Genomic DNA, 576,716 nt, shown 5'->3' on the forward strand with positions numbered 1-576,716 from the left:
CAGAGGCAGAGGCAGAGGGAAAGGGAGAGGGAGAATCCCAAGCAGGCCCTGTGCTTTTATCACAGAGCCTGATGCAGGGTCTCAATCCTTTGAACCGTGAGATCATAACCTGAGCTGAAATCAAGAGTCAGATACTTAACAGACTAAGCTACTCAGGCGCCGCACCCCCCCCCCCACCCCGCCCAGTTTTTTCAAGTAATTTCGAACTAAAAAGGAAAACAAACCAATAGTTTTCTATATTCTCTAAGGGATGGAGGAAATGATCCTAGAAGGGCATTTTAAAAGTATCTCAACCTCCAGGGTGCCTGGATGGCTCAGTTAAGCATTCAATTCTTGATTTTGGGTCAAGTCATGATCTCATGGTTTGCCCTGCACTGACAGCTGACAGGGGATCCTCTCTCTCCCTCTCTCTGCCCCTTCCCCCACTTGTGCATGTACACTTGCTCTCTCAAAAATAAACTAACAAAATATCTCAACTTCCAATCTTCATAATATGGCATCTAGGCAGACCCAGTGGCCCATATTAACAGCCACAGGAAATGCCTGCTACATACTCTTTGTTGCTTACTATAAATCACTTCTGTATTTTCTTTTGCCCTTTTTTTTCCTAGCAAAGAAGATAAAATTTCAACTGATATTAGCTAAATTTGCTTTGAATTTGTCTTGTGTTCAAATTTCCTTACAAACTATAACTATCAACTATCTTCTCCATACTAAATATTGTTCTCTACTTCAGGAAATATGTTGCTAAGTTCCTAAGTGGTTTGCCAAAATAAGTCATAATGCTGAAGGCAAAAAACAAATAATTTTTGGTTCAGTCCTATGGTAACAAGGCTGTATTTTTCCCTATTTGGAAATGCATCTAGGTAGGACTTGTCTGCCAGATTGAATATAACATACCATAAAGGCAAGACCCACTTTTAAGTGCTTTAAGGACATTTCTGATGTTTTACCTCTCACAAAGATAAAAGGAGCAACGTATTGTTCTGTATTAGGCCATTACTTTTTTACATCCCATTTTAAAAGAAAACCTGTAATGGTACAATCAAAGCATCACAGAGCTAAAAAGGACACTCATTCTAGCCCCTTACCTCACTCCAAAGCAAGTCTGAATTTGATAGTATATTTGATTAAAACCTGATATTAGGGGTGCTAATGGGCTTACTCAGTTAAACATCAGACTTCAGCTCAGGTCATGATCTCATGGTTCATGAGTTCGAGCCCCACATTGGGCTCTTTGCTATCAGGGCAGAGCCTGCTTTGGATCCTCTGTTCCCCTCTCTCTCTGCCCCTCCTCCTCTTGCCCTCTCTCTCTCCAAAATAAACATTTAAAACAAAACAAAACAAAACAAAACAAAACAAGACACCTGATCTTAACTTTCCCAGTAATGAATTCTATTATTTTAAAATCTTGGGAACTTACTCTTCAGTAAAATTTAAACTTTGAAAATTATGATTTACTTTTTTTTTTTTAAATGTTTATCGATTTTGAGAGAAAGAGAATGAGCATTGGAGGGGCAGAGAGAGAGAATCCCAAGCAGGATCCGTGCTGTCAGCACAGAGCCCAACGTGGGCCTTGATCCCACGAACCATGAGATCATACCCTGAGCCAAAATCAAAAGTCAGACACTCAACTGACTAAGCCACCCAGGCTTCCTGATTTACTCCTTATTTTCTGCTATCTGGAAAGCAAGACAGAGCAGCAGCCTTCGGACTGATATTTCCATTGCCTCTTCACCTGGCCCAGCTTTGCATCTACTACTAGACAGGGTGGCCCAAACAAATCTGACCATCATTTCCCTTCTTGCAACCTTAAATTACTTACACTAATTTTTTACGTAAAGTGCAAACTGTGACAAATGGAGATGAGACCCTCAGCAGGGGACCCTCCCTACTTCTGCAGACTTCCCACACACCCATTAGGCAACCCCTCCACCTAAACACCAGGCTGTTCCTTGCTGCGGCACATGGAGATCCTATCTTAAACCACCCCATGTCCCCCTCCATTCTCCAGCACTAAGTTGGTCATAATCTTTAAAAGGTAACTGTGGGTTCTCCTCTGAGGGGAGCCCACACTGATCCTCTGGGACTAGCCAAATGCTCTCTGTGCTTCCACCATGCTCCAGACAGAGCTCCGACATGACACTTCACACTGGACAGAAATTGTCACACATACTTCTCCCTACTCCCAAGTCTGCAAAGCATAAAGAGAACGCATTCATTTTTGTTCAAAGTAGTAAGTTTGTGTTGGGTACTAAATATTTATACAATTGTACTGAACTTTTTGTCTTCTTTGAACATGCCATTTCCTCCGGCAAATTTCACCATGTCCTACATCCAGTTTATTTTTATTTTTATTTTTTTAAGTAGGTTTCACGCCCAGCATGGAGCCCATTGTGGGGCTTAAACTCATAACCCTGAGACCAAGACCCAAGCTGAGTCGGTCACTTAACCGACTGAGCCACCCAGATGCCCCTTCTATGTCCAGTTTCAAAGTTGCTTTCTCTGGGATATCACTCACAAATTCTGTAAGAAATTTCTCCAAATACTTGTTATTTACATGATCTTGAAAACATCATTCACCCTCTCTGCAGCTGCTTCCTCCACCATAAAATGGAGTAATATCAACTTGTTATTGTAAGGATTAAATGAGTTAATGTACTAAGAACAGAGTCTGGTACTTGGTGTTCACTATTCCTATTATTCCAAGCGATAATGTTAATGCCTACTTAACCCACATTATTAAGGAAAAATATGTAACATGACTCACTTAACTGCAAATGATATATCCAATTAAGGGGTTAAATTCACAATATATATAGAACTCGTACAACTCAACACCAAAAAAATATAATCATCCAATTAAAAGATGGCAGATGCCTGATGGAAATTTTTCCAAAGAAGACAGTGATTAACAGACACATAAAAAGATGCTCAATTTTCACTAATCATCAGGAAAGTGCAAATCATAACCACAATGGCTGGCTGGATGGCTCAGTTGGTTGAGCATCCAACTCTTGCTCTTGGCTCAGGTCATGATTGCAATCATGTTGTGGGATCAAACCCTACATGGAGCCTGCTTAAGATTCCTTCTCCCTCTGCCCCTCTCTCCCACTTACACTCCCTCTAAAATAAAAAAAACAAAACAACAGAAAAACCTATAGTGAGGTATAGTGAGGTATCACCTCACTTGAGTCACAATGGCTAGTATCAAAAACACAAGAAATGAAAGGTGTTGGTAAGGATGTGGAGAAAAGGGAACTTCTGTTCACTGTTGGTGGGAAAGCAAATTGGTGCAACCAATGTGGAAAACAGTATGAAGATTCCTCAAACAATTAAAAATAGAAATACCATATGACCTAGTAATTCCACTGCTAGGTGTTTAAAGAAACACAAAACCTGTAATTCAAAAAGATATATGCATCCTTATGTTTATTGCATAATTATTTACAATAGCCAAGATATGAAAGCAGCCCAAGTGTCCATTAATAAAGTATGGTATATGTGTGTGTGTGTGTAAAATATACAATATATATACATATGTATATACATATGTATTGTAATATGTATATATTGTAATGTATATTATGTATGTACTAATATATTATGTATTAATATATGTATTGTATTGTAATATGTATATAACTGTATATTATACACACACACACATATATATTATGTATATGTAAAAATAATGAAATACCAATCAGCAATAAGAAAAAAGATCTTGCCTTTTGCAACAATATGGATGGACCTAGAGGGTATTTTGCTAAGTGAAATAAGTCAGAGAAAGGCAAATATTATATGACTTTACTTATACATGGAATCTAAACAAATGAGTAATAATTTTTTTTCAAAAGACTCATAAATAAAGAGCAGAAACTGATGTGGGGTGGTGGGAGAAGCAGGTGAAGGGGATTAAGAGATATAAACTTCCAGTTATAAAGTCATGTGGATGACAAGTACAATGTAGAGAATACAGTATTATGTAATGTACAGAACTGTTGAATAACTATATTGTACGCCTGACACGAATGTAACATTGTCTAGCAACTAGATTTCAATTAAAAAAATTTCTGGCTGAAACATAAAATAAAAAATAAAATGTTGTCACACTGGTTAAAAAAAAAGTGACTCATTTAAATTGGTGTTTGGTACACAGGCTGTAAGGGATAAGCAGTTGTCTTAGTGTACCTAAATTTTTTATCACAAGTAACTAGAACCATTGATCATTCTTTACCACCATTTGGCAGCTGATAAGCATATCAAATAGTATCTGTCTCTACTAGGTCTTAGGTTGAATTCCTGAATAAGCATTCAGTTTTTAAATGCTTTTCCAAGGGGTGCCTGGCTGGCTCAGTTGAGAAGCATGTACTCTTGATCTCATGAGTTTGAGCCCCATGTTGGGTGTAGAAATTACCTAAATAAAACTTAAAAAAAAAAGAAAAGAAAGAAAGAAAGAAAATGGTCTTCCAGCTTCTGCCTTTGCTCCCTTATAGTCAATTCTTCAGTCTGGGTGACTCTTGAAAAACATAATCCAGATCCTTTTCTCAAATTCCTCCAATGGCTCCCCATCTGCTCAAAGATAAAGTCCTTTCACATCAACCCCAGCCCTACAACACACCATGCATGATGTAATGTAAGCTCCAAGCAGCTGGAATTTTTAATGTTTTGTTGAATGCAGCATCACCAGTACCTGGAATCCTAGTAGGACAACGTAAGAAACTCATGTGTATTTAAATAAATGATCTTGCCTCAAGGGTTTTTACACTTGCTGTTCTCTCTGCCAGGAATGCTAATCCCTCAGATACATGACTTCCCACTCAGCCTCTCAGGGCTTTGCTCAAATGTCACCGATCAGTAAGGTTTTACCAACTACCCTACTTAAATCGCATCCCAAATTCTCTATCCCTCCCTCCACTTTGTTTTCCTTCACAGAATTTCCACCACCTCTCCCCCTCTATATGTATTACTCATCTGCATATTGCCTGTCATCTCCCATCCCCACACTTATAAGTTCCATGAGATCAAGAATATTTTATTTTGTTCACTGCCTGAACCCGTAGCATCCAGAGCAGCGCCTTGCACATTGCAAATGCCCCAAGAGTTTGCGTTCCATTAATCTTTTATTAAATTTGAAGGCTAACAGTTAACTTCATGACATTCCCTAGTACAACAGCAACAAATTTCTTTGCTAGAAATACTTGCTCTAAAATCTCCAGTATAAATACTTAGACTTCCATCTGAAGCCACACAAGTAACCTAAAAACTGACATAAATTATGATTAAATGGACAATTCATTCTTCAACATTGCCTAATCACATCCCAGAAGTCTTTTTGTACTTATAGTAAATCTGAAATAATGATCGGAAATAATAATCTGAAGTCAGAAGAGTTCAGAAATTTTGTGCCCCCACTACCTAAAATATGAACAGAAAATAACAAAAAATGTTCAGTATCACTAGATCAGCAGAAAATGTAAATACTTACAGTATTTATTGATCTATTTCAAGATCATTATGCTGAGTGAAAGCCAAACACAATCGAGTACATACTGTATGATTCTGTTTATTTAAATTTTAGAAAATGCAAACCAATCTACATGGAGACTAGAGCTCAGTGGTTGCCTGGGCTGGGCTGTAAGAGAAGGACAGAATACAAACAAGCATGAGGAAACTTACGGAAGTGATGGAAATGTTCTGTCTTAACTGTTGATTTCAAAGTTAGGTGCATCTGTCAAAACTCACCTAACTGTACAATTAAAATTGACTGACAAATAAAATACTTACTGAAGTTAGTTAAGATTATTTGTGTGATCACCCATGACTGGGGAGTTTTTTATTCCCCAAGAATAATCAGAAAGATGAAGGAACCTACATAGATTTCTTCCAATGACAAGAAAAGACCATACATCTCAAATGGGTTTGAAAGGATAAGATAAACAGGTTAAGACTGTACCCATCAAACCATGCTCATCAAAACAAGGACTATACAAATCCTCTCAGGTAATAATAGCATGCCATTTTATAAATGAAAAAAAAACCGGCATAGAGGGTTCAACTTCCCCCAAACCACAGTTTTCAGCTGAAATGAGAATCAAACACAAGCGATTCTCTTAACTCACTTTTCCACCTTAGAATGACTAAAGTTAAAGGTTGGTAATATTCAAGTATTGGTACAGGGCAGGGAAAAAAAGCACTGACATCCAGTTTATGTTGGCACCACCCTTTCAGAAAAACATTTCAGTAATAACAAACTTAAAATAGACACAACTCACAACTCTTTTAAGTAAGCTAATACTCCCTTTCCAGGAAATGACACTATAGAAATCTTTTCAACTATATTTTCAAGAATGCTGCTGTATTAATTACATGACAATAAATTTGTAAGCAATCTTAATGTTAACCAATAAGAAATGGCTAAATAATTTAAGGTGTATCACACCTGGCCATAAAAAAAGAATGAGATCTATACAGATGTCTTGAGTAAAAGCCAAATCCTAGAACTGAGTGTATAACAATTTAAGAAGCAAACACAAAGATTGGGAAGGAATCATCAAAATACTTATCTGGAGACCAGGAAAAGCGTGCTCAGTTGAAGGTAATGACTTTCACTTTTATCCCTATTTCTCATACTGTTAATTTCTTCATTTTTGCAAACATAATTTAATAACAAAGAAACTAAGATATATTTTTAATGACTATCAATGTTAAAGACAAATTCTGAATGAACTGCCAAGTGTTCTGAATTACATTTAAAAAGAAAATTAGACATTTTGGTTGATTTAGGGAAGAACATACAGTGAAAGAGATTCACAGAAACTTAACTAAGCTTTCTTACCTTCTATAAAGAATGACATTTACTACAATCTTTTAGGGGCATTATGCAGGTATTAAAAAGATATTTAGGTAATAAGAAGATAACCAATTAGGCTTTCTTAATCTCTGAAATTCAAGAAGACATACCTGGGAATCTCCTGACCCACTCTTCTGCAACACTCAATGACATTTATATAAAACTATCCACACTGGGCCCAGCTATTAAGAGTAAATACGCTCATGTTTTACAATCTATTATTATTCCTTTGCTACATATTCTCCAGAAAATTATTTCTGCTTTTCTAAAAGGAAAAAGACCCCAAATGTAAACTTAATATAAGAGCTATTAGGCATAGATTCATGAAATGGTTGTAATAAACATATAAATCCTTGGCAATTTCTTAATAAATTCATAAGATTTGTAAGACACATAAATTCATTAAGATTTTTCTTTAGCAGAAGCATATAAATATCAAAGAGAAAAAGGTCCTTGAGTGGGGACAATGCTCTGGGACAACAACACATTTAAATAAAGAAATCAAATGCTGGATAACTCCTTCAAAATACTATTACTTAAACATATTACTCATATCATAAATATAATTGAGGTCTTATTGTAATAAAAAAAATGGAGCTTTACCAAAAACTAAATTAAGCACCTTTTTCACAAAATTAAATAAACCAAAAATGGTTACAACTGAATATATAAAAATACAGCATCAGTAATCCTTTACACTGAGAATGCTTAGGCAAACTACAATTCCCTTTATAGGTTTATAAATAAAAGTACATAACATTATCATAGTATGGTTTAAGCTGACTGCTTCAACCCTACTATTGTTTTATGGACAGAATTCTTCAAAATATGTTACTATAACAAGTACTCACCTATAATACTCTTTCAACAAATCCTTTACAGACTATTTTGTGCCATGTATCATGCTAGGGACTGGCTGTAGCAGAAACACTGGAAACAACTTTATTGTTGTTTGTGTTGTTTATTGTGGTATTGCAATTGTACATTTATTTCCTCTCTCACATTGTGAAAAGCAGTGTGGTATAGTGAAAAGAATACTGATGTAGAAAAAAATGTGGGTTGCAATTCCTGCCCTAACCACTAACAACTCCTTTTTATGTTCAGAGTAATAGAACTATGTGTTATGTACCATGCAAAACTGATTCAGAAAAATCTGATTGGAGTATGTAAATATTTAAACAAATTTTTTTAATTAAAAATAAGAATACAGCATTTCATTACATTTTTAAGGCTCTGAGGCTCATAACCATTGGAAATGACAAAATACTCTAACCTAAAAAGAAAAAAGAATTCTGCATTCTGCAGGCTCTTATTTATATTAAAGCTATAATGTTAGAATTATATAACCTTCTACCAGGTCACAGATTCTTTAAGAATTAAAAAAGAAAAACATGTAAGAAATTTTCTAACAGGGGCGCCTGGGTGGCTCAGTCGGTTAAGCAGCCGACTTTGGCTCAGGTCATGATCTCACGGTCCGTGAGTTCGAGCCCCGCGTCGGGCTCTGTGCTGACAGCTCAGAGCCTGGAGCCTGTTTCGGACTCTGTGTCTCCCTCTCTCTGACCCTCCCTGTTCATGCTCTGTCTCTCTCTGTCTCAAAAATAAATAAAACGTTTAAAAAAAAAAAATTTAAAAAAAATTTTTCTAACAAATTTTATCCTTTTAAGAAATAGTCTCTAATTGTCTAGAAAAATATTTTTAATTTTCAAAATGTACTGTTTCCTCTCTCAAAAACCCACAACATTCAGGGTGCCTGGCTGGCTAAGTCGGGGGAGCATGCAACTCTTGATCTTGGGGTTGTGAGTTCGAGCCCCACATTGGGCATTACTTAAAAACAAAATCTTAAAAAAAAAAATTCAAATAACATATATGACTTAACTACTTTTCTAAAAAAAGACTATGTATGTATATTAGCATCTCTTTGTAGGTCTACAACCCTAGGCCTTCTTTACAGATAAATATCAGTTTTTCATACTGAGAATCTACCTAAACCAAGAATTTGTGTCTGCCTTTTAGAGAACTATGCAGTGGTATTAAAGGCTTAACAACAACAACAAAAGTTTATACAGAAAGCACCCAACTATTTTACAGACTCCAACCATATTTTTCCATTTAAAATTTTATCCGAGTATCTAACACTTCTGCTGATCATATATTATTAAAACAAGAATTCAAATAGCAAACAATAAAAGATGTTTTAAGTAATTGTGGCAAATTCTATCCTTTTAAGAGTACTTGCATATTTAAAACATTTTATTAAGGTGTGAAAGGGAAAAAAGTTTTACAGTCAAAGATTTACTGACATGATTATCAATGCTTTCAATCAGAGTTAAACAAATCTTAAAATACGCATTGAGAGTTAATTATTGTCCATTTTAATTTCCTTTCATCTGAAATTCAGAAGTCATGTGTCCACTTTAGGGAAGATTTATATATGAAAAAGTTTATTAGAAAAATAAACAACTTTAAATTTTACAATATTTTCCACTTCCAAAATTCTTTTATATAGAGCAAATGTGCCTTATGGTTTAAACATAAACTTGACTTACAAAATCTCATTTAGTCCTAAAGATACAAAAACACAAATGGTGAAATTGAGAAATTCAATGTAAAAATTTTTTTTAAAAACACCATTTGTTGCAGATACCTAATATGGCAATATTTACTGAAAAGTATAAACAACTTTCACTGAACTTAATGTACTGGTGTATTACCAAAATTAACATTATCAAATCAAAATGTAGATTAAGTTGTGTGGTTTAGGTTTATTTTTCCAAAAATTTTATCAACTATACCAGGAACTGGCAAATTTTTCCTTAAAAGGTCAGAGAGTAAATATTTTAGGTTTGCAGGCCCTAAGTTCTCACTACCCAACTCTGCTACTACAGGGAGAAAGCAGTCATACTTTCTCCTGAATGGATATACCTGTGGGCTGCACTTTGTCTGCTGCTGAACTAGACAATGGATTTTGAGTAAGAGATTATTTCAGGTGCCATATTACAAATATGTCACATATGGGGGTCAGGAGGAACAATATAAAAGAGTAAACATCACTAAATGAACTATTATAAATTAAAAATTTCACACTTATTTCCCAATCTTAATTGTATGTGTGTATATATACAAGTTACAAAACTATTTCATTTCAATTCCATATTCTTTTTGGTGTGTTAATATAGTATCAGACCAAAGTCAGATAAGCAGCAAAGTACCATCAGAGATTCAGTACTCAGAGGCTAGCTAATCAATAACCATGAAATTAGGTTTTGACATCTATAAATATTTCTACACGAAAAAATTAATTTATTTGCTGTGCCCCTAAAGAAAATGAGATGTATATTTCAGATGTCGTTTTAAAATTCAATTGAATTGTTACAATTTTGAAGCTAAATGTGATTTGCTTTGTTTTATTAGAAAAAATACTCAGGCAAGGTCTACAATCATCGGTCAATTAAGAATGACTTACAAGAACATGAGGCAATAAAATAAAAAATACAGGTACAAACTATATATCTGAAACACTTCTATTTGGCAATTTTATAACAAATCAAAATTTTAAAAGAACAAAGGAGATCGCAGATTACTTTGTAGATACAGAATAAAGCAATTGATGAAGTGCTTAAGCAAAAGAAAACAAAAAAAGTAAAACACACTGCTTTCCTTTTCTTTTTAAAAAATAAATCACATTTGCTACAGATCAAATGGATAATACCCTTATTAAACAACCATTCCAGAATGTCTTATAGTAGCAGTGCTTTTATTTGCACTTCATTTAATTTTATATGACTCATTTCATGTATATAGATAGCTCTTTACCCCACTGTTAACGAATAAAGTCTCCCATAATTTTTATTATTTTAAAAATTTTTTTAAAGTAAATGAGAAATGATTTATGTATCATGGAACCTTTCCCATTTTGGAACCAAAGGCTTAATTCTATATTTTTGTCTATTCTTTTCTTTAAAAAATTTAGTGTAAAAACTGCTGGTTTTTATATCACTGTAGTAAAGTGAAAACTCCTCAATCAGGAGTATTTTTCTGCAGTTTGACTGCATATAACCACATATACTTTACAATATGTCCTTCCAACAGTAAGGAAATAATTGATTTCACGGTCACTGTCAGAAATGAGTGCCATAATTCTATTATGGGTATAGGTCCTCCCTCAAAGACTTTCTGGAAGGATGTTCAATGTGTTTTGTTCTTATAGATATTAACAGTAGTACATAGTCCCTTAAGTCTGCAAAGACATTTATTGTTAAAGAAGGTGCTTTATTAACAATTCCTCTGGCAGCACTAGTGAATTACAATATCCTTCAATATTATTTCTACCCATAATATATACATTTAACTTTCATGCCTCTAGAAAAACATCTACAGTACATTTCATAATATAAAAATATATTACAAATCTGCTGAATTATTTACAAGCAATGTTCTATTATCTCTATGCAACATTTGTTTGATACAATACTAACAAGTTACACATATTTCCATTTCTGTAAGTTAAAAAAAATCCATATGGCTTCTTGCTTACCAAGCAAGAAAGTGATTTTATTTTCCTTTTCAAAACCAACTTTGGTGCATAAAGGATTCAGTTTGAAGATACTTAAAAAAAAAAAAAACAAAAAACAATTTTTCTTATGTTAAGATAAAACAGCTCATAAACCAAATGCTTTCCTCAGAAAAAAAATTAGAGGCTTATATAGGTTAAAATGAAAATATGAGGATTATTCAAATAATTTGAAATAGAGGTTTTTCAAAAACCGTTAACAGATTAGTTATATAGGTAAATATTAACATACTGTACTCCATGAGAAAACCCTAGTCCTGAAAAGGGAGCCACCAGACATACTGCAACACTCTTTAACAGAAATTTTCAGCCCTAATTCGATAGACGAATTTTTAGTTGATTGCAAATGTCGTTCACTGTTTGCTTAAATACAAATTGAACACTTTTCTTATCAGAGTTCTGCAAAAGAACACAAATGGCAACCAATCACATCTATTTATCATAATTATCTCTTGATAATTTTCATTGTCTAAATATTTCCTAATATGACTTCAACTCAACAGACACTGTCAAGACAAATATCCTTACAGTGCTTTTGGTATTTTAAGGGCACATGTTGTAATTGTTTTTCTTTCCAATATAAACTACTGTAATTGCTAAAGGGGGAAAAAAAAGCAGCTTAAAGCAGCAAGCATGCAAAGCCTTTAAGAAGCTGTTCCACTAAGTTGCCAGAAGAGTGTTTGCTCAGTCTCCCACAGTACCATTCCATGAAAATGTGGATATACAGTAATATATTAATATATTCCACAGAAGAGCCTACTTCATTCACAGAATGTTTACACTAAGCATAAATATTATTCTAAATACCGGATTTAAGAAAAAAAAAAAAGGAAGGGGGTTATGACTCTAATGTGCAACTTTTACTAAACCCATTGTCAGTGACTAAGACTGCAGGTGTCCCCGCTTGTTTGCTTTTTATGTATTTATTTATTTTTTACCTCTTCAACCTCTTCTGCGGCATTGTTCTAGAAAGAGAGAAAAAGGAATATTCTTTTATTGGACTGAATCAAAAACACATTAAGTATTTCAAAAGAGACATTAAAAACATTAATAAGATATAGGCAGTGTGATAATCACTGATCATTAAAATTTATTTCCAAAGCATTCATACATTAATGGATGCAAATTTCAGTTATATAATATAGCTTTTTAATAAATCCTTTTTATGTAGGCTAATGTGATTCTAAAAAAGAATATCATGCCTAACACATGCATGTTAGCCAACGAGGTCTTTAAAACTGATGTTTAAACCTTGAATAAATATGTTCTTTTTAGTTTCATTTTGAAGTTAATATATTTTTAGGTTTGTCATGCTTTCATTTTGAGATGTGTATAAGCCACAAAATATTTCTCCTAAAACAAGTTTGAATAATCACTTTATTCTTTTTACTTAATTTCACAAGTTCTCCAAATCAAAATCCAGACCTCGCTCACATGTTACACCACAGCAAATGTAGCCAGTTCTATTAATCTGTACCACTTTAGGAAAGACTCCATTCTAATTCCGGAATAGCAGAATCATGAAAATTTAGAGTCAAAATTAAATGTTAAGACCGGGGCAGGGGGCAGTAATACAGTTAAAGAAAATTAACTCTACAGATGCATTTAATATGTCTTAAGAACACCTTCATTACCCAAGAGTGACATCAATTTAGAATTGCAGACTTAACACTTTTCAGAACATACAATGCAATTCCTATGCTCTTTTGGACAATAGTTCTGCACCCAAATGGTTTTTTTTTTTTTAAGTTACTTTCACTAATATCTAAATTGCTTCCTATATACACAAAATAGCAAAAATAAGCTGTCTGTGAAAAAGGAAGAGCCTCAGAGAGGGAGAAGTAGAATGCAGGGAAGAAACACAAAAGTTAGTCTGAATCTTATAATTAAGATTCATGCCCCTTTGTCAACTCTCTGCCTAAGGGATGTTTACAACCAGTTCTAATAGCAGGGTGGCTCTCCCCAAATATCACTCTTTTAAAATGCTAATTTTAATTACTCCCTTCAAAGAGTAAGCAGAAATAAACCCTAAATTAAGTACCAGTAAATAAAGAATATTCAATTATTTTTCTCAAAAAGAAAAAGGTAAATCATGACTTGCCCGTATTTCTGATAGTGGATTTCCCTCAATCTCTCCTCTAAGGTAATTTCACCGTTTTTTATGCTAGTTAATTTCTCAATAACACAGTTCCATCACACAGAAAACAAGTTTTTATTGTACTTATTATTAGCATCTGCACTAGAAGATCTTTAAAACAATTTGCGGGGTTGGAGTGCCTGGGTAGCTCAGTCGGAAGCATCAAACTTTTCATTTCAGCTCAGGTCATGATCTCACAGTCGTTGGATCGACTCCAAGTTGGGTTCTATGGTGACAATGCAGAGCCTGCTTGGGATTCTCTCTTCCTCTCTCTGCCCTCCCCCTCCAATCAAAATAAATAAACTTAAAAAATAATAATTTGGGGGGAATAGGGAAAACTTAAGAATCTTGGGGTTTCCACAAGGCAAGTCCCATTCACTATGTGAGAATTTCCCTCAGAAGAGATCTTAAATTATAGAAATCCTATTAAACTGAATTACATTCCAGGAAGTTGAGTCATAGAATAAACAGAACCTTCAGAATGTTTAACTGCTACAGGATTTGACATAGGGACAGAGTCTCTTTATGACAGCTAAAATCCATACTTGGGATTATCAATTATACGCTATCTTATTCTTATTCAACCTATTCCTATGCAAAATACATATCAAGTTGAAACTGATTTTTAAAACATAAAAATCTGCTCATAAAGAGTGCCTTTTAAGCATTTTCCCCACTTTCTGAATCACCCTAGTATACATCATTTGGATGGAGGCAGTGTGGAGTTCAGTCATACCCTATCTGTGTAACCTTAGGCAAGCTATTTAAACTCTTGCCTCAGTTTTCCAATCTGTAAAACAGAGATAGTAACACCTACTTCACAGGCTGCTGTGAGGATGAAGTGTATGTAAAGCACCTAGCAAAGTGACTCAGCACATAGTCAGAAATGTTGGTCTCTTCTCCTTCCCCCCCTATACCTTCATAAGCACAGCACACTAAAACAAAGGTCAGATCAGAAAATTATTAGCAATGTGAACACTGAGCTTCCTCTTAAAAACAAACACAACAATATTTAAACTGTTCTAAAGGCTTGGGTAGAGTAGAAGTTTAAAAAATTCATCATTTATGGTATTTTAGGGCATTTGTGGTATAATCCCAGATCCATAAAAGTCTGGTATTGTAAAAAGAATTACGTATGTAAACAAAAGACACTTATTTTCAAAATAGTATGTACATTAGAATCTAAGCTATGTAAGATAAATCTGGAATTAAGTTGGCATATAAACTTTACCAAAATAATTATCTTTCTGGATTCTACAATTTATAAGCTTTTGTGATGTAATTTCCATATACAAAGCTCCAGAAAGCAAGCTATGCTTGGTACTGAAATTCAGTACTTAAAATTAAGTCCTAACCTTATATCCAAAAAGTTTAGGGAAATTTAAGATTATGATTCAAAAATTAAAACATCTAATCAAGAATTAGATTACCTGTATATGTTTGGATCCAAAAGCAAGGCAGTATCTTTGGGTAGCTTTGATAAATGAACTACTTTAGTTTTTAATTGATGTCGTTCACTTTCATTCACCCACACGTCAGGCAGACTATGAATTAAAAAACAAGTCATAAATGAAATAGCATTCATTTTAAACTTACCCTTTATATAACTTCACATTACCCAGACTTTTCCATTAGCGTGACTGAGCCACAGAAATTAACAACCTTCTCAGAAGCCAAAGAAATAGCAACGGGATGCGGAGTCCCAGGTAAAAAATGACAGTGAAATTTCAGGCATGAATTTGGGAATGAATTAGGAATTTTTGGTGGCAAAGCCATATCAAACTTAGAAACACATATTATAGAACACTGCCTTGTCTTTTAGTTCAATGAGTAAATGTCATACTTGAGCTTGACTTGATGGAGTTTTTCTTTTCTTTTTTTTTTTTTTTTTTTTAATTGAAGTACAGTTGACATCCAGTGCTATTTTAGTTTCAGGTATACAACATAGTAATTCGACAATTCCAAAAATTACTCTCTCACCATATCATATTATTATAGTAATATTGACTATATTCCTTATGGTAACACCAAGTTAAGAAATAAGTAAACACGAAGTAGATTAAACTCTACTTTAAAAAAATGCACATGACCAAAATCCTGAATTCAAAGAAATTCAATCCTATCAGGAAATTCAAATAAAAGCAATTTGATTGATATTTATACTGATCAATATCCAAAATACTAAAAATACACAGATATACACAGATATTTGACTATACTTTAAAGAAACTGTTTATAACCTTAACATAAAAAGAGCTCTTACAAATCAGTATGAAACAGGTGAATATTCATCAGGGAAAAAGGAACATGATAGACAAAGGATACAAACCAACAATTCACCAAAGATAAAAACAGTTTAAAAATTATCTTATTTGTAATCAAAGAAATATAAAATGTAAGAATGATAACAGTGTTAATAACTAGAGAAATAAGCTCTCTAATGTAGTGGGTAGGATTATAATTGGCACAAATTTTCAGGAAGGCGATGTGTATTGAAACCCATCAATAATTTGCATAGTTTGTGTACTGGCTGATCTTAATATCTCTTTAACAGCAGAGAAAAACGGGTACCTTTAGTGTTTCAGGAAAAAAAGGAGTTCATTAAATAAGTTTTACACAGCCATTTCAAAATATTTTACAGTAGCATTTCCACAAAACCTGGATGGAGGGGATGTGTGTGGAAAATATGTTCTACGTTAATGGAAGTTTGATAGTCACAGGATTTAAAAAAAGCTAGATTTCTTTACTAATATGCTAGCATGTATTGTAAACTCTCAAATCTATTGAAGAACTCTTAATTCACATCACATTAACATCTCCTTAGAATGAAGTCTGAGAAACAATACTGTAGAAAAATACTGAGTAACAAAAGATAAATGTTAACCACATACTATTAATTTCTGAAAAACCAAGTATACACAATGAGAGTCCATTCATTCATTTATTCTATTCTTGGTATTTATTGATTTTACCCCAAACTTCTATGATTTATATACCTTTATTACCTTTTCTAACAAAAAGAATTTTAATAAAAACATAAAAGGAGGGGCACTTGAGCAGCTTAGTCGGCTAAGCATCCGACTCTTGATTTTGGCTCAGGTCACAATCTCACAGTGCGTGGGTTTGAGCCCTCAATCAGGCTCTGCGCTGACAGTGCTGAGCCTGCTTGGGATTCTCTCTCCCCCTCCTCCTCCTCTTCCTTCTCTGCTCCTCCCCCAACTGTGCTCTCTCTCTCTCCAAAATAAATAAATAAACATTAAAAAAAAAGATAAAAGGAAAATTAAACACAAAAACATGAAAAACCTAAGGATTTTCAGGGCCAGAAAAATATAATGCTTTTGGAAAACAAGCCAAATGATTTTTCTTTATCATTGTGAGCTAGAAAATGTTTAGAACGTTTTTAAATGACTCAAACACAGGCAAAACTAAGGCTGCTTGCGTACTGCCTGAGGGTCATCTAAAAATCATAAAAATAATTACATTCTAAAAATGATTAAAAATTGCTACAACTTTTATTGAAAACAGAAACAGCTAGTTGTAAAGGTTGTAACTTGAGTCAGGTACTATAAGAACTTCCACAGATTCTTTAACCCTGACAGGTCAAAATGTTTTGCAGTCTAATTTCTGTAATTCTTTTATATTCAAACACAGTAACTATTCAAACACAGTAGATATTTGAGTGTAAGATCATAATAAAAATAAGAGAGTCTATGGGGCACCTGAATGGCTCAGTCAGTTATTAAGCATCTGACTTCAGCTCTGCTGTCAGTACAGAGCCACTTCAGATCCTCTGTCCCCTCTCTTTCTGCCCCACCCCCAAAACGTGCACCTGTATACTCACTCTCTCAAAAATAAACATTAAAAAGAAAATAAGAAGGATGCCTGAGTGGCTCAGTCAGTTAAGCGTCTGACATTGGCTCAATCATGATCTCATGGTTTGTGAGTTCGAGCTCCGCACTGGGCTTTGGGCTGACAGCTCAGACCCTGGAACCTGCTTTGCATTCTGTGTCTCCCTCTCTCTCTCTGCCCCTCCACAGCTCGCACTCTCTCTGTCTCTCTCAAAAATAAACATTAAAAAAATTTTTTTAAAGAAAATAAGAGTCTATTAATTATACAGTATTTCAAATACTTACATGTCTTCAGGCATCCAGTGAAGCAAAAGTTTTATCTTTCCAGAATCCTCTTTTCTCTTAGCTATTACCTAGTAATGATATAAGAGATCATAAAAATTATTTGTAAAACATTATTTTAATGCATCAATAAAAAGCAGTTTTGATTCTAATTAAGAATTTTTAAGTATTCATATCCTGGACCAGATATTATCACAGAATTTTGTTCTCACCTGCTTTAATAGCAGCTTCACCTTTTGATCATATATTTTCACAAAAGAAACAGAGAAAAAAGGAGTTGAAAAAATTTTGTATGCCCAAATATTAATACCATATTATCTTTATTAAGGGACTGAAAAATGCTATTTATTTTACTATTAAAGTCTGAAGATTAGCTAGACTGCCAACCAACAATGCATTAGTTGAAAATTTTTTTTTTTAATTTTTTTAATGTTTATTTATTTTTGAGACAGAGAGAGACAGAGTGCAAGTGGAGGAGGGGCAGAGAGAGAGGGAGACACAGAATCTGAAACAGGCTCCAGGCTCTGAGCTGTCAGCACAGAGCCCGACACGGGGCTCGAACCCACGAACCATGAGATCATGACCTGACCCGAAGTCGGACGCTCAACCGACTGAGCCACCCAGGTGCCCCTAGTTGAAATATTTTTAAAGAATAAGATGGTAAAGAAAAAAGAACTGCGGAGATGGGAGAAGTCTATAATTTATGACTAAGATATTTGTTGTTTGCTTGGGTGTTTTTGTTTGCTGGTTGGTTTGTGTTACTTTAAATGAAACAGCCAATCAGTGTTTAGGTTCAATTATAAGGAATCTACAGATCGACCTAAATTAAAAAGACCTACATAACATAAAGTATGAAAAAGGGAATATACTGGGGTGCCCAGTTAAGTGCCCAACTTCAGCTCAGGTCATGATCTCGCGGTCCGTGAGTTCAAGCCCCCCGTAGGGCTCTGTGCTGACAGCGCAGAGCCTGGAGCTGCTTGGAATTCTGTGTCTCCCTCACTCTCTGGCCCTCCCTGGTTCATGCTCTGTCTCTTTCTCAAAAATAAATAAAACATTTTTAACAAAGGGTAATATACTGGTCATTCATTACTAGATTCTGAAAATTAAGATAATGCTTAAATAATAACTGACCAAAATGGTATTTTGTAACTCTTACAACTTCCATATTAGCAAAATTAGCACTGTAGTGTTCTCATAATCGAAGTCTCAGTATTTTCACCAACTTTAAGCTGCAAACAGCCACCTCAAAATATGATGAAGTATTATATTAAAGTAAAAACAGCACTTTATACATCAATAAAACCTATAATTCCCATTACTTAAAAACCAATAGTTAGGTACTCTAATTCTAGACTTGATAATAAGATTAATTTAAAAGACTAAAGACAAATCTGAGGATGCTGAAACAAAACACCTCTACAAAAAATTATAATATAAAAACAATGCAAACCAACTGACTAGTAACTAGGATTCTGCTGACCTCTTCTGGAGAAGGCTCAGAAGAAAATGTTTCAATTAAAGACGACAAATTAGGCAAACTGCATATAGCATAGTACCACCTCACACATATATTTTTCTGCAAAACCGTTTCATTATCTACACAGGTATTTCCTATAAATGCTTATTTGATTACTAAGGAAACTTAAAATTGCAGTTCGTATTGAATATCTGACTGCTAAAAGAAGCGATTCTGTTTAACACATACCACCTCCATCAAAACCTTTCTAGTCATGGAACTTGGGTGAACCTGTCCACCTAACTCCTTTTTCTTTTTTTTTAATTTTTTTACATTTATTTATTTCTGAGAGACGGAGAGATAGAACGTGAGTGGGAGAAGGGCAGAGAGAGAAGGAGACACAGAATCCGAAGCAGGCTCCAGGCTCTGAGCTGTCAGCACAGAGCCCAATGCGGGGCTCGAATTCAAGAGTTGTGAGATCATGACCTGAGCTGAAGTCAGACGCTTAACTGACTGAGCCACCCAGGTGTCCCACTCCTTTCTTTTCTATTATGTCCACGAAGACCTGTTCCCAGATTGATGCCTCTTCCATCCACTTTCCTCAGCAAAAAGCATTCCTCAAGATTACACTCTACTTTTGTGGCTCTTCCTTAGTCAAGGTCCTTCCACAAGGTCACTTGAGATGCAAATCATCCCTACTCCTTAGTTTTTATGGAAAAAAAACTTGTCATACCTTGTATGACAAACATAGGTATGTTCTTAAAATCTCTCAAATGTTTTCTACAGCTAAAAAGCTTATGTTTTCATCTTCATAAATGGTTTTGTCCACGTAAATTAAAAAAGAATTTTTCCAGACTCCTAGTATAATCACCACTATTTTTAGGTCCTTCACTTTTTTGATCATAACTATTCCTCCCATGGTGAACCTAAGGATTTCATCACAAGGGAGATGCTCTAATGAAAGCATGTGAATGTTGATGCTTCATTTCTTAAAACACAACTGTACTCATCATTGTCACCACTATTCCCTAATATGTAGAGATACTTGCTCATTACCAAACCATTATTTCATCAGATTTATTGTCCTTTAAAATCAGTGATAAGCCCAAATCTCACTCCTTAGACTTCTTTATTTATACTTAGTTCCTACATGATTCTATCCAGTCTGATTCCTTTAAATACCACTAATATGCTGAAAACTTACATATTTGTACCTGTTGCCGTACTTCTCTGAGCTCAAACTCTTACATCCATGTGCCTAAGTTAAAGAGGGAGTAGATTCTCTACTGAATGTATCAAAATTATAGATCTTGACACTCCCCTCTCCCCCAGTCTGCTTTCCCCAAAGCCTCTATTAAATAGCAACTCCACTATTTTGCCCAGTTGCCCAGGCCAGAAACACTGTGGGCATCCCTTACTTTCATTACCAAACCTGACATCTGATCCATCATAATTCTGGTTAGTAGTACTTTCAAAAGATATCCAGAATCTAACCATTCTCCACATCTAACCATTCTAAGCATCTCCACCATAACCATTCTGGCCTTTTCTCACCTGAAATAAAAAGGCTGATGTCTCTTTCCCCCACCCTGACCTACATTCTGTCCTCAACACACAAAACAAGTGAGCACATTAAAATCCACATGAATGAGGGGCACCTGGGTGACTCAGTCGGTTAAGCGTCCGACTTCAGCTCAGGTCATGACCTCAGGGTTTGTGAGTTCTAGCCCCATGTCAGGCTCTGTGCCGACAGCTCAGAGCCTGAAGCCTGTTTCAGCTTCTGTGTCTCCCTCTCTCTCTGCCCCTCCCCTGCTTGCGCGCTCTCTGTCTCTCAAAACTAAACATTAAAAAAAAAAATCCATAAGAGAAAAGAGATCAGTGAGTTCACCAGGGTAGGGGATGGAGGCAGAGATGAACTATAAAATTACAGTAGAAAACCTCTGAGTGATGGGAATGTTCTGTATCTTAATTGTGGCGGTGGTAGTGGTTTCACAGGTAAGTACAATTGTCAAAACTCATAGATAACTGTTTAAGTGGGTACAATTTTATTACACCTCAATAAAAATTATTATAAAAAAAAAAAACATCAGACCATGGCTACTCCAATTTCTTCAATGGCTTCCCATCACACAAAGAATAAAAGCCACAGTCTTAGTCAAACAAGGTTCTCCCCACTCTGACTTAACTCTTACTCTCTCTGCTTTCGTGCATACTTGGCCTATTTTCAAACATACTTGGCATATTCCCACTTTGCAATTCTATATTTGATTTTCCCTCTAGTGATGATGTTCATCCCCCTAATAACTGAATGGTTCACACCCTCACTTCCTCTACTATTTCATCTTATCATGTCTCTTCCACTAGACATAGTTTATTGTTTTGTTTTAATCAGTTTTGTTCTCTGCTGTATCATTAGTACAAAGCAGGTGCTCAGTATTTAAGTGAATGGACAAATGAGTACTAATGCCATACTATGGGTCTGGTGACCACAACTTACTTATTGAGCTTTGAAAAGAAGAACAATTATAGACCAAATCATAAGCCTACGTTACCAAACTTCAAAGGAGGACTTCAACCATCACTGCTGAACAAGCCCCTGATCTTGCTGAATCCCAACAAAATTCCCATTACAGCCATTTTAACTTTGGTCTTCACAAACTCTGTTTTTCCTTTCAATACTTTTGTTCTTATTTAGATAACTGTATTTCCAATTTTTTTTATATTTATTTTTGAGAGAGAGAGACAGACAGAAAGACACACACACACACACACACACACACACACACACACACACACACACACACACAGGATCCAAAGCAGGCTCCAGGCTCTGAGCTGTCAGCACAAAGCCTGACGTGGGGGGGCTTGATCTCACGAACCGTGAGATCATGACCTGAGCCAAAGTCAGACACTTAACAGACTGAGTCATCCAAGTGCCCCTCCAATATTTTTTTTAATCCAATTTTTCTTCATAGAGAATATACAGTTTCACCTTTCCTCAAACCCAAACTCACACCTCTCATGTGCTCCAATCTCAGAGCAATGATTCCCTTGCTTTGTGTCTAATCTTCTACATTTGTTGCCTTTAATTCTGGCAATCATAGTCAAAACTGGGAATTTTTCATTGGAAGTATACACAAATGAAAAAGTAAAAATGCAATGCAACAAAACCTCAAGGTTACAGGAGATGGAAAAAACAGATATTCAAACCAGCAGAGAAATTGGTATCAATATGATCTTTTGTATTTTATCCTTGTGTATTCTGATTGATCTAAATACTAAAACCTAAATTTAGTATATTTTATATTTCAAGAGTCAAAACAATCTCTTTCTCCAGAGATTCAAATCAACAAGGTCTGACCTAAAATTTACCTCAGGGTACCTGGGTGACTCAGTTGGTTAACCATCTGACTCTTGATTTCAGCTCAGGTCGTGACCTCACGGTTCACAAAACCAAGCGTGGCCCACGTCGGGCTCCACACTGCATATGGGACCTGCTTGGGATTCTCTTTCTCCCTCTCTTTCTGCTCCTCTCCTCCCCACCCCCACCCCCGCTCTCAAAATAAATAAACATTTTTTAAAAACACTAAAAAAAATAATAAAGATGACTGCATAATAAAACAGCAAAGGGCCTGGGAAAAAAGAACAACTCTGTTACCTCCTAGCTAACCAAAAATAGTTACTGCTTTTTCAAATTTGGTACTTTTCCTATATTGAACAACACAGTCATTCAGCAAATAAACGGACTACTATGTGTCAGGAACAATTACAGAAACTTGGGATACATCAGTAGAATAAATAAATAAAAAATCCCTCCTTCAGGGCACCTGGGTGGCTCAGTCAGTTAAGCATCAGATTCTTGGTTTGGCTCAGGCTGATCTCACAATTTCATGAGTTCAAGCCCCATGGTGGGCTCTGTGCTGGCAGCACAGAGCCTGCTTGGGATTCTCTCTCCCTGCCCCTCCCCCACTCACAATGTCTCCATGTCTCTCTCTCTCAAAATAAATACATAAACTTAAAAAAAAAAAAAATCCCTCTTTCATAAATCTTTAATTTTATGGCCATTATCTTATTTCTTTAGATGTGTTTCTGAGGCTGAAGGAAAAGCATGTAAGCACTCAGGGATAAGACTTAAAAGAAGTCTAATACTCTAACTTTACAAATGAGGAAACCAGAAAAGACACCTAATTATAAGGTCAAAGCCTGATCTGCAAATGCCTACAAGCCCAAATGTCACCCTAATATTCCTAAATAGCTCAAATTAAAGGCTAAAATATTCAATTGAATCATCAAAATGTTGAACTGTGGGGAATACAGTTGACTCTTAAACAACCCAGAGGTTAAGGCTGCCAACCACTCACCCAGTCAAAAACCCACATATAACTTTTGACTCCCCAAGAACTAACAGCCTACTGTTGACCAGAAACCTTACCGAAAACATAAACAGTCGATTAACACATATTTTGTACATTATGTGTATTATATACTATATTCTGACAATAAAGTAAACTAAAAGAAAACACTAAAATCATAAGGAAGAAAAAAGACATTTACAGTACTTTACTATGTTTATTGAAAAAAATCTGTATGTAAGTGGATCTGTGCAGTTTAAACCCATGCTGCTTAAGAGTTAACTGTATTTGCTTTACAACCAACAATACAAGTAATTTTTAAAATACTGATAAAGCAGAACTTTTTGATTTTGTTAAAATATATATTCTAAGGTTTTGAGCAGTTTAGAAATGTGATTGTGAAAGTCAAAATACATGTTCTTGCAGACCTACATAGATAATTAAAAAACAAAAACAAATACTTACAGTACTATGAAAAACAACACTGTGTCCCTTCCCTAAACTTTCTATATGAGCTGAGAGGTTAAAGCATATGGCTCGATGTCTTATCGCATCCAGTGTTTGTGCATCGAAGAAATCATGTGGTCGTGCTAAAAGTCAACACAAAAGAAGTAAAGAATATTTAGAAAAATGTAACAATTTGCCAAACAGCCAAATAGTCCATTTTCTACAAAAATGTAATAAGTAAGGGTTAAAACAATTAACAAGAATCTATCTGGTGTTTAAATAAAAAATTTTATTTTGCTTTCAGAACATGGGTTCTAGCTGACAAGAAGAATATACAAAAGCTAATGAGTGAATGTGGCTTAATTGTGCCGTTTGGTGTGGGAGGTTGTAACCTCAGACCTCATGATTCCACATTTCAGCTATCTTTTCCATGTAATTTCATATTTCACTCCAGCATCTTGCCTGAGCACCAGTCCTGCATTTTCAACAATCTGATGAGTATCTCCATCTATCAACACACTGAGATCTAATTCACCACAGCCAAACATATAACATGTATGTCAGGAATACTCTATATTTATAAACATGTAATCAAAAATTTTCCAAATTTGGGGCACCTGGCTGGCTCAGTGGGAGGAGCATGCGACTCTTGATCTCAGGGTCATGAGTTCAAGCCCCACGCTGGGTGTAGAGATTATCTGAACAAATAAACTTAAAAAAAAATTCCAAATTTGACAAACTGGTAATATTACTTTGGAGTTCTTGACAATTATTTTCTTGACTGTAAATAACTCTTCCAATAACAATCTAAGAAAATTATGAATACATCCTTGAATGCCAATGAGTCCGCCAAAATTCTTTCTAACTCCCAACTCCACCAGTTATTAGCTGTGCAGCTTTAGGCAAACTGCTTAATCTACTTGGCCTGTTTCCTTATTTGTGAAACGGAGGTAACAACAGCTATAGTTTAGGAAAAAGAAATGCATGTGAAAAATGCCTTCATAAGTCACAAAGCAGTTTATATTAATAAGCTTATACTACTTTTAAAAATAAACTCACAAACCTAGAGTAAGCTTTAGTGTAATCACAAAACTATACACTAAAGGTTTAATTTGGTAAGAACATTTTTTAAATTTCTATTTTCATCCCGCTAGTATTATTATAAATTGTGCTATTTTTATTCCTAATAAGAACATTGCTCACAACAAGGAAAATGAATTTATTTTACAATTGCGGAGCTTACTAATACATGTAATTTTTCAAGATCATATGTAATTAAGAATTACATTTTATTGACATTAAAAGAGAGGGCTTGATTTCCTGCTACAGCATATTCTGAATTACACGGATGCTGATTTACCACACTATTCTGATTTACTACTATATGAAGTGGATTTTCCTCTACTAATCATGGAGTTCTCAGAACACCTACACAAATTCACCAGAGCTTTTGTGGGGAAATGTTTCACCAGTTGGCATACTCAATACAACAACCTAAATAGCTTTTTTTTTTTTTTACCGGATCTTTCTTCAAAAGGAAATAAGCAAAACAACATCAAGTAATAAACTAGCAAAACCCACAACACTAGGAATGCAACAGGAAATCAGTAAGAAAAAAATATCTGACATATACGGAATAAAAAAGTCATGATTTTACTTAAACACTGAGAAACAAATTCCCTTCCTGTTAGATTTGTAGCTACTGGGAGGAAAAGAAAGCATACTCTATTCTGTCCATGCTCTCCAAATACACTTTTTCCTGAGCATGATAAGCACTTAGGAAAAATAGAAACTAAAATAATAGTCTCCAAAGCAGGTCTTGTCATGATCCATTAGGGTAAGGGAAGAAAATAGTATCACTACTTTTTTTTTTTTTCCATCTCAATGTTTTTTTCATATATCCTTCTTGGTGATTGTTTTATAACGTGCATCAGCAGCATTACCTGTGTGTACTGTGTAAGTACATGTTGGGAGAGGGTGCCCAAGCATTTTTTTTTGTTTTTCTTTTTAACTGATGAGCTGTACAATCAAAAACTTCTGGAGACCACAAAAATAGAGGCTCTATTTTCCTGTGGTTCAGAATTAAACATACCATCTGATTTCTTTTTTTGCCCTTCAGGTATGGTATTATGGGTATCCTTCCCAAGAACAGTACCATAGTTATGTAAAAGAATATTCTTAGGAGATGCATTCTAAGAATCTATGTTGTAATCAGAACAAAAAAACTACATATATAGGGAGATAAAGCAAATATGGCATATTCTCTAAATGAAGGATACGCAAGTATTTATTGTACTCTTCTTTCCACTTTACTTTGAAGTATGTTAAAACAGAAAAGCTTCGAAATAAATTTTATAAATTGTATCAAAGAGAAAATGACTTAAGCTGCAGTTCTACTGTTCATTGATATACTTCTCTCTCAGTTGAGTGAAAATGACCTTTCTGAATCACATGAGGAAGGCACTAGCAAAGTGATGATTTTACTACACTGCTACAGATAGGCACATTTTTAAAGAAGGAATGGACTGCAACAGCAGCAACCCTGCCATTCAAATCTTAATAGTGACTGCTCACAACGACAGCTCCTGAATCTTTTAAAGCTCATATACTCAGGATTATCTTTATTCTCCCCCCATAAAACAGGAAACAAAAAGACTGTTTTTCCCCACCACTCTCCCTATACAGCCTGTTTTAGTAGTTAATACTGGAAAAAACAACACTCTCAAAAGAGGCCATATACTTAAGCAGGCACCAGTCCCTCCTTCTCTAAGAAAGAACTAGATATTTAACCCATTCTCTTTAAAAGAACTAGCAAATTGCATAGATACTACCAAATAATACGAAAAGTCAGTAAGTTTAAATGATTACTACGTATACACAGAGATGAAAATAGTAATGAGGCTATTGAGTCAAAGAGGCGGGAAAGTGATTCTCAACTTTGAATACCATAATATATATTTAGCAATTTTCTGTGTGATTGCAAGTACCACATCAATATTCAAGTAAAAAAAACCAGATGTAATTTCTGTTTTTCTAAAAGGAAGTCAAAAGGAAAATGGATCCATAACCTAAATTCAATAGCCAACTTTGAAAAATAAACATTTATTTCAAAAATAAGAAACTTAAAAGAGAGCTTAGAAAAGTTTGTCACCCACGGTTTGTTCATTTGTCCACTGTAGCTCTGTAGTAACAAAAAAAAATTGAACATTTTAGAGACAAGCCTTCTAGTCTGGATTAGTGTCTGGAGTCTCTTCTACGTTCTAATCAAATCCCAAGAGAAAAGGTAAGGTACAATCTATTTTTTTTCTATCTAGTTCACCCTTGCAGTGGACTCCCTTTCAATAACAGCTTCAGTCAATTCTCGCTCTCCATTCAGGATGCTCTGAGTCAGCCAGCACACCACAAACCAGGCAGAGTGCTAGGCTGTGGAGCTTCAACATCAATTCCTGCTCCCCACGTATATAAAACTTATCATCTAGACTATATCCTAAATATTGAGGATACATTTCATAATCTGGTAATTAAACATATTAACATATGTGTTACAACACATTTAAGTACAGAGACACACACTACAAATAGTTTTGCTATTCACCCATACCACTGTGCAGCAGATTGGTTACTTTTACTTCATTATTACCTTTAACATGTTCAAATTTTCTAAAATACCAACACCGCCATATTTTAAATTTTCTTGTTTTACAGCAGAATCAAAGGAACCCTCAAACTCTAACTGTATACAGACTTTGTATTCTAAGGCCACATATACTTACCCTCTCTTAACTAGAAAGGTAAGACAAAACATATATCACTGAACTCTCACACTAACACCCAAGGGATCCCATCTGTTTATTACTGTTAACAAAAATACACAGAGTTAAAGAACAGTAAAACCTGAATTTGCATGAAAGCCCAACATAGAAACAAAAGCTATCTACTACATACAGATTTTTAGTGAAAAACTTACGTAATGAACGTCGTCTTTTGTTCTTTAATTTTCTCCTTTTGTTCATTCCAGCTTTAGAAGGAGATTCTTCTTTGGCCTTTGGCTGGCTAGAAACTTTTGAGGAGTTCTGCTGACTGAAGTGTGTGGGTACATGGCGAGCTAGCCCTCCCTGAGAAGCAAAGCTGGCATTGCAGCCACCAACAACACACTAGATAAAGATAAAAAAGGATGTCAGGGATGCTATGCAAGGCACAAGTATATGAAGGAGTGAATATTCTGTTATTTTCAGAAGTAAATGAGTAACACTATAGAACTATTCCAGATAGAAACTACGAGAGATTACTACACCCTTTCTTTTTATAAGGTGCCCCAAATAATACATATTAGGCAGTGGCAGAGCTGGGAAATAAAACTCTAGTGTCACGACTCTCCAGTTTACTGCTCTTCCCACTGTACACAAGACAAAAATAGTGAGATCTTCTTCCCAGAAAAATCAGGTTTTGAATTAATCACTTTGCTAAGAAAAACAGTTAACTTTTTTTAAATCAGAGAATTACATATCCTGACAATTACTTGGGACTCCTAGATTTCTTTTTTAATGTTTATTTATTTATTTGAGAGAGAGAGCACGAGAGCGCGATGAGCATGGGAAGGACAGAGAGAGAGGGAGAGAAAAGAATCCTAAGCAGGCTCCGTGCTGTCAGCACAGAGCCTGACGCGGTGCTCAAACTCATGACACGTGAGATCATGACCTGAGCTAAAATCAAGAGTCGGATGTTTAACTAACTGAGCCACCGAGGCACCTGGGGACTCCTAGATTTCTAAAATTATTTTTATCTTAACCATACATCCTACTTTAATACGTTCAGCAGCCTCCCTACTGTTCTACCCTGTTGTAACAGGGAAGAAATACAGTGATACTGACTTTTAAACAATTAGACCCAGCTACTCCGAGAAAACTTACCCTCAGGGTTGGTTTTACCCAACTCGTTAAGTTCCATTAAATAATACCTCTTTAGCCTTCAGCACTTGCCAAGACTGAGATAACTACCCAAGTCACCTGGCAGATCTGCTACTCCAACAATGAATGCAGAACGTTTAGATATCACTAAAATTATAATAAACAAATTAGCTACAGTACAAAGTGTATGACATCTAACAAGTGAATGTTAGTAATTAAAACAAATGCCATTTACAAAATGATCACCACAGCAAAATTCATAGCTAGATTTCCAGGGGCTCTTCTATTGGTAACTAAGCCAATTTACTTAGATTCTGACTTGACAACCAAACTCCAAGCATCCAAATCCGCCAAATCATGTCAAACACCAAATAAATCTATCACATTGTTCCTAGGTGGTTCAACGTACAATAGAGTTTATCTAGATAATACCACAAAAAAATGTACATGTTTCCAGGCTCTTTCTTTCAATCCAGGCAACTTTACCATTTTAAACTTCAACTCTCTACTAGGGATCATATCTTTATTCACTCTCTCTAAATCTTCCCAACTTAAGAAAAGCTCATCCCTTTGCAACTACATGGATGGAACTTGAGGGTATTATGCTAAGCGAAATTAGAGAAAGACAAATATCATATGACTTCACTCATATGAGGAATTTAAGATACTAAACAGGTGAACATAAGGGAATGGAAGCAAAAATAATATAAAAACGAGGGGGACAAAACCTAAGAGACTCTTAAATATAGAGAACAGAGGGCTGCTGGAGGGGATGTCGAGGGGGGATGGCTAAGTGGGTAAGGGGCATTAAGGAATCTACTCCTGAAATCATTGTTGTACTATATGCTAACTTGGATATAAATTAAATAATAATTAAAAAAAAAAAAGCTCATCCTCCTTTGAAGATACTCTCACACTTTCAGACTGCTTATCTACGTATCGCAATTAATCCTTTCTTCAGGTATTTTGAAGGCAAGAACATACTTTTATGAATATATATACGTATACATATGTGTGTGTGTATCCAGAACCACCTTGCAAATCATAGCTATTTCTAAATATATCTGAAGAACTCAACTATTTATAGATTCTGGTAAAACTGATGCTGGCTGAAACATTTCAGAGCAAGCCCCTCAGGCAGTGTCATTCATAAATATTCTATTTATTCTGTATACAACAGACCTTTTATGGGCTTAATGGCACTCAGCATTGCTAATAAAAACCTCTGCCCATTCTAAGGTGTACACTAAGAGGCAGAGGAATGATTCAAGGTTTTAATTCAAATACTTATTTAAAAAAAAAATTTTTTTTTTTAAGGGCACGGGGCAGGGGGACCAGAGTGGCTCTCAGTCAGTTGAGCATCTGACTCCTGGTATCGGCTCAGGTCATGATCTCAGGGTGGTGGGATCAGGTCTGTGTCAGGCTCAAGCACGGAGCCTATTTGGGGATTCCTCCCCCCCCCCCCATTTGCACACGCGAGCTCTCTCTCCCTCAAAATAAAATAAAAAATATTTACTCTATGTACTGTGCACCATGCAAGATGCTAGAAGTATAAGGATGAATAAGACACAGTACCCCCCTGAAAGAGCTTACAATATGTCAGTAGGCATATGACACCTTAAAGAACTACAGTTAGGCTTAGGGGGCAGAGTGCTATGGGAACCCTGAAAAGGAGCAATTAACCATATCCAGTGCTTGAAAGTATTTCACTCAATTCTTTTAATACTTTTTTAAATGTTTATTTCTGAGAGAAAGAGAGACAGACAGTCGATCAGTTTGAGAAAGTGCACGTAGGGGAGGGTCAGAGAGAGAGGGGGACAGAGGATCCAAAGCAGGTTCTGTGCTGACAGCAGACAGCCCCAAGTGGGGCTCAAATTCAAGAACCACAAGATCATGACCTGAATTGGAGTTGGACAATTAACCAACTGAGCCACCTAGGTGCTCCTCATTCAAGTCTTACAATGACCTTATCAATAGTGTTACCCTCAGCCTATATCAAGAATGTTCAGCTACAGATTCTGGCGATGAAAAGTTTAGCATCTAATGGTTACTGAATTCTTAGAATTAAAAAATTTATATTTAAAAAAATATATATATTTCAAGTGCCAAGAAAAAATAATGCTTTTTAAAAGTTTCCATCTCCTATTGATTACCACACTGCCATAGAACGACACTGTCCACAAAAGCCACTAGCCAAATGTTGCTACTTAACACTTTAAGGCAACTGTAACTAAGAAACAAAATTTTAATTTTATTTAAATTAATTTTTATTTATTGAGGTGAAATTCATGTAACACACTACTTTAAAGTGTATAATGCAGTGGTCTTTAGTGCATTCACAACATTGTATAACCACCAGCTAGCTCCACATCCTTGTCAACACTTGTTATTTTCAGTTTATTTTATTAATCTTTTATTGAGGAGGGCACCTGTTGGGATGAGCACTGGGTATTGTACGGAAACCAATTTGACAATAAATTGCATATTAAAAAAGAATAAATAATAAATAAATAAAATCTTAAAAAAGCAAAAAAAAAAGTAATCTTTTACTATTAACATTCAGGCCAGCCCTTCCATTTTAATTTTCAATTAAATACCTGATACTCAATTTCACTACTGAAAAACTTTTAAATGTATCTGCAATAGCTTGCTACGTGAATCTACCTCTCCAACTACAAATTTTTGAAATCTAAATAAAGATCAAGTATTAAGCATCTGAAATGAGAAGGCTTAAGTAAAATTACCCTCATGGGTTAGTTTTACACTGTCCAATACATTTTAATCATTAGATACCTATAGTACTAAGCACTTGAAATATGGCTCTTCTTAAAAAATATTGTAAGTATAAAATATGCACTGAACTTTGAAGATTTAGTACCCAAAAAAGCAAAAACTTTCATTAATTCTGTATATTGCTAAGATGTTGAATCAATACAAGGAGTTAAGCCAAAGATATTGTTTAAATTATTTTCACCCATTTCAATTATTTTAATGAAACACTGGAGAATTTAAAATTATATATTTGGTTCACACATATTTGTGTTACACAGTACTGCACAAAATAAAGCCACAGAGTATTTATTTTTCTTACTTTTCAATTTTAGAAGATATCATCCTTGTATTTCCTAACATCTACTTTAAAAACATACATTAATTGTCTTTGGTGGCCCATGTGTCAGATACTTTAAGGAATACAATATAAGTAAGATAGTCTTTGCCCTGGAATTCCCAGTTTAATATTGGTTATTCAAACAAATCTGCTGGAAAAACATCACATTTCAAACTTCCGAATAGCTACCTGAATACAATTAAGACAGAGATGACAGTAACAGTTTCAGATCCAAGCCCTCAGGTTTAAATTCAGAAGGATTTTGTGATATAATTCCATCCAGCATTACCCTTAATTATAAGGGTCCCAATACAATAGCAGATACATTTTGTCCCAGAATCCTTCAAGACTGCAACGAATAGGCCCTGAAAGCATCTAGAACTGAGTAAATATCACAAGTGTATTTTAATCAGTGGTGATTCAATGCTCTGGAAATGAATGAGAATTCTAGTAGAAAATAGTTTTATCTTTGCTTTTAATCATTCATCCATCAAGAATCATAAACAAATCTAAAAAAGAAAACCTAAAAGTACAATGAGAATTTAAAATGAGAGAGAGTCCTTTATTAAAAAGAAATACGAGGGGGTGCCTGGGTGGCTCAGTCGGCTGAACGTCCGACTTCGGCTCAGGTCACGATCTCATGGCTTGTGAGTTCGAGCCCCGCGTCAGGCTCTGGGCTGATAGCTCAGAGCCTGGAGCCTGTTTCGGATTCTGTGTCTCCCTCTCTCTGCCCCTCCCCTGTTCACACTCTGTCTCTCTCTCAAAAATTAAATAAAACATTAAAAAAAAAAAAAAAAGAAATACAAGAATCACACACATTTCACTTAAATACAAATTTTACCCTAGAAAATAATTTTAAGCATCATCTAATGAAAATTCCATCCATTATGTATATATCACAGAAAACAAGGTAAGAGACAAATCAGCTATTGCCTCAAGTGGACTTTCATTCCTCTCAACAAGAATATTTCATGGTGAATGTGGTTTTAATGTTCAAAGATTCATTTTTTCCCCAACACATACAATGATCCATGAATTCAAGCCACCACATTGATGTCCTGATTTCAACAATCAGGGGAAAATCTGGTTGTTGGATACCAAATGCTTTAAATGATCTATTTCCCAAATCCACTGAAATACTCTCTATATACTGACTACTGTTGTGGTCAAGCAGCTGTTCTAAAATGTGGAATCACTGTTTTTATTTTTCGCCCCAAACATGTTCAAATGAAGCAATACTAACAATGTCTTTTCTAGTACTAAGACCGCCTTATTCATATATTCCCAGAAGTGCTATGAAAATCTACAAGGGGCTACTGAAACACCAAGGACAAAACATCAGTTTCACAGGAGACATGGTAGTATTTATTAATAAAGTAGGTAATCTAAAGAAAAATAAAAATTCCGGGTGGGTAGAAATGTTGGTTTTTTTAGTTGTGACAAATGTATCACAGTAATATGAATGAGGCAACACTAAGGGAAACAAACTAGGTGAAGGCACATGAATAGTCTGTTATATCTCTGCAGCTTAACTTTTCTGTAAATCTAACATTTTTCCAAAATAAAAAGCTTTTAAAAATTCCAAGTAGAGGGATGCCTAGGTGGCTCAGTCAGTTGAGCATCCAACTCTTGATTTTGGCTCAAGAATCTCATGGTTCCCAAGATCGGCCCCCATGTTGGGCTCTGCACTGACAGTGCAGAACCTGCTTGGGATTCTCTCTTTCTGTCTGTCCCTCTCCACCCCTCCCCTGTTCACATGGGTGCACACACTTGCTGTCTCTCAAACAAACAAACAAACAAAAAATCCAAGTAGAAAGCACAGCCACAATGATTGTGATTCATTTGAGAACTACAAGTAGTTCTTATGGCTGGAACACTACAGTAAGGGAACAAATGAGTCATGAAGCAGATAAATAACAGGTATGAAGATCTTATTATGCATCATGCTAAGAAATAGGGATTTTAATTTGGAAAGAGGAGTTATCATGGATTTCAAACTGAGTGACTAACAGAACCACAGAAGATAAACGGGGGGTAAAAGAGTAGAGTAAGAAGTAGCAGTCATATTCAAAATATATTGAGGATCTGTGCCTGGGTGGCTCAGAGTTAAGCATCTGACTTCGGCTCAGGTCATGACCTTGCGGTTCATGGGTTCCAACCCCGCATCGGGCTCTGTGCTGACAGCTCAGTGCCTGGAGCCTGCTTTGGATTCTGTGTCTCCCCCTCTCTCTGCCTGTCCCCCATTCGTGCTCTGGTCCCTCTCTCAAAAATAAATAAATGTTAAAAAAAATTTTTTTTAATATACAGAGGGTCAAATTGACAGGATTTGCTAATGTATTTACAGGAGTACAGGAAAAGTTAAGAGAGGAATCAAGAATGATACAGGGCTCTTAAAGTGAGAGCCCTTGATCTTACTATTTACCGAGTCTAGAATAGAACCATGTTTGAAATGAAAAACCTCAAGATTTTGTACATGTTAAGTTCAAGATACTCTATTAGACATCCAAGCCAAATATTCCATTCTGGAATCCAAGAGGTAATATTGTTAGGGCTAGAGATAAACATCTGAGAGTAATCAGAATATAAAAAGTATTTACTAGTATTTAAAACCAAAGGACACCTAGGGTAAGAACTTTGAGAGCACTCTCCAACATTTAGAAGTCAGGTATACCGAGCAGAGATCAGCAAAACTGACTAGACAGGAGCAGCAGCCAATGGCTTTGGAAATAGAGGTTGGAGGGATGAAGAATAGGCAAGTGTGGTATAAAAGAGGCCTAGAAAAGAAAGGTTACATCAATAAAAATAAGATCCCAAATGTGACATGCACACAGTACACACAGCATATCTTTTTCCCCCTCAATGCTTTTTCCCCCCCTTTCAAAGACCATTGAACTGGCAGTCACATTTACCATAGAAATGCTGCTTAGTTAGTATAGAGTACCTGGTAAGAGAAATACCTTGTAGAACAGTAATTCTGAAGCCTAGGCACACATCCAAATCACCTAATTTTTTTAAAAAAATGTTAATTTATTGAGAGAGAGGCAGAGCAAGCAGGGAAGGGGGCGGAGAGAGAGGGAGAGAGAGAGTCCCAACCAGGCTCACGCTGTCAGCACGGAGCCCAGTGCAGGGCTCAAACTCACGAACTGTGAGAGTCGGATACTAAACTGAGTGAGTCACCCAGGTGCCCCTCAATTTTTTTAAACATAGCAAAATGCCTGGCTGTGTGCCCCAGATTCTGATTTAACTGGTCCTGGATGCAACTCTAGCACCAGGATTTGGACAGCCAGTAGCACAGTTCATACAGTAAAGGAAGAACTACTTCAGTCTTAACAGCTTTCCAAATAATGAGATCCCTGTCATTGTCCAATGGTGACCAACTCATTTTTCTTTTGGGGGAATAAAGGGAATCATTTTTTGTCTTTTAGAATCATGATGACCAATGCAGTTATTATTCTTTTTTATAGTCAAATAATTCCATGTTTGGTCAGCAGGAGCCTCCTAATAAGCACTGGCTGCCAAGGCTAGGGAGCTTCAAATACAGACATACAAAATGTCAAAGAAGAATTAAAGACAGCAGAACAGGGTATTTAAAGCTTCATATTATTACAGAGAATGTGTCTTAAAAATAAAAAGATTCTTACAAATATATATATTAAAATACATATATATATGAGGTGATGGATGAGTTAACTAGATGGAGAGAATACTTTCACAACTGTATACATGTATCAAATCACCACGATGTATAATTTAAATTTCTTACAATTTTATTTGTCAATTATACCTCAAAAACCTGGGGGAAAAAAGCAAGCGATTTAAAAATTATCAAAATCAACTATCATTACAAAACAGGTCATTAAAGAACATGAGAAGGAAATTATTTCATCATCCACCACAGTGAATACCAGTATCATTCACTATGTAACAAATTACCAGAAACTGCCTGAATGCACAACTGTAAAGTTATCATAGGTTAAATATGGTTTGATAAAAAATTTTTTCTTTATCAAGAATGCAGGCTAGGGGCGCCTGGGTGGCTTGGTCGGTTAAGCTTCCGACTTCAGCTCAGGTCATGATCTCACGGTCTGTGAGTTCGAGCCCTGCGTCGGGCTCTGTGCTGACAGCTCAGAGCCTGGAGCCTGTTTCAGATTCTGTGTTTCCCTCTCTCTCTGCTCCTCCCCCGTTCATGCTCTGTCTCTCTCTGTCTCAAAAATAAAATAAAACGTTAAAAAAAAATTAAAAAAAAAAAAAAAAAGAATGCAGGCTAGCGTTTTGATTCCAAAACACCTAAAAAGAATGACTACTTTATGTATCAAGCTTAAAGAAAATCTGAGTTTTCAAGCACTACTCTAACACAATGAGAAGTTATTCAAATGTGTCAATATTACAAATGGAGTCAATCATGTTGAGCTACAGGACGCTATCTGCTGAGGAAAAGTCACAATAAATAAATTAATCCGAGATAATTAAATAACTATACTCTGTTCAAAGTAAGGAGAAACAGGATGGAGAACTATTTATCATGCTACTGGAAGCCAAAAGAAAGCTGGAGTAGCCATACTTATATCAGACAAACTAGACTTTAAATTAAAGGCTATAACAAGAGATGAAGAAGGGCATTATATAATAATTACAGGGTCTATCCACCAGGAAGAGCTAACAATTATAAATGTCTATGCGCCGAATACCGGAGCCTCCAAATATATAAAACAATTACTCATAAACATAAGCAACCTTATTGATAAGAATGTGGTAATTGCAGGGGACTTTAACACTCCACTTACAAAGTAAGGAGAAACATGTAAGGGAAGCAAAACTACATATCGAGCTTATCTCATAAAAAGTATAACTACATAATTTCAAACAAATACAAATCCATCAAGACAAACCACTGCCCCATTAGCAATAAAGGAAATCAAAAGAATCACCAAACAAGCTGTATATAACTACTTTTTTTTTTCTTCAGTTAGGCAAAATATGTATTTCTAAGTGTGGTGGTATTGAAGCCACTTGACTCTGATAAAGCTTAACACCAGATAACAAGAATCAAATTTAAATTGAAAAGGAAAAAAAAGAAGACCAAGAGAATAGTTTAAAATATTGCCATATTCTACTACTGTGAACACATGTAATGTTTTGTTTGCTTTTAAAGATTTTATGTAATCTCTACACCCAATGTGGGGCTCAAATTTACAACCCCAAGATCAAGAGTCCCACGCTCTACCAACTGAACCAGCCAGGCATTCCAACACATGTAATGTTTTCCAAACCTTTAATAACTAAAATATTTCACTACATTTAACAAAATGGCAGCAGCAACTCCCCTTCCCACAAAGTCTAAATGTATATATAAAGCACAGGTATATATACCTGACAAAGTGAACGTGGGGTGGGGGAATTTTATCTAGGAACAATCCTTGTACTTTAATTATCAAATATAAATATCATAAAAGCCCTTGGCAAAGAAACTGTATTTGCATTTTAAGAGTACATTGATTTTACAAAACTAAAGTTTCATAAGCTAACATGATTATTTTCATATGATACTATATTCTTATCAGACATTAAGTTTAGGAAACATAAAACTAGCCTTAAACCTAATGACACATCCACCACTTTCTTTTATTTCTAATAACAAGTTACTTAGGTCTTAATGACTTTCAGTTTCAAGCCTCTGCCATTGCCAACACTACAATGGAGACTACTACCCTTCAAATATTTAGACAGTTGCCCCAGAAACTACATATATATTCAGATATATATATTCAGATATATATATTCAGATATATTCAATATTTTAAAATCTGATTGGATGAGCATCAAAATAATAATAGTCATGAATTACAAACCAAGGAATAAAACAAGAACACAAGTTAAGGGGCGCCTGGGTGACTCAATCAGTTAAGCATCTTACTTCAGCTCAGGTCATGATCTCATGGTTCGTGGGTTCAAGCCCCAGCTTGGGTTCTGTGCTGACAGCTCAGAGCCTGGAGCCTGCTCCAGATTCTGTCTCCCTCTCTGCCCCTCTTCCACTCACGCTCCATCTCTCTCTCTCTCTCTCTCTCTCAAAAATAAACACTAAGAAAAATTAAAACAAAACAAAAAAAAACCCCACAAGTCCATTCCTAAATAAATGATTAATTGGCAGACAGACATATAAAGAACAAAGAAGGCTCTATAAGTATAATACTTACCAAAAGTTTAGATTGAGAAGCGGAAAACATACTCATTTTGTAATCCTTATATTAATAATTGATTCAGCCAAGAATCACCAATAGAAACTAAAACTAATTCCAATGGGAAACAACTTATTTACGTACGTTCAAAGTATCTCCCCAAAACTTATTATAAAGGGACAAAGAATAAGTTTACAGTGGAGAACTTGGCAAATTCCACCTTCATCAAGTGATCTAGGTAACATTATCTACGATGGAACAAACTGTCATCAAGTATCCCTTGACATAATAGTGAGAATTTTGTTGTATTTTCTCCAAAAATTCATAAACCCAATCTCATCATTACCAACAATCCCAAAACAGGGAATATACTACAAAATAAAAGGTTTATATTCTTCAAAAATATCAGTGCCATGAAAAATACAGAAAGGCTGAGAAAACTTTATGAAAATTAAATGCAATATGAGATCCTCAACTGGATTCTAAGCAGACGGAGAAAAAAAAATTAAAAACAAACAAATAAAACAAAAAAACCAAACAAACAAAAAACCTGCTACAAAAGACATTAGTGGGACAATTAGTGAACTTCAATAACTAATAGCATCAATGTTAAATTTCTGGGTCTTGACAACTATTCTAAGGTTACGTAAATGAATATCCTTGTTCTTAGGAAATGTACACACTGAAGTATTTAGGGATTTTGCTCCTCTCAAATGTTCCAAAAAATGTGTGTGTAGGTAGGTAAGGAAGGAGAAAAAGGGAGAAAGGGAAGGAAGGTAGACAGATGAAGAAACGGATGATGGATAAATATAGAACAAATGTAGTAAAAAGTTAATTGGTGAATCCGGGTTAGGATATATGGAATTTATACATTCATGTGAGAGAGAGAAAATATATGGGAGCTTTTCATCTTCTCTGCAAGTTGAAATTACTTCAAAATTAAGTTTTAAAACTCTGCATTTTAGAAAAAGCACCATAAAAAGTAAAGGAAAAAAAAAGTCAAAATAAGAAAAATATTTAATTCCTATCATAGCAGGGAAATGTTTTTCCTACTTTTAAGCAGATTAACAAGATTTCCAACCTAAAATTACAAAAATAATACAGGAAGAAAGGTAATGAAAATATATAGAAACATATTTACATTGTGTATACACGTATTTACATTTACATTGTGTGTAACTACATGTATATATGTAGAAATGTACAATACCAATATACAGAAGCTTCCAGATGGCAGAACAAACAAAATTTTATGAGAAATGACAAGCTAGACCAAAATATCTGTTACAGCAAACATGTACACTTTATATTAAGCTTTGGGGTTTTTTTTTGAGAGAGAAAGAGGGCGCAAGTGAGCAAGGGGCTGAGAGAGAGAGAGAGAGACAGACAGACAGACAGACAGCCAGACAGACAGGGAAGTGAGAGAGAAGCAGGGCTTGAGTTCACCAGATGGGGGACTCCAGATCAACCAAAGTGGGGCATGAGCTCACCCGATGTGGGACTCAAACTCACAAACCGTGAGATCATGACCTGAGCCGGTCAGATGCTTAATGACTGAGCCACCTAGGGCCCAAAATTAAGGCTTTTATAAATCAGAAAGAAAAAATCCAGGATGCCTGGGTGGCTCAGTTGGTTAAGTGTCCGACTCTTGATTAAGGCTCAGGTCATGCCCCTCCCCCATTCACACAAGCTCTATCTCAAAATAAATAAACTTAAAAAATAACAATAAAAAGCAAGCCTATACATACTCTTTGACCTAGTAACATAGGTTTTAGGATTTATATTAGCTCCCAAAAGCAGTTTATAAGAATGTTAATTACACTGTTCTTTACATTGGGGATAATTGTGCAAAAAACGATCCATCAAGAAAGGACTATTAAATATGATAAACTATCACATAGGAATACTATACAACCATTAAAAAGTAATAAATTTATAAATGTGAAGCAATGTCCAATATAGAAATGAAAAAGTAAGTTACATGTAGGTGCAAAATGATTCCATTTATTTCTTTGCTTTGTACAGGTTAAGAAATCAAATAAGTACTAAAAAATAAACAATGGTTTTCTATAGATGTTAAAGTTATACTATCTTCTTGAAGCTTTTCAGAATTAAAATTCTTTAGTAGTAGCAAGTATTACATTTGTTATACTTATTTCCATGTGACAGAGTGGAAGAGCAAGCAACTACTAGGAATTCAGAAAAAACTTTGCTGGTTGTGAAATTCCAAGGTCTGTCAGAGTCAGGCAAATTTACGTACTATATACTAAGCCCTTCCTTTCCCTATTCTCCATCCCTTTTCTTTATTCAGACTTCATCCTAAAGAATTAAATATTTTTAGCAAAAACAGTACACATTAAAAAAAACCCATATCAATTTTTAAAAACATTTTTATTTTTACTTATGTATGTATTTTTTTCATTTTAATTTTTTTTGAAAGAGAAAGAAAGGGAGTGGCAGACAGAGAGCAAGACAGAAGATCTGAAGCGGGCTCTGTACTGACAGCAGAGAGCACCACACTTCGGGGCTCAAACTCAAGAACCATGAGATCATGACCTGAGCCAAGGTAGGGGCTTATGCTGCTGAGCCACCCAGGTGCCCCAAGGTAATTTAATCAATTATCCACACACAAAGCACAACTGAAGAGCAGCCACACTGTCATTTTTTTAAGGTATGAATAAAACCATTTTTTTTGGTGAATGCTTAAAGCATATTATAAACACAATGAAAAAGGCCAAAATATACAATGCAAACTCCTTAGAATCAAATTCCAAGCTAACAAACAGTGAGAGGTAATAACAGTAATCTAAACACAAATATACAATACATACGTTACACAAAAGCCATTCTGCATTATAAATTACCAGAATACAAATGGTTAAGGACACAGACCCTTGATTTATACTGCCTCTGAAGTCCTGAATCTGCCACTAACTGCCCATGACCTTAGAAAATATTTCATTTCAGGGCGCATGGGTGGCTCAGCTGAGTAAGGGTCTGACTTCCTGGTTTAGGCTCAGGCCATGATCTCACCGTTCTTGAGTTAGAGACTTGCATTGGGCTCGGTGCTGACAGTGTGAAGTCAGCTTGGGATTCTCTCTCTCTGACCCCACCCCTGCATCCCCTCTCTCAAAATAAACCAAAACTTAAAGAAAAAAAAGAAAATATTTCTTCTCTTCCAACATCAATCTCCTCATGTATAAAATGAAGGCAGGCACCTGGGAAGGCTCACTCGGTTAAGCAACAGGCTTTTGATTTTGGAAGGTCATGATCTCACGATTCATAAGATTGACACCAACACGGGACTGCTTAAAACTACTACTGCGGAGCCTGTTTGGGATTTTCTCTCTCCCTCTCTCTCTGCCTTCCCTGCTTGCTTTAAATAAATAAACTTTAAAAAAATAAAATAAGGGGCGCTTGGTTTTCTCGGTAGGTTAAGCGTCCGACTTCACCTCAGCTCATGATCTCACCAGTTCATGGGTCCCAGCCCTGCATTGGGCTCTGTGCTGACAGCTCAGAGCCTGAAGTCTGCTTGTGATTTTGTGTTTCCCTCTCTCTCTCTCTCTCTGCCCCTCCCCCACTCACGCTCTCTGTCTCTCAAAAATAAATAAACCTTTAAAAATAAATAAATAAAATGAGGGCAAAACAGTAATTACTTCACAGAATTGTTTTAAGAGGTAGTTAATAGGTAATACAATAAAATATGTAGGTAATGTGCAAGCCACAAAGTAGTATTAAAGCCTTTGCTAATCATGATTATTTCTGACCCTTACCTTCATCTTGTTCATTATACAACAAATATTCAAACATTCAGTATGAAAAACTTTTTTCTAATGTTTGTTTATTTTTGAGACAGAGAGAGAGAGAGAGAGAGAGACAGAGACAGAGAGAGACAGAGCACAAATGGAGGAGGGGAAAAGAGAGAGTGAGATACAAAATCTGAAGCAGCTCCAAGCTCTGAGCTGTCAGCACAGAACCTGACATGGGGCTTGATCCCACAAGCCACAAGATCATGATCTGAGCCAAAGTCAGACACTCAACTGATTGAGCCACCCAGGCATCCCAATATGAAAAACTTATGAAACCAATTGCTTATACATTTAATTTCTAGATAGTCCAGGCTCACCAGTCTACAGAACTAGGTCTGAAAATATTTCAGGGGTGCCTGGGTGGCTCACTTAGGTTAAGCATCCAACTCTTTTTTTGTTTATTTTTGAGAGAGAGAGAGAGAGAGAGAGAGAGAGAGAGAGAGAGAGAGAGAGAGGGGGAGCGAGAGAAAACACACACACACAAGCAGGTGAAGGGCAAAGAGGAGACATATTCCAAAGGAGACATATTCCATTTCCAAAGCCCTCCAAAGAGGGCTCCACGCTGACAGCAGGGAGCCCGATGTGGGGGTTGTGGGGCTCAAACTCACAAACCATGACATCAAGGCATCCAATTCTTGATATCAGCTTAGGTCATGATCTCATGATTCACAAGATCAAGCCCCATGTCAAGCTCTGCACTGACAGGGTGGAGCCTGCTTGGGATTCTCACTCTTTCAAAACAAATAATTTAAACTTCAAAAATCTTTTTAAGGGGCACCTGGGTGGCTCAGTCAGTTGACTGTCCAACTTTGGCTCAGGTCATGATCTCATGGTTCGTGGGTTCGAGCCCCATGTTGGGCTCTGTGCTGACAGCTCAGCCTGAAGCCTGCTTCGAATTCTATGTCTCCCTCTCTCTCTAGACCCTCCCCTATTTGTGCTCTCCTTCTCCCCCCAAAATAAATAAACTTAAAAAAAAATGTTTTAATATTTCAATTCCCACAATAAAGTACCATCTATATATATGCAACATACTACTCCCTAAATAGTCCACTCATTCTTTTATGTTTCCTTTTCTTTCTCCCAAAGGCACTTCCATCTACAATTAAGTAGTGGTGATGGTTGCAGAACACTATGAATACACTAAAAAAAACTACTAAATTGTACACTTGGGTAAACTTTACAGAATGAAATTTTATTTAAATATATACCTGAAATGATCTTCCTATAACCATAAAATAAAACTCAGCTTTTCTGTAAGAGCCTCCTCATCTTCACACACTAAAGGTAGGCAAAAATTTTTTAAATAATACAAAAGGCACTAACTATAAAAAATAAAAGCTAGAGAACTACAGGCCAATATCCCTGATGAATATGGATGCAAAAATTCTCAATAAGATACTAGCAAATCAAATTCAACAGCATATAAAAAGAATTATTCACCATGATCAAGTGGGATTCATTCCTGGGATGCAGGGCTGGTTCAACATTCGCAAATCAATCAACGTGATACATCACATTAGTAAAAGAAAAGAAAAGAACCATATAATCCTGTCAATCGATGCAGAAAGGCCTTTGACAAAATTCAGCAACCTTTCTTAATAAAAACCCTCGAGAAAGTCGGGATAGAAGGAACATACTTAAACATCATAAAAGCCATTTATGAAAAGCCCACAGCTATCATCATCCTCAATGGGGAAAAACTGAGAGCTTTTTCCCTGAGATCAGGAACACGACAGGGATGTCCACTCTCACCACTGTTGTTTAACATAGTGTTGGAAGTTCTAGCATCAGCAATCAGACAACAAAAGGAAATCAAAGGCATCAAAATTGGCAAAGATGAAGTCAAGCTTTCACTTTTTGCAGATGACATGATATTATACATGGAAAATCCGATAGACTCCATCAGAAGTCTGCTAGAACTGATACATGAATTTAGCAAACTTGCAGGATGCAAAATCAACGTACAGAAATCAGTTGTATTCATACACTAATAATGAAGCAACTAATAATGAAGCAACAGAAAGACAAATAAAGAAACTGATCCCATTCACAATTGCACCAAGAAGCATAAAATACCTAGGAATAAATCTAACCAAAGATGTAAAAGATCTGTATGCTGAAAACTATAGAACGCTTATGAAGGAAATTGAAGAAGATACAAAGAAATGCAAAAACATTCCGTGCTCATGGGTTGGAAGAATAAATATTGTCAAAATGTCAATACTACCCAAAGCTATCTACACATTCAATGCAATCCCAATCAAAATTGCACCAGCATTCTTCTTGAAGCTAGAACAAGCAATCCTAAAATTCATATGGAACCACAAAAGGCCCCGAATAGCCAAAGTAATTTTGAAGAAGAAGACCAAAGCAGGAGGCATCACAATCCCAGACTTTAGCCTCTACTACAAAGCTGTCATCATCAAGACAGCATGGTATTGGCACAAAAACAGACACATAGACCAATGGAATGGAATAGAAACCCCAGAACTAGACCCACAAACATATGGCCAACTAATCTTTGACAAAGCAGGAAAGAATATTCAATGGAAAAAAGACAGTCTCTTTAACAAATGGTGCTGGGAGAACTGGACAGCAACATGCAGAAGATTGAAACTAGACCACTTTCTCACACCATTCACAAAAATAAACTCAAAATGGATAAAGGACCTGAATGTGAGACAGGAAACCATCAAAACCTTAGAGGAGAAAGCAGGAAAAGACCTCTCTGACCTCAGCCGTAGCAATCTCTTACTTGACACATCCCCAAAGGCAAGGGAATTAAAAGCAAAAATGAACTACTGGGACCTTATGAAGATAAAAAGCTTCTGCACAGCAAAGGAAACAACCAACAAAACTAAAAGGCAACCAACGGAATGGGAAAAGATATTTGCAAATGACATATCGGACAAACGGCTAGTATCCAAAATCTATAAAGAGCTCACCAAACTCCACACCTGAAAAACAAATAACGCAGTGAAGAAATGGGCAGAAAACATGAATAGACACTTCTCTAAAGAAGACATCCGGATGGCCAACAGGCACATGAAAAGATGCTCAACGTCGCTCCTCATCAGGGAAATACAAATCAAAACCACATTCAGATATCACCCCATGCCAGTCAGAGTGGCCAAAATGAACAAATCAGGAGACTAGAGATGCTGGAGAGGATGTGGAGAAACAGGAACCCTCTTGCACTGTTGGTGGGAATGCAAATTGGTGCAGCCACTCTGGAAAACAGTGTGGAGGTTCCTCAAAAAATTAAAAATAGACCTACCCTATGACCCAGCAATAGCACTGCTAGGAATTTACCCAAGGGATACAGGAGTACTGATGCATAGGGGCACTTGTACCCCAATGTTTATAGCAGCACTCTCAACAGTAGCCAATTTATGGAAAGAGCCTAAATGTCCATCAACTGATGAATGGATAAAGAAATTGTGGTTTATATACACAATGGAGTACTACGTGGCAATGAGAAAGAACGAAATATGGCCCTTTGTAGCAACGTGGATGGAACTAGAGAGTGTGATGCTAAGTGAAATAAGCCATACAGAGAAAGACAGATACCGTATGTGTTCACTCTTATGTGGATCCTGAGAAACTTAACAGAAACCCATGGGGGAGGGGAAGGAAAAAAAAAAAAAAAGAGGTTAGAGTGGAAGAGAGCCAAAGCATAAGAGACTCTTAAAAACTGAGAACAAACTGAGGGTTGATGGGAGGTGGGAGGGAGGGGAGGGTGGGTGATGGGTATTGAGGAGGGCACCTTTTGGGATGAGCACTAGGTGTTGTAAGGAAACCAATCTGACAATAAACTTCATATATTGAAAAAAAAAGCTGATAGATTTCATTGAAATTTAAAAACCTTTTTCAAAAGATCTCATTAGGAAACCAAACACAGAAGGGATGTGCATATAACTGACAAAGAACTTATATCCAAAATATATAAAAATTTATACAATAGGGGCGCCTGGGTGGCTCAGTCAGTTAAGTCATCTGACTTTGGCTGAGGTCATGATCTCATGGTTTATGGGTTCAAATAGGCACTTCCCCAAAACAGGAAATTCAAATAGCCATAAGCACATGAAAATGTGCTCATCATTATTCACTGGGGAAATAAAAATGAAAGCAAAAATGAGATACCACTTATATATCCACCAGAATAGCTAAAATTAAAAGACATTTGATAATATAAGATAGAGCAACTAAAAACTCTAAGTCACTGCTGGTGGAAATGTAAATAATATGACCAATTTGGAGAAGAGTTTGTCATTTCCAAAGCTAAAAATGCCCTATTCTGGGGTGCCCGTGTAGCTCAGTCGGTTGAGCATCCTTCTCTTGATCTTGGCTCAGGTCGTGATCTCATGGTTCATGGGATCAAGTCCTGTGTCAGGCTCCTCACTGGCAGTGTAGCACCTGCTTGGGATTCTCCACCTCCCTCTCTCTCTCAAAAATAAATAACCATTTAAAATGTAAATAAATAAACTGGTACAGCCAGAACGAAACCAGATGACAGAAATCTAATATGGCCTGAGGAGAATAACAGAGGACAGAATAGACTGGAAAATCATAATATGGCCTGTGGGGAAAAACAGAGGACAGGAGAAGAATAGATTGGAAAGGGTCATTAAAGAAATTCCATTTTATTAAAAAATATTTTTCATCAGGGTGGTGGTGACACAGGTGCATACATCACAGGTACATACACACATATAAAACATATCTTTACACTGTTGAACACTTAAGTATACTTAAGACACTTTATTATACATTATAAGTAAAAACTTTAAAAAAAAAAAAAAGACTCACCTCAAACATCATCACCTCATGACCTTCTTTCTATAGCTGACTCCCACTTACCTTCTACTATTCCTCCACAGTCCCTATTATAGTATTTAATTGATACCTAATCTAAGTTTCCATAGAACCTTTCATACGTCACTATTAAAACACGTAAAACATTTCATTACTTAAATTTAGATCTTATTCACCTTCCTTCCAAAGTGCCTAGCACACTGCCATGTACTATAGATATCAACTTTCTGAATTTAAATGATTCCTATGACTTACAGAACAATGCCTCACTAATTCATACTCCTTAACTTCTGGCTTTTTTTTTTTTTTAATGTTTATTTATTTTGAGAGAGAGAGAGAAAAATATATGTGGTGGGAGGGGTAGAGGGAGAAGGAGACACAGAGTCTGAAGCAAGCTCCAGGCTCTGAGCTGTCAGCACAGAGCCTGAGGTGGGGCTTGAACTCACGAACAGCAAGATCATGACCTGAGCCAAAGTCAGACACTTAACTGACTGAGCCACCCAGGCACCCCAACTTTTATCTTTTAAAGACAACTTCATTCCCCCTCTCCAATGGGAATCTTCTACAGTTTCTAAAAGGAGGATTTGGGAGAAAAAAGCATTTGACAGGCTTTGAAATCAATCTGCACATCACAATCAACCAGGAGGATTGCTGCCTTAAAGAAAAACATATAGAAATACAGTAAAAAAGTAAATGATTCTTTCACTTTAACAACAATAATCTCTTATGTTTATTGGATACATACCGTATGGCTCTATGAGGTAACTATTCTTACTAGCTACATCTTAATGGGAAGTTTAAAAACTGTCCCAGATCATACACTTCCAGAACATACCAGGGGTAGAATCTATAGTAAGACCCCAAGAAAGACTAGGGTGTTAAAGTTATAAGGCCCACATGCCAACAGAAAGGTCAATGAGATCATTTATTTAAAAAAGAATAAAGAGGGGCTCCTGGCTGCCTCAGTCAGTAGAGCATTAGACTCTTGACCTCAGTATCATGAGTTCAAGCCCCATGCTGAGCACAGAGCTTGCTTAATAAAAATTAAAAAAAATTTTTAAAGTAAATAGACAAAATTAAAAAGAAAGAAAAATAAACCCGAATAGTTAAACATAAGAATAGATAACCAGGGGCGCCTGGGTGACTCAGTCGGTTAAGCGTCTGACTTCGTCTCAGGTCATGATCTCACAGCTAGTGGGTTCGAGCCCCACATCGGGCTCTGTGCTGACAGCTCAGAGCCTAGAGCCTGCTTCGCATTCTGTGTCACCCTCTCTCTTTGCCACTATCCTGTTCATCCTCTGTTTCTCTCAAAAATAAACATTAAAAAAGAAAAAAGAAAAAGAAAAAAAGGATACCCAAACTTCCTCATAATTAAAGAGAAGCAAATTAAAACTACATTAGGATGAAAACAAGAAAAAAACCTACACAACGATGGAATTTCTAACCTATTAGATTGGCAAAAATCCAAAATTTTGAGAACACCTTCTTATCCTAGCACAGCTACTGAGAAGGCAGACGTCTAACAATGATGATGAGGACACAAACCCTAAGGAGGGCAATTTGGCAAGATTTATCAAAATCATCAATGCTTATATAGCCTTTGATCCACCCACTCATGTCACTTCGGGGAATTCTTCCTCCCTATATATTTACACATGTACAAAATGACACGTATGTTCCAAGATTTATCACTTCAGCACTATTTATAATAGCCAAAGACTAGAAATAACCCAAGTGTCTATACAAATTTGGTTAAATAAACTGAAAGAATACTCTCTAGGAGCAAATATAGAAAGATCTCTAGAATACAGTAAGTTTAAAAAGCAAGGTACACATACATGCAAGAAAGAGGTTAACAGTGGGAGAAACTTGGCATAGGGTATAAGGGAACTTTATAATCCTTGTAATATTACTGTATATCTAAAACTGCTATAAAATAAAAGGTTGATTAAAGAAAAAAATAATAAGGTATATGGGGTGCCTGGCTGGCACAGTCAGTAGAGCATGCGACTTCTGATTTCAGAGATTTGAGTTTGAGTCCCACACTGGGTATGGAGATTACTTAAAAATAAAATCATTAAAAAAAAAAAAAAAATGACAGGGGTGCCTGGGTAGCTCAGTCGGTTAAGCATCCGACTTAATTTCCGCTCATGTCATGATCTCGCGGTTCCTGAGTTTGAGCCCTGCATACAGCTCTGCACTGACAGTGTAGAGACTGCTTGGGATTCTCTGTCTAACCCTCCCCTGCTTGTGCACGCTCTCTCTCACTCTCTCTCAAAATCAACCAACCAACCAACCAACCAACCAACCAACATTTAAAAAAAGATAGTTAGAAATAAAGTACAGACAGTATATAGTTTACTGGATTTTGTGTAAGAAAGAAGAATGAAACTACATATATTGGTTCATAAAGAAATACTAGAAGAATTCACTAGAAACTAGTAACAGTGGTTACATATTTGAGGAAGAGGGAAGAAGGAAAGAAGAAAAGGGAGCAAGATTTCTCTACGTAAATAATTTCCTTAAAAATTTTTTTTAACTTGGGGCGCCTGGTGGCCCAGTTGGTTGAGAGTCTGACATTAGCTCAGCTCATAATCTCATGGTGCCTGAGTTTGAGCCTCCAACTGGGGTCTGTGCTGACAGCTTAAAGCCTGAAGCCTGCTTCTGATTCTGTGTCTCCTCTCTCTGCCCCTCCCCTGCTGGCACTGTGTGTGTGTGTGTGTGTGTGTGTGTGTGTGTGTCTCTCTCTCTCTCAAAATTAAACATTAAAAATTTTTAAAAAAAATTTTTTTTAACTTGTTAAAGATTGTCTTTTCAAAATAAACTAATTTTTTTAAAAAGCAGCTCCATAAGAATTACCTCCTTCTCTAATGAAACCCAGGGGACGTTTCTGGCACGGTATTTACATACCAGTAAATTATGGGTTTAACAGCTATTAAAGTTTTCTAAACACAAACTTTTAACCTCTATGGTATATGCTTTCCATAATTACAAACCAAAATATTTTGTTTAATTTTTAATGAAGATAAATGGAAAAACGGTTTTTACAGAACTGGTTCTTCATACAATTTTTCAGAATACATCCATTTGACACAGTAATTTACAAGTAAACTCAGTAACATGACCTCAAACCTGAGTGAAAGCAATCAATTCCCTTAACGTTGTACAATTTCACTTTTTGGAATTATTAATAATCAGTGTGGTTTGCTAATAAAAAGGCTGAAACCTATAGCAATGAAAACACACATCACAAGGTATTAAAAGCCACCAATTTTAAAGACATGCATTCAAACAGGTCTGCCCATTAGCTATTCTCAATCCACCCTCCACAGTGACTTTTTTCTGTTCTCCAAATTTTACAAATTGGATTAAATTATCTTTACCTCCATCGCTTTTTTAAATTCCATGTATCTACAGGAATATTTTTAAACATTGCTAGAAGGGCAAAAATATGCCCATTAGGAAATACATCAACCAGGGGCACCTGGGTGGCTCAGTCGGTTAAGCGTCCGACTTCGGCTCAGGTTATGATCTCGCAGTTTGTGAGTTCGAGCCCCGCGTCGGGCTCTGTGCTGACAGCTCAGAGCCTGGAACCTGCTTCAGATTCTGTCTCCCTCTCCCTCTGCCCCTCCCCTGCTCACGCTCTGACTCTCTCTGTCCTTCAATAATAAATAAACGTTTAAAAAAATTTTTTTAAAGAAATACATCAACTAAAAGTTAAAAACAACTCACATATACTTACTTACCTTAAAAGGTTTGTCTCCACTGTGTGTCAGCATATGCCTCTGTAACCAACTCTGACTGGTTGATGGAGTGTTATATACTTTACAACCTTTCCATAAGCAAACAAATACCTGTTAAAAGAAGAGCCATAATAATTTTCATCACTTATTTCAACAGTTTTATTCCTTGTAAGTTCAAATGAACATGCTGCAAGTCTTTAACTGACAGAAAGAGCCATTAATGTAGGAGTCAATCAAAATGCTTAGCATAAACTTCTGAACTTCCAGTATGAAAAGCACAGTGTCAATCCTTTCCCCTTAAGGCTGCTGTCCGATTCCCTCAATGAGGACTGAAAAACCAATCCCAAAGTGTCACTCAGAAGGAAAACTACAAAATATTAACAATATAGCCTTGGAACCAGAACTATACACCATTATTTTGTATTTACTGCATGAGGGAACTAACATGTATTATTTATGACAGGAAAATATAACGGTATAAAGAAATAATGAAAATAAATCAAAATACTCAAATATTAATCTCTGAAGATGAATGTCAGAAAATGAGTATAGTAATTAAATTACTAAGTTAAAATTTTCTGCTCTAGATTCCTTATTCTCATATGCATGCTAATACTTATTTTTATACTATTCTATTCTTTAAAAATTATTTCCCATTATCTTATGAAACAAAATCTAATACAAAATGTTAAATTAATACAGTTGTAAAAGCAATGGGCATAAGCTGTTTATCATAACAGATCCACATTCTTGGATTCAGGTAATTGAGTATGACTGGGTTTGGAAAATACCAGTCTAACAACTAACAATCTAATCTTTATCATCTTCTTACTAGTGACATATCAAGTTTCTAACTGATTGTATTTCCATCAAACTGAACATTTAAAATTGCTTCCCAACACCAGTAAAAGAAGTCTGAATCCACTGTAGTTATAGCCTTCAAAGAGCCACTTATATATAAGCTCTGTTCTTTTCTAAGGGAAGAGTAATTATAAATAGAGCCATACTTTCAAGACTATTACATACTACATGTAGAATAGAATGAAGATACATGCAGAAATGAAGCATCATTAAACAGTTTAAAATAAACTTTTTTTAAAGCCTAGAAAAATCAACAGTCTAAAATAACTGAATTTTTACTCAAAACCAAAGTCATTTTATATTAGATAGGTCTAACAAGGCAATACTGCTATTGCTGTTTGATATGACTGTTTATAGAGTTATCATGTATCCTGATTCCTCTACAGATTGGCTCATTTCTTTCAATTAAACAGACATAGAAATCAAAACATTTCCTCCTTCATATTTAAAATCCTTGACCCTAGTTTGTGTTTATAAAATGATTCCACAAGTTCCCAGAATTCAAAGCTACTTTTTAAAATGAATCCAAAAAAAGGAAAAAATGTTTTCAAAACTACATGAATTGTGTTGTGGAAATTAATTCAATGTTTAATAATCACATGCAGATAATCAGTAGTGCTATCAACTTCCTTACTGACAACTCTGAGTCTTAAATGTTCAAGGAATAAATAGGAATCAGAGATTGATTTAAAATTCTCTCACAAGCCATACCACATAAAGAGAGATGCATTAAAGTAACTTGAAACAAATCTACCATCATTTATGTAATAATTTTTAAAACAGTGAAGAATTCTATCGTCTTAACTCTTAAGCTGAGTTACTCTCAAAGAAACAAGAAGATAAATATTCAAACACTGCCCCTTACATTAGCCAACCACTATATGTGAAAGAAACAACAATCTCTGACTAGCAATTTTTTTTCCTAGAAATAAACACACATATGGAGACAATGGCAGACTGTAATTCCACCAGATAATAGCCTTCAAGATGAGTAGTTATGGTCCAGACTCTAGATGAAATAATGTCTAGTAACACTATTAGAGCAACACCTTCAGGTTCAAAGAAAAACCATAACCTTCAACCTAATGAATTTTATAGGAAATGGAAGTAAGTGTAAAGAGACCAAAGCTAACTATATTTAGCTATACTGGGGTGAAATATTTAGAAAATAATTTTTGGGTTTGGAGAGAGGGGGAGAGGAAGCACTAAACTTGCACAAAGACAAAACAGGCACTAAAACTCCACACCATGGATCCACAAAAATCACAAAACTGTTAAAAGCTGAATTTCTTTCCCTAATCTATGTTAGGACACCCTTTGATAAAGAGTTAAAATCTGACAGAAGGGTCTTTCTTCAAACTTGAGAGTTTTTAGATGCACAATATGTGAAAAACATTCTCATAATCAATTTTTAGAAACTTCTTCATTGTAAAAATTAACTCTGAAAATCAAACACCACAGGAAACTAATCCAAATGTGAAAGGAATTATTCAAGCATAAAATCTGTGATGCTTCCTCTATAATACCTTAAGATGAATTAAGTTCTAAAAAAAAATGAATTAAGATCTAGCTATATTAATCAGAATACTGAGACATATAGGTACATAGTCTAGTCTCTCATAATAGACAGACTTGTATTAGGTTATTAGATGTAACAAAAATAGCACACAGTAAATGACCTGAATTGTATACAGAGCTTTCATACTTTGCAGCTTTGTAATCCTGGAAGAATCACTTCTTTAAGCGTCTATTTCCTTTCTCATCAAACAGACACTACGAGCACTCATTCGCTAACTCCAAAATACAATGAAAATGCAAAATGATACTCTAAACTATTTAACAGAAAAATTGGGTTTATATTAGACACTGGAGGCCCCTTTTCAAAATAACTGCCACCAAATAAATTTTTCTGCCAAACTATCTTTAAAAATCAAATCAAAACACACAGTTATTAAAAGAATATTTGTGGACGTGGCTGGGTGGCTTGGTCAGTTAAGCGATCGACTCCCTGATTTCAACTCAGGGATACCCACATCAGGCTCCATGCTGGGCGTGTAGCCTGTTTTGGATTCTTTCTTTCTTTCTTTCTCCCTCTCGCTCTCTCCCCTCCTTCTCCCCCAACCCCCATCCCTCCCTGGCTCTCTCTCAAACAAAACTAAGTTAAGTTAAATTAAATTAAATTAAATTAAATTAAATTAAATTAAATTAAATTAAATCAGAATATTTTTGGACTACCAAAGAATCTTCAAATTTACAATGACCCAACTAAAGATGTAGAGGTCTAAAATTTCAATTTTATAGGTTTGGGCTTTCTGTTGAGAAGTCCTTTAGAAATCCTCACTCATTCAAACTGTCAACTTTAAGGCAACTCCTCCAAAATGCCCAAAATGAAAAAGACTGGTACAAACCTGAGAACCAAGGGTAGTGTTAAATGTTCTTCACTTTCATCAATTTCTTTGACCAAATGCAGCAACGTAGTTTTCTGAATTTATTCACGGCCTACACCTTTGACAGCTTGTGTGACAGTATAAAGATACTTGTACTTATCTGGTCACTAACATTTCACACTAAAGTGTGCAAATGATCCATTAAAATTTTCTGTAAGTAAATTGTAAAATCTACTGCAAAAAAAATGCAATGTAACCTGACAGAATCTAAGTATGCATAAGGAAAATTCAGTTAGTAGTAAGGTAAATTAAAATCAGCCAAATATATTCTAAATAGAGCCAGAAGGCAATATAATTTACATGCAGGAGTGGGGGAAGGGGCTGGCTTTACTAAGGAATTAGATTCCTTTTGCAGTAAAATGATACAAAAAGATTTTGTATAAAGCAAGAGATAACACCATCTAAAGTCAGGAAGGGATTGGATGATTTTTATGGATCCCTTAAACTTTCATTTCTTTTTTGTTTAATGTTTTATTTTATTTTTGAGGGTGGGGGGCAGAGAGAAAGGGAGACATAGAATCTGAAGAGGGTCTAGGCTCCAAGCTATCAGCACAAGGCCAACACGAGGCTTGAACCCATGAACTGTGAGGTCATGACTTGAGCCGAAGTCGGATGCTTAACTGATTGAGCTACCCAGGCACCCCAAGCTTTAATATTACTTAGAAAAAACCCAGCTCACTCTTTTACAAAATGCGAACAAAAGAGAAATAAAATATTTTTTTACATGTAATTATTGTTTCTAATCAGTTTGTTCTTCCAAGATCTAAAACAACAGCTATCATTTTATATCCTATTATTTTTAGCCACATTAAATGAACATTTTCAATTTTCTCTGCTAAAAGATATTTAATAAAACAGAGGACAAAAATATTTAATAGAACACTCAAATTACAAGAATTAAGTATTTTTCCTTTATTACAAAATCTATGACCAATTTCATGCATGTTTTAGAAGCCATCAGATAGGCAATCAAAACTCAAAGTGACCTCCTAAGATTGATTTCACTTTCTAGTCTCATTCCAATTTAACCCTGAGTGTCATTTTATGTAACGTATAAAGGTAACTGATCTTATTCAAGCCTTTGAATAATACCCTACCATCCCTTCCCCGAAATCTCCTTCAGGCCCTCTGCCCTCAAACACACCAAAGAACATACACAAAAATGAACTTAATAAAATGACACGTGTAAAATAACTCGTGCATCAAGAAACACAAACAGGTTTCTTTCTGGCAAATCTGTTTTTTTTTTTTAATAAGAAATAGTTAAGACGGAAAGAACACAACACTAATGGATATTACTAAACCACAGAAATCCTAGAAGACAAAGTTTCCTGCTTACCAAGACTTCAGTGTATATGAATAGGACACTGGGATTTGAAATGTGATTAATAAAATACCTCATTCTAGTTTTTGAAATCCAATCATGCACAGAAGTATGACCCCAGAACCCGATTCTATTATACCTAACGAAAAAAAGTTTAAAAATGTTTTGCGTCTTTTAGTATTTTAAATAGGAAAAAGTACTTTCATGAGTCTTCCTTAAAAGGCATATTCACTCACGCACGCTCTCTCTCAAAAATAAACATGAAAGAAAGCAAGAAAGCAAGAAAAAAGAAAGAAAGAAAGAAAGAAAGAAAGAAAGAAAGAAAGAAAGAAAGAAAGAAAGAAAAAAATTGGGGTAGCTAGGTGGCTCAGTCAGTTAAGCATACGACTTCAGCTCAGGTCATGATCTTGCAGTTTGTGAGTTTGAACCCCACATCAGGCTCTGTGCTAACAGCTAGGACCCTAGAGCCTGCTTCGGATTCTGTCTCCCTCTCTCTCTGCCCCTCCCCCACTCATGCTGTCTCTCTCTCAAAAATAATAAACATTTTTTTAAAAAGGTATTTTTTAAAAATTAAAAAAAAAAGGTACACTCACAATCTGGTGTTTAAGTGGTTAGCTTAACTTTTGAAATAGAAGAATCTACCCACTTTGATATATGAAAAGGTCAATGAAGACCCAAACTCTACCCAATTTCAGCCTCCAAATATAATTAAAGTCCATGTGACATGGAAACATAAAAAGCTTAAAGGGGGGATGGGGGGAGAGAGAAGTTTCTAAGCTATTATAGGATGGTTTTGTTTTCCCAGGGTGAAGATTAGAGTGGGATGAGAAAAAGAACAGGAATTAATATAATATAGTATTCAGATCTTGCTAACATACTACTCCAATAAAACCATCAACTTTTAATAAGTAGAAGCATAAAGTCCTCTAGAGTTACCAATTTTTTCCTCATTTGCTTCTGTTCCATTAAGACAGTTTAACACTTGGGGTAGAAAGAAGAGATAAGAAATCTAAAAAAAAATTATGTTATGAAAATCAGCTGTTTTCCAGGTGTATGAGGTACCTAGAACAAAGTCATGAAGACAGAAAGTAGAACTGGGGTGCTGAGGAAAGGGAGGAATGGGGAATTATTGTTGAATGGGTACAGATGTCAGTTTGAGATATTAAACAATTCTGGAGATAGACAGTGATGATGGTTGTACAACAATATAAACGTACTTAACGTCAATGAACTCTACACTTAAAAACACTTTTTTTTTAAAGTTCCCTTCAAAGAGGCCATAAAAAAAAAAAAAAAAAAAGATGTCCCAACCAACATCCACTCTATTTTAAGCACAAAACCAGATCAAGATTTCCTGTTACATAGTTGTACAAAGTTTTCAAAGTTTCGTTCATACATCGGTATACAGACTGAAAGCTTGATCTATAGGCCAATGACTGATATGTAAAAATAATCTGAGTGTATTTTCTCTATTCTCTAACATTTGTAGTTTAGCAATTAATGTCCTTCAAAGATCAGGCCTCCTTTCTGTGGTCAAAACAGCATTAAGCTTAAAATTAGCCAGAGAATCCTATTTTTAATAAAGTAATTTTATGAGTAAGTATTTGAGAAATGACACGGGGGGGGGGTCATTTCAACAAGTTTATACTTATTGTAGAAATACCAAGACTTCATGCCTTGCTCTATGACATAAGGTAAATATAGCTGCCGTGACTACATGATAGATTCAGTCTGCACCTCGATTCCTTCTGTAGATCCTTCAAGAGCTGAAAACATTCTCATAAGGCTATGTACCAACTCCTCAATGTGTAAGATCTAAGACTTAGAAATGTGAGATTTTCCCACACCTACTACACGAAGCTCAGTAACCTTCTACATAGTTCATGATCCTATATATAGTTGCTAAATCAAGTGACTAAAAAAGCATCATGCCATGGCTCAAAAGACTTAGTGATATATACCGAATGATATCAAGCACTGGCTCACAAAAAACAACTCTATAATAACTAGGAAACCAACTTGGTTAACATAGCTCACAATAAAAATCTGATATATGTAAGAAAGGAAAAAAGACTGTTACAAAAGTAACCTAACCACTGAGCTGGGTTGGGTTAAGCGGTGAAAATACCATATGATGGGCAAATTTCTTTAATACACTATCTGTTGTCTACCTAGACATCACAAAATTCAAATCTAGTAAGACAAATGTTTACTCATCAAATTTCAATAATCAAAAAATTGCTGATACATTTCAACATACTGTGACAAAGGCAAAGATTTCTTAAAAGATTTCAATGCACAAATACCACTGGTTACAATGTGAGAGATGCTTATATGGTTGCATGTTTTTAAAAAAGATCAATGCAATCTAACTATCAATGCAACCTTGGAAACAGCTACCCACTCACTTAAACCATAATGATCCTAAACCATTTTAGTATCAGTAGATCTCAACAGTGATGGCAAGCTGATAGGAAATATGTGGCCTAAAGATTATCTGTACTTAACAATGTGACATTAATTTCTGGAAAGTGCACTAAAGTGTGGTTAACTATTCAAGACAAACCTAGATAAAATTGAAAAAAGTTGTAAGTAACATTATAATACTTTGATCCATTACACTTTGACTCACCTAATTTGCTTAGCTCTTAAAGCACTATCCAATAAAAATTATATAGACTGACACAATTAAATTTATTCCTAAAAAGGTATAGGTCAATACTCACTAACCAGAACTTCCTATCTAAGCCAGCTCTGTTAAGACCTGGGAAAAGATGATCAATTCTCATTCACAAATAATGACTGCAAGCCGTCATTTAACAGAACTGTTTATACTAATCCTGTAGAAAGTCTAATATTACCGTTGTATTTTAGAAAACTGAATTTCTTCGCACTGTATTTTAGAAAGTCTAATCTCTTCTAAGAGCAAATTAAAATCCAACACATATATTCATTTGATCCTTTCAAGTTATGTGGGAAATAAATGAAAAAAAATTGAAAAAAATAAAGCCTGTGTAAAAACAATCTCAAATTACTTTAAAAAAAAAAAAAAAAACCTAGCTAGCGATTACAAATTAATAAAACTAATAAAAACAGGGAGTGAAAAAAAGAAATGACAAAACCAACCCCTCCTCGCTGACCATCTACATGTATGGAACGGATGTGATCTGCCAGATCTGGACTAGAGTTGAAGCAAGCCTGGCACTGGTCCCAACAACAATTATAGGCAATATTTTTGCTTGAAGAAGTAGTGCTTCCTTGTCCATTCATCATTGCTGGAGTTGAACGCCCACTGGAAATTGTGCTGTCTACATCCATTATAGTACTGCTTATGCTACAAAAGAAGAAAAAAGGCTGTGTTATTCCTAGAAATTCACTAACATGAATATGATCTTATACTTAATTAAGATTACTACTTGACATTCTGCTCCATACAAAGCATACTAAACCATATTTTCTATTAGAAAACAACACTGCTTTGAAATCATTTAGTTGGCAATAAAGTGCAAATCAAGGCAAAAAAAAAAGAAATGCTGGTACCTCAAAACCAGATATGGGATAATTTAAGTAACTTTTGGCAGACATGAACTCAATACTATAACCTACAGAAAGCAAAGCAAAGCAAACACACACACACACACACACACACACACACACACACACACACACACACCCCATACGTATAGCTCCTCAAATTTCAGCCCTTGCATAGCTCTGAGAAGCACAATAAAGTAATAGAGTTATAGTGTCCAGCTATAAATAATTCAGAACCAAGAGTATGTTTACAATTCTGCAAATCACTTGTTAATCCATAATCATTTCCTCTATTCACTAATCTAAGAATACAACTGCTGTCATATCCTACTTCTCTCCAACTCAAAAAAGTTGGGAAATTGTGCAATATTTTCCCTTCTAAATAAACAAGCAGAAGAGAGAAAACTGGGTGCAATAAAAAGTTTCTCCAATTTTACCAAAGTCCAAATAAAATGTCTTTTTCTAGACCTCAATTTTTTTTTTTTTGCTAATCTCTATCCACAAAAAAAGGACTGAAAAAGCCAATCTTTTTTTATTTTTTATTCACTAAACTAAGTATAACATATTAGTGACACTTTTATTTACTAAGAAAATTACATACTAGTAGAAATAAAAGTAAAAAAAAAAAAAAAGAAAGAAATGAAAGTAATAGAATTTTGAATGCTCAAAATTTCTCATCTTAATAAACACTTTTTTGCCTTCCTTTCAAAAGCAATTCATTTAAGGGGACGGCTGGCTGGCATAGTCAGTAGAGCATCTGACTCCTGATCTCAGGGTTGTAGGTTCAAGCCCCATGCTGGATGTAGAGATCACTTAAAAATAAAATCTTTTTGGGGCGCCTGGGTGGCTCAGTCGGTTAAGCATCCTATTTCAGCTCAGGTCATGATCTCAAGGTTCAAAAGTTCAAGCCCTGCATCGGGCTCTGTGCTGACACAGCCCAGAGCCTGAAGCCTGCTTCGGATTCTGTGTCTCCCTCTCTCTGCCCCTCACTCGCTCACACTCTATCTCTCTCTCTCACAAATAAACAAAAAAAAATTTTTAATAAAATAAAAATAAAAATAAAATTTTTAAAAAATTAAAAGCAATTCATTAAAACAATTTTTTTCAGTATCTTCCCAACAGAGACTACAGGAAAGTAGCTTCAACCAGAGGGCTCAACAGTAAGAATGTTTGCACATTAAATCCATCAAAAGCTATTTATTTATCTGCTTGCAATCTAAGTACCAATAAATTATGAAAATTATATTAACTTTTAAGGAGTATGTTCCCGACTCCCAAGTTTTTACTACAGAAAATTTCAAAGACACAGAAAAGTTATATAAATTTGAACTTAATTTACATTTTGGGGACACCTGGCTGGCTCAGTCGGTACAGCCTGCGACTCCTGATCTCAGGGTTGTGAGTTCAAGTGTCATGTTGGGTATAGTGATCACTTACAATAAAATTTTTTTTAAATTTACATTTTGTCCTACTTGCTATATGTAATTTGTTTTTCTCAATCATCTGCAAGTTGCAAACGTGATACTTCAACCACAATCACTTCAGCACACACCACCTAAAAATAAGAACATTTATCTATAATCACAACTTCATTTGCTTATATGTAAGAGTCAAAATAAAGTTTAACTTATTAAAGTAAAAATGATTTGTGTCTGGGAGTAGCTCAATCAGTTGAGCGTCAGACTCCTGATTTCAGCTCAGGTAGTGATCCCGGGGTTATGGGCTTGAGCCCCGCATCAGGCTGCAAGCTGAGCATGGAGCCTACTTGAGATTCTCCATCTCCCTCTGCCCTTCTCCTGCTCGGGCTCTCTCTTGAAATAAATAAATACATAAACTTTAAAAAAAAAAAAGTGTCTAACATCCAATGCACCCATTTAAAAAGAGCTAGCAAAAATGTTTGTTTTTTTTTTAATAGGATGCTTCAGACATGAAAAATGTCTGATTCCCCTTTAAAGAATATTCACATGCTTAAATTCATCTGGCTATCTACCAGTCAATGTAAGTTCTAAATTAGAACTTTAAAACTTCATTCTAAACTTTGTAATCTTGGGGCACCTGGATGGTTCAATCCATAGAACATGCAACTCTTTATCTCAGGGTTGTGAGTTTGAGCCCTACATTGGGTGTAGATATTAAAAAATTTTTCTGTAATCTCTATTAAGTTCTCAAATGCAAATAAGCTTGGTTATCTGAATACTTAGTCATATTTTTTGCAGGAATAAATTGTGAGTATGGCGTTTTTTCTATACAGAAATACATTATTTTTATTTGGGCCCTAGAAATTTCAAGTTTCATGAGGCCCTTAACCCATGAAACAATCACCTATTTTCCTAGATTTCATAGATTTTAAAACATTTTAACTGTAAAGCTCATACTTTTATAAACCATACTAATTAACACCAAAGGCAAATAAAATAGTAATAGTTTTCAGTGGACAACCAACCACACTCAAATTATAAACCATCTTAGGAAAAGAGATTAATCTCAATGATCTATTGCAATGCAATCTCTAAGGTATAGCAAAGTGTAACACACACACACAAACACACAGGGTAGTAATGCTCCAATTTCCATATCCATACCTAGGCCGGGGAGGGAGACAGATATAGACATGGGTGTTCTCTCAAGACAAAACTTTTGTTGTTGTTGTTGTTGTTTTTTTTTTTTAAGGCAAAACTTCCTTTGAAGGATACACAAAACATCGTCCATGTTTTTTTGGAGGGGCAGATGGAGGATCAGAAGGAGAGAAACTTTCACTATAAATACCTTTTTGTATCACTTTTAACCACATACCTGTACTGCTTTTATGGAAAAGTCCAAACTCAGTTGAAAATGAAACCAATTTTCCTTAAATTGGACAAAGGCCAAGAGACTCATAATAAATCCAACTAGCAATATACAGTCTATCTACATAGTGCTTAATGTACTTTTATTAATCTTACCATAGAAGGGGAACCTTGTAACTGCAAACATCCATATACACTGAAGATCATGTAATCAGTCTATGTGCAGTATCACTGAAACACAAGCCTTCATGTGGATACAGATCCTCATAAAAAGACAGTATAATGCTGATATTAAGAATATGAACTGTGTCTATCATTGGCAACTGAGCTGCATATGCAGTGGCAGAGGTGGTAAGGGACAGACCTCATGCCCTAGAAGACTCAAGAGACCTTCACATATGTGCAGCATACCACAGAGCCTCCCAAAGCCTAGCAGGGCCAAATGGAGTCCTGCTGCGTAGCCCCTCTTAGGCTCCTGCAAATTCTAGGAAATGTCCAAATCCTAAGCCTCCAGGATCCCTTTTGGCCCTAGATCCATGCTGGAATCTATGGTTTTCTCCACTCCTAAAACAAAAAGGCAACAGTCCTGACGTGGGAGAACAAAAGAGACAAGTTATAGTTAATTTTTTATTTTGACAGGACACTGAGCTAGATATAGATCCCATAGAAACAGTGTCCTTCCTCCTGTAACAGTAAGATAACAAGATGATCTGAACTAGAAGACATTCCACCTGATCCTGTAATATTCCTAGGATCCTACATATTAACATTTTTCATTCACTTAGTTCTCCTTCCCAGTGAACACCTACTAATTCTGTAAAATGTGAACAAAAGCAGCTTAGTATTTGGAAGGAAACCTAAGCCAGAAAAAAGCACTCCTACTATTCAGATAGTTACAATAATCTAATGCAGTGCTTCTCAATTTAATATTCTAACAATCACCTGGGATCTTATTATGTGCAGATACCAATTTAGTGAATTTTGGGGTAGGACCAGAGATAACTGTATTTTTCTTTTGAGATACTGTATTTTTAATAAGCACCTACTTGTTGATGCTACTACTACAACATTTTGAGTAGCAAGACTAAAAGATCTTTTACTATTACCCAAGTAAGACAGGTCAGACTATCTCATGAAGTGTGTGTCTGATACTGCACAATCACATAAACTAAAGCATACACAAAAACAGACAGACACACACACACACACCCTGTGATAACACATAATCCATAAGTTTCAAAAAAAAAAAAGAAAATCCCACACGATGTTAGAAATTCAAACGCAATATTTAGGGAAGGACAGGAAGGATTTTCAACATAACATTTTCTCTCTTTTCCTCTTAAGAAACTACCCGGCACACCAGCCATTTCTACCATAACATCTAGAGTAAACTACATTGCTATTATGAAAATTATTTCCTCTGGGGGCACCTGGGTGGCTCAGTCGGTTGAGCGTCCGACTTCGGCTCAGGTCATGATCTCACGGTTTGTGAGTTCGAGCCCCGTGTTGGGCTCTGTGCTGACAGCTCAGAGCCTGGAGCCTGTGTCTCCCTCTCTCTCTCTCTAGGCCCCTCCCCGCCCCTGCTCACACTCTGCTTTCTCTCTCAAAAATAAATAAACATTAAAAAAAAAATTATGTCCTGTGGGAACTCAAGGGCCAACCAATACACGTAAGAATATACCCTTCTTTGAGAACTCAAATTACTGTCAAGCAAAACATTTGTGTGGTAGACATAACCACAGCCATCAGGGTTGCCAACTTTAAAAAGCAAAGGGCAGATTACTAATGACAAAACACAGGAATAGAGGAAGCAATACATGGATGTTACATTATCAAGATGGAGGACAAGCCCACGGTCTAAATGCCACAGAATAAGAAAAGCTCACTGATATAGTTTCAGATTCCACATTGCAAACATTGTAAAAAAACTATCACCTGTCAAGTTTGGGTGTATAATCAAATAGCCACACAATTAATCTAAAAAGGTTATTAAAAGACTCCTTCCTTTTCAACTACATATCTGTATGAGGCCAGTCTTCACATAGTTCAACCAAATCAATTCACTACAACAGACTGAATGCAGAAGTAGATATGAAAAACTAGCTGTAAAGTCAGATATTAAAGATGTTAAATATAAAACAACATCACTCTTCTATTTTTTTAACAGTAAAAGTTATTTTACATTAAGAAAATACTATGTAGGGGTGCCTGGCTGGCTCAGTTGGTAGAGCATGCAACTACCAGCCTCAGGGTCTTAAGTTCAAGCCCCACATTAGGCATGAAGCCTATGTGAAAGAGAAAGAAAGAAAGAAAGAAAGAAACAAACAAACAAACAAACATATAATTGGTTTATTTTTAATGTTTCTAAAGTTCTTGGTTTTAATTTCTAATCCTGTAAGTTTATTGATAAATATAACCCACATAAACAAAAGCTCTTTAATTTTTTTTAATAACTTTAACAGGTTTATTGAGATATAATTCATATTCCTAAATACTTAAGAAAGCAAAGGAGTTTTTAAAAGTAAAATGTTCAAGAACCACTGTTCTGGTGCAAAGTTTAAATGACTCTCTAAAATGTACTGGAAAGAGTAGGTTTCTGAGCTGGAATATTTTTGTTTTATTTGGAGTTTAATTCCTGAATTGGAAATTGAATCTGAGGTCCAATGGGTAGAGAAGCCTTATCAGGAGTCTTCTTTTCACCTGTGAGGAAATTCATTTTACTATGGATTCTCCTTGGTATCTTTGGGTCCTTTTCTTTCTCCTGCTCTTGATTACAAGGCTACTGAAATGTCTAACTGTATTTTTTTTTTAATTTTTTTTAATGTTTATTTTTGAGAGAGAGAGAGAGAGCAAGCATGAGTGGGGGAGGGGCAGAGAGAGAGGGAGACACAGAATCCGAAACAGGCTCCAGGCTCTGAGCTGTCAGCACAGAGCCCAACGCAGGGCTTGAACTCACAGACAGCGAGATCATGACTTGAGCCGAAGTTGGACGCTCAACCGAATGAGCCACCCAGGTGCCCCTAAAATGTCTAACTTGAAAGAAGAGTTAGGAACAGAGACCCGAATGGATATGGGTGTATAATTTGAATTTAAGTATAATTTACTCTCTTCACTCAAAAAAAAATTAAAACATCAGAATTTCCTATAAAATATGTCATTCATTAGCAAAGTTGCAGGTCTGTACTATAGATTTAATTTAGGCCTCCACATGTCCATTTATAAAAAATTAGATCTGTAAATCATACCCTTATGCCTTACCCAATTAAACACCTTCCAAGAAGACCAGTTACTTACTATGTGCTCTCCTCTCCTGGGGAGCTAATAACAAATTAAAGGGCTGACATAAGACAATTATTAAGAATTTTATAGCTTAAGTTTGAGGTTCTAGTCACTTTTGCATTTGTGATATAAAGACAATTATTAGGTAATGGTGTTTTTCAAACAAAATTTCCATACTAGTAATCCCCTTTCATAGCTCTTGATCAGCAGAACTAAAGTGTAGTACATGGAGGCTGAAAGACAAGCTGCCCATATCTGCAAGTCAAATTTTCAAGACTAAGCAGCCAAAATAGAACAAGGAAATTCTGTTTGAATACTGACATATATTTGTAACATTCACAAACCCTACTTCGAATTTAAATTTACTTAAAAAGTTATACTGTTCTGAGTGACTTTATAAATTAATGTAAAAATTTTGAGATTACAAATACTAAATACTAATAAAATACCATTTGAACATGTCTCAGGCACTGGAGTTCCACACAAAAACTCATTTGGGGAAAAAATTTCATCCACTACTCAATCTATAAATTGTTTTTAGACTGTTTATGTTCTCAACAACAGTCCTTAAAATTATGGAACTACTAACTATGAAATGAATGGCATTTTACATTAAAAAGTAAGAAAACGGGCGGCTAGCTGGCTCAGTCAGTACAGCATGCAACTCATAATCTCAGGGTCCTGATGGTGTAGAGCCTACTTTAAAAAAAATTAAAAAAAAAAACAAAAAATTAAAAAAAACCATAGAGCTGTATTACATACAGAGTAAGAGACATCAAGGATAAAAGGTACCATAAACTTAAAGAATGTAGTAGCAAGGGGCGCCTGGCTGGCTCAGTTGGAGCCTGTGACTCTTGATCTGGGGATTGTGAGTTTAAGCCCCACACTGGGTATAGAGATTACTCAAAAATAAAATCTTAAGGGGCGCCTGGGTGGCTCAGTCAGTTGAGTGTCCAACTTCAGCTCAGGTCATGATCTCACAGTCTGTGAGTTCGAGCCCCACGTCGGGCTCTGTGCTAACAGCTCAGAGCCTGGAACCTGCTTCAGATTGTGTGTTCGCCTCTCTCTCTGACCCTCCCCCATTCATGCTCTGTCTCTCTCTGTCTCAAAAATAATAAAATAAAACACTAAAAAAAAATTTTTTTTTTAATCTTAAAAAAAAAAAAAAAGAATGTAATAGGAAAAAAGGATGATCAAGGCATCTAACCAATTCTTTCAGGATCTGGAAGTTCTTGATTGAGGTTCCACAAAAGAACCTCACTAATCTCTAAAGAAACAAGGCGGTTTTATTTTTGTTCTCTGATGAAAACTATATGTTTAGGAAGTCTTAGGTTCATAGCTTCCATCTGAATTATTATAAAACAAATATTCGGGGAGCCTGGGTGGCTCAGTCAGTTAAGCGTCCGACTTCAGCTCAGGTCACAATCTCATGGCTTGTGAGTTCGAGCCCCATGTCAGGCTCTGGGCTGATAGCTCAGAGCCTGGAGCCAGTTTTGGATTCTGTGTCTCCCTCTCTCTGTCCCTCCCCTGTTCACACTCTGTCTCTGTCTCTCTCAAAAATAAATAAACATTAAAAAAAATTTTTTTTTAACAAAAAAACCAAATATTCTATAATTCTCATTTTTAAAGAATGGAACATGGTCCTCCCTAGGGACTGAAGAAAGTGGCATGAGATAAAAGGAAACAAAAATTCTACAGATTTGTAAGTTACATTTAACAAGGTAAAATCGAGAATTATAAACTTAGCTTAACTTTGTAACTGGTAATAAGCTTTGTGTAGAAATAAGTATACTATATAAAGTTTCAAAGTATTTACCAAATTGTAGGTAAACATTATACCCACACATCAGGGATTCCTAATGTAATCATAGTGCAGGGTAAGTTGTTATTTGGCTAACAGGTGGGTGACGTTCCTTTCATCTATGAAATTGCCACTTACTAGTAGAATGATTATGTCTCTTCTATACTTATAATCAAATTTATTAAAGGCTAAAATTCAAGAGTGCCAAGCACTTAAGACAAGCCTTCTTCAAAAGTATGAAGTTGTATACCTAATATTATATGGATATATTAATAATATACAACTTTAAGAGTGAAATTCTACCATTCCTCACCTCCATTTGCTGGAATAGACTATAATTTTGTGCCCTGCTCCTTATTCTAGGCACTGACAATGAGATTAAAAGCCAAAACTAAACCAGTTAAAAGAGACAGGCACTTCAAGGGGCATCTGGCTAGCTCAGTCAGAGGAGCGTGCCACTGTTAGTCTTGGGGTCGTGAGTTCAAGTCCCACATTGGGTGTAGAGATTACTTAAATAAATAAAAACTAAAAAAAAAAAAAAAAAAAAAAAAGACAGAAACAGGCAGTTCAAGAAAATTATGGGAGCTCCTGGGTGTCTCAGTTGGTTAAGCATCTCTTGGTTTTGGATCAGGTCATGATCTCATGGTTCACAAGATCCAGTACATTGGGCTCTACCCTGGCAGCACAGAGCCTGCTTGGTATTCTTTCTCTCCCTCTCTGCCCTTCCCCCAAACACTCTCTCTCAAAATAAATAAACATTTAAAAAAAAAAGAAAATTATGAATTGCCTGCCTGTTACATTTTATGACTTTCTGTTAAGGAAAAAAAGGGATTATGTAACTTACTATATCAAAATTTGTATCACAAAAACAAGATAGCCTATCTAAATCTGACTTCCTATACTTTATCATAACTGCCAATACTTACTGAGTCTATTTCCCAAAGACAGCCACACCATATACACTTTCCACATCCTCTTCTTTCAAAATGGCATGGGGATGGGACTCAATATTACCTACCCTTGAATCTGAACAAGACCAAGACTACTGCAAAAGTGACACTGCAAGACTTCCAAGGTAAGGTCATATACTACAGCTACCAGCTGACTCTCTCTCAGGACACACAGCTTGGAAGCCCAGACCTACCATGTAAAGAAATCTGGTTCCCCTGAAGCCACCATGCTGAAGAGATCTTATGAAAAAAGTACACAGACCTAGAAAGAGATACCAGGGAGTCCCAGATGTTTCAGTCTTCTCAACCCAGGCACCACACGTGTGACTGATAATGTCAGTGGGTGAGTTTTTTGGTGACTACAGTCCCCAGCCTTTATGCTGTTCTAGGCTGACACCAAGTGGAACAGGAATGATCTAACCCTACCCAGCCCTGCTCAGATCTTAGATTTATAAGCAACATGACTGTTTTAAGCCATTAAATGTTGGAGTTGGTTATCATGCAGCCATAGTAACTAGAAGAATGCTTGATATGTAGTAACTCATTTAATGTTTACAACAACCATATCAGGTAGGTACTATTAGTATCCTCATCTTAATAAAACAGACTGAGACACAGAATTACATGACTTGCCCAAAGTCAGACAAATATAAAACACTAATGCCAAAGTTGATTGCCAGACTTACACAAAGGAAAAATCTGAGTAAATCACAGATTTGAGAAATACTGAAATACAACCCATATCATACATCAAAATAACTGACAGTTTCACTTGGTGTGCACACACAAGAAGTTGTTTCTTTGCTTTTGCACACCTATATAGCACACACAAAGGATATTTAACACTTAGATATAACCTGACTCATTTAGGCGGATAGCTTTGATAACAAGATAAACTATTAAATTTGATTCCTACAAGTCAATTAGTTTCATAAAAAAAGTAATTCAAGGTCACAGAAAGCAACCCAATCCTCAGGTAGAACTTGTCCCAAATTTAGAACTTAGACCATTAGAACAGGAGCCTAACAAAGTCAACATAAAATCCAACTCCAAATATTAATTTGTTTAGAGATAAAGGGGAAGTCACTTTCATTTTTCTTTATGAAGAACAAATAATAGGGGGGGGTCTGGGTGGCTCAGTCAGTTAATCGTTCGACTTCAGCTTAGGTCATGATCTCATGGTTTGTGGGTTCGAGCCCCACGTCTGGCTCTGTGCTAACAGCTCAGAGCCTGGAGCCTGCTTCAGATTCTGTGTCTCCCTCTCTCTCTGCCCCTCCCCCACTCACACTCCGTCTTTCTCAAACACTAAAAAAAAAATTTTAAAAAGATCAAATAATTATGAAATTGGTCGTAAATGGGACTAAAAGAATTTAGATCACATCAGATTTCTGTAAGGCCATCTGATTTTGTCTTCCAAACTGCTATGGTACCACAGGCTTTTAGATCTCTAAACTCAGAAGCAATTAGAAAAAATAAGTAAAAAAGAAAAAAAGAAGTAAAGACAAGTGCTTGTTTTATTACGTGTGTTACACATGCTCAAGTCACATCTCCCTAAGGCCCTCCCTACTCACCTAAGGTGGAAAGAATTCTGCTTCCTTATGATCTGGTTGATTTGTATTATGAATCACCTATAAGCCTCTCATTTTGAGTAAACTCCTAAATCTAGGTAGTGCAGTGCCTTGCACACAGTAAATGCTCACATACTTTTAGTGACAAATTTAAGTAGGATTTTTAAGGCAAGGAAAATATATGGCTTTGTCACACTGAGATAATCATAAAAATTAATTGGAGGCACACTAAAAATCATTAGCCAAAACCAAGATATTATTATTACTATTGTTACTGTAATTACAAGCTATTATCACTGTAATTTAAAAAGCTAAAATGGGTTTTTCTAATCAAGAAAAAGACTACTCTCCATCCCTACAATTATTTCTCTGAATAAAAACAAAAGATTTTTTCCTCAAGACCCAGCAGCATTCACTAAATTGGTCAAAAGGGACTTTATGCAACAATGATGAAATATAGCCTATGGAAAACAAGTAGGTTGCATTCTTATATCACTACTATGCACTGTGCACATCATTTTAAATTTCCTTCTCATTTCTAGTCTAGTCCAGAAAGCAATAGTCTAGTTTATTGCTCTTTAAGATTACTCCACCCACATTTTTCACAGTTTAAGACAAGATCAGCAAGAAATTATCTTCAAAAACACTGTAATACTAGAAACATTCTATTTCAATATAATTACATTACAAGGAGTTATCTTTTACCTTTTTTATCTTTTACCTTCTTACAAATATTTCCAGGAAAATGTCTATATGCAAAGACAGTACGTAAAAAAATCTGCTGTGAAGGATAACACCCATTTTATACAGAAGCAATCATTACTTGGTTTTTTTTTTTAAGTTAGTTTTAAATCATAAATATGATTTTATCAGATGATTTCAGTACACACATTTCTGACAAAAATGCCTCCAGTAGTCCTCAACACCTCAAAAGACATTTCAAATGACTGTCAACATGAATTTAAAGCACTAAAAAATTCCACAGCTGATTCATCCACTATCAGAACTTTAACAAGTATTTATAAAAAGCAATGACATAAGTTTTATAATTTAGAAATGAACTTGGGGCGCCTGGGTGGCTCCCTTGGTTAGGCAACCAACTTCAGCTCAGGTCATGATCTCACAGTTTGCGAGTTCGAGCCCGTATCGGGCTCTGTGCTGACCGGACAGCTCAGAGCCTGGATGGAGCCTACTTAAGATTCTGTGTCTTCCCCTCTCTCTCCCCCTCCCCTGCTCATGCTCTGTGCCTGTCTCTCAATAATAAATAAAAAAAGTAAAAAAAAAAAAAAAAAGAATACATTACAATGCTAGTTTATATCAACATCAGTACATAGAAGGAAAAAAAAAGAAATGAACTAGTAAATGTATTTACTGAGAAATACAAATGCCCTTCTAAAATCCCTGTTTTCTCTAATTAGTATCACTTCATCTTTCTAGAATATTGAAACATAAATGAAAACCAGAAAGACAGGGACTTAGAAAAGCATTAAAATTAAAGAAATAAAATGCCAATAAAGACTCTCTATTCCCCTAAAGACTGAAAAACTACAACACTTAAATATCAACTTTTGTATTTCATAGTCTTAAAAGAGATACAGGCTATGTATATTATAATTACAAATGAAAATGAGGCCCAGAAATGTAAATGAATTCAAGTACTTAAGTTATTCTTTGCAAAAGAAACAGGTTGAAATTTAAAATAGCCACTGACTTAATACTATTTTAATTAAACTTCCCTAGTCCAGGCTGGTTATAAGAGTCACTTAGGCAGTATAGTAGCTAACACCACATCCAGAGCCAGGACTGCCTGCATTCTCAAGGAGCTGTGTAACTCTGGGCAAGTTATAATGTCTGTGCTTTCTCGCCTCATTAGCAGTTTGTGAGGATGCAGTGAACTGAACTTCATAAAATCTTTTCAATTAGCTCGAGTCTCAGATTCATAAGCAAAATAGACACTCGCAGTTTTCTCCTAAAATAGTATATGCATTTATTTTTTGTTGTTGGGAAACAAAATATGGGAGGTCCACTTTCTAAATAATTCAAAAATCAAAAAATAAATAAATAATTCAAACATCACGGTTTTTCTCAAATACTGTTTCCACATATGCTGTTAAAAAGAATGGGGGGAAGGGATGCCTTGGTGCCTCAGAAGAGCACGTGACTCAATTTCCGGGTCATGAGTTCAAGCCCCATAATGGGTTTAGAGATTAATTAAATTTAAAAAAAAGAAAAAAACTTAAAAAGATTTTGGGGAAGATATAAGGCACAAAACAGTTCTCCTTATTTCTTATAGTCCTGATAGTAAGAAAGAAGAAATTGTGTAATCAAGTACATCCACATGCAATTAAATTCAACCAATCCCTGAATTCTGAAGATAGGCAATGTAATAGGTGAGTGAGTGCAGCTGGTAATAAAGGAAGTATAAAAATAAATAGAACCAGATTTTAATTCTTAAAAAATGTTACAGCCTAGACAAGACAAACACAAATGAATATTTCAATACAACACCATAAATTACGGTGATTTTTGAACCCAGAAGAACCTATCTAAAGTATCTTTGAGATCCTGGATAAAGCAAAGCCATGCTTGCAATATTCTGGGTTTGTCTAAAGGATAAAAGAGAATATTTGCCAAGTCTACATCTGAATTATCGTATTTGAGCTCCAAATTATTTTATGTTGTTTAAACCCTCACTTTTAAGAAAAAGAATCAATCTGAAGTTCAAAGAAATGAAATGATTACAAGCAGTCTCTAGTAAAGCCAGTACTACAATTTCAATCACTTATTTTCACCAGAGTTTTCTTTTCACATCTCTAGGCATGAGAAAGGGAAGGATAAATGACTCTCTGAATTAAATAGAGCCCTAGGCCCTTTACATATTCCATCTCATTTAATCACAACACGAAAGTATTCTATTTTGCAGGCAGGGAAACAACTTCTAAGAAGTTAAATTATAATTCCTTCTAACTTAAGGTTCATGCCCTTTCACTACCCAACTTTTCTTTTAGTTATTTTAGTGCTGGATATGCCTGGAAAAGTAAGCAAGCTATTGTTCCAAAGAAATCCTCAAGAAAAAAGCTTTTTACTCAGAAATAATAACAATATTTTTCTTACAGGGCACTCAGGAAATTAGCTTTTCTTTCCTTTGATTCTGTTTCCCAAGCATGACTTTTCCTCCAACTTCTACCCCAGCTCAAATCTCTTCAGTTCACACCTGTACTATTCCTACTACTTCCTAATTGGTCTCCCAGCTCCCAAAATTTCCAACCTTTGCCACATTTTCCTGTAACACAGCAGTTTCATCATTCATCCAAAATACATTCAAGAATACCTAAGGGGCACCTGGCTGCCTCAGTCAGTAGAGCATGTGACTCTTGATCTCAGGGTTACATAAATTCGAGCCCTATGTTAGGTCTGTAGAGATTACTTAAAAATAAAATCTTGGGGCACCTGGGTGGCTCAGTCAGGGGCATGATTTTGGCTCAGGTCACGATCCCAGCATCATGGGAACTGCTCAGGGTACAACCTGCTTGGGATTCTCTCTCTCTCCCTCTGTTCCTCTCCCCCACCCCCGCACTGCTTGCTCTCTAAAATAAAGTAAAAAAGAAAAAACTTTAGTAAATAAATAAAATCTTAAAAAAAAAAAAAAACTAAAATAAGCATCAGGCACTGTGCCAGGTGCTGTGAATAGAACAATCATCAAGAGACACAATTCCTATTCTCAGGGAGCATACATTCTAGCAGGAGAAATAAACAGTAAATAATAAAATGTTAACAAGGTCAAGGAAGAACCTGGGAATGCTAGCAATGTGACTAACATAGAATCAGGAATAGTTCGCCTGAGAAAATGCTTGAGATAAGATCTGAATGTGACTAGGATTGACAAAAACAGAAGTTGGGGTGAGGAAAAAGAATCTGATTCACAAACCTATACTGACAAAATGCCCACATCTGTGTTGGCATGCAAAATCTCACTTTAGCCGTTCTTATTTCTCAGTTCCAATGTGAATCCTCTGATCTAGGCAGAAAGCCTCGTGAACATGGTGGGCTCTTTCTTTTCTGTTTCATTTAGGCTTTCTAAAAATTTCTCATCACTCACCTAACCCTAAAACTCAGCCCTCTCCCCACGAAAACTTTAATCACTGACTTTTTATTTTAATGTACTGTGTCACAAACAATTTACAGAAAAACTAGGAAACAACGGAGTCATCTTTTTAGTCTTCTCATTAAAAACTAAGTATCTGGGGGTGCCTGGCTGGCTCAGTCTGCCCAGCAGGGGACTCTTAATCTCCAGGTAGTGAGTTCAAGCCCCACACTGGGCATGGAGCCTACTTTAAAATAAAATTAAATTAAATTAAAATAAAAGCGAAGTATCTGGGGAGGCACTATCACATTTCTCTCTTATCACTAAACAGAGCACCATGCTAACTACCAGAGTAAATGCTCAAAATGTGATTTTTTTTTTTTAAACATCCATCCATCCCTCTGATCCATGCCCAAAATTGTCCATTTAGTTCTAAGGCCAATATAACCACTATTTTCACAAAAGCAAACTATCAGTCATAAAAATGAACTCAACATGTGGTTAGATCACTGCAAATCCATTACCATTACTAGAAAACATACCCCAAAGACTTTTAGTAATAGGTCAGCAGCTTCGCTTACATATTAAAAACCATTAAAAAGTATTGAGACCTTTTAGGTCAACCACTGAATAGATATACATGTTAAAGAAAGCTGATTAAAATGTAGATTTTGTAATGAAATATTTGACCTGGCATTTCCTTTTGCAAGTTTCTGCAGCACTCATTTACAGATACTTGCCACACATTTAACAGCTGGTCTGGCACTTTTTGGCATTCAAATCTTATACTGCTTCATAACAACAAAAGATCATTACTAGCTATTTCTAGTTCATTTGTGCAGTCTGTCTCCCCTCCTCGTGAGGTCTCATAGTCACCAGTTTAAGTGAGAGCCAGAATTCAAACCACACATTCTGACTCAAATCACAGACTTAAACCACTACTCCTTATACTTTCTCCTTAACTTCAAAATTTCCATTTAACTTTAATAAAATGTTAAGCATTTTTATACAATAAATGCCTTAACAATGATTTGGAAAAAACCCTCTGGTGACTATCCGTTTTGGATTTTCCACACTCATACTCATTTATAAAAACGTGTCTTATAAAAATTCACAATTTCAGAATTGTCTGATCACTTAAACATTTATCATGCACCTCTGGACCTCCTCTAAGTTGGCAGGGGTTTTTTTTTTTGTTGTTTGGTTTTTGGGGGGTTTTTTTGGTAAAGTAAACCCTAGTCCCAACATGGGCCTTGAACTCACAATCCTGAGATCAAGAGTCATATGTTCTACCAACTGAGCCAGCAGTAGTTCTTAACCTAGACCAAACTCTTTTGAAAAGCTGATAGAAGTTGTTGACATCTTCTCAGAGACACATAAAATTTTGCATATGACCTCAATGGCCTTACTGGAGTACACTGACCCAATACCCTTTTAAATTTATCAATACCACAATACAATGATCCAACCAAAGGCACTAATTCCTAGCCCTCAGTTTATAGTCTCCTTTATTTATACAAATTCTATTATTGGCATTTCCATTTAATTCTAATAACTGAGTACCCACCATATCCAAGATACTGTGTTTAGACACGATAAAGATCTAAATGAACTGAACTGTCCCTGTTCTCAAAAATACCACTGTACAGGGGCGCCTGGGTGGCTCGGTCGGTTAAGCGTCCGACTTCGGCTCGGGTCATGATCTCGCGGTCCGTGAGTTCGAGCCCCACGTCGGGCTCTGTGCTGACAGCTCAGAGCCTGGAGCCTGTTTCAGATTCTGTGTCTCCCTCTCTCTCTCTGCCCCTCCCCTGTTCATGCTCTGTCTCTCTCTGTCTCAAAAATAAATAAACGTTAAAAAAAAAAATTAAAAAAAAAAAAAATACCACTGTACAACAAAAAAGGATAAAGCAAGCACTCAAATAGCATGGATTCTTCAGAAAAGTTCACAGGACTCTTAAAATCTTCACAGTAAAAGCTAAACTTTCTTCACAGTTAAGAAACTAAGACTCAAAGATATTACTTAAAATCATAATACAAAGATCTGAATTGTTTCCTTTAACTCAGATTACATGCTCTTAATACTGAAATATTCTAACCTCTCCACCTATAGAATAGAGCCATAGGCTGGGAGAGAAAAAAGACAAAAAATACATATGTGAGAACTAAAAGGAAAAAGAAATGAAAACCAGGAAAGGATTCGTTGTGGCATTTTGATGGGTTTTAAAAGGTGGCCTCAGTGAAAAAATCTGAAAGAATTATTGTGTAACAGGGTATGAATGAAAAGAAAAATAGGAAAAACTTCTCTGCTGAATAAAAAGACAGGAAGAATAAAACATAAGCAGGTATATTTAGGTCATAAAAAGCCTTTGTGGCTTCTTCCTGCTGTCTCAGATCACTTACTCTGAGGGAAAATAGCTGCTATGTCAGGAGCACACACAAACAGATATTGACTTGGTGAGTAACTGAAGCATCCTGCCAAGTGCTACAATAAGTGAGCCATCTTGGAAACACTTTTCTAGCCCCAGTCAAGTCTTCAGATGACTGCAATGCTGGCCAACATTTTCACTGCAACCTCATGAAACCCTGAGCCAGAACCACCCAGTTAAGCCTTTCCACTCCTCTCAGAAACCACACGTGGTAAGAAATTCTGTTCCCTGAAGTTGCTAAAGTTGAGACAAATTTATTACACGGCAATAAACAGCTAATACAATTGGCAAGGTGTGAAATTTGACTTTGTTTACATTAGAGCCAATGAAGTTTTGTGCTAGGAACTAGAGCAAAACCTACAGTTGGAATTAAGTCTCACAGCAATATGCAAAATGAAGTGGGAAGTATTTTTTCCTCCCATTTTCCACAATACTCAGTGAAGAGTCCTGCACATAGTAAATACCTGTTTGGTTAGTAAGTCAACTTACACACAGGATTCTCTAATTGACTAAACATAGTAGTCTTTATGTTTCTTAAAAGTAAAATGGCCCCTTAGAATCTCTCCATAAATTCAACCCTGAAGTCTGTAGTTTTTTCATGGTTTGTTTTTGGCACAGAGCCATACCTTCCTTTAACTGAGAGATACAGATTATCAATGAAAACTGAGAGCTACTACAAGCTTCTTTCCCTAATCAAAATAAAAAGGTAGTTTAAAGAATGATTTCAAAGCCTATAGACAGCTGCTTCAGAGTTGAAGAGGCAAATACTGAAAGTTCATCATGGAGACACCTGGGTAGTTCAGTTGGTTAAGCATCTCTTACTTCAGCTCAGGTCCCAATCTCATGGTTCTTAAGATGGAGGCCTTTGTGGGGCTCTGCACCGGCAGCATGGAGCCTACTTGGGATTCTCTCTTTCTCTGCCCCTCCCCACTCACTTGCACAAGCCCTCTCTCAAAATAAATAAACATTTTTTTTTAAAAAGGAGTCCAAGGGGCACCTGGGTGGCTCAGTCGGTTAAGCGTCCGACTCTTAATTTCTGCTCAAGTCATGACCTCATGGTTGGTCATGAGAGAGAAGAGCCCCACATTGGGCTCTGGGCTGACACTGTGGAGCCTGCTTGAGATTCTCTCTCCCTCTCTTTTTGCCACCCCCTCCCCGTCCCCCCCCCCCCCCCCCCCCGCACGCTCAGGGTATCTCTCAGAACTAAATAAATGAAAGAATGAATGACTGGTTAGCCTCTATATCATAAGATCTTCCAAATCATACTAATGAGAAATTGGGCAATATAGGTCTATCTCGCCAGCATCTGAGCAATGTTAGTTATACCTCAAAGTTTGCAACCTGTAAGGCTGGGATTCCAAATTTTGATCCACAAAATGGTAAGGGCCTCTGGCCTTCCTGATCATTAAGTTTCAAACTATATGCCCTTCCCTATCATCCCATCCTTACACATGCCCTTTTACTTGACATCTGGACTTACCCAGGAAGGCTGATAAAAGTGGCTGAAAAGCAGTCTTGGCTTTTTCAAAATAAGTCATGGTTTCTATTCTAGTTGAAAATATATGTATATAGACATATATACAAAAAGACAACCACAAAAAAGTTATTATCAGTTCACTTATACAGATAAGAAGGTAAAAATATTTTCAATGTATAATCTGACTCAATAGCTAGAATTTGTCAACTAAAAAAATTTCAGAGACATTTTAAATTCTAAAATTCTATTTAAACATTAATTAGCCTCTAAAGTAACCCAAAAGGTTACAATTTTTAAGTGGTAATTTTTTAAAAAGTATTTAAGCTTAGGTTCAAAGTAAAAGAGAAACTAGTTTTTAATGGTCTTGCACAGCTCAATATTCCTCCAAAGAAAAGAAATTACATTTGTTTTTCTAACTTTATCAAAATAAACACACTAATAATACACTTACTCTGGTTTTGAATAACTTTCTCACAGGGAAAATAACCAATGTTTTTGTACCAAGTGTCATTTATTCATTTTATAAATTAGTCACTGTTCACCACACAACACTTATAGTACACACTTGTAGACTGACACTTTGGATCATGAGCTTTCATATCTAAGTCTTTATATCTAAATGTTTCTTAAAAAGCACTTACAGTCAAAAATATTTAAGATATTTCAACAAATTCTAAAGTATGCTAGATAAACTCAAAAGCATGATCTCATTTCAAAGTGAGAAAAACTGAATGGCATTCTAAAAGAAACAGTAAATTCTAATGATAAAATCATTTTGATAAGAATGCCTCAAGTTTTTTAAAAGCACTTTAAAACCACAATATCTTTCCATCGGTTACAAAATATACACCTCCTACCATGAAATCAATTTATAAAATCCACATAGATTAGTGTAATCTGCAGGACAGTTCTTAAGAACTATGATTCCTTCCCAAATTTAAAAGGACTCTTAAAAAAAAAAAAAAAAAAACTTAAAAGGCAACAAGGGGTCATTTCAGAATTAAGATTATCAAGACCACCATAACCAGCTTCACCAGTAAAGCTTTTTCATACAAGTGATAAATTTATTACCTTGAAACAGTAAAATGATTACGAGATTTTGTAGTCTCTTATGTTCAAGCATTCAGAAAACCAAGTATGTTTGATTATCAGGTCTGAACCTTATTTGGACTTGTGGCACTAATATCTCTTACTCCTTACTCTGAAATATGATGTAAAATTAGATATTCCAGTGTATACCTTATAAATATGAAGTCAAAACTCCACTTCCTGAAATACTACTTGACCAACCATCATCCCCTAAAGGGATGTAGTAGACAGATATTAAAAAAAAAAAAAAAAAACAAGATTAAGAAAAAAAAATCCTGACACATACACCTTGTTATTTAAGGTGAAGTATTTTTACTCTTGTGAAGTGGAAATAGCAGGGGACTTGATAATGTACTTTATTCAGATCCAGCTCTACCACTTGCATTCTATACTTACTGTTTTGAGTAAGACACTCAACTTGCTTCTTCATCTGTTAAATGGAAGTCAAAATAATACCTATCTTGCACCAGAGTTGTGCGAATGAGGCGGAGATATTTAAATTGTGCAGTACTAAGTGTGAGTGTGTGTGTGTGTGTGTGTCCGCACTCTAGATAAATGGAAGAACTATGGTAGATGCTAACTGTATAAACTAATATCAACTTTCAAACATCTACTGGTACCAATGAAGGAGGATATAATAAAAGGATAAATAACATATACTTCATTGTGTGGTTCTCATCAATTTTTAGTGGTCTTGAAGACATTCTCCTTCCTGCCATGCCTATGTAGTTTAGTACAATTTTTGTAGTTTATTTTAGCCCATCCAAGATGTTTTCCTCACTAGCTGTATCTAAAGCTGTATTTTCATAATATTTAAAGCTTGGTATTCCTTATAATATTAAATATGAACCAAAATGGTCTTTTTATCAGTTACCAATCAGAATTTCTAGAACTTTAGAATACTTAAAGCTTTTCAAGCCAAATCAATATGGATTGTTAAAAATTCTACTGTTCATCAAAATACTAGATGGTCAAAATACATGCTAGTATACTTTAGAAGCAGAACATACATGACATGGTTCTCTGCGCTTAAAAAAGTACATTAAAAACCAATTAGTTTCCAAAGTGATCAAAAGTAATAACAACAATTGAGACATACTAATACAATAAATTTTAATGTCTTGAAAAAAATGAAGCTTATTTTTGTTGGTATCCACGTTATTTCTCACAAGCTTTAAAAAAATGTTACTTTCTTCAGCGAGCTCTCCAATACATGACTTTAAATATTATCCTCTAAAATCATGACATCCATGTTAAAGCACTACTATATAAAGATTTATATAAACCACACACTAATACAGTGTTTCCTTCCACACTGTATTTTATTATGATTCCAACTCTTTGATTCCGTAAAATTACTTTAAAGGATATCAACTCATTATTCTTTTCTACAATAATTTATACTTGTTTTAAACTTTCTCCCAGATTTGATCACAAATAGAAACTACTAAAATCAGTTTGGAGATCATATTAATGACCACACATTAGGGATTTTAGAAGCACTGATTAAATACAAAAGACTAGTCTTTTCCCTATTAAGTAGCGAAAAGTGATAGTTGGGGTCTCCTCCCCGAACAAGGAAGTTCTGTTAAATCCAGGCGAGACCAGCCATGTTGGAAAACACTTGTCAATTATAGTTCTGACAAGTGTTCGCGAACACGGTTGGATGAAGCTAACCTTGTGTACTGAGGTGTGTACATCAAGGCCCTCTTAAGCCCTGCCAGAGGATCTGGGCCTACTTTGAGGATTGTTTCTGAGTTAGAGTTGTGCTTAGGTTCGTAAAGAGTGTAGAGCCGAGGGGAAAGAGGGCGGGGAAAGGAGAGTTGGGGGGAAATGGTTTGAGAGTTGGAAGCGGCTATCCGCAGCGAGAGGGGCGCGGCGACCAGGAGAGATTTGCGAGTTGAGAACCTGGGGGAAGGGCTGAAGATTTGGGGAGCGGGGAGATCTCAGCAAAAAGTCCCCTCGGCCCCCTCTGAGGGGCCCATGAGTGCAAAAGGAGGAAGGGAAGGGAAAACGCTTCAGTGCACTGACCTGTCCTCCGAGTCCATGCGGCTCAGGGGTTCCCCATCCGACGACATCTCCAAGCTGCCTCGCCGGCCCCCGGAGGTCGCGCTGCTTCCGCCACCCCCGGTCCCGTAGCCCTCATCGCCGCCACTAGAGACGACGCTGCTGCTACTGCTGCCGCCCCCGCCGCCGCCCTGGCTGCCCCGCGGTCCCTTGGGTTCCTCCAGGCCCTCCTTGCCGTCCCCATCCCCGCTGCTGCTGCTGGCGGCGCCGGGGCTGAGCGAGCGCGTCTCGTCGCTGCTGCTCCCGCCGCTGCTGCCCACCAGGCTCTCAGCGCTACTCTCCTCCTCGCCCCCGCCGCTGCTGCTGCTCTCGTCCTCCTCCTCCTCGTCCTCTTCTTCGTCCTCGTCCTCCCCGGCCTGGCTGGCGCTCTCGGGGCTCGGCTCCGACATCGTCTCCGCCTCGCCGCCCCCCACTCCGCCGCCACCGCCGCCGCCCCCACCGCCGCCGCCGCCGTTCAACAGCAGCACAGCCACCGCCTCGGCCTCGGCCTCCTCTTCCTCCTCCTCTTCTTCCTCCTCCTCCTCGGGGGGCTCAGCCCGGCCCCGCGCCGCCGGGCCAGGGCTGCCGGGGGGCAGAGGGCTCAGGCGAGAGAGCTCCTCCAGGTCGGCCATGTCGGTGATAGCGGCGGCCATGGCGGCGCCTGCTCCTCCTCCTCCTCCCCGCCGCCGCCACCTCCCTCTCCCGACTCTAGCTCCCTCGCCCCCTCCCAAACGCCCAAAACTCCGCCGACGCCGCTGCAGAGCAGGAGGAGGGCCCGCGAGCTGCGTCAGCCTACACACGCGCTACGGAGCCCGCGCGGGGACAGGCGCGCGACTGCGCGCATTCACGCGGAGACGGTTGCGCGCCTGCGCGGCGGCACGAGGTAGCGCCTCCCCCGGGCCGCGGATTCCGCGCCCGCGCCCCCACCCGTGTACCCGCCCGGCACCCGCCCGGATCCGTCGAGTCCTCAGAGTTTCTTTGGGGCCTTCCCACGCCTTCCCCTTCCTCGCAGCCGCCAGGACACGCAGAACGAAAGCTTGAGTGCTAGCCGGGGATTTTAACAGCCGTCTGAGTTCTCACGATAAAGTCATTCATTCCGGGGATGTTTGGGGAGTGCCCCTGGGTACCGGCAATGAGCCAGGCAATGAGCCCCGGGCTTCTGAGAGCTTGTAATCTACGAGGAGAGATATTTAAAATGGATAAAAATAAGTAATACAATGCAAGGTACTAAATCCATAGGGGCAGCCACAGGTTTTGGTCCAACCTTCGTTTGAATACCCCAAGAAATGGTTAAATCAGTATCAGAGCTAATGTGTCTTATGTTCAAGATCTTCAAACTTGTTAGCTCAGGAGTCCTGTAAAACAATTTTGTACATCCTTAATATAGTTTAAAAATAAATATACATTTTTCTTCAGCTTGTTATAAATATTTTATAACTGTCACACTTTTAAATGTAGCCAATGAACTCTAAATACTGCAGGGATTTAATATCCACCAATATCCACTTTTTAAAATACAATTTCTTTTATACTTGGTTAATTTCCATCCTTCCTTTATCTTCTGGAACTCATTTATATTCGGCATCCCCTCCAGAATTTTATACTAATAATAAATGTCCTATTTGAACTGTTGTATTGATCATCTTATATTTCCTTGTAATAAAATGAAATAAATTGAAATGTAAGAGTTTTTAAATTTCCTGTTATCATAAAATCCTAAATCTTATTATTTCAATTGATCAAAACACGTATTTTAAATACTTACTTGTATGTAAGTATTAAACACAAAAGTTAAATTTTGTTGGAAATGCATCTTACAGAGATGGAACTCCTAGTTCCAACTAGTCTATTTTATTGGTGGATGAGTAATTACTAGAATGAGAACAAGTTCAGCATCAATTCTATTCCAAGTTTTCAATTCCATGGATGTATGCATTGAAGAAACTTGTTTCCAAAAATGAGTGGATGAAAATGAATGGAGTTTTTAGTAATGCCACTCGAATCTTTGAACCCCTTCCAAGTTATATACCAAAAAAAAAAAAAAAAAAAAAAAATCACATAAAGATCTAACAAAAAGTACTTTCATTTTTTATTAAATGTTTTATTTATTTCTGAGAGAGCACAGGCAGGGGAGGTACAGAGAGAGGGGGACAGAGGATCTGAAACAGGCTCTGTGCTGACAGCCGAGTAACTGATGTGGGGTTTGAACTCCTGAGCCTAGAGGTCATGACCTAAGCCAGTCAGAGACTAACCACTGAGCCACCCAGGTACCCCTAACAAAAATGGTCAGCTGACAGCTCTTATTAGTTTATAAACTTTGTTGAAAGCAAGTAACCTGAAACCAGGAGACTTGTAAAGGATGTGTTACCCATTCTCATTTACCAGTCAATTGTTCCTTTTCTGATGTCCTAGAGATTTTTTGCTCCCCCATCCCCACCCCGCCCCAGGGTATTGCACCTAGGTAATATTTGGGATGGGGAAGAATTACGCCTTTCTTTTTTTAAAGTAGGGGAGGGGCGGTTGGGATAAGGAAGGCTGGAAAGAACTTTACACTCTGACCCCAGAGGCATACTTTCAGGCAGATCACTTTTAGAGACAGCCACCTGAGAGAAGTGAGGATCTGAGAACTGATTATGTTAAAACAGTAGTCTCCTACTCATACACATCTTGAAAAGTCTTCATAGACCATGAGTACCCCAGTTTTGTATCTGCTGCCTTAGGCCTTTGGATAGCTATTATATGTTCCATATGTTGCCTCAAGGGAAAGCAAAAAAATTTTTAAATAATAGTATGGGGCATTATGGTTTACAAATACCTTCAGACACACATACAATGCAAAATCCTAACCTCAAACATTTCAGCCTCAAAGCCACTCTTTGTGAAAGACAAGGAATGTCCTATCCTGTATTGTAAATTAAGTACTATCAGAGAGTTTAACTGCAAAGCGTATACTAAGTGTATGTGCCAGGCACTGTACTAAACCCTGGAAATTAGGGTTAACATTTAGCTGTGCTAATCAAGGAAAACTTCATAAAGGATGTAGGATTTGAACAAATTTGTATAGTAACATATATAACTACATGTAAGTTTAATTAATTTGAGCTGAATCTTGAAGAGTGACAAATAGAATTCTATGTGAGGGGGAATTCTAGGACTGAGAAATAAAAACATGGAAACACATAAAAATTTATTCTGGACAGTGTTAATCAACCATGAGAAAGCAATCTAGAAAACTAAAAAAGACTTTAAGATTAGATTGCATAAAATCTTGAACAAATTGACTCTGGAAGACAACATACACTGAGATTTGTTTTTTAAAGATGTGCTGATATGATTGAAGTTATCTGTAACGGTGGCTAATGCATAGGGGATAAGAAGAAAAGTGTGAAGAGAGTGAAAGTGAATGGGGATTCAACATGTGGAAATGGCAGGTATCAAAGCGATAAGTGAATGCATTAGCTGCAGTATTTGTTGGACTTGGAGAATACAATGAGTTATCTTGGAACTGGCTAAAGTTCAGGTCCCACCCATCCCCAGAGACTTTTTTTTTTTTAATTACAAATTTTCTGAAAATTTCAAAGAATTAAATAATAAACCACTATACATTTGTATAGATTCAGCAATTATTAACATTTTGCCACTTTAGCACAGCCTGTGTTCCTCTGTCTCTCAGTCCCTCCTCCTCTCTCTCTCTCTTTTAAAATTTATTTATTTAATTTGGAGAGAGAGCAAGGGACAGGCTGAGAGAGAGGGAGGCAGAGCATCCCAAGCAGGCTCCATACTGTCAGTGCAGAGCCCAATAGGGGACTCAAACTCACAAACCAGGAGATCATGACCTCAGCCAAAATCAAGAGTTGGATACTTAACCAACTGAACCACCCAGGTGCCCCTTCTTCTCTCTTCTTTACCCCTCCACTTTACCCCTCCCCCTTCCTCTCTTCTAACCCCTACCTCTACCCCCTCTCCTTTTCTCCCTCCATCTGGGTTTAGTTGCAGATCATTACTCTGCATGTATCTCCTTAGAACAGGGCCACTCTCCTACATAACCACAATGTTAAAGTGTCATTATCCCACTCACTGAAGTGTGTGGCTAGAGGCCAGACTTGTGGATGATGGATTTCCTTCCAGCGGCATCAGGTAAGAGGTGGGTGGATAGGACCACCCACTGTCTACTGACCTGTGCACCTCCATAAACTATTTGTTACTGGTCTGTAGCTAGATAAGTACTGAAATTAGCTTCTGGAAACTTCTATAACCACTTGACAGTAATTTTATGCCTACTGAATCTAATAATAAAAAAAATGGGGCTTATATTTTGATGTCATCAGTTTATTCTATTCTAGTAATTCACTTTTACTATATTTTGCAAAAGTATCAGTCCACTAAATTTAAGAAAAAAAAAAAAAATACTGGTCCTTTGCAGATTGAAAATCACTGCTTCTATAGTTCCCTTCTTCCCGCTAGGAGAATATGTGATTCTATGCATATTAGAAGTTACCAGATAATACACCATTGCATAAGAACTATTTGATTAGGAATAGTATTCAAACCCATCGACCACAGTACTAATGGAGTTGGATTAGCAGTAATTTGAATTCCTCTGCTTTTCTACCTACCAAGCCTACTAACAAAGTAAGGACCCCTCTAGCTTTCCAGGAGCCTCTGGGGTACAAGGTCTTTCATATACTCACACATTCTTCTCCCAGGGGCCTCCTTCCCTGCTCTGCTCTTCTAGGCATTGCAGGCTCCATTCTGGGACCTGTGACACAGGCAAAACAGCCAAAGCCACAGTGTAGCCTGCAGAAATGGAGATGATTGTGTGGACCCGTTTTAGGGGAACCCCGAGGCAGACTGCTTGTGCCCAATATCAGAGAAGGTTTTCAGTGAAATAGCTCTTTATGTTTTTACTCAGAGCTCTGTTTCTCTTAGGCACCCAGACATGCTTTCATGGGCCTTGGATTGGCGACAGATTTGAGTAACAGCCACCCCAAACTGCATTTATTATTCCCCATCCAATGACTAAGTCTTTCTTATAGAGCTTCTCTGTCTCATTCTCTTCCACTAAAATGAGTTCTGTTCTAGGAAGCAGTCTCAGCCCCCATGTCAGCAGGTTTCTTTCAGGCCTGCCTCACCAGTTTGCCAGACATGCCCAGACATGCTGGAACCCAGCAACAGACCCAGCTTAGATTTAAGCTGAGATTCCTGCTACACCACACGTGAGATACTTCTGAAAACGACAAAGGATGTCTCTAAAACATGCAGCTGTCACACATTTTGCACCTTTACAGCCTCCTCATTCTGCATGTAGGTACTACCATAGTGAGCAAGATCAATAGCAACATAATGACTTCATTCTCTGATTGACTTGGAGTCTAAAGATAGTATACATGAGGGTGCCTGGGTGGCTCAGTCGGTTAAGTGTCCAACTTCGGCTTAGCTCATGATCTCGTGGGTTTGTGGGTTTGTGTCCCCCGTCGGGCTCTGTGCTGACAGCTCTGGAGCCTGGAGCCTTTCTTGAATTCTGCGTCTCCCTCTCTCTGCGCCCCTCCCCCAATCACACTCTGTCTCTGTCTCTCAAAAATGAATAAACATTAAAAAAAATTTTTTAAAAAGTATACACGAAATGATAGAACATCTTACCGAATGAAGGAAAGATAGGATCAAAGCTGGAAAGAACTAGAAATCTGATGAAAGCTTTTCCAACCTGTAGATTGCAATCCAACCAAAACACAACCAAATAATGATTATAGTTTTTTCATAGTCTTTTTTTTAAGTTTATTTCTTTTGAGAGAGAGAGAGAGAGAGAACCCGTGCAGGGGAGTGGCAAAGAGAGAGGAAGAGAAAGAATCCCAAGCAGGCTCTTGGGACTTGATCCACAAACCATGAGATCGTGGCCTGAGCCAAAATCAAGAGTTGGATACTTAACCAACTGAGGCACCTAGGCACCCCATTTTTCTTTCTTTTTTTTGTTCTTTCAGTTTTATAGTTGTGTATACATATATAGATTATAGTTAAAATTTGTTAGTATATTTTGAGACACAACTGCTTTTGGCTGGCAAATTTCCACAATAAGGAGATCATGTGCATGTCTGGTATTTTGAATAGTCAGTCATTTGGAATTTACTAAATATGCTTTCTATAAGCTATCAGTGAATGGGTAGGCACAATGTGAAAGGTGAATAACTTAAACACATTTCTTGCTCTCTTTTGTATTTTGCATCTGACTTGCTAACCAAATAATTTTTTTCAATGTTCAAAATGCTCTCAATTATTAAATTTGAATTTTCTGGGTTAGTTATTGTAGCATACAACTTACAAGACCATCAAATCTCTAAGAAGACAGGGCAAAATCTAAACAAAATACATAATGGGTGAAATATTTAAAAAAGCAAATCAGCAGTTTGGATAAATTACCTTGGCTTCAGGCCAAAACAAAAAACAAAAAAGTTATCCCACCCCTTCTTTTATTGAAGTATGCATGGCATCTATTTTGACCACTAACCTTACTCATACACTTTTTTCCCCTTTGTTCTTCCCTTTCTCCCTTATTTTGTTACTTGTTTTGATAGCTACTTTGTAGCCCTTTATACATCTTTTGGTAAATTATCTCAAATTATTATTTTTTTAAATAAACTCCACTCCCAGTGTGGGGCTTGAACTGATGACCCCAAGACCAAGAATCACATGCTCTACTGACTGAACCAGTCAGTTGCCCCTCAAATTAATTTTTAAAGGTGTTTTGTGGGACCTGGGTGGCTCAATCAGCTAAGCGTCTGACTCTTGATTTCTGCTCAGGTCATGATCTCATGATTCATGAGTCCAAGCCCTGAGTGCAGCTCTGTGCTGACAGCACAAAACCTGCTTGGGATTCTCTCTCTCTCTCTCTCTCTCTCTCTCTCTCTGCCCCTCTCCCACTAGTGCTCACATGCTCACTTTCTCAAAATAAATAAATAAACTTTAAAAAAATGAATTTTGTGGGGTGCCTGGGTGGTTCAGTCGGTTGAGCATCCAACTCTTGATTTGGGGTCAGGTCATGATCCCAGAGTCATGGGATCAATCCCTGCATAGGGCTCTACTAAGTGTGGAGCCTGCTTGGGATTCTCTCTCCCTCTGTCACACTCTCTCTAAAAGGAAAATAAAAATAAAAAATTAACCTCCCCACATCTCTTACAGCTAGATTTGGCCATGTGACTAAGTTCTAATGAGCCAGAAGCAGAAGGAGCCAGGAGCAGAAGGATCACATCCTCCCACAGAAAGCTGCTTGCCCTCCCTCCTCTCACACTTTTGTTGTGTCTTGTCCTTGGGCTGGGGCATATACTTGAACGGGGATGAGCCAGCCTCAACCACGCATACCAGAACCAGACCCTAGGATAACAGAGCCACAAGAGAAGGGACCTGTGTCCCTAGACGAAGATGAAGGAATCAGGGTATCATTTTACAGTGCCATCCACTCCCATTGACTAATAACTCAGATTTTTTGTAGGGAGAAAGAAATTTTTATGTAGTTAGTCTGTTCTAAACCAGCCAAATCAGGCCCACCTGAGTGGATCAGATGGTTAAGCATCTGTCTCTTTATTTCAGCCTAGGTCGTGATCTCACAGTTTGTGAGATGGAGCCCTGTATGGAGCTCTGCGGTGACAACACAAGGCCTCCTTGGGATTCTCTCTCTCTCTCTCTCTCACCCTCTGTCCCTCCCCCTCCTTTCTCTCTCACTCTCTCAAAATAAATAAGTAAACATTAAAAAAAAATTAGGGGCACCTGGGTGGCACAGTCAGTTAAGCATCCAACTCTTGATCTCTGCTCCAGTCATGATCTCATTGTACTTGAGTTCTTGATTCTGTCTCTCCTTCTCTCTGCCCCTCCCCCACCTCTGCTCATTCTCTCTAAATAAATACATAAATAAATAGCAGAATATCTTTTAAAAAATTAAAATTAAAAAAAAATTAAACCTTGCAACAACATGGGTGGAACTAGAAAGTATGATGCTGAGCATAATTAGTCACAGAAAGACAAATATCATATGACTTAACTCCAATGTGGAATTTAAGGCACAAAACAAATGAACATAAGGGAAGGGAAGCAAAAATATAAAAACAGGGAGGGTGACAAAACAGAGACTCTTAAATATAGAGAACAAACGGAGGGTTGCTGGAGGGTTTGCAGGTGGGGGGATGGGCTAAATGGGCAAGGGGCATTAAGGAGGACACTTGCTGGGATGAGCACTGGGTGTCATATGTAGGGGATGGATCACTGGATTCTATTCCTGAAATCATTATTGCAGTATATGCTACCTAACTTGGATGTAAATTAAAAAAAAAAAATTAAACCAGCCAAATCAATATCCTAATTAATGCAGGTAAAATGAACAAATTAGATAGCGTTCCTAACTACTTCCAGTTTGGCGCTGCCCGATTGGAATCAATTTTGCTCATACAAACTCTTAAAAAATTAAATATGTAAAAAAATTTTTTTTTAATTTTTTTTTTAACGTTTATTTATTTTTGAGACAGAGAGAGACAGAGCATGAACGGGGGAGGGGCACAGAGAGAGGGAGACACAGAATCGGAAGCAGGCTCCAGGCTCTGAGCCGTCAGCCCAGAGCCCCACGCCGGGCTCAAGCTCAAGGACCACGAGATCGTGACCTGAGCTGAAGTCGAACGCTTAACCGACTGAGCCACCCAGGCGCCCCAATACGTAAAAAATTTAAAAATAATAGGGGTACCTGGCTGGCTCAATAGGTGGATCATGTGACTCTTTTTTTTTTTTTTTTAATGTTTATTATTTGACAGAGAGAGAGACAGAGAGCGAGCAGGGGAGAGGCAGAGAGAGAGGGAGACACAGAATCAGAAGCAGGCTCCAGGCTCTGAGCTGCCAGCACAGAGTCCAACGCGGGACTCGAACCCACAAACCACAAGATCATGACCTGAGCTGAAGTCAGCCACGCAACTGACTGAGCTACCCAGGTGCCCCTGGATCATGTGACTCTTGATCTCAGGTTGGTGAATTCAAGCCCCTTGCCAGATGTAGAGATTACTAAAAATACCTACATTCATACACAAATACACAAATAAAATAAATAGGGGTGCCTCAGTGGCTCAATCAGTTGAGCATCCGACTCTTGATTTCAGCTCAGGTCATGATCTCACGGTTTGTGTGTGTGAGCCCAATGTCAGGCTCTGTGCTGACAGTGTGGACCCTGCTTGGGATTCTCTCCCCCCCCCACCCCCCCCGCCCTTCACTCCTCTCAAAAAATGAAAATAAATAAATAAACATTTAAAATAAACAAACAGGCAAATAATCGTTTCTTATTTCCCAGAAATCTGAGATCCTCAGGACCGAGGTCTTCCTTTTTCTGCTCCTTCACCTATAAAATCATCTATATCCACACTCATTTTTCCTTCCCTACGTAAGCCTAAGCACTCTACTGTGGCAAACTCTTAGGTGTCCTGAAAAAGGAGGGAAAATGACCATATATGTATATATGGTCTTTTTTTTCTCCTCACCCTCTACTTGGGCTCTTGGCTCCTTCATGCTCCCTTACATTCGGTTATTTAACCTAAGCAATATTTTGTTAATCCAAATATTGGATCCTTTCAGGTAGAGAGCAGTAGTTTCCAAAGAACTGTAAATATAACACGTTGTGTAAGCAAGGTAAAATTGCAGCTTTCTTTGTCCTTGTAGGTGCTCTGATGACAGGTTGAATGAAAGATACACTCAAAACAAATACAAAAACATTTCAGAGGCAGGATTCTGTGCCCTTATAGTTACCATCACAGAATCAGAAATCCAAATAGCTCAGAATAGGACAGCTTAGGACAAGCATCATGAGGAATCCCTAAGATACCAGATAGCAAAACTTGCTGTTCCTACAAACATAAGAAAAGTCTCCTGACTATCATAGATAATCCTTATACCTTGAATAACTTTAATTTCACTGTCTCAAACATCCATCATTCTGTTTAACAAATCACTAGCTTCCCTAATATAAAACCCATTTCTAACATTCATTATGCCATTTAGCAAGGCTTTATGGAGATCTTGATAGTGAAAGATCATGTTGGCAGCAAATTCTGGAGTATGCCCCTTTCTGATGGACTGCTAACTAAAGACTAGTGACCTGGGATTTTTTTTTTCTTAGCATATTAATTGAGTCTATAGAATTAAAGCTTACATTGTTGGCACATACATAGTATCACATAAACCACCCAAAGTACAGGATTTTGAACTGAATTATGGAAGTATTAATAGTTAATATTAGTTCCATGACTGAATTCTCACCAAGAGAATGTGAACAGAGGTAATATGTACAACTTCCACCTAAATTGTTCTTGACTTCTTTTCCCATGTGCTAGAACAGCACTGTACCATTGACCCAACTTCAACATGCAGTAATGGAAGCAATCATATGGAAGCAATATAGGTCCCTGAGTAACTTCACCATCTGGAGCTGGCAGCCAGTCTACACTGACCAAGCTTCTACATGGTAGAGAAATAAACGTCTATTTTATTCAAGCTACTATATTTTAGAGTCTCTTTTTTTTTTAAGTTTATTTACTTTTGAGAGAGAGAGAGAGAGAGAGAGAGAGAGCACAAGCAAGAGAGAGGGAGACACAGAATCAGAAGTAGATTCCAGGCTCCAGCTGTCAGCACAGAGGCCAACGTGGGGCTTGAACTCAGGAACTGTGAGATCATGACCTAAGTCAGACACTTAACTGGCTGACCCACCCAGGCACCCTAGAGTCTCTTTTTTTTTAAAGACAACTTTACTTGTCATTAAATGATAAACCTTTACATCTTGACCCATCAGCTTCCATCTCTTCTTCTATGTCTTCAATCTCACCCTCTATACTTGCTCCTTTTCAGTTTACAAACATGATCAAGTCCTTACAAAGTATTTCTTTCTTTTTCATCCAAAATTTTTTTTATTTTAAAAGTGTTTATTTTTGAGAGAGAGCGAGGGAGAGAGAGAGAGCCAGAGAGTGAGGGAGGGGCAGAGAGAGAGGGGGACAGAGGATCTGAAGCAGGCTCTGCACGGTCAGCACAGAGACTGATGTGTGGCTTGAACTCATGAACCATGAGATCATGACCTGAGCTGAAGTTGGATGCTTAATCAACTGAGCCACCCAGGTGCCCCTTTTTCATCCAAATTTCTGAAAATATGAACTATACTTGCTTGTTCCATCTTCTTACCTCCCATACACTGTCTTTCTACTACAAAGTGATGTCCATTCCCACATTTTTTAAGATGACTCCCAGTAAAACTATTAATTAAATCTGGAGGATACTCCTCAGTTCTACACTTACAACTTGCTCTCACCTTATAATGAAAATAAGTCTCAGGCCAAATTCTGCACCATGTACATCGCTGCATTTTCTCCTCTGCTCCGTCCTCATTTTCTCTCCTCTCTTATTTCAACAATGCCACACCTTCTAGATTGCTGGTCTCTTTCATAGATTTTTCTTGACCGCCCTGTTTTTGAGATGTTGGTTCCCAAGTCTACATCCTTGACTCATTCTCTTCTGGTTCTACAAAGTCTTCCTGGCAAATAACATCTGTCCTGCTGATTCTGATCTCTGATGAGAACCTCCTGGATTCATTCATTCATATTTTTGGAGAGCACTGATTCTTTCTTGATGTGGAAGATCCTTGATTTATACTGACACTAATAAACAAAATTGTATGTGCTTCTGTCTCAGTTTTCCCCATGTATCGCAAATTGACTTCAGTCTATTTGGCCTTTCAGCAACTGTCAGGTTCTGTTAGTAAATGTCAATAGCATCTATTGATTGGACTAGGTGGAAGCTGGGCGTGCCCTTCTCCAAACATTGATATCATGTGATAGATTACAAGGAAAGCAAGACTTCATTGTAATTCTTCCAAATATATAAACTTTTATTAGCAAGTGGACAAAAAAGTCATATAACATATTCATATAAGGTTTCAGGAAATCCTCACTCTTTGTCCTCGGGCATGCCCACAAGCATCTCGTATGAGAGACTCACTCTGAGGTGGCTGTAGCAATATCCAAACAGCAGAATCAGTCAACCTTCTATTCAGATCTGTCAGTCTATGTCTCCAACCACTGAATAGAAGGCCCTGGGGAGAGGTGGATAACACAGAATCAAATAGAACTTAGACCAAGAAGGTAGTAGATTGCTGGGCTTCCAAGCAACTTCTTCACCATGTATTGATTATGTTGAGTGTCTACTACGTGTCAGGCACTGTTCTTAGCATTGCGTATATAGCTACGAATAAAGCCAATAAAAATCCCTGCTCTCGTGAAACTTATACTCTGGTCAGTTGTGTTGTTGTATCTCATTCACACAAGAGTGACAGGGCTGTGAAATCTCTCTAACCAGCCATACATCTGGGACATCATTTATTTCACCAATGAAAATGTATTTCTAAACTCCCTTTTACTAATTAATGAACCTTTGGATATAAATTTCAATACAGATCCTTGAAATGCTTAAATAGCCACCTGGGGAGTATGGATCCCTGATTAGGGTACTTCAGATTATAACTAACCACCCCTAGAGTGTGAATTCCTAATAGGGTAACTCTAATGATAACTAACCTTCCCTAGAGTGTAGATGAAAGCTAATTTACACACAAGTACATTACACTGTTTATAAGGAAGTATTTTAAAGTAAATTATAACAGAGGTAATATAACAACATGGCAAGAAGCATGGTTGCACAGAGCTCCCAAGTTTCACATATAGGTTTTAAAATACTGAAAGATACCAACCATCTCTCTTAGGACTTCTGAGTTCTCCTCGTGATCTAGCAACTACAGGTACAACAAAAGGTATATCAGACCATCCTAGTGTAACACGGTTCACACTCATTCTGAATGGCCAGTTCCCATACCACTCCAACCACTGAATATGTTCAATAGCATTGTTGCTCAAGTCTTTAGCCATGAAGAAACTGACAAGGCTCTCTGAATTTCAACTCCAAATACCTTGAGGAAAAAATAATAACTGTCCCAGTTTGGACCTAAGATTCATGCCCAAATTGATTGGGATTGGTAAGGGCATAGGACCTTTATAACTTGTTTGATGGATGATGGAGATGCTTGCAGAAACTCTTAGGAGGTTATGAAAAGTGTTCCAGCATCAGGGTTTTGTCAGGAGAGTAAATCAAAGGGGGAAAGAACCAAAAGAGTTAAAGATATATACAGGAGAGTGAACAATGACATTTAAGCTGGGTAGAAAAGGAAGTAAAAACAGGATTTTATCAGGGTAGCTGGCTGGCTCGATTGACAGAGCATGCAACTCTTGATCTCAGGGTTTTGAGTTTGAGCCCCACGCTGGGTGTATAGATTACTTGAAAAAACAACAGCAACAACAACAGGACTTTATTAAATCATTTGTAGTAGAGAATAGTATTTATATCAAAAGAGATATTGGGGCACCTGGGTGACTCAGCTGGTTAAGTGTCTGACTTCAGCTCAGGTCATAATCTCGCAGTTCATGAATTTGAGCCCTGCATCAGGCTTTCCTGTCAGTACAAAACCCACTCTGGATTCTCTGTCTCCCTCTGTCTGTGCCCCACTTACATGTGTTCTCTCTCTCTCTAAAAAATGAATAAACATTAAAAAAAAAAAACAGAAAGATGCATACTTGAAATGCTATCTGTTCTGGTCCATTTATATAAATATATATATGTAGTTCCACAGATGATCTGGTAGTATTAATAACTGTTACTTTATTTCTTTTTTTAGGTTTATTTATTTTTGGGGGGTGCCCGGGTGGCTCAGTCGTTTAAGCAGCTGACTCCTGATATTGGCTCAGGTCATAATCTCACAGTTTGTGGGATTGTGCCCCGTGTCAGGCTCTGCAGTGACAGTGTGGACCTTGCTTGGGATTCTCTCTCTCCCTCTCCCCTCCTCTGATGTGTTCACACATGTGCTCTTTCTCTCTCAAAATAAATAAACTTAAAAACAAAACATATATATATATATATGTTTTATATATATATGTTTTATATATATATGTATATATATACATATATGTATATGTATGTATACATATATGTATTTGTATATGTATATATATATATATACAGCTGAAGAATAGCATGTTTCTCATATTATTAAAATAGCAAATAGTTCAAAACTAGGAAATGGAAGCAATGAACAAATATTGAAAACCTATTATGTGCAAGTTCTGTTCTTGCAAATTAATATGAGCCAATTTGGGCATGCACAACTTTTAGGTTCTTTTTGGTAGATACAAGTAGCCAAAAACTTTCTTTTCAAGTAAAAGCCAAGATTCCAGAGGGAAAATTGGGTCAGGCACCCAGATTCCTCCAGTGTTTTTGACTAGAGACCCCTTGAAGGATTTAGCCTAGGGCATCATTGCTAAGGACATAGGCTATAAGCCTCTTGAGATTTGTATTCCCTACTTATGCTAGGGCAGGGAGAGTCTGGAATATTTTTAGATAACCATACATCTTGAATATCTTTATTTTGCCATTAAACAAAACCTCATTTCCAACATTCATCATGATGGTCAACAAGCCATTGTTTTTATCAGTAAAACCTATTTCTTACATTTAGTAGGCAAATTACAAAGAATCATTGTTATCAAGATACTGATAACAGAAGCATTTATAAAAGCTACCTCTGAATGTTAGAAAAACCACCACCCTGCACAGTGAATTCTTTTTTTTTCTTTAGCTTTTCATTATTAACATTTTTATATATATGAAATGTACAGAGAATAGTATAACGAACACCCAAACACTCATCACCTAGATTTAATAACTCTTATAATTTCCTCATATTTGCTCAAGTATTACATAGTTAATTATAGACATCATGACATTTCACCCTTAATTACTTTAGTATGCACTTCTAACAACCTAAATACATTTCCCCACGATCACACTTAATAAAATCAACAGTAATACCCTAATATCCTCTAATGCTCAGTCTGTACTCAGATTTCCACATTTGTCCCTAAAGTGTCTTTTACAGTTGATTTTTAAATACCAGATCCAATGAGAATCTTGCCTTGCATTTGGTTATTAGTGACTTGCACCTTCCGGATTAGAATGTTGGCAGCCTCTGGGTTATAGTTTAAGCCAAATGGTACACACATAACATCACAATGTATATGTTAAAATTTTTAAAAAATAATGACAGACCTCCCAATGACTTTACTAGATATTTTTGTCAACATTATCTTATCTATTTCTTTCTTTTTAAATACATATGTATTTTTAAGTAATCTCTACACCCAATATGGGGCTCAAACTCATGACCCCAAGATCAAGAGTCATAGGCTCTATCAAATAAGCCATCCAGGCGCTCCCTTATCTATTTTTTTCCCAGAGAGGAAGAAGGTTTCCAAGGGACTCAACCAGACTAACGTGTATTCTTTATAGAAAAGACCTTTTTAATCAGTTTGGGAATTCTTAAGTTAAAAGCACAGAGGATTCCAACACCGCACTTTGAGAAACTGACCCATAGGGTATGTAAGTAGCACGCTCTCAGGAATGACTCTAAAAACACTCTGGGGTTTGGCCTCTAACCACTTTTCTATTGTCTTTTGCACCCATCTAGATCCCCTGAGCTCTTCAGTGTTCACTGATAAGGCCAGGATTAGGGTGAGGAGAGATGCCTAGGACAGAAAAAAGAAGGAGGAACTACTCTCATGTGCCAGGCCTACACTTACGTGACCGAAGAGTAATATCTGATGTGATAATAGTAATAATAATAATATTTATTAAGTCTTTACTTGTGCCAGGGACTGTTCTAAGAACTTTACATGGATTAACTCATTTAATCCTCCCAACCCCATGAGGTCGGAATTTGTAAAATCCCCATTTAGAGATGCACAAAAGCCCTCTCACCAGAGCGCGGGGGCTAGTCTGGCTCTACAGGCAAAAGAGGACATTCTCTCTTTACACAGTCACCTTTCTTCTCTAGTCCACGTGGCTATCTGGCCACCTTGGTGTTGTCTATCAGTCAGGCCATACACACTGCCTGCCCTGGGCCTTCCATGCTGAAATGGTGAGCTATATCCTCTCCTTTGACCACTCTCTAATACTGTGAATTCTCAGATTAGGTATACAGTTCTGAAAAATTTTTTTCTTCTTCTTCTTTTCGATGTTTATTTATTGGGACATCTGGGTGGCTCAGTTGGTTAATTCTCCGACCTTGGCTCAGGTCATGATCTCACAGCTTGCGAGTTCGAGGCCTGCAATGGGCTCTGTGCTGACAGCTCAGAGCCTGGAGACTGTTTCAGATTCTGTGCCTCCCTCTCTATGTCCCTCCCCTGCTTACTCTCTCTCTCTCTCAAAAATAAATAAAGATTAAAAAGAAACTTTAATGTTTATTTATATTTGAGAGAGAGACAGACAGACCACAAGCAGGGGAGGGACAGAGAGATGGAGACAGAATCTGAAGCAGGCTCCAGGCTGTCAGCACAGAGCCTGATGCAGGGCTCAAACTCACGAACCATAAGATCATGACCTGAGCCAAAGTTGGATGCTTAACTGACTCAGCCACCCAGGCACCCATCACAGTGAAGCTGGTAATGAACACTAGATCCTAAGATGATATCCTTGTTTTATGAAATATCAGAATAGATTTGTCTGTTAGCAGACTTGAATACTTTCAGAATATCCACTTCCAAATCCAAAAGTTTAAGTTCCCACACACAGACTTTTAATAGTTTGCTTTGCCAGTTCTTTAGTTTATGTGTCAGCAACAAGGGTGCGTGTTTCACACCTAACCTCCCTGGAAGCTTTCAAGGAGCCTACTCATTGCTACTATCATCAGCTTCTTCTCTGCCATTGATATGGAGGTTAACTCTAGTTTAAGTAACAAAGGTTCATTTACCCAAAACAAACTATGCATTTTAGCACTTGTAAAGCACTTAAGCCTTCCCTTCACTGCCTGAAATGCAGCTATCTGCATTTTTAGCTAGCTACATATTTTAGCATATCACTGACAAGTCTCTTCAAGCTCACAGCCATGACACATCTTCCAAAGGCTTCCAGCCCCAGAATTCTTAGCTATCAAGATCCACATGGGCAGAAATAGTTCTGATCACTACCAGGAGTCCGGGAAACAGGTCACACATTCGATAATTCGGTATTTTTATTTATTCAACAAATATGCACTGAACACCTACTATGTGCCAGGATTTGTAAGGTCTCTGGCAAAGAATTCAGAACTCTTGTTTTGGTTGGAGAAAGGGTGGATAAAGCCTAGAAACTGGAGAGCCGCAATTCCTAAGGGCACCAACAGGCTTTGGAGAGAGCAAGGCATTCGCATTGACTCTCTTGGCTAGAGAAAACGTCTGTAAAGGACCAGACACAAAGCAGGTTCTGTCTCAAATATTTGAATCTATTCCATCTACACCATTTGGCTGGCAGGAAGTCCCTGCTCTCTGTGGATTTACTAATGGGAGACACAAACCTCTGACATAATGAAGTGGCAGGAGGTGTGTTTTACTCCAGTTTCTCTTGAAGGGCAAGAATAGCAGCAAAAGTTTCTTCGGTTAATCCCATGGCGCACATTTCCGTGTGGGTGCGCATGCTGGTATGCGCTCTTCTGTTAAATACAACAGGCTTCAGCTCTGTAAGAGAAAGTGAATTAATTTATGTATATTTTTGAACAATAAAAAAAAGGAAGCCTGGCAGTGAAGTTAGCACACTGGGCCTATTTTATTTTATTTTATTTTATTTTATTTTATTTTAATTTTATTATTTTAGTTTATTTCGGAGTGTGGGGCCCTATTTTAAAAAGAGACAGTCTGATCTCTTAGAAGAGGTATGCCACTACTTTTTTCTGGCCCTGTTTGGCTCCATTCTTATGCATAGATGACAACTACACGAACAGGCTACAGGCTGAAATCGATTCCTTTGAGCACACTGAGATACCTACGAATTTAGGGGCCATTCTAGATTTTAGAAGGTTAAATCAGACAATGATTCAGAAAGTTTGTTTTTAAAGAGAGAAGCTATATAATTGTTGCTCAGAAGAAAAATTTTAATGCAGCCCAAAGATAATTAGCTACAAAACCTAAATTAGATGTAGTATTTGCCAAATTGACTTTCTATAACTTAGAAAAAAAGATTCCCAAGCAAAGCTTACAGTGTTATAATGAAAAAAGCCATCTACTAAGCCTGGTCTGATTGACTTGGTCAAATGGTATATAAATTAAATCCATCTGAAGAATCTGATCTCCAAATGGGATTTTCATTTCCATCAGACTGCAGTTTAAAAATGTACATGAAGTAAGAAAGTAAGAGTAAAATCATTTCCCCCCATGACCGGTGAACTTGGCAGCCCACGTGGAAAATGAGCCAGCTCTTCCCCTGCTGAACAAATCCATTCAAAATGATTTCATAGTTTTCCTTCCTCATCCTTTGGAATGTGGAAGCCATTTTCCAGTGGGCTTTTTAAAAAAATGTCTGAATTTAACCCTTTGAAAGAAGATATTTATTCTCTTTTTGTTTTTGTTTTCCAAGGGTATGTAGAATAATGCAATGGGGATTTTTTTTTTTTTTTTTTTAGCACAATAGCTGTAGGCAGGAAGTTGACTCCATCTTATTTAATTAGGACCCACGGGAGATAGTTGTGTCTAATATAATGCAAAGTTCTATAATTGAACTAATGTGATTTTGCAGCCACCTGCCAGGGAAATACCAATGCAGGTAGCTTAAATGATACACGAAAAAGTTTTTTTCTGCTTTGGCATTGCAAAATTAAATAAGCTAATAAAAATCAGTAGTTGAAGACTACTAGCTTTTGTAGTCAGGTTGGATTTGTTTTGGGGTATCTTTCTTCCTTGGCCTAATTTCCCCATATCTTATGCCAAACTCTATTCCAGGCAAAAAAGATATATACATATTTGCTTATATACACATAAAATATATCTTCTAGAAGGGAAACACACAAAAAACTTTAATTTTTGTATTTTTTATATTTTCTTTTTTTTGTATCGATAAAGTTAATTCACATATTGGGACCCACAAAATGGAGGCTGCACCAGTGGTGGAGATCATGTCACAAAATGAATTAAGTCAGCCTGCACTTACAGGAAACAACTGTCAAGGAATCCTAACAAACATCATTCACAATCTAACTCAGCTTTGGCTAGCTTACCTTAGTCTAGAAAATAGGATCTGCTAACCTTATAAGGAAATTCCGGACTCTTAGCCTACCATACCCTGTTTCTGGGTTGCCTCTTCTAACACTTTATAAAATTCACTCTTTCCCAAAATCCCTTGGGAAGAATGCTCCACTGCTTGTTAGGCATGGTACTCCCCCAATCCACAGATTATTTTCCCTTGAATAAAGCACATCAGATTTGTTACTAAATCATTTATGTGTTGTCATTTGACAGTATATACTCATTCATATTAATTCATTCACATTACTCCAAATTGAAAAAGGGTTTATAGTGTTGGGGAGCAAGAATATCCTGTCCCCTTCAAGGTCCTTCTAGCTGGACTAAGAATTAAATTGACATGAGATAGATTAACAAAAGAAAATCAAATTTAATAGCGTACGCACGGGAATCCACACAGACATTGAAATTCCAAAGACAGGCAAAATGAGGTATGCGTGCCATCCTGAAGTGAGGAGAAGAGGATAGGGGTCTGGGACTTCCAAGGGAAGGAACGCAATTCATAGGGCAATAAGAAGAGCTGATGTTTGGCAATTAGATACTTGCCTTGCCATATAGATGGGTACTTAGAAAAATTTATCTTTGGTAATAATTGTAATTCTGGGAAAGACCCCAGATTTAGATTCTTCTGAGTAGTTAAAGAAGGGGCAAAATTTTCTGTTGAGTCCACAGGGTCTCAACTGCTTTCAGCTCAGAATAGTCTTCATGTGAGGGGTGCCTGCATGGCTAAGTTAGTTTATGCAACTCTTGATTTCGGCTCAGGTCAAGATCTCACAGTTTGTGGGTCCAAGCCTCGCATTGGGCTCTGTGCTGACAGCACGGAACCTGCTTGGGATTCTCTCTTTCTTCCTCTCTCTGCCCCTACCCTGCTCATGCTCTCTCTCAAAATAAATAAATAAACTTAAAAAAAAAAACCTTTTTTTTTATTAAAGAAAAATAATAGTCTTCATGTCTCATGGCCCCTCTTGGGGCAGCCTGCCCTAAGCCCCTACAACAGGAAAAGTCTTTCCACCTTTACCTCCTAGCTACCCAATTTTCCTTTTCAAAACAACTAATATTATAAGTTTGTTTTGACTTCGTTTTTGTTGCAATGAGGACTATAACTCTTTCTGAGACATTTTATAGATATTTAAGCAGCTATACACATACACATATATATCTATATCTGGAGATATATATATATATATATATATATATATATATATATATATATTCCACAAACCCCAATCTTTTTGAAAAAAATTTTTTTAATGTTTACTTATTTTTGACAGAGAGACAGAGACAGAGACAGAGCATGAGTGGGGCAGGGGCAGAGAGAGAGGTAGACCCAGAATCCGAAGAAGTCTCCAGGCTCTGAGCTGTCAGCACAGAGCCCATCGCGGGGCTCGAACTCATGGACTGTGAGATCATGGCCTGAGCCAAAGTCGGATGCTCAACCAAATGAGCCACCCAGGCGTTCCCCTTCCCCCATCTTTATATATTTTTTTTATGTTTATTTATTTTTGAGAGAGAGAGAGAGGGACAGAGTGCGAACAGGGGAGGAGCAGAGAGAGGGAGTCGCAGAATAGGAAGTAGGCTCCAGGCTCTGAGCTGAGCTGTCAGCACAGGGCCCATTGCAGGGCTCAAACTCATGGAGTGTGAGATCATGACCTGAGCCGAAGTCGAGCACTCAACTGACAGAGCCACCCAGGCATCCCTCTTTATTTTTATACAAAGGTTAACATTCATCTGTACCCTTTTTGTAACCCCCAATGTATATTTGACAAAGGAGCAAAGTCTGGAACAAGTGGATATCCATGTCCAAAAAATGAACCTAGATACAGACCTTACACCCTTCACAAAAATTAACTCAAAATGGACACACCTAAATGTAAAATGCATAAGTATCACACTCTTAGAAGAGGACATAGGAGAAAAACTAGATGATCTTGGGTTTGATGATGACCTTTGGATACAACACCAAAGGCTGATCCATGAAAGAAATAGTTACTCAGCTAGATTCCATTAAAATCAAAAACTCTGGTTTATGAAAGACACTGCCAAGAAGATAAAAAGAGAAGCCACAGACTGGAGAAAATAATTGTAAATACACATCTGATAAAGGACTATTATTTAAAATATACAAAGAACTCTTAAAACTCGACAAGTGGCTATAATAAAAATATATTTGGTCTTTGTTCCCAGTTCCTTTTTTGTTTGTTTAAGTTTCGTTTATTTATTTAAGGAATCTCTACACCCAATGTGGGGCTCGAACTTATAACCGCGGAATCAAGCGTTCCATGCTCCACCAACTGAGCCAGCCAGGCGCCCCTCAATTTACACTCTTATCCGCAAAATATGAGTTTCTGCGTCTGTTTCTCACAACCTCAAAACAGAGTGCTTATCAAATATTTGGATTTTTGCCAATCTGATGGGCTTAAAATGTTATTTCAGGTCAGTTTTTAAAACAATTTTTCTTATGGGTATTTTATATTTCCTGCATTTTTTTAATTTTATTTTTAGATTTTAACTTTTTGGTGGTTAATCCATCTGGAATTTATTTTGGGGAGCAGTGTGACAAAGAGATTACTATTTTTCCTTCAGTATTATGTAATAAGGAAACATTGTCCACTCTTTCTTTACCCATTTGAAAGTCTCCCTCTTTCTGGATGCTATTCTCTTTTGTGGCTGTATTTTATTATACCTAATACCAATATCTTTTTTTTTTAATTTAGTGGTTTTTATTTATTTTTGAGAAAGATACACAGAGTGTGAGCGAGGGAGGGGCATAGAGAGAGGGAGATACAGAATCCGAAGCAGGCTCCAGGCTCCGAGCTGTCAGCACAGAGCCCGACGTGGGGCTCGAACTTGTGAACCATGAGATCATGACCTGAGCGTAAGTCAGATGCCTAATCAACTGAGCCACCCAGGCACCCCCTCTTTGTTTTTTTTAAGTTTATTTATTTATTTATTTATTTTAAGAGAGAAAGAGAGAAAGAGGGACAGGTAGAAAGGGTGGGAGAGAGAGAATTGCAAGCAGGTTCTGTGCTGTCAGTGCAGAGCCCTATTCCAGGCTGAAACTCACAAACTGTGAGATTATGACCTGGGCTGAAACCAAGAGTCAGATGCAAAACGTAACCCAGGTGCCCCCCAATACCAATATGTTAATGGTTTTAATAACTATGGCACCAGACTACGCTCTGTATCTAACAGGGCAAGACTTTACTTGCTAATCTTTCTTCTCTAAAATTGTTCTTCTATTCCTTATCATTTCTTCTACCAAATGAATTTAAGAATCAGCTTGCCAATTTACATAAAGAATCTCTATGAGAAATGATTAGGACTTACAGTGAATCCATTGGTAGATTTCATGGGACAACTGTATTTTTTGGGGGGGGGAGAATAACCGTATTTCAATTTAGGAATATGACATATGTCCCCACTTAAGCCTTCTTTTACTTCCTTCAATAATGTTTTCTATTTCTTGTTTAATTTACTCTTAGGCACTTTTAGGGGTTCTGTTGTCATCGTGGCCCAGATCTGTTTTTGTTTTTTGTTGTTTTTTTTTTTTTTTAATTTTTTAAATGTAATCTCTATACCCAACCCAGGGCTTGAATTCAGAACCCTGAGATCATGAGTCACATGCCTTACTGACTGAACCAGCCAGGAGCCTCTCAGATCTTTTTCTTATTACATTTTTTGAACTTTAGAATAGTTACACTTATTGTGTAAGATAAACATTTTTCTTTAATATTAAAATTTTTAATGAGATGTAGCTTATATGTGGTGACTCTCTTTCAGAATGAAATATATTATTTTCCCTGAAATGACATAAGGTTAAAAAAATGTTGGGGCACTTGGGTGGTTCAGTCAGTTGAGTGGCCAACTTCGGCTCAGGTCATAATCTCACACTTTGTGAGTTTGAGCCCCGCATCGGGCTCTGTGTTGACAGCTCAGAGCCTGGAACCTACTTCAGATTCTGTGTCTCCCTCTCTCTCTGCCCCTCCCCTGCTCACACTCTGTCTCTCTCTGTCTCTCAATAATGAACGTTAAAAAAAAATTTTTTTTAATGTTTATTTATTTGGAGACAGAGAAAGAGAGAGAGCTGGGGAGGAGCAGAGAGAGAATGACAACGAGAATCCCAACTAGGTTCTGCACTGTCAGCACAGAGCCTGAAGCGGGGCTCAATTTCATGAACCGTGAGACCATGACCTGAGTTGAAATCCAGAGTTGGATGCTTAACTGACTGAGCCACCCAGGCACCTCAACACAAGCTTTTGAACAGGAATGAAACCTAGCATTTACTATGCAAGGAAAAGTACTATTTGCTGAATACCTACTATACTAGCAATAGCTAATACTTATTTAGCACAATTATATGTCAGCCACTATTTCAAGTGTTTTATATACTTTAATTCCTGACAACAATCCTGTGAGGGAGTTTGTAATATTTGTATTGTATAGGTGTATAAACTAGGTCACAGAGAAGTTAAGAAACATGCTCAAAGTCACACAGCTAGAGAGTAGTGGAGCTAAGAATAATAAGCAGTTGGCTTCAAAGGTCTTAATCATTAGGCCGTATTCACCACTAGTTGCCAAATATTGAATTTTAATCTATTATTTCATTTTTAATCTGTATAGCCCTATCAGATTGAAAACTATTAAACTCATTTTACATCTGGGGCAATTTAGGCTAAGAGAAATTGAGGAACATGCTCATAGTTCACATCGCAGTCCTGGAGTTACTGGTATTCCAAAGTCAACCTGCTTTCCATTGCTCTTTGCTACATCTCATTTCATCTGTAAAACTGCATTTTTATTTAGCCATTAATTTGATTTTTGGTCAAAGGTAAATAAATCTTGCAATCAGAGCTTCAAGTGAGGGTGAGGTTACCAGAGATACCATATTAACATGTATCATTTCAGTCAAAACAAATGACTTGATATTTTAGCTAATCTGTGAGGCTCTTTTACAGGGAAATTCATTCTTTTCCTTGCACTTTTAGAAAATGGCACAGTGGCCCCTTTTCATTCTACCATCTTAAAGGGCAGAACTCATGCTCTCACGAAAAATAATTACCAGTCTTTTCAGTATACTATAAGATGCATTAATTTAATATTTATTACTTGAAATGGCAAACAACGGTCGTAGTCTCTACACTTACAGTTTTATTCTAGTGGGGAGGCATATATTAAGAAATAATCTATGAAGTGTGATCATTGCTCCGACGGGAAACACAAAGTGATTTGAGAGCAACTGGTCTAGTCTTGGTGTGTGCTGGGGAAGGGTATCAAAGACAAGTTCTTCAGGAAAAAAATTTGAGCCAAGATCTGAAGAATGGGTCATCAAGGAGGTTATGTTCAAGGAGCTAAGAGGACTGGGGGGGGGGGGTGGTGGGGGGAGTTGGGTGCAGAGAACTGATGAGAGAGAACAACTCACATTAAGGTTGAAGAAGTAAGCGTGAACTAGAGAGCATGCAGGCTTTGTGAATTTTAAGGGCTTTTCCTTTTTGACCCTAAATTAATGGGAACCCTTTGAAGAGTTTCAGTAGTGTCTATTCAAAACCTTTCTGACAGCAAATGAGGTTTTTTGCTTCCTGACACCAAATACGTGGTGTCTTTTCCAATACCACTTCAACTATCTGATACCAACTGGATATACAACAATTAATTTCGATTCTGACACTACCTGGAGTTAGCATCAGATCCCACAGGCTAAAGGACTTTGTCCCACAAGAGTGCTCCCACCTCAGACACCAATTACAAGTCTGTACCATTCTTCCTTCTAACTAAACAGCTATAAACTTGAGGGTTCCCACAGCTCCTCTCAGGTCTGATAATTAGCTAGAATGACTCAGAACTCAGGAAAAGGGTTTTGCTTATATTACTGGTTTCTTATACAAGCTAGAACTCAGGGGCGCTGGCTGACTCTGCTGGTGGAGCATGTGACTCTGATCTCTGGGTTGTGAGTTCGAATCCCACACTGAGTATAGAGATCACTAAAAAATAAATAAATAAAAACTTAAAAAAAGAGTTAGAACTCAGACACAGCCAAATGGAAGAGATGCACAGGGCAACATATGGGGACAGAACTTAAAGGTCCCATGCTCTCTGGGTGGGTGTGCCATGCTTCTGGCATCTCTATGCGAGGTCATCAACCCAGGGGTTGGTGGTTGGTTATGGAGGTTTCATTGTGCAGGCATAATTGATGAAATCACTTGGCATTGGTGGCTAGACTCAATCTCTGGTCCATCTCCCTTCCCTCGAATTTGGAGTGTGGAGCTGGAAGTTCCAGCTCTCTAATCACAGCATTTGGTCTTTCTGGTGAACAGCCTCCATCCTGGAGCTATCTAGGAGGCCCCGGCCACCTCAATAGCATGCAAAAGACACTGTTATCACTCCAGAGATTCCAAGGGTTTTATGAGCTGTGTACTAGGGACTGGGGCAAAGATTAAATATTTATCTTTTATGGTACTGCAGGCTTTAAGTGGAAGGATATGCTCAGGTTTCCATTTTTGCACATACTACTCTGCAGGACGGAAAATGGATTGGGGGAGATAAATCAAAGTGAGTGTTGATGGAAGCTTGATCCAGGGGATGGAGGAAGAGATGGAGAGAAGAGTGTACACAAGGGATATGAAAATACAATAGCAGGATGGGGAGGTGGCTAGGATGTCAGAAGTGAAGCAGGAAGAGGCATGTCAGGGATAGCTCCTTGGGGTCTGTCTGTACAGCTGGAAGGATAGTGATAAACGAATCATGAGGTAAGAACTGAAGGAGGACGAGGTTTAGACAGTGTGTGAATTCAGTACATTATATTAAAGGTAATTTTGAGATATTTGATTGGAGATGTCAAACAAGCACCTGGAGATATTCATTTACAACAATGACATGCTTCCAGATAACTCTGGCTGCAGATATTCATAAGATCACCTAGGGACATAATATAAAGTGAGAAAAGCCAAAGACTGAAACATGGGCTGATTAGTTCATGAATTTGACCAAACTGTCTTCTCTTCTAGTGTTATCGTTTGGTCCCTGATAGGTACTGAATAAATGTTTGAAGAATAAAATTTTAAAGATATTTCCTTTCTTTCTTTTTAATTTATTTTTTAAAAAGGTTTATTATTTTTTGTGGGGGAGAAGGAGAGGGAGGGAGGGAGGGAGGGAGGGAGAGAGAGAGAGAGAGAGAGAGAGAGAGAGAATCTTAAGCAGGCTTCACAATGTGGAGCCTGACACAGGGCTTGATCCCATGACTCTGGGATCATGACGTGAGCCTAAATCAAGGTTCAACTGATTGAACCACCCAAGTACCCCTTAAAAATATTTTTAAAAAAAAATTTTTTTTTTCAACGTTTTTTATTTATTTTTGGGACAGAGAGAGACAGAGCATGAACGGGGGAGGGGCAGAGAGAGAGGGAGACACAGAATCGGAAACAGGCTCCAGGCTCCGAGCCATCAGCCCAGAGCCTGACGCGGGGCTCGAACTCACGGACCACGAGATCGTGACCTGGCTGAAGTCGGACGCTTAACCGACTGCGCCACCCAGGCGCCCCCCCTTAAAAATATTTTTAATGATTATTTGGACATCATCTTGGGCCGGTCATAAGAGCAAGTAAAATATCATTGACACACCTACCTCATTCTTTCTCTATTACACAATTTTTAGGGCGTGGAAAAGGGATAATGCTAGGAATCATTTATTTGGTGCTTAGTTGAAACACAGTAGATGAGAACTCTGACCTTTATCTGACCGCTAAATTTCAACTGACATTTCCTCTGGGAAAACCTTTCCTTGTCCTCCTCATCTCTTTTAAAGTTCCCAGCACCCCCTTCCCCCCAAATGTTCCAAGGTCCAATTTCAATGTGTGTGTGTATGTGAGGGGCTCCTCCCACCCCAACAGCAAGCAATTCTTGGATAGCACCGAGGTATCCAGGAGTTCAACATAATTCTGATATTATCTACCTAGAAATAACATCAGATTCCACAGGTTAAGGGTTTACTTCTACCGGGGCACCTGGCTGGCTGATTTGGTAGAGCATGCAACTCTTCATCTTGAGGCTATTAGTTTGAGCCCCACATTGGCTATAGAGATTACTTAAAAATAAAATATTTAGGGGTGCCTGGGTGGCTCAGTTGTTTAAGCGTCTGACTTTGGCTCAAGTCATGATCTTGTGGTTTGTGAGTTCGAGACCCATGTCAGGCTCTGTGCTGACAGCTCAGAGCCTGGGGCCTGCTTCAGATTCTGTGTCTCCCTCTCTCTCTGCCCCTCCCCCATTTGTGCTCTGTCTCTCAAAAAGGAATAAATGTGAAAAAAGAAAAATTAAAAAACATTGATGAGAAATGTGTGACTTCTGTAAATAATAAAACCATGAATACCACACTGTTTTTTAAAAAAATAAAATATTTAAAAAGGAAAAAAGAATTCACTACTACAAGACTACCTCTCATCCCCTACTTCAGATACTAGCCACAAACCCCAGGCTGTTCCCTGTGCTTCTGAGAAACCAGCTACAGATTGGAGGTTCTAACTGCCTCCTTCTTAGGTTCAATGAACCTGCTGGAGCAGCTCACAGAACTCAGGGAAATACTTAAATTTACCAGTTCATGAAAAGGATATAATAAAGGGTACAAATCAGCAGCCAGATGAGGAGACACATAGGACAAGCTCCTAACAAAGGAGCTTCCATCCTCACGGAGCTTGGGGCCCTATTTGGTGGCATGTTACAAGCATTCTGGTTCTCCAAGTGTGGAAGCTTTCTGAAGAAAAAGAACCACAACTGTCCTCTTGGGGTTTTTGTTTTAGTTTTTTTTTTTTAATGAAGACTTCATTACATAGTCATGATTTACTAAGCCATTGGCCACTAGCAACCTCTAGCCCCTCTCCTCTCCCCGGAGCTCAGGGGGTAGGGTGGGACTAAAAGTTCCAACCCTCTAATGCTGGCAGTCAGCCCCCGCATTTGGGTGGGATCCAACAGTCACCTTGATTAATAGGAAGACACCCATTTCACCTTTATGAAATGACCCAATATATATTTCTTATAAATCATTATATAATGCAACATCCCCTAGAAGAAAATGCAATCTTTGGATCTCCTTATACTCAGGATATATTTCCATCATAGTGCCACCCAGCATTCCAATAGAGTATTGAGCATTTCTTTGTTTACAGGTCTGTCTCCCTATAAGACTGAGAGCTCATTAAAGGCATATACATTGTCTTAATCCATCTTTGTATTTACAATACGTTGTTTAGCATGCAGTAGGAAGTACTCAACACATTTTTTAAATTAATACGTTTTATCTTTTAGAGTAGTTTCAGGTTCACAGCAAACTGGAGCAGAAAGTATAGAATTCCCATATAACCCCTGCCCCCACACATGCAGCCTCCCACACTGTGGACATCCTGCTCCTGAGTGCTATATTTGGTGTAACCAATGAACCAACATTGACACACTGTCATCATCCAAAGTCTATACTTCACATTAGAGTTCACTTTCCGTATGGAAAATTGTATGGGTTTGGACAAATGTATAATGATATGTATCCACCATTATAGTGTCACACAGCATAGTTTCACTGCTCTGGAAATCCTCTGTGCTCGGTCTGTTCCTTCCTCCCTTCTCTAACCCCTAGGAATCATTTTAACTGTCTCCATACTTTTTCCTTTTCCAGAATGTCATGTGGTTGAAATCATACAACGTGTATGTAGGCTTTACTTTTGCTTCTTTCACTTAGTAATATGCATCTAAATTTCTTTCATATCTTCTCATGGCTTGACAGCTCATCTCTTTTTATCATTAAGTGACACCCATTGTTTAGATGTATCAGTTTACTTATCCATCCAGCTACTGGAGGATATCTTGGTCGCTTACAAGTTTTGGCAATTATGAATAAAGCTACTGTAAATATTCATGTACAGTTTTTTTATAGGGACATAAACTTTCGATTTATTCATGTAAATGTTGAGCAGTGTAAGTGCTGGACTGTGTGGTAAGAGTATGTTTAGTTTGTAAGAAATGGCCAAACTACCTTCCAAAGTGGCTGTACCATTTTGCATTCCCACCAACAATGAATGAGAGCTCCTATTGGTCCGCATCCTTGCGAGCACCACTACATACTATTTGAGGGCCAAAATACCTTAAAGATTTTTTTCCATGTACGTGGATGGATCGTACTTATTGGTAAGGTGATGTGAAGCAACTTAGAGCTAATAATTACCTAGGGGTTCCCTTGTAAATGAACTGTAAATTCAAACTTCTAAAACTTTGGGAAAATTAGATTTAGAAACAAAATACAGACTATTTGGCCCCAATTAGTGTGTAAAAATACTCTTTATTCTTTTTTTTTTTTTTTAAGATTTTATTTTTAGGGGCGCCTGGGAGGCTCAGTCCGTGAAGCATCTGACTTCAGCTCAGGTCATGATCTCATGGTTCATGAGTTCAAACCCTGCATTGGGCTGTGCACTGATGATGCAGAGCCTGCCTGGGATTCTCTCTCTCTCCCTCTCTCTCTGCCCCTCCCCCACTCAAAAAATAATAAGATTTTATTTTTAAGTAATCTCTACACCCAATGCAGGGCTCAAGCTCACAACCCTGAGATCACAAGTGATCATGAGTTGTCTGTTCTTCCTACTGAGCCAAAATACTCTTTATTCTTATAATAAGCATAACATTGGCAGATTAATGACAACAAGAAAGAACTAGGTTTTGAGTATACCTGCAGATTGATTAAAAGTTGAAGGAACAATTTGGAAAGCTTATTGATCATTGTTGATTAAAATAAATGACAATGATTTGTTGCTGTATATCATTTGGGGAAAAAACAGGACATTAGGTCGCTAATGTTTGCCTATTTGTAAGATGAGCCAAAGCTATAAGTTATGTCTACAAGGCTGTCCTTATTCACTTGAAATGCCCTTTAATATCCTACCAAGAAACCTCCTATTCAATTACTTAGAACACTTAAACTTCATAAATTATGAGCTGTTTGAACAGGTTGATTCAATTAAGAGTCTAGAAAAAACGCATATAACTATTGTCATAAAATTCCTTAAAATTATGCAAAAGCCACATGATCTTCCTGAGGTAGGACTGAAACACAAACAGAGCTGTTTTCTTTCTACTGTGTGTTATTAAGAGTAATTGCTTCATTCTCGTGATTGCTTTTGAAAGAGAAGGAATCAATCAAGCTTTCACCAAAAGCGGATGCCATTGCATTATGTATGAGGTTGGCAAGGGAAGAGAGACCTGTGACCTAGAAGGAAATCAGGATCTAAAGCACTTACAAATGTGAGGCTCTCATGTGTCCAAGTCTCCTTTGTCAAGGGGCATGCTTCCTTTGAACATGAACTTCAACATTATTCACTTCATATAAGTTTCTTAAGTTTATTTTCTAACATAGGGCAGTCCCTTGAATATGAAGATAATGTTACTGATATATTACAAAAATATAAAGACACACTTCCCCAGGAGTGTTGAAAGGCCCTGTCTACACTGCCTCTTCAGAGTCGCCTGGGAATATACAGCATTCATTTTTGAGATGGCAAAGCAGGATTAGGAGTATTGATGATGGAAGAAAATTATCCTCTGTTTGAATCTCCTGGTTCCTAAGGGCAAGCCCTTGGCCTCATTGGTACCATTGCACCCAATAAGGTTAGTGAATTGGCCTAGATTCTTTTTTTTTAAGCTTATTTGTTTGTTTTATATATTTTTTTAATGTTTATTTATTTTTGAGAGACAGAGAGAGACGGAATGAGAGTGGGTGAGGGGTTAGAGAGAGGGAGACACAGAATCTGAAGCAGGCTCCAGGCTCTGAGCTGTCAGCACAGCACAGAGCCCAACACGGGGCTTGAACCCACGAGCTGTGAGATCATGACCTGAGTGAAGTTGGGGGCTTAACCGATTGAGCCACCCAGATGCCCTTGTTTATTTGTTTTTTTAAAGTTTATTTATTTATTTTTGAGAAAGACAGACAGTGTGAGCAGGGGAGTGGAAGAGAGAGAGGGAGAGAGAGAATCCCAAGCAGGTTCTACACTGTCAGCACAGAGCCCAATGCAGGGCTTGAACTCAGGAGGCGTGTATCATGACCTGAGCCTAAATCGGACACTTTAACACACTGATGGCTCGTGGGTTTGAGCCCGCATCAGACTCTGTGCTGACAGTGCAGAGCCTGCTTGGGATTCTCTCTCTCCCCCTCTCTCTGCCCTTCCCCCACCTGTGTGCACTTTCTCTCTCTCAAATTAAATAAATAAACTTAAAAAAAAAAAAAAAAAAGAACCCATGTTACCTCCAGCACAGTTCCAGAAGAGTTTCTTATTTTGAAAGCTTTCTCATTCAACCTGCCAGCAAGACCAGGATTCATTAATGTGTGATTTGCTTGTCATCTTTGTATACACAGTTCAGCAGGCAGCAGAAACAGCTGGCAAAGGCAGGATATCTTAGGTGGAGATGAATCTCTGGAGGAAAAATAAGAATTTGGTAGAGAAAGCATCTTTAATGGGCTTTTCTCTAGAGAAATCACATTGTCTTCTGGCCTGACAGAGACTGGACTCTAATCATTATGGTTCCATTGAACCCACCTATCATTAAGCAGCAACTTAAAATCCACTTTTCTATAAAAGAGGCATTTTTTTTCTTAAATGTCTAATTTCCCTTTTATTTAAAAAAAAAAATTTTTTTTTAACGTTTATTTATTTTTGAGACAGAGAGAGACAGAGCATGAACGGGGGAGGGTCAGAGAGAGAGGGAGACACAGAATCTGAAACAGGCTCCGGGCTCTGAGCGGTCAGCACAGAGCCCGATGCGGGGCTCGAACTCACGGACCGCGAGATCGTGACCTGAGCCGAAGTCGGCTGCTTAACCGACTGAGCCACCCAGGCGCCCCTCTAATTTCCCTTTTATTAAGAGTAGTTTTAATGTACTAAATGGTTGAACATGGACTGGACTTCCTGAACACATATCCCTTTCTTTACAGCCCTTAGTAGTGTGGAGAGGAGGGAGAGGGAACTAACATTTTTTGAGACTTCGCAAGGGCCAGATTCAGGAGCTGGTAATTTCCCAACTTGCTTTATAATCAGATGAGGAAACTCTGGGAGAAGCCAGGGTGTCTGAGTCCAGGCAGAGGGTTGGGTAACCTCTAAACAGGGACTATAGTCTGGTTCAGGCCACTATCCTTGCTAAAGAACCGGTCCCTGGTAGAAGGGAGAAAAAGAGGGATCACTAGAGTGGATAGTACAGAAAAGTGACACAAAGGTGTCCCCTTTGTTTGGGCAACACTAATGGAGTGTCCTTCTGTGCTGTGACCATGTCGTACACAGCCTAAACAACACCTACTACAGTGCCGGGAACTGGTGGGTCCACAAGGGAGGTTTTTGGAAGTAATTCCCATTAACATCATTTAAAGCATGTGCTTAATGTCAGCTGTCACCACTGCTGTGACAGATTTTGGTCATCATTTGAATCCATTAAAAAAATCTTTTTTTAATGTTTATTCATTTTTGATAGAGAGAGAGAGACAGAGCCAAGCCAGGGAGGGGCAGAGAGAGAGGGAGACACAGAATCCGAAGCAGGCTCCAGGCTCTGAGCTGTCAGCACAGAGCCTGAGTGGGGCTCGAACCCATGAACTATGAGATCATGACCTGAGGTGAAGTCAGATGCTTACCCGGCTGCGCCACCCTGGCTCCCCAAAATCCATACTTAATATCACATTAACTGCTCAGAATTTGGTTAATCTCTTAATTAGAAGGCACTAGGCATTAAAGACAAGCCAAATGAAGTTGGCCGTCGGGAGCTGAGTTATCTGGCTCCACGTGCTGCAGAATCTCTCAAGAGGTTTCCTCTGATGGGTTCAGGGGCTCTGCCAGCATGGCGCAAAAGGCTCAAATACCTCAGGTGCCACTCCAAAGGCAAGAGGAGATGGAAGAATAGAGTGTGAGAAACTGGACCAGGGCTGCCTGAACGTAGGGCACCAAACAGACATCCTGCCTCCGGGGGAAAATGCCTTCTGAAGTTAGTGGAAGTATCAAAACGTGGGCACTGCCCTTTCTCTCTCTCCCATTTTTAGAAAGATGTGGAGACAGAAAGACTTCTCTTTTGCACGATTTTATATTGAATTGAATAGGTAATGGTTGGACCAAGTTCCCCACAAAAACTTACATGCTCAAGTTGGAGTCTTGTATGGGTGTCGATGCCTCGTAACAAATGACCACAGATCCAGTGGCTTACCACAGCACCCATTTATTAGCCACAGTTCTGTAGGTCAGAAGTCCTGGAGGCTTCAGGTCAAAATCAAAGCATCATGCTGGCCGCTTTATGATCTGGAGGCTCTGAGGAAGATTCTCTTCCAAGACCATTCAGGTTGTTGGCAGAATTCAGGTCCTTGTAGTTGTAGGACTAAAGAGGTCCCATTTCCTTGCTGGCTGTCAACCAGGGGCTATTCCTGCTCTTGGACGCTACTTTTGTTCCTTCTTATGTGGTCTTCTTCATCATCGAACCAGCAACAGTGTGGTATCTAGCCCTTCAGATGTTAATCTCTGATTTTTCCTGCTGCTTCTTGACAGAGAAGTCTCTATGATTTAAAAAAAAAATTTTGTAATGCTTATTTTTTGAGAGAGAGAGAGAGAGTGAGCGAGAGAGAGAGAGTGAGTGAGGGGCAGAGAGAGAATGAGACACAGAATCTGAAACAGGCTCCAGGCTCTGAGCTGTCAGCACGGTGAGGTGAGCAGAAGTAGGACGCTTAACTGCCTGAACCACCCAGGTGCCTCCATGATTTTAAAGGGCCCTTTAGGGAGATTAGGTGCATCTGGATAATCTCCCTTTTCCATGTAATGTAACCTAATCATAGGAGGGGGGAGGCAGGTTTACCAGGGTTCGCTGGACCATTCTTAGAATTCTGCCTACCCAAAGTCGCAAAATCTGTTCCATTCTCAAAGGATGGTAAAGAGAAGAGATCAGGTAGGCACACTTGAAAGGCATCAGTTCAGTACTTCCTTTTCAACCTTCTTGCTGTGAGCATTGGAAAAGGCAAGACCTATTATCCTGATGGCCTAGGTGCAATGCTCTACCCGGGGCATGAAGAGGTTGGTGCGTCCTACCTTCCCACCTGAATGCGTTGCTTTCTTAAAGCAAGGGTCAGGCTTTCAGAATGTGAAAGCATTTCTTGTTACTCTCTTTCCCTCTGAGATCCCACATTCTTGCAGCCTTGGGAGACAGGGAGATAATAAAATTTGGTTGTTAAACAGCAAACGCTGGGACGCCTGGGTGGCTCAGTCTGTTGAGTGTCTGACTCTTGGTTTTGGCTCAGGTCATGGTCTCATAGTTCATGGGTTCGAGCCCCGCATCAGGCTCTGCACTGGCAGCCCAGAGCCTGCTTGGGATTCTCTGTCTCCCTCTCTCTCCCTGCCCCTCCCAACTGTCTCAAAATAAATAAACTTTAAATTTTTAATTAAAAAAACAGCAAACATTTATTACATATTCATTCGGCAAAGATTTACCATGTGCAAAGCACTCTGATAAGCAGTGGGATTACAGTGATGACACAGTGGCTGACCTCCCAAGGGTCCTAAAGTTATGATAGGGGAGAAGCTAAAGCTGTGAGGGACTCAGAAAAGGAATGTTTTATCCCAAGAAGGATGATGTAGTCAAGAAATTCTCCTAGAGGTAGTGAGGTCTAAGCTGACTCAAGGGTAGGTGGGAGTTTCTTAGAGGCTAAGTGTGTGTAAGTGAGTGCCTGTGTGTCTGCCAGGGGGATGGTCACCAGCAGGGGGAACAGCATGGCTCTGTGGTCAGTATGGATCTCCACACTCCATGAACGACAGGCAAGTGTAAGATTTGTGGTGACAAAGGTAGTGAGAGGCTTGTAATTAAGTGCACTGATTCTGAAGTCTTCTCTTTTTTAAATTGTGGTAAAATACACATAACATAAAGTTAACACTTTAACCACTTTTTTTATTATTAAAAAAATTTTTTTTAATGTTTATTTATTTTTGAGAGGCAGAGACAGAGCATGAGCAGGGGAGGGGCAGAGAGAGAGGGAGACACAGAATCAGTAGCAGGCTCCAGGCTCTGTGCTGTCAGCACAGAGCCTGATGCAGGGCTTGAACCCATGAGCTGTGAGATCACGACCTGAGCCGAAGTCAGAGGCGTAACCCACTAAGCCACCCAGGCGCCCCCATTTTGACCACTTCGAAGTGTTCAATTCTGTGGCATTAAGTACATTTGCAACTATCTAGTTACAAATGTTTTCATCCCCAGATGGCAATCCTTTACCAATTAAGCAATCATTTCTTTCTTTCTTTTTTTTTTTTTAAGTTTATTTGTTTATCTTGAGAGAGAGAGAGAGAGAGAATGAGAGTATGGGTGCAGGAGGGGCAGAGAGAGAGGAGAGAAAGAATGCACAGAGCCAGATGTGGGGCTCGAACTCTCGAACTGTGAGATCATGATCTAAGTCAAAACCAAGGGTTGGACGCTTAACCGACAGAGCCACCCAGGTGCCCCAAAGAGTCACTTCTTATATCCCTCCTCTCCCCAGCCTCTGGCAATTGTGTATCTGCTTTCTGTCTCTATGGATTTGCCTACTGTGGACATCTCACACTTATGGAATCATACAATATGTGGCCTTTTGTGTTTGGCTTCTTTCACTCCACATACTTTTTTTTTTTTTTAAGATTTTATTTTTTAAGTAATCTCTACACCCAACGTGAGGCTTGAATTTACAGTCCTGAGATCAAGAGTCACATGCTCTACTGACTAAGCCACCCAGGCTCCCCACTCTGCATAATGTTTTAAGGTTCATCTGGGGTGAGCAATAGTCCATTCCCTTTTATGACTGAATAATATTCCATTGTACGATATACCACAATTTGTTTATCCATCCATCCATTGATGGATATTTGGATTGTTTCCATCTTTTGGCTTTGTGAACAGTGCTGCAATAAACATTTGTGTACAGGTTTTTGTTTGAACATCTGTTCTCAATTCTTTTGGGCATATACCTACAAATAAAATCACTGGGCCATGTTGAGGAACCACCAAACTCTTTTCCACAGCGGCTGTACCATTTTAGGTTTCCACCAACAATATGTGAGGGTTCCAATTGCTCCATAACCCTGTCTGGCTTTTGATCCTGGCTATACCAGCTTACCAGTTGTTAAACCTTGGCAAGTCCTTAGCTTCTCTGTGCCTCAGTTTTCTCTCATCTGTAAAGAATGAAATCATGATGCCTCCTTTACCAGGTTGTTGTGAAGATTACACTCAGTTAATAAGAATACACGTCGTTAATATGTGTATAGGACAGTGTTTGGCATGAATTGGTTGCACCATATGAAATTGCTGATCAACTGTTAATTGGTGTACATAAAAGGTAATTTTATATGACTCAACCTGATAGCAAGCATTGTATAGCAGTTTGTTTTAATTAGGTAAGGGCCAGGTTAGCATATTTCATCTTTCGTCTAAGACTAACAGGGCCCTCGTTAAGGGATTTCAATCAGCAGTGACATGATGACATATAATAAATAGATTGGAAGTGAAGAGTTGTGGCAAGGGTGCAGGAAGAATTGAAGAAAAGGGGGAAAAAAGGAAGCAAAAGTTAACTCTGCATGTGGTCAGTTTGGAAGCTGGTGCAGTAATCCAGGTGAGATACAACAGTGGCTGTGAGGATGAAATTAAGTAGATGTAATCAAGGGCGCTTTAGAAGGTAAAATGGACAGAGAGGGTATACTGATCACATGTGAGCATATGCCGCTTCTGTTGACTTTATCTCTTAAATGCAAATATTATTCAAACATCGTTAGTTTGCTCCATCTCTGTTATCACTCAGCAGTCCAAATTACCATCATCTCTCAAATAGCCTGCCGTAATGATCTCCTAATAGCCTTTCCATGTCAATTATGATTTTCATTCCATGTTGTTCCTCCATTTTTTCCAATCCAATCTCCATATTATGAAGTGGCATTAAGGAAGTACTTCAGGGGCGCCTGGCTGGCTCAGTCAGTAGAGCATGTGACTCCAGATCTCCGGGTTGTGAGTTCAAGTCCCACATTGGATGCAGAGATTACTCAAAAATAAAATCTTAAAAAAAAAAAAATACTTGAGATACACAAAAATGAAAAAGAACAATGTATATCCACATATCCAACTCATATATTTACAAAACAAAAATACATATGGCTATGTCCCTCTTGTAACCCTCCCCAGTCATACTCTCCTCATTATGTCTGTAATTCAATGTTACAGATAGGGCTAACTACCACGCTGATTTTGGTATTTACCATTTTCTCACATTTTTATACTTTTACAGCATTTACATGTGTCCATATGTGTATGTGTATTTGTATACTTTCTTCAATATTTTAATGCTTCATGTGGAAGAAATCACATTGTATGTATTCTTCTGTCACTGCTCCTCACCCCCCACCCCACTTATCTCATTAGTGTGAAGTTTTCACGCCGAAACATGTGTCCTACTCAGTCCAGTGATTTTCAGTGCAGCAGAATCTTCATCGTACGATTTTCAGTGCAGCGGAATCTTCATTGTACGAGTGTACCAAAATGACAGTTATCTATTCAAAAGGCAAATCTGATCATGTCAATCTCCTGCTTCAAATACCTCAGCAGTTTTCTACTGCTCTGAGGCTTAAGACTACAATCAGGCCTGGCTTCATTTCAAACTCCTTCCAGAGCAACGCCTCATCTTAGGCTCCTTGTCTTCTCCTATTAACGAACTCCACTCATTCTTCAGAACTCAGCTCAAATTTACTTCCTTGCTGATTGGCTAAAGCAGGACTACTTTTGGGGTGCCTGGCTGGCTCAGTCAGTGGAGCATGCAGCTCTTGATCTCAGGGTTGTGAGTTCAAGCCCCACCTTGGGTGTAGAGATTACCTAAAAATAAAATCTTGAAAAAAACAAAAAAACAAATCAAGGCTACTTTCCTTACACGGGGTAAAGGGAACCTCAGCACCAGGTTAGGTAACTGCTGAGCAGGCATGTGTTCATTGGTTGACCTGGGCCTTCCTCTTCTGGGAGAACTGAGCGTAGAAACTTAGTCAAGTTTTGCTTTGCTGCTACAGGGCTTAGCGTGAGCAACATCTTGGGCCTTCCTGAGGTATTTTAGCAATTTCACAATATATAATTTATTTATTTATTTATTTATTTATTTTGTTTATTTATTTTTGAGACAGAGAGAGACAGAGCATGAACGGGGGAGGGTCAGAGAGAGGGAGACACAGAATCGGAAACAGGCTCCAGGCTCTGAGCTGTCAGCCCAGAGCCCGACGCGGGGCTCGAACTCGCGGACCGTGAGATCATGACCTGAGCCGAAGTCGGCCGCCCAACCGACTGAGCCACCCAGGCGCCCCTCACAATATATAATTTAACAATACATATTCCAGAATTTAATTTAATTGAATTTACTTTGATGATGGGGTATCTGGGACTAGATACACCCTCCCTCCGTAAACAACTAGAGAACTGGACAAAGTCTATAAACAACTGTTTTCAGACATTGGACCACAAACAGTGCAGGACTGTGATCCCTGAAAGAAGGGAAACAAGGCCAGTCCTACTATGTCATGGGGATATTTTTCTGGACGATGGTACAGGGAGGGAGATCTTAAGCAGAGATAGCACTGGACTCAGAAGGAAAAAAGAAAACAGAACTAAAGAACAGATAAGACAATAGTAAACAAAGAGTAAAATGGCAGATTTAAACTCAACCATGTTGATCATTACATTAAATGCTGATAGTCAAAACATTCCAACTAGGATCCAGAGATTGTCACATCGAACATAAAAGCAAGGTCTGGGGGTCCTGGCTGGCTCTGTTGGTGGAGCATGAGACTCTTGATCTGGGAGTTGTGGGTACCAGCATGACACTGGGTGTAGAGATTACTTAAAAATAAAATCTTTAAAAAAAAGAAAATGAGGTCCAACTATTGTGCTATCTATAAGAAATGCACTTTATTTTCTATTTATTCTTTTTTCTTTTTTTTCTTTTCTTTTCTTTTTTTTTTTTTTTTGAGAGAGAGAGAGAGAGAGTGTGAGCTGGGGAGAGAGGCAAAGGGAGAGAGAAAATCTCAAGCAGTCTCCATGCTCAGCACAGAGCCTGATGCAGGGCTTGATCATGACCTGAGCTGAAATCAAGAATCAGACAACCAACTGAGCCACCCAGGTGCCTGTATTCATTTTTTAATGTAAGCTCTATGCCCAACATGGGGCTTAAACTTACAACCATGATATCCAGAGTCAGACCACCCACCGATTAAGCCAGGCAGGTGCTCTAAGAAATGCACTTTATTTATTTAAAAAAAAATTTAATGTTCATTTTTGAGAGAGAGAGAGACAGAGTGTGAGCAGGGGAGGGGCAGAGAGAGAGAGGGAGACACAGAATCAAAGCAGGCTTCAGGCTCTGAGCTGTCAGCACAGAGCCCGACGTGGGGCTGGAACCCATGAACTGTGAGATCAAGACTTGAGCTTAAGTTGGACACTTAACCAACTGAGCCACTCAGGCGCCCCCCAAAATGCACTTTAAATATAAAGATACACATAGGGTAAAAGTAAAAGTGTAGAAAAAGACACTAGGCAAACACTAATTATTAAAAAAAAAAAAAAAGGTGAAGTTGCTGTATTAATATCAACAAAATGGACATCAGGACAAGAAATTTCACCAGAGTAAAAGAGTGACACTTCATAATGACAAAAAGTGAATTCATTGAGGGCCATCTGGCTGGCTCAGTCAGAAGAGCATGCAACTCTTGATCTTAGGGTTGTGAGTTCAATCCCCACATTGGGTGTGGAGATATGCATGCACCTAAAAACCAAAATTTCAAAATACACTAAGCGAAACCTGACAGAACCAAACGGAGAAATAGACAAATCCAAAGCCACAATTTCAGTTGGAGATTTCAACATGGCTCTCCCAGTGATTTACAGAACAGGAAGATAGAAAATCTCTAAAAACAAAGATGTGAAACAATATTACCTCATCAAGTACACATGGAACATTTACCAAGATAGATAGTAATCTAGGCCATAAACTGAGGTCTCAATAAATGTAAAAACTACAGAATGTTTTTTTTTTTTTACTACAATAGAATTAAATTAGAAATTAATTACAAAAGTTATACTAAGCTTCCCACCCCCCCCCCCCATCACAAATATTTGGAAATTTAAACAGCATACTTTTTCTTTTTCTTATTTTTACATAAGTTCCACACCCACCATGGGGCTCAAAGTCGGGACCCCAAGATCAAGAGTTGCACCCTCTACTGACTGAGCCAGCCAGGCACCCCAACAACACACTTTTTCATAACCATGGGTCAGAGAAGAAGTTGCAAAGGAAATGAGAGAATATTTTAAAATGAAGAATAATATATCAGACATAATCAATAAAATGGATAAACCTGTAATTAGACTGATTAAAAAAATAGTAATACAAATTACCATATCAGGTATAAGAGGGTCATCTCTGAACAGACTGAAGGTCTAATAAGTAGTATGAAGAATTTTATGCCAATCAATGAAATGAGCAAATCTGTTGAGGGCATAAGGGCATTTTTATCTCAAGAAGAAATAAAAATTTGAGTAGTTTTATATCTATTAATTAGATGGAATTTATTATTTTATTATTTTTTTGTTTAAATTTTTTAAAAAAAGTGTATTTATTTTTGAGAGAGAGAGAGTGTGTGTCAGTGGGAGAGGAGCAGAGAGGGAGACACAGAATCTGAAGCAGGCTCCAGGCTCCAAGCTGTCAAGACAGAGCTTGACATGGGGCTCGAACTCATGAAGCATGAGATCATGACCTGAGACAAAGTCAGACGCTAAACTGACTGAGCCACCCAGGCGCCCCAGATGGAATTTATATTTAAATATTTTTCCATAAAGCAAACTCCAGTCTCATAGGGATTCACTGGTGAAGTCCATGAAACATTTAAGGAAGAAATGGTACACCAGCTCTTTCAGAAGATAGAGGAAAGAACCCTTCCAACTCATTTTAGGAAATCACTATCCACCAACACTAGACAAAGTCATTATAAGATTAATATTGCTCACGAAGGATGGACATAAAAATCCTTAACATTAGCAAACGGAATCCTGAAACGGAAATGCAAACTAGCCAAAACAAACTTGAAAATAAAGAACAAAAATGGAGGTCTTGCAGTATCTGATTTCAAGGCACATTACAGTAATCCAGATAATGTGAGGCTCAGGAATTTATATTAAAACAAAACAAAATCTCCAAATGATTCTGTTGATCAGCGAGGATTAAGAAATACAGACAGTTTAGGAAACACTGATAGTCAGGCACATTTTAAAGTGTTTTTTTTTTTTTTTTTATTAGAAATTTTTTTAGTAACCTCTACACCCATCAGGGGCTTGAACTCACCACCCCGAGATCAAGAGCCACATGTTCTTCCAACTAAGCCGGCCAGGCACCTCAGGCACATTTTAAAATTTGATTTTAAACAGTATATTCTTTGGGTTTCACCATTTTATGAAGCTGCTCAGTGAGCTCTATACTTGAGTGCCCTTAACCTTCATTATTCCCTTAGCCCTCAACCTGATCTACCTTCTTCTGGTCCTTGCTCCCTTCTGCCTCCAATCCTCACAATTATATCCTTAATGTTGTTTTCAGATTTTTACCTTCTTTACTTCCTTTTTCTTTTGGATTTCTTCTACTTTTGTAAAAGGAGATAAAGAGATCATAGCTCATCTATTGTTTCCGTAAAGTGTTTGTGTTGATTCTTCTTTTGGTTCATCCACTGGAATTTTATGACAATCGATTACTGTCACTTTGAAAATTATCACAGTTTTCCAGAACCCTTTCGCCCAGATACTGTTAATGTCAAAGCCTAGTGCCTCTTCAGACCTGAGGATTTGGGGACAATATAGATTTATTTATGCTACTATTTTTGAAAATAAGTTCACTTAAAAAATCTTATTTATTTATTTGTATTTTGAAAAAGAGAGAAAGAGCAAGACTGGGAGGGTGAGAAAGAGAGGAGACAGAATCCCAAGCAGTCTCTGCCCTAACAGGACATCAAACTCACGAACTGTAAGAACATGACCTGAGCCAAAACTAAGAGTTGGACGCTCAACCAACCGAGCCACTCAGGTGCCCCCAAATAGGGCTACTTCTGATTTAAAAATGTAACTCTGCACATTGTCTACACCATGTCTTTTGAGCCATCTATCAGCAATCAAATAAACCAGATCACTTGAAACTCCAAGGAGAGCTTCTGCTTTATGTTGCTGTTCCTGAAATTTCCTTGCAGATGATACACTTACTGCAACAAATCCCACCGGACCAATTCACAAAGAACTTTCCACTTAGCGTCCTCAGCCATGACTTCTTTTTGGCATGCCGATCAGCTTTCCTGCAGACTCCGGTTCTTCGTGAGTTTGAACGGAGCGTACTCCTGCAGTAACTACCACCTGGCTTCACTGAGCTTTGGTCAGGCAACGGAGGATGTGCGGGAGTTTGTCCTCTTACAAGCAAAGTGAAACGTAGCAGATTGCAAGTCACGGTATTTTCCAAAATGACTTATTTATGGTTTTCTCTTTGTACTTGGCTTTGAGTCAACCTCGAGAAAGCTTTATGGCTTAAGATTTGGAGGTCACTTGGGGGCAGGAGGCCTCATCACGCTGATTTTAACGGACTAGTTTATCTCCTGTTTCAGGTCCAATGAGAACGCAAAACTGGAAATTTATGATCTGTTCTTTGTTCTAAAACAAAGACATGATTGCTTGCCAAAAAAATTCGGAGAATGTAGGCTCCTTAAAGGAGATCCAGAATTAATACCATGCATATAGCATCGCTAGGTAATTGTGAGTGTGTACTGTCCATGCGTTTTTAGCAAAATGGGATCTTGTGAAACATAGTATAATTTACTCTTTTTACTAAATATTCAGCGAACAGGATTAACCACATAATACATGGCTGCATAGTATGGGTATTGTCTACTTTATTTAACCAGTTCCCTAACAACAACAACAACGGCAACAATAACAAAATCAATTTCCTATAGGTGAACATGTAGGTCCTGGGGTATTTTTTGCAACTTGGCCCATTCAACACTCACTTCAACTGCCTTTCACTGCTGTCCTCTATTCTAGAAGCTGGAAAGATAAACACTTGCTTTCCCAGGCACCCTTACAGGTCAGGTCGCCATATCATTTGGTTCTGGCCAACGAGACAGAAACAGAGCTGCTGATAACACCTCCTGGGCTTCTGCTGTCCACGTGGCACACCCGAGGAAGAGTGGTCACTGCTGATGGCAGAGCAGGAAGAGAGGAGTCTGGCTCCCTCACAGCATTCCCTGCCATGGGCTCCCCACTGTTTGTTTATGGCAAGAGATAAATGATTTAAACCCTTTGCAAAACAAACTACAAATGCTTCTGGGTACTCATTAGATTATTTCTTTAGGATACATCCCCAGAAGTAGCATTGCTGGGTCAGAGTATGTGTTTTTAATGCTTTTGAAAAGTTGTATCAACTGACAGTCTCACCAGCTCTATATGAGTAGATCTATCCTCTTCCTGCACCCTGCTGACTGGACATTATCACTCTTTTTTTTTTTTTTTTTTTTTTAAGCACAGCTTCATTGAAGGTATGACTGATATACAAAGAACTGGATATATTTAATGTGTACAGTTTGATGACTTTGGACACATTAACACCTGTGAAACCATTGCCACAACCAAAGTAAGAAAGATATCCAACCCCTCCCAGAGTGTCCTTGTGTCCTTCGTGGGTATTGTTGTGTGTGTGGGTGGTTAGGAACACCTAACATGAGGTCTACCCTCAACACATTTTTTCCAGCTTTATTTATTTATTTTTTAAAATTAAAAACATATGTATTTTTTTAATTTTAGAGAGGGAGAGAGTGCATGAGTAGGGAGGGGGCAGAGGGAGAGAGAGAGAGAATCCAAAGCAGGTTCCATGCTCAGCAGAGCCTGATGTGGGGCTCAAAACCACAAACCTGAGCCAAAACCAAGAGTCTGATGCTCAACCGACTGAGCCACCTAGGCACCCACCTCTCATCTACCCATTAAAAAAAAATGTTTATTTATTTTTGAGAAGTGGGGGGGGGGGGGAAGGGCTGAGAGAGAGAGGGACAGAGGATCTTAAGTAGACTCTGTACTGTCAGTGCAGAGCCTAATGCGGGGCTTGAACTAATGAACCGTGAGATCATGACCCAAGCTGAAGGGGATGCTTAATTCACTGAGACACCCAGGTGACCCTCATTTACTCATTTTTAACTGATGTTTTTGTAATCCCCCAGGGCTAAAGAGAAGAAGGAAGTTTGAGCTGGGCATGAGAGCTAGATTCAAAATTCAAATACACTTGGCAGATGAAGGCAGGGCCAAAGCTTACACAGAAGAAAACAACAGGTAGTCTAGGAGGTCTCAACCTTTCTAGACCTTTGTATGTCTGAATGTTGCCTTTCCAAATCATTTGTCATGAATGATTGAGCCTGCAGGGCCCAAGAGGGATCGAAAAGCTCTGGACGGCACTCAGAGACATTGGAGCTTTCAATGCAAGGAGCAGATGGGCAATGAATTGTGAGTGGTAGCAGCAAGCATGTTTCTTGGAAAGATGGTCTGATGTCTTCTATTTGCCTGCTGGATCTCACATTTTCCAGCTGTGCCCTCAGAAGAGGCTGACCTATATGGACTATACAGAGAGTTCTCAAACTTTTGGGTCTCATGATTTTCGCATGCTTAATAACTATTGAGGAATCTAAATAGCTTGTTTTGTGGGTTATATCTATTGGTATTTACTGTAGTAGTAATTAAAGCTGAGAAATGTTGAAAATATTTACTCATTCATCTATTTTTATTTTATTTTATTTTCTTTTAAGTAGGCTCCATGCCCAACGTGGGGGTTCAAACTAACGACCCTGGGACTGTAGAGCAGAGTAGCACAGCGGAAGCATGCTGGGCTCATAATGACTCTGGGATCAAGAGTTGCATGCTCTATCGGCTGAGCCAGTCAGAAGCCCCTTTACTCGTTCATCTAAAGCAACAGTAATAAGGGCCCCTGGGTGGCTCAGTTGGTTAAGCGTTCAACTTCAGCTCAAGTCATGATCTCAGGGCTTGTGAGTTTGAGCCCCACACTGGGTTCCACGCTGACAGTGTGGAAACCTGCTTCGGATTCTTTCTCTGTACCCTCCTCCCACTTTCTCTCTCTCAAAAATAAACTTAAAATAATAAATAAAATAACATTAATAAACTATGTGTTAACATAAATAACATCCTTTCTTATCTTTTAAAAGATTTTATTTATTTTATTTTTACAAGATTTTACTTTTTTTTAAGTAATCCCTACACCCAACATGGGGCTCGAACCCACAACTCTGAGATCAAGAGTCACATGCTTTATACTCTGAGACAGCCGGGCACGACCAACATTGTTTTTAAATAAAAAACATTGCCTTCCATGTTTGTAACTCTCCTCAACGTGTGGATTAACAGAAGATAGCTGCATCTTCACATCTCCTTCTGCATTCAATCAGTAGAAATACCACAGGTCAGACATCCTTTGGGAAAGGCCGTTGTTCACTACTGAGAGAATAGAAGTGAAAAAGGCAAATAACATCTTAGTATTATTATGAAAATAGTTTTGACTTCAAGAATCCTCTGGAAAGGTCTTGAAAACCCCCAGGCGTTTCCAGCTACACCCAATACAACTCTTGTGACCTCTGAATCTACTGGGTTCAGCCAATAGGAGCCCTAGGGAGAAACTGCAGTGATAAGTCGGTGCCCAGAACATTTATTCTCCTGTCTTTATCCATGTAGGGTTGCCTACACTGAGGCTGGCTTTGTCTCTTGAAAAAAAAAAAAAAAAAAAAAAAAAAAAAAGAGGAAGGGCTTCTCGGTAGTAACTCTCTTCTTTGGATTCCAGTTACTTCCCTCAATCCTTTGGGCCTTCGTGTGAAACATCTGAGTTACTGCGTTATCTTCCTTAGTTCCACGTGGGGCTCGAACCCACAAACCGTGAGATCAAGACCTGAGCCGAAAACCAAGAGTCTGGTGCTTAACCGAATGAGCCACCCAGGCACTCCACTCATTTAGTCTTTACAACAATCCTAGGGTAATAATAACTGTGAAACCAAATTTTGATTATGTGGAAAAAAACTAGGCATAGACAGGATCAGTACCTTGGCCAAAGGACACACAGTTAGTAAGAGCAAGAGCTAGGCTCCAATCCAGGTAATCCAGTGCCAGACTTTGTGCTCCCATCTGCTACGCATTGGGGCCTGTAGCAGAAAAAAGGGTCTGGAGGGACTCGGGTTTCCTAGCAACAGAGGTGGTGGAAGGTCCCTTCAGCCAGCCCGCCAACCTAGGACGATTGCTTACACTGTTTCCCAGCACTGGAGGAAAGGAGGTGAGCCCTTTCTAGGAAGCAGCTGGAGTGAATGAGCCTTCCCTCAAGTAGACGAGATAGGCTTCTCTGAACATAGCTAATAGAGGATGTAAGGGACTTTCCAGGAAGTTTGTGAGGCACTGAGCTTGTGAGAGAGGCACCGCTCTGGGGTTCTATCCTAAACTTAAATGTGTTGTCCCAGGCTTGAATTACATGAAACAGCTTGTGCTGTATTCCCTCACACCTCTGCCCCAGTCTTTCACCTTATGTTTTAGGTTGCTTTTTCATTTCTATTTTAAAATAAAAAATTAATGTTAAATGTAAAAGTTAAATTAAAAAAATTAAAGTTTCTGTTTTTACAATACCAACCATATACTGCAAAGATTTATTTTCAAGTTATGGATGAAGGATGTGATCCATTTTTCTGGAAGACTTCTGGGAAAACTTTCCAAATTACTTTAGCATAACAGAAAATTTGTTTCTGCATTAAGTCAGCTTATTCCTCATACATACATAGTTGTTCAAAATTGTTGAATAGTGAGTTTCTCTGCCATGTGCTAAATCTATATAAAGCCTTTATGTGGTTAAAGTGACCACATATGCATGAATGAATACACTTAACACATATTTTAATGGCCAGATCGTCTAGGAATGCATTCTTCGAAACATTTCGAAGGTATGTGGGCAAGGATGCTTTCAATGGACTTGGTACCCAGAACGTTCCCTTCCACATAAACTCCTGCCTCAAACATATCACCCCTCAGCCTCCTGAGATCAAGGCACTCCTTTCCAGAGCATTAGCTACTTTCTCCCTTACACATGAAAACCTTATTTCTCTGAATCTTACCTTTACCCTTCAGGGTGTAAATCCTCTAGCGTGGTGAAAAGTGAACAGCCACAATGGCTGAGTAACGAGATCTCACAGAAATGGATGGAATTAAAATTACATTTAACGTATGGTAATTTGTTGTGATCAAGTATGTTCAGGAAAGTACAATGGAAATGTAAGTTCAAGGAGAAAAAGAAACAATGTAACATTTACTACTTAAAAAAAAAAAAAAAAAAGCTTTTGGGGCTTCTGGCTGGCTCGGTGCGTATAGCATGCGACTCTTGATCTCAGGGTTGTGAGTTTGAGCCCTGTGTTGGGCACAGAGATTACTTAAAAAGAATCTTAAAAAAAAAAAAAAAATCTTGGGTGGCACCTGGGCGGCTCAGTCAGTTGAGGGTCTGACTTCAGCTCAGGTTATGATCTCATGGTTGGGGAGTTTAAGCCCCACGTAGGGCTCTGTGGTGACAGCTCAGAACCTGGAGCCTGCTTCAGATTCTGTGTCTCCCTCTCTCTCTGCCTTTCCCCTGCTCACTGTCTCTCAAAAATGAATAAACATTAAAAATTTTTTTAAAAAAACTTTAATACATTTTTAATTAGCTAAGTTTTAATAAAAAATTCTATTTAATTGATTTAGTTAATTATTGAATTTTTTTTTTTTAAGCTCCCCGGGGGAGTGCACCATTCCCAGAGGTACTGCGATACCAGGTCGATGCCCGGAGGGGACGGAGCAAGCTCCTATTCCATCCCCCTGCTCCAAAAATCCACTTAGTATACTGTTCTCGGATAGATGACATCTCAGATATCAAACTGATACGAACAGATACTATGCTTGATATTAGCCAAAAGGCCAAGAAATGATTCTTTTTTTTTTTTTTTTTTAAGTAAGCTCTATGCCCAAGGTGGGACTCAAATTCACAACCCCGAGATCAAGAGTTATGCTCTACCGATTGAGCCCCAGGTGCCCCCTTGTTTGCATCTCTTAAAAATGGATAATGAGAGGGGTGCCTGAGTGGCTCAGTCAGTTAAGCACCCGACTTTGGCTCAGGTCATGATCTTGCAGTTCATGAGTTCGAGCCCCGTGTCAGGCTCTGTGCCGACAGCTCAGAGCCTGGAGCCTGCTTCAGATTCTGTGTTTCCCTCTTTCTCTGCCCCTCCCCTGCTCATGCTCTGTCTCTCAAAAATAAATAAACACTAAAAAATTAAAAAAAAGATGGATAATGAGGGGTGCCTGGGTGGCTCAGTCAGTTAAGCACCTGACTTCGGCTCAGGTCAGGATCTCGCGGTTCTTGAGTTTGAGCCCAAGGTAGGGCTCTGTGCTGACAGCTCAGAGCCTGGAGCTTGCTTCAGATTCTGTGTCATCCTCTCTGTCCCTCCCCCACTCATGCTCTGTCTCTCAAAAATGAATAATGTTAAAAAAAAAAAGAAAGAAAAAGATGATGAAGGGTGCCTGGGTGGCTCAGTTGGTTGAGCATCTGGCTTCTAATTTTGGCTCAGGTCATGATCCCAGGGTTGTGGGATCAAGCCCCGTGTTGGGCTCTGTGCTGAGTGTGGAGCCTGCTTGAGATTCTCTCTCTCCCTCTACCCCTCTCCCCTGCTCACACTTATTCTCTAAAATAAAATTAAAAAACAAATAAATGAAACTATCAAAACAGTATTTAGATTCTGTTGGACACATTTAAAAAACTGATTTAATAATTTTATTTTACAAAGCCAAATTTACAGTTTGCTAAAAATTGCATCTTTTCAACTTCAACTTTTGAAAAAGTATAGATGTCAATTTTAAAATGTGCAAAGGGAAACATAATTTTTAAAAACACTCTTGTGGACGTGCAAATAAGTTTGCAGATTGCTTGTTTATGGTTATGTTTAATTTCTGACCACCATGGAAGTATGGCTATCAACCTTCTATAAATTGGGAGCAGGTGCATGTGGGGGACTTGGATGTGATGTTTAACCGACCCAATAAGGCACACACTAAGCTTTGGAGCTTGCTTCCATGCTGGAAGGGTGGTGCCCGTGACGAACCCCCATTTGGAGTAAGGTTCTTTCCGGCTTGTCTGCCCTCCTTACTATGAGTCTCTGTACTCCCTGGGCTCTCTGCACACCTCTCCAGTAAGATGGAGTTGAGTAAGGTAAGCTTTAGGTGAGATAGAAAGTATTGATCTAGTCCATATTTTTGGAGAAGAGTCCCTTTTGCTATCTCCTGTTACAGGTACCCTTGCTGACCTACAGTTTTTAAGCACCTGATTTTCATCTGGCTTTCTGAAAGGTTGACAAAAGTTACAAGTACTCTGTACTGCTTTTTCTAAACTCCCTTGGCTTGCAGGTATTCCAGTATGGGACGTTCTTCCTTCTTGAAACAGCTCAGAAAATGTTGTGTTTAATAAAGCCAAGTGACACACACCACATACACACATCAATCAAACCTAAAAAGCCTTACCAAAAAAACCCGAAGGGAAAACCCAAGAATAACAGTAACTCAACCCACTGACAAAAGATCTGGAACCATAACCATCTCATGCTTGGAAAGAAAGAATAATCTTTTGCCTATTTCCTTTGGAAGACTTTGGCTGGCATGATGTCTTTAGATAAAGGTGGTGTGTGTAAACATGTTTACGTGGATACAGAGAGCTGAGCCCTCTCCATCTTAACCTCTCTTCTCATTCACCTCCTACAATACAGACTGTATCTATTTGCATTTCATTTTGTGTGTTTCTGTTTGGAGCAGATGAATTTTTGTACATCTGCATTTTGAATTAAATTTAAATCCTCTTTACCATAGCATGGGAAAAAAAGAAAAAAAGAAAGACTGACCGGTGCCAATTTAGTTTCAGCCATTTCATATAGGAATCCAAAAGCATCAAATTTCCTTGTACTCTGGGAACAATATATAGCATGAACAAAAGGTTATAGAGGGAAGAAAATGTAATTGATTCTGAAGAGCGTGAACATCTGCAAAGAATGTATTGTAAGGGAAAATGATCTCTGAGGGTCCTACTCCTGATGATGAAACAGTTTCTAGTTCCCCATGTCAGAGGAATGACACTCCGCTCCACACAGGCCTCTCCAGGCCCAATGCACTGAGCAGAGAGTGTCAACGCTTGGAGGTGGTTTCCAAAAACAGAGACAAACAGAAAGAAGTGTGAAGACTTCAGGAAACAAAACCTGCCCGGCGGTGCTGAGCTAATAATGGCCTCAGAGGAAAAGTGAAGAAAGAAAAGTATATTCTGGTCCAAACTCTGTCATTACATATAATGTGACTGTGGCCAAGTCAATGTATCTCTCGGAGCCTCAAGGTCCTCAGACTCTCACATGGGAGAGCCAGACTGGATGGCAGAAGAGGCCTTTTTATGATGTGATCTACAATAATACGATTAACAGTCTATTATTTCATAGAGAAGTCCCTTGAGTCTCAGACTTTCCATTTTATTTATTTTTTTGAAAGATTTTATTTTTCTCAAGTAATCTCTACACCCAAAGTGGGGCTTGAACTCACAGCCCGGAAATTACGAGTTGCATGCTCCACTGACGGAACTAACCAGGTGCCCCACAGTCTTCCCATTTTATTTTTTTAGTTTTTTGAATGCTTATTTTTCAGAGAGAGAGACAGACCGACACATGGAGTGTGAGTGGGGGAGGGGCAGAGAGAGAGAGGGAGACCCAGAAGCAGGCTCCAGGCTCTGAGAAGGCAGCACAGAGCCCGATGTGGGGCTTGAACTCATGAACCATGAGATCATGACCTGAGCCTAAGTTGGATGCTTAACCGACTGAGCCACCCAGGCGTACCTATTTTATTTTATTTTTAATGTTTTATCCATTTTCTGAGAGAGAGAGAGAGAGAGAGAGAGAGAGAGAAAGCAGGGGAGGAGCAGAGAGAGAGAGGGAGACACAGAATCCGAAGCAGGCTCCACGGCTCGGAGCCTGACGTGGGGCTTGAACTCATGAACCATGAGATCATGACCTGAGCTGTAGTCAGATGCTTAACTGACTGAGCCACCCAGGCGCCCCTAGGCGTACCCGTTTTAGATGGGAGAGAGCAAAAAATTCTAACACGAGTGATTTAAGAACATCAACATTTATTTAACATGATAAAAAAGAAATGAGATATGAACATTTGCATTTAAACAATAGTAAGTAGCCTTTAATACTTACATGTGCTCATTGTATAATATATACACAATGAACATAATTACATTTGTACACAAACTAAGTACTGGATTGGAAAACCTGCTTATTGCTGTACACATCTATCCCAATGAAGTATAAGCCCAGTACTTCAAAATACCTACATTTTAAATTGTACCTTTAAGAAACAGGAAGCGGTAACATTTGTGTTTAAGCTGACAAGAGTGTGGCAGTAACTGCTGACGCTGCAATCTGAGAAATAATAGTAGCAGAAAACAGGACATTCTTCACTTAGCAGTAATAAAATGGCACATTTTAAATATATATATAAAATTTTTACAAATCAAGTGTGAAACAAAGCATTGCAGTAGCCAAAAATGGGAAGGAAAAAAAAAAAAAAAAGGAAAACAAGCTTCATTCGAAATAATAACTAAATTTATGTACTGAAAAGCAAAAAGAAATATAAATCCACCTAAATTTTAGAAACATCAAAATCTGGAAATCAGCAACTGAGTGAGCTCTGGCTGTAGACCGCACATTAAAAAAGCACCTTTACTTATGTGCTCTGAAATCATAGCAGCAAGCTGGTGTCAGAACAACAACCTTAGGATTACGGAGTGTACATATGAGCCATTAAAGCTGTTTGGAATAAACATTTTCCAGAAGTGATAAAATGATGCTCTGTGGCCAAAAGCATCAGAACTATGAATTTCATAGATTTAAAGTATACTGTACAATATCTTCTCACATTGCTGAAGGTCCACGTCCTTAGCTTTCAATGGTTTTGACAGAAGTCAGGATAGCTGAAAAATAAAGACAGGGAAAATTACTTTGACACCTGCAAGTTAATGAGTGACCATTTCCTAAAGTAACTGAGGGCAATGTTCTACAACGGCAGAGCTGACAGGCATGGCCATGAAAATCCTAAAATATAATACAACAGGACGTTTCTTGTCATTTCGTAGGTTTAATTTACCAAGCCAAGGATGCAATTAAATAACATTTCAGAATTTTAAAAAAGAGTACCCAAATTTATGGCTGAATCAAAAAGATCAACAAAATAAGCAAAGATTTGCATAACTTTGCTAAAATATCTAACAATATATTAAGCTGCCTGCACAGCAGTGTCATTTGTAAACCTTCCCAAAGTCCTGCCAAAACTACTAGGTCAGCAACATGACATACACTCAACGAGAAGACATAAAAAAATACAAGTCTGAGTGCTACTTGTCGTTCTGGCCATATGCCAGAAGACAAGGAAATACCCGGCAATAACTGGACCCCATTCCAGCCTATAATGCCACTGGCTCTTAGAGTGAAAGTAAAACAAAACAAAATCCAATAATAACAACTTAAGGAACCCGGAAATGTACTTGAGTTTTAACTGTACATATTCTTTATTGTCAGACAACATTCTTTCATATCATTGGTCTGTGTACAGAGAATTGTAAACTGTTTATTGAACCAAAGATAATGAGAGTGGACTTTAATTTACATTCCTCCACGAAGATGGACAGAGGCCATCTATCAGCTCTTCGCACAGGAGGAATCACACAAACATGCTGCTATTCCTATTCTGGTGGTATTCTTGTCACTACTTGCAACTGTCACTTCAGAACCTATTAAGTTAAAAGTTTAAACGCATGAATGACAGAGGCAAGACACAGGTAAGACTATAACAAACAGGTGGTTTGTCACTCCAGAAAGGATGTCAATCCTGCATAAATGCCAACTGACAACAAACAAAGGCCTCTTCTAGGCTCTAGGTAGACATAATCTCAAACAGAGGTTATAAATATGCCAAGACAGTTAGACACAAGTCCATCTGGATGAAAAAAAAGGACACAGATTACAGTTGCTACAAAAGGTATGAATGGAAGTGGATTCTAGAAAATAAGCACTACTGGATGAACTTAGTGTTTGTACTGATTTGAGAATCTGTAAGTCAAAGCATATGTTAACAGCAATGCTTATAATGTCTCTATGTGTTTCTGTTGCTTATAATTGTTTAACAGAAATGTGCTGGTAGTCCTAATGCACACATTACTAGATCTGATAGACACTGAAGAAAAAAATGCAGAAAAAGGCATAAATAGCTTCACATCTCAAAGCTTTTCTGAAAAGTAAAAAAAAAAAAAAAAAGTATGTATTTACAAGTACAAAAGGCAAGTAAAATTTAGCAACTGTTTATAAAAGTGTTAACAGTAAGACCTTAGGAAATTATTGTCAGTTCCCAAACTGTGGTCTATGGCACAATGTTCAGTCAGGTTCTGTCCTTCCCCCTGCATCCACCCACAGCTTTTTTAGTAGCTACCTCTCTTACTTAAACAAAATTAATTATTTAGAAATAGTTTCTGATAGATCTTAAAGACTGTAATATTCCTTGTAGTTGGCTGTACCACAAACACTTCTTTGTCCTTTTAAAATAATAAACTCCTGATGCGGTAGGTGGGTTGCACAAACTGTAAAAAAACATTACTTGATCAACATGTAATAGCTTCAACAGAATTCTCAGGTCCGACTACGGAAAGGAATGCTAAGTGGGGGCACAGCTGCAAAACCCCGTGCGGCCTGTCTTGGCACGGGCTATACCTTTCCCGTTTTGCTGTTTTTATGGACGATGAAATAAGAGACAGAGAAAATGTTGTCACACAGCAAATCACTGGAAGGGCTGATGCAGATCTGAGTTAGTGCCTGTGGCTCAAATACATGGCCTCCTTGCTCTGCCAACAATCTCTAGTGCATGGCCCAGAATTAATCTCAGTTTTTGTTCACTAAAGCAACAAATGAATACAACTCAAGTTAAAAACTCTGAAGTTAAAGCATAGACGCAAAGGGAACAGACGTACTTTTTCTGAGACTACACACACATGAAATGGGATCCTTCTGTGAGCTGCGGCTGGGCGGCTGGAACCGGCGATGCCGAGGACTCAGGAGATGGGGACAGACTTTTCACTAAAACAGACCAAGAGAATGCAAGAAGGTAACATGTTTAGGATACACTTGAAGAAGGAAATCCTGATGTTGTGATCCCATAAAATAGGAACATGTTTCAGGAAGGAATTAATAGTTGTACTTGGTTTCTGTTGTCTTCTAAATTGGCAATTGATTATTTAGCATGAAATGTCTCTTGAAGACTATTAAAATTCTTCTTCCTTATATACCTTAAACATCGTATACAATGTTATGTGTCAATTATACCTCAACCAAATTGGAAAAAAAAATTATTGTCTTTTTTTTTTTTTTGGCTTTGAGGTTAATTTTTAGGTGTCTGTCAGGGAAGCCCTCTTGTTGGGTCTGTTTATCTATCTATCTATCTATCTATCTATCTATCTATCTATCTACTATCTAGTAAGCTCTGTGCCCAACATGGGGCTTGAACTCATAATCCTGAGATCAAGAGTTGCATGCTCTACTGACTGAGCCAGCCAGGCACTGCTGGGTCTCACTTTAAGAGACTTTCTAGTTTCATGCAGCTAAATAGTATGAACAGTTTAAATGTTGTGATTTTAATGCACCCACACACTTTACGCAGACGTGCCAAAACAGTAACAGGAAGTGGTCAGTGACAAAAAACTGCCTTATAAGCGACAGAGGCAAAAGACAATGCTTAATGTTGGCTACAGGGAAACACGACTCATAATATAAATTTGCATGTTACATGCATGTAAGATACAGAAAATACTCTGCCAGAATCCAATGCTCCTCCTAAGAAGAACAGTACCAAATAATTGAATTTCACTGTATTTGCTTGTCTGCCAAATGATGGGGAGAAAGGTGAAGGGAGGCAGGATTAAGAATAGTTTTTTCCAGGGGTGCCTGGGTGGTTCAGTCAGTTATCCAATTCTTGATTTTGGCTCAGGTCATGATCTCACGGGTTCAGGAGTTTAAGCCCAGTGAGGGGCTCTGTGCTGACAGCCTGGAGTCTGCTTGGGATTCTCTGTCTCCCTCTCTCTCTGCCCCTCCCCCACTTTCTCTCTCTCTCAACATAAAGAAATAAACATTAAAAAATAAAGAATGGATTTTTTGCTTATGGACTATGAGAAGCAAGGCTGATAATATGCACCAGTGGTATGATCCCTCTCCCAACCCCTTGCCAAACATCATAAAGAAAAAAAGAGAAAAATCTGTGAAGATTCTAAAAAAAAAATAGAAATTTTTATTTTTTGACGTACTATGGATCACGATTTTCTCTCAAGGAAACGTCCAAGTGTGGATTCTAGCAGGGGCTAGAGTAAATAAGGTCATTCTACTAGTTTAGATATTAAATCTTACACAGCTCCCGAAGTGGTAGGTTTGTGACTACTCTGAGAGTCCAGCCTCAGAGAAGCAGGTACATTTTCCACGTACTGAAAGATCTTAGTAGAAAAAATTTGTGGTATATGTGTTAAGGTTGAGATGGGAGGGAGAGAGAGAAAGAGAGAGAGAGAGAAGCAACAGATTCCCAAGCCAGGACAGACCCTGTGGATCTAGCTGGGTAGGCACATGTCCCCTTTCCTTCCTTTCCAGTGACATCCTTCCTGAAGGTGCATGTGGGAAAGCAAATGTATGCGTTGAGAAATTCAGAGGAAGCACCAGTGAGAAAAGTATGAAATGTGGAATATCTACCTGCCATCGTTTGATTTCCTCTAGAAGCCTCAGGAGTTTGTTCACAAGAAGCAATAGTTTCTTCCTGCTCATGAATATCGTCCTTTATATTTTCTTCAGGGTGGCTTTCTGCTTTATGATTTGGGATCTGTGTCTCATCCTGAGGGCTAATGAAAACAGATATTTTAAAATTTGTTATTACAGAATGCAATACATTTTTTCCTTCCAACTTACTGTTATGTAAAATTTTAACCATACACAAAGGATGTCACCATCTCCATATTTAGTAACTGCTGACATTTTGCTTGTAATTAATCTCTTTTCTTTTCCCCCCTTACAGAAATTTTAATCATAAAAAAATCAGAGCAAATAATATATGAAACTTATACCCTCAGCTTCAATAATGATCCATGTTTTACCAATTTTGTTTCATATACACTGCCAGTTTCCTACTCCCCAAATTATTTTAAAATAGATTCCAGACAAATCATTCAGTCTGTAAACACTTCAGTTTGTATTTATAATACCTAAATGTCATCAAATATCTAGTCAGTGCTCAAATTTCCTTGATAGCCTCATTATACCAATTTTAGAGTTATGTTTCAAGAAGATCCAAAGTCCACATTTGTATTTGCCTGACAAGTCTCTTAAACTTTAAAATACCCCACAACACACATCCTTTTTATTCTTTGCCACTTATCTGTGAAAGAAGCTGCTTTCTCCATCCTACATAGTTTATCACATTCTGTATTTTGATTTTATTCCTCTTATTTTTTATTAAAAAATTTTTTTTTAAAGTTTATTTATTTATGAGAGATAGAGACAGCATGAGTGAGGGAGAGGCAAAGAAAGAGACAGAGACACAGAATCCAAAGCAGGTTCCAGGCTCCGAGCTGTCAGCACAGAGCTGACATGGGGCTTGAACCCACAAACCGTGAGATCATGATCTGAGCTGAAGTCAGACGCTTAACTGACTGAGCCACCCAGGCGCCCCTCCTCTTATTTTTTATAAACTGATAGCATTTTGAAGCTTGAGCAGATTTAGGATTTTTGGGGAAAGGGGCAAACAGTAGATCATTAGGTGGGGTTTGTGCCCTATTGCATTAACAGGTTCTATTCTTTATGTTGAAAATGATCAGTGAGTTCAAGGGTTATCAGCTTGATCCACTCACTATAAAGTTCCCTGTCAGATTTTCAGCTAACAGCTTTTCCAGCCATTAAGGAGTATTGCCTAAATCCCTTATTTCTTTAAGGCTAGCAAAGCAGTGACAGTGTAAGTCTCTCATTCCTTATTGAATAAAATTCTTCTAAAAAGAAAAATATTTCCTCAAAAACTTTTTGGTTGCAATTTGTTTGGGAAAGGCAAGAAAAATACTTGATTCTTTGCCTTTATGCACCAGACTTTGGAATAAGAAGTCAACTCCTTAGCATCGTCCAGAGTGGCCAACAAATGATTTTTTGTTGTTGTGTCATTATAAACTCATAGATTTTTAATTGAGGGTAAGATTGAGGGTATACACATAAGAAGGCTAGTTAAGAAATGCAGCTAAACAATAAATAGCAAATCACTATAATTTTTGGAACACATCAGATAACTTAGATATCTGATCAATGTCTATCATTGCCTATCATTATGTAGGCAATACTGAAGTGGCTCACTTTGATAGACCTTATACATCTCTTGGCATTTTTAAAAAGGTATTTATTGAATTCCTGGGTGAGAAGCATAGTGATAAGTGCTATACTTGTATTTTCTTATTTAATCATTGCAACACATTTGTGAGATAGATACTATTGTCATCCTCATTTTTACAAGCAAGGAACCTGCAGTTTAGGGAGGTTATGTAAATTGTTTAAGATCCTACAGCTCTTAAGTAGCTAAGCTGGGACAGGAATCCAAGACTTTTTGACCCTGAAGTTCACCATGCTTTTTTCTAATGTATGATTGTTTATTTTTGAGAGAGAGAGAGAAAGAGAAAGGAAGGGAGGGAGGGAGGGAGCGCAAGCAGGGGAGGGGCAGAGAGAGCTGGAGACACAGAATCCAAAGCAGGCTCCAGGGTCTGAGCTGTTAGCCTGACGCTGGGCTCGAACTCACGGACTGCGAGATCATGACCTAGGACGCCCAATTGACTGAGCCACCCAGTCACCTCTGAAGTTCACCATTCTTAAGTAGTTATAGTATTTGGGGAATGATTCCTTTGTTGTTTTCCCTATTACTTATTACCTGAATGAAACATCCTCAGACATTTTCTCTTTGTTTCTCTCTTTATCCATCACTTCCTCAGAATTCACTCCATTTGGTTCAGGTTTAAAAAGTGTTGTAGAAAAAATGTCCTCAGTGCTTTTCAACTATAGAATAAGAAGAAAAATGATTCAAAAATAAATGTGTATTAAAAAATTAGACCCTGTCAAATAGTTACTGAAATACACATTCAGACTCAAGTATATTAAAAATATTAACATTCTTTTTTTTTATATGTTTTATTTATTGATTTTGAGAAGAGAGAGAGAGCACCAGCAGAGGAGGGGTAGAGAGAGAAGGAGAGAGAGAATCACAAGCAGGCTCTGCCCTAAGAAGCGCAGAGGCTGACAGGTGTCTGAACTCAAGAACAAAGAGTCGGACACTTAACTGACTGAGCCACCTACGCACCTCTAAAAATATTAACATCCTTTACTACTGGAAGTAAAAAGTTATTTGCCTAAAGGGCTGATGCACGTTGCTAACAGCTAGGTGTTTTGGGACATAAGATTCTTTAACTGGGGTTAACAATAATTTATTCTAGCCTTACTTATGTTTTAACTTTTCAATTAACCCATTTTTTGATGTGCTGAATACATCACTCAAATTAACAAAACCTATTTCACTTAGACGTAGGGTCTCTGTGATGAAATGAAACATAACTATTTTCAACCTTACCACTTGATCTAATCTTCAAAAATCTACCCCTTTGGAATATCTGTTCAAAAGTAATCTCTTTACCTCTTTGCTGAAATCTGTATTTTGAGGTTCACTGTCTTTTAGTCGAACAATTTCTGCTGCAGGAGTTTCATGGTTTGGCTTCACATCATTTTCTCTAATGACAGTATCCAGTTCCTTAATGTTATCATCCCTTTTTCGAGTCTGTCCGAAAGACATATAGCATAGATTCATACTATGTACAGTTTTTAGATAGCATCTGTTATTTTGAAAAAAAAAAAAAAGGTTGATCTTCACGTACAAGGAGGTTCTCTTATGAAAACCAATAGGAAGAAAAAAATATATATATCAGTATTCCATGCATTTTTTTTCTCTTTTAATCACCCATTTTGTAATTTGAAGAATGTGTAATTTCAGCGGTTAATCTGCTGAATCTTTAGTAGCAGTGCCTGGATGCTCCTGATTAGATGGAAAGGGGATTTCTAGGAAGACAGGGAAACCCTTTCAGCTGGTACATGTCTACTAACAGGGACAGGCCAGACAGAAGCTACTGAAAAGGTCTGCCTGTCTGCTATCTCTGTATTTATGAATCGGGGTAACAAACAAACAAACAAACAATGAGAAATGGAATGGTGTCTCTTTGCAAGGCAGGAGTTGGGATGTAAGGAATAGTAGACTTATGCTTTTACTGAGAAGCTCTGTCCTGCTACAATTTAGGTCATGTTAAATTAGGACACAGAGTAATGCACATTTTATTGGAGGGGGAATTGGGGAATATCTTGTTAACTTGCGTGGCATTTCACATTCGCTGAAAGCACTTGTATCTTAGTATCTCTGAAGTAGACAGGGTAGGGCTGTGTCATCTGATTTATAGCAGAGAAGAGTAAGGCCACAACTGGTACAAGTATGTCCAACAAGTAAGATGGCTCTGGTTTTCTGAACCCAGGGCTATTTCCACTTTACTGAGCTGTCTTAGCTTATTATTATGGGCATTAGGTAAAATCAAATAACTATCCATACTGCAGACATCTGAAAACCCATCAATCATGTAACTCCAGATCCTGACTCAAGTGATACTACATTTACACACAAGAATGGTTAAAAGTAAATTGATGTACCTGGGTAATCCTGAATGGATTATCCCTTAAGCCTGAGGGACTTTGTAAGGGTGACTGGTCTAAAGAACCAATAACATTTAATCCTTTTTTCTTTTCCCTCAGGCATGCTTGTTGATGTCTCCTTATTCTTTCCATCTGCTCTTCCACAGTCATCCTAGGTCGAGTACTTTCAGCCAAACAGAGCTGTTCCACTGCACTTCTTGGTCTTTCCTTTAAATTAGAAATAGACATATGAATACATCAATACAGAATAACTTCTGAAAAGTATGTTGGGATAAAAAATGTTCTGAAAGGATTTCTTTTGTTCTCAAAATCAGAAGTGGAGCTTTGAGTGTCAATTTAGTTAACACCAGAAAGGCAAACTGTTTTTTCCTTCACTGGTGATTGGTGATGCACAGTCAACGAAACAGGAAATTGTATAAAACTCAAACTAGGAGAACACAGGGGGCACAGTTTGTAAATATAAGACTTTATTTTATTTATTTTAAAAATCTTATTTATGTTGAGAGAGCAGGAGCAGGGGAGAGGCAGAGAGGGAGAGAGAGAGAGAATCCCAAGCAGCTCTCCGCTGACAGGCTGACAGTGCGGAGCCCAATGTGGGGCTACATCTCAGGAACCATGAGATCATCACCTGAGCTGAAATCAAGAGTTAGAGGCTTAACTGACTAAGCCACAAAGGTGCCCCCCTCCTTTTTAATTTTTTTTCCTAAGGTTAATTTTCAGTAATCTCTATACCCAATGTGGGGCTCAAACTCATAATTCCAAGATCAAAAGTTGCATGCTCTACTGACTAGGCAGCCAGGTGCCCGAAGATATATTTTAATGAAAATTTAATTTGTTAAAAAAGTTTATTTATTTGTTTAGGGGGAGAGAGAGAGAGAGAGAGAACCAGCAGGGAAGATGCAGAGAGAGAGGGAGACAGAGAATCTGAAGCAGGCTCTGTGCTAACAGCATGAGCCCAATGTGGGGCGAACTCACAAACCACGAGATCATGACCTGAGCTGAAGTCAGACGTTTAACCAACTAAGCCACCCAGGTGCTCCAAAACATATGTTTTAAGTCAAACATTTACTGTGAAAAGACTTCACAGAGAAAACATCCTCAGTTCATGATCAATAAGGATTTAAAAATTAAACAACCAATTCTTAATCTCACTTTCTTATTAAAGACGTAAAACAATATCGGTATAAAATGCCAAATAAGAACTTCAATATTAGTCACAAGCAAATTTTAGCTTACTTTATGTAATAGAAAATTTGAAGACTGAACATATTCTAGAATCTATGGCATAGAATCCATAGGTTACTTTGTGCCCTCTGGTCTGGGTTGGTGGGAACTGACTGAGATATTGGTGAAGTTGCTTTCTTTTGAAAAAACCAAGGGCAGAGATGAGCATTTCCGTGAGGAAGCAATATGTCAGGCAAACCCACTAAGATCCTTTTTTCTCTTGAGCAATCTGGAAAATGCCTGCAGGGCAGGAGTGATAGCTCTAGAGCCATTTTCTATTGTATAGAATAAATATCTTTAAGAGCTCAAGTAAAATCTAAAAGAGGAAAACTGAAAAGCCTTAATTTGCAGAAGTAACGATGATTTTCATTTATATGTAAAATAAAACACATTAGCTTTGGAAAGAAAAAACAAAACACCAACCAAACAAACAATAAAAAAATTAAAAAAAGTAAATTCTAAATATAGATTGGGACTTGGCTACTATAGTCATCCCTTTCCTTTTATTTTTATTTCAGATTTTATTAAAGTTTCTTATTTTATCCTTTTATTTTTAGTAACAATAAACATGCAGTCTTCCTGGCTTTTCTACGTTTATACAATAATGTCACACTGCAACTTTCTTCTCAAGTTGTCATATAGTAAAAATCTGTTTTTATTTATTTATTTGTAATTAAAAAAATTTTTTTTGAGAGAGTGAGAGAGAGCGAGAGAGAGCGAGAGAGCCAGAAAATGAGTGGGGGAGGGGCAGAGAGAGAGGGAGACAGAATCCGAAGCAGGCTCCAGACTCTGAGCTGTCAGCATAGAGCCTGATGCAGGGCTCAAACTCATGAACTGTGAGATCATGATGGAGCCAGTGTCGGACGTTTAACAAACTGAACCACTCAGGAGCCCCTGTAAAAATCTGTTTTTAAAGGTCAGATATTGTTAATTTTTAGATCTTTTCTCTAATGATAACTGGAAAAGAATATGTCATAACAGTTTTAGTTATTAGTATTCTAAAAATTATTATGGGGTTGAAGAATATTTGTGAATTATTGTTACATATTTTCCATAGAAAAGAAACTCTTAAAAATAACTTATGTATATTCATTCCTCATATATTATGGAAATTTTGTGTTATACTCCAAGTATTTTATTCTGACACTGATATTGCTTATAAAGGTCTTTTTTGTACCAATATTACATAACTGTAGTCTTCTATACTCCCTTCCCCACTCCTGTATTTGGTGATATAGAAGTCTTTCTTCTACTATTTAAGATAGTTACATATTAAAAAAAAGAAAGAATATAAGTCCACTAATATCTTTCTTCTTTGTCTCAACATACACTGTTAACTTTTTTAAAAAGTATTTTCATTTATTTATTTATTTATGCATAATCTCCACACCCAACGTGGGGCTTGAACTCACAACCCCAAGATCAAGAGTCACACCCTCTACCCTCCACCAACTAAGCCAGCCAGGGATCCCTTAACTTTTTTTTTTTTTTTTTTTAACGTAAGCTCTATGTCCAGCGTGGGGCTTAAATTCACCACCCTGACATCAAGAGTTGCATGCTCTACTAATTGAACCAGTCAGGTGCCCCTCAACATACATTTTTAAAACCTTTTTCTGTTGATTTTTTTTTAGCATTACAATTTCCAAAGAAAATACCCTTTCCATCTGTAAACAAATGCCTCTAAACAAACAATAGTATTATAGAACCATGACCGCAAATATATAGCTATTCATTTATTTTGATTCTACAATAATTATCTTTCTAGGTCTTTATAATTTTGTACTCATTAAAATATTATACTTCTTGTATATAAATTTGTCAGATGTTTTAGGCATATACTTCGTACCTGTAGTTTAATATCTCTCAAGAATAACCATAAATCTTATCATTTGTAGTACTTTTCATTCTTTTCTTATAGTTTAAAATTATCAAATTACCCATACCAAATAAGTATAGAATTTATAAAGATGAAAAGTAAAAGTTCTTTTGCACCCCAAATTTTTGAGACTACTTGGTAAAAAGGAGTTAAGTATGCTGATAATCTTCTCAATATGACCAAGCTTAGACTGGTTTACAGCCAGTTTGAATTAAATGGATCTCAGATGAATATGTGAAATATAGAAGCTATTTTCCCAATCCCAATTCACATTTCTCAGAGTAACCAGAGGATTGGCAAACTCCAAATCTACCATAGCTGAAAGGCCCTGTAAACTCGGGCTGGCTTGGAAATCCATTACCTTGGATGACCATAGGACATGTCTATCACTCTCTTTAAGGAAATTCTTAGAGGTATCAAGAGATGTAACATGGGACAGCTGTCTGAAAACAGATTCCACAAACTGTGGACTAAGACCCCATGTCAAAGCTGATCAAAACAAACCTAGACTAGGTATTGAGTAGGTCTGTCCCCTAGACACTAATTTCCTCAATGGAATTAAAACAATAAATAGGCCTTAAGAATCCTTTTAAAGATTAACTTCTAGTTAAATACCGTTCTTGAATCCATCATCTTCTTAGTTTTCCTTAAGGTTACATAAGAGGCTATCGTTGAAGATTCAGGTGTTGGTGATTTGGTCCTTGGAGGAACTACTCCAACAGGAAAATGGGAACCTAAAAATGAAAACACCAGTAAGTTCTACAAAACATCTTTCACACAACATTGCTTTCTTTTGAGGTACTCAATTTCTAATTAAAAACATTTTTTTTTAAATTTTAGAGAGATAGAGCAAGAGAACATGTGTGTGTGGGGGGGGTGGGGGGTGGGGAGAGAGGCAGTGGGAGAGAGGGAATCTTAAGCAGAGCCCAATCAGGGCTTGATCCCATAACCCTGGGATCATCACCTGAGTGAAATCAAGAGTTGGATGCTCAATCAACTGAGCCACCCAGGAGCCCCTGACATACTCCATTTCTGAGGTTTTCAAAATCAAAAGGCAAATTTATTTTTATTGGTTTATTGTTTTAAAGATTTTATTTTTAACTAACCTCTATACCCAACATGGGGCTCAAACTTACAACCCTGAGATCAATAGTCATATTCTCTACCGACTGAACCAGCCAGATGCTCCAAAAGGCAGATTTATCGTTTAAAAAGAGCCAGGGAAAATGTAGTAGCCTTCCATTAGTTACTCTGTCTAAAGTTCTACAGACTTTTTTTTAATTAAAAAATTTAATTATAAAATCAGTAATACTCAGTGGATCAGACATCTTCACAACAATCTTCTAAAGAAAAGAAGGTAAATGAACTGCAGTGTCTGCATTAATTTACTTCCTCAAGTCCATGTAGCTCATCAGCAGCATGGCTGGGGCTTCTCTCTGTTGTAGCCTTCTTTCCATTCACAGTATTTTCAGAGGTTGAAAAGGACCTTAATCCTCTCACATGTTGCAGATCAGGAAAGGAATGGCCCAGAAAGGTTAAGTGATTTACCTAAATGCCCTTAATTTCCATTTGGTTTCTTTTCAATCACCCTGTACTGTCTCAAGAGAATCCACTAACAATGTTAACAACAGTTAACTATAGGTAATCACTGTGACTTTTTTGTATTTTCAATAATTTCTAAAATGGACACACACCATAGAAAACAAAACACACAACACAAAATCATTAACCCAACAACAATAAAAGCTAAAAGTAAGTTAATACATAAAATGTATGTAGTTATATCACATTAATTTTGTTTAAGTAGAATATATGCACTATTATCCACTGAGGACACTAGCAAAAGAACAAATTATTAAAATCTCAATGGCTTACTTAAAATAAAAAAAAAAACAACAAAAAAACAAACCACTCTCTTTGAGCTCACTTAAAGTTACATCAACTAAGTAGAAAAAAGAAGTCTAGTTTCTCCCTCAAAGACAAATGGTACATCAGTCATTCAGGGTCCCTTTAATTTACACACCAAACAATCTGTAGCTTAGGCTTTAATATTGTTTATGAACTGTGTGAGTATTGTAAGGCTGTATATTTAAGAACATGAAGTGCTGAACTGCTACACAATATAGGTAATTCTGCAGTTCAAACTAAGAGAAAGACTCTATTATCCCAGTTAGTGATCCATTTTTAAAAGTTCTACTTTAAGTCATGTGGCACAAATTACACCATAATTTATCTGTGTATTTCAGACAATTTATTCAGGTGAGAGCTTATAAGTTAAAAAAAAAAAAAAAAACAACAAAAACTCAAACATCTAGGGATGCCTAGTTGGCTCAGTTGGTAGAGCATGTAACTCTTGATCTCAGGGTCATGAGTTCAAGCCCCACTAAGTGATCTCTTATTTCAGAGATCATAAAAAATAAAAATAAAAAATCAGGGGCAGCTGGGTGGCTCAATCGCTTTAGTGCCCCACTCGGCTCTGATCTGCAGGTCGGTCGTGATCTCACAGTTTGTGAGTTCAAGCTCTGCATTGGGCTCTTTGCTGTCAGCACACAGCCCACTTTGGATCCTCTGTCTCCTCCTCTCTCTCAAAAATAAAGATTAAAAAAAACCAGACAATAGAATTCTTTCAAAAAAAAAAAAAAAAAACACTTAAATTTTAAAAGCAGCAAAACTCTGAAGAAGAATCCAAACCCTACAGAGAACATATGCCAGACAAGGTATTTTTTATGAGTAAAGATATGGCATTGACTTTTGTCCCCCCTCTCTGTACCCTCCCCCACTTATTCTTTGTCTGTCTGTCTAAAATAAAATAAACATTAAAAAAAAGTCTACTGATGAGTTGAACTCACTTATTAAATAATTTCTAAATTTTGTAGACTTGACTGGCGACAATTATCCCTTATAGATCATGGGGTATTATGACTATGTAGGAACCAGAAAAAAAGAATGGAATAGAAAATGCAAAATCAAAGCATAAAATGTAGTCCTTATTTTATATATGCTCTAAATACTTTGCCCATAGGGATTAAGAATGTTACACATGTGAAAAACAGCAACTCCCCCCCCCCCCCCCCCCACCAACCCCACATATGCTATTTGAAGAGGGTAGATGTTAGGTCTAGGAAACCAGTGCTGTTGAAATAGGGGCACTCTGGCTAGATTTACTGATTTCTTTTAATTTTTAAGTAATCTCTACACCCAACAATGTGGGGCTCAAACTTACACGTTCAACATCAAGAGTCATATGCTCTACCGACTGAGCTAGCCAGGAGTCCCTAGATCTATTGGGTATTTAAAAGACCTAGGAAGTCCCAATTTTTATTTATTTATTTTCTTAAAATTTTTAGTTTGAAAGAGAGACAGAGAGCAAGAAGAGGAAGGACAGAGAGAGAGAATCCCAAGCAAGCTTCACATTGTTAGCATAGACATGGCTGTGCTCAGCGTGTGGCCTGATCCCACGAACCTTGAGATTATGACCTGAGCTGAAATCAAGAGTCTGACGCTTAACTACTGAACAACACAGGCGCCTCTAAAGTCCCAATTCTTAAAAATTTTTTATTATTTATTTATTTTTAAAAATCTAAATCCTAGTTAATGTATAGTGTAATAATAATTTCAGGAATAAAATTTAGTGTTTCATCACTTACATGTAATACCCAGTGGTCATCCCAACTAGTGTCCTCCTTAATACCCCTTGCCCATTTAGTCCTTCCCTCCACCTAACACCCCTCCAGCAACCACCAGTTTGTTTTCTGTATTTAAGAGTCTCTTATAAAAAAAAAAAAAAAAAAAAAAAAAAGAGTCTCTTATAGTTTGTCTCCCTCTGTTTTTATATTATTTTGGTGTCCCTTCCCTTATGTTTGTTTTGTATCTTAAATTCCACATGTGAGTGAAATCATGATATCTTTCTTTGACTTATTTTGCTTAGGATAATACACTCTAGTTCCATCTACGTTGTTCCAAATGGCAAAATTTCATTCTTTTTGATCACCCAGGAATGTTCCATTGTATGTATGTATGTATGTATGTATGTATGTATGTATGTATGTATGTGTGTATCTTCCTTATCCATTCACCAGTCAATGGGTTATTTGGGCTCTTTCCATACTTTGGCTATTGTCAATATTGCTGCTATGAACCTTGGGGTGCATGTGCCCCTTAGAATCAGAATACAGGATACTCCTGTATCCTCTGGATAAATACCTACTAGTGCAATTCCTGGGTAATACAGTAGTTCTATTTTTAATTTTTTGAGGAACTGTTTTCCAGAGTGGCTGCACTCATTTGCATTCCCACCAACAATGCAAAAGAGAACCTCTTTCTCTGCATCCTCACCAACACCTGTTGTTGCCTGAGTTGTAAATTTTAGCCATTTTGACAGTTGTGAGGTGGTATCTCATTGTGGTTTTGATTTGTATTTCCCTGATGATAAGTGATGTAGTGCTGTTGAGCATTTTTCATGAGTCTGTTAACAATCTGGATGCCTTCTTTGGAAAAGTGTCTATTCATGTCTTTTTGCCCATTTCTTCACTAAAGTCCCAATTTTTAGATGTTGGCAACCAACACTTGTTGCCAGTGGCTCTGTTGGTTGAGCATCCTACTCTTGGTTTCCACTTAGGTCATGATCCCAGGGTTGTGGGATCAAGCACCATGCTGCTTAAGATTCATTCTCTCTCTCCCTCCCTCCCTCCCTCTCCCTCTCCCTCTCCCTCTCTCTCTCAGTGCCTGAGTGGTTCAGTAGGTTAAGCATCTGACTCTTGATTTGGGCTCAGGTTGGGATCTTGCAGTTTGTGGGTTTGAGGCCTGTGTCGGACTCTGTGCTGACAGCTTGGAATCTGGAGTCTGCTTCAGATTCTCTCTCCCTCTCCTTCTCTACCCCTCTCCACTTGTGTGTGCATGTGTGCGTGTGTGCTCTCTCTCAAAAATAAACATTAAAAAAACAAAAACTATGGAAAAAAAAAAAAGTCTCTTTCTCTCCCTGTTTGCCCCTCTCCCCAGCTCCTGCTCTCTCTCTTTTTAAATTTTTTTAACGTTTATTTATTTTTAGAGAGAATGAGAGACAGAGCATGAACAGGGGAGGGGCAGAGAGAGGTAGACAGAGAGTCAGAAGCAGGCTCCAAGTTCCAAGCTGTCAGCACAGAGCCTGACGTGGGGCTCGAACTCACAAATCATGAGATCATGACCTGAGCCGAAGTCGGACCCTTAACCGAGCCACCCAGGCGCCCCAAGTCTATTTCTTTTCTTTCTTATCCTTAAGCATGTACACTAAACTTATTAAAATATAAAGGTAATCATGATCATTACCATCCTCTGGAACAATACAAGGACTTTAGAACATGTTAATATCAACAAAATTAGTCCTGGTTATATGCTATTGGTATCCAATATTTTAGTTCTCTGCTTCTTAGACCTTCCCTATCTGACCAGTTTGCTTCTATCTGAAAACTGTAGAACTCTCTTAAGTGACGGTTAAGTGGCAAACTCTCTAGTTTTTATCTTTATCTTTACTGTTTCTTCAAGTTTTATTGACGCAAAATGTATAACTAAAATGAATAGATCTTAAGTGCACAACTGGTGAAGTTTTATAAATGTATTCTTACCCCTAGCTGCACATGCATATGCCAGTGTAATTATCTCAGTGAAGACAAAGACCATCTTCGTCACCCCACAAAATTCCCTTCCAGGCAATCCCACCCTTCTGCCAAAGACGACCACTGTTCCGTTGTCTATCACCAATAGATGAGTTTTGCCTGTTCTCAAACTTCACATAAAGGGATTCATACACTAGGTCTCCTTTGTGTTAAGCTTTTTTCACTTAATATAATTTTTTTTTCACATTTATACATGTTGCTAAGTTACACATGTACATCTATCAGTAGTGTTTTTTAATTGTTAAGGAGTATCCCACTGTTTGAAGATAGCATAATTTGTTTATCCATACTCTTATTTACAGAAATACAGGTTGCTTCCAATTTTTATCTACTATGAATTAAAACTATGGTTAAAAATCCTTGTATAAGTTTTTTTGAGGAATGATGTTTCCATTTTTCTTAGGTAAATATGTAGGAGAATTGCTGGATATAATTGCATGTTCAATTTTTAAGAAACTACAAAACTGTTGTTCTTTCTTACACCACCATCAGAATTGTGTTTGAGATCCAACTGTTCTATGTCCTAACAAACACTTGGTAATCTTAATTTTAGCTATTCCGGAAGGTGTGAATTATGATTTTAATTTGCATCAAAACTGCATTTATGCTTGATCAGCTGTAAACTTTTTCATATACTTGTATACCTTATTTGTTAAGTGTCTAAGTCTTTTGCCTACTTTCTTATTGGGTTGTCTTTATTATTGATTTGTAAGAGTTGTTTATATATTCTGAATACGAAGCCTTTGTCAGGTATATATACTAATGATATTTTCTCCAATTCTAATGGATAGAAGTTTTAAATTTTGATGAAATCTAATTAATCTCAGTTTTCACAGAGAGTACAGCCTTTGGAGGGTTCCAGCTTTCCTTGAGGAGGTGTCCTCTCAGACTTGGTTTTTTGTTTAAAAATTTTTTTATTTATTTTTGAGACAGAGAGAGAGACAGACAGACTGAGAGAGGCACAGGGGCAGAGAGAGAAGGAGACACAGAATCCAAAGCAGGCTCCAGGCTCCAAGTTGTCAGCGCAGAGCCCGATGTGGGGCTCGAACCCACAAACCATGAGGTCATGACCTGAGCCATAGTTGGACACTTAACCAACTGAGCCACGCAGGCGCCCCAAGACTTGTAATTTGTTCAGGATCTGAGCTTTGTCCTGGCACAAGGCACTTTAGTGCTCCACTTAACTTATTGGATCCCTCCTATTACAAACTGAATTATGACTTTCTAAAATTCATGTGAGGTCTTAACCCGTGATGTGACTATATTTGGAGATAGAGCCTATAAGGAGGTAATTAAAGTTAAGTGAGGTCATAAAGGCATGCCCCTGATCCAACAGGATTGGTAACCTTCTAAAAAGAGAGCTAACATCAGAGAGCTAACATGTGCTCTCTCTCTGCTTGTACTGAGAGGAAAGGCCCGGTGAGGTGCAGCAAGAGGCAGCATCTGCAAGCCACGAATAGAGTCTTTCCCTGAAACCAAACCCAGCTGGACCCTGATCTTGGACTTCTACCCTCCAGAACTGTGAAAACAAATTTCTGTTGTTTCAGCCACTCAGTCTATGATATTTTGTTATGGCAGCCCAAGGAAACAAATACACTACTTTCACATAAGGTGAGCGTCCCTTTCTTTACTTTTCCTTAACTTGTTGAAGATTCTCAAAAAAATTTAAAATGGTATCACCCAGCAATTAGAATCACTTTCTATAGGAATAGGAGGATTGGCCAGGGCATCTAGTTAGCTATACTGCTAAAACATTTGTTTGCAGCTTAATATTTCCTGTGTATTTATAATAATATGCACCATTGGGGCACCTGGGTGGCTCAGTTGGTTAAGCATCAGACTCTTGATTTTGGCTCAGGTCATGATCTCACAGTTGGTGACCTCCAGCCCTGCATCAGGCTCCACACTAACAGCATGGGGCTGTCCAATGTGAGGCTTGAACTCACGACCCCAAGATCAAGAGTCATATACTCTACAGACTGCCAGCCAGGTGTCCCTGCATATAATTTTTAATTACTCAAAATCTTAGCTACTAACAGCCTACTGATGACCAGACAATTAACACATTATTCTGTATGGTACATGTGTTATATACTGTATCCTCACAATAAAGTAAGCTAGGAAAAAGAAAACCGTATTAAGAAAACCAAATGGGGGGGTGCCTGGGTGGCTCAGTTGGTTAAGCATCTGACTTTGGCTCAGGTCATGATCTCGCGTTTCATGAGCTCAAGCCCCGCACTGTCAGCGCAGAGCCTGGAGCCTGTTTCGGATTCTGTGTCTCCCCCTCTCTCTGCCCCACCCCTACTTGTGCTCTCTTACTGTCTCTCAAAAAAATGAATAAATGTTAAAAAAAATTTTTTAAAAGAAAACCATATGGAAAATACATTTATAGTACTATACTGCATTTATTGAAAAAAATCTGCATTTAAGTAGACCCTTATAGTTGAAACTTATGTTGTTCAAGTCAACTGTATGTGAACACACACACACACACAAATTTTGGTGAACCATTTACACATTATCCTATACAACCACAATTTCACTTAACCGTCGATAATCTCCAGAACATATTTAAGTTTCCATAATTGTCCCAAGAACGTCTTTAGAGACTTAAAATTTTTTTTATTAAAAAATATATAGGATTTTATTTATTTATTTGAGGGAGAGAGAGAAAGTGCAAGCTGGGTGGGGTGGGGGTGGGAACACGCTCAATTGACTGAGCCACCCAGGCGCCCCGATTGAGACTTTTTTTTAAACCACAATCCAATCAAGGTTGAAGTATTGCGTTGTATCTGGCCTTTTCTACCTTTTAATCTTGAATAGTGCCCCCTCTATCCTTTTTCTTCACAACACTGAATAATGACCAGCATTAAAAAAAGAAAAAAAGTCTGGCTCAGTTGGAAGAGTGTGCAACTCTTGATCTCAGGGTTGAACTAACAACCCCAACGCTGGGTGTAGAGATTAGTTTCTGGTAAAAATAAAATACAATATAAAAATCAGAGTACACCCATAGTAGTATTATTTCATGGAATTTGTTTTTTAGTTTATTTATTTGTTAAGTAAACTCTATGTCCGATGTGGGGCTCCAACTCACGACCCTGAGATCAAGTGTCACAGGCTCTACTGACTGAGTCAGCCAGGTGTCCCTCAGCCCTTAATCTTTTATGTATAATTCTGAAACAGAAAAACTTAAAACCTCCCTCTCCCCAAATCTCAGGAAATGGAAAACTTTTCAAAAGTTTGGCATATAAACCTTTTTAGTCTTTATCCCACTTAGGATGAATATTCCAGGAATGTTAATTGATTTCAAAAGAGGATGCTGCCTCATGCCTAGCTGAAATGACATGTAATATATGGTTTACATATGGGTCACGTTACCTTCCTAATACCTGAAATTTCTGAATTAAGAAGCTCATCAGATTCCACAGGTTTCAGATAAGGGACTATGGATTTGTCTATGTATTGGGCCAACATGTACACTGAGCTTATTGCTAAAATGTCTGAAAAACACAGGAGATAAAACATATCCTAATGCTGACCTTTAACAGAAGTTTCCATTTCTGAAACAGGTTCTGATTTTTCTTCTCCATTAGACTCATCAACTTCTGCCACTGTTGTTAACTCTGGTTCACTCTTGTAGAGTCTATAATCCGGACCCTTGAAAAGAAGATGTGCAATTTTAAAACAAAAGAACAAAAATTGCTACAAGTTTCTTTTAAAATGCTTACCTCAAATCAAATCTTGAAAACTAAAAGTCTCAGCCGGCTATATTGGGGACAGCACAACTGACATATATGTTACAGCTAAGGTGGAAAAAAATCTGAAATATTTTAATCAGTAAAAGTTTTGGCTTTTAAATTAAAAATATTCCTCTTAGGGACAAAGTCAGAATATTTTTTATCATAGTAAAACTGAAGTCTGAAAATAATTATATCATATTAACTCAATTGGCCCTATTCCCTACCTTCCTACTTCTCTTTTAGCTTACCACATTTTACATTTATTTAACTCCAAACCTCTTATTTTCAGCTTCCATGGATAATGAATGTTTCTCCTTGACAATGTCCATATCCTCTAATAGTTTTCCTAGATGGAATGGCCCATATCCCAACCCTTTTATCATTCCTAGAATGATCTTTTTCATTCTTGCTTCCTTCTGATCTAAATATATCATTTTGTCTCTAATATCCTGAAATGGTATATTTAAAATAAGACGTCTTAGACAAATGTAAAGTAACCACTTTGCAAAAACATTAGAAATATGAAATTATGAAGTATTAAAATTATAAAAACATTAAGAAATGAGAATGGCAAAACCAAAACAGGAAAAACACAGATAATAACATTAAATACAAACAAAAACCAAACAAACAAAAAAGCACTGGCTAAAAGTGGGGTTATAACAAAAAAAAAGTTTGAGTGTAAAATAAATTAACTTTCAAAAATGAGAGGGCATGTACATGATTGATTATTCTGTGGCTATTGAAGCCACTTACACAGTGAGATCCATTTCTTGGATATCCTTGAACTTGATGAATCTTCTTTTCTTCAGGCAGATGGACTGGGCCCCTGCTATAACAGAGCAAGGAGCTGCTATCACTGGGCAGAGGGGGGATTATGGGAGGCTGCTCTGTAAAGTCATAGGACCGAGGAAGTGGAGGACGAGGTGGGACTACTTCCTCTTCCTAAAGATTGTAGAATAGTCACCTTATTTAGATAAGCATATTGAATTAAGTATATCTAAATTCTTTGCAATGGTAAGTTAACTTAAAAATCACTTTAAGATAATTAAAGGGACACTGCCAAGCCAAAAGTCAGTCTCATACTGAAAAGTAAAATAAAGAATGTTTATGATAGCCAGTAACTGGGTCTTAAAAAAAAGTTTTATCTAATTTTTTCCTGTAACATTCAGGTTAGCTTTAATCTGAAGCTCAAAATCAAAACAGATGTGAGACTACAGTGTTTCACTTTAAAAGTAGAAGAAAATAATTAATTTAAAAATCTTATTGCCTATTTGTTTTTGCAATTTTTAAGGGAAAAAATAAACATCTTTTTGTTTGGTTTTAATATAAAATTCAAGACCACAAATGCTTTCAGTTAGGTTGACAGTATCTCTTTGTAGTTGTAATTTCTTTATGGTATGCACGACACACAGCGAACTTATCTATCAATCATCCTATAAATTTTACCAAGAATAAGACACAATGATAAATATTCAAATTACTTATATTAGAAAAAGTATGACAATGTTAAAGTTCTAACATAAATGAAAAGTAATGATTTTTTTTTTTTTTGCATTAAGGGAAGAAAAATTGCCATCTGTTAGAAGGATCAAATTACTGAAACAGCGAAATTTCAAGATTAAAACAATAACTTAAATATATTTAGGAAACATTTTTGTTATGAAGAAAAGACAATTAAATTCCAATTCATGTTTTACACATTTAAAATAATTTAGAGATAGACAAACAATCCAAACTTACCTCGTTTTTGTACTTAACTGTTGAGAAAGGCTTTGATCCTGCCATACCTATTAAAAAAATTATAAAACATAACTTATACTAAACATATCTTTTAAATCCACATAAAAAAGGAGTAATTTCATTTATTTTATTTTTTCTAAAAATTCCATTGTTAAGTAGTCTCTACAGCAGACATGGGGCTTGAACTAACAAATCCCGAGATTAAGAATCACATACTATACAGACTGAGCCAGCTGGGCACCCCCATTTCACTTATTTTAAATGAAGCTTTCAGTTCTAACCCCTCATTTATTAATGTTTTCAGAATTGGAAGCCAATTACATTAAAAAATACAAGTTAAAATATCTAGTTTATTTTTATTTTTTAAGTTGATTTATTCTTTATTTTTGTTATTATTTTTGAGAGAGAGAGAGAGAGAGAGAGAGAGGGGTAAGACAGAGCATTAGAAGTGGGCTCTATGTTGACAGCAGTAAGTCCAATGCGAGGATCGAACTCATTAATACCGGGCTTGAATTCACAAACCGTGGGATCATGACCTGAGCCAAAGGTGGATGGTCAGTCGACTGAGCCACCCAGGCGCCTTTAAGTTTACTTATTTTTGAGAAAGAGGGGTGGTGGAGGGACAGAGAGAGAGAGAGACAGAAAGAATCCCAAGCAGCCTCCATGATGTCAGTGTTGAGCCTGATGCAATGTGAGATCATGAGCCAAACCTGAGCCAAAATCATGAGTCAGACACTTAACTGACTGAGCCATCCAAGTGCCCCTAAAATATCTAGTTTAAATAAGAGTACGGGGGGGGGGGGGGGGGCGCCTGGGTGGCTCAGTCGGTTGAGCGTCCGACTTTGGCTCAGGTCATGATCTCGCGGTCCGTGAGTTCGAGCCCCGCGTCAGGCTCTGTGCTGACCGCTCAGAGCCTGGAGCCTGTTTCAGATTCTGTGTCTCCCTCTCTCTCTGACCCTCCCCCGTTCATGCTCTGTCTCTTGCTGTCTCTAAAATAAATAAACGTTAAAAAAAAAAAAAAATAAGAGTACAGGGAAGTGGGTTTTCTGAAGTACTGTTGATGTAAATATAAGTCAGTACCATTTTTTAAGAGGGCAATCTGGCAGTGACTATCATAATGGAAGACGTGTGCTCATTTCCCACTTCTTCTAATCCATAAGTACTAGCATGTGTGTTTAGTCATATATACAGTAATGTTCATTACAGCATGGTTTATGATAGAAAAAAAACAAACTCAAAACCTGGAAATAAACTACATGTCCAAAAACACAGAAATGGACATATTATAATTCATCTATACAATCAATTCTTACACAGCTATTACTGCATTGTACTGTTAAGGAGAAAGAAACCAAATTGTTGAAAAATAAGTATAGTATGATTCCATTTTTTGTTGTGGGGAAAAAAAATTCCTAAAAGCAAAACATTTTGTGTGTGTATAATTAAATACATAAAACACGAATTTATTTTTGTTGTCGGTGAGGTTGCCAGAACTTTGGCTTTTTACTGTCTAAACTTGTGTACTGACTCAATGTTACAGGAGTGCCTGTTTTCTGATGTCAAAAGTCCATTAACAAAAGAAACCCAATTCTATGTATCATTCCATTTATTTTTAAAAAAAGTTTATTTATTTATTTCAAAGAAATTTCTACACCCAATGAGGGGCCCAAACTCATAACCCTGAGATCAAGAGTTGTATACTTTTCTAAATGAGCCAGCCAGATGCCCTGTGTTACTTCATTTAGATATAATATTATGGTCAATTACTGCAGAATAAAACACAAAGGTAATTTACCTGTTTCTGTAGTGCCTCTTTGCTGTTTGTGTTTACTCAGTCCTTCCATGACATCTTGAATTCTCCAAAGTTCTTTCTGAATCTGTGCACGCTGAATTCCTGCTGATTCAGTCTATCAGTAAAAAGACATCACATACAGGAAAAAATAAAGTTGTAAACTAAACTAAGTATATATTTTAAAAAATGAGAACTGCAGTAGATTAAGTTTTGAGGACTATGAAGTCTCCCAATTTTGCAACTTTTGTGGCAAAGATAAAAGTCAAAAAAAAAAAATTCAGTTTCTCAGATCTAAGTGCATTATTTCACTTCTTTTCAATAAGCTTTGCCTTGCATTATTGCTGATCACAAGAGACTAAAACATGGAAAAAAAAAAAAAAGAAAACAAAATAAAATAGAAACTCACAAAACCCAAATTAAAAAAAAAATTTAAAGGAGAAGAAAAAAAATGGGAAGTATACTAATTTCTTAAGTACTAGAAATTCTAGAAAATAAAATCATATTGGTATTATTGGTCTTACTGAAAGTAAGATTCTAATAGAACTCTATGACTTTATCAATACTTCTGATAAAAAGAATTATGCTTTTTTGGAATGTAAATTTATTTTTTTAAAAAAAGGACAATGAAGTAAGTACTAACTGTCACAGTTACCAAAAAAATTTTTTTTTCACTTAATATATGTTTTTGACAATCGTAGATATTAGAATAAAATCAATATATTTCATTAGTAAGCTAAAAAGTCCTCCAAGGGGTGAAAACATGCTTTCAAAGTCTGTAAATGTAAAGACTATGTACTAATGCTGCTTCAAAAAGGCACTACACAACCTTAGTTATCCAGTTTTCTAAGCTACAGGGCTGGAAGCATCAAAATAAATGAAGGAAATATTCACACAAGAGCCAAACACAATGGCAACCCAGAGATGTGAATACTGACATAGACTTCTAGGGAGTGAATTTCAGTTATAAAAACCAGATATGTGCACATGTCCTATATAGAATATATATTATTTTTGCAGTAATTAAAAAAATATATAGTTTTGCCTATCTGAAAAGTATACAATGAAAGTCTCATTTTGTATTATTTCTCATTTATCTGATTACTGGTGCAAACAATATTCAAACACTTGTTAGCAATCTGAGTTTCACTTTCTATAGATTAAAGCTGGTCATATTCTTCATCCATTTTTCTAATGTATTGCTTTTCCAAACCAAAAAGAAAATTCCTTGGAGATCTAAATAGTAACTTTTGTTGAAACAGTGGTCAATACTTCTCCCCAGTATGCCATCTTTTTAAGTTTGTTTAAGCCATTGTCTTGACTTACTACTTTTTAAAAAGTAGGTTCTATGCTCAACATGGGGCTTGAACTCACAACCTTGCGATCAAGAGTCGCCTGCTCTACCGACTGAGCCAGGCAGGCACTCTGTTTACTTATTTATTTAATAAACACTTATCAGTATGTTTTATATGCCTGATACTATTTTGAGTGCTTCAAAAATATCAACATATATTAGCCATTATAATAACCCGATAGAGGTAGGCACTATTATTTTATAGTCGTGAAAACTGAAGTACAGAGTTGTCATGTAACTGGTCTATGTGTAATGTTCTCTCTCATAGAGTGCCTTGTAGTTCTTTATATTTTCAAAACAGTAACTATTGTGGCTTTTATTATACCTTTAAAATATGAGAACCATTTTGTTAATTTTTTCAAAAATTTCTGGATGAAATTTGGTTGGGATAGAATTTGAGTTTATAGGAAGAATTTTTACTGAGATAATGTTAAAGCATGCCATCCAGAACATGGTATACTAATTCCACTTCTCCATTTATGTCCTATAACATAGAAATTACATTTTCATGATGAATGTTTTTGTTAAGTTAAATCAAGTTAAACTACTTTGGCCTGAAAGCTAAAAATGAATTTTCTCATTTAAAACATTTCTCATTCTCAAAAACAAAACCATCCAAGATTATGTGACAAAGCATATATACCTGCAACATCTAAATATTTTAATATCTGGCCTTATACAGAAAAAGTTTGCTGACCCATGGGTTAGTTCTTAGATATTACAATTTTTTTTCCTACTGTATTTAGTATTTAAAAAATTTTTTTTAAATGTTTAGTTTTGAGAGAGCCAGGGAGGGGCAGAGAAAGAGAGAGAGGGAGACACAGAACCCAAAACAGGCTTCAGGCTCTGAGCTGTCAGCACAGAGCCTGATGCGGGGCTCAAACTCACAAACCGTGAGATCATGACCTGAGCCAAAGTCAAACACTTAACCGACTGAGCCATCCAGGCGCCCTGTACTGTATTTAGTATTAACCCCACTGTTCAATATAGAAGTCACAACCACATGTGGCTACTTAAATTTACATAATTAAAATTAAATACAACGAAAAACTCAGTTTCTCAGGCATACTGGCAACATTTCAATTGCCCAACAACTGCATGTGGCTAGTGGCTACTATACTGACCAGCAAAGATGGAGGACAGTTGGTCTTCTCCGAGTCAACTTCACTAACCTTTACTCCTTGTATTGACTTGTCTGTTGAGTCCACAGAGTTTCCAATGCAGATGACCAAATTTACATAGAGTCACAAGCATGAAGTGACTTTCATTATTTTCTTAAACGTATATTATCTCCACTTCTCAGAACAACACTTTAAGACAGGTATTATTGTTCCATTTTATAGACTAGAAAATTAACACCTGGAACCTGATTTCAGATCTGATTGTTTATGCTAAATGGTGCTGCATCTTTCCCAATTCAATAATATACCAAAAGTCTATAGGCTAAATACAATTTGATAAGAAAGAGACATTTTATATAGAATGGATTAGAATACATTTTTATTTTTTTATTTTTAAGTAATCTCTATACCCAGTGTTGGGGCTTGAACTTATAACCCCGAGATCAAGAGTTGCATGCTCTTCTGACTGAACCAGCCAGGTGCTCCAGATTAAAATAAATTTTATAAGACACAAATTACCCTTTATTTGATAAATCCATTTAATTCAACACTTTAATACTAACTTCCATATAGTTAGCTAGGAGTGCAAAACATGACAGGGATCACACCATGTACCCAACAGAATAAAGAACTTTTAAACAATGAGAGATGGGCTACTTTGTGGGATATTAAGAGTCCTATTATTGAAAGTATTAAAACCCAGGTCTTAGGTGGCCAGTAATGTAAAAACTGTTAAGGGCATGCATGGATAACAAGGTATACAGTACCAGTCAAAACCAGTTGAGACAATGCAAAAAGACATTCACTTCTGTACCTGAACTTCACCAAGGCGATCTAGCTGTTCTTGCATCTGGTTCCTGGTAACAGTCACATCATATTCTAACTTATCATACTCTCTCCACGCTCGTTCCAGTTCCTAAAATCAAAGAGCTTTAATTACTTTAATAGGGAAAATGTGCTTTTATATTGTTATCACTGCAATGGCAAGCTTTCTAGATTTTAGAAAATTGTGTAAGTTTATACTGGGTGAAAGAAAAACTTTTGTAATTCATTTTCCCTTTCCTTTACTGTTTTAAAGCACTTTCTTAACTGCCCTGATTAAAATTTCTCCATAAATAAAAATACTAAGTAGGTTGTATTTTAGCATGTTGGATTTTCAATCATACCAGAAGCCTAACATACCTTTACTTGTAATAAATTTACAGTAATGTAACAAACCTAACTCAGCTAACTAAACAAGTCAGTGAATCCTGCCCACAGAGACTCAACATATATGCTACCCACCTACTCTTTTCTCCTTTGGAAAAAAAATCACCAACCCTAAAATCAGAGAGGTTTTTCACATTTGGTCTTTAACCACCTGTCATCTAATACAGGATGTCAAAAATACATCATCATTTCATTGTTTCAGAACTCTATTCTACGGGAGTGCAAGTATTGTTCTATGGGTTGTAATTACTCTTCAGACATTTCAGAGCGGTATGAAGTCAACAAATTGATAAAGACAGGGGCTTTGACCAGTTTTATCATTAGTATTAGTGTGGTGTTGGCACATGTAACACAACCAACACATACATGCTGAACACTGTTATAAAATGAATTAGTAACTCTTGTCTAAGAACCTTTCATGACCAGAGATTTCTTGCCCTGAACTGTGCTGAATGAAGCCGCCCTGGGAAATGTCAGTTTAACAACAGCAATAGTCTTGGGATAAGGCAAGAAGATACCAAGTGTGGAGGAAAGGGTACTGAAAATAATTTTAAGAGTTTTTTATTTTTAATGTTTATTTGAGAGAAAGAGAGAGAGAGAGAGAGAGAGAGAGAGAGAGCAAGTGAACATGTGTGAACAGGAGAGGGGCAGAGACAGAGAACCCCAAGCAGGCTCCACACTCAGTGTGGAACCCCATGAGGGACTTGATCTCACAACTGAGATATCATGACCTGAGCCAAAATCAAGTTGAGAGCTTAACTGACTGGGCCACCCAGGCACCCCAACAAGGATTTTTTAAGTTGAAGAATAGTTGACACATGATACACAATAATCTTAACAGCTTATTTGTAAAGGTTCTCTTTTAAAGAGTTATTTTACTTTTCATACTGTGCAACTAGCTTAAAATCACTTTTAAAAATGCAGGTAATGAAAAATTATTCAAGGTACACACTTTTAAAAATTAAAGTGAGTGTTAGAATATGGCCATTTGGAATAATTGCTTTTTGAATCTAAGATGTTTCCTTAAGCAGGTTTTACAATGAATTATATTTTTTAAAAAGTAAAAAAAAAAACAAACCACTGGAGATTTTCTTTTAAGGCTTTATTTTATTTATTTTGACAGATTGTCCACGTAAGCAGGGAAGGGACAGACAGAATCCCAAGCAGGCTCCGTGCTGTCAGCCCAGACCCCGACGTGGGGCTCATGAACTGTGTTGTGTGATCATAACCCGAGGTGAAATCAAGATTTAAAGATGCTTAACTAACTGAGCCACCCAAGTGTCCCACCACTGGAGATTTTTTTTTTTTAATCATCTCTTTATTATATAGATAATTTAGGGAGTCTAACTGATTTCACAATTAATAAAATTTTTAAAAGGCAAAGTGATAAAGGACTAACGATTTTTATGTCATCTATATTGCATAAATGCTAGTCGTCTTACTTGGCTTCAGCAAACTATTTTTAACTGGATAAATAAGGATATTGATCTCCTTTAATAAACTTTGCTTTTAGACATCTTCTAATTTGTGTACATCACAAAAATTACAAATTTAAATAGTGGGCCTTTGAAGGCTTCACAGGGAGGGTAAAATGAAGCTGACAGACCCAATGGCCGCCCAGTAATTAAGTACAGATGGCATTGCCAGGCTAACACCTGACCTCTCTTGTAGAAAAGCCAGTTTCATGGTGGATCCAAAGGCTATAGAGGCATCTAAATGTCAGAACATTTTTAGTATGGTAAGAATCCTTGTCTTTCTTATGGAAACACATAATCTAGAGCTACAGACTAAGAGCTAGAAATTATTTTAAGGGTGAAGAAACTCAATATACTTTCAATTTTTCTAGCCTGGAAAGTGCACTCTTACTGGGGCTTACCTGCTTCTGCCTTCACCTCTGGGCTCCTCAAACATGATTATGCATGGGCAGAACACAAATCAACAGCGGATGGCAAAAAAAGGGGCAGCACTGGAATAACATCAGTTTCTCCCAATACCTGGCTGAGCATTTCATTAAAGAATTTAATGGATTGCACAAGTTTTTTTTTTTTTTTTGTCAAGAAGATAATATACTTGTATGACAAAGCAATTAAAAGGGGTAATGACTTTTAAATACACAATTATCTTAAAATCACAGGCATTAAGTCAGGAAACAGTGCTTTTGATAAAAATGTGGAGAGTTTCATGCTATATACAGTTAAGAGAATGAATGAAATTTTGCAGTCTACAAACCATACAGATGACTGTCACAATGTTAAAAGAAGCCAAAGAGCATATACCATATACCTCATCCTTTTAAAGTTCAAAAATAAGCAAAAAGCTAACATATAGTTTAAAAGTCAGGTAGCGGTGTTCTAGGGAAGCAGTCGCTGGAAAGGGAGTTTCTGGTGTGCTAGTAAAATTCAGTGTCTTGATATGGATGTCAGCCATATCTGTGCACATAAATTGTGTACTTTTCTGGCAATATGTTACACTCTAACAAAGGTTAAAAAAAAAGTATGTTTTAAAAAAAAGTATGTTTTTTTTAAAAGATTGTTACAGGGATGGCAGAAGACTTCTCAAAAATTTGACTTAGTCTAACTTTAGGGTGTGGAACAAGTAACTTTTAATCGTGGTGACTTCTTTATAGTCTACACCGAGATGAGACCTGGCCACTATGGGGGAAAACCTTCAAGTAGGTCTGCAGCACTCAGATGTAATGAAATGCCAGACTACCAAAAATGAGGATTTTAATATTTAAAATGGAACTATGGTAATTACACATTTTTATCTTTATTAAGAAAGTAATAGGACTAATGATTCATTTCCAAGTTTTTAATGTAATAAGATCTTTCCTCTTTCTTTCAAGATCTTATTTTTTTTTTTTAACGTTTATTTATTTTTGAGACAGAGAGAGACAGAGCATGAACGGGGGAGGGGCAGAGAGAGAGGGAGACACAGAATCGGAAGCAGGCTCCAGGCTCTGAGCCATCAGCCCAGAGCCCGACGCGGGGCTCGAACTCACGGACTGCGAGATCGTGACCTGAGCCGAAGTCAGACGCCCAACCGACTGAGCCACCCAGGCGCCCCTCAAGATCTTATTTTTAAGTAATCTCTCTACACCCAATGTGGGGCTCAGCTCGAACTCAAAACCCCGAGATCAAGAGTTGCATGCCCTACTGACTGAGCCAACCAGGCGCCCCACCTTTTCTTGTCCAGAATCAATCATAATTTATAACCAAATCCACTCATGGGAACAGTTACACAATATGCTACATACAAATAAATGTGTAATCTTTATTTATAATCTTTAACTTGTATCTGTAGTTTCTCTTCTAATCTCTTTGAAATAAATTCCATCTGAAAGAAGTGGTTATTGTTTACTGTACAAATTTGAAATGTAATAAATTTGTATAATTATAAATGTAGAAAAGCTAGTAAATAGGGAAAGAAAAAGAAAAAAATACCTATTATTGTGCTACACTTCTGTTAGCATTTTCATGGATTTTCTTGTAACCTTTTTCACACATACACAATGTCCAAATACACACAAAAAGTAGGGCCCACTCCAAATTCAACAGTTATGGATATAGGGCCAGTCTGGTTTCATCTATAGTACTCATATTCTACCTTTGTGGGATTATTTTAAAGAAAACACCAAGCATCATGTCATTTCATTTATAAATACTGCAGTATGTATTTCTAAAGAAAAGAAACCAAAATGAAAAAAAAAAACATGGAAATTCTTACTTTTAAAATCATTAATATGCATTCCTATAAAAATTCCTTAAAAACAATTTCCCCTGTTCTCCTCTCTATTCCCTTACTACTTATTTAAAAAAAATTTTTTTTAATGTTTATTTATTTTTGAGAAAGAGAGACAGAGTGCAAGTGGGATAGGTCCAGGGAGACAGGAAGACACAGAACGTGAAGCAGGCTCCAGGCTCTGAGCTATCAGCACAGAGCCCGATGATCTGACCTGAGCCAAAGTTGGAGACTTAACCTACTGAACCACCCAGGTGCCCTTCTATTCCCTTGCTACTTATATGGGGACGAGATTGGGTCACTTACCCTGCAGAATTTCTCGTATTCTACATTTTGCCAATTGAATTCCTGTGGGATTCCTTAGCATGCTCTTCTGTTTGCTTTGTTTCCTATAAACTCGTAGTTACACACTGACGCTTGCTACATTCAGATTTGATTTTTCGTTAAAAATAGCTTGCAATTGTTGTTGGGTACTTCCTACAGCAGCAAATCAGGAGGCATATCATATCTGCCTACCTCTTCTTTGGGGGATGTTGTAATCATAGAATAACCAAGTATTCAGAAATTATCTTAAAATCTTTCAAAACGTATTCCATACCAATTCATGGATATTGATGGAACTACTACAAAAAATTACACTTTACTATAACCATGATTCTCAGAAACTCTTTATTACATTGAGAATGAGTATATGAAGGTATTTAATGTGTAAGCTTCTCCCCAAGACAGTTCATTTGTCCTGCTTCCCTGCCCCTGTAAATTTACAATCCTAGAATCTAGCATATCCACTGGAATCTAACATCTGTTTACTCAAGGTCCTCCTCCTAGCTAGAATCCAGCTTAGAACACATATCAGTTTAATGGAAGTCTATACATACTACTTACTCATTGTAAGCCTGGGCAATCTGTCTCAGTTTTCCATTTTTAACATAGTAATAAGAGTACCCATTCCAAGGGGTTATGGGGATTATGTGCATGTAAAGCCCTTAATAACTGCTCCAAAAAATATTCATGATGGTTATTATTATTATTTCATATACTGTATTATTTCATAGTGGGTAAATGCATAAACTACCAGCATTATTTAGGATGAATGGGGGCTTTTATACCTCCCTTATGATGGCTGAAATTCCAATTTTAGATTTTTGAGTAATATAATCTAAATTTGATTCCAAGTTCCAGAAACTACAAGTTATGTGACCACGTAGATAGTGAGGCAGAATAGAAGGTACAGAAGCCATAGAATTAAAAAGTCCTTGATTGAGGTGTTGATTCTTCCCTTATTAGTTACGTCACCTACGCAAGTCATTTAGCTTCCATGAGCCTCAGTTTATCTGTGCATTGAAGATAATAAAAATGAAAATAAATGGAGATAATAATTATATTTACTTTGCACATGCTTTTCTTAAAGATCAAACCAGGTAACATATGCGAGAAACAATTACAAATATATTTTGCTGCCATTATCGGATGAGTCACAAAATACCTGGTTCCTTGAATTGCTAGGCTGAGTAAGAGAAGCACCTGCTGAACTGATAAAACCTAAGAATACTTCTCTTCCATTTGGAGACGAGGCCTAATGTAAATTCCCCAAGAGAGGTGCCTGCAGTGGACGTTTACTGAAGTCCACACCATACCCCTTTTGCCCACTCAATTTCAAGGAGCTGTGTTAAGTTCCATGCCTGCTAGTGTCTCACAGCAAGCAAGCTAAGGCAGTTTGGAAGTATGGGTGAATTAAGGACACTGGGGCAACTTCAACCAATGCGTGATAGACACCCCAGTCTCCCAGACTTTGGTAGAAAATTCTGACGCATTCTGCTCATTTTCTCAGTCCCCAGTGGAATTAAACCCCAGCTGACGACAGTGGGAACCAGCTCGGTAGTGAAACCTTTACAGGCTTTTCTCCTTCTGTCTCATTCTTCACTCACACTCTCTCACTTCTGCTTCTAGAAATGATCCCAAAAGAAGATGGTGACACATTGAAAAATTTCAAGTATAACTGATTGTTGTAACAATCTTTGCCACTAATCAGGCTTAAGTAAAAAGAAGTAAAAGCAAGGTGAGAACACAGAGGCACTAGGTGCTTAAAACATGTAAGGTTGGATGAGGCTTACGGAAAGAAGATACAATATCGAGAATTTAATAGAATATAACAGGAACACTGCCTTACATGTTTGCCTTGTGTTAATCCTAGTTTTATCTACTTAAATGGCCAACCAGGTGAGGAGAAGATGTTCTCAGAATCAAAGCTTTCATCTTTGGAGGCATTAATGTTATACCTCTTGTATCTTTTATACCTCATGACTTGGATTTGAACCAATGACCTCAATCAACTGCAAAAGAATCAGAAGAATCCTTTGGGATTCTGCTAGCACAAACGTAATTCAATTTTAAATCTAATCAACATCCACCCAGTGTCAACCGTATGCCCAATATGATGTTAGGCATCATTTGTAGTCTTGAGCTACAAGTATGAACAACTTTATAAACGCAGAAGTAACATAGTTTGTATTCTGTGTAGTAAGACATGTCTTAGAAGAACATATTGAGGGTTTGTAATGATCAATGAATAACGCTGAAGACAAAGAAAAAGAAACTGGGAAAGTGATTATATGGAATAATAACCAGAAAAATGGGATAATCAACATCATTAACGTCTACTAAAACATTAAAAAAAATTTTTTTTAAATGTTTATTATTTACTTTTGAGAGAGAGAGACAGAGCATGAGTGGGGTAGGGGCAGAGACAGAGGGAGACACAGAATCTGAAGCAGGCTCCAGGCTCTGAGCTGTTAATACAGATCCCAACACAGGGCTCGAACTCACAGACCATGAGATTGTGACCTGAGCTGAAGTCAGAAGATTACCCAACTGAGCTACCCAGGCGCCCCTCTACTAAAACATTTTTAACAAACTTCCATCAGAGTTGGGATCAGATAAAGCAAATTGTAAGCCTACTGATCAAATTTAAGTTATTAAACCCATTTGGTAAGGGAAAAAAAAAAAAAAAAACAATTCAACTGAACACTGTACATCCTCAGAATTTTCTAAAACAGATACCAAATCATGAAATAGTTTTCAACTACATTTTGATTCAATTCAGGTTGCCACAGAGATACCGAGTTTTTCATTAGCTTGGCATTGACAGCTTAGCCCCATTTTCCCTTTCTTTAAATTTTCTTTTCTTTTTTTTTTTTTAACGTTTATTTATTTTTGAGCCAGAGAGAGACACAGCATGAATGGGGGAGGGGCAGAGAGAGAGGGAGACACAGAATCGGAAGCAGGCTCCAGGCTCTGAGCCATCAGCCCAGAGCCCGACACGGGGCTCGAACTCGCAGACCGCAAGATCGTGACCTGAGCTGAAGTCGGACGCTCAACCGACTGAGCCACCCAGGCGCCCCCCATTTTCCCTTTCTAATGGTATATTCCTGATCCTCTATTCCAGTCAGTTACTTCTATTTCTTTAAAAAAAAAATTTTTTTTTTAATGTTTATTTATTATTGAGACACAGAAAGACACAGAGCATGAGCAGGGGAGGAGTAGAGAGAGGGGCAGACACAGAATCCAAAGGCTCCAGGCTCTGAGCTTTCAGCACAGAGCCCGACGCGGGGCTCGAACTCACAAACTGTGAGATCATGACCTGAGCCAAAGTCGGACACTTAACCGACTGAGCCACCCAAGCACCCCCAGTTACTTCTGTTTCTTGTAGAAGAACGTGTCTCCTACTTTCTTATCTCTGTGTTGTGGTTCAAGGCATTTTATCCAGCACGGACCACTCTTTACTGCCCTTTCCTATCCAAATCCTACCCACCACTGGTTAACTAAGTGACTATTTCCTTGTAGACAACATTTCAGGTGCAACTATTTCCTTTGTGACCATATTATAAAAATCTATGTAGATTTAAGTTTTCAGGGATTATGTTTAGAAGACCTGGGGATTGAGTTCTAGGCATAGCATTGATTAGCTCTGTAACACTGGGTAAGTCATCTGGTTCAATCATCAAAATGTTAACGCGCATCCTACAGTGCTGGATGCTAGGACTACAAAGATGCATGAGATAGGGTTTTGATATCAAGGAGTTCACAACTGAAAGGATATTAAACTCTTTTTTATTTCTTATCAGAGAGAGTGTGTGCAAGAGGGGAGGGGCAGAGAGAAAGATAAGAAGAGAGAGAATCCCAACCAGGCTCCTGAGCTGTCAGCATGGAGTCTGATGTGGGGGTCAATACCACAAACTGTGGGATCATGACCTGAGCCAAAATGAAGATTCGGACGCTTAACCGACTAAACCACCAAGGTGCCCTCAAAGGGTCTATGAACATTATAGTATAACAGAATCAAATGAAATAATGGAAATAACAGTACTTAACAAATAGGAATAGGATATTAAATATAAGGTATTTAAGAATCACAAAAAGTATGTTTTGATTTATTTATGATCAAGGTATATTCCTTTAAAAACTGCTCATGTTTGGAATATTAATTTAGTGTTTAGAACTGAAGCCATGTTGAGATTCTGGTATCTTGTTAGCTTAGACCTCTCTTAGTTTAGCTATAACTGTCTATGGATGACCTTCATTTTTTTTTTTTTTAAATGCTTATTTTATTTTTGAGAGAGAGAGAGCATGAGTGTGGGAGGGAGGATACAGAGAGAGAGAGAGGGACAGAGGTTCCAAAGCAGGCTCTGTGCTGATAGCAGAGAGCCCGATGTGGGGCTTGAACTCACCAGCCATGAAATCATGACTTAAGCTGAAGTTGGATACTTAATAGACTGAGCCATCCAGCTGCCACTGTCTGTGGACCTTCTTATGTATTTAATATGAAATTTATTGTCAAATTGGTTTCCATACAACACCCAGTGCTCATCCTAACAGCTGCCCTCCTCAATGCCCATCACCCACCTTCCCCTCCCCCCTTCCATCAACCCTCAGTTTATTCTCAGTTTTTAAGAGTCTCTTATGGTTTGCCTTCCTCCCTTTTTTTCCCCCCCTTCCCCTCCCCCATAATTTCTGTTATGTTCCCCTCCCCGCTAACTTCTGTTAAGTTTCTCAGGATCCTCTGTGGACCTTCTTAGAAGGTAGCTCCTCCCTACCTGAATATACCCTTATAGACAAGGGTATATTAGCAGTTTTCTATAACTGGTGGCTTTTGCTAGGATTTTTCTTTCAACAGGCCGCTTGGGTAGGAGTTCTTACTAGGTTTAGAGATAACCATCACAAGATCTAAAGCAGATGGTTTACACTCAAAATAGTCAATTTATAAACTCTAAGAATTTTAGATTTGGTAATCCCAAGAGACTTAAAAAAATTTTTTTTTTTAATGTTTACTTATTATTGAGAGACAGAGAGACACAGAGTGTGAGCAGGGGAGGGGTGGAGAGACGGGGAGACACAGAATCCGAAGCAGGCTCCAGGCTCTGAGCTGTCAGCACAGAGCATGATGCGGAGCTCGACTTCACAAACTGCGAGATCATGACCTGAGCTGAAGTCGGTCGTGAAGAGACTCTTTATAAAGTAACATGACTATGGGTTAAAAGGTTCTAGTTATATTTCCTACTCAAACCCTCTATCAAAGCTGAGATCACACCGCAGCTATGAGATGATAATGTCAGTGGCTGCTTAAAAGCATTTCACAGGTGCCTTTTATTGAAATGGTTGGTTAAATGAATCCAATTACCACCTTCCCCAAATTATTCTAACTCCCTAAAATCTATGAAATACTTTTCTTCTTCTTTTATTTAAAGATTTTATTTTTAATTAATCTCTACACCCAACTTGGGGCTAAAACTCACAACTCTAAGATCAAGAGTCACATGCTCTGCTGACTGAGCCAGCCAGGTGCCCCGAAATACTTATTTTCTTAATGTAATAAATATTAACATTTTTTTTTAATTTTTTTTTTAACGTTTATTTATTTTTGAGATAGGGAGAGACAGAGCATGAACGGGGGAGGGTCAGAGAGACAGGGAGACACAGAATCTGAAACAGGCTCCAGGTTCTGAGCAGTCAGCACAGAGCCCGACGCGGGGCTCAAACTCCCGGACCGCGAGATCGTGACCTGAGCCGAAGTCGGACGCTTAACCGACTGAGCCACCCAGGCGCCCCAATATTAACATATTTAAGGATTTTCATTTGAATAATTCATAAACAGGAGTATTTGTCTCCCCTGTAAAACAACTATTTCACAAGGAACAGGATGTTTACTATAAGAGAAATAATTATATTTATTTTGCATCAGAAAATAAATCACCCTTTATTTTTATTAATAACAAATTATTTTTTGTTATAGTAAAGAACAATCCTAAAGTCAGTCCAATTATATAGAAACATAAATAGGAAAAAAGAAAAAAAAAGAACCACATAATATTTCAGTGACTCTTACTAGAAAAAATCTGTTACTTACGGCAGTGGCTCGAGAGAGTTCTCTACACGTACTAAGCAGTCCATTTTGTAAATCGTCCCTCTGTAACACCACGGTCTGAATGGCTGCTGGGTTATCTGCATTCATTTCTATCTCTTGGCTGGCTGATAGCAAAGCTTGCTCAAGCGTGTACTATTATAATAAAAATAATTATACTTAATGTTCTGCATCATCGAATTAATTCTTTTTACTTTAGTTATCAGTGTCCTGATAATGAGCATATAAAGTAACATCAATCGTAGATAATAAACGTAATTGTCCTACTTTCTCCTTGTGGAGTTGCTGAAGTTTCTCTTCCAGGGCATGTACCACTTTATCTTGTTCACATAACCGGCTTAGCTTGGCCTAGGTTATAAGGGAAAATCTGTTGTTAGCAAATTTTCCTTTTTCGTGTAATTGGAGGTAAGTGTAATAAGAAAACACATTTAAAATAGCCATAGAATACCTAATTAGGCCAATCTTTATTTCAATCAGTAAAATAAAAATTAAAATAGCTTTTAAAGACACATTACTTAACAAACATGCACATAAAGTGAAAAAGCATTTCAACCATACTATTTAACCTACACAATTCAAAATATTCATAGTGAACAAGCAGTCTCATATAACTTTAATGGATTTCAATATAGTTTTTTCCCTACAAACTGCTAGATAGGTTAAGTGACATATGCAGTCCTTTATTAAAATATCAACTGGATTCTGTTTTTATATTTTAAAAATTATGCTCTTATGTTCAGAAAAGAATATAAACAAAAGATTGCTTTTAACTGCAATAATACAAATAAAACCTTGCTAAATGGAGAAAAAAAATCACTTTCAATAGTTTAAATGTTTTGAATTCTTGGTATTACCCCAATTTTTATTTATTTATTTATTTTTAAAAAATTTTTTAACGTTTATTTATTTTTGAGACAGAGAGAGACACAGCATGAACAGGGGAGGGGCAGAGAGAGAGGGAGACACAGAATCAGAAGCAGGCTCTAGGCTCTGAGCCATCAGCCCAGAGCCTGACGCGGGGCTCGAACTCACGGACTGCGAGATCGTGACCTGAGCTAAAGTCGGACGCTTAACCGACTGAGCCACCCAGGCGCCCCTACCCTAATTTTTAAATTATGAAAATATATAATGACAAGTGAGAAATCGGAGATTTCACTTTCTTTGCCATGTACCTGTTAAAGTAACTACCTTATGTTTATTAGACAACAAAACTCAAGCTATACCAAATGGCATATACTGAAATGAGAAGGTATAACTCAACGGAATAAAACCAGGGGAAATGAGGGAAGAATGAGATAAAGAAGAATGGGGCACCTGGGTGGCTCCGTCGGGTTAAGCGTCTGACTTCAGCTTAGGTCATGATCTCACGGTTTGTGAGTTCGAGCCCCACATTGGGTTCTGTGCTGACAGCTTGGAGCCTGGAGCCTGCTTCAGATTCTGATTCCTTCTCTCTGCCCCTCCCCCACTTGCACTCTGTCTCCATCTCTCTCAAAAATAAATAAAAACTCAAAAAAAATTTTTTTTAAATAAAGAAGAATGCATGGCAGGTCAGTCAATCTAACTAATTAATTGTATTGATTGTATTTTAGATACAATTAAAAAAGACTAAATTTTAAAAAGGAAGGAGTTCCAAAATTTCTAGAGACTGATACTTTCTCTAGAAGACAGAAAACTTTACTTTGTTTCCAGTTCTCCATACTTTTTTTTAAATCAGCAATAGTCCTTTTTACTTTAAAAAATTGTTTTTATTTTAGAGAGAGCGTGTGCACATGCACAGGAGCAGGGGAGGGACAGAGGGAGGGAGAGAGAATCCCAAGGAGGCTCCACACTCAGTGCAGAGCCTGACCCGGGCCTGATTCCATGACCCCAGGACCATACCTGAGCCCAAATCAAGAGGTGCTCAACCAACTGAGCCAACCAGGTGCCCCTAGTCTTTTACTTTCATTGAAGTGATTTTTTCCTATATTCAACTGTTAATTATGGGGAGGGGGGATAGTTACAGAATAGGGGAGTGATGATATAACTTAACCTAAGCATAAAATAAAAGAAAATGCTAATTTATTTGGTGTCATTTTGGAGGGCAAGAGAGGAAGAGGAAGTTCTTTGTCATGCATACTTCCAATGTTTTGGCAGAGAATATAACAGAGTACTGACAATATATATGTAGCATACTAACACTTACATCAATATCCACTTCTTCAGGTCTGTATTTGTATAATGTGCCTCTACATTCATCTTGTGACAGCTATAGGGAAAAATGTCAGGTAGAAGTTTAAAAATAGTATTTAAAAAATATATTTAGCCTATATTAACATTTTAGATTTATATAATAAGAAAATGGGATTTTAATGATTCTTATACTTTAAGAAGTTTAATTCAAACACAGATCATTACAAAAGTAGAAAAATATTTAACAGTGATACAATATGTAAGATACATGAAAATGATGTTAACTTAAGCTTGTCAAACAAAATAATAAGTTGGTCAAACAAATTATACGGCACCTTACATCTTCCATTTGTAAGACACACGTCATTTTAATGGAAAATTGACAAATACAATCATGGCAACTGTACTGAATCAAATATTCGAACCAGGCATATTTCAGCAGCCAGAACCATCCTTCACGGTATACACATAATCACACAACTGTGTATGTGTATACTCAAATGCCAACACATCTTAGTACAACTTTAGTAACAAAACCTGTAACATACTGTATACATATACATAATATATAAACACACATACACAATATAGACTTATCTTGTTCTTCTGTCTTAAGAACTAAAAGATAATGGGGGAAAAGGATGGGTTTAATTGAAAAGAGGAAACTCATTCAAAACCTCATAGAACTGAAAGCCTATGTTATAAACTATGAATAGTCAAATTGCATAAAAAGTTTGTATGTGTTGATTGACACCATTTGTTTTATTACACTATAAGAAATAATTGCTCAGTGCATTTAAACATCCTTTCTTCAAACTCTTTCCCAGTATCTTTCAGTCAAAGGAATCTTCATTTTTGCTTGTGTTTATCAAGATTTCAAAAGTCATCCCGGTCAGTTATACCACAGCCTCTGTAAGCAATATTTCACTTTCTCCCTGGTCTTCTGACTTTATATCGACGGCTAGACAGTAACAAAAACATAGTTGGAAAAACTTACTTTGGGCTCACTGCATATTCACTAACTAGCACACTTCTTCTCAAAGTGGGGATGGGAGTAATGTTTCCCCACTACATTCCAGATTGGAAAATTAAACTTCATCTAATGCATCATAATGCATCTAATTCATCACAAATGCATAAAAATTTGTAAGTTTTAACTATCTATGTCCACTTGGTAAAAACCTGCTTGCCAGTTACATCTTTAGAAGGAAGCATAATTTAAAAGCAGATAACTTTGAATGGATCTAGAAATGTAGGTTATCAGGAGGTTAAAAATGTAAGCATTACAAACATACAATAATAAATCCTGGATTTATGTGTTTCATTTCAAGACATAACTTTCACGTCCTCATGCAAATGAATCTGTGACTATTTAAGGGTATGCAGGGATTATTAAACAAAACTTTCATAGAAATGAGTTATCACATGAAAAATGAATTTAATGAGAAAAGTCAGAATACTTGTGCAGTATTTTCAAATAAAGAGTATTAAATATGTTGTAAGAAGTATCAATTTTTATTCTAAATTAAAGCACCTAGATCCAAGAAAATAATTTTACTTTTATCTGAAAAAAAAAAAAAGTAATGAAAAGGAAGTTTTAAAATGCTTAGATCCATGATAAAAAAATGTAAGACAATGCCAAAATTAAATTTCCCACTTATAAGAAATTATAGAGATGTAAAGCCTTTGGCTACTAAATGTTCAAATATACTTTACTTAATATTTAAAGTTAAATGCAGAGCAGCTTTACCAAACCATGGAATGTAAAGTTTGAATGTAACTAATGCATAGTGCTACATCCAGATTAAAATATGAACATCGTATCCTAATTGCCAGGGTCAATAGAAAAAAAGACTAATATTTTAAAATGGAAATGTAGCAGTCTATAATAAAAATTTAGGGTGTTGGTATACTATTTTTATTTATGGAATCTTACTGCATATTCATTTTCTTTTTCTTTTTTTTTTAAATCAATTTTCTTAATGTTTATTTATTACTGAGAAAGAGAGACAGAGCATCAGCAGGGGAGGGGGAGACGCAGAATCCGAAGCAGGCTCCAGGCTCTGAGCTGTCAGCACAGAGCCCTACACGGGGCTTGAACTCACGAACTGTGAGATCATGACCTGAGCCGAAGTTGGTCACTCAACCAACTGAGCCACCCAGGCACCCCTGCATATTCATTTTGACATCAGTTGGCAAAGTAAAAAATGTGTACTGTGTTGCTAGAATTTAAGAGTGATATATCCTTATAACCATATGAATATATTACATAAGTTAGATTTACTTTATCATTATGTTTAGTACCACTGAAAAATTTACTAAAACCTTTTAGCAAGTTATTCAATAAAGATATTCATTATTAGACACTAATAAAATCTTAAAATAATCAGCCTTCCACTATACATTGCTTTTACCTATTAGAAGAAAAGAATAAAAAAACCATGATTATTCTTTAAAAAAATTAACCTTTAAGCATGGCCTATTTTCTATTACTGATAATAATAACTGAGGCTTTTCTTAAGAAAAGATGGATATAGTTTATTAAAAGTATTTCCACTTGGAATTGAAGAAGTTTGCTATTTGGTCCTCACTATGAAAATCTTACTAATAAGAAAAAAAGTAATTTTGTTAATATTCTCATTACTTAAGATCTCCATAAAATCATATTTCACTTTTTATCATTTTTCAAATGCATCTTTAGCAAAAGGAAAAAAGTTCTGGGTTTGAATACCTTTTTTTTTTTTTTTTTAATTTTTTTTTTTTCAACGTTTTTTTAAATTTATTTTTGGGACAGAGAGAGACAGAGCATGAACGGGGGAGGGGCAGAGAGAGAGGGAGACACAGAATCGGAAACAGGCTCCAGGCTCCGAGCCATCAGCCCAGAGCCCGACGCGGGGCTCGAACTCACGGACCGTGAGATCGTGACCTGGCTGAAGTCGGACGCTTAACCGACTGCGCCACCCAGGCGCCCCTGAATACCTTTTTTTTTGAAGTACCTGAGCAATACTAGAAAAGCACATGAAAAGGGGCAACGGAGAATGTATAAGGGTTAGCAGTGCTCAAGCTTCAACCTGAGAAGTGTATTATACAGACTTTACCGACATCTAGACATATGAAGATATATGCTTTACTTAGAAAGTCAGAACTTTGTCAAAATAAAATATCTAATGACCTTTTAAAAAACTGGCTTGGCATTAAGTTAAAACAAAATTACTTTTGTTTATCAAAATTCAACTTTCTACAGTATTCCTTTTAAGAATGTGACTATACATATACTTTAAAGTTAATGAATATATATAAACCCCAAAAAGGTTTTTTGGGGAAATATTTGATAGAATTAGACATTTTGTGAGGGCTCAAAAATAGTCACAGGACGGTAGGCATTTGCTAATATTAGTATGTGCCTTTCAAAACAATTATTTATCAGGTGATTAATCTCACAGATATTATTTTATAAAAACTCTAGTACAAAAATTAATTGGGAAAGGCAGTAGAATGACTAATAAATGAGAAGATTTTTCAATACCAAGTGCGCTCATTTAGCATTTTTTTTTTTTTGGATTCAGTTTTAGATCCTTTTTATATCACCAATTCAAAGAAAATTAACTGAATAGGTAATTTTTCGGGTGTCTTCTTTCTTCCAAGAAAATGCAAACTTAAAAGTTCTCCTGAGAGAAAATCTAAATGGCTATGATTTAGAATAAGAGGTCACAAAACATCACATTTTAAGTTGTATTTCAGGAAACTATTAACACAGCATTGTAATGCAATGTCAGAGAGGCATTTTGTTAGAGTGTATAATAGAAACTTTCATAAAGATTTCCTTTGGATATTAACACGGTAAGGGAAATCTGGAGAAAAAAATAAGATCGAATTTCAATTTATGTAAATTAATAAGCAAATTTAAGAAATGTGTCTGAAAGTCGTTTTTGTTTTTTAATGCTTATTTTGAGAGAGAGAGAGAGAGAGAGAGAGAGAGAGAGAGAGAGAGAAAACGAGTTGGGTAGGAGCAGAGACAGAGAGGGAGAGAGGGAAACCCAATCAGGCTCTGTGCTGTCTGTAGAGCCAGAAGGGCTTGATCTCATGAACCATGAGATCATGACCCGGGCCGAAATCAAGAGCCAGATGCTGAACTGACTGAGCCACCCAGATGCCCCTGAAGGTCACTTTCATCTACCAGCAGTGCCCTGTAACAATTAAATACTTCATTAGTGGCTGACTTTTAAAAAAGAATTCTCTAAAGACACCCTCAATTTGACAGGGCTGGCAGTCAACACTGATTACCTGGTAATCAGTTGCCTATCTCATGCCCAGGAATGGCTGCTGATGGTAGACATTCAGATCTTCCAGTTTTGTACAAATTTAGTTTTTTCTTTCAAGTATTCATATTTAATGAGGAAATATATATACAAATCGATTGTTCTGGTCAGTGATGCTAGTATATAAGACCACTCTAACATATCTCCACACTTTTGAAAAACTCCGATTAGAATGTTTAGTGCAACTGAGTAATTTCAATCAGCGATGACTTCTGCATCACCAACCCTGATTACTGATCATTATAAAAAAGAAAAACCCAACCCAACAAAACTGAAAATCCAGGCTATCACTCTTACTGAGAATATGCAAAATGGGAAAATAAAACCCATTAAAACATAATACCTTTGACTTTTACCAATATAAAAATGATGAAGTGCAGCTTCAGAAAAAGGTATTAATTCCAGAACAAAGGCTAAGGTTCTCAGCAGTGGCATTTTGGAATGAAGTGTCAAGTTTCTTTAATCTGGTTACTTTAAAAATGAAAGATTTTCTTTTTTTAACTTTTATTTTTTTAAGTTTATTTATTCATTTCTAGAGAGACAGAGTGAGTGGAGGAGGGGCAGAGGGAGAGGGAGAATCCCAAGCAGGCTCTGTACTGTCAGCGCAGAGCCCGATGCAGGGGTTGAACTCGTGAAACCTGAGATCATGACCCGAACCAAAACCAAGAGTTGGACACTTAACCGACTGAGCCACCCAGGCGCCCCAGAAAGATTTTATTTTCTTTTGAAAAGTAAAGCTGTTTAACTTTAAATATTTAATCCTTTGTTTCTTTATTGATAGAATTAATAAAAACTGGGCCCAGAAACAGGGCTCACCCTTCTATCAACTGTTTCAATCTCCCAGCTACAAGGCCCATGATACTGATCCCTAGGTGACTAAAGCAAACCAGAAGACTTTAAAGCCAGTGAGCTCAAGGTGCTTCTTTTCACTAGGTGCTTTTACACATGTTAATCAAAATACATTCATTTTTCATGTTTGTTAATTTTCTTCTTCGGTATGAATTTTAAAGTATTATAACAGGTCATAGGCCACAGTAATTTGAAGGTGTTGAAGTGGAAGAAGCTGATGTTGCAAAACACACAGCTAAGAACATTTAGACCATGAAATACAAAAAAAACAAAAAACAAAAAAAAAACAAAAAAAAAAAACTGGATAGGAATATATAAAATGACTTCTTTTGCAGATCTGCAGATTACCAAGGTCCTAAATTAAAGCTAGCCAGCTCCATGGCACATATTTTGAGTTAGGGAAAAGAATGAGGTAAGATGATGCATATGATGGCATAAGAATGGTAAGAATACAGGGAGAAGATATCCCCAGTATGTTAAGAAGTGGCTATCATTAGGTCTTACTATACCACAGTACAGAAACTAGATTTAAACAACTCCCATACAAATATAATCTATTCCTGAAACAGTGGGTGGGGGTGGGGTAGGGTGGGTTGCGGGCCGCCCCTAAAAGGAAAAAAAAAAGTTTTTTAAAGTTTTCCCTAGAAATCAGTGATAATGCTTTTAGAGTAAATTGAAATTAACGGCAATCCAGTACCAAATTTGCAAATGTACTGCAGACCTCCAAGTACGTACGTATCAATCAAATACTCTGCACAACAACTTCAGGAAAATGGCACACTTAATATTCAACAGCAAAATGTTCAGCAAAGCCATGCTAAGAATACTGCAGCATCTTAAAAAGCATGGATGAATTGCGTTTTTCCAAATAGACATAAACAAAAAAAATGAAATAAGAAAACACTAATGTTATGAGTAACTCTGAGGATAAACCAAAACTGTCACTGAGGGATTTTGCAGATGATAAAGCAGTATCATTCACTGTCCAAGACCTTACTTGCTGGTACAGTTGGGGTCTTAGCGCCGAGTTCTCAATCATTGTGTGAACCATGGTGATAATAGGTTCATTTTCTTTCATCTATTTCAAATCAGGAGGAGCATACAGCAAACATCAGTTTACAGCATAGCTAGATTTGAAAGACGACACTGTAAATATAGCCTCTACTTTAATATCTTCCTAATAGTGCAGTTGCTTACATTTTACCCCAAGGTTGTACAGATTTAACTTACATAAACCATTTCGAGCAAGTATTAAATGATGTTAAAATACTTCCAAAGTTATATTAAAGCTTATTAATTGCAATATTGCTACAACTAGGTTTTACTTTATGAATATAATAGTCAATGAATATTTTTACATGTACTAGAAAAGATAAAGCAGCATGTCTTATTCAAAGAATAAAGCGCAAGGACCTACTTAAAAGGAGAAATGGCATAATTTGACTGTTTAGTAAAAAAGCTTAAAACAATATTCAGTTCTTTGTAAAGTTAATCAGAAAAATATTAGTCCTCTGCAAATATTAAAATCTTATAATAATCAGTATATCTTACTGAAATAATTACATATTTCATTAATGTTAATTTTGATAGGTATCTGTAATACACCGTTTTGGATTTTCTCCCAGTATAACACCACGTGTAAAATTATTTCAAGGACATGCAAACTGAAATTTATTTAGCAAAGATCAATGTTATCTCCCTAGTTCCTAAAAAGGCTGAAACCATATTTCACATTTCCAGCTATGTTGTACTTAATTACTGCCTCCAGAAAAATACTTGTTTTAGTAGGCTCTGGACTCAACAGCTAACGCATTCAAAAGAGAATCATCATGACATATAGGGAGTAAAAGGCCAATGAAGATTGTACTGTTTATAAGCAGACAAGTCTGTTTATAATTGCAATTTGCAACATATAGTTTACATAGTTTTCTTCTGCATAGTATAGAAAATAAGCATTTTTATCATGGTTCACAAATGCTACTTTAGTGGCTTATTTAAATCTACAATAAAGGTTTACTAATCTTAAGATTAATAAATGCATCATGTAAGTAAAAAATAAGTCTTGAAAACTGTGTATCTAGACAATTTTATTTTCAGCCTAGTTACTAATGTTTCATGTCAATAAAATCTGTTTTGTCAAATAACAAACTGGCAACTGGCTTAACTTTTTTTTTCTAAAGTTTTATTCAAGCTAAATAATTTCTTTTTAAATGTTAACACCTGTATTATCAGTTAGACTCAAACTTCTTTTTCTCTCCTGCAATGCTATCCCAGAAGGATGTGCTGATATGTAGTTCAGAACACATTTTTTACGTTGTTGGAAAGTAACTTATAAACAACTACAGATATTTTTTTTTCTTTAGGAGAAAAAATACTTTTATTATAGAAATTTAAGACCTCTTTATGTTTTCAAGTGCCCTCTATATTTTACAGGAATGCTAATTATTTTATCTTAATCAAATGGTGATCTTGGAATAAATTGTTACTGCTTTTTGTTTTGGCTTACATTTGACTGTAAGGATACACATTTCATACAGCGCAAGTAAGCTTAAGTCTCTATCTACTTCTAATTTTAATTTTCAAAGCAATCTCATCATTACTATTTTTCAATAACATGCCCTGGAAATTAGTCAAAAGAATACTGGATTCAGATTTTCTTGTGTGTGGTGGGTGGAGGTCAGGAGCATGAATGTTTTAAGAAATAATGGAGATCAGATAGCATCCAAATGTAAATGATACTCAAAGTCAAACTGAAATTGCCCATTGAGTCTTGGAAATCTGCCACCACAAATGGGCCTCTGTGTCAAATGACTAGGTCAACATGGTTCACACCTCTAAGCAGAGCTTCAATAGAGTCAGATTAAGGACAATGTTCATACTCTAAGCTTGGCAAATTTATCTGAAGGGACAATATGGTTTTTGTAGAAGGATAATCAAGCCTGATTTATTTAGTGTACTACTTTGAGATGGTAAATATGCATGTATATACAGGGATGCCATATATGTGATTTAAAAATGTCTGTTTAACTTACATGTCATAGCTTATTAAATATTGAGTCACTGAGAAGGGCTCTTTGCAAGAAGAAAGTAGCTTAGGAACAGAAAAACTAAAAGTAAAAAGAATACTTAAAATATACAGACTGCAGAGTGTTTCAGAGATCATTTCTGAAACTATTTCTCATTATGAAAAATTTCAAATATACGTACCAAATCCTAAAATATTAAAATTAGAAGTCATCTCTAGAAATCGACAGTTTAGTACAACAAAGGAATAAAAATGTTAGCAGCAATTATTTTGTTTTTTAATTTCAGAGAGACAGACAGAGAAAGAATCTCAAGCAGGCTGTACGCTCAGCACAGAGTCTGATGCAAGGCTTGATCCCATGACCCTGAGATCATGACCTGAGTTGAAATCAAGAATTGGACACTCAACCCAATGAACTACCCAGGAGCCCCAGCTGCAATTATTTTGAATTGTGGGACTGTGGATTATTATCTTTTTCTTTCTCTACACTTTTTTTTTTTTTAATGTTTGTTTATTTTATTTAAGGGGGTGGGAGGGGCTGAGAGAGAATCCCAGCAGACTCTCCATTGTCAGTGCAGAGCCTGACGTGAGGCTGGATCCCACAAACTGTTGAGATCATGACCTGAACGGAAATCAAGAGTTGGACACTTAACTAAGGCCTCCAAAGCACCCCTTTCTTTTCTCTATACTTCTCTGCATTTGCCAAGTTTCCTCCAGAGTAGATACTGCTTTTCTTTCTTTTTAATTTTTTTAATGTTTATTTATTTTTGAGAGAGACAGAGAGATAGAGTGTGAGCCAGGGAGGGAAAGAGTGAGAGGGAGACACAGAACCTGAGGCAGAGCTCGAACTCATGAACTGTGAGATCATGACCTGAGCCAAAGTGGGACGCTTAAGCGACTGAGCCACCCAGGTGCCCCAGATACTGCTTTTCTAATTTAAAAAGATACTAAAGAGTCAAGGATAAAAATATATAAACATGAAATAAACAAAATTAATGGGACAACCATATCCTCTGGCAAACACCCTTTGGTAATGCAAGGAAGCTAAGAAAAATTTTAGCACCATGTGTTCGTATTGTGTCCAAGGCTGAGAGTTAAGGTGGAAGAATCCTACTGGAGTCATCTAGTATAATGAGGACCTGATCTAGAAAACTATTCTTATAAACCTTTAGTCTATCTTAGGAATCTGTATCCATGTCAGAAATTTATTAGGAAATATGTTAATTAATTAAAAAAGGTAAGCTACCCAATATATTTATAAATACATGTAACTACCTTGTAATACCCCCCCCCCCCCGCCATTTTTATTACATCTTCAGAAATCAAAATTCAAGTTTAGACCAGGGGTTCTGAACCCACACTCAAACTACCCGCAGAGCCTGAAAAGAATATAGACACCCTGATTCCCAGATAATTCTAATGGGCAACTTCAGAATCTTTGATGTAGACAATATCATTAAAACAAAAAGGTGACAGAGATGGGATAAGACAATCTATGGAAAGGCAGAAGAAGCAGGATCATTGCAGAATTTCCTAGGGCACCACACCTACCTGACCAAGAGCTGTTAGGATGGCTGAGTAATGGGCTGTTAAGAATGATCCTCAAAGGTGAGTGGTCCTGTATGTGGTGGCTCTACCTTTGCATGTGGTGTGCAACAGCTGAAGACAAGTGAACACAATAATCATGATCCAATATAGTGAGAGCTTGGTCCCTATGAAACAATTTCAGCAAGTTGACTGAACTTTCACTCTTTCCAGATTTATTGAATTGGAAATACTAGACCTGCTTTATCTCCAAATGTTCCTAGAAATAGGCTAGTGGTTCCCCTCACTGAAACACCTCTGAAATACTGTATATTTAAATACTTAGAAACTGCCTTGTTTCTATAACTTACACTGAAATAGCACATTCTATCTGGCTTTGGTCATGTAAACTTTGTAACAGTTTTTCAATTAAAGTAGTAAATTATGGCCTAAAAAATACATAATGCTCCACGAGCAAGTTGGAATTTCATTCTCAAGTTCTTAAAAAAAAAAAAAAAAAAAAAAAAAATCCACCAATTCTCTTTTAGTTCGAATACAAGGATTCCAGACAGTATTATGATAGTGGTGTTAACAGCTGATGTATTTTGTTTTAAGGAAGCAGAGCAAGAAAAAGACTAGTACATGGAACATGTTTATTCACTTGAAAATGAGTTAAATAAATGCTTTGCTTCTAAATACTTTAATTCCTTGTTTGAAGTAACAGGTAATGTAAGTTTATGTTTCATTTAACTGACAAATCATAAAGCTATTAATAATAAGACATTATTTTATAATAATAAAAATTAGAATGCTTGATTCAGGCATTATACTATTTTCCTAACTTCAGCAATAAATAAGTAAACAAACGTGGAAACATCTTGCAAATACATTTAGGTAATGTCAATGTATTTCTGTTTAGAACAAAACCACCTATTTTTACTTGACATTTTAAAGTCTAAATGTTTAGAAAAACTACCTAGAAGGTCTGGTACTTAATTCTAGCCTCCTTCTCAGTTTTGAAGTATGCTGGGCTAATATAAACAAACAGTATTCTTTGATGTTACTCTCAGAAATAACTTAAAAACCCATCACCAAAAAACTTTTCAACACAATTCTATGTATCTGTGTCATACTTACTAGGCTCTTGAGCAGAACTTCCCAACTGACACCTGTGGGTTGGGAATGGATTACAGGTGTGGGGAGATAGGGACCACCTCAGTCCTCCCTGGGCCTAACCTGCTGATGACAGTGTGTCATTTAGTTCCTGCCAAGGCGCTGCACAAATATCATCACTTTCTACGTGTGCCATATATGAAAAAAGATAAAAAGCACTAAGATAGTGTTTTTATTTCAGAAAAACTAGACTTTACTTCTTTCTTTGGTGTTTACTGTCATTATTTATCTCAGTAGTTCTCAAACCTGACTGAAAAAGAAAATGGCCTATGGACATTTAAAAACATATGGAGGGCTGGGCTCTGGCAATTCTGACTGGGGACTAGGGGAAAGAGGGCCCTGAGTATTGTACTTTCTTTCTGTCTTTTCTAAAGATCCACTGGTAGTTCTGATAGGAGATCAGGCTTGAGAACTATCTTGGCACTAATTCAAGTAATTGGAGGACTAATTCAACTGTCCCCAGTAAGGAATTTTTCAAGGTCCTGATGAGATGGTATTAAATGTTAATCAAGATCTCTGCACAAATACCAAAAGACGAAAAATTTCAAACTATCTAAATACAAGGATTGCATCTACATTAAGATAATTATCTTTTCTTTGTATGAGATATAGCATTAAGATGCTAACCTCCCTTAAAAAATCCAATAAATCTCACAATTAGTAATATTGGTGGACTCAAGCATAATCATGGGGGACCTGGGGTGTCAGGAGTCCAATTTCCAATTGTGTTGTTCTATTTGTCTAGCAACTCCTAACTATCTGTTTCAAAGTCTCTGTATAGAAATTAGATAAGCTACTAATGTAGAAGGACTAGGATATTCTAAATCATGAGATAAATGCTCCTGAATAATTTTGGAGGTAAGCGGCAGGAAAGAGAAAGATTAGTAGTGAGCAGAGCCAACCAAGACAGTCACTGATATAATTTAGCCTTTGAAAAGATTAATTCTTGAATCCTCCTGCAATATTAAGTAGTGGCTTAATTGGTCTTTAAAAATTTTATATAATAAATCATCCAGAATAGTGTTGTCCAACAGACCTTTCTGTGATGATGAAAATGTTCTATACTGGTGTAGTCTAATACTGTAGACATGTGCCTATTCAGCTCTTTAAATGTGGCTAGTATGAGGAAAAGAATTTTACTTTTATAAAAATGTAACTAACTTAAAATTTAGTCACATATGGCTTAGTGGCTATCACAGTAGACAGTAAGTTTAGAAATTCTAGACAAGTAAATATAATTTTTTCCCTGATCTAGGTCTTATTCCCAGAAGGAGAAAACATTTGCTCAAGCTCTGTCTTGTAATTGAGTTTGAGTCTAAATGCTGTGCTAACAGCTTCCTCCTTTTTTGGAGCAAGCAGTCTGGATGATTCTTATCTACCCCACAGAGCTTTTGTCCTGATAACCAATGAGAAGACCCATTTCTGTGCTGTCATTTTCCATTTAAATGGAAAATGGACTTTTCCCGAGTTCTTAATGACTTCTTAGGAAAAGAATTTTTAAGTTGAGAATCTGTCTTAACAATAGCAAAACCCCTGATGGCCTAATCACTGAAGAATTCATTTCTCAAGAATGTCCTCCTGTGTCTAGATCAATAAACTCTTTACAAGTGTGGAAAGACTAAAATGCTAAAGAATTTGACATGCCTAGGGTGAAGCTTTGAGGAATGCAGGGGTCTTTATAAACAGGTCATTGAGATAATGACAAAGTAAATGCCCTTCACTCTCATTCTAGGAACATCTGAAAGTCCAAGAACCTGAGATTGAAGGGTATGACTACCTATTGAAACTATTCATTGTTTAACGGGGAGCAGAGAAATCTGAAGTGACTTTTTAAATAGAGGAATGTAAATAAGTCTCTGTATAACTGATCGGGCAAAATACTGAGGTCTATTACTGTGAAAATTTTAAAGCAATCTGAATAAACCGTCCATGCTATCGACGTCTTCTAAAAGTAAAATTTGGGGAAAATATTACTATTATTATATTTCAGAAGAATCAATGGTACTTTGAAAGATGCAGCTAGACGATATAATATTTTCTCTTTTTCTTGAAGGGAGGAAGATTTTAAAAAAAAGGAATAACAAATTGGGACACTAACATAGGAGTCAAACATATCTGATGTTCCCTTAAAAGAAAAAGCAGACACATTTCTAAACTGGATGATGCAGTAAGTATTGGCTTCAGGATTACTGATAAGGTCCATTTATTGAGAAACATTATAAAAATACCCTGAACCCGGCAGAACAAAAGAAGGGTAATCTCTGCACTCACAACCTTACTTAAAACTGCTACATTTTTAGGGCCCCCATTTTGAGATACATATACCTGTAGTATATTTTGAAGAAGACTTTAAAGGTCTCAGCTAATGTCTTTCCAAATAATTTATTTATGTAATTTACTCACAGTGAGTTTCTACTCTTTTTACCTAGGGTCTTTTAAGTTTTTGTTTAATTAAAATCCTTTTACTACAGGATAAACTTTACAAACCTGACTTTAGTGGCTTAAACTATTTTCCTTGTTTAGCTATTCTTAACCACTGTTCCTTTGGCTTCACGGAATATATTACTATCTGATGCTAGCATCTTTATTCCTGGCATTCACAGGCAACCAGAAATATTAAAAGAACTCAAAATCAATTTTGTGAAAATGCTTTATTGTGGATATAATGTTTGATATGGTTATATTTTTCTCTTCTTTGCATGTATTTTAATACCATCTTAAAGGAACAAACATTCCAAAAGTGAAAATCTGATACCTCTGTTAGTAAAAAAAGGTATTTGTTTTGGCTGTGGGTAAATCTACTACAAAATATATTTGAGCTTTAAATCAAAGTTAAAATATCTTCTGGATATAAGGATCTAGGTTTTATTAATAGCAATTGTATATTCTGAGTTACAATTAGCACTGAGTAGCAGATTTCCTATCATTATTTTAAAGATTTATCAGCTTATGTTTTAACTACATAATCATACTCTTAGGCCAATCTTAAAAATGTTTTTGGCAACTTTACTTCCTTCCTGGGCTTTGAAAATAATTAAAGAATCTACTTTGTAAGCACTAACTTCCTGCCTTACACTGAGCTCCATCAATCTCTGCTGAATGAATGTTCTGAAAAAATGAATAAGATAGAAGCCAAAACTACAGACACTGGGCTACAAAAATATTTGCTTTTATAAATACAAAAGCGAACTGTATAAATATTATGCATTTTAGGAGTGGTGGGGAAATTGTCTTCATGTTCTTATCTAGGAAAATATAAGAACAACTCCATTAATGTTCAAGGAAGTCAAACAGATTTAAAAAAAAAAAAAAGGGAAGAAAATTCATTAATACAATGTATTCATCCTAGCTTTGTGATTTGGGGCAAGTCATTAAACCTGGCTTCTGGGGACAAAGGTAACTAGCCCACATGCTACAGAGGCTTACATAGAAGAAGTAAAGTGGGATATTGTATGTGCCAGTGCTTTGGAAACTGTGAAGTGTTACTTAAGCTGTTAGGATGAACAGGTACTGGACAGGTGCACAGTGTAGAGAATGGGATTGCTTTTAAAGTAGTATTTGAGAAACAGTGAGTTGCTGGCTGAAAAAAAGGGATGATAGGGTAGGAAGAATTTCAAGGTTGGGGAGGTGGTAGAGAGGGGGCTTGGATGATAAACCAAAAGGAGATCTTATTTTGTAGCAAAAAATTTGTGAAATTTCTGGAGTTAGCTGAGAGACATAACGTGGCAGGTGCTTTTATTATTGCCAAGATTTTGTGATTAAATGGTAATAAGGAGCTTAGTATATATAGGGTGTTATGATGGCCTCTATAATCCTGACTAAACACCATGAATATATCATGTATTCAGTTAAACAATCTACAGAATCTCATGATTTTCCTGTTTTCAGTAAAATTGTTCTTAAAATACTTTAAATTCAAGTTTCAAGGTATTTTAAACTTTAATATTCGGTGGTATTGGGCGGATGAGATATTAGGAGAACATAATATAACTCCAGGAAGCTGACTTAATTTTTCCATTTTTGTAGATCTGTATTCTTTCCACTCTTAGAGTGGTGGAACAAGAGAACTGTCATACCTTCGCTCCTTCTAGGTAGGCTGCTACTTATTTTTCTTTTCATCCACCAGGCAATCAGACTGCCATAGGCTGGTTATCAGGCTCTCCCAGCCATAGCTGGAGGTGGAGACTGGGTCTCATTTTTTTCTTTTCTCTTGAGGGCTTAAACCAGTTCTAGGTCTAAGCAAACAGCTAAAGTAAAGGTCCCGATACTTCCCAAAGTCCAACGAGCTCTTTCCCAAGGATGACGTGCTCAATAAATGTTACATCATTCACGTTAAAGGTGAGCAGTATTTTGAACTAATTTTGCTTTTTAGCTTTTTGATCCGACTACTGAGGTATAAAACAACAATTCTAAATTTGGACATGTTGGGCGGGTAATGAACTGAAGGCAGAATGTCCAAGTGCAGATTTCCATAAGCAACTAGAAACACATAACTGAACTGCAGAGAGAGGTGTTTTAGATACCTTTGTGCCTTTTTCCACACCCTACTGGCCCAACTTTTGTTTCAACTCTTGCTGAGCCAACCAATTCGTGTATTGGGACCCACTGGGTGCTAATGTATGTATAACCTCAATGTGTTGGAGAGTTAGTCTCAAGAGGCAACTCTTGGTCAAAGGAGGATGGGAGCCAGTACAAATGCTTTCTTTTGTTGGTCAGTTGGGCAATTCTCCAGTGTTTCTTTCATCAACAAGTAGTAGTCAGATGAGGCCCCACTTGCCTATGGCAGTTGCTAATATATTCTCTCCTTCCTTGCTCACTCTCTTTACTGCTGTGCCTTGGTATCACTTCCCAAAGTAAACTTCCTGAGAACAAGCCCACATCAAGGACACACCACAGGCTCTGCTTCCTGAGAGAAATCCAGGGGCTAGAGATGAAGAATAAGAGACAACTAGTAAAATGTGTGGATAAATGCTCGGTTGAAAGAACAGTAAAACCCAGAGAACTTCCCCTATTAAGGCTGAGATGAGTGAAAACAGTTAGCAAAAAGGGATAGATTAATTACTAGTAACAAATAGGAAAGTCATGATAATAATATGTAGGCAGTGATAGGCCAAGAGATCAGAGTTAACACATACAAAATAAGTCCTTCCAAATTTTCAATTCTAATCTACCCACTATTTATTTTAGCCTTCTTAGAGTTCTGCCATTATGATGTCATACACTGCTTCAGAACTTTCTGGGTATCATCCCCCTCTCCCCAATATTTCTGATTAAATATGCAGAGGAAGGGAGAGACAGAAAAAGAAGAATGAGGTGTGATGGAGAGAAAGGATCACTCTTAATAGCAAGGCATAAAAAAACACAGATATTCTATACCATGTAACTAGTTAATAAATGTTAAAGTAACATACTTCCAATTTTCTAGTTTCCTTAGTTTGCTTTTGCCAAATGCCTATTCTACATCCCCTAGAAACATTATCTCAATCATCCCTAAAATAGAAGCTCCAGGACCCCTTGAAATATTAGAGAAAATGGGATCTTTGCTTAATAGCTCAACAGAACAAAGTTGCTGAATTGACATGAACAATGAAAGCCATCAAGAATCTCTTCAATCATCTTGTTAGCATTTCTTCCCTTATAGGGAAGCTGTCTTTCATGAACACAAAGAACAAAATGCAAAAAGGTATTCTTGGATTTTTACCTTGAATGGTTCCAGTACCAATTACATATATTCAGTTAATTGTTTCTTTTTACATTTCCCTTGGCATACGTATGTTTAAAGGTGGCCAGAGTCTGTGTCTGCATAGTTTTTTTCACTATTGTTTCTTGAAAGGATATAGAAAGCATACTGGTGAGGAATGTCCACAGCAGCCAATGGGGAATATCAGACTTCTTCCAAAAGTCATTAGTAGCTTTAGCACACAGTTCATAAAATATTCGTATTTATAAAAAGAATTACATCATAAAATCTCAATGCTAATACAAAATCTTTGCAAATTATAAGGTTTAGTTTACTCTTCAAGATTTTTTTATTTTTATTTTTTCATGGATAAACTATTTTATAGTTCTTTTATCTTTTTTTAAATTTTATTTTTTTAACTTAATTTTTTATTTTTTAAATTTACATCCAATTCAAGATGTTTTTTTAAAAGTTAGTATTAAAACAAAATGATTTTATCTTCCCCACAAGCATCTGATAAAACTTAAAAAAATATACTGATAAGACACAAGGATGTAGCTATTGGCTGTTGCACCTTTTAAGCATTTTTATTTTTTAAATATTTTTATTTTTAAAATATTTATTTATTTTTGAGAGAGACAGAGGCAGAATGCAAGTGGGTTAGGGGCAGAGAGAGAGGGAGACACAGAATCCAAAGCAGGCTCCAGGCTCTGGGCTGTGAGCACAGAGCCCGATGCGAGGCTTGAACTCGCAGACTGTGAGATCGTGACCTGAGCCAAAGTCGGACAGGCAACCGACTGAGCCACCCAGGCGCCTCTCCTCTTAAGCATTTTTAAAAAAATGTTTATTAAAATTTTTAAAAATGTTTATTCATTTTTGAGAGACAGAGAGAGGCAGAGCATGAACAGGAGAGGGATAGAGGGAGAGGGAGACACAGAATCGAAAGCAGGCTCCAGGCTCTGAGCTGTCAGCACAGAGCCTGACGCGGGGCTCAAATCCACAAACCGTGAAATCATGACCTGAACTGAAGTTGGATGCTTAACCCACTGAGCTACCCAGGTGCCCCCACAAATATTTACTTTTGAGAGGGAAAGAAAGAGAGTGCACTCAAGAGCACGTGAGCAGGGGAGGGACAGAGAGAGGAACAGACAGAGAATCCCAAGCAGGCTCTGTGCTGTCAACACAAATCCCCATACAGGGCTAGATCTCACAAATTGTGAAATCATGATCTGAGCTGAATTCAAGAGTTGGATGCTGAGCCACCTAGGTGTCCCTTAAACATTTTTATACAACAAAGAACACCGTAGGTAAGCTTGGGCTGTATTTTTCTTTTATTATACTATGGCAAACTGCTTTTTCAGGAAAAACATCCAGTTTTTCCATGAGAATTTGAGTATAATAAGATCCTTTAGCCATCTGATGTTAAAGAATATACTATTTGATGCTACATCTGGAAACAAGTATGTTCCAGCAGCAGGTAGACAGCTCCAACTGGGTAAATCAACTTCATTCATTACTGGAACAGAGGCGTATTCTTTTCACAAAGAATTTTTGAGTACATGGGGAAGAGACAATCTGCAACCTGAGTGTAGCTGAGATCTGTGTCCTCCTTTCCCTTTCTCAAGCAAATGTTTCTGATGCAATTAACTATGATGACTCTTGAAGGGAGAGGGGTAAAGGCAGAATGTCATAATTTTAAGGGCATTCAATGTTACAGTATTTATATTTAAAAGATGAAAAAATAAAATAACTGCTGCAGTATCAGTGCAAGTAAAGCTTAGACGTGTAGAAGTCAAACTCCATTTACTATAACAAGTATTCTATTCTATTCTATTATTTTATTTTATTTTTTTTTACCGTAGCAAGTATTCTTAAAGGAGGAGGTTAGCTACTGGAGTGCTAGAATAAAATCAGAGTGGGGTGAGCAGCTGTGGTGGTGGAAAGGGTTGGGATATGTTTAGTGTACCCACAAGGGGGCAGCACACTGACAAAGGCCTGTGAAGCATGGCCCCAAGTTCCTTGATCCTTCTATCCATGTCTTTCTACCAATTTCTTAGTATCTCATTTTCTGTTATCATTGCCTACCTGGAAAGCTGGCCGAAAGTTTTAGGAAGAAGGGAAAGGGAACATCATCTAAACTGTCTCATAACTGCTTTTTACTCAATAACAGGGGAAAGTCAGAAAAAGCAGGTGAGGAAGAAAGAAACAAATGGAAGGAAGAGCTAAAACAGGGTGGAGAATATGGACAAAAGGATGGAATCGTTCTCATTTCCCCATTCCTATTAATCCTCCCTTCATGACTGACCAAAAAAGTTATGTATTTATTCATTTTATAAATAGAATCTGGATGAGGTACATGAAGTATATCCAGTTAGGATTATTGTACATTCACAGGTTATCTTAAAATTCACAACAATGACAAATAAACCTAGCCTGGTCTTATTAAATGTAGTCTGTGAATAATCTACTAATTGGGCTGTAAAAGCACAAGCAAATGATAATAGTGTACTCCAAAATGAAACAAAAAGCAGAAGATAATTCTGCTATATAATTAGTATAGCTTTTGTTGTTTTTAAAAACACTTTAGTACAGAACTCATCCTCAAAATGTGGTTAATCAGAAGCCAAATTATACTGCTCAAGTTATGGGGGACCAGAAGTCAAGATTTTTGGATTGACTGTATAATATGCAGATCTTCAGAATTACAGGGTAAGGCATTTTTATTTTTCATTTGTTATAACCATTCTGATATCAGAAATGAATTTACCTCTGAAGCAACTCAGAAACCACACTTGGTTCTATTTTTCATGGACAGTGATAGCAACTGAGAGAATTTCAATCAATAAAAAACTTTCTTTTGACTAGCTCCCAAGAGGCAGGAGAAAGACTACATTTTGCTGCTGGCCTTAAGTTATTCTAACGATGTATTTAAGCTAGGAGAGCAAGTGTTGAAAGTGAGTATTAATTAGTACATGTTCATTTGTAGGACATATTGTATAAAATGTGACCAGAGCCTTTTCTTTTGACTTTCAGATTTTAAAATCTAGCTTCCAATTTCTAGTTATGAAAAAACTGCTGATTTTTTTATATACTGGGCAAACAATAATGCCTAGAAAAACAACAGACTTGGCAATCTAAAATAAGTTACTGGCAGTAACAAGATTAAAAGCTGGAAATGCTTTCTTTTTTTTTTTAAACTAGAAGTGTTTGAGCTGAATGAAAAAAATTTCATTAAAATGGAAAATGATCGAGAATTCTTTTTATATAACTTAATAACTTTACTGTTGATATAAAATATAGAACAGTTCAAAAGTAAATGTTTCATTTACATTAAATGTAATTATTTGAAACCATAAAAAATTTTGATTTATTTAAAGAGGGATTTTTCTTTAGGAAACCTTAAGGATCTATATATTTAGGCATATCTGAGTTTCTTGGCAAAGTTTCCACCTTGTTTCTATATGTTGTCTATTTATTGCCTAAAAATGGCCCAAATTTTTCCATCAGAAACAGTCTTATTTTGATCATGCAAATTAGCATTCAAACAATTACTGTAGTTTTTTTCATTACTACATTTTAAAATTGGACTAATATAGTTTTATTTCAAGATCTAATATAAAAAAAGGCAACTACTAGAAAACCTCTGCTGATGTGTAGAGGGAATAGAGAGGATCACTTAAAAGTCGAGATTTTTAGAGGCCACCTGTAGACCACTAGCCTGGTCCTCTCCAACAACAAAGGCTCAGTGGAGCACACTTCCAGAGTACCAAGGGCAATAGAAACCTCAATCGGATCTGGGTCACTTGGGTAAAGGGAAGAAACAGCTCAACCCGGGAAAGGGAATTGAGGAGAAGTATCTTAGCAAATGGTGGTGTTTTCAATATATTCACCTGTCTTTTCCTAGGATTTCTTTTTTTATGTTTATTTATTTTGAGAGAGGGAGAACATGCATGCGTAAGCAGGGGAGGGAGACAGAGAGGGAGGGAGAGAATCCCAAGCAGGCTCTGTGCTGACGGCTCAGAGTTGAAATCAAGAGGTGGATTCTTAACCAACTGAGCCACCCAGGCGCCCCTCTTAAGATTTTTTTTTTTTTTTTCAGTTTCTCTATGCTCAACGTGGGGCTTGAACTCACAACCCGGAGAGTCACATGTTCCACGCACTGAGCCAGCTAGCAAGCGCTGGGATTTTCTAAAGCTCTTTGTCTCTGTAATTCTAGTTTTGATTTATTGAGGTAAGTAATAAATTATAATGAACCACTAGGTTTATTTCCAGAGATACTATATAACTTTAGGTTCACATTTATATCATTGTTTTTTACACCTAATTTTTGAAATATCCCCTTATTTTTCAGAACTATTGCTAGCTTTACAGACAAAAGAGCTTTTATGCAAGTTATTTACCAATGCATCTTAGAAGCTTTCTTGGCAGTGTGGCATTTTGAGGGAAGACTTCGTGTCTTTATTAGATTACTTTCAAAGTGTGAATATACACCGTGGTTAAATTTCAACAGCAGTCTCTGGAGTGGAGACTGGAATTTGGACTCATGAAATGCTGATTTCTAAAGCTTTCCAATTGGCAAAATCATGACAAAAACATGTTGTGGGACAAAAAATAAACTCTAAAAGTATATTTCTTTTAAAAATTATCAAACACGATTGAACAGTTTTTAAAGGGTCATCCTAATGCAAAATCCCTCTTTAAATAGAACTAATTTAAAGCAGTACCTTATTATTTTAAGGAGGCAAATATAAATATGTAAACATCTGTCTTATGACATTTTCCACAGTAACCTCTTTCATTTGGTAAATGCTCAAGTTTGAATTGTTTTGAAACAGGCTAAAACAAGTTATAGCTTAATTTATATAGATAAAAAATGCATTCACAGGACGAAATTCAGTGTTTAAGAACATATCAAAAGCTCCCATAAAATTAAAATTAAATATTAATAGAGAATTTCATAAAAACTAAAATATGGAAAAAGCAGTCCCTGTTCATGAACTGCCATTCACCCTAACCATCCGCACTCACTGCTACCACTGAGGAAATGGTAGGAACTATAGCCCACTGTAAAAATGATTCTACAGAGCTTAGTGAAGACCAAACACCAGGAGATGGCAAACAAGGGCTGAAGTTACAGAATTAAAAATGGTCACCACACTTTTCACCCATGGCGAAACTACCCTTTGAGAGCTCAGCACACCCACCCCCTCTTGATCTTCCAACAAGGCATTCACAGTTTGGTACCTAGTTCTTTAATCAGGTCAACCCCAAGCAGAGATAAACCTAATGAGTAGGAGCTTTCTTGGGATAAGAGAATGGAAGTCTAGAGAATTCAGGCTCCCAATTTTCCAGCGACCCAGTATTGCTCCTTACACTCACAACTATCCTTTTTACTTGTTTATTTTGGTATTACTGAATTCACCGTTAGGAATTTCTTATTCTGTTACTTATAAAAGTCATGTTATTAGTTCCAAATAACCTGGAAAACTAAACTACATTTGAAAAGTTCTATTAGGTACTTTAAGCAAAAAAATTCTACAAATCCCACCTGATGATCCAAATATATGGTGTTCCTTTGAAGATGATGTGAAAGAATTTCATTCTAGTAGGCATCAATCAAGAAACAAAGGGATAGAGAAAGAGGGTGTAGAATTCATGAAAAGGTCAATTTTGAAATAAGAAAAACAGGTAGTTTACCACAACCTATTATATCATGGTACACAATTTTCACATACATGCTCCCTGTAAATTGTACAGATGACATATTAAATTATTAAAAATTACACTTAGTTTTGTAAGAAATTAAATAGACATGCACAGAAGCTAAAATATTCAGCAGGAAAATCCTTCAAATGGCTTTGGCAGATTCAATGTTAGAAGTTTTACATGTTAATACTTTTCTGTGACACAGTACGACTTCTTTGGATGTTTCTCATATAACCAGAGGCTATTAAACCCTTTGAGAAATGTTTGCATGTGTTCATTCTTTTAGTCAAGAACAAAAGAAATATCTTAATCTCTGACATTTATAAGGCAGTATTATTACAGTTACAACCAATTTTCAACTCATTACTTTCCAGGAAATTATAGGACTTTTCAATCATCTGTTTCATCAGCTGTGGAAGCTACGGTACAAGGGGAATGAAGTCTGTATGCATTTCCTTCCTCACGACCAAAAGTTGGTGGGTGAGTGGGCTGGAAGGCCAAGAAGAAATCCATCCTACCCGTATTTCCCTTTAATAACATATAAATAAGTGAATTCTCAAAGGGTCAATAGGAGATCATAATGTCACTGCAATGATTGTATGGGCTCATGCTCAACACTAATGACACCGATCAAACTGATTAACGAATGGCTCAAGGTAAGTGGTAATGGCAGATGACACATACAAAACTCTTCATAGCTGACCTTTGGGCTGTGGGCCTCAAGTTTCAGCTGCATGAGCTGTGCTAATGTATGCTCCCGGACACTACTCAGTTCGGCCTGCTGCCGTCTCAGCTTTATTAGCAGCAGCGTAAGCTCCTCTGGCTGAAGGAGTACAATTTAAGAATCCAAACAGTGGAAAACAGATTAATTGTTGTCTTAAGTGACAGATATTAAACCAAGATTTCTTGGCAAGTTTCCTCTTACGGTTGACATCAAACATAGTGCCTAGGCACTATGATGATAGGTCCTACATAAATGCATAGATATCTAGAGAAATAGAAGGAACAGTGTTACTTTAAAAGATACAGCAAAACAACAGTATATTAAGGCACTTTCTCAGAATTCATGAGAGAATACTAAATGTTAAGTATTAAAAAGCACAATGCCAAAAAACAACTGTAAAGGTTTGTACATAAGAGTTATTAAAAAATTATCATTAAAAGATATTTTTAAGTGATGCCTAAGACTTTTACAGCAATAGAACAATAACTGCATGTCCAACATTCTATTTTAGAGACAGAAGGTAAATAAAAAGCATTCAAATTCATGTAAAACTTGGATATCTTCATATTAAACTCAGTACCTGGGGTCTATTAATTGCTTCCCAGTTATATTTCTAAATGTCACTGCTAATGCATTCACAGGATATTTTAAATAACCAAAGATCAGTTTTTATTTTTTAGGGGGGGGGGGGAAGGACACCATTTAATACCAACAGAAAGGTTCCATGAGTACATAAACTCTCCTCCCACACTCTGGTTCCTGATTGGTTACTATGAACACTAAGACGAATAAATTTTCAAAGGTAGATAAAATTCCTTAACAGGCCAATCTGATACATTTTTCTTTGTTAGAAATGCAATAAAGTATGGTCATTGGCAGTCTTATAGGCCGTAAAATATTATTTGATGTTTCTGTGAGCTTTGTTATGATTAAAAACTGCAGATGGGCAAGAGAGAGACTCATCACTTCAGGGCTACAGCGTGGTCTTAAAACTTCCAGGCCAAAAAATGGTCCTGAGATTGATTTATATTGCCTATAACACAGTATTACACCAGCTCTCTTCTGTTCTGTTCATTTGCCATGTCTTTATATTCTATACAATTTTTTTAAGGGACAGAAATAATTTTTAACTGTTATTTGAAATTTTATATGAAATTTTATTGCCTTTAGGTAAGAAAAATGTCAGAAGTAAGTAAGAGTTACTACGGGATTCTTCAGATTAAGCTATCTATGTAGATGAGACAATGCTCTTTTATATTAAAGAGTAAAAGAATGTGTATGTGTGTGACTTAAGGAAGAAATTTCACGACAGGAGAAGAATAACTGCTTTTGTTCTGATGCCAACCACATCTGGTGACCTCGTGACTATGGGAGAGCCCAGGTCTTATGACCACCATATCAAGCTCTTGAGGTCTTGCCAAGGAGAAGGTAGGGTCGTGTAAGGGATTCAGACAGTCTTAAGACCCAGAGTGGTATTTGAAAAAAATATCAAAAGAAGGAATTTTGAAACTCTGGTTTATTATTTACTGAGTTAAAAAGATTAAGAAATTTTCAAAAGGATGAAAGATTCCAGTAAGTTTGCTACATATTTGAATTTTGAGGCAAAATAAAAACGGGCACATTTTTTGACCCACAAAGGTGATAAGTACATTTTATCCTAACTATCCACTAGAGGGAGCAAGGCAGAAGATAAAAATTCATAAGACGATACTTAGCATTATCTTACGATAAATGTCTGTTTCTTGGCAGATCACCAATCTAATATTTAAAAATTACAACATTTAAAAGTTTTCAGTTTTACTCAAGCAATATTTATAACCTTTAATAAATAAGCTGGAAACAGTTTAAAGCCAGGACACCTGTCTTATATGTTAGCATGTAAAAGACTCAGAGATGAAATAAAACAACATCTGCAAAACACATAAGAGGAATTTGTTTTGATTCCTGCAGGAAGAGAATTTTAAATGAACAACTATATAGATAGATCCTCAAATCACATCTTCACAGGAACTGAGACTACCTACTGATATTAATGCACAGATAAAACAATGCCATTAAAATAAAATGAAGTAATGAAAGTCATCTTTTCTATTTAATGTGAAGAATAACAGTGTCCTGGTAATAAAACTCCTTCCCACTTTGAACATAATACTGACAATGAAATGGTAATGGTAAGTACTTGCTTGCACCTAGTATTTTTATAGTCTCTCTCTGCATAAATATGTAAATCAGTTTTTTCCTCTCTAAAGTAGTTAATCTATGCAAAAATGTATGGGAGAAACTTTTTTTAATTTTTAAATTTTATTTATCTGAGAGAGAGAGAGAGAATGACTGTATGTGGGGGAGGGGTAGGGAGAGAGGGAGAGAGAGAATCTCAAGCAGGCTCCATGCTGCCAGCAAAGAGCCTGATGTGGGGCTCGATCCCACTAACTGTGAGATCAGGACCTGAGCTGAAATCAAGACTCGGATGCTTAACCGACTAAGCCACCCAAGTGTCCCCTAGGAGAGACTTCTTAATAGGCCCATAGTGTGACTACACACGGTTGCTTGCTAGATTTGTTCCACTAATCAACAACTCCAACTTCGGTTTTAAGAATGAGGGAATCGGGGCACATGGGTGGCTCAGTCAATTGAGCATCTGACTCTTAATTTCGGCTCGGGTCATAACCTCACGGTTCGTGGGTTCGAGACCCCATGTCGGGCTCTGCCCTGACAGTGCAGGGCCTGCTTGGGATTCTCTCTCTCAGTCCCTTCCCACTTGTGTGCTCCCTTTCTCTCTTAAAATAAATAAACTTAAAAAAAAAAAAAAAAAAAAAAAGAAGAAGGAGGTAATCAGCATCCAACGAAGTAAAGAAACCCACCCAGGTTATACAATAAGCCCTGAAAATATAATCTCATATTTAGGCAATATGACATTTTGGGAGATTTCTCTAGTCAGATAGAGAAGTGGCTGCACGATCCCAAACTCTTCTGATGAGCTCTCTTTCACAAAAGTAGCAACAGTTTTTCTTTGGGAGGAACCTCTCTGAAAATTCAAACTTAAATGCTCTGTAAGATATGTGCTATCATGTGTAGCACATAAATAAAACATGATATGATAAATAAAAATACTGAACTCACCGTTTTGCCTTGGAGGCTCTGGGGACTAACAGACTGTAAAGTCAGGCCAGCTGGCATTGACCTTCTGTCAGGCACATAGACATGCTAGGAAAATAAAGGTACAATATAAATTCTGTGGTCAATGTCAATGATGAGAAATCTTAAATTTACATTATAAAATATCATTTAAAATTTGTTATTAGTGCTAATGAAAGTAGATATTAAAAGTTAGTTGCAAATGTTATCTGAAACTGTATCAATGACCTTTTCACATTAACAGCTATTACTTTACAGGCATACCTAGGAGATACTGTGAGTTCAGTTCCTGACTACTACAATTAAGTGAATTATGCAATAAAGTGAGTCAAATGAGTTTTTTGGGCTCCCATTGCATGTACAAGTTATGTTTGCACTATGCTATTAAATGTGCAAAGGCATTATGTCTAAAAAAAAAAAAAAAATATATATATATATATATATATATATATATATATATATACACATACACACCTTAATTAAAAGATACTTTACTGCAAGAAATGCTAACCATCATCTGAGCTTTCAGTGAATTGTAATCACTGATGACAGATCCCCATAACAAATATAACAGTAAAAGAATGGTTTGAAATAATGTGAGAATTACCAAAACATGACAGAGACAGAAGTGAGCAAATGCTGTGGGAAAAATGGTGCTGACAGACTTGCATGACACAGAATGGGAGCAAACTTTAAATCTGTAGAAAATGCAGCACCTACAAAGTGCAATAAAGCGAAGCACACAAGAATGAGGTATGCCTGGTGTTTATGCTTTAAATGAATTTTTTACCCATCTGTGATTTTGTAATAGCAAACTCTGGTCATGTGGAAAGTGCTGGTTCGGTGAATTCTGCAGATGTTGACACGTATCAGTATACAATACCAGTAACACACATTTGTTAATACTGCTAATCTTTAAGCACCAGAAAGCTGTCAAGCTCACAGTGGCAGATACAACATTTCCAAAATTCTAATTTTTGCTTGAAAGCTCAAATTTGTCATCAGTGACAAATACTGTTGGTTGTTTTCCTGGAAGTGACAGGATAGCATTTCACTCTGAGAAGTGTCTGTCAAATACCGAGTGTGAACAACCGTAGTGTGTCTGTCATTCATCTTTTCAAGTAAAAATGGTGTTTCAGGAAAAAAGGAGCTAGTTCAGCTTGCAACTCAATCACACGTATCTTTTTCTGAGTCAACCTTGATGTTAGTAGTTTGGTACGCAAGAGAAATTGCTTTATGCACCGTTTCCCATTTCATCACACACACTATGAAAATGATGTATAATGAAAGGTCAAGATTGAATAAAATTATCTTTCATTGCTTCATCAAAGGGATTTTTAAGTGAATTTAAAAATTCACAGTTGGGAGCTGCCCCCTGATTTACGCTAATGTGCCAGTACCCATCGTTGCTTTTGCACTCAGAAAATGGTAACGCAATGAATGATGTCTTATTATTGCCATTATAAAAATAGTTTTGAGCTTACAGACTAGACTCCTTGCAAGGGTCATGGGAACCCCACAGGGGTCCACGAACATATTTTGGGAACCAATGATCACATCAAGGAAAATGACAGGAGAGTTTGAAAGAAAATTTTGGCAATGTTTAAGAAGTTTTTTGGGAAGAGGAGTAGACCAGTAGTTGATTAGGAACTAGACAGAGAGCATACATTCATTTTATATTTGTTTTTGAAACAGATGATACATTTAGGTCAAAAATAATAAAAAATGCTAATTCCCAGGAGAACATGTTTCAACCACACACTACTGAATCAGATTTCTCTTAAATATTGTTACCATTTTTTTTTTTTTAAATCAAAGATGATTTAGTTGTTGGATGTACAAAGTGACAAAACACTGAACTCTGTTATGATGGAGTTCAACCTGAGCCTTTTTTGGTGAGGCAAACTAAAGCTTCCTCCAAGAAGAAAAATTCCTGACTGACTTATTCATTTCTAACTAATGCTTATTTATGGAAAACATACACCTTATTTATATCAAACATATACTTTATGCAATGTTATAACTGAAGGATTCAGTCTGTCAGAGGGATAAGAAAAGGTACATTTTAAAATGGTGTAAAGTAAGAAATTCTTTAGAATTAAAAAGAAAATGACAGAAAAATTCCTTTTCATTTTAGGATAGACATTAAACAACTGGCTGCATACAGGCTGAATGATCAAAACATGTGCTTTAGTATTATAAAAAGCTAACCAACACAAAAGCTAATTATTTGAATTAACTCCAAATAATCTACTAAGCAATGCTTAAACCAACTTCATGTACAAATTAAAACATGATCTCTATGTGTATCTTAATTTTTAAAAAGTATATATGCCACCCTGCATTGTTATCCTAATATTAAATTGGGTACATAAGGAGATGATTTCAATAAGCCATATATGCAGCTGGTTAGAAGAGATTAGCACTTTTCTTTAAAAAAAGTTTATTTATTTTAAGAGAAACCAAGAATAAGAGTGAGAGAGTGGATGGGGGGAGGGGCAGAGAGAGGGAGAGAGAATCCCAAGCATGCTCTGCGCTAACAGTGGGGCTCAATCTCATGGTCTCATGAACCACAAGATCCTGACCTAAGCCTATACCAAGAGTCGAATGCCTAACCAACTGAGCTACACAGGCGCCCTGAGCTCAGCACTTTTATCTTAGCCAAGTGCAGGATGAACCTGATGCAAGAATACAGGTATGCTGCTGGAAGAGGACAGGAATAGAATTTTCCAGTGTGTGAAGAGCCAATAAAAATGCAAGTGGTCTTAACCTACATGGAAAGCTGATGACATAGGCTATGGAGCATAGAAGAATGCATAACACATCTGCTCAAAATAAACATTTTTGTGCTCTCAAAAGATGATGTGTTGCAAGCTTAGGTTTTTACATGTGAGATTCTGACACTAGAGATTATTCTTTTTTAATTTTAATTTTTTAAAAAAGACATTTATGATTTTTTAAAAAGTTTATTTATTTATTTTTTTTGAGAGAGAGAGAGAGAGAGAGAGAGAGAGAGAATATGAATGCATGCCAGGGGGAGGGGCAGAGAGACAGAATCCCTAGCAGGCTCTGCACTGTCAGGACAGAGACCCATGGCGGGGCTCAAACTCACAAACTGTGAGATCATGACCTGAACTGAAACCAAGAATCGGACGCTTAAACAACTAAGCCACCCAGGCGTCCCATATTCTTCCTTAATTTTTAAAACAAAGGAGCTGCCTTGCCTACCTAGTTTTTTGTCTCTCCCGTTAAGAAAAAAGAATAGGTGGACAGAAATAAAACACAACATCCGTAAAGTAGTAGTTAACACAAGATTAGCAGATATGTTACCTTAGGGTGATGGGCCCTGTGCCTGCGGTCTATCGTCACATCTCCTCTCTGAATTGGCGAAGACACTTCCGGTCTGTATGTTCGTTGAGGGGAGTATCCCTGATAAGCAGCTATTGACCCATGGGAAGGTGATGTGGGAATAGAGTGCATTGTCTGATCAGAAATATTAACCATGGTTTTAGGACTGGTCAAAGTACCGTGACGAGGGAGGGTGCTCTGCTTATTATAAAACTGACGCTGCTGCCATTCGTAAAGCTGCCACATCGTGTCATCTCTCATTGATCTCCGTTTCTCTTCTGCTCCAGGCCCTATTGTTTTGTCACGAGTGGAAGGGGTTACACTGCAGATGCTTTCAGGCCGGGTCTTGCTGTTTCTGGGGAGTGTTCTGTAACCTTCTGGATAGCGGGCCATAACCTGGGCTCTGTGGCTTGGCATATTTCTTGGTAACGTTTGGTATGAAATGACTCTAAAATTAAAAAAAAAAAAAAATTGAAATATAAAAATGAAGAAGAGAGTTGTTTTCCAGATTCTAAATTAGAGTAAATTTTTTTTTCCTGCCGGTAAGTAAAGTATATTTTGGGACTTACTTTTAAAAAGTTGATCAAAATATTACACAGGGTATAAAATATTAACGAACACATTTCGACCTTTTTATGAAATTCAATTTGATGACTTTACTACATTAAGTAAAAAGTATCTTTGTTATTTACATAAAAGACTGTTAATTCCACACAACGTGCAGTTTGGTTAAAAAAAGGAAAAATACTTATTTGTAAGAATATCCAAGATCTAATCTTAAGTTTGTCTCTGTATCTTGTTTTTATATAAACAAACTCCTAGGCTCTTTTCAAAAGGTAAGTAAGAATGGAATACTGAAGGGTTTGAGTTGTCTTATAGAGCAAGAAGACAGGAAATGAATCCCTGCAGGTATATGTGACTCCTCTATTACAATGTTTCTTTCAGAAAGCAGGACTATTTCTGGGAAGAAGCGCATCAGTACATTTGTGGTGTGAAGAGAAAACTCTCCTTGATATCTTTTCTTAATTTGAAAAATAAAAGTGACTGGAAGCTAAAGCTTGAAATTTAACTATTTATTTATTTATTTTTTTAATTTATTATTATTTTTTTTTTTTAGCGTTTATTTATTTTTGAGACAGAGAGAGACAGAGCATGAACGGGGGAGGGGCAGAGAGAGGGAGACACAGAATCGGAAGCAGGCTCCAGGCTCCGAGCCATCAGCCCAGAGCACGTCGTGGCGCTCGAACTCACTGACCGCGAGATCGTGACCTGAGCCGAAGTCAGACGCTTAACCGACTGAGCCACCCAGGCGCCCCATAATTTAACTATTTAAAGACAAAACACTTAAACATGGTAATATCCAGATATACAACTGCAAATCTCAGGAGTTTTACATGTTTCTAGCATGGAAATGAATATTCCACCTTGGTATAAATATTTGTGGCAGGCTTTTTAAAGCAATCTAAAAATTCTCATGTATATTAAGCATCTAAAATAAAGTTCTGTTAAAATGCTATATTTTTGGACATGGATACATAAGGCATATTACTAAGCACAGATTTCCTAATGTTTCCTGAAATGAGAGAATAAAGTAGAATTTTAGTTTACAATTTTTAAAAAAGACTCTGTGATAAAAACACTGTTTTAACTATCCTTTGCTAACCTCATGCTAGGTCAGATACATTATATAAAAAAGTTTCTTAAAAAGTTAGGATTTGTGTTCCCCCATTATCTTCAGAGGTAAGAATAAGGTGCAATTACAATTCAAGTTCTACATGCAAACACAATCTTTTTAATAACAATAACCACAATAAAATCAAGATTTAAAAGATCAATATTAATCATAAGTATTCATCTTGCTAGCATCTACACTTGGCATAAATCTATATTCTAATATAAAATGTAATTCAATCAACTAATACACCCATACACCCAGGTTTTCCAACCTCTTCTTTCAACATTAACACATTTCTTCTGTGCACTGTATTTTCAACATAGAGTGTAGTCTGCAAGTGTGCACGCATGATTGCATACTATTTTGCTGCCTCCTACTGGGTGTTAAAATGTCAAAAAAGGTGGTGATTACATAGGCCAGAAAGGGTAGAAGACTTAATGCGTAAATTACCTGACCACACTCTTTCACCATCTGGGAATCCTTGGCTGATAAGCTGGATGTCAGAGCTGTTTGACCCAAAGACTGTTGTCAGTGACAATGTGTAAACACTAATGTACCGTAGTAAAAAAAGATTTCATTGTGATGATTAGGTGTAATGAATTGGGTGCGTTTGAGCTAAGAGGAATGGTGATAATAAAAATCCCTGCATAATTTGTGCCTACGAGGGCAGTAAAATTATGTTACCTCTACAAAAACACCAGAGGAAGTCTCAAGTTAAATACACTTTTTTGTGGCTTAAAGCACCCACAGAAGGGATAATGCTGTGAAAAATATGACAAAATAATAAAGTGGGAAAAAGCAGCTGATCAAGAGTCAGGAGGGCCAAGATTCTTGCTCTCCTACTTATGTATAAGGAGACCTTGGATGAATTACATCTTCTGGGACTCAGAGAATGTTAGAGAGCATGGTGTTTTTGTTTTGTTTTGGTGGGGGTGGTGTGTGGAAAAGACCAAGAGCGCATACTTCTTTTAATGTTTTCTCCTTTTTAAAGTGATCTCTATACCCAATGTGAGGCTTGTACTCATGACCCTGAGATCAAGAATCACAGGCTCTTCCAACTGAGCCAGCCAGGCGTCCCTCATGCTCCTTTTAATATGTGGGTTAAAGGAAGAGTTAGTGAGCCCACTAGGAGTGGCATGTGAGCTCTTGCTTCCTTAAGCAGCACTCTTTTCATTATGCCAATGATTCCTAGACTTTTGGATTTAATGAAGAAGCAAAACAATCCTTCTATGTAAAAAATTTTCCCCAAACCACGAAAATTATTTTAAAAACTTTACTCTTTAATTAAAAATAAAAATACACCTGGAAGGGCATAATCTTAAAATGCTACTAGAGTCCTTCATATGATACTCAAATCTAGCAAACTGAAACTTTGGGAGATTTGGTTTTCTCATCTATGAGATGATGTGATCATAAAGCCATCTTACAGTTCTAAACTCCATGTCTTATGTATTCGAAATATTTCCAATTCCTTTAACCATCCCCCCTAAACTAAATTTCCTTCATCACGCTGGTTGTTCTTCAGCTTTTCAATGTCTTTACTTACAACAGGCTTGCTTAAAATTGCACATGCCCCTCACACCCCAACAGGAACTGCTGCAGCGAGGCTAACCACTGGAGGTCTTTGGGGCTGGAGTGAAGAAAAAAGGTACCCAGTGCTCTGACACAACCAGTATAAAGGTTCTTCTATTCTTTGCTGCTTTCTTGCCACAAATATTTCCTATTTGTTTTCCCCCCTGCTTGGTCTCCCTTCCTATCCCTACCTTCTCTGTTAACAACAAAGCTAGAAACTGGAAGAAGTTCAGAGTTGGCAACCCCGCAGCTATCTGCTAGGAAGCAAGTCAATCACAGAAATAGACACTGTCCTAGAACTTCTGTCCTAGTACTAAAGCAATTTACCCCAATATACCTTGATTTGGTCATTTGCAAATTCAAGAACTATTATAGAGACTTTAATATGCAAAAAGCTCTGTACTAAGCAGTGAACTATACCATAGAAGCACATACCGAAAATATAAATGTTAACTTTGTATCTAGTTTGGAAATGTGGGAAAAAACTATTTCTAACCATATAACGAATGGACATATATTTTTAATTTAAAACACAATAAAAACTGCCCATAAACTAATGTTTGAGTTCCAGCTCAGAAAGTCTATTACACCAAAACCCTCCATCAGTGCTCTGAAGCATTCACAATATGTGAGCTGGACGCTCCTGTAGACATGTATATTCAACTGGAGCCATTAACCTATCCTATGATCATTAACAGTATGCTATTTCCCTACTGAACTTGGCTAATTAATGACTACAAAGTTTAAAAGGCTCTTCTGCCATCTTTGGAACCACTTTTGAAGAATTTTAGTACAAAGTTAGGTTATTTTCAAGTAAATTTATTTTTACCACATATACTTTCTAGCATTTTGAGACCTGTTTTTCAAAAACGAGTTTCCTTCAGTGGTTTTCCCCAAAGAAATTCAAATTAAGCAAAGTGTGATTTACTTTTAAGTGAAAGCTTAAGAAATGAACACTGTAAGCTCCTTCATCAGGTTTGGTGCTCCATTCACTAGCAGCTGCCTGTCAAACACCATGAAAACCCTGTCCCTGTGATTCTGCCATGCAGAACAATGGATTAAGGCACCATGCATCTTAACAGTGCCTGCCACTCACAAAGAAACTTTAAAGCTCTGTTCACAGATGCAGGGATCTACTATTTGACTAAATATTAAACCCCTTTTCTTTCTATCAGAACTTTAATAATAATAGCAAGGCTTCCACAAAGTTTTACAAAATGAATTATACTATGAATAACCCTTATGCTTCTTTCCACCAATAAAAATTATTGTATTATAAAACATCCTATTTTTTAAAATATGAAGTTCATATAATAATGTAGGTGATATATCTCAATGACCCAAAGTAGACTCTAGCCAGTGACTCCAAAGTTGGAGAGGCAAGGCAGAGAAAATCTTAGCTCAAAATACCTTGAGAAGCTGTAAGTCTGCTTTCAAAAGAAAAAAGTCACACAGAAAGACTTTATGTGTGTTAATTATACCTATCAAGAGACCTAAAAGTTCTTGGAAAATATTATTTATGCTCAACAATTAAGAAAACCCTAACTTCCAGATGTTTGTCAAGCCACTTTAATTATACAGTTTCAACTGTAAGAAAGTATAGAATCATTGAGGAGAAGTGATTTCATTAAGAAGTGAGGTTTAATTTTCTGGGTAGAGATTCAGAAAATTTTCTGGCTGGCATTTTTATTATTGTTTCCTTGAAAATGGTTACCTTAAGTACTACCAAACATCCGTTCATTTATCCCCCCCGGAATTAACTCTGGTTTTCCTTCTGTCTAATCAAACTTTATTTTTGAAATAGCAAATATTTCTCACAACCCTTCCTTGGGAAAATCAGAAAAGTGAGCACTGAGGGTGGAGAAAAAGAAAATGGAAGTGAACAACACGCTGCAAGAGTGTTTTGCAGTGCTGGTTGAGATAACAAAAGATGAGGCCAAGTGTACCCAGGCCTTTGAGCGGCTCCTGAAAGGAGAGAGACTTTGGCTGACAGCTGCAGACATCAGCCATGACAACTGAGCAAACTGGAAGAACTGTTAAGTTAATCTTCACTTAACCAAAACATCATTAATGTCATTGTTTTTTGGTTTTCTACTACTGAGAGGTAAGAGTCGCAATAACTCTTCAGGTAATTTTTCTGCCCACAAGCACATTAAAGTCTTTTTTAGGTTTTGCATCACCAAATTCTGGCCTAATGACAGAACACTGTTTCCCATTGTAGGGGCCCGCTTTTCTTCCATCTCCTCTGGCCTTTATTTTTCATCTCCTTTGCGGGTCCCTCAATTCTTTTTCCCTTAAATGTAAATTTTCTTTCAGGTTTTCCTGTAGAATCTTTATTTTATCTAGCTTCCAGCTGAATGAATTTATCTATTTTCATCCTTACCTTTAAGCGCTTTTGATACGATGATGATGCCCCAAAACTTACTCAAGTCCAGATTTCTCTTTGGAGCTACAGACTACATACAGGCCGCCTCAAATTGAACGTGTCCAATTATTCATTACTTTCTCTCTTCCCAAATCTTTTCCATGCAGTAAAAGGCACCAGACAATCCCTGATGACCAGAGTCCTAAAAGCAGGTGTCATGCTTGATTTTCCCCTATCAGACTGAGACTAGTTTGCAATCAAGCCCATCCAAGCACTCAACTAGTCTTGTCAATCCCACCTTAAATACATCCCCTCTCTCTCCTCATTTCACTTACTCCAATAGTGTTTGAACTTTCTCTAATTCATTCTCCAGATTCTTCGGTGGGAGTGATCTTTCTGAAACACCAAATCTGAAAACATCTCTTCTGGCTTATCTCCCCAGCCTTGGTTCTCATGCATCATCACAGAGGTTGTACCTAAGCCTGGATTCCAGCTCTGTCAACTCTGCAGTTTTGCATATCTAAGCCAATTATCAGCCTGCCACCCTTTACAACTCAGCTCGTATTTCATTTCCTGCAGAACAGTTTTCCTGGACCCCTAGGTTGGGTTGGGTGTCCCTGAAACCTGTTTTTGTAAGCACCCTGTTTTTGCCTTCATTTTGTAACAGTGTATTGCACTTGTTTATCTAACTTTCTCCTCTACCAGGGAAGGACCTCTGTGAGAAATCTGGACAGCATAATGAGAAACAGGAAAAACAGTTACGTCTGATTACCATGAAGAAAAGATAGAAATGAAGCTATAGTGTCTAAAACACAATTTAAACTAATACTTTTCAACAGGTGTCTCAGAAACCAATCTTCACCAACACAGTATGAAAGAAACGTGGGTTCAGGACATGTTATGACAAGATACTTACCCCCTGGTTTCTTCTTCATGACCCCTCCCCTTCTGGATTTTAATCCACTGTTCCAACTGTTGCATTGAGTTTGTCCTCTGTATGACTCGATCAGCCTCTGTGTGTAAGGGCCCAGTATTTGGGTGGTTTCCACCTCTAAGATCTGCCAGGCTGACATTGACAGTTTTGTTCTCTGAACTGTTCACGTTGACTGGTCTATAGTGTCCAGTCTGAGCTGGACATGTTGACCCACTCTCATATTCAGATGGTAGAGAATTCAACTTCACACTGTTAATTTTTGTTAAAGGTCTATCTTGACCATCCTTCTGAAATCCGTATTTTTCAGCTTCCAATGCCTTTTTTTCTTCATTTTTGCTTATTTCTTTGTTTTTCTGGTTATTTTGGACCTCTGGTTTAATTAGCACTCTATGGTTGGGAAAGTTATTGATTTCTTTAGTTGGGGCATTTTCAGATGTAATCTTGTCCACTCTGAAATCAGAGAAGAAAATCGTAGTAAATCAGATGAAATAATGCGCATGTTATTTCTTGGATTCAATCTAGGAAAAATGTAAAATTACCTTTGACTTTATGGAAAAACCTGAAAGGGTCACAGAAAACAAGTCTGTACAAACCCCCAATGTTATGATATGAAAATTCAAGCACAACACCAAAATGCATAAATACAAATGTGGGAGGGGAAGAAAACATAAAATGTATGGTGTATAAAGCACTGGAGGATAAGAAGTGATGAGTGTCCCCATAAGAAATCTGGAAATAAAGCAAATTAAGATTGCCCTTTGACAGTAAAACCTCAAAATCCACACGTAAAGGACCACAGCAGCTAGTCATTTGAAATACACAACGTGGCTTCCAGCCAGGAGGGTTAACTCATCTTGAGACAACATGAATCTGGTTTGCGGAAATGGCTGCACCAAGAAATTACAGTCTGATGCTGTCCAAGATCTGAACCATATGACTTACTAACTCTATGTTTGTATTCAAGAGGACCTTACTTTTGGTGAAGAACTCTTACAGCCAGACTGCTATAAGCTCTATCTCTTACTAGCTATGTTTTTGGACAAGGTGTAGAAATTTACTGTGGGGATAACTGTAGCACCAGGACTACAGGATTGTGTGAGGACCAGATTAATATTTCAGTGGCTGCCACAGACTTTATTACTATTATCATTCTGTCTTATCAAGCAATTCTGGATTAGAATCTGGCATCCCATATCCATCTCCCCACTGGAAGAATGTGCTGATTAACAGTACGTTGCTGGGCCACCGGACAGTTTTATTGCTCACCATTCCAGTTGTTATATCTAGGACTTTCTGAAGAGAGTCAGCTTCTCTGAAACCAATCACCTCCAGACTCTGACAAGACCAAGCTGAGTGTCTGAACCTGCATGAAATTGCCAAGATCATGCCAAGCTGGGAGGCCTTTCAGGAACTGGCCAACCTTCTACATTTCCATATATAATAATGTTCCTATCAGGTCCCAAGTGTGATATTGCTGCCAGTTTTGGTGATGAGTAGGAAATGCATAACCCATACATACTTAGCTATAGACAGAGTTTAGAATACGATTAGTGAATGTAAAAAAAAAAAAAAAAAAAAAAAATGAAAAGAAATGTGACTGACTACTTTTCTTAAGAGTAAATTTATAAGCTATCCACATATTTAGGTTGGATATAACCCATAGCTTCTAGATTGGAAGCAATATTAGACACTGGGGAAGTTTATTAAGATACGCTATGGAGCTTCTTTATCTTAAAAGATAAAAGTGTGAGAAGATTTACACTAAAAGCACACTGACCTTTACTAAATTCTAGGAGTGAGGGGGTGGGTTTAATATTGAATATCAAATATCTGAAAAAAGTTTTTAGACTTAGTTACCTATTATTTTAAAGTAGAACAGCATTGCCTTTTTAATCTTCATTTTTCCAAAGACTTATCATTTAAGACATGTAACAAAAAGACATATATACTGACTTTTCGAATGGAACAAATGAATTTAGAAGAAATTAACTACCTAGTTAAAAGCTGGATGTTTTATCTCTTATGATAGGTTCCAATAAATATTTGTAAGTATTTTGGCCATACATGAAAGAGAGCCCATTACCTTAAAACCAAACACACAAAATCTCCCTCTACTTATGAAATATTATAATAATTAGGTTCCTTCAGTTTGAAATATTAAGTAAGGCTAACAAGGCGGGCTAAAAATGCCAACAGCTAGCAGTAGAATAAAAAGCATAATTTCTACAGGATAATGGTGACCGACATCAGACTGGGCACAAAGGTGGTTTCCAAGAATTTCTGGCTAGGGTTTCCTATGTGGGGTTAGGCATCAGACTTCAGCTCAGGTTGTGATCTTGTGGTCTGTGGGTTTGAGCCCTGCTTTAGGCTCTCTGCTGTCAGCACAGAGCCCACTTGGGATTCTCTGCCCCCTCGCCCCTGGCTATGCTCTCTCTTAAAAATAAACAAACATTAAAAAAAAAAAAAAAATTCTGACTGAGTAAATTATATCAATACAACCTGCTAAACATTGTTACAGGCACATAATCAACTAATAGGTTGTTAGAAGTCCAACCAAAATATTGACTATTATTTTTATCACCCTAAATTAAGAGTAATTATCAGTTTTTAGAGTGGAAAATACAAGAAAAGAAAATGGAAGTTGAAATTCTGAGATAAGGACAACATATATTATGAGACTATCTGGAAATCAAATATGTAAACTATGATGCTGATTTCTTTATTCTAAATAACTCCTTAAAAATTTTACTCTGATGTTAAAATTGTCTTAATACTTTTAATTAATTCTTTTCACCTACACATTTCCTCTACCTATTAGTGCTAATCACCTCATCTTTATGGCCATTTGGGTAATTTTTTTTTAAGTGAATGCTATACCATACATGGGGCTCAAACTCATGGCCCTGGGATCAAGAGTCCCATGCTTCACCGACTGAGCTGGCCAGGCAATCCCCATCAGGTAATTTTTACACATGAGATTCCAAAAGCAATTTTCCTTTTATTAGCTTGTCACATAGAATATGCAGATGGTTGAGTTTTTTTTTTTTTTTTTTTTTTTTTTAAATAGGTGTCCTAGAATTTAATCCTGGGCCTTCCTTTTTCTCTTCTTACTTTTCCTAGCTGTAATTACTAGTGATTGGTTAAGTTGATTTGGACTTGATATTAAAAAAAAAAAAACAAACCACAAATATATACATCAATTTCAGTCCTTTAACCAACAAATCAAAAGACTTTATTAATGTGTACACTAACCCTCCCCCACCACCAAAACGAAAAGGTTTATAACAGTACCCTAATTCCCTGAGAAGAGAGAAAAAGAGAATAAACTTGCAAGGAAGCATCTTTCTTGTATGAGACATATGCTCAACTGTAACTGACTGGAAAAAAAACTTAATTGTGTCACAGATCTTTCTTCAAATTACAGGAATACAATTTTTTTAAAGCATATTATTCAGCTGCTATTTAAGTAGTTTTATAAACAGATTTCCTCTCACTAGTTCTTCATATAGTTGATTATTAACATGATTCAGATGTTCAAAAAGAAAAAAATCACAGGTCAATTTTAATAGTACATATTTGTACTCTCAAGGAATCTGAATATTGAAGTTTCAAAAGAAAGAAGGTAGCATTTATCAAAAAGTAGACATATTTAAAAATAATCTAAATGCTTGCTGAGTTATTTTCTGGAGACATTCATCATAAAACCATCAGAATTAACCAGGAAATGCTGAAGAAATGAAACTCATCAAAACTTTTTATTTCTATTTATTAAACTTCAAAAACATACAACATAGCATAAAAACACAATAAAATTAACATCATGAATATAAATTCTTCTCTAAGATTTAGGCTTTGAAACAGTCTCGTGTAGTTTTAAGATAACAATTAAAAACGTACTTACCGGAAATTAAAGGTAATTCTGTAAGAAGAAAGAATATTCAGTTTGAATGTTAGGATTCTGGATTCACCTCAGTACACTGATAGGTGAAAATGAATAAAGAGGAAATGGGGAATAAAAACACAGGTGGTATCTCAAATTAACTAAAGGTATATTAATTTAATACAGAACATGAATTAATCCTTGCTTTCTGAGGAAGAAATGATTTCGTATCATGAGTAATAAAATGATATGCACTATGATAACAATATACTTGCAGGGCATGGAATAAAATGTAAGTGGAAATCACAGTTATTTTCCCTACAAGCTTTTACCTTTTCACGGGTTCTGTCTGTACTAGGGCAGCATCTAACATGGCTTTCATCCACAACTCCATTTCCTTTCCTGTATCAGTGCAGAAATAATAGGTCCGCATGTTTGGATGGGCTGCCTGATCGAAAATGATAGGATCATTTTAAATAGATACATGGGATCTGTAAAAGAAAAAGAAAGAAAGTTAAGTAGTTCCTACATAGATCATTACTGTCAACTTTCTTTTTTTTTTTTTTTTTTTTAATTTTTTTTTTCAACGTTTTTTTATTTATTTTTGGGACAGAGAGAGACAGAGCATGAACGGGGGAGGGGCAGAGAGAGAGGGAGACACAGAATCGGAAACAGGCTCCAGGCTCCGAGCTATCAGCCCAGAGCCTGACGCGGGGCTCGAACTCACGGACCGCGAGATCGTGACCTGGCTGAAGTCGGACGCTTAACCGACTGCGCCACCCAGGCGCCCCCATTACTGTCAACTTTCAAAGCAAGCAAGACTTGTCTCACACACAGAGTTACAGAAATGAGTGACTTAAGAAAAATATAATTCAATCTCAAAAAAAAAGTAACTATTAAAATTTCCTCCCAACACTGCCATTTTCCTTTGAAAATTAAAACAAGGGAAAGGGTGTATGGGAAGGAAAGGAGGTAAGAAATGAAGCACGTTGTCGTGCCCCTTTGCTGTCCTTGTCCCATGCCCAATTCCCTAGCAATTCCCATTTACTACAATTCATACCTCTTATTCAAGAAGGTTCCATAAAAATTGAACTACCAAACAAGGCAGCAAATCCACTTCTTATTTAAAGAAGAAAACACTAATTCAAAGTGATACATGCACTCCCACTGCAGTATTATTTATAACAGCCAGATACGGAAGCACCCTAAGTGTCCGGTGATAGATGAACAGATAAAGCAAATGTAGTAGACAGACAAAGACAGACTGACAGACACACACTGGAATGTGACTCAGCCATAAAAAAGAAAATGAAATCTTGCGACAACATGGAGAGACCTGGAGGCTATTACACCAAGTGTTCTAAGTCTGAAAGAGAAAGACAAATATTGTACGACTATATGATGGAGCCTAAAAAACAAAACAAGTGAACAAACATAACAAAACAGAAAGACTCAAAGATAACAGGGAACAAACTTTTGGTTACCAGAGGCAGGAGGGATTAGAGGGTAGGTGAAATAGTTGAAGAGGATTAAGAGGTATCAAATTCTAGGTACAAAATAAATAAGTCGTGGGGATGGAACATACAGCATAGGGAACACAGTCAGTGACACTTGTAATAACTTTGTATGGTGACAGATGGTAACTAGTCTTATTATGGGGATCACTGCATAATATATAAAAAATATCAAATCACTATGATGTACACCTGGAAGTATTGTCGATTATACTTCAATTAAATAATGTTCCAGAACAACCAGCCACAAAATTAATAGAAATGTTCATGTCCTCGCATTTCCCCTTTGTGTTAACAACTCCTTTAGTCTTCAAAAGGTGCTGCTGTTAAGGCATTTTGTTTAATCGTTATAGACGTCTACACACAAACATACAAGATTTACAAACGATTCAAAACGGTATTTCCCTTTAGCTTTTCATCTCAAGTTTCAGAGTTAAAATGTAAATGTTTGGGTTGAGGAAAGCCTATGTAACTGGAAAGTGCGTTTTTATCTTTTTTTAAAATGCTTATTTATTTATTTTGAGAGAGAGAGAGAGCGAGCGCGCACGCGTGCATGTGTGGTGGGGGATGGAGCAGACAGAGGGAGAGAGAATCCCAAGTAGACTTTGCACTGTCAGCATACAGCCGAGTGCAGGGCTTGATCTCATGAACCATGAGATCATGACCTGAGCTGAAATCAAGAGTCAGACCTTTAACTAACTGAGCTACCCAGGTGCCCCTGCCTTTTTTTTTTTTTTTTTAAGTTTGTTTATTTATTTATTTTGAGTGAGAGTGTGTGTGAATGGGGGAGGGGAAGAGAGAGAGAGACAGACAGAGAGAGAAAGAGAATATGAATCCTGACCAGGCTCCACTGTCAGCACTCAGATACTGATGTGGGGCTCAAACTCACCAACCATGAGATCATGACCTGAGCAGTAATCAAGAGTCGGATGCTTAACCGACTGGGCCACCCAGGCACCCCTGTGGGTTTTTATCTTTACAGTCGTTCAATCTGCCTGTTTCTGAGAAATGAAATAAAGATGTCAACCAGGAACTGGTATCCAACATATGAACACTGAGTGCTCGGCTTAATGCATGGGCTGACAAGACAAAGAAGGACAGCAGTAGTAGCTGTATCAAAGTAGAAAAAGAGGCTGAGGAAGAGACTTCTGTGAAGGAAACATTCTTAATTTCCATGTAAAAATGCCTGTGACAGTTTCCTATCACATAACTGAAGAACAAAGAAAAACAAAGACTCTTTCGGCATACAGTGAAGTAAAGGAAAAGAGTAATAAGTATGTAGTTAGTCTGCTAAACATTAAAAGATGAGAGGAATAAATCTGGAGCCACACACTTTACTCCAAAACCTAGACTATCTGCTTTATTTAAACAAGATCAAATTAGCTTCTTCAATTTTTTTTTTTTCCAGGAAGAATCAAGATAGAATTAAATGAACACAGTGATCCAAATAACTATGTAACCAACAAATCTCACTTGACTGATCAGAGATATAAAACTATCCACAGAAACAATTTAGAAGAAACAGCTGAAATGCTACATGTTGTTAAATGTTTAAAGCTACCACAAAGTGTCATTGCACTGCTTTAGTGGGGTTCTGGAGCAATGAATGAAAGACCACGGTCCATATTTGTGATCAGTGGAAGGAAGACTGGGCTAGTGCTAAGAAGATCCAGGTACGGCCATGACTCCTATGCTAACAAACCACACCCATGCTTGCCAGATGTCAAATGGAAATATTTACTAGGTGATGATCAAGTTTGCTACCTAGCTTCAAGTCCCACAATCGTCCATGAAGTTTCTACTCACCACTATGACAAGCAGTAGATTCAGTGTCCAAAGGTGCTCATAAATTCAGAGGAAACAACATTGCAAAAGAGAGTTTGAGAGAGAAATTACTATCCTTGTACTTGTAACAGATAAAATATATATTTTTAAGTCTAAGAACCCAGCAAAAAGTCCTACAAAGAGTACAAATTCAATAACCTTTTGCCAAATTGATGAGCAAAGAAACAAAAAAAATAAATTCACGATCAAATATAAGTATCAAACGGTTTTACATGTAAAAGTAACTTTATGAAGTTATTAAAGTTACTAGAATTAACTTTGTTATAGCATTTTAAAATATTTAATTCTGTTTTATGGTTCATACTGTTAATAAAATTTATTGAAATTCTATGCCATTCCCTTCTTATCCACAGTGTTTGCTCAGGTATTACCTTCTCATTGAGGCCATCCACCCACGCCCAACCACTATTAACTTCTTTGCTCTTTTTTTTCCTAGAGCTAATAATGCAATGTATGAATTAGCAAAAGTTGTAAATCAGCTGCAGTCCTGAGTACTCTTGAAAAAAGAGTGGATGGGAATTAAAAATGGAATAAACTTTATAATGGGGTAAACATTTCCACTGTTAAACGTGTTACCCTAATTTTTCCCCTTTTCCTTAAAACAAAGTTTTTACATCAAACCCTTTAGAGTTCTTAATTTAAGACTGACTTAAAAAACAGGTGACCTCTGAAATTTATTTCAGCCATAATCATGAGGCAAAAAATGCAGTATGGTTTTTGAAAACAAAAAATAACCAAACTATCATTAAAGTGGCCTTTTAGTTGAGGTATTTTACAAACCAGCGTTATCAGAAGCAGATGGGTATTGTCAGAGGAGGTGGGCTCAGGTCTGCTTGGATTTAATAACCGTTTTTAATGTCTCAACTTCCATATTATCTCAAATGTACCTGATACTCATGATGTACTTAGACCCGAGAACATTTTTGCAAATATTCTCTGAGGTCATAAATGTACATATCTTATGTTAAAAAACATAGTTGTTCTCTTTCATAGTACTCTTCCCCTAACTTATAATGAAACATTTCAAACATACAGTAAGTAACCTTTGAAGAATAGTACAGTGACCACCAGGACACCTACAGCTGTATTTACCAATTATTAGTATTTTCACATATTTGCTTTATCTAGAAGCGTTCTTAAGTATAAAGACACTTGGCCCTTGGATATCTGAGAAAACGCTTCCTAATTAAAAGGGAACCTAAGACTATTAACTAATATATTTTAAATATAAAAATGACCATCACTAAAATATCTTTTTGTAATAATCTATGGGTCGATATCCATTTTTTTAAATCAGTGCAAGATTCAAATACAGAATTAAAAAAGTATGACTACTTCCTTACCTTAAAAGCATATTTGCGGTTAATGTGATCCTCTGAGGTAAGCATGGCTATCTGAAAACTAGGTAATAGTATGCTTCCCAGGATACCCTCTTCTTTCTCATCTAAGAGATAATTGAACATCTGATTAGAATTTTAAATGTTCTCACGAAGCAGAATAACTTTTCTCAAAATGTATTTTGACCAAATCAAAAGGTTCTTACATGTAAATGAACTGTATTCAGTGTGCTGTTTAGATAGTTCTTTACAAGGCTTTAAAGGAAATATTAATAGCAAAAACATATATGCTTCTTCACCTTCATTAAGCTTCCCTATCCTAAGCAAATCAGAAATGGGTCTCACACGTCAGAAAAACGTCAATTAGACACGAAAACAGCATACATTGGTTTAGCATATATACCACATTCTACAAAACCCTTGACATGTGATTCACTGAAAACATATTAGTACATAAGTAACGACACAGAAGCTTTACAAAATTAATTCACCCACATTTCTGGTAGGATTTAAATGCCCAACCATTTCAGGCCAAGACAAATGCACAGCTCACTTGCTCACACTCTTCAGGGTGGCTCAAATGTCTCATGATAGAGCTTTCCTTTACTGCCCTAATTTTAGCTGCTATTCATCTGAACTCATCCCAGAGCCCTCTCTTCTCTTTCTGCGACTTTACCACCACCCCCTCCCCATACCTCTGACACACTGTGTTCTATTATTTATTTATCAACTCTTTCCTCACTAGAATGTCAACTCCAGGAAGATACTTAGAAAGACAGGAGGAGACACTAAAAATTTTTCAATAAATGAGTACATATGTAAATACATATTTTTAACTATGCTGTAAAAATTATGATGTTTAAAACATATAACCGTGGTTACCTTTTACCAGTCATTCTGATACACAACACTTATGGAAATAAATTACAGGCCTACAAGGCAAGCACATAAAATATACCCAGGAAAATGACAAAGTATTAATCTTGGCACAGTATACACTCACATTATTAGCTTGCTGCTCGGGGGCAGACATGTTTATAAAACTCAAAATACATATATAGTCCATTGTTAGAAACCCATAAGGCAAGTTAATAAAGCTGAGCATTAGGCTGATGAACTCAGTAATGGGAAAAACCAGAAACGAGAAATAATTCTTTTTATTATGCTTGTCATGTTTTTTATTATCCCAAACTTAACAAGGAATTTTATTTATTTTCCCCTCATTTCTAAAATATAGGTGTAACTTCCACAAGAAAGTTGCATTAAATTGAGGTTACTTCTGTAGCTTTTTTCATAACACAACAATTCTGCTCTTACTATACTGTGCTCATTCATGTGCAGTTCACTAATACAAGAAAGAATGAACACAAGTGCAGATTTAGTCTAAAAGGTTAAAAAAAAAAAAGAGGTAGAGAGCAGTCATCAATCACAGAGAATATGATGATTTAAATGAATGAGTCACATTCCAATTTTAAATCCAATTTTGTTTATATAAAAGCATATAATCAGAAAAAGCTCATGAAGACATCTGTATTAAAAAATCATCTTTATCAAATAATAAATTCTCTTTTGTTGCATTACTGGAAACTGTGACTCTTCCTAAAGTTATTTCAGAATATGCACAGGCATTATATAGCACAGGGCGATTTTACTGGGTCATCATGAATTGTTTCCCAGATGGACACCAAGCCGTTATGAGGGCTTGTCAAGTCATCCATGCAGGGCATCTTGGCTTCATCAGCTACAAACCTGAAGAAAACAGCACTTAACGCAAAGAACTGCTGTGAGGGTTACATGAGCTAACAGCTATGAAGAACTCAATAATGCACTCAGACTGTTTTAAGTCTTCAATAAATACTGCCCTCATCATATTACTGCATATAGAAAAATCTTCATCTTCTGTCAAACGACTGTCCTAAGAGTTCTTTACTAGATTCTCCAAATGTTCTTAATCATGGCACTCTTTGGTTTGGTTCTGTGAAGCCTGACCTACTGTCTTTTACCCAGAGGGCTTCACATACTGACAAGCAAAGAGTAGGTACTGAGTGATATTTGTAGAATGAATGAACTCTTTGGGGGGCGGGGGTTCAGCTAGGCCTTCTTTAGACTGGATAGGAGCCCAACTCCCTCTGTCCCATTCTAGTCCCTCCCCTTTTCTGCCACAGGTAATGGTCCCAAGAACACTCCCTAATAAGCCTCTTGCACATTAATCTCCATTACAGAGCTTACCGCTTGGGGAACACAACCTGTGACTGGGACCCCTTAAGAATCTCAACACTGACTGGATTCAAGTAACATTTTAGACTCCTTACTTGTACTTCAGCTTTAAAGACATTTGGATTAAAGACAAAAAAATACATATAATTACAGCTGGGTATGTAACTTATAGACTGGAATATTATCACTAATTATCATTACCTAGAATACTTCAATACTTTAACTGGTCTCTTGGCTTCTTGTTTAAGTGCTAGGGTGATTTTTCTAAAATGTACTCTAAATGTATCCTATTATTATTCTCACTTTTAAGACAGAGTTAAAATTCATGAGGATGGCAAACAGATTCCTTTTGTGCCTTGAACCACTTGTTAGCCTTTGCTCCTATGTCCTTAGGCATAACCTTCTTTTCAGTAACACAAGCCCCATGTGTCATTTTACAAATATGTCGTGCTCACTCATGCTTTGAACATGTGAAGTTCTTTGCCTAGATCATCCTTATTTCCCAATCCTTTCCTGGTACTCCTGGTCAACACTCATTCTACATAACTGGACACTATGACATTCTTTCTTAGACTCCTTTAGCTAATCTGTGACTTCCATGGAGATGCGTTTATATTGTTCATTTCTGTATCCTACTACCTAATAATACATCTGGTGCATCAAAAGTGCTCACTGCTAGCTACCACCTTAGTCTAAGCCATCATCACTTCTACCTAGTAATTCCTAACTGGTCTCTGCTTCCTTCCTTCCTCATAATCCATTCTCCAATAGCAGCTTGAGTAGGCTTTCCACAATGTAAGTCACAGCATGTTGCTCTTATACTTAAAAACATCCAATTGTTTCCTAATGGAATTTACAGTAGAACTGAAATTCTAGTAGGGTCTGACATTGGTGCAATCTCCTCCATTCCTCCCACCTCCCTCCCTACTGCTCCCCTTCTGTGGGCTCCTTTGATGTTCCACTTTCCTACCTTCCAGCCTTTGCACTCTTGCTCCCCCTGCCTGCAATACACTGCTCACTCTGGCTCTTATTTACATTTTGCTATCTAAAACGTCTGCTGAGAGAACTGATCCAAAGAAATCTTTCATTCATGCCTGTCTTTAATACAATGACCTTATTTTCCCAAAAGCACTTGTCATGGTATTGTTTATTTGAATTTACTGTCTCCTTGACTTCTCTAGAATGTAAGCTTCATGAGTGCTTTCATTTTTTTTTTTTAATGTTTATTTTTGAGAGAGAGAGAGAGAGAGAGAGCGAGCAGGGGAGGGGCAGGGAGAGAGGGAGACACGGAATCCAAAGCAGGCTCCAGGCTCTGAGCTGTCAGCACAGAGCCCAATACAGGGCTCAAACCCACAGACTGTGAGATCATGACCTGAGCCGAAGTTGGACGCTTAAACGACTGAGCCACCCAGGCACCCTTCTTTTACTGTTTGACAGCATCTGCTCAATAAATATTTGTTGAATGAATTAAGTCCTATGATACGTACTGTCAACAGACTGACTATAAAATAGAACAATCTAAGTGCTCTGTCATAATATGCCTGATACTCTGCAAAGATCAGTGGGAACCTGAACTTCCATCTGGTATTGGCTTCTAACCTATTGTAAAAAATAGCAAATCACTGGGGCGCCTGGGTGGCTCAACTGGTTAAGTGGCTGACCTGGGTTCAGGTCATGATCTCATGGTTTGTGGGTTCGAGTCCCATGTCGGGCTCTGTGCTGACAGCTCGGATTCTGTGTCTCCTTCTCTCTCTGCCCCTCCCCAACTTGTGCTCTGTGTCTCTATGTCTTTCAAAAAACAAATAAATGTAAAAAAAAAAAAAAAATTAAAAAAAAATACCCAATCACTTATTTTCTGTCTTACTCTCCATATCTGTGAAATGCAGACTGATGGTCAAAAAATTATGACAGTGCACTGTGTATGTCAGTATACCAGACACTTGGAAGGATATAGAAGAAATGAATGGGGATGCTGTATTCAGCACATAAGAGATCTGTGAAAGGAAAAATTCTGTGGTTAAGAGAAGTAATCTTGGCTATGACACATGCCAGTTGTGAGACCTCAGGCAAACAGTATGACCTCTCTGCCCTTTGGGTTCCTCTTGTGTAAAAGGGCATAATATTTCCCACCTTGGAAGGGAAGACATAGACCATCTATGCTACATGCTCAGCATATAGTAAGTGCTCAAAAAAAAAGCAAGGTATTAAGACCATCTCACTAAAATCTGGTCATTTTTATTTCTTTTTTTTTTTTTTTTAAATTTTTTTTTTCAACGTTTTTTATTTATTTTTGGGACAGAGAGAGACAGAGCACGAACGGGGGAGGGGCAGAGAGAGAGGGAGACACAGAATCGGAAACAGGCTCCAGGCTCCGAGCCATCAGTCCAGAGCCCGACGCGGGGCTCGAACTCACGGACCGCGAGATTGTGACCTGGCTGAAGTCGGACGCTCAACTGACTGCGCCACCCAGGCGCCCCAGGTCATTTTTATTTCAAATCTGACATTTCTTATTGATAAAACAGAGGAAGTGTATAATATCATAATACTCATTTCCAAGCGTCTGAAGAGCAGAAGTGAGTTAAATGATATTTCTTTCCTTTTTATATTTTCTTCTCTTTTACATTGTTTCTGTCTGGGGAACCATACTAAAATTAACAAGTATAGTGAATGTAAAATGCATATAGTTAATAATAATACATAATCTCAGATTCAACACAGCTTCTGAAGTCAACATTTACATTTTAAAAATTCGGTTAAAAGAGGAAAACTTTTAAAAGAGGTGGTAGGCAGCACCTTTCCATGAGCAACAATAGCAAATCACCAGGAACACAGTGTTCTTTTTGTGGTAAATTAACATTAAGGAATTTTGTATGAGAAGTGGTAATAAACATTTTCTTGGTCTCATTTAAAGCTCTAAAAAGACTATAAATAAACTGAAAAGAGGAGGGAAGTACAACCTATAAGCTTAGAAATTATGCCTAAGTTATATATAAATCTTGACTTTTTGAACGAGTGGGAAAGCCTTTAAGGAAAATTGTAGAGTAAGGTTGGCATAAGACTAAAGATAATACCGCAGTTGCTGCCTGACCAACATCTCTGTGACAAAATGAAATTTTATAGGTTTGTTTAATTCTGACTCAGCAGTACTTTTCAACCACAGTTTGCAGTGGGGGAAAAACAGATGAATATAATTCTAGTAATTTCTAATTCTGAAAGTTAATATATATTATATTGCTTTGATAGATGGCCACAGAATTTCATCACCCTTTTGTTTGTGCAATCACAAAGCAAATTTTAAAACTGCTAATCAGTTCTAAAATCCTGTTTTATCTTGTGATATACTCATCTAGAAAAGTTATAAACTGTTCAACACGCTTTGACAATCTAATTCTTTAACGAATGTTTCCAACCAGACTTTAAAGTAGGAAAGAAAGAACTACTGTCCAGGTTCATGGTTTTATATTATAATTGAAGCAGATTTCCATGGAGAGCGCAGCCTATATAAACTTTTTCATGGCTGGGTACCAACTGTATCGTATCTAAAAGATCCACGTAGCACATGAGGAGAGACTTATTTGGACTTGCAGCTGAAACTGTATTTGTCAATAATTTACTAACAAGAAAACATATTTAAAAAAGGAGTTTATGGCATCCATATAGGAAAAATGGAGACAATAACTCAATACCTAAGATAATACCTTTATTTACTCTCCACCAACATTAACAGCCTGGTATGTATACTTTCCACAAGTTTCTCCATGTTTCAGGGAGTCTGTCATTGTTTGAAAAAAAGGGGGTGGGGAGGGTGGGAATCATAATAAGTACATTATTTTGTACTTAAAAAAATTGCCAATATATCAGAGTAGTCTTTGATAGTCTAAAGACATCTGCTGCAGAGACCTGAACATTCAACAATTCAATAGCTAGAGCTAACAAAGCTGACACATAAAAAAATAAAAAAAAATCTTATCAGACTAATGACTTTTGTCTATTAGGCAATGAATTCAAGGATAACATTACAGAGTGAAGAGTCATACACTATTTACATAAAACAAATCAGATTAACACAATCACACTATAGAAATTGGACCAAACTCGGACTAATCTGCTCGAAGCACAATATTGTCTTCAGTCACCCCTCAAGTACTCAGTATTATATATCGATGGAGAAAAGGTTTTCTTGATATTGTTTGTTGGTAATAAAACAGCCAAAAGAATTGTAATGTTTTTTCTTTAAAAAAAAGTATCTACTACTTAACATATCCTATCATGAAATACTACACTAAGACAGTTTATAGTAAACTTACCTCTGTAATAAAAGAGGCAAAGGTCAGAAAGCACGAACCAGCGTTTCTTCCATAGCTTCATGCCGGTACTGTCCTATATTAAATCAGCATATTAAAGGGTTTTTTTTTCATTTCAGAAAATTCAAATTCATTTCGGATACCTTTATTTAAAATAAGCTTTTATTTCTTAAAAAAAAATTTTAATGTTTATTTGAGAGACACACATAGAATGTGAGCAGAGGAGGGACACAGAGAGAGGGAGACACAGAATCTGCCCTGCAGCAGGTTCTAGGCTCTGAGCTGTCAGCACAAAGTTTGATGTGGGGCTCGAACTCATGAACAGTGAGATCACGACCTGAGCCGAAATTGGGCATTTAGCCAACTGAGCCACCCAGGCGCCCCTAAAATAAGCTTTTAAAACAAGATGTAGAAACCTAATATACAAAGCAAAAATATGGAGGTAGTTTTCTAGGGACTTGTATCACCTTAAGACATTCCCAAGTATACAGGTCTCTGAAGAGTAATACCATCATGTAAGAAATACTGTTGAAGCAATCTGATTTAGCTTCATATTTGTAAGCAATCTGAAATTACTTTTTTGAACACACATGTCTGCTAATATGAGGATAGCATAACCATGCAGCATTGTGTGCATTCTGGTAGAACAGATTTAATAAATGTTAATCTCCAACAAGAAGAAAAATATGTGATTTGAAATTATCCCAAAGGTAATGTGATTTAAAATGACTGTGAATAAAGGAAACTTAGCATACAAATAGATTTCATAAACACTTTTTTCTTCTTACATATACAGTTTGGGTTTTGCTCACCCTGCAAAAAAGAGTGCTTCTTTGGCAGCTTTTTCTTAGTAATTCAGTTAATAAAAATACCAAGCTCAAACAAAATTACAGTTTTAATAAAAACTGCAAGAGTAAATGAAACACGCACACACACACACAAAAAAGAGGTCAGTTTGGATGTGCATTAACATTATTTTTAGTTGTAACAATCAAAAATGACTTTAGAACTAAAGAAATTATATAGATAAAAATCTTAAAGTAAGGGATTTGTCCTTAAAATTGACAGCTACATCAAAGAACCAAAAAAAAAATTAACAGTATATGCTATTCTTAATGTCCTAATAATATTCTTTAATACAAATAATTTAAAAGTTTACACTTTTATTTTAAGCAGGCTCCATGCTCAGCAAGGAGCCAACGCGAGGCTTGATCCCACAACTCTGGGATCATGATCTGAGCCAAAATCAAGAGCCGGACACTCACCCATCAGAGCCAACCAGGTGCCCCAAAAAGTTTACACTTTTAAGTAACTCTGCAAACACTCTGTGTAAGTCACACAGCTATTACAAAATAAACACTCATGGTAGAGAAACTGGTTGTTAACACTTCTGCAATACAAATTAACCAAGGGATCAAGAAATAAGAACAAATATCATTTTAAAGAAATTCTGTATCGTCTATTAGGCTCAATATTACACTGAGCTATTTGAACATAACTTGGACTTATTAGAAGACTAGTTAAAGAAATATTTTAGTATAGATAAGTTTAAATGTCCGATGGTGAAAATATAGATGATGTTTTTTTAATGTTTATTTTGAGAGAGAGAACACGTGCGCACGTGAGTGGGTAGCAGAAGGGCAGGTGAAGGGAGAGACAGAGAGAATCCCAAGCAGGCTCCTCACTGTCAGCACAGAGACCAACGTGGGGCTTGAACTCACGAATCCGAGAGATCATGACTTAAGCTGAAATCAAGAGTCGGATGCTCAACTGACTGAGCCATCCAGGTGCCCCAAGATGGTTTTTTTTAGTAGATGATTTTTAAATAAAAATAAAAGTTGGTATTCAAGTTACATACTCAATCAACTCAGCGACACACTGGCAAAACTAATTTGCTTGAATGATTGGGAATTCTTTGGATTTTAAGATGGCCCTCTCTCAGTAAGTTGCCACCTCAGCTTTCATATGGAAAGATGTCTAATGAATGTATCCTCCGTATACATGTATAATCAGAGACAGAACAAAGATAGATAAAGGTCTTGAAGGCTGAATATATCATCTCAGTTATCTGGTGGTCACTTAACTTGGAAACCCAGGTGCAAACCAGAAAGTAAAAAAGAAAACAGTCTATTAGCATGAAAAGAGATGTCAGGAAGTCCAATGTACATGCATCCTTACTAATTCCCAAAGTAATGGCAAGGTTCCAAAAAAGCTTAGTTATCAGGTTTTCTAAACGATAAAACAATATACACCCCAACTTATCAGGATGTCTGACAGTGAGCCATACTTAAGCAAACAGATCAGAAAAGAAGAAAAAGAAAAAAAGGAAAAGAAAAAAAGAAAAAACAACACATTTAAGAGAGTAGTCTTGAGAGCCTAAAAGTAAAAATCTGAGAAAACTATAAAAATCTCAATTACGATTTCTCTATAAAGCAGAGAAGTATATAATTGTACACTTCTCTAATGATTTTTAAATGAACAGAAAAATGAACAGTATCGCTGTATGTTTTTTTCCCCATTTAAAAAATATTTCTGCCTGGATAATTTTAGCATAGTATTCCTAACGATTTCATACAGCATGTATTTAATTTCAAAACTAGAAATACCTACAACAAAGACACACAATCTGTGTTCTAAGTAACATCCATTACTTTTTCTTTCTTTACTATTCTAACATTCTTCAGTGGTAATAAAAAGAATCTGGATGACTAATTCTACAGTTCCTTCTCTATTTTATATAATTGTCCTAGGTACATTCAGCTGAAAAGGTCCATTTTTCTTTCACATCAAATAGAACACAAACAAAAAATACCTGTTTATAAAGCCAGCCTCGCCTGACCACAGGTGCATTAGGATTCCTTTTAATTGAATTTGATCTTTTTCCAAAATTGTGAACTTTTTTTGAAGACCGTGAAGTCTATATAGAAAAAAGAAAAACAGAAAATGTGTTATTAATAGTTGGTATTTATATTTCTTCTTCATAATTTTATCTCTCCAGATTTCTCTGAAACATGCAGGACTTAAATCTTTTCAGATGAATTATAGCAATTCTGCTTTTTGAGGATTTACTTATTTCAAGTGTAAGAATTTTGCACAAAGAATTTTTCCCCAGGATATTACAAAGAATCACAAGTTTTATAATATGTCCTTTAAAACTGGGATATACAATTTTTAAAAAGACACAATGTGTGGCACTATTTTGTCCTACCTGCTATATAAATTGAATAAACCTTGGGTAAAAATGAACAAATCTAAGAATAAATGAAATGTAGAACTTTTTGCTTTATATCTGATTTAATAATGTTATTTCAATTACAGAAAGTGAACAGTGTCAAGGGTCAAGAGAAATACTCAGATATAAAACATACCACATCAAGTCAACACAAGCCTGGAAAGAACTGCTTAATGTCATGTACTGTCTTCTCCTTTATGGGCAATTCTGAACTTGAATGATGCCAGATAGATAGTGTTTACTATATATTTAAAAGTATACATAAGGAGATACAATCTTTTGAGATACTGCTATGTTTATTTAGTATGAAGATTTAGCAGGAATGGTAGTGGTAACCAACAAACAAAAACAAAGAAGCTGAATTTGAGTTCTCTATAAAGGTAAGTAATATCAAATTATCTCTTATTGTTTAACTTATCTAGAATCCAGCACATTTCACGAGAATTTTGTTTTTTGAAGCTTATATTAGTACATAACAGAATGTTAAGACCCAATATCAACCACATTTTCCCAAAGTATGTTTTGTTGATAAGTTTCACTTTATTTTTGAATACATAATGCTTAAATATAGTATAAAACTCAAATGGTACAAAAAGATACACACTGGGACTGGTCATCTACTTCCTACCTCTGGGCTCTAGCACTCAACCCTATGAGGCAACCATAGGGTTGTGTGCACTTATTCATCTAAGATAACTGTTTTCATAGGTATGGAATATCTTTTTTTCCTCAAATGATTACATATATAATACCTACTATTCTGTTCTACTGTTTCTTGGAGCTTACTACATAAAGAAAATGCCTGTTTACCCACATTGTTGTCGAGGTACTGTGCTAGAAAACTTCTTAACCTTTGCAAATTAGATATGTGAAAAATGGTATCCTTTGTTGTTTTAATTAGCATTTTTCATATTATGAATGAGTTTGAACATCGTTTTCATATATTTAACAGTAAAATTCCATTTTCTGGGTGGGGATTTTACATAATATGCCCATTTAAAAAGTAGGCTGTAAGCCTTTTCCTTATTGATTCAAAAAACTTCTTTTGATTATAAAGGAATTATTCGTGAATTATTACATGAATTGCAGATATTATGCATGCATAATAATTATTTATGGTTCAATCTCCTTATTTTCTATTTTGATTTTTGGGTTTTATGTCATATTTAGAAAGCCAATCTGCATTCTGCGTTTGTTTTTTTTAAAATCTTCCATTGTTCTTTGTAGTGCTTTTATAGTTTTGTTTTTAACATTTCAACACCTGATCCATCTGGAAAATTTTCAGTGTAAAGTGTGAGGCAGAGATCCGACTTTCTTTCCAGATAATGACTTGCTGGCCCTCAACCTACATATCATTTCTCTAGATTTTGATTAAAATACATTAATGAAGTATCATAATACTCAGTTACCTTACTAGCATTTTATGTTACATAAGAATTAGAAAATATTTACATTATTTAGAAATTTATATTAACTTGTAATACTCTACAAAATTTCATTTTAAAAACATTAAAACAAAAATGTCACAACAGGCATTTAAAATAGATAACTGCCTATTACCCATTTCTTTATAGTAACATAATTTACTATAACTGTTCTATTATAAAATATATTATTTTTTAATAAAGATTATTCTTTTATTATCACTTGATTCTCTTGCTATCCATTAATTTAGGAACTGAGAAGCAACTTTAAGGCAACTATTTATTCAGATTTAGTAGCATGTGTTTTAAGAGACTGATAAAATTTTCATATTAAAATTCTAAATTTAAAATATTAGCACTGTAGTTTAAAGTATAAGAAACAATAACTACAGGGGCCCCCAGGTGGCTTGCTCAGAGGAGCATAAGAAAGACTCTTGATCTCACGGTCATGAGTTCGAGCCCCATGTGGGATGCAGTGATTACTTAAATAACTTAAACAAATAAATAGAAGCAGTAACTACAAATTTTTATAGACACAAAGTCTGGGACCCTACATTAAACAATTAACATCTTTCTTTGTGATTATAAAGAAACACCACCCTCCTCTATTTCCATATGACTATGGCACTTTTTGTATAATGGATTCTAAATATGTCAGAATCATCAAGCACAGTGGCCTAGGGTTTCCCTTTGGCAGTGATTCTACATTTCTTTTTAAAAAGTTTGTCTGCTCAATCTAGGGATTTATAACAGTCAGAAAATGGTATTTCTATGCCATTATATTAACCCTCATCTTTAAAACTTCAGTTGATTCAATAAATTGCCATTTTCTCACGTAAACATCCATATATTTGTAAAATTATTCAAAATCTGAACTCTATAATAGTTTTAAAAAGTCATTAAATTATTAAAATATAATCTTATTATTTTATATTCCACATCATTCCTTAAGTAAATTATCTCAAATGTAATTTGGTTCATGTAATAAGAAAAATGAAATAATTATTCTTTAATTCTAAGCCCATTAAGAGTATAGTAATAGATGCAACCAATTATACCAGATATCAGTAATTAACAGTAAGCAAAAGAACTTACTCTGCCTACAGGGCTCATCGGATGCACTCCATAATCTGAAGTCATATTATAGTTAGAAGCTTCATTTATCATGCTTATAGGTCGTTCCTTCTTTTCTTCAGATGTCATGGTTGCAACAGTCCTGAAAATATGTCAGAATGCTAAAACTTGCTGTACATGTTGACTGCTTTACAATAAACCTTCCCTAGAAATTATAATGCTGATGTCCCACTTTTCCAAAGAGCTGGATACTAGTTAGAGCTTAATAAGCTCTAGAGTCAGAGCTTAATATTTATAACTATTTTAAATATAATTAGCATATCTCCTAAGCACATGATAGGTTAAAACCATGTTTATTTTAATAAGCATTATTATAGATATGCTACTTGGTCATCTAACTGGAAAATTAAAACCTCAGTAAAGATGAGCTATTCTATTATCGAAAATAAAAATAATGATATCAAGAGCTATTTTTTTTTGTGAACAGATTTATAGTATATAAAATATTTTCACACATATATCATTTGATGCTTATAATAATCCTAAGAAATGGTAATTACCACTATCTCTGATTTAAGGACGAGAAAACTGAGCTCACATTAGTTTAATAATCTGACAAAGTTTATAGTTTCTCTGACGTTAAATTCTGGACTCTTGAGCTTACTGTCTGTGTTTGTACCAACAGCTTCTGAGATTACATTCTTCATCAAAGAAAGTTTTATGTTCCTATGCCATCCATAGTAAATAGATGGGTTTCTGTTATACCTGACTGCAAATATCCAGATAAGAAACTGTTAAATTATAATGTATTAACATATGGACAACAGCAGAGTGCCTGGGTGGCTCAGTTGGTTAAGTGTCCTAGTCTTAACTCTTGATTTCGGCTCGGGTCATGACAGCATGGAGCTTGGGATTCTCTCTCTCTCTTCTCACTGCCGCTCCTCTTGCTCACACTCTCTCTCAAAATAAATAAACTTAAAAATATGTTTTTGGATAACAGCAATCTTAATGCTAACACCATTTAAAACGAAGGTATTCCATGAAACTCTTTACTTACTGTTCATTCACTACAAAAATACAATTGTCCTGTGATGGCTGTCCTGTGACTGGATGTTTACAGGTTACTTTCCTTTCATTATGGCTAAAAGAAAAGAGAAAAAGAGAAAATGCATGTACTTCTATTATCACAAATGTTTTTCTAATATTCTGGTAGGAAAATAGTGATTTCTTTATTATAACATTAGTGAATAAAAGAGATGAAATTCAAACTCCCAGGTGATGAAATCTCCAAATACACCCTTTCTACTACCTACCATGTACACATGTATGTGTGAATGCTACTACAGTTTTACCATATAGGTAAATGAACCTCCCACCTCCCAAGCCTGACCTCAATTCTTTCTTCTCACTATTTTATAAAACAGTAAGTTGATTTGGCTCCACGATCACTGCATTTCACATCTGATAGGTGGGACACAAAGAATGAGTATCTACCTACTTCTATTATTTTGTATCTTTATTTAGGCACATCATAGAGAAGTAATGCCAAATTCATATACTATTCTTTTTAGGCTGAGTGATAAGATTAGGTCTCCTGCTGTCTTCTTAGAAATGAGAGGGAAAAGAATTCCCAAACGATTTATCTAAATAAAAAATACTGGAGGCCAAAAAAAAAGTATAATATATACTGATAAATAATACACATTATTATTTATAAATTAATTTTCCCCCTTTGGGTCACATACTATAAGGCAAGATCTATAAGGAAGATCTATCATTTACTTTCCTTACAGAGAAAAATTTCAAGATGCTGTAACTGAATATTGCTTTGTTAATCTTAAAAGATTATTAAATGTGCTCTATAACCATAAGCCACAAACTTCCTGGCAAACTTTAGATATTTAAATTCCTTTTCCATATCCTAACTTTTATTAATATTATTTTTATTGGTAACATAGTACTTGAAACTTTATCCATTAAATAAAACTAAAACCACAAAAAAGAAAAGGTACAGATACATATTGACTATTGTGGGAGTAGAATGACTGATGGAATATAATGTGTTTCTATTATTCCTTTATTTTATTTTTTAACGTTTATTTTATTTTTGAGACAGAGGGAGACAGAGCATGAATGGGGGAGTGTCAGAGAGAGGGAGACACAGAAGCTGAAACAGGCTCCAGGCTCTGAGCTGTCAGCACAGAGCCCGGCGCGGGGCTTGAACTCATGGACCGCGAGATCATGACCTGAGCCGAAGTCGGCCGCTCAACTGACTGAGCCACCCAGGCGCCCCACTCTATTATTCCTTTAGATAACCAGTCTAACAAGCACACAGGACTACTAAATTATCAGCTTTTTGAGGTGGTTTTGTTTTTATGCAATAGAGAGATTAAGATTTGGTGGGTTTAAATATCCATTTGGAGTGATATTTTCACTACATAAAAAGTAATGTGAGTGGGGCGCCTGGGTGGCTCAGTTGGTTAAGCGTCTGACTTCAGCTCAGGCCATGATCTTGCAATTCAGGAGTTTGAGCCCCACATCGGGCTCAGTGCCAACAAGCTCAGAGCCTGGAGCCTACTTCAGATTCTGTGTCTCCCTCTCTCTGCTCCTCCCCTGCTTGTGCTCTTTCTCAAAAATAAATAAACAGTAAAAAAAATTTTGAAGTATGTGAGTGAGTTTAATGGTGGAAACCTAAGGTCTCATGTGGGATAGCAGTTTATGTAATAAGCAGTAAACTGGTAACAGAATAACTAAGAAAGTACAGCCTCTGCAGGTAAGTGGAAAATTCTGAAGTACCCAGATGTGATGAACACCATGAATGTGTCGAGGTATATAAATTGTGATGTTTAACAGAATAAAAGTGTGGAGAAAAAGGGAGTGGGTAAAGTAATCAAGGATAGGGATTAGGACACTTTAGTGATAAAAAAAAAAAAAAAATGGAAGATAGCATCTTTTGTTTTCTTAAAGCCTCTCCTAGGAAGCATTAAAAAGGCAGAGGTAGATAGAACAGAAATATACAAATTCTTTGCATAAAAATCCAATATTGCAAAAAGAAAGCAAACAAACCCTTATATATTGCATTATTTCCCTAGGCTATGTCATCTTGCCTAGGAGGAATACAGTAGACTCCAATCCCCAAATTCTGGAAGATCTAAATTGTAACAACATGGCTCTGCAATAGTTATCTGGCTAAGAGACTACTCTGATATCCTGACCACTACATGGATTTGGGTATCCATTAGAAAAAAACATAAAGGAATGGAGATACCTAAATAGTGAATGGTTTAAAAAGAGCACACTCTTTTGCCTAAAAGTGGATGCTATTTTGAATGAAATGGTGATTTTATTATCTAAGTACTTTTCAGAGCACAATGTCTTAAACAGTAAACCTAATAAAAATCTTACTATTCTAGCTTAAAAGACCAGTGACTAAAATCAATATGAAATACAAATATATTTATGTTCTTCATTTCTTCAAAGTATCCAATGTGTGTGAGGTTTTTTTAAATTTACTGCTGATATTATATTGACATAAAATTCTTATAAAATCTACAAGGACACTCTAACACAAAAGTATTTTACAGGCATATTTTAGAGGTATTGCAGGTTTCATTTCAGATTACTGAAATAAGGTGAGTATCACAATAAACTAAGAAATGAATTTTCTGGTTTCCTAGCGCATATAAAAGTTATGTTTACACTATTAAGTGTACAATAACATTATGTCTAAAAAAAAAAAACCCAATGTACATACCTTAATTTAAAATGCTTTATTGCTAAAAAATGCTGTTTATCATCTAAGCTTTTAGTGAGTCTCAGTCACTGATCACAGATCACCAGAACAAATGAATAATGAAAAAGTTTGAAATAATTGTGAGAAATCACCAAAATGTGATAGAGACGTGAAGTGGGCAACCGCTGTTGGAAAAACAGTGCCAAAAGATTAACACAAGCAGGGTTACCACAAACCTTCAATTTGTAGAAAACACTATCTATGAAGTGCAATAGAGAAATGCAATAAAACAATATGACCATAATATTTTTTAATGAAAGAAATAACCTTTCTCACTACATAAGCATAACTGTAACATAAAGATGTCCTCTCAACTACTGGGACCTCATCCAGTAGTTGAAAAAAACCTTCTGCACAGCAAAGGAAACAATGCGCAAAACTAAAAGGCAACCAATGAGATGGGAAAAGATATTTGCAAATGACACATCAGATAAAGCGTTAGTATCCAAATTCTATAGAGAAGTTCTCAAAAAACAATCCAGTGAAGAAATGGGCAAAACACATGAATAGACACTTCTCCAAAGAAGATATCCAGATGGTTAACAGACACATGAAAAAATGCTCAACATCACTCATCATCAGGGAAATACAAATTAAAACCACAATGAGATACCACCTTACACCAGTCAGAATGGCTAAAATTAACAACTCAGGCAACAGATGGTGGCAAGGATGTAGAGAAAGAGGATTTCTTTTGCACTGCTGGTGGGAATGCAAACTAGTACAGCCACTCTGGAAAACAATATGGAGGTTCCTCAAAAAATTAAAAATAGAACTACCCTATGACCCAGCAATTGCACTACTAGGTATTTATCCAAGGGATACAGGTGTGCTGTTTTGAAGGGGTACATGCACCCCAATGCTTATAGCAGCACTATCAACAATAGCCAAAGTATGGAAAGAGCTCAAAGGTCCATCGATGGATGAATGGATAAAGAAGATGTGGTGTGTGTGTGTGTGTGTGTGTGTGTGTGTGTGTGTGTGTATACATATATATGTATGTATGTATATACATATATATGTATATGTATGTATATATATGTATATACACACACATATATGCATATATATACATATATATGCATATATATATATATATATATATGAGTATTACTCAGCAATCAAAAAGAATGAAATGTTGCCATTTTCAACTATGTGGATGGAACCAGAGTGTATTATGCTAAGTGAAATCAATCAGAGAAACACAAATATCATATGACTTCATTCATGTGAGGATGCTAAGATACAAAACAGATTGATATAAGAGAACGGAAGCAAAAATAATATAAAAACAGGGAGGGGGACAAAACATAAGAGACTCTTAAATACAGAGAACAAACTGAGGATTGCTGGAGGGCTTGTGGGTGGGGGGATGGGCTAAATCACCAGAATCTACTCCTGAAATCATTATTGTACTATATGCTAACTAACTTGGATGTATAATAAATAAACAAATAAATAAAAAGTCCTCTCAAATGTTTATTCATTTGTTCTGTCTTATACAGTATTCCTAAAATCTGGTTCCTGAAAACTAATTTAAACAACATAATTATCAAATAGAAAAGTCACAGTAACATTTTCTAATTATTCCTTTAAAAAAAATTAAAATTGGGGTGCCTGGCTGGCTCAGTCGGTTAAGCATCCGACTTCGGCTCAGGTCATGATCTCATGGTTAGTGAGTTCAAGCCCCACGTCGGGCTCTGTGTTGACAGCATGGATCCTAAAGTCTGCTTCAAGTTCTGTGTCTCCCTAGCTCTCTGTCCCTCCCCCACTCACACTTTGTCTCTGTCTCTCTCTCAAAAACAAATAAACGTTTAAAAAAATTTTTAAAGCAAAATATCAATTCTAGTCTTAACTGTTTAAATGTGGTAATTTCCTATCACCTGATAGGATTGCCAATCCTTACTGCCCCTGAGCAAATATATTTTTATATATATTTTTATATATATCTAAAAATTTATTTTAAATTTCAAAATCATTCCTTATGTTGGCATTTACACTTCATTTTTATACTAATGTTTCATTTTAAGGTATTGTAATGGTAAGGGTAAACATAATTTGGAAATTATACACAGAAACTAAAAATATGAATTAAATGAATACTGAGTGCCAATAAGTGAAAGAATTGTAAATGAAATCCAAATGAGTCTTTAAAAATCTCCACAAAGCCATCTCTGTTAATGTTAGAGTTCATTATATGCTATCCATATATACCAACTGGGCACTGTGGGAGATGGCTGGCCTACTGTTTAAGTATCAAGTCAGGGCCACTGTCTCTGGCACGAAGGAGGACTGTCTGCTCAGGACCAGGAAGGAGAGTAGGGATGACAATGATTCTCAGCCTTTCCTCAATTCTACTAAATTTTGTCCCTTGCACTGTTTACAAAGCATATGTTTTCATCCTACATCTGCTATCCTTTTGTAGTCCACCAGTTTTTTTCTTTTATGGAAGGGCCTCAAAATTCAGATCAGGAGTACTATCAGTTCTGTTGTAACTGATATGTGGAATACATCCCATGTAAATGTGGAAAAGTGTGTTCTCCAATGTGATTCATATGTTAGGGAACACTTTGAATATCAGTCACATAAATTCCACATTTTTTATACATGCTCTTGTCTGTGATCCTGTCCTGTTTGTGTGTACAGGAGTACATCAATCATACGATTGCACAACCTCAAACATCTGTCAGCTACGTTAGTTCACTGCCTGTTTTATGCAACACACCCATTCATATGTAGTGATACAACTTTCCATCTAATTTCAGATTCCCGTACTTCCAAAACTTCCCAAAACTCACAACTTAAAACCGTCCCAATGTCCACTTCCACTATACAAACTGTGGGTCTTTTTTCAAGGCAAAGTGTATCTGCAGTATTTTTGTGTTTCCTAACCATTTACCAGTAAAATTGAGCAACTTTTTTTTTTTTAATTTTTTTTTTTTAACATTTTATTTATTTTTGAGACAGGGAGAGACAGAGCATGAACAGGGGAGGGTCACAGAGAGGGAGACACAGAATCTGAAACAGGCTCCAGGCTCTGAGCTGTCAGCACAGAGCCCGACGCGGGGCTCAAACTCACAGACCGTGAGATCGTGACCTGAGCTGAAGTCGGATGCTCAACCGACTGAGCCACCCAGGCGCCCCAACTAATGAAATTTTTGAGGGGTCTTCCAATGAAGTTCTTTTCCACAAAAGCCCCTGATTTTCATTGACTGATTTTGCACAGTGAGGTGATTTTTTAGGAACATACTAATTGTGTTATAGCAAAATTGATTGTACCACTTAGTTCCAAACTAACATACGTCTATGCTGCAAAAAGTGCATTTTGAAGCTTTAATAGAAAAGATGCCATTTTAAAAATCCTTGCCAGAGATTTTTATGCTCGTCATGAACGAAAAGGAAGTACTGGAAAGGTATAATGTTACATACATTTGTGTTTCTAGTGGAATCCTTATAAAGCAGGGATAAAATTCAGGTCTTGATATAAGACATTCTTAAGATCACAGAACAAACTATTTCCCATCGTGTCTTTGAATTCTCTGTGGCATAGCAGAAGTCCTAACTTTAACAAATGTGATGCCCAGTATTTACCTACTCATACTTCCTGGCTTCTCTGATGTTTTATTTTTTTTTAAAGATTTTATTTTATTTTTTAAAAGATTATTTATTTATTTTGGGAGTGGGGAGCAGGCAGGGAGAGGGAGAGGGAGAGGGAGAGGGAGAGGGAGAGGGAGAGGGAGAGGGAGAGGGAGAGGGAGAGGGAGAGGGAGAGGGAGAGAAAGAATCCCAAGCAGGCTCTGCGCTGTCAGCACAGAGCCTAAAGCAGGGCTCAATTTCATGGACCATGAGATCATGACCTAAGTTGAAATCAAGAGTTGGATGCTTACATGCCTGAGTAAACCCCTTAAAGATTTTATTTTTTAGTAATCTCTACACTCAACATAGGGGCCCTAACCTGCAACCCCCCGAGATCAAGAGTCTGCATGCTCCATCCACACTGACTGAGCCAGGCAGCAGCCCTTGTCTGTGCTGGTTTAATGTCTAAGTCTAGACTAGTGGACCTCAACTGGGAGTGATTTTATTTCCCAGGGGACATTTGGAAATGTCTGGTAATATTTTTGAATGTCACAAGTGGGACTGGTATCTTGTGGGTAGAGTCCAGGATGCTGCTAAATGTCTTACAATGCACAGGCAAGATTTCCACAGGAAAAAAGTATGGAGCCCAAAATGCCAATGGTGTGAGGTTATGTAAGCCTATGCTAGACCATCATAGCCTTCTAACAATTAACTCTGCTGAATACGCCACATTTACTATTTCTTTGTGTTTCTGTATTTCTCTAGAGACAACAGAGGCAGCAGGAAATAACAGCAATTGAGAGCACAGGTTCTGGTATCAGGCCACCTAGGCTTAAATCCCAGCTCCCTGACTCATTAGCTAGGTATCTAAATTACTTTAACTTTCCATGCCTCAGTTTCCTTAACTTAGTACCAGTAACTGTATCAAGGTTGGTTATTTTTTTCAGAGTTGCTCTAGGCACCGGGGATAGCAGTGAACAAAACATAAAAATCTTTGCCCTCATGAAACTTACTTTATAGTGGAGACGTTTATGAGGATTAAAAGAGTGAGCGGTATAAACATGGCCTGGGACAGAGTAAGTCCTCCATAAGTGTTGGCTTATATTTATTGTGAACAACAGGACTTTCAGCATGTCATTGTCATTAAATTACTGGTCAGTCAACTGTTTATGTTAAAAGTTTAAAATAGTACCCACCTAGTAGCCCCCTCTCACCCATGGTTTTCCGCTTTCTGTGTTTCAGTTACCCATGGGTCAACTTCAGTGATGACCCTTTTGACCTATCCCCAGAAGGCCACTGGTAGCCTCATGCTGTGTCATAATAGGCATTTTATCATCTCACATCATCAAAAGAACAAGGGTGAGTACAGAACAAAATATTTTGAGATCATATTCATATGACTTTTACTACAGTAGACTATAGTTGTTCTATTTTATTATTATAGTTGTTAATCTCTTACTGTGCCTAATTTATAAATTAAGCTTTACCATAGGTATGCATGTATAGGAAAAAACATAGTATATATAGGATTTGGTACTATTTGTGCAATCAGGCATCCACTGCTGGGGGTAGGGGGTGTCTTAGAATGTATCCTCTGCAGATAAGGGGCTACTGTACTCAGTATTTACTGTAAAAGAATAAAGTTGTAATCTCTCTTGGTTTTCATGCTTCTGGTAAAGATACCTGCCCTTAATATGTCAAAAAGACAGAGGAGAAAAGTAATTCTAATACAAAAGTTCCAAAGAAAGATTAGCTGTGTTTTTATGCTAGCAAAGGCAGGATGTGAGAAGATTCTTAAATAGTGACAAGCAACACTTAAAAAAGAAAAAAAAAATGGACTCAGCTATTCTGGAGAGTTCAGGACCAAAGAAAATAGGGCATATTCACTAGCTTAATCTGAGGATCATGCTCTATTAGGAGTCCAGATAAAAAGGTTGAATCAATTCCATTTTCAGGAAAATATCAAGAAATTGACAAACAGCAACACAAATTACTTGTTTTCTGGCATTATGCCTTCTTCACTATTTATTACCAGACATGTAATCATTTACTAAACTAGAAGACCAAATGCAAGACCTGCTTATTTAGAGCCTCTATGGAAATACTTCGTTCAATAATAATTTAGTTTTAAAAGATCTTAAGATGAATAAATGAGTGTAAAACGTTGTGTCTCTATCAGATTATATAAATAACAAATTAAAAAAGACATGTCTGCTGGAGATGGAATATACTTACTACTCTACCTTATTTCTTTTCAAACCTTGTATTTATGAACCAAATAATGCATCATGTAGGTAACTGTACTAGAAAATCTGGGTGAAGCTGTACCATTTTAAGCAGTACTGAGCTTTCTAGCAGCCTACATGAACAGGGAAAGTTGATAAACTACATTACTCCTTATAGCCTCGTTGTGAAAACAGAGCAATTCACTGGGTTTGAGTCAACTCTCAGTGACAGGTGCTTTTATATGAAGAATAATTTAAACTACATGGCAGCACACTGAAGATAGGGGAAGCTGGTATTGTGTCCCTTTCCAGGGTCATTGGAACAAGGCATTTTGTGTTCAGTCCACATTGCTAGTCTTCCCTCAGCAGAACACTTTTAAGGGAAGATGCCAATGACATTGCTAAAGAAATACCTCCCTCCATGCACTAAGTACATGCATAAAATGCACAAAATTGCACATTTCATATACAAACCCCAATAGGGGTTTAGAAAGACAGAGGGGAAAAAAAGATTTAAAAATCAGTTGCTATTGGGTTGTAAAAGTTCTTTATATATTTTGGGTATTAACTCCTTATCAAATATATGATTTGCAAATATTTCCTCTCACCTGGTAGACTGCCATTTTTTAAAATTTTTATTTATTTATTTTTTGAGATATAGAGTGCTTAGGGGAAGTGGGGGCGGAGATTAAGAAAGAGAGGGTGGGGGGAGGGAGGGAGGGAGGGGGGGAGAGAGAGAGAGAGAGAGAGAATATGAATCCTAAGCAGGCTCTGCATCATCAGCTCAGAGCCTGATGCGGGACTCAAACCCACAAACTGTGAGATTGTGACCTGAGCTGAAACCAAAAGTCAGATGCTTGACTGTCTGAGCCACCCAGGCACCCCTGTTATATTGCTCTTTCATTTTGTTGTGCAAATGCTTTTTAGTTTGATTTAGTCCCACTATTTTTGCTTTTGTTGCCAGAATTTTTTTTTAATGTTTTCGCCAACTAACAGCAATGTTCTGGATATTTATTAGTATTGCAATTTTCTCCTATGGGAATACTTATTGTGTGTGTGTGTGTGTGTGTGTGTGTGTGTGTGTGTGTGTGAGTTTCAACGCTTTTGTATCATGCATAATTTCAATGACTGCTCAATACATAAAATCTATTGTTTTTTTTAAGAAATAAATATCAAAACTGCTATTAACATTGTCAATAACAACCAATATAATTCTTCTGAGTAATAATACATTAGACAAAGTAAGCTTTAGTAGTGTTTTATATGTGTAACTGTGGCAATACAGTGAAAATTTATCTACTGTGCACAAAAAATATGTGGTTTTAGAAAACTATTCCACAGAAGAGATTTTGGTTGTCTCTTACTAAACTCAGATGCAAACCCGTTTATATGATTTGCTCTGAATCATGTGTTTCCCTTATGGGGAAGAAAGAAGGATTTAATTTAGTATAAGAAAAACAGGGTATCACAGAGGTTTGGCAACGAAGCCAGTACCATGACTTGGATTTTTACAAGGGCTCAACGCATAAAAGGTGCCACATATTCACAATGTTGTTAGAAGGGAGCAAGGTGGAAGAGGTGTGGGAACTACGGAGGCTGTTTATTTCCCAAATTAGTCTGAAAGCTGTAGAGCAAACAGCTCATATGTGTATTTATGACTCTTTTGTTTTTAGTATCCTTCTATTTAACACAAAATGGAGTATTGTACATTCTCAATTTGTCCTTGGTTTCAGTATACTATTAGACAATAACACTCTCCAGATTATTCTAAAATTGAAGAGCTTTTATTGCTAGAAATCATACAGCCTTATCACTTTGAGACTCAAAGAGTCTCAAATTAGGTTCTGAAAACATGTTTGTAGTTGTGACTTAGTTATTAAATTGGTTCTAAGGTAGTTCAGAGAAATTTTAAAAATACTGTTACATGTTAAGTTTGTTAATGTTTTATACAGATAACTATTTTATTTTTCTTTTAATAAAAAGGAGAAAATGTTATGTCGAAATCTGACTACCACAATGACTATGTCTGCAATTTATTTTTAAAATGAAAATATGTTGGCATGGAAAACTGTGCCCACAGTTAAAGGCAATGTTTTAAGAACAAGAGAAACACACTATAAGTGCCCTGCCTTTTCTTGAGACTCAATTCTTGAACCTTATGTGAAGAGATAACCACTGAGTTAGCAGTCTAAAAGAGTGTAATTTTTTTTTTTTTTTTTTTGCAAAACATGAAAAGTATATGTTTCCTTTCCCCGCATTTCTTCTAAATGCCATTTGCCTTTAACTTAAGAACTAACTGCTTCCAGACATCCTGCTCAAACCTCAGTGATTCATTTACCCACCATCTCCTTAAGGTCTTAACTCTTTCTCTCCTTTCTCCTCTCATCATTTAGCAAATGGATCGTCTCCCATTTCTGGGGGGTTAAAAAGAAAGGATTTCTTAGGTGCGAGTACCTCATTGATCCTCACTCTCAGCAAAAAGTATCAAAATTATCACCTTGATCATCGCTACCACTTGAGCAGGACAGTGAGTGCTGCTCACACACTCAGCTGTCACACCTGTGGTTAAAATGTGACAACCGATCCTCACATAGACCCTCTGAGGTTACTATCTTCACTTTACAAAATGCATACACTAAGGCTCACAGGATTCACAAAGCTGTCAGAAGTCACACAGTGACAAGGCGAGGAAGAGGCAGCCCCAAGGCCTGAGCTGTGTCCTTTTCAGATCCCCAACTTTCAATAGCTGCCCCTGCCTTGAATCTTATCTCAGCCAATGAGACTTTTCAGTTCTGCCCTCCATCTTCTGTGTTTCTGCCCAATGGTACTAAAACACAACACAACATAACACAACACTGTACTTTCCTCAGAGGTCCTTCCCCTTTTCCACAGACCAGTGACACACAGCCTCCTTCGCTGCTCGTCTTGTCTCCTTCTGCCTCACTGCCTGGCATCACCCCAAGACCACATCTATCTGAAGCAGAATAATGAAACCTTCCCAGTTCCAATTTAATTTTAGATTCCCTATCTCTTTTCCATCTTCCTATTCTCTAAGGCTTCAGAATCATTTTCCAGTCTTAGATGCTCAGATAAAATTATCACAGCATAATCATAAACACTGCCTCACATTCCCAATTACAGGTACCAAAGAATTTAAGTACAAATAACTGTAAAGCATGGGTTTACAAAAGCACCCAACAGGACCTGAGTATCTTGTTTTTCCCAGTAGGAAAATATGAACACGATGTAATGCTGTAAGTATAAATATGAAAACATTATTATAGGCTAGGAACAATAAAGACAAAAAATTGAAAATATTAGGCTCACATACAAATTCATTTGTTTTACTTCTGGGTTATTTGTAGATAATTTCTAATCCAGCTTTTCAACAAAACCTTAAATAACACCAACATGTTCATTTACAATCTATAAATACTTTTTAACAGATTTAAATAATTTTTGAAGTAACATCAAGAATAATTCAATTAACTCCATGCTAGTTATAGACAAAATGTGTCTATCACATTAAGAATTGCTACATATCCTGAGTGTTATGGCACCATTACCTTTTAGAACACTTGATACAAAACACTTGAATTACAAAACACATTATAGGCAAAAATACCTAAAATAATTTAGGTAATTCTTTCACTTGTAAGTCATCTGAGTGACTCTTAAGGAGCTTTTAAATGGCAAGGTTAAATGGCACTTAATGGTGAGAACAGAAATAGGATTCTTCAAATATATGCACTAATCCACCAAAGTAATTTCCTGTCAAACATTCAAGAATCAGGTGACATTTCTGGCTGTCACCCACACATCACCCTAGAGAACACACAACTAAAGACATCTCCATCACTGCCCTTGTTTAGGCTCTTATCTCCCCAAGAGTCTTTTAACAACATTCAAATTCACCTCATTTTAACTAGGCTCTCTCCTATTTAGAGCATCCTCCTCACTGAGCCTTAAATTCTTTTTTGAACTAAAACCCAAACAACAATAATAAACCCTATGCAATAGGACTTTTAAAAGAAAAAAGTACTTGATAGCACAAATACACATTACCTGGACCTAACTAAGTTCTCACTAAATAGCAGCTAAACTTGAATGTTCTAGGAGAGATTTCTTGAAAAGTAAAATGATGTCACTTCCTCGCTTTACAAAGTTGCTGGCTCTCTGCTCTTTTTTCTTCTTTTGAAAAAATGTTTATTTCTGAGAGAGACAGAGAGAGTGCGTGTGCACGTGTGCGGGAGAGTGCATGCAGGGGTGGGGCAGTGAGAAAGAGGGAGACAGGATCTGAAGCAGACTCTGTGCTGACAGCAGAGAGCCCTACATAGGGCTTGAACCCATGAACTGTGAGATCATGACCTGCACTGAAGCCACACACTTATCTGAGCCACCCAGGAGTTCCTCTCTGCTCTGTCTTAAATACAAAGTACAATGGTTTGTATAGGACTATAATTTAATGAATGAGGAACCTGATAATTTGACCTGAGGTTAAAGTTTACTGTTGAATGACCTATGCAAAAAGCAACTGTAATACCACACATAGGAACAAAAAAATGATCATAGGGTATATTAAAGTAGTTTAATTTTTTAAAAAAATTTTTGAATATTTATTTTTGAGAGAGAGAGAGAGAGGGAGAGAGAGAGAGAGAGAGAGAAAGCATGAGCAGGGGAGGGGCAGAGAGAGGGAGACAGAATTTGAAGCAGGTTCTGGGCTCTGAGCTGTCAGCACAGAGCCAGAAGCAGGGCTTGAACTTACAAACTGGGAGATCACAGACCACAAGATCATGACCTGAGCCAAAGTCAGACACTTAACCGGCTGAGCCACCCAGGTGCTCCTATAGTTTAAAAGAATACTTATTTGAAAAATTAGAGTCACTTGTATAAAAAAGTTTTATTTACAGAAGTCTAATGGAGTTTTAAAATAAAACTAAGCAGAACTCCAACTCAGAAACATTTCAGTAGTCAGAATATTCTTGGGATGCCCTGTATTTTCTCTCTCTCTCTCCTCTCTGCTCCTCCCCTGCTCTCATGTGTTCTCTCTCTCTCAAAATAAATAAACTTTTTTTTTTTTTAACCATTTTATTTTTTTGAGAGAGACAGAGTGTGAGTGGGGGAGGGGTAAAGAGAGAGGCAGACGCAGAATCCGAAGCAGGCTGCAGGCTCCAAGCTGTCAGCACAGAGCCTGATGCAGGGCGTGAACTCATGAACTGTGAGATCGTGACCTGAGCCGAAGTTAGACGCTTAACCTACTGAGCCACCCAGGAGCTCCAATAAACTTAAAAAAAAAAAAAAAAGAATATTCTTAGCATTTAAATGCAATAATGTGGCATTCAATGCCATACTCAATATATATAAACATAGAATTGCATTAATTCAGACAACTCTACTACTTGCTAATGAATGCTAATTACTAATGTTTTATTGTAACATGCATTAAATAGAAGTTTACTACCATTGGTAAGGAAGCAAACAACAAATTAGAAAAAGTTGAATTTAAGCACTATTTCTTCTATGTGTGGTCATATACCACTTTAAAAAGTTATTCTAACTCTAACCTACACATAAAGAACCACATGATTTCAAAAAAGATCCAGTTATTTTACTGTAGGTGAAGCATTCTTCCCAATAGTCAAACTGACAGGATAGCTCAATTCAAACAGGAAAAAAATCAGTAATTACTGAATTTTACTCTTCTTCACTGCAGTGTTTCATCATTTTAATACTACAAGAGCTTTATCTGAGCAATCACCTCAAGAACAAAAAGGTAGTTACTACTACCCAGTCAAATGATACTTCTATGAAACAAAGATTTTATAAACAACAACAAAAGGTAGCTTTTCTTCCAAAATGGCTATATTTTTGTGTAACTTAAATACTTCATTCAATATGACACAGGCACTGGTGACACAGCCTTAATGATAATATAAATAAAGAAACAGGAAGAGTAATATAACCATAATCAAAATATAAAGGGGAGACCAATTAGGGATTGATCTTGCTTAGAAGGGAAAGAGCAGGGAAGATGTCACAGAAATGGGTGCCATTTGAACTGAGCTTGAGGATCAGCAAGAGTAGTCAGATGTGGTGAGAGTGTAGCACATACTGAAAAGAGGGGATACAGAAATGGGGCAGAAAATCTAGGCTTTGAGTAACAACACACTTACACATAAAACATTTAGCATACACGTTTTGAAGCAATGTATTTCCTCTACTCCTAGGAGCAAATATATTTTTTATAACTCTGAAAAGGTTCAACGCACTTGTGACGCACACAGCACTTAATTAAGGCTCCATTTAGTCAACAAATTATTATCCCTGAGTACCGAGAAATTTCTCACGTACAGATGAGGTGGGATAGAAATCTGACCCAGAATAGCAGGGGTAAGGCTCACTTCCTACAATAGAGATAGATACAATAAGTAGAGCCACCAATGAAATCCAGTGGCCACTGCTGGCTATGGACTTGGCAGGTACTGTACTCCCGAGATACAGTTCCTTCTAACAGAGTACAGGTCATGGTATCCTATTAGTTGGTTTGCTAACTAGTAGGTTTGCATTATCAGAGTGAAAATGAAATCTCTCCAATACAAGGATCAAGGGGGTCTCCTCATTCATTTAACTTGCTTAATCAATTCATTTATGATAGTCAAATATTTATTAGGCATCGATTATGCGCAAGATTTTGTACTGTATGCCCCTAGAAAACAAAAATACAGTTTAATACTATTAGTAACTTCAAGAATATGATTTCATCTGAGTTTTACTATGCTAAATTTCAAACTTAAAGAATGGCGCAATTGTATTTTTCCATCAGGCTTCAATACTGATGGAAAGAGTTCCTTAAAGCATACCTATTCATTAGAAAACAGACAAGTACTTTATTCTCTACAGCTTTAGATTTCAGTAAAACTTTTATGTCAGTTTCAGGTTATTTCCCCCTGCAGTTCTGCTCATCTTCCCCTGACCCCTCCTTTTTGGCCAGATTTAATTTCCTGTTCATACAAAGAAGTTTAAGTAACTTCCCTTCAACTTTAGTAGCATTTAGGCCAATGACCTCTGATGTCATAACGCCTCAAAAACATCTTTGTTTAATATGTATACTGAATATATTATAATTCATTGTGACTACTGTAACTTTCTGATTAAGTTTAACACACAGGCTATTTTAAAAACATGTTAAAATATTTTAAGTGGATTCAAGATAAAATTTTAAAGGGAATAAAAATATTCATGAGTGCTCCATATACTTAAATTTTCTGGCTTTGGGCAGAATTTTCAGCTTCCAGCTGAAAATCTTGCAACTCAAGGGAAAAACTGTGAATTGTGAATTAAGGCCGTCAAATCAAATAAAATGAACTTGAGACCCTACTTCTGTATTTCTCTGCTTCCAAATATAGAAGTATAATGTACTAGGAGTCATGTATGAGGCAGTTATTGCAAATTCCTCAAGTCTGGTATTTTTGCACATTCACAAATAAAAAGATGACGTAGATAATTTCCTTTCAATACTTACGTAATTCACACAAAAATGTATACAAGGAGTCTTATTCTTTGTTTCAGTAAATTGATGTGAAAATATTTAAAATATTAAGAATTTCCATATTGCTCTTGCTTCAACTAGACTTAAAAAGCAGATGGTGCCTGTTCTTTAAGAGTAAACTTTATTGGAAAATTCTTCTAAAAAAACCTTGAAAACACAAGGCTGCTACTAAACCCGCATAAAAAGAATTATACCAGAAATGGCAAAATGTAAAAAAGTAAAAGACTTTAAAGGCTTCAGTTTTTACTATATAAATAGTATGATATTAAAATATTATTCATCTCCTCACAGTGGATAAGAGAATTATAAGCAAAATAGCTACAGACAAAAAAAGTCTTGCCCAACCTAATCTACTCCTTAAATTAATGGTTTCAAAACAAGTAAATCAATATACATAGTGAAATTCAAAGAAGCATGAATATTGTTAGTAAGAAATAAATCTTTAAAGACATGTTGCCCAGCCTTTATAGCCAATTGCAGTAGTAACTTTGTTTCTTTAAATGCCAAAATACTGTCTATAATAATTTCCTACCATTATATTGCTTTCAAATTTTAGGTTAATGAAGATTCCTGTTTTGAATCACATTACTGAAACAGACCAAATAATTAAAAACTTAAATAAATAGAAGCAGCTTCAACCAACTGTTAATTAGTTTAAGCTAGTATTAATATACATGCTAATAAAAACATTATGTAATGAATACTGTTAACATCTCCACAGGAATTTCTGAGAATTGTTCATTTAGTTCTCTTTAAGGAACAAAAAAATATATACAAGCTTCTCTTCCAAGTAAGTTAAAAAATAGACAAGATAAACTTAAAAATTTTAATGAAAATTATTGGGCTTTAAAGCAACATGCAACCACTACATGTTTATGTAGTTTAAAGTTAAGGATAGACTAAAAGGAAGATTACATTTTAAAATACCCAAGTCATTTGAAAACCTAATGATGTACAGTATTTACATTGTTACAAAAATACAACACTTTGGTTATAGAAATATTTATGTCAATTTTTTACACTAGGCACTGTGCCTGGCACTAGGGCTACAAAGATTATTTACCACAGGATTGTGAGCGGAGAAAAAAGTCCTAACTAATGCTCATTTAGCCATGACTTATTTATTATTAATACATAAAAGTAACAAGAAATACTCACCAGCCTTCATCAAAATCACATTTGTGAACAGACATTCAACTATAGCCAAAAAGGATACGGGAATAAAAATCAGACTCCACTCCTTTTGTCTTTGAGCTGCTCCCAAATGAACACTGTAGGGACGAAGCACTAAGGAAATGCACTGTGGCTGTCAGGCTGGTCTGCCACTCTGCAAGTCTGACACCAGACTGACGTCACGCACCAACATGTCAAATGCAGCCACAAATTCAGGCAGCTTCTCCAGGAGGAAGCTGTTGTGATTATGCATGCCTTCCAGCCATAAGAGTGAAATATGATTTCAATTCTCTTTAAAGTTGACATACATCATAGGGTAAAATATCAGCATATATGGTTACAAACAGCTCTTGAAGAAAACATGCCGTGAGTAATTTTAAATAACCTTAGCTCAAAATAAATAGACATTTCCTGTTAAAACTGTGAGCATACCAATTTAAACGACTCCTCTAAAAACATTTTTTGTTGTTGTTTCCAAAGTTGATACATACTTATTTCAAAAATTCAAGCAATAAAAAGGCATAAAGAAAGCTAAAATTACCTGGTGTTCCACTACCCAAAAATGATAATAGCTGCTTAGATTTATTGATCATTTACTATGTCAATCACTTTATAAACTCATCTGAGCCTCATAACCCAACAATAGAAGTTCTTCATTTTACTAAAGAATGTGAGACCCCAGAATAGTTATGGAACAGCGCTATTAGGCGACAGAGCAGGACTCAAACCCAGATAGAGTGTCTCTACAGCCTATGTATTTGATCACTAAATTATACTATCTAGCAGTCAAGATACCAATTGTTTAAATTCTGGTAGACCAGAGTTTGTATACGTATACAGATTTCAATATAAGAAAATCAAACTACATATGTTGTTTGCAACCTACTTTTTTCATTCAACAATATGCCACGGACAGTTTCCCATGTCAATAAATATACTCTTAACTCTTCCTTTTTTGATGGCTGCCCATCATAATTATGCAAACCTGATTCCTACAGAACACTTTATTATTAATTTTTTATTATTATAAACAGTAATATTAACTGTCCAGACATCTTCGTGTTTTCTTGTGTTTAGCTACACAGGATAATTCTTAGAAGTGGGGCAAACAGGTCAAACTATGTGCGTACTTTCAACATTTACATGTTTCGTCCTCCAAAAAGGGGTAACAATATGTATTTGTATTTCAATGCATTAGGTTTCTCCTTTCCCCACAAACTGGGTATTGACAATTACTTTTCTTCTTTCCGAACCTAATAGAATATACAAACAATCACACAGTTCTAATTGTGTGTGCTTGTGTTTTAACTGCAAGTGAGGTCAAGTCTTTTCTTTGTATGCCCATCCTCACAGGAGGCGGTCCAGCTTCCTGGTCACAAGCACCTGGCCATGGAGTCAGAGACAGTAGTCAAGCTCTTTTTCTGGGCACAGGCAAATTACTTTGCTTCTCTATGCTTCCATTCCCTTATATAGAAAATACAGATAACAATTTAATCTTCATGGGATTTTTGTGAGAATTATATGAGGAAAATCGTCCCAAGCAACTGGAACAGTGCTTACCACAAAGTAAGTGTTTAATTGTTATCTCATATTTAATGACCGACCATATTTGTTCTGCATTTCATACCCTTCGCCCAAAATGGGGATTTCTTAACGGAGTACATGAACACACCATTTTATAAAACATGTTGTAAATACCTTGTTAGAGTGCTAATGACATAAAAATGTTCAGTGACCTTAGTTGTGAGTTGTCTTACAACTAAATCTAGAGTGTAACGTAATTGGCGCTGAAAACACTCCTTTCATATGAAACTGCTACAGCAAAAATTAAAAATAACATCTCAAGTTGAGAAAACAAAATTGTTTCATCATGTAGCTTGAAATATAGACAAGCAAGCCAACACAGTTTGCTATAACCAGAAGGGTTTGCATATGTTTTAGAAAAGTAGTGATTCACGATCTTTCCCATTTTTTCAAAGTGAAGGTTTTGCTGGTCTCAATTAAATTTAAATTTTTCACACAAGGAAAGAAAACAAAACCCATTCTTGAAAACATCAAAGTCAACCACTTTTCTCACAGTGCTGAAAAGTTCTATAGCCCCTTTTAAATGACACAAATAGTAACAACCTATAAACAAAAAATATATGGAGATTGAAATGTATTAAACTTATAGTCCTACTCCCAAACCAAACAATGTATTATTATTATTATATAATAAAGCCTTCAACTATTCTCATTATCAGGCTACTTATAACAAAACATCTCTAAAAATGCTGAGAAGAAAGTTTTATATTATTCTAGCAGATTTGGTTTAGATGTATTCATTGTTGTATATGCTATAAAATTATCCTATGCAATGGCAAACATTTCTGTAACATGTTTATAGAATCACAGTGGCATGGTGGTTCTGCATATGGCTGCCAGGGGGAAAACAATAATAATGCAGCAGCAGAGATCTGTCAAGATTCCGGAAGATTAACAGGAATATTGAGAACTAACAAATCGACCAAGTGTTTGGTTTATGAAGTTGCCAGCACCCTGTGCAATTTCTCTAGAACCTGGGAAGCTTGGCTTCCCCCTGCCCCAATCACAGCTTACAGAAGGACTTCCACAGGGATAAAGAGGGAAAAAGGTCCCTCCTCTTAAGGCCATAACAGCGTAGAACTGACAGTTTAATAGGGAAAAGAGAGCTGTAAACAGATCATTATACCATAACCTGATTTGCAGAGCACAGAAGAGGAAGTGGCTAAATGCCTGGGGGAATCTGGAAAAGGCTTAACAAAGTAAATGACAGCTGGCCAAACTATTTCAAGAGGAGATTTCAGTTAGCGGTAGCAGTAGTTGTAAAAGTACAAATTTAAGATTAATCTAAATTTTACACTGGTGCCTAATTAACAGAGAAACTATTCATTTAAGGGGAAAAAATGCATACCAAAAAGGCAATTCTCCCAAATGCCTTATAAGATTCTGTCCTGCTTTTCCTAAATGTCAGTGATATCTAGTTTGGTTTTCTCAATTCTGCCCAAACCACATTTTAGAAAAGGAAGCTGAGGCAGACTGTGGATATATGTCCCACTACTATGTCAGAGGTAATAAACTTCTTTAAACCAGTAGGAAATCTTAAATCTCAATTAATCCTGACTCCCTTTTCATGTATCTCTATGCTATAGGGCATGACTCATAAAAAGCTACAGAAGAAAGTCCAACAAGAGTTTCCAAAACATTCGCCACCAAATAATGTGTTTCAGTATATTCTTTAGGGATGTTTGTGATAATGACTAAAGATTCAATTGTGAGGAATCTAATTTTTTCATTTAACTTCACTTCTCAGTGGCAATTAAAACTCTTGACTACTCACTTCTTGGAAATGTCACCCTTTATCTTAACTTATGTAACCTGGTTCCCAGCTGATGTGAGAACAAAGGCAAAAGAAAAAAATTAAATTTCCTTACAACTTACAGACCACTGACAAGTCCTTGATGTCAATACTTTGCTAAGGGCAAAGGTAACCTTGGCTTAACATTAGCCCGACCTCCAGGATCCTGTAAGTCTCTTTTAACATATAATAATTTCTTTGGAAACTTCCTTTATCTCTAACCACCCCCGCGCCCCCCCCCCCACCTCCCGCCCCAAGATAATGTTAGCAATCATCCTCCAAGCAAATGCCCATTTATATACATCTGAAGGATCTCATGATTAGACAGTAGCAAATGACGATTTCCTCTAAGGTCCTGGAAACCTTACTTCCAAATTCCTTAGGGATTTAACGCTATTCCTAACTTCCTCCCAACTTGAACGTATATACTTGAAAGTATATAATCTGCCACCCCTCACAACCCCAGTGCACCTCTTTCTGCCCCTTGGGTCCTGTCCCCGTGCTTTAATAAAACCACACTTTTTGCAAAGACGCCTCAAGAATTCTTTCTTGACCATTCACTTTCGAACCCCAACATTTTCTTATCACCAGCCTTCACTTTGCAAAACAAGCTTAATTCCAAACGACTCAAACCAGCACACAACTGTCTCCATAATTTGGTGCCAATTTACTCATCACTAACACCCAAAGGAGAAGTCCTCTTAATGGTTGAGAAACAAATCTACTAATCTCTTTTGCACATACTAATAGTGCTAAGTAACAGAAAGTACTCTAATGTTCTATCAGTTGACTACTGATTTTTAGTCAGTAATATAAATATATAGTCAGTATATAATATATACTTACAATATAAATTTTAGTCAGTAATATAAATCTTTCAGATCAGAAAAATACTAGGACATTGAGAAGGCCACAAATGCTTGTTTCTGATGTGTGTTTTTTCCAACACCACTAAGCATTTAACTCAATTCTGACACCGTGTACCTGGAGACATGTTAGAACACACAGGTTAAGGGCTCTGTCCCACAAGACTTACTCCACTTTAGGTAACAATCTTTATTTTGTTTATTTATTTATTTTGAGAGAAAGAGAGAGTGTGAGTGGGGAGAGGGGTCAAGGGAGAGGGGGAGAGAATCTTAAGCAGGCTGCACAGAGCCCAACATGGGGCTGGATATCTCATGACCTGAGGAGAAATCAAGAGTCAGATGCTTAACTAACTGAGCCATCCAGGTGCCCCTAGATAACAATTTTTTTTTTATGTTTTATTTATTTTGAGAGAGAGAGATAAGGAGCAAGTGGGGGAGGAGCAGAGAGAGAGAGGAAGACCAGAATCCTCAATGTGGGGCTCAAACTGACAAACCGTGAGATCAGGACCTGAGCTGAAGTGGGATGCTTAACCGACTGAGCCACCCAGGCGCCCCCCAGATATATTTATTACATATATCACAGTATTCATATGCAGTTACAAAAAAGTAAAGTAAGAATACCAACAGCCTCCTTTTGCTTTCTCCCAAATTTGCAAATTCATTTATCTTGGCACTATACCATATCTTCATGACTTAAAGAGAAACACCAAAGTGCACTCATTAGAAAAGTACATTAAAATTCGCAAATACGAGGATCTCTCTCAAATATCTTTATTAGCTTCTGTTAAAAGGCAGTAATCAGGTAGAGAGTGAATCAAACTCACAGAAATTAAACACTAACACCCAAAGATAGCCTGACAGAGATCCCAGGCCAACAACTTCTTCTAAACACTAAGTTATCATCATTGAACACTGTGAAAATTAGTAATGGGAATCCTCACTAAAATGGAGTCAGGAGGTTTTGGCACTGGGCACCATGTCCTACTGTTACTAAACCATCTATCATTGCTGCTAACTCAGGATTTGAATGGGTAAGCCCTTGTGCACCGTGTGGCCAACTGCTCTGTTCCGGGGATCCTGAGGAGGCTGAACATATTGAAAGCATAGCTCCTGGCTGGGTTTGCCAACACTGTTGTCGAACAAACTCAAGACAAACCCGTTACAAGAGAAGGCAATAGCTCATAAGATGAGCGTTTGAAAAAGAGAAAGGGAGAAATTTATTTTAGATGCTGGCAGCCAGAGAAGGCGGCAGGCTCAAGCCATAACAACCACCTCTGCTGGCAATATGGACACCTAGATTTTTATAAGGAGAGGTTGGGAGCAGGGGTACATGCAAGAGAGTAGGCAGGGAACCTGTGATCATGGGTGAGAGGTGGCGAGGTCAGTGTGTGTTCTGCCCATGATCATGGGCAGGGAAAGGGTTGGGCTGAGTGTGGTTTTCTAGGCATTCTGCTGCTATCAGAGCTTTTCTGGCCTGGTGGCTGTAATGCTGTGGTCACTGCAAAATGTCTTCGTCAATGCCTCAAGAAAGTCTGACAGAAACAGAACAATAAGAAAAAAGAACAATGGGTTTCAGAGCATGAGTTGTGAAGTTGCCTTGTCTATTTCTGGTTTCACCTGTTAGGGTCTATAGTTTAAGCAAGAGGGCTCACTGACACTACCACTCCTGGTCAATTGCATACCCAACAGAAACAGATGGACTTGGCCTTGCAAGTAGACACTACTCTACTACTTCAGTGGAGGAAGAGAGTCTTTCTTTATCTCCCTCCACTAACCCCAACAGCTCAGCCAATGAAAAGCTACTATACTTCCTACTCCTAGGTTGTTCCAATGGACTTTAGTTTATAACACTCTTCCCAACAAAGCATACCTCTCCTTTGTTGCCTGGTTTTTCTGCAGCTTGTTTGTCCTAGATTGCAATTTTTTTTAAATTCCAAAATAAACCCATTTTTTTTTTTTACTGGTAAAATAACTGGCAGCTTTTATTTTTAAGGTTAACAACACTGACATTAGCAGTTTTAGATATTCTCAACTTACTACCCAAGAAAAGGCCAAGCGTTGTTCTATGTTATCATCTTCGTTTTCTATTAGAGCTAAAATTTCACAACACAGCAAATTCAGAAAAAGTGGAAGAGCCAAATGATTTAAGAATCAAATTAATCCATAAACACCTGCTTAGGAAGGGACCAATTATAATGAAAGTCCTTTGTACCACTAGGATCTTCTTCCCCAGGGAGTGGTAGCTATTAAAATATACTTGCTAACAGGACTCAGCCTTCTAATTTGAAAATGTCCAGTTCTTAGGTCATCAATTAACAAGTTTGGTCCTTGAAAGCCAGTTTAATAAGATGATGACTTAGCCATTTTATACTCCCTTTTATTTCATCTAATCCTTTCTAAATTCTTTCCACTTTTTGCGTGAGATTGATAGCCACAGTTCCTCCTTTGCGTGAGACTGATAGCCACAGTTCCTCCTTCTGAACTGTCATAACTTGTGTACCTCATCAGTTTATAGGATTTAGGTCCAGCTCAAATGTTGCATCCTGAGAAGTTTCCCTCAATCTCCCTCACTCGGATAGCGCCAGTACGTATCTGGAACAATTAGCATAACCAGTAAAATATTCAATCATGCATATTTACATCTCAAAGAATATGCCAATAGGGGTGTATATAAACTATTTTGCACAATAAACAGAAAGTGTATACCCATGGAGAGCAGACTGACTCTAGTAAGTTCATTTATATAAGCAAATACAAACCAAAGTGAAAGAATTTAAAAGGCAACAATGATAGGGCCATTAAAACTGATCATCTTTCTTCCCTTTTCCTATTATCACGTGACATATCAACTTCTCAGCTAAAAGTGAGATGTCTGGTTATATTTATATCTCCTTTGAATATGTGAACTCATCTCTGAAGACAATTTCACTTGATAGGAAAAAAAAAACTGAATTTTGAGTGGTGAATTTAATGGGCTCTGGAATCTTTAACTACATTTTCACCTTAACCATTACAATTCTAGAAAAATTCCAAGTCAAAGTATATGTGTGCAAGAAACAAATGATGCTAACTTTCAATTTACTAATTTTGTACTTAAGTGTGCAATGGTAACTAATAGGAAATTGGAAGTACTTGTGTTTTATGAAAAATAATCTGAAATTCTAGCACAATAAAGAAATTCAGACTTAGGAACATGTTGATGACTATGAAATAAAGATCAACAACCAAGTTATAGGAGCAAGAAAATAAATATAAATTTAGCTAAGCTCTAGCTTCCTTGCCTAGGTTCTATTTCAACTCTGGATGAATACATATTTTTGTATGATAGTTTGTAACTTATATTCTATCTACATATCTATTGATTTTCATTCTGAAAGAAATTTTAAAATCTAACTGGTTTTCTACAGAGCCTGATTTACTAACAAAGCATCTATTATCCAAGTAACTAAGTCAATTCTACACTTGAACCATCTGCTTAGAAGACAGCCTGTTTTTGATGAAAGAATAAAATCAAACATATGACAATGTTACCAGTTTCATTATCATAAAAAGATAGTCTCAAAGAAACTATAATGGTTTTGTGAAAATAGAGGAAATTTCATTTAAAATGTCAGGAAGCCCTGAAGGGGGAGCTCTCATGCACTACCACTCACATCCCCAATAGGAGGAAGCTTACTTAAAAAAATTTTCTTTTAATGTTTTATTTATTGTGGCTTAGAAATTTTTCTTTTAATGTTTTATTTATTTTTGAGAGAGAGAGAGACAGAGCGTGAGCAGGGAGGGGTAGAGAGAGAGGAAGACACAGAATCTGAAGTAGAATTCAGGCTCTTAGCTGTTAGCACAGAGCCCGATGCAGGGATTGAACCCACGAACAGTGAGATAATGACCTCAGCCAAAGTCAGGCTTAACTGACTGAGCCACCCAAGTGCCCAGGAAGAAGCTGACTTTACATGCCCCAGCAGTACAAAGAATTTCTCCTTGCCCATCAACAGCTCAGCCAATGAGAAACTGCCACACTCAGCCAGTGAGAAGTTGTCACCACCCAGAACTCTTCAGCCCCTCCTGGCTGCCTCCTTTCTTTCATAAAAGCAAGCCCTTCTCTGTTCTCCACACTTGCCTATGGTTTGCCATACTCAGCTTGTCCTGAATTATAATCTTCTGCTACTCCCGAATAAACTCATTTTGCTGGTAAAATAGCTGGCTCTTTTGTTTTTTGTTTTTTTACAGTCAACAGCTGCTTTTGTGTGTTGGCTTGACTTGCCCAATAAGAAACTCATGCTTACTCTCTTGAAAGAAGGCAAGAAAACATGCATGTTTTTTTAAAAGTTTTACTACCATGGAACATGACAGAATACATTGTGGAGACTCATGATCCAGACATAGCCTTGGGAACTAAGAGATACTTTTATATCTACAACTAACTCAATGAAAGTAACTGACTTCCTTAGTTGTCCCTTTGTCAGGAGATTACATTGAAAAAGGACTTTACCTCCATTTTGACCTCAGTCTGTACTTTCTAACTGATTAAGTTCTTCTTATCTTTGAACTCCGGCACAAGACCCAATGTGCAAAGCATCTTGTGATGGGAACTGAAACCACCCCCTCAAGCATTAACTGCCCTGACAACCAACAAGACCCCACATGACTGATCTGAAGACCATGGTCGACTTGACCTTTACTGCCCAGCTGTATATGTACCCACTGACCTTTGTTCCATACTTCCCATATATAAACTGAGAAGTATTTTCAGCACTTCAGAGGCAGTCTTTGAGACATCAGTGCACTGTCTTCCTGGTGTTGGCCTCATTGAAATAAATTCCTCTCCTGTTTCGCCACCATAGGTCTCTGTGCCTTTGGATTTTGTCAGTGGCAAATGACCAAACCTGCTTTATTTGGGGCCCCTGGAGCCAGGTGCTCTTCGTGCACCCTTGAGCCCCAGTTACAACATAACAAACACAATCAGGTGGTCTTATGGCAACAACCCCAACCAAGACCATTTGTTTATCAAGGCCAAGTTTTATTGAGGTGTGAGCATTTCCCCTTAAGACCAAAAACAAAACTGGTTTTAACTTGCCAAACTTCTACACTTACATTTCAAGCACAAGAGAGATAATTTCTTTTTATCTCTCTGTTTATCTACCTATCTATCCATCTATCTTAAGAAAGACAGAGTGTGCGTAAGCAGGAGGGGCAGATGAGGAAAGAGAATCTTAAGCAGGCTCCAACATGGAGCCTGACATGGGGCTCAATCCCATGACCCTGGGATCATGACCTGAGCTGAAATCAAGAGTCAGACACTCAACTGTCTGAGTCACCCAGATGCCCAAATTTCTTTGTTTTTTTTTTTTTAATTTTTTATTTATTTTTATTTTTTTATGTTTATTTATTTTTGAGACAGAGAGAGACAGAGCATGAATGGGGGAGGGTCAGAGAGAGGGAGACACAGAATCTGAAACAGGCTCCAGGCTCCGAGCGGTCAGCACAGAGCCCGACGCGGGGCTGGAACTCACGGACCGCGAGATCATGACCTGAGCCGAAGTCGGACGCTCAACCGACAGAGCCACCCAGGCGCCCCATGTTTTTAAATCTCATTTGTACAAATTCCTTGGCTCACAAGATTTTTCTTTTCTTTTTTTTTTATTTTTTTAAACTTTTAACGTTTATTTACTTTTGAGACAGAGAGAGACAGAGCATGAATGGGGGAGGGGCAGAGAGAGAGAGAGGGAGAGAGAGAGAGAGAGAGACACAGAATCGGAAGCAGGCTCCAGGCTCTGAGCCATCAGCCCAGAGCCCGACGCGGGGCTCGAACTCATGGACCGCGAGATCGTGACCTGAGCTGAAGTCGGACGCTCAACCGACTGAGCCACCCAGGCGCCCCAAGATTTTTCTTTTAGATGAAAATATTTTATTTTGGAAGTTTACTGGAAATGTTACACATTTGCTATCTAGTGTTAAAGAGAAAAATCAAGCAAACAAACCTGGGTTGAGATTTAATCTCCTTGGCTACTGTTAATACATTTTTAAATTCAGTCAACAAATATTTATTGAGGATAGTGTTTCTTTTGTAGAAACACTAGATCCTATGAGAAAATTAAAAAAAGAAGTGAAATGTACAAACTAGTTATGGGTAAATAAGTACATAATTAAAATACAAGTAAGAATATGAGATGCTATAACATAAATGAATTCTGGAACCAGAAAGCCTAAGTCGCAATTTTGGATCAGGCCTTAGGAAAACTACTGTACTTCTACGTGCCTCAGTTATCTCTAAAATGGGTATAACAATAGTATATTCTTTATAGAATTTTTATGAGGATTAAATGAATTCAAACATTAAAGCCCTTACAACAGTATTTGATACATAGAGTATTATGTTTATTAAATATATATATTTATATTTATATATATAAATTATATATATATATATAAGTATAATTAAATAATAACTATTATTGTTCTGAAAGACATGTGGACCAAAAAAGCTGAGGTAAGTGAAATGGCCTGTCAGCATGAACCCAATAAAGATGGGTAGGATTTGGAAAACATAAATTAGGAAGGTCATGGTGAAAAAATATTGGGGTAAAAATGAGATGACTAGTTTGACTTGGTTATAATGCAGTGGTTTAGAAAGGTAGGTTGGGAACAGGGTTGAAGGTTGTGAACATTAGACAGAATAGCCTGGGTGTCATCTGACAGGCCATGGAGAGCGACTACAGAGAGAAGGGTTATGACCAAAGGAGATTTACCAGCAAAGTTTTATAAGTGACATAGAGGGCTAGTGAGTTTTCACAAATGCCATTGAGAAACTTGATTTTCCTTTACAGCAGTTTTGCTTACATATAAAGTAAGACTTATACTAACAACCTCATCACTACCAATGAAAGCACTAAAGCTGGGATATAAACAGGCTTCCACTATCTGGAAATGAACTGAATGAGTAAGCAAACGAATATGAAAGAAAATGAGATTTGATACTAACTTGAAAACAGGTTTGACTCAGCTCATATTATTGTTTAGATTTTTTTAAAAACGTTTTTTATTTTGAGATAAAAGAGAGAAAGCGTGTGTGCTCGCAGGGGCATAGACAAAGGGAGAGAGAGAATCCCAAGCAGGCTTTGTGCTAACAGCATGAGCCCGATGTGGAGCTTGAACTCATGAACTGTGAGATCACGACCTGAACCGAATTCAAGAGTTGGATACTTAACCAACTGAGTCACCCAGACGCCTCGGGATTATGAGTAAAAAGTTGCCAATGAACTCAACACGGCCAACCTTTGCCAACTGCTGATGGTACACACTGGTCACTGCCACACACTGCCCACTCTCCCTTTCCTGCTCAGTCTCAGTCAGGGTAGCAAGGCATCCAACTAAAGCATTCTGTTTCCGGGCTTCTCTTGCGATTAGGTGTTAATGAGGTGTGCCCACTGAGATATAAAGAAGAATGTCTTATGGAACCCCTGGAAAGGATGCTTAGAGGAAGCTGACCCAGCTAGGAAATACATGCTTTTGCTCTTCTGATCTTTTTCTTTTTGGACATAAGGACGGCCACTGTGGTCCATGAAGTAATCTTGACAAAAGAAGTCTCATGTTAGGATGGTGAAACAGGAAGACAGAAAGGTCTAGGGCCCTGATTTCAATCTTAAAAGGCCTGTCTCTGAGATTGCTCTACTGGAGAAGATAAACTACTCTGTGTTTAAACTGCTCTCCGGTCACTCTCGTCAGAGCCTAACAGATTTCCCAGCAAACAGTGCTAGTTACTCGATGTTGTTAGTTGAACTAACTGCAACTAAGTTACTGTAACCACAATGTGCCTAAATTCAGGGATGTATGTCACTCATTCACACTCACTAGACTATTATAAGCAGTCATTCAAGAGAGGGTCCTCCAGGGTGACAAAGCTCTGGGGACGGGGTCTGAGACCTGCAGGCAGACTAGCTCTGGGGAGGAAGCAGGTCTGAGATAATGAGCCAAATAGCAGTGAGAAGCAGCAAACATCCTGCACAGTTAAGGGTCACTGCTTCTAACCCTTACTGCCACTCCCCAGCCCAGCTGCACCCACGCCTTCTATAGTGTCAGTATATAAGCCACTTAATTTATCTTTTTGCCTAAAAGTGTGAGTTTGATTTCTATAACAAAAGAGTCCTGAGTAAGACAATATATTCAGGGAAAAGTGGGTTATTAGGTACACAACAGAAAAGGAATAAAACAAAAAATCCCTTTTCTCTAATTATAAAATATTAGAAATTATGTATCTACATAAAGCTGCAATAAATAAATGGTGCAGAGAGAACAAAGAACAAATTCAAGAACAGTGCTTTCATGCACATTACATATCCTTGACGGTCAACGTTTTAGTATTAATTTAGCTGCTGAAATGTGAAATTCAAGCACTTTCTTATTACCAGCAAATAAAAGTAGCAGTACTTAGAGTTCCAAAGCATTGAGAAATTTAGACATTTGCCCTAGGGTCAGTGGTTACTAAACTCAAAAACTGGCTGCCTAAGAATCATGGGAGAACTGGTTTAAAATACACATTACTAAGCCAAACCTCAGGAGATTCTGATTCAGCAGGTTTGGTTTGGGCATTATATTCTAAGCCACAAAACTACTTTCAGGCAAAAATAGGCTTGAGTAGCTGATAGGTATATGTGAACAAAACTAGTGAATATTTCTACTTGTTTTTTTCCTCAGATAAACCCCACCTTTATTTATAATTTATATGATGAACTACATAGTTACCTCAAATGTAAATGTGAAGAGTTTAAATGTCTTACCTGTTTTCTACCTATACAATTCCAGAGTTTCACATGTAAAAACTATAAAGTATAGGAGCAGTTTTTTCACATTTTAACAAAATACTTCTCATCTTTTCTTTGGTAGGAGTTAGGATGCTTTCAGCACCAGAATGCCCAATTAAAAAAACGGCTCAAATAATGAAGAATTTAGTATCTCACATGATAAGAGGGCAGTCTCTGGTCTAATTCAGAGACTCAATAATGCCTCCGTGATTCTCTTACTTCTTCTCTGTCATGGGTCCACAATTGCCACTGCGGCTCCAAGCATCATGTTCTTACAGTAAAAAAAGGAAACAACTTCCTGTCTTAGATGCTCCCCCCCCCTTTTTTAAAGAAAATGAAGAAAACTTTCACATTAGTTCTTCAGCCTACACCAATCACTGGCATGGGGGATAGGAGTAACTCCCTAAGAATAATTATTATTTATACTCTAAGGCTTAGGAGGCTAACCTTTCCAAAGCACACGGAAGAAAAAACCCTTAGAACAAAACCTGGACTCTTTCCAAAAGGAAGAAGGTTGGAGGGAAGTGTGGAGAGCAACAGCAGTTTGTTAGGCACCAACAATGATCCACCGCATTCTGTCACAAACTAATAAACCATATTTAAAACAATCAAAATGTAATTTAGCATGGAGATACCAGTTCAGTGCATTAAACGACTGGAAAACATTAACAATGAACAACAAAAGGAAGATTAAGCTGCCAAAACTTTGAATCCTGCACAACAGAAAAAGAAACAAAAGATGTACCTAACTGGAAACTTGAAGGATATAACCCACTTCCTTATGCAGTATAATTACTGTCAGTCAAGGGGCACCTGAGAGGCTCAGTCAGTTGAGTGTCTGTGAGCGCCCGACTTTGACTCAGGTCATGATCTCACTGTTCATGAGTTCGAGCCCCACATCAGGCTCTGTGCTGACGGCTCAGAGCCTAGAGCCTGCTTCTGTGTCTCCCTCTCTCTCTGCCTCTCCCCTGCTCGCCCTCTGTCTCTCTTTCTCAAAAATAAATAAACATTAAAAAAAAATTACTGTCAATTAAAAAGCATCTTGCAAATTACTATTCAGGAATGTTCTCCTACTGTAATCTGTGTATCCATTACTCTCTGATTTCTAAATCAGCTAAATATTTCAAAAGTGTCACATATTAGATGTAAAAGACAAAACAAGGAATAGGTATTTTAATTTAAATAGCAAATTCAGTTTTTAAACACTGTTTCTTAAAAATTCTGTTCGGATGTCAGAGGATCAACGGCATAACAAAATAACACCAACTTTAGAAATGGACCATTTTCATAGGCCTCCTTTGAAAATCTTCATGAAACCATAGACACTAATGTTATCCAAAAATAAAAAAATCCTGATTGTTCAGAATTTAATCTGGAAACCCCAGAGTCAGTTCAGGATCCCAGCATAAATATTCAGTGTTGGCAATAATGTAAAATAGCACAGCCGCTATAAAAAATAGTTTAGAGGGGCGCCTGGGTGGCTCAGTCGGTTAAGCGTCCGACTTCGGCTCAGGTCACGATCTCACAGTCTGAGAGTTCGAGCCCGCGTCGGGCTCTGGGCTGATGGCTCAAGCCTGGAGCCTGCTTCCGATTCTGTGTCTCCCTCTCTCTCTGCCCGTCCCCCATTCATGCTCTGTCTCTCTCTGTCTCAAAAAAAAAAAAAAAAAAAAAAAAAAAAAAAAAAATAGTTTAGAGATCCCTCATAAAGTTGAACACAGAATTACTACATGACCTAGCAATTGAACTCTTAGGTATATATCCTAAAGAACTGAAAATAGGTATTCAAACAATATTTGTAGACAAACATTGCTAGGAGCGCTATTCACAATAGCCACAAGGCAGAAACAACCCAAATGTGCACCAACGGGTGAATGAGTAAACAAAATGTAGCATGTACATACAATTTATTCAGCCATTGAAAAAAAGTATTCATAGATGCTACCAACATAGATGAACTTCAAAACCATTATGCTAGTGGAAGAAGGCAGACACAAAAGGTCATATACTGATATGATTCCTTTTATAAGAAATACTCAAAACAGGTAAATCCACAGTAACAGAAAGCAGATTAGTGGTTGCCAGGGGCTGAGGGGAAGGGGGAAATGGGGAGTGAGAGCTGATAGGGCACAGGGTTTGCTTTTGTGGTGATGAAACTATTTGGGAACTAGACAGAGGTAATGGTTGCCCACCACTGTGAATGTACTAAATGCTACTGAATTATACACCTTAAAATGGCTAATTTTACGCTCTATGAGCTTTATAACAATTAAAAAAATAACTGATGTATCTGTAATATGAATTATGTACAGATCTGAAGGAAGATGTGTGTTGGAATTTAACCAAGGCTGGTCAACAGTATTCCAACTTGCTTTAATACAGTACAGTATTATACAATTCTTCTGATTGGATATAATCTGGGATCCTCATTCCACCCAGCATTCCAAGATTTAAAATGGGAGACTACAATACTGAAGTTCAGATTAATTCCCACACTACAAATGGAATTGCCCACACAGCCAGTTCAGGAGCAGGATAAGTCAAAGGGCATTCTGATTTAAATCATAAATGAAAGAGACCCTAATTGTTTACAGTTATGGGGATCCTTGGGGAGTTCTTTGGTAGTTTATAGTTTAGGACCCTCTGACACCACCTTATAAGGCTGTTTTGCTTCTCATGAGAAGGATGGAGTAAACAGATTGTTTACCACTGCTGTTTTAAAGTAAGGGTCTACAAGGATCAGAGTGGTCCTTCCCAGAAGGCAGATGATACAGTATATAAAGTAACAAGGGAAAAGAAGAACACTTGCAATTTCATTTTAAAAGTCACAAATTCTATTTTTAAAACTCAATATTGGTCTACAAATTTTATTTGTTTGCAAATGTTTTGGATGTGATAAGAAAGGCCTGCACTGGCCCAGAATTTCTGCCCTGAGAAAACGAACAAAAGGAGTCGCGTACTTCCAAGGGAACTGGCTGGGGCTTTGGGGCAGGCACCAGGCACCCCTGCATCATCTCTCCACAAAGATGGAGCAAACACATGTAGTTCTGGGGCCCTGCAATACTTAGATACTGCAATTCTCACCCTTAGGGAAGCAGACGGGATTGGTAGTACAGGCGGTAGTAGCTAGGCATTTCATATTGTGTGGATGAAGGGGCTGCAAAAACCCTTCAGTGGTCCCTTACGGTCTTAAAATTGCTGTCCTCTTGTGGTTGAAGGAGAGGAACCCCCAATTTTGACAGACCCTTATACATTTATAAACATAAAGCATACATAGTTCAAAGTTAATGGCGTAAGTTTTACTCCCAGAATGTGTATATTTTAAAGCCATATACTTTTGAAGGATTATCATATTTAGTTTGTTAGAATACTCACTGATAATCATGAAAATGCTTTAAGTGGAAATAGTCACTGAGGTATTGTCTACAGTTCCATAAGTCAGTCATACTTCCTTAGGATTATTTCATAAAACTATAAATCTGAAGAGCATTTAAGCTTAAATTTCTGCAACAAATCCTTTAAAAAATTCATAAGACATTATTCTGTTATAAAGGTAGGCATTTTCCTTGGGACAGTATATTACCAAGAAATGAGTTTAAATGTAGACAACTGGCTTATCTACCAAATAAGAGCACCACCATCCACCGACAACATAGTCAAGTGAGGAAAGGAGTTAATGGTAGAATATTGTTTAGAAAAGCCATTCCATTAAATGTTCTGTTGACTTCTGCCATGTCAGAATATCACATATACTATTAACAGTATTTACTTTGTATTAAAAAAGCAAGTTAAGCTGCTTCATCCTAAGCAATATCTGCAAAATTGCAGGTTTTATCCACTAGCTATGTTTTCCAACATGTAACATATATTAAAATGTGAAAATTTCATCCACATATTGCCTTGTTACACTGTAAACAACTTCAAAATAATTCAATATAAAGGCTAAAAGAAGACAGTTGGTTAATATTTTAAATACCCTATCAGCTATCCACGTTCAAGGCAGCTAAGACCATCACACAAACTCTTCAAATCTCACTATCTAAATCTGCATCAGAGGGTTTATTAGGGTAAGGGAAGTTGGAACTATTTTCTCATGGTGAAATAAGTGATAATCAAAGTATGTGGATGGCCAGAAGGTCCTTGCATAAATAGGAAACACGAATTTGGCTAACCTAGTAGCCAAGCGCGTTTGGACTAGTGCCCCATTATAAAATTTCCTTTGGTTCTTTGTTCCCCTCATTGAAGGGTACTGCTTGCTGAATTCATTAAGTTAGGTGCTCTTTCTGTCAGAATATTGTTATATCTGGAGTACATCCTTCGTGTTAAGGTGTTTGTTGGAATGCTTAAAAAAGACAGAGTAGGGACATTGCTATTCTTAGAGAAAGACTTGTGTGTATGTGTGTGCATATATAATGTTTTATTTTTGAATGAGAGGTGGGGTGGTGGGGAGGGAAAGTGAGGGAGGGGCACAAAGAGGGGGGACAGAGGATCCAAGGCAGGCTCCAAGCTGACAGCAGGGCAGCTCGATGTGGGGCTCCGATGAGATCATGACCTTAACCGAAGTTGAATGCTTAACCACCCAGGCACCGTGGGACTTAGTCTATTCTTATAGGAATAGGTTAAATGGCTGTTTTGGTATCTACTTGCTAATAGTGTTTGTAGCAGAATTCAGTGCAGGACTTGTTTCCATCACTAACATACCTGGGAGCAAGGCTGTGGGAAAGAAACATATATGGGTCACATCTACCTGCAGCTGTCAGAGGCTTACTTACCAAAAGGATTAAAAAAGGCAAACACCCGAATTGGCTTATCTCAGCTCCCAATATGCCTAAAAATTATTTTATATACTACCAATGACACAGGTACCAGGCTCTGAGAAATGAGAAGTTAAACCTTATGTTAAAAAAAAAAAAAAGCAACTATTAAATCTAGCAAAACAAACAACTATGGCTGTAGATGGAAAGTTCCCTATTTCCTAGATGAGTTGCTGCTGTTCAAAAGTATTAGTCTACCATCTCACAGTAAGAACTACTATACAAACATGCTTCGAGTACCCTCTTTCATTTATTCTAAGAAGCAATTAAAAAATCATTTTAATAGTCCTGAAATTGGGAAACTCGTCACATCTCATGGCATTTTAGGATCATTGTCCATGAGGCAGATTGTGATATTGTGATATTCTCATTACCTGTATGCTCAAATGTCAGAAGCACGGTGTGTCCGTCAACATCTTGGATCACACTTTTACCTTAGGATCCAATGGTTGTGGGGAGGAGGCAGTCAGCAACATTTTGGATGCAGGAATCAAAATTAGGTTTGGGCTACCTAATTGAAAAGCTATCTGGTTAGCATCATAGATTTGATAGACTAACTAAAGAAAAAAATTAAAGAGAAAACTTCATTCACATCTATTGTTTCCCCAGTAAAACAAGTATTTATCTAATAACATCTTTTGGATTATATGAGCTGATCCACTGAACAAAAATTTAGGCCAAAGCAATCTGGCAGCTACGTCCCCAAAGCATGGTGTTTGACAAAGTGAATGGCCCTTGACCCAAGTGTACATATTTATAGCATGTGCCCAGCTCTTGTAGGCATTGGAACTTGTCATTCCCAGAATTAAAGAGTTACTAAAAGAAAACTTGAGGTGCTTTATATTTCAAAAATATTTACATATACTACTGGGTCTGAATCAAAATTATATTGTCTCTGGAACTGATTTCCACCTCCCTTATCTATGTATTATTAATTTATTGTCTTTTTGTTATAAGCCATTTCGAATTCTTCAAGGGAGGCTGGTTATGAATAAATGGAAGTTTTTAGGACCTGAGCCAGTTCTTTACTCTTTCACTGTCTCAATCAACAATTACTGAGTGTGCCCAGCAAGCAACAGCAGGTGGTGTGTGTAAGGTGTGTGCATGTACAAATGCACTATGTACCACAGCTGGCAATAAAATCATTAAAAAATCAGGCACTGTGTTCATTATCAAGACGTTTCAATCAAGATTTTTATAAACTATAAAAAATATTTGGTTTTTATAACAGATGAACTGTAGGCACTAATGAGGAAATGAACACAAATATGACTAAACCCAGTTCTTCTGTAACTCTGAAAGATAAAAAATGTAGCTTTGAGCCATGTTTGTACACTGTGTCTTGTAGAAAGCTGGACAGGTCAAAAAAAAATTTTTTTTTTTAACTAACTAAAGGCCATAGTTTGTATGAATTCTCTTAGTTTTTACCTAATGTTCTTTTTCTGTTTCAGGATCCCAACCCGGGTACCACATTATATTTAGTCATCTTGTCCTTAAGCTCCTCTTGGCTGTGACAGTTTCTCAGAGTTCCTCTGTTTTTGATGACCTTACTGGAATGAAGTATTATGCAGAAGACTACATAGTCTTCTGTCTTTAGTCTTATAGACTCCACTATTTCCAAAGTTACATAGGTCATTATCTTTTTTGCCCCATCTCCTTCAAGTAAGGTAGTGTCGTGCGTATATACATTCTTTTGTCACAGTCTGCATTCTATACTGGGGTCCCTTGATCTCCTAAATGACTTCTTAAGTTTGCACACAGCCTGGTTTCACTTGTTGTCCTATAAAGTTCCGTGGGTTTTGACAAACGCATTGTGTCATACAACCACAATTATAGTACCACACAGAATAGCTTCATCACCCTAAAAATCCCCCATGCCTTACCTATTCAGCTCTTTCTTCTTTTCCCCCAAGCCCCTGATCTTTATATCGTCTCTATAGTCTTAGCTTTTCCAGAGTGTCGATGGGAATCATATACTAGGTAGAATTTTTAGACTGCCTTCTTTCATTTGGCAATAGGCACTTAAGATTCACCTCTGTCTTTTTGTGGCTTGACCATTTCTTTTTACTGTTGAAAAATATTCCATTATATGGATGTACTGCAGTTTGTTTAGCACTCATTTACTAGAGGGTATCATCTCAGCTGCTTCCAGTTTGGGCAATTATGAATAAAGCTGCTATAAACATTCATGTGCGGGTTTTTGTATGGACAGAAGTTTTCAACTCATCTGAGTGAATACCAAGGAGTATGATTATAGGATCATATGGTAAGACTATATTTAGCTTTATAATAATAGGTTGCCAAACTATATTCCAATTTTGCTTTCCCAAAGGCAACGAATGAGAGTTCCTGTAGCTCCACAACACTGCGAGCAAACAGTATTGTCAGTTATTTGGATTTTAGCTATTCTAATAAGTGCATCATAGTATCTCACTGTTAATTTTAATTTGCAATTCCCCAATGACAAATGTGTTCAGCATCTTTTCATATGCTTATTGGCCATCTGTGTATTTCCTTTGGCAAGGTGTCTGTTCAGATCTTTTACTCATATTTTAATTGGGTTGTTTTCTTATTGAGTAAAGACATTTTAAATGAAGGAATTATGTTTTTGTTCAGATTTACATAATTTACTAGAGAATAGGTTATAAATCAATCTCATCATTTCATCTAGGACAGCAAAAGTGGAAACAATAGCAAACTACTTGAGTCTTTGATTTTCTTTTTAAAAGCAACACATAAAACTGAATCAACCCAAGTGTCACAATCTCATATGGAGAAATAATTAAAGAAATTAAGGCACATTCACAGAAACAGCACACTAAAAAGTTTCTAACGTGCTCATTATAAATCTTGACCACATTTTGGCTTTACAAAAGATTGAGTTGTATTTTTTTTTTTTTTTTTTTTGAGAGAGAGTGAGACTAAATGCAAGCAGGGGAGAAGGAGAGAGAGGTGGAGAGAGAGGTGGAGAGAGAGAGGGAGGGAGGGAGGGAGAGAGAGGGAGGGAGGGAGAGGGAGGAAGAGAGAGAGGGAGGGAGGGAGAGGGAGAGGGAGAGGGAGAGGGAGAGGGAGAGGGAGAGGGAGAGGGAGAGGGAGAGGGAGAGGGAGAATGAATCTTGAGCAGGCTCCATGCTCAGCAAGGAGCCTCTGATGGGGCTGGATCCCACAACCCTGAAGTCATGACCTGAGCCAAAATCAAGAGCCATACGTTCAACAACAGCACCTCAAGTTGTACTGTTTAAAATATGAGCCACGTAAATGATACAGCGTATTCCACTATCAGAGCTTTGGCAAGCGTCTATGTTTCCTTTTCATACTTTAGTCAAGCTTAATGATATAGACTGCAAGTCAGTTAACTGATAACTTTCCTCAAGTAGTTTTGGGCATTTTATTTGGAGATGTGGCTAATGATAATTTAAAGGAAATTAACTTCTTATTTTCTGTAGAAATTATAACTGCATTCAATGAGTCAACGTGATGGTAACATTCAACCAAAGGTTAAAAAAAAAAAAAAAATCAACTAGAGTTTCTTTGACTTTCTCTGTGTGAATTTGGTTAAGGAAAAAAAACTCCACAAACTTTGGCAAGGGTATGCATTAATTGACATTCTGCAGTGTGTCTGACATAACCAAAAAGAAAAGTGCTTCTACTATTCCCATTTTCTAAATGACTCCCCCTTTCATTTCCACCAGGACCGATTACATAAAGTCTCGTATCACATCAAACACCTTTCCTCCTGAAAAATCCACAGGGAAAAAATTCAATTAAAGTCTAAGATTGAAAACAATCTAACTGTATTTCTAAAATAAAGGGATATGTAAAATGTTACAGTAGTAACTAGTACCTAGCTTTTTAAATAACAGGTAAAGCATTCATTATATATATAGCAAATTAGTCTTTCCTTCTAAATTATGACCCCCAATTCATAGTAGGAAATTAAAAAAGAAACAGAAGTAATCTGGAGCAGCACATATCCAAATGAGTCACAAATCTTTTATAGTTGTTTCTAATAACAAAACAAAGCAAGTGTACATACACACCCGCCCCATCAACAACAAAGAATAAAAATAAATGTAGACCTACTGGATTAAAAATTGAAGTATAATTGACAGATTTGTTGTTAAGAGGGGTGACTGGATTAAGGGTGAAAGTACAATTATATTTTGAAGTATTTTATATTATATCTCACTACACACATAGTGTAGTTCCTTTTAAAATGAATCTTTATCAGTGCTTTTTAAAAATGTTTCTTCTATATAGAAGAAAATAGAACAAAAGAGGCCAATGATTCCAATGCCCAGGATAATCTGTTGACATATAAAAACAAGTAAATTTGATAGTTCAAAAGCTAGGCAGAGTGTGAAAAGTGAAATGCATTTCAACCCTATTTGCCCAATCGAAGCAACCTCTGTTATCGACCTGCTTCAGATACACAAATTATTGAAATCCCTTCTTCCCTTTCACTACAGCAAAATCAATCACACAACTTTAGACATATTTTTTTATAGGGAAAATAGTTTACACTGAAACATTTCTATTCTATAGCATTTTTGGACACTGCTGCTAAGATCATGAACTTTTAAATATAAAAGAATAGGTTCTCTCTTGTTCTTGTTGGGTCTAATGAAATCAAGGTACCCTTAGATATCATCAATAGTGTACAAACTTGTAGTGGGTAGTGAATAAGCCATACATATCTAATGTATGGTGTAATGAATGTATACAATAATATTGTACTACAATAGTACTGTGGCAAATATCACTACATTGGCAGTCATATTACAATATATAAATATATCAAAGGAACATGCTGTGCACCTTAAACTTATACAACGTTATAGAGCAATTTTATTCCATTAAAAAAAAAAAAAATAAGGGGCGCCTGCCTGGGTGGCTCAGTCAGTTGAGTGTCTAACTTCGGCTCAGGTCATGATCTTGCGGTTTATGACTTTGGGCCCCATGTAGGGCTGCGTGCTGACAGCTCACAGCCTGGAGCCTGCTTCGGATTCTGTGTCTCCCTCTCTCTATACTCCTCAACTGCTCATACGCCCTCTCTCTCTCTCTCTCAAGAATAAATAAAGATAAAAAATTTTTTGACAAAAAAAAAAGAAAGAAAGAAAGAAAGAAATTAAGGTTCCCTTCCCATATGAGAATAAAACATACTTATTTTGGTGGTTAGCACCCCAATCCTCATCTTGTAGTATTCTTGAGGACTAGATTAAATAGTTGGTATTATTTTAAAAAACCCATCAGTCTCCCCAACTTTGTAACTTGCAAAAGAAGGTTAAGAGCTGGAATTTAGGTTAAAAAATTCAGTTCTATTGTGTGACACTGCAGGGGTACAAATTTTCAATTAAAATTACTGATAACTTCTGTTATAGCTGTCTTTGGAGCTGAGTCTCTAATACCTCTCAAACAATACTGCTTGACAATCCCATTCCTCTGTAATTCATGTCCCCAACTCCCAGAGAAGCTACTTTTCTACTAGCCTCAAGTCTCTCTAGAGGTCTTAGCAGATGATCTTTCTCATTTACTGAGTAATGGAAGTCATCTGACACACATCCTCTCAATTACTACCCTTACTATCTGTGATAGTAAGCCTCCAAGATGGCACCCAATGATCCCAAGCCAGAACCATCCAGCTGACCCATGACAAATTCCTGATCCACAGAAATATTTGCTATTGTTTTCAGCACTACATCTTGCTATGATTTGTTATGCAACAATAGATTAAGTTAATGCAATCCATTTTATTTTCCTATTAGCTTGCAAAATTTAAGTTTTTCTCCAATGTAGAAAGCACATTTCCTTCAGTATTTTCATCTTTCTCCTTCTGCCAAACTTCTCCAGAGAGTCCACCCCAATCGTGCTATTAAAACTCCTTTCTCAAAGGTCAATCAATATTCTCATAATTGTTACATCAATGGTCTCTGTTTCTTTCTCATCCCTTTGACGTTTGTGCAGCTTTTGACAATTAAAAATCTTTACATTCTTGGCTTCCACAACACTGAATTCTCCTTAGTTCTGTCCCAGGCTCTGCGCACTAATTTTCTGACTTTCTTCATGTGCTATATTTGTATTCATACCCTTTAAACACAGGCATTTCTCCAAGATTCTGATTTCAGTCCCCTCCTTTCCCCAAAATAGGTGTGACAGCAATAATAGTAACAACCAGCACAACCAAAATATACTGAACACTAATGTGCTAGGTCTTATGCCAACCTCTTTACATATCTCATACATCATCCCATGTATGTTTAGACTTTCCATTATAACCCTTGTTGCTTAAGTGTGTTCTACAGTTTGGATAATCTACCATATTAGTCAAGCTTTCTTTCCCTTTCCAGGAGTAAACCACATTCCAAATGCCTTATCCTTTTGTTTTTACCATCATCTTCCCAATGTTTACAACACTGCTTGATACACAGTAGGTATTTATGGAGCACAGGGTAGGATACTTGTTGCATAAATGATTGGAAAACTCACACATATCCCATCTCTTTTTGAGACAGGGTGGGCTGCAATAAAAAATAAGACTACTGGGGGCAACTGGGTGGTTCAGTCGGTTAGGCATCCAACTCTGGGTTTTGGCTTTCGTGGGTTTGACCCCCGCATCGGGCTCTGCACTGACAGCACAGAGCCTGCTTGGGATTCTCTGTCTCCCTCTCTCTCTGTCCCTTCCCCACTCACACTCACTCTCACAAAAATAAATAAACATAAAAAAAAAAAGATTACTAGCTCACAGTTACAACTAGTATAATAAGTAATTCAACCTGCTTGTTGCATTTTTTTGTTTTGTTTTTAATTTTTTTAATGTTTATTTTTGAGAGAGAAAGAGACAGAGAGTGAGCGGGGGAGGGGTGGAGAGAGAGGAAGACAGAATATGAAGCAGGCTCCAAGCTGTCAGCACAGAGTCCAAAGTGGGGCTTGAGCCTACGAACCATAAGATCGTGATCTGAGCCGAAGTCAGATGCTTAACCAACTGAGCCACCGAGACACCCCTGCTTGTTGCATTTCTAAAGCCTATGTCTCATTCAATGCATATTATAAAGTACCAACATTTCAAAAGTTGTGCAAAACTTCTACACAAAAAACTTCACAATACTACTATGTGAAGTTTTAAAATTTCTTAAGAAATAGAGAAATATACCAAGGCATATAATGAAAACTCAATATTGCAAAGATGTCAGTTATCTCTAATCAATCTATAGATTTAGTTCAACCCCAATAAAAATTCCAGCAAGACCTCGTGTGGAAATTAAAACTGACTCAATACTTACGTGGAAATGCAAAGGACCAAGGTAGAATAACAATCTCTAAAATAATGAATGACAATGCTGCCCGGTGAGGATGTAGAACAGCCAGAACTTTCTTACAATGCTTTTGGAAGCCTAAATTCATGCAACCACTCTGAAACAACGTTTGGCAGTATCTTCTAAAGTTGAACATACACATATCCTGTGATTCAGGCAATTCTCTTCTTCAAAATGAATTCAAAGAAAGGTGTAAATATGAGCACTAAAAGACATGCAACAATGTTAATAGCAACATTGTCTATAATAGTTACAAACTGGAAATAATCCAAATGTCCCTCTATAGAAGAGTGGATAAAATGAACAGTGGCATGTTTATATGTTTATACAGTGGAACACTACATAGCAATGACAATGAAGAAACTCCTGCTACATGCAACATGGATGAATCTCAAAAGATGCTAATATGTAAAACAAGCCAGATGCTAGATTGCACTGTATCATATTTCATGATACCTTGAATTTGTTCAAAAACAAATACAGCTATACCTTTGGTGTTAGAAGGTAAAATAGAGGTACTTTTAGGGCAAAGGAATGGGGGCAGTGATTGGGTGGAGACATCTAGTGGTCTTTTAGGATGTAAGCCATATTCTAGAGTAGTGGTGCACAAGTATGTTCCCTTTGTGATGCTTTTTCAAGTCATACACTTAAGATACATGTACTTAAACGTTTATTATATTTTAAAGCAATTGAAGCAACTGAAGGAAGCAACATTCAGGAAAGACCATGTAAACCTGTGGTCCCTGATGAGTTTTTAAACCAGCAATCACAATATTGAAGATGCAAGATTCTTTGAGAGAAACCACACCTACTTTTTAATTCTCACAATCCTATATTTATTGACTACAGTAAGTTTAAAAATCATAATTATAACATAGGGTTGAATCATACGGCATTGCTGTTTTTGGAGGTCAAAAGCAGCCACAGATTGGCAACTGCTGTTAATTTAGTCAATACTGTTTAAGAGGGTTTCACTGGTATGGTTGTAAAAACACAATCAAAATAATCCCACCGGTGGTTACATGTAATAACAGTATTGAGGAAAGCAGTCTTGGAGGACACTTTCTGGATTAGAAGCATTGATAAGAATCCAAGTTAGGATTAACATTTTAAAAGGTAACAGTTGTAGTAGACAACTGGCGGCACATCTAGAAAACAAGAGTCCTAAATGCATGCAAATATGCTGTGTCCCACCTTTACCTCCTCCCTGTTCTAGAAGCAGTCCTTGGGCCACAGCCATCCAGTCAGTGAATCCTGACTGGCTCTGCCCTTTTAGTTTGGGCCCTTTCAGAATCACCTCTATTAAGATGTGCCCAATGTTACTCTCTTAACTTTTCAAAGGCAGCTGTAATGGAGAGATATTGGAAGTCCGCCTGTTTAGCTGTAAAAGTTTTGTACAGCACATTGTTTATTACACCACTAAGTGTCCCTAAATAAAAACTCGCAAGAGAAATACTTTTCAAGGGAAAACCATCTTCTGGATGAACTGACAGGCATCTCCTTTCTGACAGCAAGGGAACATATTTCCCTTTTACACTGAGAAACAGCAAAACCGAAGTCCAACTGTGGCAATTCTAAGGACTGATGTTTAGTAAATTTGCATTTTATTATTTTCTTTATTGATTATATTGCCTTACCTTTTGTTGGACATTTCCTAGAAAAAAACAATATAAGTAAATCCAGTTCATGCCAACTCAATATTATATAACTTTTACTAACCTACCATAAGTTGGGGACTTATTGTTAAATTATTCTACCTTTAAAGATACAAATTTAGTCAAAAACAAAAACACCGCGTCGGGCTCTGGGCTGATGGCTCAGAGCCTGGAGCCTGCTTCCGATTCTGTGTCTCCCTCTCTCTCTGCCCCTCCCCCATTCATGCTCTGTCTCTCTCTGTCCCAAAAATAAAAAATAAACGTTAAAAAAAAAAAAAAAAAAAAAACAAAAACAAAACTCAGCACCTCACTGAGCTACAATGAGATCTGCTAGATGAACTCAGCTCTTGAGCACCAATTGGTTAGAACAGATTTCTTTAAACCTGATAAATAATGAGATGTCTTTAAAAGTGCTAAATAAATTTTTCAAAGGGGTCTCAGGGACTAGGACTGGGTCCTCTACATGGCTTACTATGACATTTTTCAGAAGGATATGAATATATGGTTTCAAATACAAAAATGCTTTAAAATTTTTCTTAAATGTAACTTGAAGTAGGGTATGTGGATACTGTTAAGCAAACTACTTATATGTACCCTCTTCCCCTGGCTAAAATCTCAGCTACTAATATGTCAGAGTCCATATTCCCCTGGCCATCTCTGCATGCTAGAGAGCACTAAACACTCAATAAATATTCAATGTCTGGATTCTGTTATAGCTTCTGTATTATTTATAACTCATAACATATTTTTTACATTTCACATTAAAAAAACTTTTGGCTAACCTAAACAAGCTTAAGCTGACAGGGGTTCCAAGTATTAAGCTGAAAGGGGTTCCAAGTATTGCAAAAGAAGGAATTGTTTTCAGTAAGCAAATACATTCTAGAGGGGGAAGAAAAGGAAAGAAACATACTTGCTTTCAAATGAACACCAGCATCTGCCCATACAGATTGATGTGATTAACAATTCCTGGTTTCCAGCTTCAGACAGGTTCTTAACACTACTTTGCAGGCAACTTTTTAGTTTACTTTCATTCTCCCTTCAGCAGCTATTCTCAAATTTTTGCCACTCCCCTTAAGCCACCTATCCAATCCCTCTGGTGCCCCCAAGTAATCTTTAGTTTTGTTTCCCTACAGCTCAAATCTGAACGGTAGTTATTATGCCCATTTTCACTTCTTCCTTCAAGTCTTCAGAAGATGAAGCCACCACCCTCTGTTCCGTATCTCTGATCAGTTTTCTTCCCAACTACCCAGGGACCTTGTTCTAACAACTGGTTCTTCTCTTTCCCGCATCTTCAATCTCTTTTCTCCTGGCTCCTATTTAACAGCTAAAAAAACAGACTTTTAGCCATTCCCGTTCTTGGGTGCATCTTGTCAGTGAACTTCTGATTTCTTTCCTGGACAAAAGACTGGTTCACACAGGTTGTGAGCACTCACTCCAGCCTTGTTCACTCCTCCCCTGACTGTTAATCTGTAATCTTACTTACATCCTTCCTCATCCCTCAGTGAAGGTGGCTGATGTCTTTCTATTGGGCGAAGGATGCTTCTTCGTCCTCATCTCCCAGGACTAATGTGTGGCTCTTGACACCGTTAACACTCCTTCTGGTTTTCTAAATCTCACTCCTCTAGTTCTCTCATGCTAATTTTTTCTTCTAGGTGTCCTGTGCCCACTACCTAGACACTGGGTTTCTTTTAAAGTTCTGTCTTCAATCCTCCTTCATTTACACCCTCCATCCTTAAGTGATTTAATCCACTCCTTACTTAGTGACTCCTGTTATCGTTCAATAACACTATTGGTAAAGTTTTAATTAAACTTATACATTCCAATCCGTATCTGTTGCCCTGATATTTCTTTCTTGCTCCACAGGTCCCTGTACCTAAATTTCTGCTCTCTGAACAAAAGGAATATCCTACACACATTTCAAACTCAAATTGCCCAAACCTCTTTATTCCCAATTAAACCTATTTCTCTCTTAAATTTCTCATCCCAAATATAATCCAAATGCTGGAGTGTGGTCCTTCCCCTCTCATTTGCTAACTCCTATCCCAGCTGATCAAATTCTAAGATTCTTAACTTCCATAGCATCTATTTTCTCCCCCTGTGTGCTGCCATAGTTTAAAATTTTTATCCCATTTTCAGTCATACCATTTCAAACATCAAGGAATTCATGCCCAATCTCCTCCACCTCTAAATGATCCTCTATACTGCTGCAGGTTTATCTAATACACAGATTTGTCTTCCTCTCCTCCCCTATTAAGCCCTTAAATAAAAGCGGCCCGCCAATGCCTATGGGATTGTCTGTGCCTCCTCTGCACGGCTCATAATGCTTCTCTGATCTACCTTCCTCATCTGTCTAAGCTTCCTGCCACCAAGCACCTCACAGTACTCTAATAGCAATGAAGTAAGTAACTGTTCCTTGAAGAGATCTAGAAGACTTTGGTCTTGTCATTCAATTTACAGTGTTATCCACCTCCCCCCACCCTGACCCCAGTTTTCTGCTTAGCAAATTCTTCATCATCCTTCTTCAAAACCCAACATAGCTGTCATCTGTTCTGGGCAGCCATCCACACCCTCACATCGCTGGGCAAGAATAATCACTTCCTTCTATGTGCTCCCTCACACTGTGCACACATCTCTCATGGTCCTCAGCCCTTACCCCAGAGGGATGTCATCCATCTTTATAGAGATTTAGGTCACCTGGGTCCGGAATGTGTAGATGTTCTTATGTTTATTAATTTGAAAGGAATTATCTCTTTCTAGGACCTATTCCCCTCTGCTGGGTGGGGTAAGAGCTGTCTGAGGCTCACAAGAAGCTAGCACAGGAACTGGAATATCAAAAACACAGCATCAGGGTGCCTGAGTGGCTCAGTCAGTTAAGCATCCAACTCTTGGTTTCAGCTCAGGTCATGATCTCATGGCTTGTGAGTCTGAGCCCCACATCAGGCTCTGCACTGATGGTATGGAGACTGCTTGGGATTCTTTCTCTGTTCACCCCACTTTCTCTGCCTCTCTCTTGCTCACACACACTCTCTCTCTCTGTCAAAATAAATAAACTTAAAAAAAAAAACATAAAAAACACAGGGTCTTTTAGGTTAAAGATAAAAAAAAATATATTGGAATTACACAAACGTGAGTTTAAATCTTGGCTCTGCTACTTTACAAGTTTGTGAACTTGAAACAAAGAACCATTCTCAACATGTTTTCCTATTTCTGAAATGGGGATAATAATACCTTTCCCATAGATAGCTGTGAGCATTATACTAGAAAACAGGCACTCAATAACTAACCCAGTGTATGTAATGTTTGGTGAATTATGAATATATTGGTCATGTAACCGATTTAATCCAAAAGTCATTTCGAAAGTCCCAAATATTTAAAGTTAAAACTAAACATGTAAGCACAGATTAAATTTCTTGAAACCTACCTAAAGGTAATATTTTAACAGTCACTTTACATTTTATTTACATTTTTATTAAAACCAAACTTGAGAATTTTCTCTCTTCTGACTTTGGTTGATGGCTGTTCCATGCTTAAAATCTTTATAACCAAAAGAAGCATGAAATCTCTAATTTAATCTATTTCCTCAAACTCAACATGACTGGGTTTCAACTGCTTCCTCTATCTCGCTGTTGAGTAACTCTGTACTTCAAAACAAAATTAGAAAGGAAGTGACTGAAAGACACGCTAAGTTAGTAGACATCAGAAACTTTGGAAACAACCTAGATAGGAAAACACCTTTGAAGTTAACACAGCTGTTACTCAGTAGTATCAGATTGAAGGCAAGCACATAAAAATCTAGAGCCACCAAGATACCAGTATTAAAGTGGCAGTGTCATGAATAATCTTTTCATGCTTTTACTTGTTCATGTTCTGTAACATTTTCTACAATACGCATGTTTCACTTTTTAGAAGAAAAACATTTAAAAAAAAGTTTGAAAATGCTCAAAATAAACTGTCAGGTGAAAAAGCAGAATTACAACACTGTATAGTCCATATACTCTCAATTACAGAAGAAAATGTGTGCACGTGGGACATAAATAATGTGGGAGAAAAATGAGAAGGCAAAACGCAAAAAATGTATGGTTCTCTGGTGAATTACCAGTAGTTTTTATGGCCTTATTTATAGTTTTCTGTATTTTCCAGTTTCTTTATAATAATCTAGTATACTTAAAAAAAAATAACTGCTTGATTCACATACCATAAATTCAACCATTTAAAGTGTACAATTCAATTGGTTTTGGTACATCCACAAAATTGTACATCACCACAATTTTAAACGTCTTCATCACCCTAGAAGAAAACCTGCACCCACAGCAGTCACTCCTTATACCCTCCTTTCCCCAGCCCCTAGCAATTTCCAGTCTATGTTCTGTCACTGTGGGTTTGCCTATCCTGGATATTTCATACAAGTGGAACCACAGAATACGTGGTCCTTTGTGAATGGTTCCTTTTCCTTAGCATAATGTTTTCAAGGTGCATTCATGTGGTAGCATGTATCAGCACTTCATCTGTCACCAAGCAATATTCCATTGCATAGATAGAATGCATTTCATATATCCATTTTTGAGCTGGCTGTGATTTGTTTCCACTTTTTGGTTATAATGAAAAACGCTGCTATGAATACTCACATACAAGTTCTGCGTATATGCACGTTTGCAAATCTGTTGGGTATGTAGCTAGGAGTGGAATGCCTGGTCATTTGGTAACTCCATGTGTATCTTTGAGGAACTATCAAACTGTTTTCCAAAGCAGCTGCATCATTTTACATTCCCGGCAGCAGTGGAGAAGAGCTGTAATTTTTCCATATCATTGCCAACACGTGTTATTGCCCATCTTTTTGATTATAGCCATCCTAGTGGGCTTGAAGTGATAGTTCATTATGGATTTGATTTGCATTTCTCTGATGGCTAATGATGTTTAGCATCTTTCAAGTACTTATTCTTCTTTGGCAAAGTGTTTGTTCAGATCTTTGCCCATTTTTAAATTGGGTTATTTGTCTTTTTATTATTGAGTTGTAGGAGTTTTCAAAAATATATTCTAGTCACAAGTCTCTTATCAGATATGTGATTTGCAAAATGTTTTGTATTATATTTATAAAGACAAAAAAGAACTCCATCTCTTCTGAAAATTCAATTAGCAAACACTGTGGTCATGGGGTATAACATGGCAATGACAAATATTAACTTAAAATGTGAGCAACGTTTTATAATTTTCTGCTTAATCCTCGCATGGATTTAAAATAACAGGCCTGGTTCTCAGGTCAATAATCGAAGGTCTGTAGAGGTAAGTTGATTTATTCAAAGTCTCTCCTAACTTCATTATTTTTCTATCACTATTTTTCTTTGCTTTATCTTTCTTATTTGTCTTAAATTAATGTTCCCCCTCTGTTGTTTTCAAATTTGTAAGCAAACTGTCTTAAATCCTTTTAGAACGAACTAGTTATGTTTACACAGAAATTTAAAAAAAATTTTTTTAATGTTTATTTATTTTTGAGAGAGAGAGAGACAGAGCACGAGCAGGGGTGCGGCAGAGAGAGAGGGAGACACAGAATCTGAAGCAGGCTCCAGGCTCTGAGCTGTCAGCACAGAGCAGAATGCAAGGCTTGAACCCACGAACCGTGAGATCATGACCTGAGCCAAAGTTGGACACTTAACTGACTGAGCCACCCAGGCAACTCTACACAGAAATTTCTTGAAGATTCATAATGAACTAGGATTAATAATACCCACTACTCTGGGTATCTGGTACAGATCTTTCTCTGCTATGAGATTATTCATATGCTCTCTGATAGTGCAATAGGTCTGACAGGAGGAACGGTGTAGCCTGACAGAGATTTGTGAGGACTGACATGACAGGATGGAAGGTGAATGATCCCAATGAACCCAGCTCTGTGGGCTCTATTAGTTTCCTATGACTACTGTAATTATGACATTGGTGGCTTAAAACAACAGAAATTTATTCTCTCTCAGTTCTGGAGGCCAGAAATTCAGGCTGTAATCCGTTCCACTGGACCAAAATCAAGGTGTTGGCAAGGCCACAATCCCTCAAGAAGCTCTAGAGGAGAACCAGTTCCTTGCCTCTTCTAGCATCTGGTGACTCCTGGCATTCCTTGGTTTGTGGTCCCATCACTCCATCTTTGCTTCTAGAGTCACAGTGTCTTTTCTTCTCGGGGCTGAAATCTCCCCCTGCCACTCCTACCCACCATGAGGACACTTGTGACTGTATTTAGTCCTGGCCCCCAGGATCCAGGATAATCTCCCCATCTCAAGGTCCTTAACTTAATGACATTTGCAAAGTGTTTGCCACAAAAGGTAATCTTCCAGATTCCAGGCATTAGGACATTATGCAGGGTATATGTGTGTGTGTTGGCGGGGGGGGGGGGGGGGGGGGGGGGTCCTTACAAAACTCAAGAACAAAGTACCAAGGGGCAATTATCCACTGTTTTCTTTTCTTTATATTCATAGTCTACTCAATTCAGATACAAAAACTGCTCCCACAGTTACATTCTCTCCTAGCCCTGACGCTATCCCCAAATATTGCTAAAAGTCACCATCTTAGTTACCTGATCAAGTAGCTTCAATTACTGCTAAGAACACTTTCATACAGAAGAAAACACTCTCTAGATTCAAATTTGTTATGACAAAACAGTTGTAGGAGGAAAAAAGAGAAACTGAACAATATACTGTTTTCTCTTAAAATTATTTACAAATCTATGCTATAAATCTAACATTAAGGAGGAATTCGGTATTTAATATTACATCACTCCCCAGCTACCTAAAAGTAATCAAAATTTGTAATACAATAATAATGGTTCACATACAGTATAAGTTTTGAAATATATTGGCAATTTTTTTTTCTCTTATGCTAGATAGGGAGTATATGGACATTCTTAATTCATTTCCTTTGTATGTCCATAATATTTATACAGTATTATAATTTTTGAGTATTAAAAAAGAAAAAGGATATAATGTCGTCCTCCTCCATAAGCCCTAGAAAGCAACCCATGTGCTAAGCTTCAGATTAATGTCTGGAACTACATCAATAGCTCTATCATAAGCCACTGTTAAAATCTACAAACAGGGCAACTCTTTGGTTATGAAAAAATTCTTGCTTCTGTATTAATTCTTTAGGGAAGTAGAGAAAAGGTAGTGAACATGAGCAAGTCTAACCAGGAAACAGATACAGATATATGCTGATTAAGTTGCCCATCTCCATATGCCTTGCCCTATAATTTCTACTTGTTTATACGGAAAGATTTTTGCGCTATTTACCAAGATGAAGTTATCCATCTCCCAGATGGATTTTGCAGGCTAGATGTTAACTGCTGCAATTCTCCTTTTCTTGCCACAAGCAACTTGTCCTCAAAGGAAAGATATGTTTCTGGAATACTTATAAAATCGCTTTTAGTAGACAAATCATACTTTCTCATTGACTTAAGCTGTAATTTCAGAGATTTATTCTTAAGGAAAAAGTATGGCTCCAAGGAAAATTTATGCTTATATCCAAAACATACTTTCTTTCTGACAGAAAGGAAAAAAAAATTCCATCATAGTTCATCTGAACTGGGAAAAACCCCAAAGATGTGTGCTAGACAGCAGACAAGCTGTGTACCAGACATTAAGGAGACCAGGAGAAGGTCTTGGTTCCTAATCCTAAACCTCTTCCATTGGAAACTGTCCATGCTAAATGATGGCTAAGGGGGGATGTTCCATCTGTATTAAATAAGCCATAGATCCTGTGCTCTAGACTTGTGGTTTGTGGTTTTCTATCTTTATAAAGTAGATTTTAGACTCAGACTTCAAAATGTCACTGATAAAAATCACAGAGTATCTGTAGCATTTTACTAAGATATGTATTTTTCATGAGAGATTCACTATACTGCATATTCAAGGCCTAGTCCTTTACACTAGAGTATATATGGCTTACTAAACCACCAAAATACCGATTCTACATTAAGCTTAGTAAGAAAGCTGGCCGATCTCCATTCTCAGAGACCAAACAAGACCCACACTGAATCTGCAGAGGATCCTGGGGTCAAGCAACCAGCCCATCTGAAGTTCCTAAGTAGCTCAGGATAGGACTCCTTCCCCCTCATATCTGTTAATATGTATACACTCCCTTGTAAGAATAAGTGATGATTTGAGAACATGCATACTCATTAGGTTACAGCAAGGAAACCCACAGTTTAAATTAGGTTTCATATTTAACAGAGGTGCCAGAACAGGAGCCTCTGAGCTGCTAACTAATCAAACTGTCCATTTTTCAAAATAAAATTAAAGCAAAAAACCCTTAAAGTAAGTGGGTGGGCCAGGGGAGCAGCCAACAGATATTTTACTTTCATAGGAGTCTGATATGTTTCACTGAAGAGGCAGAAGGCCCGAGACTCAAGTAAACTAAGGGAATGACGGCCATTCTTTAACATCCTGGGCAGTATTCAGGATCATGGGGAAGAAACAACATAGCCTGAGGGAAGAGAAAAAGTTAAAAAATCTGGTTCAAGGCCAGCGAGCTGAGGAGTTGCTGAGGAGAAATCATTCTGAAATTATTATGGAAAACCGTAATTCAAACCGTATTAAGGCTTAACCCTTGCAAGGAAAATTTGTGACAATTTGGCAAGATGAATATGCCATCAGAGTGTCACTCAAAGGAAACAAAGGCATTCTAAAAACTGGAGAGCCCCATGTGGCTTGCTTGCATTCTAATATCAAGCTTAACATGGGTGGGAGGAAGTCTGAAAATGATGTGAGGCTACTGTTGTTATTGTCGCTGTTCTTACTTTAACTTTTATTCTGACCCGCAGCCTTTACTTTTTATTACTCAGGCTGATGACACCTGAGGAAAGCTAGGGGACAGGAACCTGAAACTGTCTGGAGTGAGCTAGGCAGGACTGAGCTTGCACATGTGGCTTACTGAAAGCATCCTATGTGATAGGTGCCAGCAAAGATCTGGATGTCTAAGTTGAGGAGTAATGTGGAGAAACAGCAAAACAAACCAAAGAAAACAGAGATCCCAAACCTTGATTCCCAGACTAAATGTATGAGCTCTAAATGCAAGAGGGGACTTGATAAAAGGTTGCTGAGAAGAATCTAGATACGGAACAGTAAGCCAGGAATGACAACCAAGAGATTGTGAATTCAGGTTCAAGACAACCTGAAATGGAGTGGGAATCTGGGCACCATCAACAAAACACTGAGGAAATTACAGACTGAGGTTAAACTCACATGAATTTGCTGAGTGTTTTGTGGCCATCTATTAATAGCCTAATTAAAGACATAAGTTATGCCAAGTTAGGGCAAGTAATGGTATTATATATATACTTCAGATGTACCTATCTTAAATCACTGATACCCCTGAGAGCTCATTAGTTTTATATCAAGCCAGCTAACTGACCTTGAATTTGCCAAAAAGCCAGTATAAGAAGAAATGTATTAGAGAGAAGCTAATATACAATGGTCATGGCCCCAGTGACACAGTATTTGAGGTATCTTTCCAGCGCCAACCTATGCACCCGTTTGCTGAACAATCTTGCTATGTAAGGGCTACAATAGGCCAGATTTCAACAAATTTTCAATGGATGAGCCACAGAGTTCCAGAGTTCTGGGGTATAAGTAATTACAAAAGTCTATCAAGGTTAGCAAAGACTTATTTACAACTCAAAAGAAAAAAAGCCCCTGCTAATTCATATTATCAGCTCATTTATGGAGATTACATTATGGAGTCTAATAATTTTAATGTCTCTCTTAAGCAATGATAGTATGGGAAGGGCTTCGTTTTTAAAGAATAGCAATCTTCACAAAAGTAGAGAACACAGAAACAGAAAATAATAAGCTCTAAAATAGTGTTATTCATTCATACGGACTGAAAACCATGAAAGAGAAAAACATTTAATGCCAATTGTGTGCCAGGCACTGTTGGGTTTCCACTAATTTAAGAGTTCATATTTCACTAAAAGTGATTTTATTTATACTAACATTGTTTTATAGTAATATGAACAAATTTGAGGTATTTTTTTTAGCCAAAATATTCATCACTTTGTCTACCAGGTCAAAGACAGCTGAAACATATAGGTATTTACAAGTGACTCTTATAAAAGTTGGCTCAGCAAGTTGAGTCTCCTTCAACATTTTATCATGTATACATGCTGGTTTTAAAAGTAAATTATATAGGGGCGCCTGGGTGGCTCAGTTGATTAAGCGTCCGACTTCGGTTCAGGTCATGATCTCACAGTTCGTGAGTTCGAGCCCCGCGTCGGGCTCTGTGCTGACAGCTCGGAGCCTGGAGCCTGCTTCACATTCTGTGTCTCCCTCTCTCTCTGCCCCTTCCCAGCTCATGCTCTGTCTCTCTCTGTCTCAAAAATAAATAAACATTAAAAAAAAAAAATTTAAAGTAAATTATATAAAGATATTCTAAGCATATTATTATTTATAAATCAGCATACTTCTGAGGGTCTGGTATTTAAAATAGGATAAGTAATATTTTTAAAAAATTATAATACAGCAAAAACATAATTGTTTGAAACAGAAATTAAGGAGACATTTATCAAACACTTCATGAGTGGCACCATGCTAGGCTCTTTATATAAAATTAAATTTTCATAATCTAAAAGAAAATATTGACATTTCTGTGTATTACTGAAAACACAGAATGGAGAAAAGAAGACACTTGCCTGAATCACAAGTGGCAAAGCTAGTCTGGCCCACCAGACTACAAACACCACTCATTTACCATTACAAACCATATTTTAAAAATTAGTTTGTTTCTCCACAGGAGTAATCTAGAAGTAACTTTAAGGGAAGGGATGAAAACTTGTGAGAATTATCAAAATCTTTATTTGGCCGTATTGCCCCCCCAAATACCTCATACATGCTTGCTCACTGCTTGTACGTTCAGAGTTTGAGGCTTTCAAAAATGTAAGTTCAGCTTATATCATTAGCACTATCCCCAAATCTAATCATACCTTTTATATCCCATTTACACTATATTTCTAAGATTGTTCTTTTAAATGTAAAACAAGAAAAGAACTGAGGCAATTTTCTGGAGGACAGAAGCAAACTCATAATTCCTCTTTCACTTATCCAGACACTTCAAATAGAAGGGTTCAAATTCAGAATTATTTACATGTTTGGTAAATGTTCATATCATATATTATTTAAACTAATTATAATTAAATATAATTATATTTTATATTTATATATTATATAAATATAATTATATCATACATTACAATTAAATATAATAAATCACATTTCAGAGAAAACTAAGTTCTAGAATAAAGTTCTGAACAAGATGTTAAAGGCCAAGAAGTTCTGTCATAAATAAGTCCTTATGGCCCATTATTCCCAGACTTACTTGACCATGAGGGAAGACCACTTGGGATCTTTAAGCATTACTGAACTTCATAAAAGTTAGGGAAAGAAGTCATCCTTAATTGGTAGATGTTAAGTTAAATAAATGAATAGATGAACTTAATGATTTGGAAATGAACAAAATATACAGGTATGTGCTTAATCTGCAGAAACCTGGCAAAGAAATCCTTGTCATCAGTCACTCTTCTTCTCATATTTCCCTCCTTTCACTCTCCCAGTATTTCTCTCTAATTTTTTTTTTAGTGTTTATTTATTTTTGAGAGACAGAGACAGAGCACAAGTGGGGGAGGGGCAGGGAAAAAGGGAGACACAGAATCTGAAACAGGCTCCAGGCTCTGAGTTGTCAGCACAGAGCCCAATGCGGGCTGAAACCCGCGAACCGCAAGATCATGACCTGAGCCGAAGTCGGATGCTTAACCGACTGAGCCACCCAGGCACTCCTCTATATTCTTCTTTAACAGACTTCAACTGATTATCGATTTATCTTCTATTGAAGATCTATGAAGGTCTATGAATAGAGGCAAATGGGACTAAATACATAAGAGAAAATAGGGTAAAGTACAATTCTTCATGAAAATTTCATGATTATTCACAAACTAAATATGTATTAGCAAATTAGTTTCAAAGACCACAGAAGACTTATAAAGCAACACTTGTTTGTTTCCCCACAGTAGGTATCTGGGAATGACTTACAGTCCTCACAAATCTTTGCAACAGTCCAAGAAATAATCTTATTACTTTAGAAATCTTAAATGAACCTCCATGATACAGTACTATACCAAAAATAAGTAGAAACAAACAGAGTGCGCCTGCTGCCCAAGGTCACACAAGTGAGTCAGTATGTACAAGTGGGAACAGACTTCTCGAGTATTGCCACTTAGTCCTCATCTCTAAGTGCTAACCCTCCCTTTCCACGAACATACAAGCTTAAGTATACACCCACCTCCTTCACATGTGCCAATCCTGGAAAATGGCATAGTGGGGGCAGTTCACAAAATAAAGATATTTCAGGAAAGCATCACATAATTGCCTGGCATTTGAAGGCACTAAGCCTTTAGTATTCTCTTCCTATTCCTCCCACCCCCTGCATCGTTTTTCTAGAACTCTTTAAAACACCTTCTCTACCTCAAATTCCCTACCTGACATTTACATTTACTAATGAACATGATTTTCCTCCAAGGAAATAAATTTGGTAATTTTATGCCTTTTCTTCAAATCTTTAAAAAATACAATGATTTATCTCATGCCGAGTATGCAATTTTAACTTTCAGAACACTCTGAAGATTTGGCTGCCAAGCTTATCTATGACAAATATAAATCAACTGAATATGAATTAATAATTTGTAGACTTTAAATGTTATGATATTATGAGAGCATAACATAGGAAAATGCACAAAAACTTCTCTCTTTAACTTCACGGTAAAACATGAGCACTTGGATAACAGAAACAACTACAAAACATTTCCTAGCAATCATGCTAAGGAGCTCAAGGGAAGAAAGAAGAGCCCAGAACGGCAAAACTATTACATGCCAAACACTTCTGTAGCTACTTTAAGAACTGAAAACAGAACGGTTTCTAAATATGCATACTAAATAAGTGGAACATATTTCACAAAGTGTTGTCAATTTCATTTTATTTTAGTGTACTGTAAATGACCAATTAGATTACAAAGCCAACTTATTTCTGAATCATCTATATAACAATATGTACATATACTATGTAACATATCCTCTCATTTCAAGAATTCTTGCTTTTAAGCTAAATGAAATCTTACCCACTACTTTTTCTTTTTAAGATATAGTACAGAAATGTGAAAGCAAAAATTATAATTTCATCAAAACACAAGAACAAAAATGCTAAACTAGCCCAAGCAGACATATCCTGCGCTCCCTCAGCACACAATCCTGCCAGCATTATTCAGCACCAGTGAGCAAATGAAATTTGTGGAGAACACGAAGGAGTATCATCATAGCAATTTATGAACTTGTCACCTAAGGAATGTACTGAAAATATTTCAAGAGTGAGATTTGGCAGCAGAAACAATTTTCTCCCAATCTCAGCTAAGTTACTTGCTACATAAAGCTTCAGCTTAGTACAAAACAAGCAGTAGATAGAAGTAAAGACACAGCCTTGCTAGGAATTACAGAATAGAATAAAACAGCTAATTAGCTCACCAAATAGCCTTTTGCTAAAAACCTGCATTCTTCTCTTTGTCTCAGGCTTCTGGTTTCCAAAGACAAATTACGTGCCCTCTGACAGAATGATGACAAAAGGGCACTCGGTGAGCTCTTTTCTTCTCTTCCCACTGGAAGAAAACTGAACCACACTGCAGTCTCCAAGAGTAAGTACTTCATATGAGCATGCTCGGTATCTAATTTAAATGACTTGGTATTTCATCTCAGCATGTGATGGCCTATTTCCAAACAAACCCAGAGAGCTGCAAATTCAATCGAAGATCATTAACTGCAATAAACTAAACGGAACTGCCAAATGATAATTGATTTGTTTTTGACTTCATGATTTTTGTGGTTCATTTAACTTGATGTGACTGGAAGTAATTATCTCTATACTTTTTTTTTTTAAACAAGTCCTTAGGCTTCAGTATTTCATTAACTATATCAACATAGGTATCTCCCAAAATACTGAAATGAACTGAAAATATCAAGACATGCAGGATGTGATTCCAAAAAATAAATCTGACCACTGAGTAGGCAAACGATAAACCATTCCCATTTCACTTTTTAACCCCTTATTCTGTACTCTTGGCTATACATCAAATAAAACAATCTGCAAACTATCCAGTAGTATTTTAATTTTGCCTTTGGAAATATTAATACACATCAATAAACTGAAATGTTCATTATCTTTATTAAACATGTCTGCTATCTTCAAAAATATAGCAGTAAAGATTTTCCCATCTATAGAGTATATATTATATAATGAATTATAAGCTTATGTAACAACAGACGTCACCCAAATATTGATAAAGTTATACAGGATTAATAAATTTTTTTTGCATTCTTAAAAATAATTTTTACAAAAATTCCCCCCGCCCCCACACACAAATCAACCACATAGTTTGCATATGTATGCTTATGTAATCAAATAACTAATTTGCCTGGTTTGCCGAGTAAGTTGCTACAAAGGCCATACACTTTTGCAAGATGGAAATATGGTCAAGATGCTCACTATGACCATTTAAATCTTTCAGGAAAAAAAAAAACTAGCACAGCAGATATAGCCCCACCAAAAACAAACAGAAAATTCTTATGAATCCACTTCCCATTTTCACCTTGAAAATCGGAAGTGTTCATACACTCGATACACGCCAAGCTTAAGGATAGCAAACCACAGGCAGAGTGGGGCTAACCCATCTAACTGTGTCCATATACTAATTTACGATTTTCCTTTCTACACTTCCCCATCATTAAATACCTAACTACCCCAATACAAATGTCTCATTTTTTAAAAAAATTTTCTTTAATGTTTTTTTTTGAAAGAGAGACAGTGTGAGCAGGAGAGGGGTAGAGAGAGAGAGGGAGACACACAGAATCTGAAGCAGGCTCCAGGCTCCAAGCTGTCAGCACAGAGCCCAACGTAGGGCTTGAACTCATGGACCGTGAGATCATGACCTGAGCCGAAGCTGGATGTTACACCGACTGAGCCACTCAGGCACCCCACAAGATGAGACCATTTTGTAAATAGTAGCCTTGCTTCCCCTTCCCTCCTGACTCCAAATTAATCTGGAAGACCTGGGGAAGTAAGAAGGCACAGGAAACAAATTCCATGGGAGCAATGAAGATAAGGCCCTTCTTTCATAGATGGTGAGGCAAGATCATTAAAAGGCTCAGAGAAGTTATTAAAAAAATGTTAAAAAAAGAACATGGACAACTATTTACGGAACCACACCTGACTCCAATACCTTTCCCAAAAAAAAAAAAAAAAAAAAAAAAGTGTTAAGTTCAAAGAAAGCTACTAACATATCATTTTCTTTAGCATTCTATCAAAGCAGCTCATTCTTATTGCCAAGGAGTGTTAGGTAGGTTTAATTGCAAGGTCTATGGGCAATGTATGCTACATAAGCATCCTCTCTCTAAAGAAAAAGCCCAGGAAAAGAAGGAGCACAGAATAAAAGCAAATACCAAGAGTCATACAAGGTATCAAAAAGTGTCAACATGCATATGTTTTATGTATTGTTAAGTCTAATAAGTTTTGTGCACAGTATGTGTCAGGGTGATGATTCTGTTTTAAAAAAGAACTTTTAGAAAACTATGATTTCTGAAGGAGAAAGGAAAAGTTCTTCACTAAAACAAACAAATCTACTTTTTTTTGGTGCCATAAATAAATATTTATTTTATTAGAAGAAAAAACTGCTTTATTATTATTTTTTTATTTTTATTTTTTATATATTATTTATTGTCAAGTTAGCTAACACACAGTGTATATGGTGTGCTCTTGGCTTTGGGAGTAGATTCCTGCGATACGTCACTTACATAAAATACCCAGTATTCATCCCACCAAGTGCCCTCCTCAATGCCCATCACCCATTTTCCCTGTCCCCTGCTCCCCCCCCACCAACTCCCTTCCAACCTCAGTTTGTTCTCTGTATTTAAAAGTCTCTTATGGCTTGCCTCCCTCTCTGTAACAAATCTACTTCTGATCTATAAATATTTATTAAAAACATGTTACATATGAGGCATGGTGCAAGGCAATGTACAGTAGAAACAAACAAAAGGACGATTATCTCTGTCTTCAAACGAGCTTGTAGAAGATGAGGCAAGAATACATGACACTATTACAAGGTGATCACAGCAAAAGAGAGAGGTGCCTTGCTGCACTGGGGAGTTTAGAGGGAAGAGAGACAGCATTCTGATGAGGGAAATTTAGAGAAGGCTTTGGGAGGGGGTGACCTTTTTGAAATGCCCTGGATAAACACGAGGATCTGGACCAGAAAGAAGATGCAGGGAAGAGGAAACGGCCAGACTGGAGGCAGAGCAGCAGAGGACTGGGAACTGGCCGCACTGGTGTGAGTGCTGGGAAATGTAGGCTGTCAAAACTGGGAAGAGAGAAAAGAGAGGAAGGGAAGCTAATATTCAGGGGTGGAATTTGGAAGCAGACAGCAAGAAGTGCTTTATATCCTGCATAATGGAGGAGCTAGGCTGGTCATGTGCTCAACAGCTAAATGAAGGATATAACTTTGGAAAGATCGGCAGACACAAAAGTAGGTAAAAAGGCATTAATTCCAGCCCACTGGCATAGCACAGCCATTTTTTAATTTACGTTTTGGATTCTTCCATGTTACTTAATAATAGCTCTTTAACCTGAATTTTCTCTCTCCTATACATTCAACTTTAGCATTGTGATTTAATATTGAGGTAATCTTATAATTACATTTACCTTTGATCTTAATTAGAGATCCTACCTTTTTTAAACATCTTTATCTCTTATCGTTCTTTTTTTTAAATGTTTATTTATTTATCTATCTTGAGAGACAGCACGTGTGCACACACACAAGCGGGGGAGGGGCAGAGAGAGAGAGAGAGAGAGAGAGAGAGAGAAGCGCACGAGAGCCACTCCTAAGCAGGCTCCCTGCTGTCAGCACAGAGCCAGATGCAGGGCTCGATCCCACTGATCTGAGCTGAAACCACGAGTCGGATGCTTAACTGACTGAGCCACTCAGGGACCCCTCACCATTGATTTGCTTACCCTTTCTCTACCTACAAAACTTGATAAAATGTTTCCTAAATATTACTCTGCTAAGAATGAATGAATCTGTAAAAATTCAACAAAAGATATAATCTATTTCTATGACAAGTGAGTAACCTCTAAAGACTTTGCACAGTTCTGGTGCAGTGCAGGAGGATGGACGGATATCTCTATGACTAAACATACTTGCCATTCATTGGACAGTGAACTACAGGGAGGGAACCGGAGACAAGAGGAGGGAGAATGGAAGGGAGCACGAGAACCTTCTACTGCAACTTGTCACCATTTTGGTTTTCACCATAGTTCACATTAGGATCATTTGTGTAGCTGAAAAACTCAGGCACACGTAGTCAGGGTCCAGAAATCTTTCAATCTGACCAGTTGGTGTGGGGCCAGACATTATGAAGAAGCTCTCTCCATGATTTTGAGGTTCCTCTGGTTACAAGCCACTGTTCTAGGCACTCGCTAGTGTGCAGGGAGACATGGATACATAAATAATCATGAAGTACTGACACTACACAACTTGTCGGTAGAAGATTCCTTTTTATTTTTTACTGCTTTCTCACTCAGAAATCTTCAGATGGCATTTAAAAATGTGGAAGCACTTTGCTTTTTAAAAGTCTTCAGTCTTAATGCAATGAAATTAGGAATTTTTTTCAAATACATACAGCAAAAAAGTGAGCCCCAGAAGTGTCCAATAACAAGTAGTAACAGGAAGAATCCCTACAAAATCTGGGGCATGTATTTGCAAGAATCGTGGGCAAAGGAATACATTTTGCATGATAATTTGTTGTCTGAAAAAGCTAAATTTTAAAACATATTTCATAAAATAAACTTAAATATCCTAGTGACTTTTACTGCAGTGATAAGCCCTTAGCATCTACTTAGCATGCGGCAAGATAATGAATAGACTTAATTATACATTATTTTGGCATTCAAACAGTCTCTTGCTTGAGACAACGCTTAGAGTATAAAGAAAACCTCTCATGCTTTCCTAGAAAAACAAAAGCAAACACAAAACAATTTTGCTTCTGAATAAAGACATAAGAGAAGAATATTTTGAAAATACTGTATTGTGCACATGAAAAGAGAAAATGAGGATGGGGTGGGACTATTTTCTGCTTTCTACTAAGACACAGAGCACTAATGCCTCTTTCCCCAAATCAGAACAATCATATTTTTCTCCCATTATTCTTAAGGATATTCTTAATCAGTTAGTTAAAATATTAAGTATTACAGAAATTTGGAACTCTTAAAAAACAAGTTGTTCTCTGTTGTTCATTTATTCATTCAGTATACAAATACTTATCAAGCATCAACTCTATCAGACACTGTTGTATGTATTAGGGAAATGTTTTCAGTGATACAAAAGTTACAAAGACCTCTCACAGAGCTTATATTCTTATTAGGGAAAAAACTCAATGAACAATATATAAGATAGTGGGAAAGGGTTATTATGCAAACAACTAAGACAGGCTGAGTAACCGAGTGAATGGATGGTCAAGACAAATCCTGAACAGGCAACATGTAAGCAACATCTTACACAGTAGCAGAAAGAGGGAAAAGGAGTCCAGATAGAGTGGACAGTTAGTCTAAAGGCTTTAAGGTTAGCATATCTAGGGAGAAGAAGGAAGGCCTCAGTGTCCACAGTCTGGTAGGGATGAGGGGAAAACAGTTAAGAGATGAGAGACAGCAGGTCAACCAGCGCTGGATTTATAAGCCAAAGAAGGGACTCTGGATTTTACTGTAAGTGGTATGGAAAGCCACTGGAAGGCTGTGGGATGATCTGCTTACCTTTTTACATTTTACAGAAGATGCTTCTGGCTACAGTGTGGAGAATGGACTGCAATGGGTCAAAAATAGAAGCAGGGGAAAAGCTGAGAGGCTGCTGCTGTTGTTTGGGTGAGAGATGATAGTGGCACACTTTCTGAAAAGAAGGGTCAACAGGGCCTACTGATAGACTGAAGGGGAAGGAAGGGTCAATGAAGGAAAGAGAGAAATTAAGGATGCCTGTAAAATCTTTTTGTTTTCTGATTACATCCACTAGACACTACGTGGACAGGTCAGTGAGTAGAGACATGCAAGAGCCTAGACATCTAGGCAGGCGATGTAGATTTATGGATGATTGGCATACGGTGTGCAAAGAGCCTTGGAAGTGAATGAGATGACTTAAAAGAGAACACAGGATAGATGCTGTGTTTTCATCAATCAACGATGCCTACTACGTGCCAGGCCCTATGCTAGGTGTTTGGTGCAATCTATGGAAACAAAATCTAAATCCTTGCCCTCATGGAGCTTATACTCTATCAGAGAAGATAGACAAACATAATAAATAAGTAAACTATGTAGTATGATAGAAGGGGTAAATGCTATGGAAAAAGGAAAAAGTTAGGAGTGTTGCAAGGATAACAGGGGTCAGGGTCTCACTCAAAAGATGGGAAGTGAGCAAAAAGCCAAGCAGAGAGGGAGAGGTCAGTGCTAAGGCCCCGAGGCAGGAATAAGTAAGATTTTCCAAAATAATTTCACTAGCATATTTGAAGAATGGCAGAGAGACCAAAATGGCTGTGGCAAAAGAAAAAGAGCCAGTAAAAGAGTAGCCAGAAAAGCAGCAAAAAACCCAGAAGTGCATGATGTCATAGAAGCCAAGGGGAAAAAGGTGTCAAAGGACTCACTATGCTGAATGTTGCCAAGAAACTGAGTAAGATGAAAACAAAGAGGTTCTTAATGTTGGAAGAGCAATGTGGTCAGTAGAGAAGAGAGCCATCTCTGCAGAAAGGCAGGGAAGGAGATACATTTGGCAAGAGATACGTTCATTTCTAAAGGTAGTAAGACAAGTTGGCTCTCAGGACTTGACTAAATTGTTGATTTACTGCAGCCAACAAACAAGGATTTAAAAATATTTTTTTTCAATATTTAAGGTTTATTTATTATTATTGAGAGACAGAGCATGAGCATGGGAGGGGCAGAGACAGAGCATGAACATGGGAGGGGCAGAGAGAGGAGGAGACACAGAATCCGAAGCAGGCTCCAGGCTCTGAGCTGTCAGTACAGAGCCCAATGCAGGGCTCGAACTCACAAACTGCAAGATCATGACCTGAGCCGAAGTCGGATGCTTAACCAACTGAGCCACATAGGTGCCCCAAGGATTTAAAAATTTTAATAGTCAATATCATCAATCAATTTTGGCATCCAGAAAGCCCATCCTGCTTATTTTCTCACTCCATTAATTATAAACCACCCAAAAATTAGTACTCTAAGTGATTTTCTAAAAATAAAGAAAAAAGAAAGAAAATCACAGACAGAAGAAAAGCTAAAAATTCATAAGCCAGACCAGCAACTTCAGCAACACCATGATACCAAGTATCATTTATTGAGAATCACTTCAGGTATTGTGGGTATGTGACTGATCTTTCTTTTGCACAAGAACACCATCAGATGGGTTTTACTATTCGCACTATATATGTGAAAAGGTGAAAACAGACAGAAGCTATCTAGGGTTGCATGGCTATGAAACTGAAGAAAGGGGTAAGAAAGAGTGCATGTTTTTCCTGCTCTGCCACATGGTGTCTCCCTTCTATTCATACTCTTCCAAAACAAGAGGGCAAACGGGTAGGTTTTCTTCTTTGCTTTGCTGGACACTCCCTGCTAGCCAGATAAGGTGATTTTTATTCTTTCCAGTCCTACTACAACCATTAACATTGTTGTACTAACAAACAGATAACTTCCTCAATTTTTTGTCTCCTTCCTCTCTCCTATCCATCCATCCATCCATCCCTTCATTCATGTAATAAATACTACTACATACAAGTAGATACTTTGTACTAATGCAGAAAAGTTAGTTTTCTAAAATACCAATAGTACTTTCCAAAATAAGCATCACTGGTGTATAAAAAGAATACTTTACCAGTATGTCAACAATGGTGTTGTACTTTTTTAAATAAGTTACTAAATTGATACCAGGAATTAGGTTAGATATCTTAATGCTCTTTTAGAAAAACTACTTTCTGACAATTCATGGCCAAATTTTTTTTACTATATATATACAATCATGTATAAGGTTTACAGTCTAATGACCTATGAAGAATCAACTTAAATCATTTAAAAAAAGTTTTAATGTTTATTTAATTTTGAGACAGACAGAGCAGGAGTGGGGGAGGGGCAGAGAGAGAGGGAGATACAGCATCTGAAGCAGGCTCCTGGCTCTGAGCTGTCAGCACAAAGCCTGATGTGGGGCTTGAACCCATGAACTACGAGACTATTACCTGAGTTGAAGTCAGCTGCTTAACCGACTGAGCCACCCAGGTGCCCCATCAACTTGTCATTTTTATGTGATAATTTAAAACTTCTGATGGAGATAGCTCATCCTTAAATTTTCTTGTTATAATTGACATATAAATTATAATCTGCTGACAACTGAGAAAAGAATAAAGATTTTCAATGAGTTTAAGAAAGGGTCACAACACCTCATGATACAGAGACAAAATCCTATTCAAGAAATCAGACTCAAAATATCACTAAGGTCACCATTGCTTTTTAAAAATTATTTAGAGTGATGATAGATAAACTTCAGTCATTTCAATTAGTGTGTGCAAGGCAAGCACCAGATGCTCATTAGGCCAAGTTATATAAACAGCAACAAAGACAGAAAACAAGATGCCATAAGTCAAGAGAATAATCAACAGGAATCGCTGCATAAATTAAAGTTTCTGTACTGTGGAACATGTCACACAGCTGTTAAAAACAGGAAGGGAGAAAGAACTGTATGTCCTGTCATGGGAGATATCTATGATATCTATGTATATTATCTTGGGTAAAAGAAGCAAGAAGCAAGAGAACAGTATGGATAAAGGCTACTTTCTTTTTTTATTTTATACTCTTGTGCTAAATTGTTTTTGATAGCACATACTAGTTATGTAATTAACAATAAAAAAAAAAGAAAGGAAATGGGAAAGGTAAGAAGAGGTGGGAGGAAGGGAAAAGAAAAGGGAAAAAAAAATAATAGGAGCTAGGAACAAGATGACAGATTTAGAGGCTGGCGGTGTGATGTGGAGACATCTGGAATGAGATGTCCTCAGACCGTAAGTCCTAGTCCTACTACTGGATTTGGGCAAGTTAAACTCTCTAAGGTTCAGTTTACTCATACGTTGAGTGACGATAACACCATTTCTTATCCTATGGAGTTACTGAGAGCAGTAAATGAGCCACTTTTTGAAATGTGCCTAGTACAGAGCCTGATTAAAATGCTAAAACAACTTCACATCTTTTCTTCTTTATATCACAATCTTAACGTATATTCTATTTGGTACAAATTTTTCCCATTAATTTAGAAAAACAGGTTTTAACAATGACCACAAAGCCAATCCGGTAGGATAACTTATGCTGGTGGTACTATTAGAACTATATTTCACCTGGGATTTTCTAGTCCACCTGCACATGAGTGCCTAGGTCCTTGTCCTTGCTCATACAGCCCAGAGCCCTAAATTTTGGGCTTCTTATTTGGAAATTTCATTCTTCAATTTGTCTGCAGCACACCATTAAGCATATCTCTTTAAGTCATTCTGCAGAAGGGTAGAAAATAGATATTAGTCAGGGGACATATTCTGAAGACTATACTTACATGTTTAAAAAAAAAAAAGGCAAAAAAGCAAAACTCTCACCATAAACCAGAAAAGATTTCAAAGTAAATAATAAAATTCTTAACTTCTAATTCAGATTAAGAATAGATTAAAATTTTTAGATTGGTTTTTCACACTAACCTAATTCAGTCAACATAATGTTCACATTTGCTTTTCAAATGCTGGCTTCATATGTTCCCACATGGGCCCTATTCAAAGCTCATGAATTTTCTTAATAAGCAAAGTCTTGCCTAATGAAGCATTATTCTTGTGAATCTTACAATATTCTGTCCCTCCCTCTTCTAATTAATAAGACTTTTCTTCTAAAAAAAATTACAATGCTGTTCACAATGCATTTTTTTTTTTTATGTTTACATGCTACTGTCTGTAGATTTATGCATCCATCGGCACTCCAAAACCTAATCTCGTATTTTAAAAGTCTAAAATCTAGAGCAGGGGTCAATAAACTTATTCTTCAAAGGGCAGTAAATATTTTAGGCTTTGTGCACAGTCTTTGTCACACAACTATTGCCTCTGATATTGCAGTGAGAAAGCAGTCACAGACAATATGGAAACAGATGAATGTGGCTGTGTTCCAATAAAACTTTATTTACAAAAACAGGCAGCATGCTGGATTTGGTCCACAGGCCCCTACTGCCAAATCCTAATCTAGAATATCAATTAACTGGAATGTTATGACAATCTTCTAAAAGTTTAGTTAACACATGCCTCCGTCCAATTGGTTTAATAGATTATTTTACTTGTTAATGATTAGTATTTACCACTTTTACAGAGAGTAAATTATTTTCTATTCATACTCATTTCCTTTAGGGTCTTCCTAGTATTTAACCAATTTTTCATAGTTCTGTACTTAGCTAACTAAATGTCAGTATGTCTCTGAAAATGCTTTACAAAATTCACAAATAAAACAAGCATTTATGTGTTTACTTTTTCCTTCATTAAAAATTCCCACTAGTTTAGAAAAGTAGGTCTTAACAATGACCACAAAGCCAATCCTTCAGGATAATACATGCTGGCAGTACTATTAAATATATATAGTTCACCTGGAATTTCCTAGTCTACCTATACATGAGTGTCTAGATCCTTGTCCTTGTTCTTACAGCCCTGAGCCCTAAACTTTGTTATTAACAGAGATATTCATTTAAGGTATGGCAGCTAGTCTCTAAGATACCCTTCAAGGATCCTCACCTCCTGGTATTCACTCCACTGTAGTCCCCTTCACTGCAGCTTCTGTCTTGGTTTCTTAGATAGCTCACTCTGGACAAAGCCAGATCTTGAGGGCCACATAACCCTGTGGAGGGGCCCACATGGAGAGAAACCAGCTAGCCAGACCCAACTTGCCAGCCATGTGATCCTCCAGCCAAACCTTTCAAACTTTTAGAGACTAAAGCCCCATGGAACTAAAGCTTCATAAGACACCCTGAGACAGAACTGCCCGACCAAGCAGCTCCAGAATTCCCGCACCACAGGAACTGTGATAATAAATGATTATTGTACTAAGTCTAGGGGTGATCTGAGGACACAGCGGATCCTCCTTATCTGATTAGATTATAATTTAGCCTATTTTGTAGACTTTAATGAATATTTTGGTTCATGGCAGCTACAGTTGATAAACAAGCATCTCCTGTCTTGCAATAAGATGAGTTCAGAGGACAAGACTGATATTAGCAACAATCAATTAGGCTGCACAGTAGTGATGACTACGAAGCTGTTTGTTCAACAGCATTCAATGTTAACTTGATGCTTCCTGTGTGGAAGGCAGTGTGTCAGGATGTAAAGGTTGTTTGATTTCTCCATACTGGCACATGACCCACAGTAACAGTTACATGCAAAAACAATCCTTACTTTGCCTCCATCGGTGCCCATGTAAATCTCACTGTTGCACAGAGCAGTATTTTTAAATCGTGGTCTAACCCATTAGAAGATAATGAAATGTAGTTAATGAGATGCTTTCTACCACCTCTTTTAAATAATTAAACAGAAGAAACGATACAGGTAATAAAGGGAAAGCATTTTTTTAAATTTCAGTTTTATAGGAAAAAAAATGTTATGTGGATAATACATTTCGTAATAATATATATTTCCTACTGTGGATCCTGGTCAAGGAAGTTTGAAATCAGTGACATGAAGTACCAAATGTTAACATTCCTAGGAACTAACAAGTCACCACGTTCCCAGTTCTCACCCATCACGTTCTTCTCTTCTGACTTCTCTTCTGCCTGCCTGTTAAACCTGGGTTTCAACCACTTACTTTATTTTCACGTTGAGATTTTATTAAATTTTTTTTAATTTTTTTAAACATTTATTCGTTTTTGAGAGACAGAGCATGAGCAGGGGAGGGGCAGAGAGAGAGAGGGAGACACAGAATCTGAGGCAGGCTTCAGGCTCTGAGCTGTCAGCACAGAGCCCGACGTGGGGCTCAAACCCACTAAGTGTGAGATCATGGACCTCAGCTGAAGTCGGATGCTCAACCGACTGAGCCACTCAGGCACCACATCACGTTGAGATTTTAAAATCTATGTGGAAATTGGCTCTGGCCCAGTTGTTTTCTTCCCCTATCCTCAGTCCTGCCCATTTTGAGAATAGGGAAGTGCCTTCTTCTTGAGAATACCCCTTTTAAAACACACTTAGTGGTTGTCTCAAAAGAGTGAGGCAAGTAATGAGAGGAAGATCATATAGGGAACTTGAAAGGACCCTGAGATCACTGAAATTTCTGACTAAATGAATCATATTCACTTCTCCAACATGGTAGAAATAATTACATATGCTGGACTTACAAGGTTGTTTTTTAGCTCTATAATGCCCCAGAAACAATGGTATTTTCCACTAGTGGACTTTCAGATTGTTATGACTTATATGCAGTATATAAAGTTGTATGCTTTTATAACAAACCTTACAAAGTATTTTGAGTCCAAGAATTATCCCCCAGCTCTCTCTTCTGTAGTGCCTGGCACAGATTTTACATTAAAATGATAAATGACAAAGCGGCACCTGGGTGGGCTCAGTCGGTTAAGGGTCTGACTTTGGCTCAGGTCATAATCTCACCGTTTGTGAGTTCAAGTCCTGCGTTGGGCTCTGTGCTGACAGCTCAGAGACTGGAGCCTGTTTCAGATTCTGTGTCTCCCTCTCTCTCTGCCCCTCTCCTGCTCAGATCCTGTCTTTCTCATTCTCAAAAAATAAATAAACATTAAAAAATAATAGAAATAAATGTTTAAAATGATAATGAATATTTTCAAAAAGACATTTTGGTAATCTAAAAAAAAAAAATCCAATCAAGTGATCGTTCATTTGCTTATTTATAATGCTTCAAGAGAAAGGCATTGTTATCAGTAAGGAAGTTTTTGTAGCTTTAAACCAATTATTTCTACCACTGAAAATATAAATACTAATAAACAGAGCTAAACATTTCTTTGAATAGGAGGATTTCAAGATTACTCCAAAATGAGTCCGAATAAGCAAAAGGTCAGGATGATGATACTACTGCACATAGATGGCTGTTTTTCTACCAAAAAGGCACAATGAAGCTTAAGAGAAACTATGGGAAAGATGATACTAAGATTCAGCTGATTAATAACTTCTAAAAAACAAGCCACAAGGAGGAAATGGGGAATCAACATGCTGTAGCCAGACCTCAACATTTAATAAGGAAATGGACTGATGTCTTTGGAAAAGCACAGAAAAGTAAGTAATCAAATTCCTCTAGAATGAGATCAAGAAATGAAAGGGCAGGGGGGGGGGGCATTAAATCACAAACAGTTCTAATAAAAAAAAAATTCTTTTCCAAAGTTCTTTTCCTAAGCCACATTCCGATTTTTATTAATTATTCAAAAAGCGGTTGTTTTTCATGCCAATAGAATTTTAGCACAGTTATGTCATCCTCATCCTATCCCCAGTCTAAACAAGACTTAAGAACATGTCTTACAGTCTGTCCTTTGGCCTAAATTGCAGAATGTGTTGGCATTTGCCAAATCTACTTTTCTAACCCAAATGCCTGCCTGGAATCTCTACTAGGTTTTCCCACAACCATTTCAAACTCACCCTACCAGGAAACAAATTTCTTCTGACCTCCATCCTTCAATCCACAACTCCTCCCTAACTTGCCACCTTGCCCTGCTCCCAAAAAGAATAAACCATTTCTCTCATTTCAAAACATGGAGTTTCCAAACCAGCTGCCTAAGTCACAAAGCTGGAAATTATTCTTCCCATGTAATCCACCAGATGCTGTGTGCTTGGCCTCCAAAATTTCTCCCCCAATTAATCTACTTTCCTGTAACTCTGCTGATGCTGCCCTTAATTCATGCAGCACCTTTTCCCATTGGGACAAATGCAGTAGCTTCTTCACTATTCTTTTTCTATTTAAGTTTGCATCATTTAATTCTCCACCAGGCAGCCAAAGTCATATACAAGACGGCACTCTCCTATATAAAACCGTCACAGTTTCCCACAGCATCTGAAATAAAGTGCTAAGACCATAACTGGGCTACAAGGCCCTGCACTGTGGCCGCTGGCCCTGTCTCCAGCTGCAGATGGGGAGGCTCCCCTCACTCCTGCAAGGAATCCAGATGCTTTCAGACTCTGTGGATTTTTACAGCCCACGAGGTTCTTTCCCAGCAAACTAACTCCCCATACTTATCTGTCAGGTCTCAGCTTAAGTACTTAAAAACACACGTATATATTGGGGTGCCTGGGTGGCTCAGTTGGTTGAGCATCTGACTTCGGTTCGGGTCATGATCTCACAGTTCGTGAGTTCAAGCCCTGTATCGGGCTCTGTGCTGACAGTTCAGAGCATGGAGCCTGTTTCTGGGTCTCCCTCTCTCTCTGCCCTTCCCCCACTCACTCTCTCTCTCTCTCTCTCTCTCTCTCTCAAAAATAAACATTAAAATATATATACACCTATATATTTACCTGTGTGGTTATTAGCCTAATGTCCATCCATCTCTCCTCTGTGCTGACAGCTGCTCAGCTGACAGTGACAGTGTCTATTTTGTTCTTCAACACTGACCCCAGAAACTACCATAGGCTTTGGTATATAATACAAGCCCAATAAATATTTGTTCAGTGAAGGGAGTTTCCTTTAAATTCATCTCACCACTAAGATTGCATAATACATAAAATTTTATATGTAAAATTTTATATAAAATTTTTATTCAATGTTCACAGGATAAGAAATGAATAAACTCCTAAGAATACTGTCAGTGAAAAATAATCTCAACATATAAAGTACTATAAATCTATCCATTTGCCTTTTGGGATTACATTAATTTAATGAGTCAAATCTGCAAAATAAGGCCTTAAAGATAAACAAGCATTACAGGCTATTATAGTTATGCCATGGAAATATTTACTCTAGGTTGGCTATTACCAGAAGCATTAATAAACTGCAGAGCCAGGAACATCATTTCTAATATGATTTGTTCCCTAAATGGTACTGAAATGATTAGATGAAAAACAGATCAATTTTAATATTTTAAATTGTTTATATCCTCCTAAGTTTTTCTTTCTTATACATTCACAGTGCTGGAAGTATCACTGTTATATTTCCAAAATGAACATACTAACCTGAAAACAGATATGATTTATGAAAAGGATGTATTAAGACAGAAAACAGAGAAGGAAAATAACTTGGGGGAAACGCAGCTGAGAGGAGTGACTTTAATTTTCCTTACTAATTTTATTTCACAGTCCTGATGTTCTTAATACTAAAGTAAAATTCTGGTTTAAACACTTTACTCTCAGTTCTGTTCATATCTGTTATTAACCTAGCAATGTTTAAACCTGCACATGCATGAAGTGGCCACATTCTCCTTACCCCTCAATCAACTCTATTATTCCCATTATTCATCATGACACTGATGAGAGTAACAGTGTCAGGTTGTAGACCCAAAACGGTGCTCTCTGCTCAAATTTAAAATATGTAAGTAATTTGACAAAGAAATCTTTGAAAAACAAGCAGTAATTTCTATGACGCTTGGTCAGCCATCACTAAGCACTCTCTCTGCAATAGTATTTCTCACCATTGAATGACACAGAAACATAAATAAATAGATCACATTAAAAAAATTAAAATGTCCCAGTCTCACTTTTATAAAAGCATGTTCTCATAAAACTCATTTCTCTTACCATTCTTTTCCTATTTCCCATTTAAAAGTACAGCTTGGGGGGCGCCTGGGTGGCGCAGTCGGTTAAGCGTCCGACTTCAACCAGGTCACGATCTCACAGTCCATGGGTTCGAGCCCTGCATCAGGCTCTGGGCTGACGGCTCGGAGCCTGGAGCCTGTTTCGGATTCTGTGTCTCCCTCTCTCTCTGCCCCTCCCCCGTTCATGCTCTGTCTCTCTCTGTCCCAAAAATAAAAAAAAATAAAATAAAATAAAATAAAATAAAATAAAAAAAAATAAAAGTACAGCTTGGGAACACTGAAAACGTAACGCCATTCTCCCAGGGGAATGAAGAATGGAAAATTAAGGTGAAGATGAGCTGGTCTGATTTTTCAACCCCATATTTCACTCTAAAATACTTCCATCTGAAGATTTACTTGTGTCTTCTTCACACAGGCCCAAAGCCATTGACCGATGCTTACAACAGGGCTACAATACGTGGTAGCCAGCGTACAAGGTGGTCCCCAGTGATTCCCACCTCCTGGTACTCAGGCCCTTACGCAGGTATCTTGCACATGAAACACACCCGACTGGGAGATACAACAGGATATTGCACAAGTGACAAAAGCTTGACTGCTAAGGACAGGTCACTGAAAACACTGGCTTCCCTCTTGCTCTGTCTTCACTCACTCACTCTGGGTAAAGCCAACCAGGATCAACTTGGAAGCAGATCCACCAGCCCCAGTGAAGCCTTCAGGTGACTGCAGCTCTGACCAACATCTTGGCCACAATCTCTTAAAAGACGCTTCACCACAAGTGCCCAGTCAAGTCACTTCCATAATTCCCGACCCAGAAACTCTGAAATTAAGTGTTTGTTGTTTGAAGGCTAAGTTTTGAGGCAACAAGAGACTAAAACACAATACTTCCTCATTTTTCATCCATCACAGTTACAACCAATTTGAAGCTCAGCAGGCCTAGAAATGTTATACGTAGATAGGAAAACACTTTGTAACCTAAATGCGGCATCCCCAAAGTCATGAAAGCATGCTTTTGGAATTCCATTTATAAGACCTCAAAAATGTTAACTACTGCTACCACACCAGACAGGGACTGTCATACAGAAGATGCTCATTACATGCTTAATAAATCAGTGAACCCATAAATGATACAGGAATAAAAGAAACAAATGATACCAAGGCTAGTAAGATTCACAGCACATATCTTTATTACTTGTTTGCAATGTTTCTTTCAACCACCAGAGGGCAGGAACTGCACACTGTTCTTTGGACTTCCTACAACTTAACATAAAGCATTTACTAGTAATAAAACAAAAATTCTCCACAAATGAGAGGAGAGAAAGGGAGGATGCTTGTTCATAAATTGTAAGAGATTAAGTCTTACTAAGATGCCCAAAAAAGCTTCCTGGAGTATAAGCTGAGTTGAATATAGGATATCATATATTAATATCAATTAGTACTAATTCATGTATTTCATAATTCACTACTAACTCATTAAGGATATTCTGTAAGGGAATAAAGCAAAAAAGCACAGAGGCTGAAAACATCATGCCAATTTCAAGAAACACATGACCAGAGCGCTGGGAGTGTGGACTGGGATTCAAACTCAAGCTAAACTTCTTACTCTTGCTCCGTTTGTCCTACCTAATTAGAAATTAGCTGGGGTTTTTTGTTGGTTTTTTTTTTTCTTCCCCTGAACTGTCTGTTTCTACAGGAAACAGTAAATTTAGTATGTTAAATTCAGGCACATTCTCAAAGTAACCACGGGTAATTGTAACTCCACCTTTTTGCTCTGTATAACCAAAACAAGCTTGATTGTGTACCTAGCAGGAGCTACATCCAATGCAGGTACAGCACCCAGAAAGAAATAATCACCCTCTCTGTGGCCAGACTCATTAACTCATACCTATTAGGTTACCACAGATGTCACAATGCTCTCTGAAATCTTATTATCATAGCAAGTACTTTCCAACTGCCTTATTATTTTTAATGTTGCCTTGCAGCAAATCATTGTTATTGAATTGTATTTTAAAATATCCATCATTTTGTATTGAATTGGAAGCTTACTTCTAATAACAAAATCATTTTCACTTTTCTTCAAGTTACTTAAGTTAGCTAGGGTCAGGGATGACTTCATATTTGAATTTTATGAGGCCTTTGGTGAATTATGTTGCTTTTATGGTTTATGGTCTGATTCCTAGATCTAAGAATTATGGTTGGCAAGAATATTTATAAGCGGAGAGAGACAGATAATGAATAAAATGGAATCTCAACATTTCACAAAGGATATCCTTGCTGAAAGAAGCTGGAGGAGATAAATGGGTTAACTCTTGATTAATCCAAGAGGCATTAATAAAAATATCCCATCCACTCAACTGTAATAAATAACAAGATGTTAAATGTATGTAATAAAGATCAAATTGTCCCATGGATGACCATTAATTAGTTAATGATAACAATACTGGCTCTGGATTTATAGAGAAAATCTTGTTGGTACTAATGTTAAGCAGAATAAAGCTGAGGCATTTAATTTGGTTCAGTGGGCCTCTACAGATCTGTAAACCCCTGATCCTTTGCATACTTTAAAATACATAAGCACATAGGCATTCTTTAGGAGAATGAAATTCTTCTCTCACCCTAAAATGACAGAAAATCAAATTCAAAATAGCTTAAGCAAAGGAAGTGAATTCACTGATTCAAATAATTGAAAAATCCAGAAGTAGATCCAGTGACTCAACTCACGATAAAGGTGTGTATCTGTCTCAGCTCCTTCCCTCCCTCTTCACCCCCTCTCTGTCTCAGAGATACTCATCCCAGGAGGGCAGCTCTAGGCTTACACCTTTACAGCTTCAATCCAACAAAAGAGATTCTCTTCCTCCAGAGCTTAAGGAAAGTCCCAGGATCAAGTCACACTGGCCCAGTTACATCCTGTGCACACCCTTGAGGTCAGGTCTGAAACAAATACTTACCCCTAAGACCAGGCCTGACAGAGAGGAAAGGAAGGAGTTACTATCCAAGGAAAATATGGATTAGATTCTCGGAAGGAAGGAAGGAAGGAAGGAAGGAAGGAAGGAAGGAAGGAAGGAAGGAAGGAAGGAAGGAAGGAAGGAAGGAAGGACGGACGAATGATGGGCAGGGAACAAAATAAATGTAAGTCATCTATGTATATCCACTTGCACAGAGGTCCCTGAATGCTTCTTCAAAGTTAAGAACCAGTATAAAAAAGGTTTAAGAAAGAAGGGGTACACCTCTAACATGTTACCGTAAACCGAACATAGCACCACATTGCTCATAATTAAGTAACGGATACCCTAATCAAATCTAGTGCCTCACTTGGCTTCCTCAATTTAGAAGCACTGCCATTTCCTTCCACTGACCCCATATTTATCTTTTCTTAAAGTGGCGTTCTGTCTTCTGACTTTGGCTTCCAGGATATACATGACTCAGGTTCCACGAACTCTCTTTTTCAGGCATTCATTCCCCAGCTTCCTCCCCTCTTTTTCTACCTCATTCTATCACTATTCCATCTTATCTGTCACTTTCCTTCAAACGAGTCTCAAGTATTCATCTCCAGACCAAGAAAACACTTCCACTCCCACATATCTAAAAACCAAATATATTACCTCAAAAGCCTAGGTGCCACACCCCAAATATTCAAAACAGACATCTTCTCTTCGACAAAACCAGCCCTTCTTCCCTCTCAGTTATCTATCTGAGAAATAACCTGATCACTTGTGCTTCGGGATTCAGCTCAGACCTTACATCTTCTATGAAGGCTTCCCTCCCCTCTCCAATCCAGGCTGGGCTAAGTGCCCACTGCCCACTGTCACAGTACTCACACCATTTCAGTGATGCCTGGTTCACTTCCTGAGTTCTTACGCTAGACTACATACTCAGTAGCAAGGACACAGCTGAGTCTTACATCTGCATCCAATATGCTGAGCCAAGTGGCTGGCACATAGAAGGCTCCTAATGAATGTTTAATGGAAAAGGGAGGGGGGGAATTTAATTCTCATTAAAGATCTAGAAGTTTAAAATATTTACTACGTGCTAAAAAGGACTGTCAGGAAAAAAGATTTGTTTGATTTACCATATGAGCAGACTGTGTCTTGGTAAGTAAGGTCTAGCCAACAAGACTGCTACCAAAATTTATAAAATAAAAGTCAGGGACCAGAATTAAAGTGAAAAATCACCACTCTCTTCTTTCCTTTTTTTAAAGCAAGCCCCGAGGTTAAAAAAAGAGGGAACAATGGTGGACATTAAACACTAGGAAACTCTTCTTTCTCTCCAATGGACTTTAATAACAACACCCGTCAATGGGCACCAGATGTGCTTGCTCTTGAGACCTTCAATCTGTCCTCTCAGGGATCAAGCGTCCTAGCCGCCATTCCCTGCTTGACACACCAAGAGATGGCTTTTTGAGACAGAGCTGACTGGAAACGACTCAATCCTTTTATCAAAAAGCCTTTGCTTCTTGGGGATATTCCTCCTAACTTTAAAGAGTCTTTAATCCTTATGACCTGAATTTCAGTCTGAGAATTCATTATTTACTGGTTTCTAGGACACTGACCACATTACTTAAGGTCTCAATTAAGAGATTAGCGATCTAATTAATCCGAATGTCTAAATTTCCACATCTTTAAAATGGGAATTAAAAAGCTGCCCCACACAGCTGTTAACGAGAGTACACGAAGGAGCAGGAAAAGCACCTGAGGCACAGGTGGGCTTGTAAGCGAGGTTATGACGACAGTGGTTACAGCTACTCCCTGTTGTTCATAAAGGCCACGAAGGTTTGCTGGCTTCCTGACCTGAGACGTCTTCCAGGTCACTTGATAGCAGCTGTCTTTAACCCGCTGCAGGCAGGTATTATTCAAACTCCTCTTGTTAATACATATATTTTAAAAGTATTTCATTCCTTCTCCTGATTCCTAAAGTTGTGTAAAATTTTACACATGCTCTCATCTCACACTTGCTGGTTCCCCCTTTGAATTTCCTTCAGTTCAATCAAGTTTTCATGACATACTGTCATTTTTTTTAAGACTTTAATAAGCAACAGCTGGTTCTCTGTTTCATTGCTATGCACAAACTTAATTTATAAACCTCAACATTATTCTCTCCTTAGTTTTCTCCTTGGATTATTCACATCGACACCACCTAGCTGCAGTCTGTATTGTTTTTAGTACCATTACCTATAACCTTGGAAAGCTTGTGCTACTCAACCTAGCCCCTGAGACAGCAATCACTGCAAATAAAAAAGTTACACATACCATATTTCTGATATTTTATTTATAGGTGTCAGATTGCAGTCATTTTCATTTATGTATTTGGGGTTTTGTCTGTTTGAAGACAAAATGCTTCTGATATTTTATTTCCTTTCCATACTTCTGAATGACTTTAGTGGAGATGCGAAGTGACACTGATTCACTACCACATGAGCACTGGAAATTTGGTGAGGAGGAGAGGAGAGTCTAGTCAATGCCACTTCATCATGCCATGAACAAATGGAGTACTAAAATTAGATTAAAAGTATATTCCAACTTCTATTATTAATTATGAGCAAAACCACAAAACACTTGGACATTTACTTTCTTAAAATTACTTTGTTACACAGAAATTTTGTCATTTAAGTTTCCAAATATAAAAACTTTGCAAGAAACTGAAGCTTTTCCTTTTGGGGAAAGATCAACCTATAAGAATAAACACAATCAAAACATTAAAAATGTCAAAACTATTTCTCTCACTGGCAATAACAACAGAAAGTAAGTAACAGCTTGCATGGGGAAAAACAAATCTGCTTCACAGTTCAAACTTCACAAATGTAAAGAAAAAGTGCCCTCATCTGGCCAAACAAAAAACTTAACATTCTAGACGTACATACTAAAACTCTTGCTCGAGCATAATTTTCAAGGCTTTAATTGGTATAGAAATAAATCTGAAGGTTTAAAAAAATAAGCAGCAAATCCAACAGTATAACCTTTTTTGCTGTCTTCTACAAATGTAACTATTTGCTATTTAACTATTTAACAATAAAATATAAAGCAAATTATACAATACATAGTCTCTTCCCAACCAGATATATTAGAAATATAGTAGGAAGAGCATACATTGCTACTGGTCCCCTTACTTGTAAACCATTAACTATAAAATGGCATAAATAACCACATAGCCTAATGACAAGGGTGATTTATGAATATCATATGCTATTATCTGGAAAAAATCTCTTGGTAAAACTTTCAAGAATTTTTCTTCCTGAGTACTTTTAAAAATGAATGTGCCATTTAAAATTAAATATTGGTAAATCACTTATATTCTCAGCTGACATCTCTGCCAAACAGACCCAGTAGAGCCCTGACTGGAAATACAATTTTCAGCAGTGCTGTGACACTAATATTACAATTGAAGTGCGAGGGATGAGTAATCCTACCATTAACAGTAATGATGATGAGGCAATACTAATATTAGAAATCGCTCAAAAGTTCACTATTTGCCAGGCCCTGTAGGAGGTAGGCAGAATGCCCCCCCCCGCCTCCCAGAAGTCCGTGTCCTAATCCCCAGAACCTGTGATTACGTTACCTTACTACCTCACACGGCAAAAGGGACTCTGCAGATGTGGTTGAAATGGGGGAGGTAAGGCAGACTGTTCTGCATTATCTGGGTGGCCTGATGTAATCGCAAGGGTCCTTATAAAAGTGGAAGAGGGAGGCAGGAGAGTCAGGGGGAGGTGTAACCATGGAAAAAGGGATGGTGATGCAACACTGCTGGCTTTAAAGGTGGAGAAAGGAGATCATGAACCAAGAATATGAACAGCCTCTAGAAGCGCAAAAGCATGCAAATAGATTCTACCCTACGAGCCTCTGGAAAGGGACAGCCCTGCCAACACCTTAACTTTGGCCCAGTGAGTCCTGGGTCGGACGCTTGACCTACAGAACTGCCAGGTAACGAATCTGTGTCGTAAGCCACAAAGTTACGGTAACTTAACAGCTAATACATGGCGCTAAACTCAGTTACTCCTCATACAGCGAGACAGATACTACTGGACTTGGGCATACCCATCTGCCATCAGTGTCACGCAAGGATGATGCCCACCTCTTAGATCACTGCCTTCAACCTGTAAACATGACACCATTGCTCTTTGGTACTGAAAGTGTTCCGTTCATTTCTCCTACCCTCGCACCCAATGAGATCTTCCAGTTACTGCTGTTTCAAACTACCCCATCATTCTCCTTGTTCAACCAATCTTTGGATCATTGTATCTTTTATGTATTTTCTACTTTCCACATCCACTGGGCCATGCTGAAGTAGGACAAATCACTTGAATAAAAACATTCTAACTCACTCCCTATTATCAGTTCCAGTCATGTAATGTCCCACTTGAAGGCTTTCAATAGCTTTCCAGTATATAATCAAGTAAAACCGAAGTTCTTTTAGGAGTCTGACTTCAGGAACCCTTTCGGGATTTCAAAAGGATCCTATCTTATCTTTCCATCTTCTTCTACTGCTTCCCACATACTATAAGATACATCCAAATATAGTCTGTAGGCCCATATTTTGGCTCTCACTTCCACATCCTTTGTTGTGTTGTGATGTTTATCTAGAATGTTTGTCTATAGCACACCAGCCACAAAGCCCTATAGCATTTTGCTTATACCACTCATTAGTCCCTACCTTGTCCAGCCCCATTTGGCTTCAGACACTAACAACCCAGTTAGGCTAAAGGAAGTGGTATACCCTTGTTATCTCTTAGGCTAGACATCCTGGGTCCTAATCCAAGCACCACCACTTTCTAGCTTTGTGATCTGGGCCATTTATTTCACGTCACTGGTCTAGGTTTCTTTACCTGAAAAATGTAAAAAATAATAGTACCCCCCTCATATGGTCATTTCAAGAATTGAATAGATAACTACCTGTAGCTGGCATATAGATGTTTAATTTTTACTACAGTTCCCCTAGAGAAGTACCTTCTTCCTTCAATCTTAGTCTACTTGGCTGGTATACACATGATGTATCTAATCGTCACCTTCCCTTCTCCCAGAAGGCTGGATCTTGTGATCTGCCCCACAGTGTCCAGCCTCTACTTCCACGAGACAGATCACAATTCCCAATCCCCAGTACTACAGTATGGAAATCAGCATGAATCAGTACCTCCTTTCACCACCTTTCCCCTTTTCCCTCTTGACCAATCCCCCATTCCCAGATCAGACACTTACCATATTTTCTTAAGCACAGGTTTACTCTATCAGTTTAGCTACTGTGACTTTAATAGCTGACTGCCCTAGCTCCGTAGATGAGTTAGTCCTTGCAGCACTGGCTTCTCCAGCAAACCTCTTTTCCTATTATTGCATCAATGAAAAAGGTCAACCTGCTGTTATTGTTGTTATTGGTATATGTCTTACTCACCTATACAATTAGAGGTTTCTTGAGAGCAAAGACTATGGAATAATAATCTTTGAATTTCCCAGACCTAAACACATTTTTATTTTTGATTAAGCTGACAGATGAAATGAGTCACATGTGACTCACAGTTGAGTACCAATCAGCAAAAATAGCTTTCTGTTTACCACCCATTCCCCAACCACTGGTACTAAAATACAAACACTCACAAATTTATCCTTGCCTAGAATTACGAGTTTTATTTTTTATTATTATTTAAAAGTTTAAAATGTTTTTATTTTAGAGAGAGAGAGAGAGAGAGAGAGCATGTGAACAGGGGAGAGGGGCAGAGGGGGAGTGAGAATCTCAAGCCCAATGCAAGGCTCAATCCCACGACCCTGGGATCATGACCTGAGCCGAAATCAAGGGTCAGACGCCTAACCAACTGAGCCACCCAAATGAGTTCTTAAGTGACTGATACCACTATAGTTTCCTCAGGTTTTCGTGACATATCTTTACATTACCTTACCTTAGTTATTTTAATGTACTAAAGTGTGTTCCATACAAAGCTTTTTGAAATTATTTAAAAATACTGTAATAATAATCAATATAGGCACATTAGTGCTTTTCAGTAACACTTATTATACTTAGTATACCATAAGCTTTCAGAGCCTATACTTCAATACTATGAAATTATGCTGCATTCAACAAGAGACTTCAAATATTTTTTAAAAATAACAGATACTGTTGTTCTGCTTCATTTATTCACATGCTTCTCCTTTAATCTGAGCTTAGTGCTAAATTTAACTTACTTGATACTCTAAGTCAAGTTCAAGTGTAACTCATGCCAATATTGGTCTGTGGCTATTAAATATTCTATCATCCTTACAATAAAATAAAATAAAATCTCAAAAAAATATTCTATCATCTTCTATTTTCTTATGTTTACTTCAGGCCATCTCAAGTAAATAACAAAATTTTCTTACAGGGAGGTGCTCATTTTAATCTGACATTTTCCAAAGTATTAAAGAAGTAAAATTGATCTGTTTCTTTTTACGGTTACTACAAGACACCTACAAGATTTAACTCTCTGCCTTTCCATGTGAAATATACAAAACTTTACAAAACAGTGTGGTTCAGAACCCTGACTGTACGCTATAAATCTGTGGAGATATTTAAAAATAGATCCCCCGGTCCCAAGCTAGCAGGCTCTGATTTGGTTAATCTCTGGTGAGCCCAAGTTTGAATGTTGTTGCTGATGATTTTAGAGGACCCACAGTGAATAAGAAGCACAGCCCAAGGAATCCTCCCTTCCCCAGGCTCCACGTTCAGCACTGAGCCAGATGCAGGACTTGATCCCACAATGCTTGGATCACAACCAGAGCCGAAATCAAGAGTCAGATGCTCCACTGACTGAGCCACCCAGGCACCCCACTAACATATTTTAAATCATCATTGTACTGCCTAGGTCTTTGAAAATATAATTGCAATAATCACTGTCAATTTTTTTCTCCCAAACGATCAGTCCTTATCTTGGTGATTTTCTAAAATAATCTTTCAGGTATAAATTTTTTTGTACATCAAAATAACAGAGTATATTCTAAATACCTTTAATCCTCAGTATCTGACCAAATCATTCCCTATCCGCTTGCTATCAATTTAAAGTTCACTTTCTGGATTAGTTTACAAAACAAATCCCCCTGTGTTTCATTATTATTTTTTGCATGTGGAGCACCCCAGATTTAATGCCTTAGCCCTGAGAATAACTCCCCCCTCTTGGGCTGATGGAGGAGTTTTCTGCTGGGCCTGCAAAACAGTCTTGAGAATGAAAATGCCCTTGATGACTGTCAAATGACCTAGTCTTTCAGAGTAAAATTTAAATCCCAATGGTGATTTAAAGTCTATATTCAGCTGTTAAGCTCTTTTGGACTCAAACAGCAGACACACATAATAAATCTCAGAGCTGACAGTTTGAGATTTGCTTACTACCTCTGGCATTTCTAAGCTCTAACAAAAAAAAAAAAAAAAAAAAAATTCATCGGCATAACTGCACTCTGATACAAAGCCTAAAACCAAGTATAACATCAACTAGATGGGGGAAGAAGGAGGCTGAGAGACTTTTGCTTAAATACATGCCATGTTTTCATATAAATTTTTCAAGTACATTCTACCTCATTTGAATTATATTTTTCTGTATCTCCTGCAAAAAAAAAAAAAAAAAAAAAAAAAAAAAAATATATATATATATATATATATATATATATACACACACACACTATTTTTTTCCAAATAAGAGGCTAAATTTCAACACCCCTGAAATTAACTTGCCTGTTACTACTTCAACAGGCCCATCCCTCCCCCATACACCAGGGAAAAACCTATATCCTGAAAAATCTATATTTAACTAACCCTTCATTCATTTGCAATGCCAATTGTTTTCCAGATTCCCATCCAGTCTTTAGCAGATGCATAAAGTTATAAAATCGTGATCACAGTTGTGTATCAGAATTGTTTCTTCTGTTTCAATATAAATGTTGTTAAGAAGAGGCCTTTAATAATAACGCAGGATATAAAAAAAAGAAAGGCATTCAAGAACAATTATACAAAACAGTCAATTTCATATCTTAAAAAATTTTATCCAAAAAACTGATTTCCCAGTGCCAAGGAATTAAATGTCTTCCTTTTAAAATGCAGTGTAATCATCAGAGTCCTAAAAATCTCTGAAGGAGGCAATATGTGCCTGTAATTAAAAATTTCCCTCCTCCTAAGTATTTGGTTTCTATTCCAAGTAAGATATGTAAGATATATGCAGATTTCTAGATTTCAACTAGATTAACATGTACCACCACCAATCACTATAAATAATTTTTCCTTTTTTAAAAAAGTCATTAATTTTAGCCCATTTTAGCCCATACCTCCTCCATAAAGATGAAGAAACTAACACCCAGTTGGGCAGATGCCATGTGATTCTGCAGTGCAAGGGAGGAGTTAGTTACCACCTTCTGCACTGGATGGGGCTACATCAACCCCAGATCCCTCTATCTCCCCAAAGAGAAGTGAGCAGTCTCCAAAAGCTACTGATTATTACCATACCACCTTTGTACAACATCATCACAATTTACTTCATTACATGGACTTTATAACTTCAATCATGAAAATTAAGAATAAAATTAACTACCCACTTGGAGAATGTGCTTAAGCATTCTACCACATGTCACACTTCACAGAAACCACACTGTCGCAGTCTGTTTCTCCAGGTCCGGATTTCCTTGTTTTTCTATAAATTGAGTATGCTGGCCTAGTGTTAAATAATCCCCAAATATGTTACTGTCTTCAACTAATGATGGGATCAGTTTGACGTTTCAGCTATTTCTGCTGCACTGACTTGGGAATAATGACTTCTGAACAAAATGTAACAACTGAAAATCGAACCAATTTCTGTTACACTTTTATAAATACCTGGTTTGCTAGCAGTGCTTCCTCAAGTCTCTTCATGTCACAGGCACATAAAGTAAATGATAATACTTGGGCAGCACACTGGAGGCTGCCAGAGGTGGATGTAGGGGAGTTCAATGGCTCCTGAAACCTCATCATGGCTGTGTGCCATAGCTGTGTGCCAGAGTAGGAGGTGATGACACAATCACAGACTCAACTGCTGTAATAAATGACATGCTCACTTTCAAACAGAGCCTGTATTTCCAGGGTTAACTCACAAAGCTATGCAATTACTCACACACAAACTGATCACCAGCACTGGCTAACTCACTGAAAATTAACAATGGCAGCAAAATATTCCAAGCACTGGAAAGAGAAATCAAGCATTCTCTTCCTGAGAAACATCATGGAGCTCTGAGTGTATTGATTAGCCAGAGTGGGAGATGAAGGGCCTGGGTACTGGGATTTCAAAACAAAGCTGATCTACAGGACAAGTGTCTAATTCCCCTCACCCATAGTTTCCTTTTCTATCAAATAGAGCCAGGATCATCTTCCTTATTGGGTTTCTCTGAGGATTAGAGATAAGAAACTTGGTTTCTACCAAGCATATCTGGTACTCAAAATACACTCAAAAAGCATTACTGTAGCCACTGGTACTATTTTGTGTGCTTTATCATTTACTTAACTATAACTTATGTATCTTTTTACAAGTACCTTCCCAGTATCTGTGTTCCATATTTTTAAAGGCCACATAATATTCTATCTTGTAATCTCATGGTTTAGTCAACACGAGTCAACTGCTGGAGATTTGTATTACAATCATTTTCTACTAATATGAAAACTTTTTATTTCCTTAGCATCTAGATCCAGAAATGGAACTACAGAGTCAAAGAATATGATTATCTTTATGGCTTTTGGTAAACATATTTCTTAGAGATCTATCTTCCTAAATGAAGACTTGGGTGTAGAGTTTGAGTTGGGTTGAATCTGATTGATTTTGAAAATCTGCTAGTTCTAGCTCAATCACTTTAACTAAATCTTAGAACTAACCATGCTTTTTTAAAAGAGAAATTAAATTATAAAGAAATCAAGAGCAAGCTTTTCAAAATTATTTAAAAATAAGAGACGATTTCCTCAGTTACAAAGCAAAATCATTTTAACAATGAACACACTTACTGTTTTAAAACTTTTAAACAAAAACAACATATATACAACATAGACTGTGTATATACCTTTCTTCACAAAATACAGACAGATTTAAAGTGAAAATGAAAGCCTCCTCTGCTCCATCCTTGATATTTCTTACCAAAACTCAATAAAATCCAAGTCATTAACATTTTCATTTGTATCCTACTAGAATCTCTACACAGAAAAAGCTTAAATATGTAGATCTTTATTAGTACAAAACTGTAAAACTTGATTTTTTTCCCTCTTAGTAAACCTTGATTTCAACACATTCAGATCTACTGCTACATATATTTTTTATTGCTCTATAATTTAGATAACTAGTTCATTATTAAATGATACTTGAGCGATTATCAGTTTTCACTGGGTTTTTTATGTGTGCATATAAAACAAAACTTCAGCAAGTTGTACACACATCACTATAATATAGATGAAAATTCAACCTCATATTAATTAATACTATGATATTTGTAGGACAAGGTTGCAGTTATAGACCTGATGAGACAAAAGGGTATGAGCATTTTATATTTCACTATTTTCACCATGTTACATTCTTATCAGTAGTAAAAGAGAGTGACTATTTCCCTCTACCTTCACTAATGGGAGGTATTACCACACTTGAAACTTTGCCAAGCCCCTAAGCAAATAAGAGATCTCATTCTAGCTGGCTTTTTTGCTTTTAAGTGTCTTTCTGTATTTCCTTTAGTGTGAGCTGACTTTCCTTGTTCCCATCTTTTATTCATTTTCTACTAGCTTGCTCATTATTTTCTTCCTGGGAATCGTATGTTTTTATTTAATTAACTTAGGTAAAATTTTTGAGTTTCATTCATATTTGATCTAAAATGTTAACTTGAGGGGCACCTGGGTGGCTCAGTTGGTTAAGCGTCTGACTCTTGATTTTTGGCTCAGGTCACGATCTCAAGGTTTGTGGGTTTGAGCCCTGCCTCAGGCTCTGCCCTTCCAGCACAGAGCCTGCTTGGGATTCTGTCTCCCCCTTTCCCTACCTCTTCCTCTCCCCCACTCGCTCTCTGTCTCTCTCTCTCTCAAAATAAACATTTTTTTAAAAATAAAGTTTCACTTAAAAAAAAATAATGATACAATGTAACCTTAAAAGCAATTAGGGAGTTTGACATTGACCTCAATATACTCTGTGTCTATAATCCTGGCACATCTTTTCCATTATTCTTTAATTTTTTTCACACCCTTTGCTTTTATGTTTTTCCTTAAATTTTTAAATTTGAGGATAGTTGTTGACATGATGTTACATTAGTTTCAGGTGTACAACACAGGGATTCAACATCTCTATACATTATGATATGCTCACCTCAAGTGTAGCTACCATCTGTAAACATATAACACTATTAAAATATCATTGACTATAGGGCATCAAATATTTTAAAATATTTCTAATATTCAACATTATGCAATAAAAGTTACAAAAATAAATCTGAAACCTGGCTGTAGTTTCCTTGTTATCTGAATCACTTATGAATACTTTCTTGTCCAGTGGAGATGAATGCATGTATATTTGTTTTTATATTAAGCATAAATCTATTGTAAACATCAATAGATATGGAAGGAGCAAACAAGAATATAGCATCATGCAGGTAAAAGGTTAAGAGGCCAGGGTCATCTAATTCTGGTCTCAACTCTGCCACAATAAGCTGAATGATCCATCAAAATATTAGCCCTTCAATCGATAAAATGAAAAAGTTGGGCAAAATGATCCCTAAGATTGCTTCCTGGCATAAATCCTATGAGTCTAAGAGGTTTCAACATTTTTCTTAGCACTTTGAAGAACTTACAGTAGGACGTAATGAAATAACTTGATTATTATACTGTAAAAATATAAATGATAAATATAATCAAAAAGTCTATTTTTTAAAAATAAAACTAAACAATAATATAACAAGATTATCAACATGGTAATATCCAGGTTTCTGAAGACATTTGATTTTCTAAGTCCTCAATATAGGAATAAAATATAAACCTACTTAAGGGCCCACTGCTATTAAAAGCTTCTTTTTGTTGGAATAATATCATGCCACTTATTGGCATTTATGCTATATTAATTTTTCAACTCTTGCTTTATTTGATTATTTTTTAAATGTTTTATTTATTTTTGAGAGCAAGAGAGACAGAGCATGAGCAGGGGAGGGGCAGAGAGAGAGGGAGACACAGAATCCGAAGCAGACTCCAGGCTCTGAGCTGTCAGCATAGAGTCTGACATGGGGCTCGAACTCATGGACTGCAAGATCGTGGCCTGAACTGAAGTCAGATGCTTAACTGACTGAGCCACCCAAGGGGCCCCTATTTATTTTTTAAAGTTTATTTATTTTGAGAGAGGGAGGGAAGAGGAGAGAAAGAAAGAGAAAGAGAGAGAACCAGTGGAGGAGGGGCAAAGAAAAGAGATGGGGACAGAGGATTCAAAGCAGGCTCATGCTGACAGCAGTGAGCCCAATGCAGGCTCAAACTCACAAACTGTGAGATCATGATCTGGGACGAAGTAAGTCGCTTAATCGACTGAGCCACACAGGTTTCCCTCAACTCTTGCTTTAAATGAGATATATCTGTAAATCAAATTAGACTTGTATTCAAGTTTACATCCCTGAGCTCCCACCCATAAAGTCAGCTGAGATTTCTGATCAAGCCTTCGTGTTTATATTCAAGAAATTATAAAACCAAGTCACCTTTCTGCCATTTGAAGAATTATTTCAGGGCCATGATGCCTACGCTTATTCATTTTATACTTTTAAAAACCGTGTTTAAGAAAAAACTGTCTCAAACACAAATTTTATGTAGGCGAAAAATCATTGCTATAGCAACAGTAGCTTTAGTTTATGAGAACTGAAAGGTGAAAAATTCACATTTCCAACACTTAAAACTTAACTATTTGATTTTTGATGGCTGATGGCACAGGGTGGTAGCTCCTGACCTTTCAGCACTACTATCATTAACTGGATCCCAATGAGACTTGGCCAAACTCAAAGCCTTAAAAGATAAAACACGATGCTTTCTTTAATGATAAGATTAATTAATATAATTCAAACATTTATTATTTAGACCATCCCCCAGACTGTCCTGCTCTTCTGCCTCCCTGTGTTCCAGGGAACCAAAGGAGTTACTGGGACAGTAACAGCCTCAAATGGTGAGTGATTTGCATATCTCTGAGGTCTTCCAGCTAAAAGAACAACAACAACAACAACAACAACAAAAAACACCACTAGCATCATGCCATTGCACTGGTCCCAGCTAGAACTGGCATCTCCAAACTTAACTGTGGCTGGTTCCAAGTATGCAACATGATCATTTCCTTACTATTCTGATGGGCACAGGTTAAAAACTAGCAACAAAAAGAAACTAAAACAGTATTTTTCCATAAACAGATGGCAAAATTTGTGAGTATATGTATACAAGAAAAGGAAATGAGGATCAATTTTGAAATACTTTTTCCCATTCTAATGCCTAGCTGCAAAACATACCCCTGGCACAAGGGGAATGATCACCACTAATAACTTAACCCAACAGCACATGACCCACTGAATATGGTAGAGTTATACAATGTTCATATAAGTCTGTAATAATATATTCCTGATTCCGCGCTTTACCAGCTATGTGACTATGGCCAATTTATCTAAGCCTCAGATCTCTCATCTGAAAATGTTTTTTTTTTTTTAATTTTCTTTTTTTAACCTTTATTTTTGAGACAGACAGATCATGAGCGGGAGAGGGGCAGAGAGAGAGGGAGACACAGAATCCGAAGCAGGCTCCAGGCTCCGAGCTGTAAGCACAGAGCCTGACACGGGGCTCGAACACACAAACCGTGAGATCATGACCTGAGCCAAAGTCGGATGCTTAATCGACTAAGCCACCCAGGTGCCCTTGAAAATATGCTATCTTATAGTTTGTTACACAGATCAAATAAGTTAATATATGTAAAGCATGGAGAACTGTCAGTGGCACATGGTTAAACATTTAATAAAGGGAATAGTTACCTTCATTGTTCAGTTTTGAGTCATTCTAATAGGGATGCAGTGGTACCTAACTGTGGTTTTAATTTGCACCTCTCTCAAGACTATTGATGACTATTGAGTATCTTTTCATGTATTTATTTATTTTTTAATGTTTTATTTATTTTTGAGACAGAGCATGAACGGGGGAGGGTCAGAGAGAGAGGGAGACACAGAATCTGAAGCAGGCTCCAGGCTCTGAGCTGTCAGCACAGAGCCCGATGCAGGGCTCGAACTCACAGACCCTGAGATCATGACCCGAGCCCAAGTCGGACGCTTAACCGGTTAGACTGAGCCACCCAGGCGCCCCTTCATGTAATTATTTTTAATCTGCATATCTTCTCTCTTGATGAAGTGACTTTTCAAATCTTCAGCCCACTGGATGGTTTGTCTTCATATTGTTGAGTTTCAAGAGTACTTTATGTTATTTGGATATAATTTATTTGTCAGATAAATGATTTGCAAATATTTTCTCCTATTCAGTTGCTTTTCTTTCTGTAACAGTTTTTCACACAGCAAAAAGTTTTTAACTTGCATCAAGTTGAATTTATTACTTTTTTTTCTTTTTGCAGATTATGCTTTTGGTGTCATCTCTAAGAAGTTTCTGCCTAACTCAAGATCACAAAGAGTATCTCCTATGTTTCCTTCTAGAAGATTTATAGCTTTAAATTTAGGTGTATGATCCATTTTGAGTTTTTGTTTTTGTTTTCTTAAAGTAAGCTCCACAGCAACGCAGGGCTTGAACTCATAACCCCAAGATCAAGAGCTGCATGTTCCACTGAGTGAGCCACCAAGGTGCCCCTTTAGTAGATCCTTTTGTTGTTGTTGTTAAGATTTTTTTTTTTTTAAAGTAATCTCTATACCCAATTTGGGGCTCAAACTCGCAACCCAAAGATCAAGATTGCATGCTCCGCCGACTGAACCAGTCAGGTGCCCTGAGTTTTGAGTTTTATGTAAAGTACAAAATGGGCCAAAGTTCTCTCTTTCTTCCATGGGAATGACCAACTGTCCCAGAAGTATTTGTAAAAAAGACTAACCCTCTCTCCATTTCAATACCTTTTCACCTATGTGCTGAAAACAATGACCTACCGTGTATGGTATGGGCCTATTTTTAGATTCTGTTTTGTCACAATCCCCATCCTCCCCAACCCCAGCCCGACTATCCTTTCTCTGATGCCACAACGTCTTGATTACTGTGGCTTTCGGTGAACCTTCAAATCAGGCAGTATGAGCGTTCCTACTTTGTTCTTCTTTTTAAAATACTCTGGCTACTCTGTAAATAAACATATAAATATAAATTCACATAAATTTTAGAAGAGCTAACCAGGCCTTCTTAAGCAGGGCAAATTTATACTTATAAGCAGCTATTCTTACAGGGTGTTGTTGGAACTCATAGCTAATACAGTGTCTCTTCATCATTACATTAAAAGAAATGCTAAAATCTTCCCAGAGGTAGATGAAGGAGCTGATGATCTCCATGTTTCCCAAATTGTGACAGAATTTAAATACTCATTCCCTAAACTGATTTCTTCTTAATCTCAGTCTTTTCAGAGATAATGATGTCACAGGCCTCAGCTATAAGTAAAGCTGTTTTTCTGCGGCATGTCCCCCATAAGTCAAGCCAGGCTGATTGGGGGTTCTCTCTGGCGTGGGGGAAGGGAAAGGCTAGGAAAAATATCTCTATCTCTATTCTAGTTGCTAGTCTCATTTTACGTCTCAAATTGCCGAAAAATTTTCACTTGATTAAGATTTTATGAGCTTCTTGCAACTGCCTTGTTAGCCAAAAGCCAAAGACATCCATCAGAAAGCAACAATAGTAACAGACTCCTAACTATGTAAACAAGGGTTTTACAACTGTGGTTTTGTAAAGTGTATGGGCTGGGCACAGTCATCCTCCCCAGTAATTCAACTACCTTCCCTGCTCATTTTAAACTGTAGTATGTAAGGAAAGACAACCAAGTTTACAAACATTATGTAGACTCCAGAAAGAAGGGATGATAAATTACTTATAAAATCATTACAGGGAGATTTTAATTATATTTTGTGCAGAAAGTTACGGATCTGCATTAACTGGGTTTAAAAGCCCAACAACAAAACCCTATAGACAATCAGAGCCACAGATGTTGCCCCTTCCCTTTAGTTTGTTTACTGGAGGAAAAGGCTCTGTAAACACACACAACTGAAAATCAAAAAACACAAAAGAAAACCATTAAATTACTCATTTAGTAGCTTTAAGGCCAAGTTTTAAATTAACCCCTATAAATACAAAATATGCCACCTCTGCTGGTCAGAATGGCTAGCCATCTTCCCATATTCCACTTCAGAGGTTAAGAACAAACCTTAACAGTGATAATTCAATTTCTGGCCTGATGTTCCCACAATTTAATTAAGCTAAAGCCAACGACAAAGGGAAAAATGCTGTCATTAGAATCTTCCAATTTGCTACCTGACAAGTCTCTTTCATACAAGTAAAAGGGTTTTTTTGGTTTTTTAAAAATTATTTATTTTGAGAGAGCGGGGGAAGGGCAGAGAGACAGAGAGAGAGAGAGAGAGAGCAAGGGAGAATCCCAAGCAGGCTCCATACTCAGCGCAGAGCCTGATGCGGAGCCCGATCCCACGACCATGAGATCACGACCTGAGCTAAAAACAAGAATCTGATGCTTAACGGACTGAGTTATCCAGGTGCCTCTAAAAGTTTTTATGTCACTCATTCCTAAGCTTTCAACTCTTATTATTTAGAAACAAAATACTTACAGAAACTTCAATACCCAAGTAGAGGTATAGTACTGGGTTTATTTTTTTAATTTAAGGAAGAAAAAAAGAAACATTCCGGATTAGCCAGACACAAAAGAGGGTTTTTTTTGATCACAGAGCAAAGATCGCACACTTCACTTTTAACAATAAATGAAAAGAGGCAAGAGCGGGAGTTCACAACACTGAGAGCAGGGTTTCTATTTGATCTTATTTCATAGTATTTTAATGCAGACTTGATACATAGGCTACACTCTAAAATGGTTCACTCAGGACTAGAGGTTGCTAGGGAGCTCTACAACAGACAGAACACACATAATTATAAATTCCTTTACATATTCCTTTTTCTTTACATATAATGCTTAATATTCATTTCTTACCTCACACCACTGAGTGAGGAATGAGAAGATTATAACAGAAACAATTTACAAAAAGGAGCAGACTTTTGTGGGGAATGCTGAAAATGGCATATGCTATCCATGTGCAGGGACAAAGGGTAAATGGAAAATCTCCACCTTCCTCTTAATTTTGCTGTGAACCTAACATTGTTCTAAAAAATAGTCTTTTAAATAAGAGGGGGGAGAAAGTTACACAACAGAAGAAAAAGACGTACAAGTTATCAGTAATGGCCCAGAAAGATGCTCAGTCCAAGCTTTGTCTAAAAGACTGAACCCCAGTGAAATCTTGACCCAATTTTTACCCAGGCTCTTTCTCAGGAGCCACTGGTGTCCCTGCAGGATGCAGAAGACAAGGTCTGGAAATACCTGAATTGTATCAACACTTATAATCACCAACAAACTCATTAATGAGTTCTTCAAATTACATCCTTCTTGTATTTACACATTTTGTTTCACACTTTAATGTTTATGAAATTGGGTTCGTCTTAGATTCAATGTGTGCATTTTATGTCCTAGTTTATCTGTTTGTTTTTCCCAACAAAAGTCTATATTCAAACCACTGGCACATCTTTCAAAGAGTCTCAGAAGACAATATGAAACTCAAGTCTACCACTGCTGGTCAGAGAAAGCCACGCAGCACTGACATACACATCATTGCTACCTGAATGGGTTAAGGCCAGAAAACGCTGGAGGCCCTCCCAGGACCGGGCAGAGAGGGAAGGCTCCGATTCCCTTCAATGTAATATCAGCAGAAACCAAGCAGGGAAGTGACACTAACTTCATTCATCTGTGGTGGCTTTAGTTTACAACCATCCTTTTTTTTTTTTTTTTTTTTTTATACTTGATAATCTTTAAATAGATCTTTACTGAGGTCCAAAGATAAAACAAAATTGATTTAAGTCAGCCTCCTGGGTCTAAACTAGCTGTACAACATTAGCAAAGCTGCTAAACCATTACTGATAATTCTTCTTTAAGGGTAAAAACAAGAGAAAGATGACATATGCTTTCTACGACTACTACCAGAATAAAATAAATCAAACCATTTGTTTTATCTTTGATAAACTAATTAAAAAATAATGACTGCACCTTATTGTTCACATATCTACTATGTGCCAGGAACTCAATCAAAGTATATTACTTTAATCCTCTATGGCAGCTGTTAATCTCACATTACAGAAAAAGAGACAAGAAACTCAAAGAAGTTATATGGTTAGAATCAGGTCTGGGATTCAAAGTCAAGACTGGTTGATTTCAAAGATCTCTCTGCTTCACCAAGTTGCCTCAGAATACTAACTTACTACTTTACCATCATTCATTTACCTTTAACTGAGTTTCTGTTTAGAACACATTCTTATAAGAAATCTCAATATTTGGTATTAGCCACTACTAATATATTCTTTCCCTCATTCAAAGAGCTCTTTCTTACTGATGTTACCTGTAATACAGCATTATGAAAATCAGAATGTGTCCATATGTATGGGCTTGCAGGTGTGTGTATGGGGGAAGGAGAATGCATAGGGAGATGAAGAATTTTTGGTAAATTTAATATTCAAATAACAGAAAAGATACTGGTATCAAATTTTTATTTCTCCCACCCAAAAGAAACTGTTTTGCAGCTATTTCTCTGTAAATCACTGCAATAAACTGCCTTCAACTCAGAGTCTTGTGGTTTCTACAAATGTACTTGCCACAATTGATTTGTTTCATCTATGGCATAAATAAGGTATAACTAACTCACTTTGGCTGTACAAACTCTGTATTTTATTTTGTATTAGAATAGCCCATTTACACATAAAAGAGAATATTTTTTTTTCCCCACCAACAGTATCCAAATACACGATTTTAATGAAAAGTTAAGTCTCAAAAAACTTTATGTCAGCCAAGGAGAATAATGAAGAAAAATGGCAGCCAGGAGATGGTTCCTTCTGTTCATCTAAAACAGCTTATATCCTGAAACCAATCTAAAGGTTGTCTCTATTCAAAACACACAGCTTTAATGGATTGACACCGTAGTTCAAAGTAATCAAGAACTCCTTCAGTGGTTGGGTGGGGTGGAGACAAATTGAAACTTTCAACTAGAAAGAACTAGTATGAAGCAGTAGTCTCTCCATTGAAACTGTACAGTAGCCAGTTTTACACTAGAATAGTAACACAGCCTGCAGTGAAATACGGAATTAATAATGACCACAAAGAACCCATGCTACCATGGATGCTTACAGTAGATTGACAACTAGGAAAATCTCCAGCCATCCAAAGACAGAAAAGAGCCATTTCAAGAATTGTGTCATTTTCCCCAACAGTACTTAGCTTCCCTCCATAGGGAAGTTGACCCAGGAGATGAGAGTTTTTCTGGGGGTTTGCAACAAAATGTAAAAAAAAAAAAAAAAAAAGAAAGAAAGAAAATGAGGAAATCAAGCTCTGTGGAGTTGAGAAGATCAAAGGAACATGTAGTAGGCATTACTTGGGGAGGCTCACCATCTCATGATTCTCCTGACACTTAGAGGAGCCCCCCCAAATATGTCTGTGCTTATTAAGCTGAAGCATGAGAAACTGCTTTTTCTTGAGGCAAAAACCATCCAATTAGCAAATTAATATGGCTCAGTCTACTACAGATGGCTCTATCCTCCCATCCATCAAGCAAATCAGATTCTCTCTCTTGGGAATTTGACACTTGAGTGACAATATGGTCACAGCTGTGTCACCCTGATGAAAGCATTCTAGGGAAGGTTCAGAAGCTCCCAGTGCTCAAGGCACTAGATTCTTGCTCTGTGCAAAATTTAGCCATGCTGCAATTCCTTCAAGATTGCAAGCTCCCCAAGAATTCTTTCAATAACGAATTTTAGCAAATAACTTCTTTTGATGAAGTGTGACTTAATTTTTATCTTTGCAACCAAAGGAATCTTAACAAACACTGTGAGCCTAGGAGGTCAGACAGGTGGTTCCACCAGATCCTTGAATTACCAGTCCAACACCCAACTTTCTTTTCTGTTGTTCACAAAACCTGAGCATGATTGCTGATTAAGCAAAGTATATCAAGCAAGGAAGAAAGGTTTCCCTTTTCTTTTTTTATTTTCAGAAGCCTTATAATTGCTGCAAATATACAGACTTGCTCAAGGCATATTCTGTAAACTGAGAGAGAAAATTATATTAATAAGGGGCGCCTGGGTGGCTTGGTTGGTTAAGCATCCAACTTCAGCTCAGGTCATGATCTCACAGTCCGTGAGTTCGAGCCCCGCGTCGGGCTCTGGGCTGACAGCTCAGAGCCTGGAGCCTGTTTCAGATTCTGTGTCTCCTTCTCTCTCTGCCCCTCCCCTGTTCATGCTCTGTCTCTCTCTGTCTCAAAAATAAATAAACGTTAACAAAAAATTAAAAAAAGAAAAACAGTACCTGAAGTTATCACAATCTTAATTCCCACTAAAAAGAATCGATTTCAGCCTCAATGGGCACTCAGCTGGGCAGGTATACTGCCCCTCCCCTGTGAGGCGTATGAGAAGGCACAAAAAGCACAGGAAATAGAGTCAAATGGAGCCTCATGGAAATTAGATGGTAAACCTATAACTGGTCACCAGCTAGGAATATGGAGAGGATTTTCCAAATATAAGAGCCTATCACATCCTCTGAGCCAATAAAAAGGACTTACTTCACCTTCTCCATGATATAACTGCTAATGCTTAGTGATGCTGCCTTGTTTAAAGCAATGTGGCTTTCTCTGCTTCAAATGGCCCAGAGAACTAATACTTTCTACCTTGCTCCATTGTAATCACTAATTATTAAGGATATTTTAAAACACTTGGTAAGAGTTTTATATATATTCACATAATCCTATATACTAAACAACAACAGAAAATTAATGCTATTGGGACAACTAACCAACATTTGACAACAAAAAAAAAGTTCTACATCCAAAACCATTTCTCAATGGACTAGAAATGTAAATATGAAGAATAAAAACATGAACATATAATACAGCTATTTTTATAATCTAAGGGTTAACTGCATGTATGATACCAAATGCAGAAATCAAAAAAGGAAAAGGCTGATCAGTTTCACTACAACAAAACAAAAATGTCTCTGAAAATTAAAAAATGTCAAAATACAAATGAAAAACTTATTCAAAAATAGTAAGAAAATGATTAGTATGCCAAACAAAAATGGACACTGAAGGCAATTAACCTGGAGACCAGTATAGGAATGTGTATCAAAACTTTAAAAGGGGTGCTTGGGTGGCTTAGCTGGTTGAGTGCCCTACTCTGGATTTCAGCTCACGTAATGACTGTGCAGTTGATGGGTCCCAGCCCCACGTCAGGCTCTGCACTGACAGTGTGGACCCTGCTTGGGATTCTCTCTCTCTCCCTCTCTCCCACTCTCAAAATAAATAACTTAAAAAAAATAATAAGCCTTAAAAACAGGCTTGCTTTTTGACCCATCAAATTCTACTTTTAATAATATACCTTACAAAAACAATTTTCTTATCAAGTATATTCACTTTTGCATTGTTAACAGCCAAAAAAACTAAAACGAACAAAACTACCATTAGCATGTTAAATTATAATTCATTCCATCTGTTCCATCAAGTAATGTACTGCCATTAGAAAACAGAAAGAGATCCATCCATATTCACTGACATGAAAAGATACATGAAAAGATACCATGTACTAGAATGATGGGAGGAAAAAAAACCCAGATTACAAAACAGCAAAAAATAATGTGCATAATAACAAGGCCCACTATCAAAGTACATTTTTCCTGGGCACAAAGGTAGACTATATTTCCACCTCCTATCTTTACTCCTAACACATGCACACTTTCGTGTGCCTTGTGATTGTGTTCTTTCTCTGCAACAGAAATATAAGCGTGGGTATAACCTTGGAGCTACAGGCTGAAGATGTCAGACACAACCCTGGCCCGAGTTCCTGCAAGAATGCAAGGAGGCCCCCACCCAGATCCCAACCTGGAACACTAACCCCAGACTGCTGTGTGTGAGAGAAAAATAAACACTTGTTGTGTTTGTGCCATTTCACTTGGGCCTGTATTCAGTAGCTTAGCCTACCTACCCTAACCGAGTAGAAAATCAGCAGTTTCACGTTTTAATGAAATTTATATTCACATATAAATATTTTTGAAGTCTGGGAAGCTATGCATCAAAACTTATCTTTATGATATTTAACCCTACTGTTATGTTGCATGCAGCTGTGAACGATTCTTGTTGCTATACAGTATTTCATTATGTGCCCATGTCACAACTTATGTATTGACTACTGATGGGTACTTGGGTAATTCCATAGTTTTTTGCTATTATTACACAGCTATTCCATGAACACTCTTGTATATGTCTTTTGGTGAACATATATTCAAATTACTGTCAGGTACTAACCTAAGAGAGAACGACAGAGGCAGGATATGAGGTGTTCAGCTTTAGTAGATACTAAACAGTATTCCAAAGTGAGGGCACCAATTTGCACTCCCACCAGCAGCACATGAGAATTCCAACTGCTCTATACCCTCATCAACACTTTGTATTTTCTTACAGTTGCCATTCTAGAACTATACACTTTTAATTATTCTCTACATAAAATACTTTATTATCTAAAATTAAAGAAGTTTAGTTAAGGGGCGCCTGGGTGGCTCAGTCAGTTAAACATCCCACTTCGGCTCAGGTCATGATCCCACGGTTTGTGGGTTTGAGCCCCGTATCAGACTCCACGCTGGTGGTACAGAGCCTGCTTGGGATTCTCACTCTCTCTCCTCTCTCTGCCCCTCCCCCACTCATGACCTCTCTCTCTCTCTCTCTCTCTCAAAATAAATAAATAAACTTAAAGAAGTTTAATTACAGTTTACCTCTACAGTGGAATAACGTGATTTCAAAACTATGCATATTATAAAATGTGTTCTTAATGATTTATATAATGTCTAGAAAACAGTAAAAGAAAAGAGTTGCAACTGTGTAAAATGAATGTTACAGACATTTGAAATCTGACCTTCCTTTAAAGAAAACTATTTTCCTGATGCCCGTAATTTACTTGGAAACACTGCAGGGGATCTGAAGTCAGAGTTCTTGGGTGAGGGTCCTGTTTCCGTGACATACTGTGCAGTGTGAACTTGAGCTCTAACCTCTCTAACCTGCCACTTCTGACCTCTGACCCGGATCTGCAATTTCGTAAATCTCTCTGGGCCTCATCCTCATCTCTAAACAGAGAACATTAAGGGGCATCTGGGTGGCTCAGTCGGTTGAGCGGCCGACTTCGGCTCAGGTCATGATCTCGCGGTCCGTGAGTTCGAGCCCCGCGTCGGGCTCTGTGCTGACGGCTCAGAGCCTGGAGCCTGTTTCGGATTCTGTGTCTCCCTCTCTCTGACCCTCCCCCGTTCATGCTCTGTCTCTCTCTGTCTCAAAAATAAATAAACGTTAAACAGAGAACATAAAATTTCCAACACCTCATGAAACTGAAAGAGAAATAAATGGATGTACATATGCAGAATGCTCAGAACAGCGTCTGACACGTATGCATTTGCTACTCATCAGTGCCACTGCTGCTGCTCCTGTCACCACCGCCCCAACCACTATGAGTCTCACTATCTAACAGAAAAAAGAAAAGAAAAAAGAAACCAATGTAATCATCAGAAGGCACGAGAACACTTGCACCTCGATACACCCTAGCTTATTCTCTGAAACTGACAGTGGATTATCTGAGACCAAGTGGCCACAGAGCTAGAGGTCTCAAGCACCCTTCACTTTCGCATACTCCCAAGTAGACTCAGGGTCCTTTGCAAGGCGGATGGAGAGATAAGCTTCCACTATGCAAATCCCAAATACAAAGCACAAAGATGGTGAAATATGGGCACATTTTATAACTGAAAATTCATTAAAATGACATTTGTAATAGCTTACTGGATTTTCCTACACCCATTCAGGCCTGTCTAGTCTCTTCTCACAGGATGAGTTTTTCAAAACAGAAATGTGATCTTAGATCCTGCTCTGAGGATAAACACAAACATCTTAGGCCATCCTAACATGGCTTTCATGGGCCTGCTTGGAATGACCCTGTAACCTACTTCTCCTGCCTCAGCTTCCTTCAGATTTCTGTCTACACACTCCAGATACACAGGTCTTCCTTGAGTGCCACAAACCCACCATGCTTCCTCTCTCCATGGGGCTTTCTGGCAACTACTTCCTCTGCCTGCAAAGACCTGCCTTTCCCTCTTCGCCTGGGTAATTGTCATTTATCCTATGGATAATGAGTTCAGTCTACTCCCCCGCAGACTAGTCTTATGACACTGTGCATCTCTCTTCACTAAGCTTATCACAGTTGTAGTTTACGGTGATCTGTGTGACAGCTGATTTAAGGACAGTCTCCCTCACTGACATGAAGATTCCACGTGGACATTTGTGTCTGCTCACCACAGTAACCCCAGTGAAGGACACACTGGATAAAGGACGGGCTGAATAAACATCTTTTGGTTGGCTGAATGAATACAATGAATGGAAGAAATGAAATAAAAAACTGGAGTAACACAAGTCAAACCAACAGGGAAAAGACAGGATTTCAAAACCTTTCAGCAAACTAAGAACCACAAAAAAATTATCTCAGCACCAAGACGGAATCTGCCCAGTAGCCATGTTTCCAAACCAAAAAGGAAATAGAGTTGGAGAGTCTTCTGTAAGATGAAGCCAATGCCAAAAGCAAAACTTCTTCCCGCATAGTTTCTTAAGTCAAATAAGGTACTGCATCTGTTGCCACTTTTACACATTTTGTAAGTAAGCTACATTCAGTCCACTCCTTTTGAAAGACACATTCTTTATAGCTCTCCTTGGTTCCCAGAAGAATCTGAGATCAAATTACTGTTCCAAGGCTACCCTAAAGAATGTTTTCATCACTGATCTATATGCAAAGTATGGATTGCAAAATGGGAAACAATCCTAAACAGATGTAACAATTGGGTAAGCAATGAGGTGGGAAAGGTGGGGCTTGGGTGTGTGAATAGTGTCGTTTTATTAATGAATACAGCGAGTGGGTATTATCTGCTGGGGGTTAAATATATACTAGCAACTTCTTTTACTTTTTATTTTTTGGTAGTGGAAAAATAATATATAGAAGAGAACTTTGAAAGTCAATGACTCATGGGGCGCCTGGGTGGCTCAGTCAGGCGTCCGACTTCGGCTCAGGTCATGATCTCACAGTTTATGAGTTCGAGCCCCACATTGGGCTATGTGCTGACAGCTCAGAGCCTGGAGTCTGCTTTGGATTATGTGTCTCCTTCTCTCTCTGCCCCTCCCCCACTTGTGCTCTGTCTCTCTCTCTCAAAAATAAATACGTGTAAAAAAAAATTTTTTTTAAGTCAGTGACTTATATAATAACCTGTTAATTCCATTTAAAAACAATATAAGGCGGACCACACATTAACAGACAAGAGTCACAAAGAATGACAAATCAAAGGTCAAATGGTTCACAAAATTAGAAAAAAAAAAAAAAACCCAAATTTACATTGCTATGGTCACTACTATCTTCAAAAAGAAGCAAAGAAAAAGTGAAATACACAGGTTGTTTTTTAAAAGTTCAGTTTATCATTATCTACAATAATAGTTACAAATGTGGAAACTTGATACTTAACTATTAAATTGCAGAGGCTACAGAAATTATGATCTGGAATGTCTGTCTCCTGGACAGCTGACAGCCTTTGTATAGGCAAAGAAAGTCAAGCTCCTGGTTCACAGCCACTAGTCAGCTGAGGTAAAATAGGACGAGTATGGGATGAGGCACACCATTTTAGGGGTGATACTCAGTGATGCGTGCAAGTGGAGTCCAAAAACAAGGATCCTACCCAGGAAAAGACAGCCAGACCCTCAAGTGAAAAAGAGAGGCAAAAGCAGAGATAATGACGTAACACTGTTATCTTTTGCCATTTGGATATAAAATGTTAGCTACGAGACATTTAGTACCACGAAGTATTTGTGTAACTGCAATAGGTTTCAATGAGGTCAATAACACAAGGAGTAAGCTAGATAAAATTAAGTCAAGTGTTAAATTTAGGTTAAACTCTCTTCAACCCTGATCTAATTTTGAACTTTTTTTTTCATGTTTTAGCATTTGAAAAGAATGGTTACTATTTTTTTTTTTTTTTGAGCCCACACACAATTTATTTTAGAAAAAGGAACATAGGAGAGACTGCATAGTGTTGCATCGAGAATAAGGATTCTGAAGCCAGATCCCAATGCTACCACTTATCATCTATGGGACCTTTAGGCAATCACCATTCTCTTTGTGCCTCAGCTTCCTTCTGTATAATGTCAAAAACAATCGTATCTACTTTGTGATTACAAGGATTAAGTGAATTAGTATTTATAAAAGTAAAAATACCTGGAACATGGTATGCCTTATATAAGTATCTGTTAAATAACTATTTTAGTTTAATTAGGTTAAGTAGATTTATAAAATCTCATGTCATAAAACACATGAAAGAGTTTAAGTATATATTTTAAGAGGCCTAACTGCTAATACCTTCACAATAAATTCTATTAAAAGTGTCCATCTTTTACTGATTCAACTTAAAAGGAATGGCAACAAAAAAGCTATCACTTACTGAGTACTTACTTTGTACTATAACACACACTTTATGCTAACTAGCCCTTAGAACAATCCTATAAATGTTATTATCCCCATTGACGGTTGAGGGAACAGATTCCAAGAGGTTAAATGACTTGCCCAAAGACACAGATAATCTCGTTAAAGCTGGAATTGAAATCCCAGTCTTTCTGATTCCAGAGTCTATCTTCTTAATCGTAAAATATCTTGTTCTAAAACTAGCTTTGTCATCTACTGAGTTCCAGGGTCTTTAAGTGCTTAGCTTAGACATAAGTAGACTTTAAAGAGGTAGATCATCTTAATAAAAACTAGGTTTCTAAATAGCAGGTATTACAGAGCTTCTGTCTGATAAGCACACAGTAGTTTCACATCTCATAACTACTTCTAAAATCAAACTCACAGCTGAAAAAATGATTGTGCTAACAAGTATCACAACACTAAGTTGAAAACGCTGGGTACTGTAATTTCAGAATATTACTTCTGAAAGGGGAGAAAGGAATTCTTTTATTTACTTTAATTTAAATTTATTTTATTTGGCGGAAGGAGTAAGATGCTGAGACTTGGGATGTGGACATCTGTGTCCATGAACAATAAACTTTGAATCCCCAGATGCCTGTGGAACCTCTATGACCACTTCTCCCCATGAAAAGCTAATGCAGCCCCCTTGCTTCAAGATGATGAAGAAGCCTCTGCCTTGCAACGCAGCAGGGCCCCCTAAGTGGTTTCTGCTAAATAACTGAGGAGGAGTCCTTTTGTCCTGGCTAAATATTAATTTAACTGGTGTCAATACAACGCAAAAAAGTTGAGTGTTAAAATGAAAATATTTGAATCACATTTTTACATTAAATGGGCCATTTGTGAAAGTAAAACATACAAATAATTATAATGGGGACATTAAGTGTAATTGCCAATATTCCATTCCTTTTTAAAGCAAGTAAGGAAGAGGTAGGAGGAACAATGCAAAAGACAGTAAACCTCTGGCATCCAGGGCATGGAACAATCTCTGCTATTTTGGTGAATAATGGGGCAGCCATGTTTGGATTTACCCTAGATCATCCTGGTTAACCACTTATTCAGGATGAAATAAGGTTTCTTAGTTAAATCTAATTTCCTAGTCTGGAAACTTCTCTAGCACATGCACGTACCAATGTTATAAGATTCTAGGACTCCATCACAGTGCCTCCAAAGTTAACCTTCAACAAATCTTTGCTAGTGAAAAGTTATTAAATTTTTCACACTTCTGTATATTTTACAAAATTAAACATAGTTAAATAATGGTACCTGGGGCAATACTAATTACTTTCCCTTCTGTGAATCCTCTTTAAAATGGCTCACAGTATAACTATGATGTAAGTACATCCCCTTAAGTGATTTGTGTGTTTGAATAGTTTGACCAAAATATACAGAAGTTTTAGAGGATAAAAGATATTACAAGCCGCTAGGTGTAGGAAGTTCCCCAAAGTGTCTTCTGCAGAGAACCTGCCCAGTTTTGGTTACAGCACAGGCAAAACAGGTATTACGGGTTTCTAGTTTGAACTCTTTTCTATACTCTATACTTCAGACCTCATCTCTGAATGTCAAAGATTCTATCACTACCAATTTAAAGCTGATTAAGGATGTGGGTGAACGAAACACTGTCCAAACATCTATAAAAATGATGTCTAGGATGCTAACATAAAACATTCCTATCCAAAAATAAGATTTTTCTGAACCAAGATTTACTCTATGAATTGAAAGGAAACTAGGGTTGAACAAGAAAGAAATGGGGTACTCATATCCTCAGTTTCAGCAGAGCTGGAAGAAGAGTTTCTCTTGGAAGAAAATATTAATAGTCACCTCTTTAAAACAGGGAGAAAAGGGGTCAGTTAAGGGTCTGACTCTTGAATTCAGCTCAGGTCATGATCACTCGGTCATGAGATTGAGCCCTGAGTGGGGTTCCGTGCTGAGCTTGGAGCTGCTTACAGTTCTTTCTCCTTCTCTCTCTGCCCCTCCTCCACTCGCATGCACTAGCTCTCTCTCTCAAATAAATAAAACAAAATGGAAATCTGGATAAAACTATATCTCGGTTTGAGTCGGCAGTTTCACTTTTTTCTAGAGAGTAGGAACAGGGTTGGTGGGTAACCTCTGCAGAGGTGATTACAGACCACTTAAGGGGCACTGGGTATTACTGGGGATCCAGATAAGACTTGGAAATTGGAGACCTTTAAGGGCCCCAAAAGGCAGAGTTATTTTATTTTTCCCAAGAGAGAAGAACAGATAGGTGTGCAGCCCACAATGAAAAACTTGGGAGTAGAAAAACATGAACAAGAGGTCGACCAGTTTTCCAGAAGACACTGAGACTCATTGGGCAAAACCCAGCAGAGATAACATTTCCAGGCACAGAGCGTCCACCTCAGACAGTTCAGCAGAAAGGTCAAAGACAAGTGGATTCAAATTATGGGGACTGGTTAACTAGCTATGATGTTGGTCAAGCTGTTTTTTGTTTTTGTTTTCTCACTTGCTCACAAAGGTTTGGGGGGATTGTAATACCTGCCTTTATAAAGTTATTCTGTATATTAAAGGAAGTAATACATGAAAAGACTCAGTATTGTTTCTGACACTTCATAGGCACTAAATAAATAGTAGGGTTTTTGGTTTTTTTTTTTTTCCTGTACAAAATGAGGACATTAGACCAGATGTAGAGTCCCATCCCACTGCACAATTATTTCTAGATAAATTTGTGTTGGCCACAACTCACTCTTTGAATTTTGTGAGCTACTTTTCATCACCAACACCAAAACTAATAATGATACCATCTTATGTCTGTAAGGTGCTTTGCAGTTTTAAAAGCGTTTACTTTCAATTACCTCATTCATTAGTCCTGACAACAACCCTCTGAGTTAGACAGAATAGTTAACTGCCATCAATTTGTGTACAGGAAACTTGAGAGGCAGGGAGATTAAATGACTTGTCCCTAGGTCAATTTACTGTTCATTTAGTTATCTTTGTTCTGTAAAGTTGCTGAAGTTCATTAAAAAAAAAGACAACCTGTCCCTGTATAGAAAATAGGCTCTCTTTGCTTTTATTTTTATAAAGCTGACTTACTTCTGATTTCATTTACAGCTTATTTTGCACTGTGCTTTAATTTGCCAATCATTTCACATGTCTTTCTAAAAAGGCACAAGTTAAATGCCAACCATAAGAGAAAATATCTAAAATCAAATACAGTATATAAAAGTACCTCGACTGGTGCCTGCTAACCCCCACATTTCTAAGATTTCCCCTGTATTCTATATGTACACGTATAATTTATTTCATTAAAGAGAGACTATAATTTTTAGATGAAGATGGCCACTAATTTGCTTTATCCCCTCCATGAAAATAGTACCCCAAGGAATCAGGGGGAGAATACAGGGATCTTGGGATGGAATTCAGAAAATCCATTAAGTTAGATGGAAGAGAAATTATTCTCTATCTTCACAGATCTCGAAGTGAAATTTGGCATTTCCTTCAATTATGAGTACAGATAAGTCACACTTATATTAGCAGCACTTCTCATTTTTATCACCAATAGAATTCAGATATTTTCTATCATATTATAGTCACTGCAGATATCTTGAAATATCATTTACATATCACCACTTCAAAATTACCAGTTATTAAACTCACTTCTAGATTTTATTACGTGTTAATAAAGAAGCATATATTACCATATTACAAATTGTTTTAAAATTACCCTCTCTATATTTCAATTTAATTAGCCTGCTTTGAAACATAAATATTTGTGTGTATAACATAAATAAAACAGGTTAAGAACTTCTGTTTCAAAGGATGGCTTAAGACCCTGCCAGGGTGCCTGGGTGGCTCAGTCGGCTGAGTGTCTGACTTCGGCTCAGGTCATGATCTCATGGTTCGTGAGTTCAAGCCCCCAGTCAGGCTCACTGCTGTCAGTGAGGAGCTCACTTCAGATCCTCTGTCTGCCCCCTCAGTGTCCCTCCCCACTCATGTTCCCTCTCTTGAAAATAAATATTAAAAAAAAAAAAAAAAAAAAAAAAAAAGACCCTGCAGAACTTCCCTCTTGATCCTCTACTTCAAGAGATTTCTTCTTCCCCAATTTTGCCTTCCTTCCCCCTTCTTCCATCCTGCCTGGCTTCAAATACAAGGAACTCAGAAAGAGAAAGAGGTTTGTGGGAGAGTAAAACAAGTAAAACGTATGGCTAATTCTGCATCCCTTTTCCTCTCTCTCCTCAGATACAGGCACAATGATTATTATTTGCATCCACAGCTTCTAAATTCATTTTTTTCTCCTAAATTCTGAAATGTCCTTTGTTGCCCTATGCTCCTTAAGTCCTAACACCCAACATCAGTGATAAAATGTCTGGGGTAGTGTCAGAGTACCCTTAAATAGCTTTTTTAACATTCAAAGACCTATAATCTATGTGGCTTATACAACTGCTGGAACATGGTCTACTAAGAAAAGAGAAGATAGCCAGGATGGGGTGGGGGTGATTGGTAAAGGGAGGTGGACCATAGAAAGAGTTTTCATTTCTCATCTTCCTAGCAACTGGAAGGAAAGAAGGAATGAATAAGGAAAGCACATACACATATATTCACACCCGTAGAAACCACATGGGCTGTGAAATTGCTTTTGGGAAAGCAGAAGTGAGACCGAGTCCCTACTGGAAGTGAGCCAGGAAGAAAAGATGCACTGGCTGAGTGAGAGAACAGTGAAAATGGAGGGCATGTTGGTTAGTTCTTAGTAGAAGAGTCAGCCAAACACCTAGGTCAAGACCACGAAGTGTCCAAACAGGAAGCTCAGGTTTGTTCATATTTATAGAGCTCTTCTCCCCAGCTTCCACATACCCAGAACAAAACTTCCAATGTAGTATTCATATTACCAGAGGTGCCATGGCCACAGGAGCCATTTGCAGAAGCTAAGAAGAGAGGTCTCCATTGCATTTGCTTAAAAAGTGAGGGGGAAAGCAAAAAAATCCTTACAAGATTACAAGAGAGGGATGTATCTGTCCAAAGAAACACTGAAAATGAATTTAAGTCCTCCACTATTACCAATACTATACATCATGAGCTGGCCAGTTTGAGAGCAAATCTACTTCCACGATACTGTTTATGTGGGAAAACGTACTACAAGTTTTAAACAAATGATTATCACATAAAATCTGAGCATGACTCATGACAGAGAATTACTTTTATTAATTACCCTCCAAGGTACCAAATGACAAATGTAACAGAAAATGAAGAGGTAAAAGTTTAAGAAAGGATGAAAACATTGAGACAGTGGTAAATATCTTTAAAAAGTGATACTGTGATATTCTACACAAACTTTGATTATACTTTAAATTATTAAAAACTAGGACACACATAGCTTAAGTCAAGTTTGAATTAGTGTATTAATTTAACAATTTTTTAAAAATACACACAAATGGGCTATTCTCTATGGTATTCCCCTATAAAAACATTTTTTTAAGTTTATTTTGAGAGACAGCACGAGCACAAGTGGGGGAGGCACAGAGAGAGAGGGAGAGAGTCCCAAGCAGGCTCTACACTGTCAGCGTAAAGCCCAATGTGGGGCTCGAACCCACGAACTGCCTAAGATCATGACCTGAACCAAAACCAACAGTTGGACACTTAACCAACTGAATCACCCAGGAGCCCCCAAAACATTTTTCAAGTAAATGTCTTCTTTTCCTTTGTCATTAACAAAACACATTCTCAATTAACCAGAAAATCAATATAATGAATAGCATTTACGTAACATAATAATATCCTATTCTTTTAAAAGCTAAAGCAAAAATTATGTAGTTATAAGGCATAGAAAAAAAAACAGATTTTTTTTGCCTTGTTTATTAGTAAAAATCAGCTTAGAAAAAAAAAAACAACCTTGTTATTCTAACAATTAATGTTCAAATAAGAATATTTAAAACTCAAGTTAATGTAGTAACATCCTATTGCTCCCTGAACATACTGGGATGAAATGACACATTAAAACTATAAACACTTAAAGAAAATGGAAAAGCCTGTTGCATTTTTCCAAAGTAATTGTGAATGTTGACCCTTCTAATGAAATTGTAACTTGTGTCATTACACTGTCTAGTTTTTGCATCTCCTATAATTTCAAGTATTATTTCATCACTACCTTGCTAATATAATACTTGGAATGAAATTTCTATCTGAATTTGTTATAAGGTCCACATTTTTACAAGATAAAACATTCAAGTGCTTTTTCTTTACCTAAAGTCACAAAGCAATCTGACAAGGAATATATTAATATCCTAAAACTGAATGGCTGGACTACAAAGTGCATACAGAGACGTCCTTTTAATTTTGGTTCCTTTAAATATTAAAACATTACAGAAAAAAAAAAAAAAACTGTCTTCAAGGAAATAAGTTGAAGGGATGAATTATGTCCAGCAATTCCATGTTTAAGAAAAATCAATTTTACCTATACATAACCTATTTTCTTTGCCTACTTGCCTCAACAGAAAACATTTTCCCCCAAAGTGTTCAATATAACACTCTTACGTGGAAGAAGGATTAAAATAAAGTATAAACCCATTTTCTATGAAAGAATAATGGTAGTAAAATAGTGGTCACCACTTTAAAATCACCTAACAAAATGCTGACAGGAAAAAAAAAAAATCAGAGCTTGCCTGGAACATAGTAGGAGCTCAGTATTTGTTGAATAAAGGAATTTAATGTTGAGAACTTTCCAGGGGGAATAAAATGAAAGTTGGAATAGCAACTTGTTCCTCTCAAATTACTTAAGTATAAGTTCTATAATAAGAAAAAACATTAAACTAAGGCAAATATATAATTCCATTTTATATTAAAACAAACTTGTATTTTGACATAAATACAAAGCAATTGCTAAAGCAATAAACCTAATTATGAACTTCCTGCATTTTCCCCAAAATGATTGCATCATAGTACAACTGCTTTTCAGAAGTTAAATGATTTCTGATTCACATTACATGACTAATAAGTTTTTTTGGCCATTCACTTAAATGAGTATGTGCACAAATCTATATTATGGGAACAAAAGTAAGACTACTTTATGGTCCCAGAAAAATCTACTCATTCTGTTTTGAAAAAGAATATCTAATTTGAATAATCGAGATTATATTACTTTCCTTTGCCCCGAAGGAAAGAACATTCTCAGTTCCCGTTTTGTAGCTGGCACCCAAATACTCAATCTTGGTTAATTTCCAAAAGCACACATGTTATAGTAAATCCTCTTTCAGTGCCAAAAAGTTTTTCGCTCCTGGAAATTGTTTTACTGGCATATTCTCAACATATCAGTATCTCAATACCTGCTAATCCTAGAGAAGTGAGAGTGGCCATGCACTTTAGAAAGTAAAGACTCCATTTTAAATCTATAAAAGGCTGAACTATTACTTTGAGCAAGATCCTATCTGCAAAATCTGAGAGTTTAAAATAGTAGCTCTCAATCTTGGGTGTGCATGAGAATCACAGTTAAGACAGGGGTATTGACTGTTTTAATATGCAGCTACTAAACCTATTAGCTCTTTAAAAAAATTTTTTTTTAATATTTCTGAGAGAAAGAGAGAGAGAGAGAGGGAGACACAGAATCCAAAGCGGGCTGCAGGCTCTGATCTGGTAGCACAGAGCCCGACGCGGGGCTCTAACTCACAGATCATGACCTGAGCTGAAATCGGCCGCTTAACAGACTGAGCCACCCAGGCACCACAGCTCTTAATAAAGGAATTTTGTACAAATAAGGTTAACACTTCAGTCTTTAAAAAGACACAGAAACATACTTTAGCCAATTCAGATGGAAGTTTTCTGACAATCACTGAAGTGTTTTTTCCAGTAAAAAAAAAAACAAAAGACTGTAATCAACTCAAAATGAGCTATGAGAGAATTTGCTTTTTCTTCTTTTAAACAAATGGAGGTAAAGCCAAAGAGTGAGGAAAATATTCCATAAAAATATTTAAGTTTTCCTACTCTCCATCTTTAGGGAATGGTCTGAACACTTCTAATGTAAATACTAATATATCCCTGCTAAGAAGGGACTTGAACTTCTAAAAACTTAAATTAAGTTTAAAAAAACAAAACAAAAAAAAAACCTTGGGTGCCAGACATTTCATTAAGACTAATGTTTGTATAATAAACCCTTTGCTTTAAAGGAAAAAAAAGCTTTCCTGCTTTCTTTCATACATGTGGGTTTTATTATTAATATTATTACTATTGATTTTATTTACTATTTTAGTAGCAAAAAAAAATTACTTCTTAGAATAGTAAATTATAAAGCTTTTGTGTTCCCTATCCCCCTTCAAATTAAGTTTAATTTTAAAACACCTTATTATAAAGCATCAAGTTTAAAATTCATACTCACTGACCCAGTAATTCTGTAACTGTGAACTTATCTGAAGAATGCTTTAAGAAATTTATGTTCAATAATGTTTTTTATAGAATTAAATTAACAACAAGGATTAGAAAAACTAACCACTGAAAGTAGAAAACAAATGAACATATTATGATATAGAGCTATACAATACTATGCACTCATTATAAGAAATTGTCACCAGTGGTTGGAGAAAGAAGGGCGTGAAGAGGTAGGGAAGAGAGTTGAGGAAATTTCTAGTCCTTACACTCTTCAGACTTTTCAAAACTTTCTGGGCAAACTATGAAAGGGTAGGTAGATTATGACCACAACTACACGAAAACGGGTGATGATGAAATTGTGGGTAAATCTATTTCAAAAAATATTTTAATATTATGGGTATATCACTGTTTAAACTGAAAAAGATAAGGCAATTTTTCTAAGCCTAAATGCCCAGTCTGCTTCTTTTGAAATCCAGATTTTAAGTAAAGGAATAAAGAATAGAATTGAATGCACAGCTGTTTGCTTCTAGGAATACACACAGGCAGAAATAAACAGAGGGAGGCTAATGTCTGTGAGATTGGGCTAACTACTTCATTCCCAGCTGTGTGTTAATTTGTATTATTAAACAGTAACAAACCCTTTTTATGATCATCAGAAGCTGAGAATTTCCATTTGTACCCAGCAAAAGTTAAAGGCACACTAGAAAATACTTGGAATGTTAGATTCAGTAATTTATTATCTGGTCTGTGTTCTAAGTTGTAAAACTTCAGTTGAATTATTCAGCTGTTAACTCTAATTTAATGCCATTTAATATCAGAGATGCCTGATCACTTACAAGTGGCTTAAACTATAAGAAAGATGGGCAAGTTAAAAACCATACCCTGTTTTCCATGGTAAGATAATTAGGTCCATAATAAAGCAAGCCGGTATTGACTGAGGTCAGTTTATGCCACTGGATCATAACTGCAAAGAGTCCTGTTCTCTACTTTTCAAAAACTATACAAGATTCCTATGACAGCCACAGAAACCAGAGCGGCAGGGCTATGTTCAGACCCAAGTGAGGCAATACTACGGAAGGTGAATGTCTTTATTATTACTGCTACTTTACACACTAGTTTTGGGTTTGTTTTCTTATACACAGAGAACTGTAAAGTCAATGGAAGCCCAGAACTTTCAAGAAATCAAGGGGGGAGAGGCATTCAAAAATGTACCAAAAACCAGATACTCTTTAAACTATCAATTTTTTAAAGCCATCAGCATAAGATGACTACCTTTACATAGAACATCGGTTACCTTTTCTTACTGGTTGTAAGAAAATACATGAAATTTCCAGCTTAATTTTATGGAATTAATTTTTTAAAATTTCATTATAAACTTGATCCTAGGTTTATGGCAATAGCTGCATTAGCTGAAATGGTTAGAAGTCTTTTTGTTTGTTTTTTTAAAGCTGGTCATAACAGACACAATATTGGTTATTTAAAATGATTAATTAATTCCATAGTTGAGTTCCACTCCTATCTTTTATTAACTCTTTCTGAATTGGTGAATTTTAAATAATCTGATCCTCTATTATTTATACTGTAGATGAAAATTTTACCGTAAATTTACCAAAATTTACTTCAACTGCTAAAAGATATTTTTGGGTAGGATACAGACCCACAATTGCCAACCTACACCAAGTTTGAATCCCAGCTCTGCTAATTCTCTAAGGCTTAGGTTCCTCATTTGTAAAGAGATGAAATGCTTACACAGTCGCAGGTACGTAAAATGCTCAACAACTGGAGGGGAGGTCCATATGGTGTGTGCAATACATGACATAATACATACAAAATACAGAGCTGAGTGCCTGGAACATAGTTACATGCTCCACAAACAGCAGACACTGCATAAAACAAGTAGACAAAAAGTTAAAAATAACATGTACAAATGAAAGTAGTTTCTAATTCAAATAATTGTCTTCTCAAAATCTTAAAAAAGCGCCACTATTATCATGCAATTTGTTATCCCCTAGCATCTAGCATTCTATCTAGCAAATAACAGATATTGGATAAATATTATTCTATTACTAAATAATGACTATCAAAATCAATTATGAAGTTCTAAGAATAACTGGTTTGTAGATCTTGCCTATTTCATCTTTACAGCCCACTGCCTGACAGATTATGTAACACAGTTAATTTCATCTTTTCTCATTCAATTAAAAAACAAATTTACTTAAAATTTTCAAATTTTTTTTTTAAGTTTATTTATTTATTTTGAGAGACAGCGAGTGAGTGAGCAGGACAGAGGCAAAGAGAGGGAGAAAAAGAATCCCAAGCAGGCTCTGCACTGTTATCGCAGAGCCCAGTGTGGGACTCTATCTCATGAACTGTGAGATTATGACCTGAGCCAAAATCAAGAATCAGATGCTTACCTAACTGAGTCACCCAGGTGTCCCAAAGTTGTCAAACTTTTGATTTGTAATTGGAAACTCATTACAAGGGGTTTTGTGTTAGGACTATGGCATACACAAGGGTAAGGGCCAGGTCTGTTTGGTTCATTACTATTTTGCAAAGCCGGTCAATATTTAACATATATTAGGGGCTCAAATGTTTGAATAAATGCATGAATTTTTTTTCATGTTCTATATTAAGAGGGAAACAAAACCGTAATTCCTAACCGGAGTTCATACCCAACAAATGCATGAAACGACCATAATGAGAAAATTACTGCTGGTTAGTTGTACTTCAATAAAAAAGTCTTGGCTTGGTAGACGTCAATTATATCTCAATAAAGCTAGAAAAAAGAAAAGGAAGTGACAAGTACAAAAAGCCAATCGTTACAGTAAGGGACCAACAGTAAGCAGTGGTACCCTTTTGGCTGCCAGAAATATTTTCTTTAAATGGAATACTGATTTTTTTGTGTACTTTCTTACTAAAACTAAAACATAAAATTCAGTGTCATATATAGTTTCACCACTAAACCTGAGAAACTCTACACAACCAACTTCCGACACTTCTATAAAAATCTCCCAATTACTTCCTCTTCTGTTTCACAGAAGTTGTAATGACTGGCTTGGTTCCAGTCCCCAGTGGGGAGGGGGGAGAACCAAAGCAAGGAAATGCTCCTATCTAAGCTTTTTGAAGGGAGGCCCCTGCAATACTAACTCTGTGAGGTAATAACTGATACAGGAAACTTCAAAAAAAACTGTAAGATGGAAACTACTTCCTAATACAAATACTTGTCTCAAAAAGCAAACAAAAATGACACGTAGCAATGATAACAATTACCTTCTCTGTACACCTGGGTCTAACTATGTAAACTTAAATGAAAACGACCGTTCATTCAATGCACACTTTTCAGGAATGTCTCTGAAGATAAACAAAATGTTCAATCAGAGGTGAGTTATTTTCAGAGAGCCATGTGAGTTGTTTCAGGGGTTATTAGGATATTTGGGTAATGTGTTATCATGCTCAGTTTCACAGAAGTCAGAAATTGTTACTGTTCTTCCCCATGTGTCTGATTCACTATGATGATTATGAGAAAGTAATTCTACCTCTCACAGAATCTTGTCACCTAAATGAAGGCTTTTGCAACCCTGAGTGCAGAGTAGACACAAATTCTAGATAGATGAATAATAATATATGCCCAAGGTTATGATTCACATCTTTAAATTGTTACCTTCTTTTGCAGAAGAAAATATATTCCATTTGATTCGAAGTCACATTTAAAGTCATGATATAGGTGATTCCGAAGCTTATTTAAAAATCTATAGATCTTATTAAAAACCGTTCCAGATCAGGAAGAAGTCCGACTAAAGGCTAAAGAGTAACACCACACAGGACCTGAAGAAAAACCAAGGTGGAGGGACTTCATAGGAAAGACTTGCTTGCCATCCCTGGAAGGGCCTTGCTTGCCATCCCTGGCATCCATTTCCTTGCTTCCATCCCTGGCAGGGCCTCTGACTAGACACAGTTGGGTTCATTATTCAGAAGTATCTAATAAAAGTGTTTTTATTTAATCTCATGATCAAAACAAGTTTGGGATTGTCCAGATTTCCTTCTTGCCAGGTAAAGTAGCTGATATTATAAAAACACACCTCAGTTACTTTACACAGACCTTGTGAGGTCTCCCAGTGTGTGACAATGAGCTATCAGATAAAAACTAAGAGTTCAGACATACATCTTTAAATAATCTCTTTAAAGATAGGCAACTGAAGGAGACTGGAGTATCAGTGCCACTCTGTTCCACCTACACACCCCCCCAGTAGAATTCCTCTTATTTTCTGACTCTTCCTTACTGTATCTCACCCCCTTGCTTCATTTTCCTTCCTAAGCCTTAGTCCTGCCTCTATGAACCATAGGTTTAGCCCAATACTGACACCAAAAGAGGTTTCTCTCTCTCTCTCTCTTTTTTTTTAATTTTAGAGAGAGAGAGAGTGTGTGTGTGCAAGCGGGGAAGAGGGGCAAAGGGAAAGAGAGAGAATCTTAAGCAGGCTCCACATATCAGTGCAGAGTCTGATGCAGGGCTCAATCCCAGGATCCTGGGATCATGACCTGAGCCAAAATCAGGAGTTGGACACTCAAAGGACTAGGCCACCCAGGTGCCCCAGAAGTTTCTCACTCTTATTTAGTATTAACTTAACATCAGGGCAAGCCTATGATTTCTCTGTACTCACAAGGTACAGACCTTAATTACCTTAATTACAGAAGGCACTCAGTGTTAGGTGAAGTCTTGATAAAAAATTACATTTTATTTTAAGCCACCAGAAAGCTAATATAAATATCAGACTACTAGTACGAGATTCTAGTTAAGTTTAAAAAACACACGGAACATTCTGCTTCCATCGATGAATACAAACAACAAAACAGCAAGAAGTATTTAACCAGCATATTTCACTATGCCAACTACACAAAAAAAAGTCTCTAATCTTCCTTGGAATTACTTCTTCCAAAATTATGAAGACCTTTTAGCAGGCATTTCTTCTAATAACTTCTTACTAAGTTTGTGGTACATACTGAAATCTAGGTCTCTTATGAGTCAACTACTAAGGTAAAAATTTATTATCTACTGCTGTCTAAATATTGAGGCCTATACAATATAAAAGACTATAGATTATCTTCTTAAAAGAACAAAAAAAGCAAGAGAAGTATAAAAGAGAAAAGCACAAAATAAGGCATAATTTTAAATACACCAATGATCACAAGAAACATAAGTTGACTAATTTTCTAAATGAAAAAAATTTTTCAAACTAGATATCTACATGCCATTTAAAAGAGATATATAAAAGATGGATGGATAAACAAAGGTGGTCTTCTTTTTTTTTAACAAAAGAGTAGAAAAGTTGTATTAGACAAGTACTAAATAAAAGAAGGCTGGTATGATATATTAAAATCTGACAAAATAAGCAAGGCCTTGAGTATAAAGGGAGATCAAAGTCCCTTCTAATGATAAAATGCTGAATTCATTCTGATGACATATTCTGCACTTAATAAAACATATCAATTCCACACCATAGTCATCTGCTAACATAATTTCCAAAGTTAAAGGGGGGCACCTGGGTGGCTCAGTCGGTTAAGCGTCCAACCTCATCTCAGGTCATGATCTCACGGTTTGTGGGTTTGAGCCCCGCGTCGGGCTCTGTGCTGACAGCTCAGAGCCTGGAGCCTGCTTCAGATTCTGTATCTCTTTCTCTCTTGGCCCCTCCCCTGCTCATGCTCTGTCTCTCAAAAATAAATAAATATTAAAAAAATTTTTTTTAATTAAAAGGACAGAACTTCAAAGAGAAAATGAAAAGTCACCATAACAGCAAAAAATTATAACTCCCCCCAAATTATAACAATACCTTCCTCAGTAATTAATTCCAATCTCATGTAAACTATCTCAGAACATAAAAAGTGGAATATCCTCCAATTTACGTTTTAGGGCAAGAATAACCTTGGTATTAAAGGCAGACAATGACAGTACAAGAGAAAGAAATTATAGGGCAATTTTGCTTATTATCATAAATGTCAAAGTCCTAAACAAAATATCAACAACCAATAGAGCAATGTATAAAACAGAAAGTACATCATGAGGGGTGCCTGGGTGGCTCAGTCGGTTAAGCGTCTGGCTTTGGCTCAGGTCGTGATCTCGCGGTTTGTGAGTTGGAGCCCTGCGTCGGGCTCTGTGCTGATAGCTCAGAGCCTGGAGTCTGCTTCGGATTCTGTGTCTCCCTCTCTCTCTGCCCCTCTCCTGCTCATGCTCGGTCTCTCTGTCTCTCAAAAATAAATAAACATTTAAAAAAAATTAAAAAAAAAAAATGAAGTACATCGTGACCAAGTTAGGTTTATTCCAAGAATGCAAGGTTGGTTTACCATTAACAAGTGTATTACATAATTCATAGTAATCCACTGAGTTAGCAAATTAATAAGTCATGTCAAAAATAAAAAAAAATTTAAAAAGACATTTCAATGGATGCAGAAAATATACTCAGTAAAATTCAACACTCACTCACCTAATATATTAAAGTTCTTACCAAACTAGGAATAGCAGAGAATTTTCTTAACTTGGAAGGGATACCTTCCAAAAGCCTTCATTAAATAGCATTCTTATTTATTATTGGCAAAGTCAGAAGCAGTTATTTTTAAGTCAGAGAGGTAGTTGCTTCTATTTATCACTCTACTAGAAGTACTAGCCAGCAATACAAAGAAATACAGGGACTAAAATGGAAACAGATAAAAAGGACTGGAATGAGGGGGAAAAAAAACCCCTATCATAACCTATAGAAGACTCCTAATAATTACACTAAAATTAAGAATTATGTTCATCAAGAGAGCCCTTAAATAAAATGAAGGCAAGTTACAAACCTGGAGAGTAGATCTGCAAAGGTGATTATCTATAATTAATAAACATAAAAATTATAAAAACCGTAAGAAAAGATGCCAAGTAAAGCAGACAATATATTAATAGGTGTATCACAGACAAATACACAACGGACCTAATAAAAGATGCTAAATTTTATTAATCTGGGAAATCTAGAGTAAAAGCCACAATAAGAAAATATCTGACAAACAGCAGATTGTCAAAAATGTACAAACCAGACAATATCAAGTGCTGACACAGATATGAAGCAACAAGAACTCATATACTGCTGGAGGGAGCTTAACAGTACAACCACTTCAGAAAATAAATGTATTCAAAAATTGAAATGCACATACCTTACAACCTCAATTATAGTTATATATTCTAGAAAACTTGCAAATGTACATGAAGAGACATACAATATTGTCCACATAATAGCCATAAAATAGGAAACAAATGTCCACTAGTGGTTAAACTGTAGTATAATCGTACAGTGAAATACTACAGTCATAAAAACAAACCACATCAACTTTGGATAAATCTCCTCAAAAAACTGTGTTTAACAAAATTAACAAATCACACAAGAATAACTTCACCACTGTAAAGTTAAAAAAAAGCAACAGGGGAAATTATTGTATATGGACTCAGACATATGTGATAAAATTTAAGAAAACCATGAGAAGGTAGGTTATAAACACAAATCAGGATGGTGGATGTCTCTGAGGAGGGGGCACAGAAGACAAAGGGATGGGATCGAGTAGGGGAAAGAGGGGGCTTCAAAGATCGAAGACGTGATCTATATCTAAAGCTGAGTATCATGTGCATGAGTATTATGTATTATCTGACAAATGTTATATTTGGCACGTATTAAATTTTTTGTAATGAAATAAAATACATACTCAAAAAAGGCTTAAAAATTCTTAGCATTAGAAGTAGCAGTAAGATGAATACTTGATCTACAGAGTTTAAACTATTGCTAACTGCACAAAACAAGCTAGATGAGCAAACAGTTAAATTACATAGATTTTAACCTGCCTTGCTTCTTTCAATGGAATAAGTCTGACCAAAGGGTTAAAGGCCACAAAGTAATTACTATTAATTATTCTTTATTCTTTATGTTAAACGGTCCCTATTTATGAGCTTATAATCAAATACTTTTCCTAAAACTACTTCCTGGTGGTTCCAGGAATTTATAAAATCTTCCACTGTTGTCATTCCTACTCTGTTGTCTATTAGATAACTTTGAGGTTTAAAGATTATGAAATCTTGCTCTGGTTCACCACACAATTTGAACTTCCAAAGTGACTAAGAGCAAAAGGAAGAGATTAAGTATTTACATTTAAAACATCTACTTCTGCTAATACCAATACAAAAAACTTTATGACCAAAAAATAGAAAATACTAATTTGAAAATCCTGATCTTTGGATTTCAGTAACTAACAGTACTACATAAATTAAATCATTGTCTTCTAGTATTTGCATATATCATTAATGTTTGACATTTTTAAATACTTTTACATTTTAAAAATGTCATTTCTTATTTAAAAAAATACTTAGACATTCTGAAAAACCTCCAATGAAAACTGAAACTATTTAATGAGTGTATGTCTGCTTACTATGTAAGCCCTTAACAGTTCAAAATAGGTCTACCTCAACCCCATTCACAGAGGCAGAGGCCAGAAATTCCTGGGCTGACCATTGCCCTTGGCCAAATGAAAAATGGCCTCTGGTCATTAGCCCCAGGGTCACTTCTGTCAGACTCTACTGAAACTAAATCCATCAAGCCCCTGGAAGCACAGGTTCATACCATCACCATTCCCTTTCTCAATCCATCCCCTGACCCAGCATTAGCCCTACAAAAGGCTTTGTTCTCCCGTCCCTGACCTAGCCTCCACTCCACCTTCATTTTGTAAACTACACTACCTATGAAGTGGTGCTCCCTAATTAGCAAACTTCCCGGTACTGGCAACCTTGTCTCAAAGCATTACCCCAGTATCCTGGCTGTCAAGGACTTTCTCCAGAGGACATGAGCTGTACTGCTGCACACTGTCAAACAGCAGCTGTTTAGTTCCTACCCCTCAAGGTCCTTCAACCACCTGAGCCATTCATTCATGCCCATGCATGCCCATAACCTGGCACAGTGATCACACTGCATCAACACAGCCCCTAACTTCCCAGCACACAAGTTTAACTACTTTCCCTCTGTGGATTCTCCGGTCTTGAGGGAATCTCTATTCCAGTCCATCAGATTCTTACTTCATCTCCTTCCTTCCCGGCCTGAAGTCCAAGGGTCTAACATTTCAACAAATTTATCATACCCTAAAGTCTCCTGCTCATCTGCCTTCCACTGCATTCATGAAAAACCCTCTGTGGCTCCAACTATTCATTTTCTCTGAGCTCTAGCGGCCCATGAGCCTCCCTCAGCACTGCATAAATACTTCATGAGTGTCTGAGTGTCTACAATGTATCAGAGACACAGCTTATAACACTCTTACCACAAAATTTTCATTAAGACTGTTCAACAAATGGGGCACTTGGGTGGCTCAGTTGATTAAGCATCTGACTTGGCTCAAGTCATAATCTCATGGTTCATGGGTTCGAGCCCCACATTGGGCCCGCTGCTGTCAGTGCAGGGCCCGCTCGGATCCTCTGTCCCCCCCACCCCCCCACCACCACTCACACACTTTCAAAAAAATAAACATTGGAAAAAAAAAAAAACTGTTCAACAAATGCTTTACTAAGCATCTCCTAAGAAGAGAAAGGCACTATTTTAAGTTCTGAGAATTCAGTAGTGAACAAGTCAGAAAAGGTTACTGCTCTTATGAAGCTTACATGCTAGTGGGGGAAGACCAACCACAAAAAAAGTAAATGAACAAGAACTTGAGCCAGTGCTATGTGCCATGAGGAAAATAAGACAGCAAGTACTGATCAATGGGTTTTAGGTATGGGCAGGATAGGGGAGGGGAGGTCTTCTATTTGAAAGAAACACACTAAAACCTACAGTATCTTCTCCACCACAACTCTCCACAACAAAAATACTAGGGCCCATTCTGAACCCTAACCAGACATAGCCTCAGTGAGATTACCAAACCAACTAAATACATTATCAAAAGAAAAGAAAATAATAACCCTACTCTACAGGAGTCAGAAACTAACAGATTTAATAACGAAGAAAATCCTCCACACGTCCATCTAATTTTCTATGTAATCAAAGGAGTACACGGATCAGCAGTTTGGCCATGATCAAGTGTAATCCCTTATTTAAGACTAAAAACCATAAACTTCAGCTGGGTTCAATAATTTTTTTTTTTGACATGTGTGCCAAATGCATTACAAAAATGTTCCAATTCACCACCTCCCACCCTCTCCCACCTCCATACCCACAACCCTTGCGGTGTGAGTTTCCAATTCCTCCCTCAAAAGATGGGAGTCTGTTTCTCCACTCCTTGAATCTGAGCTGCCCTTGTGACTTTCTCTGGCCAACAGAAAGCAGTGGAAGTGACTTTTCTTCCCAGTTGTGAGCCCAGGCCTCAAGAAACCTGGAAGACTTCTGCTTGCTCACCTGGAATTTGCCTTCACCACAGGAGCAAGCCTGGGCAAGGCTCCTGGAGGATGAGAGATCGTGTGAAAGCCAGTCCAGTCATTCCCACCATCCCAGATAATGGCCATCCGAGACCAGCCAAGATCAGCAACTTTCCTACCTGACCCACAGCTAATCTTAGACAAGAGCAACCCAACAGAAACTAGATGAATTGCCCAGCCAACACAGGGATGTGTGCAAAATAACACAGTTATTGTTTTTAAGCCACTGAATTTTTAAGTGGTTTGTTATATAGCAATAACTGATAATGGCAAGATTAAACATCATCTATTCGACTCAAATAATCTATTACATTTCTATTTTCATGTTTTTGAGGAATCAAAGCCAAAAATTGTGAACTATTTTAATAATTAGGCTTTTCTGCAATGAGGCTTTAAAAGCAGACCAGGCAAGAACTGTTATATACAGAAAGGATTTAAAACCTCATCAAAGGATTTTACTTCTCCTACCAATACTACTGCTTGTTTTCAATTAGAGTTTTTCTGTTTTTTGTTTGTTTGTTTTGTTTTTGTTTGGGGGAGGGGGGTTGCAGCTCCACTGACAAAGGAATAGCAGCTAAACTGAAAATCGCTCATATTGGGGCTGACTTGAGAAGGTAAAAATCTGGATTATTAGGTAAAGGTTCAAAATGACCTAAAGGTCCTCAGTAAAAGAAAAAAAATAAGTAGTTGATTTCCTTGTCCTTTTATCATTCTTTTCTGAAACACAGAAATTTCTCCGTGTGAATGGTTTCTGACAAATGCATCTATTTTTCAGTAAGGATTTCATTTCTTGTTTGCCTACTGTCTCTCACCTCCTCCAACTAAGTTTTGGAAAATAGATACAGTAAGTAGACGTTCTACCCCCACCCCCTTCCCATTCATCTGGGTAAGCATAAAAGGTTTAGTGACCTGAACTGGACGAGGCCTGTCCTGCTTTCTACCCTGTGGGGCTGTTCTAAGAATCCAATGAGAGGGAGGGAGAAGAAAGTGTTTACAAGGAATGTGACCTCTCTTGGCTCACCGCCCACAGTTCTCAGTTCCAGCCTACTCCAACCACTCCTGGTCATGGCCTGGCCTGTGCCAGTCAGCAGAGGGTGCCCGAGAGTGCCTGTTTTCCAGCACTTTTGCCGAGCCTGAATATTAATACATTTTAAATACATTTGCACAGCTGTGATCTCAATTTTTTAACTCCTGTTTATTAACGACCAGGGTTTCAGTTCTTCTCCATCCTTCATTCACCCTCTTCTGCAGATAATTTATTCTACAGCTAAATTTTTTCAAAAAAATTTATAAAATGTATATTTTAAAAACACCAACATCTACATTCAAAATGCCTTTTCACAGTAACTCCTGGGCATACTATATTATATATTGCCTTTAGCATTCTCTCCTTTTAATTCAGTTCCACTTGCCTATGTAGGAGTCCCTAATGTTATGATGCCTTAAATTCTTCATTACCCTGGAGAATATATTCGAGCTAGGTCCTGCCTTTTTTATCTGCAGCCCTAGACAAGAGCTACTTTACTCTTTAAAGAAAATCTTTCTCAGTGCCACCAGGCAATTCACAAATAAACCGATTTCTAATTCCTAAATCACAAGGCTTTCTTAGGTAGAAAACCGCATTTTATTTATTTTTAATTAATTAATTTATTTTAATATATGAAATTTATCGTCAAATTGGTTTCCATACAACACCCAGTGCTCATCCCAAAAGATGCCCTCTTCAATGCCCACCACTTACCCTTCCCTCCCTCCCACCCCCCATCAACCCTCAGTTTGTTCTCAGTTTTTAAAAGTCTCTTACGCTTTGGCTCTCTCCCACTCTAACCTCTGTTTTTTTTTTCCTTCCCCTCCCCCATGGGTTTCTGTTAAGAAAACAGCATTTTAAAAACAAAATATAGAGGCACCTGGGTGGCTCAGTTGGTTAAGCCTCCGACTTCGGCTCAGGTCATGATCTCGTGGTTGATGAGTTCGAGCCCCACATAGGGCTCTCTGCCCGTCAGAGCAAAGCCCACTTCAGATCTTTTTTCTGTCTCTCTCTGTCCCTCCCCCCGCTCACGCTCTCCCTCTCTCTCAACAAATGAAGAAACATTTTTGAAAATTAAATTTAAAAAACCCAAATATGTGTATTATTGAAAATATACTACACTACCACTAATACTTGCTGTTACATATAATAGTAAGTGTTGGTGAAGTTCCTACCTTCAAGAGGTCTAAAATCTACATGGGCTAAAGACTTAAAAAGATGTTTCAGAACCACTATTAGTAGCCCTGATTCTTAAGCTGTTTTCCAGCATAAATAACATTGAAATGAATTCTTTTTACCCAATGTTATGAACTTGCAAAACAAATACTCATGTGAATTAAAATTTAAAAAATAAATAAATACTCAGGTATTTCATACCTACACCATGTTTCACAGTTTTTCAGAGTTTGTTTATATAAATTAACTCATAACATCGTAAGCCTATATAATAGGCAAGACAAAAAGAAACTGGTACATAACAGGACTAAGACATATTCTCAAAGTGATATGGTTAATAGAAGTAACAGAACCAGGGGCGCCTGGGTAGCTCAGTCGGTTGGGCGTCCGATTTCAGCTCAGGTCATGGTCTCCAGGTTTGTGAGTTCGAGCCCCGCAATGGGCTCTGTGCTGACAGCTCAGAGCCTGGAGCCTGTTTGTGATTATGTGTCTCCCTCTCTCTCTGCCCCTCCCCGACTCTGTCTCTCAAAAAAACTAAATAAACATTAAAAAAAAAAATTAAAGGGGCACCTGGGTGGCTTAGTCGGTTAAGCGACCGACTTCAGCTCAGGTCATGATCTTGCCGTTTCTGAGTTCAAGCCCCGTGTCGGGCTCTCTACTAACAGCTCAGAGCCTGGAGCCAGTTTTAGATTCTGTGCCTCCCTCTCTCTCTCTCTGCCCCTTCCCCACTCATGCTCTGTCTTTCTCTCTCAAAAATAAATAAACATTAAAAAAATTTTTTTAATTTAAAAAAAAAAAAAAAAAAGAAGTAACAGAACCAATGTCTGACCCATGGCTACTTTCTACTTTACTAGAGTACTCAGTGCCCACAGACTTACAAATTATGTACACTGTGGTACAGAGAGCGCATTCCTCTTAGCAAATCTAAGTGGCTGATAAAGGGCCTAAATCATAGCTCTGAACTCGTGGTTTTCTAGGTGAATGCACACAAGACTTTCCATTGGGTTGTGGCAAACCATATTTAGCACCCATACATACATGAACTTTTAAATCATGATAAAATAAGAAAAAGTAAGCTTTACTAATATGTAACACATGAACTGACAGCAATACATGTACATAATTTATAAATACACATGAAATGGGGGTGTATAATCAAAAACTTTTCACCTGTAGGGTTACAAAACCAAAAATACTTTGGAGATCTCTACTAAGCTAAATGGCTCAGGCATCAAAAATACAAATCTCTGACAGAACAGAAAAACAAAATATATGGAAGAGACAATTCACAAAGACATTCAAACTGGCAACAGATAGGAAAAAAGATGCCAAGCATAGCCAAAACCAAGAACATGCAAATTCAAACAAGGTACAATTTTTGTCCAAGACATTAGCCAAAACTTAAGTCTGGGAATACCAAGTGCTGGCAAGAGTACAAAAGAGGATAACGCCAAACCCTGCCTGGTTCAAGGATAAAATGGAAAAGATTTTTTGGAAGACAGCTGGACTAAGTGTAAACCACAAACAGTAAAACCATGAATGTGTCTATCAAATGTTTCCAATAGGTGGCCCAACTCCAATTCCCAAACGAATTCAGGAATTGAATGTACTGTGATCCGGGGCTCTCTGACTCATTATGCAGTCACTTTTGCACAATGCATCGCTTTTTATCACTTTCTACTTTTTTCTGTGTGTGTGACTCCATGGTCTTAGTGAGAAATAATGTTTTCATTAATCTTATAAGTAGGCATTTTAATAATTTCAATATTTTTAGACCCCATTTATGGTGGAGAGCAGGATTTTACTATATTTGCCAAAAGATAAAATACACATATAGCCTAAGCCAGCAATTCTATATCTAACAAACATTTTCTAAAAATATTTGCAAATGACCACAAAGTTTATGTAGGAGTATGTTCACTACACACTTTTAGAAATTGGAAAAAAATTTTTAAAGCTAAATGTCCAATAATAGAGGTATGCCTAAATAATCAAAGCATATTTTTGTAGCTCCTGAAATTGACTTATAACTACTAATATGAAAAGACATATTAAATAAAAACTACATAGTTTAATCTCAGTTGTTAAGTACAATCTCAATTTTGTTTACACACACACACACACACACACACACACACACGAATGCAGAGAAAAGACAGTATATATAGTATGGAATAAAATAATATTTTCCTTTAAGTCTTCCTTTGAATGCAGTGTTATAGTGCCTACTCAGAAATACTGCCACCTATAATTACTGTTTAAATCACATGAGTTGATCCAAAGGTCAAGTTGACAACTCAGTCCAGCACTTAAAATCTCTCCCCACACAAATACACATGCAAATGCATACATAGGTGAGACTATCTATCATTGATATTTTATTCTACACCAACTGTATTAACTGCCAACATGAAACCAGGACGAACAAAAGGTTAAGACTCATTTTACTCAAGTACTCAAATATTTTTTTAACTATTTGGGCTTACATACAAGCTCATGGATTGCTTTCATTTTTTAGGTTTGTGGCTTTATGGTATACATTCACAGACATTAAAGTACGGTAAGTACAACCAGTATACCCACGTCCTCATTTAAACCCTTACAAACATCACTAGCTCATCACAATATGCTTTTCTATTGATTCAGACAGAAGCTGGTCTCCAAATTCTTCTGAATACAGTGCTCCAAACTGCTATTGCTAAGCAATTAGAGTTGGAACTTATTTCCCATCTCTGGTATTCACAGGCTTGTGTAGTCCTCTCCCACTTTTGATTTTGGCCTTAGTTTGTGACTTGCTTTGACCAATGGGACATAAGCAAGTATAATGTGAGCAAAGGATTTATAAGTGCTCTGCACTAGAGTTTGTCCTCTTAGAATGTTCCCCCTTAGAAGCCAGCTGCCTTGTTACAAAGAAACTGTACATAGAGCACGAAGTGATGAGAGGCCATGAGACAAGACTGGATATTCCAGCCATGGCCAAGTTCCAGCTGAATGTATCTGTATGAATAACCTCAGTTCTACTACAAAGAACAGAGGAATGGCCCAGCTGAACTCAGTCAACCCAAAGGGAAGAAACTATAAATCACTATTGTTTTAAGTCACTAAGATTTGAGGTAGTTGATTATGTGGCAACAGGTAACTGGAAGACTAATCCTTGTTCTAAACCATCTGCATCACTAACAACAATCCATGTAGATTCTCTATCAGTTACCTTTAAACTTCACCTGTCCAATCAAGAGTGTTTATTACAGAAATGGGGGCACTTTCAAGTACTCTCAGATACTTCAGGAGAGAACATAAATGTACACAAATCTTCTAGAGAGCAATTTGGCAAAATGTTAAGGTAGTGAAGCTTTTAAAAAGGTCATATCCTTTCCAAATAATTCCAAGTCTAGGAAATAGACATGCATTATAAGAATGTTACATAGAATTTTCTCACCACAAAAAAGTAGAAAACATAGCCATCTAAAAATAGAGAAGTATTTAAACAATTATATGCTCACAAGACGGAATATCAGAGTTATTTAAAAATCTTCTCATGAGTATAACACACAATAAACCTAATGAAAATAGTATTCAACACAATATTAGCAATAAGACCCAAAACTTTAAAAAAACACATGTGTATGCATATATACTGAAACATTAACAAATTCTCTTGGCACAACAGGATTGGTTGATTTTTTATTTTCTTCATATTCTTTAGTATTTTCCAAATGTTTTTATTTAAAAAATACATTACTTCTATAATCAGGAAAAAAAAACATTATATAAAAGGTTGGGAAGGGGCACTTGGTCGGCTCAGTCGGTTAAGCGTCCGACTTCTGCTCAGGTCACGATCTCGCGGTTCTGAGGTGAGCCTCGCATCAGGCTGTGTTGACAGCTCAGAACCTGGAGCCTGCTTCGGATTCTGTCTTCCTCTCTCTGCCCCTCCCCTGCTTGTGCGCACTCACACATACGTGTGCGCACTCTCTCTCTCTCTCAAAAATAAACATTAAAAATTTAAGAAAAAGGTTGAGAAAAAAGTACACACATTAAATATAGATTCTTACTTGACTTGGAATCATTATTTTTTGAGAGAGTGCATGCATGTGAGCAAGGAGGGGGAGAGGGAGAGAGAGAATCCTAAGCAGGCTCCACACCAGGCTCAGAGGCCTACAGGGGGTTCCATTTCATGACCGTGAGATCATGACCTGAGCCGAAATCAGAGTTGGGTGCCCAACCGACTGAGCCACTCAGGCACTCCTAGTGAATTATTTTAAATGGCATCATTATTACAATGCATCTGTATTTCTGGGATTGAACAAATTTTTCAAAATAAATGTAATACAGGAGCGCCTGAGTGCTCAGCTCAGTCGGTTGAGCATCTGACTTCGGCTCAGGTCATTATTTCACGGGTCATGGGTTCGGGGCCCCGCACTGGGCTCTGGGCTGACAGCTCAGAGCCTGGCACCCGCTTCAGATTCTTAGTCTCTCTCTGCCCCTCTCCCACTCACGCACTCTCTTTCAAATATAAACATTAAAAAATTAAAAAAAAAAAATAAGTGTAGCATAGAAGATTCATTTTCAACAGAGGGAAAAAAAAACTGACTAAATTTAACATGTTACTTTCCCTCTATCATCGTTTTGTACTATGAAGCTGGGCAAGGAGTTCATTTCAAGACTCTGCTATACTGTTCTACTTCACTGTGTTTTAAATTTTAGTTTGAACAGCTTTATAAATAAATATTTAATAAAATGGGTATTATATGCACCTTCAACCAAGTTTAGCAAAAGCTGTTGGAGTGAACTCAGTGTGAAGACTAGAACTATTTTTCATCTCAGAGGAAAAATGTGTAAAGAATCTAACTCTTTTGGAAATTAGAAGAAATAGGAGATATGTAGCAAGCAAGTTTTGGTAGCATTACTCAAGCACTGGTACTATTTGGCAATGAGTCTCAGCAGTGGCCAGTAACTTCAGAAGAACCAGATGGAATCACTGGCCTACCACAGCAGGGTAGAGTTTTGATCACGCTGGGGGTCTACTGCTACTTGTACTAAATCAAAGTTGATTTCTTCCATCTCCTTTGCTCACAACAGCCAGTTTAAGATTGATTTCATAGTTTCTTCTCCAGAATTCAACCCTTCTGCTCCACTGTCCCAGATCTAGGGCTGGTCACTCTGCAAGGTACTATACAAAGCTTCCTTGAAGATCAGTGATACTATCACTTCTTGAAATTCTGCAGATGTTCAGGTTCACCATCTTCCTGGCCTTAAGCACATTGTACTATATTATAAGGGAGGAGCAGCAGACCTCTGATCTTGTAGTCTTTCACACCCTTGCTTCCTATGGTGAACTGGACCTTTCCAATCACATGGTTTCTGGAAGGTTTGCCGATAGTAATTTTGGCTGCAGCCAAGGACAGAAAATTGCTGAGTACCAGAGGGTCAGTCATTGCTGTGATTCAAGATGGTCAAAGTGCTAAGATTTTTTTTGAGTATGGAAAAGAAAACTTACCTTTTGGACTTAAAAACTAAAATGGTATTACTTGGGGCTGGAAAGAAGCTGTCTAAAGTGAAAAAAGGTAAGAGCCTTGAAGAATTCCTTTGTATCCCTCCTGGAATTAATGTGGAAAACCAGTTCTGTTTTTGCATATACCATTGGCTTAGGGTCACTGATATTTGCCACAGTAAGAATCCTGACTGGATGATAAGTGGAAAGCAGAAAAATGCCCTGGGATGTTCAGATTTGGGTAAAAACTTTCTTTTCTTACAATCTGTAATAGGTCTTCATTTCAAACATCTAATTGCCTATTATGTGCCGGATGTGGAAAACATAAAGATTATTATGACTTCAAAGAGTTAAGTGCTTCTGAAGTTGCTGGCCACTTCAGAGAATAATTCCCAAATAGCTCAGAGGCTACTCCCAAATGGCCACACAGTTCCCCAACTGGCTCTAAAACTTCTATCATCTGTACCTCATGAGCACTACTTTCTAGTTCTCTCAGGTTTCTATAGGACCCACTGATTTCAGTATATTAAAGACTGGTCTACATTCACTTTACCCATGCTTTCACAACAGTATGGACTTCAAAGTCTCCCTTGTGTTCTAAAAGCCACAGCAGCCTGATGTGAAAGTTTCTAAATGGAAATGTCATGGCAGTTGGTAAGGTCTGGATTTCAGCTGTCTCCCAGCTCTCAGGTCCCTGCATTATCTTGGCATAGTCATGGATCAGGTCCTACAATCAGGCCTCTAGGCAGATCCTTTCTGTCTCACAAAGAATCACATACAGCAAACTTGACAAACGGATGATTTACTAATTCATATAGGATAGATAAATGTCACATGAAGAGAGTATGTAAATTTCACAAGGAGGCAAATTTTAAGGTTTCTGAATAAGCATGGAATTAAGTTGGCTGTCATCAAAACTCATTCAATCAACAAATATTTATTTAAGACCTACTATGAGAAAAGCTTAGGCTGAGGGACTAAAAATACAGCAATGAACAAGACTGCTTTTCATGAATCTTACCTACCATACATACACAGTGTGAGCAAGTAGGCATTAAACAAGCGTTGCCTTGATTCTAACATGTACTTTTTAAATATACTGTCTCTGAAATAAGGATGGAGAGGTTTATTTAATATGGCCATGGTGCTCCCTCCCCCCCCCCCCCCCCGCAAAAAGCTGCTATTAAATTAACGGTAACTGATCATCAAGCAGCTTAAAAGAAACAGTAATTATGCAATTCAATATTTAAGCATAATCTCGTTAAATGCTAAGAAGGAAAAATATAAGGAGAAAAATCTCACGTGGAAGAGAACTTCCTCTGGAAGGGCTCTGTTAGCTCTCCCAAATCTCCTGATAAACACAGCAAAGTGACCCTTTCAAAGGGTAATGCCGGATCATGTGCCTCCTCTACTCAGCCTGCAGTGGTTTCCTATTTTCCTAAGTAACAGCCAATTACACCAACCAATGAGGCCCCAGTCTAACCCGTCACCTCTCTGATTTCAGCTTTCTTCCCACATTCATTCCTCATCATTGCTCTCCTGATGACCAAACCTTGCCCTATTTTTGTCTTACAGCATTTGCATATTATCACACACTCTAAAATTTATTTACTAATGCTTACTTTGTCTGACATTCTGCACCCTGCCCCCCACCCTGCTCCCCAGAAAGATAGTGTTCTGGTCTATTTTGTTTAGTGATAGATCTTAATCACTAAGGCACATTTAGGAGTTCAAAATGTGTTGAAGAGAATCGCAAGAAAGAATGTATCTGTGAACAAGTGATTGGAAGACCCTGTCATTGGGACTAAAATAATAATCAAACCCAGTTGCTGAAGACTTGCCTTTCCGTAGTTTTTCTCCTTTTACTCAATTTCTATACCACACCAATCCACCCCAAGTCTTCAGACAGGGCAAAACTTTCACTCAGGTTATGGTCCAGTCTCAAGCCCAAGATGCTATTTATTTTTCATTTTTCAGATGATTTTGTGCTGCTCTGTTCTGATCCACTCTGGGAATTTCACTGCTGAACTTTCAGAGGCAGGCTTATTTCTCTGATTTGTTAGAAAGTCCTCTTCCAGTAACCCTCATACTGGGCCAAGTCCGCTCCATATATCTGCTCAAAGCATGATGTACACTTCACAGAATGTATCACCATCTACAAGTACATATTTGTGATTATTTTATTATGGCCTCTCCCACAAAATACCTGTATGCTCCTTACAAGCAAGGTCCATGTCTGTCCTTCACAAAGCCTACAGCACTTGGCACACAGTAAATACCCATAAGTATTTGTTGAATGAATAACTGGATGGGTGACTATGACATTTCTGGCTTGGATGTATATGCATGTACAGTCTACTAGGTAGCTGGAATAGGATGTTTTGGGGAGAAAGCGTTGTGTTTCTTGTTTGTGAAGGAGAAATAGAAGATAATGTTGGGAGTGCTTTGGAAAGGCCGATTTTTGCCACCTAAAATGCTATGTCCTCTCAAACAGCTCAAAGACTAAACCATGATTAACACTTCCACCTAGAGCTTCCCCCCACCCCCCTCCCCGCCACCTACTACCTTATTCCAGTCAGGGTACCAATCATTCTTGTAGTCACTCAGACGCAAAGACTTTGAGTAGCTTATGACCTCTTTCTCTGTCAACCTCCTAGCTCAGCACGAGTCATAGAGCCTGTCAACTCCTCTTTAATATCTTTGATCGATGGCCTTCTTCCTTTCCATTCCTGCTACTACTAACTTGGTTCAAGCAACTTACTCACAGATTATTATAGCAACAGATCCAGAACTTGCTCTCCTTGATTCCAGGTTTGCCCCTTTCTAATCCATCTGCCTATATTAAATTTCCCTTAAAACCTTCACTTTGCACTATTAATGCTATACCAAAAATTATCTGCCATGGCAAACTAGAAAATAAAAATCTCAGCCTGCCATTCGAAGACCAGACACAATATAGCTCCAAACAGTATGGCAGCATTTTCTATGCTAATTAACATCACTTACCAGCATGGTAGTTATCACTAGACATCACACACATTATACATGGTTCCCACCCCCATGAATTTACCCTACCAGTCATTTATATCAACCTATCTGAATTCCATCCATACCCTCACATCTACATGTAACTTTTAATATTTGACCCCAATTTATACATAATCTATTACAGAAAAATTAAAAAGTCACAGGAGAGGTGCATTTATCAACAAATGCTAAGAAACACCTTATCTACCACGGACAGATAAAGGTGGCTATACAGGGATGTATACATCTGGCCAGTCTCCAGGGCCTCCAATTCTCACTCTTCTAACTAACTTTATATTTTTCTACTCTTCATTTCTTTCTCCTTCCTAAAGATACGCCAGGCATAAAAACAAACAAAGAAACAAAACAAATCTACTTACATTAAGGGAAAAAACATTTGAGAAATCAAAAAGGGTTCTCAAAATGCAACTACCTGAGTTATGCGGATGCCTGTTATTCGGTCCCGGTTAACTCCTTCAAAGACTGGAGGCCAACATCATCACCATCAGTACCACTTTTAGAGACTGACTGGATGCCAGGCATTAAGCTACCCACAGAAACTATAAAGACACACTGAGCAGGCCTGGTCCTGGCAGTGGTCCTGGGGCTAAAAAGGAGAACGGGATTCCATGGTAAAATTCACTAAGACCGAGGGGCGCCTGGGTGGCTCAGTCGGTTAAGCGGCCGACTTCGGCCCAGGTCATGATCTCACGGTTCGTGGGTTCGGGCCCCACGTCGGGCTCTGTGCTGACGGCTCAGAGCCTGGAGTCTGATTCGGATTCCGTGTCTCCCTCTCTCTCTGCCCCTTCTCTGCTCGTGCTCTGTCTCTCTCAGTCTCTTAAAAATAAATAAACATTAAAAAAAAAAAAGAAAAAAAAAAATTCACTAAGACCGGAAGTCTGATGTCCCAATCTTGAAACTCTAAATGTACTTCATCATTGAAACTTTCCTAAACTGTCACAAAACACTCTACTTTTCCTTTAAGATGATACTATTTTAATTTTTAATTTTCTTTTAATGTTTACTTATTTTTGAGAGAGACAGAGATAGAATGTGAGTGGGTTAGGGGCAGAGAGAGAAGGAGACACAGAATCTGAAGCAGGCTCCAGGCTCCAAGCTGTTAGCACAGAGCCTTTCGCAGGGCTCTCACAGACCGCGAGATCATGACCTGAACCAAAGTCAGACGCTCAACCGACTGAGCCACCCAGGTGCCCCAATGCTATTTTAATTTTTAAAAAATGTTTGAGAGAGCACTCATGCACAAGTGGGGAGAGAGAGAGAGAGAGAGAGAGAGAGAGAGAGAGAGAGAGAGAGAAGCCCAAGCAGGCTTTGTGCTGTCAGCATAGAGCCCGATGCAGGGCTTGATCCCTTGACTGTGAGATCATGACCTGAGCCAAAATCGAGTCAGAAGTTCAACCAACTGAGCCCCAGGTGTCCCAGAAGATATTATTTCTAAACTACATGTTTATTCCATTTTTTGTTTTAATGTCTTGTTTCTACTACTAGAGTATAGGCTCCAGGAAGGCAGGGTCTCCCCACTGTATTACAGAACAGCTGGAACAGTGCCCAGCATTTACTAAGTGCTCCTGAGTGAAGGTGAATGAATGACCAAATTGCAAGACCCTGTTATTATAATACTAGTCACAGGTTTTTAGGGGGTTGAACAAGCTTTTATTTGTAGGTTGGCCTACTAACCTAACTACTGTATTTGTTTCCATGAAATGACACCTCTAAGCCCCAAGCAACCCACTTATGGAGAAATACATATTATAGGGCTGTTTATTTACTGTCCAGTATTTTTAGGTGTAGAGGGGCTTTAGCCCAGAGATCTTAATTTGAATGCTAGTGACTAGTGAGGCTATGTGACCTACAATAGGCCCTTAACCTCTTTAAGCTTCAGTTTCATCTGAGAGAAAAAAAAAAAAAAAAAAGGAAAGAGAACAGTAAAAGGCCATTGTGGAGATTAAATTCATCTAATGGTACACTGAAGGACCTAACACTTAAATAAGTCCATGTTGTCCCCACCATCTCCCTCTTTCAACCCACTGCCTGTTCTTTCCAATATTACAGACTCCTAGAAGGTTTAAACCATAGTTGATAGCTGTGCTGTACCTAATGGATTAGCGTACACTGCTTCACACGTGTAAGAATCACATATTATAGTCCAAAACTCTGTTATGAATATAAAAAATATAATGCCCATAAACTGTTCTGAAGCATTATATTGCTAGATCCAATTATAATATTATGGTATTAATGTACCCAACAATTTTAAATATCAAATATATAGTAATATATTCTAAGATTCCTGGTGGCAGTTATGTTACGTTCCCTACCTTTGCTTATAGTTCGAACTGTGATAATCTATGAAGAAACACGATTTTTTTCCCCCTCACTCACAACCTTAAGTGGCTATGTCAAACTAGAATTCTCTTCACTGCAGGTTAGTTTGAAATTCTAAGCACACATTAGATCCAGTCATTGAAGATACTGAAATGAAACTTCATTAGTGAAAAATCAAACACTTAGATATTTGCATATCTAAGAAAAAGTTCAATTTTCAGAACTTAAAATTTTAAGTCAAGAAAAAAAGCAATATGAAAATATAACCTCACAAAATTTACATACTACTTTATTACCCTGCAAAGACTTTTTATGATTCCTAATTCTACCACATAAGACAATGACCTTTAAATAATCAGAACAAAGTTTCTCACTATTCAGAGAGCATTGTTTTAAGATTTATTTGGCACCTAATGTTAACCATCTTAAAGCTTTGAAGCACAAAGGAATAGTCAATGACACATCCATTTTAAGCTACCATGACCTGTCATTACAGAGTCATTAAGCAGTATTTTCAAGGAGTAGCAGAAAGCTTTAAAACTTACAAATACATAAGACTGTCTTCTGTACTTCATAAACTAAGTTATTTGGATATCTAGAATTACACTTCATAAATTATAAAATGCACTGATAATTTTCTGCATTCTTCCTAAAGATAAATAAATAAAGTGTTAACAAGCAATACGGAAACTCAATAACCAAATTCAAACACTGTACATATGTATTTATTATACATAAACGTGATAATTTTGAAGCTGGCTAGCTTAAAGTATACAGAAAAACACTTTTCTCAGAAAAAAATTATCCAACTTTAGGATAATTTTCAAGCATTAACATTTTTTTGACCAAATGGATTTAAAGTAAAATACATTCTCTATATTATATATTCTTTTATCTAACTGTAAGCTTTTATTAAAGAACCAATTTCAAAAATTGTACAAAGTAAACTGATGACCCAATTCAAATCTATACAACTCTTAACGCTGATCAGGTCCTTTGTTGACATTAGCACCATTAACTGTTTCCATGCAGCTCTCCAGGGAAGATATGTATACAAAGCACAAAACGCAGCAGCAACAGAAAGAAAGCACACACCAGTCTGGCACTACACACTTCACACTCATCTGCAGTTAATCTACACAAAGTTTAAGGAAGAAACTAAAATAGTTGGCATGATAGGAAAGCTAAGTAGCTTTCCATATTTCCCACATCATCTCTTCTTGACCCTCTGAGTTCATCATTTTGTAGACTTTTGCAAATTCCCAAAACATTATAAAATCCAAAGAATTTTTAAAAACTGGATGGAATTTAGAGGTTGCCATTTCCAGCCCGCCTAACTTAAAGGCATGAAGACTGAACTCCACAGTCTTGAAGAAGGTCCAGACACAGCCTAGCTCTTACAACTTACCCCCACTGCAGTCCTCTTTCCCCTTTTACCACCCCTAGAGATGCAATGGTCACTACCAAAGTATTATTCAAAAATAAATTATTCTTGGCAATGTGCCATTTTGAACAACCACTAACATTTGTTCAGAAGAGAAATGACCTGAGAGTCACATGTACCTTACTTGGGAACAAAAGTAGAAATAAGTCAAGTACTTTAGGTCTTTCTTCTTGCTAAGGGAGTCTCCCAGGAACACTTGCTTAGGAATAGCAAGAGGGTCAACGTGTCTTTAATTGACCTATCTTCCCTCTTCCCACGAGAACAAAAACTACCCTGTTCACTGTATCACTTCCTTTCTTATAATTTGATCAATAACCTCCTTTCTTCATCGAAGAAAGAACCAACAATGAGAAATATATCCACCAACATTAATCAGTTTGCTACTTCAGAGTCCTACCCTTTCTTCTCTGAACATTCTAAATATAGTTCACATTCCTGCTGTTTCTCATCTTGCTGTCTCTGCAAACTATAAGTTCCAAAGGCATGTTTCTGTTGTTTTATTATGTGGTGTGACAATGGAAACAGTAATTCTTCTGACTACTTCCAGGATTAAAATGAGATTCAGACATGACAATATATGTGAAAGCACTTGGTGAACCGCAAAATTTATGATAAAAGTAATGTCCCATCATGTGAAAATGATAAAGTATTCCTAATTGCTCATAACAAGATAAGTAAGCAAAAAGTTTCTAGGAAATTACGGCCTACATTAGCGATTTAACTATCTTAAATTAGTCTGATACATCTAGAAAGGAATAGTAGCACCAAACATTCAGCAAATCATGTATTTGTCAATGATCATTTTATTTCAAAGAAATTTAATGACTGATATATTTATATAGCATGCTCAACTTTAGAACAAATTACTTTCACAGTATAAATTTATTACTACTTTCTGATACAATTATTGGTTGTCTATTAACACCACATGATTAAAACCCACTAGTTTAAAATGTCTTCAGAACTAAACTAAAATTATTACAGCTTTCTTAATATTGTCCTCATTTTCCTGAGAAACTTACTTGGGCATGACATTCAAGTAAGATTCTAATTTGTTTAAGTCAACATAAAAGAAAATGTAATCAAAATGGCTAGAACAAAAAAAAAAAAATCCAGTCTTTCTAACAGCTCAGTTCTGGATTAAAACATATTCAGCCCACACAGAATAACATTTTGTACTGTTGAATAAACGTTCATCTAAGAATGTACCTATTCACAGAAATTAAAATATGAGAATTACACTGTTACCCCTATTCTTGTAAGATCAGCTAGACTTAATGTACAGTAAAAATATTTTGGCTAAAAATAAATGAACTCCATCAAAAAAACCTTCCTTCAGAAATATCAATACTACATCCAAAAAAAGAAGCATCCTTTTCATGGCAATACAAACTCACTTTAATTCAGGATGAATACAGTCACTAAAAAAATACTTGGTGACTCTGCACTTATGCCTTTATTTTTTAGATCACAGAATGATGTATAGCACAATCTCCGAATAAAAGATGTGATAAAAAACATCCAGAGAAGAACCACATTATGAAATCGTCCATTCCTATAGCTTACTTCTGCTTTCTCTATTTCTATATTCAAATGCAAGCATTCCTAATACCTATAAATATCCCTTGACATTTTACATAAATATCATTCTGAAAAATTTTAAAACCATACAAATTAATTATAATTTAACACAAGTATGGTGTGATCTTAAAAATATCACTTAGTAGGGGCACCTTAGTGGCTCAGTTGGTTAAGTGTCTGATTTTGGCTCAGGTCATGATCTCAAGGTTTGCGAGTTCAAGCCCTGAGCCCTGTGTTGGGCTCTGTACTGACAGCACGGAGCCTGGAGCCTGCTTCAGTTTCTGTGTCTCCCTATCTCCCTGCCCCTCCCTCACTCATGCCCTCTCTCTCTCAAAAATAAATAAACATTAAAAAAAAATTTTTTTTAAAAGTCACTTAGTAAAATACCTTACTGGGCCCAATGAAATAAAGGTGACTTCAGCTAGGTATCCATTATGATTAATAAACTATTGACATCTCAACCAATTCTTGTGTTTTAAACATTCTCTTTTCAGCCTCAGTTCCTTAAAATTAAACAAAAAATTCTAAAACAACAAAAACAAGCTCTTAAGTAAACAGTTTATCTGATTTAAAATGAAGATAAAACCACCTTTATTTTCCCCTTGGGGAGTAAAAAACTTTCCTACATACTGTTGACCTCAAGCATTGTATTTGTCCCCAAGTACTACCAAGAGAACACTAAATAGAAATTAGCTTAATGTTCTATAGAATTAAAAGTTAGGACTGACTGGTTATCCCTCCTTTGTAAGCTCTAGAGAGAACCTTGTACTGAATCACAAACAAACATAAGTTATCTGTATTTTAAAAACCCTGATATATTTAAATAAACTGAGGCAAATTACAATGCTCCAACAGATATTTGTGAAATAATCAGTGTTTATTTGTTTTTACTTTCAGCTCTGTCATTGTTCATCCAACTGTGACCTAACCTCATGTCACTTTTGCTTCTTATTAACAACTTTGGTCAAAATACACACGAACAGAATTCACTTCAAAAGAAAAAAAAAAGGGGGGGGTGGTGACATGCTAAAGACAAAATACTATAATGCTCTATCACCCAGGAATATATGCAGGAGCACCAAAAATGTACTTGTGGCCATAAATGATCTGATTTCCAAATGAATGAAATGTCTAGGCAAGTAACATAGAAAACTAGGAGTGTTGCCTTTTCTCTCAAAATTACAACACTATAAAGGATAAAGCCAATATTATATGATAGACCTTAAAAATCATGATCATATCTAGAGATATAACTATTCAATTGAAGATTACAACATTTAAATTACTGAGGGAAAAAAAAAATCACAATGAAAAAACTCACTTTATATAGTATCTTGCACCTTCAAAAGTATATGCTTCTTCCCAGCCAGTAGGCAAATCTAAAAAACATACATTTCACAGTTAGTATTACTTCAGTGGGATAGCAAAATAAGTTTCAATCTATTTTAATTATTCATTTTCATGATCGGGTATTTTCATTTCTTAGGATTCTTAAAAAAAAACGCTGTACTGGTAACAAAACTCGTAGTCAACACAGTATCGTTTTTGGCAAAATGGTAATTCAAATTTAAAGCCACCAGAAAAGTATGAACAATATTAGAGATTATCTTACATGATTATACACTTTAATGATCAAAGTGAAAAGGAACTACTCTTTGGCATCCAAAAAAAGCAAGGAAAGCCTTCTAATCCTAGGTAAAATACCCATGATGGTTGGCCAAAAACGAAGAAAAAAAAAAAAAACAAAAAACCCAACACTGCATAAAAGGCAACACCTGCTTCTTCTCACTGTGTCTATTTAAAACAGTACCTTTCAGCTACATAAATGAATCCATCCCGAAAGTGTCACTGATGAGAAAAAACTTCCTAAGTACTTAATTAGGGGAAAAGAACTCTGATATCACATACTTAATACATGTGTTTCTACAGATTTGACTTTAAGAGATGTGAAGTTTCAAGTAATAAACCTGGGAACAATTCAGGTGAATGATGGTAATTTTATTTGCTACACATTACAAATGACAAGTGGCTTGGATTTAACCATAATCTCTCTGAAATAAAAACCAATGATGTGTGTACAAAACCACACAAAGTAAACCAAACCAGAAAAGAAATCATGATCCGTCTTAGAAATTAATGTGAAATCATATAAAATAAAATTTTTCTGTAGTGTCAATGTTATCAAATCTGTGGAGGTAATTAGGATACAAATGCATATTACACATAACCAAAATAAGCATGAAATAATTCCACAAGATGATTAGGCTAAATAATTATACCGTACTGTCTTTTGTGAAATAAATTTATTATCCATATGGCAAAGAGGCCATCAGAGTTGATATTATGCATGCAAAACACTGAAAAGTATACTGAAGTCAAAGACTGCAGCGGGGAGTTAAGAAATATGACCGTGTATTAGTCAGAAATGCCTTAAAAATGTAACCTCATCATGCTTGCTACACCAGCTTTCCCTTTCCTCCTCCACCTTTTTGCAAATTTGGGTATTAGTCACTTAACTCAACTCCAGAATTTAATAGAAAAGGCAGGCTTGTTCAATATCCTGGCAACTCTAAGAGACTCCCAGAATCTCATAGTTGGAGAGAAAGTATTCCAGAGAGCAGCTCTAAAGGACTGCTGAAGCCGGCCTCACCTTCGACCCAAACAATTCACAAGCCTTTCCAATTACCAGAAACAGAGGGAGGCCAGTAAGAGAACACATGTTACATTTCAAAGACAAACAAGTTTCACGAATGTAAACAAAGAATGACAAAAGAAAGCCAGACCAGCACTGAAGCTACCATCAACCTTTCTCCACTTCAATTCATATTTAGATTCAAACGAGCCAGCAAAGGCACCAGAGAGACCCCCATCCAAGCCGACCCTCTCCAATTAGGGCACAAATGCCCACACGCGGTACAGCCCCTAGCACGCCCACCGCCTCCTGGCGGTCTGTGCAACCTCTGTGCTGCTGCCGGGGACTTTGAATCTCGCTGGCCAGCAACTGCAGCTGCAAATGCCTCCTTTGGTTCCGGCTGCTGCTCCGGTGGCAGGAGGAAACGCGCCAAGCGTTTCCTGAGCCATTCACTGTCACACAGAGGAGCGCAGCACCCCCGAACTCCTCTCCTCCTCCTCAATCAGTCACCTACCCACAAGTCCCACCTAGGAGGAGGAGGAAGCCGCACGACTAGAGGCAGCTGTCCGACGAGTAGGGAGAGGATGTGGATCCCATTATCCCGGCGGACGAGTGCCAGGGTCCCGGGCTGCATGGAGGGGAGTGGGGAAGGACTTCCTAAAGGTTAAAAGGGGTTGAGATCAGGGGACGAGGGTGGTGGTGGAAGGATTTAGGAGTGGCTGCGGGAAGAAAAACTCAGGATCCCAGATTCCTGGTAGAGGAGAGTCGGCCTCCTGGGCGGGGGGAGGGGGGAGCGGAGGAGGAGGGGTCCAGGTTGGGATGGGGGAGAGGGCCCAGGAAGAGAGGGCGCCGTCTCCAAGTGGCGATGAAAAGCTAAAGACAGAGAAGCGTCCAGAGACTCAAAAGAACTCCCGCGGCGGGGCCCCCGTCGGCCCCTCTACCTGCGGCCACCCCCGCTGGCCTCCGCCCCACTTCGCCGCCTCCCGGGGGACGGCGGCTGGGGGCAGGTTGCGGGGAGGCGGGCGGCCGGGGCTCTGCCGCCTCCTCCCGGCGGAGCCCAACTCCGCTCGGGCCCGGCCGGGCTCAGCGTTACCTGTGCTCTGCCGCCGGTGTCCGGTGACCACGGCCTCGCCGGTGACGGGGTGCAGCCAGGTGGTGCTCTTCGCCTCCTCGCTGCAGGGATGAGAGAAGGGGCAGAGACGGAGCGTGAGTGGGGGCGCCGGAGGAGCCGAGAGGGCTGAAGCGGCACAGACCCGGCTCCCTCTTCCCCTCCCGCCAGCCTCCCGCACCCTCCGGGGCCCCGCGCCGTCCCCTGCTCTTTACTTGATGAAGAAGACTCGGCCGCCCCTGGTGATCCCGTAAGTCCAGGACCGGGGCAGGGAGCAGATCCACTCCAGGTTCAGATCCGCCGCCATGTCTGATCCCCAGCCGCCGCCGCCGCCTTCTCCTGCTGCCGCCGCGGCTGCCGAGGGAGGAGGGAGCGAGCGAAGGGAGCGCGGAGCGAGCGCGGCCGGAGCGCGCCTCCACGGCCCGGCGCGCCCCCGCGCGCGCCCTACCCCCTCGGGCGGCGCCCGCCCCGCCGCCCCGGCTGGGTCGGGCCCGCGTCGCCGCCCCTCCGCATCCTCCGCGGCCGCCGGTCGGCCGCCCCGCCGCGCGCTCGGGGGATGGGCGAGTGGCGCCGCGCCCCGTAGCCAGACCCCTCCCTCGCGCCCCTCCCGCGCTCCCCGCCCGAGCGAAGGTTCCGGGATCGATTAAAAAAAAAAAAAAAAAAAAAAAAAAAAAACACAACAACGCGTCCTGCCCCCAGGGCTTTGCCCGAAGGCTTCCCAGCCTAGAGCGCGAGTCAAAGGGAGCGTAATCCCTGCGCCCCAGATTGCTCTCTTTCTAAAACAACAGGAACACAGTGGCTGAGCTTTGTTTTATTAGAGCTATTGGCTATCAGAGGTTTTTCAAAAATATATCGCTTTAAAATGGAAAGCTGCTTTATTAAAGCACACGGAAGGCTTTTCCTGTTTGTGTCTTGTGTGCCAGATAGCAAAGGTTTGACTAGTTATCGTGGGCCCATGAAATATGAGTAGATTCTGACTTGACAAAACAAGTTTGCTTCTTCCTAGGCCCCTTAAATCATACAATGTTTTATAAAATGAAACCTTGACTTTTTCTCTTTTTTTTTTTTTGTTCAAAAAAAGATTCCCTTGTTATCAGTCTGGAGTTCTGCTTTCCTCTATTCTCCCATAGATTACAATCATAACCAACTTTATGGAATCCTTGCGACGGTATACATTTTTAAATCCCCACAACCCTATGGATACTGTGATAATCCCCATTTTACAGATTAGAAAAATTAAGTTTAGAGAAACAATAACTTTCCCAAGGTCACAGTAGTAAATGACAACGCCTGGATTCAAACTGCCTCTAGGATTTAAAAAGTCTGTCTGTATAACCACGTTGCTTTACTTATTTTAAGTCTTGTTTCCTCTGTAGCCCACCCCCTTTTTGTTCTTTGAACAAGTGAAGGGCAGATTTCACTGCAACTGAGATTCCCCCGCCCCCCCCCCCCCAACCTGGGAATGCTTGCCTCTTCTCATTGTCTCTGGTCCTCTGCCACACTTGAAATTGCTTATGCATCTTTGCAGCAAGATGACTCATTCCAACAGTTCAATAATAATAGTACTACTTGATATTCCTCTAACACCTTTTCTGACCAGTTTTGGGTGCCTCTGAAGCATTATCTCGTTTGTCTTTCCAGTAGCTCAAAGAAGCAAACCATCTCTCTGCATTTAAGGAAACTAAGGCACAGAAAGGGCAAATGACCTTGGCCAAAGCCATATCCAGCAAGTCAGATGGGGCCTGGGTGAGAATGCAGTTTCATTGGACATTTTCTCTCATACTCTAATTCCCCAAGGCCAGTCTGTCTTTGGAGAAAAGAAGTCTACAATTACTGCTATAATTTTCCTGTCCATCTGCATACACAGGGAAAAAAATAACATCACTTTAATGTTTTCTCTTTTTGGTTCCTTTGCATTCTCCTCTTTCATTTTGCTACTTATTACTTCTTGACATCTTATCTCCTGCCCAGTCTCTGGAAAAAGTGCCCCGCCCCCCCCCCCCTTTTCAAAAAATCAATGAATAACTAGCAGGAAATGTTCCACATTACCATCAGTGGTTACTGGTTATTACATAACAAGAAAATCGAGAGCTATTGAATTTATATTGTGCTATCTTACAAATTAAAAAATCTAAAGTGAATCTTTCTAATACCATATAACTTTAGAAATCTACTATCTATTAGTCGAGCTATATTTGACTCTTTGCGTTAAGAAGTCTTTAAGTTGGCCATTTGTTGTATGAGAATTCCTTTTAGCTGTGAATCTTTGATTTCACAAGATTCATTAGTGCAAAGCATATTTCAAAAAGTGATAGATTCACTTAATAAAAATGTGTATCTTAAGAAATTACATTCACAGTACTTAAATAGTAACCTACAATCTTAAGCATAATTCTATATGTCCCTAAATTTAGGAAAGCAGTAAATAAAAAAACTAAAAGTTATATATATATATATATATATATATATATATATATATAACTTTTGTGTGTATATATATATATACACACACAAAATGAGGCATGCTTCTGATTTGGGGAAATGATAGCCCTCATACCTTCCAGGAACCAATAAAAGCAGCTTCATACATTAGACTGTTGTGTTCTCTGGATAATTTTCACCCTTAATGAGTAAAATAGTATTTTTTCCAAAAATTTTCCTAGAATGCCCTTTGTCTGAAACTTTATTGCCTTATCCTGGGCTGCTTTGCCTTTTGGTTGTATGTACATGTGTGTCTCCTTCACTGCAGGAAGCTGGGAGTCATGTCTTCCCCATCACTGAATCTTTCCCAGCCTTGACTCAGTATTCAAATGGTTATTGAATTTCATTTTCTTGCCAATCCCTCTACCTCCCAACAGAGTTATTTCCCAATAACATATCCCCTTTTTATCACCGTGAACCTCTTCAGTAACTGACTCAGCCTAAACTCATATCTAACCTCTGCTTTTTATTGCATTTTTTTTTCATATTTCCAACCTGTGAGACTATTCAATTTCTCATGTCGTGATATAACTTTTTGAGTAATATCCTATGACCATTACAGCCTTTCTGAAAAAAAGAAGAGGTTTTAACAGTACTGAGCACTAAAAATAAACATCACTCCATTGATATGTAGAGGACAATCCTTGTCCTAAAGGGCTTCCAGTTCAAATATAACAGAGAAATACATATAATGATAAGAAAAACTCAAATGAAAGTTTCTTAAAATATGTGAAACAAAGAAGAACAAGGTGACATTTTGGAAAACAGCAAATCAATCCTCCCTCCCCTTTTAATAAATGGGAATGAAAAATGGATGAACTCTGGAGAGTACAGAGATTCTTGAGAGAGAAAAATATTCTTTTGCTACCAAGAAACATCTATTTATACACATTAATGTTTATCAAAATCTACCAACAAAGTTTTGTAACTTTGATTAGGTTGTCTCTCCAAATATATCTGTGTTACTCTAGATGATTTGTTACACTATTAGTACACAAAATTAAGAATATTGTAAACAGTTCCTTTAATGAGTCATCTGTAGAGTGTTCTAGATCATGAAAAGTTATAAGGAAGGGCAAAATAGAGGACCCAATGAGCTCAGTGGAAATCTAGGCAGAAAGGATGGCAATTGAGGGTTTAAGTCAGGGAAGAAAGTACTTGGAAGTTGATTTAATAGGGATTTTTTTTTCTGTTAAGGAATAAGTTGATAGAAGATTTATGGATAAAATAATTTCCCTCGTTCATTGAACAACCATGTATAGGCTCCCTGTTATATATGGTGTGCCAGCCAGTCTGCTGGGTCACAGGGATTAAACGACTTGGCCTCCTTTGGGCAGCTTAGAAAGGGAGATAGAGATGTAAATATTTAAGTACGTTGTAGAAGCAGCATGTCTATCCTTGTCATAGAAAGAAACCTCTGTTACAGGTGTTTTCCAGAGTGTCCCGTGAACTGCTCAAGGCCTATCTCAAACAACAGTCTTCTAACATTGATATTTTGGAGAACTCTTCAATTATGAACAGGGATAATTGAAAGAAATATGTAGCAAGCAGCACTAGTTACCCTGCTGCTGGCCAATCCCTCTGCTACACTGGGGTTCTAGACTAAGTTGGTATCTGCCTGGAGGCTTGGAAAGAGGCTTGAAAGGGAGTTCAAAAATGTCTTCGAGGAACTTACATCTGAACTTCTGGTCATGTTCAAATTAAACACCACTTCCTTTACCCCAGTTAGGAAAGCTTCAATCATCTACTTCTCTCTTTGCTATAAAAGAGAAAGACCAAAATTCAAATGCTGGAGAATTAGGAAGTATGTTCAAATGCAGGGGGCAGGATAGAGTGAGTCAGCAGTCTGGCTGAATTTTATGCCTGGCTCTGCCATTAATTAGCTGTATGACTTTGAACAAATCATTTAACCTCTACCCCTCTTAGACCTCTGAATCCTCATCTGTAAAGTAAGAGCACTGGTGTGTTTAAGACATTACATCTGATTCTTTTTCCCCTCTAAAGTCTTCTGCTTTGACAGAGTGAGCACTCCATTAACTAAAGTTGGGGATGTTTTGTCACAGTGCAAAGACATGAGTAGGATCCCTGCTTCTAGAACTGCTTAGGATTTTCTGCCACTCAGATGGTTTGTTAATAGAGAAGGTTGGAAGAGCAGTTAACAAAGTTCTTTCACATCATATTTAACTTGTGCAAATGGCTCTGTAACATCGACACTATTAATGTGTTACGAACAGGAAAATGGGCTCCATGAAGATACTATATAATATAGCCATGAAGTGGCAGACTTAGGGTTTGAACCAGGTCTTTAGCATATTAGATTTCAAATTCCATCCACAAGGTATTTCCTTTCTCAACCTTCGTTCCTTGTGTCCTCTAGTTCCTTACTGCCAGTCGCTCTCCTACCTACTGCGGATTGTGTCCGCCCTCACCACCTCACCACACCTGCTCTTCTGCGTCACTATTGTCCCCCTGCACGCCGCCAAGTCTAGCGGATGCTTTCAGTTCCAAGCTTTCTCGACTTCCCTGCTGTATTCACATGTCACCACTTTTACTCCTTGAAACTTTCTACTCTTGGGTTTCATGATACCACTTCCCTGAAATTCTCCTGCTCTCGCTGTAGACCATCTGCAGTATGGTCACCAGGGAAGCTTATTTAATTTTTGATTCCTGAGCCTCTCTCCAGATGCATTCAACCACAACCTCTGAGGATTAGACTGAGGAATCCACATCTAACAAGCATTTTGGTGATTTCTTGTGTATGGTAACTTCTAAGAACAATTCCCAGTATGATAAAATTCCCATGTTTGTATTTCCAGTATAGAACTCTCTCCTGAGTTCTAGACCATATACCAAATTTCTTTGTAGACATGTTCCTTCTGGAATATTCTTTCTGGATGTTCCTCAAGTATGTCAAACTCAGCATTCCAAAACAAGTCCCTTTTGCTCCAGATATGCACCACCCCAGTGTAGTCCCCTCCTACATGGTACCAGCATCCAAACAAATAGCCACATCAAAAACTTCCAAATCATCCTCCCACAAGCAGTTGGTTAATAAATTCTATTAATTGTTCATTAAATATGTCACAAAGTTAAAGTTATCTCTCTTTCTCATTTCCTGTATCCTAATATAAGCATTCACCAATGCTACCAGAATGATCTTTTTAAAAATGCAAATCTGATTATGTTCCTTTCTTGCATAAAATCCCCTCATGGCTCAAAAAACTTAGAGGATGAAATGCAAAGCCTGTTGCCTGGCATTGGAGGTTCTTCTTGATCGGAGCACTGCCCACCTGCATGTTAGCCATATGGAATGGCCTACTGTTCTCTGAACAAACCAGGCTTTTTCAAGTCTCTGTACATGCTGCTTTCTCTCTAGAATGCCCTTTTCTCTGTTTACCTAACAAACTCCTACTTATGTTTAAATTCTTAGCTCAAAAGTTATTTCCATTAAGAAGCCTGCCCTTATTCCTTCAGGGCAAATCTAGCTCCTCCTTCCACCATTCATGCTCCCATATCTTCTCTACCGAGTTATCGTTATAATCTGCATCTCGTTCTCCCCCCTAAACTCCATAAATGAAAACATTTTATTTATTTATATTTATCACCTCACTTTCAATAAATGTTATTTACATGAATGAATAATAGTACTGACATTTACATAGTGCCCTATATTTCACTCCATATTTGATATTTATTTCTGTTTGTATTACAGCCACTTGCCAGTGAGTCATGTTTCTATCCTTTCTTAGATTTAACATTCCCTTTAGCTTTTTATAGACTATCCTATATAGAAGAGAAAAAAATGGCATGGGCCCAAGATCAGCATAGCAGTATATGAAAATAGCTGCTTTCTATAGAGCTGTCTACCTGGCTTAAAGAATTCTAAGATTTGTAGTTATATTGAGTGAGATATTGAAGGACAGGAAGGATTCTGCATTACATTTAATTTCTTACAGAGATCTATGGAGCCATCTTTTGAATGAATTTTTCCTAGAAAAATATTGATAAAAATAATATGCAGTATTTACAAAAATCACATACTATAGCTACATGAACTGCGGAAAAATTATAAGCTATAACATATAAGGTATAAACACACCATAATTACAATTATATGTATAGCTGTAAGTGATAAAGATTATCAGATCTCTTGCTTTAAGCCCGAGGAATAAATGGAAAGATAAAGGGGAATCCTTTTCTCCCTCATTGTTGGTGTTTTACATAGTGTACCAGTATTCTCTGCACAATTTTTCTTTAATGTTTTAAGTCGCTATCTGCTTAAAACAAAAAAATTTTCTCCCATCAGATAATTCATATATTTTAATAAAAAATTATGTACACACATGTGTATATGTATATATTTTTCAACCAATGTTTCTCAGTTTCCATTTCTTCAGTTTCCAATTGTTTATTTCAGTTCCGTGTAGAATTATATAAATAGTAATCTCAGATGGAGTATCTGCAGTTAACTGTAATATATCATGTAGCTCAAATTAAGGAAAATGTAATGTGAATGCAAATTTTGTATCATCATAGGCACTGCCTTGTATATAGTTAGTATTCAACAAATGCTTAGTAATGGAACGCATTGTAAAATAACAGTGCTAGGGGAAAAACTGGAGGCTTTTTAACAAAGCTCTTCTGTTTTGGATACATTTTTCTTAAAATCAAGCAGTTATAAATTCAGAAGTGTCTCATCACTGAATTTCTGATCTGAAGAACATGCATGTTTGACCTAGGAAGATTTTTAAAAATATATGAATAATTACAATGGGAAATTAATAGGTTTAAAATGAAAAAGGGCTAAAAAATATAAATCACATCTGCTTAAATTTCTCTCTTTCTACATGGTTGCGTATGGGTAACCGAGGGAAGAAGAGAGACTGAGCTGGAGCACAGCTCCAGCCTTGTTGTCCATTCGCGGCCTGTCCTGCTACAACGGTGTGAGGATCTGAACCTAGGAAACAACACTGTTTAGAGTCGTGTGTGTTACTCTATTTCCAGGTGTGTCATTTTGTGCCCAACTTGACCATTTTTTTTAATGTTTTTATTATTGAGAGAGAGACAGACAGACACAGAGCACAGTGGGGGATAGGCAGAGAGAGAGAGGGAGACACAGAATCCGAAGCAGGCTCCATGCTCTGAGGTGTCAGCTCAGAGTCTGACATGGGACTCGAACCCATGAATTGTAAGATCATGACTTGAGTCCAAGTCGGATGCTCAACAGACTGAGCCATCCAGGTGCCCCTCTTTTTTTTTAAGTTTATTTATTCTGAGAGAGAGCGAGCACAAGAGGGGGAGGAACAGCAGAGAGAGAAGGAGAGAGAGAGAATTCCAAGCATCAGCACAGAGCGCAAAGTGGGGCTTGAACCCACGAACTGTGAGATCATGAGCCAAAACCAAGAGTCAGATGCTTAGCCAACCGAGCCACCCAGATACTCCCCAACTTGACCATTTCTGTCAAAGAGATAGAATTAGCTATTTGTTTTTTACTAGACCATTTTTTTAAAGTTTTTTGGTTTTTTGGGCAATCTTGATAAAAGGGTAATTTTCAGATTTTTATAATTGTCATAACATTCATCATAGGCAAAATGCAATTAATTGTGTTTGTCAGCAATATTAAACATGCTCAGAAATCAGTTGCTATTCTAAATATTGATGAAAATAAAAGAATCGCTTGTGTTCACAAGCAAAAAAATTGGTGCTAAATATTTTGATAGCTGGAGAAATTTTTCTTTTTATACCATTGTGTGCTCTGTAGTAACTAATCTTTATTACACTTGATTAGAGATCCTTTATCTGCAGTTTATTGATTCATCCACTTTAAGTAATAGACACTTTTCATGAATCTAGTATATATCATACACTAGGCTAGGGATAGTGGTGACACAAAGAAATAAAAATTCAGTTTTGGGCCTTCAAGGCATTGCACACAACCTGGGGTAGAAAGGAGTGGGGAAAAGATAAACACACAAATAATATATCAGTAACAAATGGTATGATACATACTGCGCATGATGGAAAACAAAAGCTTGTAAAAAGGGCATCCATTCTGCAACCATGGGGAGAGGTGATCAGGCAGGCCTTCCTGGAGAAAGTGGTACCCGACTTACTGTTGTTAATTAATATTATCTCTACAAGGATTTCTTGAAATGGTAAATGATACCTTAAGCTGATTCTGCCCTTCTTCCTCCCTCCTCCAGTTCTATTAAGGTACTAGGTACAAGAGGTCCAGAGCCATGCATGGCAGAAATTATTGACCCCAACATCATTTCTCCTTTGTTAGATCCCACCCCCCACCCCACCCCACTGATTTTTTTTTTGCTGGGTGTTTGGATGCTTTAAATAAAGATGCATTGGGGCACCTGGGTGGCTCAGTTGGTTAAGCGTCCCATTCTTGATTTCGGAAAAGGTCATGATCTCACAGTTCATGAGTTCAAGCCCTACATGAAGCTCTACGCTGACAATGTGGAGCCTGCTTGAGATTCTCCCTCTCTCTCTCTCTCTCTCTCTCTCTCCCTCTCTCACCTCCTTTCTCTTTGCCCTTCCCCTGCTAGCTATCTCAAAATAAATAAACAAATTTAAAGATGTATTTCCCAGGTACCCTTTTATCAAGATGTGAGCCCTTGGGTTGGGTTTTGGTAAGTGGGATATAAACAGAGAAATGTATGGCAGATTATGGGACATGTCCTTGAAAGATGTTTGATAAATACTTGGTCCTGCTTCTCTCCCTCTTCCTCAGCCTCCTGCTTGGAATGTGGATGAAGTGGCTGTAGGTCTTTGTTGGATGAAGAAGGCAAAGGCCACCCAAGGGATGGCAAAGCGGACATCTGGATGTAGCCTAAGTCCCTAAGAGTTACAGGCAGTGGAGCCAACATAACTGCTCTGAACTTACAAGTGGAGGAGAAATCAAATTCTGTCTTGATTAAGCTAATGCTATCTTGTGGGGGAGGGGAGCTTCTGTTACTCTCAGATAAACCTAATTTTATCTAATGTATCACGTATATCTTATTTAACAGCACTTAGTACATGTTGGGTGCTCAATAATTTCTTAAATGAATGAATTAATGTATGAATCTCCAAACACATCAAAATTTCATACATAAAATTTGCCTCATGCCTCAGTAACTCCTGATTATTCTTTTGGATGAGCCAGCTTTTCTCTCACTTACCTTATTATTTACTGAGAATAAGGTAGACCCTTACAGATCTTTAACTCATTCTGATAATTAGACTATTAATATCTTTAAAATTAAAAGGATTTTTTTTTAAATCTTTTTTTTTTAAAGCTTATTTATTTATTTTGAGAGAGAGAGAAAGAGAGAAAGCATGGCTTGGGGATGAGCAGAGGGAGGAAGAGAGAGAGAATCCCAAAAGGCTCCACACTGTCATCATGGAGCCCAATGCATAGGGTCAAGCCCATGAACCCCCAGATCATGACCTGAACTGAAGTCGATGCTTAACCTACAAGCCACCTAGGAGCCCCTAATTTCTTTAATATTTTAATTTGAACTACAATAGTAAAATTTAGTTAACTAAATTTTCCAAATATCCATGCTACTTTACTCTCTTTATAGACTACACATTGCCAATATATCATTGCAAACAAAAAGGAAACTTGACAGAATACTTGAACCAATAGGTACCATTGCCAACCATGCACTGATGGACATATGTTGTGTTGTGTTTATGTCCTGTCTACCCAGCTCTCAGGGACAGGCTCAGAATACTAACCATCACTTTTATCAAAATTCTCCGCAAAACACGGTCTGCAAAAAAGTTCTACTCATTACAGGCAAGACAAAGTTGTCAAGAAGATTTATATCATCTAGATTGTTCTACATATAATGAAATCTGAAGAGTAATCATTTTAGAAAACATTTAAAAAAACTTTCAAATTGTTCCAGTCCATTACTTGGTAGTGCATTTTTATTAAACATTTTGAGATGCAGCAAAGAGCACTGACTCAGAGATCTAAGCTTTGAACAGCTTTGATACAGGTTATTGTCACTTTCCATCTCTCTGTAAAATGGCGGAACGTTTACCCACCACATTTCATTATGTGTGTTGAAACAGATAACATCTTGAAATAGCTTGAACTGCTCAGATATAAATGTCTTAAAATAAAGATGGCATTTTCCTAGAGTAGAGAAGAAAGAAAGGTAATTTAAATTAGTAGTAATTTGCATGCTGTTCCTATCTCTGGGCAGCTTGCTGTGATTTTTCCTCTATAGTCCATCACTTATTTTCAAAATGATTATTCAAAAATAAAACTAGAGCAGCAGTTGTTTCCTTCTGAAATAGTTGTATATAGGAATTGTCCTCTATAAAATTATACTTAATTTGGCAATGGAGATCAGGTGCTTCTAAAAACAGTTGAAAGGAGGAAAGGAAGGAAGGGAGGAAGGAAGACAGGGAGAAAAGGAAAGGAACCACACTATCCAATATTCTGATTATCTATGAGTTAATGCTTAGAAGCTCAAATTGCTTTTCCAAAGTCTTTCTTTTTTTTCTACTCAATACCCTCATTATAGAAAACTTTATCAGATAATTTTTTCTTTTGGACCAGAAGAATCCTTCTTCAGAAGTAACTTTCTTGGGGCAACTGCTGGCTCAGTCGGCAGAGCATGTGACTCTTGATCTCCAGGTCATGAGTTTGAGCCCCACGTTAAGGATAGAGATTACTTAAGAAGAAGAAGAAGAAGGAGAAGAAGGAGAAGAAGGAGAAGAAGGAGAAGAAGGAGAAGAAGGAGAAGAAGGAGAAGAAGGAGAAGAAGGAGAAGAAGGAGAAGAAGGAGAAGAAGGAGAAGAAGGAGAAGAAGGAGAAGAAGAAGAAGAAGAAGAAACTTTTTCTTTTCCTATCCCCTCATACTTAAAGGTTAATGGTTGCAATGCTGCAGGAGTACATATAATCCAGTGCAATGAGAATCAGAAAGGAGAGTACAAAGAAGGCCACTGGTGGAGATGGGTTAGGGAAAAGGGCTGAGTGATTCACAGAATGAAGGATCTTCATCAAGCAATAAGAATGGATTGCAAAATTGTTCCAAGATAATTTATGTACCTAAATAGTAGCCTCCTGTACTGTTATATTCAGGAAAAACTCCTCAAATCAGAATTGCTATGACTTGTATGAGCCTCATTTTCTTTATCTTATTTTATTTTCTTGTTTTTGTTTTTGTTTTTTTTAAATCTTGTTTTACAGATGAGGAAGGAGAGACAGGATCAGCTACACAATTTCTGGGGCCCAATGGAAAATGAAATGTTGGGCTTCTTGTTCAACAATCATTAGGCATTTCAAGATGGCGTCAATAAACCAATCATAGCATACTTCTGAGGGCAGAGGCTTGTGTGACTGCACAGGTTGCATGCCTAGGAAGCCAGTTGTGAGGTCACCAAGGTTAAATTATTTGCTGAAGGGGATGAAACTGGTTAGGAACAGAAGTAACCTCCTGATTCCTTGTTTAGTTTTTCTTTTTTTCCTCTGCATTTTATTACTTTTCTATATTCACTTCATGTTTAGCTCAGAATAGTGTATATTTATTCTTTCATTCTTTAATAAGTAGTTTTTGAATACAGACTGTGTGACAGGCACTATATTAAGCATTGAAGAAACAATTATAAGATAATTCCTTTCTTTAAGTTCTACTTTACAATGGGTGCATAAAAAGGACATTAGGAAAAATTCCATTTCTACAGAGGTGTGGGGAAGTTGAATTCCCATATACTATTAGTGAGAGTTAAATAGGTGTTAATTTTTTGGAGGGCAACTTGGCCATATAAGAAAAATGTCTTAAAATTGGTATGCCCTTTGGCCCAGAAAGAACACTTACTGGAATTTATACTAAAGCAAAAATAAGAGATGTGGGCAAAGTTATATGCACAGAGTTGTTCATCACATGATTTGTTTTTTCATAAGTGCTCAAGAATTTGGGTTTTATTGGGCACATTTTGTTATACCCATGCTGTTAACACATGACCATTAAAAATGTGGTTTTAGAAGACTACTAACATAAAATGTTTGTAATATATAATTAGTGAAAAATCAAGGTTTAAACTAGTATGTATAGCATGATACCTTTTTCTTTCCTTCTTTCTTTTTTTCTTTTGCTAGAAAATATCTATAACTAGGAAAGCAGGGAAGGACACATACCCAAATGATAGTAATTAACCTTTTGTAATTTGTTTTTCTCTGTACTTAGTTGTATTGTTTAATATTTTGGTTTTTTATTGAGATATAATTGACATATAACATTATTTTCAGGTCAATATTTCCTTATTGAGCATGTATTATTATTTTTTAACGTTTATTTATTATTAAGAGACAGAGAGAGACAGAGCATGAGCATGGCAGGGGCAGAGAGAGGAGAAGACACAGAATCTGAAGGAGGCTCCAGGCTCTGAGCTGTTAGCACAGAGCCTGACGAGGGGCTCGAACTCACAAACCCAGTGAGATCATGACCTGAGCCAAAGTCAGACGCTTAGCTGACTGAGCCACCCAGGTGTCCCAAGCATATATTATTTTTATAATGAGACAGAATTTTAAGTTCTACCTGTATTAAACTGTGAAAATCTATGTTTTCTTTTTTAAATTTATTATTAATTTTTTAATGGTCATCTTTGAGAGGGAGAGATAGAGAGAGGGAGAGAGTGGAGGAGAGCTAGAGAGAGAGGGAGACACAGAATCTGAAGCAGACTCCAGGCTCTGAGCTGTCAGCACAGACGTGGGGCTCAAACTCATGAACCGTGACATCATGACCTGAGCCAAAGGCAGGCACTTAACTGACTGAGCCACCCAGGTGTCCCTATGTTTCCTTTTCTTTTTTTTTTTTTAATGTTTATTTATTTATTCTGAGAGAGAGCACAAGTAGGGGAGGGGCAGAGAGAGAGGGAGAGACAGAATCCCAAGCAAGCTCTGCACAGCCAGCACAGAGCCTAATGCTAAGCTTGGTCTCATGAACTGTGAGATCATGACCTAAGCCAAGATCAAGAGTCAGATGCTTAACCAACTAAGCCACCAGGCACCCTGAAAAATCTATGTTTTCTTAAATATCTTCAAAAGAAGGGCAGCAATTCTACATTTTGCCATTGGAAAAAATTAATGTTTAAATGTCACATGTAAAAGTTCATGATAGACTAACCTAAATGTCCATCATAAACGTGGGTGAATTGAAATATTCCCCTTGTAGTTGAAAGAGTTCTTACAGGTCATGTGATCTAATCTCCCAACTAAAGTAGAAATTGACTTTGTCATCCTTGAAAAGTGATCTAAACTTACTGAATTTAGAGGTAGAATCTTTTTATTCACAAAATACACGATCTTACCTACATTACAACAAAGAGAAGCCAGTTTGGAATCAGAGCACCAATATTCTGTAACTACACTTGAATATTTAGGTAGAATTATGCATGGTAAAGGAAGGAATTGGTATGTTACTGAATAGATGTTCTCTAAAAAAATCCATCCAAATTGGAGAGTTGATTTGGTCACTATACCTTTTATTTAGTGTGTGTTTAGTGTTACCATTCACCAGAGACTTTGCTTTTAAATGCAGGGCTAAGAAAATGAAGAATAGTTCCCCTGGAGCACTCTCACAGGGGCCGATCTTCCAGATCTAACCATAAAAACACCTAGTATAAGGGCTTCACTCGGAACCTCACTTGGCAATTTCTTATAATGTTTGTAATATTATGGGTAAAAATTTGTTTTTGTAATCATTACATTGTGTAAAGTGAAAAGGCAACTTTAAAAAACATGAAATTAAAAAAAAAACCAGAAACAAATAATCAATGGTCGCGTGCCATTTTTATTTTTTTAAGTTTTTTAAAAAATATTTTTATTTATTTTTGAGGGAGAGAGAGACAAAGCATGGGTGGGGAGGGGGGGAAGGGACAGGGAAAGAGGGAGACACAGAATTGGAAGCAGGCTCCAGGCTCTGAGCGGTCCGCACAGAGCCCAACGCGAGGCTCAAACATGTGAACCACGAGATCATGACCTGAGCCAAAGTCGAACGTTTAATTGACGGAGCCACTCAGGCACCCTGGTTTGGTGCCATATTTAAATCCTAATTTTGTAAGAAAGAAAATATGTTTAGAAAAATGTGTAGAGGATCATGAGAAAATATGAATAGTAATTATCTCCGGGGAAAAGCTGATGATAAAATTTCAGAATAACAAAATGATTTCTAAGAGGACAATTCCTTTAGAGCAATGCTGAATGCAGCACACTACTAGAAAGAAATTCAACACGTCATAAGAGCGTGCTGCCGGAAAGAGTCTATTGCATCGAACTTGGCCGTTTGCTTACTCCAAAATTCCATTTTGTTTTGTTTCGTTTTGTTTTTGTTTACCTTCTGCCCTGTAAATACCACTTAAATGCTCTACACTAGTGGATCTTAACATTTTTTTTTAACTTCAAAAAAGGTCATTGTTAATTGTTATGCTTTTAGTGTCTACACTGACTGGGATACACACACACACACACACACACACCCTGACAGACACACAGGCACACACACTTTGATTCCTACTCACTGTACTTGCTCGGCACCCCAGATTTCCAAGACAAATGGTCTTTAGAAATTGCTGCTCTATATCTTTTAGCATTTGATAAATAAACTTGGTTTAGTACCCTGTGTAATGACAAAGATGGTTGTAAAATTACTTTTCCTTAAAAATGACAGCTGCCAAAACAACCACAAAAGCCCGTGTTTCATAGCTTGCAACATACTTTCTTTTCCAGAAAATATCCCAAAAATATTTGTTCACCACTGGTCTTCTGTGAATTCTTTAAGCCCCACAACAATTCCTATAGTGTTCCCTGTAACCACGAACTTGACCAACTTTGTTACAATGCAGTCAGATTAAATTTGTGAGTTAAGAATTATATCTACGTTAGTTTCCTCTCTCCTCCATTTTCCCTGCACCTGCAAAAACACAATACAAGCAACAACTACACATCCCTTCTTAGCATCATGGTGTCTTTTCTTCTCCTCCTCTCCCCACTTCCTAGCCGCCAGAGCTCACGATCCTTTCTGGTCTCTGTGTAGTTCTACCTTTTCTCCCACCCACCTCCTTCCGGATACCCCTTTGGCACCAGTGTAATCCTAAAAGCTACTGGGGATTTTGCCACATCCTTCTTTTTAAAACACGGATCTAGAGAATAGAGAAGAAAAGAAATTTGCTTTAAAGTTGAGTGTTTGTTTATTTTGCAGAGGTCACAGATCATAGCACACCCATTAAAATTAATGTGACTTTTCAACTTAAAAGAATTAACCCAAGGAGAAACTCTTCAAGGACAAATAATGCTTTATAGACTGGGGGGAAGATGGCCAGTAGAAAAAGGTCCTTTTGAGAGTGAAATCTATCCAATCATATGAAAACCCTCCATTATTAATAGATCTGATTATTAATAGATTTGTAGAATTGAGTGACGTTGGTAAGATTTTTAACAAACAAGTAGCCTATGTGACAACATTAACTAATGCAGTAAGTAAAGACTATAACAAAAATTCAATAGTAAGAAAATGAAACATTGAAGATAAAAATATTCAAAGAAATGATTCATTTTGCCTTATCCTTGGGTAGGTAAGAATAAAGCAATCAAAAGGGTAAAAGGGGGAGAAGGCATCAAGGACACTCAGTAGGATGCCAACTTGAGAAAGTGACATTGGGGAAAGATTTTGCATTGATCCATGGTTGAAGCTAAGAGGAAGGGAAGAAAGAGGGGCCAATATATTTTTATTGTCTTTTTAATTTTCTGAATGTAATGCTTTGTGAGTATAGCAGTTTCCTCCTACCACATCTTAAGAATGTTCTTTAGCCCTAAATATTGTGGAGAAATTGCTTTTTCTTATAAAATAATTATGATTAAAATTCCTTGAGTGCCTGGGTGGATCAGTCAGTTGAGCATCCAACTTCAGCTCAGGTCATGATCTCACAGTTCATGAATTCAAGTCCCACATCAGGCTCTCTGCTGACAGCTTGGAGCCCTCTTTGGATCCTCTGTCCCCCTCTTTCTCTGCCCCTGCCCTGCTAGTTCTCTCTCTCTCTCTCTCTCTCTCTCTCTTAAAATTAAATAAACTTAAAAGAATAAAATAAAATTCTTGCTAAATTTTATATATTCTTAATATGAACTATAGCATAGACTAGCAAAATTGAGAGTTTATTAACTTAGCAATTAAGAAAAATATTCAGTCAGGGGCATCTGGGTGTCTCAGTCGGTTAAGCATCTGACTTCGGCTCAGATCATGATCTCACGGTTTGTGAGTTCAAGCCCCGCATTGGGTTCTCTGCTGTCAGCACAGAGCCTGCTTTAGATGCTCTGTCCCCCTCTCTCCCCCCTTCTCTTTCTGCCCCTCCCCCGCTCATGCTCTCTTTCTCTCTCTCTCTAAAAAATAAACATTAAAAAAATATTCAGTCACATAAAAAATGAAAATACTGGTTCCTCTAAAAGTTAAACATAGAATTACCAAATGATCTAGCAATTCCACTTCTAGGTATGTAACCAAAAGAATTGAAAGCAGGGATTCAAACACATGCTGTATACCAATGTTCTTGGCAGCATTATTCACAATCGCCGAAAGGTGGAAGTAACCCAAATCCATACAACAGATGAATGGATTTTAAAAAAATGTGCCATATACATACAATGGGATATTGTTCAGCCTCAAAAAGAATGAAAGTCGGATTCATGCTACAACACAGGAGAACCTTGACAATGATGCCAAGTGAAAAAAAGCCAGATACAAGAGAACAAATATTGTATGTTTCCATTTATATAAGGCACCTAGAATAGGCAAATTCAGAGAGACAAGAAGTATATTAGAGGTTACCAGGGCCCGGGGGAAGAAGGGAATGAAGAGTTATGATTTAATAAGTACGGAGTTTCTGTTTGGGATGATGAAGAAATTTTGGAAACATATAGCAATGAAGGCTGCACAACCTGGGAAATGCACTTAACGCCACTGAATTGCACACTTATAAATGGTTAAAATAGTAAATTTTATGTTATGTATATTCTACCACAATAAAAATGTATTAAAAAGTAAAAATAAAAACATTGACCATATTTCCCACCACAGAAAATTTGAAAGATGCCATAACGTCATACCAGAAATGACTCCTGGTTTTGAATGTACATTATATTTAATCTTTCAAAGCATATAATTCAATTTGAGCTGTAAGTATTTTTCAAACTTTGAGATTATTTTGTTCTTCAAATTTTTCAGCAATCAGGGCCAGATTCCAGACTACTGAACACACTATAGGGGAAAGATGTTCCATGCTATTAACTAAACAAAGCTAAGCAGGGTCCTTAATCAGTTATTATTCAGGAAAAAAACAAACAAAAAAACTCCACTGTATAGTTTGCTGCCTTTTTCAAATGTAAATGACTACAAACCTTTCAGTATCTCCCTGACCCAATGTTCCTTGAGATACAGTTTTGGGGAATACTGCTAACCAGTCACCTACATGGCATAACTTCTGGAGTTGGCCCCCACAACTGATTGATTCGCTTATTCCCTTGTTATGCTTTCATTATTTTATTCTTTCTTTTATTTATGGATCAATGCAACACATTTATTGGGTACCAACATTGTGCCAGTCAGTATGCTAAGTGCCATTCAGTGTCCTTGGTGAACTTTGTATGTATGTCTAGGTATGAATAATATAAAAATCCTCTGGTTAGCATTCTCAATTATCCCTGAGTCTATCCAATTAAAGACTTGACCAGTTTTGTGTAGATTCATCTAACTTTATTATACGGAATGGATGGAAGAAGAGGAGCTTCTCAATTGGGATTGGTCAAGGTCTAGGATGTGGAATGAGGGTCTTCACCTATGTCCCCATATTTTCTGCTGTGCAAATCACAATGGGAGTAATACTTGAGGTGAGTCTTGATGGATGAGTCACATTTCATCCAGCACCAGGTAGAGGTATGTATGTGTTGAGGTGAGCAGAGAGGGCAGAGGAGAAGGGATTATTGCACATACAGTTGTATAAGTTGTGCACAAGAATGTCCAGGTAAGGAAATGGGGGGAGAGGCTGGAATCTATACCCGCTCTGCTCACTGAGCTATGCACCCTGGGGTGCATCTGCTCCCACCTGAAGAGGGTACAGTTTGCATGAAGATACTGTATATTATTCTTTCTATTCAGTTTCTAGGAGTAGTTTTGTGAGACTGATCAACTATAGATTAAAATTTAAACTACAGAAGCTTGATGGTAAAGACTCTGTTTGTGCTTGTTTTTTGATTCTTGTCTCATAATTCCAGCCCTCAGATACTAAATGTCATCAGAACTGCCTTCTAATCATAACTGATCCTGTCTGCCCTCCAAATTACCCCTATTCCAGAAGTAATTCTTCCTCTTCTCTAGCCATAAGAATATGTCCAGATTTTAAAGTACATCTAGGAATTGATTGGTTCTTTCAGAGTTCACATTAAGGTGTGAGAGACAGATAACCTGCCCTAAAACTCTAAAAAGAGGTTGCTTACTAATAGAAAGCACATGAAATTAGTAGAGTTTCATGTGGTAGTGGACACATGTTCTCGGCCAGAGGGAACAATCTGATAACTTGTGAGTAAAATTAAGAAGTCTCTATCCACCTGTGATCTGTTTAGTTTCAAGAATCTTATAGTAGCGTTTACTCTTACTTGGACTCTCCATGCAATGAACCCTAGAAATATACTACGAAGTGCATACTTTAGATCATTTCTTGTCCTTCCTTTAGACCCATGATTAACTTGATTTCTTTGTTCTTTTGGGAGTTGGGCTGTTGCTCAATTGACAACTGTCCCTTGTCCCACATCCACCCCAGAAAAAATAATCTCCAGTCCAAACTCTAGTTCCAGCTTGGATAGACTGAACCTGACCAAGATGTTTTTTTTTTTTTTTTTTGAACATTCAGCATGATGATCTGTCCCCGATCCATTAACTAATATTGTGTAATATAAACTCCACATTACGTAGGGTTGTTACTCCTAGCAAGCTCAGAATGTCCTGTTGCCTTTTCTCTCTTAAGTTCTTTTTTCAAAAATGCAAATAATCCAGGTGTGAATAGCATGTTTGACTAATTTACACCAAGGTGTAGGTGTGTTTTTTATGGCCTTTTTTCCTCAGGAAGCACTTTGACAGAGAGGTTAGAGAATGGAGGAGGGAAGATATGGAAAGACAAAGGGAAGAGAGAGAACAAGCTTAATTGAAACTGATAATACCTAAAGACTTCATAATTCAGCCATTTCATAGTTTTTACTTTGGGGACAACATCTAAAACTTTTTTTTAAGTTTATTTATTTTTGAGAGAGAGAGAGAGAGAGAGAGAGAGAGAGAGACACAGTGTGAGTGGGGGAGGGGCAGGGAGAGAGGGAGAGAGAGAGAGAATCCCAAGCAGGCTCTGCCCTGCCAGTGTACAGCCCAATGCAGGGCTCAAACCCATGAAACTGTGGGATCATGACCTAAGCCAAAACCAAGAGTTGGTCGCTCAAACGACTGAGCCACCCAGGCGCCCTGGGGACGACACTTTAGAGTAATATCTGGAAGAAGTGAATCAAATGAGTTTACACTGTAACTGATATGCATAAGGAAACCAAGAAGACCTATTCTGAATCCCAGGTTTCCAAATATGGAATTTTTTATAAGTACTGATATTTCACAGTGTTTATTACAGAGAGGCAAACTTTTCCACTCTTGATAATGAGAGACAAGTTTTTCTACTCTTATAAATAAGAAACAAGTTTTCCATTCACATATCTCACGGACTCTGAATTCTTTAAAGTTTGTGAAATAATAAAAACTTTCCCTTCAAATGTGACAATATTATACATGCCTTAAGACATGTTTGATATAAGAGGCAGATTTCCTCTAAGCAATCTAAAGAATAGAAGGATCTCTTATAAAGAGGCAAGGTAAGTCATAGAACCCAAGGACAGGAAACGGCCAGTTCTCCCATGAGACCAGAACTGAGAATTGTAACGTTCTCAGTGACCAAGGCAACTCTTGGTCTATTTTTCCTTTCCCTCAATCTCATCCCCTCCCCCACTGCACATTCACCACAGTCTTTAATTTTCCTTATCTCTGTGTTTCTAGTCCCTTTTTACAGAGCAGCGCTCATCACTTATACATGGTTCATCATATAGGGTTGCCAGATTTAGCAAGTAAAATTATAGGATGCTTATCCTTTACCTGGCAACCCTAACATCATGCCCAGCCAATCCATTGCCCTCATTTCCTGGGTCTACCTGACCTATAACCAGAGTTAATTTACAGGAGTTTCTGTGTCCTCATTCAGTAGAGAGAATCTCATTAGTCAGGTTGGGCTAGTGGCCAGCCCTCATGGGTAAGGCAGCCAGAGGGCCCATCTCTGGTGTGATGCACTGGAAGAAAAAAAGTGCTGATGAGTCAACCCAAAATGTTATCTACTAAATATAAATTTAGGCTATAAGTACACCTTGCTATACATAATAGAAGTTGCTTTTGCAAATATCTTGAATTCATGGACCAACTTCTATTGGTTTTTGTACCTCCTGGTGTCTGGCATCTGGTACTTCATACATATTAGTGAATTGAGTTAAACAAGAAAAATTTCATAAATTTTTCTATTTCTCTATTAACTTGAATATCTATAAATGTAGATAAGGACAGAGCAACTTTCCAGAAGTGGTGTTTCAAGTTACTAATGTATTCTTTAAAGTGATAGTACATATAGCGGGGGATCAAATGAAGAATGATATTGACCTAATGTAGAAAAGAGTTGGAGTGCCTGGGTGGCTCAGTTGGTTAAGCATCTGAATTTGGCTGAGGCCATGATCTCCCTGTTCCCAAGTTTGAGCCCCGCATAGGGGTCTGTGCTGATGGCTCAGAGCTTGGAACCTGCTTCAGATTTTGTGTGTGTCTCTCTCTCTGCCCCTCCTTCCCTCATGGCTCTGTCTTCGCCTCTACCTTAAAAGTAAATAAACATTAAAAAAATTTTTTTAATGTAGAAAAGGTCACTGAAAAGCTTCAGAACACTGAAAATTTACCAAATATCTTTTGAAAGTACATAAACTACCCCAAGAAGGTTCATGTATTAGCCAATTACTAAGAAGAAATTAATTTATTAAAATTTCAGATTGAATGGTTTTCTCCTAATAAACAATAAAAAAAAAAGCCCTCTTATAATAGACCTGCTCATTTATTTTCTTGCTTCTCTCTGGCCACCAATAATACTCTTTACATGGTGATTTACTCTAATTTTTCAGGTTGCTTTATGCAAATGGCAGCTAGTGACTTTTAATCTATTACCTATCACTTAGATGATGCAAACTACATATGCAAACCAGTCATCTATATTATCAACATCTACATCCTGATGGATAAAAGTCATGGTCCCATCAACCTAGTTGGGGTCATAATGTTATAGGAAGCAGAACGTGGAGGGGAGGAAGCTGAACCTGGGTCACATTACCTGGGCTTGATGACACCTGGCCTCGGTTTAACTCTTGGTTCTCCTTCTTATTTACTGTGATGCCTTGGGCGAGTTTCATAACCTCTGTAAGTCTCAATTTTTTTAAAGCAGGGATAAATATGCCTGCCCTGGCTGCCTACCAGGCTTGTTAATCAAATGAGACAATGTATGTGAAAGTGTTTGTAAACTATAAAATGCTTCACAGACATAAGATTCTTCTTGTTGTTGTTTTGTAATAAAAGATTTTTATAAATCATGTTAACATCGATGCCAAAATACCATTGTTATATTGATGATTACTATGAGCTAGAGGTACAAGCTCTAAAAAGTAGAATTTTTCAAAGGAAAATAGTCTTCCTGAAAGGAATATTCTTTTACATACCATTTTTAAGGACAAAACTATTCTCATTGCTTATTATTGTTTTTTTTTTTAAGTTTATTTATTTTGAGAGAGAGAGAGAAAGAGAGCGTGTCCATGTGTAAGCAGGGGAGAGGCAGAAAGAGGGGGAGAAAGAGAATCTCAAGTAGGACCTGCTCTGTCAACACAGAATCCCACACGGGGCTTGAACCCACAAATGTTGAGATCATGACCTGAGTCGAAATCAAGAGTCGGATGCTTAACTGACTGAGCTGCCTAGGCACCCTTATTGTTTTTAATGCATAATTTAAGATGAACAGAAGACACACTAGGCTGGGGGGGGGGGGAACATGAGCCATAATCAAACATATTTGAGTAAAAAAGCCCTCATGGTTGCCATATTGTTAAAGGTAGGAATCTTTGAGTCCCCCCTATTGGATTCCCATGCTGTCCCACTGTCTTGTCCCTTGTCTTTATCCTGTTGGAATCCCCAGAGAGAAGGAAGAACATAGCTATTAATGCCTCCCTTGCCCTACAGAGAGATTTTAGTATCAGTATCTATTCTCTTATCATTTCCTTTCCCTCTTCTTAAGCCCCGCCATTTGGTGAAAATGAGAAATAGTCTCTCTGACAAAGTGGTGGGAGCCTTGTGGAAAAGCAAAGTTTTCTCTGCTGTAGAAATCTCCTTTCTTCTAGAAATGAGTTTGGAACTTACGGATATTGTCGATGGTGATTTTTAGCCCCTACCTGGGGCCTGGTATACATAGGTGCCCAATAAATGACTAAATGAATGGATAAATGGATTGATTGTAGCTTGGTTGAATTTGTATATTCTCAAGAAGACAGATAAACACCTTCTTGTTAATTAATCCATTTAACTATATAAAAATGGTATGACAGAGACTTTTAACCTTGAAATTGTCTATGGATGCAATTCCCTAATATAAAGTAGTTGTGGAACCATATACTATTGTATCAAACGCTTGTGACTTGTCTTATTTGGGAACACTTGTAAATATCAATTTTTGATATCTAATATCCAATATTGATAAAGCAATGTCCATATATCCTCTTTTGCATTAATGATTTTATTAGTTTCTATTATTTAAAAATTTTAAGTTAGTTGAATTCATATCTAACCAAACTGAATTAGATTTCAGGTCTGTGCTGTTAACTTGAAAATGATTAACATTCACAAAAGAAAAAGAAGCAGGCTATTTCCAGGAAAGTTTTATGTTTACAAGTTGTAGAAAGATTGCTTATTTTAACCAGTGAGATTGATCTAGGGTGATGAACTTTTAAAAAAAGATGGACTATGGCCAGTTTGACCTAGAGACAGAAAATGAGTTCTGAAAACAAAACATAGGCAGGATAGAGTTGCACTGAGGAGCAGTTTTTAATATGGGATTTAAGCCCTGGTTATTATTCTATTTCTTTTGTTAGCTTCATAGATTCTATAGTTGAAACATTTCAGCTAGTGTATAAGGTTTGCTCATATACTATTGCAAAGTCTGTCATTGCTTATCATTTCATGATGTTTTATTTGTTGTATGCTGTTGTTCACCATCACCATCCAGGCTTATAGAATTCTGCCCCTTGTTTATAGTGTTGGTTTTCTGCTCTTATGCCTGAAAAAATTATCTCCACTTTGTTGCTTTCCTTTGTGACTTGTCTCTTGCTTAGGTCCCCAGTTTCTGCCTAACTGGTTGGAGGAATACTTCTGGGCTTGCCACTGTAATTTGTTTAATCAGGTCCAGGTCATGGGAACAGAGCAATGATTCTGAGAATGATTTGCTCTCAGCTGAGGTCTGGCCACCCCAGAGAATAGACACAACATTATGGGAGCCACAGCATCCTGTCTCAAAGCAGGAGGCATGTAGTCCTGAGAAATCATTCTGGGAAAAAAATCTAGAAATTAACCTGAAAATAGGAGACTGTAGTGGATAGACTGGAATAAAGTATCTGCCTTGTTCGAATGGCAATTCCAGTGGTCATAAACCTTGGTTCAATTGACTTGCCTTAATTAAAATGAACATAATATATTTTTTGCTTCTTCATAAGTGATTACATTTATATATCAGTTAAACTTTTCCTTTTGGATGCCAACAAAACTTTTTCTGTAAAATTTTACTAACGTGGGTTTTGGAGTATAATTATTAATTCATTTATCAAAACAATATTTCTAGCAGAGAAATAGATACAATCTTTAAAAGAAATGGCAACCAATCTTAGATTATAATAAAGGAAACATCTTGACATTCTCCAAAGAAGACTCTGGTATTAAAAATACAGACAAAACATTAGAATAATGGTACAGTAACATAATGGTTCTATCTTCATGTTTGTCCACATATACAATAGATTTAGTGATTGCATAATTGTCTTTTGCCTCCCATACTTCAATATGCCACTGAGGTTATGTAAAATTACATTTAAGAACCTCTTCTGTTCCATTTGAAACAGGGAAAAAAGTGTCCCATTGAGAGTAATTAAAGATTCTCTTTTTTTATACACAAACTGTTTTCTTAAAGAATGACTTGCTCACCCCAAAAGGATTTGGGGGACAATAAAGCTTAATTACTTAAAATTACTATGCAGCATACAAAAAAAAAAACTACTTAAGTATGATTCTTTGGATGTTACAATTTTAAATATGCTTGCTTATATTCAGCTCAAAATACTATTAAGAAAAACCTTGCCATATGCATGGGATTCTTAATGACTAACTTTATGATTGTAGCAAACCCAGCTAGAACCTAATATTTGGGAAATCTGGTCTTTATTGGGAAATACTAGTCAAGGGTGGGGGGTCAGTGTTGTAAGAAATGAGGTTCTCATAACATTCTCATGCAAGCTCAGTGACCAAAGGAAAAAAAAAATTCTTCTGTGTTCTTATCGTGTTTGTGCAACATTAAAAAAGATTACTGCTCTAAAAATTGTGCAATAGAAAGTAGTCATAGTTAGAGCTTTATAAGATTACAATACATGAGACACAGATGTCATTTAATTATATACCGATTTACCTGTTTAGACATGCCTTTGTTGTCCCTGGGTGTTCATCAGAAGTCAGGTATAATTGCAATTAAGATTTTAAGAACTTGGAAATATACATAGAAAGCATTTGTATAATTACTTCTTTTTGATAAAAATAGAGTAATAGGTTTGTTTTGGAGTTAGAGACATGAGTATAAAACAAATGGCATTTCTTGAGATCATGCTTCAAGTGTGTTCATTTTTAGCTGATGAAAAGAAACTAACTCTGTCAGTAAAACTCTATTTTTTCCCCCACTACTGCTGAAATTTAAAATATAATAGGTGATCAAGTTTTATCACAAATGTAAGTATGTGAACTGTCAGTTGACGTAGGGGTCGCACATAAACTGTTTGGCATAATTTAAAACATGATAAACTTGGTGAGAGAGTATCCAAAGCTTTTTGCTCTCATTTTATAGATAAAACTACCTCTCCTCCTTCAACTTTTACTGAAACGGTTAAGTTTTCTAATATTGGTGTCCTTACCGCACACAAAGTAAATAAGATAATTGGATACTACTTCTGTATTGCAGAAACAACCAGAATTCAAAATAAGGGCAGAGAAACTTCTAGGAGCCTTCTTTCTGACTAAACCTACCACACCCGTCACAAGAGGACAAAGTTCAATCCGTGAATAAGCACAAGCTGCCCTTAAAGCCATGGCTCACAGTTTTGTTTTGTTTTTTTTTTCTGATCAAAGTGACTCTTTTGCCAACAATATACCACCATACTCCATTCCCTTCTTCTCTGTAATAAGTAGTGCTTTTCTGAAGTTTACTTCTTAAGTGGTTATTAACCTGTCCCTTACTAGCTGAATAGCTCCTAAAGTTACCAACAGTTTAGTGCTCGAAGAATACAACAAACACGTTGGCTCTCAGGAATTGTCCAATTAGCTTCATGATGATAAGACAGTGCTTAAATGTAAGAATGGGGAGAAATACAAGTCTTAAAGCTGCATACGAAAGGAAACAAATCATACAGAAATAGTTATGCTTAAGAAAAAAAGAGTCCTTGAAATAGCGGAGGTGATCTACGCCGATGGTAGATCGTAATAGTTGTAAACTGCTGACGGGCAGAAGAGGAAATGCAGTGTTCTAAACCACCAAGCGTTCTTACCTGCAGCCTCTTTGCAAATGGGAGAAGGTGAATTTGTTTTAGGGTAGCGTCCTCCTTTGTTTCTGAAGGACTTCTATTTCATAAGTTAGATATTTGCAAATTAAGTAAATAATATTTCTTTTAGTTGAGTATTTGTAAATGAACTATCCACCATTGTTAGTGGGAAAATCACTCAAAAATAGATCCCTAAGTCTACTGAATTCTTTGGGGGGGGGGGGGGCTATGTAGCTAACAGAAGATACTTTGGTGATGTGACCCGGTTCTGCTTCCTCTAGCTGAGTCTGAGACAGCGGGTTGGAGACACGGTACTTGGGAAAGAAGAGATGAACAAGGAAACTTTTGGCTAGTGGAGATTAAGTGGATTCTGTAAATACCCAAGCAGACTGGGGCCCAAAAAAGAGTTCACTAGGTAATTCCTTGTGAAAAGGATGTCAATATTTTTCTTTTCTTTATTATAATTCGTTTTTAGCTTCTTTGAGCTTTAGTAAAGTATGCTAAAATGTGTTAGCTGTGTTTGCTGAATTCAAGGTGGCAGGGGGTGGAAAATCCATTTCTATGCTTTGGGGGAATCTGTGTCTATACGCTGGGAAGTTAAGGAGCCTGGAGAGTTCCGGCCAGAGGTGATGAGTGGAGAGCTCTGAAGCGGCAGCCCAGAAGGCGTTGAGACAAAACTCCCAGGATAGATTTGTGAAAGGTGAGAGTACTCACTGAGCATCTTCATAAAGTCTGAGGGAGGAACCTGGCTCCCTGCATTCCCTTGGATGGAGGCTCAGATCCTTCTTATTTAGATATTAAAGAGAAGAGTGACATTGAAAGCCTAGAGACATGGTGTTATATAATTCACGTCACAAGAATATAAGAACTGAAATGCAATGTCACACTGATGTGCTAGCATCTGGCAGTAAAGTAATAAGATCACATCAGCTGATTCCAGAACAATTTGGAAAGTACAGACAGGAAGCTTAAAATATCAAAGCCTTGTATCGCTCCATGAAATATGACACCTTTACTATTGTATAAGGGCACATACAAAAAATACATAAGCATGCAAGGAGAAAAACTTTAAATCCATATGAATAAAAAATTATAAAAGGCCTATCGTTCACTCATTATGCTGGCAAATGCAAATAAGTTAGAAAACATAACCTTGCCCTTGAGAAGTTTACCATTATATAGTCTAATCTGCATTACAAATAGAGGGACACATAAGAGAGATCAAAGGAAGATGTGCAGAAATCCATACCTTTCTTCCCAGACAGGACACACTGTTCTGGACAACAATGACCACAAGTCTTAGAATGTGGTGACTACTTTCAGACCAGATGTGGGATCAGGAAGCAGAGAGACCAGTGGCAGTCTACAGAAGACATGTCTAGTGATCCATAGGATGTGACCGGGCCCTCTGCGGCTGGCCAGAATGCAGTGGAGGGGATGGCGCAGGGCACCGAGTGGGGCTGTGTGGTGCAGAAGTCCAGAGACGGAACTCTAGAACCACACTACCTCACTTCTAACTTATGCAAGTTCCTTCACCAGTCCAAATGCTTTTCCTCAAGAAGTCACCTTACTTTCAATTACAATGTAGATGAATCACTAAAGGGGTGCTGTTTTAAGACTTGATTTGAGTCTTTCCTCCTAGTTCTTAGATGAGGTCTTACGTGGTGATTCTGCAGTCAAATGCTCTACCCCGAGCTATACCCTCTAACGTGACGATCCTGGATGGCAAGTGGTTTCTGCCTGCTCTGGATTCATTTGAGAAGTAAAAAATTAATGTTGGCTAAAAGCAATGGAGTTGTATCAAGGTGGATTCCTTCCCCTACAACTGAGGCTAGCTCTGAGACATCCCAGATTTAGGCTACATATGGGCTCAGGGAGCATCTCCAGGATGATTAGCTGTAAATATGTTGGTTACAGGCTACCGGTGCCATCAGGACAGTTTCTGCAGTCACCACAGTTTTTCTGCCACAGCCTCCCACCTGGTGACTTGGCAGTCTCACAGAGTGAAGGAAACAGTGATTGAGGAAAAGCCAAAAGATATTTCTCTGCTGACTGGTATAATACAGAAAGTGTGTTGTCTGGTTAATTGGGAAGCTCTACAGATAAATAATGATGTAACAATACCCTTAATTGCAGTATTTTGTAAAACTAACTGAATTCCCTTGAGATCCTAAACTACCTTTTTATAAAAAATGGTATTTCTTTAAAATCGTAGCATTTACATTTTCATTTAATCTCCTTCTTTTGAAAAGAAAACATGCTATGGTGGTAAAATTGGTTTGTACTGCATTTACTTTGCCTAACAATAGTTTTTCTGTATGGACAGTACTTTTCTGAGCTGACATTCAGAAATAACCTAAAGCCCAGGAAAGGAAAGCTAGGAGAAAGAGGGATGATAATATAATCAGGAACAAACAAACAAACAAACAAACAAACAATTCTACACAAGAAGGAGCTACTAGGAGCACATACAAATAGTACATTGAAAACACCTTCTGAAAAGTACAGTTCTCATACACATCCTCAGAGTATCTCAGGTTAGAATTTTAGGTACTATACAAATATTCAACCTGCCATTGTTTAAATTTTCTTGAAGACAACACTAACTACACTTGCTTTTATAGATGGATAACATAAACCAAGAATTAAGAAAAATAAATTATCTCAAGAAAGCAAGCCAGAACTCCCGACTCTTGATTCCTGCTGCAGTCAGTAAGACACGCATCTTAAAAAGTTCAACTGTCGGAAACCTTCTCTCTAGAATCTTAATTGTTACACCTCTTAATGTCCAGAAAGCCTGTGGGCTAAGTCTCTTTCTCCTTAGTGGGGGGTTTTCTTGGCCTGCAGAAGGAAAGCTGTGTCTATGTAGCAAATTGTAGCAGTCTTCATCCTGGGGTTGAACTCATCCTTGCTAAGACCTACCTGTCTGGCACATTTGTTTAGAAGCCTAACACTGGTGAGTCCCGTACTCCTTTGCAAGGCTCATTGGTCCTTGCACTTTTGCGCTGTGGTGACAGTGGTCCAAGAGGTGTTTGCTAGAAGCTGCACGTAAGTAGAGCACCCCCGCAACTGCCCGCAACCCTGAACTCTTATTGAAACAGTGGTTCATTCTGGGCAAAGCTGCCGTAAGTTGCAGTCACCGTTCTGCATGACCAAACCGCAAAACTTCTTGTTCAAGCTGTAGCAGACAAAACCATCTGCCCATCTCTTAAATCACCTTGGCTAGTGTAAGCCTCTACAAACCACTGAGGTCAAAACGTCCTACCCATATACTAAAGTCTAAAGCCCTAAGCCACCTGTCTGGACCCCATCAAAAATTACTCCTCTGTATATATTCCACCCCACCCCCCGCCCCAACTAATTTCACTTCTTTTATTTCTCAACGTTAGCAGCCAATTCATCAAATTTGGGGGTCTTTGTGAAGGTCCACCAAATAGAGTTTTCCTTCCCCTTCTGGCTTCTGAACAAATCAAGAAATAAAGCAAAAGAATAAGACAGGTGAAATGTCCAAATATCACCATTATTACCATAAAACCTTAATTCAAGAACCAAATGGACTCCCTCATACTAAATCCCACGATAAAAGTCACTGCAATGCTGGGCCCCACACAGGGTGTTCTAATTTGCCACATTTAATGGAAATGAAGGGAGGTCCTCCTCAGAAGTATCAGATTAGTCCTATTGTATTGCACTATTTCATAATTCAGAGCAGTCTTATTTTGTCCAGTAATCTGAAATTCAGTAGGAATTCCACGGGATCCCTGTCTAGAATAAAAAATAAACCACTGGGATCTGTCCTTCACCTTTCTTATGAAGTTTAGGGTGTAACAACTGCCTTCTGCTAATTACAGAAGCTCTGTTTCATTTTTCCAGAAACACTGGTTAGGTCTGTTCTAAATCAGCAGCCAATCAGCTTAGCTACTTCTAGTAAACATGAGCTATGTTCTGCTCCAGTCCTGCTTAGGCTTCTGGATGCAGATGAGTGACATTTTAGCCTGAGAGATCTGGTTTTTACTGTTGCTGTTTTGTTTTAGTTGTTGTTATTGTTACTGGTGGTGGTGTGTGTCTATTTGTAGGTAGGACAGTGAGGAGGGAAGAATTTTATGGCAAATACACTTAAATAATGAGAACAGGCTACTATCATAGAAATGTGCCTTTGGCTGGCAAACATGTGAGATAAAATTAAATGCATTGGCTGAAGGTTTATTGGGAAAACAAGGAAAGAATAAAATATTGGAGGAAAATAATACTCAGAAATAGAAGGATAGATAGAGAAAAACAAATATCTAACACTGAGAGTTTGTAATTTGCTAAGAAAATGTGACCTAATCTTTTCTAAATAGAGGGAAAAGAAGAAAGAGCAGAGATTTAGAAGTATGGTATCATATTTAAGAGAAGAGTCTGCAAACAATAGGGCAATAAAAAAGCAGTGTTCATCTTACATGAATGCTGAATTAGATTTTTTTTCCACAGTGAAAGGCCTAAGGGATTTTGCACAACTGTGCAATTTAAAAAGACAGTCAGGTTTTTTTTTTTTTTTTTTTTTTTTTTTTTGACTTGCAAAAAAATTATGGTAGAGGTGTTAAAGCTCATTATTATTTATTTTGATTTTCAGGGAAGGGAGGCTTTTCTATCCAGATGTAAGCCTTTATCTTAACAGAAGTCACAGTAATTCACAATCAATAATTATACCTAATAATAGAAAAACATATGGTTAAACTACATGCAGTTATTTTATAATATGTTCTTCTAAAAAACTATCTTTCAGAGTTGATTTTAGAATTAAAATAGGACTATAAAGGAAAGGCAAGGAAGAAATAAATTTTCCAAGTTGAAACTCATCAAAAATTTTCATCTCCATTGATAAGGCTTTTACAAAGAATTACTTTTAGAAAATTACTGGCAATTTAAATTAATGTTTGAGTGTGGGAATTCATTCATTAAACAATTTAACATTTTTGACTTTTCAAAAAATATGGTCACTACAAAGTCTGAATTATCTGTGGGAAATAAATGATATGCAATTGAAATTCCTTATAGATTGCCAGAACTAACATTTTTAGACTTTTTCCGTGATATATTAAAAAAAACTAACAATTAGAAACAAAACCTCAATTATAATACCTATTTCTCTCGCTGTAGGGCTGTAATAAAATTAAAAGAGATAATATAGCGTTGACCTAAGTGTTTTCCTAAGATTAATAATGTTTTAAACATTGTGGTTAAATCAATAAGGAAACTCTAGATTAGATAAAATTAAACAGGTCTTTCTGTTTAAAATATTGCAGAGATTTTAATATGCTAAAATAGATATCCAAGAATATCCAGGAGGTAAACATATTTCCCGGTGGGTTTTATTTGATTACAGAATAATTATTCTCAGACTATCTCCCAAGGGTAGCACCATGTACAGTATGTAGCTGTTGTTATTTTTATTTAGACATCTCTGAACAAGAAATAAGGGACCCAGATAACACGTAAGCTAGATAGTCAACGTCCAGTGTGGTAGTCCTTGGGGCCACTTATCAATATCCAGTCCTTCTCTCCTTCCTGGCATATCGAAAACTGAACTTTCTAGGCAATGAATTTTGTGGAAGGTACTGTGAATTATTTTTAGCTGGAGCATATATATACATCAAAGCAAACTCCTTAGGGCTCTCTTTTTCTTGACCACAACTCTTGGCTATTCTAGAGGGTAGCTACTTGTCAGTCTGGGTCCCATAATCAGGAGAGCAGAAAGTGGAACAGAGGACAGAGGAGCAGACCCTTCAGCTGACTCTCAATGGACACGTAGCAAAAGCAAGAAAAAAAAAAAATCTTGGTTGTTTTAAACTGCTGAGATTTGGGGTTGTTATCATAACCTAACTTAATTTATACTGATAGCTATGCTATGTGATCAAGAGTAAATTGTATTTTTACAGCTAGAAAAAAATCTTCACTGTTTAGTAGAAAGAAAACTGGGTCAGAGCTTAGTCAGTGGTTAGACAGGCCGGAGCAGAGAAAGCAAGGATCTAGAGAAGGGCCAGATCCACCAAGTTGGCATTGATCATCAGGGGAGGTGGTAGCTATAGAATAAGCCCCAGGAAAGTCATGAAACAGAGTCATAGTCAGGGAGATTTAAGAGCTGCCAAGAAGGATCATCATGAGCTGGTGTTTAGGGACAGGCCCCACAACGAGGGTTGGTCAGAAAGAAAAAAAGCAGAGCCTATTAATTAGAACAATGCTTGACCATTGTCCAAGACGATTAGATGATTAGTCTATGATTATTAAATATTGCCTGACTAGGGATGGCTTTAATTTTGGAGCTTGGAGTAGGGCTGAATCTATAGATAAAAAATAAATGGCTCATAATTAGTAGAAGAGTAGTAGAATGAAGCCAAATGAGTTACTAAAGTGAAAGATTTTGTGAATGGGTCTAGAAAATGGAAGAACAGTTTTTTTGAAATAGTATTAGAAAAAAACGAGTTTCTGTTGATTTTCTACCTGTTAACTCTCTAAGATGGAAAATATTTGGTTATGACATGGTCATGGTTCTTTCTTAAGTTTAGGGTATCTGGTAGAATAGTCTGGGTCAAGATCCCTTCATGGACTTTTAATTGCCCTTGTGGCACCTTTTGTGAACTTGGGCTAACTTGACAGAATGAGGCTATCTACAGCACATGTATTGGTTTCCTAGGGCTGCTGTAACAAAGTACTGCAAACTAGGTGACTTACACAACAGAAATGTATTGTCTTCGTTTGGGAAGGTAGAAATTTGAAATCAAGTTGTTACAAGGTTGGTTCCTTCTGAGGTCCGTGAGGAAAAATCTGTTCCATGCCTCTCCTTTCCATCCCAGTGGTTTGTTGGCCATCTTTTTTTTTTTTTTTTTTTTTTTAATTTTTTTTTTTCAACGTTTTTTATTTTATTTTTGGGACAGAGAGAGACAGAGAGAGACAGAGCATGAACGGGGGAGGGGCAGAGAGAGAGGGAGACACAGAATCGGAAGCAGGCTCCAGGCTCCGAGCCATCAATCAGCCCAGAGCCTGACGCGGGGCTCAAACTCACGGACCGCGAGATCGTGACCTGGCTGAAGTCGGACGCTTAACCGACTGCGCCACCCAGGCGCCCCTGTTGGCCATCTTTGACATTCCTTGGTTTGTAGAAACATCACCCCAAACTTTGCCTTCATCTTCACATGACATTTTCCTTGGGTATGTGTGTCTGCCTCCAAATTTCCCTTTCTTTTAAAAAAATGTTTATTTATTTTGAAAGAGAGAGAACATGCATGAGCAGGAGGAGGGGCAGAGAGAGAGAGAGAGAGAGAGAGAGAGAGAGAGAATCTCAAGTAGGCTCCACACTGTCAGCACAGAGCCTGAGGTGGGGCTTGACCTCATGAACGGTAAGATCAGGACCTGAGACGAAATTAAGAGTTTGGACGCTTAACTGACTGAGCCACCCAGGTGCCCCTAAATTTCCCTTTTTTATAAGGACACCAGTCATATTGAATTAGGAGCCCACCTTACTCCAGTATGACCTTCTCTTAACTTAATTAATAACATCTGCAATGGCCCTATTTCCAAGTAAGGTCACATGCTGAGATTCTGGGGATTAGGATTTTAATGTATGAATTTGGCGAGGGGTGAGGTCATAATTAAACTCATAATAGCACAATCAAAGATTGGTTTTCCCACCATACCTACTTGTCGTTTTTTTCTCTTTTGCATGGCTTTTTACAGCAGCATTTACAGGTCTTTTTTTATTTCCTAGACCATGAGCTTCTTAAGGTCAGAGACTATGCCATTTTAATTTGTCCAGCTCCTGGCACAGGACTATTGCAAAGTAGTGCAGTCATCTCTCTCCTGAACTAGTGACTACAAGAGCCTTATAATTGCATTGCCTGTTTCCTCTACTTTTGGTTTATCCATTCTGATTCATCTTGCATAAAATGGCCCCCTCATTAAAGAATAAACCTCACCAAACTCACATTCACCCTTCAAATCAGATCAAGCACTACCATCTCCAATGCCTTCTGTGATATTCCTGGGCAAAGTTAGGTAGCTAATTCCTCTTTACCCCCATATAACATTGTTAAGGTCAGAGACTACACTATTTTAATCTGTCCAGCTCCTGCCACAGGACTATCACAATGTAGTGCATACCTATGGTAAGTATTAGACACTCAATAAATGTTTGAATGAGTATTTGAATTAATTAAATTCATGATTTGTAAGGCAAATCCCATAGTAATTTTTGAAAATTTTAGGAAATATTTTTCTATTTCTGTTTGCACTGCTGAATTAAATGGGTCATACTCTAGAATTAGTCTTCTTACACCTGTAGTCCTTCTAAAAAATGTATTTTTAAAATTGAGATATAATTGACATATCCTGTATCACCTTTAACTCTGAAGAACTACCCATAAATTTCAAAGAATGTAATTAACAAACAATGCCGTTCACAATACAATTCACAGCATTTTGTCAAAGAAAAAAACAAAACAAAACTGTAGGGTCTTCAAATCTTCTTTCAAATAGAGATTGGTGTTCATAAAGCAGCTAAAAGAATACTGTACCAGGGGCACCTGGTTAGCTCAGTCGGTTAAGCATCCCACTTCTGCTCAGGTCACCATCTCACGGTTCGTTAGTTTGAGCCCTGAATTGGGCTCTGTGCTGACAGCTCAGAGCCTGGAGCCTGCTTTGGCTTCTGTGTCTCCCTCTCTCTGCCCCTCTACTGCTAGTGCTCTCTCTCTCTCTCTCTCTTAAAAATAAATAAACATTAAAAAAAAAAAAAGAATACTGTGCCATTAGTATAACTACCCAGAAATACCTTTAGCACCACTTGACAAATCAGAAAACTTCATCTCTAAAAGAAGGCCTTGGAATGTACCACTCCTTAACAATCTAGGCCATGATAGCCAGGCATCAAGACTTTGGGTAGGACACATGAAAAGTGGTAGATGGCAATCACTCTGACAGAGTGGATTAGGACAGTAAGTGGAGCAATTCGAAGATGTGCTGAGAGCAATTTGAAAAGCTCCCCACCATCATCATTAGGGACAAGTAGGAAACTATTGTCGCTTAGTATATTTTGGGCTTGGGATTATCTCCCCTATAACAAAATGCTGACTACCAAGTCCAGAAACAGCCAAACCTTCCACCCTCTGTCTGTCATCCAATCTCATCTCATCACTCCTCGCGCACCCTTCTCCAAAAAGTCCTCCCTGTTTGCTGTCCCCACGTTCAATTCCCTTTCACTTTCCTTTGGTGCATTTCAATCTGGCTTCCATCACCACAATGCAAATAAAGCTATTTTTCTTCTTTTTAAAAAATATTTGCTCGTATGTTTTACTAGTTAGCTATTTTATGAATGTTTTTTTCTTTTTTATTGTAAAAAACACGTAACATGAAAAACTCCCCACATAACATGAAATCTACCCTCTTACATTTTTAAGCGTACAGCAGTGTTAACTATATGCACATCGCTGTTCAGCAGATCTCTAGAACTTTCCCATGCTGCATGACTGAAACTATGTCCACTGAACAGTAACTGCTCATTTTCCCCTCCCTCCAGGTCCTGGTAACCACTATTCTACTTTCTGAAGCTATTTTTCTTCCTTTAAAAAAAATTTTTTTTAACATTTATTTATTTTTGAGAGAGAGAGAGAGAGCGTGATCAGGGGAGGGTCAGAGAGAGAGAGGGAGACAGAATCTGAAGCAGGTTCCAGGTTCTGAGCTGTCAGCACAGAGCCTGACACGGAGCTTGAACTCACAGACTGAGAGATCAAGACCTGAGCCAAAGTCAGAAACTTAACTGACAGAGCTACTTAGGCACCCCTGAAGCTATTTTTCTAGGTCACTGCTGACCTTTTAAATGCAAAAACCTATGATGCTTTTCTGTCTTTATCTTACCAGATCTTCTGGGGCATTTCACACTGATGATGAAACCTTTCTTCCTGGAACTTTTTGTATTTCAGTTTTCCTGATATTTCTCTACCATTCTCCACTTCCATCACTGACCGCCATCTTTCTACCCATCCAGTAAATGTTGGTGGCCTCACAGAACCGAGTGGTCTTCTCACTCTCACTCGCCAATCCCCTCCTTTCCTGTTATATCAACACTGATTTCTGCTATTCTACCTGCTCATGACTCCTCCACGCCTTGGAGCTATAATTCCTGATGGTCATCTACCTGAAGGTCCTATATGCACCTCAAACTCAACTTGTCTAAAATTAAATTCCATATCCTCACCTATGATTTCCCTCAGGTGGTGACTCTAACAGTCTTACAGTAACTCACACCAAAGGCGGGGGGATCCTGTAGGACTACTCCTTTTTTTTTGCTCTCCACATTGGATCATTCACCAAATTCTACTGATTTTAATTTCTAAAGGTTTCTTGAATGTTTTGCACTTCTCAGTGTGCATCACTAATTAGTTCAACCTTCATCCTCTCTGATCTGAAATTCTGAAGAGACTTCCAATCCCTCTTACTGTTTCCAGTTTTATTTTCTTAAATAGTCCTCCACAGAGCAGCCAGCGATTTAAGTAAAACACAAGTTCAAATACTTTGTCCCCTACTGGTGATTTGATCCCTACCTGGGGATCGTTGAGTCTTGGGCAACCAGAGTATCCAAGGTAGACTCATGAGCTCAAGGAACAGCTACTAGCAATTTCAATAGTTTAGGAATCTATACAACTGTACTGGTATGTACCCGCCACGGTGTTCTGTTTCCTATCTGCACCTTAGCTCTGGCCCTGCCAGCTCAACCCTAACCTGGCTAACTTCTCTCATTCTTCAAAAGTAGCTTAGCTATCTATTCCTCCAAGATGTCTTCTTGTCACCTCCCCTAAATACCTCATCCCTATGCTTCCTAAATAGATCTGTGCTTCATACACTCCTTGTAGATAGGGACCATGTCACAAGGCCATGTTGCACAGAATCTGATATATACTTGCATGGTGAAGGTTATTGTGAAGGGGATAGTTGGTGCCTGGGAAGATGTGGGACCCAGATAGGTAATTTTTTATTTTCACTCGGACACTTCCTATTACAATTTTTACACAGGTGAAATCAGGTCAAAATGTTTATACATAGGAAAACAAAGAGAAGGAAGAAAGACATCAAGGACTTCTCAAGGGATGTGGGTATGAGGGGTTGAAGGGCAAATCCACATCTTTGCTTTGGGAGATCGAGAGCTGGAGTAAATGGGCCTTTAAAATGTGTATAAGCTTTTAGTGTCTTTTGCTTCTGATGACAGGACCACGTCTTTCTTCCCATCAAATTGTATCCTGATTTATTGCCTTATGGGAGCATTGTGAGTGAATATCTAGGTGCTGTCAGGGACTGTCCTATTTTTAAGAAGAGTTGAATTCTGCATTAGAACTCTTGAGTAGAGATCTTAATATTCGCTATGTGTAGTAGATATTTGTTTATTGATTTACTTCCTGGTTCATTCTGCAAAAGATTTGAGGCTAATTATAATAAGAATACATATAATAAAATAATAGTAATATATGAACAGAAATAGAAAGACTAAAGAAAATAATACAAATATGCAAATCATCAGGGTCAATACAGTTGTTTCACTCATTCATTTAATTATTGACTCTTTGTTTCATCTGCCAAATATTTAGTGGGTACCTACCATTCCTAGCCATATACGGGGTCCATATTTGGCTTTGAGTTTCTTAGGAAGTCCAGTCAACAGGGAAGTATGATTAATTACATAATCCTTATTATTAGATAGGAAGAAATGTATAGTTTCCTCTAGGAAAATAAAGCTTTCTCTGGTACTAAATTCTGAAAAAAACAAGAGCTCCTATGGTAGTAGGCATAGTAGACAATAACTCAAAAGACAACGTCTTCAACAACTTAGAGTAGTAGATTTTTATGTTCTGATATGTGAACCAGATAGAGGGGGTTCTTTGATCAGGTTCTAAACAGATCAGATACTGATATGCATATACTACACATATATACTTAACTAATGCATTTAGTAGTAGTTTAGAAGAAAGAATAACAGACTTGGAGTAAGGAGATCTGGAATCTTGTCCCTGGCTCACCAGTAATTGAATAAATTATGTATGCCTTTTGTGTCTTGAACCATGCATCCATCATCACTGTTATACCATCCCACTTCCTGCAATGTTGCTATAAGACTCAAACAAGGGTATATGTACAAAGTGCTTTATAAATCGCAAATTACAATACAAATGTTATTTCTCTGAAATTATGAGAGCTTTGATGGTAAAAATTATATCTTGTTTATTTTCCAGCTCCAACATCCCATCTTCTCACCATGGTTGCAGACAAGCAACATGTGTTTGTTAGTAAAGTCGAAAAAGGATAGGGGAGGGGGCACAACAAAATCCTGTCTCATGCCCCTGGAGATTATTTAAATTATTTAAACTATTTAAATTCCAGTTTTGTTAAATTATTAAAATTTCAGGTTTCTGAGTACCAAAACTACTTGTCTGTCTATAGAATCTGTCTATAGGTAATAAAATGTATAAAAGAAATGCAACTTGCCTTGCACTCAGGTTGGAAGATCTCTTTGGGGTGGGAGAGAGCTGTCCCATTCAACAAGGGACTTACTCAGCCTGAGGTCTGCTTTCCCTTCACATAAAAATGGAAGTGAGAAAACCCAGTGTTCAGTTTGAGTAGCAAGTGATATAAAGGGTTTGAAAATAGTGGGGTTTTTTTCTGCATATAAAACAAAAAAATGCTTATTGTAGAAAGTTTGAACTATATATTAAAGAACATTAAAATCACCCAGAATTTGAATATGTGGAGGTGGTAATTTTTAACATTTAAAAAAAGTTTTTTTTTTTAATGTGTATTTACTCTTGAGAGAGAGAGACAGTGACAGAGCATGAGTGAGGAGGGGCAGAGAGAGAGAGGGAGACACAGAATCAGAAGTAGGCTCCAGGCTCTGAGCTGTCAGCACAGAGCCCAACACAGGGCTTGAACCCATGAACCGCGAGATCATGACCTGAGCCAAAGTCGGATGCTTAACCAACTGAGCCACCCAGGTGACCCAACATTTTAATGATTATCTTCTAGTTGTGTGGGGTTTTTTTGTTTGTTTTCAATGCAAGAATGAATGCATGCACAAATTTGACATCCTAGTATATATACTATTTTGTAACCCTTTATCTCAGTGTGCCTAAGGATTCTTTTTTTGTTGTATTTTTTTAAACTTTATTTTGAGAGAGAGAGAGAGCAAGACAGAGTGCAAATGGGGTAAAGGCAGAGAGGGAGAAAGAATCCCAAACAGGTTTAGCGCTGTTAACGCAGAAGTTGATGTGGGGCTTGAACTCACAAACTGTGAACTCATGACCTGAGCTGAGACCAAGAGTTGGCCATTTAACCAACTGAGCCACCCAGACCCCCCCTAAATATTCTTTTATAATGGCTCCCCAACACTTCAATTAAATCAACAATATTTGTTGCCAAGACCTACTGAGCACTTGCCATGTACTAGAGCTAGATATACCTTAAATACTCATTTAATCCTCATAGTAACTCAGCAAGTTTATTTTAATATGAGGGAGTGGAGGCTTAGAAAATTTAAATAACTTTCTCATTTTCACACAGGTAGTATATGACTTGAACCCAGATTTGTATCAAACCAACTACTAAGACTTTAGTCGCGGTCGACTACTGGCTTATATGTGGACATAATATAGTACATTTACCAGTTTTGTATTCTTGGACATTTAGGTAATTACTAATTTGATGATATGAAAACACATACTGTGATTAACATCTTTATAGGGAAATTTATATACACAGGGAGATTATTTCACTAAGTTACATTGCTAGAGGTAATATAGCTCAAAGGAACTGCACAGTTTTATTTTATTTATTTAAAAAATTTTTAAATGTTTATTTATTTTTGAGAGACAGAAAGTCAGTGCACGAGCAGGGGAGAGATAGAGAGACAGGGAGATACAGAATCTGAAGCAGGCTCCAGGCTCTTAGCTGTCAGCACAGAGCCCAACTGGGGCTTGAACCCATGAACTGTGAGATCATGACCTGAGCTGAAGTCAGACACAACTGACTGAGCCACCCAGGCACCCCAGAACTGCACAATTTTAAGAAGACTTTTAAAAATAATTATTGTTTAATTGCCTTCTAGAAATATTGAAAAAAGCTACAGTACCTGGTTTCCTAAAATCTCAACTCTAGATATTTCTTTTTTTTTTTTTTCCAGCTTTTTGGCATAAGATTTTTGAGGTGTGTTCAGGAAGGTAATAATTCTATATTTTTGAGGGAGTAGAAGATTATCCTTTTTGAAAATTTGTCTGAGTAGATCTTTATTACATCTAACTGGATTGTATCTGAGGAATTCAATCAATAAATAATTTGGTGAGAATTGGAAATCAGAATAGACTTTGAAAATTTATGTTAGCAAGAGTTCTTCATCCTGATTCATTTAAGAACTTAAAGGGAATGGGAACTAAAAGGAGGATTTACTTTGTGTTGGCCTGAGGGGTATATTAATGGTAATGAATCTTCTTTGTGATATATTACCTTATATACACCTACACAACTTGATAGGAAGAGTAATTTTTCAATGTCGTTTTTAGTTCTGGGAGATGTGAATTATGGTGTTATGTTTGATCTTAACAAAACTTCTTTCCAAACTTCTTTAGATATTTGAGGTCAAAGGAGAGGAGAACCAATGTTAGATAAAAATCAGAGCTAAAGGACAGCAAGTCTAGTAAGAGGATGACATGGGAGCTTCATGACCTGGGTTTTTGCCCCAGCTCCTTAATCCTTGGGCAAGCTTCTTAGCTTCTTTTGGTAATGTTGTCTACTTATAAAATACGTTTTGACTAAAGCAGTGATTTTCAGATTGCTACAGATATTCTGAGAACCTTTGACTCAAATTTCAAAAGATATTTTTGAGTATTAAAAATTCAACTGGTACAAACTAAGGGTGTTAAATCCCAAATTTTAACATATTAGAGATCACCCATACATTGTCACATCAACTTCTTTTTTGGTGTTAACCCTGGAATAAAACTTCCTGTGCTTATATTTGATTGCCTTATAAATGTGTCATTGACTAAGAAGAATATAGGTCTTACTGAAAGCCCTTCAAATTTCCTACAAATTTTAGCCCAGGTTCTCACTCATGAGATTATACAACTGAATACAGAGGGTGCTGTCAAAGAAATGGCAAGCTAGTGGTATACACATGTGCCTGGCCAGCTTCCACTTACCATGAAATCACCAGTGGTATTGTCCAGAGTGACTGTTTTCCACATCTCTTTTCAACAATGCACTTGGCAGTATGTTTAAATGCTTACTTTTCACTTTGAATGCTTGTTACTTGATCTTTTTGATAAAGTTGTTGCGTGTTTGGGTGCTTTGTGTTTAACTTTTACACACACACACACACACACACACACCCACACAGACACACACACACATTTTAGGTGAGGTGGAATAATTCACCCTGCAACTAGAAATGGGTTGCTGATTAAAAGCAGGGCATTTAAAAAGCAAATGTGCAGATGGAAATGATAATATTGATCAGGCCCACATTTGACGACAGAGGTGCTGTATTGATTAGGCTCAGGACAAAACAAGTCATACTATAAAGTACTAAATGTATCTTCAGATTTTATCGACCAAACTGACAGCACTATGCAAAATGAAAGCAATATGCAGAAAATTCTCTTCAAAGTCACTATGATACAAGTTTATATTTGTTTGGCAGTTCAGGGTCCCAATGAATTATAGCTACAGGTTAAAGTATCAGTAAAAAGATGAAAACTTAAGAGCACTTTTTTTTTTTACCATTATTTATCATTGGGATTTACCTTTGTGGCAATAAAAATGCTTACATTTTCAATATGATATATGTAATCAGATTTTGCAAGATACTTATCTGTTCTATGACAAGTTACAACAAAATTTGGAAATAAAATTTTGTGAATGTAGGCAGAAGGATTCCAGATTCTTTCAATATTGTATAGCTCCTCATATCAAGAGGTGGTATCTCTTTTTCCATTCTTTGAATCTGAACTTGCCTTGTGACTTGGTTAGACTAATAGAATGTTGCCTTGGAGCTCTTGCCTCTCTCTCTAAGAATGCTCTGGCCACGACGTAAAGAAGCCTAGCTAGATACTGAATGACGAGAAACCACAGAGAAAAAACAGCACCAAAACCCAAGACACAAGTGACTTTCTGACCCCAGGCAAGTCATTGATCTATGCAACCACAAGAGTGAACCAGGCAAAACTAGCAGAACGGACAAGTTAATTCATAGAATTGTAAAAAAAAAAAAAAATGATAAATTGTCTTTTTGAGCCACTAATCTTTGGAATGGTTTGTTATACAGCAACAAATAACTGATATAATACAGTAACAAATATGGGATTGGATCAGTAATATTATCTGATAACACAATCTAAAGAGGATTTAAGAATACATCCATCGAACTTGATGTGTTAGCAAGGAAGCTGAGATTATATGAATTCTTTACAGTTCAATTGATCATATTGCAAATAATGTGACTCTCAGTTTTGTTTAATTTACGGTTTGTTCTGACATGCATATATGAAGAAGATTTAATGCTCTGTCAAACACATGATTCATAGGAACCAGAAAGAAATGATAAGAGTTAAAACCAGTTTTCAAATACTATGAATGTAGGAATGTCTTCAATAACTGTGTAAGACCAACGGTAGGGACAAAAAAGAAGCAACTCATGGAAAAGTTGTTGCCAAAATGTACCTAGTCATCATATGTTGTATAAGGCAAGCACTAGCTCTTTTTTTTTTTTTAATTATTTTTTAACATTTATTTATTTTTGAGACAGAGAGAGACAGAGCATGAACAGGGGAGTGTCAGAGAGAGGGAGACACAGAATCTGAAACAGGCTCCAGGCTCTGAGCTGTCAGCACAGAGCCCGACACGGGGCTCGAGCTCACCGACCGCGAGATCATGACCTGAGCCGAAGTCGGCCGCTTAACCGACTGAGCCACCCAGGCGCCCCAGGCTCTTAAGAAGATTCTATCATCTTTGCACACAGTGTTAGTGCCATACAAATCTCAATTTTGTTAAAACTTGCATTTTAAATCGCAGGATTTTCAGGATTATTTGTAATGACATGGGTAGTAAGTTATAGAACTTGAACAAGCTCATGTTAGTTTGGCAATTCAAGATCCCAATGAATTAGAGCTACAGACTAAAGTGTCCATAAAGAAATGGAAACAAAATTTAGACTCAATATACAAAATAACATAAATCCTATTATTTTGAGAAGTAAAAGAAATATTGGACAAAATTTTTCCTCAAGTATGGGTTTTAAAAAAGATACCATTGAAACATGTCATAATTTTTTTTAATGTTTATTTATTTTTGAGAGAGAGAGAGAGAGAGAGAGAGAGACAAGAGTGCAAGCAGAGGAGAGAGAACAGGGGCAGAGAGAGAAGGAGACACAGAATCTGAAGCAGGCTCCAGGCTTTGAGCTGTCACCACAGAGCCTGATGCGGGGCTCGAGCTCATGAACCGTGAGATCATGACCTGAGTCAAAATTGGACCCTTAACCAACTGAACCACCCAGGTGTCCTGAAACATGTCATAATTTAACAATATATGTTTAAAAATCATTTTTCCAGCAAACAATGACAGCCTGAGAAAGCTATTCGTTGATTCTCTCCACATTGAACATTTACCAATTAAGAAATGTTTGCAGATATTATTAAACATTGAGACTTCACTTTTCTTTCAAATATCTTGATTGGTTTTCCTGAATGTGGTAGCTGTTTCTAAAGGGGCCACCATCAATTCTTTCAGCTCTTTGTATGAACATACCATTCTCCCATTGAGAGAGTCTATTCCTCCCTCTTCTTGAACTTGGGCAGGTCTTAGTGGCTTATTTGATCAACAGAATATATTGGAAGGGATATTCTGAAATTCTGAAACCAGGTCACAAGAAGGCTTGCAGCTTCTTCCTAGCCTTCTTGGCCCACTTTTGGATCCCTGAGCTACCATGCAAGAAGATTGACTGCCTTGCTGGGGTGACCACACGGAGAGACCCTGAGTCTGCATGGAGAGGGGAAAGGGCCCAGCTAAGTCTACCTACCAGCTGTGCCCACCAAAGAATCAGACCTGTGAGTGAAGTAATTTTGGTTACTCCAGACAAGGTCCTCTATCAGCTGAGTACCGGTGAAGAATGACTACATTTAATGCCACATGGAGCAGAATCAAGCATCCATGTTCTGCCTGAATTCTGGACTTACAGAAATTGATGTGACTTTTTTTAAGCCACTAAGTTTTAAGATAGTTTATTGTATTGCAATAGATACTCAGAACATTGACTAATAATCTGAGATGACAAGATAAGCTATTAAAGTTGTTACCACTTCGATAATTTATCTTGTGAATCAAGCAATGGAAATAGAGAAGACAAAATACAGAAACGAATTGAGCATCATGTCTGATATAAGACCACAATTAAAGGCAGTAACCTCCAATTTTTAATACCTTTGCATTTGCAAAACAGCTTTACTGTTTTAATTGGCTGTTTTTAAAATACATATTATAAATTTGAGCTAAGAATTAACTTTTGTAGGGTGCCTGGGTGGCTGTCTGTTAAGCGACTGACTTTGGCTCAGGTCATGATCTCATGGTTCATGGGTTTGAGCCCTGTGTCAGGCTCTGTGTTGACAGTGTGGAGCCTGCCTGGGATTCTCTTTCTCTCCCTCTCTTTCTGTCTCTCTCTGTCTCTCTCTCTCTCCCTCTCACAAAATAGATTAAAGAAAAAAACTTTTAAAAAAAGAGTAAACTTTTGCTAGTATAATGCCACTTTTATCTCTTGGGGGTATCTAATAATATTCTACTAGGAATATGTGATCTAGGAAATAATTTCTGAATTTAAAAATGTTTGAAAAGCACTAGACAAATACTCTCAGTGTTTCTTTTTAGTTCTAATATTTATAAAATATGTCACAGTGGGTATGATGGATTTTGAGTGGATTTTTACTTGAGCCACAATCTCTTTTCATCAGGGATATCAAAAAAATTCTTCCTGGTGTTTAGACAGGAGGTTTTTCTTAAAAAAGAAAGCAGAGTTTCTTAATAACAGCACCTTCCTGAATAGTGGTTAAATGACTTCCATTTTACATGCTTATATAGGTGTTCTAAATCTCAGGTCACAGATCAAAGTATGTAAGAAATGTACCTTCATTTTTCAATAACTCCATTTAATTTCTGTTTGCACACCCATGCCTCCAGCATGGTAGAAACCTCACTGTGGTTCATGTGGTTGGTTTTCCAATATCTCTACTTCCCTTCTCCTTGGGTTGCATTTAAGCCCTAGAGGGCTCACTTGGGTCTAAACCCTCAGGGCTGAAGAGGACATTTGATCACACATGCATCTTCAAGGCACCATTGCCCTCTCCTGTCCATACAGCTCAGCCTGAACATTCTTCATTTCTGCCTGAATGAGGTCTTTAGGTCAGACAGGGCTCTCAGCTACATCCACACTGTTCTAGGGCCTTGAGAATCATACTACTGCTCCCATGTCATGCTAGAATTTGTAAAGCTCTGTGAGGCTAAGATCTTCCCTTGTCAACTCTTAGGGGCCTGTTCCTAGAGTTGGGCTCCAGTCTCCTTTGCTCTAAGATCCCAAAGACTTATCTGGGAGTTATTCTGTCTCATTGGAGCTTGGTTGTAGGAAAAAAGCTCTGGGTCCTAATTACCCCCATCTCCCCATGTGATAGTCAGAGGCCTTATCTTTGGGGGGTAGGGAAGCCTTGCTCTTGCTTTATGTTTTTTCCTAAATTGTTCTTATGTCATGAGTCCTTACTAGTCCTTACCTTTCTATGTTCATGGTGTCTTAAGTGTGTCAATTTTTTTTCATGGCATCTTTAGGTCTAAGTAAACAAATGAATAACAAGCAAACAAATAAAACACTAAAATCCTAGTGGCCCCATTTTTTATTTTTGTAATTAATTAATTTTTAAAAAGTTTATTTATTTATTGAGAGACAGAGAGAGAGGCAGAGAGAGAGAGGGAGACAGAGGACCCAAAGCTCTGTGCTGACTGCAGAGAGCTTGATGTGGGGCTTGAACTCATGAACCATGAGTCATGACCTGAGCCGAAGTTGGATGCTTAATTGGCTGAGCCACCCAGGCACCCCATGGTTCCATTTTTTAAATAGTTAGGTTCAAACAAGAAGTTAATAGTAGCAGCATGTGCACTGACAGCTCAAAATTTAAGAAAGCCACAACAGTCTTGTAAATTCACCATGGCACTTAAAGAAGTGTGTGCATAGGCCACTGAAATACAAAATCCAAGGAAACTCCCCTCTTTGCTGTTATATGCCTTCATATGTACAGAAGCTCAGAAAGGCCTACCTATTTGATTGGCAGTAGTGAGTAGTGGAACAGGAAATGGTGGGAAAAAAAGCCATAAAAACAAGTAAGTTCAGTCAGGAAATTACAGCCATTATAAATAGTACTGGAACAAGATACTTATTATAAGAAAGGGAAGGAGCTTGGGAAAGTGAATGTTTGGAAGGAGGAAATGAGAAGATTTGATAGAGGGGACGCCTGGGTAGTTCAGTTAGTTAAGTGTCCAACTTTGGCTTAGGTCACAATCTTACGGTTCCTGAGTTTGAGTCCCTCATTGGGCTCTGTACTGACAGCTCAGAGCCTGAAGCCTGCTTCGGATTCTGTGTCTCCCTCTCTTTGACCCTCCCCTGCTCGTATTCTCTCTCTCTCAAAAACAAATAAACATTAAAAAAATAATTAAGGAGAAGAGTTGATAGAGAGTCACTAACCAATCTGTCGTGTGGGCAATGAGAGGCTGGGTGCACAGGTCTCAAAATGTGAGCTCACAGAGGGGCTGATGGAAAACTGTTAGCCCTCTGGGGAACATAGCCATGTGTCTGGAGCCACTGTTGGTAAAGCAGTATCGTAGAGGAAAAATATATGTTCATATCTGTGCAGTGGTGGTAGAGGGGAAAACCAGGAGAGCTGAACAAATAAGAGCTTTATTTAGGAAGATCAGGAGAAGACAGGTGCCTCAGACATCTAAGCAAATAGCTTCCAAAGAGAAGAAGGACAACATAGGATTCTAGGGGCTGGAAAGTTTTACAGACAGAATAATAAAACTAAGAAAGCTCTCTTGAGAAGGATTACCTATCTTGCAATAATTTGCACCTCTTTTATTGCCATTATCTGTAGTAAAGTAGCTGTTAATATTCTCAACAAGAATGATTGTCATGTCACTTGCTAAGAATGAGGGAAATCAGGAATAAATGGTGTGAGGAGACAGACTCCTGTTTCTAAGTTCATAAATACAAGAGGAAATCTTCAAAAGCTCTGGTGGTCACAGCAAAGGCAGTTGGTAACTTTATTGCCACATTTCCAGACAAACTGGGTCTATGAGTTCTACTTGAAACTCGCAGTAGTAAAAGCCAACAGACATAGAAAGGATTACCCTTCCACATAACTCAATTCTGACCTTAACTACATGGGCATAGTATAGTGAAAATATGAATTAAGGGTTCATATCTTTAAGTCACTTTACTGGTACTAAAAGGTTGATTTTGGGGTGGTTAAAAACCATAGTCTGCAGTTCTCAATGAATACAATCTTGACAAATTTGAACAGAATCTGCAGAAGATATTCATTAGTCAACTAATGCTGGATAACAAACAACCACAAATTCTAGTGGCATAAAACAACAAGCATCTATTTCTTGTTTGTCCATTTGTGTGTCAGCTGGAGTTCAGCTGCCCCAAGTCTGACTGAGGGCCGGGCTTAGGTCTCTCCCATGAGTATTCATTTTAGAGCTTGGGTTACAGGGGTAATGGCTACACTGGAAGTTCTTCTCATGGCAACTGGAAGGAGGGCAAGAGGGTAAGTCCAGCCACACAGGCACACTTCAAGTCTTTGTGCAAGTCATGTATGCTGACATCTCATTGGTCAAAGCAAGTCATATGGTCAAATCCCACATCAATGGGTATGGAAATATATTCCTCCAATGGAAAGGAGAGGAGTATTTCCTTAGCAACAATCTAATCTAAGATGTTTTATATATTATTTTCTATTATTCCTTAAATTTTAAATTACTTAAGTTCTAATTCAACTCAAAGTGATAAAAACCCCTAAATAAGAGTAGCTTAAACCACATGGAATTTTACTTAGTACATATAAATGAAGTCTACAGGAAAACAATCTAAAGTGGCACGGGACCTTCATCATCTTCAGGCACCCAGTGCTTTCTCTCTAGCTTCATCCCTGTTTTTAGGCCACCTTCTGACCCAAGATAGCTGGTCAAGTTTCAGCCATCAAGTCCACCTTCCAGACAGCTAGCTGGAGAATGGGATGAAGAAAGTTACATCAGAGGTCACACAAAATTCTTTTGCTTCCATCCTTGGCCAGAAATTTTTTTGCATAACTATGTCAGCAAGGAAAGATGAAAATGTATACTTTATTGTTAGAAGTCTCCAGTTGGCCATGTTTCATATGCAAAAATTACGTTTTTTAAGAGGTTAATATACTGAAGAACACCTGTTGATGTAAATACTTGGTAGTCTTTGCCAGGAAATTCCAGAGAAACTGTTTGCATTCTCATCACTACTAAGCGTGTACATGAGCTATTTCATGTATTAGAATAAAAATGATTGTTAACAGATAAAAGCTATTGATATCATTCTTTAAATTAAATTTCTGAATTATTTTTAGTTACAGCTGGCAAGCTGCCAAAAAGAAAAAGGTAGAGGGAATAAAGTTTAATTTTTCATTTTTTAACATTTATTTATTTTTGAGAGACTGAGAGCGACAGAGCGCAAGCAGGAGAGAGGCAAAGAGAGAGGGAGACACAGAATCGGAAGCAGGCTCCAGGCTCTGAGCTCTCAGTACAGAGCCCAATGAGGGGCTCGAACTCACAAGATTATGACCTGAGACAAAGTTGGACCCTTAACCAACTGAGCCACCCAGGAGCCCTGGGAATGAAGTTTTTTAACATGTATGTTTATTCTCAGCATCCTTCCAGGTTGCTCCTTAAAATGAATTCCAGGGAAAACTCATACTTTATATTTTCCACTGTAGTATGTTAATGCCAGTGCATGAGTTCTTAAGAGATTTCAGAAAAGAGGACATTTCCTGTCATGAATAAATAGTTTAGATTTGAATTAGCCCATGGACATTGATGGATCACTGGTTTTTGTCACAATCATTAGCTTGTAATCCAGGTTATCCACGATCTGTTCCCAATATACTTTTCTAGGCCTATCTCACATGACTCTTTTTCAGGTATCTTTATAAAATTCACGACATGTTGCAAAATGTCAAGTATTATATATGACTTTCTCAAACTAGATCAATTGTGCCACCCAAACATATTCTGTATCTTCCTTTTTTGTTTTTTTGCTTATGCTTGAGCCATCTTAGAAGAGTGACCCCCATCGTACCCACTATAACCTTACCCATTCATTTAAGATGTAACGCAAAAATTTATATTCGTATAAAAGCCTCTCTAGAATCTCACAATCAGATGTGACTTCTCTCTAAATCCCACATAACTGCATATCATATGCATTCTCTTTCATTAATTTATAATTAATACTTACTGAACAGCTACTGGTGCCACTGTGCTAGGTTTCATTCGTAGCATTTATAATCTAGTGAAAGGCATTAATCAAATAGTATTTTCTTATGTATTATACCACAGCCTATCTCACATTATACTTCTATTGTTCATCTTGCTTACCTTTATAAGCATTAGAAAGATACTTGCAAAACAGTGTCTTATCATCTGTATATCCTTTTGACACCTAGGACTATGCTTGCACTGTTACTCAAATGTTCAGCAAAAATATTTGATGAGTGAATATTCTTGGTGTGTTTCACTTACTGCCTTCCACTTTCCCCCAGGGGAGGCAAGTCAAAGGAGGTATGTTATCATTAAATTAACTGCTGTAGAAAAATCCACTCAAAACTGAAGCACACATTTTAAAACATATACATGTAACTTCATACTACAGTGGTGAGGATGGAGAAAAATCAACAAGATGAAATCCAGCATTTGCCTTATTAGAAATGGAAAGTGTCCCAGTGAAAGATGATGTGAATTTCAAGAGGCTGAGTATCAGGTGTCCAGTGTCCAGGCTTGCAAAAATCACACAGATAAAAAGCAAATCTCTGTCTAATATATATGTGCCTTCTATGATTAAAAGAAAGAGTAAACAATGAAGAAATGATATTCAGGCATTTCTGAAAATACTTGCATCCTGCTGCAGTCATTGTATAATAGTATGTTTTCTGGGTCAGCAGCCTTTTCCTTGTTTCCCATTTATTCAGGCTTCAGATCTGTGGTGTGGATCATAATTAGGAATCTGGTCATTCTTTCCCCAACTCGGATTCAATTAGCCATATGTTACAGGTAACAAACACAGTGACTGTCAAACTTCAGCAACTACCAAGGGAAAAAGAAGGTAGTGGGGTCAAAACTGTGGATGTATAAAAAGCTCTTGAAGTAGAGGTGACTCCTAATTATGAAGCATTAATCAGAATTTTGTCTGCTCATTCATCAGCCATCTCCATGGACCACTCTGGAAATAGCAGCCTCTTATTCACAAGGGACAGAAGTGTGGAGCAAAGGTATCAGAAAATGGAATGGGTAAATATGCAATTCTGTTTACATTCTTCATCTCAACAATGAAGAAAAATCAATAAGGTTACAGAATACGGCAATTGTACTTTTAAATGAAGACTCTCTAGAAGACAGGTTTTTGTTTGTTTGTTTGTTTGTTTGTTTTAACTCATAAGGGCTGATTCCAAACAAGTGATGTCCTTGTTGTGGAACTTTTTATGCATAATTAGGGCTGCCCTGGGTCAGCCCTGCAGTGGGAGAGCCTTGGCATGGTGGGTCAGCATGAAATTCATTTTACTTGGAAAAGGTAGAATTAAATTTAAGCATTAGAAATTGAAAACTGTGTTACTTCAGAACTTTTCTTCTCTGTTACATGCTGATTTGTTAGAGAAAAAGGTTGGAAATCCTGGGAGTAGAGAACAGTTAAAAAAGTAGTTAAAAGAAAATGAGTATTGAAGCATGTGGTTCTTGAGGAGAAACTCACATAATTAGATAGGCTTTGTGAAAGAAATTTACCACGTAGAAAAAAAAAACTGTTTAATTTTTGGCTAACCTACCCATTCACACTCTTCTCTGAAGAAGAAGGAACTAAGTTATAATACAGCCACGCTCCATTTAAAATAACATTTATTCAACAGCAGGTCAGCCTCCTAGGCTTACTTCCTCACAGAAAAGGCCTGTTATAAATCCCACTAATTTTCCCATGAGTTCTACAAAGAGTGTTTCTTCGTGGTGGGTTTGAGAATTTTAACCACTACAATTTAAACGTCTCAAACGATGTCGCTTCAAAACATTTCCCTGGAGGCTGCTCTAGTCTGAAAAATATCTTCATTAAGATATTTCTCTAGTATTTAACCTGGAGTTTTAAAATTCTGTTTTATCTGCCATCAGAAACATGTTCTTTTTGCCCCAGCCTTGACCACTGAACTTTATCCAAGGAGTTGGTGTGCTTTAGCACAAGAAAGGTGGTTGTCTTTTCTTCATAAAATAAGTGATTTTTAGCTCAATGGTACTGAACAATTCCCATTTGATTTCTTCTGCTCCATGTATGTCTACAGGGACTAGTTTTGAGATTTTTGTCAAGGAAGGTTGAGGTTTGGTTGGGGGAGGGTGAAGACCACTGGAGAGGATTTTTAAATATAATTTTTATTTTCTCATATCAAATCGAGGTTAAAACATTTTTTTAATGTTTATTTATTTTTGAGAGACAGAGCACGAGTGGGGGAGGAAAAAGAGAGAGGGAGACACAGAGCCCAAAGCAGGCTCCAGGCTTCGAGCTGTCAGCACAGAGCCTGACACGGGGCTCAAACCCACAAACCGTTAGATCATGACCTGAGCTGAAGCCAAACGCTCAACTGACTGAGCCACCCAGGCACCCCGAGATTTTTGTTTTTAATGTTGAGAGATTAAACTTTACTCTGGTAGAATGCAAATTGAGGAAAGGAAAGAATCTCCAAGAATATAGGTGTGACCCTTCAGACTTTTTTCTCTTTAAGGAAAAACAACTGGGAAAGCATCTTGCTAAGAATTTAGGGCACAGATTTCTGACCCTTTAAAGAACTTCTACCAAAACACTTGAGCTTTAAGCATGTCTACTTTAATTTTAATAACATAATTGGAACGACAAGGGAGGCAAGGGTTGTCAAAGCCAATACATTAAATGCTTATCGAGGAGAGTGGGCTGCTCTGTGGAGATAATTCACTCAGCTCCATCGCTCCCTACTGTGATGGGGGCCCCAGGGGTGAGGATCTTTGCTGCTGGCCCTCTCATCAGTTTTAAGTGTGTCTGCACACACTGACAGTTCTCCTACAGAAGGCAGAGCACACTCCAACAGACGTCCTAGAAGGTTCATAGATGGTACAGCAGAAGAGAATTCTTTTTCTACTAGGACAGTTTGGTTAAAACTACTCATGGTCTGAAATGGATGCTGTTCCTTCTCTTCTGACAAACTTTGCGATGCACAATAATAAGAAGAATAACTCTTAAGTCCTTCATTTAAATCAGTGAGATGATCGCTTCAGTGAGGATTGCTGTGTGGGCTCTAATATAAGATTATTCCAGGCACACTTCAAAGGCCAGGGCTAAATTTAACAGGCCATTGGCTGTAAGTGTCAGTGTCATTGGACATCACCAACTGGTTCATGTGGAAAGTTTCTTTAGGCTTTTCAATTTTGGAATTTAAAACATATATGAGGAAACCTTGCCATTTACAACAGCATGGATGGATCCTGAAGGCATTATGCTAAATGAGATAAGTCAGACACAGAGAGACAAATGCCATATGATCTCACTTATATGTGGAACCTAAGGAAACAACAACAAAAAAACTCAACTCATAGCTTCAGAGAATAGATTGGTGATTGCCATAATTGAGGGTAGTGTGTGTGGGGAGGTAGGCAAAATGAGTGAAGGAAGTCAAAAGATAAAACTTCTAGTTATCAGATAAACAATTCGTAGGATGCCATGTACAGTATGGTGACTATAGTGAATAATACTGTATTGTATATTTAAAGGTTGCTAATGGGGTGCCTGGCTGGCTGATTCAGTAGAGCATGTCACTCTTGATGTTGGGGTCATGAGTTCAAGCCCCACATTGGGCATAGAGATTAATTTTAAAAAAGCTTGCTAAGAGTGTAGATCTTAAAAGTTCTCATCACAAGAAAAAACTTATAACTATGTGTGGTAATGGATGTTAGCTAATCTTATGGTGGTACTCATCTCATGATATAAATATACATCAAAACACTACGTTATATAGACCTAAAATTAATACAATATTATATGTCAGTTATATCTCAATTGAAAACAAAAAGAACCACCCAAACCCCTATTACTACTAAATTAATAGAGATACAACTTGAAAAAAAATAAAACATATACAAAAATGTATAAAACAAAAATGTGTGGCCTAATAATTTATCCTAAAGCCAACTCTAATGTAACCACTACCCAGATCAAGAAATAAAATCTTGGTAGTACTTCCAAAGCCCCTGTCCTATCTCCTCTATCTCCCCTTGCCTAGAATGGTAATTGCTTCCTTGCTTACTTTATAGTTTCAGTGTATCTCCAAACTCCATGGTTTTCTGTTTTGAATTGTACAGTAAATGAAGTCCTACAGTATGAGTACTCCCATGACTGGCTCCTTTTGCTAATGTACTTGTGAAATTTATCCAGGATTTGATTTGATTGTAGCTTTATTTTGTTCATTTTCCTCTTTCATAATCTTCCATTTTATAAATATACCTACAGATTATTTACCCATTTTACTCTTAATGTACATGTGGGGATTTCCAGTTTGAGGCAAAAACAAATGATACTGTGAAGAACTCTCTTCTACCTGCCTGCTGGCTCATATGTGCACACATTGCTGTTCTATCTGGTCCTAGAACTGGAGGTACCACATCAGAGCATGTGCTTGTATTTTACTCTGCAGATAGCATCAAACTCTTTTCTAAAGGGTTGTATTAATTTTCTTGCCAAACAGCAGGGAAAGAGCATTCTTGCTGCTCTATACTTGACTTAATGATTAGTATTATCAATCTTGTAAATTTTAGTCATATTGATGGGTCTCTGGTTCAAGGGAAGCTCTTTCTCTATTCACAGCATTTCTGGTACCAAATGTATGGGTTTTCCACAAGAAGAAATTCTCTAATTCTCTGTGGACAACAACTGGACATTGTACAATTTAATTCAATTCTGACTCTAACTACCTGGAGTCAGTTCAGACCTTACAGCTTAAGGGCTCAGATGCACAAGACTGCCCCCACTTCAGACGCCAATTTCCAGTAGTGGCTCCCGGGTTATTCACACTTCTGTCTGACTTGGCTATAGATTGGGGGCTCCCACAGCTCCCTGCTCAGGCTTGATAATTTGTTAGAGTGGCTCACAGAACCCAGGGAAACACTTTAATGCAAAGGACACAGATGAAGAGGTGCAGCACTTTCATGTGTCCACCACCCTGGAAAACCTCCAAACTTTGTTTTTTAGGGTTTTTGTGGAGTTTCATTAAATAGGCACAGTTGATTAAATCACTGGCCATTGATGACTGGCTGGATCTCCAGTCTAATTCCCCCACCCTGGAATGTTCTAACTCTCTAATCATGCTTTGATCTTTCCAGGGACCAGGTCCTACCTATATTTTGGTAAATTCAACTTGCTGATATTTTATTTAGGATTTTTCAATCCATGTTCTAGGTGATACCGCCTTGAAAATTCTTTCTGATAATGTTTTTTGTCATGTTTTAATATCAAGGCTATGTGCTCCCTCAAAAATGATGGGAAATAAATAATCCCTCATTTACTGTTCTCTAGAAAAGTCTGTTTAAATGTTTGGTAGAATTCACCAGGAAAGCCATCTGTGCCTGTTGTTTTTCTCTGTGGGAAAGGATTAAATTAAGAATGCAGTTACTTTAATAGTTATAAAACAATCTAGATTTTCTATTCTTGTTAGTTTTAGTAATGTGTTTCTACCTATGCCATTTAAAAATTTAAGTTTATTGGTATAAAGTTTTTCAGGGGTGCCTGGGTGGCTCAGTCCGTTAAGCATTCGACTTCGGCTCAGGTCATGATCTCCTGGTTCATGAGTTCAAGCTCTGTGGTGGACTCTGTGCTGACAGCTCAGAGCCTGGAGACTGCCTGCTTCAGATTCTGTGTCTCCCTCTCTCTCTGTCCCTCCCCAATTTGCTCTTTGTCTCTCTCTGTCCCTCAAAAATGAATGTTAAAAAAATTAAAAAAATTTTTTTGTAATTTCCCCTTATGATCATTTTAATATCTGTATGATCTAAAGCAGGAGTCAGCAAACCACAGCTCTCAGGCCACGTCTAACCTATGGCCTATTTTTGTTTGGGCCAGTGATCTAAGAATGATGTTTATATTTCTAAAGGGTTGTAAAAAACAAAACAAAATAAAACAATAACAACATACATATAAGAATATATGACAGATGCCTGAATTCCTGCTCTTAATATTTCCTTTATTTTAAATTTTTTGATTTAATTTTCTATTCTCAACTGTCTTCTTGAGATTCCAGTCTTTGTAGATATTCCGTGTGTATTGGAAAAGTCAGGTTTGCTATCATGTTATTTAAATCCTCTGTATCCTTACAGATTTCTTATCTCCTTATTCTATCAGCTAGTGAGAATTGTGTTAAAATCTCTCTTTTTTACTGTGGATTTGAATATTTATCCTTGTAGTTCTGATAAAGTTTTGCTCTACATATTTTGAAAAATGTTATTAGATACATTTAAATTTAGAATTGTTGGGGTGCCTGGGTGTCTCAGTTGGTTAAGTGTCCAATTTCGGCTCAGGTCATAATCTTGTGGTTTGCAAGTTTAAGCCCCACATCAGGCTCTCTGCTATTAACACAGAGTCTGCTTTGGATCCTGTCTCCCTTTCTCCGCCCACCCCTCTAAAAAATAAACATTAAAAAAATAAATTGAATTGAATCTCTTATTATTATTAATTGGGGTGGAAGGGAGGTACATTCTAAGCAATGGAAACACCTAATAAAACATAGATGGGAGAAAATGTGAAACATATTTTGGGAGATGAAATTATACCATTTAATTATACTGTGAAGTCCGTTTAGGGAAACAGAGGAAAAGGAGGCTGCAAAAATATAAAGAACCATCGGGCGCCTGGGTGGCTCAGTTGGTGAAGCGACCGACTTCGGCTCAGGTCATGATCTCGTGGTTCACAGATTCGAGCCCTGCGTCGGGCTCTGTACTGACAGCTCAGAGCCTGGAGCCTGCTTCGGATTCTGTGTCTCCCCTCTCTCTGCCCCTCCCCTGCTCACGCTCTGTGTGTCTCTCAATAATAAATAAATGTTAAAAAAAAAAACTAAAAAAAATATATAAAGAACCATCAATCAACTGGATTAATTGATATCTCTATACCACTTCATCCAACGAGAGCAGAATGCACACTTTTCTCAAGCTCATATGTTATAATATTCTCTAAAATAAATCACATTCTGAGCCATAAAACACACCTCAACCAATTTTAAAGAATAGAAACCACACAATGCTACCTGTGGGCTATAATAAAATTAAACCAAAAATCAGTAACAAAGCGTTAGAAAATCCCAAAACATGTGGTTAAGGAACACACTTCTAAATGGTATATGGGTCAAGGAAGAAATATTAAGAAAAATATAAAAATACTTTGAACTAAATAAAAATGCAGGGCACCTGGGTGGCTCAGTTAGTTGAGCATCTGACTCTAGATTTCCGCTTGGGTCATAATCCCAGGGTCATGGGATCAAGCTCCCTTGTCAGGCTCTGTGCTCAGCATGGAGCCTGCTTGGGATTCTTTCTCTTACCCTCTCCCCTGTTCACGTGCGCGCTCTCTCTCTCTCTCTCTCTCAAATAAAAAAAAAAATTTAAAAAATGAAAATACAACTTCAGAAAATTTGGGGGATGCAGTGGAAACAGTTTTTAAAGGGAAATGTATAGAATTAAATGCATAAATTAGGAAAGAAGAAAGATCTAAAACCAATCATTGAAGCTTCCATGTTAGGAAACTAGAAAAAAGATGAGCAAATTAGATCCAAAGTAAGCAAAAGAAATAAAATAAGAATTAGAGGAAAAATAAAAAAAGAAATTGAAAACAGGAAATCAATACAGAAAAATCAGTGACATCAAAAGCTAAATCTTTAGAAAGAGCAATAAAATTGACATGCCTCTAGCCAAGCTAACTAGGAAAAAAAGAGAGAGAGAGAGAGAGAGAGAGGGAGAGAGAGCAAGAGAGAAAGAGTACACCAATTATTAATATGAGGAATGAAAGAGGGGACATTAATACATATCCTATGAGCATTAAAAGGATAATAAAGAAATACTATGAAGAACTTTATACCTACAAAGTTGATAACGTAGATGAAAAACACTAATTCCTTGAGAGACACAATTTGCAAAAACTCACAAAAAGAAATGGACAATCGGAATAGGCCTGTATCTATTAAAGAAATTGAATAAAAAAATTAATAACCTTCCAAATAAAAATCATCAAGTCCAGATGGGTTCAGTGGTGAATTCTGCAAAACATTTAAGGAAGAAATCATACCAATTCTCTACAATGTCTTCCAGAAGATATAAGCAGAGAGAATACTTCCTAATTCATTCTATGAGGGCAGCATTACCCTAATACCAAAGCCAGAGGAAGACATTATAAGAAAACTACAGGCCTATATCTCTCATAAAATAGTTGCAAAAATCCTCGATAAAAACATTAGGAAGCCAAATTCAGCAATATATAAAAACAGCTGTAGCCTTGCCCAAGTTTGATTTATTTCAGGTATATAAGACTGGTTCAACATTCCAAAATCAATTAATGTAATCCATCATATCACTAGGCTAAAATAGAAAAAAAATTCCTTGATTTTATCACTACATAAAGAAAAGGCATTTGACAAAATTCAACACTCATTCATGATAAAGACTTTCTGCAAACTAGGAATAGAGAGCAACATTTTCAGCTCGATAAAGAACATCTACAAAAAATCTATAGCAACACCATATTTCATAGTGAGAAAGCTCTCTCAGTAAAATCAAGTACAAGGCAATGATGTCCCCTTTCACTATTCCTTTTCAGTATTGTACTGGAAGTTTTAGTTAATGTTCCAAAAAAATAAAAAAGAAATAAAAGTTATACAGACTGGGAAAGAGGAAATGCAACTGTATTTGTTTGCAGATGGCATGACTATCTATACAGAGAATAAAAATATCACTAATAAAACCTCCTGGAACGAATAAATAATTATAGCACGATTGCAGGATACAAGGCTAATATACAAAAGTCAACCACTTACCTATATACCAGCAATGAATAACTGGAATTTGAAATTAAAAACACAAAACCATTTCATTGACATCCCCAAAATGAAATACTTAGGTATAAAGTAACAAAATATATACAAGATATGTATGAGGAGGGGCGCCTGAGTGGCTCAGTCAGTTAAGCGTCCGACTTCAGCTCAGGTCAAGATCTCAAGGTCCATGGGTTCTGGCCCCGAGTCGGGCTCTGTGCTGACAGCCCAGAGCCTGGAGCCTGCTTTGGATTCTGTGTCTACCTCTCTCTCTGCCCCTCCCCTGCTCGTTCTCTCTCTCTCTCTCCCTCAAAAATGAATAAACATTAAAAAAAAAAGATATGTATGAGGAAAACTATAAAATTCTTATAAAAGAAATCAAAGAATTAAAGAAATGAAAAAGTATTCCATGTTCATAGATGGGAAGACTCAATGTTGCCAAGTTGTCAATTCTTCCCAGCTTGATCTAGAGATCCAATACAATCCCAATCAATATGCCAGCAAGTTATTTTGTGGACATCAACAAACTGGTCCCAATGTTTATATGCAGAGACAAAAGGCCCAAAATAGCCAATGGAATATTGCAACGTAACATGCAAAATAGTAATAAAAAGATCTAGACACAGATCTTATAGGTTTCGCAAAATTAACTCAAAATGGATTATAGAGTTAAATGTAAAACACAAAACTATAAAACTCCTAGAAGATAACGTAGGAGAAAACCCGGCTGATCCTGAATATGTGATGATGTTTTAGATGCAACACCAGAGGCATGATCTATTAAAGAAATAATTGATAAGCTAGATTTTATTAAAATTAAAAACTTCTCGTAATCCCTATAAAAATAACACCAGCATTCTTCACAGAGGTAGAACAAACAGTCCTAAAATTTATATGCAACCAGAAAAGACCCCAAATAGCCAAAACAATCTTGAAAAAGAAAACCAAAGCCACAGGCATCAAAATCCTGGACTTCAAGATGCATTACATAGCTGTAATCATCAAGACGGTATGGTATTGGCACAAAAACAGACACTCAGATCAATGGAACAAAATAGAAAACCCAGAAATGGACCCACAATTGTATGACCAACTAATCTTTGACAAAGCAGGAAAGAATATCCAATCAGCAAATGATGCTGGGAAAACTGGACAGCAACATGCAGAAAAATGAACCTGGACCACTTTCTTATACTGTACACAAAAATAAACTCAAAATGGATAAAAGACCTATATGTAAGACAGGACGCCATCAAAATCCTAGAGGAGAAAGCAGACAAAAACCTCTTTGACCTCAGTTGCAGCAACTTCTTACTCAGCACATCTCTGGAGGCAAGGGAAACAAAAGCAACAATGAACCATTGGGACATCATCAAAATAAAAAGCTTCTGTATAGCAAAGGAAACAATCAGCAAAACTAAAAGGCAACAGACGGAATGGGAGAAGACATTTGCAAATGACATATCAGATAAAGGGTTAGTATCCAAAATCTATAAAGATCTTATCAAATAATCCAGTGAAGAAATGGGCAAAAGACATGAATAGACACTTCTGCAAAGAGACAACCAGATGGCCAACTGACACATGAAAAAATGCTCAACATCACTCATCATCAGGGAAATACAAATCAAAACCACAATGAGATACCACCTTACACCTGTCAGAATGGCTAACATGAACAACTCAGGCAACAACAGATGTTGTTGAGGATGCGGAGAAAGAGGATCTCTTTTGCATTGCTGGTGAGAATGCAAACTGTTGCAGTCACTATCGAAAACAGTATGGAGGTTCCTCAAAAAATTAAAAATAGAACTACCCTATGACCCAGCAATTGCATTATTAGGTATTTATCCAAGGGATACAGGTATGCTGTTTCAAAGGGGTACATGCACCCCAATGTTTATAGCAGCACTATTGACAATAGCCAAGGTATGGAAAGAGTGTAAATGTCCATCGATGGATGAATGGATAAAGATGTGGTATATATATACACACACAATGGAGTATTACTCAGCAATTAAAAGAGATGAAATCTTGCCATTTGCAGCTACATGGATAGAACTAGAGGGTATTATGCTAAGTGAAATTAGTCAGTCAGAGAGAGACAAATATCTTATGATTTCACTCATATGAGAAATTTAAGATACAAAACAGATGAACATAAGGGAAGGGAAGCAAAAATAATATAAAAACAGGGAGGGGAACAAAATATAGGACCCTCTTAAATACAAAGAACAAAGAAAGGTTGCTGGAGGGGTTGTGGGAGGGGGGATGGGTTAAATGGGTAAGGGGTACTAAGGAATCTACTCCTGAAATCAGCGTTGCATTATATGCTAACCAACTTGGATGTAAATTTAAAAATTAATTAATTAATCAATTAATTAATTAAAAATAGAATAAAATACAGTAAAGTCTTTAAAAATAATAATAAAATAGTAAAATGAAAAAATTAAATAAAATTAAAAACATCTCTATAAAAGATGCTGTTAAGAAAATGAGAAGACTGGGGCACCTGGGTGGCTCAGCTGGTTAAGCAACTGACTCTTGATTTTAGTTCAGGTCGTGATATCATGGTTCGTGAGATGGAGCCCTCCATCAGGCTCCATGCTGACAGCGTGACAGCTTGATATCACGACCTGAACTAAAATCAGGCTGTCAGCGTGGAGCCTGCTTGGAATTCTCTCTCTCTGCCTCTCCTCCACTTGTGCTCTCCCTCTTTTAAAATATAAGTAAACTTAAAAAAAATGAGAAGACAAACTGCAAACTGAGAAAATACTTGCAAAAGACACATTTGATAAAGCACTGTTATCCAGAATATAGAAAGAACCCTTGAAACTCAACAATAAGAAAAAAAAAACCAGGTTAAAAAATGGGCAAAATGCCTGAAAAAAGACCTCATCAAAGAAGATATACAAATGGCAAATAAGCATGTGAAAAGATGCTCCACATCATATATCATAAGAGAAATGCAAATTAAGTCAATGAGATACAACTACACACCTATTAGAATGACTGAGATAAGCACACGACACCAAATACTTGAGAGGATGTGGAAATAAGGACTCTCATTCATTGCTGGTGGGAATGAAAAATGATACACACACTTTGGTGGTTTCTTACAAAACTAAACATACTCTTACCGTGATCAAACAATGAGGCTCCTTGGTATTACCCAAAGGAGTGGGAAACATATGTCCCCACAAAAACCTGCACATGGATGTTTATAAGCAGCTTTATCCAGAACTGGCAAAACTTGGAAGCAAGTAAGATGTCTTTCAGTAGGTAAATGGGTAAATAAATAATGGAATGATATTTGGTACTAAAAAGAAAGGGGTGAAAAGCCAAAAAAAGACACGGAATAATCTTAAATACATGTTACTAATTGAAAGAAGCCATACTAAAAAGCCTACATAGTGTGTGATTCCAACTATATGACATTCTGGAAAAGGCAAACCTATGGAAAAGTAAAATGATTGGTGGTTGCCAGGATTGGGGGGAGTGGGGCAGAATGAATAGGTGAGTACGGAGGATATATTTTTTCTTTTCATTATATCTACGCGAGGTGATGGATGGTAACTAAACTTACAGCCGTAATCATTTTGCAATATACGTAAATCAAACTATCATGCTGTACACCTTAAGCTTATACAGTGATATATGTCAACTATTTCTCAATGAAACTGGAAAAAAATAGATGGGGACTTTATTTTGCCCGTAAGTTTCAGAGGCAAGAGATTGTATCTAAGCCTTTTACAGATTTTTGAATGGCATTTTTCTTACCTAAATTCAAGCTGGTTGCAATCATAAGCAATTAAGAAAGACTTTGATTTAAGGCTTTACACCATCTTTCAATACCTTTAAGCAAGATAAATTATCTTAGCCATTTAATCTTAAACATTCCATTTTAATAATTTTTCTACTATCTTATTTCATTTTTCTCAAGAAATAAAGGAAGTTGATTTTTATAAACAAAAATAGTGAACGAGTGCTTGTTAATTACCCTTATGTGAAAATACTCCTGCTAGATTTTCCTTTGTTTTCTTCTGAACAATGACCTTTGAAATGAAAATAACCGATAGAGAAACAAAAGTAAAAGTCTTGGCTCAGAACTGGCTCAATGCCAGAAGGATGTATGTTCTAATTTTTACCTTAAAGAGTGGCTGCAGTGTGATTCTGGTTTGGCGGGTGGAGGTGTTATGATTCAGGACCCCATTCAGCTGTGGCACAGTTTCAGGGGGACTTATTTAACACCACGTGGGATGAAGCCAACTAAAGAAGGGTTTGGTGGGACAAACCAAGAAATATTTTCTTAACTATAGAGACCCAGAGGGCTCTGGTTAACAGAGGGGCAGTGTGGGGAGAGTGGGTGAAATAGGTGACAGGGGGTAAAGAGTACACTTATGATGAGCGCTGAGTACTGTATAGAACTCTTGTATCAGTATATCATACACCTGAAACTAATATAACACTGTTAACTGTAGGAGAATTTTTAAAAACTTAATTAAACAATTAAAAAACAGAGAAGGGCTTGGTGGGAAGGTCAGCAAAGGAGGGGTCCTGCAGACTTTATACGATACATAAACACTCATCCAATGGACAGAAAACCACTTGGAACTGTAGCCTCAACTCCTGCCTTACCTCATAGCAACCAAGTCCACAGCAACCGTATCTGCAGTGATTTGTTGGTGACTGAACTATTCGTTTTTGTTTCCTGAATAGGACCCCATCTTCCCATCTGTTCGTCAGTTGGTACTAAAGGTTCAGAAAAAGGCAGTTCCCAGCTGGGGTGGGGTGCTGGTGTCCTTACCTGTCAGGAGAAGTATCTATTACATGACCGGTTCTATTCCCTGCTCAACTACTTACATGTAGTGAAGCCATAGATAAATTACCTTATCAGTCTTTGCTTTTTTTTTTTTCCTTTCTATATCTGTAATCTGAAGATAACAGAATTATACTGCCTTCTTACACACTTAGTGACATACCTGTGAAGACAAATTGACGCTGAATTGCACTGTGTCTGCAAAGTCTAAAGAGGTCTCTGAATAAAAACTATGTATAAGTAAAAATGTATTACGAATGCTTGAATATTAACAAAGGCTTTTATATTTTACCCTCATGACACTCTAGAAAATCCTAACTGTTGAATATCAAACAGATTTCTGGGCTACCCAAATAATATTTCCCAAGCTCTCCAAGTTAGTCCTTAGGAAATAACCATGAAGGAGATAAAATCTGCTTGTGCCCCCAGGTCCCCCCTTTTCCTCCTCCCAATGATGCATCTACACCACCACTGCCAATAGGTTCAGGGCTCTCATGGACTTTCTGCCACTATTAAAAAATGCTCCCAGCCAAGCATTTCATGAATGTGTCCACTGAGGTAGAAGTGACTGACAGACCGAGGGTGTTCTTTCAGTATTTTTTAAATTTTGAAACAGTACACAGTCTTTAACCAGATGGATTAATCTAAAACGGGATTTTCAGATTTCCATTTGAGTATCTGTGGGGAGGCTTTGTGTTATTTGTCTGTTTTCTGATGGTGGTAGGGGCGAGAGAAGGAGGAAAACAGCAAGCTGGAGGTTCTAAAGTCTTACTACATTGGTACAGGTATTAAAAAATAATTCTAGCATTAACCTATAATATATAATTCTAGCATTATATATTATCAGCCTTGTCTATACATTATCAAATGCACCCTTTTACAGATGAGACTACTGAAGCGGGCTGAGGTCACACACTTAGGAAAAAAGCTAACTGCGCTAAAATTTGAACCCAAGCTTCTTTGACTCCAAAGTGCTTTTCTTGTCACATACATTAATGAAACAAATCACAATTATATACAACTGCCTCTAGGATTAACTATGGACTCAGCTCTTTGTGTGTCATCCACACTAGTTAAGTACACATGTTTTCATGCTAACAGGTCTCCATGCCTTCCCTGGCTCTGTAATGTTTGCCACTAAAATAGATATGCATATATTCAGCATATTCTCCAGAAATAATTATGTTGTGGTGAAATGTCATCAATAGATCTTTGGTATCTTCCAAATGCTTTTCAGAATTTCACCAAATTGAATGATGAATGTCTTTTAATTAAAAATCAGGAAAAAGTTAACAATGTAATAATATGTTTATGTACGACTCAATTTGAAGGCCTTTTCTTTAGCAGCCAATTTCCTTGACATATGTGCAGCCTATTCCTGAATCTCTCTTTACTTCAATTATATTGTATTCTTTTAGTTCTCTTGTTCCTTCTTCAGTGAAGAAGGATTTTTTTTTTATATTTTGCTAGCTTTTCTTTCTCTTTAACATGTATGTCTCCCAGAGCTCTTATAAAAATTGTTGTGTTTTTCTTTCCCAATACTCCTTAAGTGTTTTCAGTCTTCATGTTGGCTTTCATTTCTTTCCAGCGTGAAGCTTCGTTCAGGCAATTCAGGCTTGAGTTTCCATCCATTCCCCCTACCCCCTTGCTTTTCCATATATTAAAAAAAAAATTTTTTTTAATGTTTATTTTTCAGAGAGTGAGAGAGACAGAGCACGAGCAGGGGAGGGACAGAGAGAGAGACACACACACAGAATCCAAAGCAGGCTCCGGGCTCTGAGCTGTCAGCACAGAGCCCAACGCAGGGCTCAAACTCACAAACTGTGAGGTTATGAGCCAAAGCCAGACACTTAACCGACTGAGCCATCCAGACGCCCCGCTTTTCTATATATTTAATGCTTGTCTCTCACACAAACATGTCACACATGTATCCCATTCAGTCCAAGCTCTGTGTTGCCCACAGTATGGTAAATTACCCTGCCACAGAATTCACAATCTTTGAGGGTTTTTTCTATAATAATAGAAAAATTTAAAGTGACAGAGACATATATGAAAGTTAAATTCCCAATAAATTAGTGATACCTACTGAAGCGTATTAGTATAATTAATAACCAATATTAACCAAGTAGAGTCATCAAACTTTGTCTATCAGTGTGCCATTTTGTTTTCTTATGTGATCTCTCATCCATGGACTTCTCTCTACTCATTCGCAGGTCTTTGCTCACTGCCATGACATGACTCAGCTGCCTGTCAACAAAAGTATTAACTGGGACCACTGATGATATGTCTTCTTGTCACTTCTACTCACTCCACTGTCATTACTCTGATCATTTGGTTTTTTATCCAGAACTCTCCCTAACCTAGCAAAATTTTTAAATGTTTCAGGTTTCATAATATGTCAAGGTAAAAACCCCTGGTTTTATCTATTAATATCCTCCTCCCTAACTCTGTCCTAAAGTGGAGGGACAGGCTCTCACATCAATAACTGTACCTTTTCCTTTTAAAATCTGGCTACCATTTCTCCAGAACATACTGAAAGTATTTAGAGGAGAAAAAATTCTAAAAATGTTTCTTTACAAGTTGTGAGGTCTATTTCTTTATATGGTAGAGAAATACCCTATCAAATTTTCCTCTCACATGTCTTTCCATTGAAATCAGAAATAGTTTACAAATTATCTTTTGAAGATTCAGTTCTATCTCTAGGGCATTCTATCAATGTCCTTAGTTGTGCTCAATAGAAACTGACTGCTGTTATCTTAAACAAAAGAGAGTTTATTTAAGACTATGGTGGCAAGGACGAGGATGGTATGGTGCTTGTGTATGTAGGGATAACAGGGTAGGAGGCTGTGAGGCCAGGCTTGGGTACAGAGAGGAGTAAAGGGTGCTTGGGAGGACCAGGAAGTAGGAAAGACAGCAACCACCCCATGGTGAAAGGTGGTCAGCACACCTCTTCTCTTTCACTGCCACTGAAACGAAATAATTTCTACAATAATTTCTTCACTCTTGCATCACTCACTCAAGATTCATAGTTTCAGGAGACAGAACTTGGATGCCTGAGGTTATCATATGTCCGAACTTTGGGTCTACCAGAAAAAAGACCTGGGTCTCTTAGCCTCCAAAGACAGACAATTGCCCTTCTAGCACGGATGAGATACTTTCCTAAAAGAAAATCAGGAGTGGGGAACCTAGCTGGCTCAGTTGGTGAGCATTTGACTCTTGATCTCAGGGTTGTGAGTTTGAACTCTGTGATAGATGTATAGTTTACTTAAAATAAATAAATAAAATCTTAAAAACAAAAAAAAAAAGAAATAAAAGAAAAGCAGGGGAGGGTGAGTGGATTGGGCAGCCATTAAAGACCAATGTGCATAAAGGAACTAGAATTTTGGATTGAGTTGCTCATCTTTTGAAATGTCATAGGGACATGTCAGATAATATCCATTGTGTACTTACTTGTCATGGGAAATAATTCTAAATAACTGGTTCTGAATATGTCTTCCTAATAAGAATTTACAATAGTAAACACAAACAAGTAGTTCCCAAGTGGGCATAAGAGATGGTCTTGGATCGTAGGGCTGCTGTTGAAATGTTGTGGGAAAGGAGATGAGAAGAGAGGGAATAAGTTTGAATGGAAATAAAGACAAGAGAGGCTATATGGACAAGAAATATGAGTGTGTAAGCATTTTACATGTCATCTGCAAGTCTAGTTCTTTGTGGAGACTTGGAGTTGATTGTCAAACCCTTTAGGGAGCCTGTTTCCTTCTTTTCTATTCAACTTTCTTTCTGTACTCCAACAGGTAGACTTTTCTGCATATTGAATCAAACATTTGAATAGGTGGAAAAGCCACATATTTTAGTATTCACTTTTCTCTTCAGCAATTTCTCTCCCTGTTTTATGCATGCTGCTCATGGGTTTCAGTAGTAATAAAGATTCATTTTTCAAGAGGGAGCATCAAAATTAAGAGACTTGTAAAACCATTCAGCATCCATCATTCTTCTTATAATTAGGTTGAGGGCAAGATAAAGTATATGTATTTCTAAAATCCTTTTTGGTTTCTTTTTTTTTTTTTTTTTTTTTTTTTGCAGATGACAAGGAACATTGGGCTGTTCATTGTCTAATTTGACAAGCTGAATATTGTCAGGCAGATGTCTTCATTAAGTCTGTGAAGGAAAAGGGAAGAGCATCAAAGGGTAAAAGTAGAGAGTTTTCTTTCAGGTAATCCATAAAGGGGTCATATATCTTGCAGGATGATCTACGAATACAAGAGTAGATTACAGTATTTTGGGTGAAATGGTAAATTTTTTTTAGTATTACAAATACCTTTGGCAAACATTTGTTGGGTCCTGACATGCCGTTTGGTAGTCTTGAGATAAAGAGTATTATGATCCACTTCAGGAAGCAATAACAATTTAAATAGATTTTAATTTTAAGTATTTAGGTCATGAAGCATAGCAGAGAGGTATATGGCAATTAGGTGAGGTTAATGAAAGGTGGGGAAGACTGAAAATGAGCTGGAATAATATCCCCACCTATAGCAAGGCTTGATATAGATGATATCTATCAGTTGTTTCTGCCAGTAGTATCTATGTAATTTCAATCTTGTCCATTCCAAGTTAAGGAACTAACTACCCAAATGTGCATCCTTTTGCCATTTATTATTTTTCATTTCCTTACAACCTTCCAGTTGTAAGGTTAAAATAATCCTCCCCCTATAATTTCTTAGATTTACTTCTTTTTTATGTTCTTAAAATCTTGTCAAATACCCACTCTCAGGATTTATTCTTATTTTTGATGATTTGGTTCTTTTTAAGTGATCTCATATCCTCCCCTTGGTCATATTGTGATTTTTTTTAAGTAGCAAAGACTCTACAATTTCTGAGGTAACTTTCTGTAAAAACAGCTCGGTTACCCCAGCAGGATGATGTGAGAAAATGGCATCACAGCAAGAAGCATGTATTGTGCTAGTTACGTAGCAGGAATGACTAGTAGTATACAATCAGGGGCTGAGACTAAACAACAGTGGCAGCTATTTTGGACAAATTCCTGCTCTCTTAATTCAGTTATATATTGTGATAACTAGTATGCATCCTTAACAATAAACTGCAGGTAATCGAATTATGCCTCTCAATCATCATGATAATGGAGAACGACATTATAAGAGCAGCAGATATAAAATGCCACATACTCCGAGTAACCCAAGAATGAGGGTTAGAAAATGGTGCTTCCAGGAAGAGCCATTTTTCTTTTCTTTCCTCCTATCACCTCCCTTTTAAAATTACTGTTTCCTTCCCAAATCACTAGGAAAATGCCTACTATACATTTTAGCACCAGATCTGATCCTTCTTTGCCTCCTCAGGTGGTACATATCTTGAGATATGAAATAGAGAAAAAAGCATGGCATTTTGGATGTTATGGTCAGAGGGTACTGTCACTTTTAAAATTAACTGATAGGGGGGCGCCTGGGTGGCTCAGTCGGTTGAGTGTCTGACTTCAGCTCAGGTCATAGTCTCATGGTTCCTGAGTTCAAGTTCCACATCTGTGCTGACAGCTCAGAGCCTGGAACCTGCTTTGAGTTCTGTGTCTCCCTCTCTCTCTGCTCCTCCCCCACTCATGCTCTGTCTCTCTCTCTCTCTCTCAAAAATGAATAAACATTTAAAAAAAATTTTTTTTAAATAAATAAAATAAAATTAACTAATGGGGTAAGGATGAGGGAGGGAAACAATGGACAATGACAAGTCACTTTAAAACAAAGCACATGGGGTGCCTGAGTAGCTCAGTTCGTTGAGCATCCAACTCTTGGTTTCAGGTTAAGGTCATGATCTCGCAGTTTATGAGATCCAGCCCCACATTTGGTCCTGCACTGACAACATGGAGTCTACTTGGGACTCTCTCTCTCTGTCCTTCCCCATCTTGGGCACACATGCTCTCTGTTGCTTTCAAATTAAATAAATTAATTTAAAAAAACAAAGCATATAAAAATATGGAACAAAGTAAATTTAACAAAAATGTTTTCATTTAAAAATTACTTCTAGTATGTCAGGAAACCTTTACTAATTTAGAGATGTCAAACAAAAGATTAAAGATAATGCAATTACTGGGGGGCCTGGGTGGCTCAATCAGTTGAGTGTCCAACTTCGGCTCAGGTCATAATCTTGCAGTCTGTGAGTTTGAGCCCCGCGTGGGGCTCTGTGTTGACAGCTCAGAGCCTGGAGCCTGCTTCAGATTCTGTGTCTCTCTCTCTTCCCCTCCCCCACTCACACTCTATCTCTCTCTCAAAAAATAAACATAAAAATTTTTTTTAATAAATAAATAAACATTAAAAACAAGACATGCAATTACTATATTAATGCACCCAATCAACAAGAATTTAATGAATGCCTACATGCCAGATATTGTTCTAGTTGCCCAGGAAAACACAGCAGTGATAAAGTAAAATTCTTGTTCTTATGGAACTTATATTCTAGTGGTGGTGAGAACATACAGGCAGTAACTATACAGTAAATATATAGTATGTTAGTTGGTGAGGAGTGCTACAGAGAAAAATTAATCGGGGAAGTGTGAGTGGAATGGTGATTGGGGGAAGGAGCTAGCTGTTTTATACAGTTTTATCCAAAAGAATCCCCAGTAAGGGTTCAAGGAGGAAAAAAATAAATAAATAATCCTCAGTGAGAAGATGGCATTTGAGCAGAGATGGGAAGGAAGTAAGGAAGCTGTCTATGTGGGTATTTGGGCAAAGAATGTCCAGGCAGAGGAAACAGCAAGCACAGAATCTCCAAGGAAGGAGCATGCCTGGTGTGTGTGAGGAAAAGCAAGAAGGTCATGGGGCTGGGCCAGACTAATAAGAGTTGTAAGAGATGAAGTCAGATAGGTGGGTGGGTGTGGTGGGCAGGTCAGATCACGTAAGTACTCCTGTAAGACGTAGCACTTTGAAAGATCACCTGGCTGCTATTTTGAGAATATTACTGTTGTGGCTGGAGACAGGACAGAAATACGGAGATCAGTTAGGGGGTGTCTTAGATCAGGCTGCTATAACTGCTATAACTAAGTGGTTATAAATATATATATATTTCTGTTATAAATAACAGAAATTCATGTAATGGTTTGTGAGGCTGAAAGTCTGAGATCAGGGTGCCAGCATGGTCAGGTTTTGGTGAGGGCTCTCCTCTGGGTTCTAGATGGCTGATGTCTCAGTGTAATCCCAAATGGCAGAAAGAAGGAGACAGAGCTCTTTGGGGTCTCTTTTATAAAGAGCGCTAATCTCATTCATGAGGACTCCACCCTCATTACCTAATTACTTCTCAAAGGCCCCACCTCCAGGTACCATCACAGGGAAGGTTAGGTTTCCAACATATGAATTTTGGGGGGACACAAACATTTACTCTGCTTCAGGAGGGATTATATTAAATCTACAGATGATGTGACTTAGAGTAGATTTTGTTTCATTTGAGGTATTGGGAAATGGTTGGCTGTTACAAATAAAACTTCTATGAACATTTACGTGTAAGTCTTTGTATGGTCATATGTTTACATTTCTCCTGGGTAAATACCTCGGAGTGGAATGGCCAGGTCACATGATAAATATACATTTAACATTTTAAGAAACTGCCAAACTGTTTTCCAAAGTGATTGGTCCATTTTATGTTCCCACCAGTAGACTATGAGAACTTCAGTTGTTCCATATTGTTGCTAACACGTTTTACACTAATTGTAACCACTCTAGTACATACATAGTGGTATCTCATTGTGGTTTTCATTGGCATTTCTGTAATAACTAGTGATGTTGAGTGTCTTTTCATGTGTTCATTTTGCCACCTCCATTTCTTTGGTGAAGTGTCAGTTCAAATCATTTGCCCACTTTTAAAAATTGTATTGCTTGATTTCTTATTGTTGAGTTTTGAAAGTTCTTTATATAATCTTGATGCAAATCCTTTATCAAACACATGATTTGCAAATATTTTCTCCCTGTGTGTTTCTTGTCCTTTTATTCTCTTAAACAGTATCTTTTTGAGGAGCTGAAGTTCTTAATTTTGAAAGAAAAAGTTAAAAGAAAATTGGGGTCCATTATTCAATCTGGAGTCACATGTTGCCCTTAGTTTTTATATCTCTTCAGTCTCATTTAATCTGGAAAAGAGCTTCAGTCTGCTTTTGTTTTTCATATCCTTGACATATTTAAAGAATACAGGCCAGTTATTTTTGTAGAATGTTCCTCACTTTGGGTTTTTTTTATGTTTCCTCATGATTAGTTTGAAGTTTTTTGGCAGGAATACCACAAAAGTGATGTTGTGTACTTCTCAGTGCACCATATCATGAGGCACATGATATTGACTTGTCTTAATTCCAGTGATATTAACTTTGATCACTTGGTTGAAAGTTTTCTGTTGTAAAGTTTCTGGGTGCTTTTTTTTTTTTATGTTTATTTATTATTGAGAGACAAAAAGACACAGAGCATGAGCAGGGGAGGGGCAGAGAGAGGGAGAGACACAGAATCTGAAATAGGCTCTAGGCTCTGAGCTGTCAGCACAGAGCCCGATGCGGGGCTCGAACTCAGAAACTGTGAGATCATGACCTAAGCTGAAGTCAGTCGCCCAACCAACTGAGCCACCCAGGCGCCTTTGTTTTGTTTTTTTTTTTAATGTGTATTTTTTAGAGAGAGACAGAGCATGAGGGGGGTGGTGAGGGGTGGAGGGGGGAGGGGCAGAGAGAGAGACACAGAATCTGAAGCAGGCTTCAGGCTCTGAGCTGTCAGCACAGAGCCTGATGAGGGGCTCAAACTCACGAACCATGAGATCATGACCTGAGCTGAGGTCGGACACTTAACTGCCTGAGGCACCAAGTCTCCCCTGTTTTTCTATTTTTAATCAATGAATTTTGGGGGGGAGATAATATTTTGTAAGAGTATGTAGACCTCTTCACCCATTAGTTTAAGTACCCATTGACAATTTTTGCCCAAATCAATTATTATGATGTTTGTTGTATAAAAGCTTTTTCTATCCCTCATTCATTCATTCATTCATTCCCTTATTCATTCCTATGCTTTCTATATCAGTATGGATTTGTGGATTCTTATTTCTTTTAATAGGTTTTAATCTGTTAATATAATTATTTTCTTGCTGAAATTGTCCCAGATTTGGCTAGGTAAATAGGTTCCTGTGCTTTTTTGACATTCCCACTATTTTTGAACCGCTTTTTTACGGTGGCATGACAAGATGTTTGAGGTTCCTCTTATATTTTCTCTGCTTCAGGCTGGAATCAGCCATTTCTCCAAGGTGCATTGATTTCTTTTTATAGACAGTATGTTTAGAAGCTAAAATTTGGGCATAAATTGTTCTTATTGCGATTGGGAACTGATTACTTCTAGGCTTTCTCAGCAGACAATGCTAAGAAATATTCTTATTATATTAAAAATCATATATTCGTACAGTTCTTTCCTTTTAGAATGAAGTTATAGTGTTAAAATGCCATGCTCAAAGGTGACTTGAACAGCCCTTCCTGACTCTCTCCCCCACTCTCCCACCTCAGGGGTAGTTATGTTATTCTTTTGAAGGCAATAAGAACACAATTATTATTATATTCTTTAGATACTAATAGTTTGTATTCCTTTTAAGGGTTAAAATATATTATTATTTTGTGAATATTAAAAAGTAACATGCTTCAAAAGTTGAAGTGATAAAAATGACAAACTTAGAGAAGTATCACTCTAGTCATTTAAGTGAGTAGACTTCTAGCTTTCTTAAAACCTTCTCACAAACTATGCCCTCCACCTGCTCATTTCTACTTTTTAGCCTTGTTTATAATTCTTCAAACTCCAGGCTCAAGTCAAATGCCATTTCCTTAGGGAAATCTTCTCCCTGTAAACATCCCCCAAACCTAACCACCCCACCCCCCAAAAGAACTGGATCTTCCTGCTATTAAATCCTCCAAACATTTTCTTCATGGCACTGATCACGGTTAACTCTTATAATAAATATTTATTTCTTTGAATCATGGCTACCTGGCTCACCATGCTTCAGATTCCATGTATAGCAAATATTTGTCGAAGAAATGAATGTACATCAGAAAAAAATTAAGGTTTAGGTTACTATGTACTATCAAAATTAAATATAATAAAATTATGTGGCCATTTTAGCTAATTCACAGTTACTTTAGCTTTGTTTACAAATTCACGTATCTTTGGTTTTTTGGTACAACTATAAAAATTTAATGTAAATATCAGTCTGGCCTTGAATAATTGAAAGTAGTTGTATTGGCAAATACCATCCTATGCTTTTTAACTAACAAAATTATACAAAAGGAAGATTTTTTTTTTTGAGAGAGGAGGGGTACAAGTGAGCGAGGGGCAGAGAGAGAGAGAGAGAGAAGTGGGGCTCACCCGGGGCTCATGTTTTACCCAAAGTAGGGCTCATGCTCATCCGAAGTGGGACTCGTGCTCACCAGATGAGGGGCTTGAGCTCACCTGATGTGGGACTCAAACTTATGAACTATGAGATCATGACCTGAGTCAAAGTCAGATGCTTAACAACTAAGCCACTCAGTTGCCCTAGAAAAGGAAGATTTTTAAGGAAAGAAGTGTGAATAAGTAAAATAATTGCTATATTTCTTGTTGCTAAGTAGAGGAAACAAATGGAGTGAAGTAGGAGATAAAAAGAGCCACTATTTGACAACATGAAAGATAGCTATTTTGGTATATGACTGAAAACACTTTTCATTATTTTTGCCATGTTTTCCAATATTACTGCAAATATACTTAAGACCCTAATGCAGAGCAAATGCCTTTAATTTCTATGGCCAATAAGTATAATTTTATCTAAAATATCCCAAGCAACCATTCTTTTTTAAAAAATTAACTTTATTTTACATAATTATTTTAAATAGACTTTGTATTTTAGAGAAGTTTTAGGTTAATGGCAAAATTGGGAGACAGATACAGAGATTTCCCATACATCCCCTGACCCACACATGCATAGACTCCCTCATTATCAACATCCTCCACTAGAGGGGATTATTTGTTACAGCTGATGAACCTCCATTGACATATTATTAGCATTGGAAGTTCATTGATTATATCAGGGCTCACTCTTGGTGTTGTACATTCTATGGGTTTTGACAATTTCATAATGACATATATACACCGTTATAGTATCATATAGAGTAGCTGCATTGCCCTAAAAATCCCCTGTTCCCTGCCTACTTACAAACCCCTGGCTACCACCTATCTTTCTATTGTCCATAGTTTTAGTTTTTTCAGAATGTCATATAGTTGGAGTCATAGTATAAAGTCTTTCAGATTAGCCTCTTTCACTTAGTTCTATATATTTAAGTCTGTTTTTTCATGGCCTGGTAGCTCCTTGCTTTTTAGCACTGAATAATATTCCATTATCTGGATGTACCACAATATATTATCCGTTTACCTACTGAATGAAGGACATCTTTTTTGCTTCCAAGTTTTGCCAATTCTGAATAAAGCTGCTATAAATATCCACGTGCAGGTTTTGTGGGGACATAAATTTTCAACTTTTTTGGGAAAATACCAAGAAATATAATTGCTAGATTGTATGATAAGAGTATGTTTAATTTTGTAAGAAACCACAAAACTGTTTTCCAAAACGGCCGTACCATTTTGCTTCCCACCAGCAATGAATAAGGGTTCCTGTTGCTTCATGTTCTCACCAGCATTTGGTGTTGTCAGTGTTTTGGATTTTGCATTCTAATAGGTATATAGAAGCATTTCATTGTTTTAATTTGCATTCCCTTGATGACATATGATGTGGAACATCTTTTTTTTTTTTTTTAATTTTTTTTTTTTAACATTTATTTATTTTTGAGACAGAGAGAGACAGAGCATGAACGGGGGAGGGACAGAGAGCGAGGGAGACACAGAATCGGAAGCAGGCTCCAGGCTCTGAGCCATCAGCCCAGAGCCCGACGCGGGGCTCGAACTCACAGACCGCGAGATTGTGACCTGAGCTGAAGTCGGACGCTTAACCGACTGAGCCACCCAGACGCCCCATCTTTTCTTTTTTAAAATCTATTTTGAGAAAGAGTGCACGCACACTGAGAGGGAAAGGGGCAGGGAGGGAGGGAATCCCAAGCAGGCTCCATGTTGTCAGAGAGCAGCCTGACACGGGGCTCTTTCCCACAAACCATAATATCCTGACCTGAGCCGAAACCAAGAATCTGACACTTAACCAGACTGAGCTGTCCTTCCACCCGGAAGCATCTTTTCATATGCTTATTTGCCATCTGTGTATCTTTTTGGTGAGGTCTCTGTTCAGGCCTTTTGCCCATTTCCTAATCTGGTTTTTGGTTTTCCTACTAGTGAGTTTTAAGAGTTCTTAATATATTTTGGCTAACAGTCCTTTATCAGGTATGTCTTTAGCAAATATTTTCTCCCAGTCTGCGGCTTGTCTTCTTATCCTCTTGACAGCGTCTTTCATAGAGCAGAGTTTTTAATTTTGGTAAAGTCCAGCTTATAAATTATTTCTTTCAAGGATCCTGGCTTTGGAACTGTATCTAAAAAGTCATCACAAAATTCAAGGTCATCTTAGGTCTATAGGATCTGTGCTGATGTACCCTCTTTCATTTCTGATAATAGTAATTTGACTTCCCTCTTTCTTTTTCCTAGCCTTGTTAGAGGCTTATTGATTTTATTGACTTTTTCTAAAACAAAACAAAACAAGCTTTTGGTTTCATTGATTTTCTGTATTGATTTCCTGTTTTCAATTTCATTGATTTCTGCTCTGATTATTATTTCTTTCTTCTTGCTTATTTTGGATTTGCTCTTCTTTCCTTAGTTTCTTAAAGAAACTTTGACAACTGATTTTAGATCTTTTTTCTTTCCTAATATATGCACTCAATGCCATAGGTTTTCCTCTTTGCTCTGCTTTCATTGCATCCACAATTTTAATAAGTTTTATTTTCATTTAGTTCAAAATACTTTTTAATTTTTCTTGAGATATCTTCTTTGACCAATGTATATTTAGAATTGTGTTTAATCCCCTTGTATTTTGGGATTTTCCCAGCTATCTTTGTGTTATTGCCTCTGAGTTTAAGTCCAGTGTGGTCTGAGAGCAAACATTTTGTGATTTATATTTTCAAAAATTCGTTAAGATGTATTTTATGGTTCGGAAGTTGTCTATCTTGGTGAATGTGTCAGATATTAATTTAGGGAAATTCTCACTTATTACTGCTTAAAATTGCTTCTGTTCCTTTCTCTCTTTATTTCCTTCTAGTATTCCCATTATGCATGCATTTCACCTTTTTTAACTGTCCCACAATTCCTGGATATTTTGTTCTTTTTTTTCCCCCCAGTCTTTTTCTCCTTGCATTTCAGTTTTGTAACCTTCTACTGTCATATTCTCAAGCTCAGAGATTCTTTCTTTAACCATGTCCAGTCTACCAAGTCATTCTTCATATGTTACAGTGTTTCTGATCTCAAGCGTTTAAAAAAATTTTTTTTAACATGTATTTATTTATTTTTTGAGAGACAAAGAGAGACAGAGCATGAGTGGGGGAGGGGCGGAGAGAGGGAGAAACAGGATCTGAAGCAGGCTCCAGGCTCTGAGCTGTCAGCACAGAGCTGGACTTGGGGCTCGAACTCACAAAGATCATGACCTGAGCTGCAGTCAGATGCTTAACCAACTGAGCCACCCAGGAGCCCCTCAAGCATTTCTTTTTGATTATGTCTTAGAATATTCATCTCCCTGCTTACATTATCCATGTGTTCTTATATGTTGCCTACTTTTTCTTTGTTAAAGCCTTTAGCATATTAATTTTAGTTATTAAAATTCTTGGTCTGATCATTCTAACATTCTTGCCATATCTGACTCTGGTTCTGATATTGTTCAGGCTCTTCAAACTGTGTTTACTTTTTAGGATGCCTTGAACGTTTCTGTTGAAAAGTAGACATGATGTACTTAGTAAAGGGAACTGCAGTAATTAAACCTTTAGTAATGTAGTAATCAGGTGCCCAGAGAGGGGAAGCCCTGTTTGGTCCTATGATTAGGTCTCAGCCTTTTGGCGAGCCTGTGCCCCTCGACTGTGTACTTCACCACTACTTCTCAGTAGTGGGAAAGGATGGGCTAAGTGGGGGCTGCAGTTGTGTATTTCCCTTCCCTCAGGTCAGGTAGGATCTGGTAAAACTCTAGTAGGTTAGTCTCTGGTGAAGTAGTTTCTCATGGGGGCAGACTTTGTTAAGAACACAATACCCTGGGTGGCTCAGTTGATTAAGCATTCGACTCTTGATTTCTGCTGAGGTCATGATCTTATGGTTTGTGACTTCAAGCCCCCTGTCGGTCTCTGTGCTGGCAGTGCAGAGCCTGCTGGGGATTCTCTCTCTCCCATCTTTCTCTCTGCCTCTACCCTGCTTGCTCTTTCAATATAAATAAATAAACTTAAAAAAACAAAAATAAGAAAGAACAGAATACCACTTGCATATTTCAAATTTTTTTTTTTTTTTTTTTTACATTTTATTTATTTTTGAGAGAGAGAGAGCACAAGTGGAGGAGAGGCAGAGGGAGAGGGAGACACGGAATCTGAAGCTGGCTCCAGGCTCTGAGCTCTCAGCACAGAGTTTGACGTGGGGCCGGAACTCACAAACGTGAGATCATGACCTGAGCCGAAGTCAGGCACTTAACCGACTGAGCCACCCAGGCTCCCCACCCCTTGAATATTTCAAATGGTTCCTTTTCTCTTTTCCCTGCAGGAAGCATGAGGGGGTTCTTCTGATATTCACTGTGAGAACCTGGTAGAAGTCCCTGAGATGAAACTCACAAAAGCGTGCCCTCCTCCCCTTAATGGGTCTTTCAGAGATTTTAACTCTCAGATTTGTCCATACTGAGATTCCAGGAATTTGTCAATTACAATTCAGGTTTTCTTCTTGTTCCTGTGAAGGTCTGTGCTTATAGGTTTCTGCTTTATTGAATTGTGATTCTCTGTATCTGCTTGTTTGTTTTTCCAGTTTGGGAGATTAGCAGTTTTCCCTGTGATCTCATTTCTCTGATGAATGTAAGAAGAATTGTTGATATTTTTCAGATTGTTTAGCTTTTTATTTGCTGTTAGGATGGAATGGCAACTTCTAATTTATTTATTTATTTTTTAATTTACATCCAAATTAGTTAGCACATAGTGCAACAATGATTTCAGGAGTAGATTCCTTAATGCCCCTGACCCATTTAACCCATCCCCCTCCCACAACCCCTCCAGTAACCCTCTATTTGTTCTCCATATTTAAGAGTCTCTTATGTTTTGTCCCCTCCCTGTTTTTATATTATTGTTGCTTCCATTCCCTTCTGTTCATCTGTTTTGTAACTTAAATTCCTCATATGAGTGAAGTCATATGATATTTGTCTTTCTCTGACTAATTTCGGATAGCATAATACCCTTTAGTTCCATCCACCTAGTTACAAATGGCAAGACTTCATTCTTTTTGATTGGAGTGGCAACTTCTAACTGCATTGTGCTCAGAACTGGAAGTCTTAACTGCTCTGTTTTAAAGGATCAATGAGGTTAGAGGCTGAAGCAACTTTACTGTGAAGGCTAATAGAGGCTTTTGTTTGCATTCCCTTTCCAAGGCCCTGAGAATGGTCCAAGCAATGTGTTTACATGGTCAGATGATTTGTAAAATTTGCAAACTTTGATCTATAATTGGTTAAGACTCCTGTCTCCACACAGACTCTCCCTCACATTTCCTCTGGTGTCCACCATATTGGGAATGCAATAATGATAGTCACTTCTCTGTATAATTAGCCACCTCTTTGAAAGAATTGCTTCCAGAAAATTCTGCTGCCCACCTGGCATAATGACACAAAGCTTCAAAGTCAGAAGTTATATTGTGATACGCAGGTGTTCTATAGTGCCAGGCACTGCAGTATGTGGACAGCAGAAGAGGAAAACCTTTTTAAAATAGGAAGCCAGAAGCTAGTTTGTTGCAAATACTTCTAAACATCAGAAGTGTAGAATTATAACCAGAGCATCTACTTCTCATTATTGCCTCATCAAAATGATTCCTCTCTCCTGTCAGGAGAGTTAATGCAGAGTGTACAATTATAAATGCATCATATTTTTTCCTTTTTTGGATGAGAATCACGCAAAATAACATTTGTCCAAGAATTCCTGTGTTTATAGGTCACAGACTTTAGAAATATTACAGAGAATAAGCCTCTTGACATAGTGCTTACTGCATTCCAATATGTCACATCACTTCTTAGAGTATCTGACATATCTTGTCCTTAGAACGTTGTGTAGTTCCAGACGAAATCGTACACAAAATTGCCAACAGTGCAGAAATATGGACTGAAAAAATAAGTACTCGGATGGCAAAATACCTACATGTATTCATCAACTTAGTCAATGTAGTATAAGAGTAATTTGATTATGCTTCATGCAGTTCTGCATAAGGTAGCAACAATTCAAAACTATGTTTTAGTTCCTCTTGTGTTACAATTAATTTTGCATATATTTTTCAGAATAGAAGCAAAAAGGGAAAAAAATTATTAGAGGGATTTATCAAGTAATTAATTAATAAAGTATTATGTTATTTTTCTGTATTGTGTATTTCTGGAGTATATATTTTCTGTATTTTGTATTTTCTCTTTCCACACATATATTTGCTTTTATTCCCAATTTTATATTTGTAGTTTTGTGTTCTTTTCCTTAAAGTATGTCCCTTTAGGCCAGAAAATATCTGGCCCCACAAAAACTTAATCTTCCTTTGTTTGGGTGAACTAAAAATGTTTCTGTCCTATGAAAGTTAGGTGTTTTCTGTTAACCATAAAGATAATTAAGCACGCAAGTACATATTGCCCTTCAATATGCACTCCACAATGCATCTGTGCATTGCATCACAATATGCAATCAACAATGCACTCCAATATTTATGAGATAATTGTTCAGCTTTCATTTGTGTGTATACGTTTGGATTATGAATTAATAGAAAGTGGGTCAATGGAGAACTTTTAACCACCACCCACCCCCTTCAGAGATGGGTCTTCTTTTTCCCTTGGTGAAGGTAGACAGCATGCAGTGGAAGATGAGTCAGAGTTTTCAGCCAGCTCAGGAAACAGAGGGAGATAGAGCTGGATGGAGAACTAAATTAAAAAAAAAAAAAAAAAAGTAAACACAGCTAGATTCTACTGTTGCTTTTGGTATTAAAAATGGAGCCGATCAGTCGGTTGGGCGGCCGACTTCGGCTCAGGTCATGATCTCGCGGTCCATGAGTTTGAGCCCCGCGTCGGGCTCTGTGCTGACAGCTCAGAGCCTGGAGCCTGTTTCAGATTCTGTGTCTCCCTCTCTCTGACCCTCCCCCGTTCATGCTCTGTCTCTCTCTGTCTCAAAAAAATAAATAAACGTTAAAAAAAATTAAAAAAAAAAATGGAGCCGAGAGATATGCCTAGGAATTACCTACTGAATACAAAGAAACCAAAAAAACCACTGAGTTGAAGCTTGAGAAATGATGAGACCCAGAAGCTAAACATCTATGTAAAAAAAAAAAAAAGAAAGAAAAAAAGAAAAAGAAAAAGAAACAGAAAAAACCCTAAGGAAATAAAAGGGATAGAAGACAAAAGATCAACTGGACGCAGGGTGTACTGTCAAGTAGGAAGCCCTCTTGGAAAATAATTTGAAAAGAACAGTTGGTTCCCTTCTGACCGGTTTTGATATGAGAAGTCCAAGCCTCTGCTACTTGCTTTTGTCCAGCCTCAGGTTTTGGTGTCCCTTCTATGGGGCTCACGTATCTAGTGAGCAGAAATAACATTGTGCTTCCATAATTCCCACAGACGCTTTGCCATTGGATCTCTTTGAGGCTCTTACTCACCTTTCCTTTTGGGGCTTATTTATTTCTGCTTAAGGAGAGGTGGGAGTTGAATTTGCTACTGGCCGCTCAAGTGTCTGAAGCTCTTTGATGTTTTCATCATGGTTGAAAAATTCAACGAATCTACAGGTTATGAAATACGTGCGGCAAGAGTACATGGGAGAACGGATAACAAAATCCCCAATTGGAGGACAGGGTACTAGGTGCTAAGGCAGGCGTTAGTATCATGGTTGGTACCTCCAAAACAGTGTAAAAGGCTAGTCAATCGAAACACCCAAAGCTTCACCACTCGTTCTTGTGCATCATTTCACTGTCCCCCTCCTATCTTAAAAGATGATACGACTCTTAAGAATTTTGGGGAGTAATCAGGTTACTATTACTGTTACTATTACAACTATCAAACGAGCTCATCAAAAAAATGACAAATTCTGAGCTGCATTAAGAAATAAAGGGTCAGTATTTTAGCAAAACATGCCAAAGTCTCTGCACGACAAATTACCTCCTCTGGAGAGCTGTAGTAATATGACCCTGCTGAGTGTCACCAGATGCTTGTTTTGAAAATATTTTGCATTTCTTAGATGAAGGGCACGCTTTAACACTCCAGATTATAATAACACGGGCTTACATTTCAGCTACTTCAATTCACATCAATCTCACAACTTGGCAGAAATGTTTTTTACCCAGTCTGTGTTTGTTCTGGTCACACTGAGAATTTTATTTTTAGAAAAAGGTGTTTAAAACAGAATCACAACCACAGATTTTTAAAAAAATGTTATCTCGAAACTTATGAATGCTTTTCATATTTCAGTCTTAGGAAATAAGAGTTAGTTAATTTCTATGGAATCTTCTACCTTGCTTGAATTGGAAAAGGAGAAAATAACACAAAAGAAACAGAAATACATCCTAGCAAACTCAGAGAAAACTTTTCTGTCTTTCCTTTCAGGGGTAAAGTGTAAGGGTGGAGAACTATTTGTTGTTTTCTGCTAGGATTGTGTTTCATATTTTGATGTAAATTTTGCTCTTGTGTTTAGAGGCCTCTCCATAAAGAAAGAAAGGAAAAAAAAAAAAAACCCTGAATACCCAGAAATGCTTAGTATATCTAACAGCACACCTGCTGCAGATTAAATGCCAGTAGCTCCTTGACTCATACTGCTTCTTTTCACATCCCAATATCTTTTTTCACCGAGGTGTATCATTTTTTACTGCAGGAATCCGGAGAAACATCGGAGTTAGACATGCAGGCCAGTTAAAAGCAAACAAACCTTAACACTTCAACATTTTTGAGAAAACATTTGAGCTTGCAAAGCTTCTGATACTCGTTGCCATAAAACACGATTGTGATTCTTCTGATAATCATGCACAGCCGTGCCTCCCCAACCTCGCCACGGTACTTGGAAATTGTTAAAAAAAAAAAAAAATAAATCTTACCTTGCTATCTCAGAAGAATAAGAAATAAGAAAGCTCTCTTCTTCCAAAGGCAAGATCTTCTTGATAGATACCTCACCACTGTAAGCTACTTATTGTGGTTTATTTTTATAGTCCCAGACCCTTATGGAGGGAGGGGCCGGATGAGGACCTCGACTGAGGGCAGAGCTGAGTGAGGGAATCCACAGCTGAGGTAGAGGCAGCTGGGAGAAAAGAGCCCTATTTGGGAAGATGGTGTTATCCTCGGGGGAGGGGGGGGGGTGGGTGCCAGTCCAGTGTGTGGTAAACAACTGCAGAATTTAGGGACCCCCACCCTCCCGTGAAGCTCGGCAGGAGTCAGAGGCAGGTTGTAGGAACAGGCATTTGTGTAGCAAATGAGGAAAAAAAGAAAACCCTGAAACGGTAGCTGGCACGCGGCCCAGGCCAACACAGCTGTGGTCAGGGAGGCTGTGGCCTAGCGGCAGGAGACAGGCTAGACACAGGTCATCACATTTAGCAGCGCAATACATTTTAAGGCCCTGCTGCCTAGTGTGTCTGAGCCTCTACGGGGGTCTAAATGCAATCCGCTCTGGTTGCAGTTATGGCCAGAACTCAAGTTGTTGGTGTCGGGGCCTGCAGCTGAGACATTTAAAGAAGTTTCTGACAAGAGCCACTTGCATGGTTTCCCTAAATCCACTTCTGTCCCATTCCAGTCTATTTTTAGCTGAGAAGTTGGAGGAGTCCTTAAAAATGTATCTGATAATTTCACCCTCCACTTAAATTCCATCCAAGGTGTTCCTTTGGCCTTTAGGCTAAAACCCAACCTCAACAAGGCCTACAGGTCTGTACATCTAGCCATTCTCCCTGTTGATTTCTGCCCTGCAGCCACAATGGCTTCTCCCCAGCTGTTCCACACACATGCTCCTGCTTTATACACCGTCTACTCTGCCTGAATTTCTCTTCCCTGTTTATTAGCAGAAGAAGCCCTCTTGTCCTTAGACTTGCAAGTCAAAAGTCACTTCCTCATGGAGGTGGGGTATGTGAGGTCCCCCGTTTTAGCCTCTCTTATAGCTTTTGTTTCATATTCAATGCATTTACCACAATAGTGATCAAATAATTAAGTGTCTAGAAGTGCGTGGGTGGCTCAGTCATTTGAGCATCTGACTCTTGATTTCGGCTCAGGTGGTGATCTCACAGATGGGGGATCAGCCCTGCTTTTGGCTCCACACCGAGCACGGAGCCTGCTGGGGATTCTCTCCCTCTGCTCTGCCCCTCCCCCACTCTTTCTCTCTCAAAATAAATAAATGAACATTATGTTTGTTATTATTATATTATTATTATTATAAACATCATTTACTTTGAGGGAGAGAAAGTACACAAGAGGAAAGGGACAGAAACAGAGGGAGAGAGAGAGACAGAATCCCAAGCAGACTCCACGCTGCTAGCTGAAAGCCCGACACGGGGCTGGAACTCATGCACCATGATATCACTACCTGAGCTGAAATCAAGAGTCAGATGCTTAATCTTCTGAGCCACCCAGACAACCCCCTCACGGCCACCTTTTAAAAAAAATAAACATTAAAAAAAATTAATTGTGTAATTAATGTTTGTCTTCCTGGCTGGCTGAAAGCTCTATTAGACTAAGACCACATCTGTGTTGCATTCCACATAAGTCCTTTTGCAAAGTAGGTGTTTGGTGAAGAGTTACTGAATGACTGTATACACAAGGATTATCTCATCATCATTAGGTCTTAATACAGTCAGTAATCTATTTTGCCTGTTTACAAGGCCAGCCCACTGCAAGGACTGGTCTTAGTAAAGCATCATAATCACATGATATTACATCAACTAGTACAGCTTAACAATACATATCGATGGATTGCTTTGTATACAACTAAACCCATTTTTTTCTAAATTTTCTTTTTTAGATTTGGAAAAAATACCACTTACAGAAAATGAAAGAGAAAAGAGACAACAAAATACCACATCAGTCTTCTGGAATTGATAAGTCAAATGAATACTCTGTATTGGTGACTTTTCCCATGATCCATAAGGCACTAAATCTAATGCAATTTCCCACAAAATCACATCAGTCTATGAACCATTATACTCTCAGTAGCATAGAAGCTTTGGAATGTTGCAAGAGGCCCTTATCTCAACTCTCTGTGGTAATGCATTGGAACTGAAGTGAAGCAAATCAATCCACCAATGGAGAGAGGGTAGAGTGTGTAGTTTCCTGCCTGCCATGTCCAGTCAAACATTGTCAAAAACCACTGCATGTGTAGTAGGAGTGGTAAATGGCTGTTCATCCAGTTTCTAAAACGTCTCTAGAATCTGTTCCCTCTTTCTACTTCTGTTCATACTCTTAACTATCACTACCTTGGTTTGGACCCTTTGTCATCCCCATTATGGGCTATTTTAACAGTCTAATTGCTTTCTGTCCTTTCATGTCTCCTTTCTCTAATCTTTCCTCCTGTCCTACAGCCAGAATCCGTGTTCTGAAATGTAAATATGGTCATTTAAGTTCCCTAACCAAAGATCTTTTCTGACTTTTAGATGCTTACATGAGCAATTTTAAAACTTGAAAATAACAGCTGGCTTCTACTTTCAAATTAAAAATATAAAGGAGATGTATGAAAGATGCAAAGTGGAGTGGAGTAGGGTGGAGGCCGGAGCTTTGGCCTTTGGACCCACCCTGTGCTCCCGTGATGGTGCTTCTTTGGAAGCTGTAGGCCCATTGGATGCCCTGGTTGTCCTCAAAAAGGCCAATCTATTCAGAAAATCATTCATGAGATTTCACAACCTGACCACACTTTTTCCTTCTAGCATAATGTCTTGCTAGTCCACTTGTGTACTTTCTAGCCCCTGGACTTGTCATTCTCCAACACTCCATGCTTTTTCATTCATTTTCACCTTGGCATAGGACGTTAGTGCTGACTGGAAAGGCCATTCTCTGCTGGTGAAATATAGGACCCAGTTTGAATGTCATCTTTTCTGAAGGCTTTTCAGACTTCCCCAGTAAGAGCTGGGATCTCTCCATCCCCAGCACTGACTCTGTACTTAGGCCCATCACAGCACTTAGCATGTTATATTGTCTGTCTCCTTATTTGATGGCAGAAAATATTTTATTCATCTTGGTGAAACTAGTGCTTTCCTAACACAATGTCTGGTTTATAGTTAGGTGTTTGCTGAATACAAGATGATTCTGTTCCCTTTTCCCAGGACGTAAAATTCCTAAGGGATGAATTCAGACTAACTCTTTCCTTACTGCCTCTTCCCTTCCTATGCAGTATGGGCTGCTGTAGATTGAATGTTTGTATCCCCCCCAAATTCATATGTTGAAGTCCTAATCCCCAATGTGATGGTATTTAGAAGTGGGAGGCAATTACATCATAAGGGTTGAGCAGCACCCCCCACCCTCTACTGAATGAGATTAGTATCCTTATAAGAAGAGATGTGAAGGATATGATCTTTCTCTATCATGTGAGGATACAGGAGAAGGTGGCTGTCTGCAGGCCAGGAAGCTGTCTCTTGCCAGATACCAAATCTGCTGGCACCTTGATCTTGGACTTCCCAGTCTCCTTGGAGAAATAAATGTTGTTGTTTACCCATCTAATTTATGGTATTTGTTATAGAAGCTCAAGCTGACTAGGATACATATCTACATATTTAAGATGCTGCCTTTCTTTTCTCTCTGATTTGCACAGACATGAATATCCCTCTCTTGGACTTTGAACCACATTTTGGATCACTAAGAAGAGCCTAGGGACACAGTGGGGTCACTCCTAAGTGCACTAGAGGAGAAAATGTAACAGTGGTGTCAAGGCTAAAAATAAAAGATCTTGGAGAGAAAAAATTGAGAGAGACACAGAATTTGTTCTTCCCCGTGTGGCATACAGTGAATACGAATTTCTCAAAATCCAAAACTCAGATATGCAAGAAAGAAAAGTTTTTAGATTTCTTTTTTCTAAATTCCAATTTACAATTTATTTAGAGACCCTTTTCTCCCTCAGGGCAGTAACCACAACTTCAGTAAATTCCTGGCAAACTCAGTCACTGCAAGTTTTAACTCAGATGATTCCCCGGTTGCGTTTAAGTAGCCTCCTGGCTCCAGGGATGAAGCAGTATCTGGGTCTCAGACAGCAGTTGTCCATGCTGTTATTTGCTGTAATCATCACGTATGGTTTCCAGATGTAGTCACCACTTACAGTAGCTTCTATCGAGATGTTCATGTTCCTACTAATCTCCAGCTGTACGGTCCAAGCTTCCTTATGCTGCCCTGTTCCCCTGTCACGACTACAAAATTCTTTCATGTGTCTGCACTCTCTGTCGTTTTGTGGGGGTTGTTGTGAATCTAAGCTGGTTTGGGCTTGTACAGCTTTACATTATTTTAGGAAATAATAGTAACCACCACAAAAGCGGTTTACTCTCCATAAATTATGCCACAAGTGCAGACCTTATTAAAAGAACATTTATTAGGAAGCAGTCTTGAAAATATTTATACAAACTATAAGACTGATGAAGTCCCAGCTCTCTGTTCTTTTGGAGCGTTCTGACTACCTCTTCGCATGAAATGTTTACTTGAAGCAGATAGAACAATATGCAGAGGCAGGATCCTGTGCTCTTAGAGTGAGCATCAGGCAACAAGGAGTCCTCTGACTCAATGATCGCGCACAGGTTCATCTGTGGGTCAAGCCTCAGGCCATATCCTTATTGGTACAAGGAACAGGCCTGGGTAGATTTTCATATTATATTAATTAAGCTACGCATCTCGAGTTCCACTCATTTCCACAGTGAGACCCTATTTTCTAACATTCGTTATGCTAATTAGAAAAGCTTCTGGTATTTACGGAGATATGGATGGTAGAAGGTGTATATTCATATTGGCTGGAGTGTGGGCTTCCTGATTTGCATGCTAAATGGCTGCCCCTGGGATTTTAATTCCTGATTTGGGTAATCTTTTAGTCAGTTTGGGTTACTGTAACAAAAGTGCCATAAACTAGGTGTCTTAAACAGCAAATACTTATTCCACACTGTTCTGAGAGCCGGGAAGTCCAAGATCAAGGCGCCAACAAATTCAGTGTCCGGTGAGAAACTTCTTCCTGGCTTGTAGACAGATGTCTTTCTGTTGCGTCCTCCTGTGGTGGAGAGCAGAGAGATAGGACTGGGCGAGAGCTCTTTCTCTTCTTAGATGGACACTAATTCCATCATGGAAGTTCCACCCTCATCAGCTAATTACCTCCCAGAGCCCCCACCTTTAAATACCACTTAGGGCTTCAACATATGAACTGCGGCAAGACAAACATTCAGTCCCCACCTGGAAACTAGCTGGATCTTAGGTTGTAACTTATACCAAAAAATCTATGATATTACATTGGTTATGCTAAAGGATTTTATATTTGTTCCCTTCATACTCTGCCATAATAACCATCCTTTTGGGCAGTGGTGGACCTGTGTTAAATTGCCTGGGTTTGAGTGGAGGGTAGAGTGGGACGGAATAAGGATATGTGGATTAGTACTTCAAAATACTATTTTACTTTGTGAGTGTACTTTGCTTTCTTGAGAGGAAACATAGAAGTCTGTTTTCTCATAAACCTTCAGTAGGAGGTAGATAAGCCTTTTGGATAAATGTTAACATTTTTCTTTCTGACAAGGAAAGCCCACTGACAAGTTGGGTAAGAGAAAAATTTAAACTGACCTGATCTAATTTAGAAAATAAATCTTGGAGATTTTCCTTTCTTAACATACTGTAGTTTATCCTCATTTTAGTTAATCATTACACAGCAGAAGTTTGCCTTTTCTAATTAACACATAAAAAGGCAGTGATTATAAAGAACCTTGAAACATCTTAATTCCAAGGTATGGAAACCACGCATAGAGGAAAAAGAATTTTAAGAAACTCAATAGTAAGTATCTGGCACACAGTAGGGCTTCACTAAACATTTGTTTTTGAATGAATGATTGAATAAATAAAAATCTGATACTAAAAGAGCTCAAGTCTGTGGGTATTAAAACAGGCAAAGTCTGGCAACCTTTTTGCACATTAGAAACTTGTAGATGATTGAGAGAATTTGTTTCTGTGGAAGTTATCATAGAGAAAACTACACTCTGCCAAAATCTGATAGAAGACTTAGGATAAAGCATCTCCAGTGACTCCCTCAGATCTGTCCCTTTGAACTCAAAGCTCAGAGTCTTGGGGTTTGAGGCATTTTGATGGGGACCGAGAAACTGCTATGGAGACAAGAGGTGAAGCACCAAGAAGGCTTTGTCCTGCTTTGAATGCCAGAACACAGAGTAAGGCAGAAATTGCCTATCAGAAGAAATTTAGTGTGCTGCCTGGGTGGCTCAGTTGGTTAATGTCCCACTCTTTTTTTTTTTTTTTTTTTTAATTTTTTTTTAACATTTATTTATTTTTGAGAGAGGGAGAGAGACAGAGTTTGAGTGGGGGAGGGACAGAGAAAGAGGGAGACACAGAATCCAAAGCAGGCTCCAGGCTCCCAGTGCTCAGCTCAGAGCTCAACGCGGGGCTCGAACTCACAGACTGTGAGATCATGACCTGAGCCGAAGTCGGACGCTTAACCGACGGAGCCACCCAGGGGCCCCCCCTTTTTTTTTTTTTAAGTTTATTCATTTCTTTTGAGAGAGAGAGCACGTGAGCAGGGGAGGGGGCAGAGAGAGAGGGAGAGAGAGAAACCCAAGCAGGTTCCACACTGCCAGTGCAGAGCCTGATGTGGGGCTTGAACCCATAAACTGTGAGATCATGACCTGAGCCAAAGTCAAGAGCCGGGCACTTAACCGACTGAGCCATCCAGGTACCCCATCTTCCCACTCTTGATTTTGGCTCAGGTCATGATCTCAGGATCATGGGATGGAGCACTGCATTGAGCCCCTTGTCAGACTCCACTCTGGGAGCCGAGCACGCTTAAGATTCTCTTTCTCCCTCTGCCCCACTAATGGGTGCTTATGCACCATCTCTCAGAAAAAAAAAAAAGGGAGAGGAAAAAGGGGAGGAGGAGGAGAAGGAGAAGAAGAAATTTAGAAACATTTACTAAACTGTGACTTCTATGGTGGAGTAATTTATTTTTTTAACTTGATTTTCCTTTTTTTTCTTTTTCTTTTTTAAATCAAACTAATGCCAGAATAATTTAAAAGATCAAATAATTTTATAAGGCTTATAATAATAACAAAAGTCCCTCCATTACCTCTCTCTCTCTTTCGAAGGGGCAACTAATTTTTAAAAAAGATTTTATTATTTAAAAAAAATGTTTATTTATTTTAAGAGAGACAGTTCTGCCATTCTGTCAGCACAGAGTCTCACACGGGGCTCGATCTCATGGACCATGAGATCATGACCAGAGCCAAAATTAAGAGCCAGATGGTTAACTGACTGAGCCACCCAGGGACCCCCAAAAGATTTTATGTATGTATGTATGTATGTATGTATGTATGTATGTATGTATGTATATATGTATGTATTTTTCAATTTACATCCAAGTTAGTTAGCATATAGTGCAACAATGATTTCCAGAGTAGATTCCTTAATGCCCCTTACCTATTTAGCCCATCCCCCTCCCACAACCCCTCCTGCAACCCTCTGTTTGTTCTCTATATTTAACAGTCTCTTATGTTTTGTCCCCTCCCTGTTTTTATATTATTGCTGCTTCCCTTCCCTTATGTTCATCTGTTTGTATCTTAAATTCCTCATATGGGGGAAGTCATATGATATTTGTCTTTCTCTGACTAATTTTGCTTAGCATAATACCCTCCAGTTCCATCCACATAGGTGCAAATGGCAAGATTTCATTCTTTTTGATTGCCGAGTAATACTCCATTGTACATATATACCACATCTCCTTTATCCATTCCATCAATGGACAATTGGCCTCTTTCCATACTTTGGTTATTGTTGATAGTGCTGCTATAAACATTGGGGTGCATATGTCCCTTCAAAACAGCACACCTGTATCCCTTGGATAAATGCCTAGTAGTGCAATTGCTGGGTTGTAGGGTAGTTCTATTTTTAGTTTTTTGAGGAAAACTCCATACTGTTTTCCAGAGTGGCTACACCAGCTTGCATTCCCCCCAGCAATGCAAAAGAGATCCTCTTTCTCTGCATCCTTGCCAACATCTGTTGTTGTCCGAGTTGTTAATGTTAGCCATTCTGACAGGTGTGAAGTCGTATCTCATTGTGGTTTTGATTTATATTTCCCTGATGTTGACTGATGTTGAATTTTGTTTCATGTGTCGGTTGGCCATCTGGATTTCTTTGGAGAAGTGTCTATTCATGTCTTTTGCCCGTTTCTTCACTGGATTATTTTTGTGTGTGTGAGTGTTGAGTTTGATTAAGTTCTATATAGATTTTGGATACTAACCCTTTATCTGATATGTCATTTGCAAATATCTTCTCCCATTCCGTCTGTTGCCTTTAGTTTTGCTGATTGTTTCCTTCACCGTGCAGAAGTTTTTATTTTGATGAGGTCCCAATGGTTCATTTTTGCTTTTGTTTCTCTTGCCTCTGGAGACATGTTGAATAAGAAGTTGCTGCAGCCGAGGTCAAAGAGGTTTTTGCCTGCTTTCTTCTCTAGGATTTAGATGGCTTCCTCTCTTATATTGAGATCTTTCATCCATTTTGAGTTTATTTTTGTGTATTTTTAACTAGTCTCTACGTGCAATATGGGGCTTAAAGTTACAGCCCTGAGACCAAGACTCACATGCTCCACCAACTGAGCCAGCAAGGTACCCCCAATTTTTAAATTATTTTTTTAAGTAATCGCTACACCCAACTTGGGGCTTGAACTTACAACCCTGAGATTAAGAGTTGCATGCTCTACCAACTGAGCCAGCCAGACAATGGGCAACCAATTTTAACTTTTTTAGTATTACCATGCTTATATTATTATTTCCTAATTTTTCAATATTAGGCATTATCTATTAACTTCTTATCCCTCTGCTTCTCTCCCATTTTGTCTTTGTAAGGGAGGAAACATAATTTTCCCTCTACCCTTGTGAGTTCTTGGCTGAGACTCCTATAATAAAAGGGGAGGGTAAGTGAATTTTAAAAAAGACCAATGGGCCATTAGAACAGATAATAGGTATGATAGTAGGTGACAAAGTTTGTCTGGGTCGGGGTGGTGTCCACCTGTCACCTCCTCTCCTGTGATGATAGTCAATCTTCCCTGGTTAATGATACTCCCCAGGGAAGGGATTTATAACAATTGAGCTCCTTTTAAAGGCTCTGTCTTTCAGCAAATAAGGGGAGCTCAGAGAAAACCTCTCCCTGCATTAGCTGTTTTTACTTTTTTTTTTTTTTGAGAGAGAGAGAGAAGGTGCAAGTGAGTGAGGGGCAGAAGGAGAGAGAGAAGCGGGTTCACCTGAAGCGAGACTTGAGCTCACCCGACATGGTACTCGAACTCGCGAACTGTGAGCTCATGAACTGAGCCAAAGTCAGACACTTAACGACTGAGCTACCCAGGTGCCCTTGCGTTGGCTGTTTTTTCAAGTACCCACAGGTCAAAAATAATTAACATATGGAAATGGCATATTTTGGGCTGGCATATATCATCATATATTTCTTTGTTAAATCATTATTCAGTATTCATTCTCATTGGACTATGTAAATATTAGTTCCATCATGTAGTATGATTACATTTCCTTTCTGGTTCAGCTTTTTTTCCCTCCTTGGACTATTTGCCTCAGTTTTGTTTGTTTGATTGTTTGGCTTTATATGTATTCATCCCCTATCTTCCACAGAGTTACAAATCTCTCACTATATTTAAACACATCAGGCATTTACTTGGTTTCACTGTTTTCTGGCGCACGCAGGGTACGTTGCAAATGAGAGCATGAGGGTCCTGAGTTTAGATCACTTGGTTTGAATCCTGGCTGCACCACTGATTAGTGGAGATCTTGCCTCAGTTTCCTCATCTGTAAAAATGCAGAACTGGTAAGGCTATCTCATAAGGTTGTTAAGATAATGATTTAAGCATTAATAAATAGAAAGCATTCAGAACAATGACAGACACATCATAAGTGATCATTTGTAATATTTATCTTGTAGCCTTATTCTTCTGTTCTGGAATATTCTGGTCTCCTTTTTCTTGGTTCACTCCTCGTTCTGGAGAAGCACGTCCACTGGTAAAGTGTTTCTCAAACTTTAGCTTGCATCTAAAGGGCTCATTAGGACATAGACTGTAGTGTGAGGTCTCAGAATTTGCGTTTATAAACAAGGGTCGTAGTGATGCTTTGGCACTTTCCTGAAAAAGAACATTTAGGAGATAAAACATCTGAGACTTTGCTTATCTTTTTTTTTTTAATGTTTATTTTTGAGAAAGAGAGAAAACACAAGTGGGGAGGGGCAAAGAGAGAGGGAGACAAAGGATCCGAAGCAGGCTCTGTGCTGACAGCAGAGAGCCTGATGCAGGGCCAAACTCACAAACCAGGAAGACCATGACCTGAGCCAAAACCAAGAGTCAGATGCTTAACCAACTCAGCCACCCAGGTGCCCCCTAAGTAACACCTTTTATCTGTGACAGCTCCCACATGTTCACAGAATTACCAGAGTAGGGATTAGCCCAGCTGCCTGCACCCACTGCCTAGTACTATCCCAACTCCCACTGCCTTCCACTCTGCAAAGAATGAAAGGACAGCTGGGAAGTAGAAGGAGAGTTATGCCAGTTAAGTCGGACGCTCGACTGACTGAGCCACCCAGGCGCCCAGAGATCTTGCTTATCTTAAAATGTCTTTATTCTGTTATCACACTTGCTCAGTAATTTGAATGGGTTAGAATTCTAAGTTGCAAATGATTTTCTTTTGGAATTTTGACTGCACTGTAACTTTTAGAGCTGTTAATCAGCCAATATCGTTTTCATTCCTGATCACTTCGTATGTGATCTGCTTTTTCTCTCTAGAAGCTTTTAGGACTTTTTTTTTTTTTTTTTTATTCCTGATATCCTGAAGTTTTTCTATAATATGCCTTGGTGTGTGTATGTGTGTTTTAACTGGGTTGGGTCATCACCGGGCACCTGGGCTCCTTCAATCTGAAAAGTTACCTCTTTTAGTTCTGGGAACTTTCTTGGTGTTTTCTCTTTGATAATTTCCTCTCTGTTCCCCAATCCTGGAAATTTTATCACTTGAATGTTGAACTTTCGTGCTGATTTTCTTCTTCTCAACTTCTTTATATATATTTTTTTACTTATTGGTGGTTTTATTTCCTTTTGGGCAATTTCAAGTTTATCTTTTTAACACTTTTATTCACATTTTATTTCTATCATATTTAAATTCTAGGAGTGCTTCTTTTCTGAGTAATACTTTTAAGAAAGCCTCCTGTTTTCATTTCATGGATTTGTAGTAGTTTCTCCTCTCTACTTGAGGGTACTAGAGTTTTGTTTATGACATTATCTTTTGCTTGTTGTGCTCTATGTCATCCACTGTTCCTATTTTGGCCTCTACTTTCATATTAAAAGCCTTCATCATGCCCAGTGATCCTTGACTGTCTTTTTATATTTAACAGTAAGGGACCAGAAAGATGTTGGAAGGCTCTGTGTGTGGCCACAGGGCTTGTTGGATGATTAGGACCAAACCTGGCTTTTTCTAGAGCTGTCAGCCTCTGTGGGTCCTTTTTCTCTTGGGTTGGTCGGTTTCTCTTGAGAGTGATTCTCTTATCTCCTGTTTGAGGTTTATAGTCCAGGCTGCCAGATTCTGGGAACAAATGGGTAAAGGCATTGAAGATTTTGCCGTGCAGACTGGAGATTTTTCACTTAATCCTGGTTTTCATCCTGGCACACATCTCCTGCCTCCAGTTCTGCCTGTTGTCAAGTTCATATTCCTTTTGATTCAATTTCACCAAAGACGAAACCTCCAGTCTTCTGCTGGAGTTAGTGACGGGTAGGCTCCTAGTTGCAGGGAGCTGGGTGGTTGATTTAGAGATTTAATTGATTTTTATATCAGACTTTCAAAAAGTAGTCCTGCTTTCACTCCACTTGAACTCCACTCCTTCTTCTTCCAGAGGTGCTTTGCTTCTCCAATTGCTGAGACCTTCTGGGGGTTTGTGGGGAAATCCATTTACCCGACTTTCTGTTTTCCTTTGATTTGTCATTCAGCTACCTGCTTCTCGTTCTCAAAACGTTGTCACTATTTCTGTGATCATTTCTTATGTATTCTTGTTCTTAAGTATTTATACATTTTGTTAGGAGGCAAAGAAGTATATTTAACAGATTTTTTTTCTGTGTTTTCAAAATAGATCGAGAAATATATGTATCCTTATACATGAAATCTGGTCATTGAAATACCTTCTTAACTGTAACGGTTCTTAAACGAAGCAAGGACAAAATATACAACAAGAAAAAAAAATGTGAATGGTGAATATAGGCACCAGGAAGCAGAAGAAACTTGGCCTTACTATTAAGAAAGAAAAGAAATTAAGAGAAAAATATATCCTTGGAGCTAATTGGTTGGTTTATTTTCTATACCACCGACTTGTTCAAACTAAAAATTTTGAATTCACCCTTAAAATGCCCTCTTTTTCATCTTCGTATCCAACTTTTCCCTAAATTTGACTTATTTTTCTTCGATTTATTTTTCTCATTGCTCCGAACTTAGTCCAGATCCTTTGCTATCCCTTACATACACTGGAGACCTCTATACACTAATAGCTTCTGTGATGGTTAACTTTATTGTTAACTTGGCTGGGCCACAAGTTACCCAAATATTTGGTCAAACATTATTCTCAATGTTTCTGGGAGGGTGTTTTGGATGAGATTACCATTTAAGTGAGTGGATTTTGAGTAAAACCGATTCCCCTCCATAGTGTGGGTGGGCCTCAACCAATCAGTTGAAGGCCTGAGTAAACAAAAACTGGCCTCCCTTGAGCCAAGAGAAAACTTTCAGCAAACTGCTTTGGACTTTGACTGCAACACTGAAGGACTTCCTGGTGCTACAGCAGACAGCTTTTGAACCAGAACCGAGGCATCAGCTCTCCTGAGTCTCTAGCCTATCAGCCCAACCTGCAGATTTTAGACTTGTTATCTTCCATAATCATGTGAACCAATTGCTTAATATAAACCTCTTTTTATAATGTGCACACCTTCTATTGGTTCTGTTTCTCTGGAGAACCCTAATACAACCTCCTTCTTGATTTCAATTTCATTCTTATTCTTATCCATCCCCCAAATTGCAATATTCAAGTGTCTTTTAAAACTCAAATAGGATACTTTCACTTAGGTGTTTAAAAGATCTTCAGTGTCTTCTCTAGAAGACAACCTTTTTCAAGGCTTTAAGCTGTATTTCCAACTTTATCCCTAGCCCCTCATTGGTGAAATGCACTATGGCCTTTCCTCCTCTGTTCTTTTTGAATGTATGATTTCTTTTTTTTTTTAATTTTTATTTATTTATTTATTTTTTTAACGTTTATTTATTTTTGAGACAGAGAGAGACAGAGCATGAACAGGGGAGGGGCAGAGAGAGAGGGAGACACAGAATCGGAAACAGGCTCCAGGCTCTGAGCTGTCAGCACAGAGCCTGACGCGGGGCTCGAACTCACGGACCGTGAGATCATGACCTGAGCCGCAGTCGGACGCTTAACCGACCGAGCCACCCAGGCGCCCCTGAATGCATGATTTCTTTTGAAAATGTCCTCCCTCATTTGCATCTGGAAAATTGGTCTTCTTTTAAAAAATGTTTTTTTAATGTTTATTTTTTTTATTTTTGAGGGGGGGAGGGGCAGAGAGAGGGAGAGAGAGAAAGAGAGACAGAATCTGCAACAGGCTCCAGGCTCTGGGCTGTCAGCACAGAGCCCAATGCAGGGCTCAAACTCACAGACCATGAGATCATTACCTGAGCCAAAGTAGGATGCTTAACCACCTGAGCCACCCAGGCGCCTCCAAAATTAGTCTTCTTTTGAGTCCTGGCCCATCTGTCACTCATATGAAGTGTTAGTAAGGACTTTTCTCTTTCCCAGTCAAGTTAAGGGCTTCTTTTTCTAACTCCACAAGACCTCTACCATAGTATATGTGCAAAGAAATGCAACCAAAATCAATCATATTGCATTGTGATTATTTGTTTATGTTTCTCTTTCTCATTAGAATCCAGACTCTAAGGAGGCTAGTACATAGGAGGTATGCCATGACCATTTATTTAGTTACTATTACTAAAACTGTACCTGAGATTCTGTCAGCATTTTTTTTTTATTGTAGCTGGAAGGTGAATGAAAAAGAATATGAAGTGAATTCACTGCAACTGAGCTGAAAAATGTTTTTAAATGTTTAATTTTATTTAAATCCAAGTTAGTTATTGAACTGAAATTTTAATTCTGTATATCACAGCTGACATGATAAAGGTGAAAACTGTTCTGTATTTTCTGGTACAATTTTTCCCCTCCCTGCCTTCAGGTGGGGGGCTGCCCTCATTAGGTCCCACCTTTTTGTTTTTTCTTCTGACTTAATGTTCTAATTGTCGTAGTGTTCTCATAGTGTCTATTGTATGGAAGCCTCCACCTTTTTTGGAAATTGGTAGTTCATAAATAATGAATAGCCTGAGCCAGTATATTGTTTATGTTCCCAAGAGACTTTACTAGTTGTTTTTTGCGTTTGTGAGACTTTAAATGATATTAAAAAAAAAAAAAAAAGACGCAAACGAAAAATATCAAACATGAAGGGGGTATAAATGAACTGCTACTTCCTTCTGTCTTTCCCAGAACCGACCTCTCCCCACGACGGAGACACATCCATAGGACTCCGGAAGTTAGAAGAAATACTATCAAGCTGGCTCTTGAAGTTACTCTCACTTGGCCCCCGTTTTCACAGTGAGAGCCGAGTCGATGAACCGAGTTGATCTCCAGCTTCAGAGCTCAGAGGGGATGGATGCCTAGCTCGGCCTCCGTGTGTTTTATCTGACTCTGATTTCCAGCACAGACGGGTTTCCTTTCACCACACAGGGTTTTCCCTTTAGAACTCTTCTTCCTGACCTCACGAAGTTTCTTGCTTCTTTGTTGACTTCCCTGACATTTGTGATTTTTTTTTTCCTTCAAATTCAAGTTAAAGTTTCAGCCTTTTGTGACTCAGTTCTTAGGGCAGCAGCTGTGCAAACGAGGCCTTTTCTTTATTGCTAGTGGCTGAGCCTGGAAAAGAAGGGGAGAAGATGTCAACTTCTCTATTAAGGCAGATCCTCCTTTGTTTATTTTAGGGAACCACTCCCTCTCTTTTAATGCTTGATTTTTTTTTTTTTTTCGTTTAAAGTTCTTCTGGGATTATTGGATTCAGTGAGTTTCAAGATTCTCCTTTAATCCCACCATCTTCTTCCTAACCTTTTCAAAATTTTGTTATGGAGTCACAGGTTCACCTGAGGAACGAGGAATGAAAGTAAATTTACAGCAGGGCCCATCCAGCAAATAATTCTTTTGTGTAGGGATTCTAAGACCTTTTTCTTTACTAATAGGTATGCAGAATAAAGCTTTTCTCTTAAGACAAGGCTGAATGGGAAGCAATACAAGGAACCTAACACAGCAACAGAGCAGCAACAAAAAAAAAAGATTTCTTTTTATAGTTTCCAGAAAACCAAAGTCCAAGCTTCCGAAAAAATATTGGAGGCTTGTTAGTTTACGTCTGTTGTGGTCAGAGTTGATAGCAACCAGTTTCTCTCCCCAACTTGAGTTGTACAATAAATATCTCTATTCAGTATCATCCCAAGAAACAATGAAAAGCGGCCTCATGGCTGGGAGAATAATCATCCGAGGAAACTTGACATTTAGTATGTTTTTGATTAATTATTCCTCTAAAATAGAAGCATGCGGTAAAAGTTTGTGTTCAAATTTTGTATTCTTCCCCACCCTGCCTCTAACATTCCCAGTCGGGCTGGTATTGTTTCACGAACTGCTTCTCTCGGTATCAGTTTTTCCCGCGAGCGAGAAATTTAAGTTCTTATTTAGAGAAAGAAAAGCAATCCACTTCAAGCGACACCTTGTAAATGGTAATTTTATTGGATGTAAGTGAAATAGGTAAATAGTTTCGTGTCCCTTTTATTGTTATGGACTCTAGATGCTGAGAAAGGGGTTGTTTTGGTCAGAACTTTGTAAATCTTTTCTTCCTCCTACTTAAAGGGACACTCAATAGGTGGAGAAACAAAAGCCCTGCAGGTGGCCCCATGCAGAGACTCAGCCAAATGGAGATCAGCATGCAGAAATAGCATAACAAAGCTATGGAGGTGGCCTTGATGAGCGAGGGGTTATTTTCGAAGATCAAGCGTAGGATGCAGCTGTTTTCTGGCGAGGTATTGGCCATTCTCCAAAAAAGGAAGATAAGGAAAAGTTTATACATATGATGAAACGTTCATGTGTGTTATAAAAATTTGCTACTTTCCCTCAGAATCACACCAATGTCACCAGGTAGAATAAACATCACCTGTTACTCATGTAAAATAAGATAATTATTATCATCTATGGGGTATTTACTATGTGCCTAGTACAATGCCAGGCACAATACGTGCATTATCTGACTTAATCATGACCATTAATATTAGTTTCATTTTATAAGGGAGAAAATGATTTCAGTGAGGTTAGGAGACTTGTCCTGTGGGGTGCAGCTAATTAAGAGTGTATGCACCCCTTTGACATATTCTGTAGATTGAAACACTCCTTTATAAGAACCCAATGATTTAGCAATAAATCTTGTATTCACTTTATTTGAGAACCTGTTGTTTGAGAGCAGACATTTTATTTTTTAATGTTTATTTTTGAGAGAGAGACAGAGAGAGAGAGAGAGAACCAGTGGGAGAGGAGCAGAGAGGGAGACACGGAATCTGAAGCAGGCTCCAGGCTCTGAGATGTCAGCACAGAGCCGTTGTTATAGGCCAACCATTCTTTCAATGTAATAATTGTATATTGTATGTCTACTCTGCCATGTTCTGTTAAAACAGGTGCTGGCGATATAGCAGTTAATGATAGTGCATCAATTGTAAATAGAACTATGTAATTATTGCACTATGCACATGAAAGTGACTTTTGACTTTGTAAACTTTTTTTTTGAACAACACATACAAGGGATCTTCAAATTGGCCTCGGCCCAATTGCATTTCATGTTAACTTCCAAACCCAGAATGCATAAGGATCCTGACGTGTAAGGTAGGGATTGGGATACATCTAACTCAATAATGTCCACATTTCCACAAGATTTCTTCTTGTGGAGTTTAGTATTAGCCCATAGAGTAAGAATATGGGAAAGTGGTTCCTTTTAAAAATGGAAAATGTGTCTATTAATCACCTTGATAGGAATCGCTTTTGCTAATCTTCTCTGTCGAGAAGAATTTTCAAAAGCAGGTAAGGACTTATTTATTAGCAAATTCGCTGATAGGTAAATTTTTGTTTTATTTTGCAGTAATAGGTAAGATTTAAGCTTGAATGGAAAGGAAAAAGTTTTGATGAATTTTTTACAGTTCTGCCAATGCCTTTTTCCTTTGTTGGTACCGCTATACAAAAAAGATGACCTTTTGTAAGTGATGGTTTGCATTAGGGAGAAACACAAAATCTTTTGGAAGTGAGATTGTTTTTAATATGCAAGAGATTTTTGAATTACTGCAGAGTGCAAAGCCTGGAGCAGAAAGAAGTTCTTAATTGATAATGTACCCAGTAGGGAGCTTATCCATTTAGGTATAACATTTCAGAAGCCACTGGGAGAAGGGGGGATGGGGAGTGGAGGGCAGGAGGGGTTGGGAGAAGAAAGAATGCTTTTGAAACTCTGAGTACTTAGGTGAAAAATGATGCCATATATTTGGCATATGTCTCTTCCTGAACCTGTTTTTAAAAAGGGAACAATATAAAATAAAAGATTTGGAATAATGTCACAACGTATTAAAGCCACACGTAAAATACCGAGAAAATGCAGGGAATTAAAACCATAAAGGCTCATTTCTTGCTAGGACAAATACCTTCTCCAAAATGTATCTGAAAATCATCAGGAACTCAACGATCCACTGAATCAAAGAGGCTGCAGTGATTACTTTTAACTAATTCTTTGTTTAGATTAAATTGAACAAAGAGCCTTCCTAGGCAGTTTTGATATTGGACTATTTTTTCACTAGAAGAACATAGACTAATCGATAACTCTTATTTAAGTTATTAGGACTGCTTGAGAAATTTACATAATCAAAGGAAAGACCTCCGGAATTTGAAGAGCTGTGCCACTAACAATAGCCACACATGTAACTGTTTAACAAAGTACACCACATGGGTGCATTAAACTGTCTGACATAAATCAATACATATTTGGTAGTCATTGGTTAGTTCTTTTAAACACTCCTGGCTAACCTTCCATATCTTCCTATGTCCGCATTCCAATAAAGGAGGCTATTACTGACTTAAAGGCCATTTGAATCAAATAGTAGGCCATTCTGCCATTTTTTGCAACTTTTTTTAAGAGTCCCAATAAAACCACAAATACATGTATTCATGTACATTATTCAATCAGAAATAAGTGCATTTTCCTTTTTTTATGTTCCAATACTAGGAGAATAGAAAGTTTTTAAGTCATCTCAGGAACTGAAGCAGAATTCTTTTCTGGTGTGACACAGGAAAAATAAAAAGAGCAAAATTGAGCTTTTGATGCTTCAGGCATTCATAGATTAATGAGAATATGAGTACTTGCCACTATAAGGGAGCTCTGCATTTAATATTATCTCCCATTTCTGAAGGTGGTACTTACAGGTTGATCGTGATGCCAAAAACATGAAAACTTTATTGTTTTCAGGGACTATTTGTATCCATTAGGGTACATAAATTGAAGACTTCACAATAAAATGATGCAAACTAGAAAGTTGCTTATTTCTCTCTTTGCTAATAGTCCCGAGGCAGATGAGCTGACCAGGGCAAGTAGACAGCTGTGTTTCACAAAGTCATGCAGGGACCCAGGTTCCTCCCATCTTTGGATTATACCCTCCCTTAGGGTGGCTCATCACCATATCTGTGCTCCAACCACCAGGAGGCAAAAGATGAAGTACAGGGCAAGCTGAAGCTGATTCCTTTTAAAGTTATGACGATATTGAACTTCACCTGAGCCCCGTGATCCTGGAAAACAGCAGTGGTTAAAGAACAACCCCCCCACCCCCACCCCCTTTGTGTTCTGGGAAACAGCTTATGGCAGAGAACGACCCATACTTAGATAAGACTCAGGGATGCCCCTCTCGTTTACATATGACAAGGCCAGACACTGACCCTTCAAATTCCCATTCTTTGCTTTCCAAATGATTAGCTGAATTGTTTTTGTCTCCACTGATCAATGGGAACAAAATGCTTATTAGCCAAGCTTTGATTAAGATTTTCTCCGTCCCCAGGGCTCCTGAACTTTGGCCTGCCCTCAGCCTGAGGCAGCATACAGCCTCTCCTTAAGGGTCTCTCTCAGCAAATAGGCTGGCTGCAGGGCAAAACGTTTTTTGACCAATTGTCTGACCTTGACACATTTTCATCTGATTTCTCTACACCCAGTTCTTTCTAGCCTTCTTTACTCCTCTCTGTGGAAGAAACTCATGTTGCCTGACACTTGCAGATCTCCTGGTCAGAGTGTCCTCTTACTACGATCTTCCTCCCGAACCCTTTGCAATAATCTTTTCGAAAAGAGTCTAGATTTGTTATTTCCACTGGTTGGAAACTGGCTGCAAAGAGGGCAGAGAAGTGTAGTGTCTAGCTGAACAGCTAAACCCAGCTAAAACTTGGGGGTTCTGTTATGAAAAAGAAGGGGATAATAGATATTAGAGGACAATTCCCAATATCTGCCACGCTCTTCATAAAGTCAGCCACAACTGGTAGTTCTACAATCTCTTCTCTCAGACTGTCTGATAGTTTTGCTCAAAATAGATGACCTAGAATCTAGCTGTCCTGTGCCACCTTGGTTTTCCCTCAGTTTTGCTGAACTCCTCTGCTGTATTTCTGAAAATGTGTCAAGATGGTCTTCCTTCCAGGCAAAATGCTTCTCCAATTCACCCTAGGACTTAACCTAATCCAACTTTGGAAAATGTATTTTCGTGGAAAGAGAAAGGCTTTATTTAGCAGGACCATTGTGTATGATTGTACAGGTTGAACTGCCTATCAGGCCATCCTGGTCTTTAGAAATGGATGATGTATAATCCTGGCTCTGTCAGTTACTACCTTACTGGCTGAGGACCTCGAAACAAGGAATGTGACCTCACGAGGATTTGTTTCCTTATCAAAAAATCAAGAATATTTAAGAACTGCCTTGTAGAATTACTGCAATAATTAGAGACAAAATTCATAAAGCATCTAGTATAGTGCCTAGCCATTGGCATATGCTCAATAAACGGTGGATGCCATGTTAACTATTGGATCAGCTTTGCTTTGGAATTCTCCAATCACATCTTGTCTTCCAGATGCTTCCTCATTTCTGTTGCTCACCCTAGTCTGGTTCCAGTCTGGTCCCAGAGGAGTCTTGCCAGGCAGCATAACCCTGGTGCTGTTTTCGGTGGTTTGCTCTTCCTCTTCTCTGCTGTCAGAATTGCCTAATCTGTGTTTCATTACTTTAAGGATTAGTTTTCTGGCTTTAGACATAGAATCCCCTTTAAAAAAGCAATTCTGGGACTACGACAGATAAGATGACTTGGATCTTTGGTTGTTTCAAACCGTATCATGCTGAGCTATTGGACATTGAAATTACCCTGTGATATCTTCTCAACTATTCTCCTGTTACCTATTTTCTGTGCATATGAATTGCATTGCTTTCCCTTGTTGAGAAAAATCCCACAAAGGTGTTTAAATAGCCGGAATAAATTACTTACCTTGGAAGCCTGCATTTTGATGGGATATGCATCAAGTGGTGATTGAGATTAGTTACAGAATCTACTCCTTGACAGGGAGAACCATAGAGTCACTCACACTCTTTCGTGGCTGAGGAGTGTTTGTGGGTGAATGCACCTGGATTCTTATTTCAGGTATATAGGGTTTTTAAATTCAGATTTTCAAGTCATACTGTGTGCTTCCTTGGATGTTCTTTTGGTATAAATCTTTAGAAGCTTTAAAATTCTGGCAGTAGATTAGTTGTTTTTCTGAGAATAATCTTTGCTCTTTGAGTTCTTACCAAATTCAGCCTTAATAATTATGTAACCAAGTATTCCATACCACCTGTTGGTGTTGTTTACAAGGGAATGAAAGTAAGTACATAAGACTTTGAAACAACAACAACAAAAATCACTTTGAAAATAATTACTATAAGTTAGGTAGGGAGTTCTTGAAGCTTTCAGGTAAGGCAAAAAGCAAATTTCATATAGGGGAGGATTTATAATTTTTGCTGCACTAAATGAGATTAAAACTAGACTTCACGTATTACCAGCATCTTAGCTGGGTGCTAAAAAGGGAAGTTTTCCTGATGATGAAGCATTTTTACCTTTCCCTAAGTCTTTCTGCAGGATTTGAGGAATAGTGGCAGAAATGGGGGAATGTGTTGTAAGTTTCTGAAAAAGTGGCTAGAGAATAACTAAACAATTGTAAGAAAATATTTAAGGGTAATATCTACAAGTATTTTTCTGCCATATCCTCTTTTAGAGAGTTTACAGGCTGATTGGTGATATTACAGGTATGAATATCAACAGGAAGAAATTCATGCCACCACCACCACATCTCCCTCCACCAGTCAATACCATGGTGAGAGTTGATTTTACTATTTTTATAGTATATTTCAAATTCTTCTTTCTCTCTTGCAACCCTGCCATTCAGTCCCAGTCGCCATCACCTTCTTCCTGGATTATTGTGATAGCATCCGAACTTCTCTATCTACTTCTTTTGCATTTTTCCAAGTTGTTACATGATAGCCCAAGTAATTTTATTCTTTAAAAACAAATATTGTTTAATTAATTATTAATTTACCATCTGTCGACATTTCTTTCTTTAAAAAAATTTTTTTTTCTTATTATTTATTTTTGAGAGAGAGATAGCATGAACAGGGGAAGGGCAGAGAGAGAGAGAGAGAGGGACAGAGGATCCAAAAAGGGCTCTGCACTGACAGCAGTGAGCCCATATGGGATTCAGACTTGGGAACTGTGAGATTAGGACCAGAGCCAAAGTGGGACGCTCAACTGACAGAGCCCCCCAGGCGCCCCCAAGTAATTTTCTAAAAATAGAAATTAGGAGCACCTGGGTGGCTCAGTGGTTACGCATCTGACTTTGGCTCAGGTCATGATCTAGTGGTCTGTGACTTACAGCCCTGCATGGGACTCTCTGCTGACAGCTCAGAGTCTGGAGCCTGCTTCAGATTCTGTGTCTCCCTCTTACTCTGCTCCTCCCCTGCTCATGCACTCTCTCTCTCTCTCTCACTCTCTCTCTCAAAAATAAATAAACATTAAAAAAAATTAAATCATGCCACTCTCCTTTTTAAAACTCCTCAATAGTTTTCCTATTGCACTGAGAGTAAAATCCAAACTTCTTCCCATGCCCTTCAAGATTCTGCCTTTTCTGTGTTCTGAAGATTTTCAGCCTTATCACTGCTTCTTATTGAGCATCCTCCAGACCCATGGCCTTCTTCATGGCTATAAATTTACCAAGAGGCTTTCTGCTCAGCCTCTGTTTCCGGTCTTCTTCCACTTGTCAGCCGACATTTTTCTCATCTGCTCGGTTGCAGTTTAAAGACGACCACCTCCAGGAAGCCTTCCCTGATTACCCCATCTAAAGTAGGTCCTCCTTTCTCCGGTGTTCTCTATCACAGCACCTTGGCTTCTTCTTAGTCTTTGTCACTAGTTGTGACTTAAAGTCCATGCTGCTAATCACTATTGCTATCCTGATGTCCATACATCCTGAAAATGCTTACTAAGAACACAAAGTGAACAAAACTGCTGAGAAGTAAGGAACAATAGTAGCAATAGTACTTTGTTTCAAATGTATAAACTCTTTGGCATTTAAAACATTGATGGATGAAATTACCGGAGGCTATTTATAAAGCCGACTGGAATCCCGCGTGTGTGCAGTCCAAAGGGCCCACAGAGTACGGAGACGACCCAGAGTGTGTGTGCAGCGGTTGATGGGAGCAGAGCAGGCGGCAGAGAAGGTGATGGACGTGACTTGGAGAAGCCTCTGACTCAGCTTGCTTTGCTACTGGAGAGGAGACAACGGCTCCTAGTGTGACAGGAGCAGAGCTAAAATCAGGTTTTCAGTCTACTTTTGAGGAAAGTAATGGTAATGTTTATGTTGCAAATGTTTGTAGGCTCTGTGGAGAAAATGTCCTTTCAAGCCATTTGAAAATGTTCCATGGATCTCTGTTGTTCTGGTGATGCAATGGCACAGCTGTAGAATAGATTTGTAAAGGGAAAACAAAATCCAAGTCCTAATGCTTCCAGCCTGGTTTATCAGTCTGATTTATTGTTCTTTCAAAACATGGAGGGGTTCTTGGAGAGTTAGAAAATGTGAAACCATTTAGAGTTTGCTCCAGCTTTTGGGTTTTCATCGAGTTGAATATTAGAATATTCTGATTAGAATATTTAGAATACACAATTAAATGAAAGCATGAAGAGCTTTTCTCAGTTTATCTGTATCAAAGCATCAACTTTAGAGGTTGTCTTTAAAAAGAATCACAGACTTGTTAAATAGCAGAAAGTTTTGTTTGAGCAAAAGCTCAAGGTACTTGAAATTATACTTTTCCATGTATCCCTAAAAATCTCGGAAAAAATATTGTTTTGGTCAATCATTTGACTATCTGCTTTTAAACTCCATTTATTGCATTAGGTCGAGAATGCGTTGTACAAAAGCACACATTGCAATTAAATTTATTTCAACACCTCCCGTTAGGTGTTCATTTGCAGACAGAAATGGGATATTTCAGATACTGATTGGACTGATTAATGGCGCTCATCAGGAAGAACCAAGGGATCATAATTAAACACCAAAACTACATGGTCTGTTGGTTTTATGTGTGTAAATTATGCATGAGTTTGGCATTTATATTTCATGGAAAAATTACAGTGCTGTTTCCTCAATGCAGTTTCTACATAACGAATACAATACGTGTGTGAATGTGAATATGAATTTACAGCCTCTGATGTACTACTTTTTTTTTAATAAGCAAAAATTTCAAACAAAGATTCAATGGTCTCAGCTTAAGAACATACAAGGCTCCATCTGCTCTCTCTACTCTATTGGTTCTTACAAAATAGCCAAACTATTTAACAGAAAAATCAATCTAGACACTGTTACCTTTTGTATCAATTGTGGATTTCATAGGCTACAGAGACACCCCAAGTCGGGTAAAAATAGATTTGGGGGTACAATAGTTCTGATTTTTCCAGGTAAAGGCATGGAAAATAAAACCATCATCCCTATTATTTCATGAAAACCTAGGAAGGACATAATCATAAAATTCAAAATTAAATGAATCTGTCTTTATTAAGAAATCTCCATATTGTCCTTGTTTTTGTTACCTCATTTCCAAGCACTAACATTTATTATTCACAGCATGGCACCAACCTATGAAACAATTTTTGGAAATTTTTCATCATGGGTCAGTAACCCTAACTTCCTAAGTAGCATTTGCACATTGTTGGCAATTGGTAACACAGAACCATAGCACTAGCCTCTCCGGATATGAGTTCTAGGCTAGCTATTAAGAAAAACATGATAAGCCTATTTCGTAGTTTCTGTTATATGACCTTCTAGTGTGCTGACCAGGCCTGAGCCACAGCAACCTTCTTCCAGCTTGTAGAATATTCAGTTCCTTTCCTGCTTCAGAGTTCCATACTGTTGTTCCTGTCCACACCGATCTCTCCAGCCTTCTTCACCTGGTTAATATCAGCTTATCCCCTTAGGACTCAGTTTAAATATTTATCAGAGAAACCATCCCAGACCACACATCACAGTTAGGTTTCCTTGTTAGGTATTGTCACAAAACATGTAGCCTTCCTCTGATGCACTTAAAAAAAAATTCTTTTTTATTGTTTATTTATTTTTGAAAGACAGAGTGTGAGTGGGGGAGGGGCAGAGAGAGAGGGAGACACAGAATCTGCAGCAATCTCCAGGCTCTGAGCTGTCAGCACAGAGCCCGATGCAGGGTTCGAACACACGAACCGCGACATCATGACCTGAGCTGAAGTCGGACGCTTAAGTGACAGCCACCCAGACGCCCCATCCCCTGATGCACTTAATACAATTAATGGACTATAAGATCCCTGAAAGTATAGTGCAGCCATCTGCATATCTTTGTTTTCTCACTACCCAGCTTGTCATATAGCTGATGCTCTAGAGACACTTGATGAATGATAAAAAATGATAACAAAATGATAATAGCAATTACTTTTACTATTCACTGAGTGTAGACTTTGTTTCAGGTACTTTATATGTAATCATTGTCCCTCATCTTTACAATAAGCCTGGGAGGTATTTCTTTCTGTTCTTGTTATGTGAACAAAGAAATGGAGATCCACAGGTTCAGTCTTTTGTCCATGGTTGCCCAGCTAGTAAACAACAGATTGATCTACCTGTAGATCTACCTTGATCTACCTGTAGCCTACAGAACTGTTAGACAATATGGTTCTGTTTTTCTAAGCCTCTCAGTTTTTGATACTTTGTTACAATAGCCACAGGAAACTATTACAAGCACTAGTGATTAACATAATCGCTAACATCTCTTCTATTTTCTTTTTATAATACTAATTCACTCTTATGAGTTTTCCTTTCTGTTCTCCTCCTGTAGATACTGTGTATGAACAACCTGTTCTTCCAATTCAAGACTTTGAAGTCGTTGGCAACGCCTGTTTCTCTTTTGCTTCTAATTAGAGCCAATTTCTGAAAATATTCCCCCACAGTATTGCTTGCTTATTTTTCTTTCTTTTCTAGTCTAAGCCTCCTTGTGTCTTGCATAGCAGAGTGATAAGTTTCAAATTCATTTCTTGGTCTCAAGTCATGTCCTGCTTCTATTTACATCACATGTAGCTTTCAGGATGGCCTTCTCTGAACACCAGTATAATTTCTGTACTTGGTTTAACATGCCCTATTATTTCCCACTCTAGCTTTTGCATCTCTGGACTTATTACCTCATAGCTTCTCTTCCTCTATAACTTCTTTCTCAATTTTCATTATGATTAGCTGTCATCTGTCTAATGCAGCTGAATACACCTGATGGTTGCCCATTACTCCACTCATCTTTGTAATTTTATCTCAGTGCTCTTGTCTGACATTTTCTACATGGAATGTTCACCCCAGTAATTCATGTCTTTCTTTCCTGATTATCTCCGAAATCACCCCGCCAGGAAAACTTAATGGATAGCACCATCCATACTACTCTTGACATTTGCAGCAGTTATTTAGTTTACATTATAATTATTCTCATTTTGATCAAGGCATTGTGCTAAATAGTCTATATGAATTATTTAGTAGAATTCTCTTGCCTCTGTGATAGAGTATTATTCATATTTTTTAGATAAAGTTTCAGTGAGATTAAAACTCAGTGAATTTTTTTATAACTAGTGAGAATGATCATGATTTAAAAAATCACTTTAAGTATAATTCACATAAAACAAATGCACCAATTTTAACAGTACAATCTGATGAGCTTTGAAGTATGTGCATGAGTGTTTATATTCCCTATAATCATCACACTGAACAAGATAGAGAATATTTTCATAACCCTCAAAGCCTTTCTCATAATGCTTTGTGGTCAGTTCTCTATCCCCAGGCTCAATAATCTGATTTCTGTCACTATAGATTAGTTTTGCTTATTCTAGAACTTCATATAAATGGAACCCAATAGTATACTCACTTTGGTTTTCACTCAGCTTTATGGTTTTAAGATTCATTCATGTTGTGTATGTGTATTAGTAGTTCTTTCCTTTCAATGCTGAGTAATATTCCATTGTATGGATACACTATAATTTCTTTACCATTCACCTGTTGATATTCTTTTGTTTCCATTTTTTCACTATTTTAAACACAGCTAGTATGAAAATTTTTGTAGAGGTTTATGTTCATTTTTTTCATGGGAAAACATCTAGGAGTAAGAAATGCTGGGTTATATAATAAGTATACATTTAACTGATAAGAAACTACTTGACTAGGGTCACCTGGGTGGCTCAGCTGGTTAAGTGTCCAACTCTTGATTTTGGCTCAGGTCATGATCACATGGTTCATGGGATGGAGCCTGCTGATAGCACAGAGCCTGCTTGGGCTTCTCTCTCTCCCTTTCTCTCTGCCCCTCCTTGACTCATGCTTGTGTGCTCTCTCTTTCTCTCAAAATAAAGAAATAAAAACTTAAAAACAACAACTGGCCAACTATTTTTCAAGGTGGTTATACCGTTTCACATTCCCACTAATACTATAACAAAATTCTGTTTGTTTCCTATTCTTGTCAACACTTGGCATTGTCAATCTTTCTAATTTTTAGCTGTCCCGTAGTGCGTATTCAGTGATATATCTCATTATAGTTTTATTTTTCATTTCCCTGATGGCTAATGATGTAGGGAATTGTTTCATGTGCTTTTGGACCATTTCTATATCTTTTGAGGAGTTTCTGTTTAAATATTCGGCCCATTAAAAAAGAGCAAAATATTTTAATTTTGTTGAAGTCTAATTATTTATTTATTTTCCTCTTATAGGTAGTGTTTTTGTGTGTGTGTGTGTGTGTGTGTGTGTCTTGTCTAAGAAAAATTTACCTTTCTCAACGTTATAAAGAGATCTAGTAAATTGTGTCTTTCAAGAAATTTGTTGATTTTATCTAAGTTTTCTAATTTATTGGAATAAGTTTTCTTAGAATACCTTCTTAATATTGTCAACAACTGGAAAGAGCTGAAATTTTACTCTACTTGGCAGTTAATGAATTTGCCTGTTCCAGTTTCATGGATACTGGCAAAAGACACAAGACTCTTGGGTCAGAGATGAAAGATAGTTTATTACTCATAGCAACAGCAGTAATCATAGTATTAGCATTTCTTCTTCCCCAAACTCTAGTTCCCATAGGGTGATAGGATGAAGGCCATATGACACCTGCACATGCAGTGGGTTGTATTACGGAAACAAATGCTAAATTTAGGGAAGATAAATTTTTTATGAGAGACAATCATACCTGCCCTTTGTTCTAGAGGGAGTCACTATCTATAAATTCCAAAGCTGTAAGCAAGCCTGATAACACTATCAGAATCATCATTAAGGAGACCCTTAGCTAGCATGAAGGGTGCTAATTTAATATATTTAATAAGTACTCCTATAGCATTTGTCAGACACTGATCTTAACATTTTGTAAACGTCAACTCATTTTTTTAAAACTTTTTTTAACGTTTATTTATTTTTGAGACAGAGAGAGACAGAGCGTGAATAGGGGAGGGGCAGAGAGAGAGGGAGACACAGAATCTGAAGCAGGCTCCAGGCTCTGAGCTGTCAGCACAGATTCCGACGCGGGGCTCAAACCCGCGGACCGTGAGATCATGATCTGAGCCGCAGTCGGACGCTTAACCGACCGAGCCACCCAGGCACCCCAAACGTCAACTCATTTAATTCCCATAGTGACACAACTAGGTAGGCATAATTAGCATCTCTATTTCACTGATGAGGAAAAAGAGGCAGAGAGTTTGAACAACTTGTTCAAGGTTATGTGCCTGGTAGCAATCGGCACAGCCAGATTTGAACCTAGATAATCTGACTCCAAAGCACACATTCTTCATCATTATACTATTTCTGCTAGAAATATTTTTTTGTCAGTGAAATGTTATGTTTATTAACTAGAAATAATATGCAATACATGTATAAATGTTGCATAACAATATTGCATCATAATGTTACATATTGATAAGAATTTCAGAGTCCATCAGCCTAAAAGTCTTTGAAAAAGCACTCAGGCCAAGGATTCCATTTGGTTCAGCATTCTATCACTTAATGGAAGATTCTGTTGTCTGATCCAAGTAGAAGATTAACTGGTTCTGTTGCTAAAGTATTTTCACATCTACCATGGCTGCAAGACACATGTTTTGAGTCCCTAAAGGACTTTAAGAAGCTCAGATTGTATGGCATTTTTAGTGACTGCCTACTAATAAAAATTTGTATGTGTCACAATATTTGGTCTGAGATTTGTTTTCATTATAACATCTTACCTATTAATAGGACTGCAGATAGAATTTTCATCAACTAGTAATTGCTAGATATTATAGACATCTGCCAAAAAAACAAAAAAAAAAACCCCCAAAACAGAGAATTTTGAAAATCTTAATTGGTTTAGGTCAGTTAGTGATGCCAGGCTTGTCTGACTCCAAAGACCTCTGCTTTTGCTCTGATTATATCTAGATTATAATTCTCCATTCTGGTCTCCCTTTAGAAAAAGACAACTTATTTATTTTCTTTTTGAAAAGGTAATACAAACACATGGCAAAAATTTCAAGTTGTACAAATGGCAAATAATGCAAAGAAGATGTCCTATCCTCTCCTATCTTACAGTTTTCCTCTGCAGAGGAAACCATTGTCATTATGTATTCTAGAATCAACTAGCTAACAAAAGAAATTTATAAGCTAAGATGGCCTCTTAACTGGGAATTAGTAATTAAATAATTCTTTATTATACTTTATGTGTGATTTTATATTCCCAAATAAATTTTGAGTTCATTAATGGAAGATACTTATTTCTTTTCTTCTTTTTAAAAATTTTCCATACAGCTTAATGTAGTTTCTGAACAAGAAAACTCTCAGTAAATACATACTGCTGTTTTCTATTTGGATAGGATACATAATCAAAGGAAGAGAGCTAGATCAAGTTAAGGGTGATATTTTGGTGTCCAAATATCTACAAATTTTAGACTCTTAAGTGAACTCTCTCTCTCTCTCTCTCTCTCTCTCTCTCTCACACACACACACACACACACAAATGGTTAACTTTGATTAAAAAGGACAATGATTTACCCACTTCTGACTACATACCAAATATCCCCAAATTTTAAAGGCCATATTAGCTTACAAGTTTATTTTGTTAGCTAGTTGATTTCCCACCCACGCAACCCCTAAAACTCCCCAGTAATTCCTGTGATTCACCAGTGTTCATAACATCCCTCTCAGGCTATTCCATTTAAGCATCCTTGTTGAGAGCTGCTGGTCTCAAGGTGCTTTTGAGTGGCCTGTGTGGGAATGCTGCTTCTCTAGTCAGCATACTTTTTCACAATGCTCCCAGAGCTGCAAAATCTCCAAACTGCCAGATACTACCAATTCCTCTCCATTTTTACTAGCACACCGGAGCCGTGCTGGATTATTGGCAGAAATGACGAAATGCCTTCTCCCTACCTCTGTTTTGGCACCAATCTCATGAAGGTTCTTGGCAAATGGCCACTCCAGGCTTTCTCTGCAGCCCTTTTCCCTGATGCTTCAGACTGAGTCCTTAGGTCAAGCTGTAACGTGGACTAGAAACTGTCCTCTGCATTTGTTCCTCTCTGGACCCATGAATCCGCACATCAAACTGTTCTTTTCTGTCCTCATTTTCCATCTGGCTCCTACAAATGGATACTGAAGCAGGGTGGGGTAGGGTCAGTGCTGCCAACCCAACACACCAATGTCAGCCACGTAACATTTATTCCAGGTACTTAATGGGAATACAGAATATGGTTTACCAAAATGTCTGACAAAATATAAGGCTTCACATGCTATTTGATGACATTTAGAACTCTATATTTTGGGGTATCTCTATAACATCAGCATTTCTCTTAATGTTTTTCAAGTGGAGAATCTTTGAGCACTGGATTATAAATAACTGTGTTTTGGTAGTTCACATGTTAAGTATTATGCTGAAATCCATGAAGACATAGTCTGAATACTGATTTGATAGAAATGCGCCATTGCTTTTACTAGAGCTGAGCCAAATTCATTAACAGCCTCAATTCATTAGGAGGCACTATTAATTCAAGGAAAATTAAAAAAAAGATTAAATTCTTTTATTGTGTTTTATAAAGCATCACACGTTAATCAGAATTTAGTAGATTTGGTTTTAAGACTCCTGCCATTTCATCTATGAATCTTTACAGAGGACACAGTTATTAGTTTACTTACCAAATATTTATTTGTGCTAGTCACTGTGTTGAGTTTTGTGCGACTGTGTGAATTACAGAATGGTTTTTTTATGTTTTTATTTTTTATTTTTATTTTTTTTATTTTTTTTTTCAACGTTTTTTTATTTATTTTTGGGACAGAGAGAGACAGAGCATGAACGGGGGGAGGGGCAGAGAGAGAGGGAGACACAGAATCGGAAACAGGCTCCAGGCTCCGAGCCATCAGCCCAGAGCCTGACGCGGGGCTCGAACTCACGGACCGCGAGATCGTGACCTGGCTGAAGTCGGACGCTTAACCGACTGCGCCACCCAGGCGTCCCGGTTTTTTTTTTTTTTTTTTAATCTTTGCTTATTTATTTTTTTGGCGGGGAGCAAAAGTGGGGGAGGGGCAGAGAGAGAGGGAGAGGGAGACACAGAATCCCAAGCTGGCTCCAGGCTCTGAGCTGTCGACCCGGAGCTCAACACGGGGCTCGAACCCGTGAACTGTGAGATCATGACCTGAACCAAAGTCAAATGCTTAACAGACTGAGTCACCCAGGTGCCCCTTCAAGATAGCTTTTTAAAATCCTCGCCCTTTCATAGGTAAAGTGCTTACCCTCTTATTCCAATCTAGAATAATAGAAAATTGGAAAAATGGGCAAAGAGACAGAAATTCTTTAGAACAATGCATCAGAGCTCTGCAATCAGATAAAAATGCTTCATCTGGTTCTGGTCAGAGTGAGGCAGTCCTCCTCTGTTCCTTCTTTCTGCACACAAAATACAGGCTGAGGGGATGTACAAGTGGAATTAGAGAGGAGAGGCGAGTGGGTGAGGAATCACAGGAGGAAGAGAGAAAGGGACAAGGACAGGAAAGAGACTTCTTGACATTCCTCTGAGCTGGACTCAACAGGGACTGGCTGTGACTGCAGGGAAAGGTTAAGAGCTCTTTCCACCATCTTTAAAAGTTGGGTTTATCCTTGCCCTTCCCTCAATAACATTTATTTTTGGGGAACTGTGCTTATAAGCTGAGGTGATGCTAAGGGATCTTGGGGTCTTCAGAGTCCTCACAATCTCCATCAGAATCCTAAAGCCACTTAAGCAACCTAAGTGAAAATAGTGTGCTAAGTAATGCTACTTCCAGGAGTCTCTCATGTCCTCCCTGCCCCTGCAGCCAGATTTCTAAACCTTTCTTCACAGAAATTCTAGAACCTACTGCTTCCTGCCCTTCTAGCACTTAATGGCATCACTAAAAGATTACACTGTATGAATAAAACACAATCTCTTGTTTTTTGGGAACATACAGTTTAGAAAAAGAAAAGGACTTTGGGGCGCCTGTCTGGCTCAGTCAGTAGAACATGTGACTCTTAATCTCAAAGGGAGTTTGAGCCCTGCGTTGGGGTGGAGCTTACCTAAAAAAAACAAAGCAACAACAACAACAACAACGAAGAAGAAAATGGCTTTACACAAGTAACTAAAATAAAATCGGAAGATAACCCTTGTTAATTACCGTGATGTGCTTGGGAACAGTGTTGAAAAAGAAGGTAGGGATTTGAAAGATGTTGCGAGCTTGACTGATTTTGAAGTATGGGTCAGGGTAAAGGAAGAATTAAAACAACTCTGAAATTTTTCAGGTTGATCTGAGAGCTAGTGGTATAGTTCATAGAACTAGGTCACATGGAGTTGGTGTCTGTGGGGAGAATAGGAGGATCTCCATTGGGGAAATGTTCAGTTGAAGGAGTGAAGGGATAGACTGGTGGAGATACAGGGTAAGCTTCTGCATGTTTGGGTCTGGAGATGGGAAGAGTGTTCGGAGCTAGAGGCATAGATTTGCTGTCACTGGATATGGGTGAAACCTGAAGGTCTGATGGGGTCGTGGGTGGTATTACAAACAGAGAGCAGAGAAGGGGCTGATCATTGAAACCTATGTTTAAGCGGGTTAGGGGATGAAGAAAAGATACAAACAAAACAGAAAAGAATAACGAGCAGGAAGAGGGAAGGGATAGGCTGTGTGAAATGTGGCTGAGAACTTAAAAAGGAGGAGTGCTGAGTAAATTCCGTTAAACTTGATGATAAGGAGGCCACTGGTGTTGCAAGAATGGGATGGAAAATTGGTGTTGGATTAAGGAGTGATGAATACAGAGAATGTAGAAGCAGTGAGTGCAAATTTCAAAAGGACCGATGCAAGAACCAATACCTGCTTGAATGAAAATATTTAGAAGTTTGAATTATTTACATTTCAAGGCTCACCAATGGTGAGCAAGATGAACAATTAAGCAGTTTTCAGATGCTATGAAACCATTATTATTCAAAAGGTTTTCAGAGACAGTGAAATAATTTGTCTATTGGAAGACAGTTGGTGTCAGAATTTTTTTCTGTGGCGAGAAAGGTTAACTAATCTCTATAAAGTCAAGTAGTGATCAATATACGCGGAAATTTTTTTTAAATGAGGCAATGGTGACTTTATCCTGTATGTGCCTTATCTAAATTGCTCTGAGATCTCAAAGGTATGTGTTATGCCTTTAGGGTAAAGTAATATTATTTTATTTTATAAGAGGGATAAAAAGGTAGTTTTGATTTCTAGTTAATTCAAATTCAGTTAACTACACTACCCGTTTTCTACTATTTTATTTTAGAGAGTAGGTTTTCAAGGTCTTAATACTTATTAAGAAATAGACCTTGGTATAAATGAGGGTTTTTTTCCCCCAATACCTTATATTTCTGGAAACAATTACAAGACTAATGTAAAAGGAACTTAATTAAAAAAGGAAAAAAGTTCTAAACGTTTAGCTGCTCTTCTGTGTCTTCAAGTTGAATTGCAAATCTAACTTGATGAGAAGAATCTAATTTGTCATAATTACTTAGAAGACACTGAACATAGCTCTAGGAAAAATACAAACTAATTTAAAACACAGGAATACATATCAACCTTGTGCATAGGGAATATTGATTTTAGTGAACTAGTTTTGGTGTTTTTAAAATTCTCTTTCTGAGTCCAGTGCTGCAATCAAGAACATGGAATTGCAGAGGGCAGGACTATTTTTCTAGGCAGACATCACATGAAGAGAAAATCTAGCTAGAAACAGTCTGAGAATTCTTTAAGAAAAATTTAAAGCAAAAGTAGCCTCACTCTCGAACTTTTAACCTGTAAGAAAGCTTAATCTTAATCTCTCTTAATCTCTGAGTACTCAATCTTAATCTTACTCAGTAAATATTACATGGACTGCATTATACCAGGTACCACAATGGAGAATAGACAATGAACACCCTCATGAGTATTGCCAACAATACAAAATAGTATACAAGCAGTGTCCAAATAAATAAATGGTACAAGAAATGTGGCAGGAAAATCTTAATCTCTCTTAATCTCTCTTTTCTCTGAGGAACAGTCCAAAGTACTGAACAGATAGGAGAAATGTCATTCCCCATGAATACACAATATACAATCTATGGAATTTTGAGGATCCTAAACTAGGAGACATTTGCGCATAGATGACAGATATCTTAAAATATCAATCACTTAATTATTTTTACAGGGAGGCAAGGATTGGCTTTCTCTTCCAATACGGTACTGGGGCAAGAAACCTTCAGTAAGGGCATCAGATAGTTGGGTTTTGTCCCAGTTGCTCTCTTTACTACAGCGTGACCTGGCAAGATTCTTTTTTGACCATTGGTTTCTGCATGTAAAAAATGAGGAAACACATATCTCACAGGATTGTTATGAAGGTTAAATAAGACAACAGATGTGTGATTCTTGACTCAGAGATCACCTCCATATTTGCCCCCTCACATATAGAATAGACTTAGCAAGCTGTCAGGTGGAACCACATGGAATTGCTGATATTTAACATTTTTGACCCAACAAAATGACAATTTCATATGACCCAATCTAATAATCCTATTCAAGCCATACAGTCCAACTCAGATCCCAATATCCAATGTGAGATTTGAGCTGGCTTGCCCCCCAGACACAGTCATATTTTCCTGCCACATTTCTTGTACCATTTATTTATTTGGACACTGCTTGTATACTATTTTGTATTGTTGGCAATATTTTTATATGAATGTATCTTGTTTTCTCAACTATTTTGTATATTCATTGAGGGTGTTCATTGTCTATTCTCCATTGTGGTACCTGGTATAATGCAGTCCATGTAATATTTACTGAGTAAATTTTTTCATGATGCTAATAATAATAAATAATTCATAATTATTGACCTGACTGCTCTGAGGATAAAAAATTTATACTATGCTTTCTTCCAACATTTAACCTTTTCATCCATGTGTCTAACATCAACGAAGGAAATTTCTTTGGTTTTGAGGAATCTTCTAATGATAACACATGTAACGATAATGCTGTCCTCAGTACACAATGATTGCTACTGATGAATAGTTCAGCACGAGTCTCAGACTGTTGTCGCACTAAAGGTTCTAGAGTTCCAGGAATCATTATGTTCTCTCTTTATGTTCCACTTGGTTAGAGAGCTAGGGAAATTAGGATGTTAGCCAAGGTGAGATGGAGCAAAGTTAAATTAATTAGTCCATGTGGGGATGGATTCCTTGTTCTTGGTATGATTTATATTGTACTTTAATCAACAAACAAACACAAGCACCAAATAAAGCTTATTTTAGAAATGAAAATGATCTTTTTCTTTGTGATTCCGATCTCATATTTTTAGCAAGAAATAGGGAAGAGGAACCAGGGTTGTTGTATGTCCTAGAAGGCTAGAGCTGGCAGAAAGATTCTTATACAGAGTTCAGTTTGATAAAACTAGGGAAGTATGTACAAACCAAGAGCTGAGCTTCCAGGCTAAAAGAAAGGGTCTACGCGAGTCATCAAAATGAGGAACAGGGCTTAATCTAGGGCACTACTGAAGTTTGAGGGGTCAATAAATCACATTCTTCTACTCTGGCTTCAGTTTAATTAGTAAATATGATTTGAAATGTACTCTGTGCCCAAGGCCAAAGTAGTTTCCTGCTCTTTCTCCCAGTGAATCAGACTGGCTTGGCCTAGGCAGGCAGAGCATCTGAGCACCTGCAGGGCAAATTCTGGGCTCCATGGAAGAGAGGCCTGAAGCCCGAGAGCAGGTTGATTATAAGAGAATAAGAAGCACAGAGGAGGATAAACCGCCTTAGAACAACTCTTCTTCTAGTCTGAGCTACTAGTCAGCTCCCTTTTCTTTCAATGTGGAGAAGCCAGTGAGAAGTAAAGAGAAGGGAAGAAATTTCTCCTTAAAATTCAGTCAACATAACAGAACCTAGTTTTAAGGCTGGCAAAACTTCACAGCTAGGGAAAGAACACTCCCCATCAACCCCCATCTCCCCCCCCCCCCCCAGGGGAAATGAACTTGAAGGATTGAGGAGAGATAAAATGTCAAACTGGCAAGCAGACTGGACATTTGCCAGAGAGAGGGGCTCAGCTGAAACTAGCACTTATGGCCTTCCTGAAGAATGAATGTGGATAGCTGGCCTCATAATAAGAGGCTGAGACAAAGCAGATGCCAGAAGTCTATTGAATTTTCACTTTGTTTTTTTCAGCATCCTCATGGATAATGTCTTCAGTCTTCTGCTTCTGATTGTGATGGAGTTATTGGTACAAGGCTAGTCTCATGCCATAAACAACCGTGAAACCAGATAAGATATATGAGGCAATGCTCTTTAGGTTTTAGACAATGGGCAACACAAGATTCTGATCCCTGAAAAAAGGGACACTCATAAGATGAACCCCATGATTTACCTGGATGTCTGCCTGGGAGACATTTGTGAATCATGGCACGGGATGCTGAAATTCACAGCGCTTATGCTTTGCTGAAAACACAGTGATTAGAAATCAAGACAGCAGAAGCAGTTGGAATATGTGGGTACTGTAGAGGAAAAGGCTGTGTAGAGGGGGAACCTCAGAAGTCTGTATGGAGGTTTCCCACCAGTCTTGCCTGAGGACTTGGCCGCATATCTGCCCTGTGACACTACTCATGGCTTACCCACAGACTTGAGGCTTGTAGCTATCAGGTGGAGAGCAGATTAGAGATACTATAGCTTGAACAATGTTGGGGACATTGGAATTCCAGCTCAGCCATAGTGGAGAAATCTAGTTAACATCTCACTAATATTTGATAAAATCAGGCTAAGACATCAGAAAGGTCTGTAAGGACCAATTCCTATAGTAAAGCCTATGGTACACCTGGGATAACAAGGCCAAACATCACACCTTGACAAGATCCACAGCAGAGACAGAGTTTGGAAGTTGAATTCTGCCAAGTAAGGGACGCTTGGAAAACATCCTGTTCTTTCATTGAATCCTCCCTAGCAAGCATAAAACCAAGGAAATAAGATTTTCATACAAGGCTCAAAGTAATCATCAATTAATTCAGCTGCCTACAAAAACAAGTCAACAAGTTCATAGAAAGATAACAGAATTCAGAATCTTTACAATGATTCATCCACAATATGCAGTGTAGAAAAAAGTTATTAAAAACTTAAAAAAAAAAACTAGGAAAATGTGGCCTATCATCAAGAAAAAAGTTTAATAAAAGCCAACTCCAAGATGGTCCTTGTGTTAGATTTAGCCAACAAAGACTATAAATCAGCTATTATGGATATGTTCAAAGAATGAAAGGAAAACATGATAGGATCTCTCAGACATCTCTCAGAAGAGAATTTTAAGATACATAAAAGAACCAAATAGAAGTTCTAGAACTTGAAACTAATTTTTCAATGAAAAATTCACTGGATAGTCTTAACATCAGATTGGAAATTACACAAAAAAGTTTAAAGTCTTCAAAATGAAAATTCACCCAAATCAACTCTTTGATCTAAATGTCCTCCACGACTTATGCTGAAAGCTTTGGAATCACTTTGGAGGGAATTTGCTCTTTTATTAGTTGTACTCAAGCAGTCACCAGGACCCATGGATCTTTTTTTCAAAATATTTTTCATATGAGCTCTTTTCTTTTCATTTCTATTTCTACTTCCTTAGTTAGAGGGTGCCATTCTCTTGTGCGTAGAATACTGGTGCAGATGGATTTCCAATCCATCTAGTCTTATGCACTGCTGTAGTTGTTCATTTAGTCAACAAACATTTATAAAGCACCTACTATCTTTCTGATACATATCTCTGTTCTGAATTCTTTAATAGTTCCAATTTTCCATCAATAGTAAGCTAAATTCTTCTGTCTGGATTTCAGGGCCACTATAATCACTTCTGTTTTCCATTAGCTATCCCAATCATATTTTTATTTGTCATAGGCACCATAGCCTTTTGGCTACCCAACAATGGAACTCTTTTCTTATCTATGGGGAATCCCCTGCCTTATGAAACAGAGCTGTCTCTGTGCTATAGACACAGCAGATGCTAGATAATCACTTTTCCTGGCTTCTTTGCAGTGCCATCATATGTTATAGTATATGATCTAGTCTCTCTCCTTTGGATATACTTCTCCCAGACTTTGGGTCATAAGTGTCAGTAACACTCTGCAACAGTGCCCTCACAGAATGCTTGGTGATGTGTGGCACCAGTGTCAACACCTACCCAGTTCCCAGAAACATCAGTGACAGTATGTGGAGTCAACAATACAAACTGAGGTGGCTGTATCCATCAATGGCTGCAGAAGAATCTTCTAGACCAGTCTTGCATTGCAATTTTGCTTACCTCAGTCTTCTACTACAGTTTTGGTCATTGACCTTGGCTGCTTAGCCTCTACAACTGGCTCTATGTTTCTTCTGGAGATTTTGTGAGCTATCTGCATCCTTCTGTTAGCCAGTGTTGTTTTCTAATGCACACAGCTAAGAATTCTGACTGAACACATACATATAGACTCCACCCTAGACAGGCCAATCTTCCCAACCCAAAAGCATGCCAAGCTCATTCTGGACTGGTAGGTTCACCAGAGCCATTCTAATCACTAGGATTCCTCCATTTTCCATGCCTTTACTCAAACTGTACATATCTTCAAGTTCCACTGCTTCAAAGAAGTTTTTCCTGATTTTTCTAGGCCTTACTAATCATCCTCTTCTCTATACTTTACACCTTAACACTAGGTTATACACAGTTTTCTGTTTTTCACTAATTTTAAATACATATTAACTTTCTTCCTGGATCCAGAGTGTACATTTACAAAAGAGATTATAATGCATACCCTAGATGCCTGGCTCCCACACCTTGCTTAGCACTGTATTCGGAACATTGTACTTATTTACGATATGGTAAAAAGAGCATGAATTTCATGACAGACTTTGCTTTTATTTAGTATTTCATGAGCAGTGATAATATCCTGGATAGTGTTAAAACATGATAGCCTTTGTGTGGGAAGATAACACTGGTTGAAACCATTTGACGTGAGTTCTTTCAGTCTCTTTCCTTCCCATTTTAATATTTTCTTAAGGCTAATCTTTCTTCTCATTATTCCTGCCTCAGAGGAAGGAATGTGACTCTTTCTACCTTGACCCTCTTCCAACTCTTTTGAAATCTTATTCTATTAATCTTTTTCCCTCCCATATTCTTTCTGTCTTGGGACTGATTCCCCATACTAAAACAACAACAAAAGCTCTCACACTCTATTTCTCTCTTCTATTACCTTCAAAGTTGCTGAATTCTTTGTCTTTTTCATGACTAGATTTACCAACGCAGTGATCTTGCTGAATACCTCATTTTTTCCCCTTCCTATCACTTCTCAGCACCTTGAAAGACAGACTTTTCCTTTACCACTGTAGTGAAGCTGCTTTCTTGATGCTTACCCAAAATCCTGCTCTATCAGTATGGTCTCGATCTTAGTGAAAATCTCAGCCTTAAAGTTTCGCTTCTCACTCCTGCTATACAGATGATTATTGCAGTACTGTGGGTGGGCTGGGGCTGCTGCTCCATGAAAGATGCAGGCTGATGAAGCAGCTCATACCTTGAACATTGCAAGTAGCCTTGGCAAAAGAAAACAGAATTCTACAAGGTTTTGCACTAGCAAATTACATTTTCTGGCCTGGAAATGTGACATGTCACTTTTGCTCAAACTCATTGGACAGATCTAGTCACATGGCCATATCTAACTAAAGAAATCAGTTGAGAAAGTACAAACCCCCCATGCGCCCAGAATGGAAATATATTCAGTGAACTGCCATGTTTCCTTATTATCAAATCAAACAGATTTTTCTCTCCATTCTCCTTTATTTTTCCACAGCATTTGGTATTGTTGACTTGATTCCTTCTTACAACTAACAGCCTGCTGTATGAATCCAGGTAAGTGTTTTGCTGGTACCTCAAATTCAGTACAGTTGATCCCTGAGCAACAGGGTAGGGTGTTAGCAGTTATGTTTTGGGGGAGTCCAGAGTTATACATAGATTTTTGACTGTGTGGGGTCCCTAACTCCTGTGTTGTTCAAGGGTCAACTGTATACACAAACACAAATTCACTATCATCGTCTGCCTTCCTGACTCCTACTGGCTACTTCCAACCCTCTCATTTCTATTCTTATTTATGGAAACCACCATTTTCCCTATCACTGGATTTTTTTAAAAAAATTTTTTTTACGTTTATTTATTTTTGAGACAGAGAGAGAGACAGAGCATGAACGGGGGAGGGTCAGAGAGAGGGAGACACAGAATCCGAAACAGGCTCCAGGCTCTGAGCTGGCAGCACAGAGCCCGTCGCGGGGCCCGAACTCACGGACCGCGAGATCATGACCTGAGCCGAAGTCGGCCGTTCAACCGACTGAGCCACCCAGGCGCCCCGCTATCACTGGATTTTTAATCTTTCTATATTTTTAATCTCCCTTCCTTCAATAATTTCTTCCATCTAATCCACTGCCAAATCCTGGCTATTTCCATTTCCCTAGCATTTCCTGAATCTGTTTCCTTTCTCACCGAGATCTTGAATATAAGCTCTCAAGAAAGCCTCATTTTGGCTGCTTTTATCCAGATGCCCTGTCTCCAATGTGTCACATGCCTCTACCAGTTTAGGTCTTCAGAATTCTAATCAAGTTGTTGCTGTATTCTAAGAAAATATTCTAAGAATTCCATGTTTCTTAGAAGATAAAGTTACAATTATCTGTTTACTAGTCAAGGCCCTCTATTATCTAGTTTTGATCTTCCTAGAATTTTCTCTCAAATTTTCCTATAAATTACAAACCAGATTTTATTTTTTACATAAAATCACTTTTTAATTTTTTTAAGCATTTTTAATTTATTTTTGAGACAGAGAGAGAGAAAGACAGGGAGGGGTAGAGAGGGATGGAAATACAGAATCTGAAGCAGGCTCCGGGCTCTGAGCTGTCAGCACAGAGCCCGACATGGGGCTCGAACACACGAGCCACAAGATCATGACCTGAGCCGAAGTCGGCCACTTAACCGACTGAGCCACACAGGCACCCCTCCATAAAGTCACTTTTGATCACACTAGCTGAACATGAACTCTCTGTCTTTTGTAAGACCCTGAAGGTTTTCAAATTTCATGATACTTATTATACATCTTATTATGTTTACCAATTCTTTTTGCTTATATTGGTTTCTGTTTTATATGTCTCAACCTTATCATTAGGCTTTATTTCTTTGTTGGGCAGGATGTCTCTGGAGACTGCATGCCAGATTGTAAGCTGAGCTGCTCACCTTAGTTTTCTTCTTACCTGGCACATTAATTACATTGTACCCTGCAGACACAGGATATTTATTTCTGAATGAATGACCCACCAATTTTCCTCCTTTTTGTGAGCAATGATGATAACTTGCCTTGAGCTACCCACCTCCTCTCTCTTAATACTTCCTAGAGCTCACTGGATGTTTTTTACATGACCGGCTGGATTTAGGAGTTTAACCTGTACCTATGGAATAGTGGTTTTGCCTAAGTGAAGTTAATTGGCTCATGCAGAGATTGAATCCACAACCTTGGCCTCATTAGCACCTTGCTCTAATCAGTTGAACTCTCTAGCTCAATGCTATAAAATATCCACAAAAGACAGAAATAAAGATGTGTTTAAACCTAACTCACACTTTTCCCTGTTTACTATGGCAGAGGTGAAAATTAGTTGCCCATTAAGCTTGGACAAGTGGTTTAAATTGAATAGTGGAATTAATGAATGCAATTTTGAATGAATAAATAAATTTAATTGAGTCAGAATAGGCTAATTAAAAGCAATGGAGCAGATGGAGCCTTTGAAATATGTAAGAAAGAGAGTATCATGTGATGTTTTGTACCTTGCCCACTCCTGAAAATGCTAGACAACTAACTACTCAGTGGGGCTTTCAAAATTTTGAAGAGAAATGCCTCAATGTCAAAAAGTGGTCCAGTGCAGCACGGTACTTCTTCAAAGCCTCAACCTGATAGCATTTTGTTAGAGCGAGAAAGCGGCTGCTGCTTGGTCATATTGGGTTGGGGACAATGTTGAGCCACAACTACGAAGAGCAGCTTTGATGGGATTCTTTGTGATATTAATACGGCGGTGCCTTAAAGTTAACACTCTGGGCTAGGGAAGGTACCTGGAGGTGGGGAGGGGGGGCACAGTTGACTACTCATAACCTATTTTCTTGTCCCTTCATGGCAAAGTGTCCAGGGAAGTCAAAGGATCTTTGGAGGTCACAACTTACCTCCAAAATCAAAGGGTAGGAGCCCATATAAGGGACCAGGCACCTGAGGTCTGAGTTGAATGGATTAAAACATCCTAGTATTATTTGCCTGTTGCCTATTTCAAACTATTTATATCATAGTCCTAAAACAGCTCGTTAGCTAATATCCTAAGTTGAAATTTTAAATATTTAGCATGTATACATTTGTTTATTTATATGTCACCTTGTTACGGATTTAGGGTGGAATTGAGAATACATGTCTAAATTTGATATAGCATTAATTCTGCTTTAAGATAGTAATTGCCAGTTTTCCCCTCATGTACTTGAAAGATTGAGAATTGACGCATTTGAAGTAATTTTCTTCTGAATATGGAGCTCTGAGGGCAGCATCACTACCTCTGAAGTATGAACTTGTGTATTTGAGGGCCCTTTTAACAGGTCTGAGAGGTTTGTGAAAGGAAAATGTTCATTAAGCCCAGGCCTAGGGGGAAAAGGTCAGTGTAAGTTACTCAGAGAAAACATTTAAAAGGGATCATGCAATCGTAATGAAAAAAAAAAAAAAAAATTGGCAGAACATTTGTAAAAAGAAGAATGAAGTTTTGGTGAAGAATGTGAAATATAGCAAGGAAGATGAATGCCTTTCCTTATTTCCTATGATGAGCAGTTTAAATAACTAAGAACAGTTTGATAATCACACTGCCTCAAATGTAATTTCTTTTTTATTAGTTTATTTTTCCTGATTGTAAAAGCAATCAATGTACATTGCAGAAAGATGAGAAGTCCCTAAGATAATTTCAAATAAAGTGCTGAAGTCGGCTTAAGGGGAAAATGAAATCAGACACAAGTTGATAGATTTTAATACCGTATCCTTCATAGGAAGTGTTCCAAGAGAGTATTAGGAAAGAATCACAGTTGGACCGCAACAGACCTTCTTTCCTGAAATCTCTCCCGACTAGTATTGATTCAGTTTAGAAGTGGGGAATAACAACAACAGCAGGTAGTTGGGCAGGAGAACTAATTTGTGGACATCAGTGTTCTGTCTTCATGCGATTCTGACAAGAACCTCTTCCTTCTTTTTTTCCACTGCTCGGCACCGCTCCTTCCAGGCAGAGGCAAGCGGAGATCTGCTTTCACAGCAGTGGCCCCTGTTAAGAGACTGCGGAGTCATCCACTTTGCGAGTACTTCAATGTTCTCTCTCGAAAGAATCAAGCAGTCATTGCTTTCACAGTTGGGCCTTTCGCTCTATAACCACGAAACAGTAAGCTTTTCTTCTGAGCTGTGCTATTTGATTGACCAATTTTATTTTTAAATCTACCTGGTGGACTGGATGCTGTAAAGAAGAAGCAAAGCGTTTTCTACCCGATAGACACATGTATAAATTAACAAGCTACGTAGCATCGCCATGTAACGAACAACCCTTATTTTCATTGCACTATAAATAGTAAGGAGTCATCTAAAAGGCTAGGAATCAGGCTGAAGATTTTTCTTTAATACTACATTTTTAGGACTCTGTAGATATTTTGTGGAAGTCTTTCTCTCTGACGCTTAATCTAATTAGGAGTTAATTGAGACTAAAATGATGTTCAGTCTAAAAGGGCTTAGAATAAAAGGCTTTGCCCAAACAGTATTTTTCACTGAAAATAGTGAGGTCTTTGTCTTTCCTTTTTTTTTTTTTTTTTTTTTTTTTAGATTTCACTTCTAAACTGCAGGGAAACACTGCTAACATACCTGTATTTGCAGTGAGTTGTTATAGCCCAGTGTCAGAAGAGTAAGATAAAATAAGAATACTATAAGAGTTCTGTGGGTAACAAGTGCAAATGAATGAATTTATTACCTAATGAATGTTGTTGAAGAGAATGTCAGGAGTGGATTGTTTCTGTGCCTTTAATGGTAATTCAGCGTTGAGGTGCTTTCAAGAGGTGAAACTATGACTTCTTTGTTTTGTGATCAAAATAAAACCAAAACATGCAGGTGCAATACAGTAAATAGTTAGACTTTGCTTTATCTTGTAAACGAGAGGAGCTTCTGAATATTTTCTCTTTTCCTTTAAGGTAGCTTTTGTATTTGGAGGCTTAGAATAAAGCATTCTTGTGATGAAGTAGAAATGATTTACATGACGAAAATGTTGATTCTGAAGTAATTCTATTAACAAGACTTTCGCAGAATCAGAAACTCTTAAACTAGCACTCAGGCCCTGCTATGATCTAAATGTCATTAAACTGATCCTAGAGTACACCGTAAGGGGCTGAGCCAGATGTAGTTGATGATTTACCCTCTTCTAAATAAATGGGGAGCAAATACCATCATTTGACCTGGGAACCAAGATTGGTCAGAGTCCCATCATATATCCAGATTGTAATCAATTTCCGGCTCTTTGTATTGAGAAAGAAACTTTGCAGTTTTTTGTTTACTTAAGTGGCTGGCTTTCTGTTTATAGAAGTCCAATTTTTAAAGCCATAGGTAATATCTGGCTAAAATTTATTTGGATGACAATCCATGGGTGTATATAATGAATAATCTGTTATGGCATAAACAAGATAATTTGTGTCTGATGATTAGCTCCCAAATTGGTTTTTATAAACACAGTAGTAGAGAGTAACTGTAGAATGCTAAACCTAAACAATCACACAGAACAACAAAGACAGAAACAATTAAGCATCCTTAAAACAGAGAACAAGCAGGTCTGACGGTAATAAGCCACAGAGCAATGGCTTACAGCATAATTATCTGATGCTCATATTTTTCAAGTTTCTCGTGAGAAATATCTCAATTTAAAATAGCTTAAAAATCTGGCTGAAATGTACAGAAAAGGTGAAACTATGCAATTTGCAATTAGCATATTGTCTACTCTGGTGGCAAACTTTTCAATGGCCTTGCAAGGTCTACTCATGTAAAATCAAGTCCAAACTACCTTGCGGAACCAAAAAGGCTCTGTGTGGTTTGGCCTCTGCCTTAGGATTCTGGCCTCCTCTCTTCCAGTCTCCTCCCTTAGACTTCCAAGTCTCTTCCCTCAGACTTGTCTCTTTGTCTAGCTAAATCCTACATATTCCTTAAGAATCATTTTAGGAATCTATTCTTCTGGGAATTGTTCCCTTGTCTTTTTGCAAACATGGCGGTATTCAGCCATAGTGGTTATTCCTAAAATTTCTATATAGTAGCTACATTATGTTGGACTCATAAAATGCTTCATTATTCCTTCCAGAGTGTGCAGTCAGCTAGAGAGTTAAGGTTATAACTCTATGCACACAGTTTTCTGGTATTTCTTTCTTAGAGTGGAGCCATTAGAGAAAGAATTAGAGAATAGAACAGCTCTGAACAACTTTTGTTAAACATGTAGTCCAAAGGAGATTTGGGGGTAGGATAAGGCAAAGTCACCATTGTCTTAAAGTTTCTTTTAGAGTAGTGTATCAGAAAACACATTAATCTAGCCTTTTTTCTTAGTAATCTCCCCAGTTCTTATGAAAACTTGACTAGACAGGTGATGAGCTGCTAGGTTATGGTTTTTTTCCTAAGAATGGAATATTTAACTTTGTGATCTCATTTTTTCCTCTCATTCCTTTTGGGAACACATGGGACTATTTCCATAGATTCTCTTCTCAATTTTAATGTTAAACCATTTTTCTAAGATTGCCAAATTCTTCTTAAACCCCCAGTAGGACAGCCTGGTGCTTACACGGTTTCTATTGTACCAATAAGGCTCAGGTAAGAAAAGATGTCTGGATTGCTGCTTTAATATTCATTCAATAGTTCAGGAGGCAAATACATCTCCATATCGGTCTCATCTGCTTTTAGCTATTTAGCTACAGCCTTCAACAGCACTAAACAACAAAACATTGATTCCCCCCCCCCCCCCACCACCTTGATTTTGGGAGGGGTTGGGAAATGCAGGAGGAAGGGAGTAAGTGAACCTTTACATCAAGTTCAATCAGTGAAGACTTTCAGGGAACAAGCCTTTCTTACATGCTTTTATGCCTTCTTTTATAATATTCTAATATTCCCTCTTAAAGGGAGAGGAAGAGATTATTTGAGACTCTGTAAAAGTTGCATGGGAAGCTAGTTGAAGGGGCCAAAAAGAGAAGGCGCAGACTTCTTTTCTTTTTGGCCTTTAACACTGTAAAAAATGACAGCAATATCATAGACTATATTTACAGGGCCAGTTCTTTCCAAAGCAATTTGCCTCATATTATCTCATGTGATCTTCACAGGAAGGTTAGGGCAATTCATATGACACATTTCATTAGACAAAGTAAGACATTTTAATGGTTGTCTTTTCTCAAACACAAAAGTAAAATTCTAAGGTTCTTTCCAGTTCAAAGATGCATACATCTATAAAAGTATTATTAAAGTGTGGTTCATTTTGAGTTGTCTCCAAACACAATTTTTTGGAAGTTTTTATTAAAAAAATTTTTTTTTAAATTTAAGTAATGTCTGTCCACGTGGGGCTCGAACTCACAATTTTGAGATCAAGAGTCGTATGCTCTTCCTACTGAGCCAGCCAAGTGCCCCTCCAAAACAATTTTTATTTTTTTAATAACAGTTTATTCACATATCATAACATTCACCCTTTTAAGTTATATAGTTCAATGGTGGCCAGTATACTAACAAAGTTGTGCTACTACCACTACTGTCTAATTTTTAGAATGCATTCATCATCCCTTACAAAGAAACACTTAACCCATTAGCAGTCACTCCACATTCCCTCCTTCCCCCCAACTCCTGAAAGCCACTAATCTACTTTCTGTCTCTATGGATGTGACTGTTCTGGACATTGCATATCAGTGAAATCATATAATTTGTGACCTTATGTGTCTGACTTCTTTCATGTAGTATGATATTATCAAGGTTTATCCGTGTTGTAGCATGTCTGAATACTTCATTCCTTGTTATGGCTGAATAATATTCCATTATATGTATACCATATTTTGTTTATGCATTTATCATTTGACCGACATTTGGGTTGTTTTCATTTTTTGTCCGTTATGGATAATGCTGCTATGAACATTCATATACAGGGTTTGGTTTGGACACCTGTTTTAATTTCTTTTGTCACTTAGGGGTAGAACTCCTGGCTTACATGGTAACTCTATATTAACTTTTTGAGGAATAGCCAAACTGTATTCCAAAGTGGCTATACCATTTTATATTCCCAATATATATTCACCAATAGTCTATGAGATTCCAATTTCTCCACATTTTCACCAACACTTGATATTGTCTTTTCCAGCAATTTTATGTACCTGAGTAGATGCGTAGTGGTATCTCATTGTGATTTTGATTTGTTCATTTGATTTGCTCATTTTCATCGTTCATTTCCTGAGTAGATAATGGTGGTGAACATCTTTTTCTTGTGCTTATTGGCCATTTGTAGATCTTCTTTGGAGAAATGTCTATTCAGATCCTTTGTATATTTTTAAATTGGGATATTTGTCTTTATGTTATTGAGTTGTAAGTGTTCTTTATATACTCCATTATCCAAGTCCCTTATTAGATATATGATTCATAAATAATTTCTCCCATTCTATAGGTTGTCTTTTAGTTTTCTTGATCGTGTCCTTTGAAGCACAAAAGTTTTCAATTTTGGTAAGGTCCCATTTATCTGTTTTTCTTTTGTCACTTGTACTTTTGGTGTCATATCTAAGAAAACATTACCTAATCCAAGGTCACAGATTTAGTCCTATGCTTTCTTCGAAGAGTTTTATTCTTGTAACTCTTATATTTGGGTACTTGATCCATTTTGCATTAATTTTTGTATATGGTATGAGGTAGGACTCCAGCTTTATTCTGATGCATGTAGCTATCCAGTTGTCTCAGTGCTATTTGTTAAAAAGACTATTCTTTCCTCATTGAGTTGTCTTGGCAGCCTTGTTGAAATTGAATGACCATAAGTGTGAAGGTTTATTTCTAGACTCTTTAGTTTTATTCTATTGATCTATATGTCTATCCTTATGCCAGTAGACAATTAATAACTTGCCATCTTAGAGATTTCTTTATCATCTTTGTTCAATATCAATTTTGCTATCTTCTGTGAGAAGTATTTTTTTAGAACTCAAGGAAACAGAATCATGAAAGAAAATTATTTGTGCAATATTTCATGATTATTCTCATACGTCAATTGCTTCAACAAAATGATCAAAATATAGGGGAGTGTTGCTAGGGAAGGAGCATAAGTCTAAAAGTAAATCTCTCAAAATGTTTATTTTTTTCTCATAAGAGTTTAAAAACTATCATAAAGTTTACAGTTATTAAAAACGTGTCTTATGTCACTTGTCTGAAAGTACACATTTCCTGGAAATAAAAAATATCCCTAGACAGTTTTTTGTGTTTTCAAAGAACTTAAAATCTAACAATGACTTATATTCAAAGACTATATTATACCTAAGAAGCTGAAGCAGATGTTTTGTAGGAAAATTTGTAGAAAACTATGATCCCATAGCAGGACTAGAAATTTTGTTTTACTTTATTTATTCATTACCTACACATTAAGAACTTAGTGCTTACTAAGTACTGTGTGACCAAGGCTTGAGACCATTTTTGCTTTGGGGTCTTAGGCACTAGCATGGGGAAACTGATGGTTTATATCTGTGATGGTTTATTTTGAAATGCTTCCCTACCAGTATATACTGTGTATTATAAGGAACAATTGTGAAAAACTTTAAAATGGGTAAAATTTGTGTTAAAAGATTTGCTATTATCATAGCAGTCTATTTAGAATCTGACATTTTCCTTCGTAGAACATCAGAATTTCCCATCCATCCATCCATCCAACTAATTTATTTATTCAGTGCCTTCCGTGTACTAAGCACTGTTCTGTGCCCTAATGATGCAAGCAATGAATAAAATAGAAAAAAAACTCTGCTCCCTTGAAGCTCACATTCTGGTGGGTAAGGGCTTAAGACAAAACAAAGTAAGATACACATATAAAATATATAAAATATTAGGCCCTTTTTGGAGACTGTCGTTCTGTGGGTACCCGTTTTGGCAAACAGGTGCTCAGACTTCTGCAGAAAATGACTTTACAATCTTTAAGAAAGATTTGGCTATTTCAAAACTCTTTTTTGCATTTTGAAACATTGTTTTGACACGTTGGAAAATGTATTACTCATCTTTTAATAAAACTTGATGACTGTAGAGTGGACCTCAACTTTTTTTTTTTTTTTTCTCTCTTTCCTTAAACTAAAAAGCCTGCCAATCTAAAAGCCTCAGAGCCTTTTGGGGACAATTTGAATTCAGCTTTGAGGGTAAACTGCTCCTTTGTTTTGGGAAAATCTCTTGACAAGGCTTTTAGATATGCAAATAAAAGCCTTCTTTTGAAAGTTGTTCCTTTTCCTCTTCTATTATAGTTGGGGAAGGCCTAAAGGTCGTGCAGTAACGGGAAACAGATGTTTCAGATGGAGATGGTGGGAGTTCTGTAGACGGGGACATTGAGAGTATCCTTATGTTTTCTTTAGAGACTTTTTTTCCCTGTAAATGTAGACCCTGAGGTCTCTGAAAATTATTGTTTGTTCTTGTGGGGATTATGTATGTACTCTCACTCATGCTGTTGTCCAAGCATTTGCCAAAGATTAGAGGGGAGACACAAGTAGGGTAGAAAGGATGCAACTGGACAGCTCAGAGACAGCGAACCCTAAAAACGATTTAACTGAGCTGGTTAAAGCTTATTATTCTAGACTGTTCTGTTGAAGCCCCACGAAGAGTGTTATTAAAAATCAGGGGCGCCTGGGTGGCTCAGTCGGTTAAGCATCCGACTTTGGCTCGGGTCATGATCTCACAGTTTGTGAGTTCGAGCTCCGCGTCAGGCTCTGTGCTGACAGCCCAGAGCCCAGAGCCTGCTTCAGATTCTGTGTTGCCCTCTCTCTCTGCCCTTCGCCAGCTCGTACTCTCTCTCTCTCTCTCTCTCTCTCTCTAAAAAAACAAAAACAAACAAAAAACCAAACCAAAACAAAAAACTTAAAAAAATCAAATAACCTCTAGAGTTTATCTAGAAAATGTGCAATTATTGAATTATGATGGATTGTACTATTATAACTCCAATGGGTTGGAAATAGTATGTCCTTATAAATTACTGTGGGAAGAAGACAATTTAGGGGCAGAAAAGTACACATTCTTGGAAGCAAATTTCAGATTTCTACTCTCTCTGAGTTAAGCAACAGTTTTGCTTAGACTATGGGGTGCAGACAGAGCTCCTGAACCTCTCCTGTGGTGGAGGGGGTGAGCTGGCCTCTGTTACTTGGAGGAATTGTGGGAGCCAGACAAGAGATTCTGAAGTTGAGTTTGTAGTTTTAGGTTCTAAGAAAAGTGGTCACTTCTAGTAGCAGTTTAAACTACTCTTTGCTTGGTTGGTCTCTTAGTTGTCCTAACTCTGTTAGAAATGTTGGCCTGTTTTTGAGCTGTGGAACGTTGGGGACAGGACTCTCTTGCTCTTAGGAAGAAGGGATGGAAGTATGGTAGTCACAGTGGGAGACAGGTGGACCTAGCAGAGGAGACTTCTGAAGGAATTGGCACCTATAGTTAGCAAGAATGTGGTGAGAATTTAATTTTTGAAACTGAGACAGGTGGGGAGTCTGAGCTATTTTTATTTGACATTAAGAAATGTGATCTTCTTTTGGTGTTCTAAGTTTGTGAGATCTATGACATATTTACTTAGTCAACATTTATTGGACTCCTCATATGTGCCAGGTACTGCTGTATGTATTTGGAATATATCCATAAACAAGACAGACAAAAATGTCTGGCTTCATGGAACATGCATTGCAGTGTGGGAAGATAGACAATAAATGAGTAAATAATGTAGTATGTTGGAAGATAGTAAGTGCTATGAGGAAAAGTCAGAGCAGGTAAAGTAAGGGAATAGAAAAGGGAATCAGGAACGTAGGGGTGAGGAGTTGTTGAGTGTTGCCATATTAAATAGGTAGTCAGGGTTGGCCTTATTGAGGCCAGACTTGAAGGGGGTGAGTAAATCAACCATGTGCGTATCTAGAAGAAGAGTGTTTCCTGCAGAAAGAACAGCCAGTGCCCTGAAGTGGGTTTGGTAGGCTGAATAATGGCCCTACCACATATATTTATGTCCTAATGCCTAGAACTTGTGGCTATTATCTTATATGCAAAAGGGACCTTGCCAATGTGATGAAGGATCTTGAGATGGGAAGATTATCTGGATTATTCAAATAAACACAATATAATCACAATAAGAAAAACACAGAGCAATCAAAAGCCAGAGAAGATGTGATGATGGAAGCAGAGGTTGGAGTAATACAATTTGAAGATGGAGTGAAGAAACATACGTGGCCACTAGAAGCTGCAAAAGGCAGAAAATAGATTCTCCCCTCAGAGCTTCCAGAAGGAACCAGCCAGGCTGACACCTTGGCTTTTGCCCAGTGAAATTGATTTAGGACTTCTGACCTCTAGACTGTAAGAGAATAAATTTGTGTTGTTTTAACCCACTAAGTTTGCAGTAATTTGTTATAATGGCAGTGGGAGATTAATGCAGTGTGAGTGTGCCTATGTTTGTTCATGCAACAGAAAGGCCAGTGTGACTGGAAGGAGAGATGGTAGTAGAAAAGGTAAGAGAGATAAAAGGGTTGGGGAGGCTCTCAGGAATCCAACTGACAATTTTGCGCAGAGGGGTGAGTGATCTGACTTTTACAATAGATTGTGTGTATGTGTGTATATTGGGAGAAGTTTGGGGGAGCCTAGGGCAGTAGAAGGGAGATCAGTTGAGGAGCCTATTTCAGTAATCAGAAGAGAGATCAGATGAAGGAGAGGTGGTAAGATCCACTTTAATGATAAAGCCAACAGTATGTCTTGAGAGGTTTGAGGTGGGATAGGAGAGAAAGAGGAGTCTAGGATGATCCAAGATATTTGGTCTGAACAACTGGAAGGATAGAATCACCAGTGAACTACACTGAAGAAGACCACAGGTGGAATATGGATCTAAAGTTTGAGTATGTATTAGATATCCAAGTGGAAATGTTGAGTAAGGCTGGAGTTCAAAACATGGTCTGGGATGGTGATACAAATTTGGGAGTTGTTGACAATTTACATGCTATTTAAGCTATGGGATTGGGTAAAATCACTGATGGGTGATTGCAGGCAGAGGGGACTAAAGCCTCGATACTCCAGTGTTCGGAGGTCTGGGAGAAGTAGAGGGACTGGAGAACAAGACAGAGAAGAGCAACCAGCGAGAAAGGAGGATAAGAAAACAGGTTTTGTTCAAGTGACAACAAATTCCTGTATTTTAAAAGGACAATACACATCACTCCACAGCCCCAAGAAAGAGGTCACTACTGAGACACGGTTCTCACTGTGTCTCTTGTTTCTACACATTTTGTGAGCAGAGGCACTGACAGTTTTTATCCCAGACTATCTCTGTAAGGATATTTGTACAGTGAACAACCTTGGAAGATAGAGATAGTGTCTCCCTCTGGAGCAGAGAACAAGTTTGTTTACTGTCCAGTATAATAAGGATAATGCCTCCTTCCAGAACAAAGTTTAGGCCATGTGGGTTAGTTGCATTAAAAAAGATTGGGGATTGCTAAGCTTGGGTTTCCTCAGCTGTGACACAAACCCCCCTGGGCCCCTCTGGATAGCCCTTGAGAGTCCAGGGGTGGAAGGAAATTGGCACAAATAAGAAGCTCCTGTTCCTTGCTGTGCTGTAACAAGGTCCTTTGTCTCTGACCCAGGAATCTCCAGGCTTCTGCCAGCATGACACTGTGGCGGGTTAACTTGTCAACTTGTGACTAGGGTAGAACCTCAGGCCCTTCACAGTTCTTGACAGTCACAATTCTGTAATTATCTGGTTGTATTGATAATTATCCTGTTGCACATGAAAAAAATAAAACACTAAATTCTTTGCATATTAACAATTCTAAAGGATAATCTTTCTTTTTTTAATTTTAAATTTATTTCAGAGAATAAGCGAGTGTGAGTGGGGTAGAGGGGCAGAGGGGGAGAGGGAGAATCTTAAGCAGGCTCCATGCTCTGTGCCTGCTTAAGCAGGCACAGAGCCCAATGCAGGGCTAGATCCCATAACTCTGGGATCATGACTTGAGCTGAAATCAAGAATTGGATCAAGAGTCGGATGCTCAACGGACTGAGCCCCCATATGCCCCTAAGGGATAACCTTCCTAAAATTGATCACATATCTTCCCATTTTCTCAAAGAGGAAGACTCCGATGTAATCTATGAGGTACAATCGGGCCCTCAAGATCTACTGAGTAATATAGAGTTGTCTGGGTCTATACCTGTAATTCACAAACTGTCCTTTATGAATGAATTACCTGATGTGCTTGCGAATATTGTACTTTGCCACACCCCAAAGATTCTGATATGGGTCTCAGGACTTTACCTTTTTAACAAATTCTAATGTAAATGCTCAGGATCACGATGAGAAACTCTGCTCTCTGTAAAATGGTTCTGGACTAGCAAGGGTTTAACGTCTTTTGACTGCATTTAATAGTTGCTTATCCTCTTCCCTCACTATACATTGGAAATTATTTTTTATTAACAGTGTGACTACTTCAAGCAGTTTCTCACTACTGCTTCATATTCTCTTTGCCCTAAGGAACACAATAACCCATCTTGCTAGAGTTGTGTCTAAACAGAGTTAAAAGAAGCTATAAGTGAAGGACAGAGTCGTTTTCCTGGTGTAACACCATGTGATCTTTGGTGCAAAGCTTTTGTAACTAGATTGGAACTGTTTAGAGTCTTTTTAATTTACTTTTTTGATTATCAACTGTGTTTCAGAGAGTCAATGTTGCCATAAACGCTGATAATTGAATTTACTGATTCCAGTTCTTTCCCAGAAAGAGTTTGAAGTAGCTTTTACCATATTTACTGATAACCAATAGAATTTACTAACAATCCTTTCCATAAAGAATTTGAAGTAGCTTTTGCAATTAAAAAATTTTTTTTAATGTTTATTTATTTTGAGAGAGAGGGAGAGAGAGAGTGGGGGATAGGCAGAGAGAGAAGGAGAGGGACAGAATCCCAAGCAGGCTCTGCACTGTCAGCACAGAGCCTGGCATGGGACTGGATCTCACAAACTGCAAGATCATGACCTGAGCTGAAATCAAGAGTCAGATGCTTAATGGGCTGAGCCACCCAGGTGCCCCAGCTTTTATGATGTTAATAAAAATACAATAAAATAGAAATGGAAATAGAACGAAGGAAAAATGATGAATGTAAAATGGTGCCATATAGGTTACTTATTGCCACATTGAGCTTCATATTTTGAGATTCCTGGCAGTCAATGCAAAGGGGGAAATACAACATGTTACAGTTTCTTCTTATTTAAAAGCAAGAAACACAAACCTTAGAAAAGATAAAGCTTTTCCTGGCAGGATTTTCTGGAATAAATTTTTCCCAAAGGGATTTTTCTTTATAGGATACATTGAGTGATAGGTTCTATAATCTACCCAACTATTTTTTAAACAGCAAAATGAAATGGCAAATTTCTTTTGACTTCCTTATAGCAACATTTCATGGAAGCTAAAGGCATCATTAAAGCATAACTCAGTCAAAGCAATGCTGTGAGGTGCTGAACTCCTGTGAGTCACAGATACATTATTTTTATAATTTAATAAAGTGAGGTATAACTATGTTTAATATTTGCAGGAACAAAAACTGCTTGCAGAAAACATGTTCACATTTATCTTCCGGGACAAATGGCTGATGTAATATTTCTCAATGAGAGAATGTAACCATGACATAGAATGTACCTACCTCTCTGACTCACTCGCTGAGTTCACACATCCCACACTGTGCTGCTTTTCTTACACAGAGAGCTGAAAATACTGTATATGGATCTGCTGTTTGTGGCTTTTGTTTCTCAGGTTGTTGTTCTGCTTGCCACGGTGATTAAAAGCTGCTTACTTTTTAACTCAAGCCCTAAAACTTGAGGGTACTCTTGCCCTGTTATCACTTGTGCTTGTGTTGTGTGTTTTGAACATGTCATTCATCACTTAGCCCTGAGGCTCTGTATGAAAATTACCACCTTGACTATATAAGACATTATGTTAGCCAACTGTGACTGAAAATGGTGTTTAGATGCTAGCTGTCAGCATGGTTTGAAACTCCCACCTAAAGATGGAAATTGCAACAACAGCAAAAAAAAAAAAAAAAAAAAAAAAAAAATCTAACATACCTCTCAACACAATGCTAAAGAAACAATGGCTGCCAATATCAATCAAAACAGAACAATTGTAGAAAGGAAGGACCAGTGAATAAAAATTTGCTGTAAGTGAAAAAAAGTAGGCATTTATCTTTTTAAGTATCCAGCTTAAGTTAAAAACAGACAACACGTTACACAGTGCTTTATGATGTATTACAGCAAAATAAAAATTTCTGCTAGTTTCAGGTTTTTACTTGTGTGGCTGGAGATAACTTCTGTGTATGGTAAACATCTTTGTTGTTGTTGTTGAATGAATTTTTCCTTATACTTTCTTATAGTTCTCTCAAACCAAATTCTTTCTTAGGGCCTAGAGGCCCTTTCTCAGCTAGAATGACATTTGTGTTTTTAATTGGAAGGCCAGCATAAAATATCTCTCATTTCTATTTGAGCAAGTTTTTCTGTGTTATCTTGATATGCTTTTTACCATTCACCAGCAAGGAGCATAGCAACCAAGATAATTATATAAACACTCTATGTAAAAATATTCTATTTAAATCTGTAATTACATAATAACATAATATATAGTAAGCTATATTTTCAGATCACTTCTCAAAGAGAGATTGTAAAACTTGTATAGAGATACGTGCTCTGGGACATACAGGACTCTGAAGACAAGAAGGGATTTTAAATTTGAAAACAAGGTTAAAATAGTCTGTTTTCCAGATTTCTCATTTGGTGTCTTAAATATTAAGATGTTATAGCAATAAAAACAAATATTTGCCACTTCACAAGAAAATTTTATTTATTTTTTTTTTAATTTTTTTTTTTTGACATTTATTTATTTTTGAGAGATGAAGTGAGACAGAGCACAAGCGGGGGAGGGGCAGAGAGAGAAGGAGACACAGAATCTGAAGCAGGCTCCAAGCAAGCATTCAGCATCGAGCCCGACGCGGGGCTCGAGCCCGACGCGGGGCTCGAACCCACGAACCGTGAGATCATGACCTGAGCTGAAGTCGGTCACTTAACTGACTGAGCCACCCAGGCGCCCCAAGAAAATTTTATTCTTGATAAGAAATGATAATGATAATCTGAATCAAATGGCTAAGCATTCTTGTCATAAATTCTTACCCTCCAAGTGAGCAGTTTAGATATTTTCCAGAATGCTTGACTGGACATTGAAGAACCTTTTGGGGGCTTTCATGGCAGGTAAAATGGGAATTTAACAGTGGTGGTAATCATGGCTTCCCGTAGCTAAACACATCCTCCATTCGAGTGTTTGCTAATTCTTGCAAGCCAGGACAATTGGTAAACAGTCCCTGTAGGGCAGAGAAAAGAGAAAATCAAAGTAATTAATAAGATAAACAAAATGGTTTTGTAGGTGACTATGATTAAGTGATAGGATAAAAGCCAGTGTAACAGATAGAAAGGCAATCTGCTTTTTTCTGTTTAGTTTTTGGGATTTATTGATCCTATCATTAGTTTGTGGTTCATGAGTTGAGAAAAGGCCAAATTAAAAAAAAAAAAAAAAAACAAAAACAGGAAAGAAACAAAAGAAAAGGACTAACCATTTAAGTGGGTGACTCAGGAAGAGTAATGAATGACTCAACTTGATTTGCCTTCTTTTGACAGCTTGATGTTAACTTTGTTTTTCCCTCTTGGCTTTGCATGAAAGTAAATAAGAGCTCTTTAAAGCCAAATTATATTTTAAAATAAGTAAGCCTATTATTTATTGAGCATTAGGATATCTTTTTAATGGTGGCAACATCTTAAATTGTCTTAAAATTCTAGTTGGGCAAAGTTTTCTATTGTTGCTTTGTCACCATTACTAAAAACTAAGACAAATATTTAATTTTTTAAAAAAGTTTATTTCTTTTGAGAGAGAGAGAGAGAGAATGAGAAGCGGAGGAACAGAGAGAGAGGGAGGGAGAAAGAATCCCAAACAGACTCCATGCTGTCAACACAGAGCCTGATGTGGGGCTCTATCTCATGAGCCTGAGCTGAAATCAAAAGCTGTACACTCAACCGACTAAGCCACCCAGGTGCCCCACTAAGAAAAATATTTTAAAAACTACTATGTAAAACTAAAACACTAAATGATATATCCAATAAGGGGTTATTATCCAAAATATATAAAGAACTTATAAAACTCAACACTCAATAACCAAATAATCCAATTAAAAATGGCAGGGTGCCTGGGTGGTTCAGTCTGTTGAACATCCAACTTTGGCTCAAGTAATGATCTCACAGTTCATGAGTTTGAGCCCCATGTTGGGCTCTGTGCTGACAGCTCAGAACCTGGAGTCTGCTTCAGATTCTGTGTCTCCTTCTCTCTCTGTCCTCCCCCACTCACACTTTGTCTCTCTCATAAATAAATAAACATTAAAAAAATTTTTTAAAAAGTGGGCAGAATACATGAATACACATTTTTCCAAAGAAGGCATACAGATGGTCAACAGACACATGAAAAGATGCTCAACATCATCTATCATCAGGGAAATGCAAATCAAAAGCACAATGAGATATCATCTCACACCTGTCAGAATGGCTAACATCAGAAACTCAAACAACAAGCATTAGTGAGAATGTGGAGAAAAAGGAACACTTGTGTACTGTTGGTGGGAATGCAAACTGGTGTAGCCACTGTGGAAAACAGTATGGAGGTTCTTCAAAAAATTAAAAATAGAACTACCATATGATCCAGTAATTACACTATTGGGTATTTACCTAATGATACAAAAAGCTAATTCAAAAGGATATATGCACCTCTATGTTTATTATAGCATTACATACAATAGCGAAACTATGGAAGCAGCCCAGTGTCCATCGATAGATGAATGGATAAAGAAGGGGTGGTGTATATATCGGAAGATTATTCAGCCATATAAAGAATCAAATTTTGCCACTTGCAACAACATGGATGATGGATGGATCTAGAATACAATGCTAAGCAAAATAAGCCAGTCAGAGAAAGAAAATACCATATGATTTCACTCACATGTGGAATTTAAGAAACAAAACAAAGGGAAAGAAATAGACAAAACCATAAACAGACTCTTAACTATAGAGAACAAACAGATGGTTACCAGAGGGGAGGTGGGTTGGAGAATGGGTGAAAGAGATGAAAGGGATTAAGAATACACTTATACGGGGGTGATTGGGTGGCACAATTTGTTCAGTATCCAACTCTTGATTTCGGCTCAGGTCATGATCTCACAGTTCATGGGATCAAGCCCATGTTGGGATTTGTGTTGACAGTGTGGAACTTGCTTGGGATTCTCTCTCTCCCTCTATCTCTGCCCCTCTTCCACTTGCATTCACTTGCTCACTATCTCTGTCTCACTCTCTTTCTCTCTCTCTCCAAAATAAATGAATACACTTTTTAAAGAAAAGGGTACACTGGGGTGCCTGGGTGACTCAGTTTGTTAAGCGTCCGACTTAGCTCAGGTCATGATCTCACAGTTTGTGAATTCGAGCCCCGCACTGGGCTCTGTGCTGTCAGCTTGGAGCCTGGAGCCCGCTTTGGATTCTGTGTCTCTCTCTCTGCCCCTTCCCTGCCCATTCTCTGTCTCCCTCTCTCAAAAATAAATAAACATTAAAAAAAAATTTTTTTAAGGGTACACTTATCTTGATGAGTGATATATGGACCTGTTGAATCACTATATTGTACACCTGAAATTAATATAACACTGTATGTTAACTACACTGGAATTAAAAAAAATAAAGCCTTAAGCAACAGTGTTTATTCTATTCTATTATTGCTATAGGGTGGGCATTCTACCCTATGCTCTCTTCCAATTTTACAGATTAACAAAATTGAGAGTAAGTGGGTTTAAGGAATTCACTCAAGGTCATGTGTATTAAATACATTGTGGGGATTTATACCCAGATTTGTCTAAATGGGAAATTTAAATCCAGGTTTACCTAATTCCAAGGCTGGAGTTCTTTCCATGAGTTTCCTAAATAATGAGCTCACACAGCTTTAGCTTGATTGATTATATTGGAATCAGCTAAGCAGAATGACTTTCACCACAGAGCACTTATAAAAAGAAAAGAAGTCAAAGAGACCTGTTTCATCAGATATGTTCAGAAGAAAACAGATTTACTCTAGAGAAAAGTTCAAAGGGTTCAAAAGTTCAAGGACCCATAGGAAGAAGGCTTTTCTTCAAAAGAAAGGATTTTAGGACAAATGTCGCTGTAGGGCAGTGTTTCCTAAATTTACCTTACTATAAGGCTCAATTGTGATGCTTGTTAAAAGATACAGATTGTTAGCCCTCTCTTTTAGAGAATCTGATTCAATAGGCTTCACGTGGTGGGACCATCAAATATGTATTTTAACGAGGACGCTTCCATCCAGGTTGTTTTTTGATCAGGCAAGTTCAGGAAACATTGCTTAAAAAGGATGGATCAATATTCTGAACTCCCAAAATTCATCACAGTTATGTATTTTAAATATTGGAAAGAATATAACAAAAAAAAAATCATTCAGGAGATTTTGTTTGGAGGTGTTTGCAAACAGCAAGCTGGGTGAAAAAAAGAAATCAGAGTAAATAGGGTTCAAGAAGAATGAAAGATGGCACACACATGTTATTAAGAACCTTTCCGGATGCATGTGACTGGAAACTAGCTCATACTCTTTTAAGGAACAGTGTGTGTGTGTGTGTGTGTGTGTGTGTGTGTGCGCGCGCGCGCGCGCTAAAAAAAAACAGTGACGTGAGTACTCTCACACGCTGTCATTATTTTCCCTTTATTTTGCACCATATTTAAGAATTTGTGTAAATTGTGAATATTAATTATATGAAGTTTTGTAAATAAACTCAGTACTGTAATTAAAAATGTATATGTAACCTCGAGTCAGATCCAAGCTCAAATTAACCATGCCCCTCGCTTTTCCTTTACAGTTGAATGGAGAAAGGACATGTCTTACGGGCCAACTAACAAGCTTCTTCAGGACCTGCCCAACTCCCAGATAATGAGTACATCTTATTTCATTTCCTTTTACACCCAACCGTTCCCTAAAGTACCTGTTTGAAGTGATAAGTTATCTTTGGAAATTGATTTATGTTCCAAATTGAAAGTATCAGTTTTGTTTTGTTAGTTTTCCAGCGATATTTCCAAATAAAAGTTCTGAGACTTCTTTGCCTGTGCCTTAGCCTCCTTCCCAAAAAAGATTTCATTCTCAATAGTTGCAATGATGAAGCAATAAAATGATATTTACACACATTTTACTGATAAGTTGCAAAGACTTTCAAATATTTTTAGCAGTTTAAAAATAGTGGTTATGTTGGCAGCTTTTAAAGCAAAATGTCCTTTAAGATCAAGGACAAAAGAGACAATAAAAGAGAAACCATTCATTCAACAAATCTTAAAAAAGCCTACTATGTGGCACATTACAGTAAGTACTTTGGGAGTCTTGGCATTATTTGTTATCTAAGATAAGATAAGTGTTTCTGGAAGATTAGTCCTCTAAGTCTTTCAGAAATCTGATGCATGACAGCTTTTTTGCTCAGTAACATTTGGAGATTCATGGGATTGTTGCCATCCCCAGAAACATAGATAAGCAAAGTTGGTCATTGGCACTCCTTCCTTGCCCTGTTCCTGCTCCTTCTGGGGGTGTCCCTGCATACCCCATGCATGTCCTGAGTGCTGTCCCTCTGGAATTTCAAAAGACCTCATTCCTGGCTCCCTGCCCAGCTCTGCCCTCTCAGAGTGTGTCTCTTTCAAAATTACCCATTTTTACCATTTATAATGAGTTTGGGTTGGTATTAAGATGGTATTGTGATTAGCAACACACTAATACTTGAATCCTGTTAGGCCTTCAGCCACTTGTTTTCTTCAAGTTCCCAAGGAGTATGCAAACATTGCGAAGGAAAGCGAGGAAATGCTCAACTCTGTGCTAGAAGAGAACATGGCGAGTGAAGCCTCGGGCTAGAAGACCCAGGAGCGTTCCCCTCCTTCAAGCTAAATTAGAACCCTGAATCTTACTGCTGTTTAATAAAACAGCAGTAAGACCCATGAACATACTCATCAGTTCTAAGATGGAGACAGAGGCAGGTTGCAAGTGAGATGGCAGGTGTCCCTGGTTTCCCAGGAGGCTCTGGCCCGGCTGTCTTGTGGGATAGCAAGTCCTTAAATGTGTCTAAGATGTGCCTCCCCTCCTAGAGCACATTTTAGAGATGGTTGTGAATAATGAGCCTCTCCTAAAAGCCATGAAGTTTTCTGTACTAGCTTTTCTGTTACACTGGGCACAAACTGGTATTAGTAGATTAGACCTAATTTCTGAAACGCTGGCTCTCAGCACTTATGTGGCACTCTTAAATAAGGCAGGGAGGTGTAGTGCAGAGAGGAGGAAGCTAGAAGGCAGGCGTTGTATTCTAGTTGCCCTTCCGTTACTTAGTGCCACTCAATGTTAGGCAATTGACTCAAATCCTCTGGACCTCAGTTACCTGATTTGTAATCTAAGGATATTACTACCTTAGATATTTTCTTTTTTTTCTTTTTTCTTTTGAGAGAGCGAAAGAGAACACGTGTGAGTGAGCGAGTGAGGAGCAGAGAGAGGGAGAGAGAGAATCCCAAGCAGGGTCTGCACCATCGGGAGAGATGCCTACTCGGGGCCCTAACTCACAAACCGTGAGATCATGGCCTGAGCTGAAACCAATAGTCGGAGGCTTAACACACTGAGCCACCCAGGTGCCCCACCTTAGGTATTTTCTGAAGGGAAGACAAGTTCTTGACATATCTGCTGTCACCCAAATCTTAAATCTATTATTTAGGTTTTTGAGGACCCCAAAGTGTGAGAGTGTATTTTTTCCCCTTATTTACTTAAAAAAGAGTGAAAATAAAGGCGGAGGCCTCCTGTGCTTCTAAGATTTCAGAACAGGTTACCCAAGAGGCTTGTTTGCATTTAAGTTTCCAGGTCTCCTGGGAGAACAGAGGTAAAGAGCTTACCCATTGGATAGTAGGATGGAGACAGTCTAACAAGAAGGGAAGGACTGCAGCAGGGTCTAATGGCAGTGCCTCTAAGAGGCAGGAAGCTGCACAGAAGGGCTGAGGTGCTCAGTGTCTGATTCCAGGAGCTGAATTGTTTTTGATGGTGAGGAAGGGTTTCTCAGGAAATAAATGACAAACAAATGAAGGACAGTGGAATAAATCCATTCCCGATCGAAAGTTCCCTTGACATAAAATTCTAGAATATGTAAATCCATTTCTGAATACCTTCTTGTTAACCTTGAGCATTGGTTGGGGTCATGGAGAGTTGAGAGCTCCTGCTCATGAAATTTTTTAATACTTGGAGAAAGGAAGGTTGCGGAAGAAGTAAAATTATCTCTAAGAATGAACTCTTGCATAGAAAGATCATGATTTGTTTCTAATAAGCAAGAGGTTGATGATAGAGTTGAAAAGGACAGCTGTGTCCTCATTAATACGCTACAACCCATGCTTCCCGGGCCTCCCTTGTCTACACACACATGGTGTCACACTGGAGGTCATGCCCATGTCTCTCTGGCTCTTGCTTCCACCTGGTCATGTACAGCTCTTTGGTGCTGCTCCGTGAAGTTGCTTCTGCCTATATCCAAGCCATATCTCTTTTGTGCTTAAGAGCAATTCTATTGGCTAAAGATAATGCCAAATCTGCCCTGTTCTTTCCCTCTCTGGCCCTTTTGACCATTATGACCATCCCGGGGGTCACTGCTGTCTGGCTGCTGTGGCTAGAATCAGTGCTCCAGGCATGGTCAGTGGCAGTCACTCAGTACTCCCAAAAGGCCACTTCTGAAGTCTCCAAGCAGCAATGTTAGAAGTCCAGGGAGGTTTCTGTAAGAGGTCATATCGTTACTCAGTATTACTCATTAGCTGGATGCCAAATGCAGTGTGGGACCTCTGCCCTATGATTTTCAGAATCTCTCATTCAGCTTGGCCTACAGTCTGTCTCCGTAAAACAGCTCAGCATGAGTCCCTGATGCTGGATCTGGGAATCCAGTAGGTGACAGACTGCAGATGGTACGTTCTGCTCTTCTTTCCCCCTCCTTCCACCTCCTCTGTATGTGTCTTTTCTCCCCCCAGGTAAATTAATTCTTGCAAATAGATGCTTCTTGGCCACCTGCCCCCTTTTCTCATATATATGCCTTGACCAGTTAAATCCCAGAGTCTGGGACGCCTGCTATGCTTAGTGTATTTCATTGCTACATTCATTCATGTAGTTTTTAGAGTTGCCAGATAAAATACAGGATGCCCAGTTAAATTTGGATTTTGGATACATAGTGAATAATGTGTAAAGTATAACTGTGTCCCAAGTGTTGCATGGGACATATTTACACTAAAAAAATCATTTGTTGTTTATCTGAAATTCAAATTGAAATAGTCATTCCATATGTTTATTCGCTAAATCTGGCAACTCTAGCCTTTCTTACTTTGTTTCCATGTTTATGAAATCTTTAAGGAGCTGTTTATGATCACTCTGGATGGTTGTCCTGAGGATCCTATTTTTTAAAAATGTTTATTTATTTTTGAGAGAAAGAGAGAGAGAGAGAGAGAGAGAGAGTGTGAGTGGGGGAGGGGCAGAGAGAGAATCTGAAGCAGAATCTGAAGCAGGCTCCAGGCTCCACACTATCAGCACAGAGCCAGATGTGGGCTTGAACTCATGAACCATGAGACCATGACCTGGCCAAAGTCAGACACTTAACGGACTGAGCCACCCAGGTGCCCTGGATCCTATTTTTTTTTCTATAAGGTTCTCTTCAACCAAAAATTCATCTGTAGAGGCTTTCAGAAACCTAAGATCAGAAGTTGGAAACTTGGCTGTCATAATCAAATTCTTCCCCAAACTTGAGAACTCTGCCTTAGAAAGTAGGAAGTAGCCATTGGAAAGGCAGAGAGGGAGGAAGACATTCAAACATGCTGAGAATAGGGGGTCTGACTTCTCACAGGGAAAGGAGGTGATCTGAGGAGCATGAAGATCTTGGGCATTTTCCAACAGAAGGAATTAGAAGCCCCGGGATTATTACTCATGCCCCTGGTTATTGCTCAAAGCAGGTGGAGCCTGTATAAGAAAGAGTTACCCAAAGTGGGATCTTAAGAGAGCAAGAAACCCCTGAGTAGACTGTCCTAGCCCTTCTGATGCTAACAGTTATATATCCTGAGTTTTAATATTCTGTGTTGAAAAATTCTGAACTAAGACTCTGTCGATTTATACAAAATGACAGAAAATACTTTTACCTTAGGGAGCTGTAAAAATAGAAATAGTGCCTTGAAAACTTTAGCTTTAGAAATATAGTCTCTATTGATCTGAATTGCTAATGCAAAAATATTGTGTTTTTATTTTTAAATCTATATGTCTCTGCCTTAAAATTTTCATAAATATTGTAGCAGAATATTAACTTTCATTATTTATGAATCTGTTGAACTTTGCAAGGATTTGCTGACAGTTAAAAGATTACAATTTTGAGGATAGTTCATTTTACATCATAAATAACCTAAAAGGTCACTTAGTATCCTACAATAACATCTAAAGACAGCAGATATTGAGAGTAAGTATTAGAAGGTAGGAGAGTTGACAATTACTTTTAAAAAAGTCCATTGATTTTTTTTTAAAAGTTGGAAATAAAAAATATCAAGTTCAATCATGGTTAATATTTATTGCAAAGTGGTTGTTTTAATTTATGCCTTTTCTGAAATTCTTATTGTTCTGGTAGTATTTTCCCTCTTCAAGCATGTTGGTTTGTATTTTGTGGCAGTGTATTACAGGCTAGGGAGTTCTAACAAAAAGACTCAAAATTAAAGTGGTTAAGGGGTGCCTGGGCGGCTCAGTCGGTTGAGTGTCTGACTTCGGCTCAGGTCATGATCTCACGGTTCCTGGGTTCGAGCCCTGCAAGAGGCTCTGTGATGATAGCTTGGAGCTCAGACCTGGCAGCCTGGAGCCTGCTACAGATTCTGTGTCTCCCTCTCTTTCTGCTCCTCCCCCGCTTGCACTTTGTCTCTCTCTCTCTCTCTCTCAAAAATAAATAAAAACATTAAAAAAAAGTAAAGTGGCTAAAAAAACCTTAAAGTGGTTAAAACAAAATACAAACTCCTTTCTCTCTCTCTCATACACACACAGACACACACACCTAAATGTGTGTGAGAAGGCAGGCCACTTTCCTTTTCTCAACCTATAGCCTCCAATGTGTGGGTCTATGATGGCTGCCTCTCCCAGCCATTGGAAAAGGGCAAAGGAATCAAGAGACTTGAGTTCAGATATGTTGCGAGTAAGGACCAGAAGTGGCACACATTATTTTTGCTGACATTCTTCTGACCGGAACTGAACCAAATGGTCGTAAGTAGCCACATAGAACACTGGGAAATATCTGGGATCATCTCAAAGTGCTATTTTCTGATTTATTTAATTAAGAGGTGTTGTTGACAAGCAATGGATTCTTTAGGCAAAAGCAATTTTTTATGTCTTTTACTTTTTAATAAAACTTTTATCTTGATTAACTTTCATTTAAAATAATAAAATTAGGGGCACCTGGGTAGCTCAGTTGCCTAAGCGTCTGACTCTTGATCTTGGCTCAGGTCATGATCTCGGCTCAGGTCATGATCTCACAGTTCATGGGTTCTAGCTCCGCATCGACCTCTGTGCTGACAATGTGGAGCCTGCTTGGGATTCTCTCTCTCTCCCTCTCTCTTGCCCCCTCTCCTGCTTCTTTCTGTATCTTTCTAAAAAAATAAATAAAAATAAATTTAAAAAATATAATAAAATTAATTTACTGGGGTGCCTGCATGGTTTAGTCATCAAACATATGACTTTCGCTCAGGTCATGATCTCATGGTTCATGAGCTCAAATCCCACATCTGGTGAGCCCTGCTTCTCTCTCTCTCTCCCTCTCTCCCTTTCTCTCTCTTTGCCTCTCCTGGGATTCTCTCTCTCTCTCTGCCCCTTGCTCACTTACGCTCTCTCTCTCTCAAAAAAAATATTAATTTATCTTATTATGTAATATTATCAATAGTATCTGTTCATCAGGATATTTTTTTTATAATTATAAACTTCATGCAGGATGTGTCTAGCCAAGTATGATTGTCACTGTATAAGGAAAATAAGTTACTATCTAGATTTTGTCTTAGATGGGGGGTTTCACATACTTATGCTTCTATTGGATTTGCAATTTAAGGCAAAACTTCCTTTTTTTCAGAAGGCTGGTATACTAAAAGTGGTTTTCAAATATTATGCCAACTAAAGCATTTGTTTTGACTTTCTGTTCCAGAAACACTTAGAGAGAGTTGATGGAAACAATTTCTCTAATGAACTACTATTTCCTTCTATGCTGCTTAATTATATAATTTTGTTCATTTCATAAATATTTGGTTATTTGATGACATATAGGCTACGCTGCTTAATGTGGTGGCAAATATGAAGGGTTCTTGGTACCTCTGGAAGCTGGTTGACAAGGTGATACCTAGACCAGTGAACAGGGCCTGCCACCCAATTGGTTAGAGCCCAGGAGGTTAAAGGCGAATTATGAATGAAGACTTAGACTTCTGTGCTGTTTCCCTTGCTTCTATGAAAACAAGAATCACTCCGGGCACTTACTAAATATTTAACATTCCAGGCTCCTCACCTACAGATTCTGATTCAGTGGTTTCAGGTGGGGCTTGGGAATTTGCATGTTTAGCAAGTACCCCAGATAATTCTTACCACCAGAGAAGTTTGGAAATGCGGCACAGTGACAGGCCTTATGCCCTGCGCTAGAGGGCAAAGATGGCACCCTCCATCGGGTGGGTCTGCTCCAAGTGATAGATGGGGCGGGCTGCCAATCACTGCTCAGTGGCTTCCTAGGTTCTTCCTTTGTCATGGAAGAGAGGGCTTGAAGGGAGCAATTGTCCAGTGTTCGCACTTTGAAAAGCACACTTTTGTTCTGTGCCCAGGTTGAAAGATGGCATATAAATGCTTTCTCTCTGGTCCCAGACTCACTATCTAAAGACAGCTACTGTCACCTGAGAGGAAATAGTTTCATGACCGTGGATGCTGCCCTAGCTGCCCTTCTTTATATTCCAGTCCCGAAGAAGAATTGACAGTACTTTGTGATGATGACTGCATGAAAATCATAGATTACCTTGCTACCAGTGATGGCTATTTTATTTTTTAATCATCCTTTAATCTCTAGATTCTTGGTACCCAGAATATTTTCCTTTTCTTCTTTTTATCACCAACAGAAGCAGGAAAAGTAATGGTCCGTGTACAAGTCTGCTTTTCAGAAGTTTGCATTACACCACCTTGCTTTTATAAAACATCTACATCAGTACCTGTTTTCGTTAACCAAGAGAAATCCAAAGAGGGTTTTCACTTTTACAAAAAAAAAAAAATCAAAGAGTAAAAACAGCATTCAGTGTTCGTTTTGCAGCAGCCATTACAGAGGCAGTATGTACCTCGAGCAGTGAGAATGGCACTGTGAAGTTCCTTCCCTGGGAACCACCTTGAGCATCTCAGCGTTGAGCCACCACATCGCTGACCTGTGTCTGTGGGTGTCTGTGTTTTATCTCCATTTATTTTGTCCATCTGTTAGCAAGGTGTGTTTTAAGGGATCAGAAAACCCCAGGGGTGGGCATTTTTTGGGTCTGGGAACACTAAAAAGATTTTCCATGTAAACTGATTCATAATTGCTTCTTTGCTTCATGCCATTTTGGATTACAAAAGGTTTCATAGAAACACTCTACTTTGGTAAAGCAGGGGACACCTGTATTGAAATTCTTAGGCTTTCTCTGGGCTTTGAATAGTTCAAGCTAGAGCTCATACATAACAGCGTAAAAATAGACAGGGCCTTTGATGAGCAGACATGTGAAGACTATTTTTATTAAACATCTGAAGTGACAAGCTCTTCTTCTAAGATTCTGGATCCTTGATCACCAAAATGAGGCACTATGTAGACTCTGGTTTTACATAGGGGTTATTACATAAGGATTTCCACATTTTTTTCATCAAGTTCCAGTGCATCTATGTTCCACTTCGTTTTGGGTACAGTTCTACTGTTTGGGATAGCTATAGATTTTCTAGTTAATTCTAAGTGGAATTGTGTAACTGTACCATGAATAAAGAGCCTTGAGTCAACAGTGAGAAATTTTGAAAAAGTAGCTTGCCTTAGTAATGGTCTCTGGTTGCTCTGAATAATTAGTAGGCAAGAGAATTCTTTTTTGATATGGGATTAGAAGTGACTCTAAAAGTACACCTTAATTTTTAGAATGTAGCTTTGAGGCAACCCCATTGGGGCAGGTTCTGTTTAGTGTAGGGTAAGTATACCAAGTTGATGTGATGTAATAGCTCACTAAATGTCAGGAGACACCGAAAGAGTAATTTCGAAAGTCCCAAGCAAGCAATCATGTATAGTAAAATACTAGAAACAACAAATATGCTTTTACAAACTGCAAAATGAACAACTATAAGTTTCATGGATGCAGGGGCCATACCTCTCTTGTTAATTTCTGTATCCCTAGTTCCTGATACCTAATTGATACTTAATAAATATATCTTGCACAAATCAAGAAATGAATGAATATGCATTCTTGTTAGAATAGAAGGTTATATGTAAAGACTGACCTTGAAGCAGTGCTGGAAGAGTCCTGTTTTGAAATCCCTTTAGAGACCATCTTGACCCACTTTCTGGAGCACTGCACATTAGCATCATTCATAGTAATGATGATGACATCTTTTCTGGAGAAATAGTGGCAATTTAGTAAGTACGGAGCAGAAGTCTTTCTTCTTTCTTTCCTCTCTGTCATTCCTAAAATGTGACCTTGTTCTCACTTATTTCTACTGTAAATTGAAGGGAAAGAATAATAGAATCATAGGATCTCATACGTTCAAAAGAATCCTGATGGTTTTCTAGTAGCTGGACCATCTCTTTAATGCCAGAGAAAATTTTCCATTCCACCAAAGTGCCGGGCTGACATTTATTTGTTGCAGGGACTAGAAGCAGCTTCCTATCTCTTGAGGTGAATCATTCTCATCTTGTATGGCTCAGAGTGTTCAATAGATTTTCCCCAAACTGAGCCGAAAATTGTTTCTAAATTCTACCCATCAGGACCATTCAGAACATGTCTCTTTTCTTCCATATGGCCGCCCTTTACATATTTGCTGACAACATTCACACCTTTCCATGAGTCATTTAATAGTATTAATGATAGGTGCCATTTGCAGTAATCCAGGTCCTGTGGTAAGCACTTTTCTGGCATCATCTCATTTAACCCTCACGATAAACCTGAATGTTAGTTACCACTATGATCTTCGTGTCACAGATGAAAACCCTGAGGCTTAGAGATGTTAGGTAATTAGCTTACAGTGAGAATTAGGAAGCTGCAGAACTGAGACTTGACCATGTCCATATTGGGGTTTGCATTTAGGTTTACCTTACCATGAATTTCCCATTGTTTGCTTAAGAAGTTCAAGTTGCTCTCTGCTCTTGGTGGCTAAAATTGGCCTAACAAATATACTCAGTATTCTGCTTTTTGCGGTTTCCAGTTTCCTCTTGCATTTGGAAAAAAGGCCAATTTTTTTGTTTCCTATCTCCAGTCTCACAGCCTTTTTCCTTTTCCTCTAGATTCTTAAAGGTCACTGAACATGGTTTGAACTACTTCTGACGGGAATGCACCGTGTCTACAAAGCAGAACAAGTAAATTCCTACTGTGCCAAGCAGTGTTTCAGACATAGCACACAACCACTGCTCTACCTATCCTCTCTTTCACGAAATACAAAACAATTATGTTTCCCCACAGGGAAAGGGAGGCTAGGTGGCAAGATGAGAGAAGGAATATTTCCTTTGAGTTTTATTCTCTCATATGAATACATTTCTTTGTGGTTTAGAAAACTAGGAAAGACTTATGAGATAGTCTATTTTCTGAGCAAATTTTGGTCTTTATATGGCTATTGTCTCAGTATTTTGCCATTCTGGGTTGACTCACTAGAGACACATCATCCCAGCATTTTATCAGAGAAAGCAGAACACCCCACCTGACTATTGTTATATCAATGAAGACAGATTATCCAAGAGCATGGGAAAGAAAAGTGACCCTAGAGGTAGGGAAAGAGGAAACATATTTAGCCAAAAAAAAAAAAAAAAAAAAAAAAAAAATCAAACACACACATACACACTACAATTATATCTTTAAAAAAGTGTGTGATTCCAAACATCTGTAATGTGTCTTTCTCCAGGTTTTTCCAGCCTGGTCAGAAATGCGACCATAGAATTATTTTAAGAGTAATTAATATTTCCCTGGTTGTTATCCATTCAGATCTACTCCCAGTGTATCTCATGCAAACTCAGATTCAGGTCCTCTCTTCTTTCATGGGATGTGAACTTCATTTCCTTACTTTCCACATTGGTTGCTCTCAATGATGTCTGATGCTGAGGTCCTGGCTGCCCACCAAGCCAGACGAGGTGCACTGGCCATTGCTACTGGGTGCCATCGTGTGACATCCAGAGAACTCATGTTGCTCCTGGTTACTGGAGTCACTCTGTCACCCCCTTCCTGGGTCTCAAATCACAATACAACACAGTTCAGAATCAAGTTTTGACAGTCTCCCACCACTACAGAGCATTATTAAAAAGGCAAAAAAAAAAAAAAAAGCCTATTGAGATTCAGCCAACTCTCATTACTGCAGTGGAGATCAGGTTCATTTGTATATTGATTATGATTCTCCTGTTGTTGTCATTTAATCATTCGTCTGCTTATTATCAATATCACTTCCACCAGTGAGTTAGCATGCTCAGGAGAAGAAATTGGAAATGTAATCAATTTTATTAGCAAATTTTGTGACATGTTTGGCAAAGAAAAATCCTAAAAATGTAGTACTGGCTACAAAGAGATTTCAGGATTTTTTTCATTGGCTTTGCTTATCCATGCCCTTCCAATCATACACTACTGCAGATAATTGGAAATGTGCCATATATCCATAGCCATGTCAGTACATAGCACGATGACATGCTGTGAAATGGCAGATTTGGGCAATGACGTTAGGTTGGTCTAAAACAGCACGATAAAATCAGAGAGCTGTAAACAAATTTGAAAACAAAAAGATAAAGTTATTGAACAAAACAGAATGTAAAATTGCTTTGGAAATATAACGGAAAGAAATCCATGTGTTTAATATTCAGTGTACAGACCCATAAAAAGTCAATTAAAGGTTTAAAATTTCAGTGCTGATCCATCCAGACTTCACGTTTTCTTTAGCCCTGGTGCAGAAATGAATATTTCTAGTAATAATCCTTTACTTATGAGGTCCCTTAGGCCTACCATGCTCACAAGTGAGAGTCTGTCAGTCTGGTGAAAAGAAGTGTTGGATATATTATAATACTTCTCCTGATCTGAGGGATGCTATATACGAATGGCTCACAGCCGGTACAATTGACATAATTATTTACAGTTCAAACAATTACGGACTTTCTTCTATCATGGTTTGTTTGCAGCCTCCTGAGATCGTAACCTGTATTTTTATTCATTCTTCTTTTTTTTTTTTTTTTTTTTACCCCTCCCAAAGTGAAAAAAAAGAAGTTAAATGCTAAGGAACTGATGTGATAAAGATGGCAATAAAGTAAGAGGGTTCTGACTTCCGAAATTCTCTGCAGTAAACCCCCCTTCACTGGGAAAGTACATTCAAAATGATTTCAGCTCCGATGTTTGATTCTGTCTAAAAATAATAAAATAATTTGATTCTATTACTCCTCCCTTCCCCTTGAAGGGGTAGGGTGGAGGACTGCTGACTATTTATTTTTTAATCTTTATTTATTTTTGAGAGCGTGAGCAGGGGAGGGGCAGAGAGAGAGGGAGACACAGACTCCAAAGCATTCTCCAGGCTCTGAGCTGTCAACACAGAGCTGGACATGGGTCTCAAACACATGGACCATGAGATCATGACCTGAGCTGAAGTCGGATGCTTAACCAACTGAGCCACCCAGGCACCCCAGCTGCTGCCTATTTAACACAGTCGACTGAGTCCATGCAAAGAAAGCAGAGCCTGAAGGCTCTGGCCTGCGGATGTGGTGGGGCAGCTGGGATAGTCCAAACAGTTAACACGGTTGAAAACTCACCTCTGCTGTCCCTTTCTCTGCCTCTCCTGGCCATGTGCCAGGGCAGATAAGGGGGCAGGAGTGGCTGTGCCAATATCTGACTTCTCAAAATTCAGATGTGATTGACCCATGATTTACCAACCCACAGAACCCTTGGCTCTTTGTCTCTTTAGCGTTCTAGGATAAAGGAGAGGGACAGCTGTGCCACTTGTAGTCAACCCATGATACTGGGATGCAAAGAAGACTGGACAGGCTTCTGAGCAGGACTTATGGAGCCATCTCTCAGTAAATGGATAGCGGTAATTATTTTAAAGAGAGGAAGAAGGTAATGGGGCTTAGAAGGAGACCACTGTGGGATTGTGAGGGATGGAGGGAGCCAGGTAAGGTCAGCTCAGGGGATTATAAAATACTTGGAAAGGGGCGTCTGGGTGGCTCAGTTGGGTGGGCATTTGACTTCAGCTCAGGTCATGATCTCCCAGCTCATGGGTTGAGCTGTCAGCACAGAGCCTGGAGACTGCTTTGGATTCTGTGTCTTCCTCTCACTCTGTCCCTCCCCAGCTCATGCTCTGTCTCTCTCTCTCCCTCAAAAATAAATAAACATGAACAAAAAAAATTAAAAAAAAATTTTTTTAAATGTTTGGAAAGACACGGGGAAGCATCTTTATGTATTTTTTTTTTTTTTTTTTTGCAGGCGAAATAACCGAGATTCATGGAGGCTATGATTTTACCAAGATTTCAGAAAAATAAGATTAAACATTTATGGATGGGCTTAGATGCTGTGATAGCAGGTGCCAGCCCTTCTATCTGCAGTCTGGGCTACACACAGGAATGAGTGCTGGCCAGTGTGGAGAGCGGTGGGTTGTGTCAGCATGCCTCCTGGCCAAGAATCTTCTTCAGAGCCTTGATAGACTTTATCACGCCTCCAATCAGGGTACTATCCTGAGGCTAGATCTTATCCACACAATATGCTCTCTACTACTCAGAGGTTTAATTTCAGAACAGAATAGAAGGAAGCTTTCCAAGCTTCAATTCCAATTTGCATTAGTGCACTCCTATAGATGCCTGTGGGGGGCATATCGTGGAGGGCAGAAAATGCCAGCTCCCAAGCAGTAAGATAACGGCCTTTCTGCATTCTCTTCCCCTGGTTCCCCAGGCGAGATTGAGAGTGAGGTGGTGGTAAAGACAGCAAGTATCCATTTTTTTTTTTTTTTTCAAAATGCCAGTTTTTTTCTCAGTCCCATGATTCTTTGTATAATTGGAAGAGTTCCTAGAGCAAACTAAAGCCTTGGTAGTAACTCAATCATCCTTGAATTATATAGTCCCTTACAGTTCTGTCTGTCATGCTGAGATTACAAACCCCCAGGGCATGGACTGGGTCTTCTTTTCTGTTTTATGCAATACCAAACCCAAGACTGGCCCTTAAGAAATCACAAATACAAACAAAATGAATATGATTTCATATAAATGTCATCTCAACTACCATATATAAAAAAGGAAAATCCTAGTTAAACCTGTAAATGAATTTGAGATTGAAACAGAAAAATAAAACATCTTTTATTTTAAATATCTGTGACATTCTAGCAGAATATTGCTTGGTTCAGTATAAAATGTGGTAATAGTTTCTAGAATTTGACCAACACCCATCATTTGAAACCTGAGTTGAATTAGTCTTAAAAACCTGTAGCTTCTTACATAGAACCACTGGTATCCTCTGCTTCTTATTTAAAAAAATAACCAATCATAGTCACCTAGTTCTTGAATTCTACTATCTGGTATGTGCAGAAATTCATAAACATTTAAAATTTCCCAATAATTAAAATGTTTTAGTATATTAGAATTTATAAGTATTTTTATACCATTCATCCATTTATTCATTTTGATATGAAACTGGTTTTCTCTCTGCATATACTATGATATAAAGTCTTTCCCAGGACACGATACTTTACAGCATAGTAGTGGCAGTTTTTTCCTTCATGCTTGCTTTTCAGGTCGTGTCCGAAGCTCTGGAGTTTCTCATGGCTTTAGGGTCATTGGATGGATTCCAAAGCAATCTAGATGGTAGTACTTGCCCCAATCACCCTTTATTCCTCATATTTGATTGTCTTAGTGTTGTTAATTTTCCATAAAGACAGATGACCAGTCCCCTCCAATTCCTGAATCTGCCTGATTACTTCTTCTATTTCTTTTGTTTGACTTTTTTTTTTTTTTTAAAGTAAACACTACCTCAAATGTAAGGCTCAAACTCACGACCCTGAGATCAAGAGTCACATGCTCTACTGACTGGGCGATCCAGGTGCCCTTTTTCATCCTATGCCCAACTGGAGCCATTCATGAACTCTTTCGTAAATGCTTCATGAATGCCCATGCTTGAGAGCGAATCATTTTTAGCCACAGCAATTTCCCACTGTGACGCTAAACTTCCTCTGGCCTTGGCCAGTATGTGAACCTTTACCCATTTCTTGATGAACTTAAGACTCCATTCACCTTTGAAGACCTTAAGTAGTCAGTTCTGATGCATGCCTCTCATTCAGGCAAAGCCACATATGTCAGAGTGGATATTTGTATAGTTCTGAGAGCAGTACTTGGTTTGCAGTAAGTGCTATGCAATTGCTAGATGCATAAATAAGTAAATTATGCCCTACATGTACTTATAATTTCCTGTCCTGGACCAGGACCAGGCTGGACCTGGACAGGACAGGCTGGTCCTGTCCTGGACCAGGCTTTGATTTACTTGTCCTCCTTTTCACCTTTATGAAGACCTTTGTTATGGGCCATAGTCAGAGGTGTGCTGGAGCTGGCTTGCACTGGCTTACATTTACTTGGTAAAATTTCAAGAGTTGTGTGAGCTGATTCTTAACCATAGCCATAATGAGAATTTTAATTATGTAAACTTGTAAATAAATAACTTATTTTTCAAAACCAGAGTAATACATACTCAAAACTCATCACTTCCTAATGACTTTTCTACATTTTAATATTACCTCTGTGTTGAGGTTATTTATGACTATTGTCTCTATACCACAGGTTACTCAGAGCCACAGGGTAGCACATGGCAATGGTTCCTTCTATGGCTGTCTTTTTTCAGTGGAGGGAAAGGGGAGCCTCACGTTGTTTTATATATTACCTTACATGAGAAATGGCCTTCCAACTACTTCCACTGAAACCTTTTCCTTTTAGAAATATTGTTTAATATAAAATACAAAAAGTACATAAACATAACTATATAATTTAGTAATTAAGTTTTGGTAAATACCCGTGAAACTGCTACCCAGGTTAAGGAATAAAACATGATCAGCATCTCAGAAACACCTAATAGGCACCTCTCCCCAGATGGAGGCAACCACTCCTCTGAGTTAATCTTGCTTGTCTTTCTTTATAGTTTTGTCACTTCTTCCCATATAACTCCTCATCATAGTTTATTTCTGATTTGGAATTTTTTAAAGTTTATTAATTTTTTGAGAGAGTTTATTAATTTTTTAGAGCGTTTATTAATTTTTGAGAGAGAAAAAGATAGTGTGAGTGGGGGAGGGGCAGAGAAGGAGAGGGAGAGAGAAAATCCTAAGCAGGCTCTGCACTGTCAGTACAGAGCCAGCCCCATGTGGGGCTCGAACACAGGAACCTGAACAGTGAGATCATGACCTGAGCTGAAATCAAGAGTTGGAAGCTCAACCGACTGAGCCACCCCAGTGCCCCGGATTGAGAATTTTATATCACTAAAATTATATAATATGCATATGTGTAGCTTTTGTCCTTTTCAATATTATTGGTATGTGCTTCAGACATGTTGTCATTTTTGTTAAAACACTAACGCTTAAATTCTTGTGATAAGCAGGCAGTTGGTCAATTTGAATTAACTTATCCCATGAAATAGAGGTGAAATTCAACTGAAGTGGTGAAAAGGAGCACCTGCATTCCAGGTGCTTCCAGGCCCTAACTGCCCTCAGGCTCTTTCCATTTTCTTTTCTTGAAGCCAGGCCACCAGAGCTAAAGCACTCAGCCATTCTGTGCAATGGCCTGGTTACCTGCTCTCCGAGCCTCCTCTCCTGTGCTCTCAGAACCAAAGTTCTACACAGGTATAGACCCCACAGTAATCTTCTAAGGGAAACACCAGCCTGATGGCAGTTGGCTGTAGCCTGGGGAGCCCAGGTAGGCACTTGGCATCTACTTGTAGGCTGCCAGTATTGCAGACAGGGATGCTTCCCCTCTCACCCTGTGTTGGGGGTCCAGGCCTGCTCTAGTTGGGCAATATGTAGGGATGGAAGTGGTATGTCAGAACCATGGTGGGTGGCTGGCAAGCTGGTCAGTGCCAGAGCGGCTTCCTTGTGGTGTCAATTCTGAACTTCTTGGGGCCAGGCAGAGGGCACAATGAGGCAAAAGCCAGCCTTCTGAAGTCCTTGAAAAGAATCTGTGTGCAGGAAGGGGGAATCTGGGGAGCTGATGTGCATAGGTACTTAGTAATCAAAAAGAATTTCTCCTTTAATCTTAGAGCAGAGTTCTGGAGTCTCTTTGGTATTCCAGGAATAACCTCTGCATTGAGGAAAGCTTACAGAGTTCCCCAGGGAATTACTGGGGCAGTTTCAGGAATGTTGACATACTGCACAGCACTCAAAGGAGTTGTGGCTTTGGCCTTTACCAATGATTAAGGAAGTAACTAGGTATTTTAGCATTGCTGCAACTGTACAGGTATGCAGTGGCCAAATACCAGTGTATATGGTGGGGAACAGAGTTCCTGTTCTTTAAGGACTCTTAATTCTTCATGCTGGTTTTCAAATGCACAGATCTCACTTATTGTGGAGCCAAAAAAATCAAAACAAAACTTACCCACTTGACTGTTACAGTCTCCAGCTATCATTTTATTTTTTCTGCCATTGTTCACAGCAAGACTTCTCAGTTGAAAGATCTATACCAATGGCCTTAATTTTCTTACCATTAGTACCCTTCTTAATGCTTTCTAATCCAATTGTCTTCCTAGAGTCAAGAAGACACTGAAACTAAGAATGAGCTATCTCAGGAATAGAGCTACTAGAGAGAAAGGAGGAGTTCCTGGTAGTTACAGGTATGATTGCTTAGTAGAGACAAATTAAGACAAATGGAAAACCCTTTCAAAAGCTCCAACAAACATCCAATAGGAGTTCCAAAAATAGAGAATTGGATAAAAAGAAGAGATGGGAAAAAAAAATTTTTTTTTCTCAGAATAGATTACATGAATGATCATTGAAAGGGCCTATGAAATGCCATAATAGTAGTTTCTAACATCTTACATCAACTATATCCTTGGTAAATTTTGGAAAATGATGAACAAAAAGAAGACTCTAAAAATTATTCATAGAAAAACTGTTTACCAACAAAAGAAAAGGAAATACATTGATTGATTTCAGACTTTCTATCAATAGGCCTAAATGCAAGAAGATAATGGTTCAATAAGTTCTGAAAGGAAACATTTTATTCTAGAATTCTGTATCTAGTCAAAAAGACATTTCTGGAAAAGCAAGGAGTCCAAAATTTTTTTCCTCTCATTTGCTTTTTCTGAAACATTTATTTGAGGATGTGTCAAAAAAAAGTGAAAGCAAATCCAAGAGAAAAGAGAATATATAATCCAACAAACATTCAAACTAATCTAGTAACATGAAAAAGTCCTAGAATAACTCAAATTACAACATGAAGCCCAAGATTTCAGAAAGAATGTCTTTAAGAAGAAAGTGAAATGATATTACAATATTTCATCATCAAGAAGTTATGTCATTTTATAGATAAGATTATTATTTGTCTTAATCAATGACAAGAAAGACAATGAGCTCTGGAAAAAAGGAACTGTTTAAAAAAATTATAACCCAAATGTTGAACAAACTAAAATGGGACGTGTTTTTGAGAAATAAATACATTTAAGAAAAGTGCATTTGCTTGACCTTCATGGTTCAAATATTTTCTTTCCACACAGGGTTGACTGAGATTAGGGGTTTGACGAGAAGTTTACATGTGAAAACACTAGAAGGTACAGTAATTACTCAAGCATTAGTACCTTCTGCATTATCCCTACCTCAACTCCTAGCACTTCTAACTAACTTTTGGCAAAGCTTGTACTTTAAACAAGCATATAAACTTCCCAGGTATATAAATGATTTTCAGTCATTTAAAATAATTGTTAAATTTCCCTTTGAAAAGAAATAAAAGGAGCTTGGCCAGATATGTAATCAAATGATTACACTGAGGTGTGTACAAAGTTCTAAAGCATAAATAATATTTAGAGAGAAAAAAATTCTTTTTGGTGGGGATTTTTTAATGTTCTGAATACCTTAAAAGAATAATGTTGTAACTGGAAATACAATATTACAACACAAGTACCTGTTCTCTTTAAAGGAAAAGCAGTATATCATAACAGACCAAAGTGATACATTTATGATTGCTTTACTCTTTTTTTTTTCTTTCTTTACAGCAAAGCATATATTCCCACTGCTCTGTTACTGTAGACATTTCAAGGAGATTGGTGTGTTTCAATAGGTTTCCTGTCCTTCCTTCAAAAGAAGCAGAGTGTACGAAAAATCCTAGGCAGATCATTAAAATTGTAATAATACCCCTATGCGGAAGATGAAAGAGGAAAACTCTGCCTCATGCTGGATTTATTTTTAGTACCTAGTGATGTGTTTTTGTATGGTACTTGGATCAGGTCATCCCAGAAGGAAAGGATCACATTAACATTGGTGTTTGCAGTGAGATAGAATATTATTTAGTGGGACTACAACCTTTGAAACATAGATGAAAACGAATGGAGATGATCCTGCATCAAATCCCATTTATTGAAACCAGCTATTTTGGCTAGTGATGTGCCTGACAATTCAATGTAAACTCATCTCTTTTTAAGCAATTTATTGCCCAATTTCAGATAGCAATCTATTGCTTGATGCATGTCAGACCACATGCAAAGTATCCATCAGACTCACCTGAGAGTCTTACAGTCATAATTTATTCCCTTCCACATAATAGAGCCCTAATCTTCCCTCAGATTTTTCTAAAAATGCAAAGTCAATAGAGATAGATATCCTATCTGCTAATAAGAGGTAGCTCAGTTATTGATGGCTCTGTTTCTTCAAGTGAATCTTAAGCTGCGGCCCCTTCTTTTTGCTTCTGCCTGACTTTCCCAGTTCTTCCATTTCATTAGAGCCTGGTCAGAGTGGGATTTGAGGAATACAGAGGTGGCAAAATGAAGGCAAGCTAATTTTCATATTGGGAGCTTTGGGAAAAGTTTGAGGAGGAAGTTGTAGAAAAGATCTAGAAACCAGAAATTTGCATTTCATTTCATCCACCATTGGCATTGAATGATTAGCTTTGAATGTTCACGTAAGAACAGTATTTTCACAATGGCCATAAAAAAATAAATCATGCTATTCAAAAATGTTAATAGACAATGTTCTCTTTTGTTGACTTTGTGATTTGGGGCAAGATAGCTAACTTACTTGGCTTTACTCTCATTCACAAAAACAGTGGTTATTTCCTTGGGTGGTGGGGAAGATGAACTGAGATAAATTATAAAAACATGTTTATAATGATGACTGTGCATGTGAAATATAAATACAATATTACATATTATATGATTTAAATATTTACATGATTAGAGTAACGTAAATGTATGACCTTACAAAATTTTTTTTAATGTTTATTTTTGAGAGAGACAGAGACAGAATGCGAGTGGGTTAGGGGCAGAGAGAGAAGGAGACACAGAATCCGAAGCAGACTCCAGGCTCTGAGCTGTCAGCACAGAGCCCAACGCGGGGCTCAAACTCACAAACTGCAAGATCATGACTGGAGCTGAAGTCAGATGTTTTACAACTAAGCCACCCAGGCACCCCTTGTTAGATTTTAATTTAAAGATGTGTTAAATGTTCCAAGTTTCACCTCTAAGCAATTTAATATCTCAGTAAAAGATAAGTTTCACCAAATTTCTTTCTAGAATGTCAGCACAAAGTGCTAAGCTTGCTTTAATTTCATTTATACTTCCCTTTCTCTTTTCTGTCCATCTCAATAACCAATCCTCACTCTTCTTCCCCTGTTGGTATATACCTGCTGCAGGTTTTGGCTGTGGAGACTTGAAGTCAGTCACAAATTTGTGCAACTAAATTTTGCTCTCAGGAATGCCAGTTTTCTTTAATTTAAAAATACAAGAATTCTTTTAAATAATTTTTATAATTGCTATAGTCATAGAAAATGATGTCTGAAAAAGTGTAAAATGTTCCTTCGCTAAAGTATTGCATGTTTAAAGCTTCAAAGCACATGACTATACACCTATAGTACCACATTCTTTTGAGGACTTTTATTTTTAGAATCAATTTCACCAGATTGTTTTCTTGATCAGGCACAATATTTTTATTTGTTCTCTTCTTCTACAATTTCAATAGAATTATGTTGTCATTATTATCCTGCTTTCTATGTGTCTTAATATCTCCATGTTTTGCAACTCTCTGGTCTCTCTGCTTCAGTCTGAGTAATATGTGTGTGTGTCTGTGTGTGTACTAGTCATTAATTCTCTGTTCAGCTGTGTTTTATTTTCAGTCTAGCCCATTGAGCTTTTGATCTCAATGTTATCTGTTTCCTTTCTATAAGTTTTATTGCGACTATATCTGTCATTCTTAGCAATTTCTTTTTGATAGATGATCTCTGGTTTTATCTATTTCCTTAATCACTTTGTATGTAGTTCTGCATTTTATAGCTACATTTGCAATCTCGATAGCCCTTGGATCAGTTATTTCCTCTCTTTCTTCTAGTCAATGGTGGCTGGCTTTCAAATGCGGCTGGCATCAAATAGTGTGAGTTTCTTGCTTAATCCTTCATGCCTAAGGTGAAACGTTGAGAAACTATTCTGTAGAGGATTTCCATTCATTTCTTTTTTTAAAAAGATTTTACTTTTTAAAGAGTAATCTCTACACCCAAGATGGGGCTCAAATTTACAACCTTGAGATCAAGAGTTGCATGCTTTACTGACTGTGCCAGCAAGGTGCCACAAGGATTTCCATTTTTTTCTGCTGATGGCACCCCCACCCCAACCTGGGACTAACTAGGCTCTGCATGTAAGATCCAGTCCTTTTTTCAAGACTCCTATTGACCCAAGGCTGACTTAAGTCTGAGATTCCAGACAACGCTGAGACTATAGAGCTGTCCTCCAGGAACTATGCTCCTGGATGTTTGCTATCAATCCTAGCCCACGTGACTTTTTAAAGAGAGTAAACATTCATATTCCTATGAGGCTAGCAATATTTTAAATAGTATGCTATTTTCTTTTTCTTTTTTTTTAAAGTTTATTTATTTTGAGAGAGAGACAGAGCGAGTGGGCAGGGGGATGTGTGAGAGAATCACAAGCATGCCCCAAACTGTCAGCACAGAGCCCGACCAGGGGCTCGAACCCACGAACTGTGAGATCATGACCTGAACTGAAACCAAATTGGTCGCTTAGCCGCTTAGCCGACTGAGCCACTCAGGTGCCCTAAATGGTATGTTATTTTCAAACTTCAGTTGTTCTGTGGAGGGATGTTTCCTTGAACCTTCTAATCAGTCATGATGTTGGAACAGAAATCTATTAAATCTAATACACCTCACAGGAAACCTGAACATGCTTTGCTTTATCATTTGTGAGTATTTAGTTGTTGTTTGGGTGAGTACTTGTTAGATAAATGACATCTATCTATCTATCTAGCGTTTATCTCATTGTTTACCCAAAGCTTTAAATGATAATATCATCTGTAAACCTGGAACAAAGTCAGATTTTAAAAGTAAACATATATTCAATATTTGTTTCATTATTTTGCTTCATCATTTACATATATCTCTTTTGTATATGCCAAGTATTTAATTTATCTAAAAAAATGGGCACATAGGATCAAAAATAGTTGTAAAAAAACCTGTTGTAGGGGGCCTGGGTGGCTCTGTCAGTTAATCATCTGATTCTTGATTTCGGCTCAGGTCATGATCTCCCGGTTCGTGAGTTCAAGCCCCGCATGAGGCTCTGGGCTGACAGTGAAGAACCTGTTTTTGATTCTGTCTCCCTCTCTCCTGCCCCTCCTCAGCTTGCTCTCTCTCTCTCTCTCTCAAAGTAAATAAAAATAAACTTAAAAAACAAAAACAAAAACAAAAAACCTGTTGTCCGTTATCTCACAGAAAACCTCAGCATGCACTGCCTGATGAGTATTTAGTGGTGGCTTGGGTGGGTGCTTATCAGATAAAATGACATCATAACAAAAGTGAGGTAAAAGAACATCTGAAAATAGAAAGATAAGGAAGATTGTTGGAGGAAACTGAGGATCATCATACAAAGACTTGAGCTATGTCTATTAAAAAGGAAATAAAAACTGTATATTTCCAAGCCACTCAACAAACGGAGTTAATCTAAGGCCAAAGTGGGGCGGCGGGGGGAATGTGTCCTCAGATACAGTCCAGGGCTGATGCGGCTGAACACACAGTACATCTCTTTCCAGGAATCAAGCCAACTCATATCAAATGGCAGATTGAAAACTTCAGTAAAACTACTAAAGTATTTTAATTTGGAAATTTATAATATCATCGGTTCCTATAAAACAATCATCTCCCTAAGCCTTTAAAATAAAAATCTTCTATTGAAATGAACTTTTCTAATATGTTCAATAATTACTGTGCTATGCTACAGGGTGGGACAAACTCGTATTCTCGGAAGCCTGCTCTTTAAAGTATGTAAAAAATCCTAAGGAAATCCAAAATGAAATCCCAATAAAAAGAGAAAGCTCATAATCAAGAAGTCTAAATTTTACAGGTTTTCTTTCACCTAAAACGAGTTCTCAAAATATATGGAGGTTTCAGCTCATGAGAAGGATTGTGGAGTGACTTGCAGGAAGTTGTCTTTCCAAAGTGCTGATTCTGAATCTGTAACTGGTTTTTAAATTTGAATGGATTGAACTTTTATTTGATAATAATAGTCATATAATGACCATGTACTAGATCCCAAGGAATTCCAAAACAAGTAAGACACAGGTCCTCTGCCTTTCATTTTCTTGCAGTCCAGCAAATTATAAAGAAGTAATCAAGGTGCAAATTTTATGACACATGAAGGGTAAAGAAGGGCCTATTTGTGCATTTGACAAGATAAGTCCTAGTTAATACACATACATGTAGATATATATTTATAAAGCTTATATTTTAATAAAGTGTGAATATACAAAAAATATTAACTGAGTGGTTATTTCTGGGTGGTGGGTTTAAATGTAAATTTTGCTTTCTCTTTTGTCTCTTTAAACATATGTTCTGTAATAACCATAAATTACATCTTAATAATCATTAAAATTGTATTGTTTAAGGGGCGCCTGGGTAGCTCAATTGGTTGAGTGTCCAGCTTTGGCTCAAGTTATGATCTCACAGTTTGTGAGTTTGAGCCCTGCGTCAGGCTCTGTGCTGACAGCTCAGAGCCTGGAGCTTTTTTCAGATTCTGTGTCTCCCTCTCTCTCTGCTCCTCCCCCGCTCATGCTCTGTCTCTGTCTCTCTCTCTCAAAAAATAAAGATTAAAAAAAATTAAAAAGAAAGAAAGAAAGAAAGAAAGAAAGAAAGAAAGAAAGAAAGAAAATTATATTGTTTAAGTATTCAACAAGGAATGACAATGACCTTTTTAGGGAGGGATTGAAGCGCTGTCTTATTTATTATTATTTATTTTATTTTTTTTAAATTTAATTTATTTATTTTAAGAGATAGAGAGACTCCAAAAGCTAAGATGGTGGAGTAGCAAAGGTTTTGGCTTCTCTCATCCCTGAAACGCAGCTAGATCAGCACCAAACCATTTTACACATCTACAAAATTGATCTGAGGATTAACACAACAATCTGCATAACTTCAGCCACAGAACTTGGCAGGTACATGGCACGGAGAGTTGAACTGGGGAGAGAAAAGACTTGGAGGGTAGGGAGCTGTTTTTGCAGACAGAGGACAGAGAAAGCGGGGGAGAATGCGGCACATCAAGAGAGCACAGGAAAAGCACTCCCCCTGAAAGTAGCTGGAGAGAAAGAGTGGAAACACTCACAAGAGACTGAACAAGAAATCTGTTCCCCAAAACCATTGACAGGGAGAAAGGAGAGGGTTTTATTACCATTAGTACTCTATAAACAGGGGAGTGCAGAGTCAGAAATTCCAGAGCTCAGTACCTGGCGGTGCTCTGGTGGGAGGAGGGGTGAATCCCCAGGAACAGGCAGAGAGGTCTAAGGGGTCCGTGGGCCACAAAGGAAGAAGCGGCTCCCTGGGTTGCAGGGCCTTTGGTAGAGGCCATATGGCTTCCGCAGAGGCAAAGATCCCAGTGGACCCCAGAGAACAGCCATGTTTGCTGGTATTGGAACAAAGACTCCAGAGTGTGGTGAAACTTGGTGTCCCGGCTGTGTGTTATGATTTGTCATAAAGTCGGAACCTTTGCTGCTACACAATTGCATGAACTTTTTCTGGGGCAAGCTGGCACCCGGCCACAATCTCTGAACCTCTGCCGCAGTGTGATCCACATGATCATTCCCTGGTGTAAGCCAGCTCCTGGCCATTGCTCAGCAAGTCCCTCCCCCAGTGGGTCTGAACAGGTCTAAGCAGCAGTGTTCTCAGAAGAGAGGAGTTTGGAAACACAGCCCTATCTAAGATAAATTTGGGAGGGTGGTGTCATTTGGCAGGCTGACAGTTTGGACACAGACAGTGAAGAAGCAAGGAGTGGATGGAAGCCCCAGACAAAGGAAGGGTGCTTGATTGTGGGTGGGTGGGAGTGCAGAGTTCCTGTGATAGAAACTAGGAAGCTGGGTGATGCCATTTTCATCTGTCCCATATGCACATACATGCACATGGGTGTCACACTGATCCACCAGAGTAACCTAAGCAGTGCTACCTAGTGCAGAACAGAGCCATTACACTAACCCCACCCACGTGCACCCTCCAAGCACATGGCCTGGAGGACCACCACAAGTCTCTCCTCCTGCTTAGTGTACAACTATAGAGTCCTTCGTAGTTTGAGTTCTAGGGGAAACTGGGTGTAACTTCATTTGGGTTTCATACTGTTTACTGGTTCGTCCGTTCATTTTGTTTGTTTTGTTTTATTTTGCTTTGGTTTAAATTTTTTTTTTCTATTTTCCTCTCTTTTTCTTGGATACAGAAAGAAAAACATTTATTTTTATTTTATTTAGGGTAGTTCTATTTTTAATTTTTGAGGAACCTCCATACTGTTTTCCAAAGTGGCTGCCCCAGCTTGCATTCCCACCAACAATGCAAAGGGATCCTTTTTCTCCACATCCTTGCCAATATCTGTTGTTGCCTGAGTTGTTAATGTTAGCCATTCTGACAGGTGTGAGGTGGTATCTCATTGTGGTTTTGATTTGTATTTCCCTCATGATGAGTGATGTGGAGCATTTTTTCATGTGTCGGTCGGCCATCTGGATGTCTTCTTTGGAGAAGTGTCTACTCATGTCTTTTGCCCATTTCTTCACTGAATTATTTGTTTTTTGGGTGTTGAGTTTGATAAGTTCCTTATAGATTTTGAATACTAACCCTCTATCTGATATGTCGTTTGCAAATATCTTCTCCCATTCTGTCGGTTGCCTTTTAGTTTTGCTGATTGTTTCCTTCACTGTGCAGAAGCTTTTTATTTTGATGAGGTCCCAATAGTTCATTTTTGCTTTTGTTTCCCTTGCCTCCGGAGACGTGTTGAGTAAGAAGTTGCTGTGGCCAAGATCAAAGAGGTTTTTGCCTGCTTTCTCCTCAAGGATTTTGATGGCTTCCTGTCTTACATTGAGGTCTTTCATCTATTTTGAGTTTATTTTTGTGTATGGTGTAAGCAAGTGGTCGAGCTTCATTCTTCTGCATGTTGCTGTCCAGTTTTCCCAGCACCACTTGCTGAAGAGACTGTCTTTATTCCATTGGCTATTCTTTCCTGCTTTGTCAAAGATTAGTTGGCCATATGTTTGTGGGTCCATATGTGGGTTCTCTATTCTGTTCCATTGATCTGAGTGTCTATTCTTGTGCCAGTACCATACTGTCTTGATGATTACAGCTTTGTAGTATAGCTTGAAGTCTGGGATTGTGATGCCTTCCGCTTTGATTTTCTTTTTCAAGATTGCTTTCGCTATTCGGGGTCTTTTCTGCTTCCATACAAATTTTAGGATTGTTTGTTCTAGCTCTGTGAAGAATGTTGGTGTTATTTTGATAGGGATTGCATTGAATATGTAGATTGCTTTGGGTAGTATCGACATTTTAACAATATTTGTTCTTCCTATCCAGGAGCATGGAATCTTTTTCCATTTTTTTTCTGTCTTCTTCAATTTCTTTCATAAGGTTTCTATAGTTTTCAGTGTATAGATTTTTCACCTCTTTGGTTAGATTTATTCCTAGGTATTTTATGGGTTTTGGTGCAACTGTAAATGGGATTGATTCCTTGATATATCTTTCTGTTGCTTCATTGTTGGTGAATAGGAATGCAACCAATTTCTGTGCATTGATTTTATATCCTGTAACTTTGCTGAATTCATGAATCAGTTCTAGCAATTTTTTGGTGGCATCTTTTGGGTTTTCCATATAGAGTATCATGTCATCTGTGAAGAGTGAAAGTTTCACCTCCTTCTGGCCAGTTGGGATGCCTTTTATTTCTTTGTGTTGTCTGGTTGCAGAGGCTAAGACTTCCAATACTATGTTGAATAACAGTGGCGAGAGTGGACATCCCTGTCTTGTTCCTGACCTTAGGGAGAAAGCTCTGAGTTTTTCCCCACTGAGGAAGACATTAGCATTGGGTCTTTCATATACGGCTTTTATGATTCCCAAGGTATGATCCTTCTATCCCTACTTTCTTGTGGGTTTTTATCAAGAAAGGATGCTGTATTTTGTCAAATGCTTTCTCTGCATCTGTTGAGAGGGTCATAAGGTTTTTGTCTTTTCTTTTGTTGATGTGATGAATCACATTGATTGTTTTGCACATATTGAACCAGCCCTACATCCCAGGTATAAATCCCGCTTGGTCATGGTGAATCCTTTTTTTAACGTATTGTTGGATCTGGTTGTGTAATATCTTGTTGAAGATTTTTGCATCCATGTTCATCAGGGAAGTTGGTCTATAGTTCTCCTTTTTAGTGGGGTTTCTGTCTTGTTTTGGAATCAAGGTAATGCTGGCTTCATAGAAAGAGTTTGGAAGTTTTCCTTCCATTTCCCTTTTTTGGAACAGCTTCAAGAGAATAGGTGTTAACTCTTCCTTAAATGTTTGATAGAATTCCCCTGGAAAGCCATCTGGCTCTGGACTCTTGTTTTTGGGGAGATTTTTGAGTACTAAGTCGATTTCTTTACTGGTTATGGGTCTGTTCAAATTTTCTATTTCTTTCTGTTTCAGTTTTGGTAGTGTATATGTTTCTAGGAATTTGTCCATTTCTTCCAGATTGCCCATTTTATTGGCATATAATTGCTCATAATATTCTCTTAATATTGTTTTTATTTCTGCTGTGTTTGTTGTGATCTCTCCTCTTTCATTCTTGATTTTATTTATTTGGGTCATTTCCTTTTTCTTTTTGATCAAACTGGTTAGTGGTGTATTAATTTTGTTAATTCTTTCAAAGAACCAGCTTCTGGTTTCGTTGATCTGTTCTACCATTTTTTTGGTTTTGATAGCACTGATTTCTGCTCTAATCTTTATAATTTCCTGTCTTATGCTGGTTTTGCGTTTTATTTGCTGTTCTTTTTTCAGCCTTTAAGGTGTAAGGTTAGGTTGTGCACCTGAGATCTTTCTTCCTTCTTTAGGAAGGCATGGATTGTGATATACTTTCCTCTTATGACTGCCTTTCCTCTGTCCCAGAGGTTTTGGGTTGTGGTATTATCATTTTTTTTTTTTTTTTTTTTGCTTCCATGAACTTTTAATTTCCTCCCTAACTTCTTGATTAGCCCATTCATTCTTTAGTAGGATGTTCATTAGTCTCCTAGTATTTGTTACCTTTCCAAATTTTTTCTTGTGGTTGATTTTGAGTTTCATAGCGTTGTGGTCTGAAAATATGCATGATATGATCTCCATCTTTTTTGTACTTGTTGAGGGCTGACTTGTGATGCAGTATGTGGTCTATTCTGGAGAATGTTCCATGTGCACTGGGGAAGAATGTACATTCCACTGCTTTAGGATAAAATGTTCTAAATATATCTGTGAAGTCCATCTGGTCCAGTGTGTCCTTCAAAGCCATTGTTTCCTTGTTGATTTTTTTTATTAGATGATCTGTTCATTGCTGTGAGTAGGGTGTTGAAACCCCCTACTATCATGGTATTATTATCAATGAGTTTCTTTGGTTTGTGATTAATTGATTTGTATATTTGGGTGCTTTCACATTTGGTGCATAAATGCTTACAATTGTTAGCTCTTCTTGGTGGATAGACGCCTTAATTATGATATGCCTGTCTTCATCTCTTGTTACAGTCTTTATTTTAAAGTCTAGATTGTGTGATAGAAGTATGGCTACTCTGGCTTTCTTTTGGAGACCATTAGCATGATAGATGGTTCTCCATCTCCTTACTGTCAATCTGAAGGTGATTTTAGGTCTAAGTGGGTCTCTTGTAAACAGCATATAGATGTATCTTATTTCTTATCCATTCTGTTACCGTATGTCTTTTGATTGGAGCATTGAGTCCATTGACGTTTGGAGTGAGTACTAAAAGATAGGAATTTATTGCCATTATGTTGCTTGTAGAGTTGGAGTTTCTGGTGGTGTTCTCTGGTCCTTTTTAGTCTTTGTTGCTTTTGGTCTTTATTTTTTTATTTTTTATTTATTTTTTGTTTTTTTTTTCATCTTTTCTCCCCTCAGAGAGTCCTCTTTAAAATTTATGGCAGGGCTGGTTTAGTGGTCACAAACTCCTTTAATTTTTGTTTGTCTGGGAAACTTTTTATCTATCCTTCTATTTTGAATGATAGCCTTGCTGGATAAAGAATTCTTGGCTGCATATTTTTCTGGTTCAGCACATGGAATATATCCTGCCACTCTTTTCTGGCCTGCCAAATTTTTGTGCATAGGTTTGCTGCAAACCTGATCTGTCTTCCCTAGGAAGTTAAGGACTTATTTTCCCTTGTTGCTTTCATGATTCTCTGCTTGCCTGCGTATTTTGTGAATTTGGCTATGATATGCCTTGTTGATTGTGTTGTTTTTGATGAATCTAATGGGAGTTCTCTGTGCTTCCCGGATTTTGATATCTGTGTCTTTCCCCAGGTTATGAAAGTTTTCCGCTATGATTTGCTCACATCCCACTTCTACCCCTATTTCTCTCTCTTCCTCCTCTGGGACCCCCCTATGATTCTGATGTTGTTCCTTTTTAATGAGTCACTGATTTCTTTAATTTTTAAATTGTGCTCTTTTGCCATAATTTCCCTCTTTTTTTCTGCTTCATGATTCTCCATAAGTTTGTCCTCTATATTGCCAATTCTCTGCTCTGCCTCATACCTCCTTGCTGCTGTGGCCTCCATTCGAGATTGCAGCTCAGTTATAGCATTTTTTATTTCATCCTGACTAGCTTTTACTTCTTTTATCTCCACAGTAAGGGATTCTCATCTGACTCCAGCTAGTATTCTTATTATCCTGATTCTAAATTCTGGTTCACACATCTTGCTTCTATCCGTGTTGGTTAAGTGCCTGGCTTTCGTTTCTTCCTGCTCTTTCTTTTGGGGTGAATTCCTTTGTCTCATCATTTTGAAAGGAGAAAAGAATTAATGAGGTAAAAAAATTAAAATTAAAAAAATTAAAATTGAGAAAATATTAAAATTAAAAAATTAAAAACAAACACACACACATAAAAATGAAATAAATGATGCTAGATCCTAGGTGCGTTTTGGTCTGGGTGTTGGAAGGGGCTTGATAGGTTAGAGAAAAAATGGGAAAGAAAAAAAGGAAATCGTTTGAAAATTTGAAAAAATGAATACACTGAAGTAGACTAAAATGAAATGATGGAAGTAAAATAGAATTTGAAAAAATTTACACAAAGGTAAAAAATATAGTAGAAAAAATTTAAAGAAAAATATTTTTAATAAAAATTAACAATAAAAACGAATTTTTCTCTTTCTATATTCAAGAAAAAGAAAAGAAATGAAAAAGAAAAAAAGAAAGCAAATTGAATAGATGGACCGGCGAACAGACTGAAATATGATGGAAATCACTTTGTTTTCCCCTAGAAGTCAAACTATGAAGCGCTTTATAGCCCATAAACTAAGCAGGTGGAGAGACTTGTGTTCCTGAAGAGTGAGGCTCCGTTTTCCACTAGATGGCGCTGCTTAGCTTACTGGGAGGAATTGTTGTGGCACCTGTAGGTGCAAATGCGCACGCGCGGTAGCAGTTAAAAATGGCGTCACCCAGCTACCCATTCTGTTCTCCCGGATCAGCAATTGCGCACCCGTCTTGTGTCTTCGGCTTCCGTCCACTACCCGCTTTTACACAGTTCATGACCAAGCCCTAGGCAGCACCTCCCTCCTGACTTTGTCTCAGATGCGGCTGCCTTCCCAGACCCTCCACTTCTGAGGGATTGCGGCTTTGACCCTCTCCACCTCTCTGTGGGAGGGTCTCACCGCACAATGGCCTGGTGCTAGCCACACCCAGGAACATTTGTGAGTCTGCTGCTGCCGATGCCCAGAGACTGCAGCCAGGTGCCAGCCTGCCCCAGAAAAAGTTCGCGAGATAGTGTAGCAGCAGCGTTTCAGGAATTATGGAAAATCACAACACACGTCTGGGCACCAGGGTTCACCCTTAAAGACCTTGTTCCAGCACCAGCGAATGTGGTTGTTCTCCCGGGTCCACTGGGGCCTTACGTTTGGGGGACCCACACAACCTTTACCAGGTGTCATCCCAGCAGAGGAACCGCCTCTCCCCGTGTGGCCTGAAGAGCCCGGGACTCCACTCTGCTCCTGGGGATTCGCCCTTCCCACCGGAGCACCACCAGGTATTGAGCTGCGGAGTTCAAGACTCTGCGCTCCCCGTTTATAGTCTTAAAGGAATTTGAACACTCTCCTTTCTCCTTTCTCCCTTTTTAGTTCAGTCCCTGCGGCTGTTTCCACTTTCTCTGCAGCTGCTTTTGGGGAGGGGTTCTTTTCCTGTATTCTCTCCACTGTTTCCATCGTCCTCTCTCCATCCGCAAAAGCACCTCCCTCCCTGCTCTCTGCTGCTTCTCTCTCACCCAGTTCACCTCTCCGTGCCGTGTATCTGCTGAGTTCTGTGGTTCAGGTTGTGCAGATTGTTGTGTTAATCCTCAGAGCAGTTTCCTAGGTGTGCAGGATGGTTAGTGTTGGTCTGGCTGCATTTCGTGGACGTGAGACACACAAAAAACTTCCATACTGTTCCCAGGAGCTGCTTCTTTGAAAGAGTTACAAATTGATAAACCCCTAGCCAGATTGATCAAAAGAAAAAGGGAAGGACCCAAGTAAATAAAATCAAGAATGAAAGAGGAGAGATCACAACCAGCACCCCTAAAGCACTGTCTTTTAAATTGTGGCTCCCAACATAGACTGAATGCTTCTTGCTATTGATACAGTAGTGAATAAGTCATTATAGTTCTACCTTCATTGATCTTAGTTGCCCAGTTGACAAGACAATTATGAACAATTGAAAGTGGGGGAAGTATTGGACTGTAATAGAAAATGTACAGGGGTGCCTGGGTGGCTCAGTCTGTTAAGCATCCGACTTGATTTCAGCTGAGGCCATGATCTCCCAGTCAGTGGGATTGAGCCCTGTATTGGCCTCCTCACTGACAGCACAGAGCCTGCTTGGGATATTCTCTCTCTCTCTCTCTCTCTCTCTCTCCATCTCTTTCTCCCCCTCTCTCTCTGCCCTTCTCCTGCTCGTGCTGAGTCTCTCTCTCTTTCAAAATAAGTAAATAAACATTTAAGAAATGTACACATTTTATGGGAGTTAATAACAATAGCATCAGCTATTTAAAAAAATGTAATCTTCACAATGACTCTTAAAAATGCATAACTATTACTTCCTTCCCATTTTTTTATGTATGAGGAAACCAAGACTTAGAGAGGTTGAAGTAACTTGTTCAAGATTACATAGTTTATGTACCCAAGTATCATAAGGTCTGCAGCTTATTTTCAGATGGTTTGGCCCAAGGGCAGTGTTGGTTTGTTTTGGCATGTATCAGTACCTCTATCTCTATATATTATCAGTGTGTCAAACAATTAACTGCTTAGTGTACTTTTCTTTCAAATTTACAAGGGACTATAAAGATCTCCAAAATTGAAAGAAAGGGTACATGACAGGTAAGTGTTGGGATTCAAATCTGAATCTAATACCAAACACACATACTTAACCACTTGGCTACAGCCATCTTGTTGTAGGTGGTCTCCTCGTTCTCCTGGCACAGTTACCATTTTATATGGGGAAACAGGAACAACATATATGGAAGAATGTTTCATTGTTGAGGCCTCTGTCAGAACTGCTTTCACTGAGTTGGATTTTTGTGTTGTAATCACAGCTTTCATTAAGAAACTCTTACACAAGGGTGCCTGAGTGGCTCAATCAGTTGAGCATCCAACTTTGGCTCAGGTCATGATCTCACGGTTGATGGGTTTGAATCCCGTGTTGGATTCTGTGCTGACAGCTCAGAGCCTGGAGCCAGCTTTGGATTCGGTGTCTCCCTCTCTTTCTGCCCCTCCCCCACTTGTGCTCTGACTCTCTCAAAAAATGAATAAACATTAAAAAAATTAAAAAAAGAAACTCTTACACAAAGCAGTGTCATTAAACTTATTCCTGAAAATGTCTTGTCTGCCACATCCCTCAGGGACCCTTATGTGGGGGACAGGAACTTTTCTCCCTTGTTCTTGATTCCATGTGGAGGAAGCTATAAGGTGTCACACTCCTCACAAGTCTTCGCCCCTCACTTGGAGGAATGAATAAATCAGATTGGTGATTTAGGAAGGAAGAACTGGGCAAGGGTAAGGCTCATTCTCTTCTTCTTCTTTTTGGAAGTGAGTCTATCCATAAAATGTGCCCTCAGCCGCCCTCTGCCATTCTGGAAGCTGAGTGGTAGAGGGGCAGGCCATGCCTCCACTGGAGGCCACCGGGCAAGGACTGGCTGGGAGAGTCTACCCAATCCTGGGTTCAGTTTTTAAGCTCACTTGTCTACTGATATAAGTCACGTCAAGCATCAGCTCTATCAGTGATAGTGTTATTTTATCTTCATGGCCTTAGCTTTTGCTCCTTTCTTCTAATTTCTCAGTTGCTACAAAACCTGAGTGCAAAGAACGTTGCTATTTATTGAGCCTCTTAGATGCTCTATTAACAGCAACATTCGTATTTTGGATATTAAGAACTGTGGGATATATGTCTCCCTTTTCATTTTCTTCATTATATTGTTCACAATCAAATTTTTACCAAATCAGCATATTTATATATGATTTTACAGTCTACCTATCTATGCTTTATTCCTCCCTGATATTGTATTTGTATTTTAATTTGTATTTTCTGTAGTTCCAATTTTTTTAAATTTACAATAAACCATTTTGTTATATGTGTGCTCTATATGCCACCTCAAATATTTCTGTGGAAGTAGGCGAAGTTTAAATCATGTAATATTTCCACGATGTACTGACAGGCCTTAGAAACTGGCTGCATGGAGAAAAGGAAGGGGAGAAGTGAATTGGAAGTGATTCAAAATCTCATGTAAGTGACTATAAAAAGACGGCATCACTGTGAGACGTCACCATCTCACAGATGTCAGGTGAGTTTTCAAATGAACAAGGGACGTCTGAGTGAAATACCTAGCAGACAAAGCTCAGGAGGTGCTCAGGCAAATGGGAAAATGATACCAAACTGCTAAAAAATGTATGCGAGGGCGAACACACACACACACACACACACACACACACACACACACACACAACACATTTATACTCATTCTTTGGAGGAATCTCCATGTTGGTAGAAAAAAAGAGAAAGGAACACTGGAGAATAAAATGAGAGAATCAGACAAAGAAGGAGGAGAAAGTAACGCTGCCAACCACGGGAACGAGCAGGTAGTAGACACATAAATACTGCGTGTTTTGACAACTGCAAAAGAAAGTTTTAGGAGAGTGATGATTATGAGCCCATGATGACTAGGCAACGATTTCTTTGAAACATTTATTTTAGCTTTTGTTAATTGGTTTACCCCATCCAAAAATATTTATACGGGGCCTAGTATAATACTATATAACTTAGGCTTTGTGCATAACAGGCACTAAATGCAGAATTCGGTGGATGAATCTCAGTAGCTGGGGTGGTTTTCCCCACAAGGCTCGCCCTTAAATTGGAAGGCTGACTGTGAGTGTACAGTTTGCGGGTGGGTGTGTCAGCTGGAGTGTGTGAGCAGAAGATACGTAGCTAAGCTGGCCCCTCTCCTGGATGATTAAATAAGCAACCAATTCTGTGGTATCCACATCTACACTAAGAACCCTGTCCTTTACAGGCATATTGTTCAATTTGCTTAGCAAGAATTTCTTTGATTTCAGTCTGGGGGGAAATGTTCCTGCTGCCAGTCGCTTTGCACACGTGGGAGTGGAAGCTAGTGGGGGAGGGGGCGGAGGGGAGCTGACCAGTGCAGACATTCTGTAGATGGTCCTTTGATTGCTCAGCTGCTTTCTGCGCACTTCCCGCTCTGATTCCTGAGTTTGGAGCTTCTCCGGAGCTGGGCTGGCAGGAATGGCTTCCACTTCCACTGCAGCCTTCTCCTCTGCAGCCTGTCTCTCCACGTTCTCTTATTCCATCCGCACAATTCTACCTGCTTTCTATTTTCTAGAAATCATTCAGATCCTTGCTCTGGTAATGTCAACCTCTTGAGGTTGCTAAAAATGTATTCTCTTCTTAATTTTTCTGCAGTAATTGTTGTTATTTCAATGATCTTTGCAGGAAGGGGTCATCGATGTACGTGTTCAGTCTGCCATCTTGAACTGCAGGTCAATTCTCAAGTTAAAAATATATCGCCAGGACCTTCACCTTGCTATTGTTTTCCTTGTGAACATTTGAAATGTCTTTATTTCCCAAACTGCATTTATGATGATCAATTAATTATGATGATAAAAAATAAATCCCCTAAAAATTTATTGTTTCTAAGGGCTAAAGTGTCTGATCAGCAAAAGTAAACTATGGCATCAAACTGAATTGATACAATTCTGTGAAAGGACAAGAAATTTTTTTTATTTTTAATTTTTTTTAATGTTTCTTTTTGAGAGGGAGAGAGAGACAGAGCACAAGTTGGGAAGGGGCATTGAGAGAGAGGCTCCAGGCTCTGAGCTATCCGCACAGAGCCCAATGCAGGGCTTGAACCCATGAACCATGAGATCATGACCTCAGCTGAAGCCAGACGTTCTACTGACTGAGCCACCCAGGCACCCCAAAGACAAGAAATTTGATATTTTTCTTTTCTTTTCTTTCTTTTTTAAAAAATGTTTTGAAGTTTATTTATTTATTTTGAGAAAGAGAGAGAAAAAGAGCACTAGCAGGCTAGAGGCAGAGAGGGTGGGGAGAGAGAGAGACTCCCAAGCAGGATCCTCACTGTCAGTACAGAGCCCAATGTGGGGCTAGAACTCACGGACAGTGAGATCATGACCCAAGCTGAAATCAAGAGTTGGACCCTTAATTGACTGAGCCACCCAGGAGCCCCTGACATTTTTATTTTATAATGCAGTTATTTTGTAGGGAAATATATTATTAATGTCAAGAGCTGATATAGATATTCAAATATTTACCAAACAATAACACTCTCCTAGACTTTGGATGTACTGGTGAGCAAAATAGATGCTGATAGATGCCTGCTCTCAACGCATTTATAGACTAGTGGGAGAGAAAAGCATTAAATATATACAAGCATAAATAAAGGTGTGATATGTCTTTCAAAGGAAAAGTGTAGGTAACTATGAGGAAGAATAATAAGGGGAGCCTAATTTAGTTTGGAGGAGCAGGAAAAATTCTCTTTAGGGAAGTAATAGTTAAGAAGAAGCCTGAGATATCAGCTAGGCAGAATAGCAGGGGGAATATTGGAGGTGACAGAACAGCAGGCCAGGTGCCCAGTGTGAGAGGATGGGGCCAAGAATGGGGAAGAGTGGCCTAAGATGAGACTGGAGAGAAGGGCAGAGACCAAGTCAAAATCCTGCAGAGTCTTAGATTATACCCTAAGAGCTATTGAAAGGTTTTACCCTTGGCAATAACTTGATCTGATTTGAACTTTTAAAAGTTTGCTCTTAATAGCTTTGTGAAGAACAAACTGGTAAGTTAGTGCTATTGCAGTAGTGCAGGTGAGAGATGATGGTGGCACGGCTAGAAAATGGCCACGGACACTGGAAGAGGTAGATGAGATATTGAGATAGATTGAATTGAGCTGCATATACGTTGTGCTTGAATTGATAGAACTTAGTGATAGTTGTGGTGGGTTGAGGAAAGGGAGGTGTCCTGGATGACTTCTAAGTTTCTTATTTGGGCGACTGGTGAGATTGAAGTGCCACTTACTGAGATGAAGGATAGAGAATAAGGATGAATTTTGGGGACAAAAATTAAGAGTTCAGCTTCTAATTTTTACTTGGAAGAGACAGAAAGACCCAAGTAGAAATATCAAGAAGGCAGTTGTTTATGAGGATCTGGACTCAGAAATGAGATCTTGGCTGGAGACATAAATTTGGAAACTGTCATCACATAGATGTTATTTAATACAACAGGAATGGAGGATATCAGGGAGAAAGAGAGAGAGAAAAAAGAGGAAGGCCCAAGACTAAGCCCTGAAGACCTCAACATTCAGAGGTTGGATATAAGAGAAGATGCTCTGAGAATTTGAAAAGAGGCAGAGAGGTAGGGAAAAACAAAACAAAACAAACAAACAAACAACCCAAAACAGGTGAGTCAATGTCTTTCCAAGAGAAGAGAGTATTTTAAGAAGGGAGAAATAAATGGTATTTCGCCCCCCCCCTCCCCCCCCTTAGAATATTCTTAAGAGACCTTCTAAGTTCAAAGATCCACATGGCCTTTTTCCTGTAAAAGTTAAAGATGAGGTGAAATCACATTCTAACACCAGGGACAGAGACTCTGGGGGGTGGAGCTGGGCAAGTGGGCAGGTGCTCTTAGTGGTGTGTGTATGCTAGCTTAACATACTTACGAAGATGAGCTTCGTGTAGGGTTTTAACATATGGTTTGTTAGATCAGCATTGTGGCCAAAGATTACTTTTGTAGTTCTGCAAGTGTGAAAGAAAATGTTAGGTTGAATCATATGACATTGTCATTTGTATGGTAAAAAATGGTCAAACGTATGGCTCAACCTAGTACTTGATGTGTGCCTTGCAGTTTATTCTGGAAGCAGCTCCTGGTCATTGTTCAAGTAGTCTCAGTTACTGTGAGCTATGATGCATTAACTTGCACTAAGTTTGATTTTACTTTGTAGTACTGAACATGATATTTTGAATTTTTATCTTCTTTTGTACTTTCTTTGTTAAATGGTTTCAGATAGCTCTACAGAAGGAACTTAATCCAGAATATAGTGAACAGTGTTCAAGTTTTACGTGTCCTCCACTATGGCTTTCAATAGATCTAAGATGTAAATGTATTGTGTTTCATAGAAACTCATCCTGTTTTTCACAGTTATTTTCCCGTTTTTTCTTAAGGAATGAAAGAAATAGCTCAGAAAGATTCCTGTGGCTATCTTGGAGGATACTAGCTATCCTTTTATTACTCTTGTTAGGCCAAATGATCTTCAGCTATGTTATTAAGAATTTCATAAGAGAGCAAATTTCCAGTGCTTAATGGTGGCCTGCTAAAAGGTCTTCATTCTTGAGCAGAATCAGCTATTATGTAGTTTAATTTATCTTTAAACTTAACTGAGGCTGGCATTGTTTTTTGGCTGACAGGTTAGTAATTTTTGAAAATTGTGAATAGAATCCATGCTCATTAAGATTAGGTATTTTATATATGGATGCATATGTGAGAAAAAAAGAATTTAGCATTTTGTTATTGCTGTAAATAAGTTAAGTGATATTCTAAGTCATGAAGTTTGAGTTATTTTTACTTATGTGCACATGATTTAAATTTGAAAACTATTATTGAGAAATAAATTGAAATTGAAGTTAGCAAGGACCTATTAGTTTTTTGCTTATAATATAGACAACACATTTGGAAAACAAACATAGATTTAGCATTCACAATCTAGGGACTCTGAAATGATACACACGGTTGCATTTTCTCGAGATTGTGCATGTAGTATCTTTCAGAAGATTAGGAAAACAGAGAAAAGAATAAAGGAAATCAAAACCCCTTGTACTTTTGCTACCAAGAAAATAAACCCTATTGATGCTATGGTGTGTTTTCTTTCCACAGATATGACAGAATGTGATGGTTTAGACTGTCCTTATTTATTTAGTTTTGTCTTTGCTTTGCTGCAAATGAAAGATAGTATGCAGCTATTTCTTCTTATCTTCTGGAAGGGGTTGAAGATGAAACTTTCCTTACATTCAAGAAAAGAGAAGTGTGTTTTTAATTGTTGAAGATATGGATTGTGGGTTTAATGGACCTTCTGGGTCATTATCAAAGATAAGAGGAGTGTAAGTTTTGAGGAGGAATGGGGTGCCACTGAAGAAAGCCTGAGGGGAACAGATAAGCTGGGGGAACACGTGGCATGGGAGGGTGAGTAGAGAGGATGAGTAAGAGATGTATGTATTAAGATGGGAACTTTTGTTCAGGAAAGGAGAGGACTTAATGTCTGAGAAGTGTCAGAGGAGTGGACCTGACAAAGAGAGGCTGTGAAGGGCATTATTTACCTTACTGGGACATACAATGGACCTGAGTGCCCATGGCTAACAGCCTCTCCTAGCCTCCCAGAGCTCACAGCAAGTGCTGGAGCAGCTTTTCTCTCCTTCCAGTGGGGCCAGAGAAGGGTTTGTTTTGTTTATATTTGGCATCTCATTCATTGTGCAGCAGGACTGATCTTGTTCATGCCACAAGATGTTGCTCTCTGTCCCTGCTTGGCTGTCCCATGTGGACATCTCTCCAACAATGGCCTGGGAGTCTTTCTTCATTTGGGTTCTTCTAGATGTAAATCCTGATATTGATATTAGAGTAAAAGAAATATACCTGAGGATGATTCTAGGACCTGGTAAGAAGGTGGGAAGGTGAAATAGGGGAAAGGCAACAGACAATAAAGGGAAAAAATTAGAAAATGAAGCAAGTTACCCCTGGATAACTGGAAGTCACTGAGGAACTCTAGGAAGCTGTGTAGAACACACACCTCAGAGTTCTCACCTCCAATGTAGAAGGAACTGTGGCATTTGTACCCCAATTCCCTTTAGTCATTGGTTGCTGATCCTGGGGGTGGGTGTTAATTTCCTGACACTTCTGATTTGTCTTGTGTGTGGACAAAAAGGTTCTGGCCATGAGGCAGAGCCACTGGATAGTTGGAAGTCAGATGCAGGCACTACACTGGTGAAGTCTGAAGATGTACATGTGGGGTACCATCAACATTCACTATAGTCTGCCCCTTGCACCACGGAGGCCACTCGTACTTCCTGATTAGTTCATTGCCTCCTGTCATTGATTCTTCAAGGTGGTGGCTAGCCATGAATTCTAAAAAAAAAAAATGTCAACAGATGTCTTGAGCTCTAAACATAACATTGTCTGTATTAAGTAGAAGAAATTCTGGGTTCCCATGAGAGTCAGTCACTCTTGCCAGAACACTAATTCCTTTTGTCTGTTGGTCTCTCAGAATGAATGGTAAAAATGCCTGGAAGGCAGTCATAAGTTTAGTGGTCTCTTACTTTGTCCCTTGCTGTGTTTTCCCTCACACACAAATGAGGATTTCTAGTCCAGCTGACCTTCAAGTTACAAGAGAAGTAAGCACAAACTCTTTAAATAATTTACTGGGGCCAGTAGTAAGAAGGGCCACTCTTACTGTCATCTTTGGTACCCTAGCTATTAAATCCTAGCTACTGAAATGGAGCAGTAGGTAATGGTCATTGGTCAAAAGTATATTTTGCACCCCAACCTCTAGGGTATCAGGTCTTAGCTGTCACCTCTGCTGTGCCTTTAAATTGCTGTTCAATCACCCTAATAGGTCAACAATGTTTGGCATGAAGTGTATGGTAGGACCAGCGGGTCTCATGGACATGTACTCAGTGACACATCTCTTTCACCATAAAGTTCCTAGGCAATGGTTTGTAGGATCTCCTTACAACAAATTAGACACTTTGTGAGCTCCTCAATCAGGTGTTGGCTGAGACACTGCAAGAAGGAAAGGCAAATCCATCCTTGGAGTATGTATCAATTTTAGTGAAGACCAGTTTCTGGCCCCAGCAAAATAGAAATCCAATGTAATCAACTGTCATCAAGCAATTGATTGGTTTCCTCAAAAGATGATACTATATAGAAGTTTTGACATCAGTTTCTGTTGTGGACAGGTGGGACATTCAGCAGTGGCAGTAGGTAGATCAGCTTTCATGATATGGAACCCACCATGTTGGTTCCATGTAGTCTCCATTCTTGCCACATGGCTAGTTCATTTGTGGGCCCACTGTACAAGCACTGAGCTGGTTGATTACAGACATTGATCTCCATTGGTTAAGTCATTCAATGCACCTCAGTGTTTAGAGCCACTTTCAGTGGAGAATACTTTCTTGTGGGCATTTTTTTTTAATATATCAGACCCACACACTTATGTCCCACTTCTGTAGGTCTATATTCATCCTCATTCCTCAGATCTCAAAGCCTCCAGTCTTCTGATTTTTTTTAAATACAATGATTCAACAATTTTACACAATGCTTAGTGCTTCCCATGGTAAATGTAGTCACCATCTCTCACCAAACCATGCTATTACCATCTTATCGACTATATTCTTTACGATATACTTTTCATCTCTGTGACTCATTTATTTTATGACTGGAAGTTTGTACCTCTTAATCCTCTCCAATCTTCCAATCTTGCGACTTCCTGGCCTCTGAGTAATGAGCTAAGCTATCTGCCAATGCCTTGAGAATACAAATATATCTTACCTCAGGCCACCTATCACATCTAGGTAATATAATATAATATAATATAATATAATATAATATAATATAATATAATATAACAAAAAAAACTAAAAAAAAAACTAAAAAAATATTACATAAGGAGTATAGTCATATCACATGAAGTCTAATTAAAAATATGTTTTTTAGGTGCCAGCAGCAGTTTCATCTTCAAATTAGGAGTCAAGTTATGTTCCTTTATTGACAATTTTAGGAAATTAAAAAGCATTACAAAATGTTGATAAACACCTTTTTTAATGGCTATCTATGGATAGTTTTGAATCCACAGACTTATAGTGCACCCCATATTTTAAAAAATGCAAAATGCAAATGGAAGTCCGGATTTAATATGTATGTACGTACTCCATTATCGAGGAGGGTTCACTTTACCGCCCTGCTTGCTGCCGCGCCATCTGTGTGAGTGCTCTGATAGACAAATTACTTCCCATCCCGGGCCTCCATCACTTGTATGGAGTAGTGCTTAAGAAATAATTGCTTTGGGGATCTCAAAGTACTCAGACCTAATGAAGTCTTCTGGCACCTTCTGAAGCAGTCACAGGGCTTGTTACTGAGGTACCAAAAGATTGATTTAAAGCTTTGGAGGAAGTAAAAATGTATGACCAGGGCAGGACTCAGATGCAAGCTGAGTTTTGCCACACCCAACACGATCAACCTACTTATAGACTCATTTGGTGGGCATAATTGGACGTTCCTAATTTCTTATACGTGGAGATGGTGTGGGGTAGGGTTTCCAGGTAGCAGTGGACAAGGTGAGGGAGCACTATAGGGTAAATAGCACATGGCATACATGGCAAACCTTTAGAAACTTAATTCCCTGAAAGAATAGGCCAAGAAAAGGGCACCTCATAATATACATTGAAGCAGCCTTGCAGGTGCATACAGTGTGCACTGAAGGAGCTCAGAGGGGCTTAAGAGCATAAAGTGACTGTTTAATACAGGCTCTGTGACTCTTCCCTATCCCTGATTCTTGCATGGCATTTCAAGCAGGTTTCATAGTTTTATTTATTTATTTATTTATTTATTTATTTATTAAAAAAAAATTTTTTTTTAACGTTTTATTTATTTCTGAGACAGAGAGAGACAGAGCATGAACGGGGGAGGGTCAGAGAGAGAGGGAGACACAGAATCTGAAGCAGGCTCCAGGCTCTGAGCTGTCAGCACAGAGCCCGACGCGGGGCTCGAACCCGCGGACTGCGAGATCATGACCTGAGCCGAAGTCGGTCGCTTAACCGACTGAGCCACCCAGGCGACCCAGTTTTATTTATTTAAAAAAAAATTTTTTTTTTAACGTTTATTTATTATTTTTGAGACAGAGAGAGACAGAGCATGAACGGGGGAGGGTCAGAGAGAGAGGGAGACACAGAATCCGAAACAGGCTCCAGGCTCCAAGCAGTCAGCACAGAGCCCGAACGCGGGGCCCGAACTCACGGACCGCGAGATCATGACCTGAGCCGAAGTCGGACGCTCAACCGACTGAGCCACCCAGGCGCCCCGAAGTCAAGCAGGTTTCATAGTTTTAAAGTTATCTTTTCAATAACTTAGTGTTTTATTTTTTTTTATTTTATTTTATTTTTTTTTAAATTTTTTTTTCAACGTTTTTTATTTATTTTTGGGACAGAGAGAGACAGAGCATGAACGGGGGAGGAGCAGAGAGAGAGGGAGACACAGAATCGGAAACAGGCTCCAGGCTCCGAGCCATCAGCCCAGAGCCTGACGCGGGGCTCGAACTCACAGACCGCGAGATCGTGACCTGGCTGAAGTCGGACTCTTAACCGACTGCGCCACCCAGGCGCCCCAATAACTTAGTGTTTTAAATAACTTTAGTGTTTTAGCACTGAAATCCCAGTTTCGTCAAGTAATCACATAACCCCTGTCTAGTCCATTGTTGTACAAAAATAAAGAATAAACCCACTGTTCTTCAAATTCATTTTCCCAGCTCAAGCCTGCTTCAGGTTTATAAGCCTGCAGTGGAAGAGGTGGCTGTGGTCAACTTTTTGCTCTTGTCAATGTGTTTTCTTCCCCCTGAGAAGCTACTTCCTCTGACGCCTCCAGAGCTGGCCCAGTCAGAAAGCAGCTCAGGAGGAGAGGGGCTGTTTTATGAAACTTGTGCAGGTGTAATCTGTGGATGGGTCCCTCGGGATTTTGTGCATGATGTGTGGTTTCTGGTTCTTTCTCTCCTCCAGCTGTGGCTCTCTTTCCTGTGGCTCCCAGAATGTGGGCATGCCTCTCTTCCAGATGGAAGTAACAAATCCCCCCTACCCTGGGGCTCTGGGTATATTGTGCTAGGCAGACCCTTTCTACTTGTTGAGGCCTCTGTCCTTTCCAAGTAGTCTAAGGTCAACTTTCTTTAAAAATTACCACAAATCTGCTTCCTATAGCAGAGTCTGTATCTAGTCTCCAGAGAGATCCACATCTTTCCTGGATTTGTAGCAGTGCAGCTCACTCTCAGTACAACACCCTCTCTTCAAACCATCACCTTTTCCTTCAGTTTTACCCGGTGGCAATGAGTTTTTTTTTCAGAGTTGAGGGGACACATGTCCGACTTTTCTGGAAGATCTCATCTGGCTTGAGGAAATGAAGATCCATACCCCTCTTCATTACTAAGGAAAGGAGAGAAGAGATGCCACTGTGGCCCAACAGTTTGCTTCAAAGGAAACAATTTCTCTGGTGTCTTCACTCTATAAGCCCTTGAGAGAAATAGGCTAACGGTGACAGACTGGCTTTAGAGTTCTTAGTATGCCCTACATTTACTAGTGCTCTAGACTCTCACTTGAGGATTGTGATACTACTCGGCACTCATGTTGTTCTTGGTCTTTGGGAACTGAGCTGCAACTGAGGTAAGTCTAATTTGAAGTACCAATAATCTGAGATAAGTCTACCACCCCATTTCCTATGCTTCGGAGTCAGATGGGCACAGGTTTGAGTGCAGGCTCTCCTGTGTGTACCTGAACAATGTTGGGCACATAACTTAATCTCTTTCAGTTTCAGTTCTTCTGTACAAAGGGGAAAACAATACTTCTCAGATATGGGTTTGTCCATGAGTGGGAATGCACAGTGCATGAACTCAATGTAGGGGGCTCATAGGTGTTGACATGATGATGATGGTGGCTCGATTCCCTTAGGTTCCTGAGTACCTTCCTGCCTCTACCTGCTAACAAGCCAAAGCTACAGTCATTGATTAGATCTCTGCCTACAATTATCCCTGCAGCTCTCCACTTTTGGAGTGGTGGAAATGCCAGGGTAATGGCAGGATGGCACTCCTAAGCATCTTCATCCCTCAGTGGAATCTTCGGAAGAGATGAAAACAAGTAGGAGGTGGTCATTCTGGTCATTCTTTTCTCTAGTTCATGTCATATGCCTATTGGCATTGAAATGTTGGAGGAGTCGGCTCTACTGTCTCCTCTCCCCAGTCACATTCTATCTTCAGCCTCCCTTGCCCATCAGGAAAGGTGTTCAAGGAAACCCAGGCTTGTGGCAGAGTGCCAGGCAGTCTCTGCTTGCAGGGAAATTTGATGTGGCAGCTATAACTTATTGTCCTTGCAGTTACCCTGCATATGCCAGAGAAAAGGGCTTTGTAAATAAGTGCGAGGAGCTGATAGCAAAAATTTCAGACTGCACTGCAGAGCTTCTAACACCATTATAGGGCACTGATTTAGTATTGGCTCACAGAAATGAAGGCTACCTTGAGTACTGAATTACCATGTCCCCAGGGCAATCTTTGGCATTCTACCCAGGCTGCTAACCAAGTCCTCCATGCTTCATTTATGGGATCTGACACTATCACAGACTCCAGCAATATAGCTGCAGGCTCTAGTAAACTCCTAAATTAAAAGTCAACCCAGTCAAGGATATTTTGATGTCCAGGGATTTGTATGCAGCTCCCATTAGGATTTGTGCCCAAGTAACTTCTGACTTGCTGAAATGAATGCAGAGCCTTCTATCTGAGCTCTATGTTTTTGCATAGACATTTTTCAAAGCTGCGATGAGAGTTTCATGTAGGTCAATCACTCTAAGAATGCTTCATTTTTGTGCAAGAGGCATATTACATATGTAAGGCACTCGTCTGCAGAAAGCATAAAAATACTCCACTGAAAATAAACTATTCTTTTTGGTTTTGTGCTGTATATTTTATATTCTAACAGAGTGCACCTAACATGTGGCCATTGTGGAAAAGAGAGAGGGCAGACCTGTTAATGAAGCAGTCATGGATAAAATTGAGGTTGCCAGAGAGGGTTTTTTTCATGTATCTAGATGGTTCATAGATTAGGTGGTTGATCAGAAGCTACCATTTAATTGCAGTAGTACTATGGCAACAAAAATTGGTGGCATGCCAACCTGTTGACAAGAGTTTTAAAAATAATGTACTCTTCAGAGCATTGCAACCAACTACGGTTTTTATTGGTTCATTTTTTCAACCTCTCCCATGACATGCAATTTAGATTGGAGTATTGTCCCAGTTACTCAGCAATGATGTGTAATCAATATGCTCACCGGCCACTCAGTCATGTGTGAGAAAACCACATTTAGAGGCTTCGGTCTTACAACATTTGGTCAGCTAGCAACTTACAGAAATGGTAAAAAGAAAAGAGAATAGCAAAAACAAAAATAGAGGCAGACCTTCTGGAGCTTTTGTTTTTTTGTTGGCATTTTACATATGCCAGATTCTTCTCTTATACTGTGCTGTGCTTAGAAAAGGTAAATGGTTTCGAAAACATAACTTAGCATGAGTTCTGTTGTTTAAATTTCAATCCATAGGTGAAACAAGTCATTTTTAAAAAATCTTCTCCCCTACTGCAAATTATGGCATATGATTAAAAAAATTCTAGTCGTAACATAAAATCACAAACCAATTAAGACTGCTAATTAAGAATCTCAACATCAGGGTAGACGTTGAACTAAAAACCATAGGACTGGAAGGAATCTCAGAGAACATCTTTTTCTTATGTCCCCATTCTGTCAAAGAGAACACAGAGACCTTAAGAGATGTGGTAGCTGTCCCAGTTCATGGTGCAAGATGACAGACAATCACCTCATGCTATGGCTTTCTAATTCATTTCATCCAATGGTAGAATTTCTGAACTGTGAGAAGCCAGTATGGAAATATTTTTGGGAGCAAAGCAGGATGAAGAGAGGTACACTGTTTCTAAAATACTTGTGTGGCATTGAGCAAAATAGCCAAGGAAACCTTCTAAAAGAAGAACAAGGGTGAGGGTAGAGGAAGGGAGGGTATATATACATGCCATTTTATAGAGCTGTGTCTATCTATCATCTGCTTATCTATCTATTTCAATGTTTTTAAGGATATTTCCCTGTCAATAATAGTAAAACTGTTGAGATAAACTGAATGTCCACCAATAGGTGGTGAATTAACTAGATCATGGCACAAACATGAAATAGGATATAATACAGCTGTGAAGAAAACTATGCAGTAGCTCTTGTGTCCTGAAGTAGAAAAACCTTTAAGAAATATAATGAAGGATAAAAGGCAGAGTTCAGAACATTGTGTATAGTTGGTACCCTTTTTTCCTTTTTTGTAGATCGGCAAGGGCTGGGGGAGAATATATATCTGTATTTACTTGCTTATGCATAAAAAAACTTTAGAATTACTGATAAGAAAGTAATTATAATGGTTTTGTGTGACAGGTGGCAGGAGATGAGGAACTGGGAGGGTGGGGAAGGGTGTAGGAAGAAATGTTTTCACTATGAGAAACAGGGAAGGGAGCCTGGGTGGCTCAGTCGGTTGTGTCCAGCACTTGATATCAGCTCAGGTCATGATCTCATGGTTTGTGAGATCTAAGCCCTGTGTTGGGCTCTGTACTGACAGCATGGAGCCTGCTTGGGATTCTCTCTCTCTCCCTCTCTCTCTTCTCCTCCCCTGACCGTGTATGCACTTTCTCTCTCTCTCAAAATAAACAAACAAACATTTAAAAAGCATTAAAAAAAAGAAACAGGGAAATGTATTACCTTTTCAAATAACTAAATGTCAAAAAGAAAAAAAATATTAGAAGGAAAAAAAATACCACTGACCTTCTGCATGAGTCAGGGTTCCAACAGAGAAACAGAACTGTAGAATATGTATACAGAGTTTTATTGCAAGAAATTGGTGGTGGGAGCTGGCTAGGCAGGTCTGAAATCTGTGGATCAGGTTGTCAGGAAGAGGTGCCTGGAAACTCTCTGACAGGGGCTGATGCTGCAGAATTTCTTCTCCCTCAGGGAAACCTCAGTTCTGCTCTCCTAACCTTTCAACTGATTGCATCAAGCCAACTTAGATGATGGAGGATAGTTGTCTTTATTTAAAGTCAACTGACTGTAGATGTTAACCATATCTACAAGATACCTTCATAGCAATACCTAGATTAGCGTTTGATTGAAAAACAGGGCACTAGAACCTCACCAAGTTGACACATAAAACTAACCATCACACTCTACTTCTGAAATCCAGTTTGGGATCAAAGAAATGGCAAGGTTTGAACATATATTAAATGTGACCAAAAAAAGCCATTGCTTTTCTTGGATTTTCTGGGATAATCCTGGGTCAGATATATTTTATCAAGATGCTATTGATGCTGTTGATTGTAACACACACTATTATTTTTTGTGCCACCAATAAAGAAAAAGCCACCAGTTAAACTGACATGCTGTTGATTGATTGCATAAGATATTTCAGTGATGTTAAAATAATAAAACTATATGTATATTTGAATTCACGAAAATACACTCTGTGTTCTTGTTAGATCATGTGCAGCTATATCAATGTGTCAGAGCAGTATATTTCCATTTTGATTCAGAAAATGTGATCATATTACACATAACACATGTTATGCATTACACATATTACACATAATGCTGTCTGGCTCAGGATCTCCAAATTAGCCCCGTCTACAATCTATAGAAGTGTCTCCAAAGGTGAGTTGGTGTTGAGAGGCTTTTCAGATGGAGACTGGAGAGTGATAAGAGAGTTCTTCCTACTCTCCCTCCTCCACACCCACCCCTAAGCAGGCAGGCTGACAATAGTAGTCTATGGCATTGTCTCTGTGCAGAGAATAATTCTAGCTGATCACTGGCACATTGGCTTTTCCCACTTCATTTTCTTCCTCTTTGACACTCAGATACTGCAGGGAGAGGCCAATAAGAAACATTTCACATGGTAAGCCTCTTTGAGCTGCTTTGAGGCTATTGTATACACCTATAAAAGATTGCTTTTATCTCATGATAACTACAGGAATGTCTAATTTTCATTCAGTGATTTTGGAAGAATACTAGCTCCTACTTTAGTTTAACTTTAGGACATAAGGATGACAAAATCAGCCAATTTAAATAAAAAAAGTTCTGTGATTCTAGCCAGTGGGAAAAGAAATAACATCTGGAACCCAAATGAGTTGTCATTATTGGCTGCAGTGACCTACAAGCCTCAAGGAAGTGGGTGGTCAGTTCTCTCCATTTTTCCAGGGCCAAATTTTCACTTGCTTACAAATTGAAGCTCTTACATGCAGCAAATGTTTGAATATTATATCATTGAACGTAGCCTACTATTTGTATAAAACTGGTTCTGATCTTAAAGCAGTCAAACTGGTCTTAAAGGGGCCGAAAAGATGTATCAGAACCACGCATTGTTTACTGTAAGTCACTAACCTTGCTGTACTCTGTTTTACTACATTTTATGGAATCCACAAAGAAATCTTGTTTTGGGGCTCACCAAAGGAAAAATGGTGGTGACTGCCTTTAACAGTCGATTAGTGTGAATACAGATCTCTAAAAACATCACCCCAGTTTTATTCAAACTGGCAGTAAAAGTATAAAAAAGGACAAAAATACAAAAACAGCAGAATCACTTACTGAATTTTATTTCTAAAACTCTACATATACTTATGTTGTTTAAAAAGATGGCAACAAACTTTTTGTGCTTTGAAATTTGCCTCTTTCTTTATTGGTTTTCTTTCATGGAAAAAATAAACTATAAACAATTTTAATGCTAAGTTTCCTCCCTGATTTGTCAACCACTGGAGATATTATTGTAGACACAATGTTAAAAAAAGGAAACAAAATCCTGTAAGAAGCAGTAATAAGTACACCTCAAACATTGAGTGCTTCTGAGAACAGCTGTTAATATCTATTGTGTTGAAAACCCACTTAAAATGTACAGGTATATACAATAGCCTCAAAGCAGCTCAAGGAGCCTATTGTGTCTAATGTACAAGTCATCTGAATGCATAAAGACCTGTGCCTCAAAAATATATTTTATGTGAAAGGCATTTGGAAAAAAAAAGAGGAAAAAATAATGGCTAAGGGTCCAAGGTTCTCCTATATGAAAGAGGAAAAAGTCACTTAGAAGAGAACCTAGGAGCTGATGAACTTTGCCGTATTTTCATTATTTTTGACAAAATCCTCCCATGATGCCTCTGATGCTATTGTGAAATCTTATTTTAACTCCTATCTCCGAAAATATGGTTCTGGAATGTGCACAGCATAGGAGATAAAATCATGAGTGGCTCTTTAAAGTGCACTGTGACTTGAAAAGGCAGAGCACTTATTTGATGGAGACATTTAGTGAGCATCTTCTATGTATAAGACATTGACTTTGGCCTGTGCAAGATGCAAACATGAATAAGGCACAGTTCCTGCCCTTGTAAGGTTTATGGAAGAGAAAAGAGAGAAAACTGTAAAAATAATTACTCAATGTGCTGAAAATAAGTTATACAAATGAAAGCAGTGGGTGTAATACTTCCTTATGAATTCAGCTCCTTCCTCTTTTCAGACTTGAAAGCTGGTCACAAACCTAATCTCACTTTCCTCTCTCACACTGTGAATGTAATGTTCTTTGTTTTGGAGTTCTCCGTTTGTAGAATCTGAATTCCAAGTAACACTTGCTTATTTCTCCCAGTTTCCAGCAGTGCTTTGAGAACAAATGGGTGGACTTCTAATTAAATGAATGTGTGAGAAAGGATCTTCTTCATATCTTCCTACTTAAGGGATTCTTTTCAACAAAAGCTAACACTACTATCTTCTTCTCTCATAAGAATTGATGCCAACATTTGCATCAGTTACCATCTGACTCTTTTCCACAGTTGTAGAGATCACATTAGGTTTTGAATCTAGGGTTCCTTTAAAAAAAAAAAAGAAAATGTGGAGAAGAAATGGGTAAGTGGTTCCTTTCAATTAATTTATTAGGAATGATTCAGCTAGTTTTCTGTTACCTACTAATGGAGTCAGATGTAAGATGGTGGCGTCCATCTGAAGCCTTCCAGAATGTTGTTGTGGTGAAGGCAGGGGAGGGCGGAGCGCGGGCAGGCATGCGCAGCACCTGCAAGATGCACGGCAGCATCACGGGGAGATTAGATTCTGGGGTGGGACAGACTTGAAACTTGCCCAGTTAGTTGTGCACCTTGGACATTTAAGTTCTTTGGACCTCATTTTCCCGATCCACGAAAAACTGGTTTAAAACCTACCGTTGTTGAAACTGTTAAATGGCACAACACACCATGTAGGTCGGGTTCCATATGTGTTTCATGGAATCTGGTACATAGGGAGTGCTCAATAAATGCTCATTCCTCTCCTAGGCCAGAGGGAGAACGCTGGAAAGAAAAAGGGTGAAGAAAATGCTAAGGGTAAAAGGGAGGAAGAATGAAAGATAGAGTCTATTGTGTGACTGGAGGTGGCCCTAATTTTGAGTATTTATGCACTATGGAAATTTGGTATTGTCTAAGAAAATAATTATTCTTTCTTCAAGGTTGTAGGTAGGTGAATGGAAAGACCATTAGATTGGGGTTTAGGAGACTTGGGTTGTAGGATCAGCTCCCTCTGGGCAAATCCCTGAACTTCATTGGGACTCCATTCCACCATTTGTTAAATGAAGATTTCATTTAGATGATCTCTTCCAGTCTTAAGATCCTTGATGAAATTTTAAGATGAAAGTAACTATGAACCAGCTTAATGTATTTCATCTAAATCTAATCTTTTAAAGGTCAAGAATAAGTTTGAGGAAATTTTATTTACAAAGAGACTATTTGCAATGGTGCAGTGTTAATATCGTAAAAACAGTGAGTAGTTACAATCGCTAGGCCTGAAGCTGGGGTGGGGGATACAGAAAAAGAGTCTTGTAGAGACCTCTTTGAGAAGAATATGACATTGGGCCAAGGACATGGCAATTGTTACTGTTATTCTAAATCCAACTGGAAGCCTTAACAATGTAGGCCCTACCAGTTAGGTCTTGGGATGGGGAACGGGGTGCTAGAAGGGAAGAGTAGATATGGAAGGGAAATGGAAGACGTCTGGCATAGATCTAGATTTGGACTGGAATCTTAAATGAGCCTTTGTTTTGTAACAGTAGAGAAAACCCCAAGATACTGCTGCTACAATTAGCTTGTGCTTCTGTAGAACTTGTAGATGTGAAGACAGTCTTCACAAGGCAGAGGCACTTGATGTGTCAATATCTCACTTGTCTCCACTCTGAACACATTCTATCTATCCTAGTTTAGCTCTAGCAAGAGCCCTGAAATGTTCAGAGTATCAGACAGGTCTGAAACACATAATCATTAGTCTGATCCATGAGCCAACAATATATAAAATATATTTAGCTATTATACGAGGGATATGGAGCCTGTCAGATTGCACTGAGAGTTCTACTCAAATTGTACTAGAAACTAAAGAGGGCAGGTATTTTGCCTCCAGCAAAGTAAGTTTTATTCTGATGTTCTATATCCTCATGGCCCTTTTGGTTACCTTTGAGGAAAATAAATAATTACCAATAATTGAGGGTTGTTAATGTACCAAACATTGTTCATACTTCACACGTGTGGTGAAATAAAAATGATGTCAGTTTCTTCTAGCTTGTAGGAGTGGGTCAGTAAGACTGTTTGGGAGGTTTTTTCCTATTAAGTGAAACATTTGGAAATATAAGAAGACATGTTTGCTGTCCCTCACTCTGGGAGAGAGGGTAAAAGAAAAATTTACATAGAGTCCAGTGGGCTTTCTTAGAGGAAGGGGTATGAGAACTTTCTTTCAGATATTTGAAATTAGGGATATGGGTCTTCAAGCTTTGTTATCAAGAAAAAGTGGGTTGAATAGTGGAGTAGTGTCCCCCTAAATCCCTGTCTTCTGGAAACTCAAAATGCGTGATCTTATTTGGAAGTAAGTCTTTGTAGGTGTCATTAGTTAAGTTAAGGTCATGCTGATCTCATGGGTAGGCCTGAAGACTACTGACTGGTGTCCTTATACGAAGAGAACTCACAGGGATACACAGAATGAAGGAAACATGTAAAGATGCAGGTAGAGATGGAGTTATGTAGCTATAGGCCAAGGAATGCTAAAATTTGCTGGACCACCAAAAGCTAGGGAGCACCCGAGCGTTTCTCCCTCACAGACTCCAGAAGGAACAAATCCTAGTAACACATTGATTTTATAGTTCTGGTCTCCTGAACCATGAGAGAATAAATTTCTGTTGTTTTAAGCTACCTAGTTTTTAGTATTTTGTTATGGCAGCCCTAGGTAGCTAATATAAGCCCGAAGGTCTTGAAAAGGAGCTTGGGGAGGGATTTGTGTATGTGGTAGACAGATTAGTGCCCAGGACCCAATGCAAGAGTCTGAGGAGGGAGTAGCTACAACAGAGTCACCTGGGAGCCCAAGATTGAGACATCTTTTGTCCTGGATATAAATTGCAGCCAGCAAAGGCTTTACTGAGGCTTCATCAGAGAGCACAGGAATAGTCTTAATAATACATGGTGCAGCAAAAACTGGGTCCATGGATTGATTGGCAGCTCCAGCTTTCTCTCTCTCTCTCTCTCTCCCTCCCTCCCTCCCTCTCTCTCTCTTTCTCTCTCTCTGACTAACCTAGATTTGACCTTTTCAAACTAAATAAGTCCTGAGAATTCTTGAACTATTTGGCCTTGGAGGTGGGTTAAGGGTCAAGAAGAAGATACAGAACATCCTATTAATAAGAGTCCCTGGATGCTTGAGTTATTAACCCTAAATGAAAAAACACCTAGTCAATGTGTTTATCCTGAGAAGGTGAAGCTGGCTCTGCTGCTTATACCATTATAACTAATGGGGCAGGTTAGATGTAGTTATTATCTTTAAATAGGTTCAGAAACTAAAACTTGGAGAAATTAGGTAACTTGCTTACTGTCACACAGTCCAGATTTAAAGTCAAGTCTGAATTAAGAGCCTGTAGTTTTAATGGTTATAGATCCCATTTCCTAGATCCACTGGGAAGCTACTGGATTTCCATCATCTCACATGGTAAATGTGTCCAGTAGACCAACGTTGGAACTGGGTCGGAGGCGGGGGGGGTGTCTGTACCCTGAACCAGAAGCAAAAGTCTGAATGTGGGCATAGAAATTAGAAAGGGCCGAATGGAGCTGGGAACCAGATGTGGGGTGTGCCAGACTGAAATGGGGCCTCAGCTATCGTGACAAGTTGAAACCATAGTGGGGGTTTCATGGGTGAATCCAGATGTAGCAGCCAGCTAGCAAGCATGGTTCAAATGGGACTGGGTTGTCATGGAAACAGAGACAGATCCAAAGGCCAGAACGTGGGATCCAAACCAGGTCAGAGCGAGACAGTGACTGAAGCCAATGCCAGAGCAACAGGGATGCACACGTGGGTCCTGGGCACACGGATTTCCTCTGAATACCTGCCTGGTGCTCAGACTGGCTTTGGTTCCTGCTCACTGCGGGGGAGAGCTTTCTGGCCCTAGATTGCCTTAAAGGAACTCTTGTTCTTCTGTCAAGTAAAAGCCCTTCTAGCACCTCTCTTTAACTGGCTTACTAGCCCCTGCTTGAATACATTTGATGACAAGTTTCCAAGGCAATGGGTCTGTCTTTAAACAGTTTAACTATGAGAAAGTGTTTTCTTATACAGTACTAAAACTTGGTCTTGAATCAACAGTGTTTTCTCTTCCTCCTGGGTGTCAGCCCCTAAATGTTTCTTCACAGAGGCTGGCTGGACAAATCTTCAAATTCTCAAATCTGAAACAGAAGAAATTCTAATTCACTAAGTCTGAGACCAAGCCGGAGAATCTGCATTTAGAAAAGCTCCCAAGGTGTCTCCAACATATAGCTTGAGTTGGAAACCACTCGTTTAACTTCGCTCATTAATTCCTGTTGATTCCTCCCTCCCTCCCTCCTTTCCTCCCTATTGGTTCAGCCCTCTGAGTATTTCCACAAGCAACTGGGAAGGGCTGTCCCCCCTTCACCTTACTTGCTGTCTTGGTGTAATCTTTCAGCATTGTTTACCTGTACTAGCCCAAACACTTCCCAATGGTCTTTCCATCTCCTTTCACTTTTTAAAAAACATTTATTTTATTTTTTTTAATTTTTAATTTTATTTATTTATTTTTTAAAATTTACATCCAAATTAGTTAGCATATAGTGCAACAATGATTTCAGGAGTAGATTCCTTAGTGCCCCTTACCCATTTATCCCATTCCTCCTCCCACAACCCGTCCCATAACCCTCTGTTTGTTCTCCATATTTATGAATCTCCTGTTTTGTCCCCCTCTCTGTTTTTATATTATTTTTATTTCCCTTCCCTTATGTTCATCTGTTTTGTCTCTTAAAGTCCTCATATGAGTGAAGTCATATGATATTTGTTGTTCTCTGACTGACTGATTTCACTTAGCATATAACCTCCAGTTCCATCCACGTAGTTCTTTTTGATTGCCATTGTATTGCTCCATTGTATATATATACCACATCTTCTTTAGCCATTCATCCATTGATGGACATTTGGGCTCTTTCCATACTTTGGCTATTGTTGATAGTGCTGCTATACACATGGGGGTGCATGTGTCCCTTCAAAACAGCATACCTGAATCCCTTGGATAAATACCTAGTAGTTCAATTGCTGGGTCGTAGGGTAGTTCTATTTTTAGTTTTTTGAGGAACCTCCATAGTGTTTTCCACAGTGGCTGCCCCAGCTTGCATTCCCACCAACAATGCAAAAGAGATCCTTTTTCTCCACATCCTTGCTAACATCTGTTGTTGCCTGAGTTGTTAATGTTAGCCATTCTGACAGGTGTGAGGTGATATCTCACTGTGGTTTTGATTTGTATTTCCTTCATGATGAGTGAAGTTGAGCATTTTTTCATGTGTCAGTCGGCCATCTGGATGTCTTCTTTGGAGAAATGTCTATTCATGTCTTTTGCCCATTTCTTCACTGGATTATTTGTTTTTTGGGTGTTGAGTTTGATAAGTTTCTTATAGATTTTGGATACTAGCCCTTTATCTGATATGTCGTTTGCAAATATCTTCTCCCATTCTGTCGGTTGCCTTTTAGTTTTGCTGATTGTTTCCTTCACTGTGCAGAAGCTTTTTATTTTGATGAGGTCCCAATAGTTCATTTTTGCTTTTGTTTCCCTTGCCTCCGGAGACGTGTTGAGTAAGAAGTTGCTGTGGCCAAGATCAAAGAGGTTTTTGTCTGCTTTCTACTCGAGGATTTTGATGGCTTCCTGTCTTACATTGAGGTCTTTCATCTATTTTGAGTTTATTTTTGTGTATGGTGTAAGCAAGTGGTCGAGCTTCATTCTTCTGCATGTTGCTGTCCAGTTTTCCCAGCACCACTTGCTGAAGAGACTGTCTTTATTCCATTGGCTATTCTTTCCTGCTTTGTCAAAGATTAGTTGGCCGTATGTTTGTGGGTCCGTTTCTGGGTTCTCTATTCTGTTCCATTGATCTGAGTATCTGTTCTTGTGCCAGTACCATACTGTCTTGATGATTACAGGTTTGTAGTATAGCTTGAAGTCTGGGATTGTGATGCCTCCTGCTTTGGTTTTCTTTTTCAAGATTGCTTTGGCTATTCGGGTCTTTTGGTATTCTGGTTCCAAACAAATTTTAGGATTGTTCTAGCTCTGTGAAGAATGTTGGTGTTATTTTGATAGGGATTTCATTGAATATGTAGATTGCTTTGGGTAGTATCGACATTTTAACAATATTTGTTCTTCCTATCCAGGAGCATGGAATCTTTTTCCATTTTTTTTCTGTCTTCTTCAATTTCTTTCATAAGGTTTCTATAGGTTTCAGTGTATAGATTTTTCACCTCTTTGGTTAGATTTATTCCTAGGTATTTTATGGGTTTTGGAGCAATTATAAATGGGATTGATTCCTTGATTTCTCTTTCTGCTGCTTCATTGTTGGTGTATAGGAGTGCAACCGATTTCTGTGCATTGATTTTATATCCTGTAACTTTGCTGAATTCATGAATCAGTTCTAGCAATTTTTTGGTGGCATCTTTTGGGTTTTCCATATAGAGTATCATGTCGTCTGTGAAGAGTGAAAGTTTCACCTCCTTCTGGCCAGTTGGGATGCCTTTTATTTCTTTGTGTTGTCTGGTTGCAGAGGCTAAGACTTCCAATACTATGTTGAATAACAGTGGTGAGAGTGGACATCCCTGCCTTATTCCTGACCTTAGGGAGAAAGCTCTTAGTTTTTCCCCAATGAGGATGATATTAGCGCTGGGTTGTTCATATATGGCTTTTATAATCTCAAGGTATGATCCTTCTATCCCTACTTTCTTGTGGGTTTTTATCAAGAAAGGATGCTGTATTTTGTCAAATGCTTTCTCTGCATCTATTGAGAGGATCATATGGTTCTTGTCCTTTTATTGATGTGATGAATCGCATTGATTGTTTTGTGGATATTGAACCAGCTCTGCATCTCAGGTATAAATCCCACTTGGTCATGGTGAATCCTTTTTTTAATGTATTGTTGGATCTGGTTGGCTAATATCCTGTTGAGGATTTTTCATTCATGTTCATCAGGAAAATTGGTCTATAGTTCTCCATTTTAGTGGGGTCCCTGGTTTCGGAATCAAGGTAATACTGACTTCATAGAAAGGGTTTGGAAGTTTTCCTTCCATTTCTCTTTTTTGGAACAGCTTCAAGAGAATAGGTGTTAACTCTTCCTTAAATGTTTGATAGAATTCCCCTGGAAAGCCATCTGGCCCTGGACTCTTGTTTTTTTGGGAGATTTTTGATTACTAATTCAATTTCCTTACTGGTTATGGGTCTGTTCAAATTTTCTATTTCTTCCTGTTTCTGTTTTGGTAGTGCATATGTTTCTAGGAATTTGTCCGTTTCTTCCAGATTGCCCATTTTATTGGCATATAATTGTTAATCACCCCCTTTTTTAAAAGTTTATTTATTTTTGAGAGAATGAAAGTGGGGGAGGGGCAGGGAGGGAGGGGGACAGAGGATCTGGAAGTGGCTTTTCACTGACTGCATTGAAACAATGTGGGGCTTGAACTCACAAACTGTGAGATCATGACCTGAGCTGAAGTGAGACACTCAAACAACTGAGCTACCCTGGTGTCCCTCTATTCTTTTACCCTTTGAATTCATCCTTCTCAAGGTTGCCAAAGTAATCTTTTAAAATTGTACGTATGAGCTTGGCCTATCTTGTATCAAATCCTCTGCTCTCTCTTCACTGCAATAATAAACAGAATATAATAAAATAGGCAACCAATGGTGGATCAGGCCTTTGGCATTTAGGCCTTTGCCTGCCTTCCTTCTGTCCTGTGCCTTGGTCATGCCACAGCACTTGAGATTCTCCGTAGCTTCCTACTTTCTCAGGATCGTGTCTTTCCATTTGATTTTCCTTCACCCAAGAATGTTCCTTTCCTTGCCTGATTCATTTCCTATTTCTCCTTCTACATTCAGCTCAGGCTTGGCCCTCACAGTTAAGCTCTCCAAGACTCTGCTGCACCACACGATTTTGACTTGGCTATTTTGGCAATTTTTACCTTGGGATCATTTTGATTTCAGGAACATTTTTATACACTATCCTTTGTTTGATTTGCGTTCACTTCAATGGAGCCTAAAAAAGCAAAAAAAAAAAAAAATAATAATAAATAAATAAAATAAATAAATAATTATTGACTTAAAATCTCCAAATCCTAAAGCACTTATTCTTACTCTGTTACTGACCTTTACAAGCACTGCTGACCCTCCCTTCTGTGGGTGAGGAAGGGATGTGGTTCAGGGATGGGGTGAAGATGAGAGCGAGAAGGAGCAGAGTCAGAGATGAAGGATGGGTCCATTATGGAGTGTGGATTAGGGTCAGATGGATGGTCAGGGGCTCCTGCTAATGTAAGAGTGTGACTTTTGTCATATATATATATATATATGATATTTTGATATACTTATTTCTAGTTAGCCCTGTGTTATGGGTTGAACTGTCCTCATCTTCCAAAGGTATTGCAGTCCCAACCTCAGTGCCTGTGAATGCAACCTTATTTGGAAATAGAATCTTGATCAAGTTAAGATGAGGCTGTTACGGTGTGCCCTAATCCAATATGACTGCATCCTTATAAAAAAGGGGAATTTGGCTATAGAGACAGACATACACAGAAGAAAGGTAGAACAGCACATGAAGATGAGGGCAGAGATCTACGAGCAAAGGAGATCCAAAGATTGCCTGAAAACCACCAGGAAGTGCAGTGGAGACACAGAAAGGTTTTCCCTTTCAGGCCTCAGAGGAAACCTCCCCTCAGACATCTTGATCTTGGACTTCTAGCCTCTAGAACTGAGAGACTCTGAATTATATAAGCTGCCCAGTTTGTGGTACTTCATTATAGCAGCCCTGGCAAACTAATACATCATGTAAAACAATTGTGTCAAGAAGACCTGGCCAAAGTGTCCTGTGTTAAGGTGACTTGTCTGTCCTCTGAACTCCAGAACATCATTACTCTATACGTTAATGGACTGAAACGTGTCTATCTTGGGCACAGGACCATTAGCTCTCTAAGGTCTTGCTTTTTATTGTATTGTCTTTAGTACCTACTGTATTGAGTCTAGATAATTTAGGAATAAGCCAACCACAGGGCCTGAGGATGCTGAGTTTGACAGGGGTTGAGCAGCTGGCCCGATTGTCACTATGCTCTGGTTTCCAGGCCATGTGCTTTCCATTACACGGTGAAGAGGTCTAGCAAATTCACTTGTAGAGTTTCCTCTTCAGGCTCAATTTCCTCTGTTCCTTACGTGCACAGGTTGTCAAAGCTCTCATTATACTGGTCACTCTCCTCTGAATAGACTTGATCTTGAATAGGGACATCTAAACACCACACTCTTCTATCACCATCACCTTCCTTGATACAGACCCTAAGCTGGTGTTAATGTTGCTCAAGTCTGTTGGCACATTATGGCTTATTATGAATGCAATCTATCTCCTGTGCAATGCTTTTCTGCACAGAAAGTTGATCCAAGTCCCTCCAACTCTGTTCAGTTTCTGCAAGGTTTGCACTCACATATGCTTACTTTATAAGCTATCTTTGTAAATTTTACTCTGGTTTTCCTTAGTATTCTGGTTCATTAAGATAATTTTATATCTCAATATGTTGTCTTAATTATATTATAACTAGTCTTACCCAGCTTATTCAGTTTTGGGGCATCTGAAAATACAGTGAGAGTGTTGTTTATGTTTTCAAATCACTGCTAAAAATGTTGAACAGTTGGATGTTTACCCAGCACACAATAGCTGGGTAATCATCAACTTTCTGTTTTATTTTTTTCTGTGTTGCCTTGGCCCCTATCAGCACAGAGGTGGAAATCAGAACAAAGCCTTTCAGTATGATGCCAGGCAAGCAGCTATTTACACATACTTGGATACTTGATAGTGAGATTTTCGTGAGTTACAGATTTCTTCTTCACACAAATGATCGTCTGGTCTCAGCTGGGTGTGCCTGGCACTAGCCTCCCTCTTACCCAGCTGTTCTAATGGCACCTGGCAGGGTGATGGCTCTCCATTCTCAAATTTTCTACTTGTAGAGAAATTGGCCATTTTGTGTTTTTACCATCATTTAAAATCCTGTTGAAGATGATTTTATTTATTTTTTTATTAAAAATTTTTTTTAATGTTTATTTTTTGAGAGAGAGAGAGAGAGAAAGAGAGAGAGAGAGTCAGAGAGGGGCAGAGAGAGACAGGGAGACACAGAATCTGAAGCAGGCTCCAGGTTCCGAGCTGTTATGACAGTACAGAGCCCATTGCAAGGCTTGATCCCATGGACTGTGAGATCATGACCTGAGCAGAAGTTGGATGCTTAATTGACTGATCCACGCAGCCACCCCAAACAATCCTGTTGAGGATGATTTTAAATAGTAATTTGGCCAGTGCCAACTTTTCTGACTCTGCCATCATCTCAGGTGCCAACTAGTAGGTAGATCATTTAGTTAACTTGGGATACAGTTCAGTAAAGAATGGGACCTGTAGAATTTGTCTTGGCTCCCATTTCAGCTCTGTTAGTTGACTGTGTGGCCCTAGCTAAGTTATGTAACCTCTCTGAGTTTCAGTGTTTTCATATGTGAAAAGAGGATATTAATACCTGTCATTATTAATGAGTATTAAATTGATTAATTTATGGTAAGTGCCTATCACAGAGACTGGCACAAGTAGGCATTTGAGAGACATCATCATCATCATGTACATCTTTTAAAAATACTAAGACTAAGGAGACTATTTGTGAAATACCTCAATTGTACTAATGGCTGCTAATATAAGAGCTCAATGCCCTTATCAGTCTTTGCATGAACATGGGCTTTACTGATATTATTTCACACATCTAAGGAATGCTTCCAAATAAATGGAATGGTTCACTTAATTGCCCAACTCCTTTCATGCTAAGTGGAATTGGTTTACTTTTTCTAGTATGTCTTAGAAACCTGTGAACATCCCAAAAGGGGTAATCTCAACAGAAAGCAGTCCAAACTTCCTGAAACTGAAGCTTAAAAAAAAAAGTACCCTACAAAGTCCTCAGAAGAATAAAGACTAATTCTGATGAGTTCTATCACGCACTATTAACTAAATAGGAATATTTCCTTGACATCTGTACATTTGACCAACATACCCATTTAAGGATAGTAAAGAAATTGTTCTTCCATGGGGTTGGCTTTATGGTTCAGTTTTTCCTTGTTTCATTCTGCCCACTTGCTTTTACCCCTTTTATTTTGTTCTCTTGAAAAGCAGGCTTGTCTTTCTGTTTTTTGCTTTTGTCAGATTAAGGACGAATAGCAGTATAGGTTAGTAAATACTTATCTGTCCTGTGATGTGAGAATTGCTATAATCATGACTGAAATCAATCATCAAACTTCAGTGTTCAATTGAGTAAGCTTTTATTGTACACCTTTTTATATGCAGATGCTGTGCCAAGGCCTCTAGGGGATTCGAGGATGATCAAGTGTCGGTTTCTGTCCTCAAAACAATTAAGAGGGAAGAGGGACAATTCCAGCAGAAATTGCCTGAGCAAAGGCACCTGGGAGGCCACAGGAATTTACAAGATGCTCACAGAATAGCTTTAGAGGAAATGATTTGTTTTGGGGGAAGAGGAAGTTGGAAGAGGAAAGCCAGGGCCTGACTGTGAGGGCTTAATGGTAATTATTTTGCATGCTATTTTCAATTTGATAATTGATCTAATATACCAAGTGTCAGTTTTCATTGAACGAAACACTGAAATAGTGGGCCTCAAATGAGATGGAATCAATGTTAAACAGCTTTTGGTATGTGTATCTGTTAGTTTCCTCCGTGTTAAATTTGCTTGTCTGACATATCACTACGTATTAATTAGTAATGAAAGCACTCAAAAACTTCTAATGAAAGAAAAGCTCCACAGATTGACAACTCAAAAGTCAGGCACTTCTTTGTCTCTAAATTTTAAGTGCTTTTCCCCTCTGTACCATCTGTTACACATCTTCAAATCTTCAACAAACTCAAAGTAGTTGGACTATGTCCCATTATTTCAGTTGGACGGGATTGAGAAATTGATTGTGACCATGGGAATTGAATAAGAACAACATTGAGCCCTGATTTTAGGACTAATATTTAGCATTTGGTAGTTACTAAG

At 37.7% G+C, this 576,716-nt stretch overlaps 2 protein-coding genes, 1 long non-coding RNA gene and 1 other non-coding gene across 28 annotated transcripts; 1 reads left to right on the top strand and 3 right to left on the bottom strand.

Annotated features, from left to right (window-relative positions):
- Window positions 1-10,240: 10,240 nt before the first annotated feature.
- AEBP2 (AE binding protein 2) lies at window positions 10,241-80,967 on the bottom strand. Of its 3 annotated transcripts, XM_019452138.2 has the most exons (9): window positions 80,165-80,952; window positions 58,266-58,473; window positions 50,511-50,618; window positions 27,916-28,102; window positions 23,967-24,091; window positions 17,697-17,764; window positions 14,994-15,107; window positions 12,365-12,391; window positions 10,241-11,825 (listed from the first exon to the last, which is right to left on the bottom strand). In XM_019452138.2, exons 1-9 carry the CDS (start codon window positions 80,830-80,832, stop codon window positions 11,780-11,782), a joined length of 1,551 nt encoding a protein of 516 aa, XP_019307683.1. In that variant the 5' UTR covers window positions 80,833-80,952; the 3' UTR covers window positions 10,241-11,779. The 3 variants fall into 3 exon arrangements, with proteins under 3 accessions (XP_019307683.1, XP_053750609.1, XP_019307684.1); XM_019452139.2 differs by lacking the exons at window positions 10,241-11,825; window positions 12,365-12,391 and adding an exon at window positions 14,288-14,498 and having other exon boundaries at window positions 80,165-80,953; XM_053894634.1 differs by lacking the exons at window positions 23,967-24,091; window positions 27,916-28,102 and having other exon boundaries at window positions 80,165-80,967.
- A 47,209-nt stretch (window positions 80,968-128,176) lies between these two features.
- Window positions 128,177-128,367, bottom strand: LOC128775218 (U2 spliceosomal RNA). The gene has a single exon (XR_008419858.1). It is a non-coding gene; the product is annotated as a U2 spliceosomal RNA (small nuclear RNA).
- Window positions 128,368-131,567: 3,200 nt separating this feature from the next.
- On the bottom strand, window positions 131,568-371,987 carry PLEKHA5 (pleckstrin homology domain containing A5). Of its 23 annotated transcripts, XM_019452118.2 has the most exons (32): window positions 371,623-371,943; window positions 371,393-371,472; window positions 368,989-369,046; window positions 230,207-230,290; window positions 229,171-229,291; window positions 226,232-226,336; window positions 223,423-223,495; window positions 216,905-217,005; window positions 212,535-212,650; window positions 212,224-212,241; window positions 208,305-208,772; window positions 201,759-202,224; window positions 198,414-198,497; window positions 195,273-195,392; window positions 194,412-194,465; window positions 178,459-178,539; window positions 172,876-172,911; window positions 172,307-172,369; window positions 170,392-170,472; window positions 170,110-170,259; window positions 159,571-159,672; window positions 156,288-156,399; window positions 154,493-154,539; window positions 153,506-153,694; window positions 152,549-152,666; window positions 143,974-144,092; window positions 140,256-140,465; window positions 139,201-139,341; window positions 138,445-138,569; window positions 136,242-136,387; window positions 134,483-134,588; window positions 131,568-132,436 (listed from the first exon to the last, which is right to left on the bottom strand). In XM_019452118.2, exons 1-31 carry the CDS (start codon window positions 371,712-371,714, stop codon window positions 134,494-134,496), a joined length of 3,855 nt encoding a protein of 1,284 aa, XP_019307663.2. In that variant the 5' UTR covers window positions 371,715-371,943; the 3' UTR covers window positions 131,568-132,436; window positions 134,483-134,493. The 23 variants fall into 23 exon arrangements, 22 of the variants coding, with proteins under 22 accessions (XP_019307663.2, XP_019307664.2, XP_053751147.1 ...); XM_019452119.2 differs by lacking the exon at window positions 172,876-172,911 and having other exon boundaries at window positions 371,623-371,942; XM_053895172.1 differs by lacking the exon at window positions 195,273-195,392 and having other exon boundaries at window positions 371,623-371,941.
- Window positions 194,685-197,264, top strand: LOC109268682 (uncharacterized). Its single transcript, XR_002080733.2, has 3 exons — window positions 194,685-195,049; window positions 196,464-196,721; window positions 197,244-197,264. It is a non-coding gene; the product is annotated as an uncharacterized LOC109268682 (long non-coding RNA).
- Window positions 371,988-576,716: the final 204,729 nt, after the last annotated feature.

This window comes from Panthera pardus, unplaced genomic scaffold (assembly GCF_024362965.1).
Source record: "Panthera pardus isolate Hobbes unplaced genomic scaffold, ASM2436296v1 HiC_scaffold_6, whole genome shotgun sequence".
Taxonomy (NCBI): domain Eukaryota; kingdom Metazoa; phylum Chordata; class Mammalia; order Carnivora; family Felidae; genus Panthera; species Panthera pardus.

What these genes read in the sequence shown, in the direction of transcription:
- AEBP2 (XM_019452138.2), bottom strand. Translation starts at nt 80,832, where the DNA reads ATGGCCGCCGCTATCACCGACATGGCCGACCTGGAGGAGCTCTCTCGC. An exon ending in TAGATGGTCAGCGAGGAGGG is followed by an intron (nt 50,619 to 58,265) that starts GTTGGTTTTGTC and finishes TTCTTTTAACAG; the next exon opens with GTATTTGTTTGCTTATGGAA. An exon ending in CACTGGATGCCTGAAGACAT is followed by an intron (nt 15,108 to 17,696) that starts GTAAGTATTTGA and finishes TTTAATTCATAG; the next exon opens with TCTGCCTGACGTGTGGGTGA.
- PLEKHA5 (XM_019452118.2), bottom strand. Translation starts at nt 371,714, where the DNA reads ATGGCGGCGGATCTGAACCTGGAGTGGATCTGCTCCCTGCCCCGGTCC. An exon ending in GGTGCAAGATACTATATAAA is followed by an intron (nt 230,291 to 368,988) that starts GTGAGTTTTTTC and finishes CTTTTCTTTTAG; the next exon opens with CCATAATGAAAGGAAAGTAA. An exon ending in ATCCATTCAGGATTACCCAG is followed by an intron (nt 139,342 to 140,255) that starts GTACATCAATTT and finishes TCTTTCGGACAG; the next exon opens with ACTCGAAAAAGGGATGATAA.